Source organism: Phaseolus vulgaris, chromosome 5 (assembly GCF_051622355.1).
Source record: "Phaseolus vulgaris cultivar YP4 chromosome 5, ASM5162235v1, whole genome shotgun sequence".
Lineage (NCBI taxonomy): Eukaryota > Viridiplantae > Streptophyta > Magnoliopsida > Fabales > Fabaceae > Phaseolus > Phaseolus vulgaris.
In genome coordinates, this window is record NC_143502.1 from 43,283,205 (window position 1) to 43,830,946 (window position 547,742).

Below are 547,742 nucleotides of genomic sequence, written 5' to 3' on the forward strand. Positions count from 1 at the left end.
GATAACGGTTATTCATAGTCCATAATTTTTTCTTTAGGTCTAAAATCAATAAAGAATAAAGTTGAGTAATTTTTATTTATTTATTTTTGTTAATTTTAAAATAAGAAAATTTTGGGAGTATACTGAATATATATTTCTATGTTTTTTTTATTTAACCAAATTGACATATTTTTAAGTAACCTTGTGTTTATCGTGCTCTAATGCTCGAGTCAACTGGATGTTAATATATTTGTTAATTTAAAATTATAAGACTCATTACCCTTTACGTGTGAGGGTCTTCTTATATTTATAGTTTTCTTTTGGGTTTTTTTTTCTTAATGACATTGGTTTAGGCCCAATAAGTTCTTAATGAGGTTTTGACACTTATAATTTTAGCTTATTTAATCGTCGAGGTTTTCGTCAGTACCATGATCGAAAGCTGAGTGACATTTCATCCTTGTTGACCATTTAGTATGCTAAATTCGAGTAGGACACTTCCAATTCAAAACCTTAAAATATTGAGTATGTGATTTTTTTATATATATAATGTCTTTCAGACACATATATACTCGCAGAGTCGTACTTATAATCTTAACAATTTAATTATACTCGGAGAGTCGTACTTATAATTTTAACAATTTAATTATTTAAGTGAGAGTTTATTCCATGTTTATACTATTAAACAAGCAACAAAGATAAACCATTTGTACCCAAAACTCCTTGTTAGGAAAACTTTCGATACAAAGATTCATAATAATATAGGATCCAACCACTCACGTGTTTAATCTACACTCATTGCACCATTTTGTTGGTTTTTTTTTTGGAAAACAGAAATGATTCAACACCAATAAGCCTTAAACATTTAAAATAAAGAATTTAAAACAACACTTTCAACCCAAACCCTTAAAATATCGTGTATGTGAGACTTATTTTTTATATATTGTTTTTTTAAGCACATTGCTACTCAATGTGTCACAATCCAAATATTTTTTTTTCAAATTTTGTTGAATAACTATTTTTCATTTTGGGTAATTTTTCTTCTTTAATTTAACAATAAAGAGGATAATTTGATATAGTTTTTTTCTTTAATTTTTAACCCGATTATCGCTACTCATTAAAATAATTCATTCTTTAATATAAATTGAAAACAATCATGCATCTTACTACAGATCAGTAATTGTCTACATGTACATTGCATATATATATATAAGAAACTGAAAGGATGATATCACTTTCATTGATTAAATCATTTAACGAGATGTAATAATTTTTTACAATGATGTTGATGCGTGATTTATTATTTATAAGGATCACATTATTTTTTATATTAGATTCATTGTTTTACAAATTTATTCCATTTTACGGGACTTCACATAGATAAAACTCAACATGATAAAAAGATAATTGCTCTCTAAAAAATAATATATATATATATATATATATATATATATATAAACCAGAATATTTGAATTCATATTTTTATTTATTTATTTAATCTTTTATCATATTATATATTAATGTGTCATAAATATATTATATTAGTTTTCTCTATGTAATTATTTAAGATCCGGGCACAGAATTAAGAACTTCATTAATTTTTTCTATTAAAATAACATTTTTTTTTCAATTGTTACTATAATTTAATAATAAATATATTTATTTTAAAGAAAACAGTTCTTATAATTATGATACTTTTTTATTTTTCTTTATCATAGGACGTCATGTATTTCCACTGGTTATTATAAAAAAGTTTTCCATTGTACATCGAGTGATCCACCAAGGCCCAAGCAAAAACCGATTCTTGCCAATTTCTTTCTACACCATATAAATTTTAACCTATTTTATAAAATTTCCAAAATTACTCCTATTTCGAATTTTAATCCAAAATAGTAAATATAATTCAAAATTAAACAAATACATTTCGGAAAAAAAAATTCTGAAACACAAAATTGAAAATGTATTCGGAATAAAAAATTTCAAAATTAAAAAATGTGTTAATTCAATTTCAGAATATTTCCGGATAAAAGATTTCGAAAATAATTTTTATCTACACCGTACCCTACTTTTATTTAAGGTTATTTTCGTCATTTGGCAGGGGTAATTTTGTCATTTTGAATAGCAGAGGTGCATGTTGGAATTGATGTGGTGCGGAGAGAATTTGTCCCGATTCATTGATGTGTACATTATCTATTGATGAGATCCAACGGCCAAGATGCTGCCACCTTTCCATGCTCTCTTTCACTACACCCCTCAGTTTTACCTTCTCTAGTTTCTCTCTCGCGTTCTCTCTCTCTCTCTCTCTCTCTCTCTCTCTCTCTGCGATCTGCTCCGTGTAGCTGCTTGAAAATGCTGGCACGCATAGCAGCGAATCGCTTCAACGAGATCCGTCACATTTTCCGTCAGGTTTTCCTTCCGTTTTCTCTCTCGTTTTCTCACTCCGTTTTCCGATTTCTGTCCATATTTTTATTTGATTTTTTCCCTTTCTCAGCCTTCGAGGGCTTTCTCAACCGCTCTGAACTACGTAAGTGCTCTTCGTCTTCGCTTCAATTCTCTCAGTTTCCGTTTTGTATTTTTGATTGTTACTATATGCACTTTCCATTGACATAGCACCTTGACTCGCCGGACAACAACCCTAACCTTCCATGGGAATTCACCGATCCCAACAAAGCAAAGGTATGCTTCATTGCACTTTAAATTTCCATATTCTGATTTTTGATAATTTATCGTTTAGTAGTTCGCCATCAAAATACAGAAAATGTTGTGACGGGCACTGCTGAAGATTATTAGTTCAATCATATAGCTTATTATCGGTTTTGTCGTGGGTTGGGGTAATTCTGCTATATGTGTTTCCTGTTTTCAAACTTTCTTGGTTGTTGTGTTTAATTTGACGCTTGATCACTATAGAGTGCAGACGATGGTTATCAGAATCTTACTATTCACGATTCAAATCTTACACTTCTATACATTTTGTTTATCTACTTCATTGTATCCCAAGATGAATTTTGAATGACTATCTTATGAAGCTTCGATAAATCTACGTAGTTTCGTATCGCCAACGTGATTTACACAATTCTATGATTCATATATTTTTACTTTCTCATCAATTATGAAAAAAATAAAAAATTCTTGTGAGGTTAAGTTTTTAAATGAAAAGGAATTTGAAAGAACACTTGTGAACTTATACTATTTTATTATTTCACTTATTTTTTTCATTCGCTCATTCAAGGCATGTACTCTATTTTGCTATTTGATGATTTTGTTTCTGTCATCTAAAATAAAGACTTCAGAAACTTGTATATATATAACTAATAGTTTTTTTGTAAGAGTTCTTCTTAAGTTGCTTTTATCTATTTCTAGTTTAAATTGTTTACATAAATATGTTGAACATTAGATATAATTTCTATGATATATTTGAAGTAATTTTTCATTCTACCTTAATATCATGATTCAATACAAAATTACAATTCGCGATTCGAAAATTAGCTCAACACTTCATGATTTAAATCTCAATTCTATAACCTTGGTGTAGAGTGATGTGATTCAATTCCTTATCGCAGAGTTAAGGCAGAGTACATTTTCTTAGTCTGAGTAAGTGTAGAGTGATATGATTCAATGCCTTATTGATTGGTTCGTTATCATAATATTTCTAATATTTGTGGATCTCTAGTTAACTATTAAAATTACATGTTTGATCCTTTTTGGTACCTGACCCATAATATAAATATTTGATGGTTTTAGTACGTGCTAATTACAGGTTAAGGAGATTTTATCTCACTATCCATCCAACTATAAGCAATCTGCAGTGATTCCGCTTTTGGATCTTGCCCAGCAGCAGCATGGAGGCTGGCTCACTGTTTCTGCAATGAATGCGGTATGTTGGCCTCCTTCTTGATGTATTCTTCTTAGAAAATGTAGAAACATATCAAAGAACTATGTCTGATTCTCTAAGCCGGTTCTGTACCCCCTGTTGGTTGGAAAAGGTTACTGTGCTCAGTAGATAGTGTCTGTTATTAAGTACTAAGTTGAATAAGACCCTTAATAATTCCCATGAAGTCTTGAAATTCTTGCAACAGCGTACACAATAAATTTGCAGCAATGATGATCCTTTTGAAATTATTGTTAAGATTGTCAGAGTGAAGACTTTATATAGTTTGTATGTACTGTACATTCTTTTGCTCAAATATCATTCTGTTGGTTGACATACATGCTAATATGCTATGCCTAAAATCTATGCATTCAACAAGGTTTGATGTACAGATTATTTGTTCTTCTATGTAAATACTCATGATTATTTGGTCGAGTTTTACTTGTAGCTTCTTGTCACTGATGATGATTCAGTGAGAATCCCAAATTTACATAATGTTTGGAATCTGTAGTTTAATTTTCTTTCTAATGCAAAAAGTTATGTTATTCTTTATTATTAACAAGTTTTGGATTATTTAGGTAGCAAATATTGTAGAGGTTCCTCCTGTACGGGTCTATGAGGTTGCCACATTTTACTCCATGTTCAATCGAGCTAAGGTGAAATAATACTACACTCTAACGATTTTTAGTATTCCTAATCCACGTTAGGCCAAAGCTTAGCTGGACTAACTTGCTTTCAGGTTGGGACGTACCATCTGTTGGTTTGTGGAACAACACCTTGTATGATACGCGGTTCACGAGGAATTGAAGAAGCCTTATTGAAACACTTGGGAGTGAAGCGCAATGGTTAGTTCACCTGTCTTAATTTCTCCCATTATCTGTAGGTTGTCATTGAATTGTATCGTATTCATGACAAACTGGAACCATATGCATTTTCTGATAATTAGTTTCCTTTTACCTCTGAATTGCAGAAGTAACAGCAGATGGTTTGTTTTCTGTTGGAGAAATGGAATGCATGGTGAGTCTTATTTTAGTTGTGTCTAGTTTGTTGTTTTTAGAGTTATATTATTGCTTGATATGCGCTGGCACTACAATTGTTTTTAGAGGGAAAAATTGCATTAAGTACAAAACTGAACTGTTTGGCTAACAGTGTTGTCATAATTTTGGATATGTGTGTGATATCAATCATGAATTTATGAAGTAGTGTTTGACCTTTTTCCAGTAATATTAGGTTATTATAGAAGTTCCTTTCATTGTTAGCATAGGAACTATTAAAACAAACTTAATAGGACATAATATCTAACTGATAGAAAAAGAGGATCACCTAATGTGGTGTACAGCTTTTGTTGTTTCAGAGAAAAATAAAATCCAAGAGGATGCGAAAGAGGTGCATACCTGTCTTCTGTATTTACTGAATCCGGATACATTCCTATATGTAGTCTAGAGTGACCACTTGATGTTCTTGGGTAATTTTATTGATCAACCAATGGTGAACGATTGACTTTATTGGTCTTGTGCAGGGATGCTGTGTGAATGCTCCTATGATTACAGTGGCCGATTATTCAAATGGATCAGAGGGATACACATATAATTACTATGTCCGTCTTTCCTCTTTTTTCTCTATTTTTTTCCTAGGGGAGGGGGGATGTTGTTGTGCGATTTGCTTCTGAAACACTCTTTTTAACATGTCATATTGATGCCTATTACAGGAAGATGTAACCCCAGAGAAAGTAGTTGAGATAGTAGAAAAGCTGAGAAAGGGTGAGAAGCCTCCGGTAAGGACATTGACCATAATCTATTTTAACACTGCCCATGTTTTAGAAACTTTAAACCTTGTTAAATTATGAATCTGGTTTCTTTTTCTTCAGCACGGCACGCAAAATCCCCAACGGATTAAGTGTGGACCTGAAGGAGGGAATACTACTTTGTTAGGCGAGCCCAAGCCTCCTCCATGCCGTGACCTTGATTCCTGCTGAAGTGTGATACGTTTTGCCTTCAATAATGTGTGGCTTGCACGAGTTCGAGTTTGCCTTAATTGAAAACATTGTCAGATTATTAGATGCTCAACCAATTTTTGTATTAACAACTGCCAAGATGGCTTCCTCTAAAAAGTGTCATAAACGCCATCAATATCTTGGATTGTTTATTACTTTCCAAGCGTATCTATGCTATGCCTTTTCTGTACTCTGTACATTAATCATCTTGAATGAAATTTGAGATTACGATGTTAAGAAGTGAATCACGTTAGTTAGTACCTATTACCCATGTGGGAGTGTAGTAGGGTAGAGCTATCGTTTTTAATGCAACATTCACTTTCTTGATAATTGCCAATTCCGAAGGTTGAAAATGAAGTTTGATTGTGAAATTTATATCAAATTTGACAATCAGAGTAAGTCCTCAAGGTTCACCAAGCTAACCCTTGTTACGTGCATCACTCTTCTTTTAATTTTATGACATTCCTGAATAACTGCCGACAAATGTAGAATAGTCCATGGATTTGGTTTATTGGTTTTCTCGCTGATATCATGTGTTAGGGACCGACGAAAGTTAAAGATCGAGCATTGAAGAATATTTTGAAAAAGAGGATAAAATTTAATCTATGCCAAGTTTTACTCATGCTTTCCGAAAGTTAAATTTAAATTTATTACAGAATAACATGTTAGGTAACAATTTCCTTATGCTTTGTTTGTTTTTAGGCGAGAAAAATAAAGTATGAAAAATAAGGAATTAAAAAAATCGAAAATACAAAAAACCATAAATAATTTGTGTTCAATTTTGTGAGATTACATAAATTTTGTGTTAAATCTTGTACCAAAAACTTATACAAGACTATGCTGTAAAATGTATATATATTTATTTATGTTATCATTGATTAATGTTAATGATACTATTTTTCAACATAATTGATTTTATATTTAATAATTTGTTTATATTTTTATTAAATCGAGTTAGAAAGAAATTTAATTAGAGATACATGTGAAAAGGTCGACGGTCACCAGTTTGCGGGTAGCATCGCAACGCAACAGGGCATTGGTGCCTTCGGTAGAGTCGATGATGACAAAGCAAGACACGAGTATATATTCGCAGGTGGTCTGAAGCGTGTACGTGTCTGTTCAATCCACCCCAACCATTTCATCTCTGCTCTTCAGGTTTTCTTTCTTTTCCCCTTTTGTGAATATTCTGTTTTTTCTCCTTTTACTGTTCTACTGTATGCACTGAAAATATCATGTGGTGTTCACTATTCTCCAGTCCAGTGGAGTGGTTAAGTTAGTAATAATCGATGCTTCTGCAGATTTTGGTTTGAATCCCAAAACCAGTGATGGGGACTGCATCATCTATGTTAACTCAATACGACATCGAGGAAGTTCAAGAACACTGCAATAATTTATGTAGTTCATCTCTCTCTCTCCCCTGTTGTTCCTTTATTACTGTCCATTTTTTTAACATTAATTAAGATCTGAAATTGGGTTTCAAGCTCAGTTTCCCAGCAGGAAATTGTGTCATTATATCAAAGATTTTGTCAACTTGACCGCAATGCCAAGGGATTTATTTCGGCTGATGAGTTCTTGTCCGTCCCTGAATTTGCCATGAATCCACTTTCCCAGGTGCTCACTTTTTTCGCTTTGCGGCCATTTCGACCCTAACGTTTGTTCTCAATTGTTTTGGAGTTTATGTACTTTGTTTTCCCATCACTACATGCTACAGGGTGGTGTGTGATCTAGTTTATCGTTGTTGATGATCTTTGTGCTTGTTTGCAGAGGCTGCTCAAGATGGTGGACGGTTTGAATTTTAAAGACTTTGTGGCCTTCTTATCTGCATTCAGTGCCAAAGCTAATGCACAACAAAAAATAGAGCGTACGTTTTAGTTACATCGTACATCAGAGTTATTCAATGCTCTCCGATGTTGTTTTTATGAATTATAGTTTGACTTTGGGAGTTAGAAGATGTATTTTAAGTTAGGGATTGGTTTTGCATTCTCACTGTTCACCGAGGTTCCTAAGTTCTGACCTTGGTCTCAAGGGAAGACCTAATTCAATTTTTGGGATGTTCAATGGTGAAGATGCCATTTTCTGTTGCTTATCCCAATCCTAAAGTCTCAGAGTGAAACTCACAGTTCCATAGTTATGTTCACATTCTAAGTTCTGTATGGGATAATGAGATTCTCTCTTGCCTGCCACACATTGCAGGTTTCTAAATTTCATATTTCAGTTAGAAAAGGTTTGGACTGCGCACTTATAAGCACCTGAAAATGGTTGAGAGGGAAAACTTGCTGCCATACACGGGTTATGGAAATTTTGGGCAGACTTATCTAACTTTATCTGCTCCAATTGAATGCAATGTTGGTTAAATTCATTTTGGATAATGAACTAAGCATATAACCTCTTGCCTATTAATTAGTATCACCAACCAACGAATCATGTACTATGATATAAATATAACTCCCAGTCTTTCAGTTATTAATGCTGACCAACCAATAACTAACTGTGGTCATTAATTTTAATCAATTTCCCTACAAGAATCCTATATTAGGGACTGTTGTAAACCCATCTTTATGAGGATTCCCGAGGCTTGGCTAAGGAAATCTAACAATAGTATCTATAGGATCCTACAAAGAAGAGAAGTGACTTTTAGGGTGGTCAGTGGATGAAAACATAACACTTAACTGAATTTTCTCTATTTTTTTAGACGTAGATCGTACTTGTCAAGTTGTTCTCATTCTATTGATTCAGAATTATTCTTTAGGAGATTCAGGTTCTGCATTTGGATGAAGTAGATGTCTCTGCATCTCACAAATAAAAGGGCGGTCCTGTGTACAATGCTCCTGCTTGGTGGGGATTGATGGGTAGATATCATAGCCTTATCCCCTCAAGTAGAGAGACTGTTTTCTGGATTTGAAACCCGACCTCTAGATCAAGGGCAACAACCTCACTGTTGCTTCAAGACTCACCTTCCTTCATCTCACATAATTTGAAGATAGGATGAGACACAAGTAGAGATAAGCAAGCAAAATAATTCATTTCTAAATGATAACGTATAAAATTGTCTATTTTTCACATGTAGTCATATTAGTTAGAACTTATATGTGATATAAGTAGTCTTTTTAGTAGGATCCAACACTGAGTTAGAAAACTTCAGCTCCTATGTATATAGTCTTTGTTAATATATTTGGAAGAGCTGATAGCTGCGACAATGTAGTAAAATGGTGAGAAATTGCTAATGCAAATACGGAGTTCAAATGTCATGAATTATTCAATGGTTTTCATCATTGAAAGAGGGAATTCTTTGTGGGCAGGGAAATTGTTAATTTTTTTCTTAATAAATTACAATAATATCTTTTGCTACCGTCATTGTACTTATAGTTTCTAGCTTTTTGCAGTTATTTTCAAAGTCTTTGATTCAGATCGTAATGGAAAGGTGTCTTTCAAAGACATATTGGAAGTGCTAAAAGATTTGTCAGGTTCATTCATGTCCGATGACCAAAGAGAGGTATCATATCACCAACAATCTGTTCACTTCCCTGTATTGTTTAATCATGAAGTAGTTGCTAAATAAAAAAAGTAGGTCTTCATTAAGGGGCAGCATCACTTGTTACTGGTTTGACATCCCTGTTTCAAATTTGGTATGCTGAAGTCTGAGTTTAGTATCATATAGTTTCCTAGGATCAGTATATTCATTATTGGTTACAATTACAAATAGAAGTTCGTCACTATATAATTTGGGTTGTTGAGTTACATATTGATCACATCTCTATTGCAAGTTCTCTAAAGGGGAAGCTAATGGCTAAAATGGTAACCAATAGATTTCTCTAGTTTTTGGTAGATACAATTTGTTTCTGCCTTTTGTATATTACCTATATGCTATAAGTTAATTGCATATCCATTCAACGAAAGCTATCCACCTTTTCAGTTGTGCTTGTATTATATTAGATTTAACTGAGTTTGGCTAATTCTGTTCTGTGTTTGATTTGCAGGAAGTTCTCAGTCAAGTTCTAAAAGAAGCGGGATACACAAAAGACTCCTACTTGACGTTGGATGACTTCATTAAGGTTTGTACATTTTGTTATGTATTTCTTCTGTACACTGGATGACTGCTATGTTTGATTTAATATTTTATTTTAATTTGTCACAGGTTCTTGGTCAATCTGACCTAAAAATGGATGTTGAAGTCCCTGTTGATTGAAACTAGCTTGTTCTCGTGAAAGATAAATTTGTAAACTCTATTCATATGATTCTTGTAATATATTTCATGTGGAAATGAAAAGTGCACAGTACCTTTGTTCTCTTTCTTCTTGGGATTCTTGTAATGCCAATGCTTTTCAGCCACTAGCTGTTTTGGAGCCAGTTTGAAAAGCTCTTGAGGTTGATTCAGTTTTTCACATTCCTTGACAGTTTTTTGCAACTTTTTGAGTCTCCTGGATTCAGAGTTTAGGTAAAAATTATTTTCTTTTTGAAGTTTCAATCAACAGTTTATGAAATTGCCAAGTTCATGTTTCTGTGTTAATCTCACCAGTAAGGAATTGTCATTTCCGCACAAAAGCAGCATGATGAAGATTGTTACTGTGTTAGATTAGAACACTGATTCTCATAAAGACTTGTGATACTCTATAAAAGTACAATAACTTTTATGTATTAATATTTATTTACCCTTATAAAAGAGAAAATATATAAGAAATATCAGCCATGTGCAGAAAAGTGGTGTTGCTTTTGTCCAAGGGGAACTCATACAGAAGGCAAGGCCACAATAGAGGGTTCGCGTGCATGGAGAGGATTTACATTGTGTATAAATAATGTTTTGCTTCTCTATTCCTCACTTGAAAAGGGTAAGAGATGTTTTCTCCTTTTCTTTTTGTACTGGAAAACCAAATGACATGCTAAATGTTCTTGTAATGCCATGTCAATGGGTTCATTCGTAGAACTCGAGGATCAATCGATAGACATATACCATGACACCACTTTGAAGCCAAAACCTTAAAGTTCAATGTCTGGTTTTGGATTGAAGTTGATGGCATGCTATATTATATGGATAACTCATACATTATTATATTATATTGAAGGTGATCTCATATTATAATATGGGCAGTTCATAGCTCACCCTTGATGAATCTTCCCAATTTCTTTCCCTTGAAAAATTCCAACAACGATATCAAACAAGTGTTCTCCACCATGATCTGTTTGAAGAGTTTTAACGAAATCTTCCAGGTATCTCGAACTTGGCAAGTTTGAGAAGAAACTATGCAAACTGGTCAGTAACTTGGCAACATTGTTGTTCCCTTACTAGGTGGAGATATATCAAGTAGATAATAATATGCCTGTTCTCCTTTCGGACATAAATTTTTGTTATTGGATAAAAATCTAAACTCTACTCTTTACATAATTAAATTTTGAAACTAAAATCTAGAAAAAAGAATTCTGCAGAACAAGTTCGATTTTGATCCTTTCTAGACTCTAGTTATTGGTTTTCTGCTTCCATTTAGTACTCACAAACATGTCGATTAGATATGTTTAATTTTTATATTTTAGGATTATATGTACTATATTAATTATAAATTATGTTTATAATAACATTACTGAGTTAATAATTTTTATCTATGTTAATATATTGTTCTTAGAGTGCCTTGAAACAATTAACTTTATCTCTCGATATTGACTTGAGCTTTTGGTTACTGGATCAGTTTATATGGGTAGTTTATATGGGTTTGGGCTTGACTTCTAGGTCCAGGATAACTCTTGGGGTGTTTCTTCCTGCACTTCTATACTTTTCTTCCTGCACCTCTATACTTTTCTTTCTGCACCCCTACATTCTTCAAAAATACCAGAATTATCTTTTACAGTTTTAGGTGTTTTCGGAATGTGGTTCCATAAGCAAAAGATATTTATAGAATAGAAAATCTAGAAGACAAAAAATCATTTAAGAACATCTTTTCTGGAACATTTTCTTTATTTCTGAATTTATAAATCCAGAATCCATAAACATGTTATAGAAAAGACGTTCTGAAAATATTTTGAAAACAACAATCCAGAAGTCCCTTTTGTAAAGGGGGCAAAATAGTTTTTTCTGAAAGTGAGCTGGTGCAAGAAGAAATTTGTAAGGTGCAGGAAGAAGTTGCCCACTCTCGGAGTGTATCTCCAATGATGAAGTCATAATCAAATTACTCAATTATTAGATAAAATTATACTACACAGATCACCTATTTATATTAGTTGTTGTTGAACTTCAACTTGATTGAACTTTTACTTTCCACGTATTTTAATTACTAAATATATTTTTGGTATTTTGTTTCTATTTATTAAACTTTGATACTCTTAGTGTTATTTAATTCTATTGTTTATTTAATCATTAACATGTTAATGATTTTTTAATAAAATCATAAAATATTATATTTTAATTGATTTTCGAAATATTTCAAAATGAAGATTTATTTTTTATTCTTTACGATACTCTTGATTATTTTATTTTTAATTTGTAGCCCACAACATTCTGAAATCCTAACGAAAAACAAACGGCCGCCCAACGTTTGTGAAAAATTATACTGCTTCGTTTTCTGTCAGCTTCATTTATTTTTGTTTTTTCGAATTCAAAAACCAATGAAACATAAATTATTTATTTATTATAGTATGCTATTATATACCACATAATAAAAAATTACATGGTAAAAACACGGAAAAGTGAAACTACAATTACCGTTTTACCCCGTTTCTTCTCTCCCTATATAAACCTCAGTGGACTTGCTTCAGTTGGCGTAACCGCTTACTGGTTAACAACTTCTACCTAGCCAACCGTCTCTAACAAACTTTCAAACAAAAACAACTTTATTCTCCTTCTCACTCTAAACCTTTCTCTCTCTCTCTACACTGCGTCAACAATGTCAATTGCTTCTCCATCTTCAAGAACTCAAACGTCACCACGCTCGTACTCCTCGGCGTTTGCGTCCACGTCGGCGACGAATTTCTCTCCCGGAACATGCTTCTCGGCGAACGCCGAAGTGCAGCCCCACCTTCCGTCATCTTCATCACCTTCGTCGGTGAGATTCTTGGCAGTGGAGCAGGGCGCGGAGTCTCCAGCGCGCCGGTCAATGACGGTGGCGACGAAGAGTCAGACGAACAAGGAGGCGGTGGCCTCGTCGTCGTGGAAGAGTGAGGGCGAGAAGAGGACGTGCATGTGTTCTCCAACGACGCATCCTGGTTCGTTCCGATGCGCGTACCACAAACAGTTGGCGGAGAGGCAGCAGCAGCGGCAGCAAACGGCGTCGTCGAGCGGCAGAAAACTGAACCTTCTGAGATCGGCGATGAAGAATTCGGTGGTGAGGATCGGAGGAGTGGAGGGGGAGATTGTGAGGAGAGCCTTGACGACTCTGATTAGACCGTCGTCCCACCACTTGCACCGCCGTGTGGGCTTTCAGCCCAGGCCCACTCGCCTCTCGCTCATGTCCAAAGCCCAAGACCACTCAATTCTCAGTATTAAATAATAATACTCTTTCAATTTTCTTAGTTTCTTAGCGGAAAATACAACTTGTATATTTGTGCCAATACTCTAGATTTTCTTTCAATAGCAACAACTGTTGCAATTTCATTTTTCTTTTCCGGAACATTTACCAATGAAAATAAAAACCATTGAGTTGTAATTTGAGGTTTAGAAGGAAAGAAAATTTGTATATTATACTGATATTAATATATATAATTAATAATTATATAACATATAAATTTGTATTTTGTATCTTATATTTTCACGTATTTGTATTTCGTATCTTATATTTTCAAGATTTTATGTATTTTGGTGTTCGTAAAAAAATTATTATTGTTTTTTATTATAAAAAATTAAAAAAAAAATTATATAAAAAATATTAATATCCTGCTATGTCTCTTTAGAAATAAGATAATAAATAAAATAATAGATAAAAACTATTTAAAAGTACTCATTTTTAGAATACAAGAATATAAATCCTAAACCATTAACAGAATTGATTTTTTACAATAAAGATTGTTGTTGTGTGTTTTAACTTTAATATATTATTTTAGATTTTTTGCGCTTTATAATTTTTTCAATAAAGTATTTTTAATTTTTACAGAAAAAATATGATTTTATTTTAAAAAAATAAATATAAGATAATTCAAGCAAGTAATCTATTTAAACATATAAAAATAAAAATAAAATATTTTATTAAGAAAAAACACTACATACGAGATCGCGGCTACAGTTATGCCATTATTCACGTTATCTACAAATTTCAAATTCTTATTGGTTTACATAAATAACTATTTATAAACAACGTGAAAAATAAATTTAATATATTCAAACTAATACGTAATAATATGTGAAATAGTAATGTGTCTATATAAATGAAATAAAAATGAAATTGCTGCAATTTTTTGTAAGAATTCTCATATTTTCTCCATATCTTATTTAAAAAGATGAAATTTTTAAAAAATGCAATACAACTCACTGTGATATAAAATAACGAAAAATAAATCTAAACACGTTATACGAATTTATAAAAATTGAGAAAAGAATGTTAGTTTATAGTTTAAATATTTGGTTAGTATCTTTGTGTATCCTTCTATAGACATTATAATATTTATTAAACTCCTGAATACTGTACCCTTTATTAAACTCAGAATATTTTAAATGGCTAAAAACATATTCTCCAAAAGATTTAACTCTACAGAAATATGCAATATAATAATTTAAAATTGTAAGAGAAACTTTTACAAATTAAATTATACAAAAATTGCTTTTAACTTCCAATTTTTTTTTCAAAAAGTATTTATAGAAGTTTTTTTTCTGGTATTAAATATTCCATAATAGGCTTTGTGAAATACGATGTGGTAATGCAATGCAAGAATTAAATATGTCTTAATCAAGTGCAAAAACTTTACATATTTCATAAAGCTATATAAGAAATAGATTATTTAATTCAATTGAAACTAGTTATTAAGAAAAGTTTAATTAAATTACTGTAGGTTGAGGTGGGTATTTTAGTACTCCAAAAACTAATATTTACTTACCTGCTGTAATTTTCTCTTTAAATTAAGTCACAGTGAAATTGTAGTTTTTGAACTTAATGAGTAGAAAGAGTTAAACTTCAATCATTAGCTATAATTTTTTAGAAGGTGATAACAGATTCTCATCTTCCTTAAAACTGTAATGATCTTCTCCAATTACACCATGGCATTGATATTCCATTTGAGTATATGAATTTTGTTAGGATTCATTAAAAGAGTGAAGTTGGAACATATGTGTGGATTTAGACAGTTTGGTTACATTGACAAGTATCATTCTCAATGATTATATGATCAAAATGATGTATGCAAGTGAGTCACTTTTCTCTTTGTGAGATAGTTTTTAGTATTGAGTTGGATCCGAATCCAAAGTTATAAGATGACCGGATAGATATTGTTGGAGATCCCACATCGACTGGAGATTAGACCCTTTCATAGTATTATGGGTGGTTCGATAAGATCCAACACAAACACTCGCTAGGATAGACTTGAAATGGTTCTGATACCATATTAAAAAGTGGACTTTAAGCCTAATTCAATTCCTTAAAATCGGCTCTAATCTCTAGTCGATATGGGATCTCCTAAAGATATGTCTTGCCCTATGTGTTTCCACCAACAACAGTGCTTGGTTTGGAACAGCTGTGTTTGTCACCATCCTCTCAGCAGAGGCACCATCTCTGGCATTCTCAATAGTTATTTCAAGTTTATTCAAACGAGTGTTTGTTGGTCTTATCAGACGTACGAGCTGTCACTCTCGGCGTAAAAAGGTGTCACTCTTGATGTGAGGAGGTGTGTTGGAAATTCCACATTGACTTGAGATTAAGACATTTCATAGGATATAAGTGAGTGTAATACTTTTCTTATAAGCCAATTTTATGAGGTTGAGTTAGACTTAAAATCCAATTCTTAATAATGTAATTACTTACCCGTCAATATTTTCGTCCTTATGAACCGAATCGTGAATTTGTTATCATGTTTGCAGAATTTGAATTGTCTTTTGATGGTTGTGAACTTGTGACTGTCTTTTAATTGGGTCAGGGCTTTGAGAATATGCTGATGATGTTATTATCATGACAGGTTGATAGCACTACCTCGAACATTTTGGATGACAAGTGCACAAATAATCATGAGCGTAGCATTTTATTTTATGCTTATGCTCTTGATGGAAGTCTTTATGCTGCTGCAACTGCTCTTCTTAGTATCTGCTACGGGGTTCAATGTTCTATAATGGCTCCAACTGTCTCTGAGATTTTTGGTTTGAAACACTTTGGTGTTATTAGTAGCTTCATGATGCTAGGCAATCTAATTGGTGCCCTTATTTTCTCTGTTTTTCTTGCGGCCAACGTGTACGATACAGAAGCTGCAAAGCAAGGAAACTTAAATTGTTCTTGGGTGAACAATAATGAATTTTCCAATTGTTAAATCGTGAGTTGTGTATGTGATACCATGCTGCTATTATAGTTGGATAACAAGTCAATTTTAAAGAATGAATTTTAAATTTGATTCAATATCATAAAATCGACTTATAAGATGAGATTTACACCAAATTATATATTATGAAATGATCTAAAAGTGGATGTAGTATGTAATATGTACAAGAACTTGCATTATTTTCGTATACTTTGTTTTGGTACCAGTCTGATCATTAGAATTCATTGAAAAAATCCACTGACATCTGATAATTTCATCAACCTGAATCCAAATTGTTATGATTCAAAATACAAATTATATACCTCTTGCTATATAACAACCCAGCTAAACATCTAAACATCTACCTCAGTATTTCTCTGCTGAAGGTGACTCAAACTGATGCATCTTTTCCCCTACCAAATCTAAAGGACATGAGCATATATAACAGTACAAGCAAAAGAGTATTAAGGTTTTGAAGTTGTCACAAATAAGCAAAAACACTGAAATCTCTGAAGAAAAGAGAAAAAAGTTTTAGTTAGGCTTTAGATCCTGAAACATGGTATCCCACTTGATCTCTTCAACAGCAGCAGACCAGTACCCATCTCCATCATCACCATCACCATCACCATCCATCTTATCACTATGGAAATGGTACACCACAGGACTAGAAAAACCACCAAGAACAGGAAGAGCTGGAACCGATGTGGGACTTCCATTTGTCAGAAACAGAGGCTCTTGCTTTGCCACCACCAACTTCTTGCTCCTCTTCATGGTAGCAATCTTCCACCTTGTCCCTAACCCACTCCTAGACCTCAGTGGGGGCACCACAACAAGTGCAGAAGATGGTTCTTCTTCTCTGTGCATCAGCATCCTCACATAGTTAGCCAAGTTCCTCTTTGTCCTCTTGATTGCCACCACCAGCTTTGCCACCGCGCGTGGGCTCTTTCCCTTCTCTTTTCTGGCCACCTTGAGGATCTCGAGTCTGTGCTTTGCTATGGAGATTCCCATGCTCTGCAGAAACTCGTGGTTGAAGTAAGACATGTCATCTTCTTCAAGCTCGTTGTGAGCGAAGGTGAGGCCATACTCGTACACCAGAGATGGCTCGAGCCCAGTTTTGGAAAGCCACGAGAACCAATCCATCTCTACTCACTCTAGGGAACGCGTGGACCACGGTTCTGTATTAATAATATGAATCACTTCCATCCACCATTCTTATTTATACATTCAATAGAAAAAAATACTGTTGAAAAAGAAATGTTACAGAATCATCGAATGGGTTGACGCATGTAAATTTGTATAGGTGTGTGTTCGTTCACACGTCACATTGACAACATATTCTAAGAAATTTCATGTTTTGGAATGGGGTTGGAGTCAAGAGAATGCAGTCGGTCTTTCTACCCTTTACTTTCTCACTTTGAATGGTATTGATGGAAAAAATGCATGCGGAACACGAGAATCAACTGCAGAAAAATAAACTACACAAGATTTAAGGTGATTCGGTCGTCGGTTGCAACCTACATCTATACGGGCAACTATTAAGTTTTCATTATATCATGTTGCACACCAAATTACAAGTACAATGATCTCTTTAAATAGATATTATAAAAGGGACACAATGATTAAGCTCACTCATTAAACATGTGTCTAGTCAGTCCAACCCAATTGATCTTGGTTTCATACCCAACAGGTACGGTAAAAGACACTCCAATACTCAAGTGAAATTTCAGTGTTCAACAGTCGATACTATTAGTACTGGATAATGACGTAACTGATTTTTAGAATCTGTGCTTATTTACATGACATAGACCTTTTGTTATTGAATCGGATTAAAATTTGAATCATAATTAAGAGTGTATTATCTAATACTTGACCATTGATTAATCTTGTTAATTTTTTATTTGACCGGATACTAAATTTCTAGGTATCATACGAACCCTACTGGTACGTTGATGTATTTGATCTTCTTACCATGGTGTATAACTTGTCAGATTAATAATGACATCATTACAATACAGTTGACAAATATTAATAGAAGAAGAAGATAAAAAGTGAAGATGAAAAAGAAAGTGGAAAAAGAAAAAAAAGTAGTGTGTTGAATGTTGAATGTTGAGATAGTAATAGTATGTGGGCATGTGGGGTATGTAAGGCATGTTCACTGTTTCCCCCTAAACGAGGCTAAAGTGTTATCACTCGTCAGACTTTGAACGATCAGACCAAAGAGTTTTTATGTCGACAACTTATGCCGACAATCATGGCTTCGACCATGTCCACCACCAATTACTTCATACAAAACTTCGGAATAAGAGTTTTCAAACTATGCATTTTGTAGATTTGGACTTAGGTTAAGCAACCCTAAACCCTAAATCAATACAGATGAAAACGAACATCTAACTCATACTAACTCACATCGATTTTACCAACTCGAACAAATCGATTCTACTAACTCAAACGTAAAACTATATATTATAGATGATTCGTAGATGATCAATAAATAGTTTAATAAAATATTTGTTAGAATAAATTATAGTTGATTCTCATACTATATTAAGAGACTTTAAATTTAATTTAATTTCATATAATTATCGATTTATAAAATTGAGGTTTACATTTATTTATTTATACATTATCTCTCACATATTCAATTATTATTCTTTTGCAACAAATGGTTTTTATTAAAGTCTACATATTGATGTCAATCAAATATGGGGTTTAAGTTTATGAAAAATGTTATTTTGCACAGTAAAAAAACCAATTTAATGCGCTGTAATACAATTTTAAAATTATTTAATTTCTTCGGTTAAATTTATATTTAAAAAAAAATAAATTCTTCTAATTATAATATAGTGAAAAACATAACAGTTGTGAATAATTTGTATTAATTAGTACCATTTTTATTAAAAAAGAACAGACAAAGTAATCAAAAGTCTGAGGTGACTTTTCAACTACGAAAACAAAAAAGTATTGATTTCTCTATTCATATGAAACTTGTCCCAACTGTTACGCTCCAGAATAATACTCCATTTTTATTTATAAGATCCTTTTTAAAAGATTTTTTTTTTTTTGTTCTACAAGTTCCTTTATAGTTGAAAGATGCGTTAATTATTTTTTAGTAAAAAATAAATATTTAAAATAAAAGACACTTTTTTTTCTCCTAGTATAGCTTTTTTTTTTCTCTTTAAATTTTATCAATGTCCAAATTGACTTGTGTTGACTTTGATTATACAAAGCATCACAATCAAATGGGTGTTTTGCAAGTTGAGCACAATTAATATTGAGTTATCTTAGAAAAAATATTTATGCGTTCTTTTACTTTATTCAATAAAATAATATTTTAAAAGCTTATTGAATATGTTTTATTTATATATACATGATTCAGACACTATCCAATGGTTGTGTTGTCTTTATTTTGCCTTTACGAAAAGCACATGCTTCTATCGATTATATTTTGGATCCATGCAATTTTTGGTTCACGAGCACAAATAAATGATCGCAGCACTATTCCCATGTGAGTAATGTTATATAATAAGAATATAACTAAATTCAATTAAGAATGAAGATACCCTGAATTACACTACTAATTTTCGTTAGATTTTTATCATTTTCTTATTAAAAAAACTCGGTTTTTTATGCACAATTTTTACGCCCTCAATCGATACAAAATTATCATAAATAAATATTATAAAAGTGAAGAAACAAACTTATTATTATTATAGTAATATATAGTTAGATCGCAATATAACAGCACCAAAAATTGGTTGATTTCGAAGGTTTTGATGGAAACAAGAGTGAAAACAGTGCAAGAATTAAATGCAGATGCATAAATTAATGAAGGTTTAGATCTCACAGAACAACGGATATTAAACATAACTACATGCTTGGCTGAAAGAACCAGTCAAATTTAATATTCAGTTGCTTAATTATGTCATCAACCTAATTAATTGAACCCAACCAACTGCAGCGTTATCTACAAAGATCAAACTTTTCTACAAAATGTTGTTCTTAAAATGTTCAGCATACAAATAACGTTAGGAACTTGACACCAAGAATATATATTATTGGTCGAATCCGTCCAACTAGAAATCTCAACATCTAAGGTCAATCGACACGATTAAATTCATTATATCTAAGAAAAAACTAATAAAATTAATCAATGATTAAACTTTAAATAATATATTTTTAATTATGATCCAATTCGATTTAATAATAATGGAATTCATGATAATCATATAAATACACAGAATAAAAGAAAGAGTTTTTTTACAAATATGATCCGAAAATAGAATTCCTATGATGACATCGGCGTGATGTATGTTATGAGTATGAAATGTGGTCCATGTGAGTTACGTTGATGTCAGAAGTGAGAAGTGATCTTTGAAAACATGTTTAACCACTGGTGCTTACTGTCACAGCATTAATGGCACAAAGATACACCATGTTACTGCACTTGAAAGAGAACACTAATATTCCCATATCAACCAATCACAACTTCTACTCCATATCTTATTACATTAGATGTGTCATCCATATTTTAATACTAATCACAACTTTTTCTCAAATTCTTATTACCTTTCTCCAATTTAAATCATGAATCCATACTAAACTAATTCTTAATCATGCTAGTGTTTTGACTTAGATTGATTTTTAGGTAAAAATATAGGTTGAGAACTCTTGAAGTTGTATACCATTGATATGATTGGTTTAGAAATAAATATATATAATAAAGGATAAATTTATAATAAAATTATATAAAAAAAATATTAAAATAATAATATTAGAAGTTGTAATATAATTGTATAAAAAATTGTGGTTGTCCATATATCATTGTTCAGATATAATCTCATTGTTCAAATATATTATATCTGGTTATAAAAATAAACTTCAGCTTAGTTTAGATTAATTTATATAATATTAAATTTGACCTGATTTAATTTGTCAGCTTGTATCAAATTAGTTTAATTAGGTTATTTGATTATTTAAGGTAAAATATTGATAAATACATCGTAACAAGTCACGAATTAAATTTATGAATTAGGCGTTGGTTTATGTGGATGATGGAGAAGAGGAGGAAGATAGAGGATGAGATGAGTGATTAATTTTCAATATAAACCATAATAACTTTAAGTTAAAAAAAATAACTATTTTGAACCACTTTAAAAATATTAAAATGAAATTGATTTTTTTAAATAATTAAATTAAATAAAACGTAAAAAGATAAAGTATTTGTATAATTTGGTTCAATATTTACAACGTGTATTAAATTCAACCATTTATAATCAACCTTTTAACTTACTAAATATCAATTTTGACTTAAAATTTAATAATAAAACTAGTGGGAGTTGATAGGTTAGCTATTAACTAGGGTAACTAATAAGTTAGAAGTATAAGTATTTCACAAAGTTACTGATACATGTGATAAATATAAAATAACATAAAAAAAAGATATAATTACATAAATTTTATGTTTCTAAAAAAAGTCATTATTATATAGTTATAATTTAAGATTTTTTAAATAAAAAATACTAATAAAAAATTAAATGAACTACAAGCTATCATGAATTATTTTAAGCAACTTGTGAAATATTTTTATATTAATGAAACTAATTTATAAACTAGTTAAACATTACCAAATACACTTTTGATTGGTTAAAATATTGTTATCTCGTTGTTGGATTAAGTGATATCATTTATGATGAGACGATGCTTTATTAATCTGAAAATAACACCATCCCTCAGTGTTTATGCATCAAATTAATAAGTATAATATTTATAATAAAGTAGATACTAAAATGGAATTTACTAGTAATCAGCAACTGGGATTTCCAGTTTATTAGGCTGAAGCTAAGTTCATGGATCAGATCATGATCAACCTGTCAGGAAATAATATGTTTGTTTTGTTGTAAGGGTACTTATCTTATGATGATGGTTTGGCCTCCTACTCCTGGGAGAAACCAAACCAGTGAATGTTGGTATTGCACCCAAGATGTTGGCATTCCAGCTATAAACAAGAATGAGGAGAAGAAGCCAAATAAAAAAGAAAACAAACAAAGCTGCAGCATACAAGATTCACAGAAAAAGGGCACGAAGATCACCTATTTTCATGCCAAGAAAAAGCTAGGGCAACTTCACTAAGGAGTAAATTTATGCTCAAATTCAGGCTTATGTTTAGCAAGTTGTCTGCATTCTACTTTGAATGTAATTCAGACATAATATTACAGTTGTGCATGATTCTTATGCAATGAGCAGTTGCAGTGTGTATCTATCTCCCTTATGACGTGTGTGGTGTGGTGTGGTCTGGTGTGTGCAAGGTACTCCTGTACTTGATTCACAAAAGCATTTTATAACAAGCCTTTGGAAAAGAACTAAAACAGATATTTTCTACCAGAAAATGAAAACAAAACGTGGATATGCCAGTTAAGCAATTGTAGAATCTATTACAAAATGTTACAACATCAACCTTGTGTAAAATCAATGAACAAAAAAGAAAAACTGCCATAAAGAATAGAACTGTATACATACTGCGGCAAACTGATCAGCTACATTCCTCTCGTGCTGTATCAACTGGTCACCAGTCCTCAAAATTGGAGGACTTTTTGAAGATTTATGTGCATCTCATATCCTATATATCATAGCCGGGGCAAAAATACTTATCCCATATTACAAAACAATCATGTCACCCCCTATCTTCTGCTGTTTGAATCACATTGCAGCAGAGCCAATGAAGAAATGATTCCTATAAAGAAGAAACCAAATTGTGTGGCTAAGACTTGCTCTCAAGGCTATAGATATTGCTCACAACTCCTACTACGCTAACAGTCACAGCCAATATCAACATCAACCATGAAAAAAACCACTCCCCGTAGGTTATATCTCCTAGATGACTCAGTCTCAGTGAAACAAGAGAAGGAAATATAAAACCCAATGAAACAGCAGTGGTTGCCCCAGTGAACTTGAAAGCTGTCCATATATTTGGAATCATAGTAGACCCAATATATATGAGCACCAACAGAACCGCAGTCAACCCCAAAGATCTCTTCCTACTTTCTGAAAGAGGAGGTGATCCCTCAAACACCAATGTGTCCACTGTTTGGCGCAGTGAGAAATGAATCACAGGGAAAACAAGTATCAAATGAAGAATGTAGCCAATCCGAACAATATAGTTCAAGACCGCGCTATACCGAATTCCAAGATCCTTATCAAAATTAGTCAGCACATCAGCCTCTGTATCTTTCCCAAAGAGCAGGTAACCAGATATAGCAGTGGAAGAATAAACAAGGATGCACAAAATTGTAGTGTACCTCCCAACTCGGTTCATCTTCTGAGGAGACCGTTGCTCAAGCTCATTGTATATAGGCTGCACATTAAAATGGCAAACATATGCATTGGTCATGATGGGTATCGCAACAAGAAAATCCAAAATTGCAGTTTTGGAGCTAAGATCAGGAGCCATCCTGGGAGAATCAATGCGTCCTTCCACAAGCTTGATGGAAGCAACAGTAAAAGCAACAATCACAAACAACACAGCAAGAGCCACAGAGGCTGCGGAGGTCAAGCTCAATGAATCAATCTTGTCAAGTGAACAAAGAGGAGCAAGGAAAACCACCATGACAACTAAAACCACAATCTTCCTCTGATCCCACGCACCATTCCCCATCAACTGATCAAAAACCCCCATATGGTGAGTGGAACCAGACATAACATCCCCCATGATTATCAAGTAAACCACCAAAACACCCGCATTGTTCAAAATAATGCAGATTTCAGACAAAATCCTCACAGGCCTCCCCATTGCGTGCTGAACAACCTCCCCATACGACGACGCCTTACACAAAACAGAAAACCTCACCAACAATTCCACACTAATTTCAGACAAAATCCCCATGACAATTATCAAAATAATACCCAAAACCAATCCCAGAACCTTCATAGTGGCGGGGAGAGCCATGATCCCTGCCCCAATAACCGTGGTTGTTAAATTGAAAACAGCCCCAGGTATCCCAGAACCCTGATTGGACCCCACAACAAGGGGGTAATTATCGATATCCATTTCCAAATCGTCATCGTCATCTTCGTTCTTGGATCCCAAATACACCTCGGATTCGTCAAAAGAAGGCTTGCGCAAGGCTTTTGAGGACTCGTTTTGACGCTGCAATTCTAAGTAGGAATTAACGGGTAACGAAGAATACTCGTTTCTGTTAGACATGATTCGGCAATTGGAGACGAAAAGGAAAAATGGCGGTGTTTGGAAGAAGACTCTTCAGATCTGAGAAGAGAATAAGAAAATCGAAAAACTCACAGATTATGGTTATGGTTATTGGAGGAGTAGTGAAGCTAGATCTCTGGGTGAAAGGATAATCTGTGGAATTCTCCGTCACCAGATTTGTACGGAATAAGCTGACAAAACGGAAGGCGCCGCTATTCTTTTGGCACCCAAACAAGCCTTTGCTTTCCGCCACCACTCCTTCAATTTCTTTCTGCCTCCTAAGTTTTTTCTTTCTTTATGCTCCACCGCACTCGATCTCAGCGCAAAAAACGAAATTGTCCTTAAAAAAAATCTAAAATATGTTTTGGATTTTTTTTTTCGAAATAAAATTTATATTACGGATTCTTTTATCTGTAATGAATTTTTCATTTTTTTTTAGATTTTAATTTTCAAAACACAATAATTTCTTTTCCGAATTTTTTTTTTTGGAATGTATTATTTTTTAATTCTGAATTTTTTTGTCCGAAATAAAATTTTAATTTTTGTTTCTGAATTTTTATTTCCAGAACTCAATAATCACTTCTGAATTTTCGGAATATATTATTTTCAATTCTGAATTTTTATTTCCAAAATTAAGAACATTTTTGGAAATTAAAAAAATTATGTTGGATGGAGGTTAAAAATAATTAGATGTAGAAAGCATCTGCCTTCATTTAATTATTACGACATTTTTATGATAAAAATAAATAAATAAAAATTATTTTAGGAATTTTATTCAACTTTATATATCTTAAATGTTTGAAAGTCTACCTTTAATTTGTCTAAACAAAATCAACAATCCTTTATAAACAGTAAAAGAAAACATTTAATCGATATAAAATAAATCACTTCTCCTTTAAATATATATTTATTCCTTTATTGTTAAATTTCACTTAGAGCTAAATTCGCTTGATTATTACGTTGATAAATATAAAAATCAATTTGTCCTTTTATATTATTTTGTGGTTTTTTTACTTTTCTAATTTTACTAACTAAACTATTCCTGAAATCGATAATTTTTTATTTTTTTTAGTTCATAGTTTTTTATTAATGAAGACTGATATCTACTTACGTGTGCATTCAAATACTCATAATATATCCTGTGAGAATGTTAATTTTGCTTTATAATCTCAGATTAAGATTATAATCGATTTTCAAGACTTTCGGTTTCGTAATATAAGACTAGGTTTGGACAATCACATTGTGAGTTAACACTTAACACAACTCAATTTAAGTTGTGCAAATAATATGTTAATTTTTAAAACGAACATAAAGTTATCATTTTGTTATATTATTTATTTATTTATATTATTACAAATTGTTCTTACATAATTTCAACTTTATTTATTTATTGACTTTTTTTTTAACTGTGATCTTCAATCTTTGGGTCTTTAGATTCTTAGTTTTTTAATTATCGACATAGATACATGTTATTATACTTTCACGGCGTTCAAATTAATTATCGGTATATTTTTTCACATATATATTATACTGACAAAATCATTTTTTATATTGTATAGATAACTAGATTAGACTCAAGTATTGTTGATAATGATTTTCAAGTTATTTATTATCTGATTCTTGTTAACTGTATTGTTAAGTCTCTAACCTTGATTTAAAAATATTTGTCACACATATGTTACAAAGATGTGGGGAAGTCGAGTTAGAATTTGACATCTCAGACACTAGTACACTATACGACTTCAATATCTTAAACACTCAATTAGACATTTCAGACACTTTGATAGTACACTACAGGATCTCGAACAATTAAATAATACATTACAAAATCTTGAACAATAAGATAGTACACTACAAAATCTCACCATTTTGAACACTCAAATAATACCATACAAAATTTCGTCATCTCAATATTCAATAACACATTACATAACTTCGATACCCAATAACTCACTCTCTATATCCAATAATATATTAATCTAAAAACTCGTGTTTTTTTTAATGCAAATGTTGATTTAATGCAATCAAATATATGTGTTTTTTTTTTTAGTACAATTTTCTTTTACAACAATTTCTTTATTGTCATCATTTTATTAAAAAAAATTGCTACTTTTAAAAAGTGGGTTGAAGATTCTCTTACTCTTCAATAGAAGCACCATGGTTGTTGTATAGTTTCTCATTGATAAAACGCATTTTCACTCAACATATTTTTTAATTGCTTAATTTAACTTTGATACAAGTATGTATTATGTTTATTTTTATATGCAGTGCACAAAATAATGATATTCCAATCGGATTTCAATGTGCTGTGCATTCTACAAATTTCTACATTGGTTAATTTGTTCATATCTAGTTAGTATTATTTTCCCTTTCAAATTAAATAATAATAATAATATTATTATTATTGCTTTTAAACTTTCAAATTAATTTTTTAATCCTGTTATTTCACTTGTTTTTATATCTAGTAACGTTACTTAATTTTCTTAATATGTAAATATTCTATAAATTATTGATTTAGTCAATTGAAGTATATATAATTTAAATTGATATAGTATATTCACAAATAAATAAAAAATCCAATTGTAATTTCTAACTAAAAAAAATAGTTCAGTACATCAAAATCATTTTTTTAGAAATTAAATTCTATTTTGCGAATTTGAACGGCAAAAATATTTTTCTTTAAATCGAAAAGTTAAAATTGGATTCCTCCCAGATTTTAGCTTAATTAAACCAAAGTTTTTAAATACATTTATATTTGTATTACTATATACATAAAGTTTGTTTACTTCATTAAAAATATTAATTTGACGTTAAGCTGATTCAAACAGCCTCCTCTTTTAATAACAAAAAAAAAAGGTAGCTTTTGATGGTAATAACTTTCTAGCTTTTAGCTATTTAAAAACAAATCGTGACAAATACGTAAAAATAAAAAAGACCCTAAATAAAAATACAAAAGGACAATTTCTTCTTGCACTTTCGTAGTTTCTTCCAGCATAATTATTGTAAATTTTAAAATAATTTTCTGAATTTGTATTCCTAAATTTAGGATTTGAAACTATTTTTTTTTCTGGAAATTACTTTGGAATTTTAGAATCTCGAATATATAGTTGGCTTCTAAATTTATTTTGAAATTTAGAAAATTCAAAAACTTTTTTTAATTTAGAAAATAGTTTTGAATGGTAAAATTCGGATGTATCCTTATAATTCGAATTCTATAATTACAAAGTTATTATAACTTGTAAATTATAAAACTTGAAATACAAAAATTAGTTTCTGAATTTTATAATTATTTTAAAATTGATTTCCAAATTCTCTAATTACTGAAATACAAAGTTGATTTCTAAATTCTATAATTTAAATGTTATTTTCTACATTTAAAAATGGTTTTTAAATTGTAAAATTCAAAATACTGAATGAAGTTGAACAAAGATGATAGAGGGGGCGAGAACATAGGCTTATTTTCTAATTTCATTGAGGGTAAATTTGACTTCTTACAAAAAAGTATGGAGGTGCGGAAAGAAACCAGGGAGGTGATGGAAGAAATTGCCCCGAGTAAAGGAATGAGGAAACTGAAATGAATAATGGGCTAGGCGTGAAAGAAGGTAGTGGGCCGAGGGAGGGCCCAAGAGCCCAAAAGGGAGGGAACGGTATAACAACGATCTTCAAAACCATTATCAACATCATTGGTAAGTGAAGTTGTGTTGGCGATGGATCGAGAATGGGGATCGAAGCCCGGGAGCGGCGGCGCCGCGACGGCGCAGAACGAAGCCATCGACCGGCGAGAGCGTCTCCGGCGACTGGCTCTGGAGACGATAGACCTAGCGAAGGACCCCTATTTCATGCGCAACCATCTCGGGAGCTACGAGTGCAAACTGTGTCTCACTCTCCACAACAACGAGGGCAACTACTTGGCCCACACTCAGGGCAAGCGCCACCAGACCAACTTGGCCAAACGTGCCGCCCGCGAGGCCAAGGACGCCCCCGCCCAGCCTCAACCCCACAAGCGCAAGGTCACCCTTCGCAAAACAGGTGCCTCTTTTCTCTTTTTCCCTCTTTTGCCCCTTTCCCCGTTCACTGAACTGACTTAACGTTTCGTGTTCCTTTTTTGCAGTTAAGATTGGACGCCCTGGGTACCGTGTGACCAAGCAGTATGATCCTGAGACCAAGCAAAGATCTCTCCTGTTTCAGGTTCTTTTTTAATATTTATGCATATGTCACTCTTTTTTAAATTTTCTGATAAATCGATAATATTATATTTGTTCTTAATTTTGGGAATTTTGAGATGATGCAGATTGAATATCCTGAGATTGAAGACCTCGCCAAGCCCAGGCACCGGTTTATGTCCTCCTACGAACAGGTAAATTCTGGTGATTTTGTTCAATTGCGTTTCTCTCCAATTGTTGTCAGTATATATGCTTTTGTTTTAATGTTTTTTCTCTTTGTTTGTGTTTTGATGGTGTTACAGAGGGTGCAGCCCTTTGATAAAAGATATCAGTACCTTCTGTTTGCGGCTGAACCGTATGAAATAGTTGCATTCAAGGTATTTTGTTACTCTTGTTTGAGTATTTGTTTTGGTCTTTATGCTTTTATTTTGGCTGTGTTTTTTCTTTTGTGGTTGTGGAGTTTTGCTTTGTGCTCATTAATCTACATTTTCAGGTGCCCAGCACGGAGATTGATAAGTCCACTCCAAAGTTTTTCTCGCACTGGGATCCGGACTCAAAGATGTTCACGGTTAGTTCATGTGCTCCTCTTGTCTGTCTGTGATGGTAAACTTGATCTATGCAAGTGCCTGTGTGTTTTGTGATCCAGGCAAAAGATAGCTTTTAATTTTACAAGGGACCGTAACACCCCATGCATGAGCATTAGTTTATACTTGTACACGCCAATGAAGCACTATGCACTGATCCCAGAGCATGCAAATTTGAACGTGCAATTGATACAAAAAAATGGTGTGGTGAAGCTTGCAGCTTGTTTGATAAACGTTTGCTGTGAAGAATTAAAAATTATAGTTTTCAGTGGCGCTTTTTATAAGCTTTTGATTAAAACCTGTTTTTATCAAAAAAATAAGCTACGTAACCTACACTTTGTTCCTAGACATCCAAACACAAGGCTGATTCAAGAGAATCCAAGTCATTTCATTTTAATTGTTTGCTCTTGTAACTATCAATACAAGCTAATTATTCAAGCATTCAGCAGCAGCAGAACTAGGTCGGGAATTTCCTGTGTTCTTTCTTGCTTTCTTTTCTTAATGTTTTTTGTTTATGCGGTGTGCATCATTGATTTTTAATTTCCCCCTTCTGCCACTGACGACTTCAATTGATACTTGTCTGTAGTTGCAATTGTATTTTAAAACCAAGCCCCCGGAGGCAAACAAACCACAGCCTCCCTCTACAGCCAATGGCACAGCAACATCTGGTGTTCCACCAAGGCCTTTGCCCCCACCACCTCAAGCTCCACTACCGCCACCTCCACCTCCCCCACAAGGGCTACCTCCTGGTGCACCTATGGCAAATCCTCCTAGAGCTCCTCCACCTCCAATGCCAGGATCTATGCCACCTCCTCCTCCTATGGCAGCAGCTAACGGTCCTAGGCCTGCACCTTCTGGTGGAATGCCATCTGTCCCACCCCCACCCCCTATTGCAAGTGGAGCATCGGGTTTCAACATGGGTACTAGACCTCCATCAATGCCTCCTCCACAAGGTTTTCCTGCCCAACCAATGCAGAGTCAGGGTGTCCGTCTTCCTCCGCCACCCCCTAACATGGGACAGTAGGTCCTTGGGCTTTAGGCTAGAACAGCGAGCATAATTTGATTGAAGTGTTAAACAACCTTGGTGGAATGGCCCTTGTCTGTTAAGGACTTGAAGCGTGGTATGCTGGAGGCTATGTTTCGTAAGCAATACACCTGTACACTCTTCATTGTGTCAATTTCATATTCACAAATTAAGATGTTGATGTATCAAGATTTTTGGTATTTAGTATTGATGGCTTTCGAGTACTCCCATGTCCACAGATTTAGGTTTCAATCGCTTGATATGATGGGAAATTTGTTGTTTGTTGCAGGTAATTTAGGGTTAAAGTCTTGATCGTGGCATTTTATATGTAGTAGTATAGCAATTTGATTATGGGGAATCACATGGCGAATTATTAGTAGTGTTTTTGCGTTTTGGTGATGTGCTGAGTTGGATGCATGTTTTTTCTTGTAGCTTGTAGAGGGATGGATAAGGGACATTGATGGGGGTGTTTCGTTTTTACTGGATAGATTTCATTTTTGGAAGTATAAAACTTACGTCCATGTAAAGTTGAGAACTTAGAATTTAAATGTTTTTAATTTTAACAGAGAATTTTAGAATTTAAATGTTATTAATTTTAACAGAGAATAGCAACCGGGAAAGCAAGTAAAGGTAGAAATGATCAATAAAGGTTATCTTCTTATTATGGATAAAAGAATGAGTATTCTAACAAAAATCATGACTAACCAACAATTACAACAACAGAAACATGTTATGATTAAGAGCCCGTGTTCCCTGCATGGAACAAATAGTTTCAAACACTGGGACATAAAGTCTTTGTATGGACGTCATCAAGTTGTAATGAAGAAGAGATGGGCAAAAGCTTGAGCAGACCAATATTAACTTTGACCATAACAACAATGTGATAATCGATTTTGATATATTTAGTTCTTTCATGGAATTTGTAGTGCTGATTGATTATTATACTATAACAAAGTTAGATGAATAAAAGGAACACAAAATGTTCAAGATGAAACATCAGCCATTGAATCTTAAAGGTGGTAGAAGCTAAGACATTGTTAGATTGTTTCTTAGAACAACAAAAAATTAAAGAGGATCAAAGATGAACCAAAAAAAACAGTAATAGAGTACGAGCAACCTTAAGTCCAAGGAAAATTTTCAGAGTTTCAAGGTCCTTGATGACTAATTTTAACAATATTATGACCAACAATTACAAAAATTGAGATATTTTTTATTACTTTAACAATGGCCTCAAAATACTGAATGTAAATTTATTCCAAACAGAGCTAGAGAGAAAACACAGCAAAATCATGCGTCATGCTTCCACAGGTATACTTGTTCGATTTGATGTTGAAATTATAGTTCAGAAAAATATTATTAATGTGATGATGATAATGATAACATGTTTTCTAACCCCAATAGGTCAAATAATGGTGAGTTTAACAAGTAATACTAATATTCAACCTAAGTGATATGTAGCACCGATGTGGATACGAACAATGACACGGATACGGAGACGAAGGTACGTATAATTTTTAAAATGTAGGATACAGGACACGGATCTATATATTATATAATTTTAAATTATATAAATTGAAAATAAATATTTATGTGCAAAAGTGTGTTCCATATTGTTTTGGGAGCAGAAAGATATTTTTCATGACTGGTTCAAAAGAATTTGTTCTTATTTTTATAATTATAATAAAAATTTATACAATAAATTTGAGTTTTTAGAAAGTTATTATATTTATACCTTTTAAAATTATGTTAGAATCGTGCTAAAATTTTCAAAAATCTAACAAATATTTATTTGAATTAAACATTTCACCGATAAATATCTTACGTATCAATACGGATACCATTTAATAATAAGTGTGCGAGCCAACACAATTAACTCACTTGCTCTTGGGTTCATCTATTGCCACAATCTCCTTTTCCTTCCTTTTTACTTCGTGGTGGAGTGTTGGTGGAGTAAAATTGATGAAGACACGAGACTTATTACTGAAAAGTTGTAGTTCCCACGTGTACATATGGCAGAGAACACAGACCCATTGGGGAGTTCCTGTGAGATTGGTGTAACAATTTTGACATATGCCATGTGTGAAGGATGTAAAACCTGCAAGCTCATGGATTTTGAGTTTGAATTTTGGTAATGTTGCTATTAAAGATCTCACATCGACTAAAAATTATGATATTTTATCGTAGATTATGACATTTCATCGTATATAATTGGGTGCAACCTTCACTCTATGAGCCGGTTTTATGGAATTGAGTTAGGTTTAAAGTTCACTTCTTAACATGTTATCAGAATCATTTCGAGTATTTATTGAGATATAATATTTAGAGTAAATAATTATATTTGAAATATTGTCTCAATCTAAGTGTTATTAGTTCATGCTTATTATGCTTCACTTAAACTATAATAATTTTAATTAGACTCACCCATTTTCTTTTCCTCTTGTTTTTTTATAGTTATTTTCCATTCTCTGGGGACCATCATTATTATTTATTATTTAACACGCAAATGCTAATATTCAAATTAAAGCATTTCAAAGGACCATTCAAGTCAATATCTCATTCATTCCATTGCAGACCTATAAATCTATAAATCTCGCGATATAAATCATGCTCTACTTATAAAATAAACCATTTCATACAATCTATAACAAAAACAATATTGTCTTTAATTAATAAAAATAAATCAAAAAATTTAAATAAATAATAATATATTTAATTATCAGTAAAAAAAAAAGTTGAAAACGCACTGCTTTTGTATTTTTATGTCTCATCTCACCTAATTATAGACAAGTACATCTCATACTATGGAGAGAGAGAGAATAAAACGCGAGAAACACGCACGCATTCGCGCGTCAAGAAAAAAGAGAAAATTAGAATAATAATAATAATATTATTATTATTATTGCTAATAATTAAATAGTATTGCCACTGCTGAGATCACTAGTGACAGCACTCACTAATAATGATATTAATTTTTAAATAAAATCAGAAAATATTTGTCATCAACTTAAAACTACTAATAAGTTTAAAAAAAATTAGCAACTCCATATTAAAATTCCAAATATATATATAAAATATAATTCAGAGTTTTAAAAATAGGGTATTGCAAAAGGAGAAAGCTAGTGAAGTGATGGAGTAGTGTGGGTTATGATAAAAAAAGCAAATTATATATTTTCCTCATCAGTCAAAATCATTTATCTTGACTTTATTCAACAATGGGTTTTATAAGTATATAGAAAATGATTGATGGATATAAGATCTAATAATATCTATTTGTTTCTCCTTTTTAATCACCATTTTTCTCAAGTTCAAGGATGGTGACAATAACATCAATGGACTCCTTTTCATGACAACAAAATAAATGTTTTATTATATTTTTTAAATTTTACATAAATATTAAAGATTCTACATGAAATAGAGATAAAAATATCTTATAATATATAAATGAATACAGAGTTTATTAAAAAATGAATTTTAAGTCTAACTCAACTTTATAAAACTGGTTTATAAAGTAAAATTTGCATCCACGTATATACTGTGAAATGCTTTAATATTTAATCGATGTAAGATCTTCAATAAAGTCTATCTTATAAGCCGATTTTATAAGATTGAGTTAGACTTAAAATTTACTTCTAATATAGTATTAAAATAAAATTTATTATAATAAAATAGAAGTGGACGCAAACATTGACTTATAAACTAATTTTTATAAATTTAAACTTAAAATTTACTTCTTAATATATTTTAAAAAAAGTTTAAAATTTAATATTTATTATAATATTTGAAAATAATAAAAAAGGTAAATTGTATATTTGGTTCTTTATCCTAATTATAAAATTCTTAGTTAACTTTTTTATTGAAAATAAATGTATTTTATCTCTCGTATTTTTATTTTAAAATGAATTTCATTTTTAATTTTTAGATGAGATATTCAACCCATAAATTTGTCCTTTTGTATTTAACTTATGTTTAAGCAAAAATTGGGCACGTGTAAGCAATAGAATGGTGGTAGAGTAGAGTATGCTATGGTTGACTGGTCAACACCAATCTCTCCAATTCAATTGTGTAAGTTATAAATAAATAAATAAATAAATAAAATATTAATAGGATAATGCTTTGAAATTGAGCCATTTCGAAAACGAACACGTTTCATAATTGTCGGTGCGAACTGCAGGGGACTTCAAAACATATGTTTCATAGTGGAAAAAAAATATTATTCATTATTATCTATACCTTGAATTTTGTATTATAACCGTTTTTTTTTAAGACTGATTTATTTTCATTCTATCATTATTTAATATATTTTATTTTATTAATATAATAAAATATTTTGTTATTTTTTAATTTAATATTAATGTACAGTTTTGTAGGCAATAATAGGAAGAAAATGAGAACATACTCTCATACATTTTTACATCAAATCTTACTTATCAAATAAAATAATATTCATTTTCAATCATTTTTTTCACTCCAAACTACTATTATTCTTTTGTATCTATCATAAAATAAGTCAATCATAACTTTAACTTAAACATCATCACACTTTTTGATCCTAAAACTATCAATGGAAAAAGAGAAAAATCTTGAAGAAGAAAACATACTCAAATCGAATAAGAAAAAAAAATGTTGTTTAATCAATTAATCATTTTAATTTTACATGTTATTTTTTGTTTTTCATTTTTTACTAATCCGAAATTATTTATTTATATATATGTTAAATTTCTATCATTGTGAAAGTTAAGTAAAGGAGGAAAATGCAGATACACAGGCGCGGTTGCGCATGTGTTTTCGCTAGTTAAAAATAAAAATGATTAGTTAGAAGAAAAATAAAGAAGGAATGAAATATCTACGTAACACTCTCGTGAACTATGTAATACAGACACAGATAGACACAAACACGAAGATAAATATAATCTTTAAAATATAGGATACGAATATACAAATCTATATATTATATAACTATGAATTATATAAATTGACAATAAAGATTTATGTACACAAGTATCTTTCAATTTTTGTAACAAATAAATATTTTTCATGATTGATTTAAAATGATTTATTTGGTCCATTGTGTCTGATACATCGTGGATAGTAACATTAACATTTTTATTAAATATTTTAATTGTTAAAACAAATTTATTAATTGAAATGTAGAAACCTATTCCATGTAAAAGTAAAATATAAAAATGTAAATTGATTTTCTATAACAATAAATATACTTTAAAATCTCCAAAATTAATGTTAAAAAGATTGGCGTTTAAAGAATCTCCAAACATTGATCTTAAATTTTTTTGTTTACTTCATTAGTATTATTGTTTATGAAACTAATTGTCACGTGATTAATGGATTTATTGTAGAACAGTAAGATAAGTATAATTCAACGTGACAATCTTGTATTGTTAATTTACTTTTATAAATTCTTATTAAATTAAAACATAATTTAGAAAGAAGAAGAAGAAAGAAGGAAGGAGTTGAGGACACGCGCTGAAAGAGCGAGTGGTATTCGGTGAGGGCAGTGGAGGAAAGAAAGAAGAAGGTGAAGAGGTATTTTCATAAGCGCTTGAGACAGAGAGAGAATGTGTGGGACCCACCTGAGGCATGTTGCACGATTCCTTTAATTTGTACCTTCTCGATGTCATTTCTAAATGGACCTCTCTTTTTTCCTCATCTCATCTCACATTCATTTTTTTTACGTCATCCATTCATTTATATATTCTTTATACATTACCTTATCTCTCTACCCTAAAAAGTCAATTTTATTTTATTTTTTAATTTTTTTTTACAAATATAATCTTATTTTTAAATAATCTTAGTTGTACCCCACATTTTTATACCTCTCTTCCAATCATAACACTTTTATTATTTTTTTAGTTATTGTCCGTTAGTTTCTTTGAGAATGTTTGGGAGAAGTTTCGTTGTATTTAAAATTTTCTGTGTAAATATATATATATATATATATATATATTGTTTTTTTTTTATTGTTGTACTCTATTTTTTACTTCATTGGTTTTTTTATAGATTTTTATGAGTTCTATAAAAAAATATAAAATAAGTGAACAAAAACACAATCACAACCATTAAAAATATCACAAAATTTACCCAGCTATCAATGTTCATGACCAACTATAATCATTTGATAATGAAAAAGAAGACATCACACTCTGAATCGTATTCAAAAAAGTATTGTAAGAATTAAAAAAAGTATGAAGGTGCAGAAAAAATGATAAGAATGTTATAAACAATTATATGTAATATGGAATTTTTTTAATTCATCCAATTATTTGAAATACTTTTATTTTAATTACGAAAGTTCTTAATATAATCATTTATATCAAATTGGTGATAAGGATGTTATAAACAATTATATGTAATATGGAATTTTTTTTCTCTTTAACACCTTATCATGTTGAACTTTAGAGGGTATAAATAATAATAATAAAAATAATAATAGTAGAAATAATAATAATAATAATGTTGTTGTTTTGATGTGTGTGTTTTTGAGGATTGGTTGAAAAGTGTAGTGTGTGGTGGTGAGTAATGTTGAGCTTAGTTAGTGGTTTGTGGAGTCTACCTCATTTCCACACTCTTCTCTATTAATTCAATCTCCTTCGAATCTTTGCCTTTTTTTTTTCTCTTTCTTTCCTTTGGTAAGTGCCTCATTTCCTCAATTTTCTTTTTATAAAATCCAAAACAGTGTTGTGATGGCAATAAATACATAACGTATAAAAGCACTTATTATGTGTTGCTTTATTTGGTAGGAAGGAAGAAAGGTGGGGAAGGCATGCATTTCAATTCAAAATGTGTAGCATGGCTTCTGTCATTATTATTTTGGCCATTCTTGTTATGGACGATTTTAGAGGGGCCACTCCCATACATTTTTGTCAACTACCTTTTTCTCCTCCAACACTTCTATCTCTCTTCTTCGTCATTTTCTAATATATAAATAGATACAAATCTCATCTTATCAACAGATTTTAAAATTCATTTCCTAATATATGATATTAAAGTCATATAGAATTTATCATAATAGGAGTTTTTTTGGACTGATCAAGTCACTCATTATCAGATTATTGTCAGACCACTCATTGTATAGTATCACTACAAGAAAATCATGAAATAAAAACAAATTTTTAGAAACCATAATTAATTAGTTGTTATAGTAACTAAACTATACTACTCATTGTGTAGTATCATCGTAAGAAAATCATCATGAAATAAAAAACATTTTTTAGAGACAAAAAACAATTAGTTGTTATAGTAACTAAAATAGAGACATTTTTAGAGACTAAACAAAATTTGGTTTATAAATTAGTTTCTATTATTGTTAAATGGTTTCTAAAATGGTGTCTAATTAACAACTAAGGTTTTTGCTACCAGATTTAGAATATAAATAATTGGTAGCAAAAACCTTGGTTGTTAATTAGACACCAAATTATAAACCATTTAACAATAATATAAACTAATTTAGAAACCAAAATTTTTTTAGTATCTAAAACTGTTTCTAATTTAGTCACTATAACAACTAATTATTTTTTGTCTCTAAAAATTGATTTCTATTTCGTGATTTTTTTTGTAGTGGATCACGTACAAGTTAACAAGTCTCGAAGGTGTAATAATATATAAATGAATATAAACCTTACCTTATGAGGAAATTTTGTAAGATTGGGTTATGCTTTACCTTTCCAATATTTTTGAATAAAAAAATGAATGTAGCTGGTAAGAAGAATACATGCATATTTATTAATGTATAAATGCGCGATACTATCTCTCTTCTTCATTCCATAGTATATAATGGGTAAAAATCTCACCTTATGAACAAATTTTGTAAGATAAAATTATACCTAAAGTTCACTTCCTAATATATGATATTAATTAAAATCACATATAAGAATTTTTTAACTATCAGATCGTTATTATACCACTCAACCTATAATATCACATAGGAGTTGATAAATCTTGATGATATAATCAATGTAAAATTGAATTATGCTTTTATTTTCTACTATTTTCAATAAAAAAACAAATGTGACAACCAATAAGAATACATGCATATTAATTAACGTATAAACATGTGAATGAAGCTAATAAGAATACATGCATATTCATTAACCTATAAATATTTATATGTGAATGAACAAGTGGCAGCTAATAAGAATAAAATGTTATGATTGGTTAGAAACAGCTTAGTGCATTATCATATATATCATATCAATGCATGCCACTTGTTTGCTTATTTCTAATGCTTTTATGTGTTTTTGCAACTTCAATACATTTTCATATTATAATATTTCTATTAATTAATTATTTATTATATTATTTCCTTATCACATAAATACATAAGTAAATTAATTAAGGCTTAGGAAACAATAATGATATAATTTATTATAAATAATTAATGCCATTATAGATTTTTGAAATTATATAAATATAATATATTAAATGTTGGACAGTTGCCAAAAAACCACTACAAAATATCTTTTTTATTTCATAAAACGCATTTTCTTTTTAATTTAATATTCTCACCATAAAATAAAATAAAAACTGTTAAAAGATATATAATTATTCTTAAAAGTCTCATTTTTTGACAGTGCCAGCTAGATTTGTTCTCTGACCAGAAACTTGGCCTACTGAAAAAAGTTAAATATACCAATTGCTGAATTCAGAAAATATTATTATTATTTTTATTGAATTTAGAACTCATAATTTAGTTTTGATAATTAATATTTAATATTAATATTTATTCATAAATAAGTACTATTTGTTTTTTTGGATGATTTTGCTGTTAAAAACACATTCCAGTGTTTCAAGATTCATGTGCTTGCTTCCCTTTAATTCTCATGAACTAAAATAATACATTAATTATTATTCATAATCAGAATCATAACATTAAATATTGAGTCAAAGATAGTAGTTAATTAAGCAGACTCTTTCCCAATGGACCACAAATTCAAACCCCACTAATAATCATTAATACTTATTTAATTTATATCTCAAAATATTAATTATTTTATCAGAATTAAGAAAAATAATTAATTACATTGCCAGAATTGCACTAAATACATTCTGAATATTTTTTAAAAGCATTCCCAATTCAACATTCAAGAAACTCTGACAATGATAAACTATAATAACTCATATATTATTTTAAGAAATAAATTTTAAATTTACCTTAATTTTATAAAATTGTCTTAAATTTATTCATTTACATTATAATAAATTAATCTTATCTTTAATTAATGAATTTTTTTAAAATTTAAATTTTTCTAGTTTTAGTTATCTCTATTCAAATTGAAAATTTAATATTTAATGGCATAATTATTCAATATTTTTCTATTTTTTAGATAATATTAACAAAAGTGTATTTTATTTTTTATAAAAGAAAAAAATAAATATAAAATAAATTGTAATTGAATTAGCGCATTTTATGGTTGGTTTTGGGAAAGAGGTGAACGTACACATCTGACAGGGACAATAACCTACACACGCTCTCGCCACACATTAAATTCACTTCACTTACTTTATTAACTCTCATCTCGCGAATCTTTACTCCAACTCGTATCTCATCTCGTAATATATCGTATTGCAATCATGAACTGTATCGCCGTATCACGTGATACAATAAGTGCCATTTCTCCGTGGCAGACACCGTAATATTCCCCAAACACTGAGCCCAAACACTTTTGGGACCCGTCCGAGAAACTTTGTCGTTACCCGGGGGATCTGAACCCAGTGAAAATGGCTTTCTGGGAATTATCCCCTCCTTCGCCCAAATATTTTCACTAAATTCTACCCTACGATCTCCTTCTCCGACCAGTGAAAATCTGACTAACGGTTCGGATCAGATGCAAAACCCTAGGTGTGGGAGTAGGTAAACATCACCCTCCTAAACTTTTACACCGAGCCGAAGGACAGCTGTCAGCTCCAGATTCCGAGCCGATAATTTAGACAAAATGAAGCCGGCTTAGTGGGACCCACACGAAACTGAACTTGAAAGATAAGCCAGTGTCGCTCTCTTATAGCTTATCGGGAATGGTGATAACCCGTATCAATAAGCACGATGGCTTATCATCTCCCTTCCCTGTCGCGTCTTATATAAAATAACCTATTTGAGCAAGTTCATGTGTCCTATATATATATATATATATATTGAGAGAGAGAGAGATTGGTAATTAGAGATAGAGAGTGAGTGTTAGGACATTTGTTGCAGGAGAGAGAAAGTGGAATAGAAGAGAAAGGTTTGGTCTTTGGTGTTGGGGTTTCTCTCTCTTGTTGTGGTGTGGTGTGGTGGTGCGTTCTATATTCGGGGGACCTTGCTTCCCATGTGACTGAGGGTTGAAGGTGAGAGCTTCTCCAAACCCTTTCTCTCTCTCTCTCTCTCTCTCTCTCTCTCTCTCTTTCAGTTTCCGAATCTGCTGTGTGTTAAAGTCTGTAGCTTTTATGTGTATTTTAATTTCGACTTTTCCTTCTTTTCTTTCCTTTTATAAAACACTTTATGGTTTTTTTTTTTCTCTTGCATCTTGGATTCCCTTGTGGGATTAAAGCCGCTTTCGTTCTCAAGCTTTGATCTTAAGGGAAACACTCAATTTCTTTTGCCCTTTTGTTTTTGCCCCTAAAACCTTCTTTCCCCGCTCTGGTTTGGTTGATTTTTTCGGACATGGAAGCTCTTCTTCCCTGAATGCTTTGCTGGGGCTAGTCAAATGATTCACTCTCGGTCTTGATTTTCTTATCTGCATTTTTTTTGTGGTTTTCTCGTACCTGGTCGGCGTGCAATTTCTCTAACTGCTCATTTTTTGAATGTCTTTTTTGTCCGCAGATCTAGTTTATAGTTGCTCACTTTGGTTCTTGTCTGATCGAGGGCGAGGCAGTTACGATGTCATCTCTCAGTAGGGAGTTGGTGTTCTTAATCCTGCAGTTTCTCGATGAGGAAAAGTTCAAAGAAACTGTTCACAAGTGGGGTTATTTCCATTTAAATTTTGTTGTTTTTATTGTTTGTCATCTCTACTAGTGTTGATTAGTGTTTATCACATTAATTATTTGACCAATTATTATTCTTTTTGAATACTAGGCTTGAACAGGAGTCTGGGTTTTTCTTTAACATGAAATATTTTGAGGATGAAGTGCACAACGGTAATTGGGATGAGGTTGAGAGATACCTATCTGGTTTCACCAAAGTAGATGACAATAGGTATTCTATGAAGATTTTTTTTGAGATAAGGAAGCAGAAGTACCTGGAGGCATTGGATAAGTAAGCTCTCAACAAGTTCACAAATGTATTATGTACTTAATATTCTCTTATGAGTATTGAACTTCTGCTGTTTTTTTAATTAATATTTTGGTAGGCATGATCGGTCCAAGGCTGTAGAAATATTAGTGAAGGATTTGAAAGTGTTTGCCACATTTAATGAAGAACTGTTTAAGGAAATCACACAGCTTTTGACATTGGAGAATTTTAGGTATGGATATAATTTGTAGATTGGTTAAACTTGTGTAAGAGACAGAAAGTGATTTCTTTTGTTATAGGGAAAACGAGCAGTTGTCCAAGTATGGTGATACGAAGTCTGCAAGGGCAATCATGTTGGTTGAACTCAAGAAATTGATTGAGGCCAATCCCTTGTTTCGCGATAAATTGCAATTTCCCAACCTTAAAAACTCAAGGTTACGGACTCTCATCAATCAAAGGTAATTCATTTGAAGGTCTAAAATAATGTCAATAAACATACAACTTTATGCTCTACATGTAATAACTTTCTGCTATATGTTATAGGCCTTAGATTGCTTTTGGTATCTTTGTGTAAAAGTTACAATTGAAGGAGGTCATAAGCTGTTTTCCATGTTTACATTTTTCTGTTTTATTTGGTGTACACATGCTTCATGCTATATTTATCCAATATTCTGACCATTGAAACCCTATTGCATTTTTCATCAGTGATGGGATGCGTGGCACCATTGTAATTTTGTTCATAGAATGTTTTGATTATATCCGCTAATACTTGACTGCTTAGTTCTTGCTTCAATTCTTCTTTTTGTTGGATCATTTTGCATGCAGAGGAGCTTCTGCATGTAGATGGGCTACTGCTTATGCTTTTGCACTGTAAATGCTATTTAAAACTGATTAGATAATCTTATATGATGGGATAACTGAGATTTTTCCTTTTCTTTTTATTTTCCTGTTTCAAATTAAATTTCAGCTTGAATTGGCAACATCAACTTTGTAAGAATCCTCGGCCAAATCCAGATATAAAAACACTTTTTGTGGATCACTCGTGTGGACAACCAAATGGTGCACGGGCTCCATCCCCTGCTAGCAATCCACTTCTAGGATCATTACCAAAGGCTGGAGGATTTCCTCCTCTTGGTGCTCATGGGGTGGGCTACTGAACTGATTTGGTTTAATAGGAGTTGTATGATATGTTATTATGTTTTGGTTCTTATTATGGTGCTGGTCTCTGTCATATGTATAGCCTTTTCAACCTACTCCAGCACCGGTGCCAACACCCCTGGCTGGTTGGATGTCAAATCCAACAACTGTAGCACATCCTGCAGTCTCTGGTGGAGCTATAGGTCTTGGTGCACCATCAATCCCTGGTATTATATTCTTTTGCTTTCTTTCATTCTCTAACTCTTAATGACTAGTTGTACTTAGGATGCCATGTTTGGTTTATAATCTTCGAGCCCTAATGTTTTATTGCCTTTTTAAGCTGCTTTGAAGCACCCTAGGACCCCTCCAACTAATCCTTCTGTTGACTATCCGTCTGGTGATTCAGATCATGTTTCTAAGAGAACGAGACCAATGGGAATATCAGATGAGGTAATCTGGTTTCATTTATTGAAACATCTGATATAGTCTTGGAACTCAGCAATGCAAGTTATTTAACTTTCACGGTTCTGCTATGAATCTGTGTTTATTTTGTGCAGGTAAATCTTCCTGTCAATGTTCTGTCAGCTACATTCCCTGGTCATGGTCATGGTCAGGCTTTTAATGCGCCTGACGACTTGCCAAAGACTGTCATGCGAACTCTGAACCAAGGCTCGTCTCCTATGAGCATGGACTTTCATCCAGTTCAACAGACACTGCTTCTTGGTCTGCTACTCTTTTAAGGCCTTTTGTTAGTGTTGACATGATTCTTAGTTATATGTATTTATTTACTAATCATGCTGGAAATTGACTGAACTTTGTTTTCTTGATGCAATGTGTCAGTTGGCACGAATGTGGGGGACATTGCTTTGTGGGAAGTGGGCTCTAGGGAGCGGTTGCTCATGAGGAACTTTAAAGTGTGGGATCTTAGTGCTTGTTCAATGCCCTTTCAGGTTGTCCTTTCTCACCTTTATTTATTGATTAACAAACCCTCAGAATTGTTTAGTTTGCACTGACTGAAAAGAAAACTAATCATAATCAATTCAGGCTGCTCTTGTCAAAGATCCAGGCGTTTCTGTCAACCGTGTTATTTGGAGTCCTGATGGGGCTTTATTCGGTAAAATCTTTTTAATTCTTCAAGTTTTTTATGGAGATGTAAGAAATATATATTGTCAGAAGTCAACTAAAGGAATCACTCATTCATGAGTTTTTCTGCTAAACAGGAGTTGCTTACTCAAGGCACATTGTTCAGATATACTCTTACCATGGTGGGGATGAAGCTAGACAGCATTTGGAGGTATATGGGCATGCAAATACTTGTATCTTGCTTAATTTAGGTTTTATTTACCCCTTTTTGTAATTGTTTACTTGTGAACTTTACTAGATTGATGCTCATGTCGGTGGAGTAAATGATCTAGCATTTTCCCACCCCAATAAGCAGCTATGTGTCATTACCTGTGGTGACGATAAGACCATTAAGGTAGGTCTTTCATATCTTGAGCTTAGTTTTTTGATATCAAGATAACATGTCTCTAACTAAGTTATTCAACTTAAGGTTTGGGATGCTGCTTCGGGTGCAAAACAGTATACTTTTGAAGGTCATGAGGCTCCAGTTTATTCTGTCTGTCCGCATTATAAAGAAAACATTCAGGTAGATGTTGACTTTGTTACCCAATGGGAAAATGTTGGTTGAGTTGTTTGTTTCTATATGATTCCTTTATCTCTATTGGTAGAGTGCCCCATAGAAAATCCTTTGACTACGGTACTAATTTGTTTTCTTGTTGAAACTCTATATGCTATAGTTCATCTTTTCCACAGCATTAGATGGAAAGATAAAAGCATGGCTGTATGATAATTTGGGATCTCGTGTTGATTATGAAGCCCCTGGTCGTTGGTGTACAACCATGGCCTACAGTGCTGATGGTACAAGGTCTAAATACTAACCATGGCTATTTGTATTCTAAATCTGAATCTTATTGTATTGTTGAATTATACTATATGTTTTGATCTATTTCTGCTGAAACATTTTCTTGGCTTGAATGTATTTTATAGACTTTTTTCATGTGGGACAAGTAAGGAGGGGGAATCCTCTATTGTTGAGTGGAATGAAAGTGAAGGAGCTGTGAAAAGGACTTATCAAGGATTTCGCAAAAGATCTTTGGGTGTTGTACAATTTGATACAACCAAAAATCGATATTTGGCTGCAGGTGATGATTTCTCCATTAAATTCTGGGACATGGACAATATTCAGCTTTTGACAACTGTTGATGCTGATGGGGGTCTCCCTGTAAGTTCATTATTTTATTACAATTTGGATAGCCATTATCTAGAAATAGTAGTTGCTAATTGTTATATGTTATCTTAATTCTAGGCAAGCCCACGCATCCGTTTTAACAAGGATGGAGCTCTTTTAGCTGTTTCTGCAAATGAAAATGGAATCAAAATCTTAGCCAATGGAGATGGTATTCGTCTGTTACGTACTTTAGAGAATTCTTTATATGATACATCTAGAACGTCAGAAGCCATGACAAAGGTAGACTTGTATAGATGTGATACTTCCCTTTCCTCCTGTTAATTAAACCTAGTCTGACATGATACTTGTGGCAGCCTGCAATAAATCCAATTTCAGCTGCCGCCGCCGCTGCAGCAACTAGTGCTGCACTTGCAGAGAGGGCTTCATCTGTCGCGATTACTGCGATGGTATGCTTATCTTGTCTTTGTATCAGTAGGATCTTATTTACTTGAATGCCACTGTTTTTTTATGATTTATTTTTGTTGCTTATTATCCAACTCCTATCCTGATGTGAAAGCGGATTAGGGTTCTCACTTTAATTGTTATAATGTATATTTATTGTCATTACTATGTGTCAATTTTAACTTACCAGAATGGGGATGCTCGAAACATGGGTGATGTTAAACCTAGAATTAGTGAAGAATCCAATGACAAATCAAAGATATGGAAGCTCACTGAAATCAATGAACAATCTCAATGTAGATCCTTGAAGCTACCTGAGAATGTTAGAGTGAACAAGGTATGTATTTACTAACTGTATTTTTTCTTAAAAGGTGTTCATGTGATTAATCATATCAAGTATCCTTTCCAATTTTCATGGCATTTTAATTACATTGAAATTTTCCTTTTTCGATGAACATGGTTTTAATTTGACAACAAAAGAGCAGCGTATAGGTATTATGTACATGTATTTCCTTTTTAATATTTCTTTCATTTTTCTATTTGTGGACTAGTAGCTCTTCTATCTGCAATGTACTTTGTGATCAATATATTCATGTCAAAGCCTGGTAGCACATGATGCGTGTAGTAGCAGTAGCAGTAGCATCTGATTGTGTGTGCAGTAGAAGCAGGAGTAGCAGATACAATAGTTGTGCTTGTGTTGTGTGTGTATGAGTAGCAGTAGCTGTGATCTGTGGTAGTAGTAGCAGTAAGCTGTGATCTGTGGTAGTAGTAGCAGAAGTAACAACTGTATGTGTAAGTAGGATTATCAGTAGCAAGAGTGTGTGTGGTGTGGTTTTTAAGAAACCTTCTCTTTCACAGCGCAAGCCTCCCCTCACTACATGTGATTGCCTAATCTCCCTGCCTTTCATCTTCTTACTCGCACTCTTTCTATTCTAATGATTCCTGCATTCCGCTCCCTTGCTTGCACCCCCCAATCAAAAAGAAAGAACAACTCTGGCAATTGTGACGGTTGAACACCGCCTCTGAATAATGATTTTTTATTTATTCTAGCAAGCACACTGTTTAAGAAATAAACACAGATCCAGAGGCAGCACTCAATGCACTTGACACTTACTTCTACTTCCTTACACACTACAGCACCATAAACCAGATAGAAACATAACTAACTCCCCTATCTCACAATAAATGCTCTATGCCACATTTACTAAATTCTCTCCTTGCATTAACAGCCCTAGTTGGTCTTCTGGTCCTTTCTGTAGTAAAACTTTATTTTTGCAATTGGACCTCTTCCAACCCATCAATGTCACGGGTTCTATCATGTGTCCTTCATTTCATTTTACTGATGAATACTATGTTAAGACCACCTTCAAATTTCCGGCTTGTAAGCTGATACACCCTCCAAAACTGACGTTCTGATTTTACTTTTATCTTTGTTATTACAGATATCAAGGTTGATATATACTAATTCAGGTAATGCTATTCTAGCATTAGCTTCAAATGCCATTCATCTGCTCTGGAAATGGCAGCGAAGTGACCGTAATTCAACTGGCAAGGTGTGGGAACGTGCAAATTATTACTCTTCAGACATCGCTCTTCTCTAGTCATATAATTGGGAATAGGAATTTTATTCTGATTATATTTATTTTTGTAGGCCTCTGCTACTGTGCAGCCCCAGTTGTGGCAACCTTCTAGTGGCATTCTGATGACCAATGACCTTACTGATAGCAATACTGAGGATGCCGTTCCCTGCTTTGCTCTGTCAAAAAATGATTCTTATGTAATGTCAGCATCAGGAGGGAAGATTTCTCTGTTCAATATGATGACTTTTAAGGTGAGCTATGACCCATGGTCATTATTCAAGACTGCATTTGGTTTACAACTAACCAATTTCAATCTTCTTGGCTAAGTACAGACAATGACCACATTCATGCCTCCACCACCTGCCGCAACTTTTCTTGCTTTCCATCCTCAGGATAATAATATTATTGCTATAGGCATGGACGATTCTTCCATTCAAATATATAATGTCCGTGTGGATGAGGTATCATTGCTGCCCATAAACATTTCCTGCCAAGTCTTTTATCTAAGCAATAAGGTGTTAATGTGTTTTCTTTTTTCTTTGCAGGTTAAAAGTAAACTCAAAGGTCATACTAAAAGAATAACTGGTCTTGCTTTTTCTCATGTATTGAATGTGCTAGTTTCATCTGGGGCAGATGCTCAGGTAATAATTGTCCCCTAGATTTTTCTCTGAATTCTATGTTTTCTATGATTAAATTGAATTAAAAGTCTTAGTTTAGTGTCTTTTAACTACTTTGTCATCAATTATGGACCCCCTTTGAGCATGCTGTTGGTAATGCATTTCCTCTTCAGTTCTTAGAGCCATTTCTATTTATTGTGCAGCTTTGTGTGTGGAATACTGACGGATGGGAAAAGCAGAAATCTAGATTCTTGCAACTTCCGGCCGGCAGAACTCCACCAGCTCAGGCAGATACCCGTGTACAGTTTCATCAGGATCAGATCCGCTTCTTGGTTGTACATGAAACTCAGCTTGCCATTTATGAAGCAACAAAACTAGAATGTTTGAAGCAGGTTAGTTTATTAAATTCAGTTTTCTGTTAACTGTAAATAATTAATTTTGTTCTTGTCTAATGTATGAAACATAAACTGTAGTGGTTCCCGCGAGAATCAGCTGCCCCAGTATCACATGCAACTTTCTCATGTGATAGCCAGCTCATATATGCCAGCTTTTTAGACGCGACAGTGTGTGTATTTAGTGCTTCAAACCTTAGATTACGTTGTCGAATCAATCCTTCTGCTTATCTTTCAGCCAGCGTCAGGTAATGCTTCATTTGATAGACTTCTATAACACTTTGGATGATACTTGTCACAAGTTATTAATGATTTTTAGTTTTCTCAATTTTAACTTTTGACATTTTACCAAACATGAACTTATTTGGTAGATTTTTTTTTGAAACTGTGAATTTGGGATACTTTTCCATTTTTTTCTCTTGAAGCAATTGAGTTTGAAGTCATTGAAAATCCCAAGCAGTTCTTCAACTTTTATTCTTGTTTCATTTAGTTAATCTGTTTTTTAAAATCAAAACCTCATTCAAGTTGTGAACATTTTACATTTCTTTGCTATCAATATCCTTTGGAAATACATGTTCTTCAAACTTCCGGACCGAATGAATTTCAATTTTAACTTTACACTGGGACAATATGGATATGCAAATATCATTTCATGCTTATTATAAACGATTTTAAAGGAAAATACTTGTATGTTTTACTTCCTTTATTGTTTTCTCTATAAAGAGGTGAAAAGGGAGTTACTCTAAAGCGAATCTAATCTAATTAACATTACTTACAATTCATTGATTCTTCATGAAGATTGTTCTAAATTTGGAATTTGATTGTTTTATATTAACTGACAATCTTTTGTGCAGTACTAGTTGAATACTAATTGCCTTATTGTGCTGTGCAGTTCTAATGTACAACCACTTGTTATTGCTGCACATCCTCAAGAACCAAATCAGTTTGCTGTAGGATTGTCTGATGGTGGAGTTCATGTCTTTGAACCCCTTGAGTCTGAAGGCAAATGGGGTGTGCCTCCACCCAATGAGAATGGATCAACAAGCAATATGGCAGCTACTTCAGTTGGAGCTTCTTCAGATGAAGCTCAGAGATGATCCATGTCAGCCAAAGACAAGTTTCTTTTACATACTTGGCTTGCTGGCCATTTCAAGAACTAGGTATGTACTTATGTTAATGCAGGACAGTCTCTGAATTAGTTGATCCAACATTTCTCTCTATCCATTGTGTTGTCAGGCCTCTGTGAACACTCACATGCCAGAACAATGGACCAACCTTGTAATTGCCAAAAAATATGTGAAATTTTTCTTCAAGTCTAATGTTGCAGAGGCAGAAGTTCTCAAGTTTGAACTTTTTCTGGTTATTTATTTAGATTGGTTTATCCTAACTTTACTCTTCATGTAACTTACTAGGATAATCTTGTCTTCGGCTTCTCAACTTTTATTCATATATAAATATATAAATTTTTTAAACAGTGTAGTTTCTGATTCATGAAACATGATGAATGAAGTGCATAGTGATGCATCTTTTTTCTCAACTTTCCTTTCTGAGGCTTTGAAGTTGAAAAAATGTTAATGAGACCGCAGAAAATCTAAGTAGATTTTTTTTATTAATGAATATTTGGATTTTCTATAATGCAACAACAATGTTCACATTTTAAGCCCTATCATGATATTAGTTAAATTAATTAATTATTATTTTTCTAAATAAGCAACTATTATTTTTCTCATTATCGTTTTGAGATATGCACGAAAGTAACTACATATTTTACTTTGCTCTTTCTAGAATCAGAATAACGATAAGAAAGAACGGTGCTTTTGTTTAAAGCAATTTTATGTGGATTTCTTTTTTCTTTGTTTTTTTTTCAGACTAAATTAGGTTATTTGTTTTGACTATCCACGATTTGGGATATTTGGAAAAAGTTCAAACTATTTATGTGATATATTTTTGGATTGTCCAGTTTAAAATATGTTTTCAAATTGTAAATTTTAAAATATATTTTTAGATATAAAAAAGTATTTGAATTATACAGTTTAAAAATACATTCTGAATTGTATAATTATAAACTTATAATTATATTATTGATTTGGATATTAAAACAGAAAGGGGAAAATGGGTATTTTAAAAAATATTGTAGGTGCATAAGGAAAATATGGTAGTGGAAGGAGAAATTGCCCTGAGTTATGACGTTTTATTGAGGTTTGTGAATTCTGGTGTTTTCAATGACCATAGTAGCTTTTTCCTGCACCTCCATAATTTCTAGCTGCACCCCATGATTTTAAAATGACCATTAAAAGTGACTTCTAGTTCTGGAATTCTTCCAAACAAGGTTTATTTATTTATTTTTGGAACATGATTTCCAGAATATATAATTTTCTGAATAGAATTTTGAAACAGGATTTCCATAATAGATTTTTCAGAACATTCTTTTCACAACATTTCAAAATGAGTTTTTGGAACAAATTTTCCATAACATGATAATTCCAGCGAGATTTTTGGAAAAAAATTTCTGAACATCATGAGATGAGTTTCAGAATAAAATTTCAAAAACAAGTTTTCTAAACATGTACAAAAGCTTTTGGAAAAAACCTTAGCTCTCTCCTTTTCTCCACTCTATTCTCAAATAATAGTGGAGAATGGATTTATGCATTTGCTAAATAGTTGCACAAAATTTCTGAAACATTCTCCCAAAATAGTTTTTTACTGAAATTTCACCCAAGAATTTTCACTGAATTTGAGACAAAACGCGAAATATTTCAGGTCAAACGGATGAATATTCACCCACGAAAAAAATCAAACAGTTTCACACAAAAACGAACCTTCCTTTCAGCCCTGGCGATGACGAATAAAAAGTTTATTCCCAATCTTGTGGGATGAATCTGGGGCTCAAACCTCAGCCAAAACTCAATAGACACAGTGACGAATGTCTGGTAAAAATTTAAGACTAAAATACCCAAGGAGTAAGGCGTAGTAGGTCCGAGACCGAGAGTGAACAAAACCGGTTTTCCAAAAACAAAATGTCTTGGTTTTTCTTCCGCTTATCTTCTTTTTGTGATTCGTTTATGGACGTGCCTCCTTGCCTAGGTGAAAACAACATACGAAAGTGCTTGTGTGAATTTTTTTCAGCGCAATACGGACCCAGAATGAAATTGCAGAAATTAGGCCGGAATTTCACAAGTTTCGGTAGAGGATAGCCTTGGTTTGCTCAAAATTCTCCTGGAATAGTTTTTTCCTGAAATTCCACCCAAGAATCTCCATTGAATTTGGGACAAAACGCGACAAATTTCAGGTTAAACAGATGAATATTCACCCACGAAAAAAATCAAACAGTTTCACAAAAAAACAAACCTTCCTTTCAGCCCTGGCAGTGACGAATAAAAAATTTATTACCAATTTTGTGGGATGAATCTGGGGCTCAAATCTCAGTCAAAACTCAATAGACACAGTGACGAATGTCTGGTAAAAATTTAAGACTAAAATACCCAAGGAGTAAGGCGTAGTAGGTCCGAGACCGAAAGTAAACAAAACCGGTTTTCCAAAAACAAAATGTCTTGGTTTTTCTTCCGCTTATCTTCTTTTTGTGATTTGTTTATGGACGTGCCTCCTTGCCTAGGTGAAAACAACATACGAAAGTGCTTGTGTGAATTTTTTTCAGCGCAATACGGACCCAGAATGAAATTGCAGAAATTAGGCCGGAATTTCACAAGTTTCGGTAGAGGATAGCCTTGGTTTGCTCAAAATTCTCCCGGAATAGTTTTTACCTGAAATTCCACCCAAGAATCTCCATTGAATTTGGGACAAAACGCGACAAATTTCAGGTCAAACGGATGAATATTCACCCACGAAAAAAATCAAACAGTTTCACACAAAAACGAACCTTCCTTTCAGCCCTGGCAGTGACGAATAAAAAATTTATTACCAATTTTGTGGGATGAATCTGGGGCTCAAATCTCAGTCAAAACTCAATAGACACAGTGACGAATGTCTGGTAAAAATTTAAGACTAAAATACCCAAGGAGTAAGGCGTAGTAGGTCCGAGACCGAGAGTGAACAAAACCGGTTTTCCAAAAACAAAATGTCTTGGTTTTTCTTCCGCTTATCTTCTTTTTGTGATTCGTTTATGGACGTGCCTCCTTGCCTAGGTGAAAACAACATACGAAAGTGCTTGTGTGAATTTTTTTCAGCGCAATACGGACCCAGAATGAAATTGCAGAAATTAGGCCGGAATTTCACAAGTTTCGGTAGAGGATAGCCTTGGTTTGCTCAAAATTCTCCCGGAATAGTTTTTTCCTGCAAATTCCATCCAAGAATCTCCATTGAATTTGGGACAAAACGCGACAAATTTCAGGTCAAACGGATGAATATTTACCCACGAAAAAAATCAAACAGTTTCACACAAAAACGAACCTTCCTTTCAGCCCTGGCAGTGACGAATAAAAAATTTATTGCCAATCTTGTGGGATGAATCTGGGGCTCAAATCTCAGTCAAAACTCAATAGACACAGTGACGAATGTCTGGTAAAAATTTAAGACTAAAATATTCAAGGAGTAAGGCGTAGTAGGTCCGAGACCGAGAGTGAACAAAACCGGTTTTCCAAAAACAAAATGTCTTGGTTTTTCTTCCGCTTATCTTCTTTTTGTGATTCGTTTATGGACGTGCCTCCTTGCCTAGGTGAAAACAACATACGAAAGTGCTTGTGTGAATTTTTTTCAGCGCAATACGGACCCAGAATGAAATTGCAGAAATTAGGCCGGAATTTCACAAGTTTCGGTAGAGGATAGCCTTGGTTTGCTCAAAATTCTCCCGGAATAGTTTTTTCCTGAAATTCCACCCAAGAATCTCCATTGAATTTGGGACAAAACGCGACAAATTTCAGGTTAAACAGATGAATATTCACCCACGAAAAAAATCAAACAGTTTCACAAAAAAACAAACCTTCCTTTCAGCCCTGGCAGTGACGAATAAAAAATTTATTACCAATTTTGTGGGATGAATCTGGGGCTCAAATCTCAGTCAAAACTCAATAGACACAGTGACGAATGTCTGGTAAAAATTTAAGACTAAAATACCCAAGGAGTAAGGCGTAGTAGGTCCGAGACCGAGAGTGAACAAAACCGGTTTTCCAAAAACAAAATATCTTGGCTTTTCTTCCGCTTACCTTCTTTTTGTGATTCGTTTATGGACGTGCCTCCTTGCCTAGGTGAAAACAACATACGAAAGTGCTTGTGTGAATTTTTTTCAGCGCAATACGGACCCAGAATGAAATTGCAGAAATTAAGCCGGAATTTCACAAGTTTCGGTAGAGGATAGCCTTGGTTTGCTCAAAATTCTCTCAGAATAATTTTTTCCCTAAATTCCACCCAAGAATCTCCATTGAATTTGGGACAAAACGCGACTAATTTCAGGTCAAACGGATGAATATTCACCCACGAAAAAAATCAAACAGTTTCACACAAAAACGAACCTTCCTTTCAGCCTTGGCGATGACGAATAAAAAGTTTATTGCCAATCTTGTGGGATGAATCTGGGGCTCAAATCTCAGTCAAAACTCAATAGACACAGTGACGAATGTCTGGTAAAAATTTAAGACTAAAATACCCAAGGAGTAAGGCGTAGTAGGTCCGAGACCGAGAGTGAACAAAACCGGTTTTCCAAAAACAAAATTTCTTGGCTTTTCTTCCGCTTATCTTCTTTTTGTGATTCGTTTATGGACGTGCCTCCTTGCCTAGGTGAAAACAACATACGAAAGTGCTTGTGTGAATTTTTTTCAGCGCAATACGGACCCAGAATGAAATTGCAGAAATTAGGCCGGAATTTCACAAGTTTCGGTAGAGGATAGCCTTGGTTTGCTCAAAATTCTCCCGGAATAGTTTTTTCCTGAAATTCCACCCAAGAATCTCCATTGAATTTGGGACAAAACGCGACAAATTTCAGGTCAAACGGATGAATATTCATGCACGAAAAAAATCAAACAGTTTCACACAAAAACGAACCTTCCTTTCAGCCCTGGCAGTGACGAATAAAAAATTTATTACCAATTTTGTGGGATGAATCTGGGGCTCAAATCTCAGTCAAAACTCAATAGACACAGTGACGAATGTCTGGTAAAAATTTAAGACTAAAATACCCAAGGAGTAAGGCGTAGTAAGTCCGAGACCGAGAGTGAACAAAACCGGTTTTCCAAAACCAAAATGTCTTGGCTTTTCTTCCGCTTATCTTCTTTTTGTGATTTGTTTATGGACGTGCCTCCTTGCCTAGGTGAAAACAACATACGAAAGTGCTTGTGTGAATTTTTTTCAGCGCAATACGGACCCAGAATGAAATTGCAGAAATTAGGCCGGAATTTCACAAGTTTCGGTAGAGGATAGCCTTGGTTTGCTCAAAATTCTCCCGGAATAGTTTTTTCCTGAAATTCCACCCAAGAATCTCCATTGAATTTGGGACAAAACGCGACAAATTTCAGGTCAAACGGATGAAGATTCACCCACGAAAAAAATTAAACAGTTTCACACAAAACCGAACATTCCTTTCAGCTCTGGCGATGACGAATAAAAAATTTATTGCCAATTTTGTGGGATGAATCTGGGGCTCAAATCTCAGTCAAAACTCAATAGACACAGTGACGAATGTCTGGTAAAAATTTAAGACTAAAATACCCAAGGAGTAAGGCGTAGTAGGTCCGAGACCGAGAGTGAACAAAACCGGTTTTCCAAAAACAAAATGTCTTGGCTTTTCTTCCGCTTATCTTCTTTTTGTGATTCGTTTATGGACGTGCCTCCTTGCCTAGGTGAAAACAACATACGAAAGTGTTTGTGTGAATTTTTTTCAGCGCAATACGGACCCAGAATGAAATTGCAGAAATTAGGCCGGAATTTCACAAGTTTCGGTAGAGGATAGCCTTGGTTTGCTCAAAATTCTCCCGAAATAGTTTTTTCCTGAAATTCCACCCAAGAATCTCCATTGAATTTGGGACAAAACGCGACAAATTTCAGGTCAAACGGATGAATATTCACCCACGAAAAAAATTAAACAGTTTCACACAAAACCGAACCTTCCTTTTAGCCCTGGCGATGACGAATAAAAAATTTATTACCAATTTTGTGGGATGAATATGGTGCTCAAATCTCAGTCAAAACTCAATAGACACAGTGACGAATGTCTGGTAAAAATTTAAGACTAAAATACCCAAGGAGTAAGGCGTAGTAGGTCCGAGACCGAGAGTGAACAAAACCGATTTTCCAAAAACAAAATGTCTTGGCTTTTCTTCCGCTTATATTCTTTTTGTGATTCGTTTATGGACGTGCCTCCTTACCTAGGTGAAAACAACATACGAAAGTGTTTGTGTGAATTTTTTTCAGCGCAATACGTTCCCAGAATGAAATTGCAGAAATTTGGCCGAAATTTCACAAGTTTCGGTAGAGGATAGCCTTGGTTTGCTCAAAATTCTCCCATAATAGTTTTTACCTGAAATTCCACCCAAGAATCTCCATTGAATTTGGGACAAAACGCGACAAATTTCAGGTCAAACGGATGAGTATTCACCCACGAAAATAAATAAAATAGTTTCACACACAAACGAACCTTGCTTTTAGCCCTGGCAGTGACGAATAAAAAATTTATTGCCAATCTTGTGGGACGGATCTCGGGCTCAAACCTTAGCCAAAACTCAATAGACCCAGTGAAGAATGTCTGGTAAAAATTTCAGACCAAAATACCCAAGGAGTAAGGCGTAGTAAGTCCCAGACCGAGAGTGAACAAAACCAATTTTCCGAAAACAAAAGGTCCTGACTTTTCTTCCCCGTATCTTCGTTTTGTGATTCGTTTATGGACGTGCCTCCTTGCCTGGGTGCAAACAACATACGAAAGTGCTTGTGTGAATTTTTTTCAGGCAATACGAACCCAGAAAGTAATTGCAAAAATTAGGCCAGAATTTCACAAGTTTCGGTAGAGGATAGCCTTGGTTTGCACCAAATTTTTGGAAAATTGTCCCTGAATAGTTTTTTCCTGAAATTCCACCCAAGAATCTCCACTGAATTCGGAACAAAACACGACAAATTTCAGGTCAAAACGGATGAGTATCCAGCCACGAAAAAAATCAAAAAGTTTCACACACTAACGAACCTTCCTTTCAGCCCTGGCAGTGACAAAAAAAATAATTTATTGCCAATCTTTTGGAACGAATCTGGGGCTCAAACCTCAGCCAAAACTCAATAGACACAGTGACCAATGTCTGTAAAAAATTCAGACCAAAATACCCAAGGAGTAAGGCATAGTAAGTGCCAGACCGAGAGTGAACAAAACCGGTTTTCCGAAAACAAAACGTCCTGGCTTTTCTTCCCCGTATCTTCGCTTTGTGATTCGTTTATGGACGTGCCTCCTTGCTTGGGTGAAAACAACATACAAAAGTGCTTGTGTGAATTTTTTTCAGCGCAATACGGACTCATAATGAAATTCCAGAAATTAGGCTAGAATTTCACAAGTTTCGGTAGAGGATAGCCTTGGTTTGGACAAAATTTGTGAAAAATTCTCCCAAAATATTTTTTTCCTGAAATTCCACCCAAGAATCTCCACTGAATTTGGGACAAAACGCAACAAATTTCAGGTCAAACGGATGAGTATTCACCAACGAAAAAAATCAAACAGTTTCACACACAAACGAACCTTCCTTTCGACCATGGCGGTTATGAATAAAAAATTTATTGTAAATCTTGTGGGACGAATCTGGGGCACAAACCTCTGCCAAAACTCAATAGACACAGTAACGAATGTCTGGTAAAAAATTCAGACCAAAATACCCAAGGAGTAAGGCATAGTAAGTCCCAGACCGAGAGTGAACAAAACCGGTTTTCCGAAAACAAAAGGTCCTGACTTTTCTTCCCCGTATCTTCTTTTTGTGAGTCGTTTATGGATGTGCCTCCTTGCCTGAGGGCAAACAACATACGAAAGTGTTTGTCTTAATCTTTTTCAGCGCAATACGGACCCTGAATGAAATTGCATAAATTATGCCGGAATTTCACAAGTTTCGGTAGATGATAGCCTTGGTTTGCACAAAATTTCTGAAAAATTCTTCCGGAAAAGTCTTTTCCTGAAATTCCACCCAAGAATCTCCACTGAATTTGGGACAAAACGCAACAAATTTCAGGTCAAACGAATTAGTATTCACCCACGAAAAAAATCAAACAGTTTCACACACAAACGAACCTTCCTTTCAACTTTGACGGTTACGAATAAAAAATTTATTGCCAATCTTGTGGGACGAATCTGGGGCTCAAACCTCTGCCAAAACTCAATAGACACAGTGACGAATGTTTGGTAAAAAATTCATACCAGAATACCCAGAGAGTAAGGTGTAGTAAGTCCCAGACCGAGAGTGAACAAAACCGGTTTTCCGAAAACAAAAGGTCCTGGCTTTTCACCCCCATATCTTCTTTTTGTGATTCGTTTATGGACGTGCCTCCTTGCCTGTGTGCAAACAACATACGAAAGTGTTTGTCTTAATTTTTTTCAGGGCAATACGGACCCTGAATGAAATTGCAGAAATTAGGCCGGAATTTCACAAGTTTCCGGAGAGAATAGCGTTGGTTTGCACAAAATTTCTGAAAAATTCTCCCGGAAAAGTCTTTTCCTGAAATCTCACCCAAGAATCTCCACTGAATTTGGGACATAACGCGACAACTTTCAGGTCAAACAGATTAGTATTCACCCACGAAAAAAATCAAAAAGTTTCACACACAAACGAACCTTCCTTTCAGCCCTGGCAGTGATGAATAAAAAATTAATTGCCAATCTTGTGGGAGGAATCTAGGGTTCAAACCTCAGCCAAAATTCAATAGACACAATGACGAATGTCTGGTAAAAATTTCAGACCAAAATATCCAAGGAGTAAGGTGTAGTAAGTCCTAGACCGAGAGTGAACAAAACCGGTTTTCCGAAAACAAAACGTCTTGACTTTTCTTCCCCGTATCTTCTTTTTGTCATTCGTTTATGGACGTGCCTCCTTGCCTAGGTGCAAACAACATACGAAAGTGCTTGTGTGAATTTTTCAGCGCAATACGGACCCAGAATGAAATTGCAGAAATTAGGTCGGAATTTCACAAGTTTCGGTAAAATTTCTGAAAAATTCTCCCGGAATAGTTTTTTCCTTAAATTCCGCCCAAGAATCTTCACTGAATTTGGGACAAAACGCGAATAGTTTCAGGTCAAACAGATGAGTATTCACCCACGAAAAAAATCAAACAGTTTCACACACAAACGAACCTTCCTTTCAGATTTGGTAGTGACGAATAAAAAATTTATTGCCAATCTTGTGGGATGAATCTGGGGCTCACACCTCAGCCAAAACTCAATAGACACAGTGACGAATGTCTGGTAAAAATTTCAGAACAAAATACCCAAGGAGTAAGGCGTAGTAAGTCCCAGACCGAGAGTGAACAAAACCGGTTTTCCGAAAACAAAAGGTCCTGACTTTTCTTCCCCGTATCTTCTTTTTGTGATTCGTTTATGGACGTGCCTCCTTGCCTGGATGCAAACAACATACGAAAGTGTTTGTCTTAATTTTTTTCAGCGCAATACGGACCCTGAATGAAATTTCAGAAATTAGACCGGAATTTCACAAGTTTCGGTAGAGGATAGCCTTGGTTTGGTCAAAATTTCTGAAAAATTCTCCCGGAATTGTTTTTTCCTTAAACTTAACCCAAGAATCTCCACTGAATTTGGGACAAAACGCGACAAGTTTCAGGACAAACGGATGTGTATTCACCCACGAAAAAAATCAAACAGTTTCACACACAAACGAACCTTCCTTTCAGCCCTGGGAGTGACGAATAAAAGTTTTATTGCCAATCTTGTGGAACGAATCTGGGGCTCAAACCTCAGCCAAAACTCAATAGACACAGTGACGAATGTCTGGTAAAAATTTCAGACCAAAATACCCAAGGAGTAAGGCGTAGTAAGTCCTAGACCGAGAGTGAACAAAACCGGTTTTCCGAAAACAAAACGTCCTGGCTTTTCTTCCCCGTATCTTCTTTTTGTCATTCTTTTATGGACGTGCCTCCTTGCCTGGGTGCAAACAACATACGAAAGTGCTTGTGTGAATTTTTTTCAGCGTAATACGGACCCATAATGAAATTGCATAAATTAGGCCGGAATTTCACAAGTTTCGGTAGAAGATATAGCTTTGGTTTGCACAAAATTTCTGAAAAATTCTCCCGGAATTGTTTTTTTCCTGAAATTCCGCCCAAGAATCTCCACTGAATTTGGGACAAAACGCGACAATTTTCAGGTCAAACAGATGAGTATTCACCAACGAAAAAAATCAAACAGTTTCACACACAAACGAATATTCCTTTCAGCCCTGGCAGTGACGAATAAAAAATTTATTGTCAATCTTGTGGGAAGAATCTAGGACTCAAACCTTAGTCAAAACTCAATAGACACAGTGACGAATGTCTGGTAAAAATTTCAGACCAAAATACCCAAGGAGTAAGGCGTAGTAAGTCCCAGACCGAGAGTGAACAAAACCGGTTTTTCGAAAACAAAACGTCCTGGCTTTTCTTCCCCCTATCTTCTTTTTGTCATTCGTTTATGGATGTGCCTCATTGCCTGGGTGCAAACAACATAAGAAAGTACTTGTGTGAATTTTGTTCAGCGCATACGGACCTAGAATAAAATTGCTGAAATTAGACCAGAATTTCACAAGTTTTAGATTACTCTTGTAGAAGAAGAGGATATACTTAACCTGTTATTATTAAATAAGTGTGGTTATGGGGGTTTTATCTAGACCTATTAGCCAAAATAAAGAGAAATAAATAGGTGAAGGATTATATATTAAGGGAGAAAATATAGAGAATAAGTTAGTTATTAAGAAATGATAAATGAATATAACTAATGCAATAATAAAACTTACTGAAAAAGTTAGAAAATACTCTATACTAATAAGATGTTATTTAAAAATGATCAAACTTAACAAGTGCCAGGTTGTACATTAACTTCAATTAGTAGTATAATTTTTTTTTACGTTAGTAATGCATAGAAATTATGTTTGTATCTTTAAAATAAATTTAAATAAAATTTATATTTTAATTATTCGATTAGTAAGATTGGAAGAAGTTTCAATGCCAAACGCATGTACATAGTACAAGGAAGTTGGAGGAAATAATTAATGGATAATGTTTCATGAGATGGGAGTAAGGAGCAATAATATTTTTTTAAAAATAGTGTAAATTAAACCTATTTACTTTTATAAAAAAACAACTTCTAAATGCATTTTTTTAAATACAAAAAAAACTAAATGTAATTTAACAAATCCCTATAGTTATTCATTGAAATCATTAGATTTTTAAACATAACTCACAAATTAGCATGAAACTCAGGAAGAGTTATTTTCGGGCATAAATTACGGGCCTAACTTGTCGAGAACTCTACCAGGACTTCTTCTTCCTGCACCCCCATATGTTCTCCTCTCACCTCCATAAATTTTTTGTATTTAAAAAATATCCTTCTGAATTACCTAATACAAAAGTTTATTTTCATATTTGTACTTATCCAAAAAAAAAATTTAAGATGCATTTCAGATTACATAATTCAAAAGTTTATTATAAAGATTATGTACTTCAAAAACCTTTTTTCAGATAAGCAATTAATTTTTCGAATTATATAATCTATAAACTTTTTCTAGATTTGAGAAAATTTTCCGAATTATATAATTCAGAATATCATTTTAAAAAAAAATATATTTCAGATTACATATTACATAATCTAAAAATTATTTCTAGATTATGAAATATAATATGAAATACCAATTTTTAGAAATATATTCCAAATTACATAATTCGTAAATATGTAATCTAGAATATATATAATTTTTAAAAATTGTTTCTGGATTCTATAAATCTATGAGGGTGGCACAAGAAGGATGGAGGTGCGTGAAGAAGCAGTTCTATACCAGTAAGAACCAAGTCTAGGTGAAGGCATTTTGATTCATTTCACACAAATTCACTACATTGAGATGTAAATGGACAAGGAAATGGATGCACTTAATACACAACTATGCACTAAATTTCACTACAACGGCAAGGAGTTGATATAATTGCTTTTATCTCAAACCCAAAAACCCATCCAACGATACAAACAAGTTTTGAAAATATTTTGAGAAAAAGAGATGTTTGCATGGGATGGTAAGGATCATTATGTGGTCAAGCAATTCTCCCAAGTCCCATACTTGGAGCTGAAACTCCCACCACCGCTTTGCTGTGCATGCTCAGAAATAACAGTGCGAGCACAAACATCCCAAGTCCTTGCTATCTCCCCAAGGGACATAGGTTGTGACAGACTTCGTAAGGATATGCTAAACCTTGACTTTGCTTTCATAGAAAGATCTTCATTCTCCTTACTGAAACAAATATTCAATACCACTTCTGTTAAACACAAGAATTCTCAGTACATTTAACATAAACTACGGAGTCTGATACAATAAATCAAACCCGTGCTTCATGAATGAAAAAAAAGTCATAATCAACTTTTTGTAAGATATGAACAATACATTTATTCCTTTTGTTGATAAATGCAAAAATAGAACTTATTTGTCATGATAATTCATGATTTGGTGAGTAAAGATTTTGTTTAAAAGAAAATAAGACTCATAAGAGATGCCAAAAAGCTCATTTTCTCACCCAGATTCAACTGGAAACTTGTCGAGGAGTATGGGGGAACAGTTAGGATAATTCGTGGGAACAAGCAAGCGCAAGGGTTGAATTGGTGACTGCAAGGTAATAAAACACAAATAAGGACAAAGTTAAAATTTCTATAACAAAGATGCACGTGGTTTAAGTGTTTTAAAGCCCACCATCTGTACTGAAGCATACTGGGATTTTAAGCTCGGACTGAGAGCCACAGCATTGTAAGAACACTTGACAATGGTCCCTTCTGTCCCTTCAGCCGCAGCTGCTGCTGCTGTTGGATCAACTTCTTCATTGCTTATGTCTACTACTGTGTCAATAAGTCGTTGATTAACCTCCCTAATTTCTTCCAAAAGGGAATGATTAGCCTACAATATAAGTCACACAAATTCCTTATCAACAATCAAAGGCTGCATGTTTAGAGTAAATCCATAAATTATAAAGTGACTTCCTAATTTTCACAAGGTTAACTTCAGAATAATTTTAAAACATAATAACCAACGAATCATCTAATGCTCTGATGAAGCAAATGTCAGAAGCTAAACCAGATCATGCAAAATCGAAGTTATTATATGATGAATCCAGAACTGTCCAAGTCAACATTTGACCTGTTAAGAGAGTTAAACATAAATAGGATCTTTGTTCTATAGCTCATGCTGCCCTTAATTATTGTCCATAAAGAGGGAGAGGTTCGGGTGGATAATGATTATTTGTAAAAAAAAAGACATTATTAATTAAAAGAATTGAAGAATAACAAGTCAACATGATTCAGCCTAACCATAATACATTTTTATCTTTTCATGATAATCGCTATTCTTTTTTGGTAATATATTTAGTACCATTTGTATCTTTAAGAAAAGAGTGCTTACCCATTAAATTGATCAAATTAATATAAAAGAAAATCTAATTCAATAATTTCTATCTCAATTATGACTAGATCCTGAAAAAATGTCCTGAAAGATCATAATCAGAGTTATAAACTGTGTTCTTTTACAAAATACTGGTAGTTGCAAAAAAACGTGTGCTATCATGAAATTAAGGCGTTCATCAGTTCAAATACCCCCACCATATGTTTATTTCTTTCCCCTTGCCCCCACCTGGATCTTTGTTTGTTGCGTGAACTGAATATTTGATATGAAAGCAACAATGCATATTTGATATATAGATATTTCACCATCTAAACGACGATATGAAATTACACCTTTCTATATACTTCTATATTGAACTAGCAGCAATGGTTTATGAGTCTGACTCCTTGAAATCATAAATGGTGAAGTAATTACATAATATGTTAGAGCATATGCCATCTATGTGTTTATGTCCATTCATAAAATGCAATGGCTAGCCCAAAATATAAGACCATAAAGTAAAAGATATAAATTATAAATAAAATGTAACACCTAAAAAACATAGTACCTCAACCCTCGGCATCTTGAATCTAGATGTTGCAGTTGAATCCAAATCAGAGACCTCAGTAGCAGCTAACTGCTTGATACTATCATTCATGCTACCAGCAGAAGATACAACATTCAAGGGTGTAGCATAAGTGTAGCGCTTCATCCTCCTAGTTCCATTGGCACCATCTTGTGTGATAAAATTTCTTGCCTGAAGGCGACAATTAGTCATAGCGACCAAATCTTCACCCACAGCAGCTCTGGATCCATTACCTGGTGCTGATCCTGCTATCCTATCGTTCATGCTTACAACTGAACCAATATCACTAACAGCAGAACATAATGTTTTTGATGACATTGATTTCACCTGAAATCATGATTGGACGGAAATTTGCCAGTTGAAAAATTATGGAAACCTTTATGAATTGTCAAATTTGTAATAAACTTAAAGAGCAAAGTCACAGAACAGGCCAGCCTAAGATTAACCAGACTAACCGCTTTAATTAGACGCTCAATAGGCTGTTCAGGAACAGTCGACTTTCCAGATGTGGATACAAATGCATTACCAAGAGCACCATCAGGACCAGTGAACTCTGCAAGTAAAGGAGAGGCTGATATTCCAGGTGTTCCAATGGCAAGGGATTGAGCAGGTGCTGTTGCACCCCCTGATTGTTGATATCCAATATTTGCAGCATTTGATATCAATGAAACACCAGAAATGGGCTTTTCAGAATCCCCTGGCATAGGAGATGGAGCCAAGGGAGGTGAGGGAGTGGGTACTACAAAAGGTGAGTTAGCAGATTGCAGAGGTGTAGCAACTTTTGTGAGAGATGGAAGGTGGTTTTGCTGGTCAACCTGAGGAGATGAGTGTTGCGGAATCTGAGGAGATGTGGCCTGGAGTTGGGGAGAAGAACCAGGAAAAGGACTCCCTTTCATCTGTTGATGGGGATAAGCTGAACGTTGACTGGATGTAAGATGTTGCTGAAAGACCCCTGGCTTAACTCCAATTCCTTGCCTCATCTTAATGTCATTTGCATCATTCATTTGGTGAAGTTGTTGTATTTGATGAGTTGGCAATTGTGCAGGCAGCTGTTGCTTTGCTGTCTGGTGTAATTGCTGCTGCTGCTGTTGCTGCTGTTGCATGATCTGCTGTTGCTTCCTCTGCATCAATTGCCGCTGATATTGTTGCTTAAGCTGTTGATTCTGTAACATCTGTTGCTCCTGTTGTTTTAGTTGCTGGTGTTGAAGCATACTAGAACCTTGCTGAAGGGGATTAAGATTTGGCTGGATTACACTAACCCCAGATTGTGAAGACAAGGAGTTAACATTAGTTTGTTGAGGAGCACTAGCAGGGTTTTGTTGGAGTGAGCTCACTGCAACCTGTTGTATGGAGTTTACAGCATTTCCTAGTCCTGAATCCAAATTGGTATTTGGTTGCATTGAATTCATCTTACTCTGCTGTGCTGTAGATACACCAGACAGAGAATTATGTTGCATGTTTGCCATATTATTCTGCTGCATTGTTGCTACAGAGCCTTGCATATTTGCTGCTTGCAACTGAGAATTCATTTGATTTTCATGAGACTGCACTTGTGTAACTTGAGGTTGTGACTGTGACATGGAATGCATATGTGGTGGGGGAAGCTGTCCAGGCAAGTTTTTCTTAGGTCTATTTGTATTTATAAAATTAATAATCTGCTTCTCATATGAACCCAGTTTCTCCTTGAAACTAGCTGAGATGTTACTCTTGGAAACCTGAAGGAATGTTATAATTCGTTCCAGCATCATTTTAAACACCTTCAGCTTATCGAGCTGTTCTGACTTTGGTTGTTGTGAAAGAGAATCGTGCTGATAGAAAAAGAAAAAAGATACGAGGTTAAACAGTAAAATAATTTGAGTAAAAATGAAAACAATAAAGGACTTCTCCTTTTAGAGTTTGCATAATAATAATAATGACAAAAGCTTCTTTGTCCATAGCTGCTATTAAAAAGTTGCCTGACTAAACATACCTGTTGAAGTCTAGAAGTAATCTTTTGGTACATTTCATTCAACTCTGGCAAGTAACTTTCTTTCATTGATTTAATCTGCCATTTAAAATAAACAGAAGCAAATAATCAAATGCATTATAAACCTCGCAATCTCCTGTGCAAGAAGATTTGTACCACTATTGCCTTAAGAACAGATTGACAAATTAAGATATTTTATTCAGCAAACTGAAACAAAATTTAAGTCATATGCAGTTACATGTAATACACAAAGCAAATATTTGATAAGAGTTCTTGTTATTTTTCAAAAATTGATAGAGTTCCACGTTCTTGTTTAAATTCCTCACAATAAACATCATCAATCTTCATTGTTTTATTTTAGGGCTCGTTTAACAAATATTTGTTGCTCAACCCAATTAACTGAAAGAAAAATGATGATAAGAAATAGTATATTACCTTTTGATAAACTTCTTCTTGCCAATCACCCCCACTTGACTGTCCAGTCTGTGCTGTTGAATCCAGAGAAGCTACAAAAGATATTTCACACACATATGAGCTAGGGCTAAAAGAACGCAGAAATGTTTTGCTTTTAAAAATAAATGAGGTAATTGCAAACTAAGTTAGTGAATATTATTATATCATATATAGAAGATACATTATATGTGATATCCTGTGTTGTTGCTTTTCAGAAAGTCTGTTGCTTAACTTATATGGACCAGTGATTTATAGCACAAACATCACAACAGAATTTGAGACTTGCCACAAGCATTTAGACAAGGCAAAAAAGTTATGGAGGAAAGACAAACAAACCAGAAATGGTAAATTTGAAGCAATAGTCCCAATATTTCTTTTAAAGAAATAAGACGATAATCATAATTTACTGCAGAGAATGCACAAAAATGCACTGAATTATTGTATTTATTTTACATTTTCATTTTCTTTGCAATTTTTTGACAAGAACTGATGACAATGCGAGAGTTATCCAAGGCAGTACAAATGAACTCCTACATGTAGATTCGTAGAATCATAAGATGATTCTACTTCTACATGCTTGTAAGAAGGAGTATCCTGATCCAGAAGAAAACTCGTTCCACTGAGATCATGCAGGGATTGTGTTCCAGCATGTCAAATTACTGGGATCAAGCAATCCCAGTAATCCTACCTTGGGTTTTGCATCTTGACCTGCTGGCAAAAATCAAACCCAAACCCAGATAATACCCAAAACGTAAATGACATATTGCAGGACCCTCATACCTGCAAAATACAATGTATACAAAATAAACAATATCTGCTAAAACAATCATATTCATCAAAACTGAAATTGTGAGTTTCTCAATATGTAACTAGAGACTGGGTGTAATTTCTGTATTGCTCGCACCAGAGCCTATATAGGTCTAGCTGTCTAGGGCAAGGACAGAACAGAGCTACCACCTTAAAATCAAATCACAATAGAGGTAACCTTCCGTACAATGGTCAAGGAAGAAGGGTTCTAAGTCCTATTATGTTTTGAAAGCAAAATAAAAGACATATAGAATAGCTGCCTGTTGTTGGTTCAGTCGCACATTGCTAGAGTATGCTTTACATTACTATGCCTGTTCTATTATATTTTGATGTCCAGTCCTTTCTCTGTTTATGTAATATTACATTTTGCTGGGCAACCCTCAAAGTTCACTGAAAAATCAATCTTTTTAGTGTTTTAATGTTGCTATTTGCATCTTTAACTTGTGACCTTGGCACTATTAGAGGACTTAGGCCATCTAATTCTTTTGCTGGGCAGACAAGGGTTAGACCTTGCACAATTAGACCTATATTGTATTTAGAATAAGAGTTTATTCCAATGTCAGTAGAGATTTCAAAGTTATCCAACCTATTTATGTTATATAGATGTTTGAAATACAATTTTTTATAAGATGGAGATCTTTTAAACCATGATGTGATCATACAATTTGTCTACCTCCTAAATGACCCAAGGTAGTAGGTAGGTAGGCTCACAAATTTGACCACCTTGAAACCAACAATTGACAAAAGGTAAAGCACACAAAGAAAAATGCACAATTGCAATTTCACATACTTGATGAAGTTTCTGGAAGGGGTCTCTGTGATTGATATAACTGCTTCTGCTGATCAAGAACATTTGATTGTTGAAGTAAGGGACCTGAGGCCTGAAGCCTTTGTTGCATATCTCGTTGCAAGGAATTTGGCTGCTGTTGCAAACCCAACTGTTGTTGCAATTGTGCAGGCTGAGATTGAATCTGTGGCATCAACTGCTGCTGTGAAGCCAGAGACTGTGACTGCTGCCCTTGAGATGGTAACAAATTTGATGCATTTTGCTGAGATTGTGGTTGAATTTGGACCTGTGATTGTTGTAGCACGTGTGCAGAGTGCTGGCTTGTTTGCATACCTGAGTTGCCAGATTGAGGTCCTAGGACCTGCTGTTGCTGTAACCCAGAGACATTATTACCCAACTGTTGATGCATATTCGATAGGCTGTTTTGTTGATTTATTAATTGTTGCTGTTGCAGGTTGGAGAGGTTATTCTGTTGTGCAAGTAACCTCTGTGGTTGCTGCAAATCACCAACATTATTCTGTGTCCCATGTATTTGGGCATGCTGCATGTTTGTTGCATTTCCCTGTGCCCCCATAAGTTGTTGTTGTTGCTGCTGTTGTTGCTGTTGTTGCTGTTGTTGCTGTTGTGGAGGTAATATTGACTGTTGACCAATTGGTGTTTGTTGCTGATGAATGATCGAATTTTGTTGTGGTTGCTGTTGCCTTAGAACTTGGGAGTGTTGCTGAAGGACGGACTGTGTTGATTGTTGAACATTATTTGATTGTTGATTGTGCTGGATGCTAGGTAGAGATGTCTGCATCATGGGATTCTGCTGCATAACAGATGATGTTTGAATGACAGGTTGTTGAGAAGATTGCAACTGATTTGGTTGTAGAAGACTCTGCTGCTGTTGTTGTTGCTGTTGCTGCTGCTGCTGTTGTTGTTGCTGCTGATGGAACTTCTGCCTCAAAAGCTGTTGTTGAATTTGTTGTTGGTACAGATATTGTTGCGGATTTTGTGATTGCTGCTGTTGTTGGGGAACAACCTGCTGCCTTGCTTGAATTTGTCTCTGGGAACCAGCAAACATATTTTGCATGTTGGAATTTTGGTTAATGGTGTTTCCCACTGAATTCTGTCCAGGCATATTCTGCATATTGGGATTATTCTGGCCAACATTTTGGATTGGAGTCTGGGTTAAACCCGATGATTGAGATGCAATATTATTTTGAATAAGCTGTTGGCGTGCCTGAGATTGATTGGGCATAGGAATAGAATGTTGCTGCCCAGGATTGTGAACTTGGGGTGGAATAACAAGTCCTATTACATAAACAATGATAGGTTAAGTCAGAGAAACCCACAAAAAAACTTAAGATATTACATCAAGATCCAGATGAATTGTTAACAACACACAATTGAAATTTTGCAACCTTAGAAGGAGTTGAAGTTACCAAAAAGCTATTAAGCAAGCAATAAAGGTCCAAATAAAAGAGAGTAACGGGTATAAACAAGCAATACTACCTCTAATAATGGACACAAGTTGGCCTTCAGTGGGAATAAAGACTTAACAATGTGATTCAAGCTTTATGAACTTTTAAAAATTAAGCATTTCACCTCTTTCTACCTTTTTGGGTTGTTTTCATTCTACTTTCACAATTAGATTGATTTTGGTCGGCGAACACCTAGATTTTGTAATTTCAATGTGCTCTTTTTGGTCCAAGACTAATGCTAGAGATTAACAAAAGATTCCTAATGTACTATACAACACTTGCATCGCTAATCAATCACTTAGCTCAAATCCACATACAATCTTAACCAAACATCTTTCAAGACTAAATGCCTCATAATAACACTAGAGGAAAGAAAACAACAATAAGACATCACAAAATATCAAAGAAAGCTAAAAGAAATTCAACAAGATGTAATCAATATTAAAACAAACAAATTACATGTATTTGGTATTCAAGATTAAACCAAACAATTAAAAATAAAATTTCTTTAATTAAGATCCACAACAAAATACTAAAATCAGCATGGAAACAAGTGGCAAGGGCAAAGGAAACCAAAATTGCAAGTTAACAACGGATTTAAACACAGACACTGAAATGTTTTTACAGATAAATTTTAACAAGTTGATATCATCAAAAAAATTTAAAAGGAACAAAGACTCAAAAACAAACAACCAGGATCGTATGTAACACCACCAGACAAAAATAAAATGTTAGTGATTCTTCACATCAATAGGACACAATACAGTCCCAAAAACTTAAGCTGAACTAGAAACAACTCCAAGTTAGATCCTGTTGGAATGAGAATATTGCCACTATGCCAAGGTTATTAAAATCTAACCTGGATCGGGAGGTTTATTACTTGGACCACCTTGGTTTGGAGGGTTGGCCATGGTGCCTTGGGATTTAGTCTCCATTGTAAGCATCTTCAAAGATATTTTCCGTAGATAATCAGACTGAAATAAGGGAATATCACATTAAAGCATCAGTCTTTCATTTCGTACGTGTTTGTATACATAACCATAAGTTGATAAATCTAAAATCAAATAGTACCTGGCTTGTGGCAGCAGTAAAAATCTTCTCTTCAAACCTTTGAGCAATCTTCTGAAGTTCATGCAATCCCTCTTGACCAGAAACAGGAAGATGTCTTTTTAACGTGTCCATTCTATAGAAAATGAAGAAAGTGGTTTATTAACTAAATAATACAAATTATAGAAAACTTATGGTCAATAGACAATCCTAAAATGTTATAAGCTCGTTCAAATGTAAGAAGCCCTCATTGAAATCATACACAATTTCAGAACAAAAAACAAATATAGTACAATGGATATCAGAAATGGAGTGCAAAGCATCATTTTGATAATGTAGATAGTTTCTCCTCTACGTACAAATCTGATGATTGCATGACTGAAAAAGAAGAAAAAGAACAATAATACATAATTCCAAGAAGAGTCACCAGGAGCATAACAAGAGAAAATACTATTGCTCATAAAAATAGTTCTTCATTTTCTTTATTTTATACTTCTTACTTAGACTTGGAAAACGTATGTCCTTTAATTTCTTTGTTATATCAAGGTGTAAATAGTAATTGCAGTTTAGGTTGTAATTCGGCCTAAATTTAAAAAGTCAATCATGCCCAAAAAGGAGCATCAAGTTCGGCCAAGAGAAGAGAGAAACAACAGGAGAGTTACACACACATAGAAAGTGTGATACAACCACAAAAAGTATGAGGTTAATCTTGGTCATTGAAAAGATCTAGGAGATTTAAATTTAAATTTTCGGATTTCCCTCTCTTTCTCCTCTAACATTTTCGGCTAAGGCTAGCATGAGTGGATAGATATAACAATTCCCTTTCCTTGTAAATAACTTTTGAAATATATGAAAATTGAGAGTTTGAAGCACTTGTGAGAGTAATTCTCATCCATGAGTTTTATGTTGATTTCTAGAAATCAAACTGGTTATTCTTCCTTTGTGCTTATCTTGAAGATGGAGGTGGAACTTCAAATTCAAGTGGCGGGCCTTGCTTCTTCCACCATCTAAGTATTCTCCATATTTTCTCTTTTAATTTGTGTTAACGTTCTTATGCTCTATAATTTTCGGTTCAATTTTATTCTAATCCATTTCTATCCATAGTTATATTCTTGTTAATGATTCTATTCCCCTAGCTTGAAGTCTATATTGTTCTTGTATTGAATTCTAATATATACTAGTTCCTATTCTTATATTGATCTTGTGATTAGAACCATTGATTCAAGCCTCTCAATAATTGATTTCATGTTTTAAGGCAAGGATAAGATTCAACTCCAATTGTTACCTTGCTCCATATGCATTTAAGCTTCCTTTGCATATATGACCTTTATAAAAAACGTAAGAGAAAAACATCCTACTAATAGTCCTATAGTTTTCCACTAAATATCCATCTACCACACATTCTCTATGAAGAGAAAATATGTATAACCTATTCAAGAGCAAAATACACAATCCTAAATCAGTTTGCAAAGACAAACATGTTCTGCTGTGAAAATAATGGCAGTAACCTCCAACCAAACTCACCAAATAGCACATGAAAAATAATAACAGCACATAGAGAAAAAAAAACTCTGCCCTACTCCTCCTTTGAGACATCTAAAACAAATAAGCAAGTGCCCCATATTCTAAGGATACACCCATGATAGCAAAAGTTTATTCTAAAACATTGTGCAATAACACCAAATAATTGAAAAGTTGTATTTGCCGGTGATAGTGTTCAACCCCCAAGTATGACTATATCCCACTCCAAGGTTGTTAAACTCAAGATACTACCTAGGATCAGAGGAGTGAATAGCAGTAACTCGGATCATAAGATCCTAAGTTTCTACCAAAAATAATTATAAATAATGCATATGCATAAAAACACCACAGATAAAGAAAACAACCTCACATCATTACAAAACTTAAGTTGAAATCCAAAATCATAGATTTATAGACAACTAAAGAGTGGAATTAAAATTTGTAACATGATAAAAATAATTCATAAAGTTCTTAAAATAATTAATAAATAGAATTAAATTTAATAATAGGTCAGAAAGATAATTTTAGAACAGTTATGAAAAATAAAAGGGTGATTAAAAAATTAATTCAGCAGTTCAGCCACTGTGAGAGAAGCCAAAGCATAGAATTAAAAGATAGAAAAGAGTGGGATGAGATGAGAGTGACTGGATCACTGAGCGAGAGAGACCCAGGCTGGGTAGCAGTGGCTGACCTTGAGAAAAAGAGAAGACAGAAGCTGAGATGTTGGGTAACAGGAGCAACTACAGTGCAATAACCAGCAATTGTAGCAACTACGCACAGTGAAAGTAGCAGCAAGGTGGAGCTTCAGCAGGTTATACACAGGTCCAATGATACAATTGAGTGATTTTCATATGGGGGTAAGGCAGTGAATGGCGGAGACCATTTGATAATAGGAGAGAAAAAGGGTAATTTTGACTGCATTCTAACGAGGATCCCATGACTGGGCAAGGTAAATCACAATACCAGAATGATCCCACCCTCAAGAAGTTCAGCTTGCCCAGGACCTTTGACATGTAAAATGATACATGATTTTAAAAAAATTGTCCCACTGACCCATCAATGAGCATGTGCAATGCTGACATGCTAAACCTCATCCCTACACTTTTATTGACATTAAAAACAATCAAAGCGATCTTTTATTAAATATTCGTTTCGAGGAAAAACGAACAGATTTAATTATTTTTTTAACCTATCAACCAGAAATTTGAGCACGTGTTTCGTAATTATTCGTAATTATTCGCAATTATTTGCATAAGACAATTACACAATATGACACAGCCAATCAATGTTCTTTGATATACATTCATTTATCATTTGAAAAGAAGACCACAATCCTCATGGAATATCATTTATCATTGATTTACTTCTGTTGCGGGACAATAGTAAGAAATTACAAATGACATCAGATAGACAACATTAAACCTGAATCTTACATTTTGTTGACAATTCTTTGGCGCGACTCTTGCTGCAGTCCACCTCTCCAATCACTAGTATCCATATTGGCTTCAGTACCTTGATTAGGTCTCCAATTATTGTTATCCATCTAATCTTTTTGATAAACTGAAACACCAAAACCAGACTATTGCTGTCAAATCCGATTCCCAAAAGAACCTGCAAAAGATGAACACAAATGCATGAAATATCATGAAGATAATCCATAGAAATCAGTGGCTCTCTTTCACAGATTATAACCGTCGATCCATAAATTGTCTAGAGTCACGACAACAGTTAAACAGGAGACCAAATTCGTTTCTCCTCAACCGACAAAGGACAGAGGTTTATCCGACTTAATCGTCAACATACCACGCTTAAACCATCTATGCATGCAAACAAACATTAATTTTCTAACGAACAAAACTACGGATTGTCTAGTAATTAATTGTAAAAGCCAATAACAGAATTCCAATTTTACATAAAGTATTCCCTCATTTCAGTCTCTATCTACAATCATATGCCACATCGTAATTCGTTGTTCTCCAAATTTTGCGTGAACGAAGGTGCATCCTGTTCTAATTTTCCTTCAAAATTTTCCTTCAAATTTTTCTTGGAAGATCTTGAGCAATGATTCAAACAAAACTTTTCTACTCGCTCTTTCGATGATTAAAAACCGTTATCAATTACAGAGTGAAGGCAATAACAAGGTTTGAACGATGAGAGAGAAAGAGAAAGAAGATAAATCCAATATTAGAAAACGAACCTTACGGTGGTGGCGATTTTGGGGCGATGGCGAAGGCAGTGTTGCAGATTGCGTGTCTGACTCGTGAGCTTCTACTGTATTGTAGGTAACTTCAAAATGGGTGCAGAAACAAAGCCTCTTTATTGTTATTTTCAAACCCTTCTAACTCCTCCATAATTATTATTTTAATACATAAAATATAATATAGGTAATAAGATAATAATATTAAGAAAAGAAAAAATACATGGCTTCTTTAAGTGGTTGATTAATTAAACTTTAATCACGATTATCAATGTATGATTATATTACATTTAACTATTCAACATACTTTTTTATGTTTTAGGTTATATTTGCCTCCATTTCCAAATATACTAGACCATACGGTTAGGTTAGGTTATGTTATTTTATTACATTGTATTATTTTTAAATGGAATATTATATTTCTATTAATATAAAGTTTAACTATATATAGTTTTATATTTTGCATTGGATTAACTACTTTGCATGCCATTGTGTTTTATTACATCAAAATATATGTTTGTGAATATTATATCCTATAATTATAAACTAAACCAAATCTCATTTTTTAAGAAAAGTAACTTAGTGAGCATGATTTAATTTTGTTAGTTATTTTGGAAGTTTTAAACCTAGTTATAATTAATATTTCACTATATGTTGGTGGAAATAAGATTAACTTGGAGAGAGAGAAAAAATGGAAGGTAAAAATATCTTATACAAAGCTTTTTTATTATTTTATTACATAAAATATAATATAGACAATAAAATCGAATTTAAGCAGTTAATTTTAAGAGAAAATTATACATGGCTTCCTTAAGTGGTTGATTAATTAAAGTCCAAAATTCATCCTTATAAATTATAATATGTTCAAAATTATGAATTAATCTTAAGAAAATATTACAACACATTAGTATAAGAGAGAGAAAAAAAGTTATATCAATCATTATATATGGTAAAACCACATAGGATTAACTCAATTGATATTATTCTATTATAATTTAAAGATGTGAAAAACACATATTTTTTTTCAAACAACTTACTGTCAAATTTGTTTAAAATAGAGAACAATGTTATGGTATAGCTTATATTTTTTTTATTAAGACGTGATTATGATATATAATAATTTTAATCAATACAAATTAATAAAATTTACTATTGTAACATGAAAAATTAATTAAATTTTGTTGGTAAATATATAATAATATTTTAATTATAAATAATGTCAATTACTTAACATTTAAACAAATCCTTTTTAAAATTTGTATGACTGAATATACATTAATATATCATTTTCTATAATATTATAATCTACATGACAGTTGCAATTTGATACTAATATCCTAATATAATGTTTTTTCTTCAAAAACTTGAAAAACACATTTTCAATGCATTCTTTTTTTGTTTTCAAAACACAACGTTCTCAGACTGTTTAGATTATTTATTTGTGTCCTCCCATTTTCTTAACCCAACCTTGTTAGACACAATGTGATAACAAAGTATTAACTTTGAGAAAAAAAAATGTAAGTAATCATTTTATATTCACACTAACATTACAATTACAATAAGTTTGGTCAAAACTATTCTTTATTTTTTCCCTACAGTTATTCAACAAACTTAAACTACTAATGAAACAAAGTATATGTTTGCATTTTTTATTATACTAATGAATTAATTTTAATTTTATATGTTTAGTTAAATAAAGTATGCATTATTATCATTTATATTTGATGTGATCCTAATCTGAATGTAAATAATGTTAGAAAAGCAATGTAAAAGACATATTTACATGAAAAAAACTTAATTATATAGTGAAGTAATGATGTGTTGTAGTTTATTTCATTTTTAAAATTTTCTGTTATATATCAAAAGAATACTTTTGAGACTTAAAATACTAATATTTTAAATTAAAACTAAGAATAAAATAGAATTATCTTATATGTATACAACAATTGAAGTATCTTACTATAAATTATAGTAAATTTAAAATATTAAAACTTTAAAGATATAATCTAAAGTAAAATAAAACATTAAACATATACATATTATGTAACATCCTATTGTTGTTTATATTTATGCATACTTTGTTTCAAATCAAACACATTTATATTTTGTCTTCTTCAATCTTATTTTCTTCATCTTCAGCCAAGAAACTTAGATAAAATGATACAGAAAGTGTGTTTCCCCTGACACTGAATTCTCTCCAGGCATATTCTGGCCAACATTTTGGATTGGAGTATGGGTTAAACCCGATGATTGAGATTGATTGGGCATAGGAATAGAATGTTGCTGCCCAGGATTGTGAACATGGGGTGGAATAACAAGCCCTATTAAATAAACAATGATAGGTTAAGTCAGAGAAACCCACAAAAAACTTAAGATATCACATCAGGATCCAAATGAATTGTTAACAACACACAATTGAAATTTTGCAACCTTAGAAGGAGTTGAAGTTACCAAAAAGCTATTGAGCAAGCAATAAAGGTCCAAGTAAAAGAGAGTAATGGTATAAACAAGCAATACTACCTCTAATAATGGATACAAGTTCAGTGGGAACAAAGACTTAATAATGTGATTCAAGCTTTTTGGACTTTTAAAAATTAAGCATTTCACCTCTTTCTACCTTTTTGGGTTGTTTTCATTCTACTTTTACAATTAGATTGGTTTTGGTCGGCGAACACCTAGATTTTGTAATTTCAATGTGCTCTTTTTGGTCCAAGACTTAAGCTAGAGATTAACAAAACATTCCTAATGTACTGTACAACATTTGCATCCTTTATCTTTTGGTAATCAATCACTTAGCTCAAATCAACATACAATCTTAACCAAACATCTTCCATGACTAAATGCCTCATAACAAGACTGGAGGAAAGAAAACAACAATAAGAAATCACAAAATACCAAAGAAAGCTAAAGAAACTCAACAAGATGTAATCAATATTAAAAAAACAAATTACATGTATTTGGCATTCAAGATTAAACCAAACAATTAAAAAAAAAAAATCTTTAATTAAGATCCACAACAAAATACTAAAACCAACATGGAAACAAGTGGCAATGGCAAAGGAAACCAAAATTGAGTTAACAACGGATTTAAACACAGACACTGCAATGTTTTTAGAGATAAATTTTAACAAGTTGATATCATCGAAAAATTTAAAAGGAACAAAGACTTAAAAACAAACAACCAGGATCGTATGTAACACCAGCAGACAAAAATAAAATGTTAGTGATTCTTCACATCAATAGGACACAATACAGTCCCAACAACTTGACCTGAACTAGAAACAACTCCAAGTTAGATCCTGTTGGAATTAGAATATTGCCACTATGCCAAGGTTATTAAAAGCTAACCTGGATCGTGAGCACCTTGGTTTGGAGTGTTGGCCATGGTGCCTTGTGATGTAGTCTCCATAGTAAGCATCTTCAAAGATATTTTCCGTAGATAATCAGACTGAAATAAGGGAGTATCACATAAAACATCAATCTTTCATTTCGTACGTGTTTGTATACATAACCATAAGTTGATAAATCTAAAATCAAATAGTACCTGGCTTGTGGCAGCAGTAAAAACATTCTCTTCAAACCTTTCAGCAATCTTCTGAAGTTCAAGCAATCCCTCTTGACCAGAAACAGGAAGACGTCTTTTTAACGTGTCCAATCTATAGAAAATGAGGAAAGCGGTTTAATAACTAAATAATACAAATTATAGAAAACTTACGGGGAATAGACAATCCTAAAATGTTATAAGCTCGTTAAAATGTAAGAAGTCCTCATTGAAATCATACACATATTCAGAACAAAAAACAAATATAGTACAATGGATATCAGAAATGGAGTGCAAAGCATCATTTTGATAATGTAGATAGTCTCTCCTCTACGTACAAATCTGATGATTGCATGACTGAAAAAGAAGAAAAAGAACAATAATACATAATTCCAAGAAGAGTCACCAGGAGCATAATAAGAGAAAATACTATTGCTCATAAAAACAGTTCTTCATTTTCTTTATTTTATACTTCTTACTTAGACTTGGAAAACGTATGTCCTTTAATTTCTTTGTAATATAACGGTGTACATAGTAATTGCAGTTTAGGTTGTAATTCGGCCTAAATTTAAAAAGTCAATCATGCCCAAAGAGGAGCATCAAGTTCGGCCAAGAGAAACAACAGAAGAGTTACACACGCATAGAAAGGGTGATACAACCACAAAAAGCATGGGGTTAATCTTGGTCATTGATAAATTTTTGGATTTCCCTTTTTTTCTCCTGTAACATTTTCGGCTAAGGCTAGCATGAGTGGATAAATATAACTTTGAAATATATGAAAAATTGAGAGTTTGAAGCACTTGAGTGAGTAATTCTCATCCATGAGTTTTATGTTGATTTCTAGAAATCAAAGTGGTTATTCTTCCTTGGTGCTTATCTTGAAGATGGAGGTAGAACTTCAAATTCAAGTGGCGCGCCTTGCTTCTTCCACCATCTAAGTATTCTCCACCTTTTCTCTTTTAATTTGTTTTAATGTTCTTATGCTCTATAATTTTCGGTTCAATTCTATTCTAATCCATTTCTATCCATGGTTATATTCTTGTTAATGATTCTATTCCCCTAGCTTGAATTCTATATTGTTCTTGTATTGAATTCTAGATCCTATACTAGTTCCTATTATTATATTGATCTTGTGATTAGAATCATTGATTCAAGCCTCTCAATAATTGATTTCAAGTTTTAACGCAAGGATAAGATTCAACTCCAATTCTTTCCTTGCTCCATATGCATTTTAGCTTCCTATGCATATATTAACTTTATAAAAAACATAAGAGAAAAACATCCTACTAATAATCCTATAGTTTTCACTAAATATCCATCTACCACACATTCTCTATGAAGAGAAAATATGTATAACCTATTCAATAGCAAAATACACAATCCTAAATCAGTTTGCAAAGACAAACATGTTCCACTGTGAAAATAATGGCAGTAACCTCCAACCAAACTCACCAAATGAGAGTAATGATAGCACATGAAAAATAATAACAGTACATAGAGAAAAAAAAACTCTGCCCTACTCCTCCTTTGAGACATCTAAAGTGAATAAGCAAATGCCCCATATTCTAAGGATATACCCACGATAGCAAAAGTTTATTCTAACACATTGTACAATAACACCAAATAATTGAAAAGTTGACCACCAAGTATGACTATATCCCACTCCAAGGTTGTTAAACTCAAGATACTGCCTAGGATCAAGAGAAGAGAATAGCACTAACTCGAATCATAAGATCCTAAGTTTTTACCAAAAATAATTATAAATAATGCATATGCATAAAAACACCACAGATAAAGAAAACAACCTCACATCATTAAAAAACTTAAGTTGAAATCCAAAATCATAGAGTTATAGACAACTAAAGAGTGGAATTAAAATTCGTAACATGATAAAAATAATTCATAAATAGAATTAAATTTAATAATAGGTCAGAAAGATAATTTTAGAACAATTATGAAAAATAAAAGGGTGATTAAAAAATTTATTCAGCAGTTCAGCCACTGTGAGAGAAGCCAAAGCATAGAATTAAAAGATAGAAAAGAGTGGGATGAGATCAGAGTGACTGGATCACTGAGCGAGAGAGACCCAGGCTGGGTAGCCGTGGCTGACCTTGAGATAAAGAGAAGACAGAAGCTGAGATGTTGGGTAACAGGAGCAACTACAGTGCAATAACCAGCAATTGTAGCAACTACGCACAGTGAAAGTAGCAGCAGGGTGGAGCTTCGGCGGTTATACACAGGTCCAATGATACAATTTAGTGATTTTCATATGGGGGAAAGGCAGTGAATGGCAGAGACCATTTGATAATAGGAGAAAAAAGGGTAATTTTGGCTGCATTCTAACGAGGATCCCATGACATGACTGAGCATGGTAAATCACAATGCCAGATGATCCCACCGTCAATAAATTCAGCTTCCCCAGGACCTTTGACATGTAAAATGATACATGATTTTAAAAAAATTGCCCCACTAACCCATCAATGAGCATGTGCAATGCTGACATGCTAAACCTCATCCCTACACTTTTCCTATGACATTAAAAAAATCAAAACGATTTTTTATTAAATATTCGTGTGGAGGAAAAAATAACAGATTTAATTATTTTTTTAACCTATCAACCAGAAATTTGAGCACATGTTTCATAATTATTGGCATAAGACAATTACACAATATGACACCGCCAATCAATGTTCTTTGATATACATTCATTTATCATTTGAAAAGAAGACCACAATCCTCATGGAATATCATTGATTTACTTCTGTTGCGGGACAATAGTAAGAAATTACAATATCAAAACTGAATCTTACATTTTGTTGACAATTCTTTGGCGTGACTCTTGCGGCAGTCCACCTCTCCAATCACTAGTATCCATATTAGCTTCAGTACCTTGATTAGGTCTCCAATTATTGTTATCCATCTAATTGAAACACCAAAAACCAGACTATTGCTGTCAAATCGGATTCCCAAAAGAAGGTGCAAAAGATGAACATAAATATATGAAATATTATGAAGATAACCCATAGAAATCAGTGGCTTTCACAGAGATAACCGTAGATCCATAAACTGTGTAGTCACGACAACAGTTAAACAACAGGAAACCAAATTTGTTTTTCCTCCACGAGCAAAAGACAGAGGTTTATACGACTTAGGACGTCAATATACATGCTTAAACCATCGATGCATGCAAACAAACATTAATTTTCTAACGAACAAAACTATGGACGAAGCTGCGTCCTGTTCTAATTTTCCTTGAAAGATCTCGATTAATTATTCAAACGAAACTTTTCGACGATTAAACCGTTACGAATTACAGAGTGAAGCCAATAATAAGGATTGAACCATGAGAGAGAGAGAGAAAGAAGATAAATCCAATATTAGAAAACGAACCTGATGGTGGTGGCGATGGCGAGGACAGTGTTACAGATTGCGTGTGTGACTCGTGAGCTTCTACTTTACTCTAGGTAACTTCAAAATGGGTGCAGAAACCTTTAACTCGTGCAATAATACGATTATACGATACGTACACAGATAAATAATACGATACAAACACAGATAATGATACCATATAGACATGGATTCACACTTTGACATGAATAATAGAATATAGGATACGGAGACCTAAATATATATATATATATATATATATATATATATAATTATAAATTATATAAATTAAATATGTTTTAGTATTTTTTGTGACAGAAAGTTAACCAGATTTGTTAATTATAATAAAAATATATATAATAAATTTAAGTTTTTATAAAATTAACGTGTTTGTCTTTTTTAAAAATTATATTGAAACGTGTTAAAATTGTCGAAAATTCAATAAATATTTTTTAAATTTGACACTTCACTAATATGTATCATAGGAGTGTTGGTATCAGATACGTGTGTCCAACACGGACATACCATTTGTAAGGCATGTCCGAGTCTCATAGAAAAACACATTTTAAATGCATTTATTTTTGTTTTCAGTTCTCAGCTATGTAGCAATGACACTGACACGAATATTGATACGCGAACACGGATACAGAGACACATATAATCTCCAAAATGTAAAACATAAGGACACAAATTTATATATTATATAATTAAGAATTATATAAATTGAGGATTTTTGTACACAAGTATGTTTCAGTTTTTTTAACCTAATTGTCAGAAATCCAATAAATATTTTTTGAATTAGACACTTCACCGATACATGGTCAATGAGTGTCATTTGAGTGACAGTGTCCGATATAGAAACCCGATTTAAACTGGTGACACGAGGATTTTCAATCCTCTCAATCCGACAAAGACATACCATATGAGGGTCTCATACGTTCTCAAACTTTTTAGATTTAATATTTTATTAATTTTAATTTTATATGTTTAGTTAAATAAAGTATGTATTATTATCTTTTATATTTGGTGTGTGATCCTAATTTGAAGGTAAATAATGTTAGAAAAGCAACATAAAAGACATATTTACATGAAAAAAACTTAATTATATAGTGAAGTAAAAAAAACTTAATTATATAGTGAAGTAATGACGTGTACAGTTATTTAAGTAAATGAGTAGTTTATTTCATTTTTAAAATTTTCTGTTATATATCAAGAGAATTTAAAATATTAATATTTTAAAATAAAACTAAGAATAAAATAGAATTATCTCATATGTATACAACAATTGAAGTATCTCACTAAGTTATTGTAAATTTAAAATATTAAAATTTTAAAGATATAATCTAAAGTAAAATAAAACATTAAATATATACATATTATCGTAACATCTTATTGTTTATGTTTATGCAGAAACTTAAATCAAATGAAAGAGAAAGTGTGTTTTCCCTCATAGTTGCAATTATGATTTTCCTCTGAAACTTTCTGCGAAAACGAAAATTGTATAGTGGTGTTGAATAGTTCAGCAGAGGTACCTCTTTTCGATGGCTCAGATTCCTAACCTAGATAATGCTCCCGTGAATCTCACATCCATTAGGTTAAATCGCCATTTACTCATACTCTCATTCGTTGTTCATGTTCACAATATTCTCAATTTCAACTTCAACTCATTTTAATCATTATTTGTTCTCGTTGCGATCAGGGAACAGTCCCAAAAGGAGCTCATCAACATCCTCAAGAATGTAATTATTGCTTCTGAATTCCTCCGTTTTCGTTGTTTTTAGAAAATTGAAGTTCTGTTCCGCTATGTGATTTCGATTTAAGATTTGATGTTTTCGACTATGGTTGATTCTTTCGTTTATTTGATATTGATAGCTTTTATGTAACGGCAGGTTCGAGGGAAGAAGTGTTTGGTCATTGATCCGAAGCTTGGGGACTCTCTCTCGCTTATTATACAGACATCCATTCTCAAGGCACTTTTCTTGCCCTTAGTAGTTTACTGGATTTTATGTAACGGGATATCAATTCATAAATTATCTGTCTTATATATATATATATATATATATATATATTATGGAAGATTTTAATACCATGTGTTCAAATAGTCTCAACTCGCTTAAGAGGCCAGTTGAGCTCAAGGCCAATCTAAATATACATTCTCCCTCAACCTCCGGTGCATGGTGCATGATGGAGTGATAGAGTTCCAAGCTCCAAAATAGAGAATACCTCATTAATCCTAAGGATCTTCCTATCTTAAAGAACTTGAAGTTGAATTATTGGCACCTAAGGAAAAGTGGTTATAAAGTTCCCTTAACCTTCGGCTCTAGAGCTTCTGGTACTCTCAATAGTTCCACATAGCTTAGAAGTCGAATTTAAATACACCTTTCCTCCCTTTAACCCTTTGAGACACTTTTAAGGACAAAACTGTGATGGAGCTTTGAGCTCCAAAATGGAAAATACCTCCTATGACCATAACGATGTTGGTTAGTTTTTAATTGAATTTTAATAAAAAAATATTAACCTTTCTGTATAGTATACCTACACACTGGAGTTATCAATGATGGAAGGCTAAATTTCCGTCAAATAAACATGTCCTTGTGGCCTATGGCACCACCTTAACGGGCTTTCCTCCAATGGTGGAGGGGTTAGAGAGTTATGAGGGCGCTATATCGGTTATTTAACAAAAAATATTAGTTCTTTTCTGAATAAACTGTTGTTTGCTTGTATTAATTTTTTGTTTATATTGAGAGTTCACACTGAATTACAAGCAGGAGCATGGAGTTGAATTGCGACATCTTTCTGGTGATCCAATTCAGACTGACAGCAGCAAAGTAGTTTACCTTGTGCATGCTCAGCCCAAGTTGATGAGATTCATATGTTCTAATATTCATAATGATCTATCGAAAGGATTGCAAAGAGAATATCATGTTTATTTTGTCCCCCGCCGCACTGTTGCTTGTGAGAAAGTAAGCTCTCATTGGAAACAAATAATTTTCCTAGTTGGGCATGGTACCTCTCTATTTTAAACATGATATCTCTGCCAGGATTAAACGATTTTTTTTCTTGTGTAGGTTCTTGAGGAAGAGAAATTACATCATATGGTTTCAATTGGGGAATATCCCCTGTATATTGTACCAATGGATGAAGATGTATTATCATTTGAACTTGATCTTTCTTACAAAGTAAGCTTGATATCAATACTTCTGCTCTTTGTGACTTATTTGTAGTGTTGTAATTTATTGAATTTACTTACAGTCTGTATTTGCTTTTTATTTACTTATTCTTGTTTGCCTTCTATCTATGGTAGGAATGCCAAGTTGATGGTGATACAGGATCGCTTTGGCACATTGCTAAAGCTATTCACAAACTTGAGGTTGTACTTTTTAATTCATATAGTTGAATTTTTCTCTAGACATGAACAATCAGCATCAAGCAAAAGGGAGTAATCCCATACAGTTGTCACTTTATGAAATACCATCATCATCATTAACATCAAATCTAACATGATCTCAATCTTTGTGAGTCTGTACTTTCTTATAATTATTTCACTTCATTTTTTGTAGTTTTCTTTTGGAGTGATACCAAATGTGAGGGCAAAAGGAAAAGCATCTGTGTGTGTTGCGGACATCCTAAACCGAATGCAAGCTGAGGAACCAGTTAACTCATCTGACGTAATTTATCTCTACGCTATTTTTCTCTAAGTTAGAATAGCAGAATAACAAACAAAAGCTATGTTTAAATTGTATTCAATTTAAAACTTAAAATACACCATATAATCCTCTGTTTGTTTTCACAGATCGTTGTGCCAGAGATAAATACAGTAATCCTTTTAGATAGAGAGGTACAACCTATTTTCCATCTCATCTCCATTATTCATGATTGGTAGTGTCTTTGGGGATGTTATGCTTGGTGCCCTTGTACTGAGTTATTTATGAATTTGTTTTTTACTGCTTAAGGAGGGCATTTCCCGTCCAATACATTTATCCTTCATTACTTCATAAAAAGATGTTAATGAAAGATTTTTGTACATAAATGAGATTGAAAAATTTGAAGTTAAACAATTCATTACTAGTTCTTTTTGCACGCTTAATTTTCTATATTCACATTAACTTACATTCTTTTTGAAGTCCTACTATTTCAGTTGTTTGGATATGAGTGGTGTCCACATGAATGGTGGTCATTGAATTTGGGTATGTTTTGAATGCAGGTGGACATGGTTACTCCTTTGTGTTCCCAATTGACATATGAGGGACTACTTGATGAGGCAAGTTAATGCAGAATCAGCATACACTTTTAAGAATGAATATTTATTGCATAAAATATGTAGCTGTGTTATTTGTTTGGACTTTTTTTTTTTGAGAACATCTACCAAACAAGTTTTGTGATGTTGTAAATTAGAATGTGGAAGTTTTTCCATTGCATGTTTTGGTGATTTTGTCAAGGAGCTTTAGAATTATATGCAAACTTCATGGATTATTTTAGGTTCCATGAATTGATCTTCAGAAAAATATTATTATAGTTTGTCTAAATATTATTTACTCATACTATAAATATGTTTGAAGTGACAATGGCTATTTTGCTGAATTTGTATGATGGCAGTTTCTGCACATCAACAATGGCTCTGTAGAGCTTGATGCTTCTATTATGGGTCTTCAACAAGAAGGAAAAAAAAACAAAGTTCCCCTGAATTCAAGGTAAGTTACATTTCTCACTTACTCTATCTGGTTAGCCATACACAGACCGTTTTTCTATCACATGGATGTTTTGTATCATGTTTTTGTTACTTTTTCAATATTTTATTTTGCTAGAAACTTTTCCAATCCATTAATGAGTAGGTTGCTCCGTCAAATATTCATATTAATTCTCCTTTTAGATATTTTTTGATACTCATATGCTGACATGTCTCATGCTGCTCTGCACCATTAGTTGAAGCAGGTAATAGAAGTTTATATTTCGGAAGAATGAGAACCATTTTTTTAATATGCTTTAGTGTGCTTTCCTCCCAGCATAATGATCTTATTTAGATTAAAGAGTATTAGAAAGATAATTAATGGAAAAACAATTTATCCACGTTTCCAACTTCATTTAATGAGATAATGTTTGGATTTTGGGTTATTATTATTGTTGTTGTAAACGTGATCTCAACTTCAAGAAGTTTTCCCTTTAATTCTTTCCTTTGTAAATTTAATAGAAAGAATGCCTATTTATTTGTATCACATCCTTACTTCTATCCTTTTTAATTTGATTGAAGAAATCCCACTTTATTTGTATCACATTATATTTAGTGAATAGGCAGTACTAAAGGCTTGATTGGTTTTTTTATTAAGCAATATTTGAGTTTTCTGCTACCTTGAATATCAGTTTTCACGTAATCAAAGTTGTAAGAGGATGTGAACCTTTAATGATGCCTATATTACAATTTTTTTTTTCTGTTATGGTGTAGCAAAAAGAAAGATGTTTCTGGATGACATTTTGCTCCAAATCCTCTTTTAACCATAGTTCAGACATCCATATTCTGTTTCTTTGCAATTATTATTTTGTTGTTCATTTTCCATATTCTGTTTCTGACATTTTGCTTGTAGTATTTTACTGAAATAATGTTTACTTGCATGGATTTTGTTAGTGACAAGCTTTTTAAGGAGATACGGGATCTAAACTTTGAAGTTGTTGTCCAGGTTGATTCATTTTTACCACTTGTAGCGCAGTTATAACTTAATAATCTCTCTCTCACCCACCCACACACACATGCACACAAAGGAGCAAGAACAGAAACAGTAAACAAAAAATATTTGGCTCTCTTGTCGTTCTATTTTCTTAGTTGCTGTCTGCAGTATTGCAGATTTTGCGTCAAAAAGCTACTTCCATGAAGCAAGACTACACAGAAATGACAACTACTGTAAGTAGATGGCCTCTACTTGGACATTGATTATGCTGTCAATTTTGCAAAAGTAATTGAAATGAAACCCTTTTTTATATGAGTAATATCAGTAAATTGACTGAAGTTGTGTTTTTCCAAAATATAATAAATTGAAGTTTTCAATAAGTTTTTCTGCCATACTTTATCTTCAGAGATTCTACAGTTTGATGTTTGTTTGATGGATGCAATATTTAAAAATAGAAAAAAATATTTACTGATTGAATAATAAGTTGTGTTTACTGAATATTTTTTGAGATGCACTTCATTAAGTTTTTATTACTTTTGGAAAATTAAAATGAATTTGTAAAGACTTTCTATCTAATATATATTGTTTTCCATGATGTCCAGACACAAACAGTTTCTGAGTTGAAGGACTTCGTGAAAAAACTGAACTCATTGCCGGAGATGACCGTGAGAACACTTTTTTGTAATTTTGATATTTCATTAAGACATCATAGTGACTATCAACTCACAGCATTCCTTAAATAATTTCCCCAGAGGCACATAAATCTTGCCCAACATCTATCAACATTCACTTCAAAGCCTTCATTTCTTGGGCAACTTGATATGGAACATACAATTGTGGAGTCCCAGAGTTATGACATGTGAGTTAATTTTACATACAGAGAGTTTTATGTACTTGATGTTGTTATATTTTAAATTAATATAATTTCCCTCTCTGTATGAATTAAGTAGGATGTGATATCATATCTTTTGGAGGGAGCTGATGCTAAGGTTTAAGATGGGTTAACTTGTTCTGGCCAGTGCCACTTGTTTTTGACTTGCTAGCTCCAAATTTTCGTAGGAGAATTTGTAAATTATAAATTTCATGTGATTTTTTTTAACGAGTACCTTTTAATAATCATATTTAATTGTCCAAGGTAGGAACTAGTACTTTAGTACCAGTTTTTGGAACATATCTTCTACCTGAAAACTTCATGTTTTTGTTTGGGGTATATATTTTATGCTTTTTTCTTGTTGGCCATGAAAATTTGAGGATTTTTCATCTGAGGCCAACACTTTATGCCCAAAATTTAATTCGATATCAAGTCTTTGTCAAAACTTAAAACCAAGCTTTTAGTAAACTTTGTGGCCTGGCATTGAACAATGAGAATAAAAACTGAGATGCAATTTGGGAAGTCTACCATCACAGACATGATTTGGATATGCCCTTGGGGTACTTTGTTTTCCTTGTAAACAAGAATGTAGTGCATCAAGTATCTGTACTATTAACTGATTGCTGATAGAAATTTGCATATTAAGACTTAAAATTGGCTATATGCGCATAAAGCCATATTATAGTTTAGGTTATAATAGACAATTAAGCTTTATTTGCTGTTCATAATATTTGAGTTTGTTTAATTTACAGCATGAGATAAATGAAGCAGCACTTATCGTTATAACTCATGGATGAATTTTAAATTACATGACTTGATTTGCCAAAACTAATTTTACGGTATTGTTAGCTGGGTCAGTGCCTGCAAGGCTGCAATTGATTGCTGTTGAGGCATTTCAGTCCACAGATGCATGTACATAACTAAAGGTTTTATAATATGAAACTTTGGTCATCACATATGCAGATGCTTTGATTATATTGAAGAACTGATCCATAAGCAAGAGCCTTTGACGACCGTCTTACGCCTTTTAATCCTATTTTCTACTACTAATTCTGGGTTGCCAAAGAAGCACTTTGACTACTTCAGGCAAGCTTACATGCTTCATTGATACCTTGTCCTATTTCTTTTTTTCTTCATTTTGTTACTTCTGTAGATCCATGGGAATCCCTAACCTATAATGTTATCCCCATTTGCTTTTTGTACAATATACTAGCAGATTTTATTTTGAAGTACTTAGAGTTTTAATGTATATTTGTAACTTCCAATTCATAGGAGAGAACTACTCCATAGCTATGGATTTGAGCACGTAGCAATGCTAAACAATTTAGAGAAAGCTGGACTATTTAAAAAGCAGGTACGATACTCTAGGTGTTTAGTTGCAAATGCGAATGGGTTATGTATTTGTGACTTAATAATTAACTCTTATTGTGTCTATATTTCTTTTAGGAGTCAAAAAGCAATTGGCTCACTATAAAACGTGCTCTGCAGCTTGTGGTTGAAGACACTGATACGGCCAAGTAATTTCTTCTAAATGATGTGATCCTTAGACATTTGATATAATTTAAATTTTATATTAAGTTCATGGTCACAATTTAGATATTCTATGTAAACATGGTGATGTGTGTGTGTGTGTGTGTGTGTGTGACATATAAAATACAATATACATATTTTCATCGTGAAATGATAACAAATGTTGAACTAAGCATCCCAAATCCTTAATATCTGCCCAAATCACATTTAAGGTTAATTTATTGTTGCAGTCTGGAAGCAATATTTTTCCCAGCTTTTTTAACTATGCTAGCACTTCTATTGTTCCTTTGTTTATTTATTTATTCATTCTGTGGCTCTATAACCAGATTTTCCCTTTTCAAAATTAATTAATTTTGCAATGGCAGTTAGTGACACTTCTAGCATATTGTATTCTTTTAATTTGTCTTCATGTATTCTTTCAAATCTCACCGGGCTCTATTAAGTTGTTATTATTGATATTTGATAAGCAACTGTTATACAATTATCTATTTAGTCCTGTTTCCCTACTTACTCTTAAAAGGATTTCCTACTAGGACAGCCCCAATGATATTGCTTATGTCTTCTCTGGATATGCACCACTCAGCATTCGACTGGTCCAGCATGCCATTCGGTCTGGATGGTAAACCTGAATCCCTAATAGAGATTGTTTCCGTTGTTCTTGTTTAGCATGGCAATTAACTTTCTCATTTCATTATTACCTAAAAACGTAATTGTATATGAATTTATAAAGAAGTTCAACTCATTGAACTGTAAATTTCATCTCATGCATCTCTCGGTCCTAGTTGGCTTTTGTTAAATGTTTTGCTGTTAGAAATGGGTTTGTGCTGGCCATAAAGTCTGGTTTTAAAATGTTGACCATGTTTTTTTAAGACATTAGTTTTATTGTATAATTTTGTCAACAATCACATTTCAATCCATGCTACGGAAAGCAGGATATTTTATGGTCTTTGTGTTAGTTATGTTGAAATTTGTTAACTTGAGCTTACCCAAAGTGAGTAATCCTCTCCCAACATGGTTTAAAGAAAGAGAATTCACATTGAGAAAGAAATGGACAGTATAATGATAGAGGAAGACATTCTCACAATAAAATACAAAAGAAACCCCTAGAAACAAAGATTGAGTCATTTGACAGGGCATGCCAATGTCCCTACATATCTAGCATTGAAATTCCTCTAAACAGTCCATATTCTATGATAAAGTTGAAGGTTGTTTGATATTAAAAAACCACCCAATTATAGTTTCTTAAAACTTCACATTTACCCTTTTGTTATATTGATGCATGCAATACATTTTCTTTTGCTTGGGTGGTGAACTAAGGTAATAGTCAACCAACTGAAACATTACTGAATGTTGTTGATCTTTTAGGCGTCCTGTTGAAGAAATTTTGAAGCTACTGCCTGGACCTCATTTGGAAATGAAGAGGGTTAGTACTCGTGAACTCTGATTGAATATGTTTTCTCATGTAATGTTTCCATTTTATTTATTACTGTTTGAATCAAAGTCACATATTATTCAGTTCACCTTTCTTAGTAGTTATATTTTATTGTACAGGGAGGAATCCCAAATAGCTCATCATTTGATACTTTATCAGGGGTTTCATCCAGCATAGCTAAGTATGTTTTACCTCAGTGCAGTTTTTAAAATTCTGCATCTCTTTATCTTTAGTAAAATAGTATCAGAAAAATGTAATAAATTCCAGGAAGTTCAATGCGTATAATTTCGTGCAAGGATCACTACTATAAACATTTCAAAATTATGCCTGTTAATAAGATTTATACTGATTCAGCTTTATTTTATCAACAATCTTTTACTTGTTGTTATGAATGATATCCATTAGCTTCTAAGGTGTGGTTTCATACCTTAAAAGGTAAACCTTTTAGAGCTTGATGGTTTTCATTTGACATTGATGTGTCAAAAATTTGGAGACTTTAAAGAATAAATCTTGTAATTCTTTTCTGGCATTTCACTTCTTTCAGAGTACCAGATGGAAGGCGTGCGCTGGTGCTTGTTGTTTTTATTGGGGGTGTTACCTTTGCAGAGATTTCTGCTCTCCGATTTTTAAGCACTCAGGTGTGTCATAACTGTTGCCTATTTCTTAATGTCTCCTAGACACTAGGTTAACCAATAACTTTTCCTATAATTTAATGTTTTCTGAATATGGTTGGTGGGTGGGTTTGCCCGGGGGGATCTTTAATTATGGAAATCTGTGTCTGGTTCTCTCTTATCTTCTATCTTCAGTAAGCACAAGGGAATAGTGGAGAAATATCAGGATAACTTTCTTCTGGACAATACCTGTGATAACATGACCTCAAGAACGCACAAAGGGTAATCAAATAAGGATCAAATTGGGAGGTTGAAATAATTAAAAATAAATAAAATCCAACCAAAGTTGAGTGGATTTCTAAATATCCACACAACTTGAGAATTTCAAAATCGTTTCCTATTTCATAACTTACCCAACTCAGAATAACCCAATTAATTCCTAAAATATGTTTTCCAAACACATTTGTTGACTTCATGGACTCACTAATGAATTATTGACACAGCTCTCTATGATGCATACTCATGCAAAAAAGTCTCAAATGTCTGAAACGCTAGAGACTTGGAACATCAGAGTTCTTAATTGAATTGAAAGGACCAAGGATATAATGAACTGGGATACAATGAATAGAACTAGAGGAAAGATAAATATAGTGGCTGAAAGAACTAAGAGGTTCTAGAAAAAAAAATTGTTCTTTAGATTCAGGCTACTAGCTTTGTCTCTCAAGATGGGATCATCCAAGGAGTGGAGTATTAGATATGGATCTAATAATATGGTCCATAATGCTAAGTTTGATGTGGGAGGAGTTATAGTGGGCCAGCATAATTAATGGTCTTCCATTTGGATGGTTTGTTCTAGAAGGGATAGGTAGGAGCCCGGTGCAGTTAGTAGTGGAATTAGCTAATTCATTTGAAGAGTACAGTGTCTGCACGAGGAGGGGTAGCGGGTGAAGAAATCTGTCTAGGTCATTATGTCTCTTAGAAGCTGTTGCTATGGTCATTAGCTGTATTTTTAGATCTGTTTCTCATTCAAAAATACTTCTTGAGACTATATTCTTTATTCTGGTTTTATCATTTGTCCGACCTACCAGATTGGAAGAAGGATTTCATTCATTAGTGGTGGTTGCTGACCATGCCACTGAAAATGGCAGGCTTTTCATTCCCACGTTAGACTTAGCATATGAGCCCTTTCAGGATCTCTGAAAAAACATTGAAGGTGATCAAATCATTGCTATAAATTAAACATTGTTCACTGGAAGAAAACACTGGATATTTTTACTATATATATCCCTCAAATTGGACTAGTAACTACTTATATCAAATTTGATTTCTTCAAGGATCTAGAACAGATTATTCAAACCGTCCCAATAGGATAGAAAAAACTGTTGTAGGTAGAGAAGCAAAAAATTGGTAGAGAAAGCAACGAGGGGAAACTGGAAAGACTATTTTGGACTTATATGTGAGGAGTAGTATCTTTAAAATTAGGATGAACATGCTTTTACGTTCAAAGCAGAACCTCAGGGACATGAAAATGGGGATAAAATGTTATATTTTCAAGTGTACTACTACTGTTCAAATCTTATTTCCAATAGTGTGCTGGTGTCAAATCCCAAAAGAGTTTAAGCTTGTTTTCATATGGGTTTATCATATAGGTATTTTGTTTAGTTCACTGTTGCACAAGCCCGTGTATGTTTTGCACTGTAGAATTATTTGCTCTTCTCCCCTATATCCATGCTTTATCCAATTGACTGGGCATTATGAATAAATCTTTTTGATTGTTTCTTATCTTCTAATTCTCGATGTGGTTTATTTTGCAGGAGGGCATGGCATATGATTTGATTATTGCAACAACAAAAATAGTCAATGGCAAAACCTTGATTGAAACTTTTATGGAAAAGCTAGGTTGATTAATTAACGTAGTTTTTCAGGTTATCATGCCGAGTATATTTGTTTGTGATAGTGAGTTTATATTTATGATGCCATACCCATTCTATGACTAAGCTAGTTCTTTTTGGAGAATGCCTTGGTTAAAGCTTTATTGGTTCTATGTAATCCTCTCCATTGGTTTTCTAAGGGGGAAAATTGAAAGGATCGTAACCTAGTCCTCTAAAGGGGACTCTCTGGAATTAATAGTATGAGCGCTATTTTTCTCTGCGCTATTTCAATGTGACAAATGATCTAGCATTGTATGCAATGGGTTTGCCTACTTGTATTAGTAATGTGCTATTCTTGATCTTAGTTGTATAACTCATCTTAAATAAATTTTATTGAAAAGTTGTTGTGTACTTTGAACTTTACCTATGAACTTTACCTTGTTCTTAGATACGAACTTTCCTAGTCTCTTCTTTTCCCTCTCATACATTGTATCTGAAATCTCCAAAGTTATTATAAATAATTCACTCTTTCATATTCATTCTTTATCTGTTTGTATTTTTCTCAAGTTAGGATCAGAGCAAGTAGATCTCGCTTTGCTTTGCTTGAGGGAATGAATGTGTGATGTTTTGAGAAGAAAGTTTATGCTTTTTTAGATTGGAGTAAAAATGTGTGAATTAGATTAATACTTTAAAACTAAACCCTGTTATTGCAAAGATATTACTCTTATGTAATACAATATTTAGCCTACTTTTTTTCATGTTTTATGCATATTTGAATTGGTGCACTTGATACTAAAAAGACTATGAACTCCAGCAAATAATAATACTAACAACGACAAAAAAAAAATAATGATGATATATGTTTTTTTAAAATAAAGGATGATAGGAGAAAATAATGCTTAAATTATTAAGTTTGTCCTATTAATAAAATATGATAAATAGTATTTAATTATTAAATCAATTACAGTCCATCGATATAAAAGGTTAATAAATTATTTGCTAGCAAAATACAATTCTTTATGATTTCTAAAATAAAAATGATATATCTAAAAATTCAGCGAATTACAAAAAGTATATTAAAAGAGAATACTCAAATATTTTATTAAAATAGAAAATAACATTACTTCCACAATAAAGAAAGTATTTTATAGAAGGTACCTAAATATCATTAATTTTATTATCAAATTCCTGATAAAAGAATAAAATAAAATTATTTATTTATACTATTACTCAATACTAAACTTCTCATAGAGTATATATTTTTTTTTGTTTAAAAGACACAAATTTTATTTATATAATAAAATTTATACATTTATATTCTCTCATGTCATTTTATATTTATGAACTGTTTTATAAATTAGTTTATGAAATACTTCTAATAAAAGAAGCTAATTTTTATCAACTTAGAACTTATAACTAATAAATAGCTTATTAGTTAGAGGCTAACTTATTAGCTAATTTTCTATACCAAAAATGACCTTCTAGTTGGTTTTAATTGATAAATCAGGAAATTGTTTCATTTTTCTTTATAATGGCTAATTCATATCTGCATTTACAGTGATCACATATAATAGCACTATTAAAGGTTTACTTCTACTACAACAGAAAGTGCCATGAATTACAAAGTCAATGACAGAAACTTATGCCTTCTATAATCCTCCATAAATTCAATGCAAGAGTCCTAATATGCTTCCAGCTTTTCTCTTAGCTCTTTCAATTCCATTTTCTGATGAAGAGATGCTTCTGCACCATTTTTTACATATAGATACTGTACCGGAACACTAGGTATTGGAAGCCGATCAACCGGTTAGCATAAATACATCAAGTTAAAATAGGAGATATGCGACAAATCAGGTAATTACATTTTTATTATGATACATATTAAATACGGTCTATCAATAATAAATTCCGTTATCAACTCTATAAGTATGTGATAGAAGACTAAGTATGTTTTTATTGTTACATTAACCACACTTAAGTACCAAATATTCAATTGAACATTGGAGAGTCTTTTGCAAGTGTACAAGTACACTTCCAACCGAGAGCTGAAACCCGAATACAATAAAAAGAAGGAAAACACGACAGAGGGAGAAGATTCAATTATCCAGCCGGTAACAGGTATTATCTAGGTCTCATTCAAGTACAGTTATCATTAACTCCTAACCAAGCTCATAACTCTAATATGCTAACACAGGCAGAGATGCATACAATCATACATACATATCAGACATAAGCTTAGGAAATTAAAAATAACTCATTGAATTTCAATTCTGATCTTACTAATTCCTGAAGTCTGATTTCATGGCCACAGATAGAATTACCACTCTTTGAACAAGAAATACGCATCTCTGGAGAAAAATATACAAAATACTGCAAGACATCATAAATTGTTGGGTTTGGAGGTATCTTCCTAAGTGTCATTAGTTGCTTTTGCAATTAAGCATAAGCCACAAGTGAAAATGTATGCAGAAATAAAAGTGAAAGACAAATAGACAAAACAAATAATTATAATTCAATTTTGTTCAAGTTCAGAATGGCAAAGTTTCATAAGTAACAAAGATTACAAATCCAAACTTCAAAAATTATGTCATATGTTTCTCCATCACAAACTGGTGAGTTAAGGCTATGTTTAGATAAAAGTTGAGAGTGCTTTATAAATTCTAATTCACATTCCCAAATTTCAAGGCACAATATGATGATGAAAGAATTTGTTGCTTTAAAAGTAGAAGTACTGGAATCCCAAGATGCTCTGATGAATTGTTCAGTCAAGAAAAGTGAATGCAAATCCTCTTGCACATGCTCTTTGTGAAGTATATGGATTAAAGTCCATCTATATATCTTGTGCTGAAATTCAACTATTTATTAGAAAATGTGGACAACCTGCAGGATTGATCCTAAACCACTTGGTCATGGATGCACTAGTGTTATGTTAATAATTATCAAGAGAATTTAAGATGTTAGGTAGAATCTGTGAATGGTTTTGATCTATTACACCTCAATTCTCTAAAAGGAAAAGTGAAATGAATCTAAAGAATGAAGATACAATTGTGGCTTAATGAGCGGTGGGAATTGGGTGGAGAACTTTTATTTGATACGTTGCAATCAGTTGGCCTGGCACAGATATATACAAGATTTAGATTAAATTAGGTGCCTAGAGTTAATATGAAGTTTGAAAAAACTGAAGTCTTCACCCACCAACTTGTCAAGTTAAATGGATGTTGTCAGTACCCTTATGTTCAGGAGCAACACTCATAAAGTTTGACTTATTAAATATCATTGTGAGAGTTTGACCTATCAGAGTATATTAGTATTTTACACCCTTTCATGTGAAGCATTGGATCAAAAGAAGAGAAATTACAAAGCAAAAGTCATTAGTAATAATCATGTTTAAAGAAGATAAAAGCTCTACTGATATAATAATAATAATAATGGATTTTTAAGCCTAACTCAATCTCATAAAACCAGCTTATAAGGTGAGGTTTGCACTCATTTATATGAGATCTCCAACACACGATAATGGCTCGATAGCGAGTGGCCTGATAAGTCCACTAAACACTCTCTAGGACAGGCTTTAAATGGCTCTGAAACCATATTATGAAGTGGAATTTTAAGCCTAACTCAATATCATAAAACCGACGAACCCACTTATATACTATGAAATGTTCTAATCTCTAGTTGATGTGAGATCTTCAACAATAATCATGTTTCAGCCCCGTGTGAAAACTATCAATTTCATACACACTGAATGGGTATCTTAATGTTTTATGATGTTAAATAGGACTGAAATCTAAATATGCATTTTTGACTTCCTCTTATTAATGAACAAGCAAAGTACCTTTCAGCAAGCAATTTATTCTACTATCCTAGAAGATTCTATATGCAAGAAAAGTTTGTAGTGGGTTGTCCATTCTGTTTTTGTATTTCTAAGTGGGTGATACCCTTGATGTTTTTCCTGTTAAAGGAAGACATACAAGATGCCCTTTCATGTCACTATCCTTTTATTGTCAAGGATTTGGTCCCAAGCCAACATGAACACTAGCAGAATGGTTAAGCAAATTCACAGAAGTTATTACTTATCCATCAAATCTCAAAGAATATTTCCTTGCTAGGTATCACATGTACTGATATTCAATTGCAAGCCCCTGGCCTCAGTCGCTTGTGTCCAAAACTTTGTATTGGTTGTTGTGACAATAAATAAAATGAGGTTAATTGTGAGAGAAAGAGGTCCAACCCTAAGGAAAGGGAAAGGTTTGAGGAAAGAAAAGAGGAGGGGGACCTCATATTTTGCTCTTAGCATTATTAGATGATTAGGCCTTTGAGATAGATGCTGACAGTGGCCTGATTTATGGCTTGACTAAAGAAGCAAAAAATTACAATATAGTTTTAGCTTTAATCATTATGGAAACTTACCTAACATTTTCTATAGAGATCCAACTCTGTCATGTAATCTAGCTAACACAGTCTTTATGCATGAACTAATAACTATTCCACTTCAAAGAGAAACAATAATTCAACTTTACAAAGAGGAGGGGGAAAAGGGGAGAGGGAATGTCCTTTTTATGAAGGGTGTATTGGAAATTATGTTGCTCTATGGAATCATGCATGCTACATGTGAAGTGGGACAGAAGAAACATTTGACAGATGGAGCCCTTTTGAGAAGAAAGTTGGAATTGGCTGTCTCTCTATAAAGGAATTTTTCATTTTTCATTTATGCTTTTCTAGTCTATGAAAGTACATCAAACTGCCTTCTGAAATTCCAAGAATAGGCTTCAATTATATGTGTGTCAAAAAAAATTATATATATATCAAAGAATAAAAAAAAATAGTGTGTTAAGAAGTAAACTTTAAGCTTTAGTCAATCTTCTAAAACCAACTTATAAAGTGAAGTTTGTATACGCTTATATATTATGAAATTTCTATATTTATAGTTGATGTGGAATCTCCAACATAACCCCTCACGTCGAGATCTGTTGTGGAACTATATATTACGGATGGTCTGATAGTACAAACTCTCATTGAGATAAATACTATATGACTACCTGATACCATATTAAGAAATGAACTTTAAACCTAAGTCAACTTTATAAAATCAATATGTAAAATAAAGTTTACACTCACTATATACTATGAAACATCTTTATCTCGAGACAGAGTATGTGACAAGGAAGAATGTTGCATGCTCCTGGTTATACCAGTAACTCCTTTCGTCTATGGTGTCATATCAACGAGATGTCTGAAGGAAAGCACTGTAATATGGGACTTTTAAACTTCAAATCCTCGAAGTATATTTGATTCCAAATCTCAATAGGAACTTGTATCATGATTCATGGCGGTTCTGAAACATATGAAGTGTGTTGATGTAGTTGTTGATACTGCTTAGTGTGTACATAGTTTTTTGCAGCAACTATACATCTGCAGTGTTCATATAATATTGAAAATTATTGATTGACAGAAATGGCATTTTCTTTACCAGTTGATAGAATTTTTTTTAAAGTGATGTTTATACTATTTTAATGTCAGAGTTATTAATGAATCAAATATTTTTTTTAGTATATCAAATTCACATTTTAAAAGTCTTTTGATCATTAAAAGGAGGGTTTATTTTATAAACAAAAAATGAACATGATGTGTTTTGTTTTCTATATAATACATATGATGTATAAAGCTGAGAAAGACATCATTATGCAGCAAAGCAATAAATAAAGTTTCAACACCATGCACCAATTTTCCAGGAATGGCACGAACAGATACTGTGAAACTTTACCTTTTATAAAAGTAAATTTTTGTTGAATCCTCATCCCATCTCATTTTTTTAAGAAAATATGAAAACTGATATGAAGTGGTGTAAATTATGCATTAAAACTGATATATGAAAAAATGAAATGAAATTCTTAAAAGTATTTTTTGGGACAACGTACGTGGACAAATCAATTTTCGATGACGACTTAAAAACATTATTAAACAGGACAAAGATGGAAGAGTTTCTGTGTAGACACAACAAATCCACCAACTCATGGATTAAGAAACTTAGAACAACTCACTTTTTGTAAGTCATACATTATTGTTCTGAATTTCAAAAGTAAGTCACTGATCTTACCTTGGATTTTATTTAGCTTGCCACAAACTATGACATGAAAGGATACTGATATATTAAGACTCTCACCCAAAACATCCACTTCACATCATAATAAATTAATATTTTATTTTATTTTAATTTAAAGTTATTATTATATTATTATAAACAGTGTCAAATGTGTGTTTTTTATTTTTCATGGTATCAAGAAAACTTTTCTTCGACATGAAAAAACCAAAGAAAAAGGCAGACCCCATGACAAGAAATGTAAAAAGACAAGTAGAAGACAAAGAAAGGTTAGAAAAAAAGAGGCAAAGGGTTATGAGGAAGCAAAAGTTGTACATGGCTGTTCCTCATTTGTTCCAATCACAACACATAACTCACTCTCTGTAAGCACAAAAGGGTATCTTGCTTTTAGGTCTTGCTATATTAAGACATTGTAACTGTAAAATAGTGATGCCTAGCTACTTGCTGCTAGCTACTTCCATACATAACATACACACACACACCAGCATTTATTGTTCTTACATCACTCATAAATTTCATCTTTCTTTTGTTAAACCAAATTTTGATCATCAACAGGAAGGAAAACCCTTGCAAAGTTCTTCCTATAGATGGACCTTATGTGGTCAGAGCCAAGTCCATCATCTGAAAATGATCTGAACATTCCTTTTTCAGAGAAATCTGCACCTTGCTCAAAGCCTGTGCTACCTTCCATGGATATCCAAAAGGAGAGGAAGGAGGACAAAGAACATCCCTATGAGTCTGCTTCAGCACACCTTGCACTGGATTCATGTGATGAGTCAAAGCCAGAACTCAACCTCATCAACTGCTTAGATACAAATTTGTCCATGAACTCCTCAGAATCTATTCATGGAGGAGGACATGGTGATGCATTGGAGCCAAGGATATTCTCATGCAACTACTGCCAAAGGAAGTTTTATAGTTCACAGGCCCTTGGAGGACACCAAAATGCACATAAGCGTGAAAGAACTTTGGCAAAAAGAGGACACAAAGCTGGTGCTGCAGTTCCAATAGATTTTGCACACAGGTATTCCAGCATGGCTTCTCTGCCTTTGCATGGCTCCTATAACAGGTCACTTGGAATTCAGGCGCATTCTATGATCAACAAACGCTCTTTTCAAACACAAACACCTTGTTTTGGTTTTTCTCATTCTCATGCTCATAAGGGGTGGCAGAAGCTGCCTTTGTACTCACCACATTCAACTGGGACAGAAACTGCATCCCCCTTTTCTCCAAGGCTGGTGGCAGAGGGATTTGGAGGCTACTGGTTGGATAGTGTTAACCATTTGAAGACTGAGCAAGAGGAGTTGCACAAGCTTGACTTGTCCCTCAAACTCTAAGTGCAACCATTCATATAATACATCCCTTATTAATTGTGTCTTTTCTCTTTTCAACAAGAACTTTCCATCTTTTTTTTCCTATTTGTGCTCATGTATCACTAGTTGCAGCAGCTGTAAATGCATTCTAGCCCCATAAAAATCAAAGTACGTGTCTTGATATTATTTTCTTTGATTTGAATTAATGGATTCTTCCTGGGTTTTCAATAGCATTAGTCAATTGAAGCTCTCTCTTGACATAAAGCTCGTAGACTTAGCAGGGTAGGAAAGTTAGGTGAACTAAATCTTAATCTAAATGCAGCCAAAATTTCTCAATTAACCACACGATCTTGCGGAGCCAATCAGTATTCTCCACTCCTTTGATTCCACAAATATCCATTTAAGGGTCTGCATGTGTCAGAAACATTATCAAGGTTGATTAAGAAGTGAACTTAAGTATAACTCATGAGGTTTGCAAAAACTTACAAAATATGAAATGTTCTAATCTTCTACGTGGAATTTTCAACAAGCTTATTGATAAATTAATTGGTTGAGTTGATTTCACTTAGGAATGGTATTTTAAATGTATTTTGTTCAAGATTCTACTTTGTTATGTGTTAGTGGTACCCAACTTTTGGACAGTGCTGTAGGCATCTTGTACTCCCAGGATTAGATGTGCAATATCATCACTCATCTGTGGGTTATTGCAGTTTCCTTTCTCAGTCTCATCAAGAAAAAAGATAAAGATGAACAATTTTGTGAGTGATCTGAGTTATATTTGACAGTGCAGTTAATTGTCAACCTGGGACTGGTGGGATCAAGGTATATCTGTCTCACATTTTGGGTGACAAAGGCCCACAGTAGAGACTTGGATACTAGTGAGTGTCCTTGTTATAAATTCTAATGCAAAGTTGGTCCACCAAATGTTCATAAAATTTAATGGTTGTGATTGTCCTAGTGACTCCTACTTTGACCCACCTGCAGTTGGAGAAATGGACCTTCTCTATTGGGATCAAAGAAGTAGGTGAGGCAAAGACATGTGAAAGTAAGCTGCACAATGACACTCAGCTATGCTTTCACATCATTTCAAAAGAAGTATTTAATTATTCATAAGCTTCATTTTTGTTCTCCTTTATTTTATATGTTAGGGGACCCCACAAATTTGTTGGTCCCTATCTGGCTGATGTTCACAACCTAATCTGGTGTTAATCATGAAATAAGTTGTGTAATGATGGGCTAAGTAACTGAAAATGTAGTGATTAAAACAGTTAACAATCATGGTAATCTCAAACTAACAGGATATGGTGAAGGGACAGTGAGAATATCTGTGATGTTTGCAGCCATGAGAATCTGGTATCTTTTGCCAAATCTGTCATAGCACATTGGTTGTGCTGTCTATTTTGGTTGTGGTGGCATGCCTCAGTCTTCACCGCACCATTTTTCATCAAAATATGAATAACCTTTGCTTTTGCCTCTCCCCCAAGAAAGAATCAAACACTTTAATTTCACCAATACAAAGAGCTTCTTGCATGGACCACTGGCTGCTACCATTTTTCTAAGATTAGGTTCAACTTTGAAGCAAAAAACTGCATCTTCTTCATAAGATCTTATATGATAATCAAGCTCCAGATAGTCTGTCCCATTCAATCAATGTTGGCTAAGAAATTTGATTTGACATCAACATCTTAGTTAGGCTGCTGAGACTGTATCATATATGCTACCTTTTTTGTTTTATTCTTCCTTCACTTTCCTACATACTATGCCTTTTATCACACAAGGATTATATATTTACTATTTTCCCTTTTGGTAACAAGTTTAAGTTATTACATTCACTTCATTATCAAAATATATTTTTTATTATACATTTCACAATCTATTTCCAAATCCAAAGATACATTTTAGAATACACAATTCATAATGTATTAATACATCTCAGATTATACTTTTGAATCAAAAATATATTACAAATTGTATTGATACATTTCAAAGTGTGTTAATACATTATGTATTGCATATTTCAAAATGTATTTTCATAACATACTAACATACTAGAATGCATTTCTAGATTTGAAAATACATTATAGTAGGTATATTTCAAAATATATTATTTAATTGTGTAATTTAAAATGTACTAATATATTCTGGAAGATATTTTCTAAATTTAAAAATACATATATAATGTATTTTTTTGGAGACTAGTTTGTCATTTCACCCTCGTGGGAGTGCAAGTTTAAAAACATGGGTAGAGTTTGGGCCTTCAACTTTGTTAGCAACCCACAAAGGTAAAGGGGCCATGCCATGTTTCCTATCTTTAAGCTGGCAATTTCTTCATGCACCTCCATAGAAAACGCGAAATGATAATTTTGTCATTTGCTTCATTTTCTTCATTGATACCTCTTTTTTTATCTTTTTTTCGAATTTTAAAATTCTAAACTCTAGAGAATTTGGAAGATATTTTTGGGTTTGAAAATAAATTTTGAACTATAGAATTCAAAATACAAATTGTATTCTAAAATTTAAGTTTATAATGTATTTTCTGAATTTGAAAATATCTTTCAAATTTTAGAATTTGGAATACAATTTCATATTTCGAATTCTAAAAAAAACTATGTTCGATGTCAAAACTCTGTGTTTTAAAATAGTTTCTTATTTATTATGTTAACATATATACTTTTGATTAAAAAAATAAGTAAATAAAAACAATGTACACTCACTTATTTTAAAGTTGAAGTGTATATTTTTTAGATAATTTTTAATCATAATTTGTTAACAAAAATAAGTAAGTGTATGATAAAATTTCACATATTTGCACCTCCATATGATTATTCAATTATTCCCAGAATAATTTTAACATGATTTAAATATTCATTTTCTTTCAATTTAATAATTCTAATAATATTTATTTTGAGAATTTAGTAAAAATATATTAAATTTATTGATGCAGTTTAGTTGTCTAAATTAGATTTGGTAATAATATTTATTCCATTAATAGATATTTTATTGTTGAGTTGTCTTTTTTATTACTTTGAAACATGTGAACAATGATGAATTGACATTTGTCTTTTAAATTTGTAAGATTAAATTAGAATTAAAGTCTATAATAAAAAATGTGTTAAAATTTTACATCAATTAAATCAATTAAAAGTAATATAATTTTATAAGTTTAAAATTCAATTCTTAAAATTGTGTTCTATATACACTTTGAAAGTGTTATTCAAGTAACTTATTTTATTTCATTCACATTCATATTTTTATATTTTTCAATTATACTCAATTTTGTTTCATTGTTAAAAACATTATCGCATACAAGTTTCAAAGAACACTTTTAAATAGATTCTAAAATATGAGAGTATTATTTGTTCTGTAACTCAACATAAAAAAGCAAATACTTTTAATTTTGATTTCTAAATCGTAAAACTTTTGGAGTTAACAGATCAGTAATAATATTCACAAGTTTAAGTAAATTTTATAAAAATATTGTATAAGAAAAGTATCATTATCATGAACATGGAGAAATTATGGTTCTTGCAGAAAAATTAAGTGCAGTGCAATTATTGTGAATGATAAATGATTATTTTTGTTATATAAAAGTAGAATGAAAAGACAAAAGAATTTCAAGAGAAAATTATATTTGTTTACTTTTTCTACTTTTATAGTATATGGGTACATTCATTGATCTCACACGTACATATTCATATGATGGTGATGTTATTTTGCTATAGATATATCATTCATTAGTTTTTATAGAATTATTGTAGCTATATATCATCATCTTTCAATGATAAAGTCACATTTTAATTAATACCTGTATTTACTAAATTAGAAATCATTTTATAAATTAATTATTAACATTTAAAATAATTTTTATTAGTAATAAAAAGGTATAAAATATTTTTTAAATTGGTATCTAATTATTAGTTACCAAGATTTTAGCTACTAATTATTTATGTTTTAAATTAGTTGTACTAACTAAAACTTTGGTAGTTAATTTAGATATAAACTTAGAAACTATTTTGTAATATTTTATGAGTAATAGAAATCACATTAGATATCAATAATTTTTTAATCTCTAAATCAGTATCTAATTTAATCAACTGACTAATTATTTTTGTCTTTAAATTTAGTTACTATTTAATGATTTTCTGATAGTGTAATTCGTCTTTCAATTCGTTAAATTAAAATAGAAAATAACATATATTGTTCATGATTTTGCATTAATGAGTAATGTTCCTCTTAATTATTGTGTGCAACACATGCATATTATAGCTCCTAAAATCTTGCAATTAATTGCTTAAAGGGTCCTTATCATGGCATTTTAAGATTTTTGAGATTGTTGAGAAAGTGGAAAGTGAAATCCACTACAAACACAAGAAAAGAATAATTCAAAACCTTCTTCTTTCTAATGGAAAGATGATAATTGAAGAAGAACTTGCATTTTGTCTACATCTACTTTTGTTTTTTATAACTTAATTTATATATAAACTAGAAAAATTACATTAAAGAATTTCTATAAATTAACTTATCCAAAAATTAATTTTAATTCATGAAAAAAATAGTTTTAATTTTTTTAGAAGAGAAGTTAGTTAAAATAGTATAAATATATGTATTTTGGAAATATTGTTTTAACATCCTTTAAAAAGAACTTCCACTTGCTAATTACTATAAAAATAACAATTAAATATAAACTAATTTAAACATGAAAAATAATTAATCATTATATTAATTAAATTATATATTATTTTATAAACTAAAAATTATTAATATCTAATTTCTATTATTCGTACACATTTATAAAATTCTTCTAAACTATAACTAACCTTAGTTATCAAAGATCTTAATTACTAACTACTTTAAATTATAAACTAGTTTTTAATTAATTAATTATTAATTTAAAATATAAAATAGTTATAATTTGTATTTGATATATATTGTTTTATTATATCGGAATTGTAATTATAGAAGCACGCGTGATGTTTGCTTTTTGGTCGTTTGGTTGCACTCAAAATCACTTTTGGGAATATAGATTCCAGAAGTATAACTGAAGTATGGATTAATGATAACAAGTTAAAAGCTACTAATTCACTAATTCCTTGTAAATAACTATTTTTATCAATTTTAATTAAAATGATAGGGTTTAGGATTTAAGGTTTAGAAATTAATTTATCACAATTTCATAGAAATTAGCATTATTCAAGAGAATAAATCTCTAATTAAGGATTTAAAATTAGGGATTAAAAGAATTAGATTTTATTTTACAATATTGTTTGTTTTGAAATTTGAAATTTTATCATTTATTTTTAAAAGACGTCTCGGTAGATTAAGGATAAAACAAAAAAAAAAGTGACTTATAAACATGTATTTTGCATTCATGTGCATTTTAGAGGTTTTTAAATTATTAGTTAAAGACAAAATGGTATTGAAAATCTGTTTACAATGAATGAAGTTTTCACAAAATGAAAATAAAAGTTAGGGTTACCACTACCAGAAAATTATGAAATAGAAACCAATTTTTAGAGATCAAAATAATTAGTTGCAATAGTAACTAAATTAGAGACCATTTTATAAACTAAAAAAAATAGTTTCTAAATTAGTTTCTATTATTGTTAAATAGTTTTTAAATTGATATCTAATTAGCAACCAATGTTTTAGAGACCAAATTTAAAAACTAAATAATTGGTAGTTAAAACATTGGTTGCTAATTAGATATCAATTTAGAAACTATTTAACCTAAATAGAAACTAATTTAGAAACCAATTTTTCTTTTAATTTCTAAAATGGTCTCTAATCTAGTTACTATTGCAACTAATTATTTTGATCTCTAAAAATTAGTTTCTATTTGATGATTTTCTTGTAGTGTAGATAAGCTTTGATGAGGAGAGAAGAAGGAAAAAATGGGGGTGTGAGAAAATGAAGAAGGATTTTGCTAAGTTGGACATTGAGAGTGAAATAGAAAGAAAAGTGAAGTCAAAAATAGCAGCTCCACCCCTACACATGCTCAAGCAGAGAATGGGCTTAAATTTTGCATCAAACATCACTCTTTCACAACCTTGTTATTTTTGTTACTAAAGAAATACACTCACACCACTTATGAAGGCTATTATTAAAGTACATGTCTACCTATACACTTCATAATTCATGTATCATCATTGTCTCTCTCATATCAACCTATATCATATACTACTTTTGGAACATAACACATTCATTTATTTAAGTCACACTGAGATGAAATCAGAGCATGCACTTTCCTTGTGGACTGCAAACACTTTTGTAGTGTATGGCTCATAATACATTGAGAATCTCAACTTTTTATACTACCATATTATAACTACTAATATTGTTTTAATATTCTTTTATAAGATTTAATTACAAATTTATCCTTTATTATATATTTATTTCTAAACCCATCACATCAAGGTTGTATACAACTCAAAGAGTTGTCAAACTATCATTTTCTCTTTGTATTAAAAATTTAATGGAATGTTGAATCGAATGGAATGTTAAGTGAGTGTTGTCCTACCTGGAAGTAGTGGATCAAATGGTCGACAAGACGAAAGATCATACGATCTCTGGACCAAGGTCACAAAGCGGAAATCTTATTATTTAATTAGATTAAGCTAAATTAGGGATTGCAAAATATTATTAAAGATTTATTGGACTTGAGTCAACGTTATTAAGAAGGAAGACTCAATAGAAAGCTATAAATAGAAAAAGACTCTCGTAGTAAAAAATAATGAGTGTTCTAGTTCTAAACCTAAAACACATCTACACCTCTGACTTGAGTGTGTTGGAGTGTCTTTGAAATTAGTTTACCATTCAGACTTACGGATGTATAGCGAGAGAAGACAAGAGATGCGAGATACTTAGCAGAAGGCAGAAGATACTTGATAGGAGATATTCGATACTTCATAGAAAATATTTGGTTTCTTGTATAGCAAGAAGGATGTAAATTTGTTGCATTTCACTAAAAAGTTACCGATGAAGGATAAAATTACCCCTTTTGGAAAAGGAGGGAAGTGGTGGAGCCATGATTTAACAGTGGAGAAGGCCGCAAAAAGAGTATTATATAAATGAGTGTTAGCACCCTTTCATCTCCATGACCACTTCACTTTCACATTCTGAAAGACACTTCACCAACAAGTTTGAACCACCAATCACCATCATCATGGCTAGACCCCAACAACGCTATCGTGGTGTCCGCCAGAGGCACTGGGGCTCTTGGGTCTCTGAAATTCGTCACCCTCTTTTGTAATATTTCCACTTTCTTCTTCGATCTTCAATTTTACCTTTATTTTGTGTTGAATTGTATATAATTACGTACAATTTAACTTGATTTTATAGGATTGAATTAGTGTTAATTAACTTGATTTTATAAGATTGAATTAGTGTTAAACTTTTTTGTGTGTTGATTTTTCTAGGAAAACTAGAATATGGCTGGGAACGTTTGAATTAGCAGAAGATGCAGCCAGAGCATACGATGAAGCAGCAAGGTTAATGTGTGGACCAAAAGCACGCACCAATTTCCCCTACAATCCTAACGATCCACAGTCATCTTCATCGAAGCTCCTTTCTGCAACTCTCACTGCGAAGCTACACAAGTGTCACATGGCCTCTCTTTCCCTTCAGAGGAAGCAGAAGGAATCGCAAGAAATGGCTGAAGGGTCATCCAATTCAGGCAATGCTGTTGCAGGAACGAGCGAGGACACAACAGGGTTCAGATGGGCAGAGAAGAGACACGAAGAAGTGCAGTGGCTAGAAGAAGAGCATGCTGAAGTGGGAGAAGCAGAACAACAACAGTTTCAGCCAGTTCTTGAAGATGATCACATTGAACAAATGATACAGGAGCTTCTTGATTATGGCTCAATGGAGCTTAGTTCTGTTGACTCAGTCTAAAAACATCGCAAGCATTCTCCATGTAATAAAATATAGTGAGCTTTAGACTTTAATACTATGCCGGACACGTCTTTTAAATCCAACACATATCGTACACCAGTACTCGTACGACATGATACTGGTAGAACATGTATCCGTAAAATGTTCAATTTAAAAAATATTTATTGAATTTCTGACAATTCTAACACAATTTAAAAAAAATACATTAATTTTTTAAAAACTCAAACTTATTCTATAAAATTTTGTTATGATTATAAAAATAAGGAACAAATCCTTTTAAATCAGTCATAAAAAACATCTTTCTCTTAAAAAAATTGAAACATATTTACATACATAAATCTTTATTATCAATTTATATAATTCATAATTATATAATATATAGATTTATATTCTCGTATCTTATATTTTAGAAATTATATGTATTTGTGTTTTCACATCATATTCCTATCGTATTAGTGTTAAGATAGTTTTGTAAAAGGATATCAGGGTTGTCACCATCAGTTTTAATCACTCCTCCATTTAATGGTCAAGGATGTGGAACCAGAATGTAATAAAACATACAAAAACCAATATATGATTTGGACTATATTCTAGATAGCATAACATCAAAAGACTACAAATTTCTGACTTCTATTTTTGTTTATATCTGGTTAATACTCAAACCTGCCCAAAATTCTTCAAAAGTGTAACATAAATGTGGGACCTGTGCATAAACTATGGATTATGAAAATTAAGGAAAAGAAAACGGGGCCAATCATATAAAAGTAGTAAAACTGATCTTTGTTAACAAACTTGAACCATTGCATTATAAAGACAAATTATTGACAAAGGGTTAGTGCAACCATTTTAGCAGTAGCAGGCGTTGGAGTGGATGGTAACGAGCACTTGGAGGCATGATTAGGATAGAGTGATGGACACATAGCTATGAAGCATAGACACTCGACACTTGTATAATACAAACATGAATACTAAGATATGTATAATCTCTAAAATGTATGACACGGAGACACGAATCTATATATTATATAATTATGAATTATATAAATTAAAAATAAAGATTTATGTGTATAAATATTTTAATTTTTTTAGCAGAAAGATGTTTATCATGACTGGTTCAAAAATATTTGTTTCTTATTTTTATAATCATAATAAAAATTTATACAATAAATTTGAGTTTTTAGAAAATTAATGTATTTCTCTTTTTTAAAATTGTGTTAAAACTTTGTTAAAATTGTCATGAATGTATTGAATATTTTTTAAATTGAACACTTTATCAATACGGATTCACGGACACACCTTTTAAGAGACGTGTCCGAGTCTCATTGACATCTAGCAAACAAAATTTTAGTTTAGGTGGTGAATCATAAAAAAAACTGTCCAAACATAAATTCATTACTTTGGTTTGGTGTGTATGCAAGAAATCCAAGAAATGTGAACATTACAAATAATGGCAATATGAAGTGACATAGATAGGACATTACATGCTAAACAAAAAACATTCTTATTGTTTTCCCACTTGCTTTTTCTTGTAGATAACACACCAGATGACCCTTTTTCTATTCTCTTTTGAACTATGCTTCCATTCCCTATCCTTTATTCCTGCAAAAGCACCACTTTTGACTCCTCCCTTTTACCAATTGCAAAAGATATCTCCATTCACAACACCTATTTTTTTCCGGATTTCATGAAGCCCCTTATTATATTGTTATCTCTTTTTTGTATTAAAATGCACAGATTACACTCTTCTAAATCTTTAACTAAACACTCAGTTTTTGTATACATTCACTAACATCACATTTTCACTTCTTACTTTATTACTGTCATACATAAAAATGAGACGGACACAGAATTTAATGTTGCAAGAATTAATGTACCCAAAGGTTGTATGTGTATCACTTTTTTCTTTATTTCACATGCATCTTTTCGCCAAGATTATCTTACTGAGATACAATTGAGCATTAAATATAATTAAACACTATAAATTATATTTTTTTTTTCAGTCGTGTCGTATTAGTATATGGATGAGTATCTGTGTTGTATTAGTATATGTTTCAGTGTCTATCTTATCTTACATATCATAACAAGTGATGTGTTGAGCATTTTCTTTTGAGACTCGTTTTTTAAGAAGAAAAATAGCAATTGGTGTCACTTTTGTGATGCAATTAATTCTTGAGCCGGCAACTTTAAGCATGTGCATGGAGAATGTCCTCCATGCTTACAATCAAGACAATGTTTGTCTCCAACAACACGGACCAGTATGTCCCTTCAAATTGCAATCATGCCAAACCCATACTATCATTCTTCTGATTGCAGGGCAATAGTACAAACTCCATAGAAAAATAGAGTCAAACATTGCAGGTAGTGGTAAAATGCACATTTTCTAGTATTTCTTATGAAGTTTAAATGCATATTACAAAATTAGAAAAGAAGCTACAAAACCAAAACTTATGAGAAAAAGAATGGTTTCAGACAAGAGTATTGATGATCTCAAATTTAGAACATTCAAAATGATTAAAAACAAGTGTGTTTTTAACTTAGTCTGTAATTTGTCCTTCCTTCTTGTGTCTCCTTTTATAGACTTTCTTTTATTAATATCGCAACAAATGTCCTTACATATAAATATTGGTATATGAACCTTTTATCGACTTCCTTTTATTGATACCGCATTAAATGTCCTTACATATAAATATCGGTATATAACCATTATGCACAAAGTCAGACCGGAACATACAACATTAATACACACAATTAAAATATTGGACTGTAAAAGTTGAGATTTTGAATGTGATGATTATCTATTGCAAATATGCAAACAAAAATGGGCTTACTGTTTTTCTGTGACTGTTAGTGGGTTCTTTTTGTATGCGAATTGAAAAAAAATAGGTGGTATAATCTTACAATTTTTATGCTTCATCATTTTTTTGCTACTATATGTTGATCTAACTTTCGTAAATTTAAATCTTTGTAAAGGTGGGTGGGACAAAAAATTCCACTATTTTAACCTCATGCCTAATGATTATTCATTCATCTGGTAATTGATTTTGTCTCCCACAACCGTTTTAAAGCACAAATTTGATAATCTTAATGACATGACTATGAAAACTATATTTCAGTGTATGTAGCTCAATCATAATTTCTTTGATAAGATGTTTAACCTTAACCAATCCCTCTTATCTTCTCCAAATATAAGGATACCATAAATAATGTTCTAACCTAGTTATATTTAAGAATGATATATTATACATGTTCTACTATACGAACTCTAATGGATGATATAAAAAAATTGTGTATTTTTATTATTTCATGTAAAAATTAAATTTTTAAGTGAATTATATATTAAAACAAGTTGTAAATTTATAATTTTTCATTTTTTTTATCTCACTCTAAAACTTTTTACTTAACTAGATTCCAACCCCGTCTCATGCATACTTTCATTTCCTTTACATTGGGATAGCCACTGTTTTAATGTTATTAGTGTCATATTATCCGAAAGAATGACCTTGATATAAAATTTAAAAAATTGAACTCCATTGTCTTTGAAAAATTACTTGTGTACCCTCGGTAGGTGGTATAGAGAGAAAAGTGAAGTGGGAGGATTACACTTACCATAGGCAATATTTTCCTACACCTCCATCCCTCCTCTTTACACCTCCATATTTTTTTAAAATTTAAACACTATCCTTCTCGGCATAGGTTAGGGTTTTTGTATTGGTGGAGATGGTGGTGGCTTATTCTTCATTTTCAAGTGGTTTTGGGTGCTTGTGGTGGTCAGTGGTGATTAGTGGTTGAGGTAAGTTTTACAGTGTTTTTAGAGTTCGTTTTCCATTCACTTTTTTTTATACCAAATTGTACAATTCATAACATCCCTTAATATAATATGTATTTCAGATTGTACAATTTAGAAGATAAACCCAAATCTGGAAAATGTCTTCTGGATTATCCAATCCGTAACACATTTCGAACTTAATTTGGAAGACAATTCCAGATCCAAGTTTATCTTTTGAATGCACAATCTGAAATACATATCATAGTAAGATGGTATTACAAATTGTATAATCCAAAATATATTTTTGGATCAAGAAATACCTTCCAGATTTTATAATCTATAATATATTTTTTTAAAGAAAAAAAATCATATTCTACAATTCGAGTGGTGTAAATTTGTATTTTTTAAAAACAAAATAATGGAGGTACAGTAGAAACTATGGAGGTGCCGGAAGAAACAGCCCTTGGCATATTATCCAAAAGGGAAGGCTTCAAATTGAAAGGATCCAATGAGTGCAATGTATGTTAGGCAAATGTTCCCTGCACCTAACACTTTGAACCTGCACCCAACATAATTTCAAAAATTCCGAAAATACCCTTTATTTCAGAAATGAAAATCCAGAATTAAAAATAATGCATTTTGGAAAAATAAATCTGGAAGAGATTTTTGTGATTGGGTGCAGTGATATGGTGCAGGAAGCAATTGCCTGTATGTTATGTGAAAAGAAAATTGCTTCAATTGGGCCATAAAGTTAGTCCAAGCGGTACATAATCGAATTGGACCCAAGCCCATGTGTATGAAGAGAATGATGAGATTCGGTGACACGTGGGAGAGGTGATGGTAGCGCATGACTGGGGTCAAAGGAAAAGATTTCTATTGACACCCTACATTAAAACCATATACTAATAATATAATAATATAATAATATTTAAAATTAAAAATAAATTAAAATATTATTTTATTGATTTGTGAAGTGGATGTTTTTTTTTTTACTGTTTGTGGTATTAACACATCATTGCCTAGGTCAAAAGGAACAGCACGAGTTCAGGTGCTGGCTATTTTAGTGTCTATTTTTCAATGTTAGTTACGAAAATAAAACAAAAAAGAATGATAGAAAAAGAAAGAGAAGAGAACCAGTTTTTTAGTTAACGAGTGGGACAGAGTGATTTTAGAATAACTCTTGAGAAGGAAACTCTCACTCACACACACACTTCCAAAATACTCTTCCTTTCCTTATATATACTCACACCCTTCACACTTCTTTTCATAAAAACATCTTTCTCTCCTTAACACAACAACAACAACAACATGGGAGGTCTCGAAGATATCAAGAATGAAGCAGTGGATCTCGTCAGTTTCTTGTCTCCTTTTCTTTTTCTTCTCTTTCTTGTTCTATTCTCAGATTCATGTTACTACAATGCAACGTGCTTTTCTGTTTTGCAGGAGCGGATCCCTGTAGATGAAGTGTTCCGAGAATTGAACTGTTCCAAGGAAGGTCTCACAAATGAGGAAGGCCAGAAGAGGTTGCAAGTTTTTGGGCCAAACAAGTTGGAAGAAAAGGAGGCAATCATCATCAACTCATTCATTTTCTTCTCCTTAAAGTTAAATCTTTTAATGTGTATACTAATCTCTGCACAAACATTGTGTTTCTTTTATCATTCAGGAAAGCAAACTGCTTAAGTTCTTGGGTTTTATGTGGAACCCTCTCTCATGGGTCATGGAAGCCGCTGCCATCATGGCCATTGCATTGGCAAATGGAGGGGTAAAGCCTTCTGCACATACCCTTCGAAACAAGACTGAGTTTTTGTTTATGGGTTTCTTCTCATTTCCCAATCTTGAAACGTGCAGGGTGAACCCCCGGATTGGCAAGACTTTGTGGGAATCACGGTGTTGCTGGTTATCAACTCAACCATCAGTTTCATTGAAGAAAACAACGCAGGAAATGCTGCAGCAGCGCTCATGGCAGGCCTTGCTCCCAAAGCCAAGGTATACTAAATGATGATGATGATGATGATGAAGGTGTTGCAAATTTGTTTGCTTTTTAACATGTGAGTGGTGGGCATGCAGGTTGTGAGAGATGGAAAGTGGTCTGAGGTGGACGCTGCTATTCTGGTACCAGGAGATATAATCAGCATCAAACTGGGAGACATCATCCCTGCTGATGCTCGTTTGTTGGAAGGAGATGCCCTCAAGATCGATCAGTCTGCACTCACTGGTGAGTCATTGCCTGTTACTAGAAGCCCTGGTGATGAAATCTTCTCTGGCTCCACGGTGAAGCAAGGAGAGATTGAAGCAGTTGTGATTGCTACTGGGGTTCATACCTTTTTCGGTAAGGCTGCACATTTAGTCGACAGCACCAACCAAGTTGGCCATTTCCAAAAGGTACTATAATGTACTACTATGTTGTAAACTCTTGTATCCTGGGAACAAATGCAACTTCATAACTCATAACTCATGTCACTTTGTATGGTAACGATCAGGTGCTGACAGCCATTGGAAATTTCTGCATTTGCTCGATTGCTGTGGGGATGATCATTGAAATTGTTGTCATGTATCCAATTCAGCACCGCAAGTACAGGAGTGGAATCAACAACCTCTTGGTCCTTCTCATCGGAGGAATTCCCATTGCCATGCCAACAGTCTTGTCAGTAACAATGGCTATTGGTTCCCACAGGCTATCTGAACAAGGTGCCATCACCAAGAGGATGACAGCCATTGAGGAAATGGCTGGGATGGATGTTTTGTGCAGTGACAAGACTGGCACTTTGACACTTAATAAGCTCACAGTAGACAAGGCTTTGATTGAGGTAACTGAGAAGATGACAGACAAGTATTTGGGTGAAATCAATTGTTTTGTAACTACTGAAAAAGTTATCTGTCATTTATACAGGTTTTCTCAAGAGATGCTGACAAGGATACAGTGATTTTGCTTGGAGCTAGGGCCTCCAGAGTGGAAAACCAAGATGCTATTGATACTTGCATTGTTGGAATGTTGGGTGATCCAAAAGAGGTGTGTAACAATCCTCATTCCACAAAATAAAGCCAGATTCTACATGAACAAACCAAAAGAGACATGGAATAATTAATAGCAACAAACTTGTTTTTTTGGTGCAGGCTAGAGATGGCATTCAAGAGGTACATTTTCTGCCATTTAACCCAGTGGAAAAGCGCACAGCCATAACATACATTGACTCTGATGGTAACTGGTCCCGAGTAAGCAAAGGTGCACCAGAACAGGTAATTAGTGCACAACACTGAACTAAGAGTTGATATATTACATGTAAACTAATGCAACCTGTTCTTGCATATGAAATTTTGTCAGATCATCGAACTCTGCAACCTTCGGGAAGACGTGAAGAAGAAGGCTCTATCCATCATTGGTAAATTTGCTGATCGTGGTCTCCGGTCGCTTGCTGTTGCCAAACAAGACGTGCCAGAAAAGACAAAGGAGAGTGCTGGAGGACCATGGCAGTTTGTGGGTCTGTTGCCACTTTTTGACCCACCAAGACATGACAGTGCTGAGACCATAAGGCGTGCCCTCCATCTAGGAGTTAATGTTAAGATGATCACTGGTGATCAGCTAGCTATCGGCAAGGAAACTGGTCGCAGACTTGGCATGGGAAGCAACATGTATCCTTCTTCATCCCTCCTCGGTCAGAACAAGGACGAGTCCATTTCCGCCCTTCCTATTGATGAACTCATTGAGAAGGCTGATGGATTTGCCGGTGTCTTCCCTGGTAAATCATCACATCATGTCATCACAAGTTTGTTGATTAGTTAAAACTTCAATTTTCATTCATTTTGATCTGTGGCGGCATTTCAAATATGCAGAACACAAGTACGAGATTGTGAAGAGACTTCAGGAAAGGAAACACATCTGTGGGATGACAGGAGATGGTGTGAACGATGCTCCTGCACTGAAAAGAGCAGACATTGGTATTGCTGTTGCTGATGCAACTGATGCAGCTCGAGGTGCATCTGACATAGTTCTCACTGAGCCTGGCTTGAGTGTGATTGTGAGTGCTGTGTTGACAAGCAGAGCCATCTTCCAAAGAATGAAGAATTACACCATCTATGCTGTTTCCATTACCATCCGAGTGGTGTTAGGCTTTTTGCTGCTTGCTCTGATCTGGAAGTTTGACTTCTCACCCTTTATGGTTCTGATCATTGCCATTCTGAATGATGGCACCATCATGACCATTTCCAAAGACAGGGTGAAGCCATCTCCAATGCCAGATTCCTGGAAGTTGAGAGAGATTTTCATCACTGGCATTGTTCTCGGTGCCTACCTAGCTGTGATGACTGTTGTCTTCTTCTGGGCTGCTCATGCATCTAACTTTTTCTCGGTAAATTTGTTTAATTTATGAAACATCAATTGCAAAATCATTTTTTTTAATCCTTCTTAACCTCGTTCACTTGAAAACCAATGGCAGGACAAATTTGGAGTGAGATCCATCAGGGATAACCACAGCGAGCTCACAGCAGCTGTTTATCTTCAAGTGAGCATTGTGAGTCAAGCACTCATTTTTGTGACACGATCGAGGAGCTGGTCTTACGTTGAACGCCCTGGACTGTTTCTTCTTGTTGCTTTCTTTATCGCACAGCTGGTGAGTATCAAATACATGTGTTCTTACTTCAGCTCTTGCTTTCATTATACATATAAACAATGATATTTGTGTTTTTCATGGACTATTATGTAGATTGCCACAATCATAGCTGTGTATGCAAACTGGGGATTTGCAAAGATGAAAGGCATTGGATGGGGTTGGGCTGGTGTGATTTGGCTCTACAGCATTGTTTTCTATGTTCCCATGGATATTCTGAAGTTCATCATCCGATATGGTTTGACTGGAAAAGCTTGGAACAATATAACCGAGAATAGAGTAACATCTCAGTCTCCTCAATGTTTTGTTGTGAATGCAGAATATGTATTTGGCTAGCTCTCAATGGTTTTTGTATGGTGCAGGTTGCTTTCACCTCAAAGAATGATTATGGAAAGGGAGAAAGAGAAGCACAGTGGGCTGCAGCTCAACGCACACTGCATGGTCTGAATCCACCTGAAACTGATGAGATGTTGAATGAGAAGAACAACTATAGGGAGTTGTCTGAACTTGCAGAACAGGCCAAGAAACGTGCTGAAGTTGCAAGGCTGAGGGAGCTTCACACTCTAAAGGGTCATGTTGAGTCTGTTGTGAAACTCAAAGGACTTGACATTGAGACAATCCAGCAGCACTACACAGTGTGATGAAGAGCTGTCTGGAACATGACATAGATTTAGAGAATAAAATAGATGAGAATTTTGATGTTGTCCTTGATGTCTCAAATCTGATTTGGATTTTGAAGAACACAAGGGCTATAGAATAATCCAATACTTGGAGACTGTGCAACACAGTCCATGGTTGGAAGGCATTGTTTTAGAATAATCCAACACTTCGAGACTGTGCAACACAGTCCATGGTTGGAAGACATTTTTTTAGAATAATCCAACACTTCGAGACTGTGCAACACAGTCCATGGTTGGAAGAGTTTTTTTTTGCTGCAAGTTTTTTCATAATTTGTCTTAGATTATAGCATTCTTTTGTTATTTCATGCTCAATCAATGAAAGAAGATTTTGTTTCTTCACTTTCTGTCTTCATCACTTCTTACATTCCTACTCTCATTCCAAAGAAACTCATATTTCATTCACTTCTTTTACCCCTTTTTTCTTAGAAAACTTCCAAAAAAGAATAATCCAATACATAAATTAAAAAACCAAAAAAATATTTAAAAGGTCCTATAAATAAATAAATATATTTACAAGTTAATTTAAATTAACAGAGGAATCAAAAAAATTTTCAAGCTCATCTAAACAAACAATGATAAATTTACAACTTGGTTGATAGATGGTTGTGGATTTATCCTGTGACCATTGCAAAAATTTAAATTTCATAATAACATTCTTTTTACTGTTTTATTTACAGAATCACTTTAGTATCATATTTTATTATTAAAGTAAAGTTGTAATGTATTATATATAAAAAAATTGTTGTCAATTGATGATTTTCATAAAGTTATTCAAATAATTTTGTTTTAAGTCAAACAATGGTAATATAAATAATTAAAATAAGAAACTAAAATTTTTTATTTTTTTTATTATTTATTTTAATTGAAAAATTATTTAAACTTTAATTAATATTTAAAAAAAAACATTAAATTGTTTTTAAATAATTATTTTAAAAAATATTCTTTTTAAATGTATTAATATATAAAATAAAAATTGCTATATTACATAACCTAATCATAAAATTATTATATTACATAAATTGTATAACTTTTTTTATTCATTTTCACCTACTTTTCTTTTATTTAAACAATTCACTTTCCATTTTTCTTTTTCTTTTCTCTTTTCTTTCATATCTTTATGTTAATCTAGTCTATTACCTAAGTTATTTACTAATTGTACCCTATTCACTCTACTCACATTGACACCTTAAACATATATCATACTTTATCATTGTTTCTATTATTAACTTTTGTGTGACACAATTTCCTAAAAGATACATAATAATTATTTTTGAAGATATTAATGGCAAAAATATTTAGAAAACTAAAGTAATTATTTGAATTTAAATTTAAAATAAAAATAAAAATAGTATGTATTAAATAAAACAACATGTATGCAACTAATGGTATTAAATAAGGGCCAGCAGAATGAAAAGGACAACCTCATTCTTTTTAAATGCAGTCGGTTTGATTTTTAAGAATATATTTTTTTATGTCAATTGATTTTCTTTGGACCTAGTTTCAAAATTAATTGGTCCAAAATTATGTTGATAGAGTTAATATGATCATAAACTTAAGGGACTTAATAAAATTTTCAGTTGAAAGTGTATATTTTTTCATTGAATTTTAATAAATAAAAAACTTAAAAAGTAATTTTTTTCATCTGTTTTTTTATTAAAATGCAATTTACTTTTATAAGTACATACTAAATGGTGTTTTAGTAATGTTATCTAAAACTAAATTAAAGTTTGATGATAATTTTTGCAGTAAAGATTAAATATATTCTCAGAAAAGTTATTTTAACTTATTTGAATCTTATGCCTAAATTGAAACTTATATCCACTTTTAAGAAACAAATTAACCATTTTATATTTAAAGAACTGTCTTTGTTTATATTTAAGAAAATATAACTTATTTATATGTAGTTTTTTTATAATCTAAATTTAATAATGTTTTTATTTTAATAATCATTATCACAACTAATTTTTTTTATTACATATACTTTTTATTATTGTAAAAAAGTGCACACTTACACACCTATGTTTCCACTATGACTAAATAAAATAAGTTATATAGGATGAAACACTCTTATGAGAAAAATCAATAAAATAAGAAAAAATAACTTGAAATTAACATTTTTTTTTTATGTTAGATTTTCAAAACCTAGTTTCTTATATAATGTTAAATCTTAGTTTAATTTTATCTAGAAATAGATTAGTATTTTACTTAACTGAAAGATTATCAAATTGTAACTAACTTAATCTCTTTATTTGGGAGATAGCAAAAAAAAACCTACTTTTCAAAGAGATAATGAACATGAACCTAACTCATTCATTCAATTGCATTTGCATTTACAAGGAAAGATAGATACACTGAGAAACACTGTTTCTTTGGTAAGTTTCATTCTCTGTTCTTTCAATCTTTTTCATTATGTCTTCTCAAACTGCAAAAGTTCTTGATAGGACAAGACAAATAAGCATGGAAACGCGCACCCCAAAACTTGCTGTTAATCTCAAACACCTTCCTCCAATTGAACCCTCTCTAATCCCAAATCATTCCTCCAATTCAAAGGTTCTCTATTTTCCTTTTTTCCTTTTGTTTTTTACAATTGGGTATGTGCAAGATTGGTCTTTTTTCTCTTCTGAAATGATTTTTTTCTTTCTCTCTTCTGCAGGGTAAGTTAAACAGTGCTTGTAGCAGAGCTACTGCTAAAGCTGTAAAGGGTAAACCCAGAGTGGGGACGAAGTTGGGTGCTTCTGATAAAGATATTGTCAAAGAACCCTCCTTGGGAATGACCAACATTGTAGTTGAGGAAGCATCTTCTATTTCATCTAACCAAAATAGCAAGTCTTGTGGCACCCCAACAACCTCTCTAACTCAGACTCAGACACAAGAAGGTTAGTCTTTGCTCTTGCTATGTTTAATCTATTTAAAGTATGGTGATATTTTCTCTTTTCGGGTCACATAAATTGTCTATTTTGTGCACTTTCTCAAAAAAATTTTAATTGTAATTAGTGGTTATAATGTGCTATGTCTTCAAGTTGTTAGTAGAGAACCATTGAGTTATTGATTTAGTCCATTAAAATGTTTTCCTGTTTTTGACTTTGGTTTGCCTCTTTTGGATGATGTCTTAATTTTCTCAGTAATTCTACCTTTTTTCTTCCAAGATGTTTTTTTTGTCAAGATTATGACCCCTTTGAACTTAGGTATGAAGAAAGGAACTGCAAGGTCTAATTTGTACAAGACATGTGCTGCGAATCATTGGAAACCCCCAATCTTTGAATGCTGCATAGAGGAAGGTCCAAGTCATAAGAGAATGTATGTTTACCAGCTACCTTGTGCTTTTGCCCTCTTGCTGAATAATTCTAAATTTTCTCATTATGAATATTATTATCGCAGATAGTACACAATATAGGAGTTACAACGAATTAATATCGTATTCTCTTCTCAATTGTACAATTTAAGTCACAATATCTTATGTAAAACCTAATTCTTGTTCATAGGATTATTCTCATCCCAACTTGTATTTAACTTTTGTCTTGATCTAATCATTGATTGCCACTAAAGTTTGTTCAATTGATTGACCATGCATCATCCAGAATTTTAATAAAAAACAATTGGCTTTTATGATAGTAAATTTCTTTTGCTTTTGTCACTCATGATGAGACTAAAGAAAATATCATTATAAATTTTCTTTCTGTTTGGGTGACTAGTTGATGTTTATCTCAGGTTCACCTTCAAGGTTATTATTGATATACAAGCATCAAAAAACACATTAGAGTGCTATGGTGCCCCTCATCGAAAAAAGAAAGAAGCAGCAGACCACGCAGCTGAGGGAGCATTATTTTACCTACAGTATATAGGATATGCTGTGAAGAACCAATAAATAGAAAGTAGGTTATTGAATATTATCAACAGCCAAGACTTCAACTATTTCATTCTTCAGTGATACTCTCTAGACTAGGTAGCCAATGGTCAGAAGAAGACCATGCTTTCTTAGGAGAACTTCTTAACCCTTTACTCGTCAAATCGTGTGTCCTCTTCTTGGCTAATATATTGTCATTTCGAGGATGAGCTCTGTTTGATGATGTTCTTGTTTCTTTTCTCATATCACCAACATTTGCTTTAGTCCTGCCTCCATTAAACAGGCTCACAAAGCAATTATCATGGGATAAACCACCATTATTATCATTAACATTTATACTCAAATTCCTAATATCAATCTTATTTTTGGAATGTTGTTTGTAGTTATCTGTTTGCTTTGCAGTGCTTTTATTCATGAAGACACAACAAGTGGAGAGCATACCATCATCTTCCTTCTCTTTGCTGGATTGTGTGTTTCTAAGTTGATCAAATGAAGAACTGGTTGCAATTTCGCGAGCAGGAGAAGGAGAGCTCCTTGGAGAAAGCCCTTGAAGTTTTCTAATTGTGCTCATTGGTACTACATAGTACTTTTGTCCAAGCACAAGCTCTTCATCTGGTTCAACAACTGCCCATGGTTGCTGGAACACATATGGGTATGCAACACAACATCTTGGATAGCGGCACATAATCTCAGCTGCAGTCACTGGTTTGTCATGTAGCTCAACATGGCCACCACGATGGACAATCTGAAGAAACGTGGTCTTTGGATTCTTTGCCGAAATCCAGCATGAAAATAGCATGGTTTCCCTGTGTTTTGGGAGTGCAGGGTAGGGTGGAGGAGGTAGAAATGGGAGCAAGCTGTAAGTAAACTCATAATGAAGATTATATAAGTAGTTCATCAAGGTGAAGTGGTAAAAGGAAAAATACTAGGCATGTGGTCTTGGCTGTTAGTGATTTCATTCATTGGTAGTATCGAAAAAATTGTTTCCTATGAGGCATAGTAGATTGAATCTGTATTACGCATGTTTCTCTTGTTGTCTTTTCCAAGAATGCATTTATGCCTACTAAGATGACATTTTATAATGCATTGTTTTTTCACCATGGAATGGAACTATATAAGATTATCTATTCCTTCATCTACACTACTACATGGTGGAAATAATCTGAAGTGTGTATAAATGATAAAACGGGCCAACATAAATAAGTTTTATCACAGTATATAAAGAGAAGAAAATGAAGTGAATATTATAAAACTTCATTTATGTAATTCAATCTTTGAAAAAATTAGTTCAAATAACTTGTAGAAAAGTACGTAAGTTATTTCTTATTAAGAAGTTTATTCGGATCAGGTGTTAGATGCTAACATCAGTTATGGTCAAGGAATCATGATGAGTGGTCTGTACGTTATGTATTTGCTGTGGATTCTGCTTGGAATAATTTGAGTACTTCACATGAAATTTTGATGTACTACTGCAAGTTATCTTAATGTTTCAATGATGGCAGGCACTGTTTGTCGAGAACAATTCAGGGATTCTCTGTCAAATAAAAATTATGGCCAAATTAGTATCACAAATATTCTAATCATATCCATTTAGAAGTTATAAAGAATATGCTTAAGCTGAGTAAGCAACTTGTTGTTTGAAAGTGACTAAACTCCTTGAAATTGATAACTACGAAGAAACATGAGATTCTTACGAAGATGGTTGGAGGAATTTTACATTCTCCTTGTGTTCTTATTTGTGGAAACCAAACCAATGATTAAGCATGCGGGATAATTTATAGTACTCAGAACATAGAATCGTGAATATCAAGAAATTGAGTATACATTAAAAACAACAAAGCGAACGCAATCTTGGACTTATTTACTAGCTCGTTCTAGTTGTTTTCCATGACTTTGACTTTAAACAACTTTGCGTGCTGTGTTCTTATTAGATTGTTTCTTGTTAGCAAAAATGCCAAATTGACCCTGTTTCAATTACGGCAGATTGGATGAACGTGTTTCCTTTCCATTAAGTTTGATTCTCTCAAGGATTCGCACCTCTTGTATTTTTCTCAATCATCAAGTGAGATGATACAGCCAAAGAAATAACTAGCAGCATGTGTTCTAAGATTAATGATTTGTAAGTTAAAAAATTTGAAGATTTCACCTCAACCAGAAATTAAAGTATTTTATAGTTATATAATTGGATGCAAATCTCAACTCACTAGTCGGTTTTATGAAGTTGTTAGACTTAAAGTTTACTTCTTAATAAAAAGTGTTTTTCGGCTACCAAATTAATTTTACAGTGTCCTCATAACTTGTGAAGATGGTAATATGAGCATGGTGTACGACTAAAAGAAGAACCAAATTGCAATCATAAATAATTACACTTGGATATTCCTCTTTGCCTCTTTGTAACAATAATAACCATGATTATAATAATAAAATGTTTAAAAATTGCAGAAATACAGTAGTTGAAAAATGAAAACACAACAATTATCCAATATCAATGAGAGTTCTCTGAGCTGATTGGTTCCGTAACTCTTAGTGACCCTCCAAGCTCAACAGGTACCAAAGGGATGAGAGAGTGCAACACGTCTGTTATTAATGGCCTATAACTTGGTTCTGCTTGCACGCAGAGTACAGCCACTGCAGCAACCTGTAGCATGTTAACATGAACTTAAGATGTTGCATTTATCATTAAGCAGCAAAATTTGGATCACAGTGCTTCTACTCAATGAACCTGATATAAATGCTTCAAATCCATTGTGTCTCTGATAACAGGATCAAGAATACTTGGAAGCTTCGATCTGTCAGTTAGCTGAGGCATGGCCTGCAAGGTGGAAGTTTTAACCATCAAGTACTGCAGAACTGGAGTTTTCATTCAGATTTCTCCACTGGGAAGGCATGAGAGAAAACATACCCATGATACAAGGGATTGATATTGGTGTGAGGTCATGTTTTCCATGGGTTTTCTTCCGGTTAGGAGTTCTAGAAGGACAACCCCAAAAGCGTAGACATCGCTCTTGTCAGTTAGTTTACCTGAAAAGCTGGTTGTTGTTACATTCGTTTTGAAGGAAAATGGAAAAATGGAAAGATCAAGCTTCATTGTTTCAGTCAGCTTAAAGCTATTACAAGGAGAAACAGTTTAATTCACTAATATGCTTTTACCCCCACAAAGTAAGTTGGTACTTACAAATTATACAATAACCACAATCATTAGGATCTATCAAGATCTTTTAATGGCTTCTACTGAAGTTTTCAAAGGCTATGCTTGAATATCTAGTGATGAATAGAGAAGAATGAAATGCATGAGGGAATGGAGTGGAGTAGAATGAAACAGTGACAAAGGTACCATTCCTATGTTTAGATATTGTACCATGGAATAGATAATCTCAACTTCCACAAGGATAAAAGAAATACAAGAAAAGAATGACATAAAAACTTAGAAAGAAATTATTTTCAAAAGAAAAGTGAAGTGATCAATCAGAAGAGCATGAAGCAATAGTCTAGCAAGGTTTGTGTTATGTCTTTTCATGATAATAAATATTCTTGTATACCATGTGATATGTACTCAGGGGCCACGTATCCTAAAGTTCCTGACATCTTCATGTTCTTATGTTGCATTCCAGAAACCATAGCAAATTCAAAATCTGATAACTGAATCACAAAACTCAGTACAGAAAAATGAATAATATAATTAACTAATTGAGAACATGCAAGATTATTAAGTCAGTAACAATCTAACCTTGGCATTAAAGTTAGAATCCAGAAGAACATTGGAAGATTTTAAGTCTCGATGAACCACAGGAGGATTTGAGTGCTCATGGAGATATTCTAATGCTCTAACAGACGAAATATGCATTAGACAATATAGATCAGACAAGGAATACTTAATTACTTTTAAGTAGAACAGGCATCATAAATTCACCTGGCAACATCAACAGCAATTCTTAACCTGAGATACCAGGTTAAAGATGACCCTCGATTAGGCCCTACAATTGTTGATACCAATGAGCAACATATGATCATTAAGTTCCCAATACATTAACTGTTTTCCTTTTTTCTTGATGAACATTAATGAAAATATACCATGCAATTGAGTTTCCAGAGACCCATTCTCCATCAGTTCATAAACAAGAAACCTCGATTGATCATGAATACAATAACCCATAAGTTTTATGATATTCTGATGGCGCATCTTGCTCAACCAACTCACTTCATTCTGCAATTTAGTGCAACAACTAAAGGCGAATTCTATAAAGGGAAATATCATATCCCAGTAAATACATGTTCAAGTCTAATTCTAAAGGACTATCACCTCAAATTCTTTATCAGCATCACTGTCTGCTTTCTTCACAGCTGCCTGGAAATGCTCATCAAAATTAGCTCTGTAAATGATTCTTGAACCACTATCTCTTATAATACTGCTTGTGCTAAAGCTGTTCGTGGCAGCCTCTAACATCTGATACTCAAAAATAGCAACTGAACTCTTCTTATCTGCCATCCTAGAGTAGTTAAGTTTAGCATTAACCGAGCTTAAGGTTTCCCCTTTTGCAGCCTCTACAAGTTCAATAAATAAATGAATGAGGAGTGGAAAAGGAATTTTCTATGCTTGCATTACCTCTGTACAAAAAACAAAACCCAAATAAAGTTTTACCAGAGAAAATAGTCATACCAGTGGTATCTTGGCTTTTACTTCTCGAGTGTTTTAAGGTTTTATGTCGACAGAACCAGACATAAAGTATGATTAGGAAGACTCCACCAAGAAGACCAGAACAAGCAACTAACCCAATTAGAATTCTCTTATCCAAATTCTGGTGGTGCACTGCTCTAACCTCCTGAATACCTGTTCCAACATAAGACAACACAATAATTCATTAAGCACCAATTTCAAGGTTTTAAATTGCAGTTTCCGCCATGTTTTTTGAGATAGCAGAAAATTAAGGACAAATGCAGACACAATAGCAGTTGTTGACACTTAAAACACCTTATCCCAGAGCTTTTTTAAAACCGATATACCGAACTTATATAAGAACTCAAATCAAAGAAAAGGTTGGTGGGGGATTACAATTCCAAAAATTAAATCTAATATGAAAGAAAAAGTTGGTTGGGAGATATTTAAAGTCAGAACATGCAAATGTCTACTTAAAAGAGCAAAATTGAGGAAACAGTTTTGTTTTATCAGAATTTATGACTGCCAGTGAAAGGTTTGTGGTTTTCCAAGGACTTCAGTTCCGAAATATGAAAACTTTACTATCCTTTACTTTCAAAAATTGCATTTTTCAGAAACCACACATGTATATATCAAGAAAATGATTACGCCCGTCCATGGTTCAAGGAAAATTTATGATGACAGAAAATAGGAAGTAGAAACTGTACAGTGAGGTTGCGTATTTTGGGGTTTCAAGTTCAGAATTTTGTAGTGTAGAACCAATGCTAACTCATAAAAAGCAGTACCAAGCACAGAGCGAGCAGAAACTGAAAGAAAAATGTTAAAAGTAAGCATATGAGCTGTTGGTATGGTACCTGGAGATTCAGCTTGTGCATTTTGAGAAACAGAAATGGAGGATGCAGCATGAAGAATTGGTGAGGAAAGAGAAATGCTCAGCACCCAAACAGGTAGGAAGAGAACAAGAAGATTCATCTGGGGTGTCCTTATTGAAGGAGAGAGAGAGAGAGAGAGAGAGTGGAATGGAATAACTTGTTGTCAAGAGAAGCTTCTTTCTTTTCTTGTTCAATTTTGAAACGATTTTTGGCAGTGCAGAAATGGACAAAGCCACAAAGGTTCTTCTTTCAGGAAAACCGAGAAAGCACTTTTTAATCCATTTTTAATTTGCTGATTGATGAACGATGATGATGAGAAATTTCATAGAAGAGAGAAGGTGGGGGAGCACCATGGAACCTGAAATCACGTGGCAGTTATCTAAAGGTGAGTGAGGAGAGTTCAAAAGTTATTGGGACACCCAGTGTTTGTGAGATGCAGAACCTGCATGTGGGTCATCACCATTTATGCTACACCAACAAAAATTAATGCAAGCATTTTTTTAAGGTGCTTGCTTTGCCAACTTTTGGAACCTAAAGTTCTAAGCCTTCACTTTACCTATTTACCTCTTCTTTTTTTCAAATTATGGACTTGTCCTCTAACTCCTTCAGGGTCCCCATGTTTGGCAATTTGTCATAAAAGTAGAGTGCATGATCAAAGACACATTATACCTTGTCATTTGTGAATAGATTGGAATTAAATCTCAGAATATCTGTGTTTACCTAATTAGTAGCAGTAGAGTGTGCATGTTTCAATTCCAAATGCATGTTTATATACACACTAGATTACTGAATTTGGAAGTGAAATCAAGCTTTTCTTTTAACTGCTATTTCTACTCTTTTTACTCAGAAGTTGAAACCATACTCATAAAACAATTGTTAGGTAACAGGATGTGACTGTATCAGAGGGTTGGCATGTAATTTTCACCAAACATGCAGCTCACCCATTGCCGAAGGAAATGGGGAAAACAACAAAGAAATACAGTTAAGCAAAAGAAAAAATGAATAAAAAAGTTAGCCATAATTATAGTCATGTAATGCATATTGCATAATTACTTTTTGGAGGAAAATGCATGTTGCGATAGCGTCACATATGTCATGTGAACTCTTTATCATAAAAACCATAGAAAAAGGGAAAAACAAAATAACTACTAATATTTCTTAACATATAAACTGTGACAGAATGGTTTATCCATATATTTAGGATAAAGTTTAGATACAATTGTATTTTTTAATAAATAATTACATTATTAAACAATTATTAATAACATTACAATGTTGTATATTACGATTTTGGGTCGGACTTGTTGTTGTAAGTCTATATTTTTTAGTTTGGTCATGTATAGACATTTAAAGTGTTTGTAGGTATAGTCGGAGAAATAACATAGTTGGGTTAATCACCGCATTTAAAGTATTATTTGTTGGGTTCTTTTTTAAAAGATGTTTAGGTGAATTGAAGAAAGATAAAATATATAAATTGTGTTTCGTCTGGACTCATGAAACTATATTCGATGTATTGAAACATTCTCCATTTCAACCCTTTTTTATCATGTTTTTTACATATAAATCATGAGTCTATAGTTAAGTTTTGTTGAAATTCTAGATTCTCGTGTTTAAGTTTTTAACATACATCCAAAAATCAATAACATTCTTATGATAGGTTTATTTGAATTTGTACTACACTTATGACTTTTGCTTATTATTATATACTTTTATTTTCTCTCTCATTTTATAAGAACATAGTTTAAAAAAATACAATAATGGTATCATGAAGTTTTAAACGATGGAATAAATAGAGAAAAAAAAACTTTAAAATTACATAATCTAAAGTAATAAAAACAAAATGTTAATGAATAATACTGGTTAAGAAAATGAATTAAAACATAAATTGAATAAAAAAATTACATATTAAAAATAAAATATTTGAGACGTGTAGATTTGATAAAATATTTACCAACATTGAACACTAATTGAATTCTCAAAAAACTATGCATTGTTGGGTACCACTACCAGCAGAAGCCAAATTAAAAATTGCGTAGTTTGATGGGTCTGTAAATTGTGGGTATTTCAATTTCATTTGGGCTATCTATCCATGGTTTGGGTTATTTCTTTCTCCACCTCCATATTTTCTTCTTCTACCTTCATAATTTAAAAAATAACTAATATAATTTTTATTATTATATATCCAAAATATATTCTAAATTACACATTTATTATATAGTTTGAAATATAATTCTAAATTCTAAATAGAATTATATAATTACTAGGTAATCTAAAACAATGTTTTAAATTACTTAATTTGAGATTTATATAATCTAAAATAAGATTATTCCAAATTTCTGTATTATATTGTTGGAGATCCACATCGATCAAAGATAAGAACATTTCATAATATGCAAGTGGGTGCAAACCTCACCTTATCAACCCATTTTGTAAGATTGAGTTAAGCTAAAGTTCACTTTTTAATATCGTACCAAAGTCATAGTATATAAGTGAGTGCAAACTTTACCTTATAAACTGATTAAATTAGGCTTAAAGTTTACTTTCTAATATATATTTTGGGTAATTTTTGATTGCGTAATATGAAAATATTAAAAATTTTATGGAAGGTGGGAAAAGAAATCATGCAACAAAAAAAAACATTTGCTTGTTGCAACTCTATATATTTGAGCCCATATGCAAATATTGGGCTTTAGAGGAAATTAATCTTGCAATTGAAAAGGATAAAGTAAAGAAAAAAGGTTTCTTAATTAAATAAGATAAAAAAAAAGTTGCAGGAAAAAGAATAAGCATATATATTATAATAATAGAGAAGTAAATAGGTTTTGAAATGAAATTTGCACTCAGATTCTTATCTTGAGAAGGAGGCATTCCAAAGGAGCAACACTTTTTTTTGCACTTCAAACTCAAAACTCTTTTACTTTATTTAACCTTCCAGAAATAAAGATAAAAAACCTCTTTAAGTCAATCAAAGTGTAATTTAAGCACTTTTCTTCACGGATATTGTTTTATCTATTAAAAAAAGAATAATGTGAGTAATTGATTTAAAGTTATTAATTTAAAGCATTAAAGGATACAAATAAATAAATGATTTGATGACAAAATAGTTTCCTTTTCCAAATCAAAATTAAATAAAAAAATCTCAAATAAACAAAATTCAATTTTGCATATATAAATTTTTATTGCCAATTTATATAATTCATAATTAATATATAAATATATGTCCTACATTTTAGAAATTATCCCTATCTTCGTATCCGTATCTGTGTTCGTATCGTATCAGTGTCGCGGACCGTGTCAGTATGTGTGGTAGATGGTAGATAGGTTGTGCAACATTTTTAGAGTAATAATTTCTCCATGAAAGTAGCACCGTGTTTGGGCAAACGGTCAACGCATGTAATAGCTTTCCGAAAAGTACGTTTAAACGTAATAAACGAATCTATAGATAGAAAGTTATAATGGGTTATAGGGATGTTATTGTCCAATGAAGGCACTATTAGGGCACTTTGACATAATAAAAATCATTTTTATAAGGAACCCTAATAATTTCATACTTCATATACCATCTTTAAGACAAATGTTTGTAACCCTAAGTTGGTATTAAAGGGAACACCATTAGTTTCAACTTCTTCCTAATTCACAATTTTATCTATGATTTTTTATCAACTAAAAACATATATAAATAGAAAAAGTACCAAAGATATCTATATATTCTCTGTATTTAAAGTTATATAATTTTGTTAGTTATCAATCAATATATTATTTTTTAATTTATTTATTTAGTACTTTTTATTTTATTGAATCATCATTTATCACAGTTAACATCTTATTTTTTTCTGAATTAATTAATTATTCTTAAATCACTTAATATTTTAAGTTTAAATTTTAGGATTTATGAAACATTTAATTTTATTATTAAATGATTGTTCACATTTTGATCTTACTAACGTAACTATTATTTTTTCAAGTCTTTGTATAATACATAATAGTCGTTCAGATATCGCATAATAGTCGATCAGATATCGACATAAATGATTGAATTCTTTACGAAATGAAAACATATCGAAAACTTAAGTCTAATAATTGTCTTAAGATCTCAATTAACGTGAATGAATTCCTTATCTAATCTTAAAATCAACTCAATAAATTGCGTCAAATCAGATTTCATCTTATAAGTCAATTTTACGAGGTTGAGTTAATCTTAAAGTCCACTTCTTACTTATCTATTTTAATAATTTCTAAAAAATTATTTATTAAAAAATAAAATTGCACCATATTACTAAAAATTCCTAAAAAAAAAGTAAAGTTATGGCATTAAGTTAGAGTAGGTTATAGTTATTTGGAAGAAAAATAAATATTTGAGGGGAAGACATAAATAGAATAGGTTTTGATGTGTGTGTAGGTGGTGGGAAGGTAATGGTGACCGAATATGAAAACAAAATGGGGTCCACGCATCCATGCTTTTTTTTTTCTTTCAAATCACATTTTTTCTTTTTTTATTTTCTTCTCCACCAAAAATGGGAATAAAACACTACAGAAGATAAAAAAAAAAAAAAAAAAAAAACAACACTTGAGGTTTGTTTGACACGTGAAATAAAAGTGGGACCCGCAGGAATGATCCACACACCCACATCAATTACAAATCACAACAAGTTTTTTTTTCTTTCCTTTTTTTTCATTTTTTTCAAATTTAAATAAATTATATTATTGTTTTTATTATTATTATTATTATTATTATTAATATTATTATTTGTGAGGAGTGTGATATGCAGCATAACATAGCAGAAGCAGGGACATTATATAAACCTTCTGTTACTTGTTCTTCTTCTTCTTCTTCTTCTTCTTCTTTCTTCTTTCTTCTTCTTCTGTGTATCTTTGTTGCGTTTCATTGTTAATACCTATTTAACATTCCAACAACACCCTTTTCTCACCTCACCAGATGTGCCACGACGACGACTGGGTCAACCTCGCCGTCGCCGACGATTCCCTCGTCGTCAACCTTCTCCTCCGCCTCCACCACCCCCCTCCGCCGCCGCCTCAACCGCTCTCTCTTCACCTCCACTGGACGGTGCGTCAGCGCCGCTCGAGATCCGTCCGCCGACACGCGCCTCACAAAAAACCGGAGTCCACCAGAGCCAGCCCCACCACGCCGCTCTCCTGGAGCGGCGCCACGTCAGCAAGCGGCGGCAACCTAGACGGCTACGAGGAGTCGAGCCGTCCAACCACTCTACCCCAAACCTCAAGATCTAAGGTTCGTTCTCTTCCGCCCCTCTCTCTCTCTCTGTTTTCCGTTTCACTTTCCCGTCGCGCTCGCCGCCGTGCGTGGCTCACGTGTCTGCGTCAAACGGCCAGCACCAAACTGCTTTTTCGTTGTTGTGCGTGGCTCCGTAACTGTAGCTACGTTTGCGCGAGTATGCATGTTGGTGCGTGGCAGTTTCCATTGGAATCACGAATGAACAAAAATGCCATTCACACTTCAGATTTAGAATTTTAGCTTTGATTTTGTTTTTTTTCCTTTCTAGAAAGTTCGTTGGACTATTGTGTTGTGAATTCAAAACAAGAACGGTTCCTACTTTTGATTCAATCACTTTTCTTCTTCACACCTTCTTTCCCATCTAATGACGGAAACGCCCTTCCACTGTGATTGAGATTGGTATTTGCGAGGGGTAATTGTGTAATATTGTGGGAATAACATGTTCTTCTTCATCTTCTTCTTCTTCTGTTGCTTGTGACTGCATAATGTTTGGTGAAGTGTTTAGTAGTGGTTGACTGGTTGTGCGCTTTTTTTGGTGTTTATAATTACGATGCCATGGAAGGGTAGGGTAGGGTTGAGTTGGGTTGGGTGGGAAACTTGTATCTGTGTCGTCGTCCATTGATGCTTTTCCTGCACCCGCACTCTCTCTCTCTCTCTTCTCTCTCTCTCCTCTTTCATGTTGGTGCTTTAATAATACTTAATTGTAGTGATTATTTGAACTAATCCAACTCCATTTGTGGGTCTGCGTCGTCGTTTCACATGCTGTATGACAAATTTCTGTTACGATATCCGCGTCACAGTTTGAACACAACGCAAGCCTCTCTGTGGTGATGTCAAATAATAAGATAGTGAATGAGAAAAAGTCAAAAGTAGGAATGCGGTTTTGATTTTCCCTTTTCTTAGAAAAAGTAAATAGCCAAGCTTTTGATTGGAAAGTGTTATCCCACAGAATAACAGGGTGTTAATTGTTGTTCTTATGGTAGTTTGGTGGGTCTGAATTGTCAGAATCTGGGGTTACTTTTTATGTTTTGGGGAGGGAGTGGTGTAGCGTGTGAGGAAAATCAATGAAATGGGGTAGCATCTATTTCGTGTTCTCCAAAATAAGTACTTAAGAAAGTCAAAAAATAAAGTTGTAGATTTCATATGAAGATTATAAACCTCATTTTATATGTTTAAAGTTTAGTTTAAAGTTTCCTTATGAGATGATTATTGCACTCACTTCTATAATCTCTCATTAATCTTAGATCTTCACCAAATGAGAAGAAAGAGAAACAAATAAATAAAAAAGTGGTAGCATTGTGGTGCGTTAAATGGCACCAACGATTATAGCGATTTTAGTAGCTCCCATACGAAAATCGATGGGGACCACGTGGTTACCAAATCGGTGGGTTGGGTCAATGCGTAGCTACTTGTTGTGTTGTGTGTGTTATGTATTAATCTCTAACGCTCTATGTCTTTATTTTCAAACACATTTTTATTATTTGGCATAGCAGCTTCGGGTGCATGCAAATAATTTAGCATTACCCCTTCCTTTTTGGATGGACAGTTTGAGAAGAGAGCCATTTTTGTTTCTCTCCACCATTCATCCCAAACCCAAAACAACTTCCTTCTTTCTGTATCACTGTGATGATGGTACGGAGCCACTCCACTGTAATAACTGTAAGGTATAAATAGGAATTTCTTGTATTGGAATATGGTACGCTTCAATTAATGCTACCTTCAGTACTCCACTGTGATGCTAGTAATTATTATATAAATAAATAAAAACATTTTGATGATCATGTTAGTTTTTGTAATTGTAGTACTATAAGAAGACACAAATGCAACTGCTATAAGAAGCATTTCTTTTTTTAGTTTTTCTTTCTGGCTTCACATTATTACTAACATTAAAAGTATCAGATCCCCAAAAAAGGTTTGTGTAAATGGGTGTTCCTCGATTATTGTCCTTGATCTTCGGGATGTCATGAAATCATAAACCTCAGAAGTTGTTTGATTTATTGCTTGTTTATCTCTACTCTGCTATGCTGTTTAACTTAACTTTTTTTTAAAAATTATTTCTCTAAAACGGAGAAATTTGGCTAGATATAATATTTAAAAAACTCTCAAATTTAAATAAAATTAGTTTTTTTTCTTTACTGAACAAAAAGTTCAATAAAGAGCGTGACAGCTAATTAGGGAGATTATGCTTTTAACCAATGAAACAATCCCAAAAATAAGATCTAATAGTACTATTTTAATAATTTGCTCTATAAATCCATATTATTTTCTGGATCCTGAATTCTCTTACATTTGGTATTTTGCAGGTTTCTAATCCCAGTGAAACAGCCACTACCAGAAAGTCAAGAAGAAAAAAGGTAAATATGAGCCTTTTACTCGATGCCCATATTCTAGAATATTCGAGTCATTGGAGTGTTTCATAAATTTAACTTTTCAGGAACACTTAATTATAGGAACCGCGATGCTCGTATATCAGGATATTTTATGAGATAAGAAAGAATATATATTTGTATGCTATTTAAGAATTATACGAATGTGAATAAAGTACAGATAAAAGGGGCATGACGGGATAAATAGTTTTGTAGACCATGTTTGAGAAAGTTGAGCAGACCAAATCATACAACACTATACTTTATATATAGTACATAATCATGTAGATCTAGACTACCCAACTTGTCCATTACTGATTGGTCTAGACCACCAACTTGTGTAGATAGGATCTATGCAGCGAATTTTCCTATAACAATGTATTCTCATAGACTCCTTATACACATACTTTTGACTTTCTTACAACTTTCTCCCAATCTTTCTCTACATCTCTATTATATCATGTATCATATCCATTGTTTTCTCTCTTCATCTTTTTTTCCCCACACCCTGTCTTTCCCTTCCCTCCACCCAGAAAGTGGAGGGTGTTTATAATTTTTCTTTCTCATATGGCCTAAGAAATTTGGGAGAGAACGGATTATTGGCGGTGATAGACGGTGCTTCAACTTATCTGACCTTAGTTTACATGTTCTCATTGATTACATTGAAAATAAATATTAAAGACCGTGACTCAATGGATTGTTAGCGTTTTAGGTTATTATCTCATATCCTTTGTTATAGATGTTGTCAAAAAAATCTGTATCTAGTGATTTTATATTTTATTTTTTAGCTCCTAGTATAGTTATAATAATACTAACTAGTTTTCACAGCTAACACAATTGGAAAATAACACGCCATGGCCCCCATGTTTTACCTGTTCTCTTGCCATCACACTTATGGATAAAATTATAATTGTCTGTTCTCCCTTTCTGTTTTCAGTTGCCTGCTTAACATATCTTAAACTTAATGCTTGTCGTGTCTGCAGACCTTAGCTGAACTAAAAGATGCCGAGGATTTGTTGTTGAAGGAAAGAAGAAGTCTGAAAAAAGTAAGATTTTGCCTTTATTTCCATAAATAGTTTATATTCGCTTAGCATGATCTCATTCCTTACCTTTGGAGATATATTTTTTTATGGTTTGTTCACTAACATTCTGTGGATTTGGGAACAGGAACTGGCGTCCTTGCGTCTCACTGTTGAGCAACATAGAACCACAAATGAAAGCTTAAAGAGAGTGAAGGTAAAGCTCCTTATCTTCTTCCTTTCTAAAACACACTGCTAATACTTAGTTCACATTCCTAACATAACAATAAACAGTGAATTTCTGTTGCTTTCCGCAACTAAAATCTGTAAAACTTGTTGAATGATGAATAAACCCATCTGAGATATGGTGCATTAGAATCTGATGTCCTGAACTTTTTTAACAGCTTGATTTTGTGTCACGGCAAAACTCTAGCGCTGCTGCTACGGCCTCTGAGGTGTGTGGGAAAGCTGTCAATATGGACCCATCTCAGTTTGCAACGTCAGAGTGTCATCCATCTAGTTCATTCTCCCGAAACACTGCCATTCATGACGTTTCACCTGTTTATGCAGCAAATGTTTCTCCCAAAGCACAAGAGAATGGTAACCAAGAATCTTCATTCGTGCTCCCTGATCTAAATTTGCCCGTTGATGAGGATTTCAGCGCCAATGCCATGCATTGAATTAGCTTAGCTAATGAAAGATAAAATCTTGAGTGATATTCAGCATTCTTGCAACTATGCCTAATAGTGATAGTACAAGGTATAGCATGTCAGTCCTAACAAATTAGGTTCTGCTAATGTAATTGTAGATGTTAAACCATTCACATTTCCCACTTGGTCAAAACTAATGTGGAAATTGTTTTTTTCTTCTTCATTCATGAATCTGAGGGTAGTGTAGAAATCCTAACAGATCAGGTGTAGTAGTTCCATTTTTTTTTCCTTCACAGGTTTCTACATGGTCCAAAATTCTTTGTGGCAACCCTCGATCGTCCTTTATTATAGAAATATTTTCTCATTCATGTAATTACATGTTCTATATAGATAATTCAAGAATTATTGTGGTGAGGTTGCCTACCCAGATTTGGTTTCTTTTTAATTCTTTTTAAAAGCTTGTTATGCAAAACTTATGTTATAACAAACGTCTAATCAATATTCTATATTTATCTGGATTCAAAAGGAAAGAACCTTCATTCCCAAAGAATCAGAGAGAAAACAATGTTTTCATATGAAGAGTCGGGTTTGTAAGCCAATAAAATTACTATCAGAAAAAAAAATCCTAAAATATTATATGAAATCATTTTTAGTCTTTCTTCAATTTTAAATTTTAATTAAATCAAAATTTAATAATGTTTTTTTATACCATGAATTGATATATAAAATAAAATCGAGTCCAACGTACAAACATTAAAACATAGAATTAAACTGAATTTTGTTATACTAATAAGAGTTAAATTTAAATAAAAATAGGCTTATTTATAGTAAGATTTAATTTATTATTTAAATCAAAAACTAAATTGTTGGTAAGTTTAAGATTCTTCATCCTTTAAAACAGCATTTTTTGTAAATATATATTTTTTATGTGTAAATTAATAATACGAATAAAATTTTGACTAAAATAAGTGTACTTGTAGTATGATTTAATTAAAGTACTGTTATTTGTGACTGAATTTAAATATATAAAAATGAGTTAAATTGATTTTAACTTTAAATATTATCATCCACTAAATAATTTCTGCTATTTTTTTACTGTAAATTAAACACGATTTTACAATAAAAGACATAAATAATTAATGAAGACTATAAAACTGTCAAAATATTAAACAAGAATACGTGATAATTTCTATATCAGTTCGTTTTCTTAGTAAGAAAGTAAACTAAAAGTAACACGCGTTTCCTTAGTTTCCTGCACTAAATGACAAGATTATTTGAGAATTCATGAAAATGATTTTGTGAAGAATAACATTTTTGTTTACTTATTATAACAAATTAACCAATTTTAGTTAAAAAAAATATCGTGGTTATGGAAAATATTGATAGAGATTAATAAATTTATATAAAACTATAAAAATGTGATATTAGGTACAACACTGTAAAAGTAAATTAAGAAGTGTAACATAAAAAAAACATGAAAATAAAACTCTTAAATATGACATGACATTATAAGATTCATAAAAGTAAATTAACAACCCATATAACAAGTTAATGTATAAAAATTCTCTTATATAACTTCTTTCATTTTTATTATTTTAACTTATGCATATAAATTAATTTAAACTTCTGAAAAAAAGTCTATTTTTTTTCTAAAACCCTAAATCCTATCATTCCTGAATCAATAGATTGATGCATCAAATACACCGTTTTACCTTCTTTTTTGTGTGTGTTGGCCTCATTTTTGTTGTTCTCTGATCTTAGCTTCTGTCAAAGAAAGGAGAGTTGGTAAAATTTAATTTGAACAATAGACTAATAAAGTATGCTATAATGACATCTTTATCAGGTTCCTATTCTAGTGCTGTGAACTCATGTACAGAACTTGGGAATTGTGAAATTGGTCTAAATAATGCACTCATTGGATCAGTTTGTGCTCCTTCTTTTCAATATTCTTCAGTATCCATGTCTTGTTTCCATGTAAATGGCAATACATAACTACATATAATCTTTCGCCTGAATGTTCTCACCCAAAAATTGTCAGTTTTGTGTGTTCTTTTTTGTTGCATATCAATATTGGATTCATTGTACATACATGGACATGAATATAAAGAAATTAGACAAATGTTAGAAAACAAATTTGACAGATGTTACAGAAGTTCAAACAAGAAAAGAGTATAATAGCATTTTATTGTGAATCAAAGGTATCTGATACTCCATTTTCATACATAATAGATCAACTATACAGATGGGGTTTTTGTTAGGAATATAATTACTATAAGTGGCATAAGAAACTCAATCTCAAAACAAAAACTTTACTAGACATAAACGCAAAACTTAAATCATCATTAACAATAACATGGATTAATGCTGTGTGATATTTTTATTGGTTTAATTCAAGGAATGAAAAACTTGAAAGGCTAATTGTCTCGGTTGTGTTTGGCCAGGTTATAGGGTGCACGAACCCCAAGATATACCTAGTTCAGAGAGAATCAAACAGTAACATTGTAAAGTAAAAACTACTTTTATGATAAACTTTTCTGCATTCACTTCAGTACATTGAAGTAACAACAGTAAATGGTCTAGAGCTATTCAAAGATACAAAAACTTACAGTTTACAAAATGATCCGATTTCATAAATTTAGGAAGCATTTGCTTGGATAATATAAACAATATACTGCCAGAAAGCCTATTTGATCAATTAGATGTACAAAATAAATACAACACAATTTATATGTGTGTGACACTGTGATTTTGATGTACGACATATAGATATAGAGTAGCATTGAAGATAGCTAAGACCCCAACAGGTTCAGTACATCCATGATAAGTCTTGCCTGAAAGACACAGACTTTGCAGCTCCTTGGACACCTCTTTCAGAAATTTGAGGGCAATCTTCGATGGCCAAGAAATCCAACTTCAGTGATCCAATAAGTGGCTTTAATCCATCATCAGAGATCCCCAAACATTTGCTTAACCGCAAAATGCACAATCTGGGAAACTGACTCACAAGCTGTAGTCCTTCATCACTGATCTCTTGGCACCTTACCAGTTCAAGAGTTTCAAGATATTCTGCTGCACAAAGGGCTTCCATTCCAACATCATTGAAGGAATAAACATGATCCAGAGCAAGGTGTCGAACCGGGCATTTATTAATCAAACAAAGTATTCCAGTCAAAGTGAATGAGGATGATGAAGGGAACTCCCCATCAGAAAAAGATATCCTCACTGCTTCAAGCTTGGAGCAGTTTTGAGCCAAGGCTTGCAGACTCTCATCTGTCAATCTCAATGGATTATTCACCAATGAGGGAAGTGAAAAATCCGATGGAACTCTAAAAGAAACCGATTGAAGGTCACTTGATCTTTGGGACAAACAAATAATGTCAAAGTCTCTCACCCCAACACACATGTCCAGGTGAATTTTCTGCAAGTTCTTGCACTTTCTCAACACACAAGCAAGCCCTCTCCCAGGACTGATGATGCAATTCACCAGGCTAAGTTCCAGCATATTCTCACAAGGCACATGCTGCTTTTGCCACCTATCCACAGACAACCGATCATAGACCTTCATGTATCGGTAATTAGCATCCACTTCAAACTGCAACCTTCTGAGTTTCTGCCAACCAAGTCCAAGCTTAATCAAGTCCCCTTCCCCAATGGCCCTGCAATTCTTGATGGAGAGATCCTCCAGCTTCCCAAGCTTGCCAAGGTATTCAAGCCACTCCACACTGCTCACATTGAGGCATCTGATAAGGTGAAGCCTGGAGAGGTTCTTGCAACCCACAACAAGAGAGAGAATGCCACAGCCAGTGATCCTTGGAGTGAAATTCAGCCTCAGAGATGAGAGCTTGGAAGAAGAAGCCAAGTAACGGAGGCCAACATCAGTGATAAATGTACAGTAGCTGAGGGAGAGATCAGTGAGTAGAGGGCTGTGCTTTGCAAGAATCAGAAGGCCCTTATCATCCAATTGTTTTCCCAGTTTGGACATCCATCCAGAGTATGTAATCTCCACTTTGGACAAATTCTGAAACCTTATGCACAGACATGTCAAAGCTTCATCTGCAGGATCCATACCACACCCAACCTTTATGCAATGCCTCTGTGCATTGTCCAAATAATAAAGCCGTTTACAAACAAGAGAAACAGCGTTTCTGTCGTTTGTCTTCTTCATCCTACTCAATATTTCCCATACTATGTGCTCTGGTATGTTATCCATCCACTGCAAAAAAATGAAGAAATTTACAGCAACAATGTAAATTTTTCATCCCATACTCATTTATACTAATGCCCAACAATTAAAAATCGAAAATTGCAACATACTAATAGTTAGATCTGGGCGAATTTTAAAAGGGGTGAAAGATTGATTCATTTTGGGAAGAATTGAACTGGGATTGGAGAAAGTGAAGAAGAACACCGAAAAGGCAATAGTAGGAGAATGAGGTGAAAAATGGAGTTTGAGATAAGATGAAAAGAAGGAAGCAATGGATCCATTGCCTACCTGCACTTCACAACGTCAATGCCCAGACCAGACCAAGGAATCAACCAAACAAGATTTGTTGCAGATGAATCTAATGTCAATCAACATTGAAAACAACATTTTCATTAGATATTTTTCTTAAAAACTCTTCTCTGGATACTTCCTTTGTCAGGCCCCAAAACAAATACATCCCCTTTTGGGCTTTTTCTCTCAAGCCCAAGTCCAACTATTACAAGCCCAACCCCATGCACACCCATGGAATTCATTACGTGAATCCCTAACTTAGTGGGCTGTTTCTTCCTACACCTCCATAGTTTCTCTTATCACCTCCGTAGATCAAACAAAAAGATCATTTTATCCTTAAAAGATACCAAAAACATAAAATCTATTAAACTTATTAATACACCTTTACGATACCAAAATCATATAAACTAGTAAGCATAAAACCTAACACAAGCATACACGAGTACAACAGTATTTTTATTATTTACAATACTTTAAAATAGTATTACCTAACTTATCACATGTTTAACTGAATTTATAGGATATTACCTAATTTATTAGGATTTTTTTATATTTTCTATTAACGTAATCAATTCGTTCTATCGATCAATATTCCCTCGAATTCGATAAATACAAGTATATATATATATATATATATATATATATATATATATATATTAAAATGATTAAAATTAAATATTTACTAATTGTAAATTTTAATTATATAAAATAAGTACTTATTGACCTTTATATCTAGTATTACACCAACTCGATAACATTAATGATAAACAAATAACTATATTAAATTTTAAAACCCATACATAATAAATACTGTAGGGAAAAATTTGAGTTAACAAATTCAAGTTAACAATTAATTTTTTAAAAAATTAATGTATTTTTTATTTTTAAAATTGTGTTAGAATCATATTAGAATTATCAAAAATCTATCAAATATTTTTTTAATTTGACACTTATATCGAACACCAAAACATCATTTAAGATGAGTGTCCGAACATTATCCTAAGTTAATAAATAACAGAGGACGAAGAAATAAGATCGGTGGGTACAGTTTTGGTTGGGCCTCTTAAATGCATTCAATTTTGGGTAATTTTTTATTGGTTCCCTGAATGTGTTCTTTCTTATTTATTTTTTCTAGTATTACTTTTCGTACTCATCCTTTTCCATGATATCACCTAAAAAAAAAGGTACGCAACCTTAATTGTGCTGTTATTCATCCTTATATAATTTAAAGGGAATAATGTTTTAGCTTTATTTTATCTCTAATAATTCTAAATATTTCACTAACCTCATTATCGAATTACAAAATATTGATAATTTATTTTAATTTTACATTATATTCATCTAATATCCTATATTATATATATATATATATATAAATGAATTAATATATATATATATATATATTAATCTACATTTAAAGAATTAAAAACTTCTTTATTTTATAATTATTCATAACAATAAACAGCGAAAGTAAAATTTTGTTGTTTTCAATTTGTTTCTATAAAGTATTATTTTCACAGTTAAAAATAAGATTATAAATAAAAGTATTTTTTAATAAAAAATTACGATAATGGAAACGAAAATGAATAAAATTATTTTTCTAAAAGGAAATTGTATCCACGGGCCTCTCTTAAAAGTTTATATCAAAATGAAAAAGTAACATTTATATCAAAATGAAAAAGTAACATTTTGTTTGTTTTTTGTGAGAAATAAGTTTATAGATCTTGAAATAAAATCACCCTTAATTTATTAATTATAATTATGAAACTATATTTGGCGTTAACTGTGATAAATACAATAGGTTAAGAGAAATATTAGTATTATAAACACTGGCTAAGCTTTAAAATTAAATGGAAGAATAGATTAATTAAGTCATTAGGTTAGGAATATAATTAATTAATTCACAATATATAAATTAAATAGAATATTTTTAATAATATTATCTCTCGTGAATGGATTTAAGCAACTAATAATATTATTTCAATATAAAGTGACGTTATGTTTTTTATACACAACCAAATCTGTAAAACAGGTACTTTTTAAACTAATATAAGTAAATAATATATTTATAAAACAATTTAAAACTAAACCAGTAAAAAAATTCATAAAAATCTACATGACAAAATCACAAGAAAAAAAAAATCTAAACACAGGAAAATATGTACATTCCAGTCATATGGTATAAGATTTATTGTACACAATAAAGCTATTGAAGTAAAAAAAAAAAGTAAGTTTAAAATAAATAAATAAATGGTTTTATATTACAAAAATATCATTAATTGATGAAATAATTAATGCATGAAAGATAAATGTTTATAGTATCGCCTTACATTAAAGTGTTGTCTGTACTCTTTTATGAAGTGAAAAAAAAATCGAGGATGACATAAAAAAAATAGTACAAATTATGATTGAAAAACTTATTTTAGAGTAATTTTTTTTAATTTTACCTTTTTGTTCTTGCCGGTGACTTGGCCGTCGGTTGACTCTGACACTTCTCTTTGTTGTTGAATATTTTTATCTGTAGAGATAGAGGACGTCCTTACCGTCCGTCGTTTGCACTCCGACACTCACAAAAATAACAATAATTCTCAGTGTAGTGTGTAAAAACAGCGTACCTTCACCTAGGGTTTCAACCCCTTTTTATAACCGCACATGCGCACTTGCACTTGAGATAAACAAATATTAACTGAAAATAAGCATAACCACATTATCTTATATCTCTAACAAAAAACCACCTGTCACATACACCAATGACCTTTAGGTGCTAAACTGCAAACCACATTCTGTTATACATACACCTCCCTATCTTTTTAGGGTTAACAACATCTATCAACGTGCAACAAACAGATAAAATATCTTTTTATATTTTATCTTATATCTTCATAAAATATCTCTTTAAATTTTATTTTTAAGCAGATACAACTTGAATTTAAATCATAGCACATCATTAGAAAATTAGGTCCATTAACCAAACAGACCCAACACCGTTACCTTGACTTCAGGTCCATACCCAAGCTGACTTCTACCTTACCTAAAAATCGAGTAGTAATTGGTCAAAGACTGAAGACCGAGCTGCCTGTCCATTACACCTTTATATTTTAATTTAACAGTTAATAACAAATTATATTTTAGAGTCATAATATTAGAAAATAAAAAATTGATGATAATTTGCTTAATTATAAAAGTAAAATATATTCAAATAAAGCTTGAATAATTTTGACCACACTTATTTGATAATTATTAGTTAGTAATCATGAAACTTGTTCTACTTCGACACGCGGATTCAGCATTTTGGATTTTAGCAAGTTAATGTGAATCACGTTTGTTTTAAAGTTTTCGTGGGACGTGGCACAACTATAATTACTCAAATTTTATTTTTAATGAAATAAAAATTCTATTAATTCTTACGTAAAAAACAAATTTGATTAAAAAAATTGTTATTATTAGTTCAAACAAACAGGTAAGTACAAAACACTATGTAAAATTATTATTATTTAATTAAAGCATAATAATAAACTCTTATACATCCATCTAATTAATCATGCTAAACAAGTTCCATTCTGTCATCAAATCAAATAGAAAGTGTAAGACAAAATGTGTATGTGTTAGGTGGATATAATTTATTTTAGTAAAAAAAGTTGCCCCACTTGAACATTAAAATAAAGTTATTGAGAAATAAATTCATTTTATTGATTTACACACTATTTTCACTCAATTATTTATAATAAAATTCATAGAGAATTTTAGTCTAAACTATTTTGTGCTTAACCCTACTAAAGCAATTTCATCAACTCACCTTTTGTTCTTCATGATCCACCACTATAAAGTATCAAAATCAATGTATGTTCATTGATTAGAGTTTATTTCTCTCATTAGATAATTATTTGAAAAATTTGATGTTCTATTTCGAAACAAATTCGATCTAAAGTTATTTATCTTATATCCATTAGATATAAAATTATTTCATAATATATAAATTTTATTTTATAAATTAATTTTATAAGTTTGTGAATTCAATTTAAAATTCACTTTTAAATATGATATTAGAGATATATACATCATGACGAAAATGTTTTATCTTATCCGATCATTCTCTACTTACCAAAACTTCAATATGTGAATTTTATAAAGTTAAATTAAACTTCCACTTCACGACTTAATCTTTTTACGAATAAAAAAAATCATATTGGAGTGACTACTTATTCATGATACATCAATCACTGGACAAGTATTTTAATAGTTTTGAAAAGGTGATTTTACTTTTAGAAATGGTGGGATTTCTTTAAAAAAAAAATGAAACAAACATTGCTTTGGTTAAAACATTTAACCGATCCACCAATGAAACAACGTTATAAAAGAAAAGCAGAACATGTGACAATCGCAAACACTTTTTCGTGATGCTTTTCGTTTCTTACTTTATAAACAAGAAGACGAAACGGAATCTTTATAATTAAAAATTTTCAAAGTTCATACACGATCATCGCAGCATGAAAAGTAAAAAGAACAAAAAAGCAATTCCAGACACGACAAATTGTTTTGATACACTAGTACGGATCGCCATGGATGTTGATTTCATTCATCAGCACTTCCCTTAGATTTCTCACTACCTCCTTCATTGTCATCTTGTATGCGTCACCCATCTGCAACCCATCAAACAATAATTACGTGCCATAAATAATTGTCGTAAATTAGAGATTAGAACATTTCATAGTATATAAGTATAAGGTTGAATTAGATTTAAAGTTCGCTACTTAATATGGTCAGAGACATTTTAAACTTATCATAGTAAGTGTGAGCTTATCAGACCACTGCTACCAGACGGTTAACGGATTATCCATAATATATAGTCTCACACACGAGTTATCACTCTCTACTTTCTTTTACTATTTTCTTACGAGTGTCTATTTTGTATCTCCTACTAGAAGAATTTGTTCTAATTTTCGGAACAACCCACCAAACAACAATTACGTGCTAGAAATAGTTGCTTTGAATACGAAAAGTTAGAACAAATTCTCGTTGTTTTTTTAAGTAAATTAGATATTAGAGTATTTCATAGTATATAAGTAGATGAAAACTTTATTTTATAAGTTAGTTTTGATAATATTGAATTAGGTTTAAAATCCACTACTTAATATGATATAAAAGACATTTCAAACTTATCCTAATAAGTATGAGCTTATCAGACCACCACTATTGGACACTTATCGGACCATCCCATAGTATATTGTCTGACATACGAGTTATCACTCTCAACAACAACCGTACCAGGAAATGTTGAGTGAAGGTGCAGTAGTGTACCTGAGCGACAATGGTGATGCCAAGAGTTGAATTCCCGAAGGGCAAAACGCTGGTGGCGATGACACAGAGATGAAGATTTTCAAGATGGTCCAATAATTTGAGCTCAACTCCTTCTTCCTTCTCGCAATGGATCTCAATGAGCACCTCATTCTCCATAACTCTTGCTTCAATATCAGGGAGCATTCTGCACCAATCTTTGGAATCTGTTTCACTGGAGTTACTGCTATCTTCATCACTCTTGTTCAGGATCATCACTGCTTCTTTCCCTCTCTTGTTTCTCTCTTCAAGCTCCGTCACGCGTCCTTGAAGCTCTTTCACGTAACTAATCGCTTCGCAAAGTATTGAACTCTTGTCCGTCTGCAACATCTCACAAACAAATCATTTTATCAAAAACCATATCCTAAATGCGCGTGTTCCAGTGTTCAGGGATCTAGCATGTGTCACAACGTGATGCTATCATTACTACAGTACTTTTTTGGATTATAGTACAGTTAGTTTACTTAAACAAAAACGTGATTTTGTCTCGAAAATGTCAAAACCCCATCTTCATACTGCAGGCTACAGCAGCACGACGATCATCGATGCTTGTGAAGATTAAGTTTTGATCAAAAAAACAGTATATCAAGTACGGAACGAATAATGGGGTCCCTCAAAATGCAATCGAGGAAGAAAAATGACAAGAATATACTCTCATCTGCACATTGGATTCCACTATTCTTTGATTACCGAGGCGATAAAACAACACATTTTCTTCAAATTCAATATACAAATTAAAAAGTTCAACAGGCACTGATATGGTTGATCTGCAGATAAGTAATATATAATTAAAAAAGAAAAGGAAAAGCATTAAGAAGAATGAGGATAACTTAACTTTTTTTTAATATGTTATGAGAATTATTATTCATCATTATCGAATCACTCTTATTACCTTCTTGAGGCCAGGGATAGTGGCTGAAAGTGCTATGAACCTCTCGGCGAGTTCTTGTCTCCTTTTTCTTTCGGCCATGATGTGGTCAAGGGAGCCGTTTCTGCCCCTCTTTACGGTGGCGGAGTTGGGTTTTGGCTGTTCTGAGCTGAGATTCCGGTGGCGTTTTTTGGAGGAGAGAGTGGAGGTGGATGATGATTTAGAGGTGTCGAAATGAGGGGTGGGTGGGATAATGGTGGAGGTGTCAAAAGACAAAATATATGTTCTTGGAGAGGAATCAGCGATGTGGGACTTCTGGGGAGGTATACTGACATTGGAAGCGGCTACCATTGTTAGCGTCTCATCGGAGGATAAACTGCTACCATCGGTGGGCGTTGCAGAGTTATGGTGACTTTGAGTTTCAGAACAAAAACCAGGGTCACCAAGAATGTCCCTGAGAAACTCTTCTTCTTCTGTGTGGCACTCTTCCAACACCAGATCCTTACACCCATCATCACCCTTTTCCTACAACAAGACAATGGTTTCAAACGTTGGTGAAACATGATAACATAGTAAGACAACCATAGCTGATGTTTGTGTTATTACCATTTGAAGAGACCAATTCTCCCATGCTTGTTCCATCGGAGAGTAGAAAGCAGGGGAAAGGAGAAAGTCCATGAATGACTACTGTCAAGGAAAATGCTATTTAAATAACAATTACTTTCACCAATATTTTAATGCAAACTCTGTTGGCTTTCTGTTCTGCTGACACCTGTTGCTCAATTAATGTTATGCATCTAATATTTAATAATCATAAATTGGATGTGCTCAAATAATGTTACTCTCATAGTTGTATATTTAAAAATATTAATTAGATTTTTTCAAAAAAAATTCATCCTTTTATATAAACCTAAATTTCGATAATATTATACATTAACAATCTTTCATTCTATTACAATTAAAAAAAAATATTAAAATCGGACTGGTCACGCTGAAGCTGAAAGCGATAGACCAACACAATTAAATTCATTATGTCAAAACAGAAGTTTAATCTTTGATTAAACATTAGGTAATGTATCCTTAATCATGATTCAAAATTTTAATTTGATTTAATAATAAGAGTTTCATGATAATAATATAAATAAGTATAAATTTCAAAAATAAGTATGTCATCATTCAATAACACTAAGTATCAAATATCGAGATCTTATTTGAGACGTGAGAGTGTTTTTACATATACCATCTGAAGTTAAAGTTTAATAGAACAGGAAGTAGAGTGGTGAAAAATAGTAACCATTTTGAAAAAAAGGAAAAAAAAATAGACCGATCGAACAAAAATGAAGGACTATTTGAGAAAAAAAAAACAATTTTAAAATTACATTTTATTGCCCGTTTTTTTTTATAATAGAATTATCAAATTAACATTTTTTATTTTAATAAAAAAAATATCTTTTACTTTTTAAAAGATATAATATGGAACAGTGTGTTGTTGTTGTATTGAAAACCAGTAGTTTTGTCTTTTAGTGGCCAGTCATCTGAACAACATGGCCTGAAACACCGTGCAATCCACACGCGGAAACGCTACGCTTTCACATAAATGAACCTACATATTTTTCATAACTTTATACTCATCTTCATATATAATATACGCTACTTTTAAATAAAAACAATCTAACTCTAATGAAATTCTATAAACTAAATTTTAAATCTAATTTAATTTTAAAAATTACTTTGTAAAATAATATAATTTAATTATATTTTTAATTTATATAAGATTTAGGATATTTTGAATTATATAAGGATAGAGACCTTATTGGTTAGAGTCCTAATTTTTTCCACAGTGTCAGTGAAATCAGCTTTTTTCATCATTCCATAACTCAAACATGTGTAACACTTAAAACGTGCCGTTAGTCACATCTTTATAAATAATATATTAAGTTTTCTTGATGATAGGTAACTTTCTATAATAAGATTTAAAAAAATAAATTTGTTTCATCTAATTCATAAGATTTGTGTACCCTTATAATTAATTAGATCGAATATAGTCTAATTACAATTTTTGCAGCTTCGTTTTAAATTTGGAATTTTCCTTAAAGTAGTTCTTTAAGGTTATATGGTAAACGAATCATTAATTACCAGTAATTTTTGGTACAAAAAATAAAGGGTTTACCATATTTAAAAAAGAAAATTAGATTTTCAGCACTTCAATTTTTTTTTCCTAATATCTAAGATTTTTACATGAAAACTTCAAGAAAAATCTGTGAAAGTAACTCAAATCTAAAAAATAGATTGAAATACTTTAATTTAAAGTCACTTAACTTAAACTTTGAACTAACAAAAAAATATATATCTTAATCTATTGATAAAAATATAGTTTCATTATACAAATAACAAGCACGATAAAAATAAGTTACATATGTTTGTGAGATTGAACTTAGTAATTTTTTAAAACATACAATGCTTAACGACTATATATATATATATATATATATATATATATATATATATATATATATATATTATCTTATCACGAGTGTTTTAAAAAAGTTTAAATGAGAATAATTTTATTTGTGATACTATAGCGTTGTTGGTATAAGGGGTTTTCACACAATATATAATTTTTTTTATTATTAATTATATTTATGGAATGGCCACTTTTATTACCAAAAAAAATATACTTATTAATGATCACTATCATGAAATATAAAGTAGCATTTTCTGGCTTGAAAAAAAATTGAGAATAAATAATAATATAGTTTTCAATGTTTACTTTTTAAAATTTAATATCACTAATTAATATTCAAATTATTAAAATTAGCATTCCAAGGACTAAAGTTGTATGATAAATAGTATTAATGTGAGCAATTTAAACTTTTGGTAAATATATTAGGTCCGTGAAATTTAATTAAATTTGATAAACTATCGTAAACTAAAATTGCGATAAACCAACAGTGTAGTGTTTTGAATGTCTTTTATAATACATAATAAATAGGTAACTCGTACTAAAATTTAATTATTTTTTTAATAAATTTGCTTTCAACATAATCATTATTGTAAAAAAAATGTGTATACACTTCTAAATCTCGACCTATTTTACATATATTTTAGTAATTAATGTTGGAAAATAGTTGTGAGATTATGAATTGATTTGATTTATAGATTTAATCTATAGAGTTAATACAAATGATTTTTAGATTTAATAAAAATAATTTCATTTACTTCTCTTAAAAGAATGATGAATGTTAATGAAAATAATTGGCTGAATATGCAGAATAAAGAATAACGATGGAATAAGAGTTGAAGAGAAGACTCAATATAAAAAAAACTTAGTATAAGAGAGAAGAAAGATGGATCAATAAAAAAAAACTATTAAAATTGAAAATCACTCTTTCATGTTTCAGGATAAACTATATACTTTAGATTGAGAGACATCCCTCTTAACTAGAACAATAGATCCTAAGTCAAACTTTGACCAATTCAGGTTGAGTTGGTCTTCTGATTCGGTTAATGTTGTGTAAGCACAATTTAGGTTGGGGTGGTGAGTGAACTCTGGAATCACAGGAATTTTATCATATTCAAAGGGGGTGTGGCGGACGCGTCTGAAGTGTTTACTTTGGTGCAGTAAATGTTTGGTCTTGGATCTCGGTAAAAATTCGTTCTGCTTCGTTTCCCTACTCTAATTGGTGGTATTTGTTAGATGTTGGTCTATATAAAGGTTAAACCACCCGTTCCTATTTATTTATTTTTATTGCTGATAAAAAAAAAACTATAACCATAGTTGATTTATGAAAAGTAAAAATGAATGTGAGTGTATTGTTGGGTGAAGAAAGGAGAGAAGCAGGAAAAGGAACAGATTGGTTAATGAAAACAGAAAAAGAGGGTTTTGTTGGGTGAAGACATGTGAACAGATTCGAGTTTAGTTCTGAGTTGTTGTCACCAAGCAAAAAATCGTTGTCTGTTTTTTGTTTTGAACAAAAAATTGCGACCACACGTGTTGGAAGCATGGGCAATAGGGGAGTTGATAAAAATTGTGGAAACCTGTTCCCACTTTGTTCACACGCCCAATTTATGACTCAACAATAACTAACTCTACACGTTTATGATTCACATTTCTTACAACACACATTCACCGGCTACACATTCTATTTTTATTTTAACATGGCTATCACATGTTATACCATTTCCAGATAAATTAATCTTACTCTGCACCTACTTCTGCCAAACCTATGTAAAACAAAATCAATATTATTATTATTATTATTAATAATATTAATGTTATGTCTAATCACTACATGGTGTAATAAGAGAGTCTCTGAGTTTCAATCATATCATATATTATATAACACACAGTTAAGTTAGAACGAGTGTTTCTACCTTATAATGTTTTGTTTGTCAGATTTTTTTTTTTTTTTTATATAGAGTAATGTTTTCTTTTCCTTCTCTTTGTATTTGGTATTGTTTTGAGTTATATTTTCAAATTGATTACAATCTTGTATATACGGTCAAACTTCATAATTAGCGTCCTCCTATCTTTATGAGAAATCAATGAAATCTTTCTCATTAACTTCTGAGATCGACATTAATACTATTTCACCACATCATCGAGCTCGGTTAACCATTAGACTGTTTCACATTGTTAAGTCTCTTAGATGATAAGGGTGACACCAAGAAGATCGCAGAAGAACGTACCGATATGAAGGTTTCACTGAGACAAGGTTAGTATTGAAAGACCAATATCAAACAAGGGAGGATGTTGATGAGAGTGATTGGATGAACTTAAAACACGTAAGAGAAGTGAAACTTAATGAGAGTTCCAGACAAAAAACATGAAATTTGGATTGAAAATTTAGATTTTTTAATTTCTAATAAAATTCGTTTAAGTAAAATGGAAACCTGATTTAATAAAATGATAAAATATCCATATTAGACAATCTTACAGTAGTAGTGCAAGTAATAGATAGTTTCATAGACCACTAGAAAATCTTACCTGTGTTAAATAAGTCAAACGGTATCACTATAATAGTATATATATACATTGTATTGTATTTCTATTTTCATGTAAACTACATTCAAAACAAAAGAAAAATATCAAAAGAAAAAATGTTTTTTCAATACAAATTAACTTTCAACATCATTTTCACCAAAAACCAATTTTAAAAGTAATTTAAAAAGTGGTAGTGCTATTATTGAAGTGAAACAATATCTTTTGTCCTGGAACAACAGTGGTCACCCCAAAGTCTTTTCTCACACACGGGCTATTTCTTAATTATTATTTTTAATATATATTTCAAAATTAGGATTTCTCAAATTCCATCAAAAAAAAATCTTTCGTATTAATTTCCTTAAATGGACCATTATTGAAATTAATCATTCACTTGGAACGTGCTATTTTAGTTAGTGTTTAGCTTTTCTTTTTTAATAGTGGAAAAATGTGTGTGTATATATATATATATATATATATATATGTTCATATTAATAATATTTAGTGATAACTATTTTTTTATTCGCTGGTAGCATTATTGAAACGCTTTTAAAACATCAGCTTCTAATTTTTTTATTCTTAGTTAATTCTTAAAATACATATAAAACACGATTTTATTATTTTATTCTAATTATATTCTCTTATAATTCACACAAATGTTAAGAAACTCGTAAAATAATTGTTTATGTAAACGGCTATTTTTAATTATAGGCAATATAAGATAACAAAAAACATAAAGATTTAATAAATAAATCATATAATGTAAGTAAACGGTTATCATGCTTTTATATTAATGGAGAGAAATAAATGGGAAAAAATGAATGGTGAGAATATTTTTTTTCCATACTTTATATACAAGTTATTTTGTGAAAGGTGTTGAATATTAATTACTCTAAAATCTGAATTTTAACTTATACATAACTCAATTTTTTAAATTATAAAATAACCAATATCATTTTTTTTTCTTTTTCCTTTTTCATCCAAACATACTTATATGAAAGCTTCTTGAAACAAATTCTATATATTGAAAATAATTGCCATAGAAGGAAAATGAATATTTAAAACAAAAAATTATAATAGGCCAAGAACAAAAAGACCTAGTGATGGGCCAAGCCCACATCCAAATAATTGAACCTAATTCGATGGGATCACGTTGTTGAAAATAACGTTCAACGAGAAACAAAATAAATAATAAAATGTCTTTTTTATTCTTTCTAACATTATATTTATTAACTAGATTTTATTTTAAAAAGAAATGATACATATTAAATTAATTTTTGAGATCCAATAATATTTTGTTAATATATTTTAAAATAAATTAGCTAATGTATGTAAAATTAAAGTTAGACGTTCATTTATTAATTCGTTATAAATTTTTCAGATTAAGGTGTTGAAAAATTTAGGGTCATTATAATATTTTGAATCGATTGAATTTTAGTTATAGTAAGTAAAAATAATCATATATATAGAGATCTAGTTTTTTTTTTTCTCTCTTCTTAAATATATATGTTAAGGGAAAGTATCATTATATGATTAATGTTTAACATATATCATTATTTAACCATCCCATTATGAAATATGAATTTATATATATAAGGTTTCACAATAAAGAAGTAATTATGGTTGAGTGGTTTACATTACCTGGTGTATGGAATATTTTTTTTATCAAATACTGAAAAAGACAAATAAAATTAATATAATAAAAATTAAAAGATGAAATTACCTTGTTTTTTGTAAAATTGCACTAACATTTTGTCTATAAAAACTTACAAAAATGTAAAAAGAAATCTTGCAACGATTTAAAATAGTTAATAAATGAATGTAATATAGAAAATGTTGGTATAATATTTTGAAAAAAGTAAGAAAATAAAAAAGATTTAGTTGAGTGCTCGTTGAACATGCATATTGTTGGATTCCTGATTTCATGGTACAGTCTTCTGCTGTGTTGTCTTTGTTGTGTTCTGTTCTGAAACACCATAGGTCATAGTCTTTCTTTAAGTACACTTTCTTTACACACACAATCTATTGTATCCATCTTTCACTTCTCTAACTTTATTCTGTTTTTTCTTTACAACTATCATATTTTTACACAATTATACATCTATGTATATCACTATTTCATTTTATTTATTTTCATCATCTTAATATAATATTTATTATTAAAAGATAGTTATGAATAGATGTGTACCGGTCGGGTCCGTACGACTGATAGAGGTAGAGTCGACCGACATAACCAAATTCATTATGTCTAACAAGAGATTATTAAGACTAAACAATTATCAAACATTAAATAATACACTCCTAATCATAATATGTAGTCTTAATCCAATTCAATAATAAAGGGTCCATGATAATTATATAAATAGTTACAAATTTCAAGAATAATTAAGATCTGTCATTATTATGTACAAATAGAATCTAACACCAAAGTTTTACTTGAACGTCAAAGTGACTTTTGTAGGTATTATCCGAACTTGCAGTTTTACGAAAACACGAAGCAACAAAAGTGAAAGGAGAGCAAGAAATCTGTTTCGAGAAAGAAGGGACTAGTAGAAGACCGACCGAGAAATGAAGTAATCGTTCTTTGATTTCAACCATTTTCCAGAATAAAATGTTTCTAAATAAAAAATTGTTAAAAGATATTTTTCTTTTATTTTATATTTTGTAGAAATTATATTTGATCTAAATTTTAAACTTTCTCGTATGAAAACACATTCAGATAGTATGTTATAGGCAGAATTTAAGAAACAAAAAAATAATCTCTCAAGTTCTCCTTTTAATTTCAATAATGATTCATGAAGTTATAGCAACTCTCTGAGGAAGAAAAAGAATAATGTACAAATAATTCACCAAAAAGGTTGAAGAATTATTTTTCTCATACAGAGAATGAAAGAATTATGTACCAGAATGAATCCATTTTTTTACGCTAATATTGTAATTATTTTGAAACCTCTTTATAACTCAGATTCTCAATTATTTTAGTTTCATTTTTTTGTAAAAGTATTTTTAAATAACACTTTGTACTTATTAAAAAACTTGAATAAATTGGCGTTTAGTTGTGTTAGGGTTAGACAGGAAAATAATTGGTGTGGGGTTATTTAGAAAAATAATAAAAAAGAGAATTTTGATGTGAAAAAAGAGTTGGTACAATCTGCATGATGTTCACAGTGAGATTTTGTAAAACATGTCAGTGAAAGCAATGAAGAGAAGGGTACCTACCCTTAATCATGGGGTAGGGCCCGGAACATTTCGATCTTTGTGTCATTTAACAAAAGAGTGATAATATATAGATACAATTTTTTAATATCTTTTTTTAAAATAATTATAATTAAATTCTTAGGAAAAATATGAATGTAGGTATATATCAGAGTTTTTTTTGTAAAAGATATAAAAAGAAAAGATAATTGTTTTTTTGTGTGTTTATTAAAATAATTGAGTTGAGAATGTTGAAGGTTGCAATCGGAACAGCTGTTATAAGGGGAAGGGCCACAGTGTGAAAGGGGCAGTGACTTTATTCCTGACAACCAAATACGATAGACTTGTCACCACAATCTGCTACATACACTAAATATCTCTTTTTCTCATCTTTAATAATCAACCTTTCAAATTATTTTAACCTAATACCACACTAATTAAACCTCACCTTATTTCAAATTTAAATCTTAACTATGATCACAAGATTTTTTTAACTTCTAGTTAGATTTTTATGGTTTAGTCATTTGATTCACATTTTTGTTGTATTGGGTCTGTACGATACTTGTAGGTCTGACACTCTATCAATATCGACCGACACAATCAAAATCATTACGTTTAAAGAGAAGGTTAACGAGAGTAATCAGTTATCAAGTATTAGGTAATACATTATTAATCATAACCAAGATTCTTAATTCGACTAAATAACAAAGGATCCATAATAATTATATAAATAGGTACCGTACACATTCCAATAATCAGGTACGTCATCATCCAGTACTAGTAACACTGAGTACTGAACACCGAATTCTTACTTGAGTATTGGAGTAACTTTTGCAAGTATCATCTGAGTGAAAAGTTCACAAAGACGAAAAGTGATGAAGTGCAAGAAGGACAAGACCATTTCTAGAAGAAAGGTAGACTAACCGAGAAGGAATACAATAATTGTCCTGATTGCAACTATATTATATGATTTGAGATATTCCTAACAATAATTTGATTTTTTAGTTATGAAAAATAAGATTTTTGTTATTGATCGACAATGAGAGGAACTTTTTCCTTATAAACATAAAAGAAGCATCTTCTCATTGGAGCAGAAAAGGCACACGCATGGGTCCCCACCACATTCCGCTGTAGAGTTGAGCTTCATCCGTATCCAAATAATGGAGGAAAACCAGTGGGGGAACTGCTCCTCTCACATGGTAATTACCAAATCTTTCATATACACTATCATATGTATCAAAATCATAAGTATGTATGCGCACACATGAACATGAACATGAACATGAACAGTATTAATACATATAAGTAAGTGTAGGTTGATTAATTATTGTTTCTGAAAATTGTTGGGATCAAACCCTAGGAAATGGAGGACGACGTGTTGAACGAATGCTTGTGCCAGACGAACCCCTTCGACGAAGAGTTTCTTAGGGATATTCTGCAGCAGCCGGAGGCAGAAGAGGGTGGCGATGACTTGATGATGATGATGAAGAACAAGAACAGTAACTCATCATCCACGATGAATCTTTGTGGTGAAGAGAATAAGAAGAAATCTGGTTATATACTGTCTTTTGAGGGTTTGTCTGGTTGGAAAGATGTGTCTGAGAACTCGAACTCAACAACAAGGAGCAACCAAGGAACGAAGAAGACTCGAAGCGCTTCTGAATCAATGGATCACATCATGTCGGAGAGAAAAAGGAGACAGGAACTCACCAGGAAATTCATAGCACTTGCTTCCACCATCCCTGGCTTGAAGAAGGTTCGTTTTCAATCATATTTGTACATTTTCAAAGTAAGATATGTGAATGAAATAGGTCTGATAATAAAATGTGTGTAGATGGACAAGGCACATGTGCTAAGAGAAGCAATCAATTACGTGAAGCAGCTGCAAGAACGTGTGGAAGTGCTGGAAGAAGATATCCAGAAGAACAATGCAGAATCAGCGATCACCATAACAAGATCTCATCTCTGCATTGATGACACAAACGGTGATGAATGCTATGGTTCCAATGAAGCAGTTCCTCCTGAAGTTGAAGCCAGAGTCCTTGGGAAGCAAGTGTTGATCAAGATTCACTGTGGCAAACAAAAGGGAATTCTGCTTAAAATAATGTCTCAGCTTGAACATCTTCATCTCTACATATCCACTAGCAATGTTTTGCCCCTTGGAAATACCATTGACATCACCATAATTGCTCAGGTAAATTAAACACTACCATGTCACTATAACCAAATTTAGAATCTAAATAATTGTTAGTTAAAATTTTAATAGATAATTAAATACCAATTTAGAAACTATTTATCAATACTAGAAACTAATTTAGAATCCAATAACTTTTTTAGTCTCTAAAATAATATTTAATTTAGTCAATATAACAACTAATTATTTTTAGTGTCTAAAATTAGTTTCTATTTAATGATTTTCTAGTAGTGTATGATATGATTAGTTTGTTGTTTAAACTTGTGCTTTTTTTTTATAAAAACTTTTATGTTAGATATGGCTATGTAAGTATTACAAAATGGACTTTAAGCCTAACTCAACTCCATAAAACCGGTTCATAGGGTTGAGGTTTGCACCCACTTATATACAATAAAATGTCCTAATCTCTAGTCGAAATGGGATTTTCAACAGTAACTAAATTTGTGTATTTTGATTATGTTATAATTGTATCGCAGATGGGTGATAAATACAACATGGTAGTGAAGGATCTAGTGAAAGAATTGAGACGAGTGGCTATGATGAAGTTGTGTGTGTCACAATGATGAGATCTATTATGTTTGACGAGTCCACTCATTTTAGTTTAAGGACTTGAGAATGACAACTTATGAAGTTGTTTTGCTTTAATACAATGACTTGTTTTGCTTTATGTTGAGTCAATAAAATTTGATTTATGTTTGCTTTTGTTAAGTATTATATTTGTCTCACGCCTACTTTATTATCATATGTTAGTTTTGGATAATACAAGATCACCAATACGAGGATCTATTATTTATAACAATAATAAAATTAAAGGTGTTAATAAATTATTTCTCTAAGTACATTTTTTGTTCTTCTATTTTATCCTCTAAATGAACTTGAGTGCTTAGGACAAAACTACATGAAATTAATCACACCAAAAATAAGAATAAAAAGACTATTAATTTGTCTTACATTTAAGGTTTGTTTTTGTTTGGAGATGTTATGACTTTAAAAGTGAATATTTTTTCGTCGAGTTACTTAATGAGGTTGATATTTTGTTTTGAATAATTAGGAGTAATGGAGTTCCATTGTCAAATACATTGTATGAATACGTGAATAAAACTATAATGAATATTAAGTAAGAGGAAGTGAGTTGGGGTGAATATCTATGTATAAGTTTGTGAACAGGATCTTTTCTTATGAGTTGATTAAATATATTAAAAATAACTTTTGAACTTTTAAAGATTGTCTTCTGAGGCTGAGAAATTATGAGGCTGAATTGAGGAGGAAGAAGGACGAGAGATTGAACGAGTTTGAGGAATCCTCCAATTTATGAAAATTCGTGTTTTTTTTTACCTTTTGAAGTTCTCCTTTTCTTTCTACGTTTGATTTATGAGAAGAATTGGAAGAATTGTTTCTAAAAAAAAAGATTTTCTTCTGATTTTTTGTATATTTTTTTTTGTTTATATTGTTTTCACCAATTACAATGTCGAGAATTGTTGGGTTTTATTTTTTATTATTATGTGATTGATTGTATTAATAATAATAGTAATAACTTATTATTAACAATAATAACCTTTTTAATGAAAATAGCGAATGTCTCTGAAAAATTATTTTAATTTTTGTATGGAAACATGTTGAATGGGTTGACACCTATCAAATATCTCAGTTTTTAATTTTCGTAGTTTTTAGGAAATAAAAAGTCAAATATAGATGTTAGAATAAGAGTCTTTGATTCTATTATTTATAGCAGTCTGATAAGATTATTGAATGATCTGACGTGAATTTGTTGGTTATTTAACATAAGATTATTCAGAATGTATAGACATTGTGCAAAACAAATTTGGTGTGTTTGTTCTTGGTTAAGCATTTTACATATTTAAAATAAGCAACAAAACATGTTATAAAGGGTGTAAGAATGAAGAGTTAGATGGGTGGAAAATGTTGCACCCTAAGCTGTTACCTTTTGAGTTTAGAGTACTAATCTGCATGCAGGTGCCTTGAATCTGTATTTGTTCATTTATTTATGAAACTGCATTTACTCTGTCTCAGATCAGGTTGTTGGTTGAATATTCCAAAAGGTAAACTATCTTCTATGGAATTATACCTTACTTTAATCACTCGGTAATGCTCACAATGGTTGCATTTTGCCTTTAGTTGGATGCAGTCATTTTACTAGTTTGAAATCTCAATATTTACAAGTACAAACAGATACATACACGTGTTTCAAAGGGGAAAAAAATGTAGTCAAAACATGTTAACTGGGGATCGACGCACAAGTGTGGTTTCTATAATTTTGTGAAAATATAGACAGTATATGGGTCAGTCGGAAAAATGAAATAACTCATTCTTCTGTTATGCATGCTTGAGAAGTACTAACTGAGGATGATTCTTTCGATTTTTGAAAGACAGTCCCTTCTTTAATCTCATCATCTGAAACGGGTAGCTCTCCTTCCATCTTCCCCCCCTCAAGACAAACCATGAGATCTCCAAGCTGCAAGGGTTATGAATGTATCAAAAACTTTAGTTCCATCAGTTTTCAATGCACACTCCAATTCACTAAGAAAAATGAGAAATTTGGAAAACGGTATCCTTCACCTGCTTTTCCAGGTCCGCTACTCTATCCTCCATCACTCTCGTAGCTTTTCTCTCCCTGGAAAATAGTACTTCACACGTCAGTTTACAAACCGTTTGGCCAAGTTTGCAATTACTTGAGTTCAAGAAATTGAAATCCATGGCAATTGCAATTACTAGAGTTAAAGAAAAGGAAATCTATAGCAATTGCAGCTACTAGAGTTAAAGAAATGGAAATCCATAGCAATTGCAATTACTTGAGTTCAACAAATGAAAATCCATAGCAATTACAAAACTGAGAATACGAGCATCGCTTAAAATGCCAAACGCCCATTAAAGCAGCAACTGCAGACCTTTGGTTTTATTGGACACAAGACACCTTCATACCACACTCCATAGAAAACACCGTCATGAATAAGAAATAAAGGGTAAATACATACCTCTCTTCAATCTCAAGTATCTTTGCTTTCCAAATGTCCTCATTTTTCACAAGATTCTCATTAAGCTGCAAATAAACAGACAATATGAACATTTGCCAATACACACGCAGATAATATTAATGGGACCACAGAGAATCTTTTGGCACGGTTATAACTTATATGGCATAATACTACGAATTCTCCAAAAGAGAATTTCCAAGATTGGAATACAACTTACATCATCCAGAAATTTCTTCTCTTTCTTACATCTGTCAACCTTGGACTGAATCTTCTGCTGTTTAAGACTGATAGCCTTCTGAACAGCTTTGGAAATTTTTCTTTCAGATTCTTCTTTTACTTCTTGTAATAAGGATTCGAAATACTAGATTTAATTTAGTTTAAAACAGAAAAAGATTAATCAATACAAATTTAGAGATATTAGCAGATTCACAGCAAATGACAAATGGAGTCCACTTACTATTTTTTGGTTTTCAAGTTGAGTAGCAAGCAATTCATTGTACTCATTGACAATCTGTAAAAAGAAAAGGTATTTATTTAATGTATGAAAAATTAAAACTCCTTGTAAAAAGTAAATAAATCTAATAGTCTTAAAAACATTACAGCTTCAACTTTACTATTAAGCATAGCCTCACTCATGGCATTATCTTCACAGCTGCAACTTCCGCATCCATTGTCTGCATGTGCACAGTTAGTGTTCAGCTCAACCAATTTCCCATCAGTTTTGGACTGAATAAGTCTATGAACATAGTTGTCTCCCACATAATCCCACACACGTTTGGTCTCCACTTCCAGGGAGTAGCAATGCTGTGTCTCTTTCCAGTGTATTATAGCATGACCTCCCTTATATCTGAAACAAGATTTCCTAGGAGTTTCAGAAGATCCATATGGTTGTAATCATACACAAATTAAAAAAGAAAGAATTATTATAAAATAAGGGTTGGTGGAGAAAAATGTCAGTCTCACCTTCCGCAGCCAACATACCCACAAATAACACATATCCACAGGTTCTCAGTGGTTTGACAAACAAAACATATCGATTTTTCAGCTTGCTGCTGGCAATAGCGGCATACCTGAAATAAACACGCCATAAGAAATTATTATTATTATAATTATAAATTATAAAGCATACAATTCATTTGAATTGTTTGAAGTTGCATAGAAAGACTGAATGAAACCACTTACAGGACAAGAAGAATCTGCCCATTTTGAAATACAAGAACAATGGAAAGAATGGTTGCATATAGTTGTAAGAATTCCACCGGTGTCCTGATCTAATCGTTCTGCAAGAAATCATAAATAACTGAAACACTTAGCCCATGCATTGAGTAGCAGTAGACAAGGCAAGGCAAGGAAAAAGGGATGCAAAATGTACCAAGACAAACAGGACAAGTAGGCTGTTCAGTTGAACTAGCATTTGAGGGTTGTGCGTGTTCAATGGAACCAGTGTACTGCACGTCTAACGTGAAAAGAACTCGGCAAACCTCAACCTATGATTAATAAATACACAGCAAGGGAAATTCAATTCATTCATAAAACGAGTAAAAAACATTGAAAAGAATGGATGATAATTAAAGAAAGAAAGGAACCTCGAGAGAGGAGAATCGGCGGCCATGGTAGTGCTTGTAGAAGGTGTCGGTGGATTCTTGGGAGTCAAAGCGAATCAAGACACTGTACTGATCCTCCATACCATCCATCCTGAGAAAGAAAAACAAAAGAAGACGTGAGCATGCGATGATTGCTGTGATGCGATTGCGATTGCGAGAACAGCATAGTTGCATACCTAACAATGCGCATCTCCAGCATGTGCTGAATGAAGGAACCACTGAACTGACAGAAATCCGCATAGGTCATGTGATTGGGAACGCCAACAACGCAAACCAGAGGTTTGCGTCCAACCTAACACGAAATGGAAACGGATTGGTTGATTGATAATGCAAAGAGAGATGGAATAGAAGACGAATAAAAGGATACCGGAAGAGTAGCCGGAGTTTCGTCGGGGAAGAGATGCATGAGGCCGCGCGTCTCCTCGATTCTAGGGTTTCCAGAAGAGAAATTGAAGAGAGCGGTGGAGAAGGAAAACGAAGAGGATTCGGTGGGATCCTCGTCGGAGGAAGGTGCTGCAATTGCAATCGCTACGCTTGAAGTTGAACTCCACATCGCTTTACAGCACCGGCACCAGCACAAGAACACACTTACTTTAAAACTAAACTATTTTAACCTAATCTTCTCAATTTCATCATCTAATCCCCAAATCTTCATTATCAATTTTCTAACATTTTTATTTTAATCTTTATCTTTACAAAGCTTTATTATTCACTTTAATTTAATTTATTAGAGAAAATAAAATAAATAAGTTTTTTGTAAACTTACTAATTGTGTAATGCTTAAAAAATTCCCCAGTGAAGAAGGAAGCTGAAATAATAATATTTATAGTGTATTTTATTAATTATTTCTTTAAACTACATTTGAATCTGAGGTGTAATTTCTTATATTCGAAATAAAAGTTCCATTTTCTAAGTTAAAATCAATTAAAACTATTTATCTAAAGGAAAAAATAAAGAGAATATTTTTTTCTATGATTAAATTAATATTATTATTTAAATACTTCATTACATATTTTTAGCATCTCAGCTTCAGTACGTTAAGTTAATTATTAACTTTTATCTCCTTTATCTATGGTAGTGTAATAAACGGGACAACATATGTGAGTGATATCAAGATCTTATAAATTTATAAATTTTATAATCTCTATCTATAATTTTAATAAGCAATTACAATCAAAAATATGTAAAAGTGTTTTAAAATATTATATTTTAAATTTATACAATGAATACAATAAAGATTTGTTAAAAAAGCAGATCAAAATATGTCAAAATCAGTTTAGATCATAAGATTCAGAAGTCTTTCTAAATCTAAGTTGTCACCCTTAAAATGAGTCTTTTGTCAAGGTCTGTTTCATGATCTGCAGAACGAGTGATTCTTTCTGTAAATAAAATGGCAAGCTCTTAAAAAGATACAGATCCTCAGTTTCAGAAGCTTTATCCCCATAGATTGGAGGCAAACGAATGAACATCAATCCACAAATGGTTGCAAAATAGCTTTCCAAATTAGAGGATGGATGAAAATTTAAAACTGCATTAAATTATGCAACATAATCCCGGGTACAAGAAAACAACCTTGACACTTTCAAAAGTACAATCATTCATACATAGGCTGGTTGGAAACCGAAATACATGCTTAATGCAGAAGGAAGCCTTAACTCTCCCAACTAGGGAGACTTTTCCAGCTTTGGTAGTGACTTCCAAGATACATCAGATGCCAAGATCCTACGCCAATTTCGTCTCAATTCTAGAATCACACGTTAGCACCAGCAGGAACGTTAGATTCCACTGACTTCATTATCTCTTCACCTAGCTGTTTGCACCCTACCAGCTTCTGCATCAATACATAATCCAAACACCAACCTAATTTAGCAAAATATTTCTCTAGCCTCCAATGCTAATTAATCAAACGCAAAAAAATCTGTTGTGTGATTAAAACGGGGCCGAAGTTTTTTCAACATTCATGTTGTAATGAAAGAGTTGCTTACTGTTCCAGTAGAATATATGTCGCCAGTTCGAAATCCCCTGTTCAAAGTGTCCAGGACTGCATTTTCTATTCGTTGAGCTGCCTTTTCTTCTTCTAGGCCATATTTCAAAAGCATAGCAGCACTAAGAACAGTAGCAAATGGATTTGCCTTGTCCTGTATACAAATAATTATGCTGTTGTTTAAGCATGTCGTTTGAAGCAAATGAAAAAAATATGTAACTACAAGAAACCAACCTGTCCAGCAATATCAGGTGCCGAACCATGTATGGGTTCAAAAAGTCCAGGCCCCTGATCCAATATGCAAAGGGAAATCGATAGTGTTACTTGCCATATAATATAACACAAAGCATTGCTAGATAAACTTGAGAAACGTGCTCGAGATCTAAATTATAATTGATAATGGATATTTTTTTACATACCGAAGCCCCAAGGCTAGCAGAAGGAAGCATCCCAATACTTCCAGTGATCATTGAGGCCTCATCTGATAATATATCGCCAAAAATATTGTTTGTCACAATGGTGTCGAACTGCAAAAAATTCAGGGTTAGATATTGCAGCACTTGCATTTTTATGATCAAACAATTTTGTCGTTTGTGAGTATAAATTTGCCTAGCCATAAATAAAGTGAAAGACGAATTACAGTAATTTATTCCATAAGCAAACCTGTTTTGGATTTCGAATTAGTTGCATTGAGGCATTATCAACATACATGTGAGAGAGTTCAACATCAGGATATTCTTGTGCTATTGCCGTCACTCTCTTCCTCCATAAAATTGAAGCCTGGAGAATTTAAAATATAGTTAGTAAGCAGGAACTGGACCTAAATCTGTCACTATTATCTTCATGTTCATTCCCCAAGATACCAAAAATGCACAAATCTTAATTATTTGGTTAACGTGGAAATTCCAAATATAACGTTAGTTGCATCTTCAAAAACCTTCATAGTTTCCATTATTTAGTTCTTGATTTCCTTATGTAGGTAACTTGGGACCGAGTAAAACCTATCACTGCATATCTCAACCTAATCAACAACAATATTTCTGAGGAATAAGCAAGACATATGCAGATATATCTGTGCTTCTAAACTATTCACAAATATAGATCAATAGAAATTTGCATTTATTTGAAAAATGTAAAAAATATGAACAGAAAGAGTGTAGCCAAGTTTTAAACCCAAGTTGTCACAAATGTTATCCATAACACCTAATCCAAAATGAATCTTAAAAAAGACAAAACTAAGAGAATTTTCTTTGCAGCATGATTGGATTTTTCAATTGCATGTTTAAGCAATTTGAGGCATTCATAAAGTTAGAGAATGTAAGTGAATATTATCACTAACATTCTCATTATACCAAACAACGCCATATTCAATTGGAAGGCATCTGCCATGAACTCTCTTTTCTGTCTGTACACACATCATACTACGGCAAAAGCTTCACAGTATTCCTGAGTAAGTTTCATGGCATAATCCAGTAATACAAACCTCTAGTACATTAGCTTTGTCAACAGAGCAAAGTTTCCCACTACGCTTCCGAGCAATCTTAAATGCAGTATGAGCTATGCGATCAATCTGGTACAGAAATTATTGTTGATCAGAGAATCATAGATCCAGAGGTAATACATTAATTAGTTAAAGAAACAGATCCGAAAGAAAACTAGAAGGGAAAGAAAAAAGTGAAAATTCACATCTGTATGTAAAAGTCACTTGAGAGGTAAAAGTCCCTTATCCCTCCTCCTAGACAAGAAATGTGTTGAAGAAAAAGATTTAATTGAATTGACAGAAACCCCTCCCCCAAAGATTTCCTTTCACAGAGAATGTCTTCTTTGATCATGTGCAAAGCTCAATTCTCAATGGATACAAGATTGAATGCATCCCCTTTCTCTACATTCCTCTATTTTTTTACCCCCTCCCTTAACTAACTAGTATCCTAACCTAACTGTTTCAGCTAACTTCCCTTCATCTTCCCAAACTCCTAACACAATGTTTACATGTTTTAACAATAGATCTTGAGGACTCCAGCTACTAATACTTTTAGTCAAATTAGAGATATTTTTCAATTTTCTTGGAATGATTGCACAAGAAACTCCACTCAAATTCTTCACCCAAATTCCCTTCCGCAGAAATATCCAACAAGGGTCAGTAACCCTTATTAATCTGTTGTAATACATATATTTTTATAGCTCAGTGGTAAGCATGCATTATATATCTATAGAATCATTTTATAGTAGTATGATACCTCATGTGCAGCATAAATCTCAGTATTAAAACCAATCTCTTCACCATTTTCATTGGTGTCAAAGCCCCTGGGTTTTCCAAAATAGATACCTAAATAACAACAGAGCAGCAACAAGATTAGCCAGCAAATTAAGTGCACATATCCACATTTAAAGAAAATGGATGAAGATTTAACACTCCAAATTCTTAATATTATAGAATCACATCACCACAGACCTCCAGTGAGCTCCCTTACAACCATGAGATCGACCCCTTCAGCAACCTCTCTCTTCAAAGTTGAAGCATCCACTAACTACAGAAGAATTAACGCAAAGTAAAGCCACACCAGAGATGGGTTGAAAACTATTAGGAAACAGCAAAAAAATCTTCATTAACACGCATTTATCACATTATAAAGTGTGCCCTTTATTTCTCATCCATCAGACTGCATGCATGAGAAAATGCAGTATGAAGAAGTTGTTACCTGAGGAAATACAGACGCCGGTCTGAGATTTGCAAATACTTGAAGCTCTTTACGAAGCCCGAGCAATGCAGTCTCTGGCTTGAGATGTTTCTCGTTGTTATCCCATTTATAACTTCAAGCAAATTCAATTCAAAATGAGGAGGCACAAAGCAATAACAAAAAAAAAAAAAAATAGGTAAAGAAAAAAAAAGTGAAGTACCCTCCAACAGCACCAAGCAGAACAGCATCAGATTCCTTGGCGGCAGAAAGTGTCTCATCGGGTAACGGCACTCCCGTGGCATCCAACGCAGCTCCACCTATTAGCCTCTCTCGGAAATCGTATTTGATCCCTGCTTTGACAACACAGCAATAGTTACCTACTCCAAATTGAAAATGTTGAGGTCACGAAGAGAGAGCGTGCCGTACCTTCGAGAGAACCGGCGAGGAGAAGAACGTCTTTGGCGACGGAGATGACTTCGGGGCCGATACCGTCGCCGGGAAGGAGAGTGATGGTGTAGGAACGCGGCGACTTCGACGGAGGGGGCGCGGCGGAGCAACTGAGAGGAGTTAACCTTCGTAACGAGAATGAAAGAGAGGGTTTCAGTGGTTTGAATTGGAGGAGTTGCAGAGAAGCAGCCATTTTCGTTTTCTTCTCGATTCACAACAATTTTGCCTCACTCAACTCAAGGTTAAGGACTCTTCTTTCTTCCCCCTTTCGGTATGAAGAAACACACTTTGGCTATTTTTATTTGAATCATTATTACAAAAATTATTTTATTGAATATTTAAAACATTTTTCATTTTTATTTAAATATATTGAGCTTTGATTTTGTCTTAATAAAATGGTGTGAATATTATTTTCATTTTTTCCATTTCTAATTTATCTCTTAGTTCGGTTTTTTCTTTAAAAATAAATAAATAATATTTTAAATATTTAATAGAATATTTTTTTTAATAAAAACTACAAGTGGTATGCAGGGTATTTGTTACATAGAAAGAGCAAGAGTGCTGAAATAATAACCTATATATATGTATGTATGAATATATAGAGTTTTAAAAAGATTTTTTTTAAAAATTATTTTTAAAAAGATTTTGTAATTTTGATTTCAAATCATTTGTAAATTTTTAAGTCTAAGAAGTATTTGAGATAATCTTCAATTTGAATAAGAAACTCAATATTATTTGTGCTTTATTAGTACGAGAAATTAGAGTATGATAAAATGATGTCGTCCACAAAGACTAACAAAATGATCAATGAAGAACTGGAATCATGAGTGAAATAATAACTTTTAGATTAAGTAAACCATGTTGCATTAATGTTGAGGAAAACTTGTAAAACCATTATTTAGAGGTTTGTCTTTAAGTTGAACTAGTGGTGAGAAACTATTTGAGAAATTCATCTCAACATGAACATGTTGTATCTAGTCTTTGACTACTAATCAAGCTTTGTATCTATCAATTGAACCATCAACATTGTATTTCAATTTAAAAACTCATTTGCATCCTATGAAATGTTTACTTTACTAACCAAAGACTAATTATCATTATCTTCCAAAACCTTAATCTTTTAAGTCATGACATCTCTCTATTTAGGATAAGAAACTACATGATGATAAATTGATGCTCATAAGTAGTGAAAATTGATTGATAAATGTGTTTGTACTTTTGATTGAGTTTGTCCACGAAATAAAAAATTTGAATGGGATAAGGGTGTGAAGTGTTAAATCACACATCGTCAAACAAATAAGAGTGTTTCTTAGATATTTCAAATAATATTTGAATATGGACTTCAAATTCATCAATATTAGACATTGATGTTTCAAATGAATAATGAGACTCATTAGAGTGATGAACAATAGTTATATTTGAAAACAAATTGTCACTAATGGATAAAGGAATTGTTGTATCATCATTGAAAAATGAACAATCTATAGATTTCGAAGGAAATATTATTCCATGAAAAAAAATGTCCCTTGAAATAAAATAAAAAATATTTGGTTTCTAGATTGTACAATTTGTATCCCTTGTAGCCTTTGGGATAACCAAAAAAAAGGATGGAATGATGCAACTAAATTTGTTTCTTAAAGTGGACAAATTTTAATGATTTTTAATTAGGTTTAGATCCATATAGAACTTGATAGGATGATTTCTATTATAATACTAGAGGGAACCCTCTTACCTAGAAAGACAAAAGTGAATACATCCCTATAATAATTGAATTGACAACTTGGATTGAAAAAATAAAGTTTATGCCACATTCAATAGATGTTTATGTTTTCTCTCAACTATTGAGTTTTATTAAGGCGTCTGCACACAAAAATTGTTATAGAGTGTCTTATTTTTCTAGAAAATCAGTTAGAACAAGCTCTTTTACATTGTCAAACTTGAAACACTTAACCATTTAAAACAATGTTTTATAACAACTTCATATATGTGCAAGTAAAAGTATTAAAGTAAAACTATTACAATAATCTAGCAAGGTTAAGAAAGAACTATTGTCAATATAAATAAGATTACCATAAAGTTTTCAAATAATATATCAAATAATTTGAGATAAATTGAAAAATAATTGAAAAATAATCTGTTAATTTTTTCTTATTCATCTTAATAGTATATTGTTATTATATATAATATATGAAACTTGCGGAATTTGTATTTTTTTACCTACTATTTTATTTGTTTTAAAGATTTTTTTTAACATTCTTTGTCCCGGTACAAATGAATTATAGTGTGGATAGCAAGTAAATCTTTAAAGATGCAAACTTTTTTCTGCTTCATCTTATTCCTAAATTTGTTTACCTGAAATAAATTATATTTTATTTACGTATAACTCTGTAACTCGTAGAATTTTGTGTTTTTTTTATCTTGATGTTCTATTAATTTACGTTTGAACTCTAAAAAAATCATCAAATTACAATTAATTTTATAAATTAAAATAATTAGTTACTATTTATAGCTTGAAGTTTGATTTAAAACTTGAAAATAGTTGTATTTAGATGTTTTTATACTTGATTGGTATATTATCCTCCAATGTGAGTGTTTTCCATGGAAAGGGTGAAAGAATAATAATTTGAGTGTGTTACCAAATGGGGATAAGTTTGTATGTGATATTTGTGGATATACAATTACAACATTAAAGAGAAGAGGGACCGGTTTTATCTCATGCTACTCTGCTTCACACACTTCGCTGTTTTTGTTCTGTCCAAATGTATAAAGTCCCACCCAACAACATTATCGGTTGATGTCCCAACGGATAAAGAAACCATTTTTATGCCCTCCCATTTCATTATCTAACTTCCCCCTTCTTCTCTCTTCCTCAACTTCATAATGGCTGTAGCCATGGCTCCTTGCAGTCTTGGACTTCATTTGGGTGCTGAAAAAACCACTGTCTTCAAACCCTCCTCTGTTTCTGATGTTGCCAAACTATGTTACATTACTCACAAAACAAGGTATATATTCTAACTCTAGCTTTCGGTTGCTTCTGTTGTGTTCACAGTTTCGGCTTAATGCTTCACTTCATGTAATAGTTCAATCAAAAGTATGATCTCATAATTAAGTTAATGGTTAGGCTGAAAGATATGTTCAATTTGTGGAAGAATTGTAAAAGTTGGCAAGTGAAGTGAGTGTAAAGCTGCTAGGAGTGGACCCCAATGATTTGTGTTAATTGTATGTACCATTTTGTCAGATTATCATCTTCAGGAATAACAATCATCCCACGAGCATCAACAGTTACTGGTACTGTGGAGGTATATATCTAGCAAAATCAAACAATATATATGTATTGCATGTGAATATATAGGCACAAACTAGTTCATTTTTCTGATGCTTGCTGATGAATCTCATCACATTTGATTAAACTTTTGTGTGGTGGAGAACAGGATGGGAGTCAGGGAGAGGCTGATACAATTCCAACTCCGATAGTTATAATTGATCAAGATTCTGATCCTGATGCAACGGTGGTGGAGATAACCTTTGGTGATCGTCTTGGGGCCCTTCTTGATACTGTAATTGAATTCACTCACGTTCACTCTCTTTCTATGTACTTTCATTTTTGGATGATGAAACTGAGTATAAGCTATGTACTGAGAATATTGCAGATGAATGCGTTGAAAAACTTGGGGCTCAATGTTGTTAAGGCAAATGTGTTTTTGGATTCTTCTGGCAAGCACAACAAGTTTTCCATCACAAAAGCGTAAGGACTGTGTCAGTAATAATGCATACAACATTGTAGAACCAATTATTTGTTTAAAAAGCAAGAGGGTAGGTTTCAAATTCAATGCTCTACCATTCATCATAGCTAGATTGCAAATAACCCTTTATCATAGTAGAAGTTGTCGAGATAGCTTCTAATCATGTCCAATATTTACAGTGAAATAGCCTTCAGAATTGGCTTCTGAAATTAAATTAAACTGTATATTTGATTGATTGTGTTAGTGGAGCTTTGTTTGCAGTGATTCTGGTAGAAAAGTGGAAGATCCAGAGTTATTAGAGGCAATCCGTTTGACAATTTTAAATCAAATGATTCAGTATCACCCGGTATGTGTTTTCAGAAACTCTACTCATTCTTGTCTTATCTTGAATGAAGCATGCATGCATGCATGGTTTGGTTAGAAAGAAAGAGGAATTAGAGTTAATTTGATTCAAAACGGTGGTGAAGGAATCAAGCGCCCAATTAGCTCTGGGAGCAGCTTTTGGACTTGTGGCTCCATTGCAGCAGGTGATGATCAAAACTCTTACTCTTCAATTAAAACTTCCAGTAAAAACGAAATTCAGTAGTTTTAGGATTTGAAATCCTATTGGAGATCCACATCGATTATATATTTCATTCTTTATATTTGCATACAAACTTCACCTCATAAATCGATTTTATGTAATTGAATTAGATTTAAAGTTCACTTTTTAATATGATATCATTTAAAATCTATCATAATGAAAGTTTGTTCGGTCTATGTATCATCCTGTCACCCTATCAGGTGGTTATCGGACTATTCATATCATATATGCAAAATTGGTTATTTGAGATCCCTTGCTTTGTTAATGGTGGAACCTGGTCTAAATTTTGTTAACATATTTCAGGTTGATGTAGAGATAGCAACCCACATAACCATATTTGATGATGGCCCAGATCGAAGGTGCTGCTTAGTGGAAACTCACATTAATTAGCAGCAAGAGAAGCATAATTTTATCAATGAATTTGAGTTTTGTTTTTGCAGTTTGCTGTATGTGGAAACAGCTGATCGACCTGGATTACTGGTGGATCTTGTAAAGATCATTACTGACATTAACATTGCTGTTGAATCAGGAGAATTTGACACAGAGGTAATTAGTTAACTAAATTAATCATATATTAATTATTTTTCCACTGCTAAACATTGAACTTCAAATCAAACTTAGGGGCTCTTGGCTAAGGCAAAGTTTCATGTGAATTACAAGGATAAAGCTCTCATCAAGCCTCTTCAGCAGGTAAACACTTTTTCTTTGAATTTGTTGCAGCATTCATGGATTGTGATTAAAGTAATGTGGTTATTATATTGTAGGTTCTTGTTAACAGTTTGAGATATTTCTTGAGGCGACCTACAACTGAGGAATCCAGTTTTTGAGTGGCAATCATCACAAGTTTCAACAACTGCAACAAATCTTATATTTCCCTCTCCAATATAATTGCACCATGCATCTATTCTTCTCCATTTATCCTGCTTTTACTCATCAAATCTAATAAACCAACATATCTTTGCAAAGTGAACATTGTCAATTTATCATTTTAAGGTTGTCCTGTTTTTTTACATTTTAGATTGATTTGCTACCTCTTACTTAATTAGACGTATATAAGAACAGAGGAGATTAGGGTTGACTTTTTTTACCATTGTACATACAAAATGAATAAACAAAAAAAATAAAAAATAGAACAAAATAGAATAATGATATCAATACATTTTTAACGTGAGGAAACCTTTTCTAGTCTTTCACTAAGATTTCTAATCTCACACTATCGTGAATATCAACTTTCTATGTTGTTCATCTCACTTGTTTGCATTTCTTTTTCCTCACATGTCTTCTTTATATAGAGAATGAGAGAAAACTTCCGCATAAAGAGATAATGGATAATTAATACTGGTTACATTTTTAAGATTGATAATTAATATATAAAAAAATTGTTAAAAGGACAAATAATCAATAATGCTTGTATCTCTAAATAAAATAATAATTCAAAAATTAATATATATTCTAAAAATTATATTGAAAAAAAAAAATTACCATCAGAAAATGGAATGAGCACAACCATAATGACACAACAATCACTTTACAAAGACAACAATTATCAATTATCAAGAGTATCTCTTAAAGTGGTGAACTAATGTATTGTTTGGTTGAGATAATTTAAAAGGAATTATTTGAGTTTATTTTGTGAGGATTGTGTATGTTTAGAATAGATTATTTGAAATGTTTTGTAAAGAAAGTAAAAAAATGAGTGTTAGATGAGAAGAAAATGAAGGATTAAAAAGGATAGTTGATAAATTACTAATTTACTCTTGTGTCTTCTTTCTAAATTGGCATGACTTTTGATCACTTTATATAAATCTTCTGCTGCTACAAAAAAGCACTGCAATCCTTCCTCTTCTCTGTTTTACACATAATCTTTCCTCTTTGGGAAGGAATATACTATAATATCATAATATCATAATACAGCACAAGCCCACTTCAATAAGGAAAAAGAGATGTTTTTTTTTTTGTGTATTTTAACTTGTTGGTCTCCTTAGATTCATCCTATATAATACATAGTTTGTATGTGTGAAGTACTCATCCATATGTTTTAAAATTTTGGAAATTTCTTTTTGCACCCCATAACTTCTTCATTCACTCTTATACTTTAAAAAATTTCAAAATTATCTATTTCAGATTCCACAATCTAGAATACAAAATTTGTATTTTGAATTGAAATGTATTATGGAATGTACAATCTGAAATACACAATTATACTTCTAAATTCTATAACTCGTGAAGTCTCTGAATTTTACATTCTGAAATTAAAAAAAAAAATATTTAATAAAAAATATCAAAGGTTAATTTGAGTATTTTTAAAGAATGTGGTATAGGAAGAAAGTCATGGAGTTGCAAGAAAAAACTTCCATCAATACCTAATCCATAACACCTTCATGAAATTTGGTAAAGTTCAATGATTTTTTATATTTAATAATATTTTTTTGTCTTTATAAAATACATAAATTATTTCAATTTCAATATTCATATATAATGTAATAGTCAAATCTAACTCATTTTATTATAAAAATTAAATGTAATATTATATATACATAATTAATATATATATATATATTAATTTATATTATTTAATTAGAATAATAATTTATTAGTACCATTAAAATTTAAAATTTATTAAAAATAATAATATCGTAATATTTTTTTATCCATATTGAGTTTCATAATAATGATATTATAACACAATTTAACTAACTAATTTATCTAAATAACTCAATCATATAAAATCAGCTCATGAGATTGAGATTTGCACCTACTTATATACTATTTAAAATTTATATTTAAAAATTTATTTTTTTATGGAAATGCAGACGAGCTAATGCGCCATCCCTAGTTTCAGCAATGCCTATATTCTGGTTTTTTATACATAGGGTAGGAAGCCCCATGTTTGTAGTGCTTCTGTTAGGTTTTATTATTTTTTGGAAATTTTTCATGTGAAAAACGATCTATAATTTTCTGACTCAGCTTTGGATTAAAACTTTTCATGCGTATCTTCCTGGATTTTCATTGCAGTAATGTTTGTCCAATGAATGTGGCAAAGATAGCTTCACTTACATAAGAATATAAGATTGCGAGATATAATTCAAAGTACACTTACATGTCATGTGTATCATTAAAAAAAGCAATGAATGAGGTGAGTGAGGGACAGCCTTAAACAATTGAATTTTTTTTTTCAAACTTATCTGCTACCTACCACTGAGAAATTATTATGAAATATGAAAGGAACCTGATTCTAAGACCCAATTTGGAGTATTGAAAGGAAAGGTAGTTGAGAAAATCAACTTGTGCTAGTCTCACAGACAAGTAAAGCATGAGTATCTTAATCATTTGATAAAATAACTAAGAGGGTATGCAACTTTATGTATTATAGTTCTTCCAGATGATTTCAAATTTAGAATATTTAGTATAGTTAATAATAAATGTATTCTTAGTTGAGTGTGTAATTTGTTTTTTTTTCTTACGTATTTCTTTATCTATACTAGAATATCCTTTTTATCTCGTTTATATCTGATCTTGTTATTGACCTATTTCAAAAACAAAGATTAATTACTCTGTATCTCTTGATCTCTAATAATATAAAAATTAATGTCTTTCAATATAAATATCCAGAATTAACAACTTTAAATAACAGTAATACATATACTTATTCATCAAATCCGACTCGATCCATAATACTACGCCATTCTTATTTGTTACCATTGCAGTTTCTGTCTGCTATGAGAGATTGACAGGTCTGGGTCCTTCAACATTTATTTGGATGTCAAATCTGCCAAAGCAAGAAGATGATTCATGCAAGTGACTTGGCCAACAAATGACCACCTCATCACTTGTTCTAGATTCAATCTCAAAAGCTCTAAAATCAATGCAAAGAAAATGAGGAGGTCTATTATGCAGTGACTAACTCTGGTGATAAATGGGCCTCACAATAGTCACATCAACATTAAAAACCATATCAACAAGTTCAGTTCATGCCATAAGTAGCTTCTCTAGCCTTTGCTTGGAAAGGATAATGGAATGTAGAACAATGAATGAAGAAATATTAAAAAGTAAAACTGTTTGAATTACTATAAAATGAGTAGAAACTTATGAAGAAATTGTTGATAAATGTAATTAATTTGATAGAACTGAATAGAGTTGTTCAATGCTTTTTAAAGTATGAATTGTCTTTCTTCTCTTTCTTAAAATTTAAAGATTGTATCAAAGAAAATTGGTGAAAGAAGAAGGTTTCAAATTTGTGAAAAAATCACTTATATCGAAAACAAATTGAGGACAACTAAGGGTAATTTGGAGAAGAGAAAACTGATTTCGCTGCTGAAAAATTCAAGGTGGAATCTACTATTATTTGTGTGTGCTTTTTATTGATCTAAACACAATTGTATCTCTCAAATTACCCTTATTCCATTGTCTGAATGATTGCATGTGTTGATCGAAAGGAAGCATGAATGTTTATACTAACTCTGAGGAGTGAATATCCATGTTACAAATTTGGTTAAGAATTCTTTATATCAGCACTTTTTGTTTATTTTATTTCTATCTTTTTATTCATCAAGTCATAATGCATATCATATTCAAACTTTTCTCTATTCTTTCTCTTTCTCTTCATGAAGTATAGAATGACATGGATGGTTGTGGAATGTTCAAATAGAAATGGTCTGGTTTTGTCACCTTACCTAGTTGCTCTCTTTCTTGATTCGGTCATGGAAGAGTTTCCTTCTGCTATAGAGGTATAATTTCCCCTCTGCAACTGTGTTTTCTATTTTGTGGTAATTAAGAATCCCGAATGGTGTTTTAGGGTCAACTTAGTACACCCCAACAGCTGCATTACCTACCTGGTCAGTAGTCATCAATGTAACAATTCTGGATTCGTTTGCAGTATTGGTTGAATGCTTCAGGATTGTGCTGCTTTTTATACTTTCTATCTACTACTACCTACTTTCAGGAACCCAGACTTAAAATATTGCTCTAGCTGGTCATTCTCACTGGTTTGGTTTATGAATATAGCCATAGGTTTTGGACCTGAAATGTTGGATAAAGTGCAATCAGTGTAGGAGTGACATCCAATAGAGTTTAAGAGGATGTAAAAGTATTAAAATCCTGAGACTATTAAAACAATCAGAGAAGTGATATATTAACAACTTGCATGAAGTGACAAAAATACATTTTCTCAATATCATGAATCACAGGTTGTATACTGTAACAGTTGTCAATGTATCATTATTGAAACAGCTAAGTTGAGTGAAGACTTGAAATACCATACTTGCTCGTATTCTAGAAAGGCTCAACATTAGTCTTGCTATATATCATACACAATTAACCAACTATCAGTCTACAACTTAAAGAACTTTTCCTTATTTTATATTGGGGTTTTGTTAAAACTTTGTCCAACGTAGGTGTTGGAAGAAAACTACCATCTTTAGTTTGTGAGATGGGAAGATTGATGTAGTCAAGAATAAACCGTCTTCTTCAATTGTCTGACATTCATATATTCTGAAATTGGATTCAACGTGGCTTTGTTTAAATACTTCTTCAACTTGTTTAGAAAATCATATGTAGTTGGGAACAACTGGTATAAACAAAATAATCTTTCAAATTAACTTTGGTAGAATCGACTACTAGCTGAACTGTCTAAGAAGTGATAATAGCAAGTCATTTTTCCCTCCTTGTTCGATTTATAGATAATTCCCATCGCTTACGATACTTATTATGATGTGGAATATAGTTTGTGATGAGAGAAAAACTCAGACTAGGAGTCTGAATCTACATATAATGTATTAAGTAGCTTGAGAACTGGAGATCGTTGCATCCCTTTTTTATTAATCTTTCTGGTATAAAAAGGGAGAAGCAGTGTTCCAAATAGAGTTGCTAAATGAAAAGGAGATATTGTATTATCAATAGAATTGCACTTTTTGAAGCAAAGTTTTTGTTTGCTTTTGTATGCTATGGAAAATTCGCAAGAACTTAACCGAAACTTGATTTTAACTATCCTAGTTTACCTCGATGCAGAAGAATAGAAAAGCTTGATCCGAGCCTGATCAGCAAATGCATAATCAGCTAGACTTGCTATCATGAGTGGAGTTTGATTCCCACTAAAAGGATTGCCTAAATTGAGGAATATGTCTCAATGTCCTATGTTGTATTTACATAGAGATCCTATGCTCTAAACATGATTCATCTATAGAAAACTTGACACCGACTTAAATACAGTTCACTCATTTTCTATACTCAATTATTGTGCAACATTTTTCCTGAGATTGCGGCAACTAGTGCTGCTCTGAAGTTAGGATCCTTAGTCAAGGAAGTGGCCATCTGTTCTACCAAAACCTGAGGGACTTCTGGTGCATCGATTTTGGGAGTTGCATTCTTGGAATCGCTGCTGGATTTGGATTTTGTCCAGTCAAGGGTAACTGTTGGTGCGGAAGAGCCAAGAGACCCTGAACATGGGGCCACACCACGGTTGGAGCCTGTTGTTACCTCCATTTGAGATGGGTGGGGATGATTGTGTTCTCCTTCATAAGTTGCAACCAGAACAGATTGATCATCCACACTTCTTTGCACCTGAATATTGAATTACAAACACAAATTTAGCTTGAGATCCAGTTTCTTAGTGGAGTTTTAATGCTTGGTTATTCTTGATTAGCCCATGGATTTACCTTCTTTTTGACCGGGCAACTTGGAGCAAAAGAGCACTTGAAGTAAGCTCTTGGAGAAGGGTTATCCCTGGTCACCTTTTGTCCATATTTCCTCCATTGATACCCATCTTTCACAATCTGGAAACACGAAAAAATGATGAAAAGCCTGTCAAACTAATGCACAACAATCTTAATGGTTATGACTCAAATGAGTTTTATGCTCAGTTTTGCTGTTAAGAAAATCTTACCAGGCTTGTATCAGATGCTTCCGTCCTCACGTAAACTCTTGAAACTGTTGTCTTGATTTCCTCCTTTGGTTTCTTGCATGATTCTTCATCGGTTGAGCTGCTCTCAGAGTTTCCGTTGATGCCCATCGGAGTGCTATTATTGTTGCTGCTTTCAGACTTCCTTTTCTTGGATGAGCTGAGCTCTTTCTCAGGATTCTTCCTCATATATTCCATCAGATTGTTTCGCAAAGCGTTGTAGTTCTCACACATCTCCGTGAGCATTTCGCTCAATTTCTTGTTTTCTGCACTCACCCGCTTCAGCTCCTCCACCAAGGCACCAGAAGACTGAAATGGCAGCACACACACACATGATCATTATGCAGCTTTAAAAAGGGTAAAAAGAGCTTATATCTAGTTTCCTCACTGAACTTAATTATTAACAAGAGAATCGCTCAACCAAATGGTGCCACAGGGAGCAATATCGAAGCTAGAATAATATATATAGATTGCTGACAGAAGATCACAAATTAAAGAAGTAGAATTGGCAGAACAAACCTGTTCCTTTACAGAAGATTTCTTCAGCCCCAGAGAGAAAAAATTATGTTCCACCTCCTTTTTCTGAAATGAACACACAGAGAAGAAAATTATTTCCCATATCAAACATTATTCTGAGGGGGGACAATTGACGAACATCTTCCACGCAATATCAAACATCATCGGAATGGATTGTTTAGACTTACGGGAAGTTCTTGATGAAGCCTGAGAGGAATAATATTGAGATCCAAGGAAGTGTTAATCCGTGATGAATAATCCATGACAGACAAATAACAAAGTCAAAGAAGAAGCAGATTCCCGGCAATAAGTACTCTTGTCTAAAGCTTAAATTGTTGGACGCAAAAGTCAAATTGTAGCTAAATTTTAAATTTTTTTGAAATCAAGCAATACCCAGATGAAGAGAATACAGAAGAAGGTGAAAGGTTGAAAATTGGTGAAGTTGGTAGTGAAGGAATTTGCGAGAGGGTTATATAAGAGGAAGAAAGGTAGAGCGCAAGTTGAAAGGAGCACAAGTTGAAGAAGGAAACTGAGAGGAAGCAGAGAGAAGAAGAAGACACACCAATCTATCCAGAGCTGGCATTTTAATTAATTAATTAATTATTATTATTATTATTATTTCGATTTCAACACGTCCTTATTATATACACTATACTCCTAAACAAGATAAGAAGAGCGTGTCACTCCATTTATTATAATAATTATTATAATAATAATAATTTATTATTATTATTTTATTATTATTATTAAAAAGAATATGTTTGACGTGAGAAATATATGTCGGTGAAATTGTGGGTACATGAAATGGAATTCAAATTTCAAAGTCAAGCCCGCCTTGAAAATTCTGCACTAAATTTTCTTTTTTCTTTTTTCTTTTACATTTTCCAAATCTACCATAAATATCTATTTTATGATAATTACTTTAAATATTTTATTATTGGTATTAAAAAAAAATAAAAATGGTGAAAATTGAAGTTTGACAGCGTGCGGTGGAGAGAAGTTCTATGTTGACCCGAAGTCGTCTTAATTTGTCCTGGTCATAGTTTGTTTGTGAGTGGGGTCCACTTTTTTATTTCTTGTCGCAGTTCCTATTTCAAACATTTTCCACGTTGCGTCATCTATCATTTCAATTATCACACTTCAATCCGAATAAACTCATTATACTATATTTTATATATATATATATATATATATATATATATATATAAGTGTTATGTTTTATATTGAATAGTGTTTTCAAACATTGAAGACTCATTCGAAATTTACTATATGCAAAATTAGTAAAAATAATAAGAGTTATTTAGAAGATGTTCTCAACTACAATATTTAGTTTAATTCTTTTTTTCAGTTAAATTATTATTCATTTTTATTCTTTTATATAATTTAGTGTTTTTTCTTCTTCTTTTTTCTTTATATGATCATGTATATTTTTAAATTAAATAGAATCTCAAATATTCAATTCATCTTTCCTATTAAAGTAAATGATATTTTTTTCATTAACTTCAGGTGTCGACATTAATAATGTTTCGTCACATAATTAGGGTCAGTCCATAACCTCACAAGAACAAATCGGATATTTTTATTTTTATGATCATACACTTAAATACGACTCATCAATAATATAGTTCATAACAAACTCTATAAGTAAGCTCATCAAACAAAACAAAGATAAGTAATCAATACAATACTTATTACACATTAAATATTGAACACTACTTTAACATCATAGTATCTCTTTTGCACATAAAGTTTTGACTTAGAGTCGAAGCTTGAGACTTCGGAACGCGAAGGAAGAAAGAAGTGAAAGACAACTAAAGAGAAAAAATTAATTGTAAAATCGGTTATTGTTACTATCTCAACCTCGTATACAAGAACAAATATTAATAAGAGCAGTTAACGATTAAATAATTTTAAAAAAATATTAAACTTTTGTTTAAGATTGATTGTTTCAGTTTCATTTATTTAAATTTCAAATCTTTAATGGTGCAAGTATTAATTGGCTAACTTTATCCTTTATGTCTCAAAATACATCACTTTCTCGTAACAATTAATTAACAATGACTAGAAAGATACTTCCATATGATAAAAACGTAATTTTATTAAAAGAAGCTGCATCAAACAAGCCAAACAAAAAAGTATTCAACTAAACATAGATAGGAGTAAAATAAGAGAATTACCATAAAATTTATTGAAGCTTTATGAATGTATATTTTAATTCCCTTTTGCATGTGTAGATTTCTTTAGAAACATACAACATTTATAATATTTATAGACGGTAAATGTAAAATAGAAAGTGATTTTTTATTGCTAAGTCGAATAAAAAATTATAATATATTTTTAGCTTTGTTTTTATTAAAGAAATTATTTTATGAGATCTTAATTTAGTTTTTGTGAATTTTATTATATCACTTTCAGTAAAATAGTTTTAAAAGATCTACATTCTTATTAGTGTTTTATTAAATATATATTTTTTAAAAGTGAAATTTATGAAGCTATTTTAATTAAAAAAGTTATATATAAGTGAGAGAGACGTTGTTATTTAGGTTATATTATAAAAGAGTGTTGATATGAAAAACGTTTGGTAGTGAAAGAGCAGGAAGAAAGCAAGTAGTTTTGGGAGAAATGAGAGTTCCACGTGGATCATTTGGTCATACTTTCGGTGCAAGTGTCTCAACCGTGTTCTTTTTTCTTCACTCCAAACATCACTACAAAATAACCTTTAATTTTGTAATAATAATCACTTATATTTCATGTCCACACACGATTATTATGAAAAAGATAATGACATTTCACACTTCTAATTCATTTGATAAATTCATTTTAAAAAATTAAATTAAATTTAAATTTTATTTTTTAAAATTATGTTAGATTAATTTAGAGTTTATTCTAACCCGAGTTTGTTAATTTATTAAAACATTCGCTCTTAGATCGCTATTGAATCATCCATAAATATATAGTTTCACGCTGATCTTAACGATCGTTGTCATACTATCTATAAATATATAGTCAGATACATGAGTTAAGTGATCTTGATGTGAGAGTTAAGTGATCTTGATGTGAAAATATGTGAAAAATCTCATATTTCAAATCAAGATAATGAAATTTCACAATTCAAGTTCACTTCATAAATAAATTGGCTTTACAAATTGAGTTAGGTTTAAGGTTCACTTCTTAAGATGATATTCGATTAATTTAGAGTTTATTCTAGCCAGAGTTTGTTGGTTTTATTATATCATTCGCATTTAGATCGTTATTGAATCATCCATAAATATAGTCTCAAGCAGATTTCAACAACTACTATCAGACTATTCATAAATATATAGTCACATATACGAATTAGCTGATCTCGATGTAAAATTAGGTTGAAAATCTCATTTGAACTAAAAATTGAATTGCAAATTTTACCTTACAAATCCAATAGAATTTTTTTAATCTTTTATATGATAGAAATAGATTTTGTTGTGGTGTGGTATAGTTGTAAATGAATGAAGGATTGGAAAAATGTAAAGGGTGTTATCTTATCTAAGATCTAAGTGTGTGGGAAAAATGGAATGATTAAAGGGAAAAGTGAGAAAGGTAATGGAAGAAAGTACAAGAAGTGAGACCCACAAATTGACCATGACCAAATTTAATGAAGAGGACCCAGATTCAGCACATTAGTCAATCCATTGAACTCAACCCAAAACAAACCACATTTTTGTTTTCTTCAAGTTCACATTCATGAATGCCTTTATTTTATTTTTTCTCCCATGTCCAATTAATTACGCCACCTAATCATGGACAATTACCTTTTCCAGCTCAAACCAGTTAGGGTTCATCTTGCACCAACCCACCCACTTTAAACACACATCAAAAATCCTCTTTCCAAACTCAATTTCATTTTTACATCAAGTGAAATAAATAATCTTTTTCTATTTATATATAAATTAAATTTAGACTGATCTAAAAAGTTAATTTTAGATCAAAATATTTTAAAAAAAACTAACATAAAAATGCAATAAACATCAATAACATTAAATCAAACTTTAATATTATAATTAGACAAGATTTAATATCTCACAAAACAGAGTAGATATCAACCATACTCAAATGAATCAAATGATATATAAAAAAATGAATATAAATAAAATTTCATGTAAAATATTAACAACTACCAATTTTTATTATAAAAAAACATATCTATCTCAAAAAGTATCATAAATAAATTTGGGTTAGTCCGCATTGCTTATGATCCGAGAGGTTAGGTGAGTCAGACCAATGTGAATCGGTGGACTCAAAAGGTTAACACATCTTACCTAAATGAAAATAGGTTAGCGAACCGACCAACGGATTAGGTGGGTGAAATAAATACGAATTGGTGAATTATAAAGATTAACTCACCTTATCTAAATGGAAACGAGTTAGCAAGTTAAGTGAGTCAGATCAATACAAATTGATGGACTAAAAAAGTTAAATTGTCTTCCCTAAATGAAAATGAGTTGACAAATCTATCCGATCCACTTTTTCATCCTTAACTCTAAAAAAATAAGAAATTATTGTTTTTTTTATATATTTTTAAATATAAATAATTGTAATTGATATTTTCGTCTTCTTTCTTATTTTCTACTTATTGTAAAACAAACATAACTATGATATTGTTCAGAAAATTTAAAGCAACTTTAATATTTTATGGGATAGGTTTTACATTTAATTTATAATTTGTGTACGTCAAATCATCTTCAGTTTGGATAAAATTAGACTTAGTAGTTATAACTTATGATGATAAAAGAAAAGTACCACGTATATGGAAGTGATCACGTAAAACTTTACACTTCTATTGACTATAAATTAGCAAATCAATAATATTTAACAAAGGTTTGTCGTTGCTAATTTCTCTATACTTAGCTTCATGCTTTTAAATCATAAACACGTTAAAAAAATAAACAAAATGAAGGACTTGATAAGAAAAAACGAGTTAAAATTACTTAAAGAGAAAGTCAACTATTTGTATTTCTTAAGACTTTTTCTTTTTATATATTTTTTTATGGTAAAGATGGGGCTTTTTCCAATTTTAGACTTAAAACTTTTAGAAAGGTAATTTTAATTTTTTGAAAAATACGAATACAAATTAGAAGTCTTGGAGATTAAAAAGTAAGAGAGAATATTAGAATATGAAAAAGGTATATATACTAAAAGGAATAATAATATATTGAACATCTAAATTTTTTATACAACCACCTTACAACTTCTAATACTATTATTTTAATATTGAATAATGATACATTGACAATCTCAATTTTTTATACAACCACATTACAACTTCCATTGCTATTATTTTAATACTTCTTTTTATATTATTTAAGAACAAATTGATAAATGATATATTGACAACCTACTCTAATATACAACCCCATTTCTCTATCTAAAATTTTATTTTTTGCGTAAAATGATAAAAATATCTTTTTTTTTCATATCATCAGGTTGTATACTGAAGCAGGTTGTGAGTATATAATTTATCTTACAAATTTATCCTTTATTATTATTATATATATATATATATATTTATTTCTAAACTTATCACATCAAGAATGGTATACAACTTCAAAAAAATTTGAAACTATCATTTTTTTAATTTTTTTATCATTTAATTACAATTTTTTTATTATATATATTTATTTTTAAATTCATCTTACATAATACTTTAAAAGTTGACAAAAACATCATTTTCCAAAAAAAAAAACAAAAAACAAGACAATAGTTGTTTTTTGAGGTGGATGAAGTGAATGATGGGTGAAACAGAGAAAAACGTAGTGATTGGAAGGTAGTGGATAAGTAACGTGTGTGAATCTACACCCAAGACTGCTTTTCCAGATACTTTTCATCTCTTCAAATTCAAATTCAAACTCAAATATCAAAAACACAACACAACTTGTTGCAGAGTGATGCCATGCATGATGTAACCGACGCAAACGCCATCACTTTCTGCATATTATTCTCACACTCTTTTTTACCAAACATTTTTTCCATCTCATTACTATTTCAGGCCACACGCCAAATTGTATTTATCAAATATGGCTTTTCTCAAAAATATAAATTTTATGAAAATAGTTATTTATATTTTTTTACTTTACCTTTGTAGAATAATACTTCAGAATATATTAAATAAATTTGTTAACAATTCATCCTTCCTATAACTACACTTGTCTCTACTCTACACTATAATATAAGAACAAACAAATCCCTATCAGAGTGTTTTAATAAAAAAAAAATTGATCATCATTCTCATTTATGCATACTAGCTCTCTCTTATATTACAAACAACATCTAACAACTATTAACACATAATAATTCTATTATTTTCTTATAGGATAATAAAAGCGTAGTATTTTTACTATTGATTTAATCAGTATTAAGTCAGTTTATCTGTAAAACATAATTAAGGTGTAATTGGGCTTCCTTTGAGTTTTACGAGTGTATCCATAATAACGAAGATCTAACCAAAAGATATAAATAGTAACAATAGTCAAGCGTTACATGTAATTTTTTCAAGTCTCACACCTGCAGATCCTACTCGGACTAACTTGAGCATCAAAGTATATTTATAGGTTCCTTCAGTCATTTAGCATAAACGAAAGGATCGAAACTGAAATATCATTCAACCTGGAAACCGAGAAGACCGAAAGAAGAAGATAAGAAAGTCAGTACAGGAGGAATCCAACCACGTAAAAACAATATTATTTACGCATCGAAGTATTTTTGCATATTTGTCGAGTCATTTAGTAGAAGTAAAAGGATCGAGACTAAAAGATCATTCAACCTGGAGACCAAGAAGACCAAAAGAAAAATATAAGAAAGTCAGGAAGAATTCAACCGCATAGTAATATTTACTGTTACCAAAAATTTAAAATATAAAGATAGGTGTTTTAACATGTTTAGAAGGCATAGGTGTCTCTAAAAATATGAACGCATATTAACAACCTTCCTTTAACAGAGTATGTAGTGTAAAATGAAATGAAACATATGTGAAATTAAGGATTAAACTAAAATCACAACTTTTTAAAAGATATGAAATGAATTTTTAAAAAATGGAAGAAACAGAAGTGCATGTAAAAGTAAAGGTTAGGGCAAAGGAACGTATTAGTAACGTTACTAGTGTAATAAAAAAATAAATAAAAAAGTGGGAAAGAAAGAGGTGGGAAGAGTCACGTGTACATAATAGTAATATTATTATTGAGTTCCGTGTCTCATGTGATATCTTCTTTTTATATGTTTACGTGCGTTCATCATATCCACTAATTAATAATATGAACTAATTTTTGTAAATCACAACATATTAATAGTAATTAATTTTATGGATTGAGATTAGTGAAGTAGGAAAAATGGTGTATGACTTTGACATTCCATTCGTGTATTAATTGTGTGCATGGATTCAAAAGTGGGAAGAAGATTTAAATTCTGGTCTTATTTCTTAGCACGTGTTTGGAATAAGCATTATTATTATTATTCTTTGGGTGCAAATGCAAAATGCAGATGCAAGTAGCAAGAAGAGGATTTGGCAAGTTGTGGTGGGCCCAGTTTGTGAGAACTCCAAATGGGAAGAACTTTCCTCTTGTGTTTAATTTTAACAACCAGTGAAGAAAGGCAAAAAGTAATTAAAGAAAGAAAGAAGAAGAAAAAAAGAATGGGAAACAAACAAACAAACAAGGAATGTGCACGAGGATTGACTTCTCTATGACTCACCAAACCTCATTATTCCTGTCTGTCACTTTCTTTTGTCGGCACATTACTCTAATTTTAACATACCTAACACATTCTTCAAATTATATTTCTAAATACTTTTTCTTCTTTGCAAAAATAAGTAACTCTGGTAACACAAATTCAAATTATCATTTCTTCTTACAACTTATTCGAGATACAGTCTTTTCTTCAATTTCAGATGTTTTTTTTTAGTTTAGAGAAGATGAGATATCTGCAAAGATAATCTGAAATTTAAGTCAGATGAGATAAGTTTAATCGGTACATTTTAAAATTTAACAATCATTATCTTTTATTATTGAATTTCCTCTTATTTATATTTGTCTACGGAGTCTTGTACTGTCAGAAGAATTAGTGTATGTCAAATAATTATTTAATTATGTTTTTGTATGTTTTAATTATGATTAATATTTATAATCTATTATTTGACATGACTGTTACTCTTTTAGTGAGAAGTCGTTAGACTACATGGTGGCCAATTACTCGACCTTCCGATTTTTTATAAAACATCACTTAAATATGACTCACATCTTTCTTAGTTGTAAGTGATTATTTTTGGTAAAACACCACTTAAGTGTCATTCACATTGTTAACATATTTAATTTTCTATTTTAAATTATTGAGTTTTGTTTGTTTGACCCAACTTTCCTTTTCTGATTCAGTTAGGTCTTAATCTTTTTCTTATATATTCACCATGTATTTTACTCTCTAATATATAAGTGAATAAAAGTTTATTTGATATTTATTTTTCTCTACAATTGGGGTTCATCAAAACCTCTATTTCTCCATTATGATTATGTGCGATTACGTACGCTACATTAAAGCATCACATTAGCCAATGAATATTATTCATCTTCATTTACTGTAATATGGTATCAGAGCCATTTCGATCCTATCCTAGCGAGTGTTTGTTGGCCTATCGTGCCACCCGCTATCGGGCCATTATCGGACCACCCATAATATGTTATCCCACGCACGAGCTGTCACTCTGAGGGAGGTGTGTTGGAGATCCCACATCGATGAAGACATTTCATTGTATATAAGTGGGTGCAAACCTTAACCTCATGAGCCGGTTTTATGGAGTTGAGTTAGACTTAAAGTCCACTTCGTAAGAATATTCAATGTGTATTTGTTATTTAAGTTTAAATAATAAATAATTAAAACAATTACGATACGGATATAACTAAAAACAATATATATTGTCATAGGTTTGATATATATATATATATGAGAAAAACCAAAGTATATAACCAAACCATTTAAAGAAACAAAATTGAATCTTCCTAATGTGTTTAGTAAAATAAATATCAACTTTCAAAATCGTCTAAATTTCTATGACGGCTCATTCTCAAATTACTTGGAAATGATAATTTACCACTAAAACTATATTAAGAATTAGATTTTAAATTTAATTTAATATAATAAAAAATTTTATAAAATAAAATTTGTAAACCCTTAATTACTATAAAATAATTTTATTTTTAGTATTTCTAGTAAGATGGACACTAAATTTTCCAATTTTTTTAATATTCTAATCATAATCATGTTTCAACAATAACATATTTTTTTTATCAACTTCAGCAATAACATGTATATATATATAACCATTGATTGATTTCTTCTATCTCCAGGTAGAATTTGGAATTCATTAAATTCATTACAAACACCCACATTGGTTTGTATTCCATATTATAATTTTCTAATTACAACACACATCTCAGAAAAAAATATTTCAATTTTCTTGTATCGAATCATGGTTTGAAACAGGGAAACATTGTAATCCCAAACAAATAAAAGAAAACGATGACAATATGGGTGAAAGATACCACGATTATCATTAACCATATTTACATCACACTAAAAGTTCATGTATAATAAAAATGACACATGCTTTTAAATAATAAAATGGACACTTTGATTCGAAAAACTTTTAATATCTTTTCCATTGTATCTTACAAATAATATCATTTACAAATAAGAAAGATGTGTAAATGAAGATGAATAATATTCCTTGTCTAATGTGGTGCTTTAATGTAGCGTACAATGAAGAAAAAAAGGTTTTGATATTGTAGAGAAAAATAAATATAAAAGAAACTTTTATTCACTTGTATATTAGAGAATAAAATACATGGTGTATATATAAGAAAAAGATTAAGACCTAGCTGAAATAGAAAAGGAAAGTTGGGCCAAACAAACAAAGCCCAATAATTTAAAATAGAAAATTAAATATGTTAACATCCCTCAAACTGGGGAGTAGATATTTGTCAGTTGAGAGTAGAGAACTGCGGAAGCAAGGGGCTTGGTGAATATGTCAGCAACTTGCATTGCAGAAGTAATGGGCAGTAGTTTGAGGAGACCAGAGTTAAGTTTTTCACGAACTAGGTGACAATCAATTTCGATGGGCTTGGTTCGTTCATGAAAAACTTGATTGGAAGCTATTTGGAGGACGGATTTGTTGTCACACTACAGGATTGCAGGCTGGGAGAGAAGAAGATGTAAACAACCATTGTAGCTCACATGTGGTGATGGCAAGTGTTCTATACTCGGTTTCAGAGGAGCTGTGGAAGATAGTTGGTTGCTTCTCAATAAACAAGCATATTTCTAGTTTTATTTAAAAAGTTATCTGACCAAAATGAAAAGTAGTGGTGAGTACGTTGAAAATAGGATCCACGTCCATAAGCTTAATCCCACAAATTAAATGGGTGTTTCTTTATGCACCCCAGCAACATCTCGTCATTTTTTAAAAGAACTCTTTTATCCTTTATAAAAATGACTTCATAAGTATTCTTTCTAGAATATTTTCGAAATATATTTTCCGTAATGAATTCTGGATTTATCATTCCAAAAGTAAAAATGTGCTTCGAAAAAAACATTTTGAAATGATTTTTTTTTTTATTTCCTATTCCAGAAACATATTTTACTTACAAAACACTTTTTATTCCGAAATCATCCAAAATTGTTAAGAGTAATTTTAGTATTTCAAGAAATGTAGGGGTGTAGAAAGAAACACCTAATCAAATTAGTCATGGATTTTGTAGTTCCAGATTATTTTGTCCACTAGTTTGATCTTGCACAAGACTGTTTCTTCCTGCACCTCCATATGTTATTCTTCCACCTTCCTAAATTTTCGTATTTCCAAAAATGTCTTTTTGTAATATTTTGGATTATGTAATCTGGAAGTCATTTTTCACATTCGTAATTAGCTTTTGGATTACATAATCTAAAACTCTTTTTTCATATACATGATTAGCTTCTGCATTACATAATCCATAAGTCTTTTCTAGCTTCCGGATTATGTAATCTGGAAACCTTTTTTCAAATGCGTATCCGGATTACACAATTTGGAAACTACTATCAAATCCATAATTTTGTATTATATAATCCGGAATATCATTCTCAATTTTGTAATCCAAAATATGGAGGTTACATAAGAAGGATACAAAAATATTTTCATGTTTTGTATGGGGTGTCATAAAAATATATGGAGGTGCAGGAAGAAACAGTCATTGCATAATGTTTTTTTTATTAGATTGTAGTCTTACCAAGCCCATTAAAAGGTACTTACTGGCCCAATATAACTAGTTTTGGGATAGAGCTAATGATCCTTTTATAAACAGGGGTATTTCTTTCAACATCTCTAAAAATCTTCTTCGTGTGTATTCTCATATGTGTGAGAAAAGTAAAAACATTCTTAATTTGCATATAGATTTTACATTTTATGATTAACTTTTCTTAATGTTATAAATTGTTATTGATTATATAATCTAAAATATATTTTTAAAGTTTAAAATATATTTTAGATTATTAGAAAACCTTTCAAACTGTACAATTTTAAATATATTTTTGAATTGCATAATTACAAAATTTATTCTTTATAATATAAAATGAATTGTACAATCATAATATTGTTTGGTTTTTCTCCTATATATATCAAACCTATTACAATATATATTGTTTTTAGTTATATCCGTATCGTAATTGTTTTAATTATTTATTATTTAAACATAAATAACAAATACACATTGAATATATATATATATATATATATATATATATATATATTATATGTGTGTAATTATATTAAGTCACACTTTTAATCACTTAAATGTTCATTTCAAATTTGGTTAATAGATTGGAAATATTAATTACACAAGAAAAAAAAAATCATTTAACAGGTGAGATAATAAGTTTGTATTAATCTACTAATTTGATCCTATATCAGACTAATTAATCATTTTGGTTTATCTTAAAAAGTAAAATAATTTTTAAATGGTATACATTTAAAATTTATGTCATATCAATTAAATTAATTTTAATTTTACATATAATAATTTTATATAAATCACTATGTGTCTCTAATAAATATTTTTAATATAATTCTTATTTTAAAAAACAGATCAACTCAACCTAAGTTATTAAAATAAACTTTTCCTTAACTACTTTAATTTAGTTAAGTGGAATATTTTATTTAACAATGCTGTCATCAGATTTTTTAAAAAATAATCTATTCAACTTTCATTTATAAAAATTAAACCTAACATTAGTTACTCTTTTATTAATTATAATTTTACTTTTATGAAATATTTAGTTATTTTATAAATTATTTATTGTAATATAAGAAAAAAAAATAATAAATATTTATTAAGATTGAAAATTTTACTATGTTTCTTTATCTATATACAAATATTGAAAGACAGAACATAAATTGGCATAAAGAACATTTTGTACATTTTGTATTACAGTAAATGAAGATGAATAATATTTTTTGTTTGATGTGATGCTTTAATGTAACATTCGTAATCGCACGTAATCGTAATGGAGAAAGAGAGGTTTTGATGAACCCTAATTGTAGAGGAAAAATAAATATAAAAGAAACTTTTATTCACTTATATATTAGAGAGTAAAATACATGGTGTATATATAAGAAAAAAATTAAGACCTAACTGAAACAGAGAAGAAAAGTTAGGCCAAACAAACAAAACCCAATAATTCGAAATAGAAAACTAAATATGTTAACACCCCACAAGCTAGGGAGTAGATATTTGTCAGACCCAGTTTGGATTTGAGAGTAGAGAACTGTGCGGAAGCAAAAAGTTTAGTGAATATGTCAGCAACTTTAAGTAATGGGCAGTAGTTTGAGGAGACCAGAGTTAAGTTTTTCATGAACTAGATGACAATCAATTTCGATGTGTTTATTCGTTCATGAAAAACTTGATTAGAAGTTATTTGAATGGCAGATTTGTTATCACAGCAGACTGGGAGAGAGGAAGATGTAAATCCTGAAAGAGGTAAGACAACCTTTGTACATAATCGCTCGTAACAGAGAAAAAGAAGTTTTGACTAACCCTAATGGTAAAGAAAAAATAAATATAAAAAATATTCACTTGTATATTAAAGAGTAAAATACATGGTGTATATATAAGAAAAAGATTAAGACTGAATAGAGAAAGAAAATAGAGTAAAATACATGATGTATATATAAGAAAAAGATTAAGACTGAATAGAGAAAGAAAGTTGGAACCAAGCCCAATAATATTAAATATGTTAACATTTTCTTCCTTCATTCTTTATTTTTTTATTTTTCAATCATACGTATTCTCTACGTATATATACTTATTCTGCTCGAAATATCTGTTGCTTCCTAAAAAAAGTTTACGTACGGAATTTCTCATAAAATAAATTGTTTATATAATATGCGAGTACAAAACATTAAATCAATACATCAACTCGTCATATTTATTTACCTATTGATTATTCTAATGCAAATAATATAAAAAAAAAGTTTTTATATTCTAAAAACATAATAATATATTATTACACGAAATAAAAAAAAAAGGATTAAAATATTATGTGAAGTGATTGTTTTTTCAAGATATGACTGCTATTTGAATACACACACTGAATGAAGTAATGACATGGCAGCAATAGCGAAGCTTAGTGGTACGTGAAGAGGGTCAAGTCTTTGACCCCTTCAAAATTTGTTTACATATTATAAATTAATATATAAACAAAAATATTTTTCTATATTTTATATATTTGTATTCAATTATATTTATCGTGATGATGGGTTCACGTTCCAAGGGGCGTTTAAAACACGCGCATAGGTTTTGGCATGAATAAAAAAGGTATTTGTTTGGTCAAACCTTACAGAAACCACAAACAGATACATAGCCAGCTGTATTCGACTCACATCCACGTCACCACCATCATTCACCTCCAATCATCCTCATTCTTATCTCTCTCCATTTCCCTCCTTTCCTAATTTTTATTTCTTCCATTTATTATTTATTATCTTCATTAATACCATTTTCCTTTTTTTTTTATCATATCATATCTGTCAAATATTTTACTCTTTTTTTATCATATTTTTAATATTTCAAAACAATTATTTTTCATATGGGTTAGAAAAAGTGAAAGGAAAAAAAGCAATGAATTTTGAAGAAAGGAAGTAAAACAGTGGGTATTTTGGTCCCACATGGGTCCAGTTGTTTTCGTTTATCTTAATTTAGGTTTTTCCAGATATTTTGTGGTGTTCTGATCCTCATAAAACCGCATTCTTCTCTTCTCTCCCACCACCACCACCACACAACACAAACACACAAACCTCAAACAAAAAACACAATCTTTCTGTTTCACCGTGATACCCGCGTTCTCCGCCCTCCTCCACCGTCTTCCACCCTTTACGATATCTTATTTATTCTGCTTTTACACCCTTCTTTCAGTTCGGGATTGTTCCCCCAATCGGGTCTCAAACATAAATCTAACCACACTCTGTTTCCTCCTCCTCCTCCCCTGCATGCAACCATGAAGATTTTCAACCCTTCCAAATCCTTTCTCCAGAGCGTGGTGTGTCCGTTCGACACCCTCTTCATCATAAGGGTGAAGCCCTTCGATCTGGGTCTCTCCCACCTCCACCAATCCCAATTCGAAGCCTACAATTGACCCCCCCTAGAGAAGGTAGATACCTAAACCACTAATAGCGTTAGCGCAGACACTGGTTCAGTCAACAAACCCGCCGCCAAGATGGATCGCGGATCCAACGGCACGGGAACGGGCACGGGTAGCAGCAGGAACATCCTGTTCAACAAGTACGAGATAGGGAAGATCCTGGGGCAGGGGAACTTCGCCAAAGTCTACCACGGGAGAAACCTCAGCACCAACGAGAGCGTGGCCGTGAAGGTCATCAAGAAAGAGAGGCTCCAGAAGGATAAGCTGGTGAAACAGATCAAACGCGAGGTCTCCGTCATGCGCCTGGTGCGCCACCCCCACATCGTGCAGCTCACGGAGGTCATGGCCAACAAAGCAAAAATCTTCATGGTCGTGGAGTACGTCAAGGGAGGAGAACTCTTCGCCAAGGTGGCCAAGGGAAAGATGAAGGAAAACATCGCCCGGAAGTACTTCCAACAGCTCATCAGCGCCGTCGACTTCTGCCACAGCCGCGGCGTCACCCACCGTGATCTGAAGCCGGAAAATCTTCTCCTCGACGAGAACGAGGACCTCAAAGTCTCGGACTTCGGCCTGTCGGCGCTGCCGGACCAGCGCCGATCCGACGGGATGCTCGTCACGCCGTGCGGCACGCCGGCCTACGTGGCGCCGGAGGTTCTGAAGAAGAAGGGCTACGACGGGTCGAAGGCTGATATATGGTCGTGTGGGGTGATCCTCTTCGCTCTGCTTTCGGGGTATTTGCCCTTTCAGGGTGAGAATGTGATGAGGATCTACAGCAAGTCTTTCAAAGCTGATTATGCATTCCCGGAATGGATTTCACCGGGGGCCAAACGCTTGATCTCGAATTTGCTGGTTGTGGACCCACAGAAGAGGTATTCCATCGCTGACATCATGAAGGATCCCTGGTTCCAAGTAGGGTTCCTGCGCCCCATTGCGTTCTCCATGAAGGAGACGGCTCTGGAGGATAACATCGACTTCAACGGGGAGGAAGATGGTAGCGAAGATGGCAACGGCAGCAACAACGATCGTGGGGAAGTGGCGCCGGCTCGTCCGTCTTACAATGCATTTGAGATAATATCCTCGTTGTCGCACGGGTTTGATCTTCGGAATTTGTTCGAGACGAGGAAGCGGTCGCCGTCGATGTTCATATCGAAGCACTCGGCGTCGACGGTGATGGCGAAGGTGGAGGCGGTGGCGAAGAAGCTGAAGTTTAGGGTGACGGGGAAGAAGGAGTTCACGGTGAGGATGCAGGGGGAGACGGAAGGGAGGAAGGGGAAGGTGGGGATGACAGTGGAGGTGTTCGAGGTGGCGCCGGAGGTTGCGGTGGTGGAGTTCTGGAAGTCAGCCGGAGACACTCTTGAATACATAAAGCTGTGTGAGGAAGAGGTGAGGCCTTCACTGAAAGACATTGTTTGGAGTTGGCAAGGAGACTGCAATTCCCATTCCCAGCAGTGATTATGATTGTTCTTATTATTTTGTTTGATGATTCCATTGAAAAGATGGTGAATTATGATAGTTGTTTCTGTTATGTTAGATTTATGAGTAGCAGCATGTAACAGATAAACAAGTATTTGGAGTTTGGGATGAATCAGAAACTTCAACTTCTTTTCTCCCTCTTTCTCATGCATCTCTCTGTCAATTTTACTTCACGCTTCTGCCATTTTTTGGAATCCACATTAATATAATCACTTTATTCAGATAATTAAAGTCATGTTTCTTCTTTAATATTTATTTTTAGTATGTAATCAATTATGGGAAACATAGGGATCAATTATAAAAAAACTAAAATTAATTAATATTAATTAGTAGAAATTAAAGTTAATTAGTATTAGTATTAATATTAATTAGTAATCCTAAAATAAAAAAATTAATACAAATATTACACTTAATGATTATAAATAAAAAAATGCAAAAATAAATAAATATAAAAAATAAAAACAACAATAAAAATGTAAACAAAAATAAATAAAGAAGGACAGAAAAATAAAATAAATGTTGAACAAAATTAAGATAAAGATAAAAAAATAAAAATAAATCAAAAATAAGATAAAGATAAGAAATGTAAGAAAATATTAAATAAGTATATGTTAAACAAATGAGGGATGATAGAAAATCAGATTATGTTGTTCTAAATATATATAGAAAATCAGATTATGTTCTATTATAAATATATCAGTCTTTAGGTTTATAAATTCAATTTTTATGTTGTTTTAGGGTTTAATTTTTATTTTATTTATTTTTAAAAGAAAAAATTAAACTAAATATTTTTAATTTATTTTTTTTTGGAAAAAACTTATTTATTTATTCACTAAAATTAACGTTATTAATTTTTTTAATTATTTATTTAATTTTTAAAATGATACTAAATAAAAAATCTAAAATAATACTAAATAGAAAAATAAAAATAAAAAGGTAAAAAGTACATAAGTTTTTCAAAAAGGTATCGGTACGACGTAAATTCAGTGAAGCCCAAAAAGACAAACACGAAGAAAAATTAAATAAATAAATGTGTGTTTTTTTCTCCTTTGAGATCTCTCACATCTAATCGAATCGCAGCCTAAATAAATAAATGTTTGTTAAGAAAGGGTAAAAGAAGGGTCGTATTCTGGTGTTTCTATCAAAGGTAAACACGATTTAATGTATGAGGTTGCGATGTTCCACACAAATTTAGGTTTTATCGGGAAAAAATAAATATATAAATAGAAGGAGAAAGTAGTGAGTGAGGAGGCAATTCATTGTCTCTGTTATGTCTGTCTACTGTTGAACATTATCTGGATAATTCTCCAACATAAAAAAATATAAAATATTTATATTTTTCTCTTCAAAACAAATAGTGTGCCTCATTCATGTTCATTACAACTACTAAGAGATAGCATATCAATTTCCAATTTCAATGGCTACCCTTTGGATACAATTTTTTATTTTTTTTTATATATGTTTATTACCGTAAATGAGTAAATGAAGATGAATATTCCTTGCATGTAATGCTTTAATGTAGCGTGCGTAATCCACGTAATCGTAATAGAGAAAAAAAGGTTTTGATAAATGTAAAGAAAATTAAATATAAAATAAACTTTTATTCACTTATTGTATATTAAAGAGTAAAATACATGGTGTACATATAAGAAAAAGATTAAGACCTAGCTTGGATTTGAGAGCAGAGAACTGTGCGGAAACAAGGGGCTTGGTGAATATGTCAACAACTTGCATTGTAGAAGTAATGGGCAGCAGTTTGAGGAGACCAAAGTTAAGTTTTTCACGAACTAGGTGGCAATCAATTTCGATGTGCTTGGTTCGTTCATGAAAAACTTGATTGAAAGCTATTTGAAGGACATATTTGTTGTCACAATACAGGGTTACAGGCTGGGAGAGAGGAAGATGTAAATCCTGAAAGAGGTAAGACAACCATTGTAGCTTACATGTGGTGGTGGCAAGTGCTCTATACTCGGCTTCAGAGGAGCTGCGGGAGATAGTTGGCTGCTTTTTTTTTATTTCCATGATATTAGGGAGTCTCCTCAATGACAGACATATCCCCTGCTTTAAAGAAATAGCCTCAAATTGCAAATCAGAAATGCGAGATAAATCTCCTTGTGAATATCTAACTTTTAAATCATTCCAAATGTCAAAGGCTATGTCCATCCAAACAATGCTTTGCCTAATAGGGATTGAAACAGAGTTTACTAACCAAGAGACAACCATGTTGTTACAGCGTGTCCAAGACGAGAAAGTGGGATCATCCCTTCGGGTGTGAGCCAAGTATGAATTCCACTTTGTTCTTGGCACTAAGAGCAGTGATGAAGGACCGACTCCACGAATGGTAGTTTGTTGAATCAAGAACAGGCGACACCAACGAGGCTGCATGATTCTCGCTTGGGTGTAAGTATAGGGAGTTGTTCATGGGCTGTTCCAAAAGGGGCATCGGTGTAGGGTTTCCATTTGAAGAGGAAGCCGGTGTGGAATTTTCATCAGCCATCGCCTACAAGGTTTTAAAGAAAAAAAAAAAAAACCAAGAACAGCAAAGAGGGACATAAAAATAAGAGAGAAGCGCAGCATAGCTCTTCTCTGATACCATGTTACGAAGTGGACTTTAAGCCGAACTCAACCCCATAAAACCGGCTCATAGGGTTGAGGTTTGCACCCACTTATATACAATGAAAGACTCTAATCTCTAGTCGATGTGAGATCTCTAACACACCCCTGTCACGCCGAGACTGCCAACTCGTGCGTGAGACTATATACTATGGGTGGTCCGATAGCGGCCCGATAGCGGGTGGCACGATAGGCCCAACAAACACTCGATAGGATAGGTTTTAAATGACTCTGATACCATATTATAGTAAATGAAGATGAATATTCCTTGCTTGATGTAATGCTTTAATGTAGCGTACGCAATCGCACGTAATCGTAATGGAGAAAAAAAGGTTTTGATAAACCCTAATTGTAAGAGAAAACTAAATATAAAATAAACTTTTATTCACTTGTATATTAAAGAGTAAAATACATGGTGTATATATAAGAGAATGATTAAAACCTAGCTGAAACAGAAAAGGAAAGTTGGGCCAAACAAACAAAGCTAAATAATTTAAAATAGAAAATTAAATATGTTAACAATGTTCTCGCTAAAATTAGAAGTTAGATCTTGGAGAAAATGTTGCTGATCAATCTTTTGTGAATTTTAATAGATAGTTTTACGATAAGGAAAATTCAATCTGTTGACAAAACTTCGACGATCAAGTTAATAAAAACATAAGTATAGTATATATTATATAGAATAATACTTACCTTCAATTAGAGTCTCATCACTCATATATATATATATATATATATACATATATATATATATATATATATATATATCTTAAAAGATTATAACAATTTTGTTAGCGATATTTTCAATTCAATCGCGATCAAACGGTACAATATATATAATTAACTTAAAATATAAAAATTGGTAGAGATAATCAAACAGAAAATAGTTTATATTATTAAGAGAAAGCAAGAAAGGGCACGACTCTTCTCAACTTGGAAAAATGATATTTCTAACACATCCAAATTATATCTTCCAAAATTAAGTTCATTGTTCAATTGTCAATGAAGGTTGAGAAGGATTTATAATGAAGGTTGAGAAGGATTTATACGTACACCACAAAATATCTGGAAAAACCTAAATTAAGATGATATGATGACATCTTGCTCTATTATACAACTTCTTATTAATGATATAATAAAGGATATTTTTGTCATTTCATGTAAAATTTGAAATTTTAAGTATAGAAATACGGTTGTAAGTGGAGCAAGGTTTTCTGTGTATCATTTCTCTTTTCACCCAAGTTGCACTGTTCATTTATCCCTTATCCGTGTATTCCTTAAGATATCACAAAGCTTTTCAGCCCAATTATACACACCACTTTCTTACCCCCTTCACTATCTCCATTTTGCCCTTTCCTCTATTGTGTAGAATCAATTTGTAAAACTAGAATTGTTGCTACAAGTAAATTTGTTAGCAAACTGATCTCAATATCTTATTCAATCTCAAACTGGCATTATATAGCCTTTACAAGATAACAGATTACAAGAAAATAGCTAAAGATAAACAGCTAAAAAGAACAAATTAAAGATAACTAGTTTTCCTCCTAATAAGGACTTATCGAAACAGAAAACTAAAGGCTCCTAATATCAAGCAACAAACTAGAACTAACAAAGACCTCTTCATATTGCGATCTAGCGTTTTGTACGCACATGCTGTTGTTCGCCTTTCTAGCTTATTCCATGCATACATACCAATATTGGTTGGTGGATGCAAGTTCTGACGTAACGTGATCCCACTAATTCATGTATAATTAGGCTATCATTAATGCTTTTCTTTTTATGTTCGCACCTCGTTGCATTAAGTCTTCTTGCATTAAGTCTTCCTTTTCTTTTTATGTTCGGACCTTGCTGCATTAAGTCTTCCTTGTGACTCTTTTGTGACTCTTTTGATTACGTGTTAAGAGGGTACTACAAGGCTTTGTCATTGTGAAGAATTTACTTGTAAATAATATTGTTCTTACGTGGTTGGAGTCCTCCAGTAGTGACTTTCTTATCTTCTTCTTTCGGTCTCGGTCTTCAAGTTAAATGGTCTTTCAGTCTCAATCCTTTCGCTTCTGCTGAATGATTGAGGGAACCTATAAATATACTTTGACGTTCAAGTTAGTCCAAGTAGGATCTGCAGGTGTGAGAGTTGAAAAAGTTACATGTGACACGTGACTGTCTTTACTATTTATATCTTTTGGTTAGATCTTTGTTGTCATGGATCCACTCGTAAGACTTAAAGAAGACCCAATTACACCTTAACTATATTTTGTAGATAAACTGGTTTAATACTGATTAAATGACATTTAAGAATTTTGTTTGGATTTAAGTGAACCGTAAGGTCATCCGTCATTCGATATTCTACTAATCAATAGTAAAAATACTACATTTTTTATTATTTTATAAGAAAATAATAGGATTATAATGTGTTAATAGTTGTTGTTAGATGTTGTTTGTAATAAAAGAGAGAGCTAGTATTAAAGTCTCATAAGTCATATATATCTTAAAAGATTATAACAATTTTGTTAGTGATATTTTCAATTCAATCGTGATCAAATGGTAATATATATATATATATATATATATATATATATATATATATATATAATTAACTTTAAATATAAAAATTGGTAGAGATAATGAACAATTTATAGTTTATGTTATTAAGAGAAAGCAAGAAAGGACACAGCTCTTCTCAACTTGAAAAAATGATATTTCTAACACACCCAGATTATATCTTCCAAAATTAAGTTCATTGTTCAATTGTTAATGAAGGTTGAGAAGGATTTATACGTATAATTTTATTTTATTTTATATTCAAATCAGTAAAAATTAGAGAAATTAAATGGAATATATATATATATATTTATATGTTTTTAGATATAAATTGAAATATTTAAAAAAAATCTTATATGTTTTTTTTAGTGTGGATAGTAATTTGAGTTTGTGAGAATAGTTATAGAAAGACTAAAATAATAAAAAATTGCGTATACTAAAAGAACAATTAAAAATGAGAATCCTTTCTGATCTTGCAGGTGATTCGATCGTCGAAGGACTCGTCACGTCAAACTCTGTCTTCTGCAAATACGTTCCAAGCACTTCTCAAAGAACTCCAAGCGAACCTGTGAAACACAACAAACGGCGCCTCTAGCGGCCGATTGCACTCCGACGCTCAAGTCAGTCAAGCAAAACCACCAAGAACTAAGAACTAGGAATCTCAGCGAGACTCGTGTGCACTCTGTGATTCTCTCTTTCTCTCTGTGTGTAGACGAAATGAATCTTACCTCCCTGCATGAGCGTGGAATACCTTTATATACTCTGCGGCGCGCTTAAGTTATTCGTGTACGAAGTAACTTAGTGTGTTTCTTTCACTAGGCGTCTCGCGCAACCTCAGCGTCAGTACCAGGCGGGGCTTGGCTGAGCGCACGTACCTGGCGTCACTTACTGTGCGAACGATCACCTCTGCTTTGCACCATGCACGTCATGGGTTAAGAGAGCACCAATAACCGACTGGCTGCTAGCTCTCTTAGGCCACTCTCATGCGCGGTACTACAAAGCACCTAACTTCTCCTTTCTCTGATACTCTGCCACACAAGGCTCGTATGCAACGCTCTCGCCGGAATTGCCTCTCGTTCTTAGCTTAACTGCGCGTGGCACGACGGCCGATCGTCTTATCTAGACGATGATCGCGCATCCTTTCTGACTACCGATCACCACCTGATCACCGATCACCCCCTCGGGTGACCCTCTCCAAGACACATCAGCTTCCCTGGCCCACGTGTCCCACTAAGAACGGTCCACGTGGCTATCTGTTGCTGACGTCACCGACTACCGATGACCGACCGGATCACTTTCTATATGATAAAATAACAGTTACTTAAAGTTACTTAAATGTTAAATTAGTAAATATTCATGTTCATCAAAAAAATAATTAAAAGAAAGAATTTTTTCTATTAATTATAAATTATATTTTTTTTATAAAATATTTTCACTGTTTTTCTTCAAAATCCAAGCCTCAAATTTTAGTCGGATACATTTTATAAGTGTTACTTATAATAGTAAGAAATATTTTTAGTGAGACAAATTCTCCCTGCACCTTAATGATTCTTCTACACCTCCATATATTTATGTGATATTTTAATTTTTCTTTTTATATAAATTTCACACATTTATGACTATTTTTTGTTTGAACGAGTATAGATAATTTCATTACAATAAATTTCTTGTTTTGAATAATTACGATAATCTTTTTAAAATATAAAGACCCAAAACCAAAACGTATAAATAAAATGACTAAAAATATAATTAGAACATTTTTCTACACCAGATCTTAAAGGCTGCATATATAGACCAACATAATTTTTTGTATTTAGAAAAAAATTTATTTATTTTTATATAAATGTACTTAATAAAGTTGTGATTAATAATGCATAAACAGCGTTTAGTTTAATTTAGAAGCTTGGAAAACGACAAATACAGTGAAAGTGAAGAAGGAAAAAAAGATATTTTTGGTTCCATCCATGGCCAACTTGACATTTAAGATGATGTACTTACACCAACAAAATTTGTTTTCAAATTCTCCATTATCTTTTTTGTTTGCTTCACAGGTTCAAGACGTACACCGTTTAATATCCATGGTTTTTTTTTGTCGTTGCATACATATAAGTTAAAATAAATCAAAAAGTGAAGAAGATAGACTAGAATTGTGTATTGATTTTGCATGACTGAAAATATTGAGTACAAGATAAGTATATGGAGAGAAAAAGATGAGTGTAGAAGATTTGTTATTATAGTTTTCTCTATATCTACTAAAACATTAAGTTGAGGTTGGTTAAATTTTGAGATCGACACTGATTATATCTTTGTTAGTTTTATGAATTTTAAGAAAATGAAGGGGCTCCACACGTAGAAGATCTTTCGACGCTTAAGTTATTAAGAACATAACATATAATAAGTAATAGTGTAAAATATGAGTTGAAAGTACTCTCTGTCTTTTGTGTTATGTGAGTTGTTTTTTTTTCCTTATATATGGTAATGCTCTTCTCTTTCTCCCAGCATGTGGTTTTATTATTGATTTAATTCAATAATAAATGTTGTCTTCTATTTAAGATTGATTATTCGAAATCCTTTAATTTACACACTGATATGACATTAATGTTTTTAAATATGAATATTAATCAACGATCTCTTTATATATGCAATATCGGATTTATCATGACACTATAATTCTATTGATGATTTTTAGTAACAGAGAATATAGCTAGACATATTCATTAATCATACAGTGACAGTTGACAATTCAAATTCAACTACAGATGAAGAAAACAACAATTATATGTATATTGAGATGATACACTACCAAGCATGTCTCATATGTGAGATGTGAGATTTTCTTTAATCTATTGGTGGTTTAAGTGATGATGGTGTGAGGAGTGATGGTAACATTAATATAGATAATGTCCTTTTGTTTGATGATATTAAGCTAATTAAATACATTTATTATGCTAGAAAAAAAAAACACAGGTCTTTCTCCTTTTTTATGTGTTACTTAATAACAAAAAAAACTCAGTTGTTATTTTAGTTGTGTTTAAATTTTGTTTATGTTAAGATTTGCTTTTTATATTAACTTTAAGTTATGTTCTTTATTTGGCTGTATAAAAGTTTAATTATTTGTTATTTTTTCTTGAATTAGTTTTATATACTTGTAAAGCTTTCATTGATGTTTTTAATATTCATAAGTTTTTTTTATAATATTTTACGTCAAATTTAAAATCATATTTTTTTCAGAGTTAGCATGATTAATTAATGAAATAAAAGCATTTTTTTACAAGACAGAAATAAAACTATTAAAGTTGTCACTTAGTTTTTTGTTTCTTTCTTCCCAACTTTTTTTGTTTGAGTAATCTTCCTTTCCATTTGCCTGCTTTTATAATCAAAGAGACACACTCCATGTAAAAGGGACCATTGTTTGTGCATCACAAATGGTTCTTTTTCAGTTAGCTATATATAATAATAATAATAATAATAATAATAATTAAAAAAATATTCTTCAATAACCATTACATTATTGTGGCATGCGAGAAAGACACTGAAAATAATAATGTAAGAAAATCTCTTCAACTTAAGAAGTAAAATCCACATAACCTAATGTAGAAACCGTTTTCACTATGAAAGTATGATTACAACATTTGTTTATTTTAATATATGAGGATAACATTTAATTTCAGTCAAACAAGGATAGAATACAAAATCTCTCTAGCATCTCCCTTACTTGTATCTCTTTCTTACAAGTTTCCTTTATATAAAGAAGGTTAAAAAGACTTTCTCATAAAAAGATAATGAATAGTTAATATTTGTTACATTTTCAAGATATCTTGAAAAAAATATTTTTAATTTTCTAGGTCGAATTTCGTAGTTTTCAAAAGAGTTATAATTAAAAGACTTTGAAATGTGTATTATTGAATATATTCAATGAATCAATTACTATGATTCATTGGTCATAGTTTCCAACACTCTCTTCCTCTCTTTCTGAAAATGTTGGTGTTACAAGTGATTTAAGACACTGGTGTGGGGTTGGATTCAACTCATGGTTCTTTAAACCCTAAACCCATCCCTCCATAGTTAGGGTGTTTATCCAATGTTTTCTCTGTTATTCAAAAAATGAAACATTGATGTTTTACATGAGTTGACACTGTGATAACCATTGAAGAGGTTTGGGGTAGTGGTTGCTATCTATTAAACTGATAAAAAAAAAGTGATTTAAGAGAATTTATTTTACTCTTAGTTAAATAAGACAATAAATTTTCTCTACAAGTCCATTACACAAAAAATTATGTACATCAATTATACAATTAATAACCTATGTAAATAGACCAAACATAACATTTCTTTCACACGTATTAAATTACATGTAACATATCTAGTGATTCATTAATCACACTCCTACACATATGCACAATAACTCCTCACAACATTCAACATCTTTTTCTAAGATTTAGTGCACAGTCTATCTTTGAACACCACCAAGCAACAACAAAAAAAGACAAAAAAATGTGCGTTTGAAATGATAAAGTTGAATATGTTTTGATGGAGAATCCCATAGACCCAAAACTCTAGAGAGTAGCTAGAAACTATATATGGAATTAGAGAATAAATATGTATTCATTTCAATCTCAATATTGGATTCCATTCTCAAGTTTTCTCTATTGACAATTGTTTGGATCGTTTTTCCTCCAACATCTTTTTTAATATTTATAATAAACCTCTTTTAACGTGAGAATATTAATAGAACAATTGCAGGCTTATCTCTCAGACCAACACCACTCTCTTTTGCCACCTTAAATCCTATAAAAGAAAGTAAGTAATTGGTATAAAATTGAATAATATATTGATAAAAACGTATCTTATTATTCTATAACAATGCTTATAATAGTGCACTAATTCGTTTGTGGAATAGTATCTGATAGGTATCTTTAATAAAACAATATTATCTGATTCACCATATGTTTATCGAATTTATAACATATTACCTGATTTATCGCGTATCTTTTTATTTTTTATTAATGTAACTATTTGTCCTGTTGATCAGCTATTGATATCGAATGATGTGTATAACAAAATATAACAATATGGAATATAAAAAAAATGGAATTATATGCATTTAAATTGTAATTAATTGCTTAATAGATAAAATATTGGAAAAGAATAAAAGATATTCTTGTGTTTGTGGTGGAAAGAGAAAACTATTTTGGGCTGTTGTTTGGGGGTCAAAACTGGAGATTGGGTGGAAAAAGAAAGAATGTTCTGAGAATGGATCAGTCTTTAGCCCACAACCGTTAAGCATGCGTTATGGGCCCATTCCATTCTCACTGATTTCAAACTTTATAAAGTAAGGGCCATTGTTCAATCACTTATGGTGGACATGTCCCTTTAGCACAATCCAAACGGGCCCCAGAGAGAGAGTACAACACAGGACAACAATACGATACTGACATAGAGATATGTATAATTTTAGAAACGATACGGATAGTGACATAGAGATATATATATATATATATAATTTTTAAAATGTAGGATATGGAACACAAATCTATATATTATATAATTTTAAAATATACAAATTGACAATAAATATTTATGTGTATAACTATATTTCAATTTTTTTAGCATAAAAATGTTTTCCATAATGGATTCAAAAAGAAGAATTTGTTTCTATTTTTTAATCATAATAAAATTTATACAACAAATTTAAATTTTTAAAAAATTAATGTATTTTTCAGTTTTAAAATTATGTTTAAATCGTATTAAAATTATTTAAAACTCAATAAATATTTTTGAATTAGACACGTCATTAATATCTTAATATCAATATCATGATAGTCTCTAACATTTTCATGGAAAAATAATAAATTAATAATCTTATTCTTCGAACTGCAGAAGTCAAAACAAAACGTAAAAACAATAAGTGGAACATAATATAATGTATTAACTGCTACATCTTTGTCGGTCCCAAGAAGAAACTTTTGATCTTACGTGGCAACGTGTGTTCGCCTGCTTTTTTCTCCACTGCAGAACAGACACGATGGTTCCTCACCACACCTTCCACTGTCCATGTTAAAGGTTTCATTTTTGTACTTATTTCACTCATTTTCTCTCTATTGTTAAATGTTAAAATAATGAAAATGATATTTATATATATAGATATAGTTTTTACTATATGGTAGAACCTGTAATAATATAGTTGGGTGGAGGTGCCAAAAGAAAAATAAGATGATACTATAAAAACGAAGGGACATTCACTGGTGTGGTGTATTGTATTGGGCTGCGCAGTGTTCATTTTTCCACCTCTTTCGTACGCAATCTCTCTCTTCTCTCTTCTTTCCTTCAAAAATGAAAATTTTAAATCTTTCACTTTTCTTCTGTTGTTGCAGTGCAACTCAAGAGTTCACTTCTGCACCCTCTTCATCTAAATTAATTTTTCTTCACAAAGGTTATTTTTTTAATCTTAATCTACAACTGGGGTGGTTTTTCAGTACGTGTTGCCCCAAACTAAGGGTCATGAGATTGAAGATTCGTTTTGATTGGATCCCATTTGTGTGACTTTGTGTTACTGACATATTTGCCTTCGTTTTCTGTTTGCAGAAACGAAAAGGAAACAGATAACATGGCTGTCACAGGTTCTGGTTCCGGACAGCCACAATTCATTTCGAGCACTGGCAACCGAAGCTTTTCCAATGCGCCACTCATTGAGAACTCAGAGACTAATCAAATTGTTGTGCCTGATGTGAGTTTCGGCTCTCATTGAATATCCCTTCATTTTTTTTCAATTATGTATTCAGTTTTTAGTCAGTATTGCATGCATGGTACGATCATTACTTTTACCTTCCCACCTATGTTTAAGATTGAAAATTAGTTATATGGGTAAGTCATTTTTGTTTTTCTGCCAAACCATGATGTCGTACCTGAAATTGAAAAGTGTCGTGGAGAATTGAAAGAGATAACAAGTGACCGAAATTTTTGGTCTGTTAACATGTGTTTGAGATGACTGATGAGTATTTTCAGGGTTTTGTTTGTTGTTTGGTCATGTCACGTATGAATTACAGTACTATTGGTTTTTGAGTATTCGCGTGAACGGGCTGGAGTGTATGGTAAAATGCGTGTTAGAGTTTTCAATTAGTGACAAAAAGCTATTATTTTCTCTGGGTAGAGAAATCTATTACCAGTTCATGACACTATGTTAATAGCTGCTTTGTATTCAACCTGTGTAGCATTTGATTTGGCTTATGAAACGGAAAACAAAATAGAGGGGATAGACTGATATGAATTGAAGAACATCCCCATCCAACCACCTGCCTTGGGACAATATCATTTTTCATTTGACACTTTATGAAATGAAAAGAATATCTGGATTATGGATTCTAACCAATGATTCTTTTTCTTTAACCTTTAATTTTTCATGTGTTTTTTTTTTTTTTTTTGTATGATTTTGTTGACACCAGTCTCTGGAGATGATTTTAAGCAACTAAAAATGTAAGGTTTTTTGTTGAGAAGAAAGCACGTATTTTACGTTAGTGTTTCCAAGGTGATAAATGTTTTCTTTCCAATGATAAAACTTACACTTTTAGTTGGTTAAAAACAACCCTTCACAAAACTGTATTTTTTAGCATTTTGTTTAATTGCAGAGTTAAATGATGGTGCAACCAAAGTCCTTTGGTTGTGGAGTGTACTGCATTAATACATATACTTCATCTTATAAGTGTTGTGTACTTGATAATCACCATTCATGCAAGCTTCTATTTTGCAGAAGAGAAGCTGGAAAAATTTATTTGCCTACATGGGGCCTGGGTTTCTTGTATCCATTGCATACATAGACCCAGGGAACTGTAAGATCACACTATTCTTAATTTTCTTCTGTAATGAAGGGAAAACTTATGTCACGGTATACTTACGGTATTCTTTTAATAACTTGCAGTTGAGACGGATCTTCAGGCTGGGGCACAATATAAATATGAGGTGCTTTGAGACATTTCTTGTGATAGTCAATCCTTCCTTCATCTCTTTTACACTTTTGTTGTTTTTTTTTTCAGTTACTTTGGATCATATTGGTGGCATCATGTGCTGCTCTTGTAATTCAATCAATGGCAGCCAATCTTGGGGTGGTCACTGGTACTTGATTTGATAATCAAGTTTATTTCTATTGAATAAATTTGGAATGTATGCGAGTTGTAAATTTTAGTTTTTTTGTTCTGGATTCCTTCAATTTATTTTGCTGTTTTCAGGAAAACACTTAGCAGAGCATTGTAGAACTGAATATCCCCGGGTGCCCAACTTCATCCTTTGGATTATTGCTGAAATTGCTATAGTGGCCTGTGACATTCCTGAAGGTATTGAGATGAATTGTGCATTTGGAATTGTTTCATTATTTTATTTATCCATGTAAATAGTATGGGGATTTTTTGGATTTATTTGTACTTAGGATGGTAATTGGAGTGCAGTGATCAAAACATATTTAATAACCAAGATATTATATAGATTCAAATATTCAAAGAGTTCACTGTTAACTAAATTGACTCACTAAATCAAGACCAGTGAAGTTTTATAGTCAAAGGAAGTGACTATAAGTTTTATATTCAAATATTCAATGAGTTCACTGTTAACTAAATTGACTCACTAAATCAAGACCAGTGAAGTTTTATAGTCAAAGGAAGTGATGCAATTTCACATTCCATTTCTTTCCTCCTCTCGTTTGAGCTGCAAACAGTGCATTAAAAAATAAATGCTGGTCAGGATACTAGAAATTCTACTCGAGGAAAGAGTGAAAGTCAAACTGGCAAATTATCTAGTTTTTAAAACAAACCATACAATTTTTTTTTCTGCCTTTTCTTTATCTTATTCATCTTTACCATGAATTTTTTATTGTACACGTGCAGTAATTGGGACAGCCTTTGCACTGAACATGCTCTTCAACATACCCGTTTGGATTGGTGTTCTTCTGACAGGACTCAGCACACTGATCCTCTTAGCATTACAGCAATACGGGGTAGTTTACCATATTCTGCTTTTATCCTGGAAAAAAACATGGTTGTCATTGCATGTTATATTAGGTACTATCTATGTAAAAACAATACGAGCCTTTTTTGTATTGTTGTTGGACAGGTTAGGAAACTCGAATTCTTGATTGCATTTCTTGTATTTACAATTGCTGCATGTTTTATGGCTGAGCTTGGATATGCAAAGCCTGATGCTAAAGAAGTTATAAAGGGTCTATTTGTGCCAGAACTAAAAGGAAATGGTGCAACTGGTCTTGCAATTTCACTCCTTGGAGCTATGGTTATGCCGTGGGTTCTTCATGTCTTATTCAACCATTTGATTTTTCTTTTCTTTTAAAATATAATTTCATGACATGCTTCTTTATGAATTTTCCTCAGGCACAATCTCTTCCTGCACTCAGCACTGGTGCTGTCTAGGAAAATACCACGATCGGTTCGAGGAATCAATGTAAAAACAACTTTATTTTTGCATGCATGCTTCAATTTTTCCCCTTTAAAGATTTATCTCTGATCCAAGTAATGTCTCAGTGTTGTTTGCCTCTGGATACTGCCTTGCAGACCAGTTTCTTTATCGATGTGGTTGATGTTTAAGATGTAGTAAAATTTTCAACAATAATGTTTCTCTTTTTAATTGTTGGACCCTTATTACCTTATTCTACTTCTTTCAATGGGTTTTTCCATGTGATTCTAATACCTCAGTTGGTTGATAAATATGAAAAAATTCTCTTCTTTCTCCACCTCTCTTCTTTTGCGTTGAGCTTTCAAAGTTTATTTTTTCATTAATACTGAATTTTCCCATTTCATCCTCTTTGACAATAATAGTTTAAAACAACAAATCTTATTGGAATTTGAATTATTGTTGGAAGGTCCTGTCTAGTTTTTAACCTTGTTAAACGTTCAGACAAAAGGGTCCAAGTTAAAACCAAGCATTAAGTGTGATTATGGTAAAGCAGTATCTTGTGTTTCATTCAACTATTTCCTTCGACAGGAGGCTTGTAGGTTTTACATGATAGAAAGTGCCTTCGCTCTCATGGTGGCCTTCCTCATAAATGTTTCTGTTATTTCTGTAAGTGGCGCTGTTTGCAATTCTTCGAATTTGAATGCAGAAGATCGGATGAGCTGTCAGGATTTGGATCTGAACGAAGCCTCCTTCCTACTTAGAGTATGTGAAATCTGGAGATGTCTTTCTTACCTTGGGTATATTGTAGTGCTAAGTTTAGTTACTGATTCCTCCAAGTTCACCCTATCCTTAAGCTTCATATATAATGGTTATTCATTGTAAGGTGCTAGTAAAATCATAGCTGATATATCTGATGTGTGCCATACTCAGAATGTCTTGGGGAAATGGAGTTCAAAACTGTTTGGAATTGCTTTGCTTGCATCGGGTCAAAGTTCTACCATAACAGGAACATATGCTGGGCAGTATGTCATGCAGGTAGTTTGTTTTATGGATTTTCTTACATTTTTTTTTTTTTTGCATAGAAGATGATAGAGCATGTTTACATCTTAACTAGAAAGAAAAGAAACCACTGTTGATCTTAGCAAATGGCAATAAATCGCTCTTAGAAATAGTTATCTACACATATCTTAATGTAATTTACTTCTCTATTAAAGATAAAAGTTCGAAATGACAATTCATCAGATTTAAGTATAGATGGGTCATGCACTAATTTTGTGGTATTTTAATGTTCAATAAACCTACCACATCCTTTAAGACCTTTAATAGCAGTAATAATTGTTCCCAATGGTCCTTTGGGTTAAAAATTATCTTAGTGTTTCTGTGGTCCACTTACATATTTTGAAGCATTAGTGATCTTTATCTGTTTCTAGATTTTGTATTTCCCCATGAATTATTTCTTCTTTCAGGGATTTCTTAATTTACGACTGGAGCCATGGATTCGGAATATGTTAACTCGTTGCTTAGCCATAGTTCCTAGCTTGATTGTTGCAGTCATTGGTGGATCTGCGGGGGCTGGGAAGCTGATAATAATTGCATCCGTAAGATATCATTTCGATCAAATTTTCTTTGATTTTGTCACTTGGGAATATGCTTGGATTGAAGTCAATATTTTGTTTAAATTGTCATACTAAAATCATGGAAATTTCTCACATATTTTTAACTCAACTGCATAATGGTCACTGGTATGCATAACTGCTCTGTTTGTTTCAACTTAGTTCAAAAAGGATTAAGTAGGGAAACAAATATGGTAACATGCAGCTACATATGCACCACTTGATCTGCATGAAAAATTGTCTGCATGGCATTGTTTTATATTTCTTGCTGTTTATGCCTGCACATATTTTTGCTGTAAAAAAAGTTGGTGTCATAGCTTGTGCTGAAGCCCTTCTTTTTCTTCTGATCAGATGATCTTATCATTTGAACTTCCTTTTGCTTTGGTTCCACTCCTCAAGTTTACAAGCTGCAAAACTAAGATGGGGACACATGTCAACTCCACCATGGTAATTTTTTTTAATAACATGAAATTTGCAGTTCTAGATTGTTGTGAAAAGATCTATAATAAAAGAAACTAACAAATTCACATCTGGCATCACACATCATACAAGAATGAAGAGAGATTGATTAAATAGAGAAACAAGCATGGAAAATTTGAGGAGGGTGAAAATCCTAATTATAAAATTAAAAAAAAACTGTCTCTTGTGCATTTTGGCTGAATTAATCATTACCTTACATATTGCAGATTTCAGCTGTTACATGGATAATCGGTTCCCTCATTATGGTCATTAACATATACTACTTGATAACTGGTTTCATCAAGCTACTTCTTCAAAGCCACATAAAAATTGTGGCTAAGGTGCTTCTTGGGATGTTAGGATTTTCAGGCATTGCGATATATTTGGCGGGTATAACGTACCTAGTAATCCGCAAAAATACAGAGGCTACACACCTTTTGGCTCTAACAGCATCAGAAAATCAACAAATGACAAATGAACAAGGCAATGGATCAATCTATTCTCTTCCAAGAGAAGACATAGTAAGCATGCAATTGCCTCAAAGAAGTACTCCTGCTGATCTTGACTGACAAATATGTCTCAGTAGAGTAGAATAGCAATATAGACTTAGATAAACAAACAAATAAATATCATTCTGTTAATCTCTAGAATCACTAGTATCAGACTGTCTTAAGGTATCACTTGATTAGAATTGTTAAGCCTTTTGATTTTCATCTCATACCGATTTCTTGTGGTTTGAAACTTGTGTGGAAGGAGGTGCTTTTCTCCTTTCTCCACATTCTTCTCATTGATCAAGGGTAATGTGTTATGAAAAGAGTTATTAAACAATTGTGTAAGAGAGACTTTTTTTTCATTAACACTGTACATATTAAATTTTATTAATCAACTTGTTAAATAAAAAAAATGTTGAATGTATTAAATTTAACTTTACTGTATTGTAGTCCAACTCAAAGATTCCAAAGTCTCATTTTTCAACCCTGTTTTATTACCCACAAATACAAAGCTCTTGCATTTACCGAAGCCTGAATCAGCAAATTTCAAAGTTGAAAAGTACACTACTCTCACATCAAAACAGTCAACAGTGTCACCATCACCCTCATGTCAAACTCAAGAATCTCTCTCTCTTCTGTATTGGTCTATCAGTACTGGCCACTCATGTTGATTATCATATTCTTTCATTAGTAAAAGGAAATGAAAAAGAGAAGGAAAAAAAAGGTAAATGAAAGAAAGGCAAATAGATAGAAATAAGTAATTGTTTGATTTAAGAAAAAAATAAGTAAAACAAAATGATTTTCATAGTTTGAAATTCTTTATTTGTTCTTTTAACTTTTCTTCAATCAAATATATCAAGTTTTTTTTTTTTTTTTTTATCAAATCTTTCCCTTCCACTCTATTTCTTTTAACAACGAAGGAATCTCTTTCTTCCAGAGTTCTTTCTAATAAAGGAGTCTCTTTCTTTGGAATTCATAGGTTAGCTAACTTTCTTCTCCTCATCAGGGAGGTCTGAGATTGTTGCTGGGGACAATGTTATTTAAAAACATATTTAAGAATACAAAGAGTTTAAAGAAAGATAAACAATTTGAGGAACAGAGAAGTAAAGTCAACAAGGGAAATGAGTTCCATTAATATTATAAAGTCCATAAATGGCAACAATTTGGTTGATGGCTTTTTTACAAAAATTGAAATACAGTTTTCTGTTGCAGGATTCTCTTAAAACATAACATGACCTAGCCCATATTGCCAAAAGCTACAGCTTCTTGTCCTGAATTAAGATTGTGTTGACAAATTAAATAGAAGGGGTAGCTTGTTTATGATTTCACTGTAGTTGAATCTTCCTGCTGTGCAGGAACAGGAAGGTGGCCTTTCTCCTGCAGACTCTTAACTGTTTCATATAGACACTGACTCACTGGAGTGAATTCCAATCCCAAATCTTTCAGCTTCTGATTTGAAAAGATGTAGGGTTTTGCCCTGGGATTCTTTTCATCAGAACACCTGCACATGTTCAAATATTTCGTCACTATACAAACAAAATTATTTAGCATGCCAAAATGATAGTGGAAGAGGTGGGTCACATATGAGAGTCACAAGGGGTTTACACTCTAACAAGTGACAGTGACATTGGGTTTGGTAAGGACTCGTATGCTCCACTTCTTTTTACAAATGCAATAATCGATTTTTTTTTTCTGGCATGCGTGAGTGGATGATTACATAGACAAGTCAAAGTTGGTATACCTACTCCAAACACATTTTCATTCACAGCCACTTTACCCAAGAAAAAACCTCAAATGATATATGACCACCACCAGGTGTAGACATATCATTGCATATCAGAATTGGACATTTTTCAACAACTAAAACTGTCATTACTCTTCAGTAAAATATAAGGAGACAGATTTTCCAATATACATTATTTTGGAAGAAAAGTATGCCATTGCAATGGGATCTTAATTTTTACCTAACTGTCCATACGACAGCCTGAGATCATGCAGACGCAAACTCAGTTTTAGGGGCAAACAAATAAGTTTAAATGTCATTTTCCAACACTCGTGTGGGACACGAAAATGCAAAATGTAAAAGCTGTAGGTCATACATAACCTCAACATCTGGTCTCTGTGGATTAAGATGAACTCAACTCATTTAAAGATGAAATTAAAGAAAAATTCCTACCTATGGATATGATGTGCTGAAAAACATACAGAATCGACAAATTCAATGCACGAGTAAAAGAAATTAAAATCATAGATAATATTGCAATAATCATGTTCCATGCACATTAACACCATCTATGACCCAAAATATTCTTTTACCCAATTCTGATATGGTGGTCCATCACCACCCATTCCCCAACGGTTTGTGTGTTATCATAGTTGTTAACCATTCATTCGTAGTAAATATGATGGCAGAGTGTCTTACTTGGTGGGAACTGGGTACTCAGGGAAATACTTTGCCAGAATTTCAACCAGTTCTCCACGGTGCAGGGAGCTTTCAGCACATAAGTATCGACCAGAGGCAGAAGATTTCTCATAAACAAGTATGTGGGCCAATGCCACATCCCTCACATGCACATAAGCCTGTGTGGCATTTGCATAGGTCTTGGCAGAGCCAGTGAGGTACTTGAGGATGTGAATGGTGCTAGCATTTATGGTTGGTTGTAGTAATGGTCCAAGAACCAATACTGGGTTCACTACAACCAAGTCCACCCCTTTCTCTTTTGCAGTGTCCCATGCTGCTTGCTCAGCCACAGCCTTCCCATAGCAATACCAATTCTGCAATATTATTCAAAAATACCATTTGTCACCAAACACTTTTTTTCCCCTTCAAGTTACTCAAACTCTGTCAATAGAAATTATCATTAAACAGTACTGTTGGGTAGGTAAATAGTACCTTAGTGTTCTTGCAATATTCTAAATCACTCCAACAAGACTCGTCCACTACCAAATCAATGCTCCTTTTGGGGTCCATATAGACGGCACCAATTGATGAGGTGAACACCACACGTCGCACTTTTGCCTCTTCAGCTGCTATGATCACATTCTTCGCTCCATTCACCGCTGGCTCCACCATTTCTTCCTGCACAATTAATTCAAGGGCCCATCTAACTAATTCCTTTCGTCACCAAATCAAAGTTGCAAATAAACCATTTACAACAAATAGATGAACAAACAGAAAGTCACTATCATGCAGCAGTAATCCGTATCCACCAGCAGCCATTTGCACCCACATACAGATGCACATAATACAGCTTGTTGCCTTCATAATTTTCAGTCACACAAAATTGATAATAATAAAAAAAGATGCAAATAATAATTGAAAATTTAAAAATAAAATATGCTAAATTATTTATGAATTTATCCATATACTAGAGTTGGAGTTGGTGGTGTTAGTGGTAACTCCTATTTATGTCGTTACTCACGGACACACATGAACACGGAATTTTCCAAGAACTAACATGTAAAGCAAAGAAGAAAGAGAAACTGACGGGGTTATCAGTGACGGGAGAAGCTGTGTGAAAGACGCCATGGCAGCCGTGAATTACTGATCTAACGGAGTGAAGGTCAAGGAGGTCAACCTTATGCAGAGTTAGTCTCTGGGAGGCTCCTTCAAACTCTTTCAAGTGTCCGTTCTTGGGATCATCTGAAGAGTGAAATCCAAAATTCATGCATGGTCACAAACAACTTCACACAACTTTAACTTGAGCTATATAAGTAAATCAAAGTTAAAACTAAGTGTGTGTGTGTGTGTGTTGGTGTGTAAGTGTAACGTAGTGAATTCACATGCCTGGGTTTCTGAGGGTTCCTCTCACAGTGTAGCCTTTCTCCAAGAGAAGTTTGACCATCCAAGATGCTATGAAGCCACCGGCGCCGGTGACACAGATGGTTTGGGAGGAAGGTGACGATGAATCCGCAGAAGGCATGATGAAGATGAAGGGAATGAAGGGAAAGTAGAAGAAATGGATGGTGACAAAGATACATGGATAGTGGCTTTTATAGGGAAAATGGATGCCAACCCCACTCACCTAACACAACCCTTCAACCATACTTTTTTTCTCATTTCTTTTTCATTCATGCACATCATTTTTTCTTGGTAATCATACTATCATAATCCACATATTTTATATAAAATCACCTTATACTTCTATACTATTATTTATATCATTTAATTATGAAAAATAATAGTTTTACGAGTCTTGGAGTTATACACAACTATTGATACGACTTGTATTGAGAGTTTGATATGATAAGTATAGAGAGTTGTAACGCGTATAATAATTGGAGTTGTGAATGTATCATCACCCTTATTATATTTATATCCAAACATCATTTTTCTTTTTTTCTTTCACACTTTCACTTACTTTCTTATCTGTAAAATGAAAATAATTTTACTTTTTTTTCTGTATTTTCCTAAATCAGACAAAATATACCCTTCAACTTTTAAATTTGTTAAACGAATCAATTGTGTATTAATTGATCCGTGATACTCTTAAATGAATACTACTTATGTGGTGGGTGTGTTTTATATTTTCATAATCCTCTAATTTAATTACAAAAGCACTTTTAATCCCTTTGAATTGCACATTGATCATGCTCAAACGTTATGAAGAGATTCTTATGCCTTAAGGTTTTGAAGGTTGATAAAAAAAGAAAGAATATTATTTAAGTAGGTTTATAAATTTATGTACCCTTTTGGTCAAACATCTCTGCCTGCTAAAATTGGTGTTTTTAAAATATGAGATGATAATGGTACTCCTTGTGTGGTGTTGTCCTTGAGTTTGGTTGGTGAGGGAAGAGATAGAATTATTGAGTTATTTGTACACTTTTGTTTGGTTTTTCATCAGCACCAAAGGTTGATGAATCATTTATTACTTACTTTCTTTCTTTCCCTTTGGAGTTTTGACTCTCTCTAGTGATCACCAACCTTCGCGTAATGCCGGTCTTCACCCAACTTTCATTTTTCACGGTTTAAATAACACAAATTTAATTTTACTAAAATACCAAACCATGTTCAAAAGTTAAATATTTGCACAAATACCATAATTTAAAAGGGACTGTTATTCTTTCAGTGTGATTTTAAAAACAATCAAGCTTTAAAGTTGTGCAAAGAACTTTTTTTAATTTGTGTGTTAATTTAATGTGAATAATGTATACTAAAGACTTAGGTTGAAATAATAACAATAACATAGTAAAAGTGTACTTTTTTTTCTTCATTTTTTAAGATCATTGGTCGATTCCATTACTAGGATAAAATAGTTTAATTCTGATATGAAAAATTAATGAAGATCTTGTCTTTATCTTTAGCTAGGAGAAAAAGGCAGGAAATATGGTAGTTGAAAGATATATGGGATAATACACAATAAATACTAGAAAAAAAAAAGAGAAAAACTAAATATAAGAGAAAAAGAAGACTAATAAAAAACACACACAATATTCTCTAAGACTAAAATTCACTATTTAACTTATCAAGAAGACATCTCTTGTTCAAAACAATTTTATAAAAAATGTTCAATTTGTGCAATGAAAAACATTATTTGAATCGGTTGGCCTTTTGGCCTATAGGGACCAAGTTCCAATAAATGTCGGCTTACTCGATATTTCAGCACATACATTTGTTTATCTTCTATTGACTATGAAATAAAGTTCTTGTATGGTCCCCAATTCTAAGAATAGAGTCTCTTACTCACCATTGATTTGTAAGAATTGTCTATAGGAAGCTTAACAACGATTTAAAAGGACCCAAAGAGGATTAAGGTGACCAAAATTGTCATTTCTTCTGAATCGAGTTCCTTCGATACTGTCCAGCAGACACATCAAGAGTACTGCATAATGGCAAATAAACCTCTTTTCCTAGTTCAATGACTCGATTCGATGGATTGATTATTAATCATTAACATGATTAATTGATTACTGGTTTCCATTTTTGGTTTAGGGATTACTGGTTCATAAGAAACGTAACATAATTTGATTCGTTTAAGCTAAAGCAATTAACTCAACTTGTCAATCTAAAAAACACTGAAAATTAGTAGTAATAAAAAACCATTCACTCAGCAACAATGAGAATGGGTATAATTGTACTAAATCGTAAAATCCCTATGCAGATACCCAGAGAGGCAAAAATATTCCTCAAAAACTAATAAAATAACTTCAAACTGAACCCACAAATGTAGGCATAACTTCAAACTGAAACCCACAAATCTGGGCATTTAACTCAGTTAGCTTTCACGTGCTGCAGAACAACATTATAGGCTTCGTGTTCCTCCCCAAAATCCTGCAAAATGCAAACACATTAACATACATGTACACAAGGCACTCCAAAACATCACCACTTCAAATACAAGTTAATGAAGCCGTACCTTAACAACCACACATGAGCAACCAGTTACCTTCCTAGCCTTTCCCTCGGAATCAATCTTACACAACTGAAAAAAATATTCAACAAAAATTATTACAACATCCCATTTGTTGATCTAAATAAAGAATAAAATCCCTATGGGAAAAAAATTCCATTCACCGACTGAATTTGGGAATTGGGAGTAAACGAATAGTACAAAGAATTTAAGTAAAATGGTTAGAGTCTCTAAGGCACTTACACCAGCCCATTCTCCAAGGGTCTTTGCACTTGGAACTGTCAAAAGGCTAACATTGTGCTCTGCGCAAAGGGCTTTCACCAGTTTCACATAATCAGGTTGGTCACAATCTTCTGCTAGAACGCAGAGCTGTGCGGTATGCTTCTCAATGATCTTAGCACTTTCATGAAGACCTCTTGCAAGACCACCGTAAGCCAGAGATTTTCTCAGCACAAGCTGTAAAGCAGTCATGATATCCATGGGCTCACCGGGAATGGATGCAGGTGCCTCAGCTGGAACAGCTACTACTTCTTCACTGCTTATAAAAGTATTCTAAACTGTCAGGATAAACCCATACAAGAATCTTAAACTCATCAAGGAAAAGCTATTACTCAGAAACAGGAGTAGAGCAATACACATAAAATTAGAAGCATGTGAACAAGTTATACCAGCAGCTTTTACAAGAATTATTTCCATACTAAATGTGTGATACATTATACATTCAGTTTTTCTAACCCTCTTAACTTCTAGTCAAGACAAAGGGGGAGTCCTATCATTCAATTCTCCACAAATCAAGTTAAACTGATTAGCAGTGCTTATACAAAGCAGTCCTTACAAATTTGCCCAGGACTATAATAGACCATTGTATATACTTCACTTCATTTATTTTCAACACAGAATCATGTTAGGAGTGAATCAGAAATTGGAAATTAGAACAAATACTCCATCAGGCTCCAATATCAAAATCCAACTACAATTAATTAATTTAAACAACATGACATGATAAAACCATTTCAGTTTTGAACCATCAATGTGTTACAATCGAAACCTGAAACTACCAAATCGAACCTCAAGGCAAGACACAACTACGAACAGACAATGTAATTAGTATGTATATCCTCACTACCAAATTTTCATTCTGAGGAACCATTCTCAGGCATCAATAAAAGCTACGAATAGGTGTTTCTACTAAATATTGAATAAAAAATCAAGGGGGAAAAGTGTTGCATCCATAAACCATAAACCAACTAAGAGGATCAATGAGGAAAAATTGAACATACCCTGACATCTTTCCTTGTTGAATTCAAAAGACACGCTTTGCTTCCTGCGAAAACAAAAATAACTATACAAATCAGAGGTTGTTCAAACACGTCAATACTCAAAGGATGTGAGAGAGAACGAAAATTAGGTCTCAGAGAGAACGAAAATTAGGTCACAGAGAAAACGAAAATTAGGTCACAGAGAGAACGAGAGAGGAGACCTTGTTGATGAGTAACAGCCGAAATCCTTAGCTCTGTGGTTCTGATACGAAAATATTGGAAATTTATATGAGAAACCATAAACCCTAACAATTTAACATGAAAAGTCCGAATTGTCCCTCTTTGTTTTAATTTTCTATTAAATGAAAAATTTAAATTTTACTTGTCTGTTGCTAATTTTAATTTTCCAATATAATTCAAAATGGACTTTTGGATAAAATAAGATTTTAATGTTTATGAATATATGGTTAAATTAAATTTTAAATTTTCAAACAATTTATGGTTAAATCCTATGATATGACGTGAAAAATTACTTTTAAATTGACCATAAGTAGAAATTTTATATCATAAAATAATTTTTGAGGGTGGGTTTATTTTAAAATAAATTGACCACATATTTCATTATGAATAGATTATTTTAAAATTTTGTATAACTAAAGATAATTTTAGATTTCACCTATTAAACTTGTGGGCTTTTTGTAGACATGGTCCATGAATATGTGAACTTCAAAATTGTAATATTTTTAACAAAAGAAATTATAATAAACTAGCGATAACATAGGGGTGTTATGTCTATATATATTTTTATTTTTATTATTATTATATATTAGATAACAAATATAATATATATATATATATTTATCACATTTAAATAATATTTTTATGGTTTATATTATCTCAATTCATATTTTTTATTTTTATTATTATCTATAGATACACATAAATTTATCATTTTTTTTTTCATTTATTGTAAAAATCCTTACGTATACATAATTTTTTCCTATTTTATCCTTATATCATTATTTTAGTTATAATTTTTTAGATTAAATGAAACAATTATAAAAAATAATTAATAGAGTAGTTATAAAACAATTTTTTGGATTTGAATAGAATAATTAAAAATAAAGCAATAGAGCAGTTTTTTTGAATCTTATGGGATTCCTTTTAAAACTGTTTTTTTCATACAAATATTTTCCTATTCTATCTTTATATGTAATTTAATATATTTTATCTTTCACAAATAAAATAAAAATATATTTTAATTTCATAAATTGTTGAATCAAGTCAATTTCTTCCTAGTTTCTTCTACCATTCCATATCTCAAAAATGTCAAAATTGTTGATTTTGAATTTTACAATTCAAAATATAAAATTTGTACTATGAATTGTTTAATATAAATTACAAAGAATATATTGTATTCATAATTTTATATAGAAGGTAAAGACTTCTACACTGATTATTGCGTGTAAAGAGAAGAGTAAAATTGTAATTTCACGTTTACAAAAACACAAAAGATTGCAAATCATATTAAACGAACGTCCACTTACCCATCTCTAGAGTTCATTTTATATCTTTTAATTATAATTTAATAGGTTTTATTTTGTCATGGACTTTATTTACTTTGTACTTGCAACTACTTTAGAAACTAGGTTCTTCTGGTAATTTCATTCCACAGTTTAAAACAATATCAATTTCAAAAAAATTTCCAACGTTTATTTATTTTTTTAAAGTACAATTTTAATAAAATCAAAAAAATCAAAATCCATTTTAATTAAGTTTTTTAAATTAATTTTTTTAGTTAATCACTATAATTAACTGCACAAAATATTTTGATTTTACATGTTTAGCACAGCACAAGGGTACGAATAGCAAAACCTTTTTCCTTTTTTCTTTTTTTGCGAGAAATGCAACAGTTATTACTTAATTTCCCCCCTTTACAACAGTAACACCGACATTATTAAGCTTGCATTCTAGCAAATAAATCAGTAAAGTGATTACAAGTAACTAGGCTCTATTCAAAGACAAAATATATCTTCTTCCCCCACCACTAACATACAAGGAATATTATCATAAATCATCCCAAAGTACCCCAGGTTGTGGCCCAAAATTGACGAGGTTTTCCATCAAAGAGACTAATGTGAATATTCATGCCAAACAATCCCACCACCACAAATACCAGCATTAACTATCATGTTTAGGGTGCCCAGTGTTATCGCTGCCTGCAGAAGCTAATTTTGTTTAACATCCAACATTATTATGTAGTCCTCTATGCATAATCAATCACTCAACTTAAGCAAATCACAAACACATACATCACTCGGTATTTCAGACAAGAAGTTTAATTTTTAAATGCAGTCACAACACATTACTCAGGATAGAAGAGTTCAATAGATACTTACACTGACACTCTTTGCTAGATTCCAATTGTCTGCACAAAATATATTGCTAGAAGCGTCTCCAATTCCTGAACATCAGGCTTAGGACTAGGGAATCATTAGAAGTCCAACACTGAGTAGCGATTTTGGCAACGATGGTACTGCCACTGAGAGTTTGACCATGGAAAGAACTGCCTATAGACTGGACTAAGGTGCAATCTTAACAATAACATGAGTGATGTCGTCTAAAGAAAAAATGGGTACTACCGGATTAGTGCACTTTATCTCAATTCCTCTCTTTCTACAACTCTTTCTTTCCAACCCACTGCTCAGCCCCTTAAAGGAAGTAATAATGTTAGGAGTCCCCCATTATAGGATGACCTACTTGAGGTGGTACCTAAGTCATGGGACTCTCTCTCGACTGATGGACTAGTCTTTTATTTGGACTCTCCACTTGTACTTAAGTCCTAACAGAATTTTCAAAACTTTTCTAATTTGATTTGTCACCAAAGAAAAAAATCAACCATTTTGTTAATTTCAACTTCAGTCTTGTTTGTCAAAATAAAGCTGCTATCAAACAGACAAAAATGGATGGCTTTTACCTTTCATCAATATCCTCAACTTCGGAATTGTGCCCTTATTCTACTGATGTCTGATCAAATAAACGAGCATTAAGCTTTTGGATCAAGTACATTTCAGACATGTCATTATTATCGACCAACAAACTTTCCAGTTCATCTGCGATCTGTAAAACCAAGACTATAATTAGTCCATTTATATTTATGCTTTTGCGAGAACATAGCTTAATTAAACAACTAATCAAAATATACCTAGGCATATACATATACTCCATCTTGGTGCAAAAATATACTCACACTCCGAACTAAAGAATTCGCAAATCTAATCAGCTTGCTTCTTCTAAATTAAACTTTCACTGACAAACCTACTCTCCATTTGCACAGCAGAGCATTTATGTGGATAAACACAATTAAGAACAATACAGGGTAATGAAACCAGAGCACTTTCTCGCAAGCGCGTTTGCAAAATGAAATCCAACAACCAGTTTACAGAAAGTTAAACATAACCTGTATTTATAAAAGGGAAAGACCTATGTAAAGAAGCTACACTACTAGTATTATATCTAACACGGTAAAGCACTAAACATTACAGAATCTTTTAAGATTTATTGAACAACTTGAAGACTTGTGTAGAGTAACTGCATGTTGGCATCCATGTAAGAGAATGAAATGGTATGGTTAGTTGATAATACTCGAATCCAATTTGCAAAAGTGTGCCACATTCATAAATACAAAATACTATAGAATCTTTGAAAAACCAAACCTTAAGCCACTGAAGTACATTATCTAGACTAGTGGTACGTTGTGTGTCTGTATGGTACTTTGAGAAGACCTATCCAATAAATCATCAGATTCTCCCCCCAACAGCTTTGTCCCCAACTCTTTTCTTGGCTTAGGAGAAAGTCCTTTCGCTAACATCTCCTCGTCGTACTTCCTAGCCATTTCTATCAACCCCTTGTCCACAAGAGCATCTATCAAGGCATTGTAAGCTGCTGCATCAGGACTACACCCCAGTTGTTCCATTCTATTCCACACCATAAAAACTGGGCGAAGAAACCCCCACCGACCAAACTTGTTGAGGAGCATGACATAGGTGTCCATGCTGGGCCTGACCCCACTCTCTATCATGTTATCAAACATAACAAGTATCTCTTTAGGCTTCTCCATGGAGGCAAAAAAACAATGGTAAGAAATGGCAGTGGGGTGGCAACCATCCCGAGCCATGGTTTGAAGCAAGGCAAGTGCCTCCTTGTGTCTGTAGCAATCACACAAAAGCCTAATCAAGGTGTTGTAAGTGACAACAGTGGGGTTAATACCCAAGTCCTTCATTTCACGGAAAACCCCAATTGAGAAATCAACCCCTTCGGATAGACCAATGGCTCGAATGAGAATGTTATAAACCACAACATCTAATTGGAAACCCTTCCTCTTAACCTCTTTGAACAATTTGACAGCCTTCCAAGGCTTTCCCCCTTTGCACAGAATATCCATGTAAATTGAATACGAGTGCAAGTCCTTCTGAACACCTTTTCTATCCATCTCCTCCCAAAACTCGTTGCATTTGCTCCACCACCCCAATTTGAACCAACCTCGGAGAACCATGTTGTGGATCTTGGTGTTCCCAATTGCGTCGACGGGCGCGTCTTTGGAGAAGACAAGGTCCTGTGCCTCGATGACGTGCTTGTACTCGCAGAGAGCGTCTATGAGGTGGGAGAAGGAGGTGTGGTCGTTGAGGTTGAACTCTCCGAGGCGGTGGAACGCGTGGATGGCGTCTTGGACGAGGTGGGCGGAGACGTAGCGCTTGAAGAGGACACGGAATGTGGTGTGGTTGGGGGGAGAGGAGGCGCGGGAGTGCATGCGGCGAATGAGGTGCCAACAGAGATCGAACTCGAAGAACTTGGCGAGGATGTCGAGCATGAGGTTGAAGGTGTCGGTGGAGTGGCGGAAGTTGCAGTGGGAGTGAGATTCTTCCACCCAGTCGAAGAACTCCATGGCTCGCTTCCAATCGTTGTTGAAGGAGAGCAGCGTTTGGCGAACGTCGGCTTCATCGGGAGGAGGAGGAGGAGGAGGAAGAGGGCTCTCTGTGACGGTGGTTGTGGATAGGGTTTGAAATTGAAAAGGTTGAAGGAGATTTGAACGTGATGAAATCGAAATGAAGCGACGCATTTTCCTCACTGTTCTTCACTCAATCAAAGAAACCTCTATTTGGACTCCAAATTGTTACACTCTATCAGAAGAGAACAAGCACAAGACAGTTGCTATTATAACCTCCTATTTTGCTAAGTTTTTCAACTCTTCCAAAAAAAAATGAAAGATTCACAAAATTGTGTTTGATTCATAGTTATGGTGTTATGGGCCGATCTCATGTAAGAAGGATTATTCTTAAGTTTTATTGGTTTTTGTTAGATATTCGACGGTTGTATGGTTATGGACTGAACCTAATAATATTGTGGAGTGAGTTTAAGGTTTAGGGTTTATGGTTTATTTTCGATCATAATGTTTATGAAAACTTGTATTTACTTTTAGATAGGAATGAGGAAACAGGAATTATGGAATTTGACAAATACTTCAAATCCGAATCATTAAAGTTAAATATGACTAGAAAACGGAAAGAAACAATCTAGATTAAAAAAGGACAAAATTCGATTCATAAGATACGAAACTAACACTGAAAATTACTGTTTCTGATTTAATTGTATGTTGTAATATGGAAATTTCTCTCTTTTAGTTAGAACAATAGTATATAATAAAAATAGTTTATTGAAGTTAATTTTTTTAATAGTAATAATTAATAATAAACAAATCAATTGTAATAAAAGCTGACCATTGTTATATAAGCTATACCTTTTTTGTTCAAAATTAATTCTCTCTTTTAGAGACATTTCATTAGAAAATAGAAAAATTCACACGAATTATATGCCAAAAGAGTACAATTTTACACAAATAAATGTTACATTTTTGCAATATTTGAAAGATATACAAAAGCTCATAAATAATTTAAATTATATAAAATTTTATTCTCATTTACAACATTTTCTCAAATCTGTTTGGGAAAGGTAGTTGGAAATCTTTAAATATATGCAACATGTTGAACAATGAAGTTAGAATTAAACTTTGAACTTAATTTAAAAACGAAAGTTGTAAACTTACTTATAGCTTAAAATTCGTCACATGGATAATGCTTCATGTCACTTTTTTCAAATTACAAATAGCATTAGAATTATCCAATAAATCATTCCAATTAGGGAAAATATAATAATAGAAAAAACTAAGTGAATGAGCAATTAAAATAATAATTCAAAGATAAAGTCATACATAGTCTACACCTATAAAGAAATTACTCTTTCTGTAATTACTTTTGGTATATATATATATATATATATATATATATATATATATATATATATATATATATATATATATATATATATATATATATATATTATCTTTATATATTTATATCTATTTTATATTTCCCTCTATAACTGTAAATATTAAAACAGTTAATATTTAACGTAAAACACTTCTGAATTAAGTTTTTTGAAATATTTGTTTATTTCTTCAATTTGAATTTATATTTGGAATTTTTATTATCGTTTTTCTCTCCTCCTTCTTTCTCACTTTATCTCTTTTGTTCATATCACTTCCAATAGATAAAAAATCCATTCTTCAAGATAAGAATAAAAAGAAGAGCATGCACCACATAAGTACTTTCATATGTTTTTTGTACCAAGGTAAGGAGACACGTCCGTAAACAAATCACAAAAAGAAGAAACGGGAAAGAAAAGCCAGTACGTTTTGTTTTCGGAAAACCAGTTTTGTTCACTCTCGGTTTGGGACTTACTGCGCCTTACTCCTTGGATATTTTGGTCTGAAATTTTTACCAGACGTTCGTCACTGTGTCTGTTGAGTTTTGGCTGAGATTTGAGCCCCAGATTCGTCCCACAAGATTGACAATAAATTTTTATTCATCACTCCCAGGGCTGAAATGAAGGTTCGTTTGTGTGCTAAATTGTTTGATTTTTTTTGTGGTCGCATACTCATCCGTTTGACTTGAAATTTGTCGCGTTTTGTCCCAAATTCAGTGGATATTCTTATGTGGAATTTCAGGAAGAAACTATTTTGGGAGAATTTTTCAGAAATTTTGTGCAAATCAAGGCTATCCTCTACAGAAACTTGTGAAATTTCACCCTACTTTCTGCAATTTTATTATAGGTCCGTATTGCGCTGAAAAAATTCACACAAGTACTTGCATATGTTGTTTGCACCCAGGTAAGGAGGCACGTCGGTAAACAAATCACAAAAAGAAGATACGGGGAAGAAAAGAAAGGACGTTTTGTTTTGGGAAAACCAGTTTTGTTCACTCTCGGTTTAGGACTTACTACGCCTTACTCCTTGAGTATTTTGATCTGAAATTTTTACCAGACGTTCATCTCTGTGTCTGTTGAGTTTTGGCTGAGATTTGAGCCCCAAATTCGTCCCACAAGATTGACAAAAAAAAATTTATTCATCACTGTCAGAGCTGAAAGGAATATTCGTTTGTGTGTGAAACTGTTTGATATTTTTCTTTGTCGAATACTCATCCGTTTGACCTTAAACTTGTCGTGTTTTGTCCCAAATTCAGTGGAGATTCTTACGTGGAATTTCAGGAACAAACTATTTCGGGAGAATTTTTCAGAATTTTTTTGCAAACCAAGGCTATCCTCTACAGAAACTTGTGAAATTTCGCCCTACTTTCTGCAATATTATTCTAGGACCGTATTGCGCTGAAAAAATTCACACAAGTACTTTCATATGTTGTTTGCACCCAGGTAAGGAGGCACGACGGTAAACAAATCACAAAAGGAAGATACGGGGAAGAAAAGCCATGACGTTTTGTTTTCGGAAAACCAATTTTGTTCACTCTCGGTCTGGGACTTACTACGCCTTATTCCTTGGGTATTTTGGCCTCAAATTTTTATCAGAAGTTCATCACTGTGTCTATTGAGTTTTGGCTGAGATTTGAGCCTCAGATTCGTCCCAAAAGATTGACAATAAATTTTTTATTCATCACAGCCACAGCTGAAAGAAAGGTTCGTTTGTGTGCGAAACTGTTTGATTTTTTTCTTTGTCGAATACTCATCCGTTTGACCTGAAATTTGTCGCGTTTTGTCCCAAATAAAGTGGAGATTCTTACGTGAAATTTCAGGAAGAAACTATTTCGGGAGAATTTTTCAGAAATTTTGTGCAAACCAAGGCTATACTATACCCAAACTTGTGAAATTTCGCCCTAATTTCTGCAATTTTATTCTGGATCCGTATTGCACTGAAAAAATTCACACAAGTACTTTCATATGTTGTTTGCAACAAGGTAAGGAGGCACGTCGGTAAACAAATCATAAAAAGAAGATACGGGGAAGAAAAGCCAGGACATTTTGTTTTCTGAAAACCAGTTTTGTTCACTCTCGGTCTGGGACTTACTACACCTTACTCCTTTGGTAATTTGGTCTGAAATTTTTACAAGACGTTCGTTACTGGGTCTGTTGAGTTTTAGCTAAGATTTGAAACCCAAATTCGTCCCACAAGATTGACAATAAATTTTTTATTCATCACTGCCAGGGCTGAAGATAGGGTACGTTTGTGTGCAAAACTGTTTGATTTTTTTGTTGTGCAATACTCATTCGTTGGACGTGAAATTTGTCACATTTTGTCCCAAATTCAGTGGAGATTCTTATGTTGAATTTCAGGAAGAAACTATTTCGGGAGAATTTTTCAGAAATTTAGTGCAAACAAAGGCTATCCTCTACCGAAACTTGTGAAATTTTGCCCTAATTTCTTCAATTTTATTCTGGGTCCGTATTGGGCCGAAAAAATTCACACAAGTACTTTCATATGTTGTTTGCACCCAGATAAGGAGGCACTTCGGTAAAAAAAATCACAAATAGAAGATACAGGGAAGAAAAGCGAGGACGTTTTGTTTTCGGAAAACCAGTTTTGTTCACTCTCGGTTTAGGACTTACTACACCTTACTCCTTGAGTATTGGTCTGAAACTTTTACCAGACGTTCATCTCTGTGTCTGTTGAGTTTTGGTTGAGATTTGAGTCCCAGATTCGTCCCACAACATTGACAAAAAATATTTTATTCATCACTGCCAGAGCTGAAAGGAAGATTCGTTTGTGTGTAAAACTGTTTGATATTTTTCTTTGTCGAATACTCATCCGTTTGACCTGAAACTTGTCGCGTTTTGTCCCAAATTCAGTGGAGATTCTTACGTGGAATTTCAGGAAGAAATTATTTCGGGAGAATTTTTCAGAAATATTGTGCAAACCAAGGCTATCCTTTACCGAAACTTGTGAAATTTCGTCCTACTTTCTACAATTTTATTTTGGGTCTGTATTGCGTTGAAAAAATTTACACAAGTACTTTCATATGGTGTTTGCACCCAGGTAAGGAGGCACGTCCGTAAACAAATCACAAAAAGAAGATACGGGGAAGAAAAGCTATGACGTTTTGTTTTCGGAAAACCAGTTTTGTTCACACTCGATTTGGTACTTACTACGCCTTACTCCTTTGGTATTTTGGCCTGAAATTTTTACCAGACGTTTGTCACTGTGTCTGTTGAGTTTTGGATTAGATTTGAGCCCCAGATTTATCCCACAAGATTAACAATAAATTTTTTATTCATCACTGCCAGAGTTGAAGAGAAGGTTCGTTTGTGTGCAAAACTGTTTGATTTTTTTCGTGGTCGAATACTCATTCGTTCGACCTAAAATTTGTGGCGTTTTGTTCCAAATTCAGTGGATATTCTTACGTGGAATTTCAGGAAGAAACTACTTCGGGAGAATTTTTCAGAAATTTTGTGCAAACCAAGGCTATCCTCTACCGAAACTTGTGAAATTTCGCCCTAACTTCTGCAATTTTATTCTGGGTCCGTATTGCGCTAAAAAAATTTCACACAAGTACTTTCATATGTTATTTGCACCTAGGTAAGGAGGCACGTCGGTAAAAAAATCACAAAAAGAAGATACGGGGAAGAAAAGCCAGGACGTTTTGTTTTCAGAAAACCTGTTTTGTTCACTCTCGGTATTGGACTTACTACGCCTTACTCCTTGGGTATTTTTGTCTGAAATTTTTACGAGATGTTCGTCACTGTGTCTGTTTAGTTTTGGCTGAGATTTGAGCTCTAGATTCGTCCCAAAAGATTGACAATAAATTTTTTATTCATCACTGTCAGGGCTGAAGAGAAGGTTTGTTTGTGTGCGAAACTATTTGATTTTTTACGTGGTCGAATACTCATTCGTTGGACCTGAAATTTGTCGCGTTTTGTCCCAAATTCAGTGGAGTTTCTTACGTGGAATTTCAGGAAGAAACTATTTAGGGAGAATTTTTCATAAATTTTGTGCAAACCAAGGCTATCCTCTACCGAAACTTGTGAAATTTCGCCCTACTTTCTACAATTTTATTTTGGGTCCGTATTGCGCTGAAAAAATTCACACAAGTACTTTCATATGTTGTTTGCACTCAGGTAAGGAGGCACGTTTGTAAACAAATCACAAAAAGAAGATACGGAGAAAAAAATATATGACGTTTTGTTTTCGGAAAACCAGTTTTGTTCACTCTCGGTTTGGGACTTACTGCGCCTTACTCCTTGGATATTTTGGTCTGAAATTTTTACCAGACGTTCGTCACTGTGTCTGTTGAGTTTTGGCTGAGATTTGAGCCCCAGATTCGTCCCACAAGATTGACAATAAATTTTTATTCATCACTCACAGGGCTGAAATGAAGGTTCGTTTGTGTGCTAAATTGTTTGATTTTTTTTGTGGTCGCATACTCATCCGTTTGACTTGAAATTTGTCGCGTTTTGTCCCAAATTCAGTGGATATTCTTATGTGGAATTTCAGGAAGAAACTATTTTGGGAGAATTTTTCAGAAATTTTGTGCAAATCAAGGCTATCCTCTACAGAAACTTGTGAAATTTCACCCTACTTTCTGCAATTTTATTATAGGTCCGTATTGCGCTGAAAAAATTCACACAAGTACTTGCATATGTTGTTTGCACCCAGGTAAGGAGGCACGTCGATAAACAAATCACAAAAAGAAGATACGGGGAAGAAAAGTCAGGACGTTTTGTTTTCGGAAAATCAGTTTTGTTCACTCTCGGTTTAGGACTTACTACACCTTACTCCTTGAGTATTTTGGTCTGAAATTTTTACCAGAAGTTCATCTCTGTGTCTGTTGAGTTTTGGTTGAAATTTGAGCCACAGATTCGTCCTAAAAGATTGACAATAAATTTTTTATTCATGACTGCCAGGGCTGAAGAGAAGGTTCGTTTGTGTTCGAAACTGTTTCATTTTTTTCGTGGTCGAATACTCATTCGTTGGACTTGAAATTTGTCGCATTTTGTCCCAAATTCAGTGGATATTCTTACGTAGAATTTCAGAAAGAAACTATTTCGGGAGAATTTTTCAGAAATTTTTTGCAAATAAAGGCTATCATCTACCGAAACTTGTGAAATTTCACCCTACTTTCTGCAATTTTATTCTGGGTCCGTATTGCCCTGAAAAATTCACAAATGTACTTTCATATGTTGTTTGCACCCAGGTAAGGAGGCACGTCGGTAAACAAATCACAAAAAGAAGTTACAGGGAAGAAAAGCCAGAACGTTTTGTTTTCGGAAAACTAGTTTTGTTCACTATCGGTCTTTGACTTACTACGCCTTACTCCTTGGGTATTTTGGTCTGAAATTTTTACGAGACGTTTGTCGTTGTGTCTATTGAGTTTTGGTTGAGATTTGAACCGCAGATTCGTCACACAAGATTGACAATAAATTTTTTATTCATCACTGACAGGGCTGAAAGGAAAGATCGTTTGTGTGCAAAACTGTTTGATTTTTTTCGTGGTCGAGTACTCATTTGTTTGACCTGAAATTTGTCGCGTTTTGTCCCAAATTCAATGGAGATTCTTACGTGGAATTTCAGGAAGAAACTATTTCGGGAGAATTTTTCAGAAATTTTGTGCAAACCAATGCTATCCTATACCGAAACTTGTGAAATTTCGCTCTACTTTCTGCAATTTTATTTTGGGTCCGTATTACACTGTAAAAGTACTTTCATATGCTGTTTGCACCCAGGTAAAGAGGCACGTCCATAAAGAAATAAAAAAGAAGAAGATACGGGGAAGAAAAGCTAGAACATTTTGTTTTCAGAAAACCAATTTTTTTCGCTCTCGGTTTAGGACTTACTACGCCTTACTCCTAGGGTATTTTGGTCTGAAATTTTAACCAGACATTCGTCATTGTGTCTAATGAGTTTTGGCTGAGATTTGAGGCCCAAATTCGTCCAAAAAGATTTGCAATAAATTTTTTAATCATCACTGTCAGGGCTGAAATGAATGTTCGTTTGTGTGTGAAACTGTTTGATTTCTTTCCTAGGTGAATATTCATTCGTTTGGCTTGAAATTTTTCGAGTTTTGTCCTTAATTCAGTGGAGATTCTTATTTGGAATTTCAGGAAAAAAACTATTTCGGGAGAATTTTTTAGAAATTTTGTGCAAACCAAGGCTATCCTCTATTGATTAAATACCGGGTAGTAAGATTAAATTTTAATTATTATAAGACCTTTTCATTAGAATAGGCTGACATATCATAAAAATAAGACTCAGGTTTGTAAGAATAATAAATAATCTGCCTTAGAAAATATAAATCCAACAATCAAATAAAACATTAATGAAAACTTGAATCCTATAAATTGTAAAAAAATAATAAAAGTGGAATAATATGAGGTGAACCACATAAAAACTAAACTAACACCTGATAAAATGATTTCTCCCTTAAGATGCTTAATTGGAATTAATTCTTAAGACTTTTACTATCAACTAATTAATAATAAATATACTTTAAAATAGTAATATATATATATATATATATATATATATATATAAAATTAGTGCATTCAAAATTAAATTCTTAGTGACTAATTATTTTTCAATTTTTTGAAAAATTTCTGATAAATAGTAGTTTATTTCTTAAGTCAGTTTAGAAACTTCTTTTAATGGGTGATCAAGACTTCTTGAAGTTTGAATTAAAGTTAAAACTATGTATTTTAATACTTATTTTTAAAGTTTATGAGAGTTTAATTATTGAAAAAAAAAACACGATTAAGTTATCAGCACGATCTGTCCTTTTTTTCTATCATCATGCGTTGCACTTCTTAAAGTTGATGAATAATGATTATATTCTGAATGATTAGATAGCAAGGGAAGATATAAAATGTTGGTTAAACGAGATTTTCAATTCTTAATTTACTCAGGTATTCTATTTTTAACTAGTTGAATCCTCAATTATTGTCATATATTATTTTTAAACTGCTATAATTTTTAATATTTGATTGATTTCTCACTTCATATTATTTAGAAATTATATTATTTAGAAATTGAAAATTATGACTAAATTCAAAGTTTCAAAACAAACAATATACTAGTGATTACTATTGTTTTTACAATTTCTAATCGAATATCTCCTACTAATTGTCTTATCTTCTTCGTGGGTGGAATTCTTCCAAAGTCACTCTAATCAATTCTGCTTAGATATTGGAGTGCTCAGTTAGTTTAGAACTAGAAAAGTCATTGAAGGCTTGGTCTAGGTAACTTCTAAAATACCCTCTGTTTGCTTTTCCTTCTCTGATTGGTGTCTTGCACCCTTGTCTTGTTTGAATTCGATATAAATGGCTTGTTACAGTTTAGGGTGACAAGTTTATTTATTTTGTTGGATGATGGTGTCTGTGGGTTGTTGGATTGGTGGTTAAGGCTTGTTGTTCTTTTGCTCCTTGATATGTTCGTAGTGAGTTTGTACTAGGTTGGTATTGTGCTAATACGGGGTTTTTAGTGGTAGATTAATATGGGCTCTTTCATTGTGCTGGTTTGGGTGGCTTGAGAAGCTGAATTATATTGTATAAGTATGTATAAGGGTTGAATCACCCCTTAAGTGATTCATGTTATTCATTTCTTATTGCTAATAAAAAAAAACTAAAAAAGTCATTACCTTTTATCATGAGACTCTTGTCCTATTTATAACTTTCTATTGGACTTTCTTTCTTAATTATGTTAGTCCAGACCAATAACTCAATGACATTTTGTTATTTATTAACCCTAAGTTAATGTATTTAATCAGCTAAAATATCACCTTATTAACTTGATCTAGAGATCGTGTAACCATTTACTTTACCGATTTCTCGAGCCTCAGAAATCAGATAGGACAACTATCTCAATGAAAGTACATGTTTTAGTTTTCAGTCATATCAACAAATTGTAATTTTGAATTTTACCCTATTTATTACAGATGAAAGGAAAGAAAAAAATTGATTATGAATTTAAGCAGCACTATCTAAATAATAGTCAATGGTATAATCAATACTCGTGTCATTTTGCTTACCTCTTGTCTCTTTCATGGTAGATATATGAATAAAACAGTTTGATATGCACCATTGAAAAGATAATGCCTTAATGAAACATTTGAACATGCATATGAAGTTGAAAGAGAATACTCACAAATTTTGTAAATATAATGAAAGTACAGTGGAACAGTGCAGCATGAATTAAACAAGACATACTAGGTTAGATAAAGTGTTGGCTATGAAGTTGGAATATGTCATATTTATATTATCTTAGCAGAATCTTTGTCTAAAGACCATAGCCAATAACCTAGGGCAGATTTATGAACTTCTTTTTTCTGTGATTAGTGGAGAAACCTTGTATTAGTAATCAGCCAGGGAAGGCTTATATATACAACAACCCATTACCTCTCATCTTTTGTCTTTTCTTTCTCTGAATCATAAAGTAATAAGAAAAGTATAATAATAAGAACTGCACTTAATCATATTCTCTCCACTTCTGCATCCACATTAATTTGCTAGCCCTTCTCTTTCACTTCCTTTTCCCATTCCACTAATTTGCTCAACACAAGCAAGCACATGTTCTTCTTTAGTAGGAATCTTCTCCTTTTCTTTTCCAAATTCAAAGGATTGAATAAGAGCAAAAGCTTCACTTTGAATTTTCCAGTGACAAAAAATATTAATGAACGCCCTTCCCCAGTGATTATCTACTAATAATGGCAAATTTCAGGAAGACTTTGACAAAGAATGCTTAAACCCAAAAAAGAAATTATTTCATTCTCTTCTGACTCATGAACTACTTTTTTTCCCATGCAGAATATTTAATTAAGGAATTCATTTCTACTGCTGATAGATACTCTTCTGAGCATACGAACCTCCTCCTGAAAAAAAGGCATATTAACCTGAAAATATAAATCTGGCCACTTAATTTAAAGTGTATGATTATCTGTGAATCATATCATTCCTTAAACTATACACGAGGAAGCAACCAGATTGTTGATTATTGTGTTTTTCTGCAATAAATTACACACATTACTGGCTGAATTTTCAAGGCTGATCAGTTTTTCTTTAAAGGGTTGTTCTTACAAGATTAGATTCCGCATAAAGTGACTTCTTTATCTTTTGTTTTTGGTGTTCTCAACCTCCAAATTTAATGGTCTTTCAGTTTCAATCCTTCCACTTTTGTTCGATAACTGGGAAATCTGAAAAAAATACTCCGACACTAACGTTTGACTGTCTCTCCTATTTATACGTTTTGGTTGAATTTTTTTGGATTTAAGTAATCTGGGAGATAATTGTTCATTCGGCTAAGAGTAATACTTATTGATACCATGATTTAAGGAGCAGATTTGCTGATACATTACAACCTTTGATTAGTGGGCTGAATAACAATTAATCCGTATATCTTTCAGTTTCAGGTTAAACCAAAACAATGCTAGTTATTGAGTCTCAACTGATTCATAAGGTTGGGATTGGCGTGGGGCCAAACTTTCAATCTTCCACATATCTGGTTCCAAGCAATGAAATGTGAGGGCGAAACATGGAGCAATTAGAGCCAGTGCTTTTTCTGATGTCCAAGTGAGTGAAAAGTAGTCTATTACACACTGTAAAACTCATCATTAATGAGTAGGGAATGACAGTGAAATTTCCTTGAAGACCAAAAAACTGAGATAATAATTAAGTTTGGGCCATTTTGAAATATATGGTGAAACGAAATGTGAAAGGTTCCTTTCCTGCTTAACTTTATTAGCACTGCAAACATGCTCATTGAAACCTCTTGTTAACTTATCTATTGCAGCTGCAGAATCTATACAATTTTTTATGCAGTTTCCTACGTCTAAGGTATCTTGTTTCGGTCAAATCAGCTTTTTGATTTATAACACAATTAGCTAAGATTAAAGGGAGTACATTATTGAAGCTAATGAGAGAAGAAAAGAAAGAAAGGAACGGTGCACATTGAAACAACATGCTACATACGTGTGCAGGAAGAATTCTATATTTGAAGTAAGTTGACCAATTGATGTGGAGTGGATGAAGTGGAGGACAAAATGATACAAAATGCCAACTCATTTTGACCCTTCTTAATTTCATTTTTTGTTGGAGTCACCTTTCAACATTGCAATAACTCCCACATAACTTTCAGCTTCTCAGGTATTCTTTAGTTAGAATTGAGATTACGAAATTATATATTTACGGATGGTCCAGATGGAAACAAACTCTTGTTAGAATAAGTTCAGATATAAAAAGTGAATTTAAGCCTAATTCAACCTTATAAAACCGACTTATAAAATGAGTTTCACTCACTTATGTATCATGAAATGTCTTAATCTTTAGTCGAGTTCATATCTCCTACTATATCAGTATCAGTGATTAAAATCCTAATTTAAAAACTAACACTGAAAAAACACTTTAAAATCTATATACCTAAGTTTTGTCTGATAATAACTAATGATAGTCCATTCGTTTCTTCTTCTTATATATGCTATTCTATTCTATTCAAGTTGCAGTAAGGTTTCTGAAGCAGCAATTTGAGAAGTAAAATCTGAGGGGTATTTCCTGATAATTGTTCATTAATTCCGAGAGTCGAAAAGGATATGAAAGAGGAAGAAAACCACAGATGTTAAAAGAAGGAAAGAATTAATAGGGTGTTCTTCTATCTTTCCCTGTATGATTTGATGTTCCAATGACAGCATAGAATTTCAGAGTTGAGACATAAATCTGATTAATCATTATGCTGATTCTTGAGCAGTAACACAACAATGATCGCCATGTAATCTTAAATGGCATGCTGCCCACAAAGCTTTTGGTGATGATGAGTCATATTCATCAGTTTGTACATAGCATTCCATAGTTGCTGCCAGAACCCTATCTTCCTTTTTTACCTCCACCATTAACTATGTGTATTAGCCTAACCACAACAAATTCAAGTTAAAACTGGAATGTTTTCATCACATTTATGAGATTCATTGGACTTATATATTGTTTTGTAACAAACATTGTCAAAGTTAATAAGTTGTATATGTCACTCAGTTACCAAGATTTTTATTCTTATCTAAAAATCTGGTTACTTTTATGATAGTGATATATTATAACACTCTAAATAGTAAAAACATATATTTCACACTTTAATAAATTAATATTTTTATTTTAAAATATTATTATATTAATATATCAATGTTAGATGTATGTTTTTTACTGTTATAATGTCAACAAATTTTTTCTCAACTTTTATAGATTGACTGTGATGGGTCTTTTCGATGGAGGAGAGATTAGAAAAATACATAGGAAGAAAACCTCTAATCCAAAACTCTAAACTAATAAATTTATGGGTATTTTTACTTATATGATGTTTAACCCTTATTATTTTTTCATTTAATTTAAAATTTAGACTCATACTTATATATCTCAAAAGAGTATATATATATATATATATATATATATTTTAACTCTTATTTTCTTCATATATAAATAATTATAGGATTCCAACATGATAAACAATATTTTCACTTATATACAGGCAATTTTTTTTCTTTTTTCCTGTCTTTATTATTTTAGATTATTAACTATTTTTTATTTATTTATTTACATCCCATTAGCTCTTTTTATTGTGTCTCTTTTATACGAAAAAAAAATAACATTTTATAGAATATAATTTTTTTTGAAAGCTAAAGAAAGTATTATAGAAGAATTGCCATCTGAAAGGAGCTTTTTGTGAGGACCCATTTTGCTGCCCGCAATAATTTTTAACTTTAATAATTCATGAATATTTATATATTTTTGGTTTTGTTATTTTTATTTTCACATCAATAGAAAGATTTCAATTAATATGTATCTCTTACAGGTTTGTGTCAATAGTGTAACAATAATTAATTTAATTAATAAACACGAAATATTTTTTTACTTGAAAAATATGAGATCATTAATTATATACTTAAATATGGATGACTTTATTCCTTAGTTTGAGTGAGATGGATGTTAATTTTGACAAAGGCATGTTCACACACTTGTGGCTGTGACTCATATTTCTGAATTAAATGTTAAATCATTTGCCTATATTATGCTCTAAATATTTTTAATTTAGGTGAAAAACTATTATTTTATCTTTTCACTTGTTAGTATGATATTATGTTGTTAATATGATACCATGTTTCCAAAATATAGGAGTCAATCAAAAAGAAAAGAAGATATAATTTGAAATTTGATGCCCAATGCCCACCATCTATTTGTTAAATTGATTCATCTGATGCCTACCCTACTAGTGCACTTTGATCCACCACTTCTTCACTCACTCCTTTTTCCTTTCTCATTCTGCAACCAAGTCAACCAACAACTGTACCCTCATCTCCTACACCCTATATATATATACCTCTCATCTCATCTCATCTCATCTCATCTCATCTCATCACAAACAAACAATTCTGATCTCTTGGTGGGGTATGGACAACAATGAGGAAATCCCCTCAACACCTGCAACACCAGGCACTCCTGGTGCACCTCTTTTTGGTGGTTTCAACAATGGCAGAAATAGGACTAATAAAACTAACAAAAACTCCCTTCTCAAGAGTTGTAGGTGCTTCAGTGTGGAGGATTGGAGCATAGAAGATGGAGCCTTACCTGCCGTTTCCTGCTCATTGCCACCCCCTCCTCCTGTCCCTCTTGCAAGAAAGGTTGGTGCCGAGTTCATAGGGACCTTCATTCTCATGTTCGCCGCCACTGCCGCCGCCATTGTCAACCAAAAGACAAACGGCTCTGAGACCCTCATAGGGTGCGCTGCCACCACTGGCCTCGCCGTTATGATCGTCATCCTCGCCACCGGCCACATCTCCGGTGCTCATCTCAACCCTGCTGTCACCCTTTCCTTTGCTGCATTGAAGCACTTCCCCTGGAAGCACGTATGTACAACTCTCATCATCATTAATTATCTACCGTATATATTCACCAATTAGAAATTAAAGCATTTCATAGTATATAAATGGATATAAACTTCACCTTCACCTTATAAATCTAAGGTTTTATGAAGTTGAATTAGACTTAAAGTCTATTTCTTGACATGGTATCATAGTCTCAAACCTATTTTATTGATAGTTTGTTAGATTTGTATGGTCATCCTCGGACGGAACCACTCATTATATGTCGTTTCACGCACGAGCTGTCACTTTCAGTGTGAGTAAAATGTGTTGAAGAGTATTTTATAGTATATAAATGAGTGCAAACTTCACCTGATGAGTTTGAGTTAGGTTTAAAGTATAAATAAAGATATTTTTTTTATCTTAGTTAGTTATTTCACAATATACACAAAAACAGGTTCATCTTCATTGATATGTAATCATAATTAATTAACTGTTGTAGGTGCCTATGTATATTGGTGCACAAGTTTTGGCATCTATTTGTGCCGCATTTGCTCTGAAAGGGGTTTATCACCCTTTCATGAGTGGTGGAGTCACTGTTCCTTCAGGAGGATATGCCCAGGCTTTTGCTTTGGAGTTCATCATTGCCTTCAATCTCATGTTCGTTGTCACTGCAGTCGCCACCGACACCAGAGCTGTGAGTCTCCTTACACGTTATTTACTTTATGTTACATGATCTCTAGAGGCACAACAAAAAGCACTTTTGCTACTTCCATAAACTTTTTAGACTCTTCTATGCCACATAAACTGAAAATAATCATTATTATGAAAAATATTAGAAATCTTACGTCACATCAACTAGAAATTAAATTTTAAAAAAATATATAAATGTATAAACCTCATCTATGTGAGTGTATGCATGAAAATGAAGGACAAATCCAGAAACATTATGGTTGTGAGAGTGAAAGGAAGAGATATGTTGGGTGTTGTGAGCCACATGAAAGTGTTTGAGATGTGAAGCTGTATATAATAAGTTTATGCTTAATTTGCACTGAGATTTTGTCCGCGTTTTAAGGATTTGGAATCTTGCTGCTTTGCACCACACAATAATATTTTCCTACTTTCACCATAAAAACACCAACATCATTTATTTAACAATAAAGCACAGATCTAGAAACGTACAATTACCGGGAATAAATAACATTTAATACGTAGCAGTTTCTGCAGAAAAAACAAAGCTCACACCTGTTTTAGGAAATAAACTATGATACACAAACTCAAAGCTTTGTAATATTTTTTTCTTTTCAAACTACAAGATGATAGAATTATACTGTCAAAGATACGTAGAAGGGTGTTCATGTACTTGTATTTGTGTGTATAAGTATAACAGTATATACGAATTCCATGCATGTGCAGCAGCTGCATTGATTGATGAATGATTGATGAATTGCAGGTGGGAGAACTCGCGGGAATCGCGGTGGGTGCCACCGTCATGCTCAATATACTCATAGCAGGGTATGTCACCGTATATGTTTATAGTAACGTACCTAAAAAAGGAACAACAAAAATTACTACATATTTATTTCAAAATCCATCGTATAAAAAATGGTATAATACAACTCAATGTATTGTAAAAGTATCATTTTCTTTTACAAAATTGTTTTGTGTTTACACGTACTTATAATCACTCAATATTATTTTTAAATTATTCCAAAATTAGTACGTGAAATTGCCATTCATGATACTCATTTTCTCAATTTTATTAACTGGAGAGATTAAATTGAATTTTTTATAATATTAAAAACTAAATAAAAAATGAGAAATTTAAGTAAATGGTAAAACTAATGATTTCTTACAAATTTAATAATTTTTGAAAGAGAAAATCTTAAAATGATTCACACTTACAATTTCAGATGTTAATTTAGAGGTTCTTAGTACGTTAAGTATACCTAAATTCTAAGAAATAGTTACTTGTTTTTAAGCATTCCGTCTCACGAAAACAAATAATTCCTTTTTTTATAATAAAGTCAACCAATTATAAACTTCTCATAATTTTACAATTGCCCATAACTTTTATTAAAGAATTATGGAGAGAAAAGGAGAATAATACATTTTTTTTTCCGTTAGAAAAATAGAGAGGATTTTACTATTTTTAGTGGAAGACCTTATTTTGAGATCTTACATTACTCTTTCCTTAGTATCAAATAGGATATAAGATTTCATCCAATTTTTTATCTAATAGTATATTTGAGTTTAAGATTTTAATTAAGTTTCTGTAAGTCTTACAAAGATTTTTTTTAATAAAAGATAATTTAAAATATAATACTTTTTATTTTTAAACTTTTTGAGAGATTTTATAAAATAATTCATTCTTCCTGGTGAAAATCTTATCTTTCCCTTTAATACAAGATATTATAAATAATAAATCTTATCAAGATTTACCACTAAAAATCCTCTAAATGATAAGAAGAGAGTAAAATGTCTATTTACTTTTGTTTATCCTACCAAAGTGGAGAGGATTCATATTAAAATTCCTCTCGACCTCCCATTTGAACCAATTACTCGTATAAGCTGAAATAGACTTGAAATACAAGATGCATTTTTCCTCTTTTAAGTTTAAAGTATTATTTCATGTTCTTTCATATTTCTGTGCAACTTTCCTATAAGTCGAAATACACTTAGCACAGAAGATATATGACTCTGTAAACATTTTAAGTGTATATGTTTTATGTATCAAAAAGTGACTTCTAAAAACCTAATAGTCACAGGTTCACTTCTGAAACACAATTCTTCTATCCTTAATGAGTTCCAAACATCCCAGTAATCTTCTAAACTATGCTTTTCTAATCTCGGTTACAAAATTATAAAATGAATCACAAACTAGTTTACCTGTCTCTTAACAGGCTTTGATTTCGGTATACAAGTTTGATCTAAAATGAGCTTAAAAGAGTATGTTTATCATTATTGTAGTAAAGCTTAGAAAATACATGACCTTATTCTAATCCTTCGGGTGAAAAATAAAGAAGCTTTCACTCCATTGTTTCCTGTTAGCACTTCTCCAATTTTCCCAGTCTCGTCATCACCTTAATTGAAAAGAATTCTTTCAACTTCCTCAAAAGCTATTTCTTCAACAAATTACAAAAACAAAGTAGAGTTATCTAAAATTGGCCCTAAAAAGTGGACTTTTGTTAAACATACTTAACCTTGAAATGCAGGCCAGTATCAGGGGGCTCAATGAACCCAGTAAGAACACTGGGTCCTGCCATCGCCGCAAACAACTACAAAGCCATATGGGTTTATTTGGTAGCTCCCGTTCTTGGAGCTTTAGCCGGGGCAGGTACCTACACTGCAGTGAAGCTGCCCGAAGAAGACGATGACGCCAAAGCAAAGGCTTCAATCAGCTTCAGAAGGTGACTTGTCCCTGTTGTCATCAGTCATCAGAACTCTAAGGATCCAACTTGAACACTGCAACATGATGGGATGTTTTTACTTTCAAATGATAATATATAAATATTGTAGAAAGCAAGCAAAAAAGAGAAGGTTTGTGCAAATGTTAGATGTATAAAATGTGAGCTGAAAGTGTTGGGTGTATTTAATGTATTATGGCAAAAAACGAAGTGGTGTTTCGTGCATAAAAAGTACAGTATCATTTCCTTTTTGGCTCTCTTTTTCCTAATGTGATAAAACACAAAAAGAAAAGGAACGAACAAAGATAAGACTGATTAGTCTGTAAAAATGACCAAGTAGATAAAACCTTGAAGACATGTTCAATTTGATGGCACAAAAGCATAGGGATTTGTTGAATTTTACACAAGAGTGTGTACAAATAACAGTTCCAATCTACCTAAATGGCAAACGATAAAGCTCTGTTTGGAGATTCATACAGTTACAGAATTTGATGAATGTAGCTAGCTCTGTCGAGTGAGACAGTAGTAATGCGTAAATGTATGAAAATGAATTGCACATTGAAGAGAAGAAGAGTAAAATTATGGTTTGTGATTTAGGGTTTGAAAAGACGAGCAATTACCTAATGGAGAGTTAGCGAGATCAAACAAGGGAAAGGGCGCGCGTGTGAGGAGGCGGAGGGGATCGGAGTGAGAAGGGAAAGAGAGAGAGAGCGAGGGAAGCGATGAAGACGCCGAGGATGTCGGCAAGGGCGTCCCTGAGAGAAGCCCCCGAAGAGCGGAAATAGCCGAGGTGATCGGCGGCCTCTTTGGCGGCGCCGGCGAGGAGGGAGAAGATAGATCCGATGGAAATCGCGTGGCGGCGGAACGGAGTGAGAGAAGCGAAGGCGTAGAAGAGAAAAGTGAGAAAGAAAGAGATGAGAAGGTGATAGAGCTTGTCCATTCCCAGCCATGGGTCTGAGACTCCTTCTTCTTCCTCCATTGCAATTTACCTTCTTCTTCCCCACTCTCTCTGTTCAGTCAAAAATTTCGTTTTAACAAAAAAGTTTGTAACCTATTTTATTTTCTTAAACCTTACGAAAATTATTTTTTGGGACATGAACAAGAAAGAGAAATAAGGATAAATATGTTGTTTTAAATAAAAGAGTTCAAAAAGGGTTCTTACATTTATTTTCTTAAATCAAGAATTCTTACATTTATTTTCTAAGTTGAAGTTCAAATTTTTCCATGTTAATTTGTAAATAATACGCATTATATTTAAAGAATTCTATATGATTTATAACTCATTTTAAATGTTTATCGCAAAATCATTATATGTCAAAAAAACACTAAAGAGACTACTCACCTTCAAATAGTAGGTAACCCTCATCTTCCATAACTAACTCACTCTTGTTTATAAATACAAATATAAAGTTATTTATGAATTATTGTAATTCTTTTATTTCTTTAATTTTTTTATGCTTTTTAGTGAAGTTCTTATTTAGTTAAAAAAAATGTTAAAATTTAGATTATACATAATTAAGTCATGACATTAAAGTATATCCATCAAATTACTATTACTATTAAGTTATAATATTACGATGATTAACACTGATTTATTACAAATACCATTTATAATATCAAATGTAACTTAAAATTATTATAAAGTTATATAATTACGATTCATAATTATCTAAGTTTAAATAAATTGCAATTGAATTACTTGTTGGAGAGTATTGGATAACACGATTGCTTCTAAAGCCAATCTGTTAAGAAAAGGGGGTTGTGGTTGATTGTATGTCTTGTTGTTTGTGTGAGAAGACAGAGAAGATCACAAAACATTTATTTTTCAAATGTAGAATTATTTGATTAATTTGGAATCAGTGTTATGCTTGACTTGGGGTAACATCGGTAGATCATATCGATCATGTTTCACATTTTATGCACTTTAAACTATGTAATGTTCCAACCTTGTTTTTTTTTATCGGATTGGTATCTAAACCCGTTGACGTGTTTGTTTATGATTAAAAACCCTTGACTTTGCAGACTTTTAGTTTGAGTAGGACGCTTGAGTGATGTTATTATGTTTCTCTATCCAGTAGCTTAAGTTTAGTTAAGTGAAGTAGTTGGTTATTTCCGATTTGATTTATAATAAGGTTAAATCACTCATAAAGTGATTCATATACATTTATTATTTCTTACTAATAAAATAAAGTTGAAATCAAATTAGAATGGTAAAATGGAAGTTATAATAAAAATACTTTCAAAAAAGTATATTTTTTATAATTTTTGAAAAAATAAAAAATCAAATCAAATCAACTTTATGAATTGAAACTAATTTATAATCCATAAAAGTTATTTCACATTAATTTCTCTAAAATTTAACTTTTAACTCATGTGTAAACTAGTTTTAGGTTTATAAATAAGTTAATTTCATAAAAAAAGTTGTTTTTTCTTCTAGAAAGTATTTTCTATACATACCCTCAAAACAAAACCATCGTAATACGCTTTAACTATATTATCTTTCAATTTGTTAATCAATATTCTCTTGATAATTGTTAGCATTCACCTTGAAATATTCATCGTGGTTTACGAAAATTATATTTTTTATTAATTAAAATAAATAAAAAACGTTTCAAAAGAACATTTCGCGAAAATATGTGTGAGATCACAGTTGTCGGAAAGATTTCTCCATTTTATTGTCTTACCGACAGATTTTGAAACATATGTTGCAGTAATAGTTACAGGAGCAGTTGTATTGTAAGAGAGCGAAGTTGAATTATTGGTGAATCTGTTCGTAATTGCTTCTTTCTCGCATTCTCAATTTTTTTTCTACCGATCAAATTCGATTTTGACACAAACGAGTAGGTAAACTCTGAGGATCTGAATCCCCTACAACTAACAATTTATTTTGGTTTGTTTTTTCCTAATTTTTGAATGTGCATGTTCTTGCGGAGAAGACAATTTGTGAATTACTTCATTCATATCTGAAGCTTCTTCATGCCACCAAGTGACGATGGATAAAGTGGGGTGGGGTTTCAAGAGCTTCAGAACATTTTTGGTTGTGGCTTCTATAACCCTTCCTATTTTAATCACATTTACTCTCATACACCAAACCTCAGTTTTTGATCTCGTCCAAGGATTTAACGTTTTGGCTGCAAGAGCTCACAATGCTTCTAATGTTGTCTTGAAACAAGGAACTCAAAATGCTACCACTACTAATGTCGTACGAGAAGGAGCTCAAAATGCCTTTAAACAAGGGCTTCAAAATGCTACAGTTAAAACTGGGGAAAAGGATCATAATATTGTTGCAGACTCAGTTCCTGTTGGTAATTCCACTGTTTTGAATCGTCTTAGAACTGCTAACTTCTTCAATCTATGCCTTTAATTCATCACTAGTTACTTTGTCTCATATCCTTAACATCTGATCTGAGCTCTCTAAATTATATGTCAGATAAGGTGTTGGGAAGCAAAAATCAGAATGCTACGCCTGGGATCTTAGAAGAACCAGCTCAGACACTACCTCTCTTAGATATTGGTATGTTATTCTCTTCGTTCTACCTTAATTTCAGCCCCTTTTTTTCATTTTCCTTGTTATTAATTGAATATTTATCTGATGCATATATATACAAAGGATTAGTTTCAAGATCACTATAAGGGTCTGCTTATAACAAGCATTTATGACTTCATGTACTCAGAGCTACCCCATAATTATGCAGTTGAAGAATTGAGAAAAAAACCAATTAATACTTGCAATGGTAGGTTACCAATTACCATTGGTTAAAACGCTCAGTTTTTTTTTTATATCTAGCAAGATCATATATTAAAATGAGGTACTAGATGATTTCATATGATTTGTTCATTTTCATGGATTAAAGCTATACCATAAATCGACTAAATTTCAATGCATTGTTATCTGGATATAAATGTTACATAAAATTGTATGGCTTTTTGTTTGTTTATTTATGCATCTACAGGGCCAAAGAATAATTCATTTGAAGATGGGGAGAATGTTTTGTCCCTATCTACTGCCACCATTTCTAAAGACAAACTCCTTGATGGGCTTCTGGTTTCATCATTTGATGAAGCATCATGCTTTAGTAGATATCGATCTTACTTGTACCGCAAAAGTTCCCCTCACAAACCTTCTAAATATCTGATTTCCAAGCTACGAAAGTATGAACATCTTCATCGAAGTTGTGGACCTTCTACCAAATTCTACAACAAAATCATGAGAAAGGGCACAAAGTTTAGCAAAAGTGATGTTAGTACAAAGTGCAAATATCTTGTTTGGACAGCTGCAAATGGATTAGGGAACAGGATAGTAACCTTGGTTGCAGCATTTCTTTATGCTATCCTTACAGATCGTGTTCTGCTTGTCAAATTTGGGGCCGATATGTTTGGTCTTTTTTGTGAGCCATTTCCTGATTCCTCGTGGTTATTGCCCAGGAGTTTTCCTTATTGGAGAGATCAGAAACATATTGAAACATATGAAAACATATTAAATAGTTACAAGGTAAACAGTTCACAGGTACTTTTGCCACCATTTCTTATTCTTAATCTACAGCACACCCATGACCATCACAATAATTTTTTTCATTGTGATCCAAGTCAAGATCTTCTTCGAAAAATTTCCGTGCTGATTTTACGGTCAGATCAATACTTTGTTCCTTCCCTTTTTATGATTCCATCATTTAGTGAAGGTCTAAGTAAAATGTTCCCTGAGAAAGACACTGTTTTTCACCATCTTGGACGTTACCTTCTTCACCCATCAAATGAAGCATGGGAAATTATTAGAAAATTCTATGAGGCGCATCTAGCCAAGGCAAATGAGAGGATTGGCCTGCAGATTAGGCTTTTTAATACTCATCGACCTCCACATCAAACTGTTATTAATGAAATAGTATCATGCACCCTTCAGCATAAGTTGCTGCCTGATTTCAAGTTCAACACACAAAAGTTAGTAACTTCTCCTTTGAAGAAGACCTCAAAAGCTGTTTTAGTGGCATCTTTATTCTCAGAATACGGGGAGAAGCTGAAGACTATGTATCAGGCAAATAGAACTGTGACCAGGGAGGTAATAAGAGTTTATCAGCCCAGTCATGAAGAGCGTCAAAAGTCAAATGATGACATGCACAACATTAAGGCATGGACCGAAATATATTTGCTGAGTTTGTGTGATGCATTGGTTACAAGCCCGAAATCTACTTTTGGTTATGTTGCTCATAGTCTTGGAGGTTTGAAGCCATGGATTTTGCGGAGGGCATATAATGAAACCGTCCCAGATCCACCTTGTCGACAAGCCAAGTCCATGGAGCCTTGTTTCCATTACCCTCCCAAAAATGATTGTAGGGCCAATAGCACAGTTGATTTTACTTCCCTTTTTCATCATATGAAGCATTGTGAAGATGTATCTGGTGGACTGAAGCTGGTTAATGGTAATCACTAGGTAACACACAAACTTGATGCAAGAACTGGGTCAATTGCTTTGCCAACTTTTCAATACTCCCTCTTTGCTCTAATATATTACTACTTTGCACAGTTTTTGAGATTGTCAAGAACAGAGAGAAATAGCCCTTGGTTTTGTAAGTTCGTTCTCACTTTTCACTATTTCCAGTCATTCAGGGATCCTATTTCTAAATCTCTTGGATAGAGGCTAAAGATTTTGTTATGGAAAAAAACTTTGCATCCTGTTTCATCAGTACAATAGGTGTTGTTCACTCTGTTGTGCGTTATTTGCAAGACGAATTAAAGTTGAGCATTTGTATACCCCCATGTATGTAATTATGGTGTTGTGTATCAAGCAACTGAAATTTTCTGCCAGTGCCAGTCCTAATATATATAAACAAATTTCCAGTTGTAGCAAATAGACTGCAACTGATTACAAAAGGGTTGCCTTGGATCAAACCAGTTTCACCATATTGAATGAGTGGTATTGGAGGTGAAATTCTAATATATCATCAATGACAACATCAAGGTTATATTTATGGATTTTTTTTACAGCAGGGTGTGATGGTGTTGGTTCTCCATTCTTAGAAAGACCATTGTAGATATATATAATTCAATCTGGGAAGCATGGTTTGTCAACAGAAAACCACACAAGGTATATGCATGATTCAATATTGCTGTGGCAAACTTCCTTAGTTGATTCCAGGAATTCTGCAGGTCTCTGCCAATTTTGCTGCTGAACTATCTCAAGGCATTAGTTTAGCTAGAACTTTTCTTGCAAACATCTACCTTTCTTGCTTTAACTGTATTCATTCCATATCTTACATTATTGAATTGTAAATTTAGGATTTTTGTTGTATTTAAACAATCAATTTTAGTTGTTATATGCATAAATAACTTGATGACAAGTGCCACAAACGTTAACATATCTGATTCAAGATAAAATATTTACTCCATGACTCGGAACTAAATATGGCAGGATGCACAGCAGATGAATTGGGGAATATAAAATGTTTGATATTTTTCTGAAAAAATTAGTCATATTTCTGCCAGTGAATTATACAAAGATTAACTCTTGCTTAGGGAAATTATTTATCACTTAAAAAGACTTGAAGCTGTTTATGATTTTTATCTTATGGTTGCTATAAATTTCATACATTTTTAACTCTTTTGCTTTTTTAAACTAGAGAAGCACCCTTTAAGACATGAAGTTAGAGACATATTTTTGCAACTATACACATTAATAAAGGAAATTATCCTTTTTAGTGTCTTTTTGAGTAATTATTTTTTAAAACTAAAATAAGTACCTGTAATAAAAAATTTATGTACAAAATGAATAAAAATTACTTACAATAAAATTATAAAAATTTACTTATATTTATTTTTATAATTAGTTTTTATGATTTTTTTTTATAATTTAATAATATATTTTGCTTTAATAATTATTTATACCATTGTATAAAGAGGATATATTATTTGGTAATTTTTGTTGATGGAATCTTTTAATTGAATTTTTTATCCTCTAATAAATAAAAATAATTTATTTTTTTAATTAGTAAAATAACAATTAAATATTTTTAGTTTAAAAAATAACGGTTACATAATTTTTTTAATATTATTTCTATAAAATTATGTGTATATAAAATTTAAAATTTTATAATTAATAATTGAAAAGATAATAAAATTATATATGGATACACGTGTTAGTTATTATTAATTGTAATAGATTATTGATATTTTTTCGTCTTATGTTTTTCTTTCATAGACATTTTTAATTAATAAAATAAACAATTAATATTTTTCTTTTAAAAAATAACGGTTACATAATTTTTTTAATATTATTTCTATAAAATTATATATGTATATAAAATTTAAATTATATTATTTTTTAATTTTTTCATTAATAATTGAAAAGATGATAAAATTATATATATAATATAATAAAAAATATGGATACACGTGTTAGTTATTATTAATTGTAATAGATTATTGATATTTTTTCGTCTTATTTTTTTCTTTCATAGACGTTTTTAGGGTTTCGCCTCACTTGCACTGTTTCTCGTCTCTATATGGTAAGCCTTTTTTCTTACTTCCTTGGTATCTCTGTGCTCGTCTTTCTCCACCCTTTCGACATTGTTTCTTCGCTTCATTACCCTCCTACTTCATAATTTGGATGTTGAGCATGGTTTGTGGAAATTCTGTTAATGATTTTGAAATTGACCTTGTTTTAGAACAATTTGGGTTTTATTTGGGGGAGGAATTGTGTGCGTTTTACTGTGATTTCCTTCTATGAGGGTTGATATTGTTTGGAACATCACATGCTTCTTTTCTAGTTTTTAGTTGAGGTTTGGGAATTATTTTTCTCGCCAGGGTTTATGAACGTTATTCATTGATCAAGTGTAAAGTGTGTGTGTGTATATATACTTCATTGGTCAAAGGCTGGGAAAAAATGGGGAAGAAAAAAATGTGGAGGGAAATGAATAAATGGGGCAGTGAAAATAATTTTCGTTGTTAAGAAAATAAGACAAATTTAAAGTGAAGTGGAGAAGAGAATTGATAGGTTCAGGAAATCTCATTTTTGTGTTTCTTTCCTTTTGATATAGTTACATATTCAAGCCAGAAGAAGCTATGAAGTCGTTCAATATAAATGGAAGTACTCTCTCTCTTGCACTCTACACTGATGTAGCCAATTCAAAGTTAGTCTTTCTCTCTCTGTCACGGGGTTGTTAGTTACCATTAAGTATAAGCCAAGATACTGTGATCAGCATGCTTGTCATTTAGAACTAAATTTAAGATTTTCTTTTATCATGCCAGCTATCTAAAAGGTATTTGTTATTTACTGAATTATGTTGAAGTCAAATTTCTTTGTTGTGCCATCAGGCATGGATATAAGGGGAATGATTTTTTTGGGGTAACTTTGAAATATTGCTGTCTATATAAAACACAACAGAAGGGATCACTTCACCTCAAAATTCAGTTTATACGTAGTTAGAGTTTGATTTGCATTTGCTTGTTATAACAAGTAAGAACATTATGCACTAGTAGTGCAGTTACATTAGTTAATGTGTGATAATTGATGAGCCAGTTGCTCTTAGATAATTGTTTCCAGATGGCGTTTGGCTGATTGCAAAATTTTTGCTATTTATGGTCATATGCCAATCTATAAAAGTAAATATACAAAACACATTGTAAAAACTTTATCTATTTATCTGTAGTTGATTCAAAAGATTGTGAAGCTGCTCATAGCTAAAGTGTGTTATGTAATTGATGTTCTCACAGAGAACTCTTGGAAAGTATGCAAACCGGGACTCTGGAGCCAGAAGTTGCATTCCTCAATGCTTTACTTGTATGATTTCTTATTTTTTGTATTTTATGTCATCTTCAGTAACATTTACAAGAGGATCAAAACCATTTTTTATGTTATTTACTAACACTAGAAGGTGATGCTATTAGAGAAAAGTATGCAGAAGTATTTATGGTTGGATCCACCAATTTCTAAAGAGGATTTAATAGTTTTATTCGTTTCTTTCTCTTTCAATCTGTGACTACCATCTCATGTGAGTATATAACATGAGAAGATCCTAATGATGCTGGTGCTTAAACTTTTAGCAATGACAATTAACAACACTTTTGCTTCTTTCTGATGCTACCATTCTTATCAACTGAACCAGATTCCAAATATTTTCCCTGTTCTAGCGGCTGCACACAAGACACTTGTAGCCAAGTCACGAGACTCATTGACCACACGCACTCCTCATTCAGAGCTCGTTTACAACTACTCAGGGTCCAAGCATGTAATTATGCATTTCTCTTTAACCTGTTATTATTCATATTTCAAATTAGAGTACTTACTTTGGCGTTTCTTGTGACTAGATTACTGAATCTTTGAAAAGATGTGGCATCTCTGACAGCACAACTTATATCCTTGCTGCTCGATTTGATGCTTCTCCTGATGAGGTGAGATAATTCTACATTAAAATATGGCACACATTTATTTCTTTCACCCACATAACTCAAGTGATCTCTGTATCTTTACTAGGTACAAGCTATACAGAAGCTCATCAATGGCAAAGAGATTGACCTGGAGGAGCTAGAAGGGAGAGCAAACCTATCGCAGATACAGAAGGTTTGTAATAGCTCTGATCCAAATGGCTTTGTATCTTTTTGTGCATGTATAGCATATTCAGTAATTTGTTATCATTCAGCATTACAAGATATCTGCATCGGAACTTGGAGTATCATCACTTGCTGATGCAATAGTTTGCCGAATAGCTGCTCGTGATGCCTTGTGAGAAGAATGAATGTGATCTGCTTGTATACTACCAGTTTCCCTATCTCTCCTTGATCGACTGTAGAACATGTCATGAATTTTTCAAAGAAAGTTCTAGGCTTGCTTTATATATACTTTAGCTTTCGTGTTTGATACTTTTTATTCTATATTGAAGTATGATAATCAACATGACAAACCATTGTCAAAATTGACTTGTTTTTATCATTCAAATTATGGACACAGTATTAAGCTTTTCTCACATAATGATTAAAGGTATAAACTAATTGAACAAAACTTAGAAGAATCACACTTTTGAAGACCCATGAAATTAACAGAGAACTCAATTAGAAGGACGATAACAATGAAACTGAAAATAGATAACATTATTATTCTTACTATTACCTAGGAAATAATCTCATCAAAGAAAGGGAAATGTCTGGTTCAATTGGTGGAGGAAGGGAAGTAAATTATAAACAGAAGGTTGAAAATGAAGAACGGTTTTTAATGCTGTTGTTTTTTATGATAAAAGTTATATATCAAAATATTCTTTCTAGAAATTTGGATTCAAATAAATGATGAATATTTTCATAATAATTATAGCACGTATATAAATATACGATGAATATGAATATATAAATTGAAAGGCTATTTTGACTTTAATATCTTTAAGTAAAAAAATCTAGCTAGTCCGAAAAACTGAGGTGAAAAAATGCATTGTTACTTTCACAATTTGATTAAGAATAAACTTCTGCCTAATTTGAATTCCTTCACGCTCGTGTAATCCCCCAGTATAAATCAAATCAAAATTAATAGAAATCATATATATATATATATATATATATATATATATATATATATTGGAGTGATATTTTTAGGTTAAATTATCAAAGTAATATTTTTTTTATATTTAGATTCAGTTTGCTATCTTATCTTTTAAGAAGTTTATTCTCTCTCTCTATATGTATATATATTAAAAAATGTCAAAATATAAGTTTAGAATTAATTCCATTAATACTTTTAAATATTGATAAATAAAATTCATCATAAATAATTTTTAAAAATAATTTTATTTTATACAATGATGAGTTTTAACTGCTATTATTATTAAAAAAAATAAAAAATAAAAATAAAAGACTCCGCTTTTCCTATTCAACCCTCTCAAAAAAACATCTCTATATTGCATTTCACTTTTTTAGGTTTTAATTTCTGAGAATATATGTATATATATATATATATAAATTTTTCTTCCTTTAAGTATTTGTGCATAAATTCATCTCAACAACACCCAATGATATTTAATAGTTAATTAAAAGGTAAGTATTTATTTTCAATTTGATAAAAAGATTATTAATTTTTAATTTTGATTATACATTTGAATTTCAAAGTGAATAAAATAAAAGGCAGTTACATTAAACAGTAAATTTTTTTTTTTGCATCATTGGAATATTTGAAATGTGTTAAATAGTAAAAATACGTTTTTTATTGGAGGATTAAAAAAGGAAGCATTTGGGGATGAGTGAAGATTGCAGACATTTGTGAGTCGACGAGCATCGATCGGAATATCTTTAGGTATTCAAACTTTCTCTTTCATCCTTCACCTTTACCCTTTCTGTTCCTCATAATTCAATTTCTTCTTCCACAAATTACACTCTTTTTTCTGTTTTACATTCATTTTACTTCAATTGCTGTTAACTCATCACTAATACTTAATCATAAGATTGATTGCATCTCACACCTCCTATGTTTCTAGTTTCTATCATGTTTTATTGCTTCATTTGGGTCTCAATCGTAGAACCCGAATCTTCTTCCTCACTTTAGAGCCTTTTCCTAATTCCTTTTTAATGAAATAACCACCCTTTAGGAAAAAAAGTGTGCAAAGTTGCGTGTTGAGTTCAATAGAACAGGAGAATGTTGCATTAACAGGCATTTGGACTTGTATTTGTTGTTGGGGCTGGGGTTTGCGTATCAACTGTTCTAGGCGACATGGTATTGTTGATTTTTTATGCACTTGCATGTTTGTTTTAGTGTCCATGGTTTGCAGCATTACATTAATATTTTGATTCAATCATGCAATTATAAACAATAATTACTATTTTTTTTTCCAGTTTTTATATTCTTTACTGTTTCTTCTTATTCGTGCGTGGAGTAGTAGAGTGAAGTAAAATATTCTGTTCTGTGTGGCACCCTTTTTTTCATTTTCTTATTTACTTTTGTACTCTAGAGGCGATGTTGGTATCTAACACTCAACTAAGTTTTATGGGGAACTATAGCTACTCCAAATTGGGCAGAGGATTTAAAACAAGTGAAGGATAAAATTTGAAAGTGGAATGGTCTCTGTTTTGGTTATTATTTTTCTTAGTTTCTGCATTACATTCATAGACATTTAGAGGCTGAAAAGTAACTCTTGGAAGACTATAACAGTTGCCAATAGAAAAGATCACATGAGATGAATTCTACTAAATAAAAAAACAGAACTAAGTATTTATGACAGCATACTACTCAACAATTTTTTATTGCAAATAAAGCAATAATCTAAACTGCAGCATTTCTGTATTGTCTGTGGGCTGAGTTTGGTAGTTTGGACATTCTATTCATACTCGTGATTAAACTTTCATACATTTTCATGCAAATGTGAGCCCTACATAGGAGCATGTTCAAATAGTGCATCCTTTAAAACAATAGGTGTAAGTAATCTTAATCAAACAAACTTCCTTATGATTTGCTGAAGCATCTAGGAACTCAAGGCCTCAACTACAGCCCCTTGCTATCTCCTTTATGCTTTTCTCTTGCTTCCTCCACCGCACCTATGGTTTATCTTCTTTTCTTCTTGATTTGGTTATCTGAGTTTCACTTTGTATTTTCCTTGGCTGTGTTGCTATGTGATTGCATATCCATTCTGGGCCTGAGCTATGCTAAATTGTTTTCTGTATGTATTTTCTCCTGGGCTACTGTGGCTTCTCTATTAATGTGTTGTTACTCACGTTGGATATCTGCTTATATGCTTCCAGAACATAGATATATTTTTCATTTTAGATCCAAAATATACCCATTGAGATAGTTTTTCATATATATTTGCACTTCTGTTTTACATGGTTCTCATTTTAGATATTGTGCTTTGAATATAATATAGTATGACATGACCTATATCTTAGAATAGATTCAATTTGACATACTGCATGGCATATTTTGTTCCAATCAATCCAGTAACCTATAGGCAAGTGAGCTATTCACAATTAGCAACTTCTGTTTTGTGAATGATAGATTAGAAGAACTAATTTGGAATTGTTTACATAATGTTTTCTAAATCATGTATATCACTTAAAGACTTGAAGCTGTTTATGATTTTTATCTTATGTTAGTGATCTTTACTACATGCCGGTGGAACTTTTTCACAACCATCGGCTTACCAAAAAATCTAAAATTACTTCTTATATGATTTTAACTAAATGCTAATTTGCCTATTTCTGACAGCCATTCTTGCTAAAGTGATTTCTCAATAGCAGAAATTCATAGCAAGCACTTGAGCAACTATGGGTATATTTAGGAGTGGCTTCTCTTTCATAGCAGGGACAGTATGTGGGGTTTACATAGCTCAGAATTATCAAGTTCCTAACGTCACGAAGTTAGCTGACACTGCCTTGTTCATGGCAAAAGTTGTGGAGGAAAAATACCGCAAGCCCAATAAGAGGGATGATGATGATGCTTAGTTTGTAATTGGTGCCATATTGGAGTCAGATTCTTGTTTTTATGGAAGCATTCTTAGCAGTTATTTGCTCATTATTTTGTCCTTTTGGAAACATTCTCATTCTTCCGCAGTCTTCCTGATCTGAATCTTACGCTGAGACAGAGTTAAAAGGTATCATATACCCAGTTTCTTAAATCTGGGAGACTGGAAGATAAAATAGCTTCAGGCCAGAAATCTGTTTCATGGTCATGAGAGTTGTATTTAATATTCAATTTACGGGCCTGATAACAAATATTTTTGGTGTGCATTTGAATTTCTGGTTTAACAAGTTAACATGTCGACTCTACTATTTTGGTGGACTCTGATTTTTCATGTACGCTTATGTATACCAATGCATACAGTTACAATAATTAATTGTTATTGTTGTTTACTTGTGCCTCTTGTAAATGTACACAATTTTTTACCCATGCCGTCCTCTTTTCAGTATGTATTGGTATGTTTCACATTTAACAAACATGGAAGGTTAATTTAAATCATGATGATCTCCTCTCAAAAGGCTAATTTTTTGGGATGAGATCTTGTCGTCATTATTATTATTATTATTTTTCCTTTATAACCCATCTAACGTAGAAAGGGTAATCTTAAAAGAAGCGACCTCAGAAAGAGTCCTTATGGAAATAGTTATGGGATTGACCCACATTAAGTGTATTTGTTACTGATTAAATCTTTTCTTCTTAAAAGGCCAATCCTCCAGTTTTTGGATGGATATCAGGCATGGCATCGAACAGTTTATTTAGCAATGTTGGATTGAATGTATTCAACTTCATTAATGATTACATTTTATGGTTATCGTGATGAATTCTGTTGAGACACAAAATTTTAAAATTATATTTTGTCTACACCCTCAAGTACAGTATTCCTCTCTGATTAACCCATTGTTCAATATCATCTCTATTATTAAAGTATCTTAAGTGGAAAGTATAGCAGCGATGCACTTAAAAGTTTCACTTTCAGTTTGAAGCATGTCTTATCATATAAAATAACTTATGGTTGCAGGTCGTTTTCTACCTGCGGATAAAATAGGTATGAACATGTTGAAAATTGGTCGTACTTCGAAAATTTAAAATCAATTTTAGGTGCAGAGCAGATGAAAGGGAAACATTAACTAATAATGAAAGCAGCACCCAAAGCTTCCACCAAAGCCTTTTTTTTTTTTATCAGCATCTACCAAAGCCTAGGCTAATGAAGTAACACAATCATTTGATGATGTGTATATATAGTGATATATAAAACACAGAAATTTTGTACTCATTTCCTGTTTTTTGAAGTTTATAAATGAAAAAGTGAAAACATAAGACCATCAAAAGTAGTTTTTGCTATTTTCTGTACAAACTTCTGAAAAAATGAAAAACATCCTCAACACAAACAACCTAAGTTTAGAAAGAAAACGGTATGCGGTGTTTGGTCTTCTTCAACAATAATTAATGTGCTTGAACTGCAGAGGAATATTAGGGTGACATATGATTTATTCAAAATAAAAGAGTGAGATAATTGAGAGAAATTGAAGCAAACAAAAGATATGGTATTGGTGGAATGGAGTTGAAAGAGGTCCCACGCGTTGTACCAGCACCCATGTTCTTTTGCTCCCTAACTGCTGAAGCACACAAAAAGTTAACTATGTTTGCGTGCAGTGCATTAAGAAGAGCAACATTCCACCTGTTATTCTCTTAAGACAGCTAATTATGTCTATGTGCACTTCCCTTTTCTGGGTTTGGAAGTGGGACTGTGGGGAACTAAAGTAACACACACATGACTATGATGTTTATTGCAAGTGCAATTGCAGATGACCCTTTGGACCGATGTGAACACCACTCTAACATACATATATTACCCTTTAATTTTGTTTCTTACATTGGGTTTGGATCAATAACAAAACGTGAGTTTGTGAGCTGTTTGCGTCCTAATGAAATTGATATCCAAAAAAGTAGAAAGTAGAAAGCAGAAAGCAAAGGGTCGACGATTAAAGGTCAATCATAGGTCTGCTATAGCATGCAAAGAGAAGGAAGAACAAGAGTTTCTTTATTCTAAGATATTCCAAGTTCTGAGTTATTTCACCCCTTTTCTGCCACAACTTGGTCTGATATGAACAACGATCAACTCGACCAAAGGTTTCATGACTGTGTTGAAAATAAACTGAGCAAAAGTAAAGCTAGAGAATTTACTTTACCTTTATTTGTTGGACGGTATATTTTTTCTGCACATCCTAATCTACTTTAACTATAAATAACACAGTTGCTTAATAGATAATAGAGTTTTAAATTCTTTTTACAGTAAACTTATACTTCAAATAATTTTTTACAGAAAATCACGTTATCTTTATATCTACATGTGTAGCATAATATCTATCTTCAACCATGACCCGAATAAAAAGGATTACTTAATGAAAGTTGTATAGATATGATGCTGTATTTTAGTACGACATTGGAGTGGAGCTGCAATGTAAAGAATGATTGAAGACAAGATATGGTTCTGCTAAAAAATTACTGAACAAGAAAGAATTAAAAAGAGTAGTATCTCTAGATTCTAAGCAGTGCACGTGGCCTAGTGATGATGGCCTATGAGACAAAATAACTGCGCATAAAATAATGTTCACGTTTTCAAACCAATTAACATCTGTAATGCAATGCATAATAATAAGAATAATGCACATTTCCCACCAACATTATCACACTCCGAGTAGTATTTGCATCCCTTTCCTTTTCCTTGTCTCTCGCTGGTCTTCACGTAAGTGATCCAAAGACTTTGCCGCAAAACTTTCTCTTTAGTCAAAAGCACCTTGGGTCCCCTCCATCTCTTCCTTTTTTCTAATCCTCATTTCCCAATCGCTAAACTCATATCATTTGAATAAATGAGTGCATAGAAACGATAGCATAAATCAAGGAAAACGAGAAAAACAAAAGAGAGTTAAGAATAGTAGAAGACAGCTCCTCCTCTGATGATTATCTAATCGTAAAGCAATCCACTTTGGATACCCTTTGATAACTCAAAGAGAAGGAAAGGAAAAACCAGAATGCCCATCTCCCTATTACTCTTAACTCACTTTTTCTTCATCACTGGTTTCTGTTATCAGCATTCACTCGTCCAGACAACACACCATGCCTTCAAGACCCTTCCCTCCCACAAGTCCCACCAAAACCAAGGCCCTCTTCTTAGCACTCACCATTTCAGCTTGTGTTGTGATTTTCTGCTCAATCCTCTACTTCCTCTACCATCTGTGGCTTTCTCTAGTTCACAGGGCTAAGACCATCCCCTTTGATGCAAGTGCTCCCTTGAAGCTCCAAAGATTCTCATACAAAGATTTAAAGCAAGCCACCAATGGCTTTGACACTGCCAATGTAATTGGCAAAGGCGGCTCTGGCACTGTTTTCAGAGGCGTACTTAAAGACGGCAAGTTTATTGCCATCAAGCGCCTGGACGCATTGTCTTTGCAGTCAGAGAGAGAGTTTCAAAACGAACTGCAGATTCTTGGAGGGTTAAGGTCACCATTCTTGGTGACCCTTTTGGGTTACTGTGTGGAAAAGAACAAAAGACTGTTGGTGTATGAGTACATGCCCAACAGAAGCTTGCAGGAGTCTCTCTTTGGAGATGAGGGTTCGAGTTTGAGTTGGGAGAGCAGGTTTTGTATAATATTGGATGTTGCTAGAGCTATGGAGTTCTTGCACCTTGGATGTGATCCTCCAGTGATCCATGGTGATATAAAGCCAAGCAATGTTCTGCTTGATTCAGAGTGGCGTGGAAAGATCTCCGATTTTGGCTTGTCAAGGATTAAGGTGGAGGGTGAGTTTGGTGTTGACTTGTTTAGTCAGGACCTAGGGAGGAGCCAGGATCTATGGAAAAGCCAAGATCTTTCAGGTAATTTGACTAATTTGACTGCAGAAACTCCTGCTATTGGTACTCCAGTTGAGAGTGTCAGTGAAGTAGATTTTGCTCTAGCTTTGCAAGCCTCTTCTTCATCTAAAAATAGTAGGACTTGCTTTAAAGTTAAAGCTTTGAATTTGAGTTCTTTGAATTATAATGCCAATATTTCCAGTGAAAGTGAAATCAGGAGTGTGAATGCAAAGGGTAAGGAAATTTCAGCTTTGGAAAGAGATGATTGGAATGGTAAGTTTTTTCCTTGTGATGATGAGCTTTCTAGCATTGATTATAGTAAGGAGTTAACAGTGAATGCTTCTCCTTTGGTGGATGATGAGAAGGCAAATGGGAAACAATGGGGAAAGGACTGGTGGTGGAGACAGGATGGAAGTGGAGAGTTATGTAGTAAAGACTATGTTATGGAGTGGATTGGGAGTCAGATTTGTCCATCGAACCCTGATTGGGATCATGGTAAGAACAATGTTCACGAGAAAGTAGAGTTAGAAACTTCAAGTCCAAAGGATAAAGATCAAGATGCAATTGCACCTCAATCACAGGTGTTTGGGATAGGAAACAATACTACAGAAAATGGGATTGAGAAAAAAGAGTCAAGGGGAAAGAAAAATCACAAAAAGAAACACAGGAAGATGCAAGAGTGGTGGAGAGAAGAGCATCTCGCTGAATTAAGCAAGAAGACAAATAAACTGAAAAATCTTCACACTAAATGGAAGAAAGGCATGAAAGTGCCCCATTTTGATTTGGGTAGAAGGTTTTATATTTGCAAACGTAAGAAGTTTGGAGAGGAGGTTGAGGATGAATGTGATCAAAATGGGGAGTTTAGCTTCAGAAGAGGCTGGAAGAAAAAAAGTACTCGTTCCATTGGTAGTGACATGTGGAGTGGAGATCTTTTCAGCCGCGAGCTCAGCAGCACAACTAGCATGAGGGGGACACTCTGTTATGTGGCACCAGAATATGGAGGGTGTGGATTCTTGATGGAGAAAGCTGATATTTATAGTTTTGGAGTTTTGATTCTTGTAATTGTGTCAGGTAGGAGACCGTTACATGTTCTTGCATCACCTATGAAGCTAGAGAAAGCTAACCTAATAAGCTGGTGTAGACACTTGGCTCAAGCTGGTAACATTTTAGAACTTGTGGATGAGAGATTGAAAGAAGAGTTCAACAAGGACCAAGCAAGCCTGTGTATCAACTTGGCACTCACTTGCTTACAGAAAATTCCTGAGTTGAGGCTTGATATTGGGGATATTGTTAAGATTTTGAAGAGGGAGATGGATCTTCCACCACTTCCATTTGAGCTCTCCCCTTCTCCACCTTCCAAGTTATACGGCAAATCAAGGAGAAAACAGAAGAGCACTGCAGAATAGGTTTTGTGATTCATAAGTCATCTGCTCACCATGTTAGATCAGGTGTGCTGAGTGCTCTACGGGATGAATCAGTGGATATGTTTGCATTTGGAGCCTGAATACACGCCAGTTGTTAGATTTATGTTGAATTTGTTCTTTCAGATGACTCAATTTCCACTGATTGTTCTCAGTGGTGGCTTTGTTAGAGCACTATGTTGACTGTCTCCCTTGATGGTGCATGGTTGCAGCTGAACTGTGTATAGGATGGTTACTGATTAGCTTAACTCTTCATTGTAATAGATAAGAGCAAAAGGGTATCTATTAGTTGCATTTGTTTTTGAGAGACTGAGTTCTTTGACTTCTTCACAAATGCATTCTAAGTCACTCACTAGCTTTTCTAAGATGGACTGATTTGTTTATTTGTTTTCCGTCTTCAGAAAGCATTTACCTATTTATTGTAGTGATTTGTATTCTTGTTAAAATAGGTATATTATATTCTATTTGATATATATTAGAAGCAGTAGTTCATCCGGTTCAAGCTTCTGAATGTTGTTGCAGAACCACCAAAGCTTTAATTGTACAGCATGTTTATAATTTATTGGTGGTTTGAGGATGGTCCATAGAAGTCATAATCAGAGACTAAAGTGAGTCACTATTAAAACAGCATCATTAACTCTGCATTGTGCTTGTTCTATTCCTCAGTAAAAGTATGAATGTGTGATAATGTCGTTGACAATATTTTCTTTTCCATGATTTTGCACGACATGCAATCATCTTGCTGTCTTTATTCTGAACGTTTGTTAAAGAGGACAAAGCCATATCAAACACCACGCAATCCCAAAAATTCGTGTATAAGGACAAAACCAAGTAACAGAGATTGTTAATCAATACTTGAATACATGCATAAAAGTAATCACATCATTCTGGTGTATAAGCTACACCACTGAAAAAGCATATACTAACACACCAATGTTGCATCATTTGCATCTCTTTACACTTTTAATTTATACTTTATGTTTATTAATTAATTAACTGATTTTATTTTAATTATATTTGTAACAATAATATTAATTTTAGGAGGAAAGTTTTCATCCCAACTTTATTCCTTTAAGAATATAAGATATAAGATAAAGATCATCACTGCTTCATATAGGTATTATTAAAGATTAGTGTTTAATTTTTTAATTGCTGCACTTTACTTTTTTCTGAAAAGAATAAATAGGGAAACGTGAGTGAAGGTTTCAAAAAGTTGAACTTGCCTTCTTACATCACACAGTAGTCTTCTCACACTACCACAGTTAAAAACAATTTAAGTTATTCATGTAATCACCTCATATATTAACTACATCTGGTATAACTTTAATCATAAAAAGGTTTAACAACTCATGTTTTTGTAACTTTTTTTTTGCACTTAAATAATTTAGTTTCATACTAAAATATTAATTCTGTATTTTTAATTAAAAAATATTTATTTTGTTTCAAATTAAAATACCAATTCTTTATTTTTAATTAAAAACAAAAAAATAAATTTTTATTTACAAGCAACCATAAAGGATTATTTTCAAGAACCTCACAGAGAAAAAAAAAACAAGACATTATATCTTAAAATAAGATCCTCACGAAAATAATTATATTTAAAATGCTCTAAAAGATAATGTAATTGATATAAGCTTGGACACATGGCACTTACAAAATTTAGCATTAAGAAAAAGGAAAAGTTAGAATAAAAACTTTGCAACTCCTCACGATACTTGGGAAATTGGCATTAATGTCGAAATTATTACTATTATAAATTTTGGATGTTACAGTATCAACCTTCCATATTCATATTTTGAAGCATTGACCAACATAAAGATACAGAGAACATTAAACATACACAAAATATAAGGCACTCAGATATGCTAACTTCACCAAAGAATAACTTAGGATGATTGAAGTAGAAAGCACCGATTCAATGGTCCAGTCTTCTGGTCTTCTGCTTCTTTAATTATAAATTGATTTTCCCTTCAAATATAGTGTAAGAAAACATACTAGTTATTGTTTTTGGCATAAGGAGCTGTTTTTATGTAGATTTTTGGTTGGACTGAAATGTTATTCGGCTCGTTTTTACAATCAATGGAGAACACCAGGAAGACAACCAAAAATATGAGTTTTGTATGACTTTGTATCCTGAACCATGACCATCAAAACAAAGATGTATGAGGTTTGGAACATGCAGCAGCAACCAAAATCATCAAGCATTTACTTAATGATCAGATAAAATTGGTGTGCTCAATATTTTCCCAAGTCCTCAGTACATCTGCTGCTCCTGTAACTCAAAACTTGGTAGGAGGTCAAGGGGCCACAGCCAAACTGCATCAACTGCAAGGACTATGACATGCCAAAGTGAACTTCTCAAGATATCTTGCCATAGTTAACAATACTAGGAGTAAGTGCTAATATGGTCTGCACAGTGGTAGAATGTGGAATGGCAAATATGGGTAGCATCTGCTTCTCTGTTACAAGTTACAGAATGTCCTCTTTCTTCACCGGTCTCAATAATTTTTCTATTTCATCTAATCATTTTATAGAATATTTCACACTTTTACTACTAATAGCCTTTTTAACATTCTGTTTTCCTTTATCACCACTAACTAGTACTTCTTTCTGCAAGAGCTTATTAAGCTTTGGATCTGCAGAACATCCATTTGAAATCATCTCCTCATAAAAATATCTGGCCTTTATGAACCAGCTACAAGTTACAAGCCCTTCAACCATTACTCTGTAATGCACACAACTAGGGACCACATCATATGCCTTCATTTCTGTCCAAATTTTCAGTGCATTTACAGGTTGCTTCAACTTTAAGAATTTTGCCAGAATTATGAGAAAAGAATCCTTATTTGGACCCAGACCAGAATCTTTCATTCTACTCAGAAATTCCAATGACCCTTGATAATCTGTTCCCTCAAAAAATGCATGGAAGGTTTCAGTGGTTGGACTAACATTCTCTTCTACCATTGTGTTAAATACTATCCTTGCCTCCGCTAGTTTTCCAGTTTCACAAAGAGGGAGTATCATGGAGTTGAAGGTGGATGAATCAGGCTGCAAACCTTGTTCTTTCAACTTATCTATTGTCCTAAGAGCTTCCTTCAAGCAATTGGCACGAGTTAAAACATATACCAATGAATGGTATATCTCTATCCCAGGGGTCCATCCCCTTTTCTTCATCTGATCATAGAGTCTTAGAGAGTCAAAGAGGTTCCCTTCCTTTGAGAAGCAGGAAATCATGTAGCTATATGAAGTATCATTGGGTGTTATACAGTATTTTGACATATCTCTCCAAACTCTTTTTGCTTCATATACATCCTTTGTTATGTTACACCATCCATTAAGAATAATGTTAAAGCTCGTAGTCTCAAGTGGGAAGAGCTTCTTATTCACTAGCATAAACTCTTCCGCCTCTTCAACGTTTCCATACTTACAAAGAGCAGCCAAAAGTGCATGGAGTGCTTCCTGATCAGGAGTCAATCTGAACTTGTCCATAAAGTTGAATGCTTGAATAGCCTTGGCTGTGTTGTTTACAGATGCATATCTGATCGAAACAAAATACCTTAAGTAAAAAGGATTGAAATTATCTGTTATCAACAGAATTGACATGACACTATCAAGAATCGACAAAATTTATGATCCACAAGAAAACAATCAAGGTTAATCATGTCAAGAATCAGAAAAAATCAATGCAAGACTGGCCTCAACTATCTAACGCTAAGAATTCGTCACAGTAGATATTCTCATCAGCCATAAGCAAGTAAGAAGTCCTACAACAATACACAGACAGATATTCCTAAGATGGCCACAAGTGCAATGTCATATCCACAATAGATCGAAGGAGAACACGCTGCACACTTTTTTTGCTATCAACTATGCATTCCATTCCAGCAGTTTAGTTGTTCCAAATGTATGAAGATAAATTTGTAAAACTAAGGCCATTTAGAGTAACAATTATTTGGAGTTTGAATCTTGAAGTAGCTTACCTATCAATCATAATAAGCATAGCCTGACGCGTGGAGAGAGAGGAAAGATGCATATCTCGAATGATGCACCAAGCAGTGGAAAACTTTCCATGAGTTGCCGAGACCCATATCATCAAGTTGCAAACTTTCTCGTCGTTATGATGGCAATTCCATTTAAAAGCAAGCAATGCAGGTTTCCATTCCTCCCTCAATGCCCAAATAGCGGAACCTATCAAATCCCTGTTTGCTTGGAAACTTGATAAGTGGAGACCCTCTGCTTGCGATGACGAATGGGCAATCTTTTTTAGCAATTCCAGGAACTTTGGTAGTGATGGGTCATTCAAGTTGAAGTCGAAGTCGAAAGGCGCATGGTACTGGTTCTGAGACAGAGAGTGTAATGAAACTGTTTGATGTAATGCCTCAGAGGAAAATTTACAACAACTTGCAATTCCGATTACAGGCACAGTGAGTTGGGAATTTCGTTTTGCGATGCCATGCAAACCGCCGGAGAAGTAGGAATTGTAGCAGCGTAACCGGAGAGACGCAGCCATTGGAACTTCAACTCTCAACCTTCACCACCTATCCTATGCTATCATCAAACCTTACTTCAATTGAATGCCAAAAAAGTTCATGTTCTTAAAAAACACACTACCAATTAAATTTATGGTTAAATAATTTGTAAGCCCTAATATATTTTTTTTTAATTGTGAATTTAATAAATTGCAACTTTTTCAATTCAAGTCTTTTAAAAAAATATTCAACCCAAAAACACTTTTCTAAATTATTATATTAGAAAAGTTATGTATAAATTAATTGATAAGCTAATTCATAAATTAAAATGGCATAAGCACATAATTTTATTACATAAACAAAATTTGTATTTTTCTAAATATTATTGTATAATTACAATTTAAAATTTATAAAAATAAGTATTTTCTATTAAAAATATCTCTAAAAAAACTATTAAATAAGGTAATATATATAAATTTTGTATCCATTAAACTAAGAATTTTATTATTATGTTAAATTGTTAAAAATATAGTTTAAAAAAGATGAGTAAAGTTTATAAAATTTGAAGCCACTGAATAAGTCCAGATTAAAAATATTAATGAAAATTAAAAACTAATGATATAATGAGGAATCCAATGCAACACATCCCTTTCAAGCAGTCAGTGCACCTTGTCCTTTATAAGATTCTATCACTGTGAGAATATACTTTTTCTTTCATTAAATAATTAAATTCCAAATTATTCATTTTAATTATTTCAACACTATAATAATTTTTTTTAGCGAAAAAATTATATTTTAAAAATGTTAGAAGTGTTTTTTTTAAATAATTAAATTCAAAATTATTAATTTTAATCATTTAAGAACTGTTATATATATATATATATTTTTTAAAGCTTTATTGTTTGAAATACTATTAGAGAGCGTTTATTTTACGTGATCTTTTTTAATTCCAACAATTCTACTTTTTTTTTACATGGTTATCAAAATATATTTTCAGTATCTCTGTAAAATAACTCATTTATGAAAAGGGTAGGTATATAATATTTTCATGGAAATAAAAGTTGTTGTTTAAATAAGTTTTATTTTTTTTAAATGATTAAATATCAACAAAATCTGTTTATAGGAATATAATTTCTAAAGATAATATTCCGAAAAGAAATAACAACTCCTGGTAATATAACATGACACCTCAAAACAAATATAAAACACAACAACCATAATATCATATCATGTGTAGAGTTGGATATTAAACTTATTTTTATTGTTGATTAAAGATAAAGGTTTATATATATATAGGAACTCCACTTTAAGTTTTACAAACTCCTTATTCATTCATATTTCAAACTCATTCTTCTCACTTTCTCGATACTCTATCTTCTCAGCACTCAGTCAAAAGAAGATTATCTGACGATCAAAGATTATACGATCAAGTAAGTATTCTGTGTTAATGTATAATAAAATTAATTAAAGTAGACATTACTCCATTGTAGATAGTTTGTTTATATTGTTAAGTTGAATAGATCAGTATTAACTAATTTTTTTAAACCTCACTTGGATTTGATAAGACATGTTTCTCGTAAGAAGTTTTCATAACTGTTTTAACTGTTTATTAGATTTGTGGTATCAATGTAATTCTAATCAGTCCCTTCGTTACTAAGACCAAATAATGTGGTTCACTCGAATCCGACCAATAAAGAAACTTTTTAAACATATTAAAACAATTTCATAGAATTAGAAAAAAGTAAAAGAATGACTTAAAATCTGTTTTTTAAAGATAACATTATTAGAGTTATTGAGTTTTAGAATAGAAACTTTCATTATAATTTCGTCTGGAAAACTCAATGAATTTGTTTAGGAAAGAGGAGGATTTTAACTTCTAAATGAAGCAAAATTTGTAGATGTATATAAATATTATTTAAACAAGAACTAAGAGATAAAAATAACTTCAAATTCATCCAATTTTATCAAGTATCTTTATTATTGGTTCGTGATTTTTTTCTTAAAATATAAGTAATGAGAAAAATTTCAATAAATATGTATAAATTATTAAAATATTTTTAAATTTTATGTTTTTCTTTAATTATTTTACCTTTATAAAATTATTATTTGAAAATTTAATATTTTACAATTATACATTCCTTTTTATATTTCACCAAGAAAAAAACGTGTTTTTTATATTGGATACTTAAAAACATCATGTTTTTTTAATGTAGGAACTCGGTACCTGGTATAACCGAATGAGAAAAATAATAAGAATGTACTTAATTGTTTATATATTGTTCAGATTTTATTTTGCCAATTCAATTATAAATTTATATTCACAATTTGTTACTGATTTATTAGATGAATGTGCATAACTAATTTTTATATTAAAATTAAACTATTTTATTCTTCTCTTTCTCTTTTAAAGTTTGTTTTCACCAATAATGGATCATCGTAAATTGGTTGGGTACGTGAAATTCACAATTAACATTTTTTTATGTTCTGGCAGATTCAGTTAATTATCTTCAGAATAATTAATCAGTGATTTATTAATTATTATCACAAGATTACTTGAATTTTCTGTTTCTGTGGCCTGTTGTTATCTTCTTCTGCGCAGTGTGTGATGAACTTCACACACAAACACTGCACACTTCGCTCTCAACTATTTTCTTTTTCTTCATGATTCGGCGCTATTCAATCACAATTTCTATATATTTCATGTATTTTCCCCAACCCTTTCAAGGGTTTTGATCTTCTTACTTTTCCCCCTTCCTCTGTTTCGAGTTCTTCGGTAAAAGGACATTCACGGTTGGTTTTCTCGCATAATTTGAGATAGATTACCTTGTTGGATTTGTTGCAAATCTCGGCAATTATCCGATTTCTGTTGAAGTAAAGTCGGAGGTATGAATCTTAGTATAAAGTCTATGAATGCCTTGTGGGGTGAAGATTTTGTCTTCTTCTTCAAAAAGGCGTGATTTTTTTTTTTTTTAATTTTTGTATGTCTTTTATTATCGGATGAAATATATTAGCATGGATGCTTTGCTTGGGGTATGATATGCACGTGTTATTTCAACAGTATCAGGTACCTGGGCTTGTTATTTTTCCGAAACCTGGATATTTCCTTTTGATAGAGTAAGTTAATAATCGTAGTGTAGTGCATAGTATTTGTATTAGTAACTTGATTGATCACTTCACCTTGAGATGCATATAGGAGATAGTTAGTAAAGATCATTGTGCAGTTATGATGTGGCCAAAGCCGACTTGTGAGGGGTCAATTAGGGGATGACCCTCTTCCTCCCCCTATCTTGTAGTTTTTGTTCAGACCATGATGTCATTGAATGTATTGTGGGAGATTCCTAATTGATGCATTCTTCATCTGTTGGGGCCACAAATATGTTAGGAGATTGATGTGTGTCTAGATAGATAGATCAATACTGTCTATCATAGGAGTGATAATTTGTTTGTGTAATATTGTTGGAATCAATGGGTGGTTAAAGCTCTTATCTCATATGTTTTTTCAGTTATTAGTGAAACTTCACAATGGCAGATCTCAAGGAGAGGCTGCTACCACCAAAACCTGCTTCGGCTCTTAATGTAAGAGAGATTGCCAATCGACCATCTGCCTCTGGAAGGCAAGGTTTCCAAGGGGTTGATGTTCTGGGGCTAAAGAAGCGAGGCCAAGGTCTCCGATCATGGATTCGTGTTGATACAGCTGGCAACTCTCAAGCCATTGAAGTAGACAAGTTTACCATGATGAGACGTTGTGATCTACCTGCACGTGATCTTCGCCTACTAGATCCTTTGTTTGTCTACCCATCAACAATCCTCGGTAGGGAAAAAGCTATTGTTGTAAATCTGGAGCAGATACGGTGTATCATTACAGCAGATGAAGTTCTTCTCTTGAATTCCCTTGATAGTTATGTATTGCACTATGTAATGGAGCTACAGCGACGGTTGACAGCAACTGGGGCAGGGGAGGTTTGGCAATCAGATGGTTCTGACATGAACCGAAGGAGAGGAAGTAGGAGTCTTGATAATGTATTTAGCAACTCTTCCCCTGATTATTTACCTTTTGAGTTCAGGGCTCTTGAAGTTGCCCTGGAGGCGGCATGCACATTTCTTGATTCTCAGGTTAGTAGAAGTACATGTTTATGTCAGAGACTAACAAGTGCTGATCTATTTTTTTAATTTAACTCGTTCTTCATTTCTTTTTTTGTTTGCTATGAACAGAGATCTAGTATTTCTATATGATAGCATTGATTTTCTATCAATATTAATCTATGCCATATGGGGGAAGTATGACCATGTTAAGGTTAAGTGAACTAATAAGTAATTATTGTTTTGATGTGTACCTACCTACTGATTAAGGCCAAACTGCCCTTTTGTGGTAACAGTTTATAAAGTCTTTAGGATGTTCTGTAGGATTTTTTTTAGAGAAAGCCAGTATGTTGTTTCCTCTTGGCACTAAAAGATTTGGTTATTGCAATTTCCTCCCTTCTCCACTGCATTAAACCATTAATTGTTTCTTTATCCTATTGTTGAGAAAGATGTAGGAGGATCACTTGACTGTGCAGTAATTGGATGATTTCAATTTGATGTATCATGTAGCTTATGTGGTTTTGTTGGTGGTAAAGTTGTCTGGGTGTTTCAAACTTACGAGTGAGAACTAAAGAGAGAGAAAGATAGGAATTAAATATGAAACTGTGCATCTCTTCTGGAGTTTCTACATGTTAATGTTAGGTTCATTATGGTGAAAAGTGGGAAACAGTAGTAGGCAGTAGATACGATGGAGATTTGCATATTATTGTATGCCATGGAGGACAACCATAGATCCTATATAATTGTCGAGAGGTATGATGAAAAGTTATTGAAGGCAACAGTGGCCAACACTTTCTTCACATGGTCTTCATTGATATTGAATAAATTATTTGATATGGCGGCATTAGAAGTCCTATAATAGCCTTAATGTTCAAAACTAATTCTTTCATATTGTATTCAAACAGAAGAATTCTTGATCTATGTGCTTGTGTAGAATATTTTCTTCTTTGATATTCTTGTTCATTTGGTTTGGATAAATTAATGTGACATTTGCAATTCTGTTATGGCCATTTACAAAAAGGCAGCAGAGTTAGAAATCGAAGCTTATCCCTTGTTGGATGAACTGACATCAAAGATCAGTACACTAAATTTGGAACGTGTTCGTCGATTAAAAAGCAGACTTGTTGCCCTGACCAGGAGGGTTCAGAAGGTGATGCTGGGTTATATTTTCTTCTTTCCTTTTTATTGGAAGTAGCAGTTACCATATTTTTTGTATCTTATTAGTATTTGCTTTGCAAATGCATATATTCAGGTTAGAGATGAAATAGAGCAGCTTATGGACGATGATGGTGACATGGCTGAAATGTATCTTACTGAGAAGAAAAGACGGATGGAGTTGTCATTTTATGGAGATCAGTCTATGGTTGGATATAAATCAGTTGATGGTGCATCCATTTCTGCCCCAGTTTCTCCTGTTTCATCACCACCTGATTCTCGGAAGCTTGAAAAGAGCTTCAGTATTGCTAGGAGTCGACATGAGAGCATGCGAAGTTCTGAAAGTACTACAGAAAGTATAGAGGAACTTGAGATGTTGCTGGAAGCATACTTTGTTGTCATTGACAGCACTCTAAACAAGTTGACATCGGTAAACACTGTTATATACACCCACCCTTTTCATTCTTTTTTCATAACTGTTTATCAACCACTGTTTCTTGGTTTTTGTTTCAGTTGAAAGAATACATTGATGACACAGAAGATTTCATAAACATCCAACTGGTTTGTTTTCTTTCCCTGGGGTTTATGTCAATTTTATTTATCATATTTTGGTAGTGTTTCTTATGTCTGATCATACATATGCAAATGCAAATTACTGAACATGCTCACACAAACAACTCACAGTGGGGAGAGGTCGGAGTATTGTGAATTTTGTTGCTCTAAGATTGTTGGTTTATGGGACAATGGCCTCTTATTGCCTCAGTGAAAGTTGTGTATCTTACATTTCATGGGAAGAGAAATTAGTTTCTTCAATAACCACCAATCTCCATTTCACTCTTTCACTTTTTTTCCAATTTTAGTTTTTCACCTTTTTAGTTTAATAAATCTATTCTATTTTCTGAAATTACCAAGTCCCAATGAAACATGTTATGGGAATCATATTTTAGGCATGATATTATTGGGGAATGTGATTACTCTGGGGATATAAATATGTACCTTGAAACAAACTCTCTTAGTATTTCTGACTATCATGTTGTGTGGCTCCAAAAGAACAAAAACTATAAGACATTTTGTTCTGATGAATACCTCAAATTTTGTTTCTCACAGGATAATGTGCGGAATCAGCTTATCCAGTTTGAGCTTTTACTCACAACTGCAACATTTGTGGTTGCCATCTTTGGTGTGGTAGCAGGAATATTTGGGATGAATTTTGAAATTGCATTATTTAATGTCCCTTCTGCTTTCCAGTGGGTCCTAATAATAACAGGAATTTGTGGAGCATTTATATTTTCTGCATTCGTGTGGTTCTTCAAGTACAGAAGACTCATGCCCCTATAGAAAGCTACACCATGAAGAAGATTAAATAATTGCGTCCTCTCTACTAATGTTCCATGTTTGGTACGCAAACATAAAATTCAAAAGGAAAGCCTACACAGAGCAATTCTTTCAATTCAATTTTGTATCAGTTTTTAGGTTTTTTATGACGACAATCTGATTCAGCAATGTCTATATTTATGGACAAAATTGATACTTAGAATACAAAATTCATCTGGAAACTTTATCTCATACACCTTTGCTGCACTGTTTATCATAAATATTTCGGGTCAGTTTTTATGGACGGGTTTCTTCTCTATGAATTTGTAGACATCACTGGGTCTTCTTGGTCTTCTTACAGATTCCACATTTTATTTACTTCTCACAAACTTTTAAGCTTAAATATAAATGTTCTCAGACGAGTTTTATTCCAAAATAAAAGTGTATGCAAAGTTATGATTCTTCTAACATGAAAAAAGAAGAAAATAAAATTAATCATTCTTCTTTTTATACATGAAACCAATAATTAATAATTTTTATAATATTCTTTTTGGTTAATCCTACACTTCAATCTATAATATTCTTTATAGATTGAATTATTTCTTTTCTATCCATGATTGCATCAATTAAAAGAGACATACATAATCTTGCTTGATAACTTCCCACTTACAAAAGAAAGAGTGCATTATTGCTTCTCATTGCAACAAGTGTGGTGCCAACTTTGAATTGACGTATCACTTACCTTTTCAATGTCATTTTTGTAAAGAGGACATGGAGTTAGAGATTTGATAAGTTGGTAACTTGTTCTTTAGCAATTATCTTATCTATTCATAACATAAGTTAATTGTCTCAAATCTTATTTTAGTTGTAGTTATCCTTTTTGTGTAAAGCTAGTTTCTTATGATTAAAAATAGAAAAATCAAATGTATAGAACAGAGAAAAATATATGGATATTTTAGAAAACGATATTTATAGAGATGACATGTTTTGTTGAAAATGCACATATATGTTACTAAGTTAAACAAGAATAAAAATAAAACTCTTTAACTATAAATTTAAATAATTTATTTTTTATGTCTTTGGTCTTACTCTTGTTTTTATATTCTACATTTCTTTTAATTTAATGACATTATCGATATATCAATTGCGGGTTGTCCCAGTAAGTCTAATATATTTTAGGAGTCGATGCCAAAGATAATATATATATGTCTTTCTCCTCCAACCCACCGTCTTTTAAGGATAAAACCATGATGAAACACCGATTTTTAAAACGAACAATATCTCAAATACAGTGATTGACCCTAACGATGTTGTCTCCCCTTAAAGATTACCCTTAAAGATGTTGACCTATTTTAACCACCTCCAAACCATATTGAAGATCTACAATCTTCAACACAAATGGTATATAGAAAATCCATTATTGATACAATTATAATGATTATGGGATTGAGAAAAGGGATAAATTTTACTAATAAATGAGTTGATTGTTTATGGACACAATTAAGGTGAAGATGGAAATTACTTTTCAACAACTTGGATTATGTAGTTAATAATGTACTAAGAGGAGATTTGAATTGGTATGTAAGGGTGAATATCCATTCTTCCCACAAGTCCCCATCTGGCTCATTATTTCCTCTCATTGCCTCTTCAATGTCTTATCATCACACTCCTGCACTTCACTACCTTCAGATTCTCCTCTCAAATTTCCCATCACAATCAACATAAATAAAATGGTCTTGAACATTCATCACACAATCTAAATTCTGCTAAAAACTATGATCCAAGTAAAATTGATCAAATCATACAAACCAGTAGTAACCCCATTTCATGAGCTCCACATTACTATTCCAATTCCAAGTAGCATATATGTTATTTATAGTTACTAGTGGGAAATGCCTCTTTATGTTTCAAGAAAAATATAATATATTAATATTAATGGTTAAATAAAAAGTAACAAGTGTTATGAATGATATGTTGAGTAGGATTTAAAGAAATAAAATAATGAAAATTAAAAATTAATTTTTAAAGTACACAAATTCAAGGATTTTTTATAAGAAAAAAATGAATTGTTTAATCACTATGTTATCACTCAATTATAAATGATCTCATATATATAATATTTGTAAAATATTAAAAGCATATTTTCAAAACTATAGTTTTAAAAAATATAAAATACTATTTTAATAGCACAATATTTTATATGATTTATAAATTTTTGGGAATGTGTGATATTTTTGGATAAGTTTTGGTGATAAGAGTGACATTTAAGGGCCGAATAGTTAACCAATAAATTGTTGTGGTTGAGTAGGTGGCTGGTTGAAGCAACCTAGAAAGTGATGGGAAAGTAGTTTGAAAAAACTTACACAATAAATTGAAGTTAAACCCAAAAATCGGTGCATGCCCTACTCTTATTTATCACCTCTTCAATTCATTTTCTATCATCACTAAAACTTTGCAAGTTACCAAAAAACTTATTTTCAATGTTGTGTGGGATTATTAAAAAAAATTGTATTATTTTTCTAACATAAGGATAAAAAAACAACATGTCATTTTTAGTTGAGTTGGCAAACTGCCTCATTCACTCATCACATTGATAAACTCTTAAGGGAAATGCTTACAAAATATATGCACTTTCTTAGAGTTCCTTCCAACAACTCTATTGTTGGATGATGTTCATGTGCCAATAAACACACATTTTGGTGTTTTTTAGAAGGAAAGTAAAATTATTGACTCAATGTTAAATTCATTAATTTATTTTTGTTAGATAAGCATGCATGTGTTACTACAAATTGGTCTTCAATTCAATTCATATAGGTATTAAAAGAGATACTACTCAGGTAACGATATATTAAGTATCTACTTTTTTAAAGATCATAAATAATTAATTGTTATATTGACGAGACCATTTTAGAGAATTAAAAAATTATTGGTTTTTAAATTAGTTTCTACTATTGATAAATAATTTCTAAATTGATATCTAATTAGCTACCAAAGTTTTTCTACCAAATTTAAAATCTAAATAGTAGTCAAAACCTTGGTAACTAATTAGATATCAGTTTAAAATTTATTTATCAATAATAAAAACTAATTTAAAAACCATTTTTCAATAATATTTGAGTTGAAAAGTGAATGAAAAAAATAATAATTTGATATTATTAACAATGCACCATATTATAATTACAATTAAAAAGATAAATAATTTTGAATCCTAATATATTAACAAATAGTATATACATACACTTCACACTCTAATAAATAAATATTTTATTTTGTAGTTTAAAATATTATTATATTATTTTAAATAATGTTAGGTGCATGTATTTCACTGTTAATGTTAAATAAACTTTTCTCATAACTTTTTCTGAAATGGACCAAACTGCACCAAAATTGGACCAATTTTAAAATTGCATTGATTAAAATAGCATTTTCCAATAAAAAAAATAGAAAGTATTATGATGATAACAATACATCACCCACAACTAAGTAGTTGCAGTAAGTGGGCCCAACCGATCACTGCATTGAAATGGAAACCTTAAAAAGCAAGTCACATAATACAACGTATCATTGTGATTTGGAGGGAAGAAAGATGCTCATCAACGTCAAGCAATCCACCATGGTGCGTCCGGCGGAGGAGACGCCGCGGAGGCCGCTGTGGAATTCCAACGTCGATTTGGTCGTGCCAAACTTCCACACGCCCAGCGTCTATTTCTACAGGCCAAGCGGAGCCTCCAATTTCTTCGACGCCGCCGTCATGAAGGCGGCACTCAGCAAGGCCCTCGTCCCTTTCTACCCAATGGCCGCCCGCCTCCGCCGCGACGACGACGGCCGCATCGAGCTTTTCTGCGACGGTCAGGGAGTGCTCTTCGTCGAGGCTGACACCACCGCCGCCATCGACGACTTCGGCGACTTCTCACCCAGCCTTGAGCTCCGGCAGCTCATCCCCGCCGTGGATTATTCTGCCGGGATCGAAACGTATCCGCTCCTAGTTCTACAGGTATGTTGTTTCATTCACACTTAACACGTGCCTTTCCCACACTTCTTTTGTTTTCTCATTCAGCCTTCACGTTGATATTTAGGTTTAGTTTATTCATGAGTTTTGCCTTTTTTTTTGGCACACACAAACCTATCCGAGATTCACACTGATATGACATGGACACAGAGATATATATAATTTTTACACTGATATAATACACGGAACACAGAGATATATATAATTTTTACACTGATATGACACGGACACAGAGATATAAATAAATTTTACATTTGATATGACACGGACACAGAGATATATATAATTTTAAGATGTAAGATAAGGGAACACGAATATATATAATATATAATTATAAATTATATAAATTGTTAATAAAAGTTTATATGAATGAATAAATAAATAATGTTTCAATTTTTTTAATAGAAAGATGTTTCTTTTCAAAAAAATTTATTCTTTGTTTTTACAATAATAAAATTTTATACAATAAATTTGAATTTTTAGAAAATTAATATATATTTTTTTAAAATTCTATTAGAATGTGTTAGAATTGTCAGATATTCAAACAACAAATATTTGTTTGAATTAAACACTTCATCAATTTGTATTTTCGTGTCGGTATCAATACGACGGACACATTATTTAAGAGACGTATCCGAACTTGTTAGACAGAAACACTCATCTAGATTTACCTAAATTTGTTTTAAACAATATTTAAACTTGATGGTTCAGAAATTTACGTGAATTGTTATAATTTTTCCACTTCTTCTTAATTTCTATGAGGAAAAACAATGTTTAGAAGTTTCCGAACAAGGATTAAAAGAGGGTACATGAATAATGTATAATTTAGGTTTGCACTGTCTTAAACACACCATTGATAAATGAAAATAAATGGTTGATTATTACTCTTACAATGCATTTAACACGGCCTATGGTAAATTTGGAATATTTGTTTAACTTTTTCATTTTTTATTTAACCAATATACTAACATTATTGTATTTTTTTTATCCATTAACACTGAAAATAAAATTTCACTTCTATTATTTGTCCATTTGAAAATTAATTTTAATTATATCTTTGTATTTACATATTTTATGCCTTTTAACATAATTTTCTTATAAATAAATATATTAATTAATTTACATACTGTCTTTTAAATATATAAATGAAGAAATACGTGGGATAATATATATAAAGAAAAGTGAGAATGCACATGAGAAGCATGAATTTGGGCCATACTTAACTTTTTCTTTTTCTATGAAAAACATTAAATAGTATACAATCAATTGAGAGCGTTCCAACCACTCTCACCTGCAATTCGATATTGGAAAAAATTTCTTTTAACACCCAAAAAGCTTAAAAAACCATTATAATAATATAATAATATAATAATATTTTAAATTAAAAAAAATATAATATAATTAAAATATCAGTTTATTATAGTATGTGAAGTGTATACATTTTAGTGTGTATGATTCTGGTTTTTGAACGTTTACAAGTTTGTAGTGTTTCTGAAACATTTGAGAAGATGATAAAGAATAGTAACAGAGTATGAACAGGTAACATATTTCAAATGTGGAGGTGTGTCACTGGGTGTTGGTATGCAACACCATGTAGCAGATGGAGCTTCTGGTCTTCACTTCATCAATGCATGGTCAGATCTTGCTCGCGGCTTCGATATTTCCCTCCCTCCATTCATCGACAGAACACTACTCTGTTCCCGGGATCCACCTCGTCCTGTTTTTGATCACATTGAATACAGGCCTCCACCAGCCATGAACACCACCACCCTGCAACCACCAAAACCAGGCTCTGACGGTGCTGTTGCCGTCTCCACTTTCAAACTGAGCCGTGACCAACTGAACACCCTCAAGGGTAAGTCCAGAGAAGATGGCAACTCAATCAGCTACAGCTCCTATGAGATGCTGGCTGGTCATGTATGGAGAAGTGTGTGCAGGGCAAGAGAACTACCTGATGAACAAGAAACAAAACTGTATATTGCAACTGATGGAAGGTCAAGGCTGCAACCTCCCCTGCCCCCTGGTTACTTCGGCAATGTCATCTTCACCACCACCCCTGTTGCAGTGGCTGGCGATCTCATCTCAAAACCAACATGGTATGCTGCAAGCAGAATCCACGATGCATTGATGAGAATGGACAACGAGTATTTGAGATCAGCTCTTGACTATCTAGAGCTGCAGCCTGATCTGAAAGCGCTTGTTCGTGGATCACACACTTTCAGGTGCCCAAACCTTGGCATCACTAGCTGGGTGAGGCTTCCAATTCATGATGCTGATTTTGGTTGGGGAAGACCCATTTTCATGGGACCTGGTGGGATTGCATACGAGGGGCTATCTTTCATTATTCCCAGCTCAACGAACGATGGCACCATGTCTGTGGCAATCGCTCTTCCTCCTGACCGAATGAAAGTGTTTCAGGATTTGTTTTATGACTTTTGAACTCTCGGTTCAATATGGTCACTGCGATTCTGAGGTTGTGTTACTTCTTAGTTCATTTAAGTGCTTTTGTTTTCCATAAATGTATGAATGTTGATAACAGTGGCAAGGAGTCATAATCCGTTAATACAAATGAACTTCGAAACAAGTGTACATTTGATGTCACATGTATGTATGGTAAAAGATTTTTCTGTTTTCTCCTTTTCCTCTCTGTTTTTGAGCCATGATCGATACGTCTATGTTCATCCTTAGTGCTTCAGTTACGATTCCATGGTTCTCTGCAGTTGCTTGCAGATACCAGTTCTAAGAAATATGGTGGAAAAAGATGCAGAGTTTACGTAAGGTGGTAATAAATAGGGCTTTTAGCATAATGAGTTTTTTTTTTTTTTTTTTATCAAAATGGGGTAGGTTTAAAAAAAATTACAAATTTAGGCAAGTCGTGACAATTCGACACGACTTCGTATGCACAAATCGTCTCAATTAGACACGACTCTGTCATGTCATACTGAAGTCGTGCCAAGTTGGCACGACTTCTTCCACGTCATAATTTTTTATTTTTTTTAATTTTATTGTTTATGCATTAGGTAGTAAGTTATGTAATATTAAAAATTAATTTGATACATAATTTTTTAAGAATGTTAGTTTTAAGGAACAAAAAATTGGATAATTGTGTATCCAAAATGAATATTCTAAGAGTGTTATGAAAATACAAACCAAACATGACAAAGCAAACCTGCCAAGCTATGACCCTTTATGTATTTATTCATTCAATTCAACCATGATTCATACACGATTATCCAATCTTTTGTTCCTTAAAACTAATACTCTTAAAAAATTATGTATCAAATTAATTTTTAACATTACATAACTTACTACCCAATATATAAACAATAAAATTTAAAATACATAAATTATGACGTGGCATAAGTCGTGCCAAGTTGACACGACTTCAGTATGGCAGGGTAGAAATCATGCCAAGTTGGCACGACTTGCCTAAATTTGTAATTTTTTTTAAACGGACTCCATTTTGATAAAAAAAAAAAAAACCCATCATAATAAAAAAAAACTCTAATAAATACTATGAGGATGCTCTTGTTTATTACAATTTATCGATACCTAACAACCTAATCACAAATATTTTATAGCACATTGGAATCCATATTTTCATTCACATAAAATATTATTTATTTTTACTTCTTTTATTAATAAGGTAGGTTTTACATTATTATTTTTATACTTTTTTTGTCGGTTGTCGATGACTTTTTCATGTTTAATATGGTTCTATTTTCTTATGTTGAGATTTTAGGTTCTATATTACTTGTTTTCATAATATTTCCTAAAATAATAATAATTTAAATATACTAAAAATATCCTATGTATAAATTAAAAAAGGTTTTTTCGAAGAAAGTAAAATTATAGGATTCGAGCTAATCTGCTTTTTTATTTCTTGAACTTGTTGCATTGGATTGTATCTTAATAAACTACGAAATTTCCTTCTTAATTAATGAATACTGTATTTTGATTTGCATTACTTTAACTTGAATTTTCGCAATGCCTAAGTGGAATGATGATGAAGGGTGAGAATACAGCAACATGCATTTTATCTCACCCACTACTCATTGCTTACACATTATCACTATTCTTTTTTCTTTCTCCTTAATCATATGCTGCTATAACCAAACCATTATATATGCGCTTCAACTTTACTTCATTTCTCAAATACTTTCATAATATCAGATCACACTTACAATTCCAGATATAGTTATTCAAGATTAGTGGTTCCTTTTCTATTTCAAAATTCCATATCTGTGCTAATCTACCTGAATCTTTTCATAATCTTCATTTGTTGGCAAGTTTTAATAATGTCAATTGTAGCCTATGAAGTCCAGACACGGATACGGGTACGGATACGACAAAGCGGTCTAAATAGTATCTGACCAGAGGTATAATCACCAGTCACCACCAGCTATAGTGGAAGATGAAATTCCTAGAGACGAGGCAAAAGTTCCTGCAGTGTCCCCATTAAGGTATCTCTTGAGACGATCTAAGTCATCTGCTGCATCAAGCATGGTTGGTCTTGTCGAAGGTGACTCCTGTGTGCAGAGAAGTCCCAACTCGATTAACTCTGAAATAGCAACCTCCCATGTCTTTCTAACCTCTTGGGATTCATCTCTTGAAGCTGTCACCAAAGCAGGATCTACCACTTTTTCTACCCTTCCGTGAAAATGAATCTTTACCCATTTCTGCAGACTTAACCCTCCAACAAACATGTCATCTATTGGTCTTCTTCTAGTCACCATCTCAAGAACTAGAATGCCAAAGCTATAGACATCTCCTTTGATAGATGAACTGGATCCAAATCCATATTCTGCATGAGAAATTGTGGAAGAGTACTGAAGACTTATTACTTGAACTAGTGGAAAATATTTACATCAAATGCATAACAAGAGTGTCACCTTTCTGGTATATGTATGAGATAATACTTTCACCAAAACATGATGTAACATATTTCATTAGAGTTAAATTGTGACTGATTTAGACTAATTGAATTGCTTGGTTTAATGTTGCTTCTTACGCTTTTCATCTTATGGCAGCAATTTTGCAAGATACACATTACCTGGTGCAATGTATCCAATAGATCCAAAGAACAAATTTGCACTAGAGTTGGCCATATTATCAATAGCCCCACCTCCAGCACTCATGATTAGCCTTGCAACACCAAAATCAGAGACGAGAGCTGTCATGTCATCATTGAGAAGACAATTGCTTGGTTTTAGATCACAGTGTATGACTCTGACAGGAGAATGATGATGCAAATAGGCCATCCCTTCAGCTATATCACTGCAAATATTGACCCGCTGGACAATACTCAAGTGTGATGATCCAGAAGAAGGATAGAGGATGCTCTCCAAGCTGCCATTGGCCATATAAGGTAGAACAAGAGCCTTGAAATCGGGTAGGCTACATGCTGTAATAATCCTCATAAGATTTCTGTGTCTAATTCTCTTCAAAACTTGGCATTCTCTGTTGAAGCTCTTGGTAGAATTTCCAGATTGCAAATGCAGCACCTTCACTGCTATTGGTGTCCCCTCCAAGAGAACACCTCTATAGACATGTCCATAACTACCTGATCCAACAAGTCTCTCATTGTCAAATCCTCCAGTGGCATCTGACAGTTCCTTATACGAGATTCTTGGGAAGTTACCGATCAAATCTGTTCTAGCTGAATTTTTGCTTGCCTCTGTCCTCTGAGAGCTGATGATTACTTTAAGACGCTTGCAACCAATTACACAGCAAATTACTGACAACAAGGTCGATATGAAGATCACCAAAATCAATAAAATCAATAACAAACGAGCATGAATCCATCTTCTCCTTTGATAGCACAAGGATATGCCTGCAATTGTCCCACAAAGTTTTGGATTCCCTAAGAATGACAAGTTTGAAACTGAATTAAAGATACCCCCAGATGGAATCTTTCCTTCCAGATTGTTAAATGATAAGTTGAGAAAAGTAAGCGTTTCAATTTTACCAAGTTTTGCTGGTATCAATCCGGATAACTGATTTCGTGAAACATCAAAAGATTCAAGGTTCTTCAGATCGCCCAGGGACTGAGGGAGCTCTCCTTGAAGAAAGTTGTTCGAAAAGTTAATCATTGAAACAGCAATGCATCCTGATATCTGAGGGAAGATGCTTCCAGTGAGGTAATTGGAGGAAAGATCTATCTCCTGAACCTTTTCTAATTTGCTGAGCTCAATTGGCAGGTCACCTTCAAGGTGGTTATGGGAGACATTTATGAAAATTCTGATCTCATGCAAGCCTGCCAATTTCAGTGGGATGCTTCCTGTTAATCTATTGTGGGACAAGTCAAGCCTGTACAGATTAGTGCACCGTCCCAATGTGGGGGGTATTGTTCCTGAGAGAAGGTTATTGTTGAGAAACAAAGAATTTAGTCTCACCAAATTTCCCAAACTGTCTGGAATCCTACCTGAGAATTGGTTGTGTGACAGATCCAATAGACCCAGATTGAGACACTTGCCTATTGCTTCTGGAATTGGAATTTTGAAATGGTTGTCTGATAAGAAAAGTTGTTCCAACCTTGGCAATCTGAATATATCTGAGGATATAGTTCCATTTAGAAGATTGGATGTTAAATTCAGAATGAAAAGACTAGAAAGGTTTGCTAAGCTGCAAGGAATTGATCCAAAAATTTGGTTTTCCTGCAGCAGCAGGGTTCTTAGGTTGGTGAGTTGGCTGGGGAAGGTATCAGTGAACCTTCCCCCAAGGTCCATTCCTGCCAATTCAAGCTCCTCTAGATTACTGTTGTTTCTGAGAGCAGTGAAAAATGGATCGAGATTGGTGTTGCTATCATGGCTTACCATGTTGTTGTATGACAAATGAAGGTAAAGAAGATATGGCCAACTGCTTACAAACTTAGCAGGCAATTCGCCAGATAGATAATTGTTCTCCACATCTAAATGTTGAAGCGATAGATTGGTGAGCGAGAGAGGAAGCTGCCCAGTAAATTGATTGTTGTATAAACTGATACTCCACAGGATTTTGCAGTTTCCAATCTCTTCAGGGATTTTACCACTCAATGTGTTGCTGGAGAAGTCCACAACATTTAGCAGAGTGCAGTTAGAAAAGAGAGATGGAGGAAGCGAACCTGATATGTTATTTTCCTTGATCACTAGAATGTTGAGCTTGGAAAGCATGGAAAAGGAGTGTGGTATTGAGCCATGCAAATTATTCCCCTCAAGAATGATGCAGTGAATGCGTCTGAGGTTGGAAAATTCAGGAGAAATAGTGCCAAATAATTGAGTGCGAACAATCTCAAGGTTGTGCAGTCCAGTGAGATTGGAAAGAACAGGTGAAAGAGGCCCCAGAAGAGGTTTATCATATAGGATGAGTCGTGTAACACGGTTATGGGACGTGTCACATTGAACACCCGTGAAGTTGCAGACAGGAACGGCTTCATCCCAGTTTGCAAGTGAGGAAAGAGGGTCTGATACGATTGTTTTTCTGAATTCCAGAAGCGCAGCTCTATCGGTGAGTAAAGAATGAGAAGGGTGGTGGCGGCTTGGAAAGGAGTGACCAAATGTTACAAGTAAAAGGAAGAACAAGGTTTCTGAGAAAACCATGTTGTTTGTCGAGGTGGGAATGGTGGCATGGTGGAAAACTCTGATGATTTGAAGAAGAAAAATCCATGATTGGAGATGAGTAGATTCTCAACTGAGTTGAGTAGATTCTCAACATGGACATGATCTCAACTCAAGCATGTTGTTTTGCGCATGACATTTCCAAAGCAGCTTGCAATCTTTGCTTCTGCTTCCAACAGTGGCGCACTCACACACACACACTCCAGTAATGGCTGCGTATAGCACTACAAAGTTATTAAAAGAAATAGCAGATTTTTTTCTTTGTGCAAAGCAATGCGATTGTCACAAACGTCACATACCAACGTATGCAAACCAAGTTGACAATCTTAAGATGTCAAAGCAATTGCTTGGGTTCACTGTCTCAGTGGAATTTTTTCATGTCACAACTTTAAACAAACAAATTACCCATTTAAAATTATGGATAATGTTCCGCTACAGTTAAAATCTAGTCCCACATTCTTTAAGAGTGAATATATTTATATATTTTAATACACATTTCTTCGTATTTATTTAAGAAAAGAAACAATGTTATCTTGGACTATGGTCAAATAAAATAATATTTTATTTTTTTAATGAATCTAAAATGAAAAATTAAAATTTACTCAATCTAGATAAAAAAAATTTGAGCAGCGGTAATAGATTATTATCAAACAAATAATTATTAGTGTAATCTAAATGTTCTATATAAAACCAACAAACTTCTCACATTCAAGAATCCAATTATTATAATAAGCAGCTAAATTAAACAATGTAATTTCTAATATAAATGAACTCTTATGTGTTTATGAGATTAAAAATCTATTTCTAAGTTTATGTAGTTTTTCTAAAATGTTAGTAGCATAAAGCCTAAATTACAGACTACCCAAAAATAAAAAATAATACATTTAGTTAGGGTGATACGACCCAATACCATTCAAGGAATTGATTAATAAAAAAACCACAATATAATATAATTCAAAATTAAAGATAATATAAAGAAAACTCTACAATGCATAACTTGATTTAAAAAAAAAACACAAGAAAAATCAATTTGAATTAAGACAATTCAACAAACATCTACAACAAAGGAAAATATTGGTGATAGCGATGGTTGCATAAATGGTTGAAGCAAAAGGCACCAAAGAAAGGAACTCAAACACAATGACATAAGACAAAATAAGACAAAATAAGACAATAAAATTAAGACAAAAAAGAAAATAAAACAGAAAAAATAAGACAAAAATTATATATATTATATTTGGTGAATGATTTTTTTTAAATATTGTTTTGAATGTGTTAATACCATGTTTGTATAACTTACTAGATGACATCAGTCCTGTGAAAATGTACCTAATCTTGGTTTTTTTTTGTTCAATTTACTCAAATAAATAGATTTTTAAAAAGTTACATAAATGAACAAGCTATGTTTTGATGAAGTCCTACTTACATGACTTCAAATTATTTCTATAGTTTTTAAAAACTTGTTGATTTCAATAAATTTTTTTAAAAAATGCCTAAGTTTAATGAAAAAAAAAAAATCTCATCCTGAGTGGTATAATGTAAGCAAAAGTCCATGTTCTTATTATTTTTAGGTTGGTGTTTGGTCATCACAACCACTCTCTTGTTGTTGAATGACATAGGGTTTGTTTAAGAAACCCCATTTTTTAGTTGTTTTAAAGGTTTTGGTTGCCTAATACATGAGGTTACCATTTTAATAAGACGCATTACAAGCCACACCTGAATAATATCACGTGTGAACTTTTAGGCAAATAGTATATTACCATGCACTGTTAAAGGAGTGAGTGAATGTGTTATCATTTTTTTATGTGCTTCTGTTTAAGGTTTAGGCTATCTAGTATTCTTTTTTGTCCAGTATCTAATGCAGGATATAGTTAGATTTTTTAAATCATTACATTTGGTTCAAAGTTGTGTCTTATATATGCAAAATAGCAAATGAGAATGCATCTTTTCTACTGTGATCTCGACCCATAAACTACTTCCATATGTTTCTCAATTGTCATGTTGTGAAGGGTGAGTGTATATATATAAGGTATGTGACCTAAAGGTGAAGAAGAAGCATCAATTTAAGATCTGGTGAGTTAAGGTATATAGCATGAAGACTCTTCATCTTCTCCTACTTTCTCTCTTTGCTTTCCACCTGCTGCTGCTGTTTTCTTCTACTGTTTCTGCACAAGCTACAATTCTAGGTATTAATTACTTTCTAATTCAATACTATTGGTACTATAAGATAAAAAGTAATAAACCAAAGTCAAAATAGTGTACTATGAAGAGAAATAAAAGGTGCAGCAAAGTTTGTGATGAAATATATATTATTATTTCATGGTGTTTTCAGGCTCTTCAGGTGGATCAAGTATGGAAGTGATGAAGATGAGGCCACCAACACGTCCACGAAGACACTCACCACCACCACCAACTCCAGGGTATTCTCCTGAACCTGGTCCAGGAAGAACTCAACAAAGATCTCCTCCAACACCTTTCATTGTTGTACCAGCAGCTACCATCTCTCTTTCTTCTGCATCAGCATGATTCTTCTGCATCAGCATATTATTTATATAGGTGTATGTACGTGTGTGAATTAATGTTTTTCTGTGTACACAGAAATAAAGACTTGAAGTTCTTGCTGTGATTAATTTGGTGAGGATAAACCTATGAAGCTTGTATGAATAGATAACAGCTTCTTGTGAATTATCTTCTGTTTGTGTGTATGTATCAAGTATTGCTTGGAGTGATTTTGAAGTTCATCAGTGTTAATTAATTAAGTTTATATACCATTCCATGTTTTGTAACTTAGATTCCTAATGCACTAACTTATATGATTTAACTCTTAACATTGATTAAAAAAAGTAGTTATATCTGTGACAACAAATTATATATATATATATATATATATATATAACTCTATCTTAATCTTAATATAAGACACTTCTAGAAAGGGCTGAATTTGATTCAAATAAATTACATAATCAACTTAAAAATAATTAATTCAAAGTTGAGAAAACTTAAAAAAGACTATTTCATCTTTTTGATTTTTTTTAAAACAATAACATAATTTTATTATTGTTAATAAATATGATTTTGTAACGTTTAAAATTAAATTTATTTATTTTTGAAGTTTGTGTGTGCTTTTGAATTTTAAAAATATATAATTTTTTTCATTTGCTTAATGTTGATAAAATTATAATATTATAAAGTCATAGTAATATTATATTATTATTATACAATAGAGTTCACCATCATTAAATCATAAAATTGTTTTTAATTCAAAATAAATTTATTTCTTAAATTCAAGTTATAGTAGCTAAATGTCATAGTTTCTTGTTATTAAGAATTTTAGAAAAAAAAAATTGCTTAAGTAAAGGTTAATTGATAAAAAAAACTTAACATGAAACAATTTTCTGATAAAGTATAGAGTTTGTTCATTATTGAACAGATAAAAACAGTAATAGAATAGATGATCATCTAAACAAATTTATTCTACATTATTTTATGGTTTTAAAAATTCAAAATTAATTAAAATAGAGTGAGATTACAAATACAAATGTTTTAATTTTCTTTTAAATAAAATGAAATTACTTATGTATGTTATTTTTCATCTAAACATTTACTTTTGTACATATCTTATTTTTTTTAGTATGTAAAAGTAAAATTTAGAAAGAAAGAAGATGAAAAATTAAATATTACTATTTCACACATTTTGCTATAATATGTTTTTATAATAATTGTTACTATAATTATTTATTTTGAAGTATGGTGTATGCTAATATTAGTAATAGTTTTGAATGTGAAAAGTGAAGTAAAGAGGAGAAGGAAACACGTGTGCAGATAGTGGTAGGTCCCACACCGAACCCTTTAAAATGTCTACCTCACTAGGGCGCCAAAACTCTCCCATTTCTCTCCGACCTCACCACCTTCACCACCTTCACCGCAATTCCACCACCTCACTGGTATGTCTCTATCTTCATCTGTTTTTCCTAACCCTAACCCTAACCCTAACATTCTTTTCTTCTCTCCTCTTCCCATTCTTCACATTTCTTTTCTTCTCAACTCTTCACCACTTTCATTCCACCTATTCTTTTTTTTTTTTTTTTTTTAAATATCTTTCTTCAAGATTTAGGATTTTTTTACCATTTTTGGAGCTCTATGTTCTCGCCTTTGGCTAAATAGTTATTTTCTCACTCAGATTAACCTTTTTCACCATGCTCATTATCAATCAATGTGTGCTCTTGCATTAGGGAGGAAAGGGTCTTTATAAATTGGGGGAAGGGAAACTACTGCTGCCGGAATGTCAGTAAATTTGTCTTGCACTGACATTTTCTGGCTCAAGTTTGCATGTTTCAAGTTCTTTGTAGTGCTTAGCGTCTCTGCTTGTTTCTTGCTGTTTTCTTATTTCAATATTGGGGAGAGCATGAACGGGCAGTTTCCTTGTGTATGCTGTGCTGATTTCAATAGTTTTGTTCTTGCTCAAAAGAATGCCAGACTTTTCTTTCCTCATTCTGTCAATAACTTAGTATGCTTTGTGGAATCACTACTATCTATTCTGTGGTTATCCTCAACTTTTATGAGTTTTAATTAACTGGGGTTATCTTTCTTACTTTGAACATGACAGAATTATCCTTTTAGGCAGTTGAAAGAACAAGAAAATGCCCTTTTCTTCTGCCTCCATGGCAGAACTCAGTGAAAAACTTGGATTCAGTTTAATGAACACTGATTCTGCTAACCATGATGAGGGTCCCAGTGATCGTCAGTGTAGTGATACAACTACACCTCTGCCTGTGGGTTCACCATCTCCTTCTCCCCACTGGAATTTGAATAAAACATCTCAGTCTCTTAGCGATGAACCAGCTGGAGGAAGTTCAATGATTGATTCCTCTCAGTTCAGAAGTTATCAGAGGGACCATATGAACCATAATTACTCGCACAGCGCAGAAGAACATAGTTTCCTTTCAAGCAGACCAGATTCTTATTATTCATGTCCAGAAGGATACATAGGGTGCACATATCAATATGATAGGCACAACAATTTAACAATCCCTGCTAATGTGAGGAATGCTGCCTTCAATCTAAATAGCTTTGAGAAGCCTGATAGTGGTGGGATGTTTGTGACCCCAGGTTATCGTTTAACCAGCAGGCCACAGATGTTCAACCCTAGGGGAACAGCAATGAGAGGTAATATTGATCAACCTTCACTAGATATGAATCTGGGAATGACACTGTGTAATCCAAATCAAGGTGGTGCAGAACCATTGCTTGCTATTGGAAAACCTGATGAAAGATTTATGACCATTGCTTCTGGAAGTAATATCAATGAGTTCACATCAGGTGCTGAGATGCCAAAATTCAACGTGATTGGTCATCCTGAGAGGGCATTTCTTCCTCCAATCAGTACTTATCACAATCAACAGGGTACCAGAGGCCCCTTAAATTCTGGTTTACACACGAATGTTGCTTTGTCTGGTTTTCAGAATGAAAGAGAAATCATATCTGATTTAGCTCCTGCAGGCAACCACGAAGCTCTTCTTGATTCTAGACCTGGTTTATGTTTGGGACCATCATATGCTTTTCAAAGGCCAGCAGCTGATGATCAAAACCATTATTTAGGACAGGTCAGCAGGGATTTAGGTCTTGGATGTGTGAAAGGCATAAGCATGGAATTTAAGGACAAAGGTCTCAAAAATAGCCTTGAAAGATGTATGGATCTAAATTCATTGCCAATTGTTGCCAATCAAACTATGTCTTTTGAAAGTGGACAGAACAGTGTGAATGGACAGCTAGTTCCCTCTTCAAGCAAAATGATAACTGATAAGTTGCCCACTGAGCTGTTACATAAAAATAGTGATAAGTTCTCATCACAGTTTTTTTCTACTCCTCCGTTAGCCATGGTCTCTAGAAGCACCAGAGGACAGGGTCTTTCAAGTATGTGTTCTACAGCTAAATTCCTTATTTTCTGCTCATAAACTGATATATGTCAATGAAATCTCCTTAAATTTCACCTCGTTCGTAATGAGCATAAACATATTTGATCATCTTTAGCAGTTTTTGTTAATACTAAATGGAATTTAGTCTTTTGCTTCTTTGCTTTTTATTAGTTAACATAAAATCCATTTCGAATGTAGCAGGTGTTTTTTTATCTCGGTCTTAAAGTGTTATTTTTTAAGCTACTTTCTCTTGCTTTTATAGATGTTTTGGGCTCTTGATTTCTCATGTTCTAGTAGACCACATTCTTCCTTTTATTATCTTGGTATGCTATTCAGCACAGATAATTAGATAAATTGTTTGCCACTGATTTTCAGTGACTAAATGCTTCAGTAAGACTCATCTTTTGGGTTTAAAATTATTTTCTGTATCTGCTGATATCTGAATTATCTTTTTATACTTTCTTTTACATAAATAAAAGTAAAACAAACAGGATTATTAACTTGTGAAAGGACTGCATCTCCAACTTCTCGGGTGGTACCTCTAACTGTTTCTTGCCTACACATTTCTTTGTGCTTGAAATGATTCAAATGGATAGTTATGAAGTACCTCAAATCAAACAATCCTTTAAACACACTCTGCAACCTGCACTTTCCAGTAATGAATTTAGCATTGTTCATGTTTGTTGAAAGATCTTCATTTAACTGTATTGGCTGCTTGTTTAAGGAATATCTTATGGATTTTTACAAACCTTTTTACTTGGTTTACTTCAGGTGCTTCCTTCCATCAAGTATTTGTTTTAGTTTTCATGTAATGTGGCATAAACAAGTATCAACAAGTGCCCTGATCATTTATAATGTAGGATTGTTTCAAATGTTAGCATTTCATTTGATGCATATAGACTGACATTGCATGTCTGTAGATTTTAGAAAATTGCAGGTGAAGTGAATTGTCAATTGCTATTTATTTATTAAGATTCATTTTGTAGGTAATCATAGTCAATCTCAGGCAGGTGGTTCTATTCAGCAATCAAACTCTCGTCTTCAACCACAATCTACTTCTGGTGATTACCTTCTTAAACAACATATATCATTATATCCACTCACTATTTGATATTTCTTTATTTGTATACAATGGAAGCAATAAACTAGCTTTTTCAGATATAGCAATACAAACTGGAAGTGGAAATATGGCCGGTCAAGTTTCAAGGTCATCCATCATGTCATCTCTAAAGAGATCTGCTTCCCAACCACTGTCATCCACTGACCAGAATCAACACAGGAAGACAATGGCAACTCAGTTCATACGTCCATCAATTCCAACAAGGACCAGATTGGCTCCATCAGTCCCAATTACATCCCGAGCAATTTCTCCCTTAGCCCACCCAGCCCAATATATCACGCCCCGAGATACTCAGTCTGTTGTTCCTCCATTCTTCCCAACAAATTGGACTAAATCTGCTCTACCAGCCCCAAACACAACCCAGGCAATTCCTCCTAAAATGCACCCCCCGCCTAATTACAAGAGAATCTCATCTTCGCACCACCCGTCATCCTACACATCACCTCGTACGAACCTATCTAATCAGCATCAACTGTTAGCTCAGGCTTTGTGTCCCAAGCGTTTGAAAGCTTCAAGTATACCAGCTGTTCCTAGAATTGCTTCCAATCACATTAAATTTAAAGGTATCTCTTGGAGCTTCATTATTTCTTGCGTATTTAACAAATTCCTTGTGTCCTTCGTGAGTTCTTTCCGGAAGTTAATTTATTTGTTTTTTTTTTCTTCTTCACAATATATCGAGTTTGATTTGCATCTACCTTACTGGTGCATTTAAATAGGCATTGAAAATATGTTCATTATTCTGATTAGGAGAGCATGATTATTATATTTTATTTTCCAGTGAGATTGCTCAATTAAAAAATGCTTTTCACGAATTGTTCGTATCGGAATTCCTTTCCTTAAAAAGAATCCCAGGAGAATCATTTTGCCGGTACGATTGTTTTAATTGAGTATATTCATAGAGAGGTATGGCCTAAATATCTTCCATATATACATATACATACACACATATATTCATATACAACATACATACGTACGTATATATATTTGCAGTGAAGCCAACAATTTCGTCAACTGAGAATCCCTGGTCAAAACAAACTGAGAGATCACTGAAATTCATACAAAAATTAAACCTTAATTCGTGAGTCTTGATACGCATTCCTTGCCTTCTGATACTCTTTCCTTCAAGTCCATTATACTTTATTTGGAATATAACGTCAATTGTAGATAGGCTTTCGTGGGCAAAATCTCTGCCTTTCCTTTAAAATCCGGTCTATCAAATATATGAATGGATATCAAGTGCTTCTAGCACTGGGAAAAGAATAAAGAAATTCACGATAAATTTTTAAAGCTTATCTTTATCTATGAATATTAATTTAACAGTGATAGAATTAGTAAGTTGTTGCCTTTGTAGATATGGATTTTGTTGAGCATTATGTACGTAGTATGTGCTAGTGTGTTAACTTTCTTATGAATCAGATCAAACACCAGAACCAGTTGGTTACAAGTGCTTTTTGTGCAAGAGGGATCTCTCCTACAAACCAGAAGGACCAATTTCCTTGCCATCTGCTTCGCCTGTTGTTGCTGTACTATCATGTGGCCACACCTTTCATGATTCTTGTTTGGGGCGAATAACCCCTTGCAACCAATACAAAGACCCTCCATGTATTCCTTGTGCTCTTGGCGAGTAGTGAATTTAGTCATACATTATTATCTCAAAAGGTTCTTAGTGCTAAGTAGAAAGAAAACAGATTTTGGAGTAGGAAAGGTATAATGAGGTTATATTATTTACGTGAGTATCATCGTCATCTCCGAGCATCTCTTGAGGTTATTAATTATATTTATATTTTAGATTGATACCAATTACACATAGTAACATAATTATCACTTCACATTTGCGATTTTTTAAACACAGTTGGTCAATAACACGCTAATGCAAACAAATTCAAGTTGTGAAGAATTTGTCCGTTTGGTTTTAAAATAATTTCTAAAGATTTTAAAAGAATTGATGTACCTACATATATGCACAAATTCCACATAATTAACAAATGTTTTATCTAATTAAAGTCTTGATCGTTCAATATGACTTTGACAATAACACCAAAGTCCAATTTCAAGTCTAGGAAATCGTCTGTGTAAAACACGCTTTGTATTTTATTTATTTATCATTATAAAGTGTTCACAATAAGTCGATTTTTCATTGATGGCAATCATTCATTAAACAATACATTGCTTTAGCAGTCACATGCAAAATACCCTTGTGTTGATATGAGTGTGTGCCATACACAGCATAGCCTATAAAAAAATAGTTTTATTGATAGATAGTCCATGAAGACAGCAGCATTTATCCGATCCAATCCAATACCCTGATCCACTGCACCAACAAAAGAAGCACAGTGAAAACATCAATAATTTCTCATGCACACACAACACAAGTGGGTTCTCAAAACCACCGCTTCCTCTTTTCTTCTTTTCTCGATGCAAATTCCATCACTCACAATCTCTCTCTCTCTGCTACACATTTATATCTTCCCCTCCCTTGCACTGCATCCCAATGCTCCAGTCAACATCCATGTCCCCATACTTCCTCTTCCCTCTTTCTCTTTACCCAATCAAGTGAGTTTTGTAGTTAAAAGGAAGCTCTTTTTTTCTATTACACTTTCACATATCTTTGTCTGTCATGTCAAAGTCACTAAGTTTAGAATTAAATATTTTCAATTACTTACTTTATAATATCAATTTTTAATAAAAGGAAGTTAAAAGGATTACTATTTTCAATTGAAATTAAATGATGTCATTCATTAATGAATAGAAACTAGTTATTTTTATTTGTATTTGAGTTCAGAAAAGTTAGATAATAAACTATTTAAGAAGTGTCAACAAGTATTTCTTTTTGGGATATACCCCTTTTACAAAAGCTTAGTTTTTTAATAATTATTTGACATGAATTATCCAATATTATCTGTGAGATATAAATTGTGTAAATTTTGTATTTTGTTTTGGCCTATAGTAATTGATTGCGAAGCTGACGGTGACGGTGACGGTGACAGGGTAGGAATCTGAGGGGGAAAGGTGCTTCTGACTATAGCTTCCAAATTCCAAGATTTTGACGGATTTTCTTCTATATATAAAGATTGATAAGGATTCCATAACACCAAAGCAAAGAAAGCAGAGAACACTGTGCTGTGCTGTGCTGTGCTGCTGTTGCTTCTACCATGGACCCCCTCTCTCTCCTCCAAGTTCTTCAGTCACACTCCTTTGCAACTGTGCTTGCTGTGGGTGCTTCATCTCTTCTGTTCCTCATCCTCAAACTCCGCCTCACTGGCAGACATGCAAGACTTCCTTCAGTACCAGGTATCATCTTTACATCACCGCGCATGCATGCACTTAGTTTTATTTTCTTCTGTGTTTCATATAAATGAAAAGAAGAAGAATGGCATATGAACTGGTTGAGTGGTTGCAGCTGTTCCTGGAATTCCCGTCGTAGGGAATCTACTGCAGTTGAAGGAGAAGAAACCTTACAAGACCTTCGCACGGATGGCTGAGGAACATGGACCCATCTATTCCATCAGAGCCGGTTCTTCCACTATCATTGTTGTCAACTCCGCCGCTATTGCCAAGGAGGTCTCCACTTCCACTCTTTTCACTTCACGCATGCATGCTTCTTCAATTAAATCTTTACCCTTTTAATTCATCTTCTCTTGGACCCTTTTACCTGCAAATTACAACACCCTCCTTAGCTGATTCTGTTACTCACCTTCCTATGCAGTGGATGATCGGGCAAGTTAAAAAGCTTACCTTTTTTCACTGTCGTGTCTTTCAAAATGTTTTTTTTTTCTTTTCATGTTGCTATTTTAGATGAATTTATACCGATCTGTTAATCGAGGGTTGGTTGGAAGGATGCAATCACAAACAGTTGTTAAGGCGATAACTGGTTTTATGATCGATCCACTGAAGTAACTTTGGTTGGCATGTCCATGTAATTATTCTTGTTTCAGGCTAATTGGATTATAAAGTGTTATGGTTATTTCAGGCCATGGTGACCAGGTTTAATTCGATTTCAACAAGGAAGCTATCAAAGGCCCTGACGATTCTGACTTCTGATAAATGTATGGTTGCCACAAGCGACTACAATGATTTTCACAAAACGGTCAAAAAACATATTCTTGCAAACGTTTTGGGAGCCAATGCACAGGTTGGTTGGTTAGACAACTTCATGGTTTACTTATCATGAGTATTTGAGTAAATAGAAATCATTTTTTTTTTGTGTGGTTTGGTTGCTGAGTGTCTATTTTTCAATGTTCAGAAGCGGCACCGTCTCCACAGAGAAGACATGTTGCAAAATATTCTGAGCAGTTTCAGTGAACATGTGAAGAGGTTCTCTGATCAGGCAGTTGATTTTAGAAATGTTTTCGTATCTCAACTTTTTATATTAGCACTGAAGCAAGTAAGTCTCTCCTTCTTAAACAAAGATTAAATAGCCATTTTTCTGAGAGTGGAATATTAAGATTGTGGATGGAAAATTGGCAGGGTCTGGGACGTAATATAGAGTCCATTTATGTTGAGGAGCTTGAGCGCACATTATCAAGAGATGACATATACAAGATTCTAGTGCTTGATATGATGGAGGGAGCCATTGAGGTGGATTGGAGAGATTTCTTTCCATACTTGAAGTGGATTCCTAATAGGAGCGTGGAGAAGAGAATTCAGAATTTGAATTTCCGGAGAGGAGTTGTCATGAGGGCCTTGATGAATGAGCAGAAGAAGAGAATGGCTTCAGGAAAGGTAGGTTTATCTTGAGCACAAAGTGAAATCTGTTGGAAGCTTATGATTGATAGAGTTATCCTAATAGTTTGATTGTTTGGGATGTGACAGGTAGAAAATTGTTTTTATGACTACCTGGTAACCGAAGCCAAAGAACTGAATGAACATCAAATTTCCATGCTACTCTGGGAGACAATTGTTGAGACATCTGATACTACATTAGTGACATCAGAATGGGCTATGTATGAACTTGCTAAAGACAAAACTCGTCAGGTAATTTGTTTTCCTGTCTCCGGCTGGCTAACCATGTATTGATTGGTAGAACTGTAATGGTAGCATGTGTTTATTATGTAATGGCAGGCCCGTTTGTACAAGGAGCTCCAAAATGTTTGTGGACAAGAAAAGGTTACAGAAGAGCACTTATCTAAGCTACCTTACTTGGGAGCAGTATTCCATGAAACATTAAGGAAGCATAATCCAGCTCCAATCGTGCCAATAAGATATGCTCATGAAAATACAGAATTGGGAGGATATCACATTCCTGCTGGAAGCCAGGTCTATTCTATTGATTCATTTTCTGAATTCAACTTGTTGTTCTTCTCTATATGATTGCCATTATTGACAGGGTGGTGTTAACAGATTGCAATAAATATATATGGATGCAACATGGACAAGAATAAGTGGGAAAATCCTCATGAGTGGAAGCCTGAGAGATTTCTTGATGAGAAATATGACCCCTCAGATTTATACAAGACCATGGCCTTTGGAGCTGGGAAGAGGGTGTGTGCAGGTTCTCTTCAGGCCATGTTGATTGCCTGCACAGCAATTGGGAGATTTGTTCAGCAATATGAGTGGGATCTGGGACAGGGGCAGGAGGAGAATGTGGATACAATGTGCCTTACCACCCACAGGCTCCAACCCCTGCAAGTAAAACTCAGGCCAAGAAAGGAATACACGAAGTAGGTGCATTTGGTGTTGCTGCCTTCTGAAGGAGACCTGCAGAATAAAACCAGTGAATAAGACTTTTTATGGTGTTTGGTGTTTTGTGTTTTGTGTTTTGTTTTGTTCCATTCGAAGTTTGTTGAACTGAGGTGGTTTCTTATTTACTATAGCCAGCAGAGTATGTCTGGTGGTATGTCTTTCATTGCATAACAATCATCATCGCCATGTTGAATGAATTATGAATTGTTTCCAGCCACAAACCAATCCACCTCATCTCAAATCAATCACATCACACTCTACTTAGTTAGCTTTCAATAAGTTTAAATTATTTTCAAAATGAAGAAATTTATTTAAAATGTTTATGGAAGAATTTGTTGAAAGAAAATAGATATTGTAAAACTGATCTTACAGAGAAATATTTAAAAATGGCCTCGCGTGTCGGCTCCCACTGACGAAAAGCAACTTGAGTCACTTTTCCACCGAAACCAAAAATATTGACTGAGAAACACGTATTTTTCAACGTCTTTTTTCAAAATTTGTGCTCATTAACGATGACTAATGAGAATGAATTTTAATTTGTTATTTTGTTGTTGATTTTAGCATTTTTAACAGGTTATGTATATTTCTTTATTCACCTAATATAAAGTGTTAGAAAAGCCTAACTCTTGAGAAACATTAACAAGTTTCTCTTGTAACAACCAATTCATTAAAACCCGACCAATCCAAAAAAAGGAACACATTAAAATTCAGTGTCATGAAACACTCCTCTTTGACTTTGAAAATGCATTCTCCAAGCCTATGCCCTAAAAACAAGAACATAAATCTAACTTTGGGAGACACGTCTGTTAGGTTATAAATGTTTTCTTCTTCCTTTATTAATTTCACTTCTTTTTCCCCATGCTTCTTTTTTGAGAAAATCAAACTTTATCTTGAAATTGCAGCCATAAAAAAAAGTCCAAAATCCAAAATTAACACATCTAGCACAATCACCATCAAAGTAACTTATTACAACTCATGTATCTCGATAACAAGTTTAGTGCATGTAAGATGAGAGGTTTTGTTGAACTTAAATACATTTATAAAACTCTTGTATAACTTTTCAGCTTCATCTTCCTTGTAAAAACTCTTCTTTTGATTCATTGAAGTTGCAACTGGTATGTTCTCTTCCATGTTAAACTTCTTAAGAATTTCATTTTGCAGATTTTTCTTCATGAAGAAATATTTCACTATGATTTTAATATACTTGCATACAAAAAAAAAATATCATTCCTTCAAGATCTGTTATTTCATAAACTTCTTTCACTCTTTCACTATCAATGTTGTTAACATATAAAGTATTGTAGTGTCTGCTTTAAACCCTATCACACTTTTAATAGTTGATAAAGAATCCATAAAATGGACAAAGTCACTTTCAGGTATCTTTGATAGATGAAATTTCTCTAAACAAGACAAGTTGAATATACTTTTCACATTTTCAAATGAAATTACTTTAATTGAGGTTGGATTGAAAGTTCTCGTGTTATAACCAAATTGTAGATACCCCAGAACCAAAAAAAAAATACACTAATTAATACTAAGTTAATTAAAGATACATTGAAACTAAGTTAAAATTATTTTTGAAACTGAATTGAAATTACTTTGGTCAAGATCGAACTAAAAATTATTAAGAAGATAGACTATATATATATATGTATATATATGTGTTGGGTATGAAGTCAGGACCAATTGAGTTGAGTTAAATAAACATCATGTTTTAGTGAGTGGGCTTAATCCCTGTGTCTCTTTATAATATCTATTTATCTCTATTTAAAGATATCATTGTACTTGTAATTTGTGTGCAATAGGATAGAATGAAAACCTAATACTTGCCCGTGTGGATGTAGGTTGCAGTTGCTCACCGAATCACGTTAAATTTTGTGTCGTTTATTTTTCTGCAGTTGATTCGTGATTGTGTGTTGTTTCCGCGTGTGTTTTTTCCACCACTATGTACTTTGATAGGATTGAAGTAGAATGAATCTGACGAAATAAATTTTTTAAAATCTTTAACTTGAAATTAAATTGAAGATACTTTAGTAGAGACCATCCATTTAATTGTTTTATATTAGTTTCTTTCTTAGTAACTTACTTAAAAAAAAAACACATAAAAAAAAATAAAAAAATACAGAGACATCGATTAAGACATTAACACGATTAAGACATTAACACGATTAAGATTATATTTATTTTTAGTCATAGAAAGTTCTAAGAAACATCGATTAAGACATTAACACGATTAAGATTATATTTATTTTTAGTAATAGAGAGTTCTAAATATAAAATTGCCAAAACTTTTCTAAACCTTAAATCCTAAATTCAACTCACCCCACCTCTTAATCACAAGGTTTTTTCCACACCCAATTGATGAATAAACAATAAACGTTAATAAATGTCTATTTATCTCTCGTTCTTTATGAAGAAAAGAAACATCCTTATCCCATAAGAATGAAATAGCTTATGCCGGATTAACGTTGTATTAATTTGGTGTTTATTGTAACTCCTGATCATACCATATTTTTATATCAATATGATCCAACCAACTTTGTGTTCTTGTATGCGCATCATGCTGTGAAAAAAGTCTTCACGCTGTAATTATATCCTAATCAAATTCACAATTTAACAAAGAAATTAATTTCATTGTTAACTCAATAGAAAAGTGTAATTTAGTAAAATGAAATATAAATGCATTTTGATTAAAAAGAAAATAGGATGGATTTACTTTACAGCAGAGACAGCCCAAAGACGGCGACGTAATAAAAACCATGTTTTTATTTGTAGCCGGCGGGTTATTATATTTTTGAAATTATTATTATTATTATTGATATTATTAAATATACGAAATAATGATAAATGTGTTAATGAGAAACAAACACTTCACTCACTCACTCAGAAGCTCCTCAACTTCCAACCGTTTTCTCCTTATGAGCTCCAATGGCCTGAACGTGGAGAGTGGCATCGTGAAGAAGATGAAGATGAAGAAGAAGAAGAAGCTTCCAAGAGACACCCCCTTGCCACGCACCTCACCCTACAGGGGTGTTACCAGGTCAATTCTTCATTCTTCATTGCTATTCCTCATCTTCCACACACCACAAACTCATCAATCTTCTATATACATTCATTCGCAGGCATCGATGGACAGGTCGATACGAGGCTCATCTCTGGGACAAGACTTCCTGGAATCAATCGCAGAACAAGAAAGGAAGACAAGGTTCTCCATTCCTCTCTCTTTCTCTGTATATATTACCAATTTGTTGTCTGATTCTTGATTTTCATGGTCTGGCTTCACCATGGATCCATGGCGGTGGGTGCAGTATATCTCGGTACGTAATAACATGATGCATACATAGCAGTTGGATTCGTAACAAGAAGTAGGGAGTGGAATGAATGATTGTTGATTTTGCAGGGGCATACGACGATGAAGATGCTGCAGCACGTGCGTATGATTTGGCAGCATTGAAGTATTGGGGTTCGGAAACCCTCCTCAATTTCCCCGTAAATCTTCTCATCTTCCATTCGTCAATCCTTCAAACCAACTTTCGTTGCTTATCAATATACGTATACATATACATATACATACATGTAGGTATCGAATTATGAAGAGCAGCTTAAGGAGATGGAGGATCAATCCAAGGAAGAGTATATCGGATCGTTAAGAAGGTTTTTCCCTATTAATTTGTGAATTCTATGTACTGTTATGTTATGCCATGTATTTCACCATGAATTAATCTTTAATTTACAGAAAAAGTAGCGGCTTCTCCCGTGGAGTCTCCAAATTCAGAGGCGTAGCAAGGTAAATACGTACTTGCATCTCTTCTCTTTGCCACTTAATTAACGAGACATATTTGATTTAACTTTTGTTGAAAAAGGAAACGGATTTGGAGACACATTGAATTTGTGTGGGTCATGTTGTGTTGAATAAAAGAAGTTCTGGGTGCAATCAAGGACCCAATATTCTGCAAAGCATTATCTGTAGGATAGGCATTGCTCTGGATCTGTAGCTTTCTTTCATCCCTCTCTCTTTCTTTTCATCCACAACTTCGGTTCTTAATAATGAACATTAATGGAGTAATAACTTAATCGATATGGGCATTGGAGGGCCATTTTTCGGGAATAATCTTTTTATTCACTTGCAAATCTTTCCCCTGCTACTTTACAACCAAAATCAATACCTAAACGTCTTTAATTCAACACCATGTTTAAAGGTCTATTCAATTTATCTCTAATAAAATTTTGATCAAACAATCCTGCTAAAAGATAACTAATGACATCAATCTTTAAATAACATTGTTTGATTTAATTTTTCTGGGATAGGTTAGGTTTAAAACAATGTATTGAATATTTACCATACATGAAAAAAGAAGCAAGTTGAATACATAAGTTGAAAATGAGTCTGAAATGTTGTTGTCTCCAACTTATAGACACCATCAGAATGGAAGATGGGAAGCACGAATTGGCAGAGTGTTGGGCAATAAATATCTATATCTTGGAACTTACGGTAATTTTCCTTCCATTCATACCTGCTGCTTAAATTCTTCTTCCTTCCTTTCACTTCTCTTATCAATAAATTAATATTTCTAATTTTTCTTATTTTGTTCAGTAATCAAACACTCACCAAGAAATTCATAAACTAAATATGTATACTAATAATTACGATTTATTAGTACAAATTGCTCAAAATTCTAAACCTCATGCACACATATATAATTATTTTTTTAATTAAAATGTTTAACTTTTTATAGAGAATGTATGAATGCATTAATACTCAACACATAATTTTTAAGGATATCCCAAAATAATTGTGATTTAATTTTTTCACATGAATAAAACCAACAATAGTTTTACTAGGCTACGAATACATTACTTTTAAACAGTGATTTAACTTATTCGAACAGATTAAGAACAAAATGAATACTATTTGGTTGAAAATATTCTAAAGTGTATAGAGGATTGAAGATATCAATAGTTCAAAATGTTTTTAAAGGTTGAAATAAAACTATATTTTAAGACGGAAGAAGTGCATAAAGATTGCATTCGATGATTATTAATTATACTACGTATGTACAAATAATAAAAGTATAAATTAACAAATTATCTAAATCCACTTGACATGTCAAATCAAGAAGACAATGAAAATGTGCAATGAAATAGAGTTAGTTAGGAAGTAAGTTAGGAAGTAGATCACCAAACTCAACTGCTTATTTAAATATCATATTTTCTTTCAAACCCCTATTACCAGTACTTCTAAAACAAACAAATAAAATAATATTAATGGCAATAAATAAATAAATAATAGAAAAAATATTGTGTATTTTTAGTATATAGGTTTAATAATTTTATGGAGTGTTTGGTATGTTTTATGCAAGGCAGGTACAGAAGAAGAAGCAGCGATGGCGTACGATTTGGCGGCCATAGAGTACCGTGGACTTAATGCTGTTACCAACTTTCACCTCAGTCGTTATATGAAAGGGCTACGTCCCAAAGACCAACCTCAAGCCCACCATGCCAGCCCAAGCCCAACCACACCTTCTGGGTCTGAATCTTGCAATGCCACCGTAACATTGGGCCCTCCACAGCCACCGCCTCCACCTACCTCAAATCCTCCTCCTCCTCCTCCTCGCACATTCCCTGAAGATATTCAAACCTTTTTCGAAACTCAAGATTCAGCTGGAATCTACACAGACACTGATGACATTATATTTGGCGACTTGACCTCCATTGCTTCACCAATTTTTCATTGTGACCTTAATGCTTAATTATTAATTTCAACAACGATTTTCATTGCTTCCTTTGCTTAGATAATTGCTTCACATGCATAAATACATTATTAATTCATTCTTTAACTTAAACACTTACCTTGTATTACTATTTTTTTATTAGTTATGCTAAAACCAAATGCCATGTAAGATTCCTTTTTTTTTTTTTCCTTTTGATACAAACCAAACCACATTCCATATTGTTGATGTGAAACATATATCACTTACAAAACGTCCATGGAGAACAATAATTACAAAGATCAGAGAAAAATGCAATATTATTCTTTTTTGGTCACAGAACATGTATTTAATAACAGATAATATTTTTTTATGTTTCTTTTTAAAGATTTTATTTTGATATATCTATTTAAAATAGATGTTAATCTTATGTTTACTTACTTAATTTATTATTTAGGAAAGGCAAAAAATATATGAAACATTAAAATAAAATAATTTAATTTTTGTTGCCCATGTAATTTTCTTTCAGAATTTTGCTTATCATCTGAGAGAAGCCAATAGGATTTTGAACTCATGCAATTAGGATTGTATGAGCTTAAGAAACAAAGTTAGCCAAGTTCAGAATAACACTTGAAAGCAGAGACAACGATTTCAGCATTAGATTAGATAAATCATTATGCTTCAGAAACAACGTTAGCCATGTTCAGAACACTTGAAAGTTGAGACGTAAAAGTGGGACAACGATTTATACATTGGAATCTTTTGTTGCGGGATTTGATGACCTGGTATCTTTGTCTTCCGAGCTGAATCTTGGAGATACCAAATACAACAAAAACAAATCCGGCAAAATATTCAATTTCCTTTTGGAAAACGACACGATCTATTAACTAGTGTTTGTTTGCCTAGCAGTTCAGAGATTGAACCAAGTTTGATAACAGAAATTCCCCATTATACTGTGCAACAAAGCTTTGCATCCATGGAAGCCAAGCACATGCAAAACGCCTGGTAACCTGTCAAAGGGTACCTGTGGAATTGCAGAGGAAAATGTAATTGCTGTCAAACCAAATTCAGAATTTAGGTTACCATAACAAAAGTTTTTGAGCTATATTTGCTTCAGTGATACCTGTAGTCCATAACGAATTTTGATTTTCCTGCCCTCCCTAGCTGCAGTATCGTCTGACTCCCATTCTCCTGATCGCAGTGAAGACAAGTCAGCTATATCGTCTATTGGTCTGCATTTAGTTTCAATTGTATGATTCACCACCACAGAAAGTCACATACCTCTAAAGTTAGCTGAAAATTTTTAACCGATCTTTGGATTTTGAGGCCCGTCTTTCCTTTATCTCTAAAGTCAAGCTCATATTGCTTTGAAAACTGAAAAACCAATAAAAAATTAAATCAAGTCCAGATGCATATGCCTGATTGTAGACACAAAGAAACTGCCCTTTCAGGCTCCTACCAACCTTGTTGTAAAGTGGAGCCTTTGAGAACAGTTGATGGACTTTGTCCAGCATTCCCTCCCACTTCATTGGCAATCCTTTTACATGTTGTACCTGTACCAAAAGAACCCCATTTTTACCATATACATAAGCATTATTGATGATGGAAAAGACCCAACACATTATAGAATGTTTATAGTTAACCTGGGTTGTGTTCTTGAGTGGCATATATTGATGTTTGGGTACATATGCCCTCATGCTTCTGTGACTTCCTGTACATGTTGTTATGGTAGGTATGTAGCTGCTAGGAAAAACCAAGTCTTGAACTTAGGCAGAGGATAATGAGAGTTGGTGGGGGGATGGAGAAAGATGAAAAAGATATTGGCTTACCTCACAACAGCAAGAGGTGGCTTTGGTTGTTCAGCACGGGAATTATGACGATACGCCTAATAATCAAACAGAGAATGATGGTTGAAATCAACACTAATACTGCAAACATTTTCTACTACTCACAAACATGAGCACTTAGTTTTGAAAGGGTACCTGATCCCAAATGTGGTATTTTGAGCCGATGAGGTTAGCTGTTACAGTGCCAAGAAAAGTATCATCAGAATGGGAGAGTAGTCCTTTTACATTCTGAGCAATGGTGAAGTAAGACCTCCCATTCCGCCGTTTGTGGAGGGCAACAGCAAGTTTCCTATTCTGCCGTCCCTGGCCTTCCTACAACACAACGGTGATGATGGTGTTGCCCAAGTGAGAAGCAGCAACCAAAAAATGCAATGAACATTGACCATACACAACAATGTACTAATTCATACCACCACATAGTCTAAAGAAATGATTATGAGCAGAGTAGTTGAGTTGAATTACATTGGTATAAAGAGAGAAGAAATTGCCCCCTGAAATTCCATGGGGCGTTGGCTCCTTGAGAATAAAGCAAGTGCACCTTCCAACATCTAATGGCAAGGGTCTACAGATCAAGTACCTGCACATTGTTGATTCAGCATGCACGCATGCATAGTGGTTAAGTAAGATGAAAACGAGAGTGGGAAATGAAAAGAAAAGAAAAGAGAAGAGAGAGTGACTTGTTGGGCAGTGTAGACCAAGAGGAAGCAGGAGCTGACTCGGAATCAGAGTAGTCCCAAATGTTGAGGGAAGTTTGAAGGTTGTTCATTTGCATGCAGAATTGAAGGGAAGAGGGTTTGAAGACCCTGTGAGTGGAGAGAGACCTGAAGGGCTTGGGCATGGTGGCATTGGCATCTTGGTTTTCCTTGTCGGGGTGGTGATCCTGAAATTCAAAGTGAGGTTTGGGGACATAGTCGGAGCTGTAGCTCCGGCAGTGGCTGGGGTGGTTCAGAGGATTCAAATAGAGAGAACTGTAAGTGCGTGTGGTTGAGACTGAAAACTCATTCGTCTTCTTCATCGTTGCCACTCCACAATTGTTGTCCCAGATATTAGATTAGGAAAAAGAAACAATCTTCACACAAAACACAACACAGGGACGATGTAACAGCTACCCATGATCATGAATTGGGTAAATACTAGATTATTGTTTCAATCTCTCTGCCAGTGGGTCCCTTCACCATGTTTGAATTTCAAAATCAAGCTTTGGGAAACGCACTATTCTTTTCTTTCCCCCATTTTTATTTTACTACCCACTCACGCCTAACGGTAACTATTCTACTATTCAAACTTTCATCATTTTTTGTATGTGCAGAAAAAAAATCCAAAACTTGAACAAAAAATTCAAACTTCCACCCACTCTTGTGTCAGCATGGCTCCCCAAAAAAATGTTCAAAGAATTTAAATTTTGTTTTAGGTTAAGTTATAATCGTGTTTGCTTTCAGTTTTTAATTTATGATTCTTAATTTTATAAAATTCTTAATTTTTATTTTTTAATTGTGTATATATGTTTATTTATATTGATCTAATATATGTTTATTTATATTGATCTAATTGAACTAGTCTTGCCAAAATTTCTGAAAAATTCTTTCGGAATAGTTTTTTCCTGAAATTCCATCCAAGAATTTTCACTGAATTTGGGACAAAACCCGACAAATTTCAGGTCAAACGGACGAGTATTCACCCACGAAAAAAATCAAAAAGTTTCACACACAAACGAACCTTCCTTTCAGCCCTAGAATTGAGGAATAAAAAATTTATTACCAATCTTGTGGGACGAATCTGGGGCTCAAAACTCAGCCAAAACTCAATAGACACAGTGACGAATGTCTGGTAAAAATTTCAGACCAAAATACCCAAGGAGTAAGGCGTAGTAAGTCCCAGACCGAGAGTGAACAAAACCGGTTTTCCGAAAACAAAACGTCCTGGATTTTCTTCCCCGTATCTTCCTTTTGTGATTCATTTAAGGACGTGCCTTCTTGCCTGGGTGCAAACAACATACGAAAGTGCTTGTGTGAATTTTTTCAGCGCAATACGGACCCAGAATGAAATTGCAGAAATTAGGCCGGAATTTCACAAGTTTCGGTAGAGGATAGTCTTGGTTTGCACAAAACTTCTGAAAAATTCTCCCGGAATAGTTTTTTCCTGAAATTCCACCCAAGAATCTCCACTGAATTTGGGACAAAACGCGACAAATTTCAGATCAAACAAACGAGTATTCACCCATGAAAAAAATCAAAAAGTTTCACACACAAACGAACCTTCCTTTCAGCCCTGGCAGTGACGAATAAAAAATTTATTGCCAATCTTGTGGGACGAATCTAGGGCTCAAACCTCAGCCAAAACTCAATAGACACAGTGACGAATGTCTGGTAAAAATTTCAGACCAAAATACCCAAGGAGTAAGGCGTAGTAAATCCCAGATCGAGAGTGAACAAAACCGGTTTTCCGAAAACAAAACGTCGTGGATTTTCTTCCCCGTATCTTCCTTTTATGATTCGTTTATGGACGTTCCTCCTTGCCTGGGTGCAAACAACATACGAAAGTGCTTGTGTGAATTTTTTTCAGCGCAATACGGACCCAGAATGAAATTGCAGAAATTAGGCCGGAATTTCACAAGTTTCGGTAGAGGATAGCCTAGGTTTGCACAAAATTTCTGAAAAATTCTCCCGAAATAGTTTTTTCCTGAAATTCCACCCAAGAATCTCCACTGAATTTGGGACAAAACGCGACAAATTTCAGGTCAAACGGACGAGTATTCACCCACGAAAAAAATCAAACAGTTTCACACACAAACGAACCTTCCTTTCAGCCCTGGCAGTGACGAATAAAAAATTTATTGCCAATCTTGTGGGACGAATCTGGGGCTCAAACCTCAGCCAAAACTCAATAGACACAGTGACGAATGTCTGGTAAAAATTTCAGACCAAAATACCCAAGGAGTAAGGCGTAGTAAGTCCCAGACCGAGAGTGAACAAAACCGGTTTTCCGAAAACAAAACGTGTTGGATTTTTTTCCCCGTATATTCCTTTTGGGATTCGTTTATGGACGTTCCTCCTTGCCTGGGTGCAAACAACATACAAAAGTGCTTGTGTGAATTTTTTTCAGCGCAATACGGACCCAGAATGAAATTGCAGAAATTAGGCCGGAATTTCACAAGTTTCGGTAGAGGATAGCCTAGGTTTGCACAAAATTTCTGAAAAATTCTCCCGAAATAGTTTTTTCCTGAAATTCCACCCAAGAATCTCCACTGAATTTGGGACAAAACGCGACAAATTTCAGGTCAAACGGACGAGTATTCACCCACGAAAAAAATCAAAAAGTTTCACACACAAACGAACCTTCCTTTCAGCCCTGGCAGTGACGAATAAAAAATTTATTGCCAATCTTGTGGGACGAATCTGGGGCTCAAACCTCAGCCAAAACTCAATAGACACAGTGACGAATGTCTGGTAAAAATTTCAGACCAAAATACCCAAGGAGTAAGGCGTAGTAAGTCCCAGACCGAGAGTGAACAAAACCGGTTTTCCGAAAACAAAACGTCCTGGCTTTTCTTCCCCGTATCTTCCTTTTGTGATTCGTTTATGGACGTGCCTCCTTGCCTGGGTGCAAACAACATACGAAAGTGCTTGTGTGAATTTTTTTCAGCGCAATACGGACCCAGAATGAAATTGCAGAAATTAGGCCGGAATTTCACAAGTTTCGGTAGAGGAATAGCCTAGGTTTGCACAAAATTTCTGAAAAATTCTCCCGGAATAGTTTTTTTCCTGAAATTCCACCCAAGAATCTCCACTGAATTTGGGACAAAACGCGACAAATTTCAGGTCAAACGGACGAGTATTCACCCACGAAAAAAATCAAACAGTTTCACACACAAACGAACCTTCCTTTCAGCCCTGGCAGTGACGAATAAAAAATTTATTGCCATTCTTGTGGGACGAATCTGGGGCTCAAACCTCAGCCAAAACTCAATAGACACAGTGACGAATGTCTGGTAAAAATTTCAGACCAAAATACCCAAGGAGTAAGGCGTAGTAAGTCCCAGACCGAGAGTGAACAAAACCGGTTTTCCGAAAACAAAACGTCCTGAAAAAAATCAAACTTTTCTTCCCCCTATCTTCCTTTTGGGATTCGTTTATGGACGTGCCTCCTTTCCTGGGTGCAAACAACATACGAAAGTGCTTGTGTGAATTTTTTTCAGCGCAATACGGACCCAGAATGAAATTGCAGAAATTAGGCCGGAATTTCACAAGTTTCGGTAGAGGATAGCCTAGGTTTGCACAAAATTTCTGAAAAATTCTCCCGGAATAGTTTTTTTTCCTGAAATTCCACCCAAGAATCTCCACTGAATTTGGGACAAAACGCGACAAATTTCAGGTCAAACGGACGAGTATTCACCCACGAAAAAAATCAAACAGTTTCACACACAAACGAACCTTCCTTTCAGCTCTGCCAGTGACGAATAAAAAATTTATTGCCAATCTTGTGGGACGAATCTGGGGCTCAAACCTCAGCCAAAACTCAATAGACACAGTGACGAATGTCTGGTAAAAATTTCAGACCAAAATACCCAAGGAGTAAGGCGTAGTAAGTCCCAGACCGAGAGTGAACAAAACCGGTTTTCCGAAAACATAACGTCCTGGGTTTTCTTCCCCCTATCTTCCTTTTGGGATTCGTTTATGGACGTGCCTCCTTTCCTGGGTGCAAACAACATACGAAAGTGTTTGTGTGAATTTTTTTCAGCGCAATACGGACCCAGAATGAAATTGCAGAAATTAGGCCGGAATTTCACAAGTTTCGGTAGAGGATAGCCTTGGTTTGCACAAAATTTCTAAAAAATTCTCCCGGAATAGTTTTTTCCTGAAATTCCACCCAAGAATCTCCACTGAATTTGGGACAAAACGCGACAAATTTCAGGTCAAACGGACGAGTATTCACCCACGAAAAAAATCAAACAGTTTCACACACAAACGAACCTTCCTTTCAGCCCTGGCAGTGTCGAATAAAAAATTTATTGCCAATCTTGTGGGACGAATCTGGGGCTCAAATCTCGGCCAAAACTCAATAGACACAGTGTCGAATGTCTGGTAAAAATTTCAGACCAAAATACCCAAGTAGTAAGGCGTAGTAAGTCCCAGACCGAGAGTGAACAATAAACCGAATGTCTTAAAAATTCCGAAAACGTAGTAATAACGTGAACAAATCCGGTTTTCCGAAAACATAACGTCCTGGGTTTTCTTCCCCCTATCTTCCTTTTGGGATTCGTTTATGGACGTGCCTCCTTTCCTGGGTGCAAACAACATACGAAAGTGCTTGTGTGAATTTTTTTCAGCGCAATACGGACCTTGAATTAAATTGCAGAAATTAGGCCGGAATTTCACAAGTTTCGGTAGAGGATAGCCTTAGTTTGCACAAAATTTCTGAAAAATTCTCTTGGAATAGTTTTTTCTTGAAATTCCACCCAAGAATCTCCACTGAATATGGGACAAAACGCGACAAATTTCAGGTCAAATGGATGAGTATTCACCCACGAAAAAAATCAAACAGTTTCACACACAAACGAACCTTCCTTTCAGCCCTGGCAGTGACGAATAAAAAATTTATTGCCAATCTTGTGGGACGAATCTGGGACTCAAACCTCAGCCAAAATTCAATAGACACAGTGACGAATGTCTGGTAAAAATTTCAGACCAAAATACCCAAGGAGTAAGGCATAGTAAGTCGCAGACCGAGAGTGAACAAAACCGGTTTTCTGAAAACAAAACATCCTGACTTTTCTTCCCTGTATCTTCCTTTTTTTTGATTTGTTTGTGGACGTGCCTCCTTGCCTGGGTGCAAACAACATACGAAAGTGTTTGTGTGAATTTTTTTCAGCGCAATACGGACCCAGAATGAAATTGCAGAAATTAGGCCGAAATTTCACAAGTTTCGGTAGAGGATAAAGTATTCATTAAATTTTATTTAATTAATCAAACTATAAAAAACAAAGAAAAGCTTATTTTAAAAATTTGATCAAAATCATAATTTTTTAAGAACTAAAATTACAACAAAAGTACTAGGACTAGAAATATAACCAAATATTAAAAGGGAACTAAAATCAAAATTTAGTCTTCTTTTCATTATGATATCATAAGCTTGCTTACACTTTTACTTTTCTTTTCGTTTTTATTACATCACCTATAATTTGTAATTTATAATATATAATAATAGAAATAGTATATTCTATATGGGAAAAGGTTTAACAAGTGTTGCCATTAGAAAGGAAAACCTTTTATGAACCTTTTTTATGTTACTTTTTCAAATAGAAAACAAATTATTATTGGTAGAATGTTGAGTTTTCAAAATTTTTGGTGTATTGAATGTAATACTGTCAATTTTACTTGTTTTATTCTAGATATGATTAACCAGTGTCTCAATATTTCATCCCAAGCCATTCTGAATAACTAAAATTTAGTTAATGATTGTTAATGCTAATCATAAAACTCGAACAGTGCTAAGATAATTTGACCTTAATTCAAAAATTAATCATCTCAAACTAATCTTCTTGATTAGAAGATAACTAAAATTTAGTTAAGGATTGTTTGTGTTAAAGGTGGAGTTGGAATAGTGCTAAGATAATTCAACCTTAGTTCAACAAATTAACCATTTGTTGCACATCAGGTTTTTGAATAGGTCCATGAACTCTACAAACCTTACGAATAAGACATTTTTTTAACATTCATGACTATCATAAAAAACGAACTCGGTTCTTGAAACCCGCATGCATAATAAATTTGATCCGAGGGTTCACAAACTTATCTAGAATTCAATTAAGTATTTTTTTTTATAGAAAATCTTGAATTTTTAATTTTAAAGATGTGATTTTTGGTGTTAGAAATCGTGATATATTTTTGTTACATATGCGAGTGAGCAAGATGATAGCTTGGTAAAGTAAAACTTCAAAAATGAGAGAAAAAAAAAACATTTTTTAAGGGAATTATGAACCCTGTATTTTAAATTGCAGATGTAAAGGGCATACAAATTAGTTTTAGTTGACTCCAATTGGACTAGGTCAGAAGCAGAAAGTGAATTGAAAAGAAAAAGGAAGGAAAATGGAGAGGGTGTGGTGTGGAATGGAATCTCCAAATTGCAATTGGGATCCCTGAAATGAAGGTGTGAGGTGGAATCTGCCAAGTCGAAAGTAATCACAACAAGGTAATTGCGTTGTTTCTTGTGTAGTGTAGTTAATTGTAGTGAAGAATAATGGTGTAGTGTGAAGGGGTGTGGTGTTTAGGGTTTGTGTTGGATTTGGATTTGGATGGATATAGTTTGTCTGAACAGTGAGGGTGTAGGAGATGAAGAAGGCGATGCCCCTGTTGCTCCTGTGGCTGGGATGGAATTTGAGAGTTACGAGGATGTCTATTACTTCTATAATTGGTATGCCAAGGAACAGGGATTTGGGGTTAGGGTCACAAATACCTGGTACCGCAAGACTAAGGAACGTTACAGAGCAAAACTTAGCTGCAGCAGCGCAGGCTTCAAGAAAAGAACCGAAGCTAATCGCCCCAGACCCGAAACCAGAACTGGTTGTCCTGCTATGATCAAGTTCAGGTTGATGGATTCCACAAGATGGAGAATTATTGAAGTTGAGCTTGACCACAACCACTTGATCAACCCCACCAGTGCCAAGTTTTACAAGTCCCATAAGCAAGTTGCTCTTGGCACCAAAAGAACCTTCCACTTAGATGCTGCTGCTGCTCAACAGGTTCACAAAATTAGGATCTTTCGAACTGTCATAGTCGATGCTGAGGATGATTCTAGTGTGCATCCTGATGAAGGGGAATCCCCAAAAGGCCTCTACTCCAACACTCAGTTGAAGCTGAAGAAAGGTGATGCTGAAGCAATTTTGAACTTTTTCAGTCACCAGCAACTGGCAGATCCAGATTTCTTCTATGTGGTCGATGTGAATGAGAGGGGATGTTTCAGGAATTTGTTCTGGGCTGATGCAAAGTCCAGGGTGGCATACAGTTATTTTAGTGATGTTGTAGCAATTGACACAGCATGTTTGAACGGTGCATATCAAGTTCCCCTGGTTATGTTCCTTGGAATAAACCACCATAAACAATCTATCTTGTTTGGGTGTGGACTGCTTGCTAGTGATACGGTTGAATCATACACTTGGCTGTTCAGAGCGTGGCTTACATGTATCTTGGGACGTCCTCCACAAGTTATCATTACCCACCAATGTGGAATCTTGCAAACTGTGGTTGCTGATGTCTTTCCAAGATCTACACACTGCCTTTGCTTGTTTAATATCATGCAAAAAGTTCCAGAAAAGCTGGGAGCCTGCGTACAGTATGAAGCAATCAGTGCAGTTTTGAGCAGAGCAGTGTATTCCTCTCTAAGGGCTGAGGAATTTGAAGCAACTTGGGAGGACATGATGAAAAGCAACGAAATTAGAGGCAATAAATGGCTCCAATCTTTATATGAGGAACGTAAACGGTGGGCTCCAGTTTATCTGAAGGAAATCTTCTTGGCAGGAATATTTTCAATTCCACAAAGTGATGTTGTATCATTTTTCTTTGAGGGGTGCCTCGATGAACAGACTTCTCTGAAAGAATTCTTAGAAAAATATGATCAGACTTTACAGACAAAGCGACAACTTGAAGCTTTGGCAGATTTGGATTCAAAATCTTGCAGCTTTGTTCCAAAATCGAGGTCTTACTTTGAGTTGCAGGTTTCAAAGTTATATACCAATGAAATATTAAGAATGTTTGAAAGGGAAGTGGAAGGGATGTTTTCTTGCTTTAACTCCAGACAGATAAATGTTGATGGAGCGGTCATCACCTACATTGTGGAAGAACAAGTTGAAGTTGAGGGAAATCAGAGAGGTGCAAGAGATTATGAGGTGTGTTATAATGAACCTGAAATGGAGGTGTTTTGCATCTGTGGTCTGTTCAATTTCAGAGGTTGGTTGTGCAGGCATGCTTTATTTATTTTGAGCCAAAATGGGATAAAAGAGATCCCAGCTCAGTACATTGTTTCGCGGTGGAGAAAAGATATGAAGCGTGGCAGCGTTTATGATCACAACTGCAGTGGCATTGATATCAGTAATCCAGTTCATAGGTATGATCATTTGTACAAACAGATTGTAAAGGTTGTAGAGGAAGGTAAGAAATCTGATGATCATTACAGAACTGCACTACAAGCAATGGAGAATATATTGAGGAAGCTTCATATTCTAAACGTTGAGGATCCTCACAAACTAATGTACAAGAATTCATGTCAGAATAACTAGGCCATCCACATTCTATATTTGAGACTTCATATTGTAATCTTTTCACGCCAATATTTGGTTCCTCCAACTTAATCATTTTTTCTATCGACAAAATAAAATGAATAATTTATCATTAAAACTTTCTAGTGAAGGTGAGAGAATTCAAGATTCCACTGAAGGAAAAAATTATTAACATTTTATCTGCGTGTAGGAAACTTGATTTATTAAACCTATGAATTATTAAGAGCAATCGAAGAGGCACCAGCCTCTTCTAACGGAGACGAGAGGATATCACAAGTATAAACTACACATTTGCACATCTGATTTTCTCGAACATTCAATAAATCATAAATGAAGAATTAAAATTATATATTAAATATATTTTGAAAACAATCATATAACCCACTTAACAATCTGTTTTAAAAATAATGGAGTCATTAAAAAATAAATTTTAGTAAATGTGTAAAGAAAAAGGAAGATCAGTAAAATAGCTGTATAAATTTGTTAGGTTCTCACGATATCATTGTCATTGCAGTTGTATGTTATTAACTATACATGTCAACAAATAAGGAACAACAGTACTAGAACCAAATATCGTGATGCTAACAATGGTTTCTGTTCACCTCTTTTTCCCTACCCAAATATAAAGCAAATAAAAAAAAGGAGGGTAATGGGCAAACACAACCAAAATAGCTATACCAGAATCTGCTGCAATGCAGAAATCTAGCTTTGGTGACAATAAATCAACTTACAATTAGAGCTTTTTGCTATTTCATCGAGGAAGATAACTAGAAACACTGTTGAATAAACTAACCATTCTAAAATCAAGACTAATTGTCCATTGTCCCGGTTAAATACGTCAAACCCAATCTAAAACTATACCCGCGTAAATTTCCCAAGACATTATCAAAGGGAAAAAAAATGCAACAGCCCCCACCCTCAAAAGAGGCCCAAGCAAAACTACAAATTAATGTAGGTTAGTGAATTAATCCTCAAAATCTCCAGCATTTTCTAATAAGTAGTTGGCTGCCAATTGCTCGTCACGGTCACATGCTAAAAATGCCTCTATGACTGAGGCTCTATCAAATCCCATAGCTTCAAGCTATATGTATCATAAGTAAAACCAATCAGCAGAAATGAAGCTAATGGATACGTCAGTGGAAATGAAAAGAGAAAATATCAGACTTAAACATATTTAAGACATACCCTTCCAATTGCCTCCTGCTCAGCTGGCGTCACATTGATAGCATGAGGCATGTCTTGCTCAGGTTGATCAAATATATCACTAGTAAAAGAAATGGGTTACATTTTTAAATAAAAAATTTCTGAGAATACATATTTTGGTGAAGATAATAAACTAGTACTTCAATGTCGCGTGTCAAAAATGATTCCTGGATAGGGCATCAAGCTGACGAGTCAAAAGGTTACTTTCATGTTACAAAATGGCAAAAGACTAAAACCAATTGAATAGCAAATGATGAAACAGACATTACAAAGTATCGATGTTAGTAAAACACGGTGAAAATAAAATTGTCAAGCAGATACCATATATGGCGAGCAGTACACTCACCCTTCTGAACCCTCAATAGGTTCATTGATCAACTGCAGAAACTCAGCATGATGTTCTTGAATTACTCTTAAGAGACCAGGATTCTGCTTTCCAAGCTCCTGAAGTACAGGCTGCAATAGAAATCTTCGTAAGACATTAAAAAGTGATTACTTCATCAGGTATTTGATGATTGAGAAAATAGTTAATTAGATACCTGCAGAATTTGTGGATTGGATTGCACCATTGATCTCAATACTTGAAACTAATAACGCAAACAAAGACACGGTTACTAAAACAATTTAAAGCTAGAAGCAAGATAAGAATAACAAACCAATTGCAATACTAAAATGCCAACCCTGCATTATATTGATTAAACATAAGCAAATTCATATTACATTTCCAAATAGCTCCCATCATACAAACACAGTATTAACACACAAGAGAACCCAACGACAACTATTTTGCTTAATGTCACTGCACTTTTCATATAAGCTAAAATTATGACAAAATGAAATAAAAACACAACATCAAATTTATTGTTTACTTTCATGAAGTTCTTTATGCTTCGTTTTTTTTTTCAAACATATTACCAATTGAGGGACGGGGGATAAGCCAACCTGATGGTCCAAATTTATATTTCAATTTCCACAGGGTTAATTGTATTTCTTAAGAAAATGGAATTTAAACATTACTCAATCTCATAAAATTGGATTGTAAGGTGAGGCTTAAATCCAACTCTTTAAAAGTATTCATGGTATTATAATCCCAGATATTTAGTGTAGAAAGTTCAAGATACTAAAACTATTTCTTGCAACAAGGATATGCAGAACATAAATGTTTACTAACGTTAAGAGCAAAGCAATTTACAGAACCAAAAACCACCTGGGGATTGTTTCTAAGAAAGTCAAGCGACCCAATTCCAGCTCCAACACCAGAAATAGCCTCCTGAAAAAGGTATATCTACTTAAAATAAAGCTCAAAAGCTAACAGCATAAAATGTAAAGACAAGGTTTACCTGTGGAAACATATTCAAGGGAGATGAGTTAGGGACCCCAGGAACAGCTCCGGCAGTGACCCCACCTGTTTCAGTTGTCCGACTATCTGGGTAAGGAGCAGCTGGCACAGCAATTTCTGCGGCTTCAGGAATTCCCTGCAAACAAAAAACAAAATAAACAAATGCTAAAACCAAAAGAAGTTACAGCAGAAAATGTATGCAGTAAATTCTACAATGAGCACTTTATGCATACAGAATACAGGTAGTCCACAGCACGCTCTGGGTTATTGTAAGCTGCTCGGAGGGCACGACTAACTGTATCTCTGTCCCAACTGCCACCACCCATGTCCATAATATGCTGAATAGTCTGCTCAAGATTACTACCAGCAACTAAATTTGAAGCAGACAGGCCATAAGTATCCGTAGTCACACTGAAAAAATGATACCAAATGGTTTTTCAGAAGACTTGATTACAGGAAATGGGAAAATGGCAGACAACTCAATTTGTTAATAGAAACAAGAGGGTGATGTTATATTAATTTAGTACATAACTATAATTACGAGCAATATTGTTAAGTGTGCAAGTATAATCATGCAATCGTGTGAGTAAGGGAGACGCAATGTGGTGATCAGCAAGTGGATCAGGAGAAGCGTCAACTAAAGCGGGGTCGCACAGTCAATTGGGAGAAGTGTCGATTAAAACGGGGTCACACGATTGTACGTGAAATCAAAGGATTGTGCACCACATCGATCTATTTGAGCAAGTTAGGGTTTGAGTTACCCAAAGTAATCAGGTCGGCCAAATCAGCAGCATCAGACCAAATTCAGATTACTACACATGCATTTTACCTCTTGAATTTATTACAATAAATGAAAAGGATCCCTCATTATCAACCTACATTAGACGGAAACCTCTTAAAGGAACATCAAGGCATAAAGAGCAGTATATTATTCAGGCAACATTAGAGATAAAAGTCATACTCCGTAGTTGTGACATCTCTTGCAGGTGCATTGTTGTTTGTAGATCTGCATAACCAGTAAGTTAGGAAAAAAAATTCAGTTGATACAAAAACAACCACATAAAAAGCTATTTCAGATAAACTCACTGGGTTTGAACTAGAGACGGGGAATTTGGTGTTGATACAGTTGTAGGTGGGTTGCTAGCAAGCTGTCACACATGCCCAATCACCAGCTCATACAAAGGAAAAAGAAATAAAACTCAAATGCCAAAAAGAAGAAATAAAATGAGCAAGGAGCATGCCTGACTTGATGAAGTACCAGCAGATCCCGAGGTTTTACTCTGCAATTGAAGAAACATGGAAAAAGAATGCTTACAGAAGTAAAAAGGAATCATAAACAAAACATACCGAAGCATAAGAAAAGGTAACTATTGAAAGGACAAAAATGAACATGGAATTAGGTTTATCAAACATAACATGGACAAAAATCAAACATCTAATGCTTTCACATATTGTCAACAAGAATGTCATAACACACATAACTTCCATTACAATCTAGAAAGGTGAAAAATCTAAACTACTTTTGCTTAAAATTTCATTATATTAGACTTAAAGGTTTTATTACCAAAATAGTCTATCAAAGTTTAACTTAAATTAAATTGGTTCTTTAAAAACTTAAATTATCATCATATTCACCATTATGGTGACAAAAGTTCTGAAAAATTAAAATAATCATTAGATCGTTCAGAAACTGTTTAATAGTATTTTTTTATAGAAAATATCATAGTGCTGCATATTATTTAGAAACATATAGTTTTTAATATAATAAATATTATTTTAACTTTTCTTTCTCAAACAAATGCTTGCAAGAATATATTTATTAATATCTTTAATTAAAAAAAATGCACCAATATCAACATCTGTGTATGTGACTGATCATAAATGACAACGAATAGAACAATAAAATAATGTGAGATGGGAGCACATTAGTAAAATCATCGCCAATGGCTTGACTGCGTGATAGTGTGGAACGGCAGGGAAGGAGAAAAGACAGAGAGACCGGAAAGAGAAAATGACATCTTCAGTGCAGCAGGATTGCTGCTCTGCTGCACCAGGATCGTGGCCACTCCAACCACTTCACCAAACCAAAACTCAGTCGTGTCTGTATAGCGGTGTATGGCCACTTCACATGGCCATTAACTACTATGGAAGTATAATTCAAAATCTAAATTCAATTCCACTTCTACTGCGTAGATACAAGATCTAAAGCTTAAAAAACTATCAATCTCTTATTCAATTTTTTTTATATACTAATTATTAAATAATCCAAACAGAATAATATAATCATTAATTTAACTAACATTTTAATTGAGTTAATCAGTCATGTTTGGCTCATTTTGATCTACCGGAAGTGAAGATGGTGGATACTCAACCTAGGACCAAGCTAAATCAACCTAGCACATTATTCACACCAAACAACCCAATCTATTCAGTTATGCTCTAGGCAGCCTCAAACCTCACAATCCCTCAACCAGTTCAAATGGCCATTCAAGATGCACTGACTTATCCCAATCAGCAGTACTTTAAATCATTATTTGTTGGGTGATTATAAACACCTCACTTCCTATAAATTCAGGGCAAACACCTTCCACCACCCACGTAATCATCAACTAACCCCTAAACCATCATGCCAACTTAATGGAGTGCCATGAGAAACACACACACCCTTCCCACGCTCCACCTACTATATAACCTTAGAGGAAGAAGGATTCCAACACAACAACCATTTGAGGCATGTTCAGAGTCATTCTCATCACATCATTGCAGTTCAGAACGCAGCTCAGATGAAGTTCTTATTGATTTTTTTTTTTTTCTAAAAAAGGATGACAATACTATTTTAACAGAACTTGTCATTAAGGAAATATACCTTACTAAGCATTACAACAAGAAAGCCATCCTCAGAGACCTTACTGTCTGCTAATGTAGTTTCATCTTTCAAAACCTTACCATTGTGAATCAGCAATTGCTGTCCACATGGGTAATTATCTTTGCCTTGTACATCTTCAATATTTTTCTTGACAGCCATAATCTGAGAGGGAAATGAATAGTAGGGCAATGTCAGCTAACAAAAAACAAAATTTGAATGACCCTTCATGTAATAGTAGCAGCTTGACATTATAAAGCATTGTAGTCGTACTTTGGATAGAAAAAACACCAGAAATGTAATGGTGCAGGTGTGTAGAATAGGATAGGATAAGGTGGGAAAGAGTGAAAGTAAAGGAGAAATTGGAATGAGAGATATTACTAACAGTGTCTGAGGGCTGAACCCTGATTTCGAAATGGCTGCCTTTCAAAGTTTTCACGGTGAGCTTCATGCCTCCTCGCCGTCGATCGTCAACACCGCCCCGCCAAACCCTAGAGTTTACCCTCTCACTCACTCCCACAAACCCACGCTTTTTTCTTTTCCTTTTTTTTCTACTTTTATTTTTTTTTTTCCTTTTACGCCTTAGATGATACTCCCACTCGTTTATTCACTTGTTGTGTAAAAGGAAAAATTCAAGTAGAAAAATAAAAAAAAATGCAACTTCTAGTTTTTTTATTTTTGTTAATTTAATTTTTAAATTAGTTATACTTCTTTAATGTTATGATAGCGTTTTTGAAAAATTTTGTACTCATTAATGAATATTAACAGATTTAGCTTGATGAAATTGATTTGATTTTTAAATAAAATAAAGTGGTGGAGAGAATGAAAGAAAAAGGTCTTAAATTAGTGTGAAGAAAATGATCCTAAAATAAAAAAGAAGATCGAAAGGATTGAAGTGTGATATGTGAATGATTTGCGTGATTAGATTATGTTCTGATTTGTTAGAGAAATGAAAATAGTAAGATGAATGGATGGTGGAGGATGAAGAGAATGAAGAAGTAATATGAAGAGAGAGTAAAGTTGCTGAAAAGGAGGTGGAACAGATCAGAGTACTTGAGATACGGATCTCAACTCTGTTTATAAGACATGTCACAGTGTGTTGGCTGGTTGGAGACTGTCATGTTTGAATGCATGCTTCCAGGGACCTGAGGAACAAAAAAACAAGAACAAGAACACAAACAACGATGATGATGTTCAGGACAACTACGTGTCGGTCCTACTGGACAATGCTGCTGCTTCTCTCCATTGCAATGCTCGAGCCCTGCCCTGTGGCGGCTTTCGACATAACCAAAATCTTGTCGGAATATCCCGCTTACTCTTCCTTCTCCAACTACCTCACACGAACGCAGCTCGCCGCCGCCATAAACGCCCGGCAGACCGCAACGGTGTTCGCGGTGGATAACACTGCCATTGCCCCACTCTCTGGGAAATCACTCCACCACATTAAGACCATCTTGAGCCTCCACGTGGCGCTGGCCTACCTGGATGTTCCCCAGAATCAAACCATCAACGTCACCACGCTGTCCCAGGACCAGGGAGTGCTCCTGAAGATCAACAATGGCGACGTCACCTTAGTGTCCGCCGCCAACCCCAACGGCGTGGTGAGAGCCAAACTCGTGAAACCCCTTCTGGCAGAATCCCAGAAACAGAGTAATATATCGGTGGTGCAGGTAAACAGCCTCATGAGGATCACCATTCCGGAGGCTCTAATCCCAGTGAAGTCACCGGTGCCGGTGATATCACCGGTACCAATATTCACTCCAATTCCTGTCATGTCCCCTGTTCCAGTAAAATCACCCGTCCCAGTAGTATCCCTTGTTCCAACACCTACTCCTCTGCTAACACCAATTCCCGCCGATATTCCATCACCCGTCCCTGTAATCTCCCCCGTTCCGGTCAACACCCCCGTCCCGGTCCTAACACCCGTCCCTGTAATCTCACCGGTTCCGGTCATCTCCCCTGTCCCGGTCGTAGCACCCGTCCCAATAATCACTCCGGTTCTGGTCGACCCCCCGGCGCCGGCAGTCTCTCCCGTCATTCCGATTAACCCCACGGCACCAGTAGTCTCACCGACGCCGGAAACTACAACGATTCCGGTAGTAACACCTGTGACAGTGCCAGTGTCAGTGCCAGTCGCAGTGCCAGTAATGGCACCAGGACCTGGGGGTTCTGGTTCTGCGAGTCCAGGTGATGGGAGTTCGGGTTCCCCAAGCCCAGGTGGTGGCGGTTCTGGTTCTGTGATTCCAGGTGATGGGGGTTCTGGTTCTCCCAGTCCAGGTGGTGGAGGTTCTGGTTCTGCAAGTCCAGGTGATGGAAGCTCTGGTTCTCCAAGTCCAGGTGGTGGAGGTTCTGGTTCTGCGATTCCAGGTTCTCCGAGTTCAGGTGGTGGAAGTTCTGATTCTCCGAGTTCCGGTAGTTTGTCTCCCGATGATGGGGGTTCCGGTGCCGATGGTGGTTCAAATTCAGGGGTGGTCCCGTTTGGCGTGCATTGGTCTTTTGCTATTTTTTCTTGCTTTCTCCTCTTCACTATTTCTTAACTATGAATATGAGTATTCATGAATGACTAGTATGAGCGTTCCAGCAGTAGATATAGACTAGGACAATTAATTCATTCCTTTCTTTACCTTCATACTATTATTCCTGTAATGTTTCTTTACCATATAATTCGCATGCATTGCAGAATAATACTTTCATTCCTTCATACTTCCTTCTTCTACTCTTCTCTTCTTTAACTTTTACCGTTTTAAAACTCCCAAAGCTTCTCCACACTCTGCAATTCTTTACATCACCACCTCTGTTTTTTTTTTTATCTTTTAACATGTTTTTGGTACAACACTTTGGGTGAGTGGATTAAACTAATAGCCTTCGTTTTACCAAGAGTGTCAGAGTGTCTCGTGTTAATGTTAATTTGCCTCCTGTTTGATACAACAATTTCAGTTTTAAACTACTTTTTTCATAATTCATACTGCATCAAAAAATCACTGAGGTCATTCAGTCCCTCCTTTCCAGGGATGTTGTAACAAAGATGAACTGAAAGTTTGTCCATGTTAAATCTTGGGAGCATTCAGGAGTTTGTATAATAAAGCTTAGAAAAGTAACTTATGACCTTCTTAATTAAATGTTTTTTAAAAAAATTTCATAACCTGTCTATTCACGCATACCTCTTCTATTGAATACACATTTAAAAGTGCCACTTTCATATGATTTGAAGTTTTGAAAGAACTCATGTACAGACTAGCTTATCATAACCAAGTTGTCCATTTCAATGTAGCTTATCATACCCAAGTCTCATCTTAAATGTACCCTCAAGTGCGAGCATTTCTTAGGATAACATGACATTACCTTCAAGAATAGGTTTTCTCAGAGATACATGTTATTCAACTTGTTTACTTTTAAGCACATGAGTTGTATTCAAGAAGTAATTTAGTTTTGACATTCTCATGAATCATTCAACCAAAGACTATACTTTAGGACGGTTAGTAGTTAATTAAAACCAATCAATCTAAAGTGAAGATGATGATATTGATCTTCATTGTAGCCTAAATAGTATGTGGGCTAGCATATTTTCATCAGACTGCAGGGGTAAGAGGGCATCTGTGTGACAAAATAAAATCTTTTAGAATAGATTAAAACCGTATATAATTGGAGGAAGGAACAATGTATGTGTAAGTTTGACTCAGGATTTCTGTCTCACTTGTAGGCATACAGACAAAATTTGAGATAATAATCTTATGATCGCATGAAAATTAAACACTCTGCTGCTTGTTACTAACAGTGAACACAGTTAATGTTATAGTCATTGACAAGTGAAATTTACTTGGTTTGCCGTTAGAGAAACCTGGGTGTGACTTTTGAGAAACTACTGGCATATTTACATACTATTGTCATACGCAGTACAGTTTGGGTTGTAAAAGAGAAACCTCAAATGATTTTGTTATGACAGTGACATGTACTTGGTTTTAGCGGCCAAAAACCATGCCTCCGCCGTGCTGGCAATGGGGAGATAAAAAGAACGGTGGCTTGCCAGATGCATACTGCAATACATCGGTGGAGGTTTTATTTGTAAACTGAAAACCCGTGTCTGGTTTCAAGTGTGATTTGCAGATTCTGATGAAACTTCACTGTGGTTGGACCATACAAAGATCCTCCAGAATGGCAATTGCTTACGCTTATGGTGGCTTTCTACAACATCGCTTTCGGTTCTTTGTAGCATTTCCCACATCACTTGTACATCTTCATATCCACAAGTCTGTACATCATCCTGAAGCTTCAGCAGTCCTGCTCCTGCACCAGATAACAGATTCATGTTAGAACAACACATGATAAAAAAGATAATATGAGATGCGTGCACTATCGACTAGAATAGGAATTAAAACATAGTATATAAATGTGTACAAATTTTATATCGACTATAAATTCATAAATGTATACAAAATTTATTTTAGAGGTCAGTTTTATGAGTTTGAGTTAATTTAAAATTTACTTTTTAATTAATATAATCGTAGAGTCCTTTCGAACTTATCTTAGAGTCATTTCGAACTTATCTTTATCTTAGAATCATTTCATTGTTCGTTTCTATCCTAATGATTCTTTATTTCGTGGACTTATTAGGTCACTCGTTATAGTAATATTATTCAAAGTTGAGTTAAACTTAAAATTCACTTCTTAATACTTTCACAAACTCATTTCGAGTCCACTTCTTAATATATTTGCAAAGTCATTTTAAACTTATCCTAATGATTGTTTTTTTACTTATTAAATCATCCACTATCGGATTATTTAGACCATCTAATATCAGATATCAGATATCCAACTTTATCATGCTTGATGATGACTAAGGATGATTGGGAAGATCCATTTGGTTTACGAAAAAGTAGCATCGATTGAGTCTATATGATGATGTGAGGGAAAAGAAAAGAAAAGAAAAGAAAAAGAGGTTTTGGACGATGAACGAACCGTTTTTGCGAGCCTTGAGGCGAGCAGAGAGAGCAAGCCAGACACGCCTGACAGGGAAGATGATGTTGCGCCAGACATCCATGAAGTGCTGTTTCTTCTTATTCTTCTTATTCTTCTTCTTCTTCTTCTTTGTTCTCTTTGTCCTCTGCACCAGTGGCACCACCGCAACTATTCTTCTTTCTTCTCTTTCTACTGTTAGCATATCATTTCATGTTCAAACCAAACCAAACCAAAACCAAAACCTTCACCATTCCTCGTTTCTCTCTGTCTTATAAAACTCGCACACCACCGACACGTGATCTTTAATTATTCTCCTTTCACTCTTTTTCTTTTCTTTTATTTATTCACGCACCACCCACTACTGCTATTCATCACCCTTCCATTATTAACACTACCATCCACCTCATCTCATTTTTTATTTTTCATTTCAATAACTTAACTTTACAAAATACTAAAACCTCATCCAATTTCAAATTAAATAATCTTAATTATTTACTATTTTTTCATCATTCACAATTAATAGAAAAAGTCGAAAATTCATGTGTACAGATAGATACCCTGTTGTATTTATTTATTGCCGTTGCTTCAGATTGCATATAATCATTTCCCGCTATGCTTATTTAACTCACCACACTGTCACTGCCTAATAATATACTAATAATTAAACACGTTTTTATAATTAAAAATTACATTCCACCACGTGACTCACTATTTACATTCTTATGTTTTGTTGATGACGACTGAATATATATTATATATATTTATATAATTATTAAAAAATAATTTGTGAATGAATAAATAAGGGTAAAGAATGGTAGTTCTTTCATTTGTTTTGTGAGTTATTTAATTTTTGAAAGCAAAATATTGATAATAATTGAGTGATTTCCCTTAAATGATTAGAAATTGAGAAAAAGGTAATTCAAGAAAAGCGGCACTCTTTGTCGTTTTATTCATGAATATTTGAAGTTGTGAGTACCAAAATAGGAACAAACACGTTATTCATATTCTGTTGTCCTCTTTCATTCTTAAAATACAACATCCTCATTATTCATACCATTTCGAATGTTTATCCCGTACTCACATTTCACTTCACATTTTCTTCTTTTTTTTATTCAGACATCCATACACAAATATTAAAGTCTCTTACTTTTTTTGTACTGTATAAAAATGATTTATTGTTTTTACAAGATCGATTTCTCTTAGAAGACTTCTATCTTCTGTTTTCTATTTTTATGGTTTTTAGGTGTGATAGTTTTTTATTGGTTCTACTTTTTCACTTAATGAGTATGAGACTTGTAAAGAAACTCTCACGATTCGAGTATCATATATATGTAAGTTGGAAGAGAAAAATTACTTCAAGAATTTGGTTTTTTCTGATATTCATACTTTTTGGGTGAATCTCAATTATTATGGGTCCGTTCATGGGTTAAAAAAAAAACTTAGTCATGTTTTACATATAAGTTGTTTAATTATAGTTAATTGAGATTTTACGGGTTATGTTTGGATTAGTGAATTATTCGATTTTCTTTGGGGTCATGACAACCTTTTTAACTATAAGATATCAACTTTTTCAACTATCCAGTAATATAATTATTGAAATAACAATCTTTTCAACTATCTGGTAGTAAAATTATTGAAATATGGATAAAAAATAAAAATATTCAGAAAATAATTTTAAGAATAAATGATTCAATTAAGTGTAGAGGGAAATGAAGAAAAAGGTTGGTGTCGGTGAAGTGTGGTGAAGGAGAAGAAAAAGAAAGGTGGTTGGTTGAGCAGCAATTATAAGAAGGTGGTTGGTTGAATGACGGTACATATGTTATTGCTCTATTTCAGGCACAACAAACTTTTGGTCTTCTCAATCAATTTTTACTCTCTGTAACCAAAATATCGGTTTTAAATTTTTTTTATTATCTCATCAAAATTCACCAACTCACCTTCTTCAAACTTCAGAAATGGGAACATAGATCCAGAAGTTTAAGATTCTTTATTTTATTATATTATTATATATAGTGTGTGTGGAATGAAGGTGAGGTTGATTACATTAGAAAAATAAGTATATTTCACTATAAAATTTATAGATAATTTGATTGATATGATAAAATAAAAAATTATAAAAAAAATTAATATAAAAATTTAATTTTTAGGAATATAAATAAAAAATAAAATAAATTTAATTAAAATATTATACTCAAAGTCATTATTGCAATTTTAGATTAATGTCTTTTGACATTTTTCCCACATACTCAGCCATGACTCTTCTCCTCCCATCCTTATACTAATTGACCCAAAATGAATGTCACATATAACAAAACCCTAAATACATGACACTAATATAGGAAACTGTACCGGTATGGGCGAGACCTCTCGTCTCCCTGACCGAGACCCACCTGACTGCCCGAGACTTAGTCTACCTGATCGAAACCAGAGAACCTTGGTCGAGATCTAAGACTTGGCCGAAAGGCCGAGGCCGACAGCCTACCGAATCGAGACCACGAAAACCTGGTCGAGACCTTAGAGACTTGGCCGAGACGACCGAGACCATGGAATCCTGGCCGACGGCCAACCCATATTACCATTTATGCTCAAACCAAGGTGAGTGAAGTTAATCTATCATTAAAAATTAGGTAATACAATCCTAAGCGGTATCCACTTCGGTAAACGGGCCCAACAAGGTAGACCCATTAGAATAATATAAATAACACGCATCCCAAGGAGTAAGGGATGTCATTTATTACTGTTCACCTATCAGAAAAGCTGACCACCCGCTTTACTGACTTGAGCGTCGGAGTGCCTTCGCAGGTACCCACCATCCGATGTTCACTCGAAACCAAGTGTCGAAGGAGAAACAGGAGGACGAGAAGAACCTCAGTTCATCACCCAGCAATCTGACCGACCGAAGTAAGGAGAAGAAGACTTCAATAGTTTTATAGGTCTCATCTTCCTAGGAGTAACAAAAACCAACCTTGGATGTGACATACAACCTTGCATATTAAGTATCACTACCAAAAAAGGGAGGTGTTAAAATAAACTACTTTTTTCCTCTTTATATATATATGAGAAAAAAAAAACATAATTTAGGAAGTGGTGTTACTTAAAGTTAGCTTACACTTTTGGCTTGAAGACGTAGGTATGTGTTGAATATTGATTGATGTTAGTACGTCATATTATCGAATCTTCTGTTACCGCTGATAACAAATCAGTAATAGCAAATAAAACTATACGTAATGTGAAAGGTGTGAGATTAGGGTATATAATTAGAGATGCCTTAAGTGTATTGGCAGGTCTAAACTAACAGGCAAATTATGGAAGTTTTTGGATAGGGTAAAGGGTTTTTGTATATGTACAGTAATAAAAGCATTAGGTTCTTAACACGACTTTGCCATGAAGGTTTTATAAGATTGCAAGTAATTTTATATTTTTTTCTCTATGTCTATTACTAAGGAGGATTCAGCGTGTGAGCTAAAATGGTTGCTCTTTTATCCAATCTTTGAATTATGCAGGTATCAGTCCATGCAACTGTGCTCTGTCACAATCAACCTGTTTTACACATTGCAATCAATTCTGCTTATCATAAACGAACAAGACTCAAAGTGTATTCTAAGTGTGTTCGTCATCAAAGGAAGTAATCTGTTCTCGAACTGGTTTTTTGGGATCCAGAAAACTATTGCTCCTCAATGCGCTCGTCCTCCCGACTGTGCTTCCCTTTCCTCGATCGTCCTACTCCTCAGGCTGGGTACTTGCAGAAGGCAGTCTAACGCTCAAGTCAGTGGGGGTATCGACACTCGGTCGTCAGAGTACGTACTGTAGATAATGACATACCTTTCACGTTGAAATGCGGCCTATTTATATTACCTCAATGTGCCTTTGCTGTTGGGCCAGATTAGGGTAGTTAGTTTGCGTTTAGGATCGTGTTAGGCCACCCTTAACTATGGATTAGTCTTGCTAATCCGGTCAACCTTTGACTTGAACGTTATATGTCGGTCCGCGTGTGCGACGTGGTCGACTCTATCGTTTGGGTGACGGCTTGATCTGAAGTCTCCTACTAGTACATAATCTATTAAGAAGAGAACTATAAATCTAACTCAATTTCATAAAACTGATAAAACCGACTTATAAGATGATATTTGCACTCTCTTATATACTATAAAATATTCTAATATGTAGTCGATGCAAGATCTCTAACGTAACGTAATGAAACTGCACATGTCTCTTGTAGGCATTTTTACAAAAGGCAATAGGCAAGCCACAATTTTGCTACTTTCTTGGCAAGTTGGGCACCCGCAATCTCCATTCACCAACTTATTAGCTATTAATTAGGCCTCAAAGCTGTCATGTAATACCTTATTTTTAGCACTGATCGTAGGAAAAGTAATTTGGAATAATATCTGGTATGATATCTGTCATGCTATTTAAGGATAGTTGACCAAATTTCATACAAATGATGATGATAGGTATATGATATATTGAGGAAAATTTTACACTTCCGACCAACAAGATGTTATAATTGATGTAAATTTTTACGAAAGTCATAATAGAAGTCAACAATTTTATTCACACTACATAGTATGTTGAGAGGTTGAAATTGAAGGTTGAATAGCGTTGGTTGTTCTGTTTTTAATGACTAAAGTTCATAAAAAAACATGCAGCGCATATGATGGTGTCTGTGTTCGTGAAATGACGATGATTAATGTTGTTTGCTTCATAAACGCCTTCTTTAACCCATCTCTTCATCCCTTCTCACCTTCTATCATTACAACTGATTTTACTTCTGTTGTCTCTTTTTTTTCTTATTCAACTCAACTTTCCACTCTTTTTTCAAATGAATTTTAAAAGTAAGTGTTATTTATTAGGAATTCAGTATGATGTATTATTTGTGTACTTTTTCTTGGTGTAAACTTTGTACTCTAGAAAGAGTTAATGAAAGTAAATTGTATGAATAATTGGCATATAAATTGTTGCAGGTGAGGACATTGAGAGATGTGGTAATGGGAAATTAATTGAGATGAAGTCTGAGTTAGGTCAGCATATGCATATGGTTTGGCGCACTAAGATAATTGTGATGCTGAATAAGGGCACTGTGGATAAATTATAGAACAAAAGAACTCAACCACATTGATAAGACTGGAAAAGGCGAATATTCTGGTGAAAATGGGAAGTTGAAACCAATTCAAATATTGTTTTTTGGGTGAGCCATAGATGTTGTGATGTTGTGTTGTGGCACCCACAATCAATTTGTGCTTAAGTCAAACACACATCATCCTTCTTTAATCCAAAATCATGTTATATAAATCTCACATTCGTTTATTCTTCTTTATCACACACCCTTCTTTCTCTCCTCTCTTTAGCCAAAGCCAATCACAAAAGATAAGAGCAAAAATGAGTGGTTGTCCTTCTTGTTTTAGAAATGTAATACCTACATTCCACTTCACACCACTAACCACGGAAGAAATTTTAGTGTTTGCAACTTGTAAAGGATGGTAAAATTAGTGATTCTTTTGGATGCTTTTTATCCAACCCAAAGTTAGCATCACCAAAAAGTTGTCAACTTTCCAAAATAACTGAGCATTGGATTCCGATAAAGAGTGGACTATCTGGATTGTTCTGAGATAAAATGTAACCTTCACATTTCATCAGCACAAAATACTTAACATGGAAGGATGGTCTTAGAAAAGAGAGGAGCATAACTCTGTTTAATAAATATACCTTTTCTACATGGTAAGTGTTGGAGATCAAGACTCTCATAACCACCACAAACAGAGAAAATGGCATCCTCTGTTTCAATAGTACATAATTATTATGTACAAGAACTGCTCTTGTTGCCAAAGAGCACTATGTTTGGTCTGGATCATTCTTTCTCCATTCTATTCAATTCTGTGCCAAAGTTAGATTTCAAAGCAGAAACAGTCAAGAATCTTTGGCATACATAGCAATATAAAATTCAAAAGTACTAAATAGATACATTAGATAGTATCCATACAAAAGACCAAAAGGAGCAAAAGAGTTTTTTTTTTTGAAAAAATAATCAGAAAGAGCAGTTTAGAGATTTGCATATATTGTGATTTTGAGGTGGGGGAGGAAGTGGTCAATGATTTATGTTATGTTGCTTGAGCTATGAAGCACTTAATTAATGATATTGGGCATGGTGAAACCCTGCTTCAGATACAAAAATGATTATTGGCTTGAAATGTCTCAAGTGCCTGCAAGTTGGAACAGGAAGTGATTATAGGAGTTCTTGGTTATGTTATGTGACATAAAGCTCACAAAAAAGTTTGATGCTTCTGTTAACATCATTGCGTCATTCACACTAATCACATCATTAACATTAAGTTCCAGACAAGTTTATGAGGACACTTAAAAACATTCTAGATAAATTGGGAAATTGCGTAAAGGACTTTTACTGTGTTTTTGATGGAGTAGCGGAGAAGATTAGAAAAGAACGAGAAAAGTAAAAAAAAAAAAAAACAAGATAATAAAATATTAAAAATACAAAAAAACAGACAGATTTAACCGTTTAAATTTTTTGTAATAACAAAAATATTATGTGAAGAAATTCACTCGTAATTGATTATGCTGTAAATTTGTAACCCATATATATATAATATTTATAATTTATTTACTAATTACTAATATTTTATTAATATATTTTTTATATTATAATAAAATGAATATAAAAGAAAAGTTGTAAGTAGTGCAGATAACATTGAAGACTTTTAATGAATGATGAGTAGGTAGGGTTATTGGTGGTCTTTTGTGGTTTGTTTCCTATACTAATTCTTGGATTTGAATACTATAAAGCTGCAGCAGGTTAAGTTAAAAGAATAATTACATCACCTTTGAACATTTCATGTATTTCCTTATCTTAAAATTCATCATAAAATTACAATTGTTATTAAAAAACTAAACACTGTTCGAAAGTGGACCGCACTGGCCCAATCATAATAAACAAGGACTTGCACCACGGAAACATTCTTCATTTTAGTCATCTATGTTCTTCATGTATTCCTTTGAAAGTTTAGTTTCCATTATCAACTGTTGTTCTTTGACTAGAGAATAACCCGATTCAAGTAAAGCATCCACCGTTTGCTATCCAACCAAATACAAAAGCAGAGTCAACTTCATTACAAATATTTTCACATAAATCAAATGAAGATGTTTGTAGGAAAATAAGAAAGGAAAGAACTAAGACAAGACAATCAAACAGGTCATTTGAATTTCTTGAAGAACTCAATTAAAAAAAAAGAGACTACATTTAGTATCTTATATCTACGTAGAAAACTACAAACAGAGAATATGCTTGCATAATAAAATCAATTATTGTTCCTAATAATTATCTACTTTTTTAATAAAATAATATTTCATTTAATGCTAGAATGAATAGTCAAGTCAATTTGAATCTATCTATAATAGAGAATTCAGTACGTCATTTCATAAACTCCAATAATCTTCAACTGCTAAAGGAGCTCTAGAGCAATATTTGGTCACAACTAATCTGATCTACAGTCAATCCGGTCAGTTATTGTACCGTAACTGGATACAAAATAAATGCAGAAATAGGTAAAAAGGATGATAAATTTACCTCTGGAGGAATAAATACAGGAAGGCTTTGGTCCTTTCTTTTTTTTAGAATTTTGCTTCCGAAATTTTCAACACCTCCAATATCATCAATCCACTAAAAAGGACCACATAGTGTTATTATAAACCAGCTTTCATGAAAAAATTAATTAAATTTGGATACTGAACTTGGATTCCAGCTCTGTGATCTCGTGTATAAAGGCGTTTGTCAATTATCATTGTTGAAACTTGAAACATCAGCATTATTGGTATTTGTTTATTTCTATTTACTGTAGATTAGTCATTCTCCTGTAGCGTGGAAACATATTCCTTTAGATAAATAATATTAAGATGTAAGGTGATAGAAACATACACATTAAGATCTAAGGGTTCTCCCTCTAGATTGGTTCTCTTTACGTGACATTTGGTGAGAGGCTTTATGACGAAATGGTGAGGAGTTCAATCCTTGAACCTTGGGAGAACAACATAAAAGTTATGCATTGTAGTTTGAGAGCCTAAAGCCCTATAAACTCCACACTAACAATGTGGAAGTTGCGTTTCATTTCTAGCAATTGGATCCTTACAGAATTTCAACAGATTGTTCATCCCAAGTTCCAATAGGATTTGAAGTATATAATTATTTGCTAATGGGGAGTTTGCCATGAAGCAACATAACGCCTCACAAAATCTCTCAGATAAATGGGTGAATAATTTATGTAGTGCAAAAAAAAAAAAAAAAAACACATTCAAGAGTCACATAAACAGAGAATCCTTTTTTTGTTCTCTTTTTTTATATTTTGTATTGGTGCACCTAAACCTACTGTAAGTATTTCGATAATAAAGGTAAATAAAAATTATAGTTTTGCCTTGTATAGAAATAACTAGGATCTAAATGTAAACTTACCTTTAAAATAGATCTGTCATAAGTACGTGACCTTAGAGCTCCATAAAAGTCCAATGCTGTCAACAACAAAAATAAATGAAAATAAACAAACCCTGATATCCCAGAGATAATGCCTTCAAAATTCTATCCTTTGTAAAAATTTGTAATGTATGTTACTTAAAATCAGCCGCAGATAATAACTAATAAGCATGGAATTAAATAGGCTTGTATGTGGACAAGCATGAAAACCATATCCTACCAATCCAAGAAAAATAATTAGGCAACCGTGAAACTTTCTTTCATATTACTTAATTTATGAAATAAAGAACATGTTACCACACGCTTTAACAAAATAACTGCTAATTAAAACTTTTCTGGACCCACACGTAATGCAGTGATAGAAACTCTAAGATGCGGATCAGTTACCTTGATTTGGGAAAGTGTTCACAATCCCTTCAACTTCATCCCTAGAGATACCATCTTTCTCATACATTCTGTGAACGATATTCAGGATATCTTCAAGGTTAGGTTGCCTGTTCCACATTTACAGACAACATTTTAATTTTAAGGAAGAGTGGAATGGTTACCTGCCTCCATCAAAACAGATATTTACAACTCATAACATAAGCAATGTGATATATATGACGTAATCATTCCAAAATATGGCCTTATCAAAAAAACATCTATCATGAACATTCCACCTGCAACACTAATGTAAAACTTCAACTAAAACCTTATACTTAAACATGCACCTTCAAAAACTTCCTCAAAATGTTAAGTATAACAATCCTAGAAAGATGGCTTGCAGTTTACCAGTAAAACTTATCCATCCTTCCATCACGAATCAGCGGAGCATAAATAGTTGACAAATCATTCCCTGTTACAATGATTGGAATTCTGTTTGTGATATCTGAATCTCGCCAGTCTTGGCCAACACTTACTCTTGTAGGATTGTCTGACAGATTCATAAGTGTCCCAACAACAATTTGATTGTTGACCGTCATTTGAGTATTCCCTGTATGAAAGTAGCAACATTACATTCAGTAAATAGTTTATCAAATACCAACCACACTAGAAGATGCAGCACAGACATACACAGTGTAGTGAGCAAAAAAGGGGGTATATACCAAAAATGGTATTTATGTTTCTCCATTCTAAATCGGATATTGGCTTACCATATCTACCAAGTCCAGCATCAATATCATTGACCATCAAACAGCTCATTTTCCCCTGTATCAGGAAAGCACTACTCCACAATTTCAGAAGATTAAACAATTGCAATAACCTTGCTCAACTCAAAACATAGGTATTGAAGCTAGAGGTAACACTAATATGAACAATCTTATATTATTTTAGCCAATTTGTCAGCCTTCAGTGTGCCATGCCATCACTTGGTATAGACATTGTTCAAATAACATTAGACCGTATCATCAGATAAAGGAATCAAAGTAACATTATTATTATAAGCATGAATATTCAAGCTAGAGCTAAAATAGAGTTTTCTACTTAGAAATATCCATGTTAAAGGTTGTGCACCATAGGAGATTGACCTTTCCCTGCTTTGTAAATTAGATCCCTTTGATGCTAAATATGAATTAAACGTTACCGTTTGTTTTACCATAAAAATTAACTCTTGCATCCAATGAAAAGCACAAGTTTCAATGCAATTTGGAGAAAAAAAAAGGCTGGAATAAAAAACACTACAAGCAGATGAATATGAAGTCAACAATTTTTAGGTGATGAATGTCATAAGTCTCTAATAGAATAATCTGAAGCACACATTACATTGTTCAGAAGAGGTCATATATTCTAGCATTCTTTTCTGCCTAAAGCACAGGGAGGTTAAACTCAGGTAAGTTTTATTTGGAAATATCAGTGCTTAGTTTTAAACATTTTCTAGGTTATCATTTATAAAAAAAAATTAATTTCTTTCTAGTATCTTCATCAAAGAAACAATAACTCAATGCAACATTTTCATAATACCTTAAAAGAAGAGAAAATTGCAATGTACAACCTCCATAAAACATAGAATAACATCTTTTCCAAAGCCAAAGTCATGTAATTAATCACATAAAGTAACATATTAACTTTAAAAACACATACTGAAAACTTTAAAACTCCTAACTTGGTTCTGGACCACTTGAGATGCTGTTCTATAACGTTCGCGAATCAACTTTCCTGGCTCTCCTGTAAATGAAAAATTAGAAGGATGGGATAAGAACTAATGTAAACAAAAATTACATTAAAAAAACAATTTCCAAATAATCCCACATATAATTTTTGAGTGTTAGATGGAAGAACTAATTTGCATCGGTTAAATGGACATTATTTTGTCCTTTTTCAATGAATTGGTAAAATTATTTATTTTTTAAGTATTAAAGCAATCAACTTACCAGCTCTCTCTGATTCTAGTTCCCCAGCAGACATAATTACAGGTTCAATTCCCATGGCCTGAAATATAAGTTCTGTTTGAAATGATTTCCCTTGTCCTTTTCCTCCCCAAATACCTGGAAGAAATTGAAAGTAAAGATTAAATTTTAAAATAGAACGCACAAAACATTTCTAATTAAATGTATAGATTATACATTGAAGCCTGAAGATTTCTTTGAGCGCTTAGCCATAGGTTTCACTTTTTCAGCCAGATTAAATTTAAAATTACAAGTGTGAAGTAATATAGGACTAAAAATGGGCAGGGTACAGGTTTTCTGAGAGACCATCAATCTCACAATCATCACATTCGTTACAGGGACAAATATCGTTTTTAAATAGACACAGTAACAGCAGGAACCTAACAACAAGTAGTTAGTTTTACTTTGTTTTGGGTTTTGGATAGACTACAGGAACATTCAGTTGCAGTTAGATTTATACCTAGAATTAAAGGAACTTTAGTGTTGAGCAGATGAGCTAGGTAGTTCTTGACAATGTGACATACTGCATTCACAGAAAAAGATAAGTTACAGTAATGTGCACAAAACGTAAGCAGCATTTTAAAATTTGAACACAGAGAATTATATAGTAAGGAAAGGAGAGATGGATGGACCACATGTAAACTATGTGATTCTAAAAGAAATTGCCGGGAAAATCGAATAGGTATGGTAAGTGCGCGAAATAAGTAATAAGTGAATAGGATAAGGAAGCAGGAGTATGACAGAGTGACAGTCTCTGATAATAAATAAATAACTTTTTTAACCAATCTCTCATACTGCACCAAAATGAGTTATTATGACAGTTTCTTCAGAAGGGTCCATTTGGAGAGAACTTACCCACTTTGTCCTGTAAAAAGGAAGAGAAGAGAAGGTGGCAAAGGTTAAAGCGTGGCCGGAAGAATTGCGAGAAAGGGGAATAAATAGTAAGAAATTACCATGAAGAGAGGAGCGATGTAATAATCACCCTGAAGGTATTGAAAGGACCTCGTCACTTTTTGACGATAATCGAACACAATGTCCGCTGCACAAGAGAAAGAAAATGTGGTATTTGGAATTATTGTTGGAAAAAGTTGAGCGTAAAAAGTGAGTGATAATAAGATTAGACTAACAATCTTTGCCGAGAAAATTGCCGGCGAAAAGGGAATCGATGACGCCAGCACGCTGGCCGACGGCGATGTTCATGTTGTCAGCCTCTTTGCCAAGTCTGTAGAGATAGTCTCTTCCCTCTGCGTCCTTCGCTTCCCACGACGACTGCTCTGACAATCGCTTCTCCTTCTTCTTCTTCTCCTTCTCCTCAGCCTCATCACTGCATCGAACACGCAATTGAGCTGTGTATGCATGATGCTGATATTGCAGTAGCCTTGTGTTTGGATTTGAATTTGAACTTGAATTTGGAATCGGAAGCCACAGTGGTGAGTGTGATAACCACCTCGCCATCTCGATATGACAATTCCCCGCCACTCAATCGCATTTCCATTTCTTATATACCACATCCCATTTTAACATATATTCAAAATTAATTATTCACTATATTATTCTCCTCTTATCATTATCAAATTAATTATTTTATTTTTTTATTAAATTTGGAGAAAGTAATTCAAATTAATTATTTTATTTTTTTGATTAAATTTGGAGAAAGTAATTTTAAGAGTGAGTAAATATTAAATTGAAAATGTAATATTTGTTGGAGCAGATACATTTGACTAGAGTCCAGTGTGGTAGGGAACTCCGGTGGAGGGAATCCAAGAGTCAGCGTCTAAGAGAGAGGAGGCAGTGAAGCGGGCTGCTTGGGCCGGGTGACCGCCAGCCCATTTAACTCTGCCATTGGTGTTAGAGCCCGGCCCAGTATTGTGGAACTCGATGTAGGTGACTTTGTTAGTGGGCTGGTGGGGCATGGGCTCCCAACCTTTAGGATCCACGACGGAGTCAATGTAGGAGTGGAGGATGGCGACGGTGGAGTAGGCTCTGAGGGGGCGGCCCAGGCTCGCATGCACCTCTCTCTTTCTGCTCTCATCCTGCGGGGACATTCTGAATTCGCATCTTTGGAAGCTGAACCCAGTCTTCTCATTCGGATCCTCTCGCGACTGAGCCGTGAACATCACGTACTCTCTGTACCGCGCGTATAACATGCAGTCCTGGAACGCCGCCGCTGCGTTGCCGTAGATGAAGTCGACTGTGCCGTAGATGGCGCATCTTTTGTAGAACTGACGACCGGAAACCGCCCACAGTGTGTCCTGGAGTCCTTCTATGGAGCATTGGTAGAATATGCTCTTGTCTGCCTCGTTCCGAATCGCCACTGCACCGCTCGCGTTTAGCCCCGCCCAGTTCGCAAACCCCATCTTCACTGCCATGAACCCATCTCCACGAATGTCTGCAAACAAACCAACCCATTTCACTCCCACTTCAATATAGGTTGCATGTGAGGTTTTTTTGACCATGGAGTTATTTTTTTTTTTTTTTTTCTAAAATGGTCCGTTTTAAAAAAATTACAAATTTAGGCAAGTAGTGCCAATTTGGCACGACTTTATTTGCAGAAATCGTTTCAATTAGGCACGACTTCTGCCATGTCATACTGAAGTCGTGCTAAGTTGACACGATTTCTGCCATGTCATACTGAAGTCGTGCTAACTTGACACTGACTTCTGTCCCGTCATATTGAAGTCGTGTCAACTCGGCACGACTTCTGCCTTGTGATACAGTTGTTCTTTAAATTTGTAATTTTTTTAAAACCGATCCTATTTTAATAAAAATAAAAAAAAATAATCCTTCATCACCATGAGATGTTTGTGTTGGCACCAAAATTAAAAAGCAGAAGAGTTAAATATTAGTACCTAAGGTGGAACCTTTTTGGTAGGCTACTATTTTGGTGAGGTGAGGTCCTTCTCCAATGAGTCTAATATTAGTCTTATGAGGAGGAATGAAGAGGTATTCTTGATAAGTGCCTGCTCGAACGTGAATGGTATAAGGTTTCTCACTCATCTCCGGAGCCTTCAAGATGGCTTCTCCCACCGTTCTATAATCTCCATTTCCGTCCTTCGATACGATAACACTGCCACTGCCACCCTGCACCCGCCACAACCAAACTGAACAAAATATCACCAACACTGCACTTTTTGCTGACTCCATCGTCAAACCACGCAATGCTCCTACCATTTTCTTCCTTTCAGTGTCTATGTATATATATATAACCGGTTCGGTAGAAACCACGTTGACTTCTCTACACTCCATGCATGCAGTTGTATCTGCTTCAACAAATATATATAAACAAAGGGAAAAGAAAACTAATAACCAATTCGACCCTGAACTTGAACCATTTGAAACATAAGAGAGTTAAGTTTAAAATTGTTGTTGGGTGAAAATTATTGAACAGTAATATCCAAAAGTCGAAATGAGAGTGCAACATTTTGGTGTTGGTGCTGGGAATCCAATAAACATGGCATGGCATGAAGTTTGAGGTGATTAGAATAATAATTGGATCCCAAATTGTCTTGGAAGTGAGGGGGTTGGTTAACCAAAAAAATGGATTGGGTGAGGAGTGAATGAGTGAAAAAGAGAGAATGGGATTGAAAAATGGCGTGGGAAGGGTGAGTGTGGTAGGTGGAGGAGAAGAGAAGAGAGGTGGAGTGGAGTAGGTGGAAAAAGTCTTAGCAAGTAAGAAAAAGAGGCTTTGCTTTGTCTCCGTTTCACCAACCCCAACCCCTCTCCTCCATCCATCACATCACAGATCATCCCTTCCACTGTTCTCTTTTTCCATCCCTGCCCTTCACCAACCACCACAGTAACTCATAACTCACTCCTCCTTTATTCTTTCTTACTCTTATTATTACTATTACATTACAAATACACAACCTCTGATTTCCTCTTCTCTTCGAATACACAAACGAAAACACAGTTTCAGAAATGGCGGTTGAAACCCAACAGGGAAAGGACTTCATTTTCAGGTCCAAGCTTCCGGATATATACATCCCCAAACACCTTCCCCTCCACGCTTACTGCTTCCAAAATCTCCCTGACCACGCCTCACGCCCCTGCTTGATCAATGCCCCCACCGGAGAAGTCTTTACCTACTCCGACGTCGACGCCACCGCCCGCAAAGTGGCGGCCGGCCTCCACAAATTGGGCGTGCGACAGGGCGAGGTCATCATGATCCTTCTCCCCAATTGCCCCGAATTCGTGTTCGCTTTTCTCGGGGCGTCTCATCGCGGCGCCATGGCCACTGCGGCCAACCCCTTCTTCACTGCGGCGGAGATTGCGAAGCAGGCCAAGGCGTCCAACGCCAAGGTGCTCATCACGCAGGCCTCTTACTACGAAAAGGTGAAGGAGCTGGAGGAGGTGAAGCTGGTGTTCGTGGACTCGTGTCCGGCGGCGGAGGCATATGGCGGTGGTCACATCCATTTCTCGGAGCTGTGTGAGGGAGGCGGCGAGATGGATGAGGTGGATATAAGAGCGGATGACGTGGTGGCGTTGCCGTATTCGTCGGGGACAACGGGGCTTCCGAAGGGTGTTATGCTGACGCACAAAGGGCTGGTGACGAGCATTGCTCAGCAGGTCGACGGCGAGAATCCGAACCTCTACTACCACTCCGACGACACCATCCTCTGCGTGCTTCCCCTGTTCCACATATACTCCCTCAACTCTGTTCTGCTCTGTGGCTTGCGTTCCAAGGCTGCGATTCTCCTCATGCCCAAGTTCGAAATCAAAGCCCTCCTCGCCCTCATTCACAAACACAGAGTCACCGTTGCAGCCGTCGTTCCCCCCATCGTTCTCGCCATTGCCAGATCACCCGATCTCGCCAGCTACGACCTCTCTTCCATCAGGCTCTTCAAGTCCGGTGGAGCTCCGCTCGGCAAAGACCTGGAAGACAGTGTGAGGTCCAAATTCCCCACCGCCAGACTCGGCCAGGGTTACGGCATGACGGAGGCGGGCCCCGTGCTCACAATGTCCTTAGCTTTTGCTAAAGAAGCCATGCACGTGAAAGCAGGGGCTTGTGGAACCGTTGTGAGAAACGCGGAGATGAAGATCGTGGATCCCGAAACCGCCCAATCGCTACCTCGAAACCACTCCGGTGAAATCTGCATAAGAGGCGACCAGATCATGAAAGGTACCTATCTACCTACCCTCATTATTTTTAGTTTGAAAAGGTGGTCGAACATTGAAATCATGTACAGCATTGATTAAGGTTGTTGTGTTGTTGGCGTGTGTTGGAAGAAAAAAGTGAATGAATGAATGAACAATGTATGAATGAATGAATCAGGTTATCTGAACGACAAAGAGGCAACAGAGAGGACGATAGACAAAGAGGGTTGGTTGCACACAGGTGACATCGGTTACATCGACGAAGACGATGAGTTATTCATAGTTGATAGGTTAAAGGAACTCATCAAGTACAAAGGCTTTCAGGTGGCTCCGGCTGAACTTGAAGCCCTTCTTCTCACTCATCCCAACATCTCTGACGCCGCCGTCGTTCCGTAACTCTCTCATCTCATCATCTCATCTCAATCTCTTTCACTGACCATTCTATATATTATCCTCTGATGAACCATAAATTTCAGAATGAAGGATGAAGCCGCGGGAGAAGTACCTGTTGCATTTGTGGTGAGATCAAATGCTTGCATCGACACAACCCAGGATGAAATCAAACACTTTATCTCCAAACAAGTACCTCTTTTCCTCATCAATGCACTTTTATTACACTGCAATAACTATACTGTTTACACACGTAGTTCATCTGAAATGTGCAGGTGGTGTTTTACAAAAGAATAAGCACAGTGTTCTTCGTTGATGCAATTCCCAAGTCACCATCAGGCAAAATCTTGCGTAAGGATCTACGAGCAAAGCTAGCAGCACCTGCAGCTGTATCAAAATGATGTGAAATCAATGAATCCGTTCTCGTTATTATACAATACAATGTCCCCAACGACCTTCAACAACACACAAGCAACACCGATTATTGAGAGCCTTCACCCTCTTGCTTTCGTATTTTCTTCTGTACACCATTTTCACAATCTAATACCAAAATATTTTTTAAGCAACATCATTTCAGTTTTAATTTTGAAATTATGAAATTTAAATAAACTCTTGTTCCTATATTTTATTTATAAATAAGCAATCGTTATCAGTAATTATTTTATCAACATTTTATAAATATGTCGACCATGCATGTGGCTGGCTTATTAATGAATGTTCCATAATTGGTTAGATATCAAGATCAACCCACTTGCACTTCACTCGGACTAATTTCAATGGTTGCATGTTATGCAACTATATTCCGTGAGAAGAATTATTTTTTAAAAAAAGATCATTCAAGTTATTATCAGAAAACATAACAATATACATAAAGGGCTGTAAAAAAAGATAACTATCTGCAAATTTTTTATTTTTTTTTAAAAGAGGTGCAAATTATATTTAACCATACACTTTATAAACAAGTGTTTTAATCCATGTAGCGTGTACTTTTTACTCATTCAAAAACATTTTTATTCTCTTCAAAATGTAATTGGGTTTTCACAATAAAAGAAATTGCCAAATGTCATATTTATGATAAGGTTTTAATAATTTTAATAAAGTAATTTTATAAAAAATATATTAAACCCATGAAAGCTTAAATTTTGGGCAAAAACACATGCAAATATTTCGAAGAATGTTTTTGATTAATTAAATATATTTTAATTATTTACAATAAACATAATTTTCAAATTAGTAATTCTAAAAAGTTATGGTTCCATTATCAAGCGCAGCATGTTATGCATAAGAGGAGGGAACAGAAGATCATGATGAACATCAATGAGCACTCCAATATCAAGAAGCAGGCCCAAAACACAAAACACCAAGCCTATGTATTTTAATGATTATAACTGCACTGTTAAAAACAAAAGGAAATAATGGTTGAGAATCTGAATTGGAATAGAGGGCAGAATAATATTCTATCCAAGTTATTAGAATCTCATATATTTGTTTTTCTGATGAGGCACATCCTTACTGTTTCGCTGTTTTCTGTTTTGGTATTTTCTGTTTTTCTATATGTATGAGAAACTTAGACAGTAAATGCAAGCAGAGAATTATTCAGTCTTTTACATCTTTTTGGAGGAAGTCTAACCTATAAAAATAGGCATACCACAGCACTAGATAACCTCCTCAGGAGTTATAGGTTCGTAATGTTGTTTTAAATGCATTTAAGGTTTTTATTTTGAATTTTATCTTGTCTGGTGTTAGAATAATATTGTCTAAGTTTTACTGACTTTTTGGACTGAACGTCATCAACTACCACCCACCACCCAGCAAGCTTTCAAAAGTCAATAAAATGGTAATGAAACCTTAGAAATCCTTTTCCCAGTGAAGACGCAGCTGCATCCAGGTTTCATCATCGGTCTTTTCCTCCCGTGCCTCCATTCATTCATCTTACTCAAACTGCTACCATCTCCATCCTCCCCCTTAGTTTTCCTCTAACTTTTTCTTGCTTTTTTTCATTTCACAGGCCCAGTGCTAGATTTCTGTCATTGTATTTCATATGAACACATTTGACATAAAATATGTATTTCATATGAACACATTTGACATAAAATATGAAAAGTTCACTCACATTTCAAATTTCCAATACCAATTCCAAAAAACTGAAGATAAAAATGAACCCCTCAATATTGTCAAAAGAACACTGCAAACATCTAAATGAAAGAAAGAAAGCTTGACAATGATTGTTACTTTCAACGTGATTCATTAGAGATATGAAAGCCCACAGGCTACAAGATTTTATGGTGAATGAATTAAAACTATGAAAATAATACAGGTAACATACTCTCAAAATTCAATATATAATACAAGGCTGAAAATTTCCAGTACAACAAATTGCTCGTGATCACTTCAGGGGTTTCCGGGTCATGTTGAAAGCAGGTCGAAGGTTTTCTTGAACCCTTTCGAAATCCATGCTTCCTACGTTTTGGGTACAGAAAGTGGAACATTGACAACTACCACACCTACTCTAAATATTTAGTCATCACCTGTACCAGATTCCACAAACAGAGCATTAGACCAGGCCCTAACCATATATGTCAAACAAACAACCAAACATAATCCTAACTAAGTTTCGCTTTTTTATCAGCAAATAGCCTGATGTACAACTACCAATCATGGCTACACAGATTGAACATGATTAGATCTAGAGTCAAAATTGATTGGTGTGAAACTCCAAAAAATGAACATCCTAATATCATATCTAGAGGATATACTGTATTAACCAAATGAGAGGCCCCCTTACTTCTACCAAGATCTTAAAAATTGAGAACAATACAGAGCATATTCTGCAAAGATCAATTCATTAAATGGACCTGATAAACAAACTGCGATTAGCAACATGATGTGTCATGTCACTAAAATATATGGGTTCAACGACTTTGGGCTTGCAGAGGGAAAATTCAAGATACATTTCCAAGTGCTAACATTTGTTTGTGGGTGTGGGGTAGGGGTGTGTGTGTGGTGGGGGGCTGCAGTTCTATTTGGCCAAAGCTTTTGGAAATAAAAATTCCCCATGATTCTAGAATTTTATCTTTTCAAGAAAATCATTTCAAACTGATTAGGCAATAATGAACACCGGATAATAAAAATATTATATACTATTCTGGATTTTACTTAAGTCCGACAGTTACTCTGTTTAGCAGAATTGTGGAACTGGCAAATCCACTTTTGGTATAACATGTTCTAACCAGAAAGATGACATGTTATAAATCTGGAAGGGACAGAGCCCCAATATCCAGAAGTTCATATCATGTAACAAGCTATATACGTATCTTGAGAAGGAGAATGAGAAGGAGAAGAGACAGGTAGGCAAATACGTAAAAAAAAAGTCAAAAAACAAATTAAGCAAGCTTGTTGTGCGAAGTTTAGTAAGCGCAAAGAGAAATAGAGGAAATTCATCTAGATTCTTCCTCGTTATATAATTATTGTGAAACTATGCAGTATACTCCAAAGTAACTCACCACTTTTAGGGTCTACATGTACGAAAAAACTGGCGGCAACTATCAGATAACACAGCACAAGCATCAAGCCTTTAAAATAATTTGAGGTTCCTTCCTGCAAGTAAAAACAAATTAAAATGGTTGTCAAACACATTAACGATAGTGGTAATAACATTCCATACAATGGAATGAAAAACTGATGCCTGACATGGATTCCAATGATATCTTTCTCTCTTTGTTGATGTCATCTTAAAATTCACACATTTATAAAATATTGAAATTTTAGTCCCCATAATATAGGGTATTTTTCTTTTACTCCCTGCCATTAACTATAACTTTGATGACATCCTCATGATGTCATCACACAACACACGTAGCAAAATTATCACCTCAACAATTATGACATCCTTAAAAGTGTCACGTCAACATGATGTCGTCCAGGACTAAAATAAATAAAAAATGATATATTTAGAGACTAAAAAAAATCACAATTTTGTTTCATTTCAAAGATGGATGGGTTGTTGCTTGAAAGTGTTATATGAAGGATAGGATCGTTGACAACAAGTTCACCTCTCTATGGTCAGCAACTTGTTTCTTCTTCACAAAGTGTGGGGAAAGTAATATGTTTGAGCTTGTATGCGTCTTCAAATGTGAGAGGTTCAAGAATTTTGATAGTGGAGAATGCCGTTTGCAAGTATTTTAAATCTGCTTTTCTTTTTTGGGAAGAGAAAGTAATTTAATTTTAAGACATTATTTCAGACACAAAATTGCACAATTCAATTTAAACCTTAATTTTTTCTCTCTAACTTTGCTTGATTTACAAGCATTTAGAACCAGTTCATCGACTTATTTTGATACTTCTATTTCAAATAACTAAAAAATGACATTAACAAAGACTAATAATTACAAACTATTTTTTTTAAGTAGAAAAAAATTCACATGTAGTTTATTATAGTGAACTTTTGTTATAAAAAATTATCACAGTTGAAGAAAACGAAAAAAATGGTAAATTATGTTTATGTTACAAATTATTGATTTAATAATTTTCAAACGAATTATTAGAGTTAGAACAAAAATATTACCTATATTTTTAATGTAACACTTAAATATATTTTGTAAATATGTCACTTTTTATTTTACTCTTTCAAAAATATGCTATTTTTTTGCTTAAAATCTTTGTAATGTTTTTTGTTTTAGCACCTATCAATATTTCACTTTTAATTTTAGTTCCCACAAATAAAATAACTTTTAGTTTAGTCCCTATAAACATATCACTTTTTAATTTAATCCCTGGTGACATCATATAATGACATGTTAAATTGACAATTTTGTAGATGTGTCATGTAATCCCATTATCATCACATTACAAGCAAAACAAACTAAGGACGAAAACCATACAAAAAACAAAGTAGGGACCAAAATCAAAACAACCCTATATTATGGGACCAAAGAGTTAATTAAGCTTATTATTGTAGTAGATGGACTTTTCCTTGTTTCCTTTTGCCTCAGTTATCTACCATAACAACAAATTTCAAATGTAGAGAAACCCAATTCAAATAACACATATTGATGTAAATCGAGAATATGCCCATCAAATTTAATAAATTTACAGGTTGTGTTTATTAAACATTTAACTAAGATACCAAGACCTGCCTTTAAAAGAATTGATATAGTCAATTCTGGATTAAATTGGCAGCTCATTACTGTCTCTCTCTTCTGTTTTGATAGAGATAATTAATGTTTCTCCTCTCTACCAAGTTGAATAATTATTATGTAATACAACTAGTAACATCTAATACATGTGCCGATGTGCATAATGCTATAAAATTTGGCATTCACTCATACACACAAAGTTACTACTGATGCCTAGTTCTTTAATTAGATTTCGTAAGCAATAACAAAGTGACAAGAATCAAATTATTTTTTATATCAGACAATGACGAAGAATTGTGTTAATTCTGAATTTCCTAAATCTCCATACTCTCTCTTCAGCCACTTTTTATTTTTTTCACTCTACAATAAATTAAAACATAGGATTATAGGCTTGACTAAAACACCTTTAAAAGAGATCTAGCGTCCGACCATTAATTGCTTATAAGTTGGGAAACATTAACAACCACTACCAACACAAGTTAGAGGTAAGAAATCAATACCTGCATCATAAATGCAACTACCAACACGGTGATAAAAAGCGTGGCAGTCTCAAAGAGTTGAAAATTCAAGTCCATTTCTTTTCCCATGCACCATCCAACAACCACACAGAAGGGAATCTGCAATTTTCAAGAGAACAAGAATCATTAACTTTGTGCAATGATATACTAATTTTAAAAAGATAATAAACTCTAGTCCATTTCTTTTAACAGGATAGTTTATTCACAAAAGGATACACTAAATGTATACTCCAAATAACCATTTAATAACAGTTCAAGGCCATACCACAAACATAGATATCTGTGTAGACGATCCAATGGCAACTCCAATAGTAATATCCTGAGGAGAGATTGAATCCGTTAACAGATCAACAATATTCAAAGAATGAAGAGCAGGCTTTGAAAGGCACTTACAAGCTTGTCCTTTACGGCAAACATTATGGCACTGGCATGTTCTGCCGCATTGCCTACAATTGGAAGCAAGATGACAGAAATAAAAGCCACTGACATATTTAATGACTCAGATGCACCCTGTAAGAGACCAGAAACACAATAAGTTTATGAATCAACTTATAACACAGTTTACAGACAATAAGAATATCAGCGTTTCTGTCTGTCAACAAGGACAGGAAATAGATATTTTGTAACAGTACTTGATCCATATAATTAGATTAGTACAAATTAAGGCTACAAGGCCAGTATTATATATCACCATTATTTAAAATCTTATTAGTGGATAGCAGTATAAATACAACTTTGTTTTGAGCTCGGTAGGTACTTTGAAATCATAAACAATCCTCAATATCTTCTTCCAATTTAATCACCCAAGTTGTATCTCTAGGGTGATATCTACTTCATTAACTTCTCCATCATTTTGCAACATGATCACATATACTTATAGTTAGAACCTAAGGTACATCTCCGATTTACCTAAGACATTGTCCTCTTTTTTTTCCGAAAAATTACAATGCTTATATACACTATCATGTCCGATTTACATAAGGAACTTGCCATGCAGAAACTCTGTAACCTGCATGACCACCGAACACCGAATACCCTCAGTTATACAACATCAGACGGGGCAAACTGGTTGTGTGAGGATGGATAGTGGCTGGCACCCCCAAAATATGCCATTCTATCCTGAAACATAATACAGCTAGGGAGGATTTTTTTTTTTCCTTTTTTTTATTAATCATACATTATACTATTATAATAATATAAGATACTTTGTAATATTCAAAAAAAGAACAAATAAGGATATATTATACAATAGAGACAATAATCATATATAAATAGAATTATAATAAGTAGAAATTACACACACACACACAAATATATATATATATATATATTTCTCTACTTGTATAAAATTACAATGTGAGTCATCTAGCTATCTACTATGCTGCTACAACCGTTTTAAGGGTGGCCACTTCATGCCGCTATTGAGTACTAGTGGTTGCAAGAGTGTAAGAACTTTAAACACTCCATTTTGTTTCTTAGCTTCTATTAAATACTCGCATTCCACCACCAAGAATTATTATCTATTGGTCCAAGTCTTTTGATTCACCCAAGATTGCTTATTAGACATCTTTTTCAGATGAAATTATACCTTCATTATCTATTACCTTACAGCAATATTTTTTCTTAAAGGTCTTATCACCCTTCAGCTGTCACCACGTTCTTGGAATAGTAACTTAGTTTTCTATTTATGGCTCTAAAAATGAACATCAAATATCAAGACCTTATATTGCATGGTAAGACTCTTTTTGGAATCATCTTGCAAACTCTTGTATTAGAGCACCTTGCCAAAAGAAATCAACAAATAAAATGAAAGCATAATTAAGAAAAAAAAAATATAAAGGCTCAAACTCAGGATTCCAAGAGAATATACAATCATAGTAAATTAATGATCAAGAAGTTCTGAAATGATATAGCCATACCTGTAGGGCATCTACAAGGTATCCAGACAATATAGATACCCATGCTGTCAAAATAGCAAGCCAGGCTATTGCCTCCCACTGACTTAATTCAAGCTCTTCTTCCTCATCAGAATTTTCACCACTATCTCCTTCCTACATTATAAAGTAAGAAGATTATGTTTAAATGCACTGTTGAATGATATAGAAAAATGCATTCAATAGGAACCAATATACTGACGTAAATTCTTTGATATTTCGAAATATATGTTATGATTCAATATTCTGATCAACTTCAGAAAAAAAAAAATTAAACCCCCACCTGAGGGGTGAAAACATAAAAGAAAAGAAAGCTTTTTCCTTTTCTAATACAAGCAAAACAATGCTCCAAGTTGACATCTATCAAAATGCAAAGCCACCTTCATGGTAAAGTAGCAGATCTTGGACAGGGGAGTCATCCCCAACTTTTTACACTAATAAGATTTCCATAATATTCTCAAATGCTCTTTAAAGTTGTCTATTTCTTGATTATTAACTATGAAACACAAGGCGCGAACTCTTTCATGGACATCAATAGTTAACGCCACTAGAGTCTAAAATATAGGACACCAGACACCAGGAAACGGCATACACATGCACAATGCACAAAGAGAAACTTTAATACAATAATAAAGTATTAGATCTAAATTGATGGTATTTTCACTTCACCAAACCAATCTAGTATGTTTTTCCTATGACAACAAGCCTAAAAAAAGGGGATACAATATTTTTATTATTTTTTATTATATTTTAAGTTGACTTGTCTAAAAGTTAAAAAATGAATATTCTGTAAAATCATTACCGTTTGGCAATCCGGTGTTGGCTAAGTGTCTGAGTTGTGTAGAGATACAAGTGTCAAAGCCAACAAAAAAATGTTTTTTTAATTTGAAACCAAACTAGAAGTGTTTAAAGAAAAGGTGTCCGCAATTTGACACTTTGAACAAGAGAGATATTCCTGCTTTATAGATTATTAATAATTTTATGTCATTGAAAGAACATAGAGCATAACATTAACATCAGGTAAACTTTAATTGAAGTTGCTTATGATTATTATTATTATTATAGAAAATTTTACATTAATATTTTACTGGAAATTTTATCTTTTGATAACATTAATTCTTTATGAATGATTTTAAACATTAATAACACTTTTCCCACGTTAAGTATTTTATTAGTTAATTACCTTTTCAAACCATTAACTGTTTTGCCTTGTCAAACTAACTTTTTGCAAAACCTTTGTATCCTTGTCGAATACGAAGGTTATATAACGTGACTTAAACCTGTAAATATGTCTTGCATGTGGATTTTTCACGCAATTTATTTCTACACAGAATTTGAGCAAACTTTGCTAAGATTTTTGGGTAAAAATTAATTTCCTTAAATTTGTTGAAAATTTCATAACATTTTCTTTTGCTTATTTTCATACAAATTTTGTTTTGCATAAAATACTTAATATTTCCGACAATTTTCACAAGAAAAAGATGCAGATAAGTTCTCTAATTTTTTTTATTCAGTAGCAAACAAAGAAACAGAAGTCATAAAAAACAAAAATTGGGAAGTATTAATAATAATAAATTAAAATATATTTTAATAACACAAAAAGAAATTGATTAAGAAAATATTTAATATTTGAATAGTATAATGAAATGCTTAAAATCACCACCCATAAGGAATGATATTATCATAACAGTTTCATTTAATTTAAACATTATAAACCTTATTATTTTTATTTGACACTTCCAATTTTTTTTATTATACAAGCTCTGCCACTGCATCATGCAAGTTGCAAAGGAAGTTCGGTCACACCAATTAGATAGAGTCTGCTTTGATGAAACAAAAATAATGGTTGTGGCTGTGTTTCCATGGTCTTCGAGAGTCCACCAAAATTTGACTGAGAAGCTATACCTCACACCATGGCAATGTAGTCATCTTTCCCAGATCTTCATATTTGAAAATATTTTCCACACACTCTTTTGGTAAAATGCTTAATTAAATAAAATATTCGAGTCTAGCAATTGAAACAAAAACAATTTTCTTTCTTCTCGTGTATACATATCTTTCATCCACTAAACTCAAACTCGTATGTATGTTGAAGGTTTTAAAACTTTAACATGTATAATAAGGGTCTACTAGCAAAATGGTGACTGTTATATGTGTAATACTAATTAACACAGGGAAATGACAATGACTGGATAATTAAGTAAAGGACCATAGTTGTGACAACTAACACGAGCCAAATACATATTTATCTCCTTAAATAGTTGAAAACTAAAAATATCTAATTGCCACTACGCCTCGTATTCTCCTTGAGAAAGACAATGATAGCAAAACATAGACGGGCTTCACCCCAACCACATCACATGGTACATGTCATGATAATTATAAATCATAAACATGAGAGGAAAAGCAAAAAAAAGTTTACAAAAATGGGGCAAAAGAACTAACCTCATTAACTGGACTATAAACATTTTGCCGACTTCCAAGTTGAAAGAAAAGGTAGCTTGCATACGCCACCAGCATTATGCAGCTGCTAAATCTTGATAGAGACAACACTGACTTCCCTTCATGAACTTCTGAGTGAGTAAAGTAAAGCACAGCAGGAAACAGGATTCCCATTACAGCCATCAAGAGTAACCCAGAATTGACAACGGCAGCAGCCTGTTGCAAAGGCAAACTACAATGTGAAGCAAAACACGAAGAAACAATTACATGCACTAATCTTCACTAAGGTCATGAAATGTACCTTATCAAAAACCTGTACTTTTTGGTAGTGGGCAATGCCACCGGTAAAGAAAGCACAGCCAAGAACTAGAAGCATATTTGACAGGATAGAACCAAGTAAAGATTGCTGAACAACTCTTATCATATTGCTTTTCAATGCGTAAATTGATATAATCATTTCAGTTGCATTCCCAAATGTGGCATTAAGCAGACCCCCAACTGCGAATACCAACACAAGTCAGTTCAATCGACACGTACTCTGATGCAAGGCTTACACAGAAAAGGAATAAATTAATACGATAGAGCACGGTGTTACTTTAACGGTATGCGTTACTCGTTCACAACAAATAGTGTTTTATGTCATGAATCGATCATAAAGCATGATGCGTTATTGAACATAGTGAAAAGGTAATGTAAGATGATACATACAAGACTAGTTACTAAAAAAGGTACAACTACGTATACCTGTTGGTCCCGTGAAGAACGCAAGCTGCCTGGATCAAGGATTAGGAAATTGAGCGTGTTAGCGATGGGTTAGAGAGGAGATTAGCATAGATTTGAGTGGAGGAGTGAGACTTACTCGGTGGCATAACCGAGACGTTCGGCCAAAGGAGCAATACCCAATAAGGTGAAGAAGAAGACCCATCCATGGTGTCCGGTGAGATAATGAAGTAAAATGGCGAATGGACCAAAGGGAAGCAAGATGTTGATCTTGGCCTTGATTAAGACAAAGTATATACTCCTGCTCATGCGTCTAATGTTGAAGGCGGAGGAGCTCCGGAAATCAACAACGGTGGGCTCGAAATTGAAGGGACGGACTTTGGAGGCGGATGGGGAGGAGGCGAAGGCAGTGTGGTCGGGATCCTCGAGGTTGTCGAAAGGATCGCGCTCTATCTTCTCCTCCGCCGGACCCATCTGCTAAGCACAGGAGAGAAGAGCACAGATCCAGCAAGCAGAGGAGTCCACTCACAGAGAAGAAAAGAGAAGAGAAGTGGAATCTAGGGATGCGATGAGTGAAGAAGAAGAAGAAGAAGAAGCAAAGGAGCGAACTCAGAAATGGCAAAGACGATGTGATACGACACCGTTCAAATCATTTCCTGTTCGCGTTCGATGGCCGGCACCTACGCTGTGCCTGGCAAGTCAGCAGTCACACCTCCGAAGAACCTTCTGCGAAATCTCCTCTCTCTCTCTCTCTCTCTCTCTCTCTCTCTCTCTCTCTCTCTCTCTCTCTCTCTCTCTCTCTCTCTCTCTCTCTCTCTCTTCGCCAAATCTCAATGTCTTCCTTTCTCCTCCTCCTCCACGTGTCTTCTCTTGTTCATTACATCATTCATTCATTTTTTCATCCTTAAAATTAAATTTACTAAACCTATTATTTCTTTTCTTTAACTTCGTAAATAAACTAAATCAAAGGAGATTTCTTTCTATTCTTATCAGATGTGTGACTTAGAATAATCTAAAGTGGAATCACTTTTCTTTTGATTTGATGTTTCCATTTTAAACCTCTACACATACTATTACTAAAATCAATAATTATATTTAAGATATTCTTTTTCTTAAAACTTAAAATTCTATTATACTTTTATTTTTCAAAAAATATTTTTAAAAAAATCATTTCAATTTTTAATCTAAAATATTCGGTTTGTTGATGTCAGTCAAAAAAATAAAAAATTTCACTGCTAGAAGATACTCTACACTCAACTCAGTAAAATATAATAAGTATATTATGAGTTTTTTTTTTATATATGGTAGTGTTATTATTATTTAAAAATTTTAACTTATACTAATATGATATTAATATTTTTAAATATAAATATCAATAAACAATATGGTTCTAAAAGATAAAAAAAATATTTTTAAGCTTGACTCTAAATAATATGATATTATTAACAGTTTCTTAAATTGAATGTAACGATTGAAACTTCTCCTTTAAAGTCAATATTACTGCATTGTATTCTTAATGAAATCGTAGTTTTTACTGTAAAAGATAATATTTATAATTCTCTAGGATAAGAATATAATATAATTCTTTTAAAAACACTTTTTTTATAGTGGCTTTGATTTTTGGAAAGTTATAGAGTTTGAAAGAAACTAATGAGGAGCAGTGAGAGATATGCTAAGTTTTTGGATAGAAGCAAATAAGTAAAATGATAAAGTCGAAATTATTGAGATTGTGATACATATAAGCTTATAGATAAACTTTTCGACATTGACACGCGTCAACATTCCTCAAACTCATAATTTGATTCGTGCGTGAGTAATTTTTAAATTTTCATATCAAAATTAATTATATTAGTATTATCTATCGAACTAAATAATATTATTATTTTGTGTATTATAAATAAAGTTTAATTTACCATAAAAAAAATATAAATAGGACGGTGACAAACATTATAGCCGTTACTTCTGATTTTATTATAATTTAACTCTTTCAAGCAGAATCAAATTTATGTTATTTTCCAATTTCTCACCAAAACTTCAACCAGTAGATGCATTATTATGGTAAAATGTTGAGATTACATCACCAAATTTATGAATATCTCCATTCTCCACAACATAAGCATCTATCTACCTCAACCCTGTTTTCTAGAGTACAAAATTTGCAACACCAAACTTTGAACTTGGAAACATCTTTCTGCATAATCTCTGTTCCACAGGCTTCTCATGCAATACACCAAATCATCAGAATTCATAGAACATTGTACATACACATAATTTAATATAAAATGAAATCAAAACAAGAACTGCTTTATACAATCTATCAATTTCATTATCATACAACCATAACAAATTGTACCTTATTTAACAAAGTGCTGGTGTTGCACTGACATCTTGCTCCCTCAAATGTTTCCTTGGCTGTTGCAGATTGAATAGATCTTGCAGAGGGTACACCAGAACTTGTATATAAGGCTCACTCCCTTGAGACTTTGCCCCCACACCACATGCAACACTCACAATCTTGCTTCACTTTACACTATTTATAATAAAAAATTCAGATATACAATAAAAAATATGCATTTGACATTTCAATAAATTAATATTTTAATAATATTTAATTTATTTTTATTTTAAAATATTATTATATTATTATATTATTTTAATGGTTACTTTTTGGACGTTAAAGAAATCATTCCTAATGAAAAAAGAATATTATTATTACTGTTATTATATACTAGGTGAATGTGAATATCAATCCACTTAGTTGTTTGCATGCACCACTCTTGTTCTTGTCTTTTCTCTCTTTCGTTCACAAGTCAATAGTTCAAACTCCTACATACCAGTACATTAATGTGAATGCAACAGAGACCGTTTATTTGTTTCTGACAACATTAAATGACCCTTTGTCTTGTCCTGCCACATTCAAGCATGAGTGATAGTTCATCTCCCATGGCAGCAGTGCTTCACCAAGGTTAGGCCTTTATGCTTCTCTACCTCTAAAAATGCATTCCACCATCTTCACGAGGTGGTCTCTTTTCTTTTCTTTGTTCTTTTATGCTGTCTCTGCACTCACCTCCGATGGGGTCACCCTGTTGTCACTCATGCGCCGTTGGGCATCTCTGCCTCCTTCCATGACCACCACCTGGCTTGCCTCTGACTCCACTCCATGCTCCTCCTGGGTAGGAGTCCAATGTGACCATGCCCACCATGTCGTCTACCTTAACTTCACAGGTTATCAGATTTCTGGTCAATTGGGTCCTGAAATTGGAAATCTTTCTCGCCTACACTACTTAGACCTGACAGACAACAACCTTAATGGCCCAATACCTCACTCATTACAAAACTTGCACAGCCTCCGGTTTCTCAGCCTTGCTAATAATCAGCTATCTGGTGAAATTCCACATTCCTTGACTCAAATCCCTACACTGCATTTGGTTGATCTATCATATAACATTTTAAACGGGTCCATCCCCACCAGTATTGGGAACATGTCTGAGCTCCTGCAGTTGTATCTTCAGAGTAACCACTTGTCTGGGACAATTCCTTCATCCATTGGGAATTGCAGTAAATTACAAGAATTGTTTTTGGATAGGAATGAGTTGGAGGGTATTTTGCCTCAGAGTCTGAATAATCTCAATCATTTGGCTTATTTTGATGTGGCCGGGAATAGACTTACGGGTTCAATTTCTTTGGGTTTCAGTAGTTGTCAAAATTTAGTATTTTTGGATCTCTCATTCAATGACTTTAGTGGTGGCCTTCCCTCAAGCATGGGGAACTGTAGTAGTTTATCGCAACTTGTTGCTGTGAGCTGCAATTTGGTTGGGAATATTCCGCCCTCCTTTGGTCTACTCACCAAGCTTTCTATTCTATACCTTCCAGAAAACCATTTATCTGGAAGAATACCTCCAGAAATTGGAAACTGCAAGTCTCTGACAGAGTTACAACTGTATTCCAATCGACTTGAGGGAAACATTCCAAGTGAATTGGGAAAACTGAGAAAACTGGTGGACTTGGAATTGTTTTCAAATCAATTGAGTGGTGAAATTCCACTCAGCATCTGGAAGATTAAGGGTCTTGAGAGTCTGCATCTGTATAATAATAGTCTTTCTGGAGAATTGCCATTGGAGATTGCAGAACTCAGGCAGCTGAAAAACATCTCGTTGTTTAACAACCAGTTTTCCGGTGTCATACCTCAAAGCTTGGGAATTAACAACAGTTTAGTTCTATTGGACTTCACAAATAATAAATTCACTGGCAACATCCCACCAAATCTGTGTTTTGGCAAGAAGTTAAAGATCCTGACTTTGGGTATGAATCAACTTCAAGGTAGTGTACCTTCTGATCTTGGGAGCTGTACAACCCTTACAAGATTAATCCTCAAACAAAATAATTTTACTGGGCCTCTTCCTCATTTTAAGAGCAGCCAAAATCTCGTTTATATGGATATTGGCAACAACAAAATTCATGGAGCAATTCCATCAAGTTTGGGAAACTGCAGACGTATCACAGACTTGATTTTGTCCATGAACAAATTTACAGGGCCCATACCCTCAGAGCTAGGGAACCTAGTGAATCTTCGAACTTTGAATCTCGCTCACAACAACTTAGAAGGTCCTTTGCCCTCTCAGCTATCAAAGTGCACCAAAATGGACAGTTTTGATGTGGGGTTCAATTTCCTAAATGGTTCATTGCCATCAAGTCTGCAGAACTGGACAAGGCTAACCACATTAATTTTGAGCGAGAATCACTTCAGTGGGGGCTTCCCATCTTTTCTGTGGGAATTTAAAATGATTTCTGAGCTACAACTTGGTGGCAATCTGTTTGGAGGCAAAATTCCCATATCGGTTGGAGCAATGCCGGAAGTGATCTATGATTTGAATCTAAGTTCAAATTTGTTGACAGGTGAAATTCCTGTAGAGATTAGGAACCTGAAAATGTTGCAAACACTGGATCTGTCTCAGAACAATTTGACAGGAAGCATAGAAGTTCTTGGAGAACTCATCTCCTTAGTGGAACTCAATATTTCATACAATTCTTTCCGTGGTCTTGTACCAAAGACGTTGATGAAGTTGCTTAATTCTCCCTCGTCATCATTCCTTGGCAATCCTGGCCTATGCATCAGATGTTCAGCCTCAGATGGCCTGGCTTGCTCCGAAAGAAGCTCTATAAAATCATGTGATGACAAATCTAGTGAACAGAAAGGCTTCAGTAAAGTTGAAATTGTGATGATAGCTCTTGGATGCACCATATTTGTTGTTTTGTTGTTGCTGGGAGTATTTTGTATTGTTGTTTTTGGCAGAACAGCTGAGCAGGAAAACCATATCTCTACTGAACAGGGTTCTTCATCCCTTCTTAACAAAGTCATGGAGGCTACAGAAAACCTGAATGATCGGTATATTATTGGTAGAGGAGCCCATGGAATTGTTTATAAAGCTCTGACGGGTCCAGACAAAGCTTTTGCTGTGAAAAAGATAGGATTTGCTGCGAGCAAAGGTAAGAACTTGAGCATGGTGAGAGAAATTCAGACCCTTGGGAAAATTAGGCATAGAAATCTGGTCAAGTTGGAAGAATTTTGGATTAGAAAAGAGTGTGGTCTAATTTTGTACAGCTACATGGCAAATGGAAGTCTCCATGATGTTTTGCATGAAAGGACACCAGTACCAACCTTAGAGTGGAATGTCAGGTATAAGATAGCTGTTGGAATTGCTCATGGATTGGCTTATCTCCACTATGACTGTGACCCTCCCATAGTGCACAGAGACATCAAGCCTAGCAATATACTTCTGGACTCTGATATGGAGCCTCACATTGCTGACTTTGGAATTGCCAAACTTCTGGAACAGTCTTCTGCTTCAAATACTTCCATTTTTGTGCCGGGTACAATTGGTTATATTGCTCCAGGTAAGTCTAGTACATCATTATTGATTGGATATTTTGTTTCCCTCATAAATCAGATTCAATAAATGTTCTTATGGATTAAGTAACAAGTTTACATTGGGTTGTTTGTGACATGGACAGAGAATGCTTATACAACAACAAATAGTAGGGAGTCTGATGTGTACAGTTACGGGGTTGTTCTGCTTGAGCTGATAACCAGAAAGAAGGCAGTAGCAGATCCTTCGTACTTGGAGGGTGGTGTTGTGGTGGATTGGGTTAGGTCTGTGTGGAGGGAAACAGGAGAAATTCATCAAATTGTTGATTCATTCCTTTCAGACCAATGTGCAGATACCCATATAATGGAAAACGTTACCAAAGTGCTTATGATTGCTTTGAGATGTACTGAGAATGATCCACACAAGAGACCCAGAATCAGAGATGTTATTAATCAATTATCAGATGCTAATCCACAGACAAGAAGCACAAAGGGTATCTAACTATCTGTCATCATGCTACAGCTTCTACAGCTTTTGCAGCATGCATTTTACTCCTTCTCTCACCAATCCAATGCAAAATTAGCTAATGTTTAATAGTAACAACAATGGTAGCAGTGTTGTACTTTTTTTATATTTGAATCTTTGCTGCTAAATAGGTTATGGTGTGTGTGGTATCGTTGCTTACCTTGGTAACTTAATTTTGGTTTATTTGGAATGTTGGATGAATCAAAGTAATGTTCTTTAAGGCATCCACAGATCCAAGAGCCTTGCACACACAAGCTGCATCGATGATGAAAATAATAATAATAATAATAATAATAATAATAATAAGTACAAATAAAAAAAAAATAATAATAATAAGTACAAATAATAATAATAATAATAATAATAATAAGTACAATTACTGCTCTGCTAAATTATCATTTGATCTGACTGCTTACCTTCCTACACCCTCCATTATCTTCATTAATAATCATTATTTAAGACTAATTAAACTTGAATAATAATGTAGATAATGTGAAATACATGATATACTGAGCGGTTTAAATAGGAAAAACACAAATAATTATATATTGTATATTCATAATAAAATCGTGAATTTATCAAAGTTTAAGTTTTAAATTTTTTTATTAATAGTTGAGATTATTCAATTTAGTCTTCTAAACTCATGAATCACTGGTTTTTAGAAGAGATAAAGTGGACTTGGCTCTAATAAAATAGATAACTGTAAAATATAATTAAGGCAACTTTCTATTTTAAATTAATGATTAAGATTTTAATAGCATTATAATTTATCACACGCGTGTATATATTTTTACTATAATTATATCCTGTTCTCTAAAATTTTAAGAGCTATGTATCTTATTTTTGTGTAATCTTTTTACTTATTGACTATCTTCATGCTCCTTCCCATATGTTTAAGTGTTTATTTGTTTTTATTTCGTGTTCTTCACATTATGATTGTATATATTGAAAATCTGTCACAACATTTTAACACAAATCTGTCACAATAAACAGCAATTAAGCATTATATTAGGACATTCCATCTAATCCCATCTCTTCACTCTAAATCGTTGCATTTATGCGGTTATAAGTATACAATTAATTTTTTTATATGTTCAATTATAATAATTTCATATCAAGATTGAAAATTGAACTTCACACTTTAATTAAGAGGTGGAGTGTACTTTTCTCTACAAATTTTAGCATTTGATATCACATTTTATTCTTCTCACATTAAATAATTTTGTTTTCAACTTTTATACAGAGTACCGGCTAGAATCGAAAATCCCAAAATTTCAGTATTAACATAACAAAATAATTAACTCATGTTAAATCGTATAAAAAATTAACTAATACACTTTTAATTATGGTATGCATGATAATCACGATCCAACAGTAAGAGGCTCGTCACATCAGAATCACCTAAATAGCTAAAGGTAAATTATTTATTACAACATTTATTGTTCACAGAATACTTATTTGAAGATTAAAGAACCTTTTGTAAATGTACTTTCAATTGAAAGCCGAAACCCAAATAAAAAAAAAAAAAAAGTGATTAATAAAAAAAAAATAATTATTCCAATCGTTCAATTTTACGATGTCATCCCATATATATATATATAAAAGACAAATTAATTATTTTCTAAATATGGTATGGTATATTTATATTTGTAAAAGAAAAAGGCAACATGGTCTTAAGTCACTAATCAATTGAATGATTATGTGTTTGTTTCATCTCAGTGGTTGTTTGTAGGTTGTAGTCAATCTCAATAACTCAGTGCACATTGTTTACACAAAAAAACAATGCTCTTTATGATTTGCAGCAAACTCACTTTCTTTTACCTACCAATATGAAAATAACAAATACCAAATACCTCTTCAGTAATCTATGTACTAAAGGTTAAGACTTTAGACTGAACAAGTTGAGATGTCTGTGTAAATAGCTCAAACTTTAGACTGAACAAGTTGTGATGTCCAATATCTTTGTACCATCACATCTAACCACACCACATATACAAATAAAAATAATCATCTCATATTTAAATTGTTAACATGCATATATTTATATTAAACTTATATATTTAGATTTTGTATCAATTAAATAGGTGTTTTTTTTTAAAAAAATCTTCCGTTATCTGTGATAAAAGAGAAATAACTTACAAATAAATATGCAGTTTGAACCACCAATTTTAATGTAAATATAACTTAAAACATCGAGTATATAACTTTTTCATATGTAAGTTAAAATGTTTTCTATTATGAATATCTCTTGCCTCTTATAAAATACATTTGTAAATAAATATAGGTATTAAAGTACATCTTTATAAAAATAAAATATAATAAATAAATATATTATGCATGGAGGAAGAAATTTAAAATAAAAATATTCATGTATAAAATAAAATAAGATTTATTTTTTGAAATTATATGCAATAATGTCTACATTTAATTAATTAGTTTGTATGCATATATTTTAAAAATACAGTGAAAGCAGAATTAAAGGGTCAACAAAAGTTGTGCAGTGGTTGAAAAGAATCAGAAAAACATATTTGAAGGAAAAAAAAAAAGAGACAGTGGAGAGAGGAAGAGTAAGGATGTTGGAGAAGATTTGATTTTTGCAGAGGAAGTGTCGGTGGTGTAAAAAGTAGAAAGCTTTGTTAATAAATAATAATTAGAAAGAGGAAGTTGGTATGAGGCATTAGCATACTTGTATGTGTTTGTTGAGTGAATTTTGTTATCTTCCATGTGCTCAAGCTTCCAACTTCATCTCATCACATCTCATTGTTCCAAGGTTCCTTTTTGTTTTCAGAGGGTTTGTTAAAAAGGCGAGGGATTGAAACAGAGGAGAGAAGAAAGAAGACATGGGAGTGGATTTGAGACAAGTGGTTGCGGCTGCTCTCACCCTCACAATGTTTGTCATGCTTGGAAATATGATCAAAAGAGACCATTTTGATTCACTTCAAGTAACCCCTTCTTCTCTAACATCTTTCTTTCCCTTCCCCATTACTTGTTCATTTCCATTGCCATTGTCATTTCCATTTCCATTTCCATTTCCACACTTCACTCACACCACAACACACACATAACCCTTCTATTTTTCTTTTCCACATATCTTATTTATAGATCCCTTGTTTACTACACTCACAAACTTGAGCCTGGAGAGAAGACCTTAATTGTTTTATAGATAATTTTCAATTAAATACTCACATGAATGCTTTGTCGTTCAACCATTTCTTCTACACTGCTCATTCATTCTCTTCAATTCCTCCACAGAAACTTGTGTTGTACAATGATTGTCAAACTATTGTTAATTATTTAGCACACATTTCAGTATCTGAACTTCCAATTCCTATTGGCAGTCAATTAGTGTTCTCTAATGATAGAATTTTGGAAGAAAGTATGAACTCTGGCCAAATCCCAGACTCTCTGATCTCTATTTCACTCTTCTCCCATCTACTCTATCTCTCTACCTTTTCTCATCAGCAGCAGCCCAGTTTCTAGAGCTGGCTTATTTCGACTTTTACTCTTCTCATTTTCAAAGACACTGATTTCTTCTTTTTTTTACTTTTACTTTGCAAGGAAAAGCTACCTGGAGGATCGGAGGATTCCAACTTTGAGAATGCTAAGTTTGATGCTACTCATGTGAGAAAGAATATAGGACTTTGGAAGGGAGACGTGGATGACCTAAAACCGTGTTGGGTTAAGCCATCTGCTGGTAAGTTTTTGTTTTAAGACTCACAAAAGTGTTGAGGAACTTGTATCATACAAATGCTACCAAATAGTAAATATTAGACACTTGTGTTGTCATGGGTGGCAGATGATGTGGAGCGGACTGAAGGATTTGTTACTTTTGCATTAACCAATGGCCCGGAATACCATATTTCTCAGGTAACTTATTCAATCATTATGGTTAACTTGTTGAGAAGTTGCTTATGTATGGCCCGGACTGATGATGATTATGTGAAGTTTTACTATGTTTTGCTACAATGTTATTTATGTCATCTTTATTCATGTAACTTATTGGTAGATTGCGCTGCATGTGATTCTTTGTGCGTTCAATCTAGAACTTATCCTTGAAGTCAAGTATAGAGTTGAACACTTTCAAAAAGTGATGACTGCTTTGCCTCTTCTTTTCCCCCTTCCTGACTGTCGATGCTAGTTGCTAACATTTATATTCGTCAGTGCTTTATTTGTTGCCCATAGTTTTAGATGTACTCAAATGATCAATAAAAAATGTACTCAGATCCTGATAGATATGCCTGATTTCCTTATTCTCTAACATTCCAGTGATGGTTATCAGATAGCAGATGCAGTGATTGTTGCTAGAAGTCTGGGGGCAACGCTTGTGATACCTGACATCAGAGGAAGCCAACCTGGTGACAGGAGGTTAGTGCTAAATTTTATTCTATAGAAGACTATATACTTGGCAGAGGTCTCTCTATGGATGAGAGCATTTATTTTAATCCCATGTCCATATTTTAACCTCTGCTTTGCTTAGACTATATAGGGTTCCCTCCTCCTTCAGTAATTTGACAATATTGTTTTCAAACGAGTCTGCGATGTTGCATCCTGTGTTTGATGTTGATCATCTTTTTTTGTTATCATATCAACCAATATGCGTAAGCTTTTGTTCTAAACCATAAGCTGAAAGTGAATTAGGCTTATTTCTCAACTGCTGACTAAATTTTTTTTTTCCTGCCTTTTTGTTTCTGTAATTAAGGTCTAAATTTTCTCAGAAACCAACCTTGTTCTTTCCCTTAAAAACTTGGGCTTTTGGATCATTGGTCCTTAAAATAAGTGATGCTAGTTTATTTTGTTAATCGTTCTCCAGACATCTTGCATTAATGATTCTTTTACTATTAAGAAACATTGTACAAGTGATGGAAGTAATTATCACAAGGAAGAGTGTGGGTAGATGGTTTCTGTTTGTGATATATATCAACCACATGATTGAAAAGCATGATGAGAAAACTTCTCACATAATCTGTACTGTTATAAGGTTTACTCGTTAATACTTGTGACTCATTTTGATGCCCCCCATCCTCACCCTTACGTGGTTGTAGACTAAAAGTAAAATAGAAAATGGTTTCCTGCACTCCATTAAACAAGGGCCAATCTGAGCGTACTTAATTGTAGATGTCATTGATGAATAGCTCTTGAACTCAATTCTCAATTCAGTCTAGTTTACTTTTGAGTGTAATGGTGTAGACGTTCCTAACTAATATAATTGAAATGTCAGGAATTTTGAGGACATTTATGATATTGATGTGTTCATGAAAAGCATGGAAGGGGTAGTCAGAGTGGTTAAGGATCTTCCTGCTCATATATCAACACGGAATATTGCTGCTGTGAAAGTCCCTAATCGGGTTACAGAAGATTACATAGCTGAACATGTGGAGCCAATATACCGAACAAAGGGAAGTGTAAGACTTGCAACTTACTTCCCTTCAATAAACATGAGAAAGGCAGGGAAAAAAGGCGACACTGATTCTGTAGCATGCTTAGCAATGTTTGAAAGTTTAGAGTTGCAGCCAGAAATGCATGAAGTGGTTGACTCAATTGTTGAAAGACTAAGAACTTTAAGCCGAAATTCAGACGGAAAGTTCATAGCTGTGGACTTAAGGGTTGAGATGCTGGATAAGAAGGGCTGCCAAAATAGTGATAACGATGGGGAGAAAAGCTGCTACAATGCACAAGAGATTGCAGTATTTTTGAGGCAGATTGGTTTTGACAAGGATACCACAGTTTATGTGACTGAATCAAGGTGGGATAGCAGCCTTGATTCTCTCAAGGATTTGTTCCCTAAGACGTATACAAAGGTGAGATAAGTTGTTTCTGTCTCTTATCATTCAAATTAGAATCATTTTTTTTACTTGGAAGTAGACATTAACTCCTTGATGATTGTTGGTTGGTGCAGGAAGCCATAATGCCAGCAGATAAGAAGAAAAAGTTCCTAGATTCTGAATTTGAGAAAGTGATTGACTTTTATGTTAGTGCAGAGAGTGATGTGTTCGTACCAGCAATTTCAGGCCTGTTCTACGCGAATGTAGTTGGAAAGAGAATAGGTTCTGGAAAAACACGCATACTGGTTCCAGCTTCATCTGCTTCAGCCTCCAATTTTCTCTCTCCTTATGTCTCCAACAAAAACCACTTTGCTTATTCTTGTTACTGTTAGTAACAACCTGTGCATTTATTTGTTATGCTCCAAGACAATCACGGTTCCCCAAAACTACTCGCCCCTTATGGCTTTTTGCATTCACCAAAAGGGTTGAACTTTTCTATTCAACTCACGGTCAAATGTGTACAGAGCGGTTTCTGTTCATCACAGTTTGTTTGTAAAATTCTGGTTGCCTCATTTTTATTTATCATAGTTGGTGGTGGTGGTGAAACTAAAGATATGTATTTGTTTATGATATAGTAGCAATGCATGTATTGAATTTTTGTGTGATAAAAAAGCTATATCACCTATTCTTGGGAGTAAGATAATTTGTATGCACATTTCCATTTCATTAAAAGATTTTAATTTGATTGTTGGTGAGATGATGAGGGACAGTTTCTCAATCAATAGCTATAATACTAGATCTGGAGAGAAAGAAAAGGTGGAAGTGAACATGATTCCCTTTACTGACTATGATGAATGAGGTGTAGGAATAGGATGCATGTACTCTCTAGTATGGTATGGCAGATTATGGGTAAGGGTAATGATAGATTTACAACTCACATTTTTTATAAAATTATATTATAACTCTCAATATTATTATTTTAATATTTTTTATATCATTTAATTTTAAACTTATTTTTTATTATATATATTTATTTCTAAACTCATCATATCAAGAGTTGTATACAATTTTGTTTACTTTCGGTCTGACACTTACTATGCCTTGTTTTTTGGGTCTCTTGGTCTAAAATTTTTACAGAGATTTGAGTTTTGTGATATTGAGTTTTGACAGAGATTTGAGTTCCAAATTCATCCAACAAGATTTGATATAAATTTTTTATTCATCACTATCAGGGTTGAAAGGAAGGTTCGTTTGTATGTAAAACTGTTTGATTTTTTTCCTATGTGGATACTCATCTGTTTAACGTGAAATTTGTCAGGGTTTGTCCTAGGTTCAGTCGAGATTCTTACATGGAATTTCAACAAAAAATTATTTTGGGAGAATTTTTCAAAAATTTTGTGCAAACCAAGGCTATCCTCTACCAAAAATTGTGAAATTTCGTCATACTTTCTACAATTTTATTCTGGGTCCATATTGCGTTAAAAAATTACGAACAAATTCACAAAAATACTTTCATATGTTGTTTGCACTCTGCTAAGGAGGCACATCCATAAACAAATCACAAAGAGAAGATATAGGAAAGAAAAGTAAGGACATTTTGTTTATGAAAAACCGCTTTTGTTCACTCTCGGACTGAGACTTACTACGCCTTATTCCCTTGGTCTTTTGGTATGAAATTTTTAACAGACATTCTTCATTGTGTGTATTGAGTTTTTTCTGGAATTTGAGCCCTAAATTAGTCCCACAAGAGTTGAAATAAATTTTTTATTTATCACTGTTAGAGTTGAATGGAAGGTTTGTTTGTGTGTAAAACTATTTGATTTTTTTTCTAGGTGAATAGTCATCCGTTTGAGGTGAAATTTGTCGCATTTTGTTCCAAATTTTGTTGAGATTCTTACGTGAAACTTCAACAAAAAATTATTTTGGGAGAATTTTTGAATTTTTTTTTTGCAAACCAAGGCTATCCCTCTACAAAAATTTGTGAAATTTCACCCTACTTTCTACAATTGTATTCTGGATCCATATTGCGTTGAAAAATTCTGAAATAATTCAATCAAGTACTTTAATATGTTGTTTACACTCATCTAAGGAAGCACATCCATAAAGAAATCACAAAAATGAGATATAGGGACGAAAATGAAGAACATTTTATTTTCAGAAAATCGGTTTTGTTCACTTTCGGTTTGGGATTTACTATGCCTTATTCCTTGGGTCTTTTGGTATGAAATTTTTACCAGACATTCGTCATTGTATTTATTTAGTTTTGGCTGAGATTGGAGCCCCAAATTCGTTCCATAAGATTTAAAATAAATTTTTCATTCATCACTGCAAGGTTGAAATGAAAGTTCGTTTGTGTGTGAAACTATTTGATTTTATTCCTAGGTGAATACTAGTCCATTTGACGTGACATTTGTTGTGTTTTGTCCCAAAATTCAGTCAAGACTCTTACCTGGAATTTCAGGAAAAAAATATTTCGGGAGAATTTTTCACCTGTAAACCAAGGCTATCCTCTAACAAAACTTGTGAAATTTTGCCCTACTTTCTGCAATTTTTTTCTGGGTCCGTATTGCGTTGAAAATTTTTGAAAAAATTCATGCAAGTAGTTTCATATGTTGCTTGCATCCAGGTAAGGAGGCACGTCGGTAAACAAATCACAAAAAAGAAGATACAGGGAAAAAAATCCAGGACGTTTTGTAGTCGGAAAACAACTTTGTTCATTCTCAGTCTGGGATTTACTACGCCTTATTCTTTGCGTATTTAGGTCTGAAATTCATACCAGACATTCTTCATTTTGTCTACTGAGTTTTGGCTGAGATTTGAGCCACAAATTCGTCCAAAAAGATTTGCAATAAATGTTTTATTCATCACTGTCAGGGCTTAAAGGTAGGTTCATTTTGGTGTGAAACTGTTTGATTTTTTTTCATAGGTGAATACTCATCCGTTTGACCTGAAATTTGTTGCGTTTTGTCCCAAATTCAGTCAAGATTCTTATGTGCAATTTCAGGAAAAAAACCATTTCGGGAGAATTTTTCAGAAATTTTGTGTAAACCAAGGCTATCCTCTACTGAAACTTGTGAAATTTCGGGCTACTTTCTGCAATTTTTTCCTGGGTTCGTATTGCGTTGCAAAATTCTGAAAAAATTCATGCAAGTACTTTCATATGTTCTTTGCACCCCGGTAAGGAGGTACGTCAGTAAACAAATCCCAAAAAAGAAGATACAGGAAAGAAAAGGCATGACATTTTGTTTTCGAAAAACCAACTTTGTTCACTCTCGGTCTGGGACCTACTACCCTTTACTCCTTGGGTATTTAGATCTGAAATTCATACCAGACATTCGTCATTGTGTCTACTGAGTTTTGGATGAGATTTGAGCCCCAAATTCCTCTCACAAGATTTGCAATACATTTTTTTATTCATCACTGTTAGGGCTTAAAGGAAGGTTTGTTTTTGTGTGAAACTGTTTGATTTTTTTCCTAGGTGAATACTCATCCGTTTGACCTGAAATCTGTCGCGTTTTGTTTCAAATTCAGTCAAGATTCTTACGTGGAATTTCAGGAAAAAACTATTTTGGGAGAATTTTTCAGAAATTTTATGCAAACCAAGGCTATCCTCTACCGAAACTTGTGAAATTTCGCTCTACTTTCTACAATTTTTTCTTGGTCCATATTGCGTTGAATTTTTTTGAAATAAATCATGCAAGTACTTTCATATGTTGTTTGCACCCAGGTAAGGAGACACGTCAGTAAACAAATCACAAAAAAGAAGATACAGGGAAGAAAAGCCAGGACGTTTTGTTTTCGAAAAATCAACTTTGTTCACTCTTGGTCTGGGACTTACTACGCCTTACATTCGTCATTGTGTCTACTAAGTTTTGGCTGAGATTTGAGCTCCAAATTCGTCCCACAAGATCTGTAATAAATTTTTTATTCATCAGTGTCAGAGCTGAAAGCAAGGTTCATTTTTGTGTGAAACTATTTGATTCTTTTTCTAAGTGAATACAAATTTGTTTAACCTCAAATCTGTCGCTGTTTGTCTCAAATTCAGTCAAGATTCTTACGTTGAATTTCAAGAGAAAAAACTATTTCGGGATAATTTTTCAGAAATTTTGTGCAAACCGAGGCTATCCTCTACCGAAAGTTGTTAAATTTCGTCCTACTTTCTGCAATTTTTTTCTGTGTCTGTATTGTGATGAAAAATTCAAGCAAGTACTTTCGTATGTTGTTTGCACCCTGGTAAGGAGGCACGTCAGTAAACAAATCACAAAAAAGAAGATACAGGGATGAAAAGCCAGGATGTTTTGTTTTTGGAAAACCAACTTTGTTCACTTTCGGTCTAAGACTTACTACGCCTTACTCCTTAGGTATTTAGGTTTGAAATTCATACCAGACATTTGTCATTGTGTCTACTGAGTTTTGACAGAGATTTGAGCCTCAAATTTGTTCCACAAAATTTGCAATAAATTTTTTATTCATCACATCCAGAACTCTATAAACTGTATTTTGTAACCGTTGGATAACCTGTATGGTAGTGAGACAAGTGATAACATGGGAGGAAATCATTCATGACAGTTCCAATTTTTCAACACAATGACAAGGTGCTAGAACACACTATGTAAGGAATTGCATCCTCAACATTGCCAACATCAGACCTTCATCTGCTGCAATACTACATCAATATTAGCTTAGAAGATGTTGAGGCATATCAATTTTTCGCAGATGGAGAAATATAGCATGGTTGGTTGGTCAACATGTAGCTAGTGGATGTATTAATTCACATTCTTTATGATGTATACTTGGTGATACATGGTGTGAATCTGAGTATCTTTTTGGGTTATATTCTTTGCTCACTAAATATAATAAACAATTCAGAAAAAAATATCAATAACACCAATTAATGAAAAGAATTTTAAAAAATAATGATAAACAGTACCAATTATTAGTTAGACTTGTCATGAAATCAAAAGTGAAATCTATATATTTTTTTTTACAATCTTTAACAATTTCAGTTAATGTGGAGTTCTATGTCTCGTTCCTGAATCAATTTGGGATTGAAAAATAGAATACTGAATTTATTTATCTGTCTCTTTGCTAATAAATTAGCTGTCATAAGAAAATATACGCATAAAATATATAATCCAAACATGCATGTAATTAATTTGATTAAATATAAAATAACCTGAAATACTTCTTTACTTTTTATCTTAATAATTTAAACTAAACAATTTATGTATGTGTTTAAAAAGGTATATTATTAATATTTAGTCTTTCATTAATTATATTCTAAACATTTTATTTTGGAAGCTTTAGTAGTTATTGCTTGAAAATATTAGTTAAGAATTAACTTTTACTAATAATTTTTATTTAAGGAAAAGAAAAATGACAATATTTTTATTTTATTTTAGTTAGTTTAGATTTATATTTCTTTAACAATTAACATACTTGAACTGCACCCAAATAAATAAATAAATAACTGTTTGCTTTCATGGCTACTCTATCGGCTCCATTCGACAGACAGACCTAACGACAAACACAAATGATGTCTTTTTTTTTCGAAACAAATGATGTCTTTCAAGATACGCAAACTTGCTTGCTTCGTACATCAATAGTATAATTGCAGCAACCATACACTACGAAACTATGATGCTCTTAGATTCACAAAAAACCTATTATACTCTAATTAATTACCATATATATATATATATTATTTTTGTAATGACATGGATTCTGGTGGAAGCAACTAGACTAAAATGAAAAAAAAAAACTACTCATTTATTAAACATAACTATATAAACCTAACATTTTGATTTTTATACTTCAAAAATAATTTATACCATTTTTACAATTTTTTTAATATTTTTTAATATTTGAAATCAGGTCGGGACGATAAATGACTATGGAGAGTAAGTATTCTGTCAAATCTCCATATGAAATCTTTTATTGCTTGTTGGGCTTATCAGGCCACCCGCTATCGGGCCGCTATCGGACCACCCAAAATATATAGTCCCACGCACGAGCTTCTATATATCACTCTCGGCGTGAGGGGGGTGTGTTGGAGATCCTACATCGACTAAAGATAAGGACATTTCATAATATATAAGTGGGTGCAAACCTCAACCTCATTGAGTCGGTTTTATGGGGTTGAGTTAGGCTTAAAGTCCACTTCGTAATATGGTATCAGAGCCATTACAAGCCTATCCTAGCGAGTATTTGTTGGGCTTATTAGGCCACACGCTATCGGGCTGCTATCGGACCACCCATAATATATAGTCCCACGCACGAGTTGGCAGTCTCGGCGTGAGGGGGGTGTGTTGGAGATCCTACATCGACTAAAGATTAGAGCCTTTCATTGTATATAAGTGGGTGCAAACCTCACCCCATTGAGCCGGTTTTATGGGGTTGAGTTAGGCTTAAAGTCCACTCTTTCGTAACATGGTATCAGAGCCATTTTTCGAGCATATCCTAGCGAGTGTTTGTTGGGCTTATCAGGCCACCCGCTATCGGACCACCCAAAATGTATAGTCTCACGCACGAGCTTCTATCTATCACTCTCGGCGTGAGGGGGGTGTGTTGGAGATCCCACATCGACTAGAGATAATGACATTTCATAATATATAAATGGGTGCAGACCTCAACCTTATGAGCCGGTTTTATGGGGTTGAGTTAGACAAAACTTTATTTGAAGGACATTACAAGACATGCTAGGTACAAAACAAAATCTGCTTAGAAGGTTGGTTCACCTTATGGATTCTTTATGTGTTTTATGAGGAAGGAAGGAGGAAACAACTTTCCACCTTTTGATATCTTGTCCAATTGCGAATATTGTTTGGAATTCATGCAACATTTGGATCGGATCAGCAAATCATTTTGCTTTGAAGAAACACTTTGAACAATTCTTTTGTGTTTGGTTTAGTAAAGACGGTAATAAGTTGTAGAAAAAAATGTGGGTTTTCATCATCTTGTACATTTGGAATAGTGTTTAACCAAACAAAGGTGAATGCAAGTGAAATTTTCTCTCTAATTCAAGTAGAGTCGTGAGTTTAGTTAAAAAACAAGATTAAAAGGATATTTTTCTCTTTTTCAGATTGGGTAAAAAAAACCCAACTACTCGTATGTGGCAGCAAAACATTGAACTTTGTGAAATTTGAGAGGTTTGTTTTTAATGGAGTGTTTAGAATAAAAAAAATATATTTATTTTTTTCTTTTGTAATATCACTGTGAATATTAACCTCCTAGTTACACAGACATCGCAATATTCAAAATACTTCTTAGTTAATCTAGAATAAAAGCAGTATATATAAAATCTAAAAAGTATAACTTCGAAGTATGACAATTAAAAAGACAAAAATTTTACTTGTAAGAATTTAAAAATGTGAGAAATGTCACAGTACCAAACATTGCAAAAGAACAAGGGAAATATGAAAGAAATACTAACTTTTTTGGCTATGGAATAAGTGTAGTTTTGATTTTTAAAAGAAATTTTAATTGACATTATGAAATTTGAAGAAGACGTGCTCTGTGTTGATGGAATTGTAGCATATAAAAAAATGAATGAAAAAAAGTATAATTAAAGGCGGTTGGAGGTGGAGGAGGTGGTGGTGGAGGTGGAGCCAGCTAAAACCGAGTTACAGTTACAGAATTGGAAGCGGTGAAACTGATTCCGTGGGCTGGGCTTGACGTGTAAGTATATTTATAATATTATAATATTATAATAAATTATTTTAGTTTTATAATAAATCATCAGAGTTGCTTAATTATTAAAATTTATTAATTTGAATTGGCATGGTGTATTGGAATTTGAAATCCTTACGTAAAGTATGGATATGGTGGATGTGGTTAGAGAGTGTTTTTCTTATGGTTTAAGCAAAAATTACATTTAAATTAATTAATACAGTACGGTTACGTATCTATTCTGTGTTAATCAATGTTTTCCAAATTTAGTTATCATTTCATCAAATTTTGTTAGCAAAAAATGAAATATCTGTGAAACAAAGAAATAAAATAAAATAAAATAAAAAAGAGTGTTTGATTTGCGGCATTTGATGGTTATGTTATGTAACGTTGGGTTTGATAATATAATTTGTATTTAATTTGAAAAGAGGAATAAGGGTAGCAGTGAGAGAGTGGAGCAGTAGAAGTGAAGAAGAGAAGATGGGATCTGTGTTGTGAGAGTTTCTTCTTCTGTGTTTCTGTGAGAGTTTCTTCTTCTGTGTGTGAATATCAATCATGCTTCAAGGTACATCAAATCTTCATCTTTATCTTCATCTTTCACACTTTTTACATCGATCCATCTATCTCCTTCACCCTTCACTGCATTGCATGGAACTTTGATGCTGCCTTTCGATTCCATTTGTTTACGTCTATCTCATCACTATCACCATCACTGCAACGCAACACCAACAACTCTCTCAATTCATCATTATTGGATCTCCCCTCACTCCTCAATGAAATGACTGTTGAGATCTTCAATTTTCCATTCATCACTTCCTCACCTAACTCACTAACACCTTTACCCTTTCTTTCATAGATAGATAAGATTCAGATACCTCCTACTCCTCCCTGCAATGCACTCTATCTATTGCACACAACTTTTTTTTATTGGGTTTTATTGGAGTATTATTTCCTACAAAATCGCCAATTCATGTTTTTCTCTTGATTTCTTCAAATGTATGTGCTTATTCTCACTTTTCTTCTAGGCCTAGGGCGCATTGCAATCAATACACGGTTTACCATACTTTATGTGCTCTCTATCTAGATCAATGCGTGCATATCTTCCCGTTAAAACCTGGAATTGTGGCTAAAATTATGCTTTGATTCTCTTGTCAATTTCACTTTGTTGCAGTATTACTTTGATTGCTGCTTTTCAGTATACTGCTGTTGTTTCGTATCGGTTGCCTCCTGCAGCTGCTTTAGAGAGGTCTTGATGGGCTCGAGAGGATTCCCATCTCATCAGCTTAGCAATGGCCTGTATGTATCAGGTCGGCCTGAGCAGCCGAAAGAAAGAACTCCGACAATGAGGTCAGTTGCTATGCCTTACACTGGTGGAGACATCAAGAAATCAGGAGAATTAGGCAAAATGTTTGATATCCCAATGGATGGTTCTAAATCTAGAAAATCTGGTCAGTTAAATAATGCTCCTTCACGGACTGGGTCGTTTGTGGGTGCTGCTTCACATTCTGGACCTATCTTGCCAAATACTGCACCTCGTTCTATTTATACCACATCAGGTAACATATCTTCTGGAGGCATGTCGGCTTCTGTCTCCATGAAAAAGACCAACTCTGGTCCACTGAACAAACATGGGGAGCCTGTGAAGAAGTCATCTGGACCTCAGTCTGGCGGAGTTACACGCCAAAACTCTGGTCCGATTCCACCTGTTCTTCCTACAACTGGTCTTATTACATCTGGGCCTCTAAATTCAGCAGGGGCTCCAAGGAAGGTATCTGGTCCTTTAGAGTTTACAGGATCAATGAAATCACATAGCTCCGTAACTCACAATCCAGCCACAACCACTCTTAGCCTAGATGATCAATATTCCTTCAGGAGGAACTTCCCAAAGCCAATATTGTGGTCTGTAATTCTGATTTTCATTATGGGATTCATTGCTGGTGCTTTTATTCTTGGAGCTGTCCACAATGCCATTCTCCTGGTCGTTGTAATTGTTCTTTTTGGTGCTGTTGCTGCATTATTCACTTGGAATAGTTGCTGTGGGAGGACAGCCGTTGTTGGTTTCATTTCTCATTATCCTGACGCTGAACTTAGAACTGCCAAGAATGGCCAATTTGTGAAGGTCTCTGGGGTATGTATATTAATACTGACACATTCATGTATATACTATTGATTAATTAAGCACAGCCATGCAAAAATCATGATTGCATCCACAATTAACCACCCTTCTCTATGCGGATAAGGGACTGATTATTTTGTATTGGATATCAGTGACTTGAATTGAATGGTTTCCGGGTGGCTCTCATCTGTAATTGTATTGTGCCGATAAAAAAAAAAAAAAAACTGTAATTGTACTGTTCTGGCTGTTGTTTATGTCGTTGTTATTGGTGTTGTGCGTACATATATAATATGAGAGGAATGCCAATGGTCTGTTGTTCATTTTGAAGGTGGTTACCTGTGGTAATGTTCCATTAGAGTCATCCTTTCAAAAAGTTCCTAGATGTGTCTATACTTCTACTAGCTTATTTGAATATCGAAAGTGGGATTCAAAAGCAGCCAATCCAAAGCATCGCTGTTTTACATGGGGACTCAGAGCAGCTGAGGTAATTTCAATATGTTAAATCTTCTGTTTTCAGTTTTCTATTTTATTGAAAATTACCTTTGAAGACTCTTGAGATACCTTGACCAGAATGGATACATTATGTTTTGTTTATTCGAAACTTCTTTTGCTTGTTCATTTTCATTTTTTTCCTTCCTAGGGTATAATATATTCTGTTGACATAATTTGAAATCTCTCCTTTTATTTGTAACCTGCAATATATCTCTATATTTATTTCAATCACATTGTAGTAAAACTACTCCTATAAATGACTTATATAGAGTGGTTTGTTAAGGTTTTTGGGAGCTTGTTGTTCCATGAGTCTTCAAGCTATTGAAAGGGGAAAAGTTATTATTATTAACTTTCCATGTAAGCAATTCATAGAATGCCTTTTTCCCCTTGCTCTTGATCGGTTAATTTGTTGGGGACTTTGGGCTCATGCTTTGAAGGTTTTATTTTATCTGCTATTAACTATCTAAGTATTCTCTTACTGTCACTAAGAATAACTTCATGCCTGTTGTGATAGGAATATTGTGTGTTGGGAAGTTTTAGATATAAATGTGGTCAATTGAAGTTTGTCACCTATTTAACTGTTTTCTTGTGTTTACTAGACTAGCATTTGGAATTTTTTTGGCTTAATCTATTATATCTCGAGTATTTTAGTATTTACCTTGACATTTATATAATGCAGAGGCATGTGGTGGACTTCTACATTTCTGATTTCCAATCTGGACTGAGAGCATTGGTTAAAACAGGCTATGGTGCAAGAGTGACTCCTTATGTTGACGATTCTATTGTAATTGATGTTAGCCCTGACAATAAAGATATGTCTCCGGAGTTCCTTCGGTGGTTGCGAAACAGAAATCTGTCAAGTGATGATCGAATGATGCAATTAAAAGAAGGGTAAAGCTCTTACCCTTGCGCCAGAGTTTAAATCTCCAGGTTATGTATTTGTGTAACGGGAAGCTGTTAAGGTTAAATCCTTCTCAATAGTTGTTGAGGAGGGGGAAAAGCAGCTATTTTTTATAGCTTGTTGCTTTGTGTGACGTATCTGCAGATTGGTAATATACTAATTGTAGTCCATTCATAATTCATGTTTCATGTTATGCATCATGGTACTAATGGTGACAACATCAGGCTCTGAAGTTGGGGGGACCCTTGGTAGGTAGGTAGGATATTCTTATGAGACTTCCATTGTTCCTTTTGTAGGTACATCAAAGAAGGTAGCACAGTTAGCGTGATGGGAGTTGTTCAAAGAAATGACAATGTACTTATGATTGTCCCTCCTTCCGAGCCTTTGACGACAGGATGCCAATGGGCTAAATGTATATTTCCAGTTAGCCTTGAGGGTATTATTTTGAGATGTGAAGACACATCAAAGATTGATGTCATTCCAGTGTAGCAGAAACCTTAGATATTCTTCTTTGAAGAAGTATTTTCTTACGACAGCTAAAAATATGGTGCTACAAGTTTGTATTTTTGTAAGTGTTATTGGTAAGCGTGATGGGTCTACTACAACTGACATCAGTCATTTTCTTTTTCCTACCCTCAACTCCTACTTTGTTGTATAGCTAATGAAAATTCGTATTCGTTTATTATTATTCCTAAGGAGTTCATTCTTTTCAATGGGTCTGGTTTTTTTAAGTGGGTTTGAATTTTCAAAGATATCATGCATGGTATATATTTAGCTGTTTAGTGGTTTTGGAAAAAGGATTATTAAATTACTTTTGCTTCTTCTGTCCACCGTTCTCAAATCGGTATGATGAGATGACATGCATTGTACAAACAACAAAATGATATATGCATGCTTTATTATTTCGCAATTCATTTTTCTTTTCAATGGGTTCATAGCATGACAGAGAAGTCATTGAAGTTTGCACCATACCAGTGTCTTTTATTTTTACATTATGAACCATTTGTCTTATTGGAAAAGAAATTAAGTCTCATTTATATAGTTAAAGTATATAATATATAGTTAGATAATAACACTTACCTATATCTTGGTGTTATGGAATTGAGTTAACTCATGTTTTAAAGTGATATCAAGATTAATCTTAGATTCATATATACTGAAATTAATGTATCAGTCTAATTGTGAATGTAAGGGCTGTATTAGTAAAAATTCCAGTTTTGCACAGACTAGAAATATAAATATTATGCAATACTAATTTTTTTTTATAAAAAAAAACTGTTTTTCAAACTACTCTAGTATGGTAGAATTATTATGGATACAAAATGCCCTTAAATTATTAATCAATTATATATTCAAAATCTTAAGGCCACTTGAAAACATTTTCTGTTAATTCTTGCACTCATGATGCATGTGATAATGTGATAGAATTAAAAGAATAAAGTAGTAAAACAAAAACTACAAATGAAATAAAATACAACACTTGTTTAAAAAAAATACTTAAAATTTAAAATTTAAGAAGTATATGTTTTTTCTTAAAATACGAGTATTATGCTTTAATTTGTTTCAATGAAATAATATTTATACAAATTATTTTTCTCTTGTTACGATTTTTTATATTGTAATTAGCTAATTTAAATTTTACAATCAAATATCAACATTGCAAATTTAAAAATAAAGTATTTTAAGTATACAAAGAAAGATAAAAATATTTGAATGAAGTTATAAAGTTATTGGTAACACTTTTAGAATGAAAAGTTCGTAATTTTAGTATTTTTTTTAGAAGGAACAAGAATGTTTTACTCTAAAAAATAATATAACGAAGATAGAGTGACAAGTTCAAGAGAACAAGAATGTTTTATCCATGTTCTAATGAATCTGGAATTCGATTTCACGTATCCAAAAAACTTATTTCTTAATCGATTTACAAACAAGTCTCGAGATCAACCTATTTTGTTGTCTAACTAGGAAAAAAACTTGTTTTTTTCACTTTGGCCACAAAATAAATATTTATGTTTAGTTTAATTTTTTTTCTTCCTTTAGTCCCATAAAAATCAACCTACACTACACTTCCTTGCGACTTAAAATTTGTATGACTCCCAAAGAAACTCTACACTTATATCTCAAAGAAACTCTAATTTTCTTTAACATCAAATGTTTGAGAAGCTTTTCAAAATGAGTAAAACAATAGTTTAAGAAGCTTTTTGAAATGAGTAAAAGAAGCAAAACAAACTGCAACCAATGATGAAGAACCCAATTGGCCGAAATTTCTACTAAGAATGGATGAAGCCAGTTATAACTCCCTCGTTATTCATTCCACTTGGACAGTAACAATTTATTATATAATTTAAGGAGAAATTGATTTGATCTCTTTTCAGTCTTCTTTCTTTTCAAAAATGGTTTGTCGCATTTATCCATTAGATTTTGGGGTAGGTATGTTCACACTTCAGATATTTGATATAGGAACATATTTCGAATATGAAATGTTTCCATATCTGTCAGTTTCAAGGAAAAATGCATAAAATAAAAGTTTTCTATGGCATAATGCAATACGATAACCAAACATACCCGGAACGATAATAGGTTTAAAAACCTGGACAGGAAAAATCTACATTGGATTATAATATTTTGTATAAAATTGAGAGAAAAGATTGCAAAATAAGGGTGAATTGTGGGTTACATCAGGGACTTATAAGTTACAAGTACAAACATCTCCATTCGGCAGCTACATACAGGTTTATAGGATCTGCACTTTTTTTCCTTTACATTCCACCAAACAACATTGATTCACAAATTTTCTAGCTGAATTATAGCATATTTCTTCATAAGTTTGCTGTAAAGACATAAATTAAAAATAAAGAATCAAAATAGAGTACAAGGGTATTGGAGACAAACGACACCCATGTGGCTGCACACTGTCCAAACAGCCATATTGGTGGGTGATCACTCTAAACAGACCAATGTGATCTACAAGTGTGAAAGGAACCATGGAGACAAGCCTGTATAACAACAAATTCAACGTTACTCTGCAGAAGATGCATCTTGCAGTTAGAAGAGAAACACAGGGTTCCCTATGACAGTAATGATGCAATGAAAATAGTTCTAGAGAATACTGTAAGCAAAGAACAAAGAATATTGGTTCCAACAATGGGGATGTACACATAATAACGCACAAGAATGTTTATGAAGGATGATTTTGACGACTAACATTGGCCTTTTAGATTAGATTATGAAATTGAAAATAGAAACCGAAAGCTTGCGACATTTACTTTCTAAGAACGTATAAGGATGATATGGGTAGGATGAAGCCGGGACGTTTCAAACCTAACATCTAAAAAAATAATTGAAATTTTAAAGAGAAAGAATGGGATAAGCATATTATACCAACTAGTACAGGCCCAACATCCTTAGCTCCGTCACGTGACTCGGATCAAGTTCAGGCACACTCTTTACATGTTCTCGATCTTCTACAACATATTCCTGAAATTGAAGAGGTAAAGAACAAAGTGAAGAGTTAAATGCCTACAAAATTTCTTTTAAAGGATAAAGGATAAAGGATATTCCTTGTATCATAAAAGTCAATTGTAATCAGGAACAAAAATTTAAATGATGCATTTCCTCGAAAATACATATCTTTAGACTAAAAGACTTGTTTAGTTGCAGTAATATTACTAGTTTTACATGAAAAACTTGGGTTCTCGGGATGTAGACCTTAGTCAATTCTTGTTTGGCAAGAACGTGGTAGTGGCGCTCATTGATTCTTTGGCCACATATTATCGCTATGAAGAAGCCATAGAGCAATCCCACCAAAACAATGGCTAGAACTGCAAAACAAAGAACTACAATGAATTTCCCACAGCTTACAATAATGTCTTTAGGTTAAGATAGTTACCACTGTTCATATATACCGTTAAGTTTACCAATTTAATGAAGAAATAAACATCCTAGCATGAAATAGTCACTAGTGAAAGAAAAAGATACAAACATTGCCCATGAAATTTCTTGCGGGTAAGCAATGGGTATATACCAGCCATTGTATAAAATCCATATGGATGTTCTTCATAACCAAACATTTCCCTCAGTTCATCTCCATAAAATTTGTACACAAGCACTCCCAAGAAAGCAACAACCTGTTAAAATTAGAAAAGGTAAAGTAACAGATAATCTTTCAAGTGTATATTTTTAATAAATTTAAAATACATAGTAACAGTATTCCATCAAATAATCTCTTTCGATGGGCATGAATATTCAAAGTCTATCAAATCAACTGCCATAAAACTCCAAGACAAATTGCTGCTCCGTTACTTCCGTTTACACTTTCACTCCATACAGATTTGGGTTGGGTTAGGTGGGGTATTTAATATTAGAATCAACAAAAACATGTCTTCTACTGTGACACTTCACCCAGAGTAACCAACTAGGTTTCGGTTTCCCTGAAAGCTATCAGATATAGGAATCACTCATGTATTATAAAAACTGTTACACCTTCGGAACTAAAAGGCTTGCAATATGCTAGATCTATCAGTTATGTTTCTGGAAGAAATTAGAGATCCTAAAAACATTCAATTACTTAGGGGTGTTTCCTTCCTTACAGTGCTACTACTAATCAAGTAAATAAATTGAATTGAGTTTTCATAAAATGATTTGTACCAGAGAGGAAAATTAGGACTTCTTCCTAGTATCATTACAACTAGTTGCAGATCACAAAACGAAACAAAAGATGACTACGAATACTATGGCATCAGAGTACCAATTTTGCAATATACAGATAAGCATACCAGTTGAACAATTATGAAAATGAATGCATGATCCCTAGCAACAAGGAACTGAAATTTTAATCTCAACCACCACCGATCTGGTGGGACATTTGCACGTAATATGAAGACAGCTCTGCATTCTGTACAGTGAGAAAAGGCGAAGCCCTCCTAAAACAGCAAAAATGAAAAGTCAGTTAGTATGACAGGATCATAAGTATACCCGGACATCTTCACAGATAACGGAAGGAACAGAGAATGGATGGACACTAAATTCGTATAGAAAATAGATAGTTCTACTGCATTTGAATCAGATAATAGTATTATTTTGATCAAAAAGAGACACCAAGAAGGAAAAAGAACTTACCTTGGTGGATCTCCAGTTATCAAGACATGATCTGTGGACGTACTTTTGCGTACCTTTGCAATGGCATGGGGCAATTAAATCTTCTCCTGAAAAATCATTTGGATGATAAGTAATACGAGATGCAAGTTGGATAGCCAGAGAATATCTGAAGTTGTGAAATCATCAAGAAGATTCAGGGAAAGCATATGAAGAAGTGGAAGTATGATGAGGATACACACACACACATAGAGAGAGAGACCTCCAATATCGAGGCATATTCGGCATTGTGGCTGATCTGCAATTACGAGATTACAAGTCTCATCAACCCGAACATTTTGTAAATCATGATCGACATCATGGTTGGGAGAAATAGGAATAATTTCACAGGAAAAGGAGGGTTCTCCAGGTGGTTGCAAATGAAGATGATGGTGATTCAAGATGGGTTCGCTTTCTGAACATTCTTCCTTGTCGCCATTCGACGCTAATTGCATCTCGGGAAACGTATAATCAGGATTAAGCAATGAGACTCATTGGCAGAAGGATAATTACTACTGATCATTTCAACGGAAGAAAGAAACCTGCAAATTATTGAGAAAGAAACGGGGAGAAAAATAGCAACAGAATTAGAATTTTGCAATGGCGAAAGATAGTTAGGGTAAGTTCTTCTAAACCTAATTGGAGAACAGTCAATAACGTCATATTATATGTCTCAATTGATGCCATATCTACATGAAAGATAGAGTGTAGATTATTGTTATATATATATATGATATTATAATCATAAGCAGGCATATCCATAAGAACAAGATCTGATAAGTAGAAGATTATGGATCATAACAATTCTTGAATTATTGCATAAAGAAGAGACAGAGCTGAAGCTGTAACTGGAGCTAAGGTAATTGATTGATTGCAGAAACAGAAAGACAAGACTTACCTTACCTTAATAGTAATAAGCACCAAAGAGAAAGCCCTGCAAGTGCAAGTGCAATCAAACCCCAATTTTGATCTCATTGATTAGATCAGAATCAGATGAATCGAAATCCAAGTTTTAACTTTGACGAAAGAACGATATGAACATTACAAAACAAACAAACCAACCAATCAACCAACCAACCAACCAACCAACCCCAATCCTTTCCCTTCTCTTCTCTTTCCTTTCCTATTTTCAAGTTTGGACCATCGCAGCCCAACTCACCCAATATACTAGGCCCAACTCATATTATAAATATTTCATTTTTATGTTTTTATATTTTTTTCACTTTTTTTCTTCCACACACCACTGTAAGTATTTTGTTTCTAAAAATCTCCATCATTTTAAGCTTATTTTTTTTTTTTATCTTTATCAATATATTTGATAAAAAAATAAAATGGATTTTGATTAAAAATAACGATTGAGGTTAAAAAAGTAATATAAATTTAAATACAACATATAAATAATTGAAGAGAGAGAGAGAGAGAGGGAAGAGTAGTGCAAGAGAAGACGGTCTGGGGCGATCGGAATGGAGGGCACAGGAGGAGCAGCGGTGGCGGCGGCGGCGGCAGCAGGCGGAGAAGGTGAAGATCGGCTGAACCAGGCAGTGCAGCAGCAGCTGAATCTGAAGCAGGTGAAGACCCGCGCCATCAGCCTGTTCAAAGCCATCTCTCGTATTCTGGAAGATTTCGAGGCCTATGGTCGCACGAACACCACGCCGAAATGGCAGGACATTCTAGGTCAGTATTCGATGGTGAACCTGGAGCTTTTCAACATCGTGGACGACATGAAGAAGGTTTCGAAGGCCTTCGTGGTTCATCCGAAGAACGTGAATGCGGAGAATGCGACCATACTCCCGGTCATGCTTTCCTCCAAACTACTCCCCGAAATGGAGGCGGAGGAGAACTCGAAGAGAGAGCAATTGCTGGTTGGTATGCAAAACCAAAACCTCCCAATTCCCACTCAGATTGAGAAGCTGAAGGCCAGACTCGACATGATCGCCGCAGCCTGCGAAGGCGCTGAAAAGGTCTTGGCCGACACACGCAAAGCCTATTGTTTCGGAACTCGTCAGGGCCCCATTGCTCCCACTCTCGACAAGGGTCAGGCTGCCAAAATCCAAGAACAGGAAAATCTGCTCCGCGCTGCTGTCAATGCTGGTGAGGGATTACGCATTCCACCTGACCAGAGGCAGATCACTACCGCACCTCCCATCCATTTGGCAGATGCACTTCCAGGACTCAATGACCCTCCTTCTCACGATGCATCTTCTGTTACTAACAGTTAAGGCTTTATATGCTATTCCTTATGATCACTCTCTTTCTCTCCTCCCTCTAACTCACTTTTTTTACTACTACTTCCAGCTATGTACATCAAGAATACCCCTCTCTCATCCAACAGTATGCCCCAGAATCCCATGTTACAGACCTCAGCATCACAACTTTTGGGAAGATCAGCAGCCTCTCCTTCCGCCCCAACCGCCACCACTTCTTTTGACAATACAACACCTTCACCCATCCCATATGCCAATTCACCTAGGTCTTCTACAAATATCATGAATACACCATCCCCTCAGCAGCAAACCCCACAACAGCAGCCCCAAGTGCAGCAGCAACAGCAGCAACGCCAGAAACTGATGCAGTTACCTCAACAACAGCAGCAGCAAATGCTTGCTCAGCAGCAACAGCTCAGGCAATCTGCAATGCAAGGACTGGGGCAGGTAAATTTTCAAGCTGTGAATTTTGCGCTGACTGAATACATCGTTCATTTAACCTTAAACATTGGTTCGAGTACATTATACATATGGTTCTAAAATTATTTGTGCTCTAGCTTCTCAGTTTTCCATGTGTTAAAGAGCTGCTTTTGGTATCAAATTTTGTCCTATTTATAGAGAAAACCGTAGTTTTGAAACCTAGACCAGTTTAACCTGGAATCAGTCCTTTGGCTAGTAAATTGTTCCCTGTTTTCTATCTATCTGTGTGCTTGCTTGCTTGCTTCAGGACACTAGCAAATTTTGAGTGGTCAGTATAAAAGAAAAATAAGAAAAGCTCGAGTACATACTGTTTGGGTAGTCTAACCACCATGAATACACATTATACACTCATGGACTCATTGGCCAAGTAAAAATTTAAATTAGTGTTATTTTTTTTGTATCTTTCTTTTTTTTTTTGGTTGCCATCAGTTGCATGGACATCAGATGCAATTTTCTCAACCACTTGGGCATCAGCAATTTCCGGGTAGGCAGCTGTCTTCAGGACACGTTCAGCATGGCATTGGTCAAAACCAACTCAATCAAGGAAATCAAATGACACGATTAAGCCAGTTTTCTGGTCCTGCTAACAGTGCGCTATTCAGTGCTGCTCAAACAACACCTAATACTCAAATGGTATGGTAATTATGCAATATGATTATTTGAATTGTACATTGCTGCCAGTATAGAGTAGGTATGGCTTTTCAAATGCTTTAACACTTAAGCATTATTAACTGTTTCAAAATTTAGTTATTTATTATACAACAAAGCATATCTTCTATATATGACTGTGGTTTGACCAATATATTGTTATGTCATGACTCGAACTAATAAGCCGTGACTGGGCACCAGGAGCTGCTAAAATATATCCATGTCTCAGTATCACCAGGGGCTGCTACATCTTGATGATATCTCCCTCCTCCAAGGGTGGTATCTCCCTTGTTGTGGCTCCCTGTAATGGATAGCCCTCTCCTTCCGGAATCATACAAGCCTGGGTTATTATCATCCGCTAGTGACATAAAGATTCTAACATAGATCCTAATAGAATCTCATTTCTTTTGTATATTTATTCCCAATTTTATTTCATAACCAGTCTTAGAATACAACAATATAATTTAAACCATAACTTCTAAAAATATTAAAGTGGGCCATGTTGACTGTTAAACCACTCATCACTGAGAGTGAACCAAAATGCTTCCCAACAATTCCAACAGTGTTGTGCGAGGTAGAAATTAACACATCCGAACACCAACAGAAATATCCAAATATTTAGAAATTTGTTTGAAGCTTTGTTCATCAACCATAAAATCCAAAAAACGGGTGCTCAAAGCTCTCAAGGGATAATCCTACCAAAGCTAACACATGCTAATAGCCTATTCTTCAAGTTACGAGTTGTGGGTAAACCTTAGAGAGTCAAAATGGGCAACCCTGACGATGTGAGAACTCTCCTCCTTCCCCATTTCACTATCCTTATACCCATAATTCACCATAACTTAATTTCTGGAGAGAAAAGCAATATGGGTAAAAGGTTCTAAGACACCACCAGAACTCAAAGAATAGGATCTACAAAAAATGGGACAGTGTGATGAAAAGAAAACGAAAGAGAGGATGGATGAGAGAGATGCTGAAATGACGAATAAGGGATGCGTTTTTGATGAAATCCTCACTTCTGTTCTCTTTTTAAAATGACTCTTTTTTATAAAAAAAATGTGTATAAATGAAATGGTTTGTTTTGTGTTAAACAGATAACCTTATTGTATTTCTGTATTACAATTTACAATATGTTATGGGTAATTTGTGTAGAGCTAGAGCTTCCCTTGGGCACAGGGATTTTTGTTGGCTTCTTGGGCGGGGAAAATGGGATGTGAGCAAGAATTTTGTTGATGGTGTAGATTCTTTGGCCTGGAAAAGCCACAGAAAATAGCATTTCTATTCTGCTAGAAACCTTAGCTTGAAAGTGTTGGTGAGAGTCATTCCTTAATTTAATTGAAGTCGAGCTTTCTAAACATAGTAAAAAGCTCTTTTGGGATCAAATATAATAATGTGTTTCTGGACATGATTTATGTTTTTTGAGAAGTGATTTCTTGTCTTGCTATTTTGAAAATATTACTTTTCTGGATCTTTGGTGATTCACTGTTGCTATTTTTCTTTGTGCTCCCCCTACTGATAATGAGCCTTACTTCAACAATTACTTCTATGACGACTTTTTCTTTATAATCTCAGATTCAAAACATTTCTGGCACATTACCTTCGCAGTCTCTTCTTCCTCGGATGCAGGTTTGTCTGTTATTCTTTGCCTATTGGATATTCCCAATATGTCTCGATGGTTTTATTGAAGTAAATTTTGTCCGATTAGAATGAAACAAGAAGAGGGCAATTGGTGCTACTGTAAAATTGTGCCTTGTTGTCTTGTGGGTCATGTTTACAATAACCCTCCCCCATACTTTTGCATTGTAAAGAGCCTTCGGCATTTGGGGTATATTAGTTTTTAGAATGAAACAAGAAAAGAAGTCAATAAATTATGGTGTTCTGGGATGTTTGGAACTCTATTATTTAGTTGTCGTAAAATTTAGTCGGTGTTTTGTTTGACTCAATCCATTGATGTTATACTTCATGATGATTCATGTCTATCAGTACATCATTGCAACTATGATAGAAACTGATTGGTGACTTTTAGGGGCTGTTCTGATTTGCGAAATTATGAAATTTATTTTAGCAGCTTTTATTGTCTTTTAGCATTTTGGAATTTTTTATCATGATTTTCATTTTACATAAGATCGGCTAGTCTCTGTTAGGAACCAATAATTGAAGTGAAAAGAAAAAGAAAGGATTTCTCCTTCACAAAGAGCTAAGGCTCAATTTACAAATGAACATGTTTCCCTCTTTCATAACTTTCTTCCCCTATTTATACCTGGCTACACCTCAACTAACTCACTAACTCAGAAATATTCTAACCATCTTATCTAACTTTTCCTTCTCCTAATGCCCTTATAACTGTCCGGAACCAATATCTGGCAAGTTAGACCAATTGTCAGGAACCAAGAATTAAAGTAAGAAAGAAAAGAAATATCTTTATTAAGCAGGATGAAAGGAACAAGAAATAAGAGAGTACTCTTTCCTGTTATTAAAGAATTTCTCCTTTTAAAAAGACCTAATGCTCAAATTACAAATGCGCATATTTCCCTCTCTTCTATCCTTCTTCCTTTATTTATATATAACTAAATCTCAATTAACTAAAATTCATTAATATTCTAACTACTTCTGCTTCTCTTTATACCCTATCATTTCCTTGTGACTCACTTTCAGTTGGCAGCTTTCTTGAATAAAATAAATTGTATATGCATTTACTGATTTTTCATCATCTGCATAGAATGAATAGTTGTCTCCACTTGCTTTTGGTTGACTTCAAGTCATGAGGATAACATATTCAAACTTTGCTCCACATTTATTATTTCCTCAGTTCGGACTATCTGGAAACAACCCTCAGCGAAGTCATACTTCTCAAATGTTGAGTGATCAGAGTATGAACTTTATCCTATATCCTTATTTTTTTCATTGTTTAGTTGTGGAACCTGGTGTGTCATTTATTCCATCTATTTGTGTGCGAGTTTTTACTTAAATCGTCACTGTGAGGTTTAACTTGCAGTGTTTAACATGGGAGGTGGCAATCCCGGTGGTATGATGCCCATACAGCAGCAGCAGCAGCAACATGGCTCACAAGCATTTGGTAGCATGGCATCGAATGCTCAGAATCTTCAATCTGGAATGGTGACACTTCAAAACACACAACAGAATCACCCCAATTTCTCTCAACAGAGACAGCAAAATCAGCAGTGATTAGGACTAGGCAAGGATGATTTTGCTTGAAACCCTGAACCGAACACTGTTGCTCTAGATACGTGGTTCACAAAAACTGAACCTAACTTTTAATAATATTTTAGGTTACCAAATTGTTTCTAATTCTGTAAAACTGAACTTGAAAAAAGAAACTGGTTTGTCCAGTTAGGTTGACAGGTTAATTAGAAATATAGGGCAGGCTTGTATAAATGCATTACAATTGTGCAAACATATAATTTAGAAAGTAGTTTGTGTGAAGAGCATAAAATGGCTGGTTGATTCAAAACTATTTGTTGGGGTGATAATCAAAATCGTCGTTCATTGAGTTTTCTTATTACCAAACCCAGACATATGATGGAATTGGTCTCCTTCCATGATAAAGTCTAATTGCATATTGTAATATTTGACCGATCCTTAAACCAAATTTTTTGCGAAATCTTCTTTTGACTTTATGTGCGCTGTTTGTGGAGAATAGGTGATCAGCAAGCGCGGTTAGAATAAACAAGCTTTGAGCATGGGTGGTGGGTAGTGGGTGATGTGTGTATCCACGTTACTGCAGAATAAATTTTATGCTAGGATCAAATACAAAATTGCTTATACAATAAATATTTCAAAAATATATTACTTCTTTTTATATTTAATTGTGCAAAATTAAATTTACTCTCTTATTGAAATATACGTGAAGTTACTGTGTCATTTTAGATGTGTACCTAGTAAAATGTCCCTTTTACTGTGTCATTTTAGATGTGTACCTAGTAAAATGTCCCTTTCGTGAAAATATAGCTGTTGGGAGAAAACGAGCTTTTTATAGCAACACGAGAACCGAGTAACGTCAAAACAGTTGGGAGAAGGGAGGGACAACTTATAATATCTCTAGAACAACTGATCTGTTAATTGTTCAATTGTATCTGAATTCGTATGAAATTTTTCCAAAAACAAAACGGAAAGTAACGATGGTAAAGGTGATTCGGCAGACATGTTAGATGGTGTCTAGGAACAAATTCTGGTGACTAGGAACAAATTCTGTGTCATTTGGGAGATTCAATGAGTAGGAACAAATTCTGTGTCATTTAATAACCATGTGCTGACTAAATAATAACCATGTGCTGACTAGGAACAAATTCTGGTGAATACTGCTTTTTATTATTCCTTGAGCTGTTCTGTGTCATTTGGGAGATTCAATGAGGTTTGTCACGGCAACTGCAACATCTTTGTATAAACCATTCCAACCTGTTCTTATCCAGGGGAGAAAAAAAAATGATCAGTGTCATCTTCAGCCTTACATCCATCAAGAATGGCGGGAAAACACCTAGCTAATTGCTTTTGACTAGCAGATGACAAAGAACTACCTGTTTGAATACCTACCAGTCCAAGAGAGATAATTTGCCATGTGTATTACTTGTGCTAGTCTTGAACAAAAGGAAGCACATTATCCTAAACTATCATGATTCATACTCACCAATAATAATTTGCATTGCTTAGCATCCCCACTCTCAGTACAACATGATGATTCAACTCAATATTTAACCGAAGAGAATACAAAATCAATGTTTTGAAATGAAGATTGTTTGTTATGAATGCATATAAAATTAAGAGAAGGGGAGACTTACAAGTCCTTGAGGCATGTAGTCTTGGATTTGAATTCTTGGTGATCCAATGAAAAGACATAAGGAACATTAGTAGTGGCTAATAATGTCTTGGGCAGAAGAGGAAGATTGTCATGAGATGGGTGGGATGAAGGAGCAAGAGAGAAAGGTGGCGATGGAGTGGAAGATACTGAGAAGGAGTATGTCCTGTTGCCTGGTCCAAAACTAATGGGAAGTGGAGAGGGAGGTGTAGGAGGTGATGATGTTGGAGACTCACTCTCTAAATTCATATTAATTTAACAAAACTCTTCAATTCACTTTCATTCTTCTTTCCTCTCTCAACTCATTTCATGGACTACATATAAAACAATACTATAATAATCCTAAGGGCATGCATGAGTTTTAGGTGTAACCAACCTAACGGTCATATGTATTCCCTGGCAAGTGCCAACCATCAGCTATCTAGCTAGCTACTCATTCTTTACTTCCCCAACCTTGCTTCGGATTGACTTTCAGATTTTGTCCCATTTTTTTGCCCTTTTTCAACATGGAGAGAATTTGTATTAATCATTTTGTAAATAGGGTCCAGTCTCTCTTTTCGTTTCAGTTTAGGATTCCATAAAAGAAGAAAGTTTTGGCAAAATATTTTTTATGTCAGAAAAAATACTTTACATTTTACATGCATAATATATATCCCACGTTACATTCATTCTAAGCTTAGACACTTCTCTTAAATAGCATGTCGATATCGGATACTCATATCGGACACCAACACTCGTATGACACTTGTGGGACACGTATCCGTGAAGTGTCCAATTTAAAAAGTATTTGTTGGATTTCTGACAATTCTAGTACGGTTCTAATACAATTTTAAAAAGGAAAAATACATTAATTTTCTAAAAATTCAAATTTATTGTATAAATTTTTATTATAATTATAAAAATAAGAAACAAATCATTTTGAACCAGTTATGAAAAACATTTTTCTTCTTCAAAAAATAATCTAGAACATATTTGTGCATGTAAATTTTTATTATCAATTTATATAATTCATAATTATATAATATATAGATATGTGTCCCCGTGTCCTACATTCGTGTTTGTCTCATGAGTGTTACATATATCTTTGCAATTTAGTATACACGTATTACTGTTTTTTAATAACTTTATAATCATTATAAGAAATCTATTGAAATAAAAAAGATATTGACATTTTTTAAATACAATTTTAAAGCTAACATACTGTCACATACACAAGCTCATGTCAAGTGTGAACAATATCCAAATCGAAAATGTTCCCAACACTTTGGGAGTTGATGCCGTTGAGCACTTGAAAATCGCTAGTCCTGCATCCAAAGTTTTGACCTCAAGAATGAGATAAAGGGTTTTTCTGTCTCAAATTATAGTAGAACTTCCATGCAGCATCCTATGGAGGTTGATATTTCATGTTCTAGGCAAGAAGAATGGATCTCAATTACATCACTCAGTTTTAGTGAGAAATACATGGATTTCTATCGGGGTTTGTTTTCTCTATTTTGTCTTACTGTTCCTTTTATGTTCTGCATATCCCCCATCCTTTTCTATCCGTTCTTGTTTTTTTCTTTTTTCAATATTAAATGTTAATTTTTTAAGTCAATTTTTTATATTTAAACTATTATAATAATATGATAAGAAAATAAAAGAATTGTTATATTTAAAGTTTATTCTTTGTTAAAATTATTTTTAAATTTGCTTGTATCTTATTTGTAGAGGTCAACTTATTCTACTAAGTCAGTCTTAAAGAAAAGTAGACTATATATTTTAGGATGAATTTAGATTATATTCGAAATCCATTCAACCATCTTAATGTAATATACTCTTAAAATTAATAGTTTTTCAAACATTTATATTTTAATAAAATAATTTTTTGACTTGATAAATAAAATTTTCCGTAGCATTATATTATATTTTATCCATAAAATTTATATTAAAATATATTATATAAAACACACATTTTAAATATTAGCTGTGTATTACTAAAGTTTTACAATTACATTAATATATTCTATCATAAAATAAACTTTAACAACCTTTATCAAAATTTTGAACAAATCTAAAATATAAATAAACATATCTTAACCAAAATCATAAATACCCTAATTTAAGAAAAATTAAATTCAAATTAATTAAAATTTTCGGGTTGGTTTGTGAAATTTCTAGTTATCAACCACCCCAGTCAGATAATGCTTTAAAACAGAAGGGATTGCTATTAAAATAATAAAAAATAGTAAAATAGTAAAATATAATAAAATAGAAAAGAATCGGTGAAACACAACATAAAAGAGTGCATAATAAACTAAAATAAAAACGAAGATTAGTCAAATTCCTGTTTTTGGTATATGGTCACTGTCCAACGATATCAAACTATATTCTCGCATTCCTACTACTTCACAAATGCGATTTCACTCAAAGAATAACATGTGATAAACACATGACAATTATCTTCATTATATATTTCATGTCCAAGATTTGATGTAACGTCTCCTTCTTTTTGTGTCATCACATTTTTAAAAATGGCGCAGGACCTAAAGTGGGCGCCATTCTAGTAAAAAAGATGGATCTCTCCTAAAGCATTCAGTTTTTGCCAGAAACAAGAATTTCTAGCTTTGTGTTCTCCTTTTTTCCGATAATACGTGTCCCTTTTCCAAGATAATAAAGGAAATCGCTAATTTATTCATCACGAATAAATTCCGACTGTACCTGAAAAAGAGACAAATGTCAACGAATACGGTAATATTGAAGGTATCCCTTGCAAGATCATATATGAACAGTGTGACAGCTTGCAACTATGTAACAAAAGATAGTGCAAGCATAAAAAATACAGCCAGTGCACTTTGTTTCCACAGATATTGAAAATAATAACGAAAGCTTCCATTAAAAAACTCAATGTATAATGTATTTAGAAAAATTATACCTTTCCCCGGCCTTTTTCTCACTATCTCATTCCAGCTTATATCAAGACAACACACATGGAAAACGTTGGGTCCATAAACAATACAACTACTTTCCAGTAGTATTTCTTTTGTGCAAATTATCTGCGAGAAACAATTGATTTCATGTTGGCCATGCTCACTAAGGCAGGTAAACTTGCCTGGAATAAGGACCTTCCTTCTCTTAAGTGTAACCTAGTTGACAAAATAACCATAGAAGATTACTAGTCAGGGATGCGAAACAAAATTACAAAATTTGAAGTTAGCTATAAAAGATATTATTAAGTATACAGTGCAATATTCAAATCTGTAGCGTTCCAATCAAATATATTATTGAAATCTGTCACTGTTTGCGATAAGTTCCAAGAAGATACAAGTGCTCTACTAATAGCTGGAACATTATAACACCCATCCCCCCTCCCTCCCAACACAAAATACAAAGAAAAGGTATAAGATTAGTAACTATTACCAGGGTATGATAGAATGAATTTCATAGCATAGAAATTTAATGAACCCGTCAAGCAGAAGTAGGCTACGTGGTGAGCATGAGTGTTCAACCAACTGAAGCAGCTACATCTGACAGATCTTCAGAACTGGATGAATATAGAATTGGGTTCCACTCTGTATTAACTTCAGCCTGATGTTTATGCTTTGCTTGTACTCCAACATCATGCCAAACAAAGTTTAATTCATGTGATGCCTTGGCTGATAACAAAGTCAGATCTCTCATTTCAGCCAACAATTTTGAAACAGAAAGATATATATCCGATCTACATCCATATTTACATAAGTTGAAGAAATTTCTGTCAGTCAACTGTATCCCTGACTCAATCATCTCATGTAGTATCTGTTTCATCATCAGGAAATCTCTTTCTTTACAAAAAGTGAAAAACATCATATTATAGGTATGAACACTAGGTTTCAGACCATTCCCCTTCATCCGGTAATACAATGTGCAAGCCTCTTGAGTTCTCCCATCTCTAAGTAGTGCACAGAGGCCAACTGAGTATGCCACACTGTCGAGTGGATATCTATTCATTACTGCTAATCTGGTAACATTGACAGCCTTGTGATACTTTCCGACCTTTATAAGCGCGCCTGTTATTACTGTATGTATGTGAGCATCAATATCATGAGAACTCATAACAACAACATGGTATACATTAACAGCTTCGTCAACTCTTCCCGCAGCACAGAGTGCGCTTAGCAATCCAGCAAAAGTATATTTATCTGGCACAAAACCTACATCAATCATGTAGTCATAGAATTCAATGGCAATAGAAGGAACGTCGGCCTTAGTGAGAGAGCTTAAAAGAGCATTGCAGAACACTAAATCAGTATCGATATGTCTGGAGACTACAACTAGTTTGGGTAACAGATAAAACATTCTGGAACGACAAATTGCAGATAACAATGAAGTAAAGGTATAAGAATCAGGTTTTATGTTTCGGGTGGACAAACTAAGAAAAACTCGGATTGCATCACGGCATCTTCCAGCCTTTGAAAGGCAATCAATTAATACATTAGATAAAACTAAATCCGGAATTTGGCCTGTAGATAACATGGCATTATACAAACGGAAAGCATGGGTTAGCATGTTTGATTGAATAAAAGCCTTAAATAAGGTGGTATATGTTACAACATTAGGAGAACAACCGGTTTGAATCATATTGTGGAAGAGGTTGGTAACAAGATGAAGGTGGCCTAATTTACAGTAGCTATGGATGAGAATGGTCCAAATATTGACAGAGAAATTGATGCCAAGAACAGTGATGAGTGCCAGGAGCTGATAAACCTGCGGTAGTGCATTAATGTTACAGAAAGAATTGAGAAGCATCCGAAATGAGAGAGGGGAGGGAAAATAGCCGGCGCGGAGCATAAGTCTGAGAATAGGAGAGAAGTAAGGGAGAGTGTTGTGGGTGTGCATCTTCTTCAAGTTGAAGTTGGAGAGATGAAAGAGTGCAATGTTGAAGGTGAAGAAATTAGGGGGATGGGTGTGGTCGAAGAGAGAGAGAGAGAGAGCTACATGGGAGTGCCCAGTCCTGAAGAGAACATCCATGAGCAAATTCCGAGCGAAGGTGTCGGGGACAAAACCGTAGGCGCCTTGCATCTGCTCATACGCTTCAACAACCATGTCGTACATGCCTGCACGCCAGTAAACCCTCAACAACACCAACTGAGATTTAGGGTTTCTGAGAGAGGCGCATCCGATGCTGTCCAGCTCAGAGAGAATGGCTGAGACGGTGTTGTAGCGGTGAGTGAGGCGACGGAGCACAGTGACGATGTGATCCAGGGGAAGCAAGTGGTGGCGGCGGCGTTGGGCTGTCCAGAGGAAAAAGGAGAGGGCAATCAAATCAGACGGACATCTAGAGACGGTACGCTTCAAGCTCTGGCTGTTCACTTTCTGCTTCTGTCTCTGCCCACACCACGAAGCAGAAGAAGATGAATGGCATTGCATTGGCCTTAATCTCCACCCTATTATTCCCTTTCTTCTCCACAACCAACTCCATATCATTTCCCTCTCACAATCAATTCAAAACCCTAATTACTCCTTCCTGTCATATTTCCCACCCTCTTTTTAACTCTCACTGCATTCTTCTTTAATCAATTTCTGTGTTTAATTATCTCTAAAGATGAAAATAATAAAATATATTTTATATTTTTAGAACTGTTAATTAAATATTATTATTGATTTTTATCCTAAATATTTTAAAAAATAATATTAAATAATAAACTTAAATATTGATAAGTTTACAACCTCAAAAACTTATAATCCCAATACCCTAAAGGTTGAAATTTAGTAAGAGAATTATCATACATAAATTTTAAGCATCTTTTTCAGCCATTGTACTTGATTGCCCCAGCAACTTATCCCTATCTAATTATACTCCAAAACTGGTTTCTCCTTTGCATCTCATGTAATGGACATAATTTTACAAGTAGACACACCTAGGTCATTATCAACCGTAAATTGCATGGTTCAAACATAGATCCTAATAATATAGTCTCATTTTTTTTATATTTTATCCCTGTACCATCCGGGCCTGCTCGGCCCATGATCGAGTAGGCTGGCCAGTTTGGTGGTCCATTAGCGCTGGTAGCGTCTGACGCTGGGTCTCGGATCAGAAGTTGTTTGAACAGGCTCAAAACGTGGTAAAATGGGCATAAACCCAGTTTGCCGAAACTCATCTGTTCCGGCAAAGTCATATGTATCTACCGGATATATTTATTCAACTTTGGATATAGGATAATATCCGAAATTGATGGTTTGAGTTATGGATATTTTTATCCATAGCACATTCTATGCATTCTGGATATTTTCATTCGTAACACATTCCATGTCTTCTGGATATTTTTATCCGTAGCACATTCCATGCATTCTGGATATTTTCATCCGTAGCACATTCCATGTTTTTAAGATATTTTCATCCGTAGCGCATTCCATGCATTCCGGATATTTTCATCCGTAGCACATTCACCATTCAATATTTTAAAAAATGAAGAAGACAAGGACATAATAGAATTTTATAAAAATGTCGGATGTCAGTCACAATTGATCGGGTACAATTGTCAAATAAAAAATGTGCCTTTCAATCTTTCATTTCGCATCCTTGTAAAGGTCATTTAAGGTCTCGTTAGCAACAATATCAGAGTAAATAATCTTGATTTACCCGCTCAACATTCCTAATTACGTCACATAAATACTGATTTACTTGTTTCGATTATATTCAGAATACTCCGATCTATATATATAATATTTAAATTTTATGAAAAGATATTATAATATATTACATTAAAACATGAAAAATGAAAAATTAAATATCAAAATCCAAATCCATAAAAGTTCATAAATAGATTATAGTACCCATTTATTTTATTATTATTATTATTATTGAACTTTGTGCCTAGGTTTAAAGTGTGCAGTAGATTTTGAGCTCTATACGAAATTATATATTTTTTAATGTGTTGCATACTGTAAAGAGTGTATGTAACTTGGTTGTTTTCCAAGAATAGTAAAGCAATCCATCTTAGATTGATTGGATTAAAACAGGATATTTAGTTTATAATTTGGTGGAGAAAGTTTAGTTTGATAATTTGGTGGAAAAAGTTTATTAGGTAAGAAGTTGCCGTATTCTTGGGTCAGGACACTCTCAAACCTTGGAACACTATAAATTGTTTCAGTAGTTATGGAATAAATAATTGTTTCATAAGAGTCCAAAATGCCTCTTTTGTAATTATTTTTTGAATTTTCTAATTATAAAAGTATGATATTATCAATAAAGAAGAATAGGTCTTCCAAAAGAACTACATTCCCATTTTTTTTTCTGTAACACATTTAAAATAGCACTACAAAATGCGAATTTCAAATACATTTTGTTTATAGATATTCTCTTTCGTAATAACAACAACAACTTACTCCTACTCCTCACCTATAATACATGTGTCACTCACAAATTACCTCTCATTGTTTGATTTTATCAACCGTTAGGTGTTTGGGAGTACTTCTATATATATCTACAGAGAACTATTACCGGATAAAATGAGGGATTATGTACTTACTATATACAATGCCTTTATTGGTAAACTGCGAAGGTCGTTTCCAGTACTCTATGGAACGTGCAGGTTTTAACTGAGCAAAATATTCCATCGTTCTTTAAGGGCCTCATAAGCCTTAAGACAAGGAATAGCCAGCAATTCCCGCCTTCCATCAATACAAGTTTCAGTTGCGAGGCCCAGCCTTAATAATGTATTAAGTGCCTTGTCAATTGGCATTTCAACCTGCTAATTATGCAATGATTATGATCAACAGCACTAACAGACTATAATATAGAGAGCAGAACCCCCAAAAAAAAATTATCTACATATGCATCACCTTTACTTTAAACATTTCATACAAGAATCTCTCACATTTTTCTCCAACAGTTTGCCGAGAAATAACCTGGAACCAAGAATGTTACACATGATTTATGTTTCACTTGGAATGCTATATCATAAGATGGATTTGCAGACAATTGAAGGCAGAGTAGCTTAATTAGGAGGAACAATTGACAAACCTGACCATTCTCTTCTTTGAGCAGGATGGCATAAGCCAAAACAGCTTCCTTGTACTGCACAATTGTATGCATAAAGTTTAGGGAGATTGATGTCAATGAAGATCAAAATACGTAACAACGAGGTTTTAAAGAAGAAACCCTATTTTGGAAGGGCAGTCCCCATTTTACGATATAAATACTGTGCATAACCCTGACCACTTACTATGACTGGGGCTACTGTTCAGGCGTTCAATTTCACAACATAAACCACAAAATAGATTCATAATGGCTTCTATTTACAAAACTTGAATTAATTCTACTAAGTGTTTCGTGATATGATTTTCAGTTTATCAAATTTACCATTACATGATTCTAAGATGTTTCCGGACCAGTTGATGCAAGAAAAACTAGCATGATGACTAGTTGATGCTAGAACATTCACATGATTCAATAGTTTAGAAAGAGATTGCACCTTAAAATTGTCAAAGAAAATCGTTCAAGACCTTCAAATAATTTTATTAAAGCCAAAAAGATTGAGCACCACTTTATCAAATAATAATTCAGCAGAATTGATTTTTTCAATGTTATCCACGCGGTGCACAGAAAGCACAACAAAGGAAGTTTCTCACTTGCTGCTGTTCAGAAGCATCTAGAAGAAAATGCACTGAGCCAAAGCCACTTGCCAATGTTTTTTCATAGAGTGTCTTGTTGACTAACAGCTGCAATATAACATTCATGACAGTTCAGATATTTTCCTTTCCACAGAATCTTAAAGAAAGATTTGTGCTTTCACAATGTTCTACCACAATCTCTGATAGCACAGGAGAATGTTAATTACCTGATACCTATCCCATGTCTGTTTGTAACCAAGAACCACACGACTCCCATATATTATTAGAGCACTTATGGCAACAACATCAAGTAATATTGCTGATCTGACAAAAGTTAAAGTAAATATCGATTACCAGAGGTCCAACAGTTTTCAAATGATGTAACTTTTAAGCTAGAAAGTTACTGGTGGAAGGCAGAAATCAGCTGTTTCTAGATCATAAAGAATTCATTCATTTTATACAGGGGAGAGATCAGATTACACAACTTTTATATAGATTATGTTTTTTTTTAACTTACTATTAGATTGAAAATTATTATCACATACACATAATTTTATATTAATATAATATTATTTGATGTCTCTTTTATATATATATATATATATATATATATATATATATATATATATATATATATATACACACACACACACACAGAGTTTTCAATATATGCTAAAATAAGAGTCATTTAATCACCTTTTTACTATAATTTAAAATTTCACAAAATTTGACAAGGATAATAATCATAATGTTATAAAATAATAATTTAATGGTTGGATTGATAAATTAACATTTTATATAAAGGTATCGATGATGTAAAATTTGGTCACAAGTTACACCCATGTAATTTGATCTTTGTCTGCGTGCATGCTTAGGTGTGTGTTGTGTAAACAATACATTGGTATTTAAAGGAAAAACAAAATCCAAGACACGATTCAAAGGACTAGACTAGGATCTAGATACCATGAAGAGAGAAATGGTATACATTTATATGAATCCTCTAGTATTTCAATTAGCATAGCTAAGGAACATATATACATACAAAGCACTACATAGGTATGAACCCAAGCCCATATACAAAAAGTATCTAATAGTATATAGTTTGTTCTAATAAATAGGTCGTCTTGTAGTGGGGTGGTTTAGCTTATGTTTTTACAATGATGCACTAGAATTTTCCAACTTGAAAAGGAGAGGGCTCCTTCTAGGGTAATTTTATTTACCTTGGTGTGTATGGTTTAGCTTAAGTTTGTGAAGGAATACAAACTCTTTTTGTTACTTGGTTTTTGTAGCAAAGTAGGTGTTGTGTGTTAGTTTGTTGGTTTCAGGGTTCCTAAATCCTTGTATAAGTAGTATATTATATACTATAATAAGAGGTTAGGCTAATTGACAAATTTTGTAATTGATTGTATATACTATATTACGGTTAGGTTAACCATCAAATTTTGTATTTGTTGTATGGGAATCATCTAATCTTATTTTTAGGAACTAAATTATATGTTGTAGTTTAGGAATTACCTTCATCAGACCTTATGTGTTCTATTTAAGAAAAAATGCTCTCCAAATCAAATTATTAGAAAAACATTTTCTGAATTAAAGATACAATAAGATTCCTAAGAATAAAATAAGACTCCTAACCAAATAAGATCACTAATAATAAGGTAACATTACTATCCCAAAATAATTTAAATTATCCTAATATATTATGCACCATGGTCCATGTAAGATACTTCACAGATGTTCTTAAAATGTTGGCTCAGCTCAAAATGTTTTTGTTGGTTCTTTGAGGCAAGACACCTAGGAGATTTGACATCAATGAATCATGAACAAATCCATACAAGAGATCGAGACACCACTTTCAACCCAAAACCTTAAGGAAATAGGTTTGTGGGTCTTTCTACTCATATTTTTCATCTTACTCATCTCTACAAAATGTGAGACTTTCAACTCACCTTGAATTCCTAATCCCTTCTTAGAGAAGTAAATTACCATGCTTGATAATATTTTCCTGAACAACTGCTAAAGGAGAAAATATATAAATATATATCTATACATAGACACGTGCCCACACACTCAAGAATACAAGGAGCTAATCCACTTTGTCCAGGAAAAAATGAAAAACCTCTATAGCATGAGAGAGTTAAGCTTAACTATGAAGAACTTAGAAACATAATTAAAAATAACCTATAGAGATGCAACAAAATATTTAGGAATATTATCTTATGAAACTGAAATGTACATACGGGGAAGATACGACATTCTCAAACTTGTAGTTTATGAAGTATGCCAAAAGTCCCAAAATTGTGGCAACATCCAAGCGCACCTGCAAGTTTACATTTAACCGTTACAAGGGTAAGGAAATTAATGTAGAGATACTGTAAATAAAAGGATTGGAGATAATTTATGTGTGTATCTTCATTATGAAACCGAGGTACATTATATATAACAGATGGGCTGCTATCAAGCTTGTAAGGAGATAAAAAAAAAAAGAATAAATCCCTAAACATTGGCTACAAATCAATTCCTGTAAAGGGAAACAATATTCTCCAAATAATTACAACAAATATACAAATAATCAACCATTATTGTTGGGATTAACATGATCCCTTCATTTTCCCTTTCCCTTTGATAACAAGGAGAACCGATTGGCACCATTCTTGAAAATTGGACCCAGTATTTGGTAGAAGGGTTTCTATGTTATCTTCAGACTTGGGTGGGCTTTCATTGTTTTTTTCCAAGGTGATGATGTTTCTTTTACAGCTAGGGAATAACCAATTTTTGCGTGTATCTTCACTATGAAACCAAGGTACATTATATACAACGGATGGGTTGCTATCAGGTTAAAAATTTGGAGATAAAAAATAATAAATTCCTTAACATTACCTACAACTCAGATCCTATAAAAAGGGACACAACACTCTTAATAATTACAAATATACACTAATTACTCCTTATTTTTTGGATTATCATAATCCCTTGAGTTCACAACCATTTAAACTATATCCAACAGATACCTTCACGATCTCATAATTATCTCCCCATTATTATTAAATTTGTTTCAATGAAGAATGGAAGCTCTATCTATCCAGTGCACTGATCTCAACCAAAGATACATTAAGGAAGTATAAATACTAACACCATGAAAGTTGAACCAAACATATATATATATATATATATATATATATCAGTTCTGATTTAGAAAGGTTTAGTTCTTTATAACTGGATTGCCAAGATCCTAATTGGTCAAATTAGGCCAGACTCTGATTTAAAAATATTTGCACTAGTATAAATTATTAGTAAAGAGAGGAAGCTGAAATTACATCACGATTTTAACATATACAGAACAAGAATATAAAATACTTAACACACAACATGTAACTTCAAATGAGTTTAAAACTAATTCTAAAATGAAGAGCAAGAATGTTAGCCGATTTCTTACTGTGTCTATGATACGGAATGATAGCTTTTTGTGTGGGAAAATTACCTGAAAATAAATTCAATATCCTCTAAAGAATATAAATATAGAAATAGAAAGTTACAACAGGAACAACATTAAGAAGGGTCTTCTCATCTGGGACCTGTCAGTCCCTGTAGAGGCAAAATGATTACCGGTAAATCTGGAATAGGAATTCTCTCATAGATCTTTAATTGCAATGATGAAACGGAAGCTGTATCATTAGCATTTGTTTCGCCAACTTCCTTGGTATATAGTAGAATTAATTCTTCAAATGCTGGCTCCTATTTTCAGAGCATGTAGGATTTGGATCAATTTTCCAGCATAATCATATTAGTATCATGAACAGATAAAAAATCAAGGCCAGCAAAAAACTTTATTAACTCTTACACATAGGAACATAAAGTCAATACCAGACTACAAAGGTGAAAAATTATGTCAACCATTAGGAGAATCATGACACTGCTATATTTATAACTAATAATAGATGTATAATCTATCTCCAATCTTTTGAGAAAATTTATGCAAAAGGAAAGAAATATTGAAGACATGAAGGTCAAAGATATAAGGCATGCCTTTAAATAAATAATACACATAGGTCAAATAAGAATGGCTCTCCTAAATACACATTTGTGAAGCTCTACAAAGAATTGTACACAATGGGGAGTACCTGCAGGACTGACTGTGAGAAAAGTATGGAAATGGAAGTTTTCAACATTTTCCAAGGATCATTTCCACAGTATTTTCTTGTTGCAGGTCTCCATATATCATTAAGTGATATCCTTGATAAAAAAGTAGGCCTGGAAGGAGACATCTCTTGATTGGTCATATCAAACAATGATGCTTCAATTAAATTATCCTAAATTAAAACTAGCAAACTAAACATAGATTTAGATCAATAAATTGATGAACTCATTTAAAATAAATTATAATCAATTACCAACTACATATTCACAGTTTTAATTAGGAACCTGTTCATTAAAGATATTGACAATATATTATCTTTTCCTTTCTCTATTTTATTACAATGACACAATCTTGGATATATCCGTAGTATTTAAAGCCCGGATTTAAGTTAGATTATGGGTAACTCTACTTTGCCAATATATCGGGAAAGCCTGTGTACTCAAAAAGTGAAGAGTTGAATGAATTCAATTATTTTAAAGTTGTTACTTGTTACTTGGTTTCTCATGAGAATATCTGGTTTATCAAAAGTCTTTCCTTTGTGGCACCTTATTCCATTCATGTAAGACTTGTTGAGACTTGAGAGTATCTTCACGTAATTTTGAGTAAGTATCTAGAGTCCTAGAAAAGTCATCTATGGAGTTCATATCCATCTATTCCATTACGATAAGTGGAGCAACTAGCAAAGAGATTGTAATAAAAAAGATGACTTGTGGAGCAAACCTAGGAACTTGCAACAGATTGTAATAAAATGATGATTGGTGGAGCAAACCTAAGGTAAGGTTCAGGAGCATTATTATCGTTGTGAACCTCAAAACGTGTTTCTTGCAAAGGGGGGATAAGTCCTATCCAAGAAAGCATTCTCCTCAAAAGCCTTTCACGAGGACCAACTGGTGACAAAATCCCTTCATATCGAGCTACTGCCCTCTGAGCTGCCAGCCAAATAGGAAGTTCTGCATTTGGTACTTGATTTATACCTATATGCTCATCTGAAGCAGGGTCATTATAAAGTAGTGATTTCTTAAATACTGACAATTCCTTTAGCCAAAGCCTCAATCTTTCTGCCCAGTTTTGTATTTCATGTCTCTGATTGGCATTTTTGTAAAGCTGCAGAGAGGAAGAAACATGTTATACTATTTATACCTAACACTTAAGGTACAAAATTTAAAGATAATTTTGATCAGATAGACATAGTCATCATCTCATGCATAACCCTAAACATGAAAATACTAAACCAGATATATTACTTAAGTAACCATAAGGCATACTCTTATGGATAGATTGGTCTCAAGGATTAAATTGATTAAACACATTTCACAGATAAACCATGTCAAAATATTTTATATTTTGTGCAGTTAAGAAAAAAATCAAGAGTAGACTATTTATGGCCCTCATAACCATAAAAGGCAACAGTCAACCTTAAAATGCAACTTCTATTCTATCCTGAAAATAAAAACCATTGCATGCATACATGGAGAACGAAATTACCACATGGAAAAAGCTCTAATATGAACAAGGGTCTTTGAAGGTTGATACACTAGAGAATTATGATTCAAGAAACCTGATGAACATATTTTTTCCCAATTCAAGAAGCATGAATGTCAGAAAAAGTGTGTGATGATTTATTACAAGGTAGCTTATTTAACTAATCCTTCTGAAATTGGACTAATCTATTACCTAAACACAAATATGTTTCTGAATTCCCTAAATTCTCTCTTATAACATTTGTGTTATGAATTCCAAACATCAAATAGTCAAATGTTATATGCGAAGCATGTATTGAAGTATAGAAATCAGTTTTTCCATAATCTCCATTTTTTACTCTAACTATAGATTAACATTTTATTGTACCAAAGTCAACAGATACAATAATGGAGCACATAATGCGTAAAAATACTTCTATTGTGTCTAGTTTGCCTGGACATATTCTACATATAAGAAGATAAAAAACTGTGCTCCTAGATTAATTGAATTGAGTGGATGAATATAAAGACAATGTCTTTGGGTGATATTTCTGATATAACTACATATGTTATATTTTTCTTAGTCTTCAAAGTTATTTTACCTTATGAGTCTGAATTTCCTTGCCTAACCTCTTGTTTGCTAATCATTTAAATATCAAACTAAGATTACTGACAAAAGGGGTATTTAAGCCATGTTTGATTCATCTTCTGAAATATGTATATATACAAGAACAATGAGATACTTATGCATGAAATTATGTAAAGAATCTGCCCTTTCCTATGCCTGAAAAATGCCATGAATCTGTATATCTGCACACAAATAGAAAAAGGTAAATGAAGGAACTACCACCAAAATTTAACCTCACTGATCCAGGAGCCAAGTTTTGTTAGTGGTTTTGATATAACAAAGAAGGTCCTTCGCAGAATCTTAGACTGTAGGTAATCCAACTTTTCAACAATTAATAAGCCCTTCTGCTTCTCTGTTGCATAACCACGCCTACAATAAAAAAATACAATACATTACTGTTAAATAACACAAGAAATATGTCAATTTATATTTTGCCCCTATTATAGATGTGGGATCCCAACACAATTATAATTTCTTCATTATTATTTGTCAATGAAAAGAAAAAAAACTTTGTCTTTTTGGCATTGAATTCTTGATAGCATATTTCCTTCCATACCCGTTGAATATTGACAACATATATGAATGACTTTTCACTTTGGCGACGAGGAAGGTATAGTTAAACCTACACCCGCCCAATCCCATTTTCATCCTTAAGCTTTTGGTGACCAATTAGAAACATAAGGTAGGCAATGCACACTCAAAAATATTAATAATGTCACGAATCAACTACCTCAAAAGCTTAAGTTATTTGGAGAAAACAAATGAATATTTTATATAATATTTCTAACACAACTCCTCATGCAAGGGGCCGTTAGAGCTTGAAGAAAATCTATAAAAAAAAATGCAGAAATCAACCCTTGACCTGGGATCCTAAAGAAGATGAGAAGAATGTAACTATGCAACAATTAAAAAGCATGAAGCAAACAGAAGTTAAGTATATTATTTAGCTAATCAGGAATCAATCATGCAGAAGGAAATTCACTTAATTGTATGAAGCATTTATTTTGAAACTATCATTTAGAGATCGCTAGCATTGCATAGCAATGTTTCATCTAATCCTTTAATAAGCCAAAATGATAATATATATGCGCATAAAGTATTTAAGAATAATTATTTGAAATTTGATATAAAATTCAATATGAAATAACAACCATGCAGAAATACTGCGTCTGGAATTACCTAAATATTATGGCATTAGACTCGTATGCTCTTTTCCAATCAACATATATTGGCAAGGTAAGGAGATAGTCTGTGTTCAATGCAGACGTTAACATCAGGTCCCTAGCTGATAGTTCTTCAAACTGTGCATCTGAAAGAAGCTTCATGAAAGCATGTTGGAAACGAGTAGCAATGGTAACCCTGTCAACAAATTTTGAATAATGTGTCAATCACCATTTTGAACAAAATGGAAACCTAGCTACAGAAAACATCTATTATTGTTTAAAGACACCTAGCCCGGCCTTTAAGATTACCTCATTAAGTTAACTTATTATAGAAAAAGAATATCTTAGAACATACTTCTAATCTTCTCAAGTTTGTATTTGTCCTTCTGTGTATGAAATTTCTGATTTAGTCTGCCAATGAAGGATCTAAGGCACCTAATTAGAAATTAGAATGAACCCAACTCATTTCAGGGGAAAAATAGGATTAGAAAAACAAAAAATGAGTCATTTGAGAGACATGTAGTACTTATCCTTTCCAACCTGTCATCCTACTGAGAGGTTTTATCATCATTAATGATGTCTGTACTCGGTAATTTTAAACTATACACAGCAGAACTTGGTAGTACGGTTTTTCATTGTATTTTGATCTATAGATGATGAATTGAATTAAATTAAGTGAAATATTTAGCCCATACTAATTGGAAAGGAGCATAATGATAATGGCGTGTGTGTTGAGACAAACCTGGAGCCACTATCATAATCTTTCTTGGTAGCTGCTACGTCGAGAGATCGTAAAAGAGCGGTGAGGTCCAGAGCAGGGTAAGGGAGCACAGGCTTTTCCCGCTGATCCTGCTGGTAGTCATAGAGGTTGGCGTCCTCCTGAATTGAAGTAATGTCATTGTCATCGGTAAGCATGTCCGAATCCTTGGTATTATTCACAAGTTGTGTAAGAGAACCGCGTGTTTGGAGTGAATTGATAAGTTGATAATCGGAACGCATCTCCTCTAAAATGCTTTTGTGCTCAACGTGAAGTATAGAGTCTAAGCATCTGTTGAAAAACAAAGAGTGAAGAAACACAGAACCTGGAGTTAAGAGAATGAAATGAGATATATGCAGAAGCAGATAAAGATAAAGATGTGAGACTTACGAGGTGAGAAGGCGAAAGTGATGAGCATCATCTTGAGGTTGGTTAAACATGACAGAGAGAATGGCATCCACGAGTTGGGACTTGGAAACAGGGATGTGTTTCTGTCTCGGCACTCGTATTTTCGAAATTCCGTCTTCTTCGTCTCCGCCATTATCATCCCCTCCGACACCGGGATTCTTACTTGTATTTGTATAGTAGTTCTGTTGTTGATACTTGTATTGTGAGGATGGTTCCGCCACGGACATTTCCTGAAGCAGTGAACAAGGAACCCTCTGCCTCGCGAACCTACCATGTGTTTGTGAAAAAGAAAACAGTGATTGGGGTTGTGAAATTGGCACAATGCCCAAACTCTGCCAACAATATAACATCTGCTTTCAATTTTGATTCAGACTACTGACTTCTCATCAACACCCTCACCGCTTAATTTCACTTCCACTTTCAACAACACCAACAACGATCTCGTTGCAATTCATAAAGCACTATCCTACATTGTATGGTTCTAAAAATTACACACACACACCTCACTCAAACTCGAATCAAATTTATCATTGATTATTTTGTTTTTACTAAAAAAAATTAAATAATTGCAAATTCGTAAAATATTAATAAATATGAAATTGTATGGAACAACCTTAATTTGTGACTTATTTTTGGTACGAAGAATACTTATAAAAGTTTGGATATTATATTTAAAAAATGCAATTGCTTAGTGCACCATATCACTGCACCCAATTTCAGAGAAAAAATGAAACTGTTCTTTAAAAAAAAAAATTGAAATATGTGTTTTGAATTTATTTTTTTAACGAAATTTTATATTACTGATTCTTTTATCCAGAATGGATTTTTTCATTTCTTTTTCCAGATTTTCATTTCTAAAATACAATAATTTATTTTTCAGATTTTTTTTTTCGAAATATATTATTTTTAATTTCAGATTTTTTTTGTCCGAAATAGAATTTTAATTTTTTTTCTGAATTTTTATTTTCAAAACTTAATAATCACTTTCAAATTTATTTTTCTGAAATATATTATTTTCAATTCCAGATTTTTATATCCAGAATTAAGGATATTTTTGAAAAATAAAAAAATATGTTGGGTGGAGGTTAAAATAGATCGGGTGTAGGAAGTATTTGTCTTTAAGAAATTAACGCAATTTATTACATTAATTTTTTATATTTAAGTAATTTTAAATTAAAATAAAGTGAAATACATTTAAAAAGATGAATAATTTTTTAAAGAATCAAGTTATTATTAACAGTTTTAGTTGTTTTTTTCATTCATCTCTCTCTCTGTTTATCTATTTTAGTTTGATTCTAATGGATTATTTTATCTAAAGCAACTATTCCTGATCATGGTAGGTGATCTTTCTCCAAAGTATATTCATTTATACAGAAATAATATTTGGAAAATTATTATTAAGAGTATACATATAAAGAATTTGAAATTAAAATTGATTATGCACAATTTTCAATTATGATTATATATATAGTCCATCAATTAATTAAGCTTGGGCATTCTAAATAAATAAATTAAAAACGATACATTCTTTAAAAAATATTAATATTTTTTAAATAACTTAATGTAAAATAACACAAATCAAATCATAAATTAAGAGAAGTCATGATAGAGCTCTCATAAACTAAACTAGTCATTTATAATAAAAAAATGGTATTTATTTTTATACCCATATAATGGTAAGAGGTAAAAATATTCTTAGCCTCTATCATACCTTGTTATATCGTCAGCACTGGTCCTTCCTTCTTCTTCTTTTTTGTCGTTGTTCTTCTGGTGATGTTTTCTTTTGATTCTACATTTTCTACTTCTCATGTATTCTCCACTTATGAATAAGACAACATATCCCATTGCAATTCTAGTACTAATACTGATTTTCAAATTATACAATTTAAAAAAAAAATTATTAAAAAATAAAGACTTTTGAATTGTGGAAACCAAAAAACACTTCCAATTACACAATAAAAAAACTTTTTTAATGAAAAAACAACTTTCATATTGTGCAATTCAAAAGCATTTTTCATGCAAAAATTACTTCCACATTGTTGGAAGTCAAAAATAACTTTTTTTATTATACAATTTATAAGTTTTTAGTTTTTTTATGCAAAAAAATTACTTCCAAATTTCATAATTAATCTTTTCTAATTAACATATTTAATCTTTTGAGTCTACCAATTAAGACTAAACATGTTATATATATGATAAAAAATTCAAAAAGAGGGTTTGCAATTGTAAGTTGTAAGGGGTTAAAAAAATAATACTTACATGTGTTATTCACCTAGATGGAATGACATCGATTTTGTGTTTGTATCCATCGAATATTGTTGTAGATTTAGGGACATGGAAATGCAAAGAAACCGTATTTAGTCATATTCGTGTGTGTACCATGATTTACAAAGAAAGTCAAGTAGATGGACTGGTTTTTACTTTGTTACTCTTGTATTTTCAAAAGTCGCGTGAATGTTTGTTCATGCATAATGAAGATTCCTGAGCCTGTGCATGCAGAAGAACAAAAAATCTAGCTGAAGGTTTATTACACGCTCACAAATACGGTGAGCTTGCTGAGTAAGGTGTGTGAGTTATGTGTTTGTCAATGGTGTGAGTTTCGTGGTGAAGTGAAAGTGCAATTGGGTTATTGTTGAAATGGTGCTTGATGTGTTGCTTCCTCTGTGGTGGTTTGGTGTTGATTTGTGTGTGTATTGAGGTAAGAATTCATGGTTAAGATGTTAAACATTTAAAAATTGATTTGATTACAACAACAAGACTATCAACTATCCATGTCTTTAACACAAAGCAAAATCGATTGTCAACTAATTTTGAATGAACAATCGATGTTGGAGTAGTCATAATCGATTATAAGGGAATTTTGATGTCGATTCATACAACTTTGCTTCCACTTTGACACCCCATCGGCGCCATCTCAACCATCAGGTGACACTTCTTTTTACATGGGTTAAAAAAGAAAACCCCATAGGGAACGTCATTGATGCACAATTTGAAAGGCTTAATACATGGTTTGAGGGATTCACTGATATCCTTGGGAGGGGCAACACTCAAATCGATAGGTTATGTTATATTGTTGACCAACAAGATGTCATCAGAGGTAGGTTCTTTATCATCGCAATGAGTGACTACTGATGTGGAAGAAAATTTGCAATATAACAAACGACATGTAGTTGCAGAATAATAACGTAATAAAATATTCCGTGAACACACTCACACTTTGTCGTACTAACCTTTTCCAATACTCTGAATATGATATTTGGGAAATATTACTGCAAATAAACATACAAGATGAAGATGTATTGGATAGTTGTTATGACTTCCTTTGTGGTAACCCCAATGTAGTAAAACAACCCTTTGACGTACCTCTCGAGCAATGAATAAGAAAGCTCTTAAAGATAATGACTAAGAATCTTTAAACTATGTACAACCTTGTTTTTTTAATTATACATAAGTATTTTTGTTATTACATCTATAATGTTATTTATGACACAAATTGTATGCAAAATTTAATTTAAATATGATATATTTTAACGAATATGAGTCTTCTGTTATATGTTTTTTTTGGTTGTTATAATCGAATGAGATCACCTATCAACTAATTTATAAATTATTTTTTTATACTTCTTTTAACTGTTTTTCAATAATTAAACTAAAAAATTCACCATGAAAAGGGACTAGGTAGTTTGTTTTTAGCTGAGACTTAAAACTTTCAAAGCAGTATAAAATAAAATTAATATCTCTTTTGAATAAGAAAAATAATAATTCAACCATCGAAAAAAATGAGAAAAATACACAATTCAATTACGAAGGAATGGGATGGAGTAAGTGAAGATTAAAAACCGTGCCCTCACCCTAATATTTTGCAGTCCATTTTTAAAATTAGGATGATAGACACCATCATCATAATCTTCATGTTCATGTAAATCTGCAGGATAAACCCTAACAAATCAATGGCTACGGCGAACAAACTTGCTGCTAGGCGGGAGCTACTGGACCGGTGGAGAGGCATCGGGGAAGAAGAGGAGAACGACGATGACGGTGATGTTGATCCCTCCAAGTGTCGTAACCTCCACCTCCTCAAACAACAATGGTTATCGCTATTTCCTCCCTTTTTATTTTCAGCGCCGGAATGAATCCAACTTATAGTCAACAATTGCCTCTTCGTTTTAATAATAATGGAATTGCAATGCCGAACTTTAGCTCCCCTTGAATTTCAACTTTATTTTTAATGGGAATTATTTTGACTTGTTGCTGAAGCAAAATAAGTTTAGAGTGATAATACTTAAAACAGATGTTTACTCTGTTTGTTTCTTATGCATTATACACATTCCTCATGTCCTCAGTATAAGCACTCGATAAACACGGTGAGTTTAAAGAACAAGTATGCAAATAAATTATTGATTATATGAAACATAATCGTCAGTCATACTTGTGTGAGTATCTCAAGAATAAGTGATTATTCAGATTATGTTATTCTTTTCTTCTACATGAAAAAGAAAACTAGTTATGTTGTTACTGAGGCAGTGTTGCGTAGCTGGTTTCATATCCGATGAGCCTTGGTGTAGTTTCCATAATAACTGCTATTATTGCCAGGTTTACAGATGCATATAATTTTCTAATTTGTTTGCCTGGTGGAAGTCACATTTGGTGTGGCTTTTGGGATATAATGGGACCCCTTTTGGAGACTTTTTACAATTACTTCAAAAATGATTGTCAAGATTCACCTCTGAGGCTGTTATGGAAGAGAATCTCTGATGAAATGAGACTGTGCCTGCAATGCATTTCTCAGCATCATCAAGCCCAAGACATGTATAACATGGAGTATGAGTCTAGCTCTGTTGGTCCTCTTCTCGATGTCTTACAGAAGCTTGATTGTGAAAGGGTGACATTACACCTGAGAGATGTCAATACAAAAATAGCAGGGGAAAAGTATGATCCTGCCTGTGATAATACAGAAGTTGTTAATGTTTTGTATGAGGTGTGTTTTCTAGGTACTTATGATTTATATAATATTTTACATTTTATTTATTGGGCTCGCATCTTATGATTTCTCTTTATAAATAAATATTTTTTTTTTGCCTCTGAATTAGTACAAGAAATATGTTGACTGTATTTTTCATCTAAATATGTTTTCTGTTTTCCATGGTATGTTATTACATATCTTTTTTCTGTATTTAAAATTTCACTACTAGATCAATTGAAAATCTCATGGGGAAGTGCAAATTGATTATTTTTGTACTGGGAAATGGTGAGTTTTATTTGTTGCTAAAATAGTTATCTCTTCATGATATTTTATGTGGCAGTAGTTATACTTAGTTTCATTCCACTGTCTTTATGAATGGATTTTCTAATTTGAGGTTTAGAGTTTATCAGCTTATTTTCCCCCATTCATCATTTGACACAGGTATTGATGTTCCCAATCCTCTTAGATTTTGAGCCTCTATTCACTGAGTTTGAGTTGTTTGTTGAAGCTATTGATAATAAGCATGAGCTGGCTTTGTCTGGGCATCAACAATTTCCGGTATGTTTTATTTGTGGTACTCTGGTGTGTATTTCTGCTAGAAGATTCTCTTTTACAGTTAGTTCAATGGTGAACCCATTTTCTTCCAGGGAGTTTATGCATTACTATTTTTCAAGAGAAGTGTTCGTTCGGTTGGATATCGCTTAGCAGGATCAATGGGAAAACTCAGGTACTTATTGTTGGTTGGTCTGAAAGTTCTTCAGTTTCACTGATTGTGATTTCATGTTTAAGTCGATGATGCTCCATTGAACTTGGGTTTTGTAAGAGCAAATTCTCTGTATTTATAAATTCCTCCTAAAATTACATATGAATATCTTTATCTTGTCTCAAAACAAAGCTGTTCTGTTATAGAGAAAGACATGGAACACATAGTAGCATATGGTCATTGCCATAACACCATTGAAATCATAGATATGAACCTCTTTACTTATCTTTTCTTCATCACCATGTTCACATTGAGTTTTCTGGCGTGTGATATTCAAAAGCCTTTTTTTCCTTTTTGATACAATCTATGTTTGCTTATATGTAGGAGAGCAACAGACTTGGAACCTTTGCAGCCATTGCTTAAGAAATTTATTGGCTGTTTAGAGGCAGATGCTTTGCCGGTGGCTTTGGAGACCTCAACACCAAGAACTCAATTGGATCGTGTGTCTTTATGGATTGGTATCAAATCACTGTAAGAAGTGTGTTTTGAATTTGTTAACATCAATCTTTATCTCAGTATGTTCCTTACTAATATTTACATGCTACATCATTATGTATGCTTTGTGAAGGCTTGGCTTCTTGGATCCTTCAACTTTTGAAGAAGGGATATTGGAACGCTATCCCTTTTTTGTTGATATTGTACTCAATCATATTAGTGGTGATTCACTTGAATTTTCACATGCTGTTGCTTGCTTGAGACTCCTCTTCGAAATGCTTGGTATGCCATTTTTCCTTTCCATTTCCATGTTTTTTTAATTCATTTATATTTCTTTTGCTGACTTTTTGTTTTGTTGTTTTGGTTTGGTTTGAGGTTGTAAGCTTTGGTTAAGGTCTACATTGTCTCCAAGTGTAATGCGCAACACTCTAATTGGTCAATGCTTCCATACTCGCAATGAAAAAATCCATAATGATATTTTTGGTCTATTCCAACCTTTTCTACAGGCATGTATGGATGGTGATTTGATTTGTTTCTTTGTTGTATGTGTATTGGGAGAAGGAGGGTTGTTCTTGTATTGACATTATTATTGAGATACTTCATCCCATGTTACAGTCTCTTGAAGCTTTGCAAGATGGAGAGCTTGAAAAGCAGCGTAGGTATTTTCTCTATTTTTTGCTCCATCAAGTGCCAGTGAGCAGTAACTTCAGCGTTCTAACAAGAAAATTGGCTTGTCAGGTTATTACATTTAGATTTTTGCATGACGGATGCACATAAAAAATGTCCTGTTTGGCTTTTATAATTGATACTGCAAGTTGTTTTGGCTTATTACCATTGCTATAATGCTATATATATATGATCGTCTTTGCAGATAGCACTTCTTATTGTACACCGAGGTTACAAGATGAACCCGCCTTGTCCTCCCTTAGAGTGTGCACATACGTGGTATGAAGTCAGAACCCCTTCTTTTTTGTGTGTTGAAATGAAATTCATTGAGTTTGTACTTGGTATTATACAGTTGTCTATACTCGTGTATAAGTGTTGAGCTGACTCAACACTCATCAAATGCTAGAGTTCGCAACTTGTAAGAGTTTATTAGCTTGAGTATCTACTTTGTCAAATATAAGTCTGAAATAATTTCCATCTTTAAACAAGTCAAATCACTCATTTATCTACAATTGAACAAACCAATCAAAGCACTTAAAAACAAACTGGGCATTGGATTTAAGCCTTTTAGGCACCATTGTAATGATTTTGGCATTGTTCGTAGACTTATTTGACCCCACAGGCCCATGTGCATCACCCAAACAAAGTTGTTGAGTGCAAGCATTGTTAAATATTGAAATGGGTCTCACTCTATCATCTCAAACAAAGTTATGCCCTCACTTATTTTGATCATGCCGTTCATACCTAGTAAGCATATTATCCTCCATTTCCCATAACCGTTCCATTCCTTATCCCACCATCTTTCAAAAGAATCAACATTATTAATTTCTCAAGGTCTTTGGGTGTGCATGTTTTCCTCATGTAAGTCTAATCCTCCACATTGTATGAATTTCTTAGTGTAGGCTACTTTTCAGTTTATCTTTGGTCAGTAATTGTATATGTTAGACAAATACAATTGTTGGTTTCTGTTTTTGTAATTGTAATTGTGTTTGTTGGGCAATTACAATAATTAGTTTCTTGTATGGTTAGTATAACTGTCTTGTACAGTTACAAAACAACTAATTTGTAACTTAGCTATGCGTATATATAGTTTTATGCAAAGAGAGACTCAATATCTTTTGTATCATTTTACACTTTTACATAATTAAGGTAAAGTGAATTTTCTCTACATGGTATCCAAAGTTTCTTGATCCCTTTTTCATGGCTTCCGGCACAAGTTTTGATGGTGAAACTTCTTCATTTCCAGTGGCTTTTGGCTACATTTTCTCATCAAATCACCAAAAAGCTTGATGATAAATCTTTCTAGCAGCAGTGACAGAAGATCGAACTGTTTCTCTTTCTATTCACTTGCGTTTTTCTATTTTGGAATTGTTCGTGACGTAAATCACATCAATCCAGCGTTTCTAGCTTGGGGAAAGCAACATTAACTGCTTCTCACATGACTTAAATCATCTTTGTCAAGTTTAGTGCTTGGTTGTGTTCTTAGTTCAACTTATTCCTATTAAGTGTGGTGCAAGATTCACTCTTATTTTCATCATTAGACTCACTCTAGAGTGAGACAAGTTAGATTTGTACTCTTGTAACTGAAAGAAAACATCGACACATTGTTGATTTGAGTCTCATCTTGCTGGATCGTGTTTATCTTCATTTACAATTTTAGGATTATGCTTTTACAACTGCTGTATATCTTATTAACAGGTTGCCTGCAACTTCTCTTAAGTTTGCCATTTCTTATACTATTGTTTTGAATAATAATCATGACTTTCATTTCCTCAAAGCTTTTGGACGTGCTTGCTTTAAACTACTAAGACTTTATCACTTTCACAAGCTTGATTTTATATATGAGGAATGTTTGTTCTTAGGGTACTCTCTCACACACAAGGGCTATAAATGTCATTCATCCACTGGAAAAATATATATATAAAAAATGTTCTGTTTAGTGAACATTGTTTTCTTTATGCTGATCTTTTTCCTACTGTGCCTAATTCTGTCTATGATCTTAATTGTTACTTTAGTTTAAACCAATCTTACACCACTTAACAATTCCCTGACTCCTTAACTTGTACCTTCTGTCACACCTGAACCTTCCAACACACCACCTATCACCCCTGATCTATCTGCTTCTGAGTCTGCTTTTGTCCCCAATCGAGTTCCAGTTGTCAATGCCCCTCCCTTGCAGACTCAGTCCAAATTTGGTATTCATCAGTTCAAAATTAATCCTTCCTTGTTCCTTACTCGTTTAGAAGCTAAAACAACTAAGAAAGCACTTGAGGATGCTAAGCTAATTGTCTTGATGCAATGTATCAAGTTTTGAAGCAAAATACATGGGATTTAGTTTCTTTACTCCTCATAGACAAGTTATTGGATGCAAATACAGAGCGAGGTTGGTGGCTAAGGGTTTTCATGAAGTGCACAATTTTGATTTTCACGAAACCATTTCTCTAGTGGTAAAATTCAGAGTTATTCTTACTCTTGCTCTTTTACATGGGTGGAAATTATTTCAGCTAGATGTAATTTGTAAATAATGTTTTGTTTGAATGGTCTACTTGAAGAATCAATTTATATGACCCAACCTATTGGATTTGAACTTGGGATCTCTTGTTTGTAAGTTGAACAAACAAGCAACCAGACAATGGTTTGAGAGATTGAAATTCACACTCCTTCAGTTTTGTCTTTTGGGCACTAAATGTGACTCATCACTCTTTATTTATAAACATCAATCTCATTTTGCTATTTTCTGGTACATGATGATATCAAAATCTCTAGAAGCTCTATTAATTTAATTCAACAACTTAGCTAAAATCCATTCAGCTTTTTCCCTCTTACAACTGTTTGATTTGTTCAATCTCTCTATAATAAGGAAACAAAATATGCATGAGTAAATATGAAGATTCTAATGATATTTTATCTGAATAATGAGATCACGAAGATATTTTAATTCTAAGAAACCTTTATTTACAACATTTAATATGAATGAGGTTCAATGCAAAGCTATGTATTTATGATATACCACTTCTGGTCTTATATATAAGAAACAAATACCTAACTTATCAAAACCAATAAAGTAGTTAAGTTGACTAATTTTAATTAATAATATTACTTTAAATTGTATTAAAAAAATACCTAGAATTAAAGGGTTAAAGTGCTGATTATATTTAATGACATAACTCATAATTGTATAAATATTTTATAGTGTGACTTATATTATTAATATCCCAAAAAAGGCATTAATTTTCATGAGAAATCAGTGTATATCTTTTACAAGACCAGAGGTAGTACCCTAGTACTTGGAGTGATGTTTTATTCATCAGTGTAGTTACCTGATCACTTCTCAATATTTGTATTGGACAGGGGGCCTGCCCTTGTGTCATCTCTGAAGGACTCCTCGCTCCACAGTTCTTTGAGGCAACCTGCATTTGACCTTATACAGACCATCATAGTTTCAGATGCTACTGCATTAATGTATTCAGTGCTGAATTGCTGCACAACTCCGAGCACTGAGCGTGGCATTACAGACGTCATTGAGTTGGATGATGAAAATGATGATATTTGTCTGCCAACTTTTCCAGACAGCAAAGAGAAGGATAGTAGTAGTTCTTGGAGTCACTTCAAAGTTCAAAGTGGAATAACTTCTCAAGATTGCCGAGAATGGATATGCATTCCAATGTTATGGGTTGATGTTTTGGTTGATATTAATCCCTCAATCCTTCCAATTTCATTTTCCAAAGCTGTTTTCTGGGCACGATCTCGTTTTCCTTTGGTAGAATACGAGGATAATGCAGAAATGATGTTTCCAAACAGATCTTTCCTTTCATCTTATGCTCCAGAAATTTCCTCTTCATTTGGGTGGAAGGTTCCGACTGGATCTGATGATGGTGGAGATGGAAACAAATCAAAAAACTCAGTTGAAGTGTTGACTATGTCTCATCCTTTATTAAGAACATTTATTAGGTTCCTAACGCCATCTTCACCTTATATTTACGTTATGTAATAAAGTTTGAGCATTTTCTGGTTCTAAGTTAAAAGCCAATTTTTAATTTCTTGACTAATTATCTGGAGTTGCACATCAGGTTAACTGCACATTTTTTAGTTCAGATACGACATGGAGAACTTCGAAGTCAGTGGACATGGGAACCATTGATGAGTGAAAGCTTAATCCTTTCACTTTTAGATCCAAATGATGTAACATTTTCCTACAACTTGAAGCTCATGTTTACCCTTGTTAGAATGTGATGAATATTCTATTTTTTTTTTCTTATTTTGTTTTTCCCATTCAGGACATTAGACAATTTGGAAAATCTATGTTAGAACAAGTTTCAGATACCCGGGGTCTTTCAAGTGGATTGAAATTTCTTTGTTCTCAAAAACCCTCATTGTATGCAACTATTCTGGGCCTCAAGCATGCTATGAAACTGGTAATAATTTTTGCAAATGTTTTCTTGATAATAATGTTGTTAGTGTCTGCCCTTTGTTGCTTTGTGTGTTTGTGAGTAAGGAAATGTCAGTGGAGAAGTATGATTTAGGGGAGGGATAAGGATCCTCTAAAACAGGAGTGAAATGGCTGAAAACAGAAACAGTGCAATCTATTCTCTCTGCATACCTGATCCTAAATTCCCTTAAGATAACCATTAGTGGTCCCCTAGAGAGAAACTGTAACACTTGTAGTAGTTTTTACTGTGGGCCAAATATATGCCCTTCAAGGGCATTCTTCTCCTATGAAGTTGAGAGATTCCTAGACACAGATGTGGATACTCCAACATGGTTCCGTAGCAGTTGAGACATTGTGTATGTGTGTGTATTTAAAAAGAGAGATACTCAAATAAAATTAAACGAGTAACATAATACAATATCTATATAGATAACTAAGATTTGTATATTTGCAAATCTCTCCAAAAGTACGAAGAGACATTACTTTAAAAATGTAAGCATCTTGCCTCTCTAAAAAAATCTCAAAACAAAAAGAGGAGTTGTATCTTTATAGACCAGTAACGTTTCCTTTTCAAAACAATGTTCTAAGTTTTATGATAACTAGCTTCACACAAAAATAACAAAGTCATTACTTTTGATAATTTATTCATAGTTCTCTATTGTGTCATAGTGCCATTATCACAAGGTGGTGGAGTTGAGTGGTGCTCTATTTCTCCTCAAAGAGTTGTTGTGGTAGTCATGGTACATTTTGTAGCTGTTTCTGTAGCCAATAACATGTGGAGTTATCACTTTGCTGAGGTGTTTAGTTTTTATAGTTTTCTTGGAAGGGAAAAACGTTCTGCAACTTCTGCAAGGCAGAGGTGTTAACTTTGGGGTATAGTCAGGTTTTTCTGCCCTATTCTAGAGTTGCAGTAGCAATAACAAATTGTTTTTCTGAAAGAAGATAATGGAGATAGGGGTTGGTAGTTGATAGGATAAAGATAAAGAGGCTAGGGTTTTGTTTTTTTGTAGGGTGTGAGTGGGTGTTTGGCCTGCACCCCAAATTAGGAGCTCTCCACCCCTAAACGGTACTACAATTGGGAAGGGGCTTTGTTGCTGTTTATTTTTCTGTAAATAATCATGGATTATGCTATTATAAAACCATGAAGTATATTATAATATTTAAGAGAAAAATATTAATACATAGTTTTTTGTTATATAATAAGACAACTGTTGTAACGTAATAGTGGTCATTATACTATTTACTATCCTTTTATAGCTTTTTGTGGCATCCTCTGTTATTATATTCTTTTGACTACTATGCTTTCATTATGTATAATATGTGTATTTTGAATGTTAAAATAATTGGATACACACACAAACAGTAGTGTCCGTTAAGTGTATATCACTATGGAAGTGTTAGCTTAAGTATTCAAGTTGTATAAAGGTGTTGTTGGTTCTAGTCTTTGAGCTGACTAGAAATAATATATTTCTTGGACATATATTGAGAAGTATCTGGGAAGTGTCATTTGTGTTGAAAATGTGTGTGACCACAGAGTAGAGTTTTGAGATAGACAAAACAGAAAAGGGATTCTGAAACTTATATAAAGGATTACTAATGGAGAATGTAACGTACAGGTATCCATATACTACTGATGACTGATACTCGGCAGTATGTTACACAGTTATAGCTGACAGAAACTTAACAGACTATTAACAAAAGAATATTATATCTAATAATACTGGCATATTGACACCTCAAGCAGGAGGAATGTTAGTGGCTTAGTTCTTTATAGAATCTCCTTTAATCAAATGCACCAGGCAACTGCAAAAGTCAACTTAATTGCAACAGAATCCTGTCTGTGTTAAGCCTATTGACTGGGACTACAAGTTTGTTCTGTGTCCAATGAATTTGGTGTTCTGATTTTGCGGACATGCTTCTTCATGCCTGTGAAATATTGAGTTGGTGTAAAATGAATTTTGTCTTGACTGTTTCCCTTTTGTATTCCATTTTACTAATCCCATCGTGTATCTATGTAGGTGCAACTGGGTTCTGTTTTGTTGAAGTTTCATACTCTACATCATTTTTGGTTTCTTTTATGCAAACTACTCAAAGATGAGGATCTACTTGCTCCAGAGTTGCCAGAAAATACACATAGTGACTTAAAAATGCCAAACTTCTCATCACAGGGTGGGTTTTTAAAGCAGCCAGCTTCCAGTTCTGTGCCTGAGAATGTTGTTAAAAATGCTGTCAATGTTGAACAAAGAACAAAGGAACAATTTGGATGCTTGCTATGTGAAATGGCATGGCATATTTTCTGTAGGTGCTTGGTGAATGGAAAAAACTTCATTGATTACACGCTTTGCCAGGTATTATCCTGTCTTTGTTTCCCTGGCTATTGCTTTGTTCAGTTTGTTTGAAATACTTTGTTATTTAAAATATCATTTAGCATAGTACTTCTATAGTTTTTTATCATTTAACAACATGCAGTTTTGGGATTTTGTTTGTTTGTTGTTATCAAACTTAAGCTTAAAGTAGCTTGTAATGAATATATTTTTACTATCCAAATTTTATTAATGAACACTGCTAGTTTAATAATTATTTGACACTCTATTTTTTTATGCAAGTATCAAAATTGAGGTTAAAAATCACATTTGTGTTTAATTTAGCTTTTCCTTATTTTCCTTTACTCTTTGTAATTATTTTTGGTTAGAATACTAGAAAATGAGAGAGAGAAAAGTGTTTTTCATAATTATTGGGTGATTTTGTTACATTAGAGAATTTATAGCATTCTGTAGCTTGCTTTACAAGGAACTGAAACAGTTAGATCTAGTTGTCACTTGCTAGTCTGAAATACTAAACTAACTTGTAACTAGTCCAAGGTGTATTCAATACACCATGCAAACCCTGCTCTACAACTGAAGGTGGGTGTGAGCCAAAGATTTTCATTTTTAAAAGGTGCAGGAAATAAATGTTTCATTTCAAGTACAAAAAGTTCGGTAACCTATCCTTCAATTCTGTGGCATTATTTTTTTATCTTAATGAAAAGACTGGATTGAGATATTTCCAGAGTTCTCTGTAAAAATGAACATTATCAGAGAAAGAGTCCACCAACCTCCTTAGCACTGTTAATCATCCTCCTCAAACTCAACTCCTTAAATTTGCAAGTAGAGGAGTGAAAAATAGCCTATAAGTTATTTGTCAATTAAATTGACACAGTATTAAATGACACATTTGGGATATGAAGGACATTACAGAGAGCTAGAGATTTAGACATAGGAATGGAACCAACAGTTGCTATGTAGAAAAGGTACCATTTGCAATTCTGATCCTTTTATTTATGTAAACCTGTGTGGAAAGACTTTATGCGGAGAACTCTTTTTGAGCAATTTTTCAAGTGGCTTGTAGCTCTAGAATCAGTGATCCATGGAGCTTTGGAATTCTGTTTGGTACTAAAAAGGAGCAATAGAAAAGGAAATATCTTATTTGTGTAGAGAGGAGGATAAATTAACTGCCATTTTAGTTGAAAAGTCCTAGAATTTTAGTTTGGGCCTAACTAATAACAGTGCTCTAATTGTTCTGTAGTAAAAGGAATTGTAAATTGGTAGGCCAACTCATGATTAGAGCTAAAACTCTGGTACCATGTAATTTTAGGAGAATAGAATAATTTTTCTTTATATTGATTGATCAAAATTACATGAGTTATATGGACAAAGATTGCCAGGAGAAAGCCTAACTGCCTTGATTAGTGATTACAAAATAAACAAGGGAGAATATAAAGGAGAATCAAATGAGATTTTAATAATCCAATCTTGATCTTAACTACCTAAATATTCTAGAGTCCTAAGTTGAAATTTAAAATAAATTTCCTAACAACTGTCAACAATAGTTTCTTTTTTTTTCTTTGCTACCTAAATATTCTAGAGTTTTATTTAAAATTGAAGTTTAAATAAGTGTACACACAACTTTCAACAATATAATTCTTTGTTTTTCAGATGACTTGTGTACGGTTACTGGAGATTCTCCCTGTTCTTGTCGATAAACTTTGTCTATCTGGTGATAAAGAGCTTGGGGATCTCACAATGCTTGTACAAAATAAATTGAATTTCAAGTGGCTTTATGATCTTATGGAATGGGGGAAGTCATCAGATAAAGTTGTAATTTTATATTGGAAGCGTGCTGTTACTTATATACTGAATCAGTTCAAAGCTTCTTGTGATAAAACTTCACTTTCAACAATCATTACCATAGAAAATCTTATTTTGAAGGGTGAGTTTAATTTCTGTACTCAATTTCCCTTCCATGATTTGGTGAGTTCTATGACATCAATATATTTTACTAATGTTATGCATTGTCAATTTAGATGGTTATACTTTGGAAGAATTGACAGAACAAGTGTCACGCCTGTCCGTTTCTTTATCTAGAGAAGGATCTCACAATTTGAAGGAGGCAAATCTGAACTCTGAATCATTGGTATCTGAAAGATTGTCATTTGAGAAGGACTGTTTTTCTTCAGATGTTCATTCTTCATCTATGGAGTATATAGAGTTACAAAATCTGGACTCTAAAATAGTGACTGGCAACAAAAGCACTGACAGTGTAATTATTCTTTCAGATGATGAAGTGGAACCAAAAGTTTCTTCCAAGAAGGACATTTTATCATTTGGTGAGGATGTTCACCATGTTTCTGATGGCAATATTATGCCCCATGATTTTGGTAATAGTTTACCAGCTTCCGACCATGCAAGCCAGAATGTTTCATTCATGAAAACTTTGAAAAAAACCAAGGAGACCTTCCAGAAAAAGGCCAGTTCTGGTAATTTACATGATAAGCCTGTGGTGACTTCATTTATTGATTCAAAAGCCCCAGGCAGTTGTAGGAAAGAAGCAAGTTCAAAATCAAAGGATTTGGGGAATTTGACAAAGCTTTTGGATGAAGCTGCCAGTGCTAAAAATTTGAATAAAGCTTGTGGTGGCATGGCTCCCAAAACTGTTGACACTGTGTCAAGTACTTGTAGCAAAATGTTAAGTGATCAGGATGCAGAAGATGACCCTCTAGAGACTGCATTGAAATCTGTGGGACGTGTCCAGTTGCATGTACCAAAGCCTACAATTTTGAAAAGACAAGTTATTCAACTCAAAACACCTTTTGAAAACAGATCTGGTTGTCTTCGTAAATTGGAAGACCCAATGAAAAGATTCAGGCCACCTAGGTTGGATGATTGGTATAAAGCTATTCTTGAGATAAATTATTTTGCAACAATTGGATTGTCATCCACAAGAAAAGATGAAAACCAAATTGTTAACAAATTAAAGGAAGTTCCTGTATGTTTTCAATCTCCTGAACAGTATGTTGAGATATTTCAGCCATTAGTTTTGGAGGAGTTCAAAGCACAGCTACAAAATTCTTTTCTTGAAATGTCTTCATGGGAGGAGATGTTTTATGGAGTCCTTTCTGTGATGTCAATCGAGAGAATTGATGATTTCCATATTGTAGGCTTTGTCCATGATGATGGCGCTTCAAAAAGTAGGAGCTTTTCAGAAAATGACTTTCTTTTGCTAACAAAAGATCCTCCTAAAAAATCTTCTCAAGATGTTCATATGGTTGGAAAGGTATACTTTTATCCTTGTGTGATTGCTATCATCTAAATATTTTTCTCCAATATCTACAATGTCCTACAATTAATTGTTTTAAGCTATGCATGCTTGAGTGGGTGGAAAATGTGAAGATTGAAAGTTAAGGAAAACCACTTCATACTAAACTTGAAAGCATAATGTAACACCTTTGTTGTCCAACTCATATTTTTGCCACTTCTATCTTAACTCAGCGTGAAAAAAAGTTTAAAACCTCTCAATCTCTACGAATTTGGCTCTTCTCCTTATTTTCAACCAACTCAAACAAGCTTATTCCTAGTGTCTTGTACAAAATTTTCAATAATATCATTAGCATATTTATCCACTTAAATGTCATATTGTGTTTTGTTGAGAAGTTTATCTTGTATGAAGATTTGTGAGTCCTTGATTGGTAAGCCTGTTGTCCTTTTTGCTGATAATTGATTGCTTATTCTATAATTGACCATGTTGAAAATTGCAAGCCAATAGATAAGTTGGTTTAACTCAGAATTTTCCTGCTAATATCTTAATTTGCTCCTTTTTCAACCTTTATCAGATTTTTTTTATCTTGTTTTAGTGGCAAATAGAATTCATGACATGTAAAGTTGATTCTGGAAGCCTGCCAACTGTTCAAATTAATTTTAAAGTTGCTTTGCGTTGGGTTACCTTTTTGTTGAGCAAAATTTGTGCTGGTTCCTCAGTTTGACAAAAGCTAACCTCAAGCCACTTATGCACCTCAATGCCACCTGAAGAGGTGCAGACAAATCAATGTCATGTTAAAGCCATCTGTGTTTTTGCAGGTTGAAAGGCGTGAGAAAGACAATAAAAGAGGGTCAAGTATTATTCTCATCAAATTGTATTTTCAAAATGGTTCTTTACGATTAAATCAAGCTAGACGGAATCTCACTGAACGAAGTAAATGGCATGCTTGCCGTATAATGAGTATTACCCCACAAATGCGAGAATTTCATGCATTGTCATCAATAAAAGACATTCCTTTACTTCCTCTCATTTTGAATCCTGTCAGCAATTCATTTTGTTTCGACGAATGTAAAGAAGTAGATCTAAATAATTTGTGCCAGTCATTGCGGCAAACTCTGAGGTCAACATTTAATGTCTGTCAACTTCAAGCAATAAGTGTTGCTATTGGAAGGGCCAAAGCAAAAAAGACTGTTGAATTATGTCTTATTCAGGGTCCTCCAGGTAATTCATCCACCTCGAGCTATCTCTAAACCATGAAGATCTTGTCATTTTTCTACTTAAGCTCTTTAAATTGTTAATTTGCATGTATGCTTATGTAAATACAGGAACTGGGAAGACTCGAACTATTGTTGCAATTGTCAGTGCTCTTCTAGTTTCTCAACCGAAGATGAATTGTCTAAAAAATCCTTTTGATGAAAACTTGTACCAAAATTCTTCTTCTACCTATTCAAGACTGAAGGTTAGTCAGAATGCTGCCATTGCAAGAGCATGGCAGGATGCAGCGTTGGCTAGACAGTTGGGCAATGATATGCAAAATTCATCAACATCTTTTGGAAATTATGTGAGACAAAGAGTGCTTATCTGTGCTCAATCTAACGCTGCAGTGGATGAGTTGGTGGCAAGAATTTCTAGCCATGGTCTTTATGGCAGTAATGGGAAAATGTACAAGCCTTATCTCGTGAGGGTTGGAAATGCAAAAACAGTTCATTCAAATTCACTGCCATTCTTTATTGATACGTTAGTTGATCAACGTGTAGCTGAGGAGAGGATGCATTCAAATGTTGTGAATAGTGATTTGGGGGTAGATTCATCAGCCATGCTGCGGTCTAAATTAGAGAAACTAGTTGATTCTATTAGGTTTTATGAAGCCAAGCGTGCTGACTCAAGGGATCAGAATTCTAATGTTAAAAGTCATCTGTATAATGACTCTCATATGACAAACGAGAAGGAAATGTCAGAGACAGAAATTGAAATGAAGCTACGGAAACTGTATGATAAAAAAAGACAAATATATAAAGATCTTTGTAATGTTCAGACTCAGGAAAAGAAAGCCAATGAAGAAATCAAGGCTCTTAGGAATAAGCTACGGAAGGCTATACTAAAGGAAGCTGAAATAGTGGTAACTACTTTAAGTGGATGTGGTGGGGATCTTTATGGGGTATGCTCTGAGAGAATGTTAAACTCCAAGTTTGGGAGTCCATCTGAACATACCCTCTTCGATGCTGTTGTAATTGATGAAGCTGCCCAAGTATATATATCTTAGTTCTGCTATAAATAATTTGTCTGTAATCCTCTAGTTAACTATATTTACCTTCTTATTTATTTTTCTTGCTATAGGCTCTTGAGCCAGCTACTTTGATTCCTCTTCAGCTTTTAAAGTCAAGTGGAACCAAATGCATTATGGTAAGAGTACTAACCAAAAGCTTTTAAACTTATACTGATGTAGGGTAAATAGTAACACTGACTTTTGTAATTTATTCAAGGTTGGTGACCCAAAGCAGCTTCCTGCAACTGTCCTCTCAAATGTTGCTAGTAAATTTCTTTATGAGTGTAGCATGTTTGAACGGTTACAAAAGGCTGGGCATCCTGTTATTATGCTTACTAAACAGGTACATAGTTTGCTCCTAGATGAGTAAAGTATACTTTAGAAACTGTTAGTTCCATGCTTCATTCCATGCCACAGATTTCTTTAAGAGCTCTGGATACCATCTTAGAAGAAGATTAATTCTAAATGGAGTTTTTCATCATGTCAACCCATGAAAACATGAAGCAGTGGGAGCATTTATAGAAGCTACTCTTAGGATAGAAATGTGTGTAGATAGATAACAAACAATGACAACTGGAACAACAACCTATGATGTGTTGATAGCGTATGTAACAAACAATGATATCTATCCCTATAAAAGCTCATAGGAAATGAAATCAGGAATAGTATCCCACACCTATGATGTGTTGATAGTGCATGTAAGAAACTTTGTTCATGTGACATATATGTTCCAACTTGAAGGGTAGCATTAAAAGTATGATTTTGATTACATTAAATAGGAGATATTATATGATTTGATAGGGTAATATCTTATCAAATATTTTCCATTATTAGGTATTGATTTTATTCTTTATTCGTATTTCTTCTTCATTATAACTAAGAGTACTCATGTGTCTACAAATCACGCAATTACAAGCAATCCTCTCTATTTGTTTTTTGGTAGGCATGGAGTGTTATATGTTTACATTGCCATGTTTTATGATTTAAAGCTGAATTCCTTTATGATTTTTTTCTCACAATGGCAGTATAGAATGCATCCAGAGATTTGCAAGTTCCCATCATTGCATTTCTATGACAACAAATTACTGAATGGTAGCCAAATGTCTAACAAATCAGCACCATTTCATCAAATCAGTGGTCTTGGGCCATATGTGTTTTATGATATCATTGATGGCCAGGAGGTTCGGGGGAAAAGTTCTGGTGTAATGTCACTTTGTAATGAACATGAAGCTGATGCTGCGGTTGAAGTACTAAAGTTTTTCAAGAAAAGGTTAAATTTACTTTCTGTTTCTCTTACTTCTCTGCTTATCATGATGCTTGCTTACAAAACTACGAATGTCTCTTAAGGTACCCTGCTGAATTTGTTGGTGGAAGAATTGGTGTGATTACTCCATACAAGTCTCAACTTTCTCTTTTGCGATCTCGTATTCTTAATGCATTTGGACCTTTGAGTGTAGCGGATATTGAATTTAACACTGTGGATGGTTTTCAAGGTAGGGAGGTGGACATATTGTTACTTTCTACTGTAAGAGCAGCTCATTCAGGTATTATTGCTTCCGAAATAAACTCAAACTCTATTGGATTTGTTGCTGATGTAAGACGGATGAATGTTGCCTTGACAAGGGCCAAGTTATCACTTTGGATTTTGGGTAATGCTAGAACTCTACAGACTAACCAGAACTGGGCTGCTCTTGTGAAGGATGCTAAAGAAAGAAACCTGATAATGAGGGCTAGGATGCCATATCATTCAATGTTCAAAACAGATAAAAATAATTGCTTTGTTGAAAATTCTGATAATCATGCAAGACCACTGGAGCATGAGAAGAGGGTTAAGGAAAGTGACCAGACTGTAAACAAAATTTTGGTTCATGGAAAGGATACTGTTGAGAGGAAAAAGAAATGTGTTGCCTCTGAAGTCTGGGACAGGAATAAGGGTAACGGGGATGAGAATACTTCTTCAGTTTTGGGAAAATATGCTCCATGTAAGGGAAGGAAATCTGAAGATGAGCATTTCTCCAATACTAAGGATATGGGATATCCGGTTGCAAAATATGAAAGCAGAAGCTCCTGCAGTGACATGCTTGCAATGTCAGGTCATCCGATTTGTGATGGGGGAAGAGAAGGCAAAGACAAATCGAAAATTAGCATGGGAAAGAAAGCATTGGGTAAAAGACAATTAAAATTTCAACAATCAAGGAACAATTTAGACTTTCCAGCGGAAGAGGCAGGTGGTGGGCACAAGGCGTCAAAAAGACCAACTATGCATTCTGGAGGGACTAGGAGCAGTTCCACTGAAATTTCTGTTTCCTCAATGAAAGGCTGTTACAAAGAGAGAGATGCGGTTGATCAAGGTACTGCTTCTACTAAAAATAAAGTTGATGAAGTTTCAAAAAGGAAACAGCAGCGTGAAGCTGTAGATGCTATTCTTTACTCATCTTTGATATCTGCAAAGAAGGATGACGACACATTGTCAAAAGTTTCGGCAAAAAGGCCCCTTTCCTCATCTGTTGCTAGTAGGAGTATCAAGCCGTCTAAGACAAAAAGTGGTAAACTTCTGCTTTGACTAGTTTGTATGATTTATCTTTAAGTTGAATGATTACAAGGATGCCAAGAAAGTAATACTCTATATCCTTGATAACAGATGTTATTCTGCTAGGGTATGTTTCTATCTCTAGTCAAATCCCAACAGCTGATCATATTGCTATTGGGGAAAACCCGAGTCCCACATAAAGTAGAGATATTGCTTGGATAGCATATATAAATAGAGGGCAATTCTTATTCTATAAGCTAGCTTTTAGGGGAGTTAGACACATCCAAATTTTAAGAATTCCCTCGTTGTGTCAAGATTTGTCTCATTGTGTAATTAGATGATTATCAGTTTTCATCTAAAAGTCCTATTGAGGACTAATTTGGTTAAACTATATCTTGCATAGGTTTCTCTTCCGTACTTGCATATGTTTGAAGGTGATTTATTTATATAATGTTCCTCCAAAGACGTTAGAAAAGATTGGAAGATGTTAAAGCCTAATTGTGGCTATGGAGGTGCAGGTTGATTGCATTGTCTTTCTCAGATGTTAGCTTTTCAATTCTATTCCCTGTGATTATATTACATGGCTCATATGGGAAGCATGCATATGATATTTATGTTTGTTTTAAACTTCACGGTCTATTATTGGATAAGTAAAATCCAGTGGAAACGGTTTGTGTCCTGTTGAGATTTGTAGAAGATTTTCTTATTTCCTTTGTTTCAGTTTTTATTATCCGTCTTGTGTCTTGTTGCCTTTTTATCTTTACAATAAACGGATCCTTCTCGCTTTTGTATTATTTTTTCCTCAAGCATCCAACATACCTAGTCTTGAATTAAAGTTATTATTAAAAGACCACATCCCATGGGCCTGTTCACGGATCCCCTTCGCGAAGGGTTGTCTTGCATTAGTTTGCCTTGGCAAACTACCTCCGTTTGAGGTCGGTTTGCTGGCATCATTAAACTCCCCATTCTTTCAGACACCCAAAACCGGTGTTGCCCAAACCTAGAGTCAATAATAACAACAATTAATGGCAAAAAATTCTATCAAAACTTTTTTGGTTTTCTTATATGATCTGTTATAGAGCCATGTTTCAGATTGTGAATGAAAGCTATTTGTTTTTGTTGCATCTTCTCCTGAATTTGAAACACTTTTTCAGCAAGATCAAATCAATGAGCCTGGGATTAAGGAAGGAACAATTTTGCTCTGAGGACTAAGGTTGAGGCTTTTCATGGTTCTTGTTGTGATCACCACCTTGACTTACATTGGGTGAAGATATTTTGCTGTCCACATTTGATGATTTCCCATCCATGTTGTAATGGTGAGTGAATTTTCATTTGTTCATTAATGTGGAAAAAACTGAAACTTTAAGTGATTTCATGCAACGAGGGATAATAACTACCTGTACAAATAGCCACAGATTTCTGTAAATGAAAGAAATTTTGTTTATGTTTTATCTTTGAGGGCGAAAAAAAAGGAAAAACTGAATGCATTATACTACTTATTTACCCTTTTGTTCCGGTGGATTATTTAAGTTTCTCAAATTTAAGTAATTTATTTGAGGAATTCTGGTTCATCAGATGCTTTCTACTTCTATTTGATATCCTGGCTAAAACCAATCCTCATTGGAACCACCGTGATTATTGCTTGTAACGGAGACGTTTATTACTTTTGATGCCAACACTCCTCACCCCTTCTCTCCCTTACCTAAAGAATTGAATTAACATTAGAGTCCATATCATTTGTGTGCTTCTACAAATTAGTGAGGGTGATTCCTAAATTATGGAGATGTATTGTACGTTGGCATTGCAACATGAGAATATAAAGCAATGGGGTTCTTGGAATTTCATTCTTTATAGTCGTTTATCAGAATATTCTTTTGGTATCGGGTTAAAGATTAGTTATTCGGGCACCCAAGACTAACGCTGTTTTCATGTTTTACAGTTTAAATCACTGACAATGGCTTTCGCAATTTGACTTTCTTAGATGCAGTTACAAGATTGTAGGGATGCCAAACGTCTAATGTCAGCAACTGAGAAAATTGCTCTTTGATTCCTAACAGAGCTTGAAAACTATCATTACACTTGTAATGATGATAGTTTATTCAAGTTTCTTTTTACAAGCTTAATTTTTTCAATGTTGGTTAGGATAAAGAAAGAAGATTAAGTGGTTCAAAGATTTTATAAGATATATAGTTAAACAATCATTATATTATTTATAATATTTAATTTATAGTTTAATTCCATAAAATGAGTTGACGACAATTGTGTGGTCATCATTTAGCCCTTGTTTGTTAGAAAGGAGGTAAGGAGAAATTATATTGGTTATTTGGTATAGGAGAGAAGAGAAGAATAGGACTTTTTTTATTTATTTCTCACATATTTCTATTTATCTTTATTCTTTCCTTATTTTTTTATCAAATCAATCAAACTACATAATGTTGAAAACTTTTTTGTTTTTATTTTTAAGTTATTTATACTTTACAAACAACTCAACATTCAATTTTATATAGCTCCTATTTATTGTGGTAGCTATTATTTATTTTTGCAATAACTTAGCTCTAACATCTTAGGTTGTAAACTATATATAAGGAGTTCAATTCTTACCGGTGACATAGAAAAGATTGAGAAATTTGAGGGAAAGGAAACAGGAAAAATATATCATTTTAAATAAAAAAATTATCTTGGAATATTTTTAAAATAAAATGAATAGTATGTTATGTAATAAGAATTACAACTATGATTTTGACATCCTATATTTATTTGAAAACAATGTCTTCGTTTAGTTTGTGATACTTTAAACCAAGCTCATTTCTCTAAAAAAAATCTGCCTTTAATTTTATCAAAATTCAACTAATCACTTAAAAACATGCACAGGTAAATATTCTGAGCAGCTTATTTTACTCGACTAATCTGCCTACTTCCTTGTATTTGAAGAAAGTATTAAATAAGAAAGTATTCGGATTTTGAATTATATAATTTAAAATATACTTTTAAATTCTTTAATCTAAAAATCTTACAGGCAATTTAGTCTTTTTCTAAGACTACGCAGATATGCATGAAGACAGTATTGGTGGAGTAAGAAGAGCCTTTTCAAGAAATGGGTGAGATATCAAACTAAAATAATCATAGCCACGTGCCCCAAAGAATTTAACATGTGCCCATCTCGAACCATAGATTGTTAGTCGTAACGTTGTCTTTTCAATGATGATCATTCAGAAGATTTGTTTTTTATCAATAAATCATACAAGCAAGTTCTGTAAATCCAACTTGTAGACTCTTCATACAAATTTTTTTTTAATCCCACTAAATAAAAAAATTCTTAAACAATCTGTCAAAAATCTAAATTTACCCCAAAATTTTCAATCTGTCAGAAAATCCCTAATCTACCAAAAATCTTAATTTGCCCACAATCTGTTCAAAAATTCTCAAACCCAACCAGCTAAAAAAATCTCAATCTAATTTAAAAATCTCTAACCCTAAACTTAATACGTTCAGTATCCAACGCAAAATCTCAATCTAATTTAAAAATCTCTAACCCTAAACTTAATATGTTCAGTATCCAACTCGCGAGTTTGCGTGAGTTTACTCAAAAACGCGAGTTTACTTACAAATCAACTCATAACCCTTCAATGGTAAATGATGTTCATTCTTGAATGCAAGATTGATGAATAGAGCTAGTCCGTAGCACCTTGCATGGATGATATAATCGTAATTAGACTAATTATGCATCAATTTCTCATTTGATGTTCAATTTTTTGTTAAAAAAAATACTTTTTTTCGTAATTGAAAGAATTTCTATCTCTTTGAAAATAATTACAAGGAACACCCAAAAATCTAACGTGCTAAGCTTGGCTGCAAGGGAAACCTAAAATTACAATACAACTATTGATATTCACAGGCTTCATTACACGGGAGGAGAGACGGGCATCCTTCCAATACCCATAAATTCAGCAGCAAATTCTTCATCATTTTTTCCCAGCATCTCCTTTAAGCTACATTTGATGTCCCTTCTTTTCAACACCCAATATCTTGGCTTTATCTTCTTCTCTAGTGAATAGCTAAAATACCGAGGGTAACTCACCACATCTCTTACTGGCCTCTCCATTGAGTTCACAAGGAATTCTATTTTTGGCTTAAGAACCCCCTCTATACTGTACCCAAGAAGAGGAGAAAATGTACGTACCATAAATGCAATGTCTTCCTCTGAAAGACCTGACTTCATCAAGTACATTATCCTGCAAACATCAACAGATAAAATTACTAGATAATAAACAAAATGACATTGTTTGTATCTTTTTTTTTGTTTTATGTTATCTTTCATGTGATGACACATATGATAGTTGGAACCTAAGATGTCAGACTTGCTCAGATGTCGGGTTTTATTTGAGTTTTATAAATAAAAATGACACCTCAATCACTAGGTGAGAAGCAGGTTCATTTTCACGTTTTTGCTGATGAAATGTGACATTTATGGAGTGGTCATGATACAGTTGAAGCAATTAGGAAATCATTATTTTCTTTTATTTTTCATCAGACAAAACTGAAACTTGCGTCAGAACAATATCATCGTTATATCATTAAAAAATCTAACGCACCACAATTATTTTGAAATAGAATATACTTGCTGCTGGAAAATGACACAAGGTGCATAGTAAATGTATAAACGTTAGTTGGGTAAGAGTAAACAAATATGATACTGAAACAACGGTACAAAATATATAAAATAGATTAGTCAGAGCAATACCTTTGCAGTAAAGTTTTGTCAATGTCAGAAACAAGTAATTCAGGATACTTTCTGATAACCCCAGGAAGGAAAGTCTTACGAACGCCAACCCTACAAAGGAATTCAATCTTCCTTTCTAAAGTTCTTTTAATGCTGGAAGCAAAAATTTCAGGGCAGCGGGCAAGTATTCTTCCAATAGTTTCTTTATCTAAATCCATATTTTGAAACAACGTAACAATCTGCAGACAACAACGAGCAAGAGATTTGAATAGAAAATTTCTGAACATTATTTTCTATAGAACTGGACAGGGTGAAGCATTATATAGACTAAACAGCTTAAATACTTTCCTAAAAAGACTTGTAGTAACAAACAATTATCCTAATTAATTTCTAATAATTACAATAATTATAAAGCAATTAGTGGGTACATTACAACACATCACTTCAGGCTAGAGAATAGAAATTGGAAATCTATTATTTCGAACTTGGCAATAAGGTCATGGAAGGTCATGGAAAATCTTCATAGGTAGTCCTTTCATAAACACATCAGCTAATTGACAAGCTATCTGACAGAAAAATTACTCAAAGGAATGGGCAAAGGAACATTTAGTAGGTTTAGATGATTGTTGTTGTTGAGTCAGTTATGTTTTCCTTTCCTTGCTCAAAGGAACATTGCTCAAATCTTTCAATATACAAGTCATCCAATCAGTTTTTGTTATCATCAAAACATAAGAACATAAGCACAACATATGATATCCTGGTCATCAGACCATCCAATGGTTCATAGACTGTCTAGGGGCTCAACAACTTGATTGCAGAATATTCTACTCTTATGCCCCTTATTATTGATGCAAATACATTTTACTAAAAATGCGATCAATTTTTAATGGTACTTTCTCTTGATAGACTTTCACTAAACCTTGAAGTCATTTGTAATTATATTCTCTAGTTCTACTATTCCTACCTATGATGTTGTTCAGGAAAAGTTGATGCAACTTTCCACTCCTTATACTTTTTAAAGCACTTCAAAGTGGGGAATTCCTTTGCCCTATTCTCTCACTTCTCTCATTATGTCATTTGTTACAAATTAAACACTTGATTGAAGCTAAAAATAAATACCTGTAGAAAGTCTTTGGGCTTCCGTAGTAGTAGTTGAGGACTTCTAGCAATAACCTGATTTAACTTTTTATTCCGAACTCCAAGTTTAGCAAACTGATCTACCATCAACTCCAGCTTGCTAGTTGAACAGCTTAATAGATGAGGGTGGCTTTCAATTGCACGGTCTATCTGTGTCTTTGGAACCTATATTGAAGCCTTCTATTATTAGTTCAGTCCTTCTATAAATTCCTCATTCAGGGTGGTATGGAAGGTTGTTGAACTATTTAAATATAATTAGTTCCATTTCACTATAGAATATGTTTTCATGTAAATTATTGAAAAACAATAATTCAAATAAATGTCCTTAGTTTCCTTTCAGTGATGATAACTAAAGTTACATATGCATCCGAAATCAAATGGATACAAGTAATCATGACAGAACAAAATGGTACCTTGATAGAATACGAAAAAGAAAGGAGCTCCGCATAATTTTCTTGAAAACTTGTCGACAGAAGCCAAGGATATTTTAGCAGCAACTTGGCATAATCTTGATCAGCCACGTTAATCTAGACAATAACATAATATTAATATATTAATTCAAAAGGTAGAAACTGAGATTAACATGATGTGTGGAATAAATTATAAGGCAAAGAGGTAACGGAGAATAGATGGAAGGGACGGTAGGTTGGTACCTGCTTGAAGGTGAGGAGTCTAGCTTGAAGGAGTTGAAGATTCCAGAAGAGAAGAGGAGGAAAAGCCAGTACTATGTTTGAGATGCGAGATGTGGGAATTCCAAAATTGTGGAGAGAATCAAGTATGTGTGTTAAGTGGTTGTCTACGGATAAGTGAAGGAGACGAGGGAAGGATTGGATTAAGAAACAGAAAGCGGAATCTGGGGAAGCTAAGATGTTTAGGCCACCAGGCTTTGCTTGAAGCTTTTCGAAAAAGGAGAAAGTGCGTTGCAAGTCTTCGTCAATTGAAATAGACAAGTGGCGCATCGTGAGGCGAATGTTTCTAATGAGCAACGAAGGGTAGTGATCGTTATCGTTATCAACGGGAGAAAAGAAGAGTTGTTTGATGCGTGTAACCTTGTGTATGAGAGAGGGGAGGGTGTGAGCGGAGAGATATCCGGCGACGTTGATAGACCAAGAGATAGTGAGACCAAGAGTCTCTAAGTAGGCAATTTTCCCCTTGTCTCCCTTTTGAGCGGCAACACGAAGAATCTTGTCCTTGAAGCTCAACCCTGCAAATTCTTTATCTGCCTCCCACCCCCACTCATCCAAATCCCTCACACCTTCCATCAACATCTTCACATACCCCGGGCAATTCCACGCGATGGACAACGATTCCTCCTCTGTCACTCCCAATTCTCCCAGATAACTTGAAATCGCCCTGCGAGCTTCCTGCACTTCCCATTCCCGTTTGGATTCAGATTCAGATTCAGATTCAGAGAGACCCTGTCTCTGTGCCTGTGCCTCCTCCTCCGAACCACAACCACAACGCCAATTTGATCTTCTTCTTCTCGGTTTATCATTACCCACTTCAAATGGCGTGGGAGGATGCGTGGATAGCACGCACTTACTCATCACAAAACAACCCTCAAGCTTGTGTGGCACTGGGAATGGGACTGCAACAGGGACAAACCAATTTGTTTGCATTTTAACCAACATCTTCACATTCAGATAACTACTATACGCATCCCCTTGCTATCCTAAAACCCCCTCAGTATATAAATTCTAATTCTAAACCCTCTGACTGTCACCTTCAAAACCCAACTTCAAATATACTACCATAATTTTCTTATATATCTATACTTATGTATAAACATATTCTCCTCTTAACTTTTTTTTATACAATTTACTTATTGTACCCTTATTTATTAAACATACAATTGTTTTTATGAGATTTGGTTTTGAAAACTAAATTTCTTTTTAAAACTGTACTGCACAGGTGGTTGGTTGGGACTCGGTGTATGGTATAGACAGGTCAGTTTGACTCTTGAGCTAGTAAAGTTGGTCATGTGATTGGGTCTCGTTTTGTTGGTAAGCCCGTTGAAGCGTAATTAAAATAACCTTTTATACGTTGATGTAGGGCTATTAGTAAAAGCCATTTTTTAACTTAGAGGTACATGTTAGGACACATAATAGTTAAGTTACGTAAACATACTTTAACCTAAGTTCGTGTATTTAGGGCATGCGGAGATTAAGGTACATGAATAGTAAAAGATATAAAAGATAACGTTGTATCATGAGTAAGGTGTCCACGTAAGTAGAATATCTCCCTGTTGGTGGCGTCTAAGATGGTGCCCTGCTGACAGGTGGTTGTTCTGTTATTATTTTATGTTCTCCTTAGAGATAAAATTTCTTTATAGCACCTCGAGAGAAGGCGCCCTTGAACAAAAAGGTTTCTTGTTAGGAATGTTTTGAGTTGAGATTAGATTCTTGTGAGAGAAAGTTGTCACAAGGGATAAGCTTTAAAGGGGCTTGAAACCCCAGGTCAAGGTACGTGGTTTCTGAGTCTGAAACTGAATGCTTCTTAAATTTTAGTAAGTCCTCATTAACTTGATCGTCGAAGTGTAATGAACAGGTAGGGGCCCCCTCTGTTTCAACGGAGTCGCGTTCTAGTTCAACAAGATGTAGAACAGATTCCAGAAGAGATCAACCGGAGCTAAAACTTGTCACCAAAATCAACGGAAGAGAAAGTCAACCGGCAAAAACAAAAACTAATATTTTATTAAAAATTAATATCTGTTGGTTGGTTATGTTTTAAGATGTGTATTACATTTTTCTCTTTTGTTTAATTTGTACGATGATAAAAATCTAATGTACATACAAAAATAATTTTGGATTAGTTGAAATTAAAAGCAAAAGATAATATATAAAAAAAATAATATATTGATTAATCAATGTCTTTTTTCTTCTCCTCTCATTTGAGTTATTTTATTTGATATGTGAGATTTTGTATAAGAACCGAATGTGGATGTGTTCATTCTTTCTTTTTGTTATTGTCTTAAAATAAGGAATAAAATGAATTTTTTTTAACAACATCTTGATTTTGTTGAAACCTGATATATTACAACTTTTCTATAATAAAATTAATAAGAAAAAAGAGAAAACAATTGGAGAGTGAAATGAAAATTATAAATAAATTGATAGTCCGTTTTTTCTATTTTATTAATAGTTATAAATTTTGAATTTCTATTGAGTTATAATGTGTGGGGTTTTATTTATAAAAAAAAGAATATTATAAAACCATGTAAAGAAAATCTTTTACAATGTTATTTAAAACTGATCCATTTCATATCTCAAGTGTTTTATTTATTTTTCTTAAATTTTATAATAGGAAAATATTACATAGAAGGAAATTTATTATTTTTCCATATTTTAATGGATTAGATAAGAAAATGAAAAATATAAGTGACGTTGAACAAGAATAGAACAAGAATGAGTCTTGTTGAATGTGTGCATTGTCAACTAGAAACAACTTTTTGTTTATACTTTTTCTCTGACCGAGTTTAGATCCTACATGCATGTACATCGGAAACATCATTTTTACATTACTGCAGAATAAAGCAGTCTCGTCTATATTAATAAATAAATAAATATATACATATATTTAAGGATTTCCTTCTGTGGGCGTTGATGGAGCTGATGAGCCTACGGAATGTACAAAGCGCGGGTCGCTCATCACATCCTGCAACATGACCTCAATAAGGTCATGGAAATCCATGTAAATATTACGAAATTATGATAATTAAATAATTTTTATGTTATATTAGGTGATTTGGGAGCTAGAAAGTAGGAACCTGTTGCACAGAAGTTTCAGTGTGGCAGGGTGAAGGCGCAATGCATCCTAAAATGATGGGCAACGACTGCACTGTCATGTTTTCTTCGGCAAAGTCTCTCAATTTATCAAGCTCTGGCAACACCACTTTGGCAAGGTCTGGCCTGTCTTTTCGCCTGAGTTCCGCACACTTGACTGCCATTTTTGCAAGGCACAGGACTTGTTGAAGAGGCCAATCGGTTACGGATGGGTCCAGCATTTCCTCAAAGGTGTCATTCTCTATAGCCTCTCCAGCACGGTAAGCTAATCCCATTGGAGTTCTGCCTGTCAATAGTTGAAGAAAAATTATTCCAAGAGAGTAAACATCCGACTTCACGCCAAGCATTCCTGTTTGCTGATACTCAGGATCAATATAACAAAATGTTCCAGCTGCTGATGTCATGCAGCATTGTGTTACGTTTTCGGCTACTTGTGGGACAAGCCTTGCCAATCCAACATCGCTTATCTTACTCACATAATTCTGGTCTAGCAAAATGTTGCCTGGTTTCAGATCACGGTGTACAAAAGGTTCAGGCTTGGTCTGATGCAGGAATAGTAGGCCCGTCGCTATCTCAGCAGCAATTCGGAACCTCAGCTGCCAAGACAGAACACTGTTATTCCTTTTTCGAAACAGACAATCTTCTAGGCTTCCATTAGCCATATATTCATAAATCAGTACGCCATACTCCGGACACGCTCCTAGAAGAAGTACCATGTTTGGGTGTCTTATGCAGCTCAGAATGTCAATCTGCACACGCACATTTATATGTTTAGGATTGATTGCAAATACTACTACCACAACATATTTGACTAGTATATGCTATTGGTATACCCCCACAACATAATTCAGTTCCAGGCATTATGAATCAGAACTCAGAACACTATAAAAGTAGAAAGGAGGCTTTAAATTATGCATGCTTTTAGGTTTACCCTTGATATCCAAAATTCTCCTTCTCTTTCTCTACTCCCTTTACGTGTATGTGTCTTTGGAATTGGCTAGATATCATTGGGAAGTGATGGAGGAGTGTCCATCCCAATTTTGGGTTTTAAGAAATGGATTAGAAAAAGGAAAGAAGAAAGAGATGTAACGAGAAGTTCGAGATAGAAAAGAATGATGTGGAAGAGATGCTAGCTGTTCAACTATATGGATATCACTGTTGGGATTTCATCAGATTTTCAAGGTCTCAATCATGCCCATAAAAGGCCAAGCCTAACGTAAACGAGATGAAATGGAAACATGTTATGGAGTCAAATACAAAAAAAGTGGTGTAGAATTACTCATGTCCACTGGTTGATCACCTCTTGCTGAAACTGTGACTTCCCTTGAGCAGCATCTGGACGTAGAACCTTGACAGCGACTGGAGTGTGATCAAGGAAACATTTAAAAACAGGGCCATAACCTCCTTCCCCGATTTTCTGGGATTCAGCAAAGAAGTTCGTAGCTGCTTCAATCTGCTCTATACTGTATCTTCTATATCTTACATCAGTTTGGGTTAGATTGTCCAAAAGCTTCCTCATCTTCTCTGCTTCTTTAAGAGCTTTAACTTCAACACTCGCTCTTCTGTGTGTTTCAATCTCAGCAATTTTCTTCGATGCTTCAGCAGTTTCCATGGCTGCTCTACGTCTCGCTTTCTCTTGCTCTGCAATTGCCAGCGCAGCTTCCTGAGCCAAATGTGCCTCTTCTAATTTGTGTTTTTCCTCCATTCTCCAGTCTTTCAACTCCATTAACTGTAGCAACCAAAATAGTTGTACCAGTTGAAATCCCACTAACACATTTATAGAAAAAGGGACTATATATACTTTTCAGAATATACCTTCTGCTGGGCTGTTAGTGCTTCTCTGCATGCTGCATTGTACATCTCCATCGATTGCTTTACCTCAAGCTTCAGCCTCCTGACATCAGCTTCTGCTTCTTCATCCTAAATTATTTTAGCAAAGGGAAGTTGATACCTTCAATGGTCACGTATCAATGGGCTCACAACAATGATTAAACAATTTTACTTATTTGAAATGTAATATTGATATATAACAAATCAGTAGAAGTGGTGTATAAAGAATAAAGGAAAAACACATGTCCTCGCTAACTCACTCACTCACCATGCTCTGTGATGAATAAGAGAATGATGTTCTACTGCTTTCATGAGAGACAGAAGTATGGGGTGAACTGGGGTCATTGAACCTGAGTCCCAATCGGGCTGATCCAAAATTATGATCTGAACTGTTAGAAACATGCGAAGTTCGGCCTGCCTCAATACAGTCATAAACGGAGGATGAACGACCAGTGCTTGGCCTATTAGAGCTTACAAAAGATATTTCTGTATCTGAGTCTGGGAAGTCCACGCATGATATTCCAGTCGTGCCTCTTCTTGGAAATGGAGACCTGCCTCAACCGAACCGAACCAAGGAAACCATGTTATATTATTATTATGGGTTGGACTTTGAATGGTTTGACTAAAGACTTACTTAAAAGATTCATCGAGCCAGCCCTGAGGTTTGATTGACGTCCCGTCTGCAGATACATACATGATTAAAAGTGCAGGGCAAGAAAGAATTGATAGATGCCGAACAAACTGTATATTATATATGACAGAAACAAACCTCTCGTATTCGCATTTCTGAAGGGTATTTCAGGATGATGTTCCTCCTTGTTCTTTAGATTACGTATGTGGCTCAGAAGTGGGGATGTATGTGCGGCTGGACGAGTAGCATTCCGAACTGACGAGATTTTTCCCTTAGAAACGATAAACACGGTACAAAAGTCCGGCGCCCCCTTTAATATGCTACTTGACGATGACTTAAATCTGCACAAGGAAAAACGAAATTAAGAAAGGTACAATGACTTGCATTCTGTACACAAATATCAAAATTATTCTCCTTTTAAAAATAGTTACGAATGCAATCTTAATTTCAGATACGGAATCCTACCGAATAAACCCACGCCTGGATGTTGCACCAATCACCAAGTTTTCAATTGCAGCATAAGAGACATATTCTGTTATTGCTTTCACATCATCATGGTCTTGAAGAAGGACATCAAGGCATTGTATCTAAGAAAATATTTTTTACAGCAGTAAATCATACCGTGTTATTATCACTAATTTGAGTAAAAAAAAAAAAAAAAAAAAAAACAAAGCGTGAGACCTACATCTTTGCGTGTACAATAGCAGTGGAAAGGGAGAAACAAATCCTTCATAGAGGTATCATGTTGGTATCTATGAGGAGATACGGATGAATTGGTGATGTTACAAATAATGGCCTCGCTACCCCCTGTTGCGATTGAAAAAACAAAACAAATAACAAGTGTTTTATTGGCGTGTAGTTACATAAACCATTTTCACCTTCCCCTAGTTTCTTTAAGAATATTATTATATCGAGAAGAAAACAAGAAATAGCTATGAATAAGAGGAGAGGACTTACTGGAAACAGATGTCCCGTGCAAAACGTGGAGGAGAATAACTGTTTGACCTCTGGCTAGCAGAGAATCAACGGCCCATTTAAGAGCGCACGAGCTTCCTTTATCGTTGTCTATAGCCACGGCCACTATTCCATTGCCGCCTCCTCCTCTTCTAATCCCTGATCCCTTCGAATTTGAGTGCCACATTTCTCTTCCTTCATCTGCCTTCTCATCCTTTTCTATAACCATCCCATTCTATTAAGTAACAAAACCCTTTTCTATAGAAAACTACCATAATTTATGCTCTATCGATCACATTTTTCTTTTCTTATCCTATCCGTTAGAGGTAAACACAAAAAACTACAAAATTAAATTAAATACAAAATCCTTAAAAAGCAAAAGTGCTATCAATAACTTGGGACTACTACCCCTAACTTTTCATAATTTCATCATTTTTATTTTATATGTATGACATATTATGCTAAAGTAATCTCCTTTTATTTAGTGGATTTTTACTTTAGAAATATTAGTATTTAAGTGTCAGTTTTTTTCATCAAAATATTTTATTCTCCTTTTAAAACTTTTCCTTGTAAAATTAATGACATTTTTTTTCTTCTCATTTTTAATAAATACTTTTTTTTTTCACTTTGTATAGCTTTCATTATAAAGACTATTAATTATTTTAGATAAAATATCCTATTATCTTTTTTTTTTCTTTTTAACAATATTTTTTCTTCTAAAATTTTTTATTGTTATCTTTAAAGATGTAAACTATTATGTCTTGTATTCAAATAATTTTATTGGTCTTCTATTTATATCGATTGAATTATAATTTATTGAAAAGCTAAAGACTACTTATTATTTTTTTCAAAAACCTGTCCACTATTTAGTTCTTAAAAGACTTTTTTTTTATGAAATTTAAGTTGTTACTAGTTTTCATTATAAATTAATCGATGTCATACTTACCAACCTAAAAACTATATAGCTATAATCTTACATATATCAATATATTTATTGCTAACAAGTCATGGATTCAAACACGATTCAAGGTTATAGATGGTATGAGTTAATATGGCTTGTATCTGCAGATTATTTCTCACACCATATTTGATGATAAGGGTTTGCATGGATTTGAACGCGCACAGCAGGTGTATGTGTCATGTTGGTATAATACGATAATTTTATCTTGTGTAAATAACTTGAGTTATGTGAAATTTTGAAGCATTCTAAATTGATTCATCTATAATATATTATTTTTTATGATAAAAAAAAATCAGAGTTTGGATCTAGATATTTCCTTTAAAAATAACTCTCTTTCTTGATTATTGTTGTTTTCAATCAAATAAAAAATAAATATGACTATAGATTCTCTAATGATAATGTCTTGGATAGTGTATTTAACATATATCATCTAATACATGAAAAGTCAATAGAATTAGAATATAGATAGGGTTGGTTAAGTCTAATTTGTCTCTCAACAAATTCAATTACAAATTTAATAAAATAAAGTTTAATTTTTTTAAGGCAATTTGAGTTATTAAAAATAATTAATTAAAAAAGGTTGTCTCTTATTGAAGACAAAAAAATTAAAAAGACAAGACAGAAGCAAATTAAAAAGCAGATTGATTCTCAAATTCATTCACAATTGAATTCTTCATCAATTGACACACACATGTCATTCAATTAGCGAATTAATAAAAAAACTTCAATCAATTCATTAAGTTCCTCACCCGCGTTCAAGTGTATACATAGGAGAATTTTAGTCTTTTACCTCTTGAATTAATTAAGCAAGCAAGAGATTGTTAAAAATAAAAGCAAAATAAAGAAGAATTTCAATTAAAGAATAAAATTGAATTATCAACAAGTGTTCAAAAACAATTCCTAATCTGAAATCAAAATTCTACAAGACTAGACCATCCGACACAATTTGTTAGAGAAATTGAAGAGCAAAACTAAATTACCCAGAACCTCATAATTCAATTCGAAATCACAAGAGAATCAATCCAAAAGGTTTATCCTTCCATGTGGAGGCAACACGAAAAGAATTACAAACAAGAAAATAGAAAATTAAGAAAAACGACACAACTAGGTTAGAACATATTCCACTGTGGAGTGTGTTGTGTCTTCTTATATGATTTCTCTTCCTTGTAGATATTGGATTCGAATTCTGTTTTAGATTTTTGTTTCAAATATTCTTTTTATCATATTTATTAGATTTGTTTATCATATTTATTTATCATATGTAGGTTGTGGTAAAACATGTTCCCTAACAACTATACGATGACTAATCAAATGGGTGTTGCTCACTTGATGAAGAGGGTGTACAAGAAGAGGGGGAAGACGATAAGGGGAAGGAGGATGAAGGGGTGGAGGAATGTGGAAGACTTTTTTGTCCGTTAACTAAACTAATAGCTCATGCTGGAATAATGGAATAGGGGATGTTTCCAAGCTCTATGGCTAGATGGCCATGCATTGATGTGGAAACTCCACACCGTGCATTGCCACGTCAGAGCACAAAGCCATCTTATTTTCTGCATTAATCTGGTATCTTGGCTGGGGGAAGGTGTGGTTTTGTTGTTTTGCAGAAAAACTTAATTGTTGCCCAAGGGATATCACTAAGCATAGATGTAGAGGATGAGTTTTTATGATGTTAAGTTACAAATTTTGTATTAGAAACACTAGTCACTATTGGAGCATAACTCGTAGGACTAGAACCCGCTTTGATGCATGACATTACCTTGTGAGGGTTCTCTTTTTTATGATAGGAATCTCTAAGACAACACATCAAATGACTCACATCTTGTTATACAAGTATTTTGAAGCCCCAATTGACAGGTGGGGTTGAGAACAATTCACTAATCTTGTTGAGATTAACTCCTTTTATCAGACCGTGGATGTGTAGTATAGTCTTTTTGTGCAAGAAGTAAATACATGGATGATAGTGTTTTTTTTTAATGGTGATACATGGAGTATTCCTAAAATACTTTTATATATATATATATATATATATATATATATTCAATATATCAATCTCTTTTCATAAATATTTTCAATTGCTCTTAATGAAAGTCTTAAACTAGTTTTAAATAGGACCATCCAACTAAGATTAGAACCAGAGTGACTTACTTTGATACTTCATGCAAGTCATATTTTAGAGTTGGCCTTTGATGTTACTAAGGATGAGTGACCTACTAGTAGGGTTAATTAATATTAACTTTTATAATCTTAACGTGAGTTTAGAATAATAATTTTTATAACTTTTTAAAGAATCTAGTCAAGAGATTCTTCTTGGGAATGACATGAACAATTAGAGAAGAAACACTACATGAATAAATATTATTAACTCGAAAATATTAGGGGCTACACTATACTAGCACTAGATTCTAAAATGATTTCAGTTCCAAAATATATCTTGTATACATAGGCTCTTTTTTATTAGTATGATTTTTTTTGTTATAAACATATTCTCTAGCATAAACAATATACAAAATACATAGTTATTAAAAATAGGTCGACCAATAACAAAGTTAGAACAAATATAAGATAATAAAAAGGAAATTTATCTTATATGTTGAAATATTTTTAGGTGTTCTTGTTAACCGTACTGTGCATATACTTACGAGCAATTGATAATTTTTGTTAATATGTGCATGTGTTGCACAATGACTAGCACTAGAGATTTAAAATTGTTAGATAATGTTTTATACAGAGATAGGTGAAATTAATAAAGGGGTTAACTAATCCTAACTAGTGGACAAAGTAACATTACAAGATGGTTCAGTTAGAGGAATAACAATAAGTGCCTAAGTTATGTTAACAAGAAAACCAGATAGACAGAAGAACTAATTAATTAGTTAAAAATAATTTAAGATTAATTAATAGCATATGTTCATCTTCATGGGGAAAGCCACCTTCCACGCGTACAAATTGGTAGCTTCCAAATAAAGTGAGTGACAATCACACAGCTCTATAAGCATTTCTTTCTGGGGTGATGGGAGAGGAGGAGTATTCTCCAATAATATCATCGTTTTCACTCTCTTTCAAGTCTTCAATTTGCTCAAGAGCTTCCTTGATATCAAGCCTTCTTTCCACATTCTCCTCACAACAACTCAAGCCAATCTTCAAGAGTTTGAGTAATTCAGCTTTACAATTTCCGATTCCTCCCATCTCTACGTCAAACACGTCACTGGTGCGCTTCTCAGTAATCATGGTATTTACCCAACTGGCTATGTCAGAATTAGTATTATGTCTAAGTGTGAGATAGTTTTCAGGGAATTTGCCGGTCAAGATCTCAAGAATCAGAATTCCAAAACTCCACACATCAGTCTTCTTTGTAATGCGCCCAAGTTGAGCATACTCAGGAGATTTGTAAGGCATGATAATTTGTTGGGCATGGTCGATGTTGATGACGGGACTGAGGGCATAATCAGTGAGCTGGGGTTCGAAGGATTTATCCAAAAGCACGTTGGAAGATTTGAGATGACCATGAGGCACAATTACGCTTGGAAGTGCACTGTATAGGTAAGACAAACCCCTAGCTACACCTTTCACGATTTTCAAGCGAGTTGGCCAATCAAGTCCTGGCTTTTGAGAGCTATGATTGCCTGTATGTATGATTAGTAATTACAATAATATTATGTAGCCACGTTGAAAAGTGACAAATGGAATTAAACAAACAAACAAACAAAGTAATAATTATTACCATGAAGATGAGTGGCCAAGCAACCGTTGTGAACAAAGGCAGAGAGTAGAAGCTTTTCTTCCTTTCTGTAATAATAGGCGAGGAGAGGGAGAAGATTGGGATGGCTGAGATTGCCTAGTCTTCTCATGTGCTCGTGGAACTCCTCTCTGGGCACATTGTTCATTTGCTTGTACCTCTTGACAACAACGGCGTAACCGTCTAAAATGACGGCCTTATAGGAGGACCCAAATCCTGCACTTCCTAGAATTTCAGCGGAGGCCTTTAGCAAATCCTGCAAATCAAACCTGGGATCTTGATGCCTCAGGAATGTGAGTTTGCCTTGTTCCCCCCTCCTGGAATGTGAATTTCCATGACCATGACCATGACCTGATGACACCTGCCTAGGACTAGCATCATAGTGATCCGCTAGGCTTTTAGTTTTCACATAAATGGGAGGAACGAGTTTGTTTGAGGCTAGGCCCTGGCCCTGCAACGCCGAGGCCTTATGGCCTTCTGTTGCAGATTGTTCTTGGTGGTGTTGCAGTTGGGATCTTTGAGACCTCAACCGACATATCACCAACACTAAAACCAGGATGGCTAGAACCAGTGCACTCGCCACGAAAGCTAGTAAAGATTTTAGAAGACGCATTTTGGATGGTGTGGCTAACTCTTGGCACTCATTCGTCAGGGGCGCCCCGCATAGTCCTGGGTTCCCTGCAATGCAATATTGATTGATTGATTGAGTTATGAATGAATATGGATGCATAATGAAATGAGAAACATTAAGGTACCGGTAAATGAGGAGGAGCCGAAGGTGATTAGATTGCGCGGAATGGGACCCTCCAAGTCATTGTTAGAAAAATTGATAATCTTCAAAGTATTATTATTATTATGATGTTGAAACTGGGGGATTTGACCTTGAAACTTGTTTGAGTCGAGCCTGAGGACGATTAGAGTAGGCAAGGTGGCAAGAGAGGAAGGAATTTGACCTGTGAACTCATTATTGGCCAAATAGAGTTTCCTCAATTTAAGTAAACCCTTAAATTCATCGTCGGGAATCTGTCCTGAGAAATGGTTATAAGAGAGGTAGAGGGCCTTGAGATTTGGCAGCATCCTGACGCTAGGCAAGGGACCCACAAAGGTGTTGTTCATTAGGCTAACCGAGCGGAGAGCGGGGATTGAAGCCAGAGTCATTATGTCTATGTTTCCTGTTAGGCCCATGTTCTCGAGTCTCAACCCCCAAACCTTGTCCCTCAAACAAAACAGGCCCACCCAGTTCGGAATATTGCCTGAGCAAGGTGGCTTTGAGTTTGTGTTTGAATCCCAACTCTTCAGGGCCCTTGTATTTGTCAACGACTTCTTGAACTTCACCAGCGCCTCCGCATCAGAATACATCGCTTTCGCTGTTGTGCACCAGCATGATGATATTAATATTGATGTCAACACCAATACAACTACGTTACTCTTACCCAAGCTTAACCACAACTTCACAATCATGATTGGTGCGCGCACCACCGAAGCAGAGCGCGCCCCCATTATCACAATCCCAATCACAATCACAATCACAATGATAGGTTTATCATCTTTATCATGCTCCTCATTATTATTACTATTTATTATTTTTATGTACTAATGTTTTTATTACTATACAGCACCATCTTTGATCATTAGTGGCCAAAGGCCAATTTCGATGGAGCTGTTAGGACTAACTCAGAGAGCTAGCAAGAACAGACTCAGCAGAGATGAGGAGGAATAGGCTGAGAATGTGCTAATTTTTTTGCGTCTCATGACAACTTCCTTTTGGTTGTTTTCACAAGTTGAGCTGTTTGGGGAGAGGTCTAAGGAGGTCCTCTGATTTTGTTCCTTCTTTCTTTACAGCCTATGCATTTTAAGATGCCAAACCGTGTTCTTTGCCTTAGAACGTAATTCCATTTTCCATTATTAGACTACATTACAATGCATTTTCAACCAAACCACACATCCTATTCAAAATTTATCATATCCTTTTCTCGGCTCCTCTTTTAAAAAAAAACACCCATTTTAACTACTCCAAATATTAATATTTTTATTCTTATTTTATTTTTTAACTTAAACTACTAATATTATATTAGGAATGACAATGTTGGTCTCGTAACCCGCTACTAAAACATGCGGGACAATCTCACTAATCTAGTCCGCTGATCCACTTTGTCTCGTCCCGCATAATCCACAACTTGCACGAGCCAAAAGTAGGGCGGAGCGGGTTGACTTATGTAAATAAAAAATAATTATTTTGTTTTGTAAGGAAAAAAATCATACCCCATTCACTTATTATTGCAGTTGTGACCTTTATTTTATTTAAAAAAAATGAATTTAATGTACTAAAAAAATGAATGTTTTATTTTAATCATCTAAAGGAGTTAGTATTAAGAGTAACCATGAATTTAGTTTGAAAGAAAGTCTTGTATTTAAAATTTGTTAATAAAAAAATAATATAAAAAAGAGATTTCAATAGGATAATTAAAAAATTAGTTATCTTCATTAAAATATTTTGTAGCAAAACTTTGATAAGATACTGTTATACATTAACATGTGCAATGTTTGTTGGATCCCTTAGTTGGTAGGGTGTTAGAAAACTTGTTTTTGGAGTTTTGTATAAGGGTTGAGACACCCCTTATTTTATTTATTCTTTGCCGATAAAAAAAAACTCTTATACATTAACATACATATATAGGAAAAAATAGATGCAAAGCAAAACTTTAATTATTTTTAGTCAAGCCTTCTAACAACCCTCATACTTGAATTTATAATTTTATCTTAATTGAATGAATTGAACCATGAATAAAATTTTAATTTTTCAGCAGTAGGAATAGTTTTTTTATTATTAATGAAATTTTAATTTAAAAAAAATATTTTTCTTATGTGGATTGATCCGCAGATTATCTCTTACGTGGGGTGGACCAAACGCGGGACGAGTTTATGCAGGGCGGAACACCCGGATTACCACCCCTATATTATATATATATATATATATATATATATATATATATATATATATATATATATATATATATATATATATATATATACCAAAATATCATTTTCCCTTTTGTCCACAAATATTTAAAAGAACAAATCAACGCTAAGTGAAATTTTAAATCTTACTCCAATAAAATGTATCCTTTTTATTTTTTATAAAATACAAAGTTATTTATCCAAGTTTTCATGGTAATTTATTATTGAACTCTAGAATAGAATACACATATATAGATAGTAGTTCATGGTGATGCTAAGTATGGGTTTTATAAATAAATTCACTTTCATGTAATATGCTTTTTTGATAAAAAAAATATCATGTAATATACTTTTTTGATAAAAATTAATATTTATAGTAGAACTTAATTTTTTCTTACCATCTTTATTTAAGAAAATAAGATTAATATAAATTATTTTACTTCTTTATCTTCAAAACTTTAATTTATAGAATTAAAATAAAAAAAGTGATTCCATGTTTTAAATCATTCAAACTTGCTTTCACGTGAATAAATCTAATGTGTATATATAAAAGAATATTTAATTAAATGTGTAAATCTATTGTCAAAATATTTCCGTTTTGCTGTTAGAGATAATTCAATTGGGTAGGTGTTGCCATTTGTGTCCAAAATGTACCATTAATAGTATCCAATTGTTCAATCATACTCTCATTCCTCTTTATCATATTTAATGCTAGTCTTGGTTTCCTTTTGCTTATATACCTATCTTTAATTGATGTTAGTTTTTTTATCAGTAAAAAATTAAATGAATTAAAAGAGAGATACTTCAAGGGTGTCTTAACCCGTATACAAGTAATAAAACACCACGTTTGTGTATAAAACTGTTTGATTTTTGTCTAATCGAATACTCACCCGATTTACCTGAAATTTGTCGCGTTTTGTCCCAAATTGTGTTGAAATTCTTACATCGAATTTCAAAAACAATTTCTTCCGAAATTTTTTTTTAGAAGTTTGAGCACTTAAAGACTTTCCTCTTGCCCGTTTTGTGAAATTTTGCCATAATTTTTGCGATTTTATTCTGAGTTCATATTACGTTGAAATTTTTTGAGAAAATATTGACACAAAGACTTTCATATGTTGTTTGTGTTCAAGGGGAAACGTCCAAAAACAAAACATAAAAAAATAGATATGATAGAAAAACCAGAATGTTTTGTTTTAGAAAAAACAAGTTTTTCAGTCGGTTTGAGACTTATTACGCCTTATTACTTGAGAGTTTTTATATAAAAAATTTACCAGAGATTCTTTTTGTGTGTATTGAGTTGTGGCTAACATTTGAACCTCAAATTCATTCCACCAGATTTACATTAAATGTTTTATTCATTATTGTCAAGCCTGATTTATGTGTGAAATTATTTAATTTTTGTCTAACTGGATACTCACTGTTTGACTTAAAATTTATCATGTTTTGTCCTAAATTCTGTAGAAATTCTTGTATAGTATTTCTAGAAAAAGGTCATCCAGATTGATTATGCATGGAGGATTACATAATAATGTTGGATGTTAAACAAAATTAGCTTCTGCAGGCAGCGATAACACTGGGCACCCTAAACATGATAGTTAATGCTGGTATTTGTGGTGGTGGGATTGTTTGGCATGAATATTCAGATTAATCTCTTTGATGGAAAACCTCGTCAATTTTGGGCCACAACCTGGGGTACTTTGGGATGATTTATGATAATATTCCTTGTATGTTACTGGTGGGGGAAGAACATATATTTTTGTCTTTGAATAGAGCCTAGTTACTTGTAATCACTTTACTGATTTATTTGCTAGAATGCAAATAATGAAGATATTATTTGAATTGTGAGGTAATATAAATCATAAAAATATTATTTAGATGTTATATATATATATACATATTTGTTATCTAATATATAATAATAATAAAAATAAAAATACAGATAGACATAGCCACCCTTATGTTATCGCTAGTTTATTATAATTTCTTTTGTTAAAAATATTACAATTTGAAGTTCACATATTCATGGACCATGTCAGCATAAGCCCACAAGTTTAATAGGTGAAATCTAAAATTATGTTATACAAAATTTTAAAATAATCTATTCATAATGAAATATGTGGTCAATTTATTTTAAAATAAACCCACCCTCAAAAATTATTTTATGATATAAAATTTATATTTATGGTCAATTTAAAAGTATTTTTTCACGTCAAATCATAGGATTTAACCATAAATTGTTTGAAAAATTAAAATTTAATTTAACCATATATATTCATAAACATTAAAATTTTATTTTATCCAAAAATTCATTTTCAATTATATTAGGAAATTAAAATTAGCAACAGACAAGTAAATTATTTAATAGAAAATTAAAACAAAGAGAGACAATTCGGACTTTTTCATGCTAAATTGTTAGGGTTTATGGTTTCTCATATAAATTTCCAATATTTTCGTATCAGAACCACAGAGCTAAGGATTTCGGCTGTTACTCATCAACAAGGTCTCCTCTCTCGTCCTCTCTGTGACCTAATTTTTGTTCTCTCTGAGACCTAATTTTCGTTCTCTCTCACATCCTTTGAGTATTGACGTGTTTGAACAACCTCTGATTTGTATAGTTATTTTTGTTTTCGCAGGAAGCAAAGCGTGTCTTTTGAATTCAACAAGGAAAGATGTCAGGGTATGTTCAATTTTTCCTCATTGATCCTCTTAGTCGGTTTATGATTTATGGATGCAACACTTTTCCCCTTTGATTTTTTAAATATTTAGTAGAAACACCTATTCGTAGCTGTTATCGTTGCCTGAGAATGGTTCCTCAGAATGAAAATTTGGTAGTGAGGATATACATACTAATTACATTGACTGTTCGTAGCTGTGTCTTGCCTTGAGGTTCGATTTGGTAGTTTCAGGTTTCGATTGTAACACATTGATGTTCAAAACTGAAATGGTTTTATCACGTCATGTTGTTTAAATTAATTAATTGTAGTTGGATTTTGATGTTGGAGCCTGATGGAGTATTTGTTCTAATTTCCAATTTTTGATTCATTCCTAACATGATTCTGTGTTGAAAATGAATGAAGTGAAGTATCTACAATGGTCTATTATAGTCCTGGGCAGTCTTGGCAAATAATATAAGTACTGCTAATCAGTTTAACTTGATTTGTGGAGAATTGAATGATAGGACTCCCCTTTTGTCTTGATTAGAAGTTAAGAGGGTGAGAAAAACTAAATGTATAATGTATCACACATGTAGTATGGAAATAATTATTGTAAAAGCTGCTGGTGTAACTTGTTCACATGCTTCTAATTTTATGTGTATTGCTCTACTCCTGTTTCTGAGTAATAGCTTTTCCTTGATGAGTTTAAGATTCTTGTATGGGTTTATCCTGACAGTTTAGAATACTTTTTTCGGTAGTATTCTGAAAGAAAGAGTTGTAGAAAGAGAGGAATTGAGATAAAGTGCACTAATTCAGTAGTACCCATTTTTTCTTTAGACGGCTTCACTCATGTTATTATTAAGATTGCACCTTAGTCCAGTCTATAGGCAGTTCTTTCCATGGTCAAACTCTCAGTGGCAGTACCATCGTTGCCAAAATCGCTACTCAGTGTTGGACTTCTAATGATTCCCTAGTCCTAAGCTTGGTGTTCAGGAATTGGAGACGCTTCTAGCAATATATTTTGTGCAGACAATTGGAATCTAGCAAAGATTGTCAGTGTAAGTATCTATTGAACTCTTCTATCCTGAATAATGTGCTGTGACTGCATTTAAAAATTAAACTTCTTGTCTGAAATACCGAGTGATGTATGTGTTTGTGATTTGCTTAAGTTGAGTGATTGATTATGCATGGAGGACTGCATAATAAGGTTGGATGTTAAACAAAATTAGCTTCTGCAGGCAGCGATAACACTGGGCACCCTAAACATGATAGTTAATGCTGGTATTTGTGGTGGTGGGATTGTTTGGCATGAATATTCACATTAGTCTCTTTGATGGAAAACCTCGTCAATTTTGGGCCACAACCTGGGGTACTTTGGGATGATTTATGATAATATTCCTTGTATGTTAGTGGTGGGGGAAGAAGATATATTTTGTCTTTGAATAGAGCCTAGTTACTTGTAATCACTTTACTGATTTATTTGCTAGAATGCAAGCTTTGGGAAATTAAGTAATAACTGTTGCATTTCTCGCAAAAAAGAAAAAAGAAAAAAAGGAAAAAGGTTTTTGTGCTAAACATGTAAAATCAAAATATTTTGTGCAGTTAATTATAGTGATTAACTAAAAAAGTTAATTTAAAAAACTTAATTAAAATGGATTTTGATTTTGTTGATTTTATTAAAATTGTACTTTAAAAAATAAATAAACGTTGGAATTTCTTTTGGAATTGATATTGTTTTAAACTGTGAAATGAAATTACCAAAAGAACCTAGTTTCTAAAGTAGTTGCAAGTACAAAGTAAATAAAGTCTATGACAAAATAAAACCTATTAAATTATAATTAAAAGATATAAAATGAACTCTAGAGGTGGGTAAGTGGACGTTCGTTTAATATGATTTGCAATCTTTTGTGTTTTTGTAAACGTAAAATTACAATTTTACTCTTCTCTTTACACGCAATAATCAGGGTAGAAGTCTTTACCTTCTATATAAAAAAAATATATATTTTAGAATATAAAATTATGAATACAATATATTCTTTGTAATTTATATTAAACAATTCATAGTACAAATTTTATATTTTGAATTGTAAAATTCAAAATCAACAATTTTGACATTTTTGAGATATGGGATGGTAGAAGAAACTAGGAAGGTGTAGGAAGAAATTGACTTGATTCAACAAATTTATGAAATTAAAATATATTTTTATTTTTATTTTATTTGTGAAAGATAAAACATATTAAATTACATTATTTTTTGTTTTTTATCATCTATATCTATCTGTATTCTGTATATAAAGAGAATTTTTCTTATAACCGTATCGTATGTTTGACACTTTCATATATTATTCTTATATCAATGTTTTGTTTTTATTATTTTAAAAATATATAATAAGATATTTTTTAGCATTTTATTCTTATTTTGAATATTTCCTTCATTTTTTTCTAATTTCATTATTTAAAAATCAAACACAACTTCCTTTAAAACTTGTTATTCACTTTCCTCTTTATCCAAACTTCTCTCTTTTCTATCTTAATTGGTTCAACTTACTGTTTTAAAGAAAAATTGAAATGTGAAAAAATGACAATATATTTTATTTAAATTAAAAGAACTGCTTTATCTTTATTAACTACTCTGTAATTATTTTATTTAAATTTAGAAAACTATTTTAGTAACTATTCATACAACGGTATAATCAAATTAAAATAATAAAATAAAATGTTGATATAAAGATAAAATAGAAAAATATTTATATGATATAAAGATAAAATAGAAAAATATTTATATGATATAAAGATAAAATAGGAAATTATTTATATGAAAAAAACAGTTTTAAAAGGAATCCCATAAGATTAAAAAAAACTGCTCTATTAATAATAGCTGTATTTTTATTTCACCGATTAAACTTGTGGGCTTTTTTGCTGACATGATCCATGAATATGTGATAACATAGATAGATAGCATAATCATTTAAAATAAATTATAAATTTATATTTATAATTAATAATATTGTTTATTTAAATCTTAATATTGAACATAAATATATTTTAATGATAAAAATAAAAAAATAAATAAGGTATTCTTGCTAATATTAATAAAAAATTATTCTACTTTACATAGTTTTTTATCATTTTATTAAGTGTTTTTTTAAACTAAATTAAAATAATCACATGTGTAAAGAAAACTACTTACAAATTGAGAAAAAAATGTCAAAATACTTATAAATATTATTGATATTTATTTTTAATTGGATATTTTATCCTCTAATAAATGTGAAATAATTTTTTTATTTAATAAATAAATATTTGAATAGTTTAAAAAAATTAATGATTACATAAGTTTTTTAATCCTATTTTTATAAAATTATGTACTTATTCTAAATTATATTATTTTTATTTAATTATTTTTAAAAATAATAAAATTATAAAAATTATAAAACTATATAGTTTTAGATTAATAAAATTATAAATATAGTTGCATCAGCATATATGTTTTGGTTAGTATTGATAAAAGAGTTGATAGGGGTTGTTTCTAAAAATTGTCAAAATAAAATATTGTATCATTTTCCTCCTAACTTTAAGCCAGGAAAATATATAAATAAAGATCTATTTTGAAAGGAGTAATTTTGATTCCAATTGGCATTGGCACAGAAGAAAACCTAGCTTAGCTATAGCATTCACTTTCTCATACCTTGCCACCTCTGTTCACTACCTCCGCCGCCGCTGCCGCCACGTTGTACATTCACCATCAGTCTTTGCCCTCTGGCTCTTGTCAGGTTCATCAAGGTTCTACTCAAATTCTTATATTATATCTGTTCTTACACATTTTGAAGAAGACAACAAAATTAATGCGCGGGCAATAGAGAATTTTATCTATAAAGATCTTTATTCCACGATGCACTTTTGAAAAATGTCTTCTTGTATGTTAGGATTGCAATTGGGTGAGGTCGATAGTACTTTACCTCCCTGGCAACAAATTCTTCCTTGTGTGCTTTAGAATTTTAGAATCTACGCTGGAATTCATAGCCTTGGTCTTTCAAATATGGCGTTTTGTTGTATCTTTTAATCAGAATTAACAAGCCTGCCGAGGAAGAAGTAGTATTCTCTATAACTCTTAATTATAAGCTTCCTTCTCTAGAAAATGCTGTCTAGTATTTCCTTATGGAACCAGTTTATCAGTTTCTAGAATATTTATTTATTGATTGCCTTTGACATTTTATTGGCACATGTTATGCTCCTAATTACAAGTTTCAAACTCTTCATAGACAGAACCAATTAATTTAACTGGGTTTTGAACTTTCTTTTGAATTGGTTATGTAGGAAATGAACTAATAATACTATATTGCTTTTTAGACAATTAAACTAGTTTGTTTTGCAAAACATGAAAGGTGTAGTTTTATAAAGTGTATTTTCTGCTTGGTTTTAGTGCTGAAGCAAACCATGTGTGGGCCTACTTACAAATTCTCTTGTTCAAAGTTGGTTAACTTTTATTCCAGTTGGCAAGCTTTGTTCAAAGCTGCTGGGATGGTTAATGTGTGAAGGCTCGGGTGTAGAATGATTATGAATTTTATCGTATTACTGGGGTTTAGGATTTTTAGTTTTTCCCCTTTTGATGGTTGAAAACACTATTCTGCATTGCTGTCTTTTGAAACATAACGTTATTGGTGTTTCTGAAGATGTATGACCGAATGAAATATATAATATTGAATTATGTAATGTTGTCTTTTGAGTTAGTCTGTTAAACCGCCATTTGTGATATGCAGAGTTTAGTGAGATCAGGGTTTTAGGTGGCCATGAGAGGAGGAAGGAAGAATTTGAAGAGGGCAACTGAGGAAAAACATGTTACCCTTCAAGAAGGGCAAAACATCATGAAGGTGGTGTCTTTACGAGGCTCTAATATCATTGAGGTACTGCTTTACTAGTCCTAAATCTTCCAAATTTTCTTTCTTATTTATGCTGAGGAAAATGAGAAAATAACTGTGGTGAAACTTGCAAACTCTGATGGAGAAATTAGTCAAGGAATATTGTTTGAATGTTTGCATCTGTGAAAATAAGGGGTAAATACATATTCACAAGGAAAATAAGTTGCAGGGATTGCCTGGTTACTTTTATCATTTCTGCAAGAAAGAAAATAGAACAAAATAGTACATGGAGAGAAAAATATACAGATTGTATTAAAAGCATGGAAAAAAGGGGAAAGAAAGCAATATGTCCTCTTAAAATCAGTCTATTCTATTCAATGTAAACAACCCTTTATAATATGTGTGTACTACTTATGTGTATAGATTCTTGTTTATATTTAGATTTTGACGTGTGAAGGTCATGGATGCATGTGGCAACAAATCACTGGCTCTATTCCCTGCTAAATTTCAGAAAAGCGTGTGGATTAAACGAGGTATGTCCTATTTAAAAAGCAATTCAGTACTACGCCATGTTACTTTGTATTCCTAGTTTTTAAAAACAAAATGAATTGCTTTATTATAATAGTATTACTTTTCCTGTCCATGATAGGAAGTGGTTGTGCTATAATTGCTGTTTTTCTATCTGGACATTAGTGAAAGTTTATTCATGGACCATGTCATGGAATGGATAGTTATAGTTTGTCCCCTTTTCAACTGTACTTAAGCTGTTTTTATTTAAACCTTTACTGCTTCATTGTTCAAGAATTCAGAAAATTCTTAGCTAACAATGAATTTGTCGATATGGGGTGTAGAACTATTTATTATGAAGCCATGTCAACTTCGCCAACCTGTTTTGTTAAACAATCCATCGTTATTAAACTTGAACATATTTGTAGTGTGTACTGCTAGAAACGTTGTTTTTGAGTTACTTGCATGTTCTGTTTGGTGTTGGCTAATGCACCATGTGTGTGTTCTTTTAGATTTTATGTTACTCCAACCTGTCGGCCAAAGAGTTTACATTTAACCCTTCTTTCTCGTGTTGCAGGGAGCTTTGTTGTTGTTGATGAAACTGGAAAGGTAAAGGCTCTTGAATCGGGTAGCAAGGTTGCATGCCTTGTTTCTCAAGTTCTTTTCTACGAACAAGTTCGAGAACTACAGAAAACTCCAGAATGGTTTGCTACTGTTTCCAGCTTTAATTTTTGTATTTACTTGCTTTGGGTTCCTTTGTTGATTAATCATATATTTACTTTCCATATCAAATTTTGGATTTTATATGGTAGAATCTAATGGTACTCACACCTAAGGCATTATACTCACTCTTTCAATCATTTGCCAACATATAGGCCTCAAAGTTTTAAAACTGCAATGGTAGATGAATCAAAGGAAACTTCTGCCTCCAAGCAAGAGAATGAGCTGGAGGACAGTGATGATGATGATGGACTACCTCCATTGGAAGCCAATACAAACAGACTAAGACCTTTCGAGTTGCAAGTTGATGGAGATTCAGAGTCTTGTTCAGATACAGATGATTGAATCATATAGTTAGGCTCCCATATCTTATGAATTATTACACTCAAGCTAAACCGACAATTTATGTGAAAGAATGTTCTTGTCCTATTTTTATGTGCTGATTCTATTGAAGATACGCTTTTCAGCTTTCTCAACCAAAAGAAAAAGTTGAATTTGCACCAGCAAGTAAAACTAAAAAACAAAAATACCGGAAATCAATTTGTATGGAATGTAGTTTTGTCCATTTAAAGATAATGGCCAATGGCCAGATTTAACTATTAGGGTTAATATACAGAAGAGTGAAATGGCAAGAATCAATGATTTTAAAGTCGGACTAATGAAGACATGAATTCAGGATTTAATAGTTGAACTGGGATCAAATGGGTGTTAATAAAATTATTTTAGTAATGAAAAAATCAAAATATTTTAAAAATATATATAACATTGTAATTTTATCATGTAATTTCTTAACATTTGAAATCTATCTAAAAGTTTAAATAAAATATATTCATTAGTTAAATTAAAATTTCTAATACACGCATCAATATTTATTAATAATAATAAATTTCTATGTAGTATAAAAAGAAAATAAATAATATTTTAGGTTTTTTTTTTCAAGGAAATGGATTTGAAGATAACCTTATTTCAGAGTTACACTTCAACAAGAGAAATATGAATGACTTGTATATGACAGCTCTCATCAAATAAAACTTGTACAAATTTAGAAACTAACAGAAGAAAATAAAATACTGCGATAGGATGGCAATTTTGTTTTTGTGCCAATTTGTATATTATTTAAGCAATTTAACTCTTTCTAAAGTGAAATGAACATACTTTAAATGATAAATTACATTTATAACTATCGATTAAACTAAAGAAAAATATCTATACCTTTTCTTTCAAAATGTGTTTTTTATATATAGGATGTAGAAATATATATTCTAAAACATAATTGATAAAAAGAATAAGCTATTTAATGTGCCTAATGCTAATTTAATACTCCAAAACTTTTGTTGCGCACCATTATACAATTTCAGAGAGGAAGTGTTAAATAAAATGAATGACCTGATAGAGAAAAAAAAAAATATGCCTCCAGTAAAAAAATTGCATAAAGTTGTGACAGTAAAAGAAGAATTTGAAACACAGATACCAAACACATTTTACAACAAAATCATTAGATTACAATAATTATAAACAGAGTACATGTTACAGAAATTGTATAAAAAAAATTAAATAATGGAGCTAAATTGCTTTTGATACAACAAAACTTGTGAAATTTCGGTTTAATTTCTGCAATTTCATTCTGGGTCCGTATTGCGCTGAAAAAAAAATTCACACAAGCACTTTCGTATGTTGTTTGCACCGAGGCAAGGAGGCACGTTCATAAACGAATCACAAAAAAAAGATACGGGGAAGAAACGCCAGGACGTTTTGTTTTCGGAAAACCGGTTTTGTTCACTCTCGGTGTGGGACTTACTACGCCTTACTCCTTGGGTATTTTGGTCTGAAATTTTTACCAGACATTCGTCACTGTGTCTATTGAGTTTTGACTGAGGTTTGAGCCCCATATTCGTCCCACAAGATTGGCAATAAATTTTTTATTCGTCACTGCCAGGGCTGAAAGGAAGGTTCGTTTGTGTGTGAATACTCATTCGTTTGACCTGAAATTTGTCGCGTTTTGTCCCAAATTCAGTGGAGATTCTTGGGTGGAATTTCAGGAAAAAACTATTCCGGAAGAATTTTCAGAAATTTTGTGCAAAACCAAGGCTATCATCTACCGAAACTTGTGAAATTCCGGCCTAATTTATGCAATTTCATTATGGGTCCGTATTGCGCTGAAAAAAATTGACACAAGCACTTTCGTATGTTGTTTGCACCCAGGCAAGGAGGCACGTCCATAAACGAATCACAAAAGGAAGATACGGGGAAGAAAAGCCAGGACGTTTTGTTTTCGGAAAACCGGTTTTGTTCACTCTCGGTCTGGGACTTACTACGCCTTACTCCTTGGGTATTTTGGTGTGAAATTTTTACCAGACATTCGTCACTGTGTCTATTGAGTTTTGGCTGAGGTTTGAGCCTCATATTCGTCCCACAAGATTGGCAATAAATTTTTTATTCGTCACTGTCAGGGCTGAAAGGAAGGTTCGTTTGTGTGTGAAACTGTTTGATCTTTTTCGTGGGCGAATACTCATCCGTTTGACCTGAAATTTGTCGCGTTTTGTCCCAAATCCAGTGGAGATTCTTGGGAGGAATTTCAGGAAAAAAAGTATTCCGGGAGAATTTTTCAGAAATTTTGTGCAAAACCAAGGCTATTCTCTACCGAAACTTGTGAAATTCCGGCCTAATTTATGCAATTTCATTATGGGTCCGTATTGCGCTGAAAAAAATTCACACAAGCACTTTCGTATGTTGTTTTCACCCAGGCAAGGTGGCACGTCCATAAACGAATCACAAAAGGAAGATACGGGGAAGAAAAGCCAGGACGTTTTGTTTTCGGAAAACCGGTTTTGTTCACTCTCGGTCTGGGACTTACTACGCCTTACTCCTTGGGTATTTTGGTCTGAAATTTTTACCAGATATTCGTCACTGTGTCTTTTGAGTTTTGGCTGAGGTTTGAGCCCCATATTCGTCCCACAAGATTGGCAATAAATTTTTTATTCGTCACTGCCAGGGCTGAAAGGAAGGTTCGTTTGTGTGTGAATACTCATCCGTTTGACCTGAAATTTGTCGCGTTTTGTCCCAAATTCAGTGGAGATTCTTGGGTGGAATTTCAGGATAAAACTATTCCGGGAGAATTTTCAGAAATTTTGTGCAAAACCAAGGCTATCCTCTACCGAAACTTGTGAAATTCCGGCCTAATTTATGCAATTTCATTATGGGTCCGTATTGCGCTGAAAAAAATTGACACAAGCACTTTCGTATGTTGTTTGCACCCAGGCAAGGAGGCACGTCCATAAACGAATCACAAAAGGAAGATAAGGGGAAGAAGAGCCAGGACGTTTTGTTTTCGGAAAACCGGTTTTGTTCACTCTCGGTCTGGGACTTACTACGCCTTACTCCTTGGGTATTTTGGTCTGAAATATTTACCAGACATTCGTCACTGTGTCTATTGAGTTTTCGCTGAGGTTTGAGCCTCATATTCGTCCCACAAGATTGGCAATAAATTTTTTATTCGTCACTGCCAGGGCTGAAAGGAAGGTTCGTTTGTGTGTGAATACTCATCCGTTTGACCTGAAATTTGTCGCGTTTTGTCCCAAATTCAGTGGAGATTCTTGGGAGGAATTTCAGGAAAAAACTATTCCGGGAGAATTTTCAGAAATTTTGTGCAAAACCAAGGCTATCCTCTACCGAAACTTGTGAAATTCCGGCCTAATTTATGCAATTTCATTATGGGTCCGTATTGCGCTGAAAAAAATTGACACAAGCACTTTCGTATGTTGTTTGCACCCAGGCAAGGAGGCACGCCCATAAACGAATCACAAAAGGAAGATACGGGGAAGAAAAGCCAGGACGTTTTGTTTTCGGAAAACCGGTTTTGTTCACTCTCGGTCTGGGACTTACTACGCCTTACTCCTTGGGTATTTTGGTGTGAAATTTTTACCAGACATTCGTCACTGTGTCTATTGAGTTTTGGCTGAGGTTTGAGCCCCATATTCGTCCCACAAGATTGGCAATAAATTTTTTATTCGTCACTGCCAGGGCTGAAAGGAAGGTTCGTTTTCGTGGGTGAATACTCATCCGTTTGACCTGAAATTTGTCGCGTTTTGTCCCAAATTCAGTGGAGATTCTTGGGAGGAATTTCAGGAAAAAACTATTCCGGGAGAATTTTCAGAAATTTTGTGCAAAACCAAGGCTATCCTCTACCGAAACTTGTGAAATTCCGGCCTAATTTATGCAATTTCATTATGGGTCCGTATTGCGCTGAAAAAAATTGACACAAGCACTTTCGTATGTTGTTTGCACCCAGGCAAGGAGGCACGTCCATAAACGAATCACAAAAGGAAGATACGGGGAAGAAAAGCCAGGACGTTTTGTTTTCGGAAAACCGGTTTTGTTCACTCTCGGTCTGGGACTTACTACGCCTTACTCCTTGGGTATTTTGGTGTGAAATTTTTACCAGACATTCGTCACTGTGTCTATTGAGTTTTGGCTGAGGTTTGAGCCTCATATTCGTCCCACAAGATTGGCAATAAATTTTTTATTCGTCACTGCCAGGGCTGAAAGGAAGGTTCGTTTGTGTGTGAATACTCATCCGTTTGACCTGAAATTTGTCGCGTTTTGTCCCAAATTCAGTGGAGATTCTTGGGTGGAATTTCAGGAAAAAACTATTCCGGGAGAATTTTCAGAAATTTTGTGCAAAACCAAGGCTATCCTCTACCGAAACTTGTGAAATTCCGGCCTAATTTATGCAATTTCATTATGGGTCCGTATTGCGCTGAAAAAAATTGACACAAGCACTTTCGTATGTTGTTTGCACCCAGGCAAGGAGGCACGTCCATAAACGAATCACAAAAGGAAGATACGGGGAAGAAAAGCCAGGACGTTTTGTTTTCGGAAAACCGGTTTTGTTCACTCTCGGTCTGGGACTTACTACGCCTTACTCCTTGGGTATTTTGGTGTGAAATATTTACCAGACATTCGTCACTGTGTCTATTGAGTTTTCGCTGAGGTTTGAGCCTCATATTCGTCCCACAAGATTGGCAATAAATTTTTTATTCGTCACTGCCAGGGCTGAAAGGAAGGTTCGTTTGTGTGTGAAACTGTTTGATCTTTTTCGTGGGCGAATACTCATCCGTTTGACCTGAAATTTGTCGCGTTTTGTCCCAAATCCAGTGGAGATTCTTGGGAGGAATTTCAGGAAAAAACTATTCCGGGAGAATTTTCAGAAATTTTGTGCAAAACCAAGGCTATCCTCTACCGAAACTTGTGAAATTCCGGCTTAATTTATGCAATTTCATTATGGGTCCGTATTGCGCTGAAAAAAATTGACACAAGCACTTTCGTATGTTGTTTGCACCCAGGCAAGGAGGCACGTCCATAAACGAATCACAAAAGGAAGATACGGGGAAGAAAAGCCAGGACGTTTTGTTTTCGGAAAACCGGTTTTGTTCACTCTCGGTGTGGGACTTACTACGCCTTACTCCTTGGGTATTTTGGTCTGAAATTTTTACCAGACATTCGTCACTGTGTCTATTGAGTTTTGGCTGAGGTTTGAGCCTCATATTCGTCCCACAAGATTGGCAATAAATTTTTTATTCGTCACTGCCAGGGCTGAAAGGAAGGTTCGTTTGTGTGTGAATACTCATCCGTTTGACCTGAAATTTGTCGCGTTTTGTCCCAAATTCAGTGGAGATTCTTGGGTGGAATTTCAGGAAAAAACTATTCTGGGAGAATTTTCAGAAATTTTGTGCAAAACCAAGGCTATCCTCTACCGAAACTTGTGAAATTCCGGCCTAATTTATGCAATTTCATTATGGGTCCGTATTGCGCTGAAAAAAATTGACACAAGCACTTTCGTATGTTGTTTGCACCCAGGCAAGGAGGCACGTCCATAAACGAATCACAAAAGGAAGATACGGGGAAGAAAAGCCAGGACGTTTTGTTTTCGGAAAACCGGTTTTGTTCACTCTCGGTCTGGGACTTACTACGCCTTACTCCTTGGGTATTTTGGTGTGAAATTTTTACCAGACATTCGTCACTGTGTCTATTGAGTTTTGGCTGAGGTTTGAGCCTCATATTCGTCCCACAAGATTGGCAATAAATTTTTTATTCGTCACTGCCAGGGCTGAAAGGAAGGTTCGTTTGTGTGTGAAACTGTTTGATCTTTTTCGTGGGCGAATACTCATCCGTTTGACCTGAAATTTGTCGCGTTTTGTCCCAAATCCAGTGGAGATTCTTGGGAGGAATTTCAGGAAAAAACTATTTCGGGAGAATTTTTCAGAAATTTTGTGCAAAACCAAGGCTATCCTCTACCGAAACTTGTGAAATTTCGGCCTAATTTATGCAATTTCATTATGGGTCCGTATTGCGCTGAAAAAAATTGACACAAGCACTTTCGTATGTTGTTTGCACCGAGGCAAGGAGGCACGTTCATAAACGAATCACAAAAGGAAGAAACGGGGAAGAAAAGCCAGGACGTTTTGTTTTCGGAAAACCGGTTTTGTTCACTCTCGGTCTGGGACTTACTACGCCTTACTCCTTGGGTATTTTGGTGTGAAATTTTTACCAGACATTCGTCACTGTGTCTATTGAGTTTTGGCTGAGGTTTGAGCCTCATATTCGTCCCACAAGATTGGCAATAAATTTTTTATTCGTCACTGCCAGGGCTGAAAGGAAGGTTCGTTTGTGTGTGAAACTGTTTGATTCTTTTCGTGGGTGAATACTCATCCGTTTGACCTGAAATTTGTCGCGTTTTGTCCCAAATTCAGTGGAGATTCTTGGGTGGAATTTCAGGAAAAAACTATTCCGGGAGAATTTTTCAGAAATTTTGTGCAAAACCAAGGCTATCCTCTACCGAAACTTGTGAAATTCCGGCCTAATTTATGCAATTTCATTATGGGTCCGTATTGCGCTGAAAAAAATTCACACAAGCACTTTCGTATGTTGTTTGCACCCAGGCAAGGAGGCACGTCCATAAACGAATCACAAAAGGAAGATACGGGGAAGAAAAGCCAGGACGTTTTGTTTTCGGAAAACCGGTTTTGTTCACTCTCGGTCTGGGACTTACTGCGCCTTACTCCTTGGGTATTTTGGTGTGAAATTTTTACCAGACATTCGTCACTGTGTCTGTTGAGTTTTGGCTGAGGTTTGAGCCCCAGATTCGTCCCACAAGATTGGCAATAAATTTTTTATTCGTCACTGCCAGGGCTGAAAGGAAGGTTCGTTTGTGTGCGAAACTGTTTGATTATTTTCGTGGGTGAATACTCATCCGTTTGACCTGAAACTTGTCCCGTTTTGTCCCAAATTCAGTGGAGATTCTTGGGTGGAATTTCAGGAAAAAACCATTCCGGAAGAATTTTTCAGAAATTTTGTAAAAACCAAGGCTATCCTCTACCGAAACTTGTGAAATTCCGGCCTAATTTCTGCAATTTCATTCTGGGTCCGTACTGCGCTGAAAAAAATTGACACAAGCACTTCCGTATGTTGTTTGCACCCAGGCAAGGAGGAACGTCCATAAACGGATCACAGAAAGAAGATACGGGGAAGAAAAGCCAGGACGTTTTGTTTTCAGAAAACCGGTTTTGTTCACTCTCGGTCTGGGACTTACTGCGCCTTACTCCTTGGGTATTTTGGTGTGAAATTTTTACCAGACATTCGTCACTGTGTCTGTTGAGTTTTGGCTGAGGTTTGAGCCCCATATTCGTCCCACAAGATTGGCAATAAATTTTTTATTCGTCACTGCCAGGGCTGAAAGGAAGGTTCGTTTGTGTGCGAAACTGTTTGATTCTTTTCGTGGGTGAATACTCATCCGTTTGACCTGAAACTTGTCCCGTTTTGTCCCAAATTCAGTGGAGATTCTTGGGTGGAATTTCAGGAAAAAACCATTCCGGAAGAATTTTTCAGGAATTTTGTAAAAACCAAGGCTATCCTCTACCGAAACTTGTGAAATTCCGGCCTAATTTCTGCAATTTCATTCTGGGTCCGTACTGCGCTGAAAAAAATTCACACAAGCACTTTCGTATGTTGTTTGCACCCAGGCAAGGAGGAACGTCCATAAACGGATCACAGAAAGAAGATACGGGGAAGAAAAGCCAGGACGTTTTGTTTTCGGAAAACCGGTTTTGTTCACTCTCGGTCTGGGACTTACTACGCCTTACTCCTTGGGTATTTTGGTGTGAAATTTTTACCAGACATTCGTCACTGTGTCTATTGAGTTTTGGCTGAGGTTTGAGCCCCATATTCGTCCCACAAGATTGGCAATAAATTTTTTATTCGTCACTGCCAGGGCTGAAAGGAAGGTTCGTTTGTGTGTGAATACTCATCCGTTTGACCTGAAATTTGTCGCGTTTTGTCCCAAATTCAGTGGAGATTCTTGGGTGGAATTTCAGGAAAAAACTATTCCGGGAGAATTTTCAGAAATTTTGTGCAAAACCAAGGCTATCCTCTACCGAAACTTGTGAAATTCCGGCCTAATTTATGCAATTTCATTATGGGTCCGTATTGCGCTGAAAAAAATTGACACAAGCACTTTCGTATGTTGTTTGCACCCAGGCAAGGAGGCACGTCCATAAACGAATCACAAAAGGAAGATACGGGGAAGAAAAGCCAGGACGTTTTGTTTTCGGAAAACCGGTTTTGTTCACTCTCGGTCTGGGACTTACTACGCCTTACTCCTTGGGTATTTTGGTGTGAAATTTTTACCAGACATTCGTCACTGTGTCTATTGAGTTTTGGCTGAGGTTTGAGCCCCATATTCGTCCCACAAGATTGGCAATAAATTTTTTATTCGTCACTGCCAGGGCTGAAAGGAAGGTTCGTTTGTGTGTGAAACTGTTTGATCTTTTTCGTGGGCGAATACTCATCCGTTTGACCTGAAATTTGTCGCGTTTTGTCCCAAATCCAGTGGAGATTCTTGGGAGGAATTTCAGGAAAAAACTATTCCGGGAGAATTTTTCAGAAATTTTGTGCAAAACCAAGGCTATCCTCTACCGAAACTTGTGAAATTCCGGTCTAATTTATGCAATTTCATTATGGGTCCGTATTGCGCTGAAAAAAATTCACACAAGCACTTTCGTATGTTGTTTGCACCCAGGCAAGGAGGCACGTCCATAAACGAATCACAAAAGGAAGATACGGGGAAGAAAAGCCAGGACGTTTTGTTTTCGGAAAACCGGTTTTGTTCACTCTCGGTGTGGGACTTACTACGCCTTACTCCTTGGGTATTTTGGTCTGAAATTTTTACCAGACATTCGTCACTGTGTCTATTGAGTTTTGGCTGAGGTTTGAGCCCCATATTCGTCCCACAAGATTGGCAATAAATTTTTTATTCGTCACTGCCAGGGCTGAAAGGAAGGTTCGTTTGTGTGTGAATACTCATCCGTTTGACCTGAAATTTGTCGCGTTTTGTCCCAAATTCAGTGGAGATTCTTGGGTGGAATTTCAGGAAAAAACTATTCCGGGAGAATTTTTCAGAAATTTTGTGCAAAACCAAGGCTATCCTCTACCGAAACTTGTGAAATTCCGGCCTAATTTATGCAATTTCATTATGGGTCCGTATTGCGCTGAAAAAAATTCACACAAGCACTTTCGTATGTTGTTTGCACCCAGGCAAGGAGGCACGTCCATAAACGAATCACAAAAGGAAGATACGGGGAAGAAAAGCCAGGACGTTTTGTTTTCGGAAAACCGGTTTTGTTCACTCTCGGTCTGGGACTTACTACGCCTTACTCCTTGGGTATTTTGGTGTGAAATTTTTACCAGACATTCGTCACTGTGTCTATTGAGTTTTGGCTGAGGTTTGAGCCCCATATTCGTCCCACAAGATTGGCAATAAATTTTTTATTCGTCACTGCCAGGGCTGAAAGGAAGGTTCGTTTGTGTGTGAAACTGTTTGATCTTTTTCGTGGGCGAATACTCATCCGTTTGACCTGAAATTTGTCGCGTTTTGTCCCAAATCCAGTGGAGATTCTTGGGAGGAATTTCAGGAAAAAACTATTCCGGGAGAATTTTTCAGAAATTTTGTGCAAAACCAAGGCTATCCTCTACCGAAACTTGTGAAATTCCGGCCTAATTTATGCAATTTCATTATGGGTCCGTATTGCGCTGAAAAAAATTCACACAAGCACTTTCGTATGTTGTTTGCACCCAGGCAAGGTGGCACGTCCATAAACGAATCACAAAAGGAAGATACGGGGAAGAAAAGCCAGGACGTTTTGTTTTCGGAAAACCGGTTTTGTTCACTCTCGGTCTGGGACTTACTACGCCTTACTCCTTGGGTATTTTGGTGTGAAATTTTTACCAGACATTCGTCACTGTGTCTGTTGAGTTTTGGCTGAGGTTTGAGCCCCATATTCGTCCCACAAGATTGGCAATAAATTTTTTATTCGTCACTGCCAGGGCTGAAAGGAAGGTTCGTTTGTGTGCGAAACTGTTTGATTCTTTTCGTGGGTGAATACTCATCCGTTTGACCTGAAACTTGTCCCGTTTTGTCCCAAATTCAGTGGAGATTCTTGGGTGGAATTTCAGGAAAAAACCATTCCGGAAGAATTTTTCAGAAATTTTGTAAAAACCAAGGCTATCCTCTACCGAAACTTGTGAAATTCCGGCCTAATTTCTGCAATTTCATTCTGGGTCCGTACTGCGCTGAAAAAAATTCACACAAGCACTTCCGTATGTTGTTTGCACCCAGGCAAGGAGGAACGTCCATAAACGGATCACAGAAAGAAGATACGGGGAAGAAAAGCCAGGACGTTTTGTTTTCGTAAAACCGGTTTTGTTCACTCTCGGTCTGGGACTTACTGCGCCTTACTCCTTGGGTATTTTGGTGTGAAATTTTTACCAGACATTCGTCACTGTGTCTGTTGAGTTTTGGCTGAGGTTTGAGCCCCAGATTCGTCCCACAAGATTGGCAATAAATTTTTTATTCGTCACTGCCAGGGCTGAAAGGAAGGTTCGTTTGTGTGCGAAACTGTTTGATTCTTTTCGTGGGTGAATACTCGTCCGTTTGACCTGAAACTTGTCCCGTGTTGTCCCAAATTCAGTGGAGATTCTTGGGTGGAATTTCAGGAAAAAACCATTCCGGAAGAATTTTTCAGGAATTTTGTAAAAACCAAGGCTATCCTCTACCGAAACTTGTGAAATTCCGGCCTAATTTCTGCAATTTCATTCTGGGTCCGTACTGCGCTGAAAAAAATTCACACAAGCACTTTCGTATGTTGTTTGCACCCAGGCAAGGAGGAACGTCCATAAACGGATCACAGAAAGAAGATACGGGGAAGAAAAGCCAGGACGTTTTGTTTTCGGAAAACCGGTTTTGTTCACTCTCGGTCTGGGACTTACTGCGCCTTACTCCTTGGGTATTTTGGTGTGAAATTTTTACCAGACATTCGTCACTGTGTCTGTTGAGTTTTGGCTGAGGTTTGAGCCCCAGATTCGTCCCACAAGATTGGCAATAAATTTTTTATTCGTCACTGCCAGGGCTGAAAGGAAGGTTCGTTTGTGTGCGAAACTGTTTGATTCTTTTCGTGGGTGAATACTCGTCCGTTTGACCTGAAACTTGTCACAAATTCAGTGGAGATTCTTGGGTGGAATTTCAGGAAAAAACCATTCCGGAAGAATTTTTCAGGAATTTTGTAAAAACCAAGGCTATCCTCTACCGAAACTTGTGAAATTCCGGCCTAATTTCTGCAATTTCATTCTGGGTCCGTACTGCTTGAAAAAAATTCACACAAGCACTTTCGTATGTTGTTTGCACCCAGGCAAGGAGGAACGTCCATAAACGGATCACAGAAAGAAGATACGGGGAAGAAAAGCCAGGACGTTTTGTTTTCGGAAAATTGGTTTTGTTCACTCTCGGTCTGGGACTTACTGCGCCTTACTCCTTGGGTATTTTGGTGTGATGTTTTTACCATACATTCGTCACTGTGTCTGTTGAGTTTTGGCTGAGGTTTGAGCCCCAGATTCGTCCCACAAGATTGGCAATAAATTTTTTATTCGTCACTGCCAGGGCTGAAAGGAAGGTTCGTTTGTGTGCGAAACTGTTTGATTCTTTTCGTGGGTGAATACTCGTCCGTTTGACCTGAAACTTGTCACAAATTCAGTGGAGATTCTTGGGTGGAATTTCAGGAAAAAACCATTCCGGAAGAATTTTTCAGGAATTTTGTAAAAACCAAGGCTATCCTCTACCGAAACTTGTGAAATTCCGGCCTAATTTCTGCAATTTCATTCTGGGTCCGTACTGCTTGAAAAAAATTCACACAAGCACTTTCGTATGTTGTTTGCACCCAGGCAAGGAGGAACGTCCATAAACGGATCACAGAAAGAAGATACGGGGAAGAAAAGCCAGGACGTTTTGTTTTCGGAAAACCGGTTTTGTTCACTCTCGGTCTGGGACTTACTGCGCCTTACTCCTTGGGTATTTTGGTGTGAAATTTTTACCATACATTCGTCACTGTGTCTGTTGAGTTTTGGCTGAGGTTTGAGCCCCAGATTCGTCCCACAAGATTGGCAATAAATTTTTTATTCGTCACTGCCAGGGCTGAAAGGAAGGTTCGTTTGAGTGCGAAACTGTTTGATTATTTTCGTGGGTGAATACTCATCCGTTTGACCTGAAACTTGTCCCGTTTTGTCCCAAATTCAGTGGAGATTCTTGGGTGGAATTTCAGGAAAAAACCATTCCGGAAGAGTTTTTCAGGAATTTTGTAAAAACCAAGGCTATCCTCTACCGAAACTTGTGAAATTCCGGCCTAATTTCTGCAATTTCATTCTGGGTCCGTACTGCGCTGAAAAAAATTCACACAAGCACTTCCGTATGTTGTTTGCACCCAGGCAAGGAGGAACGTCCATAAACGGATCACAGAAAGAAGATACGGGGAAGAAAAGCCAGGACGTTTTGTTTTCAGAAAACCGGTTTTGTTCACTCTCGGTCTGGGACTTACTGCGCCTTACTCCTTGGGTATTTTGGTGTGAAATTTTTACCAGACATTCGTCACTGTGTCTGTTGAGTTTTGGCTGAGGTTTGAGCCCCAGATTCGTCCCACAAGATTGGCAATAAATTTTTTATTCGTCACTGCCAGGGCTGAAAGGAAGGTTCGTTTGAGTGCGAAACTGTTTGATTCTTTTCGTGGGTGAATACTCATCCGTTTGACCTGAAACTTGTCCCGTTTTGTCCCAAATTCAGTGGAGATTCTTGGGTGGAATTTCAGGAAAAAACCATTCCGGAAGAGTTTTTCAGGAATTTTGTAAAAACCAAGGCTATCCTCTACCGAAACTTGTGAAATTCCGGCCTAATTTCTGCAATTTCATTCTGGGTCCGTACTGCGCTGAAAAAAATTCACACAAGCACTTCCGTATGTTGTTTGCACCCAGGCAAGGAGGAACGTCCATAAACGGATCACAGAAAGAAGATACGGGGAAGAAAAGCCAGGACGTTTTGTTTTCAGAAAACCGGTTTTGTTCACTCTCGGTCTGGGACTTACTGCGCCTTACTCCTTGGGTATTTTGGTGTGAAATTTTTACCAGACATTCGTCACTGTGTCTGTTGAGTTTTGGCTGAGGTTTGAGCCCCAGATTCGTCCCACAAGATTGGCAATAAATTTTTTATTCGTCACTGCCAGGGCTGAAAGGAAGGTTCGTTTGAGTGCGAAACTGTTTGATTCTTTTCGTGGGTGAATACTCATCCGTTTGACCTGAAACTTGTCCCGTTTTGTCCCAAATTCAGTGGAGATTCTTGGGTGGAATTTCAGGAAAAAACCATTCCGGAAGAATTTTTCAGGAATTTTGTAAAAACCAAGGCTATCCTCTACCGAAACTTGTGAAATTCCGGCCTAATTTATGCAATTTCATTATGGGTCCGTACTGCGCTGAAAAAAATTCACACAAGCACTTCCGTATGTTGTTTGCACCCAGGCAAGGAGGAACGTCCATAAACGGATCACAGAAAGAAGATACGGGGAAGAAAAGCCAGGACGTTTTGTTTTCAGAAAACCGGTTTTGTTCACTCTCGGTCTGGGACTTACTGCGCCTTACTCCTTGGGTATTTTGGTGTGAAATTTTTACCAGACATTCGTCACTGTGTCTGTTGAGTTTTGGCTGAGGTTTGAGCCCCAGATTCGTCCCACAAGATTGGCAATAAATTTTTTATTCGTCACTGCCAGGGCTGAAAGGAAGGTTCGTTTGTGTGCGAAACTGTTTGATTCTTTTCGTGGGTGAATACTCGTCCGTTTGACCTGAAACTTGTCCCGTGTTGTCCCAAATTCAGTGGAGATTCTTGGGTGGAATTTCAGGAAAAAACCATTCTGGAAGAATTTTTCAGGAATTTTGTAAAAACCAAGGCTATCCTCTACCGAAACTTGTGAAATTCCGGCCTAATTTCTGCAATTTCATTCTGGGTCCGTACTGCGCTGAAAAAAATTCACACAAGCACTTCCGTATGTTGTTTGCACCCAGGCAAGGAGGAACGTCCATAAACGGATCACAGAAAGAAGATACGGGGAAGAAAAGCCAGGACGTTTTGTTTTCGGAAAACCGGTTTTGTTCACTCTCGGTCTGGGACTTACTGCGCCTTACTCCTTGGGTATTTTGGTGTGAAATTTTTACCAGACATTCGTCACTGTGTCTGTTGAGTTTTGGCTGAGGTTTGAGCCCCAGATTCGTCCCACAAGATTGGCAATAAATTTTTTATTCGTCACTGCCAGGGCTGAAAGGAAGGTTCGTTTGTGTGCGAAACTGTTTGATTCTTTTCGTGGGTGAATACTCGTCCGTTTGACCTGAAACTTGTCCCGTGTTGTCCCAAATTCAGTGGAGATTCTTGGGTGGAATTTCAGGAAAAAACCATTCTGGAAGAATTTTTCAGGAATTTTGTAAAAACCAAGGCTATCCTCTACCGAAACTTGTGAAATTCCGGCCTAATTTCTGCAATTTCATTCTGGGTCCGTACTGCGCTGAAAAAAATTCACACAAGCACTTCCGTATGTTGTTTGCACCCAGGCAAGGAGGAACGTCCATAAACGGATCACAGAAAGAAGATACGGGGAAGAAAAGCCAGGACGTTTTGTTTTCGGAAAACCGGTTTTGTTCACTCTCGGTCTGGGACTTACTGCGCCTTACTCCTTGGGTATTTTGGTGTGAAATTTTTACCAGACATTCGTCACTGTGTCTGTTGAGTTTTGGCTGAGGTTTGAGCCCCAGATTCGTCCCACAAGATTGGCAATAAATTTTTTATTCGTCACTGCCAGGGCTGAAAGGAAGGTTCGTTTGTGTGCGAAACTGTTTGATTCTTTTCGTGGGTGAATACTCGTCCGTTTGACCTGAAACTTGTCCCGTGTTGTCCCAAATTCAGTGGACATTCTTGGGTGGAATTTCAGGAAAAAACCATTCCGGAAGAATTTTTCAGGAATTTTGTAAAAACCAAGGCTATCCTCTACCGAAACTTGTGAAATTCCGGCCTAATTTCTGCAATTTCATTCTGGGTCCGTACTGCGCTGAAAAAAATTCACACAAGCACTTCCGTATGTTGTTTGCACCCAGGCAAGGAGGAACGTCCATAAACGGATCACAGAAAGAAGATACGGGGAAGAAAAGCCAGGACGTTTTGTTTTCGGAAAACCGGTTTTGTTCACTCTCGGTCTGGGACTTACTGCGCCTTACTCCTTGGGTATTTTGGTGTGAAATTTTTACCAGACATTCGTCACTGTGTCTGTTGAGTTTTGGCTGAGGTTTGAGCCCCAGATTCGTCCCACAAGATTGGCAATAAATTTTTTATTCGTCACTGCCAGGGCTGAAAGGAAGGTTCGTTTGTGTGCGAAACTGTTTGATTCTTTTCGTGGGTGAATACTCGTCCGTTTGACCTGAAACTTGTCCCGTGTTGTCCCAAATTCAGTGGAGATTCTTGGGTGGAATTTCAGGAAAAAACCATTCCGGAAGAATTTTTCAGGAATTTTGTAAAAACCAAGGCTATCCTCTACCGAAACTTGTGAAATTCCGGCCTAATTTCTGCAATTTCATTCTGGGTCCGTACTGCGCTGAAAAAAATTCACACAAGCACTTCCGTATGTTGTTTGCACCCAGGCAAGGAGGAACGTCCATAAACGGATCACAGAAAGAAGATACGGGGAAGAAAAGCCAGGACGTTTTGTTTTCGGAAAACCGGTTTTGTTCACTCTCGGTCTGGGACTTACTGCGCCTTACTCCTTGGGTATTTTGGTGTGAAATTTTTACCAGACATTCGTCACTGTGTCTGTTGAGTTTTGGCTGAGGTTTGAGCCCCAGATTCGTCCCACAAGATTGGCAATAAATTTTTTATTCGTCACTGCCAGGGCTGAAAGGAAGGTTCGTTTGTGTGCGAAACTGTTTGATTCTTTTCGTGGGTGAATACTCGTCCGTTTGACCTGAAACTTGTCCCGTGTTGTCCCAAATTCAGTGGAGATTCTTGGGTGGAATTTCAGGAAAAAACCATTCCGGAAGAATTTTTCAGGAATTTTGTAAAAACCAAGGCTATCCTCTACCGAAACTTGTGAAATTCCGGCCTAATTTCTGCAATTTCATTATGGGTCCGTACTGCGCTGAAAAAAATTCACACAAGCACTTCCGTATGTTGTTTGCACCCAGGCAAGGAGGAACGTCCATAAACGGATCACAGAAAGAAGATACGGGGAAGAAAAGCCAGGACGTTTTGTTTTCGGAAAACCGGTTTTGTTCACTCTCGGTCTGGGACTTACTGCGCCTTACTCCTTGGGTATTTTGGTGTGAAATTTTTACCAGACATTCGTCACTGTGTCTGTTGAGTTTTGGCTGAGGTTTGAGCCCCAGATTCGTCCCACAAGATTGGCAATAAATTTTTTATTCGTCACTGCCAGGGCTGAAAGGAAGGTTCGTTTGTGTGCGAAACTGTTTGATTCTTTTCGTGGGTGAATACTCGTCCGTTTGACCTGAAACTTGTCCCGTTTTGTCCCAAATTCAGTGGAGATTCTTGGGTGGAATTTCAGGAAAAAACCATTCTGGAAGAATTTTTCAGGAATTTTGTAAAAACCAAGGCTATCCTCTACCGAAACTTGTGAAATTCCGGCCTAATTTCTGCAATTTCATTCTGGGTCCGTACTGCGCTGAAAAAAATTCACACAAGCACTTCCGTATGTTGTTTGCACCCAGGCAAGGAGGAACGTCCATAAACGGATCACAGAAAGAAGATACGGGGAAGAAAAGCCAGGACGTTTTGTTTTCGGAAAACCGGTTTTGTTCACTCTCGGTCTGGGACTTACTGCGCCTTACTCCTTGGGTATTTTGGTGTGAAATTTTTACCAGACATTCGTCACTGTGTCTGTTGAGTTTTGGCTGAGGTTTGAGCCCCAGATTCGTCCCACAAGATTGGCAATAAATTTTTTATTCGTCACTGCCAGGGCTGAAAGGAAGGTTCGTTTGTGTGCGAAACTGTTTGATTCTTTTCGTGGGTGAATACTCGTCCGTTTGACCTGAAACTTGTCCCGTGTTGTCCCAAATTCAGTGGACATTCTTGGGTGGAATTTCAGGAAAAAACCATTCTGGAAGAATTTTTCAGGAATTTTGTAAAAACCAAGGCTATCCTCTACCGAAACTTGTGAAATTCCGGCCTAATTTCTGCAATTTCATTATGGGTCCGTACTGCGCTGAAAAAAATTCACACAAGCACTTCCGTATGTTGTTTGCACCCAGGCAAGGAGGAACGTCCATAAACGGATCACAGAAAGAAGATACGGGGAAGAAAAGCCAGGACGTTTTGTTTTCGGAAAACCGGTTTTGTTCACTCTCGGTCTGGGACTTACTGCGCCTTACTCCTTGGGTATTTTGGTGTGAAATTTTTACCAGACATTCGTCACTGTGTCTGTTGAGTTTTGGCTGAGGTTTGAGCCCCAGATTCGTCCCACAAGATTGGCAATAAATTTTTTATTCGTCACTGCCAGGGCTGAAAGGAAGGTTCGTTTGTGTGCGAAACTGTTTGATTCTTTTCGTGGGTGAATACTCGTCCGTTTGACCTGAAACTTGTCCCGTGTTGTCCCAAATTCAGTGGACATTCTTGGGTGGAATTTCAGGAAAAAACCATTCTGGAAGAATTTTTCAGGAATTTTGTAAAAACCAAGGCTATCCTCTACCGAAACTTGTGAAATTCCGGCCTAATTTCTGCAATTTCATTCTGGGTCCGTACTGCGCTGAAAAAAATTCACACAAGCACTTCCGTATGTTGTTTGCACCCAGGCAAGGAGGAACGTCCATAAACGGATCACAGAAAGAAGATACGGGGAAGAAAAGCCAGGACGTTTTGTTTTCGGAAAACCGGTTTTGTTCACTCTCGGTCTGGGACTTACTGCGCCTTACTCCTTGGGTATTTTGGTGTGAAATTTTTACCAGACATTCGTCACTGTGTCTGTTGAGTTTTGGCTGAGGTTTGAGCCCCAGATTCGTCCCACAAGATTGGCAATAAATTTTTTATTCGTCACTGCCAGGGCTGAAAGGAAGGTTCGTTTGAGTGCGAAACTGTTTGATTCTTTTCGTGGGTGAATACTCGTCCGTTTGACCTGAAACTTGTCCCGTTTTGTCCCAAATTCAGTGGAGATTCTTGGGTGGAATTTCAGGAAAAAACCATTCTGGAAGAATTTTTCAGGAATTTTGTAAAAACCAAGGCTATCCTCTACCGAAACTTGTGAAATTCCGGCCTAATTTCTGCAATTTCATTCTGGGTCCGTACTGCGCTGAAAAAAATTCACACAAGCACTTCCGTATGTTGTTTGCACCCAGGCAAGGAGGAACGTCCATAAACGGATCACAGAAAGAAGATACGGGGAAGAAAAGCCAGGACGTTTTGTTTTCGGAAAACCGGTTTTGTTCACTCTCGGTCTGGGACTTACTGCGCCTTACTCCTTGGGTATTTTGGTGTGAAATTTTTACCAGACATTCGTCACTGTGTCTGTTGAGTTTTGGCTGAGGTTTGAGCCCCAGATTCGTCCCACAAGATTGGCAATAAATTTTTTATTCGTCACTGCCAGGGCTGAAAGGAAGGTTCGTTTGTGTGCGAAACTGTTTGATTCTTTTCGTGGGTGAATACTCGTCCGTTTGACCTGAAACTTGTCCCGTTTTGTCCCAAATTCAGTGGAGATTCTTGGGTGGAATTTCAGGAAAAAACCATTCTGGAAGAATTTTTCAGGAATTTTGTAAAAACCAAGGCTATCCTCTACCGAAACTTGTGAAATTCCGGCCTAATTTCTGCAATTTCATTCTGGGTCCGTACTGCGCTGAAAAAAATTCACACAAGCACTTCCGTATGTTGTTTGCACCCAGGCAAGGAGGAACGTCCATAAACGGATCACAGAAAGAAGATACGGGGAAGAAAAGCCAGGACGTTTTGTTTTCGGAAAACCGGTTTTGTTCACTCTCGGTCTGGGACTTACTGCGCCTTACTCCTTGGGTATTTTGGTGTGAAATTTTTACCAGACATTCGTCACTGTGTCTGTTGAGTTTTGGCTGAGGTTTGAGCCCCAGATTCGTCCCACAAGATTGGCAATAAATTTTTTATTCGTCACTGCCAGGGCTGAAAGGAAGGTTCGTTTGTGTGCGAAACTGTTTGATTCTTTTCGTGGGTGAATACTCGTCCGTTTGACCTGAAACTTGTCCCGTTTTGTCCCAAATTCAGTGGAGATTCTTGGGTGGAATTTCAGGAAAAAACCATTCCGGAAGAATTTTTCAGGAATTTTGTAAAAACCAAGGCTATCCTCTACCGAAACTTGTGAAATTCCGGCCTAATTTCTGCAATTTCATTCTGGGTCCGTACTGCGCTGAAAAAAATTCACACAAGCACTTCCGTATGTTGTTTGCACCCAGGCAAGGAGGAACGTCCATAAACGGATCACAGAAAGAAGATACGGGGAAGAAAAGCCAGGACGTTTTGTTTTCGGAAAACCGGTTTTGTTCACTCTCGGTCTGGGACTTACTGCGCCTTACTCCTTGGGTATTTTGGTGTGAAATTTTTACCAGACATTCGTCACTGTGTCTGTTGAGTTTTGGCTGAGGTTTGAGCCCCAGATTCGTCCCACAAGATTGGCAATAAATTTTTTATTCGTCACTGCCAGGGCTGAAAGGAAGGTTCGTTTGTGTGCGAAACTGTTTGATTCTTTTCGTGGGTGAATACTCGTCCGTTTGACCTGAAACTTGTCCCGTGTTGTCCCAAATTCAGTGGAGATTCTTGGGTGGAATTTCAGGAAAAAACCATTCTGGAAGAATTTTTCAGGAATTTTGTAAAAACCAAGGCTATCCTCTACCGAAACTTGTGAAATTCCGGCCTAATTTCTGCAATTTCATTCTGGGTCCGTACTGCGCTGAAAAAAATTCACACAAGCACTTCCGTATGTTGTTTGCACCCAGGCAAGGAGGAACGTCCATAAACGGATCACAGAAAGAAGATACGGGGAAGAAAAGCCAGGACGTTTTGTTTTCGGAAAACCGGTTTTGTTCACTCTCGGTCTGGGACTTACTGCGCCTTACTCCTTGGGTATTTTGGTGTGAAATTTTTACCAGACATTCGTCACTGTGTCTGTTGAGTTTTGGCTGAGGTTTGAGCCCCAGATTCGTCCCACAAGATTGGCAATAAATTTTTTATTCGTCACTGCCAGGGCTGAAAGGAAGGTTCGTTTGTGTGCGAAACTGTTTGATTCTTTTCGTGGGTGAATACTCGTCCGTTTGACCTGAAACTTGTCCCGTTTTGTCCCAAATTCAGTGGAGATTCTTGGGTGGAATTTCAGGAAAAAACCATTCTGGAAGAATTTTTCAGGAATTTTGTAAAAACCAAGGCTATCCTCTACCGAAACTTGTGAAATTCCGGCCTAATTTCTGCAATTTCATTCTGGGTCCGTACTGCGCTGAAAAAAATTCACACAAGCACTTCCGTATGTTGTTTGCACCCAGGCAAGGAGGAACGTCCATAAACGGATCACAGAAAGAAGATACGGGGAAGAAAAGCCAGGACGTTTTGTTTTCGGAAAACCGGTTTTGTTCACTCTCGGTCTGGGACTTACTGCGCCTTACTCCTTGGGTATTTTGGTGTGAAATTTTTACCAGACATTCGTCACTGTGTCTGTTGAGTTTTGGCTGAGGTTTGAGCCCCAGATTCGTCCCACAAGATTGGCAATAAATTTTTTATTCGTCACTGCCAGGGCTGAAAGGAAGGTTCGTTTGTGTGCGAAACTGTTTGATTCTTTTCGTGGGTGAATACTCGTCCGTTTGACCTGAAACTTGTCCCGTGTTGTCCCAAATTCAGTGGAGATTCTTGGGTGGAATTTCAGGAAAAAACCATTCCGGAAGAATTTTTCAGGAATTTTGTAAAAACCAAGGCTATCCTCTACCGAAACTTGTGAAATTCCGGCCTAATTTCTGCAATTTCATTCTGGGTCCGTACTGCGCTGAAAAAAATTCACACAAGCACTTCCGTATGTTGTTTGCACCCAGGCAAGGAGGAACGTCCATAAACGGATCACAGAAAGAAGATACGGGGAAGAAAAGCCAGGACGTTTTGTTTTCGGAAAACCGGTTTTGTTCACTCTCGGTCTGGGACTTACTGCGCCTTACTCCTTGGGTATTTTGGTGTGAAATTTTTACCAGACATTCGTCACTGTGTCTGTTGAGTTTTGGCTGAGGTTTGAGCCCCAGATTCGTCCCACAAGATTGGCAATAAATTTTTTATTCGTCACTGCCAGGGCTGAAAGGAAGGTTCGTTTGAGTGCGAAACTGTTTGATTCTTTTCGTGGGTGAATACTCATCCGTTTGACCTGAAACTTGTCCCGTTTTGTCCCAAATTCAGTGGAGATTCTTGGGTGGAATTTCAGGAAAAAACCATTCCGGAAGAATTTTTCAGGAATTTTGTAAAAACCAAGGCTATCCTCTACCGAAACTTGTGAAATTCCGGCCTAATTTCTGCAATTTCATTCTGGGTCCGTACTGCGCTGAAAAAAATTCACACAAGCACTTCCGTATGTTGTTTGCACCCAGGCAAGGAGGAACGTCCATAAACGGATCACAGAAAGAAGATACGGGGAAGAAAAGCCAGGACGTTTTGTTTTCGGAAAACCGGTTTTGTTCACTCTCGGTCTGGGACTTACTGCGCCTTACTCCTTGGGTATTTTGGTGTGAAATTTTTACCAGACATTCGTCACTGTGTCTGTTGAGTTTTGGCTGAGGTTTGAGCCCCAGATTCGTCCCACAAGATTGGCAATAAATTTTTTATTCGTCACTGCCAGGGCTGAAAGGAAGGTTCGTTAGTGTGCGAAACTGTTTGATTCTTTTCGTGGGTGAATACTCATCCGTTTGACCTGAAACTTGTCCCGTTTTGTCCCAAATTCAGTGGAGATTCTTGGGTGGAATTTCAGGAAAAAACCATTCCGGAAGAATTTTTCAGGAATTTTGTAAAAACCAAGGCTATCCTCTACCGAAACTTGTGAAATTCCGGCCTAATTTCTGCAATTTCATTCTGGGTCCGTACTGCGCTGAAAAAAATTCACACAAGCACTTCCGTATGTTGTTTGCACCCAGGCAAGGAGGAACGTCCATAAACGGATCACAGAAAGAAGATACGGGGAAGAAAAGCCAGGACGTTTTGTTTTCGGAAAACCGGTTTTGTTCACTCTCGGTCTGGGACTTACTGCGCCTTACTCCTTGGGTATTTTGGTGTGAAATTTTTACCAGACATTCGTCACTGTGTCTGTTGAGTTTTGGCTGAGGTTTGAGCCCCAGATTCGTCCCACAAGATTGGCAATAAATTTTTTATTCGTCACTGCCAGGGCTGAAAGGAAGGTTCGTTTGAGTGCGAAACTGTTTGATTCTTTTCGTGGGTGAATACTCGTCCGTTTGACCTGAAACTTGTCCCGTTTTGTCCCAAATTCAGTGGAGATTCTTGGGTGGAATTTCAGGAAAAAACCATTCTGGAAGAATTTTTCAGGAATTTTGTAAAAACCAAGGCTATCCTCTACCGAAACTTGTGAAATTCCGGCCTAATTTCTGCAATTTCATTCTGGGTCCGTACTGCGCTGAAAAAAATTCACACAAGCACTTCCGTATGTTGTTTGCACCCAGGCAAGGAGGAACGTCCATAAACGGATCACAGAAAGAAGATACGGGGAAGAAAAGCCAGGACGTTTTGTTTTCGGAAAACCGGTTTTGTTCACTCTCGGTCTGGGACTTACTGCGCCTTACTCCTTGGGTATTTTGGTGTGAAATTTTTACCAGACATTCGTCACTGTGTCTGTTGAGTTTTGGCTGAGGTTTGAGCCCCAGATTCGTCCCACAAGATTGGCAATAAATTTTTTATTCGTCACTGCCAGGGCTGAAAGGAAGGTTCGTTTGTGTGCGAAACTGTTTGATTCTTTTCGTGGGTGAATACTCGTCCGTTTGACCTGAAACTTGTCCCGTGTTGTCCCAAATTCAGTGGACATTCTTGGGTGGAATTTCAGGAAAAAACCATTCCGGAAGAATTTTTCAGGAATTTTGTAAAAACCAAGGCGATACCGAAACTTGTGAAATTCCGGCCTAATTTCTGCAATTTCATTCTGGGTCCGTACTGCGCTGAAAAAAATTCACACAAGCACTTCCGTATGTTGTTTGCACCCAGGCAAGGAGGAACGTCCATAAACGGATCACAGAAAGAAGATACGGGGAAGAAAAGCCAGGACGTTTTGTTTTCGGAAAACCGGTTTTGTTCACTCTCGGTCTGGGACTTACTGCGCCTTACTCCTTGGGTATTTTGGTGTGAAATTTTTACCAGACATTCGTCACTGTGTCTGTTGAGTTTTGGCTGAGGTTTGAGCCCCAGATTCGTCCCACAAGATTGGCAATAAATTTTTTATTCGTCACTGCCAGGGCTGAAAGGAAGGTTCGTTTGTGTGCGAAACTGTTTGATTCTTTTCGTGGGTGAATACTCGTCCGTTTGACCTGAAACTTGTCCCGTGTTGTCCCAAATTCAGTGGAGATTCTTGGGTGGAATTTCAGGAAAAAACCATTCTGGAAGAATTTTTCAGGAATTTTGTAAAAACCAAGGCTATCCTCTACCGAAACTTGTGAAATTCCGGCCTAATTTCTGCAATTTCATTCTGGGTCCGTACTGCGCTGAAAAAAATTCACACAAGCACTTTCGTATGTTGTTTGCACCCAGGCAAGGAGGAACGTCCATAAACGGATCACAGAAAGAAGATACGGGGAAGAAAAGCCAGGACGTTTTGTTTTCGGAAAACCGGTTTTGTTCACTCTCGGTCTGGGACTTACTGCGCCTTACTCCTTGGGTATTTTGGTGTGAAATTTTTACCAGACATTCGTCACTGTGTCTGTTGAGTTTTGGCTGAGGTTTGAGCCCCAGATTCGTCCCACAAGATTGGCAATAAATTTTTTATTCGTCACTGCCAGGGCTGAAAGGAAGGTTCGTTTGTGTGCGAAACTGTTTGATTCTTTTCGTGGGTGAATACTCATCCGTTTGACCTGAAACTTGTCCCGTTTTGTCCCAAATTCAGTGGAGATTCTTGGGTGGAATTTCAGGAAAAAACCATTCTGGAAGAATTTTTCAGGAATTTTGTAAAAACCAAGGCGATACCGAAACTTGTGAAATTCCGGCCTAATTTCTGCAATTTCATTCTGGGTCCGTACTGCGCTGAAAAAAATTCACACAAGCACTTTCGTATGTTGTTTGCACCCAGGCAAGGAGGAACGTCCATAAACGGATCACAGAAAGAAGATACGGGGAAGAAAAGCCAGGACGTTTTGTTTTCGGAAAACCGGTTTTGTTCACTCTCGGTCTGGGACTTACTGCGCCTTACTCCTTGGGTATTTTGGTGTGAAATTTTTACCAGACATTCGTCACTGTGTCTGTTGAGTTTTGGCTGAGGTTTGAGCCCCAGATTCGTCCCACAAGATTGGCAATAAATTTTTTATTCGTCACTGCCAGGGCTGAAAGGAAGGTTCGTTAGTGTGCGAAACTGTTTGATTTTTTTCGTGGGTGAATACTCATCCGTTTGACCTGAAACTTGTCCCGTTTTGTCCCAAATTCAGTGGAGATTCTTGGGTGGAATTTCAGGAAAAAACCATTCCGGAAGAATTTTTCAGGAATTTTGTAAAAACCAAGGCTATCCTCTACCGAAACTTGTGAAATTCCGGCCTAATTTCTGCAATTTCATTCTGGGTCCGTACTGCGTGAAAAAAATTCACACAAGCACTTCCGTATGTTGTTTGCACCCAGGCAAGGAGGAACGTCCATAAACGGATCACAGAAAGAAGATACGGGGAAGAAAAGCCAGGACGTTTTGTTTTCGGAAAACCGGTTTTGTTCACTCTCGGTCTGGGACTTACTGCGCCTTACTCCTTGGGTATTTTGGTGTGAAATTTTTACCAGACATTCGTCACTGTGTCTGTTGAGTTTTGGCTGAGGTTTGAGCCCCAGATTCGTCCCACAAGATTGGCAATAAATTTTTTATTCGTCACTGCCAGGGCTGAAAGGAAGGTTCGTTTGTGTGCGAAACTGTTTGATTCTTTTCGTGGGTGAATACTCGTCCGTTTGACCTGAAACTTGTCCCGTTTTGTCCCAAATTCAGTGGAGATTCTTGGGTGGAATTTCAGGAAAAAACCATTCCGGAAGAATTTTTCAGGAATTTTGTAAAAACCAAGGCGATACCGAAACTTGTGAAATTCCGGCCTAATTTCTGCAATTTCATTCTGGGTCCGTACTGCGCTGAAAAAAATTCACACAAGCACTTCCGTATGTTGTTTGCACCCAGGCAAGGAGGAACGTCCATAAACGGATCACAGAAAGAAGATACGGGGAAGAAAAGCCAGGACGTTTTGTTTTCGGAAAACCGGTTTTGTTCACTCTCGGTCTGGGACTTACTGCGCCTTACTCCTTGGGTATTTTGGTGTGAAATTTTTACCAGACATTCGTCACTGTGTCTGTTGAGTTTTGGCTGAGGTTTGAGCCCCAGATTCGTCCCACAAGATTGGCAATAAATTTTTTATTCGTCACTGCCAGGGCTGAAAGGAAGGTTCGTTTGTGTGCGAAACTGTTTGATTCTTTTCGTGGGTGAATACTCGTCCGTTTGACCTGAAACTTGTCCCGTTTTGTCCCAAATTCAGTGGAGATTCTTGGGTGGAATTTCAGGAAAAAACCATTCTGGAAGAATTTTTCAGGAATTTTGTAAAAACCAAGGCGATACCGAAACTTGTGAAATTCCGGCCTAATTTCTGCAATTTCATTCTGGGTCCGTACTGCGCTGAAAAAAATTCACACAAGCACTTTCGTATGTTGTTTGCACCCAGGCAAGGAGGAACGTCCATAAACGGATCACAGAAAGAAGATACGGGGAAGAAAAGCCAGGACGTTTTGTTTTCGGAAAACCGGTTTTGTTCACTCTCGGTCTGGGACTTACTGCGCCTTACTCCTTGGGTATTTTGGTGTGAAATTTTTACCAGACATTCGTCACTGTGTCTGTTGAGTTTTGGCTGAGGTTTGAGCCCCAGATTCGTCCCACAAGATTGGCAATAAATTTTTTATTCGTCACTGCCAGGGCTGAAAGGAAGGTTCGTTTGTGTGCGAAACTGTTTGATTCTTTTCGTGGGTGAATACTCATCCGTTTGACCTGAAACTTGTCCCGTTTTGTCCCAAATTCAGTGGAGATTCTTGGGTGGAATTTCAGGAAAAAACCATTCCGGAAGAATTTTTCAGGAATTTTGTAAAAACCAAGGCTATCCTCTACCGAAACTTGTGAAATTCCGGCCTAATTTCTGCAATTTCATTCTGGGTCCGTACTGCGCTGAAAAAAATTCACACAAGCACTTCCGTATGTTGTTTGCACCCAGGCAAGGAGGAACGTCCATAAACGGATCACAGAAAGAAGATACGGGGAAGAAAAGCCAGGACGTTTTGTTTTCGGAAAACCGGTTTTGTTCACTCTCGGTCTGGGACTTACTGCGCCTTACTCCTTGGGTATTTTGGTGTGAAATTTTTACCAGACATTCGTCACTGTGTCTGTTGAGTTTTGGCTGAGGTTTGAGCCCCAGATTCGTCCCACAAGATTGGCAATAAATTTTTTATTCGTCACTGCCAGGGCTGAAAGGAAGGTTCGTTTGTGTGCGAAACTGTTTGATTCTTTTCGTGGGTGAATACTCATCCGTTTGACCTGAAACTTGTCCCGTTTTGTCCCAAATTCAGTGGAGATTCTTGGGTGGAATTTCAGGAAAAAACCATTCCGGAAGAATTTTTCAGGAATTTTGTAAAAACCAAGGCTATCCTCTACCGAAACTTGTGAAATTCCGGCCTAATTTCTGCAATTTCATTCTGGGTCCGTACTGCGCTGAAAAAAATTCACACAAGCACTTCCGTATGTTGTTTGCACCCAGGCAAGGAGGAACGTCCATAAACGGATCACAGAAAGAAGATACGGGGAAGAAAAGCCAGGACGTTTTGTTTTCGGAAAACCGGTTTTGTTCACTCTCGGTCTGGGACTTACTGCGCCTTACTCCTTGGGTATTTTGGTGTGAAATTTTTACCAGACATTCGTCACTGTGTCTGTTGAGTTTTGGCTGAGGTTTGAGCCCCAGATTCGTCCCACAAGATTGGCAATAAATTTTTTATTCGTCACTGCCAGGGCTGAAAGGAAGGTTCGTTTGTGTGCGAAACTGTTTGATTCTTTTCGTGGGTGAATACTCATCCGTTTGACCTGAAACTTGTCCCGTTTTGTCCCAAATTCAGTGGAGATTCTTGGGTGGAATTTCAGGAAAAAACCATTCCGGAAGAATTTTTCAGGAATTTTGTAAAAACCAAGGCTATCCTCTACCGAAACTTGTGAAATTCCGGCCTAATTTCTGCAATTTCATTCTGGGTCCGTACTGCGCTGAAAAAAATTCACACAAGCACTTCCGTATGTTGTTTGCACCCAGGCAAGGAGGAACGTCCATAAACGGATCACAGAAAGAAGATACGGGGAAGAAAAGCCAGGACGTTTTGTTTTCGGAAAACCGGTTTTGTTCACTCTCGGTCTGGGACTTACTGCGCCTTACTCCTTGGGTATTTTGGTGTGAAATTTTTACCAGACATTCGTCACTGTGTCTGTTGAGTTTTGGCTGAGGTTTGAGCCCCAGATTCGTCCCACAAGATTGGCAATAAATTTTTTATTCGTCACTGCCAGGGCTGAAAGGAAGGTTCGTTTGTGTGCGAAACTGTTTGATTCTTTTCGTGGGTGAATACTCATCCGTTTGACCTGAAACTTGTCCCGTTTTGTCCCAAATTCAGTGGAGATTCTTGGGTGGAATTTCAGGAAAAAACCATTCTGGAAGAATTTTTCAGGAATTTTGTAAAAACCAAGGCGATACCGAAACTTGTGAAATTCCGGCCTAATTTCTGCAATTTCATTCTGGGTCCGTACTGCGCTGAAAAAAATTCACACAAGCACTTCCGTATGTTGTTTGCACCCAGGCAAGGAGGAACGTCCATAAACGGATCACAGAAAGAAGATACGGGGAAGAAAAGCCAGGACGTTTTGTTTTCGGAAAACCGGTTTTGTTCACTCTCGGTCTGGGACTTACTGCGCCTTACTCCTTGGGTATTTTGGTGTGAAATTTTTACCAGACATTCGTCACTGTGTCTGTTGAGTTTTGGCTGAGGTTTGAGCCCCAGATTCGTCCCACAAGATTGGCAATAAATTTTTTATTCGTCACTGCCAGGGCTGAAAGGAAGGTTCGTTTGTGTGCGAAACTGTTTGATTCTTTTCGTGGGTGAATACTCGTCCGTTTGACCTGAAACTTGTCCCGTGTTGTCCCAAATTCAGTGGACATTCTTGGGTGGAATTTCAGGAAAAAACCATTCCGGAAGAATTTTTCAGGAATTTTGTAAAAACCAAGGCGATACCGAAACTTGTGAAATTCCGGCCTAATTTCTGCAATTTCATTCTGGGTCCGTACTGCATTCCGGAAGAATTTTTCAGGAATTTTGTAAAAACCAAGGCTATCCTCTACCGAAACTTGTGAAATTCCGGCCTAATTTCTGCAATTTCATTATGGGTCCGTACTGCGTGAAAAAAATTCACACAAGCACTTCCGTATGTTGTTTGCACCCAGGCAAGGAGGAACGTCCATAAACGGATCACAGAAAGAAGATACGGGGAAGAAAAGCCAGGACGTTTTGTTTTCGGAAAACCGGTTTTGTTCACTCTCGGTCTGGGACTTACTGCGCCTTACTCCTTGGGTATTTTGGTGTGAAATTTTTACCAGACATTCGTCACTGTGTCTGTTGAGTTTTGGCTGAGGTTTGAGCCCCAGATTCGTCCCACAAGATTGGCAATAAATTTTTTATTCGTCACTGCCAGGGCTGAAAGGAAGGTTCGTTTGTGTGCGAAACTGTTTGATTCTTTTCGTGGGTGAATACTCATCCGTTTGACCTGAAACTTGTCCCGTTTTGTCCCAAATTCAGTGGAGATTCTTGGGTGGAATTTCAGGAAAAAACCATTCCGGAAGAATTTTTCAGGAATTTTGTAAAAACCAAGGCTATCCTCTACCGAAACTTGTGAAATTCCGGCCTAATTTCTGCAATTTCATTCTGGGTCCGTACTGCGCTGAAAAAAATTCACACAAGCACTTCCGTATGTTGTTTGCACCCAGGCAAGGAGGAACGTCCATAAACGGATCACAGAAAGAAGATACGGGGAAGAAAAGCCAGGACGTTTTGTTTTCGGAAAACCGGTTTTGTTCACTCTCGGTCTGGGACTTACTGCGCCTTACTCCTTGGGTATTTTGGTGTGAAATTTTTACCAGACATTCGTCACTGTGTCTGTTGAGTTTTGGCTGAGGTTTGAGCCCCAGATTCGTCCCACAAGATTGGCAATAAATTTTTTATTCGTCACTGCCAGGGCTGAAAGGAAGGTTCGTTTGTGTGCGAAACTGTTTGATTCTTTTCGTGGGTGAATACTCATCCGTTTGACCTGAAACTTGTCCCGTTTTGTCCCAAATTCAGTGGAGATTCTTGGGTGGAATTTCAGGAAAAAACCATTCCGGAAGAATTTTTCAGGAATTTTGTAAAAACCAAGGCTATCCTCTACCGAAACTTGTGAAATTCCGGCCTAATTTCTGCAATTTCATTCTGGGTCCGTACTGCGCTGAAAAAAATTCACACAAGCACTTCCGTATGTTGTTTGCACCCAGGCAAGGAGGAACGTCCATAAACGGATCACAGAAAGAAGATACGGGGAAGAAAAGCCAGGACGTTTTGTTTTCGGAAAACCGGTTTTGTTCACTCTCGGTCTGGGACTTACTGCGCCTTACTCCTTGGGTATTTTGGTGTGAAATTTTTACCAGACATTCGTCACTGTGTCTGTTGAGTTTTGGCTGAGGTTTGAGCCCCAGATTCGTCCCACAAGATTGGCAATAAATTTTTTATTCGTCACTGCCAGGGCTGAAAGGAAGGTTCGTTTGTGTGCGAAACTGTTTGATTCTTTTCGTGGGTGAATACTCATCCGTTTGACCTGAAACTTGTCCCGTTTTGTCCCAAATTCAGTGGAGATTCTTGGGTGGAATTTCAGGAAAAAACCATTCTGGAAGAATTTTTCAGGAATTTTGTAAAAACCAAGGCTATCCTCTACCGAAACTTGTGAAATTCCGGCCTAATTTCTGCAATTTCATTCTGGGTCCGTACTGCGCTGAAAAAAATTCACACAAGCACTTCCGTATGTTGTTTGCACCCAGGCAAGGAGGAACGTCCATAAACGGATCACAGAAAGAAGATACGGGGAAGAAAAGCCAGGACGTTTTGTTTTCGGAAAACCGGTTTTGTTCACTCTCGGTCTGGGACTTACTGCGCCTTACTCCTTGGGTATTTTGGTGTGAAATTTTTACCAGACATTCGTCACTGTGTCTGTTGAGTTTTGGCTGAGGTTTGAGCCCCAGATTCGTCCCACAAGATTGGCAATAAATTTTTTATTCGTCACTGCCAGGGCTGAAAGGAAGGTTCGTTTGTGTGCGAAACTGTTTGATTCTTTTCGTGGGTGAATACTCGTCCGTTTGACCTGAAACTTGTCCCGTGTTGTCCCAAATTCAGTGGAGATTCTTGGGTGGAATTTCAGGAAAAAACCATTCCGGAAGAATTTTTCAGGAATTTTGTAAAAACCAAGGCGATACCGAAACTTGTGAAATTCCGGCCTAATTTCTGCAATTTCATTCTGGGTCCGTACTGCGCTGAAAAAAATTCACACAAGCACTTCCGTATGTTGTTTGCACCCAGGCAAGGAGGAACGTCCATAAACGGATCACAGAAAGAAGATACGGGGAAGAAAAGCCAGGACGTTTTGTTTTCGGAAAACCGGTTTTGTTCACTCTCGGTCTGGGACTTACTGCGCCTTACTCCTTGGGTATTTTGGTGTGAAATTTTTACCAGACATTCGTCACTGTGTCTGTTGAGTTTTGGCTGAGGTTTGAGCCCCAGATTCGTCCCACAAGATTGGCAATAAATTTTTTATTCGTCACTGCCAGGGCTGAAAGGAAGGTTCGTTTGTGTGCGAAACTGTTTGATTCTTTTCGTGGGTGAATACTCATCCGTTTGACCTGAAACTTGTCCCGTTTTGTCCCAAATTCAGTGGAGATTCTTGGGTGGAATTTCAGGAAAAAACCATTCCGGAAGAATTTTTCAGGAATTTTGTAAAAACCAAGGCTATCCTCTACCGAAACTTGTGAAATTCCGGCCTAATTTCTGCAATTTCATTCTGGGTCCGTACTGCGCTGAAAAAAATTCACACAAGCACTTCCGTATGTTGTTTGCACCCAGGCAAGGAGGAACGTCCATAAACGGATCACAGAAAGAAGATACGGGGAAGAAAAGCCAGGACGTTTTGTTTTCGGAAAACCGGTTTTGTTCACTCTCGGTCTGGGACTTACTGCGCCTTACTCCTTGGGTATTTTGGTGTGAAATTTTTACCAGACATTCGTCACTGTGTCTGTTGAGTTTTGGCTGAGGTTTGAGCCCCAGATTCGTCCCACAAGATTGGCAATAAATTTTTTATTCGTCACTGCCAGGGCTGAAAGGAAGGTTCGTTTGTGTGCGAAACTGTTTGATTCTTTTCGTGGGTGAATACTCATCCGTTTGACCTGAAACTTGTCCCGTTTTGTCCCAAATTCAGTGGAGATTCTTGGGTGGAATTTCAGGAAAAAACCATTCCGGAAGAATTTTTCAGGAATTTTGTAAAAACCAAGGCTATCCTCTACCGAAACTTGTGAAATTCCGGCCTAATTTCTGCAATTTCATTCTGGGTCCGTACTGCGCTGAAAAAAATTCACACAAGCACTTCCGTATGTTGTTTGCACCCAGGCAAGGAGGAACGTCCATAAACGGATCACAGAAAGAAGATACGGGGAAGAAAAGCCAGGACGTTTTGTTTTCGGAAAACCGGTTTTGTTCACTCTCGGTCTGGGACTTACTGCGCCTTACTCCTTGGGTATTTTGGTGTGAAATTTTTACCAGACATTCGTCACTGTGTCTGTTGAGTTTTGGCTGAGGTTTGAGCCCCAGATTCGTCCCACAAGATTGGCAATAAATTTTTTATTCGTCACTGCCAGGGCTGAAAGGAAGGTTCGTTTGTGTGCGAAACTGTTTGATTCTTTTCGTGGGTGAATACTCATCCGTTTGACCTGAAACTTGTCCCGTTTTGTCCCAAATTCAGTGGAGATTCTTGGGTGGAATTTCAGGAAAAAACCATTCCGGAAGAATTTTTCAGGAATTTTGTAAAAACCAAGGCTATCCTCTACCGAAACTTGTGAAATTCCGGCCTAATTTCTGCAATTTCATTCTGGGTCCGTACTGCGCTGAAAAAAATTCACACAAGCACTTCCGTATGTTGTTTGCACCCAGGCAAGGAGGAACGTCCATAAACGGATCACAGAAAGAAGATACGGGGAAGAAAAGCCAGGACGTTTTGTTTTCGGAAAACCGGTTTTGTTCACTCTCGGTCTGGGACTTACTGCGCCTTACTCCTTGGGTATTTTGGTGTGAAATTTTTACCAGACATTCGTCACTGTGTCTGTTGAGTTTTGGCTGAGGTTTGAGCCCCAGATTCGTCCCACAAGATTGGCAATAAATTTTTTATTCGTCACTGCCAGGGCTGAAAGGAAGGTTCGTTTGTGTGCGAAACTGTTTGATTCTTTTCGTGGGTGAATACTCATCCGTTTGACCTGAAACTTGTCCCGTTTTGTCCCAAATTCAGTGGAGATTCTTGGGTGGAATTTCAGGAAAAAACCATTCCGGAAGAATTTTTCAGGAATTTTGTAAAAACCAAGGCTATCCTCTACCGAAACTTGTGAAATTCCGGCCTAATTTCTGCAATTTCATTCTGGGTCCGTACTGCGCTGAAAAAAATTCACACAAGCACTTCCGTATGTTGTTTGCACCCAGGCAAGGAGGAACGTCCATAAACGGATCACAGAAAGAAGATACGGGGAAGAAAAGCCAGGACGTTTTGTTTTCGGAAAACCGGTTTTGTTCACTCTCGGTCTGGGACTTACTGCGCCTTACTCCTTGGGTATTTTGGTGTGAAATTTTTACCAGACATTCGTCACTGTGTCTGTTGAGTTTTGGCTGAGGTTTGAGCCCCAGATTCGTCCCACAAGATTGGCAATAAATTTTTTATTCGTCACTGCCAGGGCTGAAAGGAAGGTTCGTTTGTGTGCGAAACTGTTTGATTCTTTTCGTGGGTGAATACTCATCCGTTTGACCTGAAACTTGTCCCGTTTTGTCCCAAATTCAGTGGAGATTCTTGGGTGGAATTTCAGGAAAAAACCATTCCGGAAGAATTTTTCAGGAATTTTGTAAAAACCAAGGCGATACCGAAACTTGTGAAATTCCGGCCTAATTTCTGCAATTTCATTCTGGGTCCGTACTGCGCTGAAAAAAATTCACACAAGCACTTCCGTATGTTGTTTGCACCCAGGCAAGGAGGAACGTCCATAAACGGATCACAGAAAGAAGATACGGGGAAGAAAAGCCAGGACGTTTTGTTTTCGGAAAACCGGTTTTGTTCACTCTCGGTCTGGGACTTACTGCGCCTTACTCCTTGGGTATTTTGGTGTGAAATTTTTACCAGACATTCGTCACTGTGTCTGTTGAGTTTTGGCTGAGGTTTGAGCCCCAGATTCGTCCCACAAGATTGGCAATAAATTTTTTATTCGTCACTGCCAGGGCTGAAAGGAAGGTTCGTTTGTGTGCGAAACTGTTTGATTCTTTTCGTGGGTGAATACTCATCCGTTTGACCTGAAACTTGTCCCGTTTTGTCCCAAATTCAGTGGAGATTCTTGGGTGGAATTTCAGGAAAAAACCATTCCGGAAGAATTTTTCAGGAATTTTGTAAAAACCAAGGCTATCCTCTACCGAAACTTGTGAAATTCCGGCCTAATTTCTGCAATTTCATTCTGGGTCCGTACTGCGCTGAAAAAAATTCACACAAGCACTTCCGTATGTTGTTTGCACCCAGGCAAGGAGGAACGTCCATAAACGGATCACAGAAAGAAGATACGGGGAAGAAAAGCCAGGACGTTTTGTTTTCGGAAAACCGGTTTTGTTCACTCTCGGTCTGGGACTTACTGCGCCTTACTCCTTGGGTATTTTGGTGTGAAATTTTTACCAGACATTCGTCACTGTGTCTGTTGAGTTTTGGCTGAGGTTTGAGCCCCAGATTCGTCCCACAAGATTGGCAATAAATTTTTTATTCGTCACTGCCAGGGCTGAAAGGAAGGTTCGTTTGTGTGCGAAACTGTTTGATTCTTTTCGTGGGTGAATACTCATCCGTTTGACCTGAAACTTGTCCCGTTTTGTCCCAAATTCAGTGGAGATTCTTGGGTGGAATTTCAGGAAAAAACCATTCCGGAAGAATTTTTCAGGAATTTTGTAAAAACCAAGGCTATCCTCTACCGAAACTTGTGAAATTCCGGCCTAATTTCTGCAATTTCATTCTGGGTCCGTACTGCGCTGAAAAAAATTCACACAAGCACTTCCGTATGTTGTTTGCACCCAGGCAAGGAGGAACGTCCATAAACGGATCACAGAAAGAAGATACGGGGAAGAAAAGCCAGGACGTTTTGTTTTCGGAAAACCGGTTTTGTTCACTCTCGGTCTGGGACTTACTGCGCCTTACTCCTTGGGTATTTTGGTGTGAAATTTTTACCAGACATTCGTCACTGTGTCTGTTGAGTTTTGGCTGAGGTTTGAGCCCCAGATTCGTCCCACAAGATTGGCAATAAATTTTTTATTCGTCACTGCCAGGGCTGAAAGGAAGGTTCGTTTGTGTGCGAAACTGTTTGATTCTTTTCGTGGGTGAATACTCATCCGTTTGACCTGAAACTTGTCCCGTTTTGTCCCAAATTCAGTGGAGATTCTTGGGTGGAATTTCAGGAAAAAACCATTCCGGAAGAATTTTTCAGGAATTTTGTAAAAACCAAGGCTATCCTCTACCGAAACTTGTGAAATTCCGGCCTAATTTCTGCAATTTCATTCTGGGTCCGTACTGCGCTGAAAAAAATTCACACAAGCACTTCCGTATGTTGTTTGCACCCAGGCAAGGAGGAACGTCCATAAACGGATCACAGAAAGAAGATACGGGGAAGAAAAGCCAGGACGTTTTGTTTTCGGAAAACCGGTTTTGTTCACTCTCGGTCTGGGACTTACTGCGCCTTACTCCTTGGGTATTTTGGTGTGAAATTTTTACCAGACATTCGTCACTGTGTCTGTTGAGTTTTGGCTGAGGTTTGAGCCCCAGATTCGTCCCACAAGATTGGCAATAAATTTTTTATTCGTCACTGCCAGGGCTGAAAGGAAGGTTCGTTTGTGTGCGAAACTGTTTGATTCTTTTCGTGGGTGAATACTCATCCGTTTGACCTGAAACTTGTCCCGTTTTGTCCCAAATTCAGTGGAGATTCTTGGGTGGAATTTCAGGAAAAAACCATTCCGGAAGAATTTTTCAGGAATTTTGTAAAAACCAAGGCTATCCTCTACCGAAACTTGTGAAATTCCGGCCTAATTTCTGCAATTTCATTCTGGGTCCGTACTGCGCTGAAAAAAATTCACACAAGCACTTCCGTATGTTGTTTGCACCCAGGCAAGGAGGAACGTCCATAAACGGATCACAGAAAGAAGATACGGGGAAGAAAAGCCAGGACGTTTTGTTTTCGGAAAACCGGTTTTGTTCACTCTCGGTCTGGGACTTACTGCGCCTTACTCCTTGGGTATTTTGGTGTGAAATTTTTACCAGACATTCGTCACTGTGTCTGTTGAGTTTTGGCTGAGGTTTGAGCCCCAGATTCGTCCCACAAGATTGGCAATAAATTTTTTATTCGTCACTGCCAGGGCTGAAAGGAAGGTTCGTTTGTGTGCGAAACTGTTTGATTCTTTTCGTGGGTGAATACTCATCCGTTTGACCTGAAACTTGTCCCGTTTTGTCCCAAATTCAGTGGAGATTCTTGGGTGGAATTTCAGGAAAAAACCATTCCGGAAGAATTTTTCAGGAATTTTGTAAAAACCAAGGCTATCCTCTACCGAAACTTGTGAAATTCCGGCCTAATTTCTGCAATTTCATTCTGGGTCCGTACTGCGCTGAAAAAAATTCACACAAGCACTTCCGTATGTTGTTTGCACCCAGGCAAGGAGGAACGTCCATAAACGGATCACAGAAAGAAGATACGGGGAAGAAAAGCCAGGACGTTTTGTTTTCGGAAAACCGGTTTTGTTCACTCTCGGTCTGGGACTTACTGCGCCTTACTCCTTGGGTATTTTGGTGTGAAATTTTTACCAGACATTCGTCACTGTGTCTGTTGAGTTTTGGCTGAGGTTTGAGCCCCAGATTCGTCCCACAAGATTGGCAATAAATTTTTTATTCGTCACTGCCAGGGCTGAAAGGAAGGTTCGTTTGTGTGCGAAACTGTTTGATTCTTTTCGTGGGTGAATACTCATCCGTTTGACCTGAAACTTGTCCCGTTTTGTCCCAAATTCAGTGGAGATTCTTGGGTGGAATTTCAGGAAAAAACCATTCCGGAAGAATTTTTCAGGAATTTTGTAAAAACCAAGGCTATCCTCTACCGAAACTTGTGAAATTCCGGCCTAATTTCTGCAATTTCATTCTGGGTCCGTACTGCGCTGAAAAAAATTCACACAAGCACTTCCGTATGTTGTTTGCACCCAGGCAAGGAGGAACGTCCATAAACGGATCACAGAAAGAAGATACGGGGAAGAAAAGCCAGGACGTTTTGTTTTCGGAAAACCGGTTTTGTTCACTCTCGGTCTGGGACTTACTGCGCCTTACTCCTTGGGTATTTTGGTGTGAAATTTTTACCAGACATTCGTCACTGTGTCTGTTGAGTTTTGGCTGAGGTTTGAGCCCCAGATTCGTCCCACAAGATTGGCAATAAATTTTTTATTCGTCACTGCCAGGGCTGAAAGGAAGGTTCGTTTGTGTGCGAAACTGTTTGATTCTTTTCGTGGGTGAATACTCATCCGTTTGACCTGAAACTTGTCCCGTTTTGTCCCAAATTCAGTGGAGATTCTTGGGTGGAATTTCAGGAAAAAACCATTCCGGAAGAATTTTTCAGGAATTTTGTAAAAACCAAGGCTATCCTCTACCGAAACTTGTGAAATTCCGGCCTAATTTCTGCAATTTCATTCTGGGTCCGTACTGCGCTGAAAAAAATTCACACAAGCACTTCCGTATGTTGTTTGCACCCAGGCAAGGAGGAACGTCCATAAACGGATCACAGAAAGAAGATACGGGGAAGAAAAGCCAGGACGTTTTGTTTTCGGAAAACCGGTTTTGTTCACTCTCGGTCTGGGACTTACTGCGCCTTACTCCTTGGGTATTTTGGTGTGAAATTTTTACCAGACATTCGTCACTGTGTCTGTTGAGTTTTGGCTGAGGTTTGAGCCCCAGATTCGTCCCACAAGATTGGCAATAAATTTTTTATTCGTCACTGCCAGGGCTGAAAGGAAGGTTCGTTTGTGTGCGAAACTGTTTGATTCTTTTCGTGGGTGAATACTCATCCGTTTGACCTGAAACTTGTCCCGTTTTGTCCCAAATTCAGTGGAGATTCTTGGGTGGAATTTCAGGAAAAAACCATTCCGGAAGAATTTTTCAGGAATTTTGTAAAAACCAAGGCTATCCTCTACCGAAACTTGTGAAATTCCGGCCTAATTTCTGCAATTTCATTCTGGGTCCGTACTGCGCTGAAAAAAATTCACACAAGCACTTCCGTATGTTGTTTGCACCCAGGCAAGGAGGAACGTCCATAAACGGATCACAGAAAGAAGATACGGGGAAGAAAAGCCAGGACGTTTTGTTTTCGGAAAACCGGTTTTGTTCACTCTCGGTCTGGGACTTACTGCGCCTTACTCCTTGGGTATTTTGGTGTGAAATTTTTACCAGACATTCGTCACTGTGTCTGTTGAGTTTTGGCTGAGGTTTGAGCCCCAGATTCGTCCCACAAGATTGGCAATAAATTTTTTATTCGTCACTGCCAGGGCTGAAAGGAAGGTTCGTTTGTGTGCGAAACTGTTTGATTCTTTTCGTGGGTGAATACTCATCCGTTTGACCTGAAACTTGTCCCGTTTTGTCCCAAATTCAGTGGAGATTCTTGGGTGGAATTTCAGGAAAAAACCATTCCGGAAGAATTTTTCAGGAATTTTGTAAAAACCAAGGCTATCCTCTACCGAAACTTGTGAAATTCCGGCCTAATTTCTGCAATTTCATTCTGGGTCCGTACTGCGCTGAAAAAAATTCACACAAGCACTTCCGTATGTTGTTTGCACCCAGGCAAGGAGGAACGTCCATAAACGGATCACAGAAAGAAGATACGGGGAAGAAAAGCCAGGACGTTTTGTTTTCGGAAAACCGGTTTTGTTCACTCTCGGTCTGGGACTTACTGCGCCTTACTCCTTGGGTATTTTGGTGTGAAATTTTTACCAGACATTCGTCACTGTGTCTGTTGAGTTTTGGCTGAGGTTTGAGCCCCAGATTCGTCCCACAAGATTGGCAATAAATTTTTTATTCGTCACTGCCAGGGCTGAAAGGAAGGTTCGTTTGTGTGCGAAACTGTTTGATTCTTTTCGTGGGTGAATACTCATCCGTTTGACCTGAAACTTGTCCCGTTTTGTCCCAAATTCAGTGGAGATTCTTGGGTGGAATTTCAGGAAAAAACCATTCCGGAAGAATTTTTCAGGAATTTTGTAAAAACCAAGGCTATCCTCTACCGAAACTTGTGAAATTCCGGCCTAATTTCTGCAATTTCATTCTGGGTCCGTACTGCGCTGAAAAAAATTCACACAAGCACTTCCGTATGTTGTTTGCACCCAGGCAAGGAGGAACGTCCATAAACGGATCACAGAAAGAAGATACGGGGAAGAAAAGCCAGGACGTTTTGTTTTCGGAAAACCGGTTTTGTTCACTCTCGGTCTGGGACTTACTGCGCCTTACTCCTTGGGTATTTTGGTGTGAAATTTTTACCAGACATTCGTCACTGTGTCTGTTGAGTTTTGGCTGAGGTTTGAGCCCCAGATTCGTCCCACAAGATTGGCAATAAATTTTTTATTCGTCACTGCCAGGGCTGAAAGGAAGGTTCGTTTGTGTGCGAAACTGTTTGATTCTTTTCGTGGGTGAATACTCATCCGTTTGACCTGAAACTTGTCCCGTTTTGTCCCAAATTCAGTGGAGATTCTTGGGTGGAATTTCAGGAAAAAACCATTCCGGAAGAATTTTTCAGGAATTTTGTAAAAACCAAGGCTATCCTCTACCGAAACTTGTGAAATTCCGGCCTAATTTCTGCAATTTCATTCTGGGTCCGTACTGCGCTGAAAAAAATTCACACAAGCACTTCCGTATGTTGTTTGCACCCAGGCAAGGAGGAACGTCCATAAACGGATCACAGAAAGAAGATACGGGGAAGAAAAGCCAGGACGTTTTGTTTTCGGAAAACCGGTTTTGTTCACTCTCGGTCTGGGACTTACTGCGCCTTACTCCTTGGGTATTTTGGTGTGAAATTTTTACCAGACATTCGTCACTGTGTCTGTTGAGTTTTGGCTGAGGTTTGAGCCCCAGATTCGTCCCACAAGATTGGCAATAAATTTTTTATTCGTCACTGCCAGGGCTGAAAGGAAGGTTCGTTTGTGTGCGAAACTGTTTGATTCTTTTCGTGGGTGAATACTCATCCGTTTGACCTGAAACTTGTCCCGTTTTGTCCCAAATTCAGTGGAGATTCTTGGGTGGAATTTCAGGAAAAAACCATTCCGGAAGAATTTTTCAGGAATTTTGTAAAAACCAAGGCTATCCTCTACCGAAACTTGTGAAATTCCGGCCTAATTTCTGCAATTTCATTCTGGGTCCGTACTGCGCTGAAAAAAATTCACACAAGCACTTCCGTATGTTGTTTGCACCCAGGCAAGGAGGAACGTCCATAAACGGATCACAGAAAGAAGATACGGGGAAGAAAAGCCAGGACGTTTTGTTTTCGGAAAACCGGTTTTGTTCACTCTCGGTCTGGGACTTACTGCGCCTTACTCCTTGGGTATTTTGGTGTGAAATTTTTACCAGACATTCGTCACTGTGTCTGTTGAGTTTTGGCTGAGGTTTGAGCCCCAGATTCGTCCCACAAGATTGGCAATAAATTTTTTATTCGTCACTGCCAGGGCTGAAAGGAAGGTTCGTTTGTGTGCGAAACTGTTTGATTCTTTTCGTGGGTGAATACTCATCCGTTTGACCTGAAACTTGTCCCGTTTTGTCCCAAATTCAGTGGAGATTCTTGGGTGGAATTTCAGGAAAAAACCATTCCGGAAGAATTTTTCAGGAATTTTGTAAAAACCAAGGCTATCCTCTACCGAAACTTGTGAAATTCCGGCCTAATTTCTGCAATTTCATTCTGGGTCCGTACTGCGCTGAAAAAAATTCACACAAGCACTTCCGTATGTTGTTTGCACCCAGGCAAGGAGGAACGTCCATAAACGGATCACAGAAAGAAGATACGGGGAAGAAAAGCCAGGACGTTTTGTTTTCGGAAAACCGGTTTTGTTCACTCTCGGTCTGGGACTTACTGCGCCTTACTCCTTGGGTATTTTGGTGTGAAATTTTTACCAGACATTCGTCACTGTGTCTGTTGAGTTTTGGCTGAGGTTTGAGCCCCAGATTCGTCCCACAAGATTGGCAATAAATTTTTTATTCGTCACTGCCAGGGCTGAAAGGAAGGTTCGTTTGTGTGCGAAACTGTTTGATTCTTTTCGTGGGTGAATACTCATCCGTTTGACCTGAAACTTGTCCCGTTTTGTCCCAAATTCAGTGGAGATTCTTGGGTGGAATTTCAGGAAAAAACCATTCCGGAAGAATTTTTCAGGAATTTTGTAAAAACCAAGGCTATCCTCTACCGAAACTTGTGAAATTCCGGCCTAATTTCTGCAATTTCATTCTGGGTCCGTACTGCGCTGAAAAAAATTCACACAAGCACTTCCGTATGTTGTTTGCACCCAGGCAAGGAGGAACGTCCATAAACGGATCACAGAAAGAAGATACGGGGAAGAAAAGCCAGGACGTTTTGTTTTCGGAAAACCGGTTTTGTTCACTCTCGGTCTGGGACTTACTGCGCCTTACTCCTTGGGTATTTTGGTGTGAAATTTTTACCAGACATTCGTCACTGTGTCTGTTGAGTTTTGGCTGAGGTTTGAGCCCCAGATTCGTCCCACAAGATTGGCAATAAATTTTTTATTCGTCACTGCCAGGGCTGAAAGGAAGGTTCGTTTGTGTGCGAAACTGTTTGATTCTTTTCGTGGGTGAATACTCATCCGTTTGACCTGAAACTTGTCCCGTTTTGTCCCAAATTCAGTGGAGATTCTTGGGTGGAATTTCAGGAAAAAACCATTCCGGAAGAATTTTTCAGGAATTTTGTAAAAACCAAGGCTATCCTCTACCGAAACTTGTGAAATTCCGGCCTAATTTCTGCAATTTCATTCTGGGTCCGTACTGCGCTGAAAAAAATTCACACAAGCACTTCCGTATGTTGTTTGCACCCAGGCAAGGAGGAACGTCCATAAACGGATCACAGAAAGAAGATACGGGGAAGAAAAGCCAGGACGTTTTGTTTTCGGAAAACCGGTTTTGTTCACTCTCGGTCTGGGACTTACTGCGCCTTACTCCTTGGGTATTTTGGTGTGAAATTTTTACCAGACATTCGTCACTGTGTCTGTTGAGTTTTGGCTGAGGTTTGAGCCCCAGATTCGTCCCACAAGATTGGCAATAAATTTTTTATTCGTCACTGCCAGGGCTGAAAGGAAGGTTCGTTTGTGTGCGAAACTGTTTGATTCTTTTCGTGGGTGAATACTCATCCGTTTGACCTGAAACTTGTCCCGTTTTGTCCCAAATTCAGTGGAGATTCTTGGGTGGAATTTCAGGAAAAAACCATTCCGGAAGAATTTTTCAGGAATTTTGTAAAAACCAAGGCTATCCTCTACCGAAACTTGTGAAATTCCGGCCTAATTTCTGCAATTTCATTCTGGGTCCGTACTGCGCTGAAAAAAATTCACACAAGCACTTCCGTATGTTGTTTGCACCCAGGCAAGGAGGAACGTCCATAAACGGATCACAGAAAGAAGATACGGGGAAGAAAAGCCAGGACGTTTTGTTTTCGGAAAACCGGTTTTGTTCACTCTCGGTCTGGGACTTACTGCGCCTTACTCCTTGGGTATTTTGGTGTGAAATTTTTACCAGACATTCGTCACTGTGTCTGTTGAGTTTTGGCTGAGGTTTGAGCCCCAGATTCGTCCCACAAGATTGGCAATAAATTTTTTATTCGTCACTGCCAGGGCTGAAAGGAAGGTTCGTTTGTGTGCGAAACTGTTTGATTCTTTTCGTGGGTGAATACTCATCCGTTTGACCTGAAACTTGTCCCGTTTTGTCCCAAATTCAGTGGAGATTCTTGGGTGGAATTTCAGGAAAAAACCATTCCGGAAGAATTTTTCAGGAATTTTGTAAAAACCAAGGCTATCCTCTACCGAAACTTGTGAAATTCCGGCCTAATTTCTGCAATTTCATTCTGGGTCCGTACTGCGCTGAAAAAAATTCACACAAGCACTTCCGTATGTTGTTTGCACCCAGGCAAGGAGGAACGTCCATAAACGGATCACAGAAAGAAGATACGGGGAAGAAAAGCCAGGACGTTTTGTTTTCGGAAAACCGGTTTTGTTCACTCTCGGTCTGGGACTTACTGCGCCTTACTCCTTGGGTATTTTGGTGTGAAATTTTTACCAGACATTCGTCACTGTGTCTGTTGAGTTTTGGCTGAGGTTTGAGCCCCAGATTCGTCCCACAAGATTGGCAATAAATTTTTTATTCGTCACTGCCAGGGCTGAAAGGAAGGTTCGTTTGTGTGCGAAACTGTTTGATTCTTTTCGTGGGTGAATACTCATCCGTTTGACCTGAAACTTGTCCCGTTTTGTCCCAAATTCAGTGGAGATTCTTGGGTGGAATTTCAGGAAAAAACCATTCCGGAAGAATTTTTCAGGAATTTTGTAAAAACCAAGGCTATCCTCTACCGAAACTTGTGAAATTCCGGCCTAATTTCTGCAATTTCATTCTGGGTCCGTACTGCGCTGAAAAAAATTCACACAAGCACTTCCGTATGTTGTTTGCACCCAGGCAAGGAGGAACGTCCATAAACGGATCACAGAAAGAAGATACGGGGAAGAAAAGCCAGGACGTTTTGTTTTCGGAAAACCGGTTTTGTTCACTCTCGGTCTGGGACTTACTGCGCCTTACTCCTTGGGTATTTTGGTGTGAAATTTTTACCAGACATTCGTCACTGTGTCTGTTGAGTTTTGGCTGAGGTTTGAGCCCCAGATTCGTCCCACAAGATTGGCAATAAATTTTTTATTCGTCACTGCCAGGGCTGAAAGGAAGGTTCGTTTGTGTGCGAAACTGTTTGATTCTTTTCGTGGGTGAATACTCATCCGTTTGACCTGAAACTTGTCCCGTTTTGTCCCAAATTCAGTGGAGATTCTTGGGTGGAATTTCAGGAAAAAACCATTCCGGAAGAATTTTTCAGGAATTTTGTAAAAACCAAGGCTATCCTCTACCGAAACTTGTGAAATTCCGGCCTAATTTCTGCAATTTCATTCTGGGTCCGTACTGCGCTGAAAAAAATTCACACAAGCACTTCCGTATGTTGTTTGCACCCAGGCAAGGAGGAACGTCCATAAACGGATCACAGAAAGAAGATACGGGGAAGAAAAGCCAGGACGTTTTGTTTTCGGAAAACCGGTTTTGTTCACTCTCGGTCTGGGACTTACTGCGCCTTACTCCTTGGGTATTTTGGTGTGAAATTTTTACCAGACATTCGTCACTGTGTCTGTTGAGTTTTGGCTGAGGTTTGAGCCCCAGATTCGTCCCACAAGATTGGCAATAAATTTTTTATTCGTCACTGCCAGGGCTGAAAGGAAGGTTCGTTTGTGTGCGAAACTGTTTGATTCTTTTCGTGGGTGAATACTCATCCGTTTGACCTGAAACTTGTCCCGTTTTGTCCCAAATTCAGTGGAGATTCTTGGGTGGAATTTCAGGAAAAAACCATTCCGGAAGAATTTTTCAGGAATTTTGTAAAAACCAAGGCTATCCTCTACCGAAACTTGTGAAATTCCGGCCTAATTTCTGCAATTTCATTCTGGGTCCGTACTGCGCTGAAAAAAATTCACACAAGCACTTCCGTATGTTGTTTGCACCCAGGCAAGGAGGAACGTCCATAAACGGATCACAGAAAGAAGATACGGGGAAGAAAAGCCAGGACGTTTTGTTTTCGGAAAACCGGTTTTGTTCACTCTCGGTCTGGGACTTACTGCGCCTTACTCCTTGGGTATTTTGGTGTGAAATTTTTACCAGACATTCGTCACTGTGTCTGTTGAGTTTTGGCTGAGGTTTGAGCCCCAGATTCGTCCCACAAGATTGGCAATAAATTTTTTATTCGTCACTGCCAGGGCTGAAAGGAAGGTTCGTTTGTGTGCGAAACTGTTTGATTCTTTTCGTGGGTGAATACTCATCCGTTTGACCTGAAACTTGTCCCGTTTTGTCCCAAATTCAGTGGAGATTCTTGGGTGGAATTTCAGGAAAAAACCATTCCGGAAGAATTTTTCAGGAATTTTGTAAAAACCAAGGCTATCCTCTACCGAAACTTGTGAAATTCCGGCCTAATTTCTGCAATTTCATTCTGGGTCCGTACTGCGCTGAAAAAAATTCACACAAGCACTTCCGTATGTTGTTTGCACCCAGGCAAGGAGGAACGTCCATAAACGGATCACAGAAAGAAGATACGGGGAAGAAAAGCCAGGACGTTTTGTTTTCGGAAAACCGGTTTTGTTCACTCTCGGTCTGGGACTTACTGCGCCTTACTCCTTGGGTATTTTGGTGTGAAATTTTTACCAGACATTCGTCACTGTGTCTGTTGAGTTTTGGCTGAGGTTTGAGCCCCAGATTCGTCCCACAAGATTGGCAATAAATTTTTTATTCGTCACTGCCAGGGCTGAAAGGAAGGTTCGTTTGTGTGCGAAACTGTTTGATTCTTTTCGTGGGTGAATACTCATCCGTTTGACCTGAAACTTGTCCCGTTTTGTCCCAAATTCAGTGGAGATTCTTGGGTGGAATTTCAGGAAAAAACCATTCCGGAAGAATTTTTCAGGAATTTTGTAAAAACCAAGGCTATCCTCTACCGAAACTTGTGAAATTCCGGCCTAATTTCTGCAATTTCATTCTGGGTCCGTACTGCGCTGAAAAAAATTCACACAAGCACTTCCGTATGTTGTTTGCACCCAGGCAAGGAGGAACGTCCATAAACGGATCACAGAAAGAAGATACGGGGAAGAAAAGCCAGGACGTTTTGTTTTCGGAAAACCGGTTTTGTTCACTCTCGGTCTGGGACTTACTGCGCCTTACTCCTTGGGTATTTTGGTGTGAAATTTTTACCAGACATTCGTCACTGTGTCTGTTGAGTTTTGGCTGAGGTTTGAGCCCCAGATTCGTCCCACAAGATTGGCAATAAATTTTTTATTCGTCACTGCCAGGGCTGAAAGGAAGGTTCGTTTGTGTGCGAAACTGTTTGATTCTTTTCGTGGGTGAATACTCATCCGTTTGACCTGAAACTTGTCCCGTTTTGTCCCAAATTCAGTGGAGATTCTTGGGTGGAATTTCAGGAAAAAACCATTCCGGAAGAATTTTTCAGGAATTTTGTAAAAACCAAGGCTATCCTCTACCGAAACTTGTGAAATTCCGGCCTAATTTCTGCAATTTCATTCTGGGTCCGTACTGCGCTGAAAAAAATTCACACAAGCACTTCCGTATGTTGTTTGCACCCAGGCAAGGAGGAACGTCCATAAACGGATCACAGAAAGAAGATACGGGGAAGAAAAGCCAGGACGTTTTGTTTTCGGAAAACCGGTTTTGTTCACTCTCGGTCTGGGACTTACTGCGCCTTACTCCTTGGGTATTTTGGTGTGAAATTTTTACCAGACATTCGTCACTGTGTCTGTTGAGTTTTGGCTGAGGTTTGAGCCCCAGATTCGTCCCACAAGATTGGCAATAAATTTTTTATTCGTCACTGCCAGGGCTGAAAGGAAGGTTCGTTTGTGTGCGAAACTGTTTGATTCTTTTCGTGGGTGAATACTCATCCGTTTGACCTGAAACTTGTCCCGTTTTGTCCCAAATTCAGTGGAGATTCTTGGGTGGAATTTCAGGAAAAAACCATTCCGGAAGAATTTTTCAGGAATTTTGTAAAAACCAAGGCTATCCTCTACCGAAACTTGTGAAATTCCGGCCTAATTTCTGCAATTTCATTCTGGGTCCGTACTGCGCTGAAAAAAATTCACACAAGCACTTCCGTATGTTGTTTGCACCCAGGCAAGGAGGAACGTCCATAAACGGATCACAGAAAGAAGATACGGGGAAGAAAAGCCAGGACGTTTTGTTTTCGGAAAACCGGTTTTGTTCACTCTCGGTCTGGGACTTACTGCGCCTTACTCCTTGGGTATTTTGGTGTGAAATTTTTACCAGACATTCGTCACTGTGTCTGTTGAGTTTTGGCTGAGGTTTGAGCCCCAGATTCGTCCCACAAGATTGGCAATAAATTTTTTATTCGTCACTGCCAGGGCTGAAAGGAAGGTTCGTTTGTGTGCGAAACTGTTTGATTCTTTTCGTGGGTGAATACTCATCCGTTTGACCTGAAACTTGTCCCGTTTTGTCCCAAATTCAGTGGAGATTCTTGGGTGGAATTTCAGGAAAAAACCATTCCGGAAGAATTTTTCAGGAATTTTGTAAAAACCAAGGCTATCCTCTACCGAAACTTGTGAAATTCCGGCCTAATTTCTGCAATTTCATTCTGGGTCCGTACTGCGCTGAAAAAAATTCACACAAGCACTTCCGTATGTTGTTTGCACCCAGGCAAGGAGGAACGTCCATAAACGGATCACAGAAAGAAGATACGGGGAAGAAAAGCCAGGACGTTTTGTTTTCGGAAAACCGGTTTTGTTCACTCTCGGTCTGGGACTTACTGCGCCTTACTCCTTGGGTATTTTGGTGTGAAATTTTTACCAGACATTCGTCACTGTGTCTGTTGAGTTTTGGCTGAGGTTTGAGCCCCAGATTCGTCCCACAAGATTGGCAATAAATTTTTTATTCGTCACTGCCAGGGCTGAAAGGAAGGTTCGTTTGTGTGCGAAACTGTTTGATTCTTTTCGTGGGTGAATACTCATCCGTTTGACCTGAAACTTGTCCCGTTTTGTCCCAAATTCAGTGGAGATTCTTGGGTGGAATTTCAGGAAAAAACCATTCCGGAAGAATTTTTCAGGAATTTTGTAAAAACCAAGGCTATCCTCTACCGAAACTTGTGAAATTCCGGCCTAATTTCTGCAATTTCATTCTGGGTCCGTACTGCGCTGAAAAAAATTCACACAAGCACTTCCGTATGTTGTTTGCACCCAGGCAAGGAGGAACGTCCATAAACGGATCACAGAAAGAAGATACGGGGAAGAAAAGCCAGGACGTTTTGTTTTCGGAAAACCGGTTTTGTTCACTCTCGGTCTGGGACTTACTGCGCCTTACTCCTTGGGTATTTTGGTGTGAAATTTTTACCAGACATTCGTCACTGTGTCTGTTGAGTTTTGGCTGAGGTTTGAGCCCCAGATTCGTCCCACAAGATTGGCAATAAATTTTTTATTCGTCACTGCCAGGGCTGAAAGGAAGGTTCGTTTGTGTGCGAAACTGTTTGATTCTTTTCGTGGGTGAATACTCATCCGTTTGACCTGAAACTTGTCCCGTTTTGTCCCAAATTCAGTGGAGATTCTTGGGTGGAATTTCAGGAAAAAACCATTCCGGAAGAATTTTTCAGGAATTTTGTAAAAACCAAGGCTATCCTCTACCGAAACTTGTGAAATTCCGGCCTAATTTCTGCAATTTCATTCTGGGTCCGTACTGCGCTGAAAAAAATTCACACAAGCACTTCCGTATGTTGTTTGCACCCAGGCAAGGAGGAACGTCCATAAACGGATCACAGAAAGAAGATACGGGGAAGAAAAGCCAGGACGTTTTGTTTTCGGAAAACCGGTTTTGTTCACTCTCGGTCTGGGACTTACTGCGCCTTACTCCTTGGGTATTTTGGTGTGAAATTTTTACCAGACATTCGTCACTGTGTCTGTTGAGTTTTGGCTGAGGTTTGAGCCCCAGATTCGTCCCACAAGATTGGCAATAAATTTTTTATTCGTCACTGCCAGGGCTGAAAGGAAGGTTCGTTTGTGTGCGAAACTGTTTGATTCTTTTCGTGGGTGAATACTCATCCGTTTGACCTGAAACTTGTCCCGTTTTGTCCCAAATTCAGTGGAGATTCTTGGGTGGAATTTCAGGAAAAAACCATTCCGGAAGAATTTTTCAGGAATTTTGTAAAAACCAAGGCTATCCTCTACCGAAACTTGTGAAATTCCGGCCTAATTTCTGCAATTTCATTCTGGGTCCGTACTGCGCTGAAAAAAATTCACACAAGCACTTCCGTATGTTGTTTGCACCCAGGCAAGGAGGAACGTCCATAAACGGATCACAGAAAGAAGATACGGGGAAGAAAAGCCAGGACGTTTTGTTTTCGGAAAACCGGTTTTGTTCACTCTCGGTCTGGGACTTACTGCGCCTTACTCCTTGGGTATTTTGGTGTGAAATTTTTACCAGACATTCGTCACTGTGTCTGTTGAGTTTTGGCTGAGGTTTGAGCCCCAGATTCGTCCCACAAGATTGGCAATAAATTTTTTATTCGTCACTGCCAGGGCTGAAAGGAAGGTTCGTTTGTGTGCGAAACTGTTTGATTCTTTTCGTGGGTGAATACTCATCCGTTTGACCTGAAACTTGTCCCGTTTTGTCCCAAATTCAGTGGAGATTCTTGGGTGGAATTTCAGGAAAAAACCATTCCGGAAGAATTTTTCAGGAATTTTGTAAAAACCAAGGCTATCCTCTACCGAAACTTGTGAAATTCCGGCCTAATTTCTGCAATTTCATTCTGGGTCCGTACTGCGCTGAAAAAAATTCACACAAGCACTTCCGTATGTTGTTTGCACCCAGGCAAGGAGGAACGTCCATAAACGGATCACAGAAAGAAGATACGGGGAAGAAAAGCCAGGACGTTTTGTTTTCGGAAAACCGGTTTTGTTCACTCTCGGTCTGGGACTTACTGCGCCTTACTCCTTGGGTATTTTGGTGTGAAATTTTTACCAGACATTCGTCACTGTGTCTGTTGAGTTTTGGCTGAGGTTTGAGCCCCAGATTCGTCCCACAAGATTGGCAATAAATTTTTTATTCGTCACTGCCAGGGCTGAAAGGAAGGTTCGTTTGTGTGCGAAACTGTTTGATTCTTTTCGTGGGTGAATACTCATCCGTTTGACCTGAAACTTGTCCCGTTTTGTCCCAAATTCAGTGGAGATTCTTGGGTGGAATTTCAGGAAAAAACCATTCCGGAAGAATTTTTCAGGAATTTTGTAAAAACCAAGGCTATCCTCTACCGAAACTTGTGAAATTCCGGCCTAATTTCTGCAATTTCATTCTGGGTCCGTACTGCGCTGAAAAAAATTCACACAAGCACTTCCGTATGTTGTTTGCACCCAGGCAAGGAGGAACGTCCATAAACGGATCACAGAAAGAAGATACGGGGAAGAAAAGCCAGGACGTTTTGTTTTCGGAAAACCGGTTTTGTTCACTCTCGGTCTGGGACTTACTGCGCCTTACTCCTTGGGTATTTTGGTGTGAAATTTTTACCAGACATTCGTCACTGTGTCTGTTGAGTTTTGGCTGAGGTTTGAGCCCCAGATTCGTCCCACAAGATTGGCAATAAATTTTTTATTCGTCACTGCCAGGGCTGAAAGGAAGGTTCGTTTGTGTGCGAAACTGTTTGATTCTTTTCGTGGGTGAATACTCATCCGTTTGACCTGAAACTTGTCCCGTTTTGTCCCAAATTCAGTGGAGATTCTTGGGTGGAATTTCAGGAAAAAACCATTCCGGAAGAATTTTTCAGGAATTTTGTAAAAACCAAGGCTATCCTCTACCGAAACTTGTGAAATTCCGGCCTAATTTCTGCAATTTCATTCTGGGTCCGTACTGCGCTGAAAAAAATTCACACAAGCACTTCCGTATGTTGTTTGCACCCAGGCAAGGAGGAACGTCCATAAACGGATCACAGAAAGAAGATACGGGGAAGAAAAGCCAGGACGTTTTGTTTTCGGAAAACCGGTTTTGTTCACTCTCGGTCTGGGACTTACTGCGCCTTACTCCTTGGGTATTTTGGTGTGAAATTTTTACCAGACATTCGTCACTGTGTCTGTTGAGTTTTGGCTGAGGTTTGAGCCCCAGATTCGTCCCACAAGATTGGCAATAAATTTTTTATTCGTCACTGCCAGGGCTGAAAGGAAGGTTCGTTTGTGTGCGAAACTGTTTGATTCTTTTCGTGGGTGAATACTCATCCGTTTGACCTGAAACTTGTCCCGTTTTGTCCCAAATTCAGTGGAGATTCTTGGGTGGAATTTCAGGAAAAAACCATTCCGGAAGAATTTTTCAGGAATTTTGTAAAAACCAAGGCTATCCTCTACCGAAACTTGTGAAATTCCGGCCTAATTTCTGCAATTTCATTCTGGGTCCGTACTGCGCTGAAAAAAATTCACACAAGCACTTCCGTATGTTGTTTGCACCCAGGCAAGGAGGAACGTCCATAAACGGATCACAGAAAGAAGATACGGGGAAGAAAAGCCAGGACGTTTTGTTTTCGGAAAACCGGTTTTGTTCACTCTCGGTCTGGGACTTACTGCGCCTTACTCCTTGGGTATTTTGGTCTGAAATTTTTACCAGACATTCGTCACTGTGTCTGTTGAGTTTTGGCTGAGGTTTGAGCCCCAGATTCGTCCCACAAGATTGGCAATAAATTTTTTATTCGTCACTGCCAGGGCTGAAAGGAAGGTTCGTTTGTGTGCGAAACTGTTTGATTCTTTTCGTGGGTGAATACTCATCCGTTTGACCTGAAACTTGTCCCGTTTTGTCCCAAATTCAGTGGAGATTCTTGGGTGGAATTTCAGGAAAAAACCATTCCGGAAGAATTTTTCAGGAATTTTGTAAAAACCAAGGCTATCCTCTACCGAAACTTGTGAAATTCCGGCCTAATTTCTGCAATTTCATTCTGGGTCCGTACTGCGCTGAAAAAAATTCACACAAGCACTTCCGTATGTTGTTTGCACCCAGGCAAGGAGGAACGTCCATAAACGGATCACAGAAAGAAGATACGGGGAAGAAAAGCCAGGACGTTTTGTTTTCGGAAAACCGGTTTTGTTCACTCTCGGTCTGGGACTTACTGCGCCTTACTCCTTGGGTATTTTGGTCTGAAATTTTTACCAGACATTCGTCACTGTGTCTGTTGAGTTTTGGCTGAGGTTTGAGCCCCAGATTCGTCCCACAAGATTGGCAATAAATTTTTTATTCGTCACTGCCAGGGCTGAAAGGAAGGTTCGTTTGTGTGCGAAACTGTTTGATTCTTTTCGTGGGTGAATACTCATCCGTTTGACCTGAAACTTGTCCCGTTTTGTCCCAAATTCAGTGGAGATTCTTGGGTGGAATTTCAGGAAAAAACCATTCCGGAAGAATTTTTCAGGAATTTTGTAAAAACCAAGGCTATCCTCTACCGAAACTTGTGAAATTCCGGCCTAATTTCTGCAATTTCATTCTGGGTCCGTACTGCGCTGAAAAAAATTCACACAAGCACTTCCGTATGTTGTTTGCACCCAGGCAAGGAGGAACGTCCATAAACGGATCACAGAAAGAAGATACGGGGAAGAAAAGCCAGGACGTTTTGTTTTCGGAAAACCGGTTTTGTTCACTCTCGGTCTGGGACTTACTGCGCCTTACTCCTTGGGTATTTTGGTGTGAAATTTTTACCAGACATTCGTCACTGTGTCTGTTGAGTTTTGGCTGAGGTTTGAGCCCCAGATTCGTCCCACAAGATTGGCAATAAATTTTTTATTCGTCACTGCCAGGGCTGAAAGGAAGGTTCGTTTGTGTGCGAAACTGTTTGATTCTTTTCGTGGGTGAATACTCATCCGTTTGACCTGAAACTTGTCCCGTTTTGTCCCAAATTCAGTGGAGATTCTTGGGTGGAATTTCAGGAAAAAACCATTCCGGAAGAATTTTTCAGGAATTTTGTAAAAACCAAGGCTATCCTCTACCGAAACTTGTGAAATTCCGGCCTAATTTCTGCAATTTCATTCTGGGTCCGTACTGCGCTGAAAAAAATTCACACAAGCACTTCCGTATGTTGTTTGCACCCAGGCAAGGAGGAACGTCCATAAACGGATCACAGAAAGAAGATACGGGGAAGAAAAGCCAGGACGTTTTGTTTTCGGAAAACCGGTTTTGTTCACTCTCGGTCTGGGACTTACTGCGCCTTACTCCTTGGGTATTTTGGTCTGAAATTTTTACCAGACATTCGTCACTGTGTCTGTTGAGTTTTGGCTGAGGTTTGAGCCCCAGATTCGTCCCACAAGATTGGCAATAAATTTTTTATTCGTCACTGCCAGGGCTGAAAGGAAGGTTCGTTTGTGTGCGAAACTGTTTGATTCTTTTCGTGGGTGAATACTCATCCGTTTGACCTGAAACTTGTCCCGTTTTGTCCCAAATTCAGTGGAGATTCTTGGGTGGAATTTCAGGAAAAAACCATTCCGGAAGAATTTTTCAGGAATTTTGTAAAAACCAAGGCTATCCTCTACCGAAACTTGTGAAATTCCGGCCTAATTTCTGCAATTTCATTCTGGGTCCGTACTGCGCTGAAAAAAATTCACACAAGCACTTCCGTATGTTGTTTGCACCCAGGCAAGGAGGAACGTCCATAAACGGATCACAGAAAGAAGATACGGGGAAGAAAAGCCAGGACGTTTTGTTTTCGGAAAACCGGTTTTGTTCACTCTCGGTCTGGGACTTACTGCGCCTTACTCCTTGGGTATTTTGGTCTGAAATTTTTACCAGACATTCGTCACTGTGTCTGTTGAGTTTTGGCTGAGGTTTGAGCCCCAGATTCGTCCCACAAGATTGGCAATAAATTTTTTATTCGTCACTGCCAGGGCTGAAAGGAAGGTTCGTTTGTGTGCGAAACTGTTTGATTCTTTTCGTGGGTGAATACTCATCCGTTTGACCTGAAACTTGTCCCGTTTTGTCCCAAATTCAGTGGAGATTCTTGGGTGGAATTTCAGGAAAAAACCATTCCGGAAGAATTTTTCAGGAATTTTGTAAAAACCAAGGCTATCCTCTACCGAAACTTGTGAAATTCCGGCCTAATTTCTGCAATTTCATTCTGGGTCCGTACTGCGCTGAAAAAAATTCACACAAGCACTTCCGTATGTTGTTTGCACCCAGGCAAGGAGGAACGTCCATAAACGGATCACAGAAAGAAGATACGGGGAAGAAAAGCCAGGACGTTTTGTTTTCGGAAAACCGGTTTTGTTCACTCTCGGTCTGGGACTTACTGCGCCTTACTCCTTGGGTATTTTGGTCTGAAATTTTTACCAGACATTCGTCACTGTGTCTGTTGAGTTTTGGCTGAGGTTTGAGCCCCAGATTCGTCCCACAAGATTGGCAATAAATTTTTTATTCGTCACTGCCAGGGCTGAAAGGAAGGTTCGTTTGTGTGCGAAACTGTTTGATTCTTTTCGTGGGTGAATACTCATCCGTTTGACCTGAAACTTGTCCCGTTTTGTCCCAAATTCAGTGGAGATTCTTGGGTGGAATTTCAGGAAAAAACCATTCCGGAAGAATTTTTCAGGAATTTTGTAAAAACCAAGGCTATCCTCTACCGAAACTTGTGAAATTCCGGCCTAATTTCTGCAATTTCATTCTGGGTCCGTACTGCGCTGAAAAAAATTCACACAAGCACTTCCGTATGTTGTTTGCACCCAGGCAAGGAGGAACGTCCATAAACGGATCACAGAAAGAAGATACGGGGAAGAAAAGCCAGGACGTTTTGTTTTCGGAAAACCGGTTTTGTTCACTCTCGGTCTGGGACTTACTGCGCCTTACTCCTTGGGTATTTTGGTCTGAAATTTTTACCAGACATTCGTCACTGTGTCTGTTGAGTTTTGGCTGAGGTTTGAGCCCCAGATTCGTCCCACAAGATTGGCAATAAATTTTTTATTCGTCACTGCCAGGGCTGAAAGGAAGGTTCGTTTGTGTGCGAAACTGTTTGATTCTTTTCGTGGGTGAATACTCATCCGTTTGACCTGAAACTTGTCCCGTTTTGTCCCAAATTCAGTGGAGATTCTTGGGTGGAATTTCAGGAAAAAACCATTCCGGAAGAATTTTTCAGGAATTTTGTAAAAACCAAGGCTATCCTCTACCGAAACTTGTGAAATTCCGGCCTAATTTCTGCAATTTCATTCTGGGTCCGTACTGCGCTGAAAAAAATTCACACAAGCACTTCCGTATGTTGTTTGCACCCAGGCAAGGAGGAACGTCCATAAACGGATCACAGAAAGAAGATACGGGGAAGAAAAGCCAGGACGTTTTGTTTTCGGAAAACCGGTTTTGTTCACTCTCGGTCTGGGACTTACTGCGCCTTACTCCTTGGGTATTTTGGTCTGAAATTTTTACCAGACATTCGTCACTGTGTCTGTTGAGTTTTGGCTGAGGTTTGAGCCCCAGATTCGTCCCACAAGATTGGCAATAAATTTTTTATTCGTCACTGCCAGGGCTGAAAGGAAGGTTCGTTTGTGTGCGAAACTGTTTGATTCTTTTCGTGGGTGAATACTCATCCGTTTGACCTGAAACTTGTCCCGTTTTGTCCCAAATTCAGTGGAGATTCTTGGGTGGAATTTCAGGAAAAAACCATTCCGGAAGAATTTTTCAGGAATTTTGTAAAAACCAAGGCTATCCTCTACCGAAACTTGTGAAATTCCGGCCTAATTTCTGCAATTTCATTCTGGGTCCGTACTGCGCTGAAAAAAATTCACACAAGCACTTTCGTATGTTGTTTGCACCCAGGCAAGGAGGAACGTCCATAAACGGATCACAGAAAGAAGATACGGGGAAGAAAAGCCAGGACGTTTTGTTTTCGGAAAACCGGTTTTGTTCACTCTCGGTCTGGGACTTACTGCGCCTTACTCCTTGGGTATTTTGGTCTGAAATTTTTACCAGACATTCGTCACTGTGTCTGTTGAGTTTTGGCTGAGGTTTGAGCCCCAGATTCGTCCCACAAGATTGGCAATAAATTTTTTATTCGTCACTGCCAGGGCTGAAAGGAAGGTTCGTTTGTGTGCGAAACTGTTTGATTCTTTTCGTGGGTGAATACTCATCCGTTTGACCTGAAACTTGTCCCGTTTTGTCCCAAATTCAGTGGAGATTCTTGGGTGGAATTTCAGGAAAAAACCATTCCGGAAGAATTTTTCAGGAATTTTGTAAAAACCAAGGCTATCCTCTACCGAAACTTGTGAAATTCCGGCCTAATTTCTGCAATTTCATTCTGGGTCCGTACTGCGCTGAAAAAAATTCACACAAGCACTTTCGTATGTTGTTTGCACCCAGGCAAGGAGGAACGTCCATAAACGGATCACAGAAAGAAGATACGGGGAAGAAAAGCCAGGACGTTTTGTTTTCGGAAAACCGGTTTTGTTCACTCTCGGTCTGGGACTTACTGCGCCTTACTCCTTGGGTATTTTGGTCTGAAATTTTTACCAGACATTCGTCACTGTGTCTGTTGAGTTTTGGCTGAGGTTTGAGCCCCAGATTCGTCCCACAAGATTGGCAATAAATTTTTTATTCGTCACTGCCAGGGCTGAAAGGAAGGTTCGTTTGTGTGCGAAACTGTTTGATTCTTTTCGTGGGTGAATACTCATCCGTTTGACCTGAAACTTGTCCCGTTTTGTCCCAAATTCAGTGGAGATTCTTGGGTGGAATTTCAGGAAAAAACCATTCCGGAAGAATTTTTCAGGAATTTTGTAAAAACCAAGGCTATCCTCTACCGAAACTTGTGAAATTCCGGCCTAATTTCTGCAATTTCATTCTGGGTCCGTACTGCGCTGAAAAAAATTCACACAAGCACTTTCGTATGTTGTTTGCACCCAGGCAAGGAGGAACGTCCATAAACGGATCACAGAAAGAAGATACGGGGAAGAAAAGCCAGGACGTTTTGTTTTCGGAAAACCGGTTTTGTTCACTCTCGGTCTGGGACTTACTGCGCCTTACTCCTTGGGTATTTTGGTCTGAAATTTTTACCAGACATTCGTCACTGTGTCTGTTGAGTTTTGGCTGAGGTTTGAGCCCCAGATTCGTCCCACAAGATTGGCAATAAATTTTTTATTCGTCACTGCCAGGGCTGAAAGGAAGGTTCGTTTGTGTGCGAAACTGTTTGATTCTTTTCGTGGGTGAATACTCATCCGTTTGACCTGAAACTTGTCCCGTTTTGTCCCAAATTCAGTGGAGATTCTTGGGTGGAATTTCAGGAAAAAACCATTCCGGAAGAATTTTTCAGGAATTTTGTAAAAACCAAGGCTATCCTCTACCGAAACTTGTGAAATTCCGGCCTAATTTCTGCAATTTCATTCTGGGTCCGTACTGCGCTGAAAAAAATTCACACAAGCACTTTCGTATGTTGTTTGCACCCAGGCAAGGAGGAACGTCCATAAACGGATCACAGAAAGAAGATACGGGGAAGAAAAGCCAGGACGTTTTGTTTTCGGAAAACCGGTTTTGTTCACTCTCGGTCTGGGACTTACTGCGCCTTACTCCTTGGGTATTTTGGTCTGAAATTTTTACCAGACATTCGTCACTGTGTCTGTTGAGTTTTGGCTGAGGTTTGAGCCCCAGATTCGTCCCACAAGATTGGCAATAAATTTTTTATTCGTCACTGCCAGGGCTGAAAGGAAGGTTCGTTTGTGTGCGAAACTGTTTGATTCTTTTCGTGGGTGAATACTCATCCGTTTGACCTGAAACTTGTCCCGTTTTGTCCCAAATTCAGTGGAGATTCTTGGGTGGAATTTCAGGAAAAAACCATTCCGGAAGAATTTTTCAGAAATTTTGTAAAAACCAAGGCTATCCTCTACCGAAACTTGTGAAATTCCGGCCTAATTTCTGCAATTTCATTCTGGGTCCGTACTGCGCTGAAAAAAATTCACACAAGCACTTTCGTATGTTGTTTGCACCCAGGCAAGGAGGAACGTCCATAAACGGATCACAGAAAGAAGATACGGGGAAGAAAAGCCAGGACGTTTTGTTTTCGGAAAACCGGTTTTGTTCACTCTCGGTCTGGGACTTACTGCGCCTTACTCCTTGGGTATTTTGGTCTGAAATTTTTACCAGACATTCGTCACTGTGTCTATTGAGTTTTGGCTGAGGTTTGAGCCCCAGATTCGTCCCACAAGATTGGCAATAAATTTTTTATTCGTCACTGCCAGGGCTGAAAGGAAGGTTCGTTTGTGTGCGAAACTGTTTGATTCTTTTCGTGGGTGAATACTCATCCGTTTGACCTGAAATTTGTCCCGTTTTGTCCCAAATTCAGTGGAGATTCTTGGGTGGAATTTCAGGAAAAAACCATTCCGGAAGAATTTTTCAGGAATTTTGTAAAAACCAAGGCTATCCTCTACCGAAACTTGTGAAATTCCGGCCTAATTTCTGCAATTTCATTCTGGGTCCGTACTGCGCTGAAAAAAATTCACACAAGCACTTTCGTATGTTGTTTGCACCCAGGCAAGGAGGAACGTCCATAAACGGATCACAGAAAGAAGATACGGGGAAGAAAAGCCAGGACGTTTTGTTTTCGGAAAACCGGTTTTGTTCACTCTCGGTCTGGGACTTACTGCGCCTTACTCCTTGGGTATTTTGGTCTGAAATTTTTACCAGACATTCGTCACTGTGTCTATTGAGTTTTGGCTGAGGTTTGAGCCCCAGATTCGTCCCACAAGATTGGCAATAAATTTTTTATTCGTCACTGCCAGGGCTGAAAGGAAGGTTCGTTTGTGTGCGAAACTGTTTGATTTTTTTCGTGGGTGAATACTCATCCGTTTGACCTGAAATTTGTCCCGTTTTGTCCCAAATTCAGTGGAGATTCTTGGGTGGAATTTCAGGAAAAAACCATTTCGGAAGAATTTTTCAGAAATTTTGTAAAAACCAAGGCTATCCTCTACCGAAACTTGTGAAATTCCGGCCTAATTTCTGCAATTTCATTCTGGGTCCGTACTGCGCTGAAAAAAATTCACACAAGCACTTTCGTATGTTGTTTGCACCCAGGCAAGGAGGAACGTCCATAAACGGATCACAGAAAGAAGATACGGGGAAGAAAAGCCAGGACGTTTTGTTTTCGGAAAACCGGTTTTGTTCACTCTCGGTCTGGGACTTACTGCGCCTTACTCCTTGGGTATTTTGGTCTGAAATTTTTACCAGACATTCGTCACTGTGTCTATTGAGTTTTGGCTGAGGTTTGAGCCCCAGATTCGTCCCACAAGATTGGCAATAAATTTTTTATTCGTCACTGCCAGGGCTGAAAGGAAGGTTCGTTTGTGTGCGAAACTGTTTGATTCTTTTCGTGGGTGAATACTCATCCGTTTGACCTGAAATTTGTCCCGTTTTGTCCCAAATTCAGTGGAGATTCTTGGGTGGAATTTCAGGAAAAAACCATTTCGGAAGAATTTTTCAGAAATTTTGTAAAAACCAAGGCTATCCTCTACCGAAACTTGTGAAATTCCGGCCTAATTTCTGCAATTTCATTCTGGGTCCGTACTGCGCTGAAAAAAATTCACACAAGCACTTTCGTATGTTGTTTGCACCCAGGCAAGGAGGAACGTCCATAAACGGAACCACAGAAAGAAGATACGGGGAAGAAAAGCCAGGACGTTTTGTTTTCGGAAAATCGGTTTTGTTCACTCTCGGTCTGGGACTTACTGCGCCTTACTCCTTGGGTATTTTGGTCTGAAATTTTTACCAGACATTCGTCACTGTGTCTATTGAGTTTTGGCTGAGGTTTGAGCCCCAGATTCGTCCCACAAGATTGGCAATAAATTTTTTATTCGTCACTGCCAGGGCTGAAAGGAAGGTTCGTCTGTGTGTGAAACTGTTTGATTTTTTTCGTGGGTGAATACTCATCCGTTTGACCTGAAATTTGTCCCGTTTTGTCCCAAATTCAGTGGAGATTCTTGGGTGGAATTTCAGGAAAAAACCATTCCGGAAGAATTTTTCAGAAATTTTGTAAAAACCAAGGCTATCCTCTACCGAAACTTGTGAAATTCCGGCCTAATTTCTCGAATTTCATTATGGGTCCGTACTGCGCTGAAAAAAATTCACACAAGCACTTTCGTATGTTGTTTGCACCCAGGCAAGGAGGAACGTCCATAAACGGATCACTAAAAGAAGATACGGGGAAGAAAAGCCAGGACGTTTTGTTTTCGGAAAACCGGTTTTGTTCACTCTCGGTCTGGGACTTACTGCGCCTTACTCCTTGGGTATTTTGGTCTGAAATTTTACCAGACATTCGTCACTGTGTCTATTGAGTTTTGGCTGAGGGTTGAGCCCCAGATTCGTCCCACAAGATTGGCAATAAATTTTTTATTCGTCACTGCAAGGGCTGAAAGGAAGGTTCGTCTGTGTGTGAAACTGTTTGATTTTTTTCGTGGGTGAATACTCATCCGTTTGACCTGAAATTTGTCCCGTTTTGTCCCAAATTCAGTGGAGATTCTTGGGTGGAATTTCAGGAAAAAACCATTTCGGAAGAATTTTTCAGAAATTTTGTAAAAACCAAGGCTATCCTCTACCGAAACTTGTGAAATTCCGGCCTAATTTCTCCAATTTCATTATGGGTCCGTACTGCGCTGAAAAAAATTCACACAAGCACTTTCGTATGTTGTTTGCACCCAGGCAAGGAGGAACGTCCATAAACGAACCACTAAATGAAGATACGGGGAAGAAAAGCCAGGACGTTTTGTTTTCGGAAAACCGGTTTTGTTCACTCTCGGTCTGGGACTTACTGCTCCTTACTCCTTGGGTATTTTGGTCTGAAATTTTACCAGACACTCGTCACTTTGTCTATTGAGTTTTGGCTGAGGGTTGAGCCCCAGATTCGTCCCACAAGATTGGCAATAAATTTTTTATTCGTCACTGCAAGGGCTGAAAGGAAGGTTCGTCTGTGTGTGAAACTGTTTGATTTTTTTCGTGGGTGAATACTCATCCGTTTGACCTGAAATTTGTCCCGTTTTGTCCCAAATTCAGTGGAGATGCTTGGGTGGAATTTCAGGAAAAAACCATTTCGGAAGAATTTTTCAGAAATTTTGTAAAAACCAAGGCTATCCTCTACCGAAACTTGTGAAATTCCGGCCTAATTTCTGCAATTTCATTCTGGGTCCGTACTGCGCTGAAAAAAATTCACACAAGCACTTTCGTATGTTGTTTGCACCCAGGCAAGGAGGAACGTGCATAAACGAACCACTAAATGAAGATACGGGGAAGAAAAGCCAGGAAGTTTTGTTTTCGTAAAACCGGTTTTGTTCACTCTCGGTCTGGGACTTACTGCGCCTTACTCCTTGGGAATTTTGGTCCGAAATTTTTACCAGACACTCGTCACTGTGTCTATTGAGTTTTGGCTGAGGTTTGGGCCCCAGATTCTTCCCACAAGATTGGCAATAAATTTTTTATTCGTCACTGCCAGGGCTGAAAGGAAGGTTCGTCTGTGTGTGAAACTGTTTGATTTTTTTCGTGGGTGAATACTCATCCGTTTGACCTGAAATTTGTCCCGTTTTGTCCCAAATTCAGTGGAGATTCTTGGGTGGAATTTCAGGAAAAAACCATTTCGGAAGAATTTTTCAGAAATTTTGTAAAAACCAAGGCTATCCTCTACCGAAACTTGTGAAATTCCGGCCTAATTTCTGCAATTTCATTCTGGGTCCGTACTGCGCTGAAAAAAATTCACACAAGCACTTTCGTATGTTGTTTGCACCCAGGCAAGGAGGAACGTCCATAAACGAACCACTAAATGAAGATACGGGGAATAAAAGCCAGGACGTTTTGTTTTCGGAAAACCGGTTTGGTTCACTCTCGGTCTGGGACTTACTGCGCCTTACTCCTTGGGTATTTTGGTCCGAAATTTTTACCAGACACTCTTCACTGTGTCTATTGAGTTTTGGCTGAGGTTTGCGCCCCAGATTCGTCCGACAAGATTGGGAATAAATTTTTTATTCGTCACTGCCAGGGCTGAAAGGAAGGTTCGTCTGTGTGTGAAACTGTTTGATTTTTTTCGTCGGTGAATACTCATCCGTTTGACCTGAAATTTGTCCCGTTTTGTCCCAAATTCAGTGGAGATTCTTGGGTGGAATTTCAGGAAAAAACCATTCCGGAAGAATTTTTCAGAAATTTTGTAAAAACCAAGGCTATCCTCTACCGAAACCTGTGAAATTCCGGCCTAATTTCTGCAATTTCATTCTGCGTCCGTACTGCGCTGAAAAAAATTCACACAAGCACTTTCGTATGTTGTTTGCACCCAGGCAAGGAGGAACGTCCATAAACGAACCACTAAATGAAGATACGGGGAAGAAAAGCCAGGAAGTTTTGTTTTCGGAAAACCGGTTTTGTTCTCTCTCGGTCTGGGACTTACTGCGCCTTACTCCTTGGGTATTTTGGTCTGAAATTTTTACCAGACACTCCTCACTGTGTCTATTGAGTTTTGGCTGAGGTTTGAGCCCCAGATTCGTCCCACAAGATTGGCAATAAATTTTTTATTCGTCACTGCCAGGGCTGAAAGGAAGGTTCGTCTGTGTGTGAAACTGTTTGATTTTTTTCGTCGGTGAATACTCATCCGTTTGACCTGAAATTTGTCCCGTTTTGTCCCAAATTCAGTGGAGATTCTTGGGTGGAATTTCAGCAAAAAACCATTCAGGAAGAATTTTTCAGAAATTTTGTAAAAACCAAGGCTATCCTCTACCGAAACTTGTAAAATTCCGGCCTAATTTCTGCAATTTCATTCTGGGTCCGTACTGCCATGAAAAAAATTCACACAAGCACTTTCGTATGTTGTTTGCACCCAGGCAAGGAGGAACGTCCATAAACGAACCACAAAAAGAAGATACGGGGAAGAAAAGCCATGAAGTTTTGTTTTCGGAAAACCGGTTTTGTTCACTCTCGGTCTGGGACTTACTGCGTCTTACTCCTTGGGTATTTTGGTCTGAAATTTTTACCAGACACTCCTCACTGTGTCTATTGAGTTTTGGCTGAGGTTTGAGCCCCAGATTCGTCCCACAAGATTGGCAATAAATTTTTTATTCGTCACTGCCAGGGCTGAAAGGAAGGTTCGTCTGTGTGTGAAACTGTTTGATTTTTTTCGTGGGTGAATACTCATCCGTTTGACCTGAAATTTGTCCCGTTTTGTCCCAAATTCAGTGGAGATTCTTGGGTGGAATTTCAGGAAAAAACCATTTCGGAAGAATTTTTCAGAAATTTTGTAAAAACCAAGGCTATCCTCTACCGAAACTTGTGAAATTCCGGCCTAATTTCTGCAATTTCATTCTGCGTCCGTACTGCGCTGAAAAAAATTCACACAAGCACTTTGGTATGTTGTTTGCACCCAGGCAAGGAGGAACGTCCATAAGCGAACCACTAAATGAAGATACGGGGAAGAAAAGCCAGGACGTTTTGTTTTCGGAAAACCGGTTTTGTTCACTCTCGGTCTGGGACTTACTGCGCCTTACTCCTTGGGTATTTTGGTCTGAAATTTTTACCAGACACTCCTCACTGTGTCTATTGAGTTTTGGCTGAGGTTTGAGCCCCAGATTCGTCCCACAAGATTGGCAATAAATTTTTTATTCGTCACTGCCAGGGCTGAAAGGAAGGTTCGTCTGTGTGTGAAACTGTTTGATTTTTTTCGTGGGTGAATACTCATCCGTTTGACCTGAAATTTGTCCCGTTTTGTCCCAAATTCAGTGGAGATTCTTGGGTGGAATTTCAGCAAAAAACCATTCCGGAAGAATTTTTCAGAAATTTTGTAAAAACCAAGGCGATATCTACCGAAACTTGTGAAATTCCGGCCTAATTTCTGCAATTTCATTCTGGGTCCGTACTGCGCTGAAAAAAATTCACACAAGCACTTTGGTATGTTGTTTGCACCCAGGCAAGGAGGAACGTCCATAAACGAACCACTAAATGAAGATACGGGGAAGAAAAGCCAGGACGTTTTGTTTTCGGAAAACCGGTTTTGTTCACTCTCGGTCTGGGACTTACTGCGCCTTACTCCTTGGGTATTTTGGTCTGAAATTTTTACCAGACACTCCTCACTGTGTCTATTGAGTTTTGGCTGAGGTTTGAGCCCCAGATTCGTCCCACAAGATTGGCAATAAATTTTTTATTCGTCACTGCCAGGGCTGAAAGCAAGGTTCGTCTGTGTGTGAAACTGTTTGATTTTTTTCGTGGGTGAATACTCATCCGTTTGACCTGAAATTTGTCCCGTTTTGTCCCAAATTCAGTGGAGATTCTTGGGTGGAATTTCAGGAAAAAACCATTCCGGAAGAATTTTTCAGAAATTTTGTAAAAACCAAGGCTATCCTCTACCGAAACTTGTGAAATTCCGGCCTAATTTCTGCAATTTCATTCTGCGTCCGTACTGCGCTGAAAAAAATTCACACAAGCACTTTCGTATGTTGTTTGCACCCAGGCAAGGAGGAACGTCCATAAACGAACCACTAAATGAAGATACGGGGAAGAAAAGCCAGGACGTTTTGTTTTCGGAAAACCGGTTTTGTTCACTCTCGGTCTGGGACTTACTGCGCCTTACTCCTTGGGTATTTTGGTCTGAAATTTTTACCAGACACTCCTCACTGTGTCTATTGAGTTTTGGCTGAGGTTTGAGCCCCAGATTCGTCCCACAAGATTGGCAATAAATTTTTTATTCGTCACTGCCAGGGCTGAAAGGAAGGTTCGTCTGTGTGTGAAACTGTTTGATTTTTTTCGTAGGTGAATACTCATCCGTTTGACCTGAAATTTGTCCCGTTTTGTCCCAAATTCAGTGGAGATTCTTGGGTAGAATTTCAGCAAAAAACCATTCCGGAAGAATTTTTCAGAAATTTTGTAAAAACCAAGGCGATATCTACCGAAACTTGTGAAATTCCGGCCTAATTTCTGCAATTTCATTCTGCGTCCGTACTGCGCTGAAAAAAATTCACACAAGCACTTTGGTATGTTCTTTGCACCCAGGCAAGGAGGAACGTCCATAAACGAACCACTAAATGAAGATACGGGGAAGAAAAGCCAGGACGTTTTGTTTTCGGAAAACCGGTTTTGTTCTCTCTCGGTCTGGGACTTACTGCGCCTTACTCCTTGGGTATTTTGGTCTGAAATTTTTACCAGACACTCCTCACTGTGTCTATTGAGTTTTGGCTGAGGTTTGAGCCCAGATTCGTCCCACAAGATTGGCAATAAATTTTTTATTCGTCACTGCCAGGGCTGAAAGGAAGGTTCGTCTGTGTGTGAAACTGTTTGATTTTTTTCGTGGGTGAATACTCATCCGTTTGACCTGAAATTTGTCCCGTTTTGTCCCAAATTCAGTGGAGATTCTTGGGTGGAATTTCAGCAAAAAACCATTCCGGAAGAATTTTTCAGAAATTTTGTAAAAACCAAGGCTATCCTCTACCGAAACTTGTGAAATTCCGGCCTAATTTCTGCAATTTCATTCTGGGTCCGTACTGCCCTGAAAAAAATTCACACAAGCACTTTCGTATGTTGTTTGCACCCAGGCAAGGAGGAACGTCCATAAACGAACCACAAAAAGAAGATACGGGGAAGAAAAGCCAGGAAGTTTTGTTTTCGGAAAACCGGTTTTGTTGACTCTCGGTCTGGGACTTACTGCGCCTTACTCCTTGGGTATTTTGGTCTGAAATTTTTACCAGACACTCGTCACTGTGGCTATTGAGTTTTGGCTGAGGTTTGAGCCCCAGATTCGTCCCACAAGATTGGCAATAAATTTTTTATTCGTCACTGCCAGGGCTGAAAGCAAGGTTCGTCTGTGTGTGAAACTGTTTGATTTTTTTCGTGGGTGAATACTCATCCGTTTGACCTGAAATTTGTCCCGTTTTGTCCCAAATTCAGTGGAGATTCTTGGGTGGAATTTCAGCAAAAAACCATTCCGGAAGAATTTTCCAGAAATTTTGTAAAAACCAAGGCGATATCTACCGAAACTTGTGAAATTCCGGCCTAATTTCTGCAATTTCATTCTGGGTCCGTACTGCGCTGAAAAAAATTCACACAAGCACTTTGGTATGTTGTTTGCACCCAGGCAAGGAGGAACGTCCATAAACGAACCACTAAATGAAGATACGGGGAAGAAAAGCCAGGACGTTTTGTTTTCGGAAAACCGGTTTTGTTCACTCTCGGTCTGGGACTTACTGCGCCTTACTCCTTGGGTATTTTGGTCTGAAATTTTTACCAGACACTCCTCACTGTGTCTATTGAGTTTTGGCTGAGGTTTGAGCCCCAGATTCGTCCCACAAGATTGGCAATAAATTTTTTATTCGTCACTGCCAGGGCTGAAAGGAAGGTTCGTCTGTGTGTGAAACTGTTTGATTTTTTTCGTGGGTGAATACTCATCCGTTTGACCTGAAATTTGTCCTGTTTTGTCCCAAATTCAGTGGAGATTCTTGGGTGGAATTTCAGCAAAAAACCATTCTGGTAGAATTTTTCAGAAATTTTGTAAAAACCAAGGCTATCCTCTACCGAAACTTGTGAAATTCCGGCCTAATTTCTGCAATTTCATTCTGCGTTCGTACTGCGCTGAAAAAAATTCACACAAGCACTTTCGTATGTTGTTTGCACCCAGGCAAGGAGGAACGTCCATAAACGAACCACTAAATGAAGATACGGGGAAGAAAAGCCAGGACGTTTTGTTTTCGGAAAACCGGTTTTGTTCACTCTCGGTCTGGGACTTACTGCGCCTTACTCCTTGGGTATTTTGGTCTGAAATTTTTACCAGACACTCCTCACTGTGACTATTGAGTTTTGGCTGAGGTTTGAGCCCCAGATTCGTCCCACAAGATTGGCAATAAATTTTTTATTCGTCACTGCCAGGGCTGAAAGGAAGGTTCGTCTGTGTGTGAAACTGTTTGATTTTTTTCGTGGGTGAATACTCATCCGTTTGACCTGAAATTTGTCCCGTTTTGTCCCAAATTCAGTGGAGATTCTTGGGTGGAATTTCAGGGAAAAACCATTCCGGAAGAATTTTTCAGAAATTTTGTAAAAACCAAGGCGATATCTACCGAAACTTGTGAAATTCCGGCCTAATTTCTGCAATTTCATTCTGGGTCCGTACTGCGCTGAAAAAAATTCACACAAGCACTTTGGTATGTTGTTTGCACCCAGGCAAGGAGGAACGTCCATAAACGAACCACTAAATGAAGATACGGGGAAGAAAAGCCAGGACGTTTTGTTTTCGGAAAACCGGTTTTGTTCACTCTCGGTCTGGGACTTACTGCGCCTTACTCCTTGGGTATTTTGGTCTGAAATTTTTACCAGACACTCCTCACTGTGTCTACTGAGTTTTGGCTGAGGTTTGAGCCCCAGATTCGTCCCACAAGATTGGCAATAAATTTTTTATTCGTCACTGCCAGGGCTGAAAGGAAGGTTCGTCTGTGTGTGAAACTGTTTGACTTTTTTCGTGGGTGAATACTCATCCGTTTGACCTGAAATTTGTCCCGTTTTGTCCCAAATTCAGTGGAGATTCTTGGGTGGAATTTCAGCAAAAAACCATTCCGGAAGAATTTTTCAGAAATTTTGTAAAAACCAAGGCTATCCTCTACCGAAACATGTGAAATTCCGGCCTAATTTCTGCAATTTCATTCTGGGTCCGTACTGCGCTGAAAAAAATTCACACAAGCACTTTCGTATGTTGTTTGCACCCAGGCAAGGAGGAACGTCCATAAACGAACCACTAAATGAAGATACGGGGAAGAAAAGCCAGGACGTTTTGTTTTCGGAAAACCGGTTTTGTTCACTCTCGGTCTGGGACTTACTGCGCCTTACTCCTTGGGTATTTTGGTCTGAAATTTTTACCAGACACTCCTCACTGTGTCTATTGAGTTTTGGCTGAGGTTTGAGCCCCAGATTCGTCCCCCAAGATTGGCAATAAATTTTTTATTCGTCACTGCCAGGGCTGAAAGGAAGGTTCGTCTGTGTGTGAAACTGTTTGATTTTTTTCGTGGGTGAATACTCATCCGTTTGACCTGAAATTTGTCCCGTTTTGTCCCAAATTCAGTGGAGATTCTTGGGTGGAATTTCAGGAAAAAACCATTCCGGAAGAATTTTTCATAAATTTTGTAAAAACCAAGGCTATCCTCTACCGAAACTTGTGAAATTCCGGCCTAATTTCTGCAATTTCATTCTGGGTCCGTACTGCGCTGAAAAAAATTCACACAAGCACTTTCGTATGTTGTTTGCACCCAGGCAAGGAGGAACGTCCATAAACGAACCACAAAAAGAAGATACGGGGAAGAAAAGCCAGGAAGTTTTGTTTTCAGAAAACCGGTTTTGTTCACTCTCGGTCTGGGACTTACTGCGCCTTACTCCTTGGGTATTTTGGTCTGAAATTTTTACCAGACACTCCTCACTGTGTCTATTGAGTTTTGGCTGAGGTTTGAGCCCCAGATTCGTCCCACAAGATTGGCAATAAATTTTTTATTCGTCACTGCCAGGGCTGAAAGGAAGGTTCGTCTGTGTGTGAAACTGTTTGACTTTTTTCGTGGGTGAATACTCATCCGTTTGACCTGAAATTTCTCCCGTTTTGTCCCAAATTCAGTGGAGATTCTTGGGTGAAATTTCAGCAAAAAACCATTCCGGAAGAATTTTTCAGAAATTTTGTAAAAACCAAGGCTATCCTCTACCGAAACTTGTGAAATTCCGGCCTAATTTCTGCAATTTCATTCTGCGTCCGTACTGCGCTGAAAAAAATTCACACAAGCACTTTCGTATGTTGTTTGCACCCAGGCAAGGAGGAACGTCCATAAACGAACCACTAAATGAAGATACGGGGAAGAAAAGCCAGGACGTTTTGTTTTCGGAAAACCGGTTTTGTTCACTCTCGGTCTGGGACTTACTGCGCCTTACTCCTTGGGTATTTTGGTCTGAAATTTTTACCAGACACTCCTCACTGTGTCTATTGAGTTTTGGCTGAGGTTTGAGCCCCAGATTCGTCCCACAAGATTGGCAATAAATTTTTTATTCGTCACTGCCAGGGCTGAAAGGAAGGTTCGTCTGTGTGTGAAACTGTTTGATTTTTTTCGTGGGTGAATACTCATCCGTTTGACCTGAAATTTGTCCCGTTTTGTCCCAAATTCAGTGGAGATTCTTGGGTGGAATTTCAGCAAAAAACCATTCCGGAAGAATTTTTCAGAAATTTTGTAAAAACCAAGGCTATCCTCTACCGAAACTTGTGAAATTCCGGCCTAATTTCTGCAATTTCATTCTGCGTCCGTACTGCGCTGTAAAAAATTCACACAAGCACTTTGGTATGTTGTTTGCACCCAGGCAAGGAGGAACGTCCATAAACGAACCACTAAATGAAGATACGGGGAAGAAAAGCCAGGACGTTTTGTTTTCGGAAAACCGGTTTTGTTCACTCTCGGTCTGGGACTTACTGCGCCTTACTCCTTGGGTATTTTGGTCTGAAATTTTTACCAGACACTCCTCACTGTGTCTATTGAGTTTTGGCTGAGGTTTGAGCCCCAGATTTGTCCCACAAGATTGGCAATAAATTTTTTATTCGTCACTGCCAGGGCTGAAAGGAAGGTTCGTCTGTGTGTGAAACTGTTTGATTTATTTCGTAGGTGAATACTCATCCGTTTGACCTGAAATTTGTCCCGTTTTGTCCCAAATTCAGTGGAGATTCTTGGGTAGAATTTCAGCAAAAAACCATTCCGGAAGAATTTTTCAGAAATTTTGTAAAAACCAAGGCGATATCTACCGAAACTTGTGAAATTCCGGCCTAATTTCTGCAATTTCATTCTGCGTCCGTACTGCGCTGAAAAAAATTCACACAAGCACTTTGGTATGTTGTTTGCACCCAGGCAAGGAGGAACGTCCATAAACGAACCACTAAATGAAGATACGGGGAAGAAAAGCCAGGACGTTTTGTTTTCGGAAAACCGGTTTTGTTCTCTCTCGGTCTGGGACTTACTGCGCCTTACTCCTTGGGTATTTTGGTCTGAAATTTTTACCAGACACTCCTCACTGTGTCTATTGAGTTTTGGCTGAGGTTTGAGCCCAGATTCGTCCCACAAGATTGGCAATAAATTTTTTATTCGTCACTGCCAGGGCTGAAAGGAAGGTTCGTTTGTGTGTGAAACTGTTTGATTTTTTTCGTGGGTGAATACTCATCCGTTTGACCTGAAATTTGTCCCGTTTTGTCCCAAATTCAGTGGAGATTCTTGGGTGGAATTTCAGCAAAAAACCATTCCGGAAGAATTTTTCAGAAATTTTGTAAAAACCAAGGCTATCCTCTACCGAAACTTGTGAAATTCCGGCCTAATTTCTGCAATTTCATTCTGGGTCCGTACTGCCCTGAAAAAAATTCACACAAGCACTTTCGTATGTTGTTTGCACCCAGGCAAGGAGGAACGTCCATAAACGAACCACAAAAAGAAGATACGGGGAAGAAAAGCCAGGAAGTTTTGTTTTCGGAAAACCGGTTTTGTTCACTCTCGGTCTGGGACTTACTGCGCCTTACTCCTTGGGTATTTTGGTCTGAAATTTTTACCAGACACTCGTCACTGTGTCTATTGAGTTTTGGCTGAGGTTTGAGCCCCAGATTCGTCCCACAAGATTGGCAATAAATTTTTTATTCGTCACTGCCAGGGCTGAAAGCAAGGTTCGTCTGTGTGTGAAACTGTTTGATTTTTTTCGTGGGTGAATACTCATCCGTTTGACCTGAAATTTGTCCCATTTTGTCCCAAATTCAGTGGAGATTCTTGGGTGGAATTTCAGGAAAAAACCATTTCGGAAGAATTTTTCAGAAATTTTGTAAAAACCAAGGCTATTATCCTCTACCGAAACTCGTGAAATTCCGGCCTAATTTCTGCAATTTCATTCTGGGTCCGTACTGCGCTGAAAAAAATTCACACAAGCACTTTCGTATGTTGTTTGCACCCAGGCAAGGAGGAACGTCCATAAACGAACCACTAAATGAAGATACGGGGAAGAAAAGCCAGGACGTTTTGTTTTCGGAAAACCGGTTTTGTTCACTCTCGGTCTGGGACTTACTGCGCCTTACTCCTTGGGTATTTTGGTCTGAAATTTTTACCAGACACACGTCACTGTGTCTATTGAGTTTTGGCTGAGGTTTGAGCCCCAGATTCGTCCCACAAGATTGGCAATAAATTTTTTATTCGTCACTGCCAGGGCTGAAAGGAAGGTTCGTCTGTGTGTGAAACTGTTTGATTTTTTTCGTGGGTGAATACTCATCCGTTTGACCTGAAATTTGTCCCGTTTTATCCCAAATTCAGTGGAGATTCTTGGGTGGAATTTAAGGAAAAAACCATTCCGGAAGAATTTTTCAGAAATTTTGTAAAAACCAAGGCTATCCTCTACCGAAACTTGTGAAATTCCGGCCTAATTTCTGCAATTTCATTCTGGGGCTAACAAAAATTCACACAAGCACTTTGGTATGTTGTTTGCACCCAGGCAAGGAGGAACGTCCATAAACGAACCACTAAATGAAGATACGGGGAAGAAAAGCCAGGAAGTTTTGTTTTCGGAAAACCGGTGTTGTTCAGTCTCGGTCTAGGACTTACGGCGCCTTACTCCTTGGGTATTTTCGTCTGAAATTTTTACCAGACACTCCTCACTGTGTCTATTGAGTTTTGGCTGAGGGTTGAGCCCCAGATTCGTCCCACAAGATTGGCAATAAATTTTTTATTTGTCACTGCCAGGGCTGAAAGGAAGGTTCGTCTGTGTGTGAAACTGTTTGATTTTTTTCGTGGGTGAATACTCATCCGTTTGACCTGAAATTTGTCCCGTTTTGTCCCAAATTCAGTGGAGATTCTTGGGTGGGATTTCAGGAAAAAACCATTCCGGAAGAATTTTTCAGAAATTTTGTAAAAACCAAGGCTATCCTCTACCGAAACTTGTGAAATTCCGGCCTAATTTCTGCAATTTCATTCTGGGTCCGTACTGCGCTGAAAAAAATTCACACAAGCACTTTCGTATGTTGTTTGCACCCAGGCAAGGAGGAACGTCCATAAACGAACCACTAAATGAAGATACGGGGAAGAAAAGCCAGGAAGTTTTGTTTTCGGAAAACCGGTTTTGTTCACTCTCGGTCTGGGACTTACTGCGCCTTACTCCTTGGGTATTTTCGTCTGAAATTTTTACCAGACACTCGTCACTGTGTCTATTGAGTTTTGGTTGAGGGTTGAACCCCAGATTCGTCCCACAAGATTGGCAATAAATTTTTTATTCGTCACTGCCAGGGCTGAAAGGAAGGTTCGTCTGTGTGTGAAACTGTTTGGATTTTTTCGTGGGTGAATACTCATCCGTTTGCCCTGAAATTTGTCCCGTTTTGTCCCAAATTCAGAGGAGATTCTTGGGTGGAATTTCAGGAAAAAACCATTCCGGAAGAATTTTTCTGAAATTTTGTAAAAACCAAGGCTATCCTCTACCGAAACTTGTGAAATTCCGGCCTAATTTCTGCAATTTCATTATGGGTCCGTACTACGCTGAAAAAAATTCACACAAGCACTTTCGTATGTTGTTTGCACCCAGGCAAGGAGGAACGTCCATAAACGAACCACTAAATGAAGATACGGGGAAGAAAAGCCAGGACGTTTTGTTTTCAGAAAACCGGTTTTGTTCACTCTCGGTCTGGGACTTACTGCGCCTTACTCCTTGGGTAGTTTGGTCTGAAATTTTTACCAGACACTCGTCACTGTGTCTATTGAGTTTTGGCTGAGGTTTGAGCCCCAGATTCGTCCCACAAGATTGGCAATAAATTTTTTATTCGTCACTGCCAGGGCTGAAAGGAAGGTTCGTCTGTGTGTGAAACTGTTTGATTTTTTTCGTGGGTGAAGACTCATCCGTTTGACCTGAAATTTGTCCCGTTTTGTCCAAAATTCAGTGGAGATTCTTGGGTGGAATTTCAGGAAAAAACCATTCCGGAAGAATTTTTCATAAATTTTGTAAAAACCAAGGCTATCCTCTACTGAAACTTGTGAAATTCCGGCCTAATTTCTGCAATTTCATTCTGGGTCCGTACTGCGCTGAAAAAAATTCACACAAGCACTTTCGTATGTTGTTTGCACCCAGGCAAGGAGGAACGTCCATAAACGAACCACAAAAAGAAGATACGGGGAAGAAAAGCCAGGACGTTTTGTTTTCGGAAAACCGGTTTTGTTCACTCTCGGTCTGGGACTTACTGCGCCTTACTCCTTGGGTATTTTGGTCTGAAATTTTTACCAGACACTCCTCACTGTGTCTATTGAGTTTTGGCTGAGGTTTGAGCCCCAGAATCGTCCCACAAGATTGGAAATAAATTTTTTATTCGTCACTGCCAGGGCTGAAAGGAAGGTTCGTCTGTGTGTGAAACTGTTTGATTTTTTTCGTGGGTGAACACTCATCCGTTTGACCTGAAATTTGTCCCGTTTTTTCCCAAATTCAGTGGAGATTCTTGGGTGGAATTTCAGGAAAAAACCATTCCGGAAGAATTTTTCAGAAATTTTGTAAAAACCAAGGCTATCCTCTACCGAAACTTGTGAAATTCCGGCCTAATTTCTGCAATTTCATTCTGGGTCTGTACTGCGCTGAAAAAAATTCACACAAGCACTTTCGTATGTTGTTTGCAACCAGGCAAGGAGGAACGTCCATAAACGAACCACAAAAAGAAGATACGGGGAAGAAAAGCCAGGAAGTTTTGTTTTCGGAAAACCGGTTTTGTTCACTCTCAGTCTGGGACTTACTGCGCCTTACTCCTTGGGTATTTTGGTCTGAAATTTTTACCAGACACTCGTCACTGTGTCTATTGAGTTTTGGCTGAGGTTTGAGCCCCAGATTCGTCCCACAAGATTGGTAATAAATTTTTTATTCGTCACTGCCAGGGCTGAAAGGAAGGTTCGTCTGTGTGTGAAACTGTTTGATTTTTTTCGTGGGTGAATACTCATCCGTTTGACCTGAAATTTGTCCCGTTTTGTCCCAAATTCAGTGGAGATTCTTGGGTGGAATTTCAGGAAAAACCATTCCGGAAGAATTTTTCAGAAATTTTGTAAAAACCAAGGCTATCCTCTACCGAAACTTGTGAAATTCCGGCCTAATTTCTGCAATTTCATTCTGGGTCCGTACTGCGCTGAAAAAAATTCACACAAGCACTTTCGTATGTTGTTTGCACCCAGGCAAGGAGGAACGTCCATAAACGAACCACTAAATGAAGATACGGGGAAGAAAAGCCAGGAAGTTTTGTTTTCGGAAAACCGGTTTTGTTCACTCTCGGTCTGGGACTTACTGCGCCTTACTCCTTGGGTATTTTCGTCTGAAATTTTTACCAGACACTCGTCACTGTGTCTATTGAGTTTTGGTTGAGGGTTGAACCCCAGATTCGTCCCACAAGATTGGCAATAAATTTTTTATTCGTCACTGCCAGGGCTGAAAGGAAGGTTCGTCTGTGTGTGAAACTGTTTGGATTTTTTCGTGGGTGAATACTCATCCGTTTGCCCTGAAATTTGTCCCGTTTTGTCCCAAATTCAGAGGAGATTCTTGGGTGGAATTTCAGGAAAAAACCATTCCGGAAGAATTTTTCTGAAATTTTGTAAAAACCAAGGCTATCCTCTACCGAAACTTGTGAAATTCCGGCCTAATTTCTGCAATTTCATTATGGGTCCGTACTACGCTGAAAAAAATTCACACAAGCACTTTCGTATGTTGTTTGCACCCAGGCAAGGAGGAACGTCCATAAACGAACCACTAAATGAAGATACGGGGAAGAAAAGCCAGGACGTTTTGTTTTCAGAAAACCGGTTTTGTTCACTCTCGGTCTGGGACTTACTGCGCCTTACTCCTTGGGTGGTTTGGTCTGAAATTTTTACCAGACACTCGTCACTGTGTCTATTGAGTTTTGGCTGAGGTTTGAGCCCCAGATTCGTCCCACAAGATTGGCAATAAATTTTTTATTCGTCACTGCCAGGGCTGAAAGGAAGGTTCGTCTGTGTGTGAAACTGTTTGATTTTTTTCGTGGGTGAAGACTCATCCGTTTGACCTGAAATTTGTCCCGTTTTGTCCAAAATTCAGTGGAGATTCTTGGGTGGAATTTCAGGAAAAAACCATTCCGGAAGAATTTTTCATAAATTTTGTAAAAACCAAGGCTATCCTCTACTGAAACTTGTGAAATTCCGGCCTAATTTCTGCAATTTCATTCTGGGTCCGTACTGCGCTGAAAAAAATTCACACAAGCACTTTCGTATGTTGTTTGCACCCAGGCAAGGAGGAACGTCCATAAACGAACCACAAAAAGAAGATACGGGGAAGAAAAGCCAGGACGTTTTGTTTTCGGAAAACCGGTTTTGTTCACTCTCGGTCTGGGACTTACTGCGCCTTACTCCTTGGGTATTTTGGTCTGAAATTTTTACCAGACACTCCTCACTGTGTCTATTGAGTTTTGGCTGAGGTTTGAGCCCCAGAATCGTCCCACAAGATTGGAAATAAATTTTTTATTCGTCACTGCCAGGGCTGAAAGGAAGGTTCGTCTGTGTGTGAAACTGTTTGATTTTTTTCGTGGGTGAACACTCATCCGTTTGACCTGAAATTTGTCCCGTTTTTTCCCAAATTCAGTGGAGATTCTTGGGTGGAATTTCAGGAAAAAACCATTCCGGAAGAATTTTTCAGAAATTTTGTAAAAACCAAGGCTATCCTCTACCGAAACTTGTGAAATTCCGGCCTAATTTCTGCAATTTCATTCTGGGTCTGTACTGCGCTGAAAAAAATTCACACAAGCACTTTCGTATGTTGTTTGCAACCAGGCAAGGAGGAACGTCCATAAACGAACCACAAAAAGAAGATACGGGGAAGAAAAGCCAGGAAGTTTTGTTTTCGGAAAACCGGTTTTGTTCACTCTCAGTCTGGGACTTACTGCGCCTTACTCCTTGGGTATTTTGGTCTGAAATTTTTACCAGACACTCGTCACTGTGTCTATTGAGTTTTGGCTGAGGTTTGAGCCCAGATTCGTCCCACAAGATTGGTAATAAATTTTTTATTCGTCACTGCCAGGGCTGAAAGGAAGGTTCGTCTGTGTGTGAAACTGTTTGATTTTTTTCGTGGGTGAATACTCATCCGTTTGACCTGAAATTTGTCCCGTTTTGTCCCAAATTCAGTGGAGATTCTTGGGTGGAATTTCAGGAAAAACCATTCCGGAAGAATTTTTCAGAAATTTTGTAAAAACCAAGGCTATCCTCTACCGAAACTTGTGAAATTCCGGCCTAATTTCTGCAGTTTCATTCTGGGTCCGTACTGCGCTGAAAAAAATTCACACAAGCACTTTGGTATGTTGTCTCCACCCAGGCAAGGAGGAACGTCCATAAACGAACAACAAAAAGAAGATACGGGGAAGAAAAGCCAAGACGTTTTGTTTTCGGAAAACCGGTTTTGTTCACTCTCGGTCTGGGACTTACTGCGCCTTACTCCTTGGGTATTTTGGTCTTAAATTTTTACCAGACACTCGTCACTGTGTCTATTGAGTTTTGGCTGAGGTTTGAGCCCCAGATTCGTCCCACAAGATTGGCAATAAATTTTTTATTCGTCACTGCCAGGACTGAAAGGAAGGTTCGTCTGTGTGTGAAACTGTTAGATTTTTTTCGTGGGCCGTTTGACCTGAAATTTGTCCCGTTTTGTCCCAAATTCAGAGGAGATTCTTGCGTGGAATTTCAGGAAAAAACCATTCCGGAAGAATTTTTCAGAAATTTTGTAAAAACCAAGGCTATCCTCTACCGAAACTTGTGAAATTCCGGCCTAATTTCTGCAATTTCATTCTGGGTCCGTACTGCGCTGAAAAAAATTCACACAAGCACTTTGGTATGTTGTTTGCACCCAGGCAAGGAGGAACGTCCATAAACGAACCACAAAAAGAAGATACGGGGAAGAAAAGCCAGGAAGTTTTGTTTTCGGAAAACCGGTTTTGTTCACACTCGGTCTGGGACTTACTGCGCCTTACTCCTTGGGTATTTTGGTCTGAAATTTTTACCAGACACTCCTCACTGTGTCTATTGAGTTTTGGATGAGGTTTGACCCCAGATTCGTCCCACAAGATTGGCAATAAATTTTTTATTCGTCACTGCCAGGGCTGAAAGGAAGGTTCGTCTGTGTGTGAAACTGTTTGATTTTTTTCGTGGGTGAATACTCATCCGTTTGACCTGAAATTTGTCCCATTTTGTCCCAAATTCAGTGGAGATTCTTGGGTGGAATTTCAGGAAAAAACCATTCCGGAAGAATTTTTCAGAAATTTTGTAAAAACCAAGGCTATTATCCTCTACCGAAACTCGTGAAATTCCGGCCTAATTTCTGCAATTTCATTCTGGGTCCGTACTGCGCTGAAAAAAATTCACACAAGCACTTTCGTATGTTGTTTGCACCCAGGAAAAGAGGAACGTCCATAAACGAACCACTAAATGAAGATACGGGGAAGAAAAGCCAGGACGTTTTGTTTTCGGAAAACCGGTTTTGTTCACTCTCGGTCTGGGACTTACTGCGCCTTACTCCTTGGGTATTTTGGTCTGAAATTTTTACCAGACACTCGTTACTGTGTCTATTGAGTTTTGGCTGAGGTTTGAGCCCCAGATTCGTCCCACAAGATTGGCAATAAATTTTTTATTCGTCACTGCCAGGGCTGAAAGGAAGGTTCGTCTGTGTGTGAAACTGTTTGATTTTTTTCGTGGGTGAATACTCATCCGTTTGAACTGAAATTTGTCCCGTTTTGTCCCAAATTCAGTGGAGATTCTTGGGTGGAATTTCAGGAAAAAACCATTCCGGAAGAATTTTTCAGAAATTTTGTAAAAACCAAGGCTATCCTCTACCGAAACTTGATAATTCCAGCCGAATTTCTGGAATTTCATTATGGGTCCGTACTGCGCTGAAAAAAATTCACACAAGCACTTTCGTATGTTGTTTGCACCCAGGCAAGGAGGAACGTCCATAAACGAACCACTAAATGAAGATACGGGGAAGAAAAGCCAGGACGTTTTGTTTTCGGAAAACCGGTTTTGGTCACTCTCGGTCTTGGACTTACTGCGCCTTACTCCTTGGGTATATTGGTCTGAAATTTTTACCAGACACTCGTCACTGTGTCTATTGAGTTTTGGCTGAGGTTTGAGCCCCAGATTCGTCCCACAAGATTGGCAATAAATTTTTTATTCGTCACTGCCAGGGCTGAAAGGAAGGTTCGTCTGTGTGTGAAACTGTTTGATTTTTTTCGTGAGTGAATACTCATCCGTTAGACCTAAAATTTGTCCCATTTTGTCCCAAATTCAGTGGAGATTCTTGGGTGGAATTTCAGGAAAAAACCATTCCGGAAGAATTTTTCAGAAATTTTGTAAAAACCAAGACTATCCTCTACCGAAACTTGTGAAATTCCGGCCTAATTTCTGCAATTTCATTCTAGGTCCGTACTGCGCTGAAAAAAATTCACACAAGCACTTTGGTATGTTGTTTCCACCCAGGCAAGGAGGAACGTCAATAAACGAACAACAAAAAGAAGATACGGGGAAGAAAAGCGTTTTGTTTTCGGAAAACCGGTTTTGTTCACTCTCGGTCTGGGACTTACTGCGCCTTACTCCTTGGGTATTTTGGTCTGAAATTTATACCATACACTCGTCACTGTGTCTATTGAGTTTTGGCTGAGGTTTGAGCCCCAGATTCGTCCCACAAGATTGGCAATAAATTTTTTATTTGTCACTGCCAGGGCTGAAAGGAAGGTTAGTCTGTGTGTGAAACTGTTTGATTTTTTTCGTGGGTGAATACTCATCCGTTTGACCTGAAATTTGTCCCGTTTTGTCCCAAATTCAGTGGAGATTCTTGGGTGGAATTTCAGGAAAAAACCATTCCGGAAGAATTTTTCAGAAATTTTGTAAAAACCAAGGCTATCCTCTACCGAAACTTGATAATTCCGGCCTAATTTCTGCAATTTCATTCTGGGTCCGTACTGCGCTGAAAAAAATTCACACAAGCACTTTCGTATGTTGTTTCCACCCAGGCAAGGAGGAACGTCCATAAACGAACCTCTAAATTAAGATACGGGGAAGAAAAGCCAGGACGTTTTGTTTTCGGAACACCGGTTTTGTTCACTCTCGGTCTGGGACTTACTGCGCCTTACTCCTTGGGTATTTTGGTCTGAAATTTATACCATACACTCGTCACTGTGTCTATTGAGTTTTGGCTGAGGTTTGAGCCCCAGATTCGTCCCACAAGATTGGCAATAAATTTTTTATTTGTCACTGCCAGGGCTGAAAGGAAGGTTAGTCTGTGTGTGAAACTGTTTGATTTTTTTCGTGGGTGAATACTCATCCGTTTGACCTGAAATTTGTCCCGTTTTGTCCCAAATTCAGTGGAGATTCTTGGGTGGAATTTCAGGAAAAAACCATTCCGGAAGAATTTTTCAGAAATTTTGTAAAAACCAAGGCTATCCTCTACCGAAACTTGATAATTCCGGCCTAATTTCTGCAATTTCATTCTGGGTCCGTACTGCGCTGAAAAAAATTCACACAAGCACTTTCGTATGTTGTTTCCACCCAGGCAAGGAGGAACGTCCATAAACGAACCTCTAAATTAAGATACGGGGAAGAAAAGCCAGGACGTTTTGTTTTCGGAACACCGGTTTTGTTCACTCTCGGTCTGGGACTTACTGCGCCTTACTCCTTGGGTATATTGGTCTGAAATTTTTACCAGACACTCGTCACTGTGTCTATTGAGTTTTGGCTGAGGTTTGAGCCCCAGATTCGTCCCACAAGATTGGCAATAAATTTTTTATTTGTCACTGCCAGGGCTGAAAGGAACGTTCGTCTGTGTGTGAAACTGTTTGATTTTTTTCGTGGGTGAATACTCATCCGTTTGACCTGAAATTTGTCCCGTTTTGTCCCAAATTCAGTGGAGATTCTTGGGTGGAATTTCAGGAAAAAACCATTCCGGAAGAATTTTTTAGAAATTTTGTAAAAACCAAGGCTATCCCCTACCGAAACTAGTGAAATTCCGGCCTAATTTACTGTTTTTCCTTATCTTCCTTTTCTTATTACTAACCATGAATATTTTCAATATCCTACCAATCCTTAATCGAAATACTTTGTTGATACTAATATTCACATTCACTGATAACAACCTTTGATAATTATCGCCGCTGTGCTAAAAAGGGGAAAGAAGAAAAAAATTGCTCTAAGAAATAAAATCAGATGGCCACAAAACCAGAAAAATAAAAATAAAAAGCAATTAACTTACTAACTCACGAAGTTACATTTTTCAGACAACTATTCTAACGGATGATACAAGTTAATGGGCTTACATTAAAATATATCAATAAGCCAATGAAATGAGGCTCAAGACAACAGACTTTTCCATTCTCTCGATGATATCAAACTATCACAAAAATACTTCCATTTGTTTTGGTTGGGATGTGAGGAGAGGAAATTACATGATCTTCACTCAGTTTTAGAAGTATTGGTTGGTGCATCACCAACTTCGGCAGAAGAGGTGTCCATATCATTCAGACCTAATTCTTCATTTTGTTCCCATGACCTCTCGTAGTCCTCAACTGGAGAAATACCAATTGCAAAACAGAAAACCACAAAACATGAATATATTTACATGAAAAACTATGCACCATATTTAAACACAGCATTAAACAATCAGAATCATATTTACACATACAGCACATTAGACCGATTCATCACAAATCCAATTATGCAGGCTACTCAGGGCACACTGTAAAGCAAAAGGTTGAAACACGAGTCCCAACAAGGGGAAATGTCTGAAATAAACCTACTTCTGTTTGTTTGTTTATTTACATGATGGTCTATACTGGACTCGGGATCCCCAGCAACTCCGATAGTTGAATCGAATAAGATATTTTAAGGAACAAAAAATTGATGTTTCAACTTTCCATATGTATAGAAAAAGAATTGGCATCATGGAAATGGAATTCAGAATTTCAACTCAGAAAATGTGAACTTTATCTGCTCAAAGTATAGCTTGATGTCTGAGTTGGAAATCTTACAAGCTAATTGATTGTCCTCTTTCAGATCATCAGTTGCAGGTGCTACAAAAGAATTGGCTAATGCATCATCAAGAATTAGAGTCCAAGGTTCTTCCAAGCTAAGAAGCTGCATACAATGAAAGAATGCAGATAAAAAAAGTGGGATCCAAGACCTTGAACCAATAAGTTTAAATAGGTTAAGTCAAATCAAAGCCTTCAAATTCAAAGACACAAAGACCGATGCAGTCTATTAGTTGCTGGTATTAAAGAGGCATAATGTAGCCCAAAAGTAGCATGGAATATGACCACAGGTCTTTGTTGCTCAAAGTGACCCTTCTTGTTACAATGCATTTGGTTAAAATTCCGTGAACCCTATTCTCTTTGTCGTCCATTTCTTTTTTACTAAATTTTTCAAAGTGAGGTGTCGAAAGAGGTACAAAACGGGACAACATATCCTCCTAAAAGAGAACAAGAAATAAAGACAAGATTATTTTAGAAATACAAAAGAATATACAATGCCTGAAGTTATGTATTGCTCCTCTTCCCTCTTTTCCCAGTCAGCCACAAAACATTGTGTAAAGAATAAATATAAAAAATTGCAATAATAACCTGATAAATAGAATTATATAGTAAACATATATGGAGAAATTTAAACCAACTCTCATAAAATAGTCACGTATTACCTTGTTTAGCCTTGCTTTAAAGTCTATCCACTTGCTTCTACTATTTTCATCAAGACTGTCTCCAAAAGTAAAGCCATGGACCCTCTCAAGGCCTGTACATACAAATCACATAAAATTATATTCTACATTGATACATTCTAGCAAAAATAAATAGATTATATTAAAAATTAAATCACACCACGGGATCAGGAACATCATAAACATGACAAAAGAGAACAGTTTAAACTCCACCCATCCAAAACAGATACAAATTTGGCATTTAGAAGACTTTTAAAACATATTTGAGATAGATTATTTGGAATGAAAGAAATAAATAATGATGCTCAAGTGGTTGAAAATTGAAAGATCTATTGAAAAGAAAAATGTTTTCATCATTTTGTTACAATTGAAGCTGAACAAAGTGTATGGGTACTACGATGTCCTTTCCTTCCTCCTGTCTCATTAGGATGCTGCCTATATAGTTTGTGTGACTGATAGAAGGATACTTACTTTCACTAATTCTTGTAATTAAACCTTCAACAGTTGTAACTATTCCTCCAAGGGTTCCGCTTGCCAGCTCCAAGTCAACTTCCGGAACTTTTACACTTGCAGTATCAGACTAATCAAACCAAACTACTCAGTCAATAGATATAAAATGTATAGATCTCAGATTGCATAAAATAATGTTTAAATGGTCAGGCCTATATGGGTACCATCAGGACATATTTCACAGGTTAACTTAGCAAGACTGTGTGTGTATCATTACAACTTTTGATATATCATTGAAAACAGTACATGTTGGTGTTAACGTTTCTAGGTTATCTCTTGATGAAAAAATCATTTCAGGCTTCTAAAAACCCCAAAATGCGAATTTGATTCCTTAAAATGCTATAGCTTCATGCAAGGGAGATGTCAAAATAAATTGCAAAACTTTAAAGTGGCACTGAAAGAGTACTCATGATTAGTTTTTATCCTTAGTTACTTTACACTTTCTGCAAAACAGGTTTGGAAGCTTACATTTTTCCCTACATTTGAGTAGCTCAATAACCAAAGTCCAAACTACCTTCTTTTCTAATGAGATTTCTTTTACTGATCCCAATTTGTAGTAATTACATACTAGAAACAAGAAAAAATATATGCTCTCTAAATGCAAGGATAAACTACAAGATCCATGATTCATCACTAAACATATACAAATTAAGAAACTGATGGGTTGAAATTAGTTAAGATCACAAAGAATTACAGACCTTTATTACATCACGGCTCAGGTCATTGACATTTTTCACAGAAAGAGTAATTATTTTTCCTTTTTCAGGAATTCGTCCACCAGGTTTCAACTGCAAGATGGAAAATTAATGTTTATTCCAGCCCTAAAAAGACAGAGCTACACTCAAGAAATCAGCATACCTCAGAGTTGCGGTAGCCACAAGCATCACATGTGGATGCCATAACAATTACTTCTTGGAAGTAAGGAATATCTGTCCATTGTTAAGATCAACAGCTTGTGGAAGAAATGCCGGAAATTGCTAAGCAATAATATAGAATATAAAATTGGCACATGGCATATTTTGAAGAGTATGACCGTTATCAAGCAAGCAAATAAATATTATCTAGTTTTTACCCTATCAGCAATCAGAATACATGCAACACTGTAGACAGATGTTTCATTTGAAATTAATGTTGTGTAGCTAGCATAAATCCATAGTCAAGTTTCTGAAATTTGAAAGTAGATCATGTTCAGGATTTTTAATAGAACACATGGTTATCCAAAAACTATTCAGCACCAAGTAGATGACACTAAGCTTCAAGTTTCAACTGAAATACATGAAACATAGAATCACAACGGAAGTTGAAATAAAGAAAAACTATCCCCTATTTTATGTAATTTCACTTTTTGCAGATCAAAAAGGTGCTAAAGCTCCAAATTTCAACTGAAATACAAACATGGAATAAAAAAAAATAAGCCCCAATAGTTTATATAATTTTATTTTACCCCACAAAGCTATGTACTCTTGCATACACAATATAAATCTTCTTTAACCCAATAAATTTTACATCGAGCTTAAAATGACAGAATCCTTCTAAAGAAATGTAACATAATCAAACAATATCCCAAGGGAAGTATGAAAAGTGCTAAGAGGATACTGGTGACAAACATTCGAGTCTCACAACTAGCAGCACAGGCACCACAAGTAGAAGGGAAAGTCATCACCTGTCAAAAAAAGGCAGCAACTTGACATTGAATAAACAAACACATAAGGCCAAAGCTCAGTACACAGAACTATATAGTTCAGCAATTGTACCTCTTCTGGTGCAGTATATCGAAACAAGGCTTCAGCAATTTCTGCACTGTTACTCTGTGCAATGGCACGATGGCCAGCTGTTGCCCCTACTGATCCATGTGGTTCTCTCCTCACTTGATCAGTAGTCACAGCTTCTCCGCCTCCCGGGGCATCAACATGAGTTCCTTCAGCCTGTGCAGAATCAACAAGGTATCCCAATGATGCTTGCTGCTCAGGAGTTCTCTCATAAAACTTGATCGTCAACGATGGATCAGATGATGGTGCAAACCTATTCAATGTGTTCTGCATTTACTTAAAATAGTACTAGCTAAAACATTGGACTAATATTACCAAGTACCAAATGAAGGTACAAGTTTGCCTCACCAACAAATACATGTTTGTCTTGACCAATTTAAAATAAGTTAAAAGGTACAATATGGTGTGATTCATAAAAGAATGTATCCAATCCAAAGTCAAGCACAAGCACAATGTGACTAAATTTTAGCCCATACAGAGATCAGCACTTTACATACTAAACCACACTCCACTCTTGAGCAACAAATCCAGGAGGTTGCTAATTCATATGCTATCACTGAATACCTTTTGTCATTTACTTGTATGTGAGGATACCTTAGCCTCTATTGTTATAATCTCTTCTCTAATAAAAATACTTTTACTCATTTAAAAAAAATACTTCTACAAGGTATAATCTCTTACGGGTTTTCAATAAAGCTGTTTCCGACAGGATCATCAAGAATAAATGTGATGCATGATTCTCCTGTTGCACAGGCTCGCAGTTTCACCAAGAACTGATCAATTGCTCCAGCTGTCTCCGGAGCCACTTTCTAGAGGGTAGAAAGCATAACATTAATTAAGTTATTTAAAGAAGAATGCATGCATCAAATAAAAATATAGCGCAGAAACAAATAGTACTTTGCGTTCCTCTTGAAGGGCTTGAAGTTCATCAGTTGCTCTCATAAGTATCCCTTCCACCTATAATTACACAACAAAAGATATTGTTGAATCATTTGATTACAAATTTTCAACTGTTCAATGTTCATGAATTTTCACAAAAGAAAGTTAAGAGTTCTCTGATGCCCACGATTTACATTCCTTGTTGTTAGTAGGATATTAAATGTACTAGTAGAAGCTTCATGTTAGTAGGATATTAATGTACTACTAGAAGTTGTTAGAAGTTGTAGAAGATTCTAGATATCTCTTTGTAATAATTACTCTAGGGTTAAAGTTTTCTATATATAAAGGTTGATGTCTTGTTTCAATTAATATAATTGAATAAAAATCTTCTTTCATTCATATTATTTCATTTAAGTTAGTATTAGAGCTCACAATGTTGGGGCCTATTTCTACGACCTTTCACTGTCACTGAAGTTTTTTGTGTTAATGTTTCATTATACTTACAAGGGAGACTAAGAAATTCTTACTATTTATCTTATCACGGCAACTCTACTAAATAATGATGATCTTCCTTCATCCTCTTCAATTGACAATGGAATGCCTGCATTACATGCTGAAATTGAACGTTTAAAATCTCTCATGGAGTCTATCAGTAAGCCACCTTGTGGTACTTGCTTCGTAACCATGACTGGTAAGAACTCTAATTCCTCTTTTGATGTTTCTTAAAATTTATGCAAGGACTCTTGAGTTCTAGACTTTGGTGCGACAGACCATATGACACCTCACTCATCTCTTTTAATGTCATGTGTTTCTTTTCCTGGTAATTACATTACTCTTGCCAATGGGACTCGTATCCCAATAGTTGGACATGGTAATATTTATCTTATGTTTCTAACTATCCGACTCTTCTTCAATATTATCCAATGGGGCATATCCCCCGTCTTCCCCTTCAGAGAAACTCTAGTCAAAGTTAAGTAATTATTCAAACTCAAAATCAAAGCTATCATGCAATTCATTCCCAACCCCGATTTGAATCTTCCCTTTGCCCCTCCTTGTTGGGGATGGAGTTGCAGCTAGACCTTTCTTAGAAGCATGAGAAGATCCAATGACAATACCACAACCACTTGATGGTTGCTTTCTTTTACTGGTTACTTGTCTTGTGTAAATTATTAGTTCTCCAACATCTAAAGCTTCATAAGCAGTTGCCTAATTTAGAGTGGAATCATCATCAAAAACCAACTCATTTCCCCCCTCTTCATTATCATTATCATCATCATCATCTACTTGCCCCACTAACCACTCATCAATGTTATCGATATTGAATAACGGATCATATCGGAGACCCCATAAATCCTTTATAAAGTTATAATAGAAACCATAACGGGTTATGGCGGAAGGTGTTGTGGCGGAGATAAAAAAAATGTATTGTGGATTGCAATAAGTATAATGTTTTAAATGGGTCAAAAATGGGCCCAAAAAAAACTAATTTTAGGTAGGTTTTGAACTCTTAATTAGGTTTAACAGCTCATGTAGCCGCAACACATTCAAATTTTATTTGAATAATTAAGGTTTTATTAGTAGATGATTATACACATGCGGAGTAAATTTAGCCATCTTAAATAGAAATACAATGTTGAGACTCGAGATTTTCACTGACAAATGAAATAATGGGTAACCCCCTGCCCTACCCAGAAAAAAAAATTGAACAAGCAAACTTGTCATTGCCAGGAATGGGAAACAACAAAGTAAATTGAAATATGTATTAGAAGTACCGTTGACAAACTACCACGTTGAGCCTCTGGTGGAATCTCAAAATCCAGTTCAGGTATCTGCACAATCATATACATATAAGGTTGCCTTTTGAATAAATTTATTACAAAGCAGACTATAAATTTTTAATAATAGAAGCAGATTAGTCATTAAAATTTATAAGCAACATCTTAAATTACTTCTTTCATAAAAATATCTATCTTTCTAACTATCTATGTAAACAAATAGACATACAGATAAATAGGTATGTAGGTATGTAGGTAGATAATATCAGCTCAACTAAGACTATGTGGCTTAGCCCTAGACTTCAAAGAGACAAGAACCAAGGTGTTAATGAACTAAAGAATTTTGAAGATTACAATCTAAATAGGAAATAGGGTACACAAGTTTATATAAATATGAAGAAAATAAACAAAACAAATTTGAGTACCTTAATGGTAGCAGATTCTGATTTAACCACTTGACGATTTAGCATCTACATTCATTAAACTTGTTAGACACTTGTATAAACAAATCATCATAACGGCAAACCACAAAGACAAGTTTACAAATCAAAATAAGATAATCCCAAATAATCATACATTCACCATAACAAGTATTAGAGATAATATTTTATTTCTTAATTATTTGATGTAGTTTAAACTTATTTAGTAGAAATGTATTATTGACAACCCGAGATGCTTTACTTTTGTAGTTGACTGTATTGTTTTATTGCCAAGTTTTTGTTTTAACAATTGTTTTATTATGGAGTTCAAATGTATAATTACTATGTTATTTATTGTTAATATTTTTTATGGTAAGTAAACTCTTACAAGTTTGAGTCAAGTTTACAAAAGCCTTCACAAGTTTCTATGAACTCTCAAGTTTTACAATCTTGATTGCATGCATTTTGCTTCAAATAGTTTTATATCATTACATGATAGATGTCCTTTACAATGCTAAACTCAATATTCTACCTAGGATAAGGAGATTAAAAACTCGTAAATTGGGGATCTTAACTTGGATGGTAAGATCCTATGGTTTTACATAAAATGCAAAACTATACATATATAGTGCATATGCATAAGAATATCATAAACAAAGAAAATAACCTCCAAAATCACTACATTAAAACAAAATTAGATTTAAAAGTTATAACTATAGTAAGTCAGGTATCCAAATAGTATAATCAGAAATGTGAGAAAGAAATTCTTAATTCTATTTGTTTATTAGTTGACTAGAAAATTATGTTGTTGAACTATCTTAGTATTTAGGTTTAGGATTTAACCTAACCACACAATTTTCCAAGTTTTATGCGGGATTTATACTTACCCACTCACCTACCATAATGAAGGTGCACGTGGCTGCAAATTATGGTGGGCAAGGATTGTCCTTAATTAATATGCATTTGAACCAACACCCCCTATGCCAAGGACTATAAGTCTGGAATTGGTCAATGTAGGTGACCCAACAATTGATTTAGGATTGCCTTTGTTACCATCATAGAGTTTGAGCATAGGGTCAAGCTCAATCCCACAAAATTAACTTCTATGGTAAGGATTACTAAACTGAAAATGTTGCTACAGCCAAAGGAAGGTGCAATAATAAAAGTTATAGGTGGCAATACTCTAAGGCAACAATGGAATGACAAAGAAAAGGTTGAACAGTCCAAGATGGAGAAGATCACGAATGGATTGGGAAGGGCTTCATAAATAAGAAGAAAGGGATTTTCCAGGGTGTGTTCAACTCATAGCATAGTATGATCCTACATGGTAAATATTGACTTCAACAACAATGGTCTTCTAGCTAAACATGGATGCAAAAGTATGAAAAACCATCCTTCAAACTAGGTCATTGTTAGGTTCCTAGACAGAAAAACCAGAATTCCCTCCCAAACACAGCAAGAAGAAAGAAAACTCTGTTTTATTACAATGCAGAACAGAACACCCAAAAGGGTTACAAAGGAGAATAGCTCCTTTCACACAGGTTTAATCCTCCTTTCACACAGGTTTAATCCTGTCAACTTCTTACAACAATTCAGATATCCCCTCCCCCACAGCAGGTTGGTCTTTATTTAAAGACCCCCTCACCACAACTAACTAACCCAACAACTAACTAACCCGCTTAACCCTTATTTTTAAATTTCCTTCTATGATACACCCTCCAAGTGCTGTCTTTATTTTCCTGCCTAACAGTCAGTCACTAGTGTCAAGAACCTCAGCATGGATGTTAACTGAATGGGAAGAAGATAGCTAATAGAGGCATTGGAGTACCTAGGCGCCATATATGTTTTCTTATGTTATATAAAATAATCATTTGGGGATGGGGAATTGAAATTTGAACAAACCAACCTTTTGCTCGCCTGATGGAATCTTCAAAGTGTAACAACAACCACGTGGTTGAATTTCACCAGCAAACTGTACTTCATTGTTCCTAACAGATAAAATCAATAATTATAAAAGAAAGAAAAATTAAGAGGAAGATCAAAGGAACTAATTATGTTCAACGCACACGGAGAGGGCATAGACTAAAGGGCCGTTTACCTCTCACCACAATGTGGACATTCAAAAGCTGATAACAAAATCTGCAGGAAAGGTAAATGTGACAATGAGTTATATTTCAGAAAACTAATGGACAGACAAAACAAAAGAAACAGCAGATAAAAATAATATGTATTACGATCCATTATGTAATTTGTGAATCAATAATGCTAATTCATTTAATTGAAATATGTAACAAATAACATCAGGGAGAAAAGTGAATGAGGCCTAAACATAAGGAAAGACAGAAATAAAGATGAAATTTAACTACATATATGATATATCCCAATACCTACTAACAGTAACCACTTGCCAATCACAAGAGCAAATGGAGCAATAGACAAGACATACCTTTCTGAAGTGGGGAATTAAAGTCAATAAAAATCTTGTAATCCCCTGACAAACATGACAGAAATTCAAGTCAGATGATAAAATTTAAATATTTTGGATGAAGATACAATATTAAGACTTAGGGTGAATTTGACTCATTTGTTGAGCGATAATAATGTTGCTTGTAAATAAAATAGTAAAAGAATGGAGAATTGAATCCCTGAATTAACCACGCCAAAGGTGCGCGAAAAAGTAGAAAGTGAATTCATTGAAAAGCCAAAGGAAAAGGAAAAGGTGGCGGAGAATGGGGAGAAGCTTACGTTTTCACCACATCGCATGCAAAGACTTTCGAGGCTGTAGAGAGGAGCATCACCGTCATCGGCTGAAACGGCCTCCACTACCGATCCTACATCCACGATTTGGTCGCTTTTCGCATTCCCTTCCATTACTCAATTCAACAAGTTTTACTGTGAGAACCTTCAATTTCAACCAGAGTGACTACAGTTCCTGAACCGATGCAAAAGAAGTAGAATGCTGATTTCTAGTAGCCTGTTTTGTGTTGGGGAAGACGCTGGAAGAAACTAGGGTACACGTCATCGGGTAAAGTTATTCTGGTCGGGTCATTGTATGGGTCCATTGCCCAAGTACTTGTTGGATTCAAAAAATCGAATTTATGCCGGACGAGGCATAAATAATTCTGATGCCGAACGAGACATAAATAATTCTGATTACATTAGTAATAAGATAATTTTGATGCCGAACGAGGCATAAATAATTCGGATTACATTAAAGTAATAAGATAATTCTGATGCCGAACGAGGCATAAATAATTCTGATTACATTAAATAAGATAACTCTGATGCCGAACGAGGCATAAATAATTCTGATTACATTAAAGTAATAAGATAATTCTGATGTTGAACGAGGCATAAATAATTCTGATTACATTAAAGTAATAAGATAATTCTGATGCCGAACGAGGCATAAATAATTCTGATTACATTATAGTAATAAGATAATTCTGATGCCGAACGAGGAATAAATAATTCTGATTACGTTAAAGTAATAAGATAATTCAGGTGCCGAACGAGGCATAGATAATTCTGATTACATTAAAGTAATAAGATAATTCTGATGCCGAACGAGGCATAAATAATTCTGATTACATTAAAGTAATAAGATAATTTTGATGCCGAACGAGGCATAAATAATTCAGAATAATTATGATGCCGAACGAGGCATAAATAATTTCGATTACGTTAAAGTACTAAGATAATTCTGATGCCGGACGAGGCATAAATAATTCTGATAACATTAAAGTAATAAGATAATTCTGATGCCGAACGAGACATAAATAATTCTGATTACATTAGTAAAAAGGTAATTCTGATGCCGAACGAGGCATAAATAATTCTGATTACATTAAAGTAATAAGATAATTCTGATACCGAAAGATAATTCTGATGCCGAACGAGGCATAAATAATTCTGATTACATTAAAGTAACAAGATAATTCTGATGCCCAACGAGGCATAAATAATTCTGATTACATAAAAGTAATAAGATAAATCTGATGCCGAACGAGGCATAAATAATTCTGATTACATAAAAGTAATAAGATAACTCTGATGCCGAATGAGACATAAATAATTCTGATTACATTAAAGTAATAAGATAATTCTGATGCCGAACGAGGCATAAATAATTCTAATTACATTAAAGTAATAAGATAATTCTGATGCCGAACGAGACATAAATAATTCTGATTACATAAAAGTAATAAGATAACTCTGATGCCGAACGAGACATAAATAATTCTGATTACATTAAAGTAATAAGATAATTCTGATGCCGAACGAGGCATAAATAATTCTGATTACATTAAAGTAATAAGATAATTCTGATGCCGAACGAGACATAAATAATTCTGATTACATTAAAGTAATAAGATAATTTTGATGCCGAACGAGGCATAAATAATTCTGATAACATTAAAGTAATAAGATAATTCTGATGCCGAACGAGGCATAAATAATTCTGATTACGTTAAAGTAATAAGATAACTCTGATGCCGAACGAGGCATAAATAATTCTGATTACGTTAAAATAATGTACACGTCATCGGGTAAAGTTATTCTGGTCGGGTCATTGTATGGGTCCATTGCCCAAGTACTTGTTGGATTCAAAAAATCGAATTTACGCGGTTGACATTTAAACTGTTGGATGAGTTTTATTCAATCTAATGTGTTTAAAATAAATTGCATTTTACCTTGCAGGTTACTACGATGAATGTTTAATGTTATTTAATAAAAAAAAACAAGTTATTTTTTAGCATTAGTTTTAATTGTTTTAGGTGAAAAAATATTTAATTTTGTTAATAGTATTTAATAAGAAAAAATTATTAAGAAGGTAAATAAGTTAGATTGGACAAATTCATCGACAACTTAAAAAAAAATCTATCACAACGTTTCTGTATTTTTATTTATCCAACCTAATCCAGTCTTTGTAACAACCCATCCGGTCTTTCTAACAACGTAACTTTTTTAAAAACAAAACAGAAACCCCAGCACATGCTGACGGCACTGCGTCCGGGGCCCTTTGCCGACAACCTGTGCATGCAGCCGGCCGACAGCCTGGACGAGCTGAGAAAGAGAGCTGCTAAGTACATGCAGCTGGAAGAGCTAAGAGAATTTCGTAACCAGGCCCGTGCCGAGGCCGGTGGGGAGAAAAACAAGGAAGAGAAGGATCGTCAGGGGCGGCCAGGTCAAAGGAACGACCGATCCGGTTCTCAAGGTATACACCTCTGACGACCGAGCGTGGGAGGATTCTGGACGAAGCCCTCAACGCTGAGCTAATCCCTCCCCCAAGGAAGGTGGCCAGCACAAATAACGCCGACCGGAGGAAGCAATGTCGGTACCACCAAAACACCGGACACTCAACCGACGAGTGTCAGGCCCTTAAGGAAAAGATCGAGGAACTTATCCAGGCTGGGCATCTCCGCCGTTTCGTCAGGAATGGCCGAGACCCTCCAGGCCGGGCGGATCCACCCAGGCGGACGAGGTCATAAAAAACTTTTCCAGCAGATACTATTGTGTTTCGGAAATAAAAATCCAAAAAATTCACAATACAAAAAAATGTTTCTAAAAAAAACTGAACATATTCTGCAGAAGGAGTTCGGAAAACATATTCTACAAAAGGAATGTATTCCATTTTATTTAAGGGCATTTTCTTCTTTTTTTATACTGAAATTGGGAAGTAATTTTAAAACGTTTCATTGTAATTCAGTGTGTTGATTTTGTACAAAATATCAGCAACTGGAAGGAGAAGACCATTAAGCTCCATATACATGCATTGATAATGTGGGGCGTGAAGAATTTGCTGGTAAAAGACTAAATCGAGATACCATACATTCCACGCTCTGCATAACCTTGCTAAGACTGGACTTATATATTAGCATGGTTATAATGTTTATAACTACTCCTCTTTTACGAGTACTGGATAATTTTCTTACAGAGCTGGAATTTATGGATTAGTTTTTTGTCGTTATTTTTCTCACAATACCAAATGACAACTAATACATTTTGAATGACAATTATTACAAAACAAAAGTTATAATTATAGATTTAAATAATGGAAATCTTTTTATTCCTACGTGAAAAACATTATATTTGGTTTAAATCACTTTTCATTAAAAGTATTAAAAAAATTAGAACATTAATTTTCCACCAATCATGAGTAGATAGGTATGAGTGAAAAGAGAGAAAAAAAACTTTTGCAGGAAAAAATAAATAAATTAAATACCTTAGGGAAATTATTATTTATCTTTTATGGTAATTTTCCTCTACTACTTAAGAGCAAACGAAAGTTATAGATAAAATTTGAATCCATAATTTTTATAACAAAATAATAAATTTATTTTCATACAAAATTTAAGAAAGAAAAATATAGATACAAAAATGAAATCAACTTCTTAATTTAAGATTAACTTATACAAACTTAAAAATTAATTAAATAAACCATGAGAGCTTTTTAGGTATAATTTAAAGTAATATAATTTTAAGTAAAAAAATTACTTCTATAATTTTTAAAATTTTAATCTTTCAACTATTTCTGTCTAAATAACATTTTATCATAAAATATTTTGATCTTTTTTATGAAGATAAGGTACCCGTTTCATTAAAAATAAATTATCATCTAAAAATTCAAAATATTTTATGCTCGTGAAGGTTGCAAACAAATAATAGGTGAGTCATTTGTTCCATGTTCTCAATAAAATATTTGTGCCAGGTTCTTTAAAATTAATAAACCAAGTCTCTTTCATCACTGTACTAGTAGCCTAAAACTGAGAACTATATGCCGAGAACTACATGTTCAATGAA

General features: G+C 34.6%; 63 protein-coding genes, 2 long non-coding RNA genes and 1 pseudogene across 146 annotated transcripts; 35 read left to right on the top strand and 31 right to left on the bottom strand.

The window, feature by feature from the left end:
- The first annotated feature begins 2,251 nt into the window (after nucleotides 1–2,251).
- On the top strand, nucleotides 2,252–6,074 carry LOC137836053 (NADH-ubiquinone oxidoreductase 24 kDa subunit). The gene is made up of 10 exons (XM_068644870.2): nucleotides 2,252–2,382; nucleotides 2,468–2,500; nucleotides 2,587–2,652; nucleotides 3,734–3,850; nucleotides 4,423–4,500; nucleotides 4,584–4,689; nucleotides 4,815–4,861; nucleotides 5,364–5,441; nucleotides 5,553–5,618; nucleotides 5,712–6,074. The coding sequence occupies exons 1-10, from the start codon at nucleotides 2,326–2,328 to the stop codon at nucleotides 5,817–5,819; spliced, it is 756 nt and encodes a 251-aa protein (XP_068500971.1). The 5' UTR covers nucleotides 2,252–2,325; the 3' UTR covers nucleotides 5,820–6,074.
- A 710-nt stretch (nucleotides 6,075–6,784) lies between these two features.
- On the top strand, nucleotides 6,785–10,242 carry LOC137836052 (uncharacterized). The gene is made up of 7 exons (XM_068644869.2): nucleotides 6,785–6,992; nucleotides 7,136–7,232; nucleotides 7,324–7,448; nucleotides 7,602–7,698; nucleotides 9,221–9,330; nucleotides 9,815–9,889; nucleotides 9,973–10,242. The coding sequence occupies exons 2-7, from the start codon at nucleotides 7,163–7,165 to the stop codon at nucleotides 10,021–10,023; spliced, it is 528 nt and encodes a 175-aa protein (XP_068500970.1). The 5' UTR covers nucleotides 6,785–6,992; nucleotides 7,136–7,162; the 3' UTR covers nucleotides 10,024–10,242.
- Nucleotides 10,243–12,567: 2,325 nt separating this feature from the next.
- Nucleotides 12,568–13,465, top strand: LOC137836055 (uncharacterized). The gene has a single exon (XM_068644871.2). It carries the CDS (start codon nucleotides 12,707–12,709, stop codon nucleotides 13,307–13,309), a length of 603 nt encoding a protein of 200 aa, XP_068500972.2. The 5' UTR covers nucleotides 12,568–12,706; the 3' UTR covers nucleotides 13,310–13,465.
- Nucleotides 13,466–16,491: 3,026 nt separating this feature from the next.
- On the bottom strand, nucleotides 16,492–17,606 carry LOC137836056 (uncharacterized). Its single transcript, XM_068644872.2, has one exon. It carries the CDS (start codon nucleotides 17,388–17,390, stop codon nucleotides 16,782–16,784), a length of 609 nt encoding a protein of 202 aa, XP_068500973.2. The 5' UTR covers nucleotides 17,391–17,606; the 3' UTR covers nucleotides 16,492–16,781.
- Nucleotides 17,607–22,661: 5,055 nt separating this feature from the next.
- LOC137836057 (Transmembrane amino acid transporter family protein) lies at nucleotides 22,662–24,758 on the bottom strand. Its single transcript, XM_068644873.2, has one exon. It carries the CDS (start codon nucleotides 24,448–24,450, stop codon nucleotides 23,008–23,010), a length of 1,443 nt encoding a protein of 480 aa, XP_068500974.2. The 5' UTR covers nucleotides 24,451–24,758; the 3' UTR covers nucleotides 22,662–23,007.
- A 3,374-nt stretch (nucleotides 24,759–28,132) lies between these two features.
- On the top strand, nucleotides 28,133–30,448 carry LOC137836058 (hydroxyproline-rich glycoprotein family protein). Of its 2 annotated transcripts, XM_068644875.2 has the most exons (6): nucleotides 28,133–28,479; nucleotides 28,562–28,638; nucleotides 28,742–28,807; nucleotides 28,916–28,990; nucleotides 29,107–29,181; nucleotides 29,784–30,448. In XM_068644875.2, exons 1-6 carry the CDS (start codon nucleotides 28,158–28,160, stop codon nucleotides 30,219–30,221), a joined length of 1,053 nt encoding a protein of 350 aa, XP_068500976.2. In that variant the 5' UTR covers nucleotides 28,133–28,157; the 3' UTR covers nucleotides 30,222–30,448. The 2 variants fall into 2 exon arrangements, with proteins under 2 accessions (XP_068500976.2, XP_090158299.1); XM_090302173.1 differs by having other exon boundaries at nucleotides 28,136–28,479; nucleotides 28,916–29,181.
- A 9,888-nt stretch (nucleotides 30,449–40,336) lies between these two features.
- Nucleotides 40,337–49,207, top strand: LOC137836059 (protein TOPLESS). Of its 4 annotated transcripts, none has more exons than XM_068644876.2 (26): nucleotides 40,337–40,556; nucleotides 41,032–41,168; nucleotides 41,284–41,463; nucleotides 41,558–41,671; nucleotides 41,739–41,897; nucleotides 42,407–42,584; nucleotides 42,680–42,803; nucleotides 42,917–43,026; nucleotides 43,134–43,299; nucleotides 43,417–43,526; nucleotides 43,621–43,690; nucleotides 43,797–43,870; nucleotides 43,958–44,053; nucleotides 44,129–44,224; nucleotides 44,376–44,503; nucleotides 44,626–44,860; nucleotides 44,945–45,106; nucleotides 45,181–45,273; nucleotides 45,459–45,605; nucleotides 46,711–46,821; nucleotides 46,920–47,099; nucleotides 47,181–47,309; nucleotides 47,394–47,489; nucleotides 47,669–47,857; nucleotides 47,939–48,105; nucleotides 48,750–49,207. In XM_068644876.2, the coding sequence occupies exons 2-26, from the start codon at nucleotides 41,089–41,091 to the stop codon at nucleotides 48,952–48,954; spliced, it is 3,399 nt and encodes a 1,132-aa protein (XP_068500977.1). In that variant the 5' UTR covers nucleotides 40,337–40,556; nucleotides 41,032–41,088; the 3' UTR covers nucleotides 48,955–49,207. The 4 variants fall into 4 exon arrangements, with proteins under 4 accessions (XP_068500977.1, XP_068500979.1, XP_068500980.1 ...); XM_068644878.2 differs by having other exon boundaries at nucleotides 40,339–40,556; nucleotides 42,983–43,026; XM_068644879.2 differs by having other exon boundaries at nucleotides 40,369–40,929; nucleotides 42,983–43,026.
- An 11,610-nt stretch (nucleotides 49,208–60,817) lies between these two features.
- Nucleotides 60,818–80,284, bottom strand: LOC137836061 (mediator of RNA polymerase II transcription subunit 15a). 3 transcript variants are annotated; one of them, XM_090302062.1, is made up of 12 exons: nucleotides 80,144–80,284; nucleotides 79,564–79,673; nucleotides 69,519–69,630; nucleotides 69,307–69,421; nucleotides 66,985–68,277; nucleotides 65,370–65,440; nucleotides 64,938–65,012; nucleotides 63,424–64,776; nucleotides 62,951–63,295; nucleotides 61,702–61,902; nucleotides 61,529–61,617; nucleotides 60,818–61,248 (listed from the first exon to the last, which is right to left on the bottom strand). In XM_090302062.1, exons 2-12 carry the CDS (start codon nucleotides 79,671–79,673, stop codon nucleotides 61,044–61,046), a joined length of 3,969 nt encoding a protein of 1,322 aa, XP_090158188.1. In that variant the 5' UTR covers nucleotides 80,144–80,284; the 3' UTR covers nucleotides 60,818–61,043. The 3 variants fall into 3 exon arrangements, with proteins under 3 accessions (XP_090158188.1, XP_068500981.2, XP_090158187.1); XM_068644880.2 differs by lacking the exons at nucleotides 79,564–79,673; nucleotides 80,144–80,284 and adding exons at nucleotides 72,449–72,626; nucleotides 73,213–73,355; XM_090302061.1 differs by lacking the exons at nucleotides 79,564–79,673; nucleotides 80,144–80,284 and adding exons at nucleotides 72,449–72,563; nucleotides 73,218–73,303.
- Nucleotides 80,285–81,530: 1,246 nt separating this feature from the next.
- On the top strand, nucleotides 81,531–92,526 carry ATVPS33 (Sec1/munc18-like (SM) proteins superfamily). Of its 4 annotated transcripts, none has more exons than XM_068644882.2 (22): nucleotides 81,531–81,734; nucleotides 81,840–81,879; nucleotides 82,030–82,110; nucleotides 82,909–83,103; nucleotides 83,209–83,319; nucleotides 83,445–83,510; nucleotides 83,701–83,808; nucleotides 83,934–83,978; nucleotides 84,345–84,401; nucleotides 84,737–84,831; nucleotides 85,761–85,812; nucleotides 85,977–86,033; nucleotides 86,403–86,465; nucleotides 86,553–86,659; nucleotides 87,635–87,757; nucleotides 87,944–88,025; nucleotides 88,118–88,188; nucleotides 88,740–88,820; nucleotides 89,567–89,624; nucleotides 89,753–89,814; nucleotides 90,178–90,271; nucleotides 92,059–92,526. In XM_068644882.2, exons 1-22 carry the CDS (start codon nucleotides 81,682–81,684, stop codon nucleotides 92,146–92,148), a joined length of 1,791 nt encoding a protein of 596 aa, XP_068500983.2. In that variant the 5' UTR covers nucleotides 81,531–81,681; the 3' UTR covers nucleotides 92,149–92,526. The 4 variants fall into 4 exon arrangements, 1 of the variants encoding a protein (XP_068500983.2); XR_011085182.2 differs by having other exon boundaries at nucleotides 81,532–81,734; nucleotides 88,735–88,820; XR_016520798.1 differs by having other exon boundaries at nucleotides 81,535–81,734; nucleotides 85,969–86,033; nucleotides 88,735–88,820.
- Nucleotides 92,527–98,488: 5,962 nt separating this feature from the next.
- Nucleotides 98,489–99,758, top strand: LOC137834554 (zinc finger protein 1). Its single transcript, XM_090302478.1, has 2 exons — nucleotides 98,489–98,577; nucleotides 98,771–99,758. Exon 2 carries the CDS (start codon nucleotides 98,803–98,805, stop codon nucleotides 99,550–99,552), a length of 750 nt encoding a protein of 249 aa, XP_090158604.1. The 5' UTR covers nucleotides 98,489–98,577; nucleotides 98,771–98,802; the 3' UTR covers nucleotides 99,553–99,758.
- Nucleotides 99,759–106,621: 6,863 nt separating this feature from the next.
- LOC137836070 (ethylene-responsive transcription factor ERF003) lies at nucleotides 106,622–107,592 on the top strand. Its single transcript, XM_068644891.2, has 2 exons — nucleotides 106,622–106,773; nucleotides 106,944–107,592. Exons 1-2 carry the CDS (start codon nucleotides 106,622–106,624, stop codon nucleotides 107,416–107,418), a joined length of 627 nt encoding a protein of 208 aa, XP_068500992.1. The 3' UTR covers nucleotides 107,419–107,592.
- A 4,854-nt stretch (nucleotides 107,593–112,446) lies between these two features.
- Nucleotides 112,447–116,807, top strand: HA9 (H[+]-ATPase 9). The gene is made up of 13 exons (XM_068644885.2): nucleotides 112,447–112,534; nucleotides 112,628–112,747; nucleotides 112,848–112,946; nucleotides 113,033–113,170; nucleotides 113,252–113,566; nucleotides 113,665–113,991; nucleotides 114,075–114,194; nucleotides 114,299–114,421; nucleotides 114,507–114,921; nucleotides 115,016–115,530; nucleotides 115,618–115,791; nucleotides 115,885–116,067; nucleotides 116,151–116,807. Exons 1-13 carry the CDS (start codon nucleotides 112,493–112,495, stop codon nucleotides 116,427–116,429), a joined length of 2,850 nt encoding a protein of 949 aa, XP_068500986.2. The 5' UTR covers nucleotides 112,447–112,492; the 3' UTR covers nucleotides 116,430–116,807.
- Nucleotides 116,808–118,710: 1,903 nt separating this feature from the next.
- Nucleotides 118,711–120,344, top strand: RTL1 (RNAse THREE-like protein 1). The gene is given in 6 exon segments (XM_068644890.2): nucleotides 118,711–118,840; nucleotides 118,900–119,018; nucleotides 119,122–119,344; nucleotides 119,654–119,765; nucleotides 120,177–120,298; nucleotides 120,301–120,344. Coding segments are annotated over 5 exon segments (594 nt in total). The 5' UTR covers nucleotides 118,711–118,840; nucleotides 118,900–118,925.
- A 38-nt stretch (nucleotides 120,345–120,382) lies between these two features.
- On the bottom strand, nucleotides 120,383–121,449 carry LOC150027664 (uncharacterized). Its single transcript, XM_090302647.1, has one exon. It carries the CDS (start codon nucleotides 121,208–121,210, stop codon nucleotides 120,383–120,385), a length of 828 nt encoding a protein of 275 aa, XP_090158773.1. The 5' UTR covers nucleotides 121,211–121,449.
- A 1,188-nt stretch (nucleotides 121,450–122,637) lies between these two features.
- On the bottom strand, nucleotides 122,638–126,310 carry LOC137836067 (putative receptor-like protein kinase At1g80640). Of its 3 annotated transcripts, none has more exons than XR_016520929.1 (10): nucleotides 125,821–126,310; nucleotides 124,970–125,140; nucleotides 124,613–124,854; nucleotides 124,384–124,516; nucleotides 124,223–124,286; nucleotides 124,040–124,136; nucleotides 123,852–123,944; nucleotides 123,215–123,333; nucleotides 123,035–123,124; nucleotides 122,638–122,950 (listed from the first exon to the last, which is right to left on the bottom strand). XR_016520929.1 is itself a non-coding variant. In XM_068644886.2 (10 exons), the coding sequence occupies exons 1-10, from the start codon at nucleotides 125,936–125,938 to the stop codon at nucleotides 122,798–122,800; spliced, it is 1,287 nt and encodes a 428-aa protein (XP_068500987.2). In that variant the 5' UTR covers nucleotides 125,939–126,310; the 3' UTR covers nucleotides 122,638–122,797. The 3 variants fall into 3 exon arrangements, 2 of the variants coding, with proteins under 2 accessions (XP_068500987.2, XP_090158357.1); XM_068644886.2 differs by having other exon boundaries at nucleotides 123,852–123,951; XM_090302231.1 differs by lacking the exons at nucleotides 122,638–122,950; nucleotides 123,035–123,124; nucleotides 123,852–123,944.
- A 4,293-nt stretch (nucleotides 126,311–130,603) lies between these two features.
- LOC137836068 (uncharacterized) lies at nucleotides 130,604–135,549 on the top strand. The gene is made up of 5 exons (XM_068644887.2): nucleotides 130,604–131,086; nucleotides 133,393–133,443; nucleotides 134,439–134,501; nucleotides 134,623–134,691; nucleotides 134,879–135,549. Exons 1-5 carry the CDS (start codon nucleotides 130,775–130,777, stop codon nucleotides 135,152–135,154), a joined length of 771 nt encoding a protein of 256 aa, XP_068500988.2. The 5' UTR covers nucleotides 130,604–130,774; the 3' UTR covers nucleotides 135,155–135,549.
- A 2,074-nt stretch (nucleotides 135,550–137,623) lies between these two features.
- Nucleotides 137,624–139,753, bottom strand: LOC137836071 (RNI-like superfamily protein). 2 transcript variants are annotated; one of them, XM_068644892.2, is made up of 2 exons: nucleotides 139,617–139,753; nucleotides 137,624–139,337 (listed from the first exon to the last, which is right to left on the bottom strand). In XM_068644892.2, the coding sequence occupies exon 2, from the start codon at nucleotides 139,332–139,334 to the stop codon at nucleotides 137,931–137,933; it is 1,404 nt and encodes a 467-aa protein (XP_068500993.2). In that variant the 5' UTR covers nucleotides 139,335–139,337; nucleotides 139,617–139,753; the 3' UTR covers nucleotides 137,624–137,930. The 2 variants fall into 2 exon arrangements, with proteins under 2 accessions (XP_068500993.2, XP_068500994.2); XM_068644893.2 differs by having other exon boundaries at nucleotides 139,439–139,694.
- A 4,281-nt stretch (nucleotides 139,754–144,034) lies between these two features.
- Nucleotides 144,035–146,566, bottom strand: LOC137836064 (transcription factor bHLH25). The gene is made up of 4 exons (XM_068644883.2): nucleotides 146,428–146,566; nucleotides 145,846–146,346; nucleotides 144,918–145,274; nucleotides 144,035–144,259 (listed from the first exon to the last, which is right to left on the bottom strand). The coding sequence occupies exons 1-4, from the start codon at nucleotides 146,497–146,499 to the stop codon at nucleotides 144,164–144,166; spliced, it is 1,026 nt and encodes a 341-aa protein (XP_068500984.2). The 5' UTR covers nucleotides 146,500–146,566; the 3' UTR covers nucleotides 144,035–144,163.
- An 8,478-nt stretch (nucleotides 146,567–155,044) lies between these two features.
- On the top strand, nucleotides 155,045–156,899 carry LOC137836065 (transcription factor bHLH18). The gene is made up of 4 exons (XM_068644884.2): nucleotides 155,045–155,196; nucleotides 155,358–155,753; nucleotides 155,832–156,191; nucleotides 156,668–156,899. Exons 1-4 carry the CDS (start codon nucleotides 155,158–155,160, stop codon nucleotides 156,752–156,754), a joined length of 882 nt encoding a protein of 293 aa, XP_068500985.2. The 5' UTR covers nucleotides 155,045–155,157; the 3' UTR covers nucleotides 156,755–156,899.
- A 1,423-nt stretch (nucleotides 156,900–158,322) lies between these two features.
- BRIZ2 (zinc finger (C3HC4-type RING finger) family protein) lies at nucleotides 158,323–161,640 on the bottom strand. 2 transcript variants are annotated; one of them, XR_016520953.1, is made up of 12 exons: nucleotides 161,156–161,585; nucleotides 160,965–161,080; nucleotides 160,771–160,879; nucleotides 160,557–160,671; nucleotides 160,367–160,464; nucleotides 160,148–160,254; nucleotides 159,817–160,031; nucleotides 159,642–159,695; nucleotides 159,402–159,545; nucleotides 159,185–159,249; nucleotides 158,769–158,823; nucleotides 158,323–158,664 (listed from the first exon to the last, which is right to left on the bottom strand). XR_016520953.1 is itself a non-coding variant. In XM_068644894.2 (12 exons), the coding sequence occupies exons 1-12, from the start codon at nucleotides 161,339–161,341 to the stop codon at nucleotides 158,515–158,517; spliced, it is 1,446 nt and encodes a 481-aa protein (XP_068500995.2). In that variant the 5' UTR covers nucleotides 161,342–161,640; the 3' UTR covers nucleotides 158,323–158,514. The 2 variants fall into 2 exon arrangements, 1 of the variants encoding a protein (XP_068500995.2); XM_068644894.2 differs by having other exon boundaries at nucleotides 159,785–160,031; nucleotides 161,156–161,640.
- Nucleotides 161,641–162,299: 659 nt separating this feature from the next.
- LOC137836073 (3-isopropylmalate dehydrogenase 2, chloroplastic) lies at nucleotides 162,300–166,206 on the bottom strand. The gene is made up of 11 exons (XM_068644895.2): nucleotides 165,877–166,206; nucleotides 165,671–165,800; nucleotides 165,472–165,583; nucleotides 165,225–165,300; nucleotides 165,010–165,098; nucleotides 164,256–164,342; nucleotides 163,436–163,552; nucleotides 163,192–163,299; nucleotides 163,007–163,060; nucleotides 162,774–162,926; nucleotides 162,300–162,619 (listed from the first exon to the last, which is right to left on the bottom strand). The coding sequence occupies exons 1-11, from the start codon at nucleotides 166,088–166,090 to the stop codon at nucleotides 162,539–162,541; spliced, it is 1,221 nt and encodes a 406-aa protein (XP_068500996.2). The 5' UTR covers nucleotides 166,091–166,206; the 3' UTR covers nucleotides 162,300–162,538.
- A 2,395-nt stretch (nucleotides 166,207–168,601) lies between these two features.
- Nucleotides 168,602–171,230, top strand: LOC137836075 (ACT domain-containing protein ACR11). The gene is made up of 10 exons (XM_068644897.2): nucleotides 168,602–168,899; nucleotides 169,136–169,196; nucleotides 169,329–169,454; nucleotides 169,548–169,642; nucleotides 169,902–169,986; nucleotides 170,108–170,167; nucleotides 170,527–170,582; nucleotides 170,664–170,769; nucleotides 170,845–170,913; nucleotides 170,988–171,230. Exons 1-10 carry the CDS (start codon nucleotides 168,778–168,780, stop codon nucleotides 171,048–171,050), a joined length of 843 nt encoding a protein of 280 aa, XP_068500998.1. The 5' UTR covers nucleotides 168,602–168,777; the 3' UTR covers nucleotides 171,051–171,230.
- Nucleotides 171,231–176,085: 4,855 nt separating this feature from the next.
- Nucleotides 176,086–178,251, bottom strand: LOC137836074 (putative WRKY transcription factor 40). Its single transcript, XM_068644896.2, has 5 exons — nucleotides 177,823–178,251; nucleotides 177,638–177,700; nucleotides 177,104–177,427; nucleotides 176,877–176,993; nucleotides 176,086–176,781 (listed from the first exon to the last, which is right to left on the bottom strand). Exons 1-5 carry the CDS (start codon nucleotides 177,895–177,897, stop codon nucleotides 176,449–176,451), a joined length of 912 nt encoding a protein of 303 aa, XP_068500997.1. The 5' UTR covers nucleotides 177,898–178,251; the 3' UTR covers nucleotides 176,086–176,448.
- Nucleotides 178,252–191,830: 13,579 nt separating this feature from the next.
- Nucleotides 191,831–193,923, top strand: LOC137836076 (CBL-interacting serine/threonine-protein kinase 5). Its single transcript, XM_068644899.2, has one exon. It carries the CDS (start codon nucleotides 192,392–192,394, stop codon nucleotides 193,766–193,768), a length of 1,377 nt encoding a protein of 458 aa, XP_068501000.1. The 5' UTR covers nucleotides 191,831–192,391; the 3' UTR covers nucleotides 193,769–193,923.
- An 11,106-nt stretch (nucleotides 193,924–205,029) lies between these two features.
- LOC137836077 (metal transporter Nramp1) lies at nucleotides 205,030–211,233 on the top strand. 2 transcript variants are annotated; one of them, XM_068644901.2, is made up of 15 exons: nucleotides 205,140–205,235; nucleotides 205,315–205,373; nucleotides 205,526–205,667; nucleotides 206,688–206,766; nucleotides 206,856–206,896; nucleotides 206,971–207,049; nucleotides 207,163–207,267; nucleotides 207,814–207,923; nucleotides 208,040–208,221; nucleotides 208,312–208,381; nucleotides 208,922–209,095; nucleotides 209,264–209,368; nucleotides 209,800–209,931; nucleotides 210,298–210,393; nucleotides 210,633–211,233. In XM_068644901.2, exons 3-15 carry the CDS (start codon nucleotides 205,548–205,550, stop codon nucleotides 210,972–210,974), a joined length of 1,635 nt encoding a protein of 544 aa, XP_068501002.1. In that variant the 5' UTR covers nucleotides 205,140–205,235; nucleotides 205,315–205,373; nucleotides 205,526–205,547; the 3' UTR covers nucleotides 210,975–211,233. The 2 variants fall into 2 exon arrangements, with proteins under 2 accessions (XP_068501001.1, XP_068501002.1); XM_068644900.2 differs by lacking the exon at nucleotides 205,315–205,373 and having other exon boundaries at nucleotides 205,030–205,235.
- Nucleotides 211,234–212,000: 767 nt separating this feature from the next.
- Nucleotides 212,001–215,178, bottom strand: LOC137836078 (cinnamoyl-CoA reductase 1). Its single transcript, XM_068644902.2, has 5 exons — nucleotides 214,684–215,178; nucleotides 214,385–214,539; nucleotides 213,790–213,975; nucleotides 213,319–213,671; nucleotides 212,001–212,397 (listed from the first exon to the last, which is right to left on the bottom strand). Exons 1-5 carry the CDS (start codon nucleotides 214,817–214,819, stop codon nucleotides 212,214–212,216), a joined length of 1,014 nt encoding a protein of 337 aa, XP_068501003.1. The 5' UTR covers nucleotides 214,820–215,178; the 3' UTR covers nucleotides 212,001–212,213.
- Nucleotides 215,179–216,893: 1,715 nt separating this feature from the next.
- Nucleotides 216,894–218,556, bottom strand: LOC137836081 (small ribosomal subunit protein eS12). Its single transcript, XM_068644904.2, has 4 exons — nucleotides 218,527–218,556; nucleotides 217,490–217,781; nucleotides 217,253–217,318; nucleotides 216,894–217,167 (listed from the first exon to the last, which is right to left on the bottom strand). The coding sequence occupies exons 1-4, from the start codon at nucleotides 218,532–218,534 to the stop codon at nucleotides 217,108–217,110; spliced, it is 426 nt and encodes a 141-aa protein (XP_068501005.1). The 5' UTR covers nucleotides 218,535–218,556; the 3' UTR covers nucleotides 216,894–217,107.
- Nucleotides 218,557–220,369: 1,813 nt separating this feature from the next.
- Nucleotides 220,370–223,852, bottom strand: LOC137836080 (pentatricopeptide repeat-containing protein At1g80550, mitochondrial). Of its 7 annotated transcripts, none has more exons than XR_011085187.2 (3): nucleotides 222,222–223,852; nucleotides 220,905–221,625; nucleotides 220,370–220,724 (listed from the first exon to the last, which is right to left on the bottom strand). XR_011085187.2 is itself a non-coding variant. In XM_068644903.2 (2 exons), the coding sequence occupies exon 1, from the start codon at nucleotides 223,622–223,624 to the stop codon at nucleotides 222,245–222,247; it is 1,380 nt and encodes a 459-aa protein (XP_068501004.2). In that variant the 5' UTR covers nucleotides 223,625–223,801; the 3' UTR covers nucleotides 220,370–221,625; nucleotides 222,222–222,244. The 7 variants fall into 7 exon arrangements, 1 of the variants encoding a protein (XP_068501004.2); XR_016521060.1 differs by having other exon boundaries at nucleotides 221,483–221,625; nucleotides 221,711–223,695; XR_016521059.1 differs by having other exon boundaries at nucleotides 221,711–223,695.
- Nucleotides 223,853–236,790: 12,938 nt separating this feature from the next.
- On the top strand, nucleotides 236,791–241,309 carry LOC137836083 (aquaporin NIP6-1). Its single transcript, XM_068644912.2, has 4 exons — nucleotides 236,791–237,716; nucleotides 238,174–238,368; nucleotides 239,125–239,186; nucleotides 240,887–241,309. Exons 1-4 carry the CDS (start codon nucleotides 237,261–237,263, stop codon nucleotides 241,083–241,085), a joined length of 912 nt encoding a protein of 303 aa, XP_068501013.2. The 5' UTR covers nucleotides 236,791–237,260; the 3' UTR covers nucleotides 241,086–241,309.
- Nucleotides 238,843–242,173, bottom strand: LOC137836084 (uncharacterized). 4 transcript variants are annotated; one of them, XR_016521062.1, is made up of 4 exons: nucleotides 241,699–242,173; nucleotides 240,875–241,136; nucleotides 240,664–240,754; nucleotides 238,843–239,218 (listed from the first exon to the last, which is right to left on the bottom strand). XR_016521062.1 is itself a non-coding variant. In XM_068644913.2 (2 exons), the coding sequence occupies exon 1, from the start codon at nucleotides 242,055–242,057 to the stop codon at nucleotides 241,719–241,721; it is 339 nt and encodes a 112-aa protein (XP_068501014.2). In that variant the 5' UTR covers nucleotides 242,058–242,173; the 3' UTR covers nucleotides 240,493–241,136; nucleotides 241,699–241,718. The 4 variants fall into 4 exon arrangements, 1 of the variants encoding a protein (XP_068501014.2); XR_016521061.1 differs by having other exon boundaries at nucleotides 240,664–241,136; XR_011085191.2 differs by lacking the exon at nucleotides 238,843–239,218 and having other exon boundaries at nucleotides 240,493–240,754.
- A 1,524-nt stretch (nucleotides 242,174–243,697) lies between these two features.
- Nucleotides 243,698–247,410, top strand: LOC137836082 (galactoside 2-alpha-L-fucosyltransferase). 10 transcript variants are annotated; one of them, XM_090302541.1, is made up of 6 exons: nucleotides 243,698–243,922; nucleotides 244,015–244,115; nucleotides 244,252–244,383; nucleotides 244,514–244,592; nucleotides 244,753–244,812; nucleotides 245,032–247,410. In XM_090302541.1, the coding sequence occupies exons 2-6, from the start codon at nucleotides 244,071–244,073 to the stop codon at nucleotides 246,501–246,503; spliced, it is 1,788 nt and encodes a 595-aa protein (XP_090158667.1). In that variant the 5' UTR covers nucleotides 243,698–243,922; nucleotides 244,015–244,070; the 3' UTR covers nucleotides 246,504–247,410. The 10 variants fall into 10 exon arrangements, with proteins under 10 accessions (XP_090158667.1, XP_090158668.1, XP_090158664.1 ...); XM_090302542.1 differs by having other exon boundaries at nucleotides 243,698–243,918; XM_090302538.1 differs by having other exon boundaries at nucleotides 243,698–244,383; nucleotides 244,509–244,592; nucleotides 245,032–246,503; nucleotides 246,597–247,410.
- A 1,062-nt stretch (nucleotides 247,411–248,472) lies between these two features.
- LOC137836085 (uncharacterized) lies at nucleotides 248,473–250,980 on the top strand. 3 transcript variants are annotated; one of them, XM_068644915.2, is made up of 7 exons: nucleotides 248,473–248,574; nucleotides 249,106–249,198; nucleotides 249,782–249,848; nucleotides 250,174–250,296; nucleotides 250,376–250,459; nucleotides 250,542–250,628; nucleotides 250,708–250,980. In XM_068644915.2, the coding sequence occupies exons 2-7, from the start codon at nucleotides 249,131–249,133 to the stop codon at nucleotides 250,792–250,794; spliced, it is 516 nt and encodes a 171-aa protein (XP_068501016.2). In that variant the 5' UTR covers nucleotides 248,473–248,574; nucleotides 249,106–249,130; the 3' UTR covers nucleotides 250,795–250,980. The 3 variants fall into 3 exon arrangements, with proteins under 3 accessions (XP_068501016.2, XP_068501018.2, XP_068501017.2); XM_068644917.2 differs by having other exon boundaries at nucleotides 248,505–248,574; nucleotides 249,718–249,848; XM_068644916.2 differs by having other exon boundaries at nucleotides 248,564–248,687.
- Nucleotides 250,981–252,264: 1,284 nt separating this feature from the next.
- LOC137836088 (uncharacterized) lies at nucleotides 252,265–254,887 on the top strand. Its single transcript, XM_068644920.2, has 2 exons — nucleotides 252,265–252,341; nucleotides 254,244–254,887. The coding sequence occupies exon 2, from the start codon at nucleotides 254,303–254,305 to the stop codon at nucleotides 254,477–254,479; it is 177 nt and encodes a 58-aa protein (XP_068501021.2). The 5' UTR covers nucleotides 252,265–252,341; nucleotides 254,244–254,302; the 3' UTR covers nucleotides 254,480–254,887.
- Nucleotides 254,888–257,017: 2,130 nt separating this feature from the next.
- On the top strand, nucleotides 257,018–260,271 carry LOC137836086 (Protein kinase superfamily protein). The gene has a single exon (XM_068644918.2). The coding sequence runs from the start codon at nucleotides 257,613–257,615 to the stop codon at nucleotides 259,749–259,751; it is 2,139 nt and encodes a 712-aa protein (XP_068501019.2). The 5' UTR covers nucleotides 257,018–257,612; the 3' UTR covers nucleotides 259,752–260,271.
- Nucleotides 260,272–261,481: 1,210 nt separating this feature from the next.
- LOC137836087 (Tetratricopeptide repeat (TPR)-like superfamily protein) lies at nucleotides 261,482–264,412 on the bottom strand. Its single transcript, XM_068644919.2, has 2 exons — nucleotides 263,747–264,412; nucleotides 261,482–263,304 (listed from the first exon to the last, which is right to left on the bottom strand). Exons 1-2 carry the CDS (start codon nucleotides 264,274–264,276, stop codon nucleotides 262,290–262,292), a joined length of 1,545 nt encoding a protein of 514 aa, XP_068501020.2. The 5' UTR covers nucleotides 264,277–264,412; the 3' UTR covers nucleotides 261,482–262,289.
- A 2,312-nt stretch (nucleotides 264,413–266,724) lies between these two features.
- LOC137836089 (magnesium transporter MRS2-1) lies at nucleotides 266,725–271,038 on the top strand. The gene is made up of 6 exons (XM_068644921.2): nucleotides 266,725–267,118; nucleotides 267,739–268,348; nucleotides 269,337–269,465; nucleotides 269,568–269,900; nucleotides 269,984–270,031; nucleotides 270,578–271,038. The coding sequence occupies exons 2-6, from the start codon at nucleotides 267,758–267,760 to the stop codon at nucleotides 270,806–270,808; spliced, it is 1,332 nt and encodes a 443-aa protein (XP_068501022.1). The 5' UTR covers nucleotides 266,725–267,118; nucleotides 267,739–267,757; the 3' UTR covers nucleotides 270,809–271,038.
- Nucleotides 271,039–274,226: 3,188 nt separating this feature from the next.
- LOC137836090 (shikimate O-hydroxycinnamoyltransferase) lies at nucleotides 274,227–277,424 on the top strand. Its single transcript, XM_068644922.2, has 2 exons — nucleotides 274,227–274,778; nucleotides 276,333–277,424. The coding sequence occupies exons 1-2, from the start codon at nucleotides 274,308–274,310 to the stop codon at nucleotides 277,230–277,232; spliced, it is 1,371 nt and encodes a 456-aa protein (XP_068501023.2). The 5' UTR covers nucleotides 274,227–274,307; the 3' UTR covers nucleotides 277,233–277,424.
- A 1,495-nt stretch (nucleotides 277,425–278,919) lies between these two features.
- Nucleotides 278,920–282,579, bottom strand: LOC137836091 (putative leucine-rich repeat receptor-like serine/threonine-protein kinase At2g24130). 2 transcript variants are annotated; one of them, XM_068644924.2, is made up of 3 exons: nucleotides 280,762–282,579; nucleotides 279,847–280,656; nucleotides 278,920–279,597 (listed from the first exon to the last, which is right to left on the bottom strand). In XM_068644924.2, the coding sequence occupies exons 1-3, from the start codon at nucleotides 282,368–282,370 to the stop codon at nucleotides 279,179–279,181; spliced, it is 2,838 nt and encodes a 945-aa protein (XP_068501025.2). In that variant the 5' UTR covers nucleotides 282,371–282,579; the 3' UTR covers nucleotides 278,920–279,178. The 2 variants fall into 2 exon arrangements, with proteins under 2 accessions (XP_068501025.2, XP_068501024.2); XM_068644923.2 differs by having other exon boundaries at nucleotides 279,041–279,597; nucleotides 279,847–282,447.
- Nucleotides 282,580–284,434: 1,855 nt separating this feature from the next.
- Nucleotides 284,435–285,159, top strand: LOC137834555 (uncharacterized). The gene is made up of 2 exons (XR_011084920.1): nucleotides 284,435–284,574; nucleotides 284,721–285,159. It is a non-coding gene; the product is annotated as an uncharacterized LOC137834555 (long non-coding RNA).
- Nucleotides 285,160–286,212: 1,053 nt separating this feature from the next.
- LOC137836092 (uncharacterized) lies at nucleotides 286,213–291,168 on the top strand. Of its 2 annotated transcripts, none has more exons than XM_068644925.2 (5): nucleotides 286,213–286,332; nucleotides 286,995–288,301; nucleotides 289,290–289,364; nucleotides 289,462–289,986; nucleotides 290,840–291,168. In XM_068644925.2, the coding sequence occupies exons 2-5, from the start codon at nucleotides 287,029–287,031 to the stop codon at nucleotides 291,049–291,051; spliced, it is 2,085 nt and encodes a 694-aa protein (XP_068501026.2). In that variant the 5' UTR covers nucleotides 286,213–286,332; nucleotides 286,995–287,028; the 3' UTR covers nucleotides 291,052–291,168. The 2 variants fall into 2 exon arrangements, with proteins under 2 accessions (XP_068501026.2, XP_090158242.1); XM_090302116.1 differs by having other exon boundaries at nucleotides 286,277–286,332; nucleotides 287,009–288,301.
- A 1,193-nt stretch (nucleotides 291,169–292,361) lies between these two features.
- Nucleotides 292,362–295,326, top strand: GA3 (GA requiring 3). Its single transcript, XM_090302117.1, has 8 exons — nucleotides 292,362–292,714; nucleotides 292,824–292,984; nucleotides 293,394–293,555; nucleotides 293,667–293,807; nucleotides 293,891–294,145; nucleotides 294,236–294,397; nucleotides 294,485–294,679; nucleotides 294,764–295,326. The coding sequence occupies exons 1-8, from the start codon at nucleotides 292,576–292,578 to the stop codon at nucleotides 295,085–295,087; spliced, it is 1,539 nt and encodes a 512-aa protein (XP_090158243.1). The 5' UTR covers nucleotides 292,362–292,575; the 3' UTR covers nucleotides 295,088–295,326.
- Nucleotides 295,327–297,951: 2,625 nt separating this feature from the next.
- LOC137836094 (AP2-like ethylene-responsive transcription factor At1g16060) lies at nucleotides 297,952–300,891 on the top strand. The gene is made up of 8 exons (XM_068644928.2): nucleotides 297,952–298,145; nucleotides 298,228–298,310; nucleotides 298,414–298,422; nucleotides 298,506–298,594; nucleotides 298,686–298,759; nucleotides 298,842–298,892; nucleotides 299,521–299,597; nucleotides 300,470–300,891. The coding sequence occupies exons 1-8, from the start codon at nucleotides 297,961–297,963 to the stop codon at nucleotides 300,853–300,855; spliced, it is 954 nt and encodes a 317-aa protein (XP_068501029.2). The 5' UTR covers nucleotides 297,952–297,960; the 3' UTR covers nucleotides 300,856–300,891.
- A 559-nt stretch (nucleotides 300,892–301,450) lies between these two features.
- Nucleotides 301,451–303,871, bottom strand: TLP8 (tubby like protein 8). Of its 2 annotated transcripts, none has more exons than XM_068644930.2 (9): nucleotides 303,338–303,871; nucleotides 303,123–303,237; nucleotides 302,796–302,972; nucleotides 302,643–302,698; nucleotides 302,457–302,553; nucleotides 302,277–302,366; nucleotides 302,095–302,187; nucleotides 301,937–302,004; nucleotides 301,451–301,837 (listed from the first exon to the last, which is right to left on the bottom strand). In XM_068644930.2, exons 1-9 carry the CDS (start codon nucleotides 303,673–303,675, stop codon nucleotides 301,762–301,764), a joined length of 1,110 nt encoding a protein of 369 aa, XP_068501031.2. In that variant the 5' UTR covers nucleotides 303,676–303,871; the 3' UTR covers nucleotides 301,451–301,761. The 2 variants fall into 2 exon arrangements, with proteins under 2 accessions (XP_068501031.2, XP_068501030.2); XM_068644929.2 differs by having other exon boundaries at nucleotides 302,457–302,556; nucleotides 303,338–303,770.
- Nucleotides 303,872–309,460: 5,589 nt separating this feature from the next.
- Nucleotides 309,461–312,056, top strand: LOC137836096 (protein FAR1-RELATED SEQUENCE 6). The gene has a single exon (XM_068644931.2). The coding sequence runs from the start codon at nucleotides 309,952–309,954 to the stop codon at nucleotides 311,929–311,931; it is 1,980 nt and encodes a 659-aa protein (XP_068501032.2). The 5' UTR covers nucleotides 309,461–309,951; the 3' UTR covers nucleotides 311,932–312,056.
- A 522-nt stretch (nucleotides 312,057–312,578) lies between these two features.
- On the bottom strand, nucleotides 312,579–317,896 carry LOC137836097 (ubiquitin receptor RAD23b). 2 transcript variants are annotated; one of them, XR_011085193.2, is made up of 13 exons: nucleotides 317,722–317,896; nucleotides 317,340–317,501; nucleotides 315,715–315,753; nucleotides 315,560–315,621; nucleotides 315,435–315,479; nucleotides 314,707–314,884; nucleotides 314,475–314,609; nucleotides 314,342–314,404; nucleotides 313,674–313,721; nucleotides 313,481–313,590; nucleotides 313,275–313,318; nucleotides 313,117–313,195; nucleotides 312,579–313,012 (listed from the first exon to the last, which is right to left on the bottom strand). XR_011085193.2 is itself a non-coding variant. In XM_068644932.2 (12 exons), the coding sequence occupies exons 1-12, from the start codon at nucleotides 317,785–317,787 to the stop codon at nucleotides 312,896–312,898; spliced, it is 1,104 nt and encodes a 367-aa protein (XP_068501033.2). In that variant the 5' UTR covers nucleotides 317,788–317,896; the 3' UTR covers nucleotides 312,579–312,895. The 2 variants fall into 2 exon arrangements, 1 of the variants encoding a protein (XP_068501033.2); XM_068644932.2 differs by lacking the exon at nucleotides 313,275–313,318.
- A 567-nt stretch (nucleotides 317,897–318,463) lies between these two features.
- LOC150027665 (uncharacterized) lies at nucleotides 318,464–320,037 on the top strand. The gene has a single exon (XM_090302118.1). It carries the CDS (start codon nucleotides 318,464–318,466, stop codon nucleotides 319,871–319,873), a length of 1,410 nt encoding a protein of 469 aa, XP_090158244.1. The 3' UTR covers nucleotides 319,874–320,037.
- Nucleotides 320,038–321,050: 1,013 nt separating this feature from the next.
- On the bottom strand, nucleotides 321,051–322,565 carry LOC150027666 (uncharacterized). The gene is made up of 2 exons (XM_090302119.1): nucleotides 322,293–322,565; nucleotides 321,051–321,620 (listed from the first exon to the last, which is right to left on the bottom strand). The coding sequence occupies exons 1-2, from the start codon at nucleotides 322,492–322,494 to the stop codon at nucleotides 321,424–321,426; spliced, it is 399 nt and encodes a 132-aa protein (XP_090158245.1). The 5' UTR covers nucleotides 322,495–322,565; the 3' UTR covers nucleotides 321,051–321,423.
- A 6,535-nt stretch (nucleotides 322,566–329,100) lies between these two features.
- On the bottom strand, nucleotides 329,101–334,636 carry LOC137836112 (P-loop containing nucleoside triphosphate hydrolases superfamily protein). Of its 5 annotated transcripts, none has more exons than XR_016520849.1 (12): nucleotides 334,265–334,636; nucleotides 334,091–334,176; nucleotides 333,993–334,002; nucleotides 333,598–333,660; nucleotides 333,123–333,236; nucleotides 332,833–332,916; nucleotides 331,905–331,975; nucleotides 331,543–331,744; nucleotides 331,156–331,262; nucleotides 330,751–330,806; nucleotides 329,872–329,964; nucleotides 329,101–329,378 (listed from the first exon to the last, which is right to left on the bottom strand). XR_016520849.1 is itself a non-coding variant. In XM_068644962.2 (12 exons), exons 1-12 carry the CDS (start codon nucleotides 334,590–334,592, stop codon nucleotides 329,271–329,273), a joined length of 1,284 nt encoding a protein of 427 aa, XP_068501063.1. In that variant the 5' UTR covers nucleotides 334,593–334,629; the 3' UTR covers nucleotides 329,101–329,270. The 5 variants fall into 5 exon arrangements, 2 of the variants coding, with proteins under 2 accessions (XP_068501063.1, XP_090158247.1); XR_016520848.1 differs by having other exon boundaries at nucleotides 332,855–332,916; nucleotides 334,265–334,635; XR_016520847.1 differs by having other exon boundaries at nucleotides 331,905–331,959; nucleotides 334,265–334,635.
- A 158-nt stretch (nucleotides 334,637–334,794) lies between these two features.
- On the bottom strand, nucleotides 334,795–336,785 carry LOC137836113 (pectinesterase). The gene is made up of 2 exons (XM_068644963.2): nucleotides 335,987–336,785; nucleotides 334,795–335,526 (listed from the first exon to the last, which is right to left on the bottom strand). The coding sequence occupies exons 1-2, from the start codon at nucleotides 336,381–336,383 to the stop codon at nucleotides 334,859–334,861; spliced, it is 1,065 nt and encodes a 354-aa protein (XP_068501064.2). The 5' UTR covers nucleotides 336,384–336,785; the 3' UTR covers nucleotides 334,795–334,858.
- On the top strand, nucleotides 336,655–339,187 carry LOC137836109 (4-coumarate--CoA ligase 1). The gene is made up of 4 exons (XM_068644960.2): nucleotides 336,655–338,256; nucleotides 338,410–338,623; nucleotides 338,708–338,813; nucleotides 338,897–339,187. The coding sequence occupies exons 1-4, from the start codon at nucleotides 337,056–337,058 to the stop codon at nucleotides 339,020–339,022; spliced, it is 1,647 nt and encodes a 548-aa protein (XP_068501061.2). The 5' UTR covers nucleotides 336,655–337,055; the 3' UTR covers nucleotides 339,023–339,187.
- A 1,662-nt stretch (nucleotides 339,188–340,849) lies between these two features.
- LOC137836111 (vacuolar cation/proton exchanger 3) lies at nucleotides 340,850–350,291 on the bottom strand. The gene is made up of 10 exons (XM_068644961.2): nucleotides 349,510–350,291; nucleotides 349,395–349,423; nucleotides 348,952–349,148; nucleotides 348,654–348,866; nucleotides 346,194–346,325; nucleotides 344,668–344,784; nucleotides 344,540–344,593; nucleotides 344,257–344,373; nucleotides 342,125–342,218; nucleotides 340,850–341,149 (listed from the first exon to the last, which is right to left on the bottom strand). The coding sequence occupies exons 1-10, from the start codon at nucleotides 349,842–349,844 to the stop codon at nucleotides 341,139–341,141; spliced, it is 1,299 nt and encodes a 432-aa protein (XP_068501062.1). The 5' UTR covers nucleotides 349,845–350,291; the 3' UTR covers nucleotides 340,850–341,138.
- Nucleotides 350,292–351,398: 1,107 nt separating this feature from the next.
- LOC137834556 (uncharacterized) lies at nucleotides 351,399–352,315 on the bottom strand (annotated as a pseudogene).
- Nucleotides 352,118–355,992, top strand: LOC137836106 (uncharacterized). Its single transcript, XM_068644954.2, has 2 exons — nucleotides 352,118–355,265; nucleotides 355,383–355,992. Exons 1-2 carry the CDS (start codon nucleotides 352,367–352,369, stop codon nucleotides 355,736–355,738), a joined length of 3,255 nt encoding a protein of 1,084 aa, XP_068501055.2. The 5' UTR covers nucleotides 352,118–352,366; the 3' UTR covers nucleotides 355,739–355,992.
- A 2,265-nt stretch (nucleotides 355,993–358,257) lies between these two features.
- Nucleotides 358,258–362,279, top strand: LOC137836099 (protein MANNAN SYNTHESIS-RELATED 1). Of its 7 annotated transcripts, none has more exons than XM_068644936.2 (7): nucleotides 358,258–358,450; nucleotides 358,551–358,704; nucleotides 359,321–359,456; nucleotides 359,559–359,629; nucleotides 360,042–360,127; nucleotides 360,981–361,560; nucleotides 361,659–362,279. In XM_068644936.2, the coding sequence occupies exons 2-7, from the start codon at nucleotides 358,603–358,605 to the stop codon at nucleotides 361,914–361,916; spliced, it is 1,233 nt and encodes a 410-aa protein (XP_068501037.2). In that variant the 5' UTR covers nucleotides 358,258–358,450; nucleotides 358,551–358,602; the 3' UTR covers nucleotides 361,917–362,279. The 7 variants fall into 7 exon arrangements, with proteins under 7 accessions (XP_068501037.2, XP_068501038.2, XP_090158675.1 ...); XM_068644937.2 differs by having other exon boundaries at nucleotides 358,265–358,429; XM_090302549.1 differs by having other exon boundaries at nucleotides 358,279–358,450; nucleotides 360,029–360,127.
- A 7,041-nt stretch (nucleotides 362,280–369,320) lies between these two features.
- On the top strand, nucleotides 369,321–373,414 carry LOC137836098 (protein SHOU4). 3 transcript variants are annotated; one of them, XM_068644935.2, is made up of 5 exons: nucleotides 369,321–369,757; nucleotides 370,364–371,320; nucleotides 371,637–371,792; nucleotides 372,480–372,691; nucleotides 372,998–373,414. In XM_068644935.2, exons 2-5 carry the CDS (start codon nucleotides 370,445–370,447, stop codon nucleotides 373,188–373,190), a joined length of 1,437 nt encoding a protein of 478 aa, XP_068501036.2. In that variant the 5' UTR covers nucleotides 369,321–369,757; nucleotides 370,364–370,444; the 3' UTR covers nucleotides 373,191–373,414. The 3 variants fall into 3 exon arrangements, 2 of the variants coding, with proteins under 2 accessions (XP_068501036.2, XP_090158659.1); XR_011085194.2 differs by having other exon boundaries at nucleotides 369,486–369,757; nucleotides 372,480–372,849; XM_090302533.1 differs by lacking the exon at nucleotides 371,637–371,792 and having other exon boundaries at nucleotides 369,486–369,757.
- Nucleotides 373,415–375,311: 1,897 nt separating this feature from the next.
- On the bottom strand, nucleotides 375,312–379,014 carry LOC137836101 (RING/FYVE/PHD zinc finger superfamily protein). 2 transcript variants are annotated; one of them, XM_068644942.2, is made up of 8 exons: nucleotides 378,738–379,014; nucleotides 378,058–378,376; nucleotides 377,820–377,905; nucleotides 377,477–377,623; nucleotides 376,726–376,828; nucleotides 376,410–376,522; nucleotides 376,083–376,178; nucleotides 375,312–375,697 (listed from the first exon to the last, which is right to left on the bottom strand). In XM_068644942.2, exons 2-7 carry the CDS (start codon nucleotides 378,287–378,289, stop codon nucleotides 376,086–376,088), a joined length of 774 nt encoding a protein of 257 aa, XP_068501043.1. In that variant the 5' UTR covers nucleotides 378,290–378,376; nucleotides 378,738–379,014; the 3' UTR covers nucleotides 375,312–375,697; nucleotides 376,083–376,085. The 2 variants fall into 2 exon arrangements, with proteins under 2 accessions (XP_068501043.1, XP_068501044.1); XM_068644943.2 differs by having other exon boundaries at nucleotides 378,733–378,996.
- Nucleotides 379,015–379,090: 76 nt separating this feature from the next.
- MED8 (mediator subunit 8) lies at nucleotides 379,091–384,638 on the top strand. 2 transcript variants are annotated; one of them, XM_068644940.2, is made up of 6 exons: nucleotides 379,091–380,048; nucleotides 380,130–380,485; nucleotides 380,948–381,151; nucleotides 382,739–382,792; nucleotides 383,976–384,036; nucleotides 384,162–384,638. In XM_068644940.2, the coding sequence occupies exons 1-6, from the start codon at nucleotides 379,298–379,300 to the stop codon at nucleotides 384,350–384,352; spliced, it is 1,617 nt and encodes a 538-aa protein (XP_068501041.1). In that variant the 5' UTR covers nucleotides 379,091–379,297; the 3' UTR covers nucleotides 384,353–384,638. The 2 variants fall into 2 exon arrangements, with proteins under 2 accessions (XP_068501041.1, XP_068501042.1); XM_068644941.2 differs by lacking the exon at nucleotides 382,739–382,792 and having other exon boundaries at nucleotides 379,124–380,048.
- Nucleotides 384,639–385,142: 504 nt separating this feature from the next.
- LOC150027667 (uncharacterized) lies at nucleotides 385,143–386,315 on the bottom strand. Its single transcript, XR_016521063.1, has 2 exons — nucleotides 385,963–386,315; nucleotides 385,143–385,582 (listed from the first exon to the last, which is right to left on the bottom strand). It is a non-coding gene; the product is annotated as an uncharacterized LOC150027667 (long non-coding RNA).
- A 1,950-nt stretch (nucleotides 386,316–388,265) lies between these two features.
- Nucleotides 388,266–391,508, bottom strand: LOC137836102 (Pentatricopeptide repeat (PPR) superfamily protein). Its single transcript, XM_068644944.2, has 3 exons — nucleotides 389,376–391,508; nucleotides 388,891–389,101; nucleotides 388,266–388,676 (listed from the first exon to the last, which is right to left on the bottom strand). Exon 1 carries the CDS (start codon nucleotides 391,419–391,421, stop codon nucleotides 389,460–389,462), a length of 1,962 nt encoding a protein of 653 aa, XP_068501045.2. The 5' UTR covers nucleotides 391,422–391,508; the 3' UTR covers nucleotides 388,266–388,676; nucleotides 388,891–389,101; nucleotides 389,376–389,459.
- A 1,692-nt stretch (nucleotides 391,509–393,200) lies between these two features.
- LOC137836103 (DUF3754 family protein, putative (DUF3754)) lies at nucleotides 393,201–403,739 on the bottom strand. Of its 7 annotated transcripts, none has more exons than XR_011085196.2 (14): nucleotides 403,087–403,602; nucleotides 402,682–402,987; nucleotides 401,956–402,135; nucleotides 401,010–401,145; nucleotides 399,458–399,792; nucleotides 398,672–398,801; nucleotides 398,157–398,285; nucleotides 397,987–398,031; nucleotides 396,791–396,870; nucleotides 394,778–394,874; nucleotides 394,412–394,658; nucleotides 393,966–394,014; nucleotides 393,780–393,845; nucleotides 393,201–393,685 (listed from the first exon to the last, which is right to left on the bottom strand). XR_011085196.2 is itself a non-coding variant. In XM_068644947.2 (14 exons), the coding sequence occupies exons 1-14, from the start codon at nucleotides 403,452–403,454 to the stop codon at nucleotides 393,533–393,535; spliced, it is 2,169 nt and encodes a 722-aa protein (XP_068501048.1). In that variant the 5' UTR covers nucleotides 403,455–403,739; the 3' UTR covers nucleotides 393,201–393,532. The 7 variants fall into 7 exon arrangements, 3 of the variants coding, with proteins under 3 accessions (XP_068501048.1, XP_068501049.1, XP_068501047.1); XR_011085195.2 differs by having other exon boundaries at nucleotides 393,961–394,014; XM_068644947.2 differs by having other exon boundaries at nucleotides 393,961–394,014; nucleotides 394,569–394,658; nucleotides 403,087–403,739.
- A 3,115-nt stretch (nucleotides 403,740–406,854) lies between these two features.
- LOC137836105 (P-loop containing nucleoside triphosphate hydrolases superfamily protein) lies at nucleotides 406,855–426,987 on the top strand. 9 transcript variants are annotated; one of them, XR_011085199.2, is made up of 24 exons: nucleotides 406,863–406,925; nucleotides 407,036–407,194; nucleotides 407,698–408,082; nucleotides 408,509–408,625; nucleotides 408,715–408,794; nucleotides 409,155–409,301; nucleotides 409,399–409,547; nucleotides 409,641–409,771; nucleotides 409,881–410,003; nucleotides 410,137–410,210; nucleotides 413,283–413,882; nucleotides 414,002–414,113; nucleotides 414,209–414,346; nucleotides 416,379–416,708; nucleotides 418,335–418,608; nucleotides 418,703–419,952; nucleotides 420,753–421,155; nucleotides 421,260–422,182; nucleotides 422,272–422,337; nucleotides 422,418–422,543; nucleotides 423,226–423,470; nucleotides 423,548–424,746; nucleotides 425,885–426,046; nucleotides 426,670–426,987. XR_011085199.2 is itself a non-coding variant. In XM_068644949.2 (23 exons), the coding sequence occupies exons 1-23, from the start codon at nucleotides 406,921–406,923 to the stop codon at nucleotides 425,899–425,901; spliced, it is 7,053 nt and encodes a 2,350-aa protein (XP_068501050.2). In that variant the 5' UTR covers nucleotides 406,863–406,920; the 3' UTR covers nucleotides 425,902–426,181. The 9 variants fall into 9 exon arrangements, 7 of the variants coding, with proteins under 7 accessions (XP_068501050.2, XP_068501053.2, XP_090158177.1 ...); XR_016520809.1 differs by lacking the exon at nucleotides 426,670–426,987 and having other exon boundaries at nucleotides 406,855–406,925; nucleotides 423,231–423,470; nucleotides 425,885–426,181; XM_068644949.2 differs by lacking the exon at nucleotides 426,670–426,987 and having other exon boundaries at nucleotides 425,885–426,181.
- A 1,452-nt stretch (nucleotides 426,988–428,439) lies between these two features.
- LOC137836108 (Mitochondrial transcription termination factor family protein) lies at nucleotides 428,440–433,253 on the bottom strand. Its single transcript, XM_068644959.2, has 5 exons — nucleotides 431,241–433,253; nucleotides 431,001–431,114; nucleotides 430,570–430,752; nucleotides 429,472–429,689; nucleotides 428,440–428,962 (listed from the first exon to the last, which is right to left on the bottom strand). The coding sequence occupies exons 1-5, from the start codon at nucleotides 432,216–432,218 to the stop codon at nucleotides 428,632–428,634; spliced, it is 1,824 nt and encodes a 607-aa protein (XP_068501060.1). The 5' UTR covers nucleotides 432,219–433,253; the 3' UTR covers nucleotides 428,440–428,631.
- A 755-nt stretch (nucleotides 433,254–434,008) lies between these two features.
- On the bottom strand, nucleotides 434,009–438,161 carry LOC137836107 (U-box domain-containing protein 34). Of its 5 annotated transcripts, none has more exons than XM_090302054.1 (11): nucleotides 437,788–437,995; nucleotides 437,516–437,637; nucleotides 437,296–437,417; nucleotides 436,969–437,171; nucleotides 436,834–436,879; nucleotides 436,675–436,750; nucleotides 436,468–436,565; nucleotides 436,185–436,289; nucleotides 435,670–436,098; nucleotides 434,354–435,118; nucleotides 434,009–434,241 (listed from the first exon to the last, which is right to left on the bottom strand). In XM_090302054.1, the coding sequence occupies exons 6-11, from the start codon at nucleotides 436,712–436,714 to the stop codon at nucleotides 434,164–434,166; spliced, it is 1,515 nt and encodes a 504-aa protein (XP_090158180.1). In that variant the 5' UTR covers nucleotides 436,715–436,750; nucleotides 436,834–436,879; nucleotides 436,969–437,171; nucleotides 437,296–437,417; nucleotides 437,516–437,637; nucleotides 437,788–437,995; the 3' UTR covers nucleotides 434,009–434,163. The 5 variants fall into 5 exon arrangements, 4 of the variants coding, with proteins under 4 accessions (XP_090158180.1, XP_090158179.1, XP_068501057.1 ...); XM_090302053.1 differs by having other exon boundaries at nucleotides 434,009–434,253; XR_016520810.1 differs by having other exon boundaries at nucleotides 435,649–436,098; nucleotides 436,468–436,750; nucleotides 437,788–438,154.
- A 3,236-nt stretch (nucleotides 438,162–441,397) lies between these two features.
- LOC137836114 (pollen receptor-like kinase 4) lies at nucleotides 441,398–444,226 on the bottom strand. The gene is made up of 3 exons (XM_068644965.2): nucleotides 443,237–444,226; nucleotides 442,467–443,159; nucleotides 441,398–442,368 (listed from the first exon to the last, which is right to left on the bottom strand). The coding sequence occupies exons 1-3, from the start codon at nucleotides 443,979–443,981 to the stop codon at nucleotides 441,722–441,724; spliced, it is 2,085 nt and encodes a 694-aa protein (XP_068501066.1). The 5' UTR covers nucleotides 443,982–444,226; the 3' UTR covers nucleotides 441,398–441,721.
- Nucleotides 444,227–448,086: 3,860 nt separating this feature from the next.
- On the top strand, nucleotides 448,087–454,608 carry LOC137836115 (uncharacterized). 12 transcript variants are annotated; one of them, XM_090302358.1, is made up of 7 exons: nucleotides 448,087–448,116; nucleotides 448,931–449,151; nucleotides 451,742–451,876; nucleotides 452,854–452,997; nucleotides 453,410–453,485; nucleotides 454,037–454,163; nucleotides 454,335–454,608. In XM_090302358.1, exons 4-7 carry the CDS (start codon nucleotides 452,884–452,886, stop codon nucleotides 454,522–454,524), a joined length of 507 nt encoding a protein of 168 aa, XP_090158484.1. In that variant the 5' UTR covers nucleotides 448,087–448,116; nucleotides 448,931–449,151; nucleotides 451,742–451,876; nucleotides 452,854–452,883; the 3' UTR covers nucleotides 454,525–454,608. The 12 variants fall into 12 exon arrangements, with proteins under 12 accessions (XP_090158484.1, XP_090158485.1, XP_090158486.1 ...); XM_090302359.1 differs by having other exon boundaries at nucleotides 448,974–449,151; XM_090302360.1 differs by having other exon boundaries at nucleotides 449,087–449,151.
- Nucleotides 454,609–534,106: 79,498 nt separating this feature from the next.
- Nucleotides 534,107–543,985, bottom strand: LOC137817463 (uncharacterized). The gene is made up of 16 exons (XM_068620754.1): nucleotides 543,684–543,985; nucleotides 543,385–543,429; nucleotides 543,037–543,077; nucleotides 542,845–542,926; nucleotides 540,945–540,989; nucleotides 540,517–540,573; nucleotides 538,763–538,822; nucleotides 538,547–538,674; nucleotides 537,851–538,118; nucleotides 537,693–537,759; nucleotides 536,955–537,025; nucleotides 536,795–536,884; nucleotides 536,058–536,166; nucleotides 535,569–535,660; nucleotides 534,907–535,012; nucleotides 534,107–534,444 (listed from the first exon to the last, which is right to left on the bottom strand). The coding sequence occupies exons 1-16, from the start codon at nucleotides 543,807–543,809 to the stop codon at nucleotides 534,332–534,334; spliced, it is 1,500 nt and encodes a 499-aa protein (XP_068476855.1). The 5' UTR covers nucleotides 543,810–543,985; the 3' UTR covers nucleotides 534,107–534,331.
- Between the last annotated feature and the right edge of the window lie 3,757 nt (nucleotides 543,986–547,742).

What these genes read in the sequence shown, in the direction of transcription:
- LOC137836053 (XM_068644870.2), top strand. Translation starts at nt 2,326, where the DNA reads ATGCTGGCACGCATAGCAGCGAATCGCTTCAACGAGATCCGTCACATT. An exon ending in GATACACATATAATTACTAT is followed by an intron (nt 5,442 to 5,552) that starts GTCCGTCTTTCC and finishes TGCCTATTACAG; the next exon opens with GAAGATGTAACCCCAGAGAA. An exon ending in GAAAGGGTGAGAAGCCTCCG is followed by an intron (nt 5,619 to 5,711) that starts GTAAGGACATTG and finishes CTTTTTCTTCAG; the next exon opens with CACGGCACGCAAAATCCCCA.
- LOC137836052 (XM_068644869.2), top strand. Translation starts at nt 7,163, where the DNA reads ATGGGGACTGCATCATCTATGTTAACTCAATACGACATCGAGGAAGTT. An exon ending in AGAACACTGCAATAATTTAT is followed by an intron (nt 7,233 to 7,323) that starts GTAGTTCATCTC and finishes TTTCAAGCTCAG; the next exon opens with TTTCCCAGCAGGAAATTGTG. An exon ending in TGCACAACAAAAAATAGAGC is followed by an intron (nt 7,699 to 9,220) that starts GTACGTTTTAGT and finishes AGCTTTTTGCAG; the next exon opens with TTATTTTCAAAGTCTTTGAT.
- LOC137836055 (XM_068644871.2), top strand. Translation starts at nt 12,707, where the DNA reads ATGTCAATTGCTTCTCCATCTTCAAGAACTCAAACGTCACCACGCTCG.
- LOC137836056 (XM_068644872.2), bottom strand. Translation starts at nt 17,390, where the DNA reads ATGGATTGGTTCTCGTGGCTTTCCAAAACTGGGCTCGAGCCATCTCTG.
- LOC137836057 (XM_068644873.2), bottom strand. Translation starts at nt 24,450, where the DNA reads ATGTCTAACAGAAACGAGTATTCTTCGTTACCCGTTAATTCCTACTTA.
- LOC137836058 (XM_090302173.1), top strand. Translation starts at nt 28,158, where the DNA reads ATGGATCGAGAATGGGGATCGAAGCCCGGGAGCGGCGGCGCCGCGACG. An exon ending in TTATGTCCTCCTACGAACAG is followed by an intron (nt 28,808 to 28,915) that starts GTAAATTCTGGT and finishes ATGGTGTTACAG; the next exon opens with AGGGTGCAGCCCTTTGATAA. An exon ending in CGGACTCAAAGATGTTCACG is followed by an intron (nt 29,182 to 29,783) that starts GTTAGTTCATGT and finishes ACTTGTCTGTAG; the next exon opens with TTGCAATTGTATTTTAAAAC.
- LOC137836059 (XM_068644876.2), top strand. Translation starts at nt 41,089, where the DNA reads ATGTCATCTCTCAGTAGGGAGTTGGTGTTCTTAATCCTGCAGTTTCTC. An exon ending in CTGTCGCGATTACTGCGATG is followed by an intron (nt 45,274 to 45,458) that starts GTATGCTTATCT and finishes TTAACTTACCAG; the next exon opens with AATGGGGATGCTCGAAACAT. An exon ending in AGAATGTTAGAGTGAACAAG is followed by an intron (nt 45,606 to 46,710) that starts GTATGTATTTAC and finishes TTGTTATTACAG; the next exon opens with ATATCAAGGTTGATATATAC.
- LOC137836061 (XM_090302062.1), bottom strand. Translation starts at nt 79,673, where the DNA reads ATGGATAACAATAATTGGAGACCTAATCAAGGTACTGAAGCTAATATG. An exon ending in AAGAAGAAGTTTATCAAAAG is followed by an intron (nt 65,013 to 65,369) that starts GTAATATACTAT and finishes TTTAAATGGCAG; the next exon opens with ATTAAATCAATGAAAGAAAG. An exon ending in TCAAGATGCCGAGGGTTGAG is followed by an intron (nt 61,903 to 62,950) that starts GTACTATGTTTT and finishes CTTATATTGTAG; the next exon opens with GCTAATCATTCCCTTTTGGA.
- ATVPS33 (XM_068644882.2), top strand. Translation starts at nt 81,682, where the DNA reads ATGGCTCAGATTCCTAACCTAGATAATGCTCCCGTGAATCTCACATCC. An exon ending in ACTTTGAAGTTGTTGTCCAG is followed by an intron (nt 85,813 to 85,976) that starts GTTGATTCATTT and finishes GCAGTATTGCAG; the next exon opens with ATTTTGCGTCAAAAAGCTAC. An exon ending in CTCATTTGGAAATGAAGAGG is followed by an intron (nt 89,625 to 89,752) that starts GTTAGTACTCGT and finishes TTTATTGTACAG; the next exon opens with GGAGGAATCCCAAATAGCTC.
- LOC137834554 (XM_090302478.1), top strand. Translation starts at nt 98,803, where the DNA reads ATGGACCTTATGTGGTCAGAGCCAAGTCCATCATCTGAAAATGATCTG.
- LOC137836070 (XM_068644891.2), top strand. Translation starts at nt 106,622, where the DNA reads ATGACCACTTCACTTTCACATTCTGAAAGACACTTCACCAACAAGTTT. An exon ending in GAAATTCGTCACCCTCTTTT is followed by an intron (nt 106,774 to 106,943) that starts GTAATATTTCCA and finishes TGATTTTTCTAG; the next exon opens with GAAAACTAGAATATGGCTGG.
- HA9 (XM_068644885.2), top strand. Translation starts at nt 112,493, where the DNA reads ATGGGAGGTCTCGAAGATATCAAGAATGAAGCAGTGGATCTC. An exon ending in CTTTCTTTATCGCACAGCTG is followed by an intron (nt 115,792 to 115,884) that starts GTGAGTATCAAA and finishes ACTATTATGTAG; the next exon opens with ATTGCCACAATCATAGCTGT. An exon ending in ACAATATAACCGAGAATAGA is followed by an intron (nt 116,068 to 116,150) that starts GTAACATCTCAG and finishes TGTATGGTGCAG; the next exon opens with GTTGCTTTCACCTCAAAGAA.
- LOC150027664 (XM_090302647.1), bottom strand. Translation starts at nt 121,210, where the DNA reads ATGAACTACTTATATAATCTTCATTATGAGTTTACTTACAGCTTGCTC.
- LOC137836067 (XM_068644886.2), bottom strand. Translation starts at nt 125,938, where the DNA reads ATGAATCTTCTTGTTCTCTTCCTACCTGTTTGGGTGCTGAGCATTTCT. An exon ending in TAAAAGCCAAGATACCACTG is followed by an intron (nt 124,855 to 124,969) that starts GTATGACTATTT and finishes TTGAACTTGTAG; the next exon opens with AGGCTGCAAAAGGGGAAACC. An exon ending in ATTGCTGTTGATGTTGCCAG is followed by an intron (nt 124,137 to 124,222) that starts GTGAATTTATGA and finishes TTCGTCTGTTAG; the next exon opens with AGCATTAGAATATCTCCATG.
- LOC137836068 (XM_068644887.2), top strand. Translation starts at nt 130,775, where the DNA reads ATGTGCCACGACGACGACTGGGTCAACCTCGCCGTCGCCGACGATTCC. An exon ending in CCCAAACCTCAAGATCTAAG is followed by an intron (nt 131,087 to 133,392) that starts GTTCGTTCTCTT and finishes GGTATTTTGCAG; the next exon opens with GTTTCTAATCCCAGTGAAAC. An exon ending in AAAGCTTAAAGAGAGTGAAG is followed by an intron (nt 134,692 to 134,878) that starts GTAAAGCTCCTT and finishes CTTTTTTAACAG; the next exon opens with CTTGATTTTGTGTCACGGCA.
- LOC137836071 (XM_068644892.2), bottom strand. Translation starts at nt 139,334, where the DNA reads ATGGATAACATACCAGAGCACATAGTATGGGAAATATTGAGTAGGATG.
- LOC137836064 (XM_068644883.2), bottom strand. Translation starts at nt 146,499, where the DNA reads ATGGACTTTCTCCTTTCCCCTGCTTTCTACTCTCCGATGGAACAAGCA. An exon ending in AGAATTGGTCTCTTCAAATG is followed by an intron (nt 146,347 to 146,427) that starts GTAATAACACAA and finishes GTCTTGTTGTAG; the next exon opens with GAAAAGGGTGATGATGGGTG. An exon ending in CTATCCCTGGCCTCAAGAAG is followed by an intron (nt 145,275 to 145,845) that starts GTAATAAGAGTG and finishes GAGATGTTGCAG; the next exon opens with ACGGACAAGAGTTCAATACT.
- LOC137836065 (XM_068644884.2), top strand. Translation starts at nt 155,158, where the DNA reads ATGGAGGAAAACCAGTGGGGGAACTGCTCCTCTCACATG. An exon ending in CCATCCCTGGCTTGAAGAAG is followed by an intron (nt 155,754 to 155,831) that starts GTTCGTTTTCAA and finishes AAATGTGTGTAG; the next exon opens with ATGGACAAGGCACATGTGCT. An exon ending in ACATCACCATAATTGCTCAG is followed by an intron (nt 156,192 to 156,667) that starts GTAAATTAAACA and finishes ATTGTATCGCAG; the next exon opens with ATGGGTGATAAATACAACAT.
- BRIZ2 (XM_068644894.2), bottom strand. Translation starts at nt 161,341, where the DNA reads ATGTGGAGTTCAACTTCAAGCGTAGCGATTGCAATTGCAGCACCTTCC. An exon ending in AAACTCCGGCTACTCTTCCG is followed by an intron (nt 161,081 to 161,155) that starts GTATCCTTTTAT and finishes ATTTCGTGTTAG; the next exon opens with GTTGGACGCAAACCTCTGGT. An exon ending in ATACTTGAGATTGAAGAGAG is followed by an intron (nt 158,824 to 159,184) that starts GTATGTATTTAC and finishes ACTATTTTCCAG; the next exon opens with GGAGAGAAAAGCTACGAGAG.
- LOC137836073 (XM_068644895.2), bottom strand. Translation starts at nt 166,090, where the DNA reads ATGGCTGCTTCTCTGCAACTCCTCCAATTCAAACCACTGAAACCCTCT. An exon ending in AGATTTATGCTGCACATGAG is followed by an intron (nt 164,343 to 165,009) that starts GTATCATACTAC and finishes TTTCTGTACCAG; the next exon opens with ATTGATCGCATAGCTCATAC. An exon ending in CTGCTAGCCTTGGGGCTTCG is followed by an intron (nt 163,061 to 163,191) that starts GTATGTAAAAAA and finishes ATATTGGATCAG; the next exon opens with GGGCCTGGACTTTTTGAACC.
- LOC137836075 (XM_068644897.2), top strand. Translation starts at nt 168,778, where the DNA reads ATGGCTGTAGCCATGGCTCCTTGCAGTCTTGGACTTCATTTGGGTGCT. An exon ending in CAGTTACTGGTACTGTGGAG is followed by an intron (nt 169,197 to 169,328) that starts GTATATATCTAG and finishes GGTGGAGAACAG; the next exon opens with GATGGGAGTCAGGGAGAGGC. An exon ending in GATGATGGCCCAGATCGAAG is followed by an intron (nt 170,583 to 170,663) that starts GTGCTGCTTAGT and finishes TTGTTTTTGCAG; the next exon opens with TTTGCTGTATGTGGAAACAG.
- LOC137836074 (XM_068644896.2), bottom strand. Translation starts at nt 177,897, where the DNA reads ATGGATTATTCATCACGGATTAACACTTCCTTGGATCTCAATATTATT. An exon ending in GGCTTCATCAAGAACTTCCC is followed by an intron (nt 177,701 to 177,822) that starts GTAAGTCTAAAC and finishes TGTTCATTTCAG; the next exon opens with AAAAAGGAGGTGGAACATAA. An exon ending in GTTGCCCGGTCAAAAAGAAG is followed by an intron (nt 176,782 to 176,876) that starts GTAAATCCATGG and finishes TTCAATATTCAG; the next exon opens with GTGCAAAGAAGTGTGGATGA.
- LOC137836076 (XM_068644899.2), top strand. Translation starts at nt 192,392, where the DNA reads ATGGATCGCGGATCCAACGGCACGGGAACGGGCACGGGTAGCAGCAGG.
- LOC137836077 (XM_068644900.2), top strand. Translation starts at nt 205,548, where the DNA reads ATGGCTGTCACAGGTTCTGGTTCCGGACAGCCACAATTCATTTCGAGC. An exon ending in GGGCACAATATAAATATGAG is followed by an intron (nt 206,897 to 206,970) that starts GTGCTTTGAGAC and finishes TTTTTTTTTCAG; the next exon opens with TTACTTTGGATCATATTGGT. An exon ending in TAGCATTACAGCAATACGGG is followed by an intron (nt 207,924 to 208,039) that starts GTAGTTTACCAT and finishes GTTGTTGGACAG; the next exon opens with GTTAGGAAACTCGAATTCTT.
- LOC137836078 (XM_068644902.2), bottom strand. Translation starts at nt 214,819, where the DNA reads ATGCCTTCTGCGGATTCATCGTCACCTTCCTCCCAAACCATCTGTGTC. An exon ending in AGGAACCCTCAGAAACCCAG is followed by an intron (nt 214,540 to 214,683) that starts GCATGTGAATTC and finishes TTCACTCTTCAG; the next exon opens with ATGATCCCAAGAACGGACAC. An exon ending in GAGTACCCAGTTCCCACCAA is followed by an intron (nt 212,398 to 213,318) that starts GTAAGACACTCT and finishes GAACATGTGCAG; the next exon opens with GTGTTCTGATGAAAAGAATC.
- LOC137836081 (XM_068644904.2), bottom strand. An exon ending in CCCTTGGAGAATGGGCTGGT is followed by an intron (nt 217,319 to 217,489) that starts GTAAGTGCCTTA and finishes TATTTTTTTCAG; the next exon opens with TTGTGTAAGATTGATTCCGA. An exon ending in GCTCATGTGTGGTTGTTAAG is followed by an intron (nt 217,168 to 217,252) that starts GTACGGCTTCAT and finishes TGCATTTTGCAG; the next exon opens with GATTTTGGGGAGGAACACGA.
- LOC137836080 (XM_068644903.2), bottom strand. Translation starts at nt 223,624, where the DNA reads ATGCGTCGCTTCATTTCGATTTCATCACGTTCAAATCTCCTTCAACCT.
- LOC137836083 (XM_068644912.2), top strand. Translation starts at nt 237,261, where the DNA reads ATGGACAACAATGAGGAAATCCCCTCAACACCTGCAACACCAGGCACT. An exon ending in AGCACTTCCCCTGGAAGCAC is followed by an intron (nt 237,717 to 238,173) that starts GTATGTACAACT and finishes TAACTGTTGTAG; the next exon opens with GTGCCTATGTATATTGGTGC. An exon ending in TCGCCACCGACACCAGAGCT is followed by an intron (nt 238,369 to 239,124) that starts GTGAGTCTCCTT and finishes GATGAATTGCAG; the next exon opens with GTGGGAGAACTCGCGGGAAT.
- LOC137836084 (XM_068644913.2), bottom strand. Translation starts at nt 242,057, where the DNA reads ATGGAGGAAGAAGAAGGAGTCTCAGACCCATGGCTGGGAATGGACAAG.
- LOC137836082 (XM_090302538.1), top strand. Translation starts at nt 244,071, where the DNA reads ATGGATAAAGTGGGGTGGGGTTTCAAGAGCTTCAGAACATTTTTGGTT. An exon ending in ACTACCTCTCTTAGATATTG is followed by an intron (nt 244,593 to 244,752) that starts GTATGTTATTCT and finishes TCATGTACTCAG; the next exon opens with AGCTACCCCATAATTATGCA. An exon ending in ACCAATTAATACTTGCAATG is followed by an intron (nt 244,813 to 245,031) that starts GTAGGTTACCAA and finishes ATGCATCTACAG; the next exon opens with GGCCAAAGAATAATTCATTT.
- LOC137836085 (XM_068644915.2), top strand. Translation starts at nt 249,131, where the DNA reads ATGAAGTCGTTCAATATAAATGGAAGTACTCTCTCTCTTGCACTCTAC. An exon ending in ACTGATGTAGCCAATTCAAA is followed by an intron (nt 249,199 to 249,781) that starts GTTAGTCTTTCT and finishes ATGTTCTCACAG; the next exon opens with AGAACTCTTGGAAAGTATGC. An exon ending in CATTCCTCAATGCTTTACTT is followed by an intron (nt 249,849 to 250,173) that starts GTATGATTTCTT and finishes CAACTGAACCAG; the next exon opens with ATTCCAAATATTTTCCCTGT.
- LOC137836088 (XM_068644920.2), top strand. Translation starts at nt 254,303, where the DNA reads ATGGGTATATTTAGGAGTGGCTTCTCTTTCATAGCAGGGACAGTATGT.
- LOC137836086 (XM_068644918.2), top strand. Translation starts at nt 257,613, where the DNA reads ATGCCTTCAAGACCCTTCCCTCCCACAAGTCCCACCAAAACCAAGGCC.
- LOC137836087 (XM_068644919.2), bottom strand. Translation starts at nt 264,276, where the DNA reads ATGGCTGCGTCTCTCCGGTTACGCTGCTACAATTCCTACTTCTCCGGC. An exon ending in ATGCTTATTATGATTGATAG is followed by an intron (nt 263,305 to 263,746) that starts GTAAGCTACTTC and finishes TGTTTCGATCAG; the next exon opens with ATATGCATCTGTAAACAACA.
- LOC137836089 (XM_068644921.2), top strand. Translation starts at nt 267,758, where the DNA reads ATGGCAGATCTCAAGGAGAGGCTGCTACCACCAAAACCTGCTTCGGCT. An exon ending in GCACATTTCTTGATTCTCAG is followed by an intron (nt 268,349 to 269,336) that starts GTTAGTAGAAGT and finishes ATTTACAAAAAG; the next exon opens with GCAGCAGAGTTAGAAATCGA. An exon ending in ATTTCATAAACATCCAACTG is followed by an intron (nt 270,032 to 270,577) that starts GTTTGTTTTCTT and finishes TGTTTCTCACAG; the next exon opens with GATAATGTGCGGAATCAGCT.
- LOC137836090 (XM_068644922.2), top strand. Translation starts at nt 274,308, where the DNA reads ATGGAAACCTTAAAAAGCAAGTCACATAATACAACGTATCATTGTGAT. An exon ending in ATCCGCTCCTAGTTCTACAG is followed by an intron (nt 274,779 to 276,332) that starts GTATGTTGTTTC and finishes GAGTATGAACAG; the next exon opens with GTAACATATTTCAAATGTGG.
- LOC137836091 (XM_068644923.2), bottom strand. Translation starts at nt 282,370, where the DNA reads ATGGTTTTCTCAGAAACCTTGTTCTTCCTTTTACTTGTAACATTTGGT. An exon ending in TATTGGATACATTGCACCAG is followed by an intron (nt 279,598 to 279,846) that starts GTAATGTGTATC and finishes TTTCTCATGCAG; the next exon opens with AATATGGATTTGGATCCAGT.
- LOC137836092 (XM_068644925.2), top strand. Translation starts at nt 287,029, where the DNA reads ATGCCCTTTTCTTCTGCCTCCATGGCAGAACTCAGTGAAAAACTTGGA. An exon ending in TCAACCACAATCTACTTCTG is followed by an intron (nt 289,365 to 289,461) that starts GTGATTACCTTC and finishes TAGCTTTTTCAG; the next exon opens with ATATAGCAATACAAACTGGA. An exon ending in CAATCACATTAAATTTAAAG is followed by an intron (nt 289,987 to 290,839) that starts GTATCTCTTGGA and finishes CTTATGAATCAG; the next exon opens with ATCAAACACCAGAACCAGTT.
- GA3 (XM_090302117.1), top strand. Translation starts at nt 292,576, where the DNA reads ATGGACCCCCTCTCTCTCCTCCAAGTTCTTCAGTCACACTCCTTTGCA. An exon ending in CCGCCGCTATTGCCAAGGAG is followed by an intron (nt 292,985 to 293,393) that starts GTCTCCACTTCC and finishes TGGTTATTTCAG; the next exon opens with GCCATGGTGACCAGGTTTAA. An exon ending in TTATATTAGCACTGAAGCAA is followed by an intron (nt 293,808 to 293,890) that starts GTAAGTCTCTCC and finishes GAAAATTGGCAG; the next exon opens with GGTCTGGGACGTAATATAGA.
- LOC137836094 (XM_068644928.2), top strand. Translation starts at nt 297,961, where the DNA reads ATGAGAAACAAACACTTCACTCACTCACTCAGAAGCTCCTCAACTTCC. An exon ending in CCCTACAGGGGTGTTACCAG is followed by an intron (nt 298,146 to 298,227) that starts GTCAATTCTTCA and finishes ATTCATTCGCAG; the next exon opens with GCATCGATGGACAGGTCGAT. An exon ending in TCTATATCTTGGAACTTACG is followed by an intron (nt 299,598 to 300,469) that starts GTAATTTTCCTT and finishes TATGCAAGGCAG; the next exon opens with GTACAGAAGAAGAAGCAGCG.
- TLP8 (XM_068644929.2), bottom strand. Translation starts at nt 303,675, where the DNA reads ATGAAGAAGACGAATGAGTTTTCAGTCTCAACCACACGCACTTACAGT. An exon ending in TGGTCTACACTGCCCAACAA is followed by an intron (nt 303,238 to 303,337) that starts GTCACTCTCTCT and finishes AACAATGTGCAG; the next exon opens with GTACTTGATCTGTAGACCCT. An exon ending in AAATTCGTTATGGACTACAG is followed by an intron (nt 301,838 to 301,936) that starts GTATCACTGAAG and finishes GCAATTCCACAG; the next exon opens with GTACCCTTTGACAGGTTACC.
- LOC137836096 (XM_068644931.2), top strand. Translation starts at nt 309,952, where the DNA reads ATGGATATAGTTTGTCTGAACAGTGAGGGTGTAGGAGATGAAGAAGGC.
- LOC137836097 (XM_068644932.2), bottom strand. Translation starts at nt 317,787, where the DNA reads ATGAAGCTCACCGTGAAAACTTTGAAAGGCAGCCATTTCGAAATCAGG. An exon ending in AGAGATGTCACAACTACGGA is followed by an intron (nt 314,885 to 315,434) that starts GTATGACTTTTA and finishes TCATTTTTTCAG; the next exon opens with TGTGACTACGGATACTTATG. An exon ending in TTCTTAGAAACAATCCCCAG is followed by an intron (nt 313,722 to 314,341) that starts GTGGTTTTTGGT and finishes TTGCGTTATTAG; the next exon opens with TTTCAAGTATTGAGATCAAT.
- LOC150027665 (XM_090302118.1), top strand. Translation starts at nt 318,464, where the DNA reads ATGCATGCTTCCAGGGACCTGAGGAACAAAAAAACAAGAACAAGAACA.
- LOC150027666 (XM_090302119.1), bottom strand. Translation starts at nt 322,494, where the DNA reads ATGCTAACAGTAGAAAGAGAAGAAAGAAGAATAGTTGCGGTGGTGCCA. An exon ending in CCTCAAGGCTCGCAAAAACG is followed by an intron (nt 321,621 to 322,292) that starts GTTCGTTCATCG and finishes TATCTGGTGCAG; the next exon opens with GAGCAGGACTGCTGAAGCTT.
- LOC137836112 (XM_068644962.2), bottom strand. Translation starts at nt 334,592, where the DNA reads ATGGCGAGGTGGTTATCACACTCACCACTGTGGCTTCCGATTCCAAAT. An exon ending in CAATTTTCTCGGCAAAGATT is followed by an intron (nt 334,177 to 334,264) that starts GTTAGTCTAATC and finishes TCTCTTGTGCAG; the next exon opens with CGGACATTGTGTTCGATTAT. An exon ending in CTGTATTTATTCCTCCAGAG is followed by an intron (nt 329,379 to 329,871) that starts GTAAATTTATCA and finishes TTGGTTGGATAG; the next exon opens with CAAACGGTGGATGCTTTACT.
- LOC137836113 (XM_068644963.2), bottom strand. Translation starts at nt 336,383, where the DNA reads ATGGAGTGTAGAGAAGTCAACGTGGTTTCTACCGAACCGGTTATATAT. An exon ending in CCAAAAAGGTTCCACCTTAG is followed by an intron (nt 335,527 to 335,986) that starts GTACTAATATTT and finishes GTTTGTTTGCAG; the next exon opens with ACATTCGTGGAGATGGGTTC.
- LOC137836109 (XM_068644960.2), top strand. Translation starts at nt 337,056, where the DNA reads ATGGCGGTTGAAACCCAACAGGGAAAGGACTTCATTTTCAGGTCCAAG. An exon ending in TCTGACGCCGCCGTCGTTCC is followed by an intron (nt 338,624 to 338,707) that starts GTAACTCTCTCA and finishes CATAAATTTCAG; the next exon opens with AATGAAGGATGAAGCCGCGG. An exon ending in AACACTTTATCTCCAAACAA is followed by an intron (nt 338,814 to 338,896) that starts GTACCTCTTTTC and finishes TGAAATGTGCAG; the next exon opens with GTGGTGTTTTACAAAAGAAT.
- LOC137836111 (XM_068644961.2), bottom strand. Translation starts at nt 349,844, where the DNA reads ATGGGTCCGGCGGAGGAGAAGATAGAGCGCGATCCTTTCGACAACCTC. An exon ending in TTGCCGTAAAGGACAAGCTT is followed by an intron (nt 344,594 to 344,667) that starts GTAAGTGCCTTT and finishes ATCTCTCCTCAG; the next exon opens with GATATTACTATTGGAGTTGC. An exon ending in CACAGATATCTATGTTTGTG is followed by an intron (nt 344,374 to 344,539) that starts GTATGGCCTTGA and finishes TGAAAATTGCAG; the next exon opens with ATTCCCTTCTGTGTGGTTGT.
- LOC137836106 (XM_068644954.2), top strand. Translation starts at nt 352,367, where the DNA reads ATGCATTCCACCATCTTCACGAGGTGGTCTCTTTTCTTTTCTTTGTTC. An exon ending in AATTGGTTATATTGCTCCAG is followed by an intron (nt 355,266 to 355,382) that starts GTAAGTCTAGTA and finishes TGACATGGACAG; the next exon opens with AGAATGCTTATACAACAACA.
- LOC137836099 (XM_068644936.2), top strand. Translation starts at nt 358,603, where the DNA reads ATGGGAGTGGATTTGAGACAAGTGGTTGCGGCTGCTCTCACCCTCACA. An exon ending in ACCATTTTGATTCACTTCAA is followed by an intron (nt 358,705 to 359,320) that starts GTAACCCCTTCT and finishes TTACTTTGCAAG; the next exon opens with GAAAAGCTACCTGGAGGATC. An exon ending in AGCCAACCTGGTGACAGGAG is followed by an intron (nt 360,128 to 360,980) that starts GTTAGTGCTAAA and finishes TTGAAATGTCAG; the next exon opens with GAATTTTGAGGACATTTATG.
- LOC137836098 (XM_068644935.2), top strand. Translation starts at nt 370,445, where the DNA reads ATGGGCTCGAGAGGATTCCCATCTCATCAGCTTAGCAATGGCCTGTAT. An exon ending in AATTTGTGAAGGTCTCTGGG is followed by an intron (nt 371,321 to 371,636) that starts GTATGTATATTA and finishes TTCATTTTGAAG; the next exon opens with GTGGTTACCTGTGGTAATGT. An exon ending in ATGATGCAATTAAAAGAAGG is followed by an intron (nt 372,692 to 372,997) that starts GTAAAGCTCTTA and finishes TTCCTTTTGTAG; the next exon opens with GTACATCAAAGAAGGTAGCA.
- LOC137836101 (XM_068644942.2), bottom strand. Translation starts at nt 378,289, where the DNA reads ATGCAATTAGCGTCGAATGGCGACAAGGAAGAATGTTCAGAAAGCGAA. An exon ending in ATAACTGGAGATCCACCAAG is followed by an intron (nt 377,624 to 377,819) that starts GTAAGTTCTTTT and finishes TTGCTGTTTTAG; the next exon opens with GAGGGCTTCGCCTTTTCTCA. An exon ending in CCAAACAAGAATTGACTAAG is followed by an intron (nt 376,179 to 376,409) that starts GTCTACATCCCG and finishes CTTCAATTTCAG; the next exon opens with GAATATGTTGTAGAAGATCG.
- MED8 (XM_068644940.2), top strand. Translation starts at nt 379,298, where the DNA reads ATGGAGGGCACAGGAGGAGCAGCGGTGGCGGCGGCGGCGGCAGCAGGC. An exon ending in TGCATCTTCTGTTACTAACA is followed by an intron (nt 380,049 to 380,129) that starts GTTAAGGCTTTA and finishes TACTACTTCCAG; the next exon opens with CTATGTACATCAAGAATACC. An exon ending in CAATGCAAGGACTGGGGCAG is followed by an intron (nt 380,486 to 380,947) that starts GTAAATTTTCAA and finishes GGTTGCCATCAG; the next exon opens with TTGCATGGACATCAGATGCA.
- LOC137836102 (XM_068644944.2), bottom strand. Translation starts at nt 391,421, where the DNA reads ATGATATGGAGTTGGTTGTGGAGAAGAAAGGGAATAATAGGGTGGAGA.
- LOC137836103 (XM_068644947.2), bottom strand. Translation starts at nt 403,454, where the DNA reads ATGTTATATTGTTGGCAGAGTTTGGGCATTGTGCCAATTTCACAACCC. An exon ending in GCTCCTGAACCTTACCTTAG is followed by an intron (nt 398,802 to 399,457) that starts GTTTGCTCCACC and finishes GTCTCCTTCCAG; the next exon opens with GCCTACTTTTTTATCAAGGA. An exon ending in GAGAATGTCGTATCTTCCCC is followed by an intron (nt 394,875 to 396,790) that starts GTATGTACATTT and finishes AACTTTTGTCAG; the next exon opens with ATCAGCAATATTACTTGATG.
- LOC137836105 (XM_068644949.2), top strand. An exon ending in TCTTATTCAGGGTCCTCCAG is followed by an intron (nt 421,156 to 421,259) that starts GTAATTCATCCA and finishes ATGTAAATACAG; the next exon opens with GAACTGGGAAGACTCGAACT. An exon ending in CTAAAGTTTTTCAAGAAAAG is followed by an intron (nt 423,471 to 423,547) that starts GTTAAATTTACT and finishes ATGTCTCTTAAG; the next exon opens with GTACCCTGCTGAATTTGTTG.
- LOC137836108 (XM_068644959.2), bottom strand. Translation starts at nt 432,218, where the DNA reads ATGTTGGTTAAAATGCAAACAAATTGGTTTGTCCCTGTTGCAGTCCCA. An exon ending in GACTCCTCACCTTCAAGCAG is followed by an intron (nt 431,115 to 431,240) that starts GTACCAACCTAC and finishes GTTATTGTCTAG; the next exon opens with ATTAACGTGGCTGATCAAGA. An exon ending in GACAAAACTTTACTGCAAAG is followed by an intron (nt 428,963 to 429,471) that starts GTATTGCTCTGA and finishes TGATGTTTGCAG; the next exon opens with GATAATGTACTTGATGAAGT.
- LOC137836107 (XM_068644955.2), bottom strand. Translation starts at nt 438,013, where the DNA reads ATGGTTATAGAAAAGGATGAGAAGGCAGATGAAGGAAGAGAAATGTGG. An exon ending in GCACGGGACATCTGTTTCCA is followed by an intron (nt 437,638 to 437,787) that starts GTAAGTCCTCTC and finishes CAATCGCAACAG; the next exon opens with GGGGTAGCGAGGCCATTATT. An exon ending in TGGCTCGATGAATCTTTTAA is followed by an intron (nt 436,751 to 436,833) that starts GTAAGTCTTTAG and finishes CGGTTGAGGCAG; the next exon opens with GTCTCCATTTCCAAGAAGAG.
- LOC137836114 (XM_068644965.2), bottom strand. Translation starts at nt 443,981, where the DNA reads ATGGGGGCGCGCTCTGCTTCGGTGGTGCGCGCACCAATCATGATTGTG. An exon ending in CGGCTCCTCCTCATTTACCG is followed by an intron (nt 443,160 to 443,236) that starts GTACCTTAATGT and finishes ATTGCATTGCAG; the next exon opens with GGAACCCAGGACTATGCGGG. An exon ending in CTTGGCCACTCATCTTCATG is followed by an intron (nt 442,369 to 442,466) that starts GTAATAATTATT and finishes TCATACATACAG; the next exon opens with GCAATCATAGCTCTCAAAAG.
- LOC137836115 (XM_090302358.1), top strand. Translation starts at nt 452,884, where the DNA reads ATGAGAGGAGGAAGGAAGAATTTGAAGAGGGCAACTGAGGAAAAACAT. An exon ending in GAGGCTCTAATATCATTGAG is followed by an intron (nt 452,998 to 453,409) that starts GTACTGCTTTAC and finishes TGACGTGTGAAG; the next exon opens with GTCATGGATGCATGTGGCAA. An exon ending in AAGCGTGTGGATTAAACGAG is followed by an intron (nt 453,486 to 454,036) that starts GTATGTCCTATT and finishes CTCGTGTTGCAG; the next exon opens with GGAGCTTTGTTGTTGTTGAT.
- LOC137817463 (XM_068620754.1), bottom strand. Translation starts at nt 543,809, where the DNA reads ATGGAAGGGAATGCGAAAAGCGACCAAATCGTGGATGTAGGATCGGTA. An exon ending in TAATTCCCCACTTCAGAAAG is followed by an intron (nt 543,078 to 543,384) that starts GTATGTCTTGTC and finishes CCTTTCCTGCAG; the next exon opens with ATTTTGTTATCAGCTTTTGA. An exon ending in TTCCATCAGGCGAGCAAAAG is followed by an intron (nt 540,990 to 542,844) that starts GTTGGTTTGTTC and finishes TAATGAATGTAG; the next exon opens with ATGCTAAATCGTCAAGTGGT.